This window comes from Ictidomys tridecemlineatus, chromosome 7 (genome assembly GCF_052094955.1).
Source record: "Ictidomys tridecemlineatus isolate mIctTri1 chromosome 7, mIctTri1.hap1, whole genome shotgun sequence".
NCBI classification, from domain to species: Eukaryota; Metazoa; Chordata; class Mammalia; order Rodentia; family Sciuridae; genus Ictidomys; species Ictidomys tridecemlineatus.
This window is the reverse complement of record NC_135483.1, coordinates 160,388,146-160,907,406: the sequence shown is the minus strand read 5'-3', so window position 1 is coordinate 160,907,406 and position 519,261 is coordinate 160,388,146. Positions and strand designations below refer to the sequence as shown.

The 519,261-nt window shown below is 35.2% G+C and overlaps 5 protein-coding genes and 1 non-coding gene across 15 annotated transcripts; 4 read left to right on the top strand and 2 right to left on the bottom strand.

Moving 5' to 3' along the window:
* The first annotated feature begins 11,918 nt into the window (after positions 1-11,918).
* On the top strand, positions 11,919-44,448 carry Stk17b (serine/threonine kinase 17b). The gene is made up of 8 exons (XM_005324353.5): positions 11,919-12,221; positions 21,956-22,121; positions 28,051-28,263; positions 31,715-31,859; positions 33,665-33,791; positions 35,080-35,128; positions 36,241-36,420; positions 40,826-44,448. Exons 2-8 carry the CDS (start codon positions 22,000-22,002, stop codon positions 41,106-41,108), a joined length of 1,119 nt encoding a protein of 372 aa, XP_005324410.1. The 5' UTR covers positions 11,919-12,221; positions 21,956-21,999; the 3' UTR covers positions 41,109-44,448.
* A 33,380-nt stretch (positions 44,449-77,828) lies between these two features.
* Dnah7 (dynein axonemal heavy chain 7) lies at positions 77,829-371,038 on the top strand. Its single transcript, XM_040294623.2, has 65 exons — positions 77,829-78,961; positions 84,980-85,042; positions 91,649-91,717; positions 99,717-99,825; positions 101,064-101,211; positions 110,547-110,634; positions 111,880-112,060; positions 114,119-114,194; positions 116,694-116,819; positions 131,789-131,908; positions 140,518-140,701; positions 141,561-141,740; positions 145,510-145,782; positions 146,503-146,630; positions 148,758-148,836; positions 150,364-150,588; positions 153,107-153,253; positions 162,315-163,000; positions 166,824-167,010; positions 183,294-183,487; positions 184,854-185,052; positions 187,683-187,823; positions 196,491-196,703; positions 197,735-197,844; positions 205,273-205,441; positions 207,863-207,965; positions 208,086-208,213; positions 213,282-213,494; positions 216,979-217,077; positions 220,120-220,368; positions 222,571-222,720; positions 224,719-224,901; positions 225,908-226,084; positions 228,954-229,085; positions 229,452-229,676; positions 232,369-232,566; positions 238,075-238,230; positions 239,223-239,391; positions 241,768-241,894; positions 243,652-243,871; positions 249,384-250,256; positions 252,563-252,792; positions 255,296-255,626; positions 258,338-258,684; positions 260,159-260,339; positions 263,856-264,041; positions 270,991-271,154; positions 292,867-293,021; positions 299,152-299,342; positions 312,957-313,090; positions 313,769-314,104; positions 319,725-319,851; positions 320,791-320,985; positions 322,496-322,588; positions 329,444-329,620; positions 331,657-331,818; positions 333,352-333,552; positions 337,533-337,694; positions 343,945-344,130; positions 345,605-345,742; positions 349,271-349,501; positions 352,533-352,685; positions 354,421-354,598; positions 359,705-359,808; positions 368,737-371,038. Exons 1-65 carry the CDS (start codon positions 78,947-78,949, stop codon positions 368,941-368,943), a joined length of 12,081 nt encoding a protein of 4,026 aa, XP_040150557.2. The 5' UTR covers positions 77,829-78,946; the 3' UTR covers positions 368,944-371,038.
* Positions 104,353-105,840, bottom strand: LOC101974834 (vacuolar protein-sorting-associated protein 36). The gene is given in 2 exon segments (XM_040294629.2): positions 104,353-105,381; positions 105,384-105,840. Coding segments are annotated over 2 exon segments (1,161 nt in total). The 5' UTR covers positions 105,799-105,840; the 3' UTR covers positions 104,353-104,635.
* On the top strand, positions 324,483-324,610 carry LOC144365731 (small nucleolar RNA SNORA63). Its single transcript, XR_013424515.1, has one exon. It is a non-coding gene; the product is annotated as a small nucleolar RNA SNORA63 (small nucleolar RNA).
* Positions 369,161-497,897, bottom strand: Slc39a10 (solute carrier family 39 member 10). Of its 4 annotated transcripts, XM_021725751.3 has the most exons (12): positions 497,747-497,897; positions 489,796-489,874; positions 469,112-469,212; positions 409,552-410,567; positions 407,158-407,365; positions 396,293-396,462; positions 395,059-395,247; positions 386,801-386,921; positions 385,340-385,708; positions 383,896-383,976; positions 375,074-375,264; positions 369,161-371,901 (listed from the first exon to the last, which is right to left on the bottom strand). In XM_021725751.3, the coding sequence occupies exons 4-12, from the start codon at positions 410,554-410,556 to the stop codon at positions 371,743-371,745; spliced, it is 2,493 nt and encodes an 830-aa protein (XP_021581426.2). In that variant the 5' UTR covers positions 410,557-410,567; positions 469,112-469,212; positions 489,796-489,874; positions 497,747-497,897; the 3' UTR covers positions 369,161-371,742. The 4 variants fall into 4 exon arrangements, with proteins under 4 accessions (XP_021581426.2, XP_040150561.2, XP_005324412.2 ...); XM_040294627.2 differs by lacking the exon at positions 469,112-469,212; XM_005324355.5 differs by lacking the exons at positions 469,112-469,212; positions 489,796-489,874; positions 497,747-497,897 and adding an exon at positions 428,937-429,072.
* On the top strand, positions 427,868-438,903 carry LOC120893080 (uncharacterized). Of its 7 annotated transcripts, XM_078017774.1 has the most exons (6): positions 427,868-429,222; positions 429,371-429,448; positions 430,400-430,445; positions 432,035-432,155; positions 438,104-438,162; positions 438,268-438,903. In XM_078017774.1, the coding sequence occupies exon 1, from the start codon at positions 428,718-428,720 to the stop codon at positions 429,069-429,071; it is 354 nt and encodes a 117-aa protein (XP_077873900.1). In that variant the 5' UTR covers positions 427,868-428,717; the 3' UTR covers positions 429,072-429,222; positions 429,371-429,448; positions 430,400-430,445; positions 432,035-432,155; positions 438,104-438,162; positions 438,268-438,903. The 7 variants fall into 7 exon arrangements, with proteins under 7 accessions (XP_077873900.1, XP_077873897.1, XP_077873899.1 ...); XM_078017771.1 differs by lacking the exon at positions 430,400-430,445; XM_078017773.1 differs by having other exon boundaries at positions 427,868-429,448; positions 432,035-432,101.
* Positions 497,898-519,261: the final 21,364 nt, after the last annotated feature.

The window sequence follows — 519,261 nt, the reverse complement described above, 5'->3', positions numbered from 1 at the left end:
CCTCAAGATTGTTCAGGCTCCGATAAAACACTGCATGTGGAAATTCTATATTAACTCTAAAATGCTATACAGACTTCAGGTGTTGTTAATACTAATATATCCTGCAACACATTCAGCATGCATGGCTGGCCTAGAAGCTTTTAGACCTGCTCAGGACTGAGCTACTTGAAGGGGATTTTTCTAGGTCAATGAGTAATGGAAAGTGTCTCAAAGGTATTGCCTATTTTTACTTTGAAAGAGCAACCTTCTCAGAGACAGGCTTAATAGTAACAAGAACTCAAGAGCTGGAAGATTCAGAGCTATATTTAAATACTAAGCAAAACTAGCCTATTCTCATAATTTGTATAATTTTTTGACAACTACAAATGTGCTGCTGTTGGTCTAGATTAAACTGAACAAGGCTCACTGAAGTCATGGGAACTGATCAAATCTTTATTTTTGCAATTTCCTGTTCTTAGCAGGAAGAGAAGAAAGACAAACACCCTGGGTGAGAGACAGGAAGAAATGAAATCAAATGATTTTATGTCTCTGCAGCATCACTCAAGTACACCAAGAGGATTATCTGTAGAGTGCTCAAAAACCTCCTATTTAGAAAGATGTACTCCTAATTTAGGTTGCAAGGCACAGGCTCTCATTGATCATTACGTGTGCCTGTTTTTCAGTTTCTCAACCTGTTCTCAAAGTGAGGTATGCTGATTTATGTTTTTCTGTTGACTTCTACTGTACACAAGCCTTTCTTCTGAGAAGTTAATGGTGAAAAATGGCAGACCAGATCCAGGGGCCCCTAACCTCAACAGTTGAACAGCATGAGAGGAAAACAGCAAGGGGTTTCTTCCCTTGTCTGTTTTCTCTAAATTATTTCAAGACACCTACTTCAAAGAATCTTTAATCTGCAGAAGTATTTCAATTGTAAAAAGAAGATGCTTTTTCTGGTCAAGATTAATTTAAATCCCTAATAATTTCAGTTAGCATGAAATGGAAAGATCTGAAGGACCTAACTAGCCTGCACACTTTTAACCTTTGATGTCTAGCAGGAAGGTAACTAGATTAAAAATTTAAAACTTGCCTGCAAAACTGTAGACAGCAGAACCATTCCAGGCCATAACAGCTCAAATAGAAAAGCTTTAAATAATAATGCAAAGAAACGTAATAGGAACCAGTTCCCAAATCCTTTCTGGATAATTTGGTACATGAAATCTAGTATGCTTTTCATCCTTCTCTTAAGCACTCTATAAAATGAGATACTCTTAACTGTGTTAGAACATTTCTGTTTTGATTGGCTCAGAATGGCTGGAGGTACTTGAAATTATTTTTAATGAACCAAGCACATGGTATGGCGTCACCAGTCATTCTCTTCAGAGCCTCTTGGTCATTTTATAGAAATTGCATAATTGGGAAATAACACAATGAAAATCTTACATTCGGCTGGTTGAAAATTGGATCATAATTCCAAAGTCTAGGTAAAAGTTTATAGCTGGAGCAGAATGCCAACATTTTTTTTCTTTCAAAATGCTCAACATTTTAATTTATTTAAGTAGTTGTTTGTTTTCTTCTGTGGTGTATAACGCAAAGGGTACATGTCTTTTGCCTTTTCTTTCCTTTAATTAAATTAATTAATAATGGTTTACTAATGGATTTCAGACAGATCGACTGATAAAAAATAAGTCAAGATTCATAACCTCACAAATGAATTAAGAAACCATTTTTTTTTTCACAGAATCAGAGTTCTTCATTGCAAGCAATGAAGCATCTCTGGATGATTAAAACTGAAAAGGAATGCATTTTTTTGGATATTGTAAGGCTATTTGAAAGTAGATCCAGACTGGAGAGCCAAGGTCAGGACATAATAACTAAGAATATCCAAAGTTGTGTTTATGGATGGTTCTGGGGAAGATACCATTACTCACAAACGTGGGGTTCCACACTGCAGCATGCACCACGGACACTGCTGACAGTGGACACAGGAGGAACCACCAAAACTGCTTTTTTTGGGGCCTGATCTCCCAGCAACTCTTCCTCCAGTCGCAGAGTTATTCATGGCCCAGCCTTGAGAGCTCCAAGTTCAAAGTGAACCTGACTAAAAGAGGCTAAGGTAAAACTGTTGCCAAGCTGTGTATGTGTGTGTGTGTGGGGGGGGGGGCTGGAGCTCCATTAGCACTTTCACTAGCATAAACTCAAAGAGTGAGGAATTCACTAAACACTGGAGGGGTTAAGATACAGGCGATTATAGGGTGACAAACGTCCCAGTCCTATGATTATTTTTGGTTCTATGATTTTCTATACCTCAAAATTACTAAGAAACTCCAAGAATTTTGGTTTACGTAGGTTTTATCTATCAATATTTATTAGAAATTAAAATAGAAATTTAAAAATATTTATTAATTCTTTTAAATGACAATTACACATTAACATAAATAACATATTTTATGACAAACAGCTATATTTTCCAGAGCAAACAAAACAGTGATAAAGGTGACATTATTTATATTTTTGCAGTTTCTAATTTCTGGCTTAATAGAAAGCAGTGGACTTTCCTATATGCTTTCCTGTTATATATCACATATCCTGTTGTCACTAAAAACTCCATCATATGCCCAGAGAATAAGAGTGAAAAGATAAAAACCATCTTAGTATGATTATGAAAATAATTTTGACCTTGGGAACTCCCTGAAAGGGTCTTCTTGGGTTTTCCTTCTCTTCTATCTAGTTTGAGAATTGCTTGATGGAAGATTCACTTTGTGATTGAAATTAGCTGAGATATATCAAAGTACACAATTCATTGTATCTTTTTTCGAATTCCTATCTCATATTGTTTTGCTCAGAGTTCAACAGGATTGAGCCTGCATCAAATTACTAAAACAACTGTGTTTTGAATAGATAACAAAAACAAGAGCAGGACTGTATTTTGATTATTTTATTGAGCTTTGTTTTCTCCTTGGATCTCAAATGTTACTTCCAGATCTAATTTCTGATTCCATACTTCTTTATACTTGGATGAAGCAGCAGTAGACCCATTTAGTTTTTTAAAACAAACCTTTTAGATTTACAGAGTTGTAGCAAAGATAGTATAGAGTTTCTGTATAGCCTATGACTTATTTCCCCTCTTATTATATTAGTGGAGTACATTTATCGAATCTAATGAACTGATATTAACACATTATTATTAACCAAGCCTATGCTTTAATCAGACTTCCTTAGTTTTCACCTAATGTCATTTTCTGTTCTAGAATACCATCCAGAATAGCACATTGCATTCAGTCATCATAACTCCTTACACTTCTTTTGGCTGTGATCATTTCTCAGATTTCCCTTGGTTTTGATGACCTTGATAGTTTTGAGGAGTATAGGTCAGGTAGTTTATAGAATTATCTTCAACTGGGACTTGTCTGGTATTTTTCTCATGACTACACTGAGGCTATGAGTTCTGGGGAGGAACACCACAGAGGCAAAGTGGCATTCTTGTCACATTTTACAAAGGTGCATGCTACCAACATGATTTATGGCTGTGGAAGTTAACCTTGATCACCCAGCTTGAGGTTCTGATCCTCAGATTTCTCCACCATGAACCTCCTCTTTTTCTTCTTTCCCTTCTTTTTCATACTACACTTTTTGGAAGAAAGTCATTACAGGCAACCCATACTTAAAGAGTGACAAGTTATGCTCCAACAACTTGAGGGGGGAATATCAACATAAATTATTCATAATTCTTCTTGTATGGAAGATATGTACATCCCTTCCCATTTCGTAATTCAATTATTCATTTACAACATAAATTTATGGATATTGATCTTACACTTGGGTTGTAATCCAACACTGTTTAGTTCTTGTGTTGTTCCAGTAGTCCCAGGCTTGGCTTTGGGGAGCTCTTTCAATTGGTTCTTGGGTGTCTTTCATACCCCTCATTATTATGTGGTGATGTCTGTTGGCACTTCCTTCTAAGGCTACAAGAAGGTTGTGGCCCATCTGGATAGTTCTATTCTCAGTTCTACAATCAGCCATTTCCCAAAGAACTTTGGTTCCTTTTATAGCAGAATGCTATTAGAAACCAAGACCTGGGGGCTAAGTTCACTTGTTGGTTCTTGGGCATCATTGCTTTTAGGTATTCTCAGCTGACAGAGTAAGAAGAGGTGGGGCTGGGGTTGTAGCTCAGTGGTAGAGCACTTGCCTGGAAAGAGTGAGGCCCTGGGTTGGGTCCTCAGCACCACATAAAAATAAAAACAAATAAAAATAAACATACTGTGTCCACCTACAACTATTTTTTTTTAAAAAAAGAAGAGGTATGTGTGTACACTAAGCCATGTATGTATTTACATCCACAAAAATGTCTAAATGTAAACATTGTATTTATATTGAGCTAAACATGAGTTTATATTGATGTTTCTAACTCGAATCCATTGCCGCATGGAACATTCTAACCCCTACCCCTTGCATTTAATATGTTTGTAAATTTATTTTAATAATGAAGCAATTTGGGAGTGGTAGGTATGAGAGGAAACCAAAAAATGGAAAAAGCAAAGGTGAAGGCAAATTTTTCTTTATTTCTTTGTTTGCAGTGCTGGGGACTGAACCCCGAGCCTTAGCATATGCTACGCAAGGGCTCTACCACTGAGCCACTCAGCTACATCCCAGCACTATGGTCAGTTAACACTCAAGAACTTGTCTTCCTTTATTAGTAGCTACAGTATCACATACCCAGTACATCATGGAGGATGGACTTGAGTCCTGGCTCCAGGAGTTACTGCTTCGGTTACTCTGGGCAAATATAGAACCCTGTGTCCCCTATCTTTAAAGGAGGAAAACATAGCACATTAGTTTCTAAGAATATGTGAAGATTAGATGAGTTAACACAAGCATCACAGTTAGAGCAGTGCCAGGCTGGTTACCTGTGAGCTGTTGTCACTGTGTACTCTATGGGGAAAGTATATTATTATCTTCATTTCATAGATGAAAAAACAGAGGCACAGAGCCTTTTTTTTTTTAAACCTGTTCTAGGTCTTGCAGCTTGTAAATTACAGAACTACTCCCTCATAAACTGTGAAAAAGGTTAAATCCTTAAAGGGTTTTCAAACATCTCTGAATTTACTTCTCTTTCTGTAAAAATCAAGCTATAAAATGCAGTTCTTAAGGTAAAGCTAAATACTAAAAAAGACTCAAGGATTCTTTGAGTACTCTCAATGTCAGAGGTACTGTGATAATCAGTAATATCACCATTTCCCATACTACCAAATTTTTATGCCATGAAAGGACTCAATTAGTAGAATAGATTAGCCTTAATGTATGGAGGCAAAGATCACTCTTAAGCAATTGGTAGGGGTCAAAGTCAGCTCTACCTTATCTGTACTGTGACCTGCTGTAAGAAGACTTAACTCAGTGAAGGGTTCCTGGAAGCTTAACTATTTCTTACCTGCCGTGTGCTCTAGGGTATGTGACACTAAGTCGTGATTCATGGTGTATGCAGTTGGAAGAGGAAATTTCTTAGGAAAGTGAAAGGAGAGGAGACTTGTGGGGAGAGCTAGTAGGTATTATCTACTCAAATTATATCAGTGACAATTTTACTACCTGTATTTATTGCTCCATTCATTATCTGTTTTCCTTTAAGTCCTAGTGACTAATTTCTTTATCTCACAGAGGTCCTAGGCTTTACCATTTGTTGACCTTAGAGATTCATTTTGTTCCTGGTGCCTGTATCAGGCAGATTCTGAAAGAGAAAGCAGTCATTTTCCTCTCCCCTTTCCTGACTAGTGACTTTATGTTTTTTTCCCAATGACCTGTATGAGTACCTTATAACATTATTAGACAAATATTTACATAGGATCTACTATGTTTCTAATAGTTTGCTAGAAGAAGGTACAGTAGTGAGCTAGGCATTTGCAGCCCTTCTCCCTAGGACCACTGTAAACAACAGCAGTTTAAGTAAACCAAGTGTTTAATCTTGCCAGTCACTGTGCTTTGCTTTATGCAGTTGGAAGAGGAAATTTCTTAGGAAAGTGAAAGGAGAGGAGACTTGTGGGGAGAGCTAGTATCACATCTAACTCTCACAGAGGTAGCTATTACTATTATTTCCATTTACAGATAAGCAAAATGAAGAGTTGCCCAAAGTCTCATAACTAGGAGTGGGCAGAACTTGGACTGAAATGTAGGTCTGTCTGATGGCACCCACTTAACCACACATACATCCTCTCTTTCTCTCTCTCCCTTCTCATGAGGTAGAACTCAGGGCTTGGCATGTTGGTGGCTAAAGGATAGCAGCTCTCCTATAACTTTGCTTCAGTTTCTACTGAATACTTTGGCTTGCAAATGTGAAGGATTCTCTGAACCAAAAACTTAAACAAATTGTGTAGACAGCTGAGAAGGAACAGCTGCAGGTAGAAAAATGTGGCCGGATGCTCTGTGGGTGGGTGGGATCCATGTGCAGTCAGGTGGTGCTCAGAAGAGGAAGCAGTGACAGGCTTAGTAAGAGACACTGACAGATTCAACCACCCAGACCCCAAACCACAGTGGAAGGAGGCATCTTAAATGTTGTAGGATGCACTTTCATCAGGTTATGCAAATGTAGCTAGGATGTAGGTCTGCTTTACTTTGACCATCATTTGAGTAATTATTCAAATAAATTTTTAAAAAATTTTCCCCGTGAAGTTTGTCTGCTGTAAGGAGGTAAAAAATATTTGGGGGTTAAGAATCAGGATTATTGTTCAGATATGCACCAACAACTAGGTCAGGTGTATGATGTTTTGCAAGTTCCTAACTTCTTCCATTCTATGATTCTTCCTTTCTAGAACAAAGAAATTAGCCTACTTGACCTTAAAGATTTTGAAATTCTAAATGTCTCTGATGCCAAGATTTATAGAAAACCTATATTTATAGAAAACCTAATTGTACTATATCACAATTTGAATCCATTAAGACTATGTTATCCAATGCAGTAGTCATCAACCTCATGTGGCTATGGAACATTTGAAATGTGGCTAGTGTGACTTTTAATTGTATTTTTAAAATTAACTAAGAAATTGACATTATATTCAGTTATTGAAAACTTTTAGTATGTTTGAAACAATTTAAGGATGTGGGCCTCCATTTTCCAATGGTAAATTTTATGAACTCTATGTATAGATCAGGTGTTTTCTATAAAAATTTAGCATCTGAATTGAGAAATGCTGCATGTCTAAAATGTACACTAGGTTTAAAATGGTATAAAAAGGAAGTAAAATATCTCCATAATTATTGCTATATGTTGAAATGATAATATTTTGTATATATTGAGTTCAATAAGATCTATTTTTACTTTTTAAAATATGACTACTACAACATTTAAAATTACAAACTTTCATGGCATTTATTTTTTAAAATATTTTTTATTTGTTAATTATACTTGACAAATGTATTTTGACATATCATACATACATGGAGTATAACTCCCCATATTTGTGAGTATACATGATGTAGAATTACACTGGTCATGTATTCATAAACATAGGAAAGTTATGACTGATTCATTCTGTTTTTCTCATTCACTTCTCCCCTCCCTTCCCGCCACTCTGCCCTGTTCAATTAGGTAGATTGCCCACCCTCCCTCCCCACCTATTATGAATCAGCATTTCATTCTTCTTTATGGCTGAGTAACATTCCATTGTGTGTATATATTTCATTTCTTTTTTACCCATTCATCTGTTGAAGGTACTAGGTTGGTTCCATAGTTTAGCTATTGTGAACTGAGCTGCTATAAACATTGATGTGGTCACATCACTATTGCATGCTGATTTTAAGTCCTTTGGTTTGCTAAGGAGTGAGATAACTGGGTCAAATGGTGGTTCCATTCCAAGTTTTCTTAAGTAATTTCCCATACTGCTTTCCAGAGTGGTTGCATCAATTTGCAGTCCTACCAGCAATGTATGAGTGTACCTTTTCCCCACATCCTCGCCAACATTTATTGTTACTTGTGTTCTTGAAAACTGCCATTCTGACTGGAGTGAGACAGAAAATTAGTGTAGTTTTAATTTGCATTTCTCAAATTGCTAGAGATGTTGAACATTTTTTCATATATTTGTTAACTGACCATATTTCTTCTTCTGTGAAAAGTCTGTTCAGTTCCTTAGCCCATTTATTGATTGATTGGTTTGTTTGTTTGTTTTTTGAGTTCTTTATATATCCTGGAGATTAATGCCCTATCTGAGGTGCAGGTGGCAAAGACTTTCTCCCATTTTGTAGGTTCTCTCTTCACATTTTTTTATTGTTTCCTTTGCTGTGGAGAAGCTTTTTAGTTTAATACCATCTCATTTATTGATCATTGATTCTACTTCTTGTACTTTAGGAGTCTTACTGAGGAATTCAGTTACTAAGCTGATATGATGGAGAGTTGGGCCTTCTTTTTCTTTTAGTAGGCACAGGGCCTCTGGTCTAATGTGTTCATGGCATTTCTTTTGAAAAGATTTGGAGGTTATAGACTCTAGAGGGTGTCTGAATTGGTATATAGTGGCCCTAGTCAATCATGGGTGTTTCAGAGAAAAGAATTGTGTCACCCTTTGAGAAAGAGTCCTGTACCAGTCTGAGTCACTGCTCTCTTCAGGGAATACTTGCCCCAATTACTTTTGCTAGCAGTGTTTAAGAGAACTAGGGGATGTGAGGTCTTCTAAAGTCTATTTAGTTCTCAGTGCTTCCAAAATTGGGGTGTGCTGTAGGCACTATGGATAATTGCACTGTGATGTCTCCATCGGAGTACACCCTGCACTCCTATCTCTGCACTCCTATATCTGTTTGGAGGAGCTGTCTCCATCCACTATGCATCTGTTGGGTGAAGATTTGAATCATGTCTCTTTAGAAGCTGTTGGCTATCTTTGCATCTGGCTACCTTCAGCTTTGCCACAAATTTTTGGGTTATCCAGTTGTAGTAGTAGTGCTTGTTTTAGTCTTTCTACATGGATTGAAATATAAGATCTTGGCATAATAAAAAAATTACTGGTAGACTTTCTAAGAAGGATGTATCAATGGCAGGAGTTTTGAGGTTTTCTTCTCTGTGCAAAATTCAACCCTCCTTTGCATTTGTAAGTGGTAAACATAGCATCAGGGAGAATTACCTTCCCTGTTCACTATGTGGTGACTGGCCTGATGCTGGAGTAAGGTCACCTTTCCTGAATAGAACATAGTGGATATAGTGGTATGAACAGAGAGGATCACTGTCCCTGGACACAGGTGATGACTAATATGAGTGACCAAGAAGGACCACCATCCCTAGTTGGCTTATGATGACTAACCTGCAGCGTTTGAGGAGGATCACCATATTAGCTTGCTAGCAACAAATACAGAGTGAGTGGCTTAACCAGCAAAAATTTATTTTCCTCACAGTCTGGAGAGTAAAGTCCTAGGTCAAGTTGTCAGATTTAGTTTTTTCTGAAACTGCTTTCTTTGGCTTGAGAATAGCTGCCTTCTTGCTGTGTTCTTACATGGTTGTCTCTCTGTGCTGTGTCCTAATCTCTTCTTATAATGACAGCAGTCATTTGGGTTAGGATCTTCCCATATGACCTCATCTTATTTAATTACCTCTTTATATGCTATATCTCCAAATACAGTCATATGCTGAAGTATAAGGTATTAGGACTGCAACAAATGAAGTTGAATGGGAGAATTCAACCACTGTCCTGGGTCAGTATATTGCATTCCAGGATGACTATCTTAATGAACTGTGTGGTCAGAAGCAGTGACCATAGAATGGTCATCAGGCCACATGGGGATTTCCTATTGAAGGGAATGAGAACAAGAACATTCATCTCTGACACACTTATGAATACATTTAAGTAAATGAGGCGGAATGGAGGAATGTGTTGAGTCCTGGATTTTTTTTTTTTTTTTTTTGCAAGGTGACAGATGGTACATTCTCCTCCTTAGAACCAGGAATTTTTTGTGACTTGAATCACAGTGCCAAACATCAAGCAAATGTGCTAATGTCTTTTGAGGGAGCATGATATGTCTGTCATCAGGCACAAGGGTTAAGAATCTATTTAGGTACATGAACAGATAGAATGAATATAAGCCCTGTACCAAAGAACATAGGGTAAGGAGGTAATCAGGCTGAGTAGAAAGCAATGCGGATGAGGATATAGGTGAAAAGCTGGAGTCAAGGCAAAAGCAGGAAAGTGTAAGACATAAAGAGATCCCTAAAAGCTGAGTTGGTTAGAGCAGATGAATTAGGACCCAGGACATTGGTTTAAAATGGTGATGGGCTAAAGGTCTGTGTCTAGATGTGATATGGGACTGGGTTGGTGATAGCAGGAATAAAGGCAGATGGAGAATAAGAAGATTGTTTAAAACTGGCAGTTGATTAAATGTTAAAATTAAGAAGATTCAGAGTTATATAAACACACACACACACCCTACAAGGATGCAATTCTGAAATCTCAAGAAATTACTGGTTCTAGTACTGGTGTTGAGGATGTAGTATCTGTGTTCATGAAAGAAAAGATGGGAACAGTTTCATTGGTTGGTAGATTATAAAGGCACCTAGAAAGTCAATTTCAGTTTGTAGTTTTATTTCCATCCTAGTTTTAGGTTTCTCTAGTCAGCCCAATTGTAATCAACAAGAAATTAGCTGGAAATGATATTCTCCATCTGACAAAATTCACAGGATACACACATTAAACTGAGAAGAGGACTCAGTGTAAAAACAAATAGGCTTCATTAAATGGTTATGATGCTCTCAATGCACTTATCTTGGGGAAAAATACAGTATAGAATAACAGATTGCTTGATGGACATTTGCTTGGGTTAGTGTGAAAGAACAAGAAAACCTCTCCTTTAAAATTTTGGCAGAGTGTTAAAATCTTTTAAAAGCAAAAGGATGATTCTCCCAATAGTTTTCTACAACTATTGAAAATGTAACCAGGAACAGCTCAGGAGGCTGATGAAGGAGGATGGCAAGTTCAAAGCCAGCCTCAACAATTTAGGGAGACCCTGTCTCACCAAAAAAATAAATAAATAAATAAAGTTGGGGGGAACCAGGATAAGATGTGGCTCAGTGATTAAGCACCCCTGTGTTCAGTCTCTGGTTCCCAAAACAAACAAAACAGAACAAATTATATATACGTGTATATAGATGAAACGATATTCTCCATCTGACAAAATTAACAGGATACACACACATATATATTTTGCATCCAATTGCAGATCATATTTATGTTTATGTATAGTATGTATAACTTAGGATCTTTTACATATGTAAAACCAACTATGTCTTGCACAGAACTTGAACTTTTTCACTGTCTTGAAGAGGTAACAGAACCTGAGTGGGTTGCTATGGGCTTCCTTTTTTTTTTTTTTAATTAGCATCATACATGAAAATCAGCAATACATCCTATTATATGGACCCTCTCTACACTGCCTTCAGCCAGTGTGTCAGGACACCATTTGGTGGAGCGAACTTAAGCAGGGGGGCCCAGTTTCCACAAATCCCCAAGCGATGTTGATCTTCCAAGAACTTCTGCCAAGATGCAGCAAACTGCACTCTCCACTTGAAGGGTAGGTTCAGGTCATAAGGAAGATAATCCGAAAGAGTCAGAAACAGGTCTTTGGTAGGCACAGAAGTTTGATAACGACTTGCACGCACCTGGGACAAAATTTGCTTCTACCACTGTCCGGTTATTCACACCTCGTGGAATGACCAGACTGAATGTGGGAAGAGGTGCATTCAGAGTTACAGGACTGCGCGTGGCCTCTGCGAACCGCCTCACCCTTCCGGGGCTGCAGACACCCAAGCTCAACACCTGCTTGTAGGGCCGCCCAGCCACAGGGCTGTCGGGTGCGGGCCACGCCCTCTCACCGCTGGGTCCCGCCCCTCAGCACGCGCCGCTGGCTGGCTGGCGCCCCGCCCGTCACATGGCAGCCCCACCCTCCGCACACGCTCCGGTTGGCTCTCCCGACCCAGGGGGTGGGATCTAGCAAACTGCTCTGCCCCAGACGCTGCTGCAGTTTTCAAACCTCAACTGTAAACTTCGGTCCTCTTCTTCACCACGGTCGCCGCGAGTCACTTCGAAGGGGACCAGTTCACAAGTGTGGACCTCTGTCTGGAATAGTAAGCGTGGACTCTGCCAAGTTCCGAGTTACCCGGCGCCTCACCTGGCTAGAGCTGGAGAACGCGTCCAGTTGCGGCCACCCGCGTGGAGCGGGAAGGGAGCCCAGGGACCGGAGCCCCCTCCAAGGGGGCAGCCTGGAGAGAGCCTGCTGCGTCCGGAGCGGTCAGTGTACTGCGCCTCGCGGGTCCGCGGTCCAGCCGGGATTGGGGGGTGAACTAAGATTGCGACTCCGAACCCCTGAATCGGTTCAGAGACCCCGGAGCGGGTCGGGACTCTGGAGGGGTCCCAGCATTATGGCCGGGGGTCTTGGGTCTTCCCGGAATCCGGCCTTGCGGAGATGGGCTCTGAACTGTCGCCCCCCGTCCCACGCCGGCCCCGCCGCTACGGGCCCCTCTCCGCAGTCGGGCTGGTGTCCTGGGGCAGTCTGCAGCGAGTGCTCCCCGGGGGGCGGCCGGGTCCTCTGACCCGCTTTCCCATCCCGGGGGCCACTTGTGCGTGCGGTCAGCCTGCCCCCACCCCACCCCGCACCGCGGCCCCTCGGGGGTCGCCACGCGGCGGGCCCACCCGCGCCCTTCCACATCCCGTTGACGTGGTCCTCCGAATTCCCTTAAAGTTCCCTTCGTGGTGTCAGCACGGGACGTGTTCCTGTCTGCGCTGGGGGACACGTCATGTCCACAGCTGTCTGTCGTGAGGAGAAAGTTTGTGCTCATCTGTGGGGCATTTTCAGTCATCGCTTGTGAACAATTTTTTAAAATCAGTGAATAGAGGACAAGAAGAACTGCAGCTGTTTCAGTTACTTTTCAGTAATCAGCTCTTAATGGAATGCCCTGGAAACCACTTTGTGTACAAGACCAATCCTTAAAGTGTACATCTACAGGATGGCCACGATTTTGACTTTTACCCAGGCCCTTTGTTTTATTGTAGGTAAAAGCGCTTCATTTGCATTCCCTCAGAGGACTAGATAAATGGAGACAAAGTTGAAAGAAACTTTATTGCCAGCTGGTAGCTGGTATTAGATTTTCCTGTCTATCTGTGTTGGGACTAGAGACACTCAGACATGACTTTGCATTTTGAAATTAAGAAGAAAAATGCTTTTAAAGAGTCCAACCATGATACAGATCAGATTTCAATAATATTTGAATACATCAGGTCTTTGTATCACAGTCACCAATTGTTTAGCAGAGGTGATGTTTACATCCATGGTAATAATGAATGATTAGGTGAACCTTGCAGGGATGTATGATATGGTGTGGTCTGTCAAGTCTATGCGAATGTGTGTGCTGAAACGCAGAGTCTGTAGAACTGACTGAGCAAGTAGTGTATGTAACCTGGCATTTTTGAACCCAGGAGCACAGTTTTAATACAGGAAAAGATAATTTCTCATAGGTCCAGCATTCTGCAGTTTTATGGTAAACTGTCTAGAAGTAGTTTTCAGCAACTTCTCAATGTGTGTTTTATAAATATTAAATATGTGTTCTATAAATATAAAGTTGTATATTTTTAAAAAGGCATCTGAGCAGATGCTGAATTTTTAAGGAAATTTCTAATACTTAATAGTTGGAGTTAATAATAGCTGCTTTATTTTTAAGATGCACATTGTGCATGTTAGGTCATTTTTCTAAAATATTACAGTAAAATAAGTTTACTTGTATGGCGATATGTTTGAGTTATAATAAAAGCAAAGTTTTTGTAATTATTTGGAAATCTTTTTAGTGTGTGGATAGAATAATTTCTGTTTCTCTTGAGATTACTGTATAGTGAATTACAAGTTGGTTAAGATAGAATCAGTTTTTAGGAAACTGGAGCCTTGACTGATCACTGTCCGCATATTAATAACAAATTTGAAGAGACAAATTTGACAGACATTTGTAGCAGATATTTCTAATCAAACAATGTTATTTTTAAGCTTACACTGACAGTATTTTACTAGTAAACACTTAAACATAATTTTGGAAACTTTGTTTTGAAGCTGTTTACAATTAGAAGGGAGAATTTCCTTATCAAAATTTCTATTTTAATCCTGAAGACTCAATTTAAAACCCAGAATCAATTAAATCAAATACTGATTCATTCACTTAGTCTTGAAATTATTTCAAAAATGCACTTGTGGTATATTGTAGTGCACATTTCCTGTATGTAAAATTGGCAGATGAGAACATTGCTCTTGACCTAACTACTATTTTTGTGGTGCCCAGAATCAAACCCAGGACCTTGTTCATGTTCAACAATTAACTCTGCCACTGAGCTGCATCCCTATCCCTTGACCTTGACCTACTACTTTTAAAGGTTTTTTGATTGATTCTTGGTTGTTTTTGTTTGCTTTTGTTATTAGAATTCTTTTGAATTTATTGTATCACAAACATCAATAGTCATTTAAGTATTACCTTTCTATTTGGAAGAACTTAAAATGTATTCTGTTGCTTTCATTTTTCATAATATTGAGGACAAAATTCAGTGGTTTATTTTTAAGTAGTTTATTTTTATCTACATATGTTGTAATGTTGAAATTTTCAGGCATACTTTGTTAAATTTTTTCTTTATTTATCTTTTTCCCAAAAATATTTAACTTAAACTTCACTGCTTTTTAAAGCATGAAGTCAATTTCTTTTAATATTTATGTGCAACATGTCTTGGTTCATCCCTTACCCTTTTTCAACTACTCCAAAAGGGGGCGTTAGTTATGCATTAAGCATTGAAGAATTTAAGCAGTGAGATAGTAGTTGCCTCTTTAATCCTTAAAGGATCAGATTACATTTTGCATTCTGATGGTTACTGAATAAACAGTACTTCAGTGATGCTGTTGAGTAAACAGTAATTTATTTTACAACAGAAACCTAATTTTCCATTTGATGAATGACAAGCACTATGTTTGTTGGCCCACTCTATTTCCGTTTTTTTTTTTTTTAATGTCTTATCCTAGTTTACAATTATAGGATTTAATTCTTTTTCTGAAGGTGGGAAGAGACAGCATCAGGCCTTACTGTCTTGGCATGGTGTCAGGCCTGCCTGGGGTTGTTCCCTGGGATTTCAGCCCTTGGATAGTATATACTAGGTTGGTTGGACTAGAGTCAGTCTAGTTGGTTTTCCATTGTGATTTTCAGGAGATTAAATTCTTGAATTCTACTTTGTGTTCAATAGTTAAAAGCAAACAACAACCTGTTACTAGAATACATATAAGGAATATACCTTCCTTGAAATTGAAAACCATTATCATTTCATCCTTCAAACCAATGTCTTTACTGCCAATCTAAGGCTAATTAAAAATGGATCCTCTGCCATACAGCAGAAAGTTCTTCCTTTACTTTTGATGGATGCTATGTAATTAAATTGCCAGGTTCCTCTTTTTCCTAGGAACAACTGGGTTTCAGTAAATGTCCATGTAGACAGGAGGAATTGGTTCCCTGCAATCTTGTGGTTTGCGTTGCTTTCCATTGCCTTTCAGATTTACTTCACGAAAATTGAGATTTATCACTCTTTGATAGCACAAGTGTCTGAATTTACTGATTGAAGTATTTTCTTAAACTATTGATGTTCTTAGCTGACGTAGGTATTTACATAAAAACAGGGAGTCACATAGTCTGGAAAGACTGATAGATAGGAAATAAATGCTCTGTTGGCATCATATTGCAGTATATGATATAAATAATTTTGTGGATATCCTGTTTTGGCCTGAAATTCTCTAATAGCAATTTTAATGTTTCTTATTTTATTTAGTTAAACACTGAATTAAGCAAAGATGAGCTGTGTTTGCATCTCCAGTACTAATTTCAAGATAGATCGCAACCCCTGAAAATATGAGATGTACTTAAAATTTCATTCTGCTATATTTTATAATTCATATAATTCTATTGATCAAACATTTTTTAAAATTCCCACCAGGTACCAGACACCGCCTGATAATGTCTATTTGCTTAGGCACAGAAATAAAAGGCTGTTGGCCCTTTAGACACTAAACATAATTGCAGTCTAAGGTGTTAAGAGGTTAAGGAGTATGCCAAGGTTGTCTTATTTGAGGCATAAAGGAAAGACATTTAAATCAACCTGTGGATTTTTAGGCAAAGTGTCCTGGGAGGAGTATGGATAAAAAGAATTAGTCATTTAAGGAAATGTAGAAAGGGAGTTTCAGGCAGAGAAGTATAATCCAGATGGAGAGGGGAAAAAAAATGAGATTGGAGTGCAGCAGGAAACAATGGCAGTGTATACTTGGCTTCAAGAGCCTTGAGTGTTATTGAATAAGGGTTTTAGCTTATAGATTACTGAGCAGCTAATGAAGGAATCAAAGCAGACAATTTAATTCTCTAGATGTTTTTATTGTATATTGCAAATTTTATTTTCATAAAACTTTGTTATTTGATAACTTTGAAGTGATTTTCATGATGAGTATTTTTTAAATAGAGCTGTTTAGAGGTTTATGATGGATTGTTTGTCTTGCCTTTGATCACATCATATTTGCTTTCTCCATTCAAATAAGATAAGACTTAGATCAAACCTAACATGTCTTCATGTTTCTTTCTTTACCAATCCATATCTTCATTTTTATTGTAACTATTGTAGTGGGAATTAATGAAAAAAACTTTTGAAAATAAGTGTGAAGCACCATTATTAATAGTAGTGCTGTGTAATTAAAATCTTAATTGTATCTTACCTTCTTTTACCCTTTTATGGTAAAAAAGCACTCATTATGTCTATAATTGTGTACAGACACAAAATTTATTAAATGTCCCTTCAGATTTAAATTGGTAGAGCCTGATAAAATGTTATGAAATAGATTTCAAATGGAGTAAAACATATTGCTAATTAAAATCAGTTATAGAATCTATGAACTGTGGTAAAAGACAAGAAAATGTGAATTATTTGTTGAAATTGAGAGAATTTGATGGGGGAATTTAGAAGATGTAAAAGCTGATAGTTTTGGGGTGTCTTATATGAAGGACAGCCAGATATGTGTGAAAGGTTTGGAAGATAGAGGTGACATTCATGCTTCATTATATGCAAAACTGGCCAAAGGAGGAGAAATGAAAAAATATCTAGGCTGTGACAACTGGTTCAAGACAAGTGAATAGAAGGAAGATGAACTTAAGAAATGGAAATCAGATACTTAAAGCAATTTGTGTATATTAGCAATAAGTAGATGAGTTGAGCATTCAGTTTTCAGAAATGTACTTTCTTTTTCTGAGACATAGCTTGTGTTCTAACATATTCAGAGCCAGAGTGAAGTGTATCACAATACCCAAAATGCTTTTTGTATTGACATTTATTTAAAAAATTGCTCTTGCCCAACACTGTTTTCAGCTACATCTGTAGTCATACAAATGCCTGTAACATATTCATCTATCATAATAACCATTAGTACATATAAGTGCTAAGAATCTGTTAGGGTAAAAAATTAAACACACACACATCTAGTTTTAAGAAATGTAGTTAAGTAGATTGATTAATTACTATTTAAATTATCATTATTAATTTTAACCTTAAAAATTAATCTAAGCTCCTTTTTCTCCTAATATAACTAAAAATAATAGGATTTGTCAAACTTAATTTCATCAGTATATTTGGATATCACATTTTGAGTTTGTTTTTTGGGGTCCAGGATAAGCCTAAACTTTCATAAGTAATATTCTTAATAAATTCAAGGGTCTCAAGATTACCAGTTGTGATTCATATTCATTTTATAGAATAATAGCTATCAGTTCATTCAAAATTTACTCAGTGTTTTTTTCTGGGCAATATTAAAGGTATTCTCTTGCTTAGAGCATAGACACTAAATATATACCCTAAATTCTCATATGGACTCTGCATGAGAACTGACCTAAGATTTAGATAACGAATACCATTAGCTATTTGTCAATGCAGAGAAAAAGTAGAGGTCTTTAAGAACCCAATATATGATGGCTCTTGAACTGCAGGCTATGTAACCTTTACTATGGAAGTAGACACCTTTTGGTGTTACAAATGGGTAAGATGCTGCATTTGTCTGTTGATATATTCACAGCAATCTTTTTTTTTCATAAGGAAGAATTTATCACTTAAATTATTGAGTTAAGTATTAATGTTTTAGTTTTAAAACATATTCACTCTTATATAATGTGAAGAGAGTCATAGCCATCTTTTTTTACCCAAAAGTATCTTTTTATTGATTATTAAGGTAGTATCAGTGTAGATAATTTAAACATAGGAAATTATAAATACTGCTCATAATCTCACCAAAGATAACCACTATAATATTGTGCCATAGTTTTCCAATGTTCTTCTGTTTGCATTTATATTTTACGTATAGATTTATATTATATATAAAATTTTCTATCTTTATTTTTTCACTTAATAGGTTAATAGTCTTTGAAAGCACACTTTTTGTTGAACATATAATATTCTATTTTGGTTTACTTAACTATTTTCTTATTAACTGGACTTTGGTGTTCATGAGTTTAAACTTCTGAAGCATTTTTTTGCTATTATAAGTCATGCTTAATTGAACACAAATATTTGACTACATCTAAAACCATATTGGCATACATTCTTGAAAACTAAAAACAGAAAGTGGCTTATCATAAAATATATCTTAGTTCTACTAGAGTTCTTATGAATGGATCACTTAGGAACCAATGTATTACAACATAAGATAAACCTCCTAGAAGCTAGAATCTAGATGAGACAAAAATCTAGAATCAAGAACCAGTGCTACTCTTGTTTCTGTGATTGAATTTGTCATGTTCTTCATTGATGAATAGTATTGGGAATGTAGCCAAAATATATCCCATAACACAGTCATTTCCTTTTTTTTTCCTATATATGTGTGTGTGATGTAAGTGTGACCATAAGGATAGTAGGACTTTTCATTTAGGTGTAAAATTCTAAGAGCCCAAAGACAATCTGGAGAAAGAAAAGAAAAACCTAAACTGATTGAGCACAGAAATTGATACTCATTTTAACTTTTCAGAGAATGATATGTGACTAATAAAACTGAGTGTCACAGCTATGACGATACAAAATAGTTAGTCAAAGCAACAGATAAGCTGGGCACAGTGGCACACGCCTGTAATCCCAGCAGCTGAGAGGCTGAGAAGGAGGATCTTGAGTTCAAAGCCAGCCTCAGCAACATAGTGAGACCTTAAGTAACTCAGCGAGACCCTGTGTCTAAATAAAATACAAAAAAAAAAAAAAAAAAAGGATGTGGGATGTAGCTCAGTGATTAAACAACCCTGGGTTCAATCCTCAGTACAAAAACCAAAATCAAATAAAGAAACAGAAAATAAAAGGAGTTTTAAGAGTTGAGTTTAGACTAACTTGAGGTGAGAGTTTTATATATGGAATCAGTACAGCTGCTCAACAATGGCAAGGAACTATGTAGAGAATATCTTTATGTAGAATGTTATTTTTTTCTAATGGAACAGTCATAATATGCTATCATTACTAGCACACAGCAATGTCATTCCATAGGATTTCATCATATTTTGATTTTCATTTTTAGAGCTCTGCAAGATATTATCATCCATTGTTTTGGAGGGATATAGGAATTGAACTTAGGGGTGTTTTAATACTAGCTTACGTCTCCAGCTCCCCGCTCTTTTTAAAATTTTCATACACTAAGTTGCCCAGGCCAAACTTGAACTTGTGACCCTCCTGTCTCAGCCTCCTACGTCACTGGGTATCATCCATATATTAGAGGCAGCAGAATTGAAGCTTTCCTTACTAGTAATCAAGGAAATGCAAAACAGATCACAGTAAAATTCCATTTCACCTTCATCATACTAGAATAGCCCAAAGTCTGATGGGATAAGTATTGTCAAGGTAATGATAAATCCTCCCATCCAGTGCCAGTGGAAGAATGAACTTGGGATGAAAAAAAAAGAGATTTTGTCTTATGATATTTTATTTAATTTAAATGAAATATGGCTACATAATTAGATTGAAAAGAACAGCATTTATTGTGGTATTTGTTTCCCTGCCTCCATATTTGAAGTATTTCTTTCTATCTTTTTTAATAGCTACATTGCTATATGTTGGGTGACTTAAACAAGTGGAAATTTATTTTCTCTTAATTCTGGGGGCTAGAATTTTGAGATCAAGGTGTTGCTTTCCTTGGCTCATAAGTGGCTGTCTTCTCCCTTGTATTCACATAGTCTTCACATGGGTTTATATTTTAATCTCTTTTTCTCATAAGGACACTGATCATATTGGAGTAGGTCCCATCTTAATGACATAATTAATACCTGAAAAGGCTCTATCTCCAAAGTGATAGTGTGATGTACTGGAGCTGAGTATTTCAGCCTATGAATTTGAGAAGGACATAGTTCATCCTGTAGTAGTAGCTGCTCTGACGATAACATGGTTTGTCCTCCTGAAATCATATTGAAATTTAATTCCCATTGTGGACTATTAAGAAGGTGAGAACTTTCTCAGCTATGGGGTTTAGAGGTAGAGTTGTTGGGAAGTGATTAAGTTTACATAAACTCATTAGGGTGAGCCCCCCCAGGATTAAATCCTGTGGCTTTTTAAGAATAGATCAGGCACACATGCACACTCATTATTCCCTGTCTCTCAACATGTGATATTCTGTGCATTTCAGGACTCTGCTAGCAAGAAAACTATCACCAAATGAAGCCTTGCAACTCCAGAACCATGAACCAAAATAACCTCCTTTCGTTATAAAGGAGACAGCCACAGGAATTTCATTATATTAATGAAAAATGAATTAAAGGAGCAAAGTTAAAAAAATTAATTAAGGTCTTATAGTTGTTATGATGGAAAATTCAGACCCTGATGTTTTTAAACCCAAATGTTATTTTCAGAAAGTTGCATTAGTGTCCTTAGATTCCTAGAGATATACCCCCAAACTAGTTACTTTTTCCCCCTCAAAGACTCAGGAATTTATAGAGAATAATTTACCGACTTGAAAATAAAATCAAGAAGAGAAAATACAGAACTGAAACATTGAACTCTAAGTACACTGCCTGTTTTCTAAGTATAATGTAGTTTGTATTTGAATATAGGAAAATAAAGGACAGTAGACGTAAAGCAGGAAATAAGGGGTGGTGGGATATGACAGAGAATGAACAAAAAAGCCTCAGGGTTTGTTATAGGAAAGAGCGAGAAGAATAATACTTTTTCTTTTATTAAGCATGCCTAGCAGAAAGTCAGAAGTATCTTGAAATATATAGTCTGCTCTTTTTATATGAATTCCATCATTACAAAATGGTAGTTTTGATGTTAAAACTGGATCCATGTAAATGTCAAAAAAGTTCCAAATAATCATGAACTTCAGATATGATTAAGACTCCAGAATAAGGCTTTATTTGTGATCATTCACTCATTGCTCTTACACATGGCAATCTCTGTGCCAGGTTCTGACAAAGGAGAGACTCTAAAATGGAGAGTTTCTGGATTTGGTTTTGGAATGTGGTCAATCCTCAAAACATGTTTCATTTCTTGTAGTCATTCATAGATCAGTAATATAAGTCAAATATCTGTACATTAGATCAAACTTATTTGGCCAGGTGAAATTAAAATGAATAATCGTTACCTTGTGTTAAATTACCTAGTTGTATGAAAGGTATAACTTCAAAGAATTAGAGTTTAAAATGAAACAAAATGATTGCTTTCATTACAGTTTTATGATAACTTAAAAAAAAAGAAGTTGGAAAGATTTTCATAGTAGTTTTGTTCTGGAATGAAGTCAGTAACTTTATTCAGATGCCATTGAAGTGACACCAACTTATGTGTGTGCTTCTGGTGTTTCCTTCTGTGGGTAGAATGTGCTCTTTAAATTTTTTTTTTTTACTTCGACCTATTGCTATATTTGGAGCTGTATAATATAACACACATCCTGCCTAAGATAACATCTTTTTTTTTCTTAATTGCACTTATATCCTCTCTCTTCTCTTTTTTTTTTAAAATAGATAATATTAAGTGATTAGAGAAGCATCTCTGGGAGTCAGCTAAGATGTCTCGGAGAAGATTTGATTGTAGAAGTATTTCAGGCTTGTTAACTACAACTCCTCAAACTCCAATGAAAATGGAAAACTTTAATAATTTCTATACACTTACATCTAAAGAGCTTGGAAGGTAAGAATACTATGATGTATATGCTGTTTAAAGTCAAATTTTGGATTTCTGTTTCTATAGTTCTGTGAAGTCATCATCTCTATTGCTGTTATACAGGGTCTCAACTGACTGGAAAATCAAATCTGTAGATGGTTTAGTGACCTTCTATCAAGTGTTACACCTAACTTCAGAGTTCCTATGGGAGTTTTCCCTTTCTTATCTAAGGTCATGAATAGAAAGAGGGCTGCATAGCGCAGTGGATTGCTGAGTCCAGATCTGGGCTCTCATTTCCTAGCTGTGTGAGCTCAATTAAATTACTGGACCTCTTGGTGCCATAGTTTCCTCATCTGAAGAAGGGAGAAAGATACTTGTGTCTATTTTATATTATTGTTGTAAGGGTTAAATAACTTAATATTTGTAAAGTGCCTTATATATGGTGGTATAAGTTTTTATTTAATAATTTTTAAAAATTCCTAGGATATTTTAGTTTGTACTTGCCTAAAAAAGAAATAGGGAGATTCTCCTCCATCACTTTTTTCCTAATTAAATAAAAATAGTTAACATATACCTGAAATATAGTTCTGTATCACAAAGAATGATTCTTCTATAAGTAAGAGCCTGTATAAATTTTGCCTTGGCTTAACCATGGTGTAAGTTTCTAAACGCCAAGGAGTGACTTGATATTATGAGATCATTTAGTACTACTATTTTAATATACATGAAATTATAAAAGCTATGCCAAGTTATCTATTAAGTATCTTCTGAGCTTTAAATTAAAGGTAATTAATGAAGGGTTGCAAAATGGTGATTAATTTATATGTTCAGTGTGATTTAGTTATGGAGGTAAATGTTTTGGTTTTATTAAAGTGGCCTGGTTAGTCAATGTTTGCATAGATAGATGTATACTAAAATAGTAGGGTTAATTTTTTTCTTTGAAAATCTCAATGTGAAAACAAAAATTGAACGATTAGAGGTAATTCTTTCCATAGTAGTCTTTTTGTAAATTTTTTTTTTAGTTATAACTGGACACAATACCTTTATTGTATTTATTTTTATATGGTATTGAGGATCAAATCCAGTGCCTCACACATGCCAAGTGAGCACTCTACCACTGAGCAACAACCTCAGCCCCCATAGTAGTCTTTTAAGATGGAGACAAATCGTTGCTTTTTCACTTTTATAGATATTGAATGAAACCTTTTTCAAAATGAAGATGATGAGAATATATTTTTCAAAATAAAGATAAGATCTACCTTATTAAAGAAAAGAACACAGTGCAAAAGCACAGATTATAATTGTATCATACTAATTAATTTTGTATGCAAACTATTTGCATTTTTTTTCTTTTTTCTTTTTTAACTGGGGATTGAATCCAGGGATACTCAACCACCAAGCTACATCCCCAGCACTTTTTTTTTTTTTTTTTAATGACAGGTCTTGGTAAGTTGCTTAGCGTCTAACTACGTTGCTAAGACTGGCTTTTAACTTTCGATTCTTCTTCCTCAGCCTCCCAAGCCACTGGGATTATCAGCATGCACCACCACTGGCTTGGATGTTTTAATGGTATATTAAAAGAGAATTTTAAAGACATTTTAAAATGACTTTGGTAAATCATTTTGTTCTGTCTTTATTTGTCATTGTATCATAGCAAGGAGTGTTTTGTTTTGTCTTCTTCTTTTTTTCTTTTATGTCATAGAATCTTTTCATTGAAAAATTTCAGTGGTCTTCTGATAAAATTTTCTTTTAAATGCAGTAAGCAGTCTTTCCTCTAATTTCCCCCAACAAGCCATTAACCAGCCTCAATTTGAATGCTTCAATTGTCTGTTTCATTTTTGGATACCTTATAGGCATAAAATGTTCTGTTTTCTTCTCTGCTAATGTCTACCTAATAGACACTGTTTTCTTTTATAACTATACCTAATGTCCAGCCATGTAAAAGTCCTTCAGATATTTGAATATTTCTAACCTTGACAGTTTCCTTAAATGCTTGTCATATGATCTGACTTCCAGACAGCTTTCCTTGATGCAGATACCCTCTTCTGAATCACTTTGTAGTGTTCATTTGTCTCTCTTAAAATGGGAGGCTTATGATTGGAAATGTCATCGTAATATCTCACCCTTTAAAGTTTAAGGAGATTGTGTTGAGGAAGCCTAGAAGTTCCCTTAGGAACCTGCTTTCTTCCCTCCATACCTCCTTCCTTTCTTCCTTTCTACTCTGTCCCTCTATTCTGTCTTCCAGCCACCCTTCTTCCAAAAGCTGCATCAAATCTGCCACATGACATTATATAAAACATTAGTAGAAACAGATGAGCTACAAGTCAGTTGGCCTGCCTTTGTTCTGTATCTAAAGTTGTATGATCTACTTAGTTGTATGATTTCCTTTTTCTTATGTGAGAAGATGGACTGTATATCTTATAGTTTCCTTTTATTATGTTTGGAAACTGCTCTGAACAGGCAATTAGATATTAAGTCCTTTAACAGTATGTACAATAAAAGGCATTTTAAAAAATTTTTCTAAGTTACTGTTTTGATGGGTAAATTTATTTGCCTTTATTAAATTAACTTTGCAAAACAAGCTCTTATGGGAACTAGAAAAGTACCTTTTTTTCTGGAAAGGTTTTGGAGAACTTCAACTTTGATGAGGGCAATATCAATAATTCTAAATTGTTTTATAAAAATGAGGTGCCATCATGAGTAAGAATTGTAAACTTGTGTCAGTATGCTTTCTGACCTTTTAGAGCAAAAACTCTTGGTAGATTCTGATTAAAGCAAATTCAGATTGCTAATATCTTCTGAAAGAGGCATAATATCATCTTTGTTTAAATTGTTTTAGACTAATGAGTCACATTGATGTATTTAATAAGCAGACCTTGATAAACTAGAAATCATGACTGCTGAGAACTTGCTTAAATTTTTTTTTTTAATATTGTAACCAATCTTAATGTATTATACTTTTGTGAAGTGGAAATAAGGATCATAGTCTTGTTTCTACTGAAACTTGCATATTTTGTAGTATATAGACATAATTCTAGCATGTGGTGAACTATAATGTTATCTTTCTAAATCCACTGGTTTTTTAAAAATTAATTTTAAGATGTCAGTGAGCAGTCTAAAGGAACATACATAAAAGTTAGTCAAGTTCATTTGTTACTACTCTCAAAAACCTTGCATTGTTCCTGTTTTTTAAACATGTTGGGTCAGTTTTTTCCACCCTTCCCCCAACCGAGGCAAAGTTTCATAGGGCTTGTGGTTAGAAGGGTGAGGCAGATTCAGAAATAAACGTCAGCTTCCTTTGTGGCTTACCCTCCCCATCCCTTCACATTTTATTGTGTATTCTAGAATGTAGAAGGGTAACTACTAGACCTTTTCGTTGCTGGGAAATCTGGTCAGCCTTGCCTTCTAGGGTATGAATTAAGTATTATTGTTAAGGGTTTTTAAAGTTTTCTTGAGTGTTTCTATTAAATTTGGTACAGTAACATTATATATTGAAAATTATTTTGGAGATTTCTAATAACTAGCATTTTAGAATAAAACACTTGTTTCTCCCCTAAGGATTCGGTTAATTGTAAAAATATTTACCTTGTTTCACAGGGTACACACATACACATACTCTTACATATATTCATGCACATATATAAAAAATTTTGGAATCTCCAACTTTAAAAGTGCCTGAGTACAGCATACAGAATAGCACAATTTGTGGCATTCTAGTAGGTATTCATTCAACAATTAAATAAAAGTACTTTGTTCTTTGTTTCTGAGGGAATTTTTCCTCGTGGATATAATCATAAAATTACAGCAAAACTTAATTGCCACTGTTAGTGCTGTAAACTCTTTTTTTTCTGATGTATAATTTTCTTGACTAACTTTCTGTTGTCTAAATTTTACAAGATGAATTTCTTTATAAAAAATTTCCTTTCTGTTTTAGACAAGTTTTTGCTTCCAAATCCAAGAATTGGCAGAAGTAAGTTAAACTTCCTAGAAAAAAAAAAAAAAAACACAAACACACAGCAAAAAACAGAACTATTTTAAAAGGAAGGAATTGTAGTGGTTAGAACAGAAAGTTAGAAATTCACATTCCAGTTTACTTCTTGGCACTCCATTTCCATATGTGACCTTTTGTGAGTCATGTAGTCTTATTCTGACTTTTATTTTATTCACTGTAAAATTTATAAAACATCAGTGTTTCAAATATAAAATTGAAGAATTGATTTATATTTTTGTGGACTTATTGAAATGCTTCATTCAATTTGTGTACCTTTTTCATAAAGTGAGAAAATATTTTGTAGTGAAAATTAAACATCCTCAAATCTTAAAACTGCTTTAAAAAATCAGTTTTGTTACATGGAAACTTGAGGCATATTTTAATAAATGTAAGAGTCAAATAAATTACAGCTTTTTTTTTCTTTAATAGCTAGTTTGTTTTCCAGTGCTTTTCATTGGCACCCATTTAGGGGAAATTTTGAGAAGAGTAAAATACAATCAGGCAATTAATTCTACCACCCCATACACACTCTAAAGACCAAGTGTATTAAAAATTGTTTACCTTGCTAAGGTCTTGGAAAGTTTGTTTTGGGGAATTGGCCAAGGGAACTGTAGAACAAAAATTGTCTCCTAAAAATTTTATTTATACCTGATTTTTTTAAAAACTTTTTTTAGTTGTAGCTGGACACAATATTTTTATTATTTATTTATTTTTACGTGGTGCCGAGGATAGAACCCAGGGCCTCACACATGTAAGGCAAGCGCTCTACAACTGAGCTACAACCCCAGCCCCACACCTGATTTCTTAGTACCAGAAACTGGAGAGAAATTTGAAGCTCGGAATAAGGTTATTAATTTTGGATCCTCTAGACTCACAAGACTTATGGAGGGGCTGCAAAGTCTGAAAATTCTCTGGAACTGAGTGTAAACTACCTGTTTAAGAGCATATGTACATTTTTTTCTGTGTAGGCAAATGAATCGCTTTTATTTCTCAAAATTGTCTTTCATTCAGGCCTTTGTGAAACTAAATATTGGATGACTGTATACTTGTAGTACATACATATACCAGTAGACATGTTCAAATTTTGGTGTGTTTTAAAATTTTGACTAAGATGCTGAGTACTGATATGAGAGAAAGCCAAAAACACACTCATTTCTAAAATAAGAAATATGTGTTTGTACCTACCTGTTGATATGTGTGTGTTTGTACCTACCTGTTGATTACTATAAATTTTCATAGTTGAACATGAAATGTCTTTAAATATTCTCCATAGGGTATGTATCTCTGCTATCTGTTAAAGGCATCACAGACCACTGAGCATTAGTAAGAAATATACTGGTAAAACAGCTGACGAATTGCAATTGAAAGTTTCCAACCTTGTTAAAAATCATTTTAAAATGCTAAATTATTACAGTAACAAAATTAAACGGGCCAAATACCCACTTTTGCATTCATTTTAATTTTTTAGATTTTAAGAAAGGCTATTTTGATTAAGGAGGTAATGTGATGCACTATGAAGGGTACAGTTTTTGGAAAAAGACTTAAGTTTAATCTTTATCTTGACCAAGTTAAGTATCTTCTCTGGGGTCTGCAAAACAGAATAACATTGTTATGATTCTTAAACACCATAATTTATGTCAAGTATATGGCATGGAGATGGTATACAAATGAGATTGTCTTTTTGCAGTGATAAAATATCATATTAATAATGAAGAGTAAATACAATTCTTCCATATCCTGTTATTAAAATTAAAATTTGTCATTTATGTTTTTAGGTGATAACACTGTAAATTTCATAAAAATAAATGTGATACTTGATATAGTTTAGAGAATAAAGACACATTCCTAATGACATGAATATTTGAAACATTTGACTTTAATTTAGAGGTGTAAGAGTGTCTGTAATATATTAACATAGTTCTCTGTGGTAAAATTAAAATTAATTTTCCTTTTTTTTTCCTCCAGAGGAAAATTTGCTGTGGTTAGACAATGTATATCAAAATCTACTGGCCAAGAATATGCTGCAAAATTTCTGAAAAAGAGAAGACGAGGACAGGACTGTCGAGCAGAGATTTTGCATGAGATTGCTGTTCTTGAATTGGCAAAGTCCTGTCCCCGTGTGATTAATCTTCATGAGGTCTATGAAAATTCAAGTGAGATCATATTGATATTAGAATAGTAAGTATGTACTTCAATAAATTTAAGTTACCTATTCTAGGATAGGTGACTTGAAATATAAAAAAATAAGAATAATAAAAATATGACAGGAATTTGTAAGGATTCCTTTGATAAAATGTTAGAGACATAGTTCATATTCAGATATTTTTCATAAGGGTAAATATATAGCCTTACACAAAAGCACAAAACAGACAGCAAGAAATAAACAAATGTCAATACAATATTTGGGGGATGTGGTAAAATTATACTTTTATTTTTGCTAATGACGTGGAAATTGAGATTTTTTTTGTTTTGGTAAACAATGTAATGGGCAAATAGAATTTAAATCATTTATATACTTCGTGCATCTACTTGAAAAACACTTCCAAGGAAATCCAAGAAGAACAGAATGGTAAACTGCAGAAGGTAATGACTAGAACATTGTTTGTTAAGAAACCCATTTAGTATGTGTGAAATGCATAACATTATGGTAAGAATTGTAGCCATAAGAAATTATGTTCTTTGTCAGTGAATGCTGAAACAACCAAATATTCAATAATTGAAGAGGTAGTGGGAGTGGAAGATGGTTAAAATAGCAGGTTTTACTAATATATCCACATGTGACTCTTAGTGTCTTTATTACATGAAGATCTGACACATTTATTATAAGGATGTAACAAGTATGAGTATCTATAACAATTATTATAAAAGATAACTTTAATGTGTGTTTATTATGCTTTAGATTCTAATAGTTTTAATAAAGTAAATCTACTTTTAGAAGAAAATGTATTGATGATTGTATTAATTCTTTTTAGTAGCTAACTTGCCTCATTGCCTTTTTGAATTTAAAAGCATATTAGCCTTATTTTAGCTTCTAGTTATCTTAAGGATAAAGAGGTTTATTTGCATATTAATAAAAAATGTGTTTGTGCCAGGAAATAGATTTGCCTGGAATCAACTTGTAAATGAAATTGCTAATTTTGCAAAATGTTAAGTAGACAAGTATTTCATTTCATAATGAATATCATGTAGACTTTTAAAAAAATATTTATTTTTTGGTTTTAGGTGGACACAATATCTTTATTTTTATGTGGTACTAAGGATTGAACCCAGTGCCTCACACATGCTGGGCAATCACTCTACCTCTGGGCAATAACCCCAGCCCCAAATATCATGTACATTTCCCAGAACACTAAGATATCATATTGAGGCATGTTATAACACCTTCAAAATAAATTTGAATTTTAGTAAATGCTAGAATAGGGGCTGGGGAAATAGCTCAGTTGGTAGAGTGCTTGCCTAGCATGCACAAAGCCCTGGGTTCAATCCCCAGCATTACCAAAAAAAAAAAAAAAAAAAAGAATGTAAATGCCAGGATACTCTCAATAAGATTTCATATTTCATGCATTTTGTAATTATTTTTGTCAGCTGTTTTTTAAATAATTATCACATGCATGACATCTGTATGCTTGAAGTATGTAAAAAGTAGCTAACACTTTTCAAAAATTGTGATGGAATACTAGGTTTGAAGGGTGAATATACATGATAATATTGATTGTCTTCATAAAGTTTGTCTTCTGGGTGTTCATTTAAACAGCAACAACAAAATACATTAGAAAGTTTTAATACATTTTATGGATAGACGTTGTTTATAATCTGAAAATCATTCAAGTACTCTGTCTAGTAAACTAGCAGAACTGTTACTGATCTCTGTACCTCTGGCTGAAATGTAGCAAGCACTCAGCAAATGTTTGGTAAAAAAATTTAATATTTTACCAAAGTTTAAAAAAAAGTCACTTAAGTTATTACTAGGGTTTTGGCTTAATTATTTCGCCCACCACTTTTGGAGTGGCATTGTCACATCATGTAATTTGAGTTGATGGTAAAATATGGTCAGACAGTTTTAGTTGTTTTAAAAGGTGGCATTATTTTTTATATGGTAAAAATAAAATTGTGGAATCTTTTACTCTAATTATTATTACCAATTCAATTCTGTACTCAAACCATCCTACATACTCATTTTTTTTTATTTTACAAAAGTTCAAATCTATAGAAAGATGGAAAACTAGCACAGTTGACATTCTTACATGCTTTACTTTGATTCACCACTTTTTGACATCTTGCCATGGCAACATTTTGAAAATTGTACATAGCATGATATTTATCCTTTGCATGCTAAAGTACTTATTATGAAGAATAAGGGTAATTGTCTATATGACCAGCATCATTATCAAACACAATAAAGCTAACATTTATTCAGTAGTATCATCTAATAGGCCATACTGAAATTTCTTTGTATCTAAAATATCTTATAGACTAACTTTTGTCAGTATAAGATTCATTGAGATTCACCACATATTTCATTGTTGAACCTCTTTAATAATTTTGTTTATTTTTCATGATATTGACTATTCTGAGGGAAATTTATATCATTTGTCACCTGAAATGTCATACATTCTGGATTTGTCTATGGCCCCATGATTAGATTATAACATTTTCCTTGGCAAGAAAACCATATAGGTAATGATCTTATTTTTTATTGCTTCACATCAAGTGATATTAATGTCAGGTTGTTTTATTATTGGTTTTATTAAATTTGAACTTGGTTATGGTGGAGTCTACTAGCTCTCCATTCATTAACTGTTCATGAAGATGAACTTATTTGGTTTTTAGATTTAAAAAATGTGAATTGCCAATATTATTTTTTATTTTTATTTTTTATTTGTTTTACTTAGCTACACATGACAGTACAATGATCTTGCCTGTTCCTTAACTCGGAGTTCTCTATTATAAACAATAGCATCAATATTCAGATTTTCTTTACCATGTTATCATGAGACATATTAGAGTTAAGGTTCTGGTGAATTTTCAGGGAGTTTTGGTGGGTGGAATGGGATTAAAGTCAAGAATGTGTGATTGGAATTTTTGTATATGTCTACAGAGCTTTTTTTACAGTGCCGTTAAGAGTAATGTGGCAAATCTTTGTTGCTTTTCATGTCTCAGACATTGTGGTTAATACTTACAGAGGTGATCTCTTTTAATCCTGTTAATTCATCTGTAAAATGGGAATAATAACATCTTTGTCACATGGTTATCATGAGGATCAAAATAGATGCTATTCATATATACCAGATCTGTCTTTCTATATGTATGGAGCAGAGCTTATTGTATTAACTACTGTTTTTATTATTTTTATCACACTTAAGACAGACTGTAACATTATTCACTTATAGAGCAATTCAGTTTTATTCATTCAACATTCAAGTATTAGTACCCAGAATTATTTTTATCATTTATTTTCTTCTTAAAAATTCTCCCTTCCCTGCACTATTCTTAAGAGTGTACACATTTATACACACATACTCGCACTAAACTTTAGATGGCTGTGTCTTTTATTTAACATGTGTACAGTATTTAAAAGTTATTTTTAGGCAAATGATTTTAAAGGTTGTATTATTTGAATTTTTTTCAGTGCTGCAGGTGGAGAAATTTTTAACCTGTGTTTACCTGAGCTGGCTGAAATGATCTCTGAAAATGATGTTATCAGACTCATTAAACAAATACTTGAAGGAGTTTATTATCTACATCAGAATAATATCGTACACCTTGATTTAAAGGTAAGGTAAAATGATTTAAAGGAATGCAAAGTCTGTGTTCCTTTGTTGCTTTTGATGTGTAGAATTTTAAGTTAGTTTTGATCAGAAACAAGTCACATTTAGCCTGTGCTGTGTGCATTCTTTGCCTACCTACATGCTACATGGACCTGATTTTGTATTGGCAGGCAGGAGAAGACTCTTCATGTGAGCAGCTAATCACTGAGCTCTTAAAATGCATCATTCTTATGTTATAATCCTACAGTCATTCTACTCTCTCCCTCTCTTAGAGCCACACCCTGGACCTTTTCTTAATTTATGAAACTGTCCACCTCTGAAATACTCAATTCTGTTCTCTGTCTCGGAAAATATATTCTTAATAATCCTCATTCCTTTGTTCCCATTATGCTCATTCATTTTTCTCTTGAGGTTTTCAATCTTTTGACTCTTTCCAGATCATTTAGGTTCCTCTTGTAAGCCCTGAAACTTAAGTCTTTCATGTTGTCCTTTTTCTTCCTTTCCTCCATAGTCATCCAAGGACCTGAAAGTCTATCAATCTCTACTTTCCAAACATTGACTCTTCTCTACAATCTCCCTGCATGATTCTTTGACTTCCACTACCACTTTATAATAACAATCCCCAGATCTTGGCCTATACTGCAGGCCTGTCTCCTAATTTCCAAATCCCCCCTTTTAAACTGCATTTGGATACACATGTGAATGTCCCATAGAAACTTTAAAATGTCCATATCTCACACTGGACTTGTCATCTTCCCTTTCTCTTACCCCTTTTAAAAAATAAATATAAAAATGAAAAAGCTCTTCTCTATTGGATACGCCTGTGGAGGGGGAGTAGTTTTGACCATCTAATACCCCTACCATTTCCACTACTGATGAGATATAGGAAAAGAGGAAACATAATAAATACCAGGATACTCAGGCTCCCATGATCTTCCTATTATTAGATTTATTTTTTTCCCCTGCTAAAGACAAACCAAATATATTACATAGCATCACACAGCACTTGAAGTCATGGATGCCATATAAGCTTGACTTTATATACCATAAAGCCCAAGATTGACAACAACAGAACTAATTACCCTTACTTTTTCTCCTATGTTGGTATCTTTGATTTAATAATAAACATGAGGTTTCCCAGAGTTAAAACACTATGATGATTGTACAGACTTTAGGAAAAGTACCTCTACATATATATAGATTTTGCTGGTAGCAGAAAATTTTGTCATAAGTCATAATTCTACAATAGTACAGTTGAGTCATGTGGTCCCAGAAGGCAATAGATGAAGTAAGTGTACCATGAATCTTATTGTCTAAGCATCAAACCTGGGAACAATCAGACCCAGCTCATCCAGAACCATCAGACTACCTTGAACTACCTTCTCCTAGAAATGTGTTCATGTTCATTCTTTCATGCCTCCTTTTGTGCTATTCTCCAAGCACCTTCTTGCCTGGCACACTCATGCTTATACTTTTAAAACTCAATTGAAGCATCATCTCTCTTGCATAGCCTTCTTGGACTTTTTATGAGTAGTATTAGGTATCTTGCCTTATTATTGAGTACTCTGTCTCATAATCAATGTATCAATCTAACTTTCCTTCATACTGAAAAACCTTTTTGAGTACAGTTTTTTACTTTATTCATCATTGAATATATAGTTCTTCTTAAATAGTAATTCAGTATGTTTTGATGAATGACTCAATGAAATACCTAATAGCTAAGCAATACATTTCACTTGATATATCTTCAATCTGAGATTAATATTCTTTTATTATACATTATTTATCATTTTTTGTTGTGCTTTACTTAGCCACAGAATATATTATTGAGCAGCATATACCCTCTTGGGGACATCAAAATTGTAGATTTTGGAATGTCTAGAAAAATTGGGAATGCATGTGAACTTCGGGAGATCATGGGAACACCAGAATACTTAGGTAAGAATTTTCTTTTTCCTACACCTTTCAAATTTATTACATAAATGATACCTCTCTAAAGTTGTATTTTAGAGCATCTAATCCCAGGATTCATTAGGTTCAAGTCTTTTTTTTTTTCTATTATTTATATATGACAGCGGAATGCATTGCAATTCTTATTACACATATAGAACACAATTTTTCATACCTCTGGTTGTATACAAAATATATTCACACCAATTTATGTCTTCATACATGTACTTTGGATAATAATGATCATCACATTCCACCATCATTAATAAATACACTGAAACTTGGTTGTGACACATTTAAATGAACTGTACTAAATGTAGGGTTATTAAAACATTCACAGGATATTGACTAAGTGTAAAAATTTAATGTTTATGTATAAAGACTTTATTTGCAAGGAAAAAAGAAATGAGTAAGAGGGGAGTTAGGGAAAAGGAGTGGTGCTTTATCAGCAAGAATGTTAGGCTTTAGAAAACAGTTTTGTTTTGGAGAAGTATAGAGAATTTATTTTGCTCCTTTTTTCTTTTCTTTGAGGGGAAGAGAGCTGGAAATTAAGTGCAAATTAGGTTTTTGATAGGTTAAAAGGGATATTTAATCTACTTAAAAATCTGTCATATCCAAGAAGCATAATTTGCTCATAATGTCATTATAAATGCATATGATCATATTTATCCTGAAAAGATAAATTTAAATCAGTCTAATAAAATGATAAAATTAATTTCTAACAGTAATAAAACTAAAACTTTATTAAAGATTCTAGTTTCTCACATTTTATTTCTTCATAATTGCTTTTTCTGACATTAATCTTAATGAAACTTTCGTTTTTTTTTAACTACATAGCTTCCAGTTATTCCCAAGAATATTGTTAACACTTTGAACCTTCTGGTCTTGGGCTGGGAATATAGCTCAGCTGACAGAGTGCTTGCCTTGAATGCACAAGGCCCTGGGTTCAATCCCCAGCACCAAAAAAAACTCCCCCAAATGAACCATCTGGTCTTATACTTTGTTCAACATTAGCTATGTTTAAATGTGTAATCACAGAATAGCTAAATTCCTGATGATCTTATGTCACTCAGATTTTCAAAATTAAATATAGTTCTAATTTAGTATAGTATAAAGTAATTTTTGTACCTCTTAATTTTTTAAAAATTTCATTAGTTCTTTTTATTTATACATGACAATAGAATCCATCTTGATAAAATTATACAAGCATGGAATATATTTTATTTTTATGTTGTAAAATTTGTTGATATTAAATTTGACTTTTCTTTTCTCTTAGCACCAGAAATCCTGAACTACGATCCCATTACCACAGCAACAGATATGTGGTAAGATTCTGCTCATTACCTAAATGCCCTCATTGAAAGTTGGGTAATGTGTATTCCTGGGTTCTCTGATCCCAAGGATAAATAATAAGGATTTTTGTCCAGAAGATTTTATTCAAGTATCATTATTATGCCACAGGAGAATATTTACTTGTCTGTCCTTTTGAGATAACACTTAAACTCTGAGCCAAAGGTACAGAAATAAATAGGAAAATTCCTTTAGGGGATGAAGACTCTGGATAATCCACAGTGTAGAGCTACATGTTCTGTAATAGAGGTAAAATGCTCAGAAAGCCTGGATGAAGCAGCACACAAAGTAGTCTTAGGTTCCACCTAACAATGGGAAACATCTCATCTTGGTCTAAAAGAATTAGGTAGAGGTGTTTACCAAGAAAAAGATGAGGTCAGATGCACATGCAAGTTTGGTTTTATGAGTGTACATTGATAGGGAATTGGGAGTTTTTGTGGCAAGCACAGAGAGAACATGATGGGGATTAGAACCAGGGGACATCAACAGGAGACTGATCTCATAGGCCAAGTGGAAGAGTTTAGACTTATTCCCTGTGTTCTCTGAACTGCTTATGAGTTTGCCAAGGAAAAAAGATTCTGTTGTTAAATAAGTTTGTAAAACCCGTACCATATTGTCGATTTCTGGCTCTTGAGCACCAGCCTTTTCATTAATATATTTATAACTTTGAAAAGTTTTGTGGTGAAGATATTTACCTGTCCAACTCTGTGCTTTGACAAACTTACAGACCGTATGTACACAGAACCCCTGCAAAGATCATTACTGTGTCATTGCACACCATTTAGAACTGCTGCAGCAGCTTTGTGTCTCTGAAACAGATGTCTGTGTTGAAGGGGATATTGTGGACATCATGATATATTTTAAGTAAATTGTTTATGTTATTGTAACACATGTGCATGAAGTTTCTTTGTGTGAGGCAAACTTTGAGGTAACTAGTTATTTTAGTTTTAATAATATAGGAATTTCTAAAAGCAATTTGAGTCTCTAGTTTATATTTAAGGACAGGAATTTATAGAACATTGATAGTACTTTATGTAAATATTTAAAAATTAACATACATTTTTAATTTCCTCCTCTCATTTTTTAGGAATATTGGTATAATAGCATACATGTTGTTAACTCATACATCACCATTTGTGGGAGAAGATAATCAGGAAACATATCTTAATATTTCTCAAGTTAATGTAGATTATTCAGAAGAAATATTTTCATCAGTTTCACAGCTGGCCACAGACTTTATCCAAGGCCTTCTAGTAAAAAATCCAGAGTAAGTAATAATACTAATTTGTTTAATTACTATTACAAAGTAAATAATATGTGTTCATTAAGAAAGATACATTTTAAAGTTATATAAAATTAGAAGTATGCTGAAGTTTCAGGTAAAATGGGGAGAGAGATGATATGAAAGATCATTAAATAATAAATATATAACTTTAGATAAGAAAGTACAATAGGAAATTTAGAATGAAAAGATTTGGGTTATTTCTCAGCCAGCTATTAATCCTTGAAAATAATAGAAAGTTTACAGTACATATGGCTGATTATTATAAGACTTTATTGTGAATGATTTGTAGTTAAATAATTACAGTTATGTAACAAGAACAAATTACTGATTGTCAAATCTTGAAGGATTAGATGTTTGATGTTTGAACAGCCTTGTAACTGTGGATCAGGACTCCTATTCATTGGCAACTTCAAGGCACAAAAAGGAAAAGCAGACCTTTTCTTTATCCAGAATCAAACTATTTACTTAAAATGGCCTGACTGCATGGTATAAAAATTGTGACATAATGCTTTATGCTGGCATCCTGATTTCTTTCTGTTAGTCTTTTATCTCTGTCAGTTATGCATTTTCTGGAGGACTCCGTTTGCTTATCTGTTAAAAGAGAGAAAAACAAAAACTCATTGATTTCTTAATTATTTTATTAGGTTAATTCAAATCCAAATAATTCTTACTGGCTATATTATAGACTTGAATGATTATTTAATAGGAATTGTAATAATACTGTGCAGTTATTAACAATTTTTGTTTCTCAAACTTTTTAATATTCTAAAGTTTCTATGATGAACACATTAACTTTACTATAATCAGACAAAAATTACACAGAAAAACAAAAGACTATATAGCATATACCAACTGGTATTTGTGTTAAGCTTAGAGTTATATTTATATAAAGATAGGTTTTTTTCCCTTCTTTTACAACTGTAGTATTTGACCATATTACTTTCATATAGAAACAAAATTTGAAAATTTAAAGTGTTAGATAAATATGATTGAAGACTAGACCTTGTTTTCAAGTTTTAGTGTTATTTTTTAAGAATGCAAAATAATGGAGAGTATGTTACTTATTTATGTTTTCCAACAAAGGGCTTGTAAACCTAGAAATTATATAAATTTTACTAAATTTTATTTGTTAGGCTTACATATTATTTCAAGCCTTTTTACTAGATTTTTATCTATAAGTTCCATGATAAGTCGAATTGTCAGTACATGTCAAGTTTAAAAAATGCAGTTTTCCTTCTTTCAGCAATCACAACTAGGGGAACACTTTTATATATAAACTGAATCTGCACATGAGCAGATATCAGGCTTGGAGGTGATGAGGAAATACAAAGGCTAAATAGTTCCTTGATTATTTTTGTTTTTGTTGCTCACTTCTCATTCTCATTCTTTGTCTTTTATCATTTACCAAGATAATGAGACAAGTATTTTCTTCAGTAAAGGAAATTTCAAATTAAGTGTAATTTCCATTATGTTTTTGTCAATGCAGACCAGAATCAAGATTTTCAATTAGAGAAAGTAATGGGTTAGCCATTAATTTTTTTTTCATGTGAATTGTGGTTCCAAGAAGAGATTTACTAGAAAAAAAGTAGTTCATGGGCTCAGGATATCTTTCTGGTAGAATACTTAAGCAGATATAAATCCCCAGCACAGGAAAAAAAAAAGATATATAAAAGATATATATGTGTGTATGATCTATATATGTATATGATTAATATATATATATATATACACATTTATGATCAAATAAAGAATAATTCTAAAAGTATTATTTCATATTATTATTATTACATATTATTTCAAGCCTTTTTACTAGATTTTTATCTATAAGTGATATTTTTAAAAAACTTGGATTTTTTTGCATAATCTTGGAGAAGATATAGGTAGGATTGCATATTAAGGTCATTTAGAGGGCAGTTAAATCCATCTTTTAAAATATAAAGACCCAATAACTTGGGGCTGGGGTTGTAGCTCTGTGGTAGAGTGCTTACCTAGCATGTACGAAGCCCTGGGTTTGATTCTCAGTACCGTATATAAATAAATAAAATAAAAGTTTATTGACAACTAAAAAATAAATAAATAAATAAATAAAAAGACTCAATGACTTTATCAGTAATTTATTCACAGGAAGTAATCAGAGAAATTCCACCAATTTTTTTTCAGTGTTCATTGCTGCATTAATTATAGTTAAGTCTGGAAGTATTGATGGAGGTCTGATTAAATAAATTATGGCATATCTATATGAAAGAGTGATAAATAATATGGCTGTTAATATGTTAACTCTGTACTGATATAGAAAAATGGGCTTGAAACACATTACTGAGTGGGTGAACAAGGAAATTGCAAAAATATATAGTGTAGGAACATGTGTTTATGTGTATGTGTATGGGTGTATGTTATGAACTCCAAAGGGCTTGGACATCCCTGTCTTGATAACTGCGGCCCTCATGGCCTTTCACAGCTCACTGCCTGTGGCTTCCTTCAGCAGGTGCTCTGCATTTCTGGCATCTCTAATTTCTTGAGTTCTCCATTGTGGCTCTGGCTTCACTCTCAGAGCTTTACTATGAAATCATCCTGTCAGGAACTGCTTGCATGTATTGTGACCCTGCCACAAACAACCTGGCCTCTCAGGCTTTCCTTTGAAATTTTGATAGATGTGTCCACAATTCCACAACTCTGGAATTCTGCATGCCTGCAAAGCCACATTATATGGATGACGCCAGGGTTTGCCTCCAGCAAGAAATGTACTGGGACCTGCTTAGACCATGCCTGTAGTGGTCTCCAGTGTCTAGATATCTGAACATGGGGAAAGCAATCCCAGATAAACAATTCCTGAGGAGTCCCCATGCAATTTGAATACCTTAAGGAGCTCTTATCAAGGAAAGTCTTTGAAACATGTTTACACTTATCCATCTTTGAGCCTGTAAGGGAGGAGGGGTCTTAAGTGATTCCCGAGATGCTCTCAAGGCATATTTCCTGTTGTCCCAGTTCAAGGTACTTGGCTTATTTTTAAGGGTTCTAATCTCTTTAACAACTACACCCTCCTTGTCTGGAACTTTTCTTATACTTCCTTTTTGGCTAAACTGCAAATTTTCCAAATTTTTATAAATGCTCTTCTTGCCCTTTTTTTTTCTCACTGTAAATCTGACTAAAAGCAGTCTATACTACCTGTGCCACTCCCTGAGTGCTGTGCAACCATGAAAATTTCTATATCAGATTAATTAGTCTTTTAACACTAAACTCAGCCTGATGCAGTTTCAGGCCATAGACAAAATGTAGACAAGTTCTTTGCCAGAATATGATATGAGTTGCCTCTAGTTCACTTTGCAGTAGAGTCTTCATGTCCATCTGAAACCTTATCAGCACAGTCTTTACTATTTACATTCATGTTAGTAATTTTGATTTTGATCCCTTCATCAGAATTTGTCCTTTAGGCTCTTCTTAGAGCATCCTAGACTTTCTCCAGCCTATTTCTCCAAACTTCTAAATTCCTCCAATTTTACAAGCCAGTATCAAAGGTTCTAGACCACATCATCATGGATACTCACAAGCAATAGCCCAACTTCTCAGTACCAATTTTTTGTTTAGTTCTCATTCTGCTGGTTTTTTTTTTTTTTTTTTTTGGTGGGGGAGGAGGGCGTGCTGGGGATTGAACTCTACCAACTGAGTTGTACCCCTAGCCCCTCATTCTGCTGTTTTGACAAAATATTCAAGATAATCAACTATTGAGAGGAAAGGTATATTTTGGCTCATCATTTCAGAGGTTTCAGCCCATGGACAGTTGGTTTTGATCCACTGTTTTTAGTCTGTGACAAAACAGTCATGGCAGAAGAACATGTGGTTGGAGCAAACTGTTCACCTCATGGTGGCCAGGAAACCAAGAGAGAGGGAGGAAGGGCCAGGGTCCCTTTATGTTACTCAAGGCACACTCCCAATGACCTAACTTCCTTTCACTCACCTCCCAAAGCTTTCACTACCTTCTGATAGCACTGCAGGCTGATGGCCAAGTTTTTAACACATAGGCCTCTTGGGCAGACATTTAAGATCTAAACTACAGCATGTATCATTTTTAAGTTAGGAGAATTTAGGCAAAATCCAAGTCTCTTGGTATACTTATTCCCTAATCTATTAAGTAGTGTAAATAACACCTATTTCTTAGTTTCTTGTGATTATTAGATAATATATTGAAAACATTAATATAACACCTGGCATATAACTAGGCATTCAATAAATGTTAGCTACTATTATCATGATTATTCTCTACTATTTGGATTTTATAGTATTATATGTTATCTTCATAATCATTTATAATTGTCTATAATCTGTCAAACTAAAGACCTTTTCAACTTGATTTTAGTGCTCAATTTCCCCTTGATGCTTTCTTTCAAAGGAAAAGACCAACAGCAGAATCCTGCCTTTCTCATTCTTGGCTACAGCAGTGGGACTTTAGAAGCTTGTTTCACCCTGAAGAAACTTCTAGCTCCTCTCAAATTCAGGATCTTCCAGTAAGGTCCTCTGAAGATAAGACTTCTAAATCCTCTTGTAATGGAACCTGTGGTAATCGGGAAGACAAAGAGAATATTCCAGAGGATAGCAGCATGGTTTCCAAAAGATTTCGCTTTGATGACTCTTTGCCCAATCCCCATGAACTTGTTCCAGATTTACTCTGTTAGCACTTTTCTCTTTGACTCATTTGGATTGACTTTGAAATTTGAAATCAACTCCATTGTGAGATGTGCTTTGAGGCTTCATATGTGACTGTTTATATTGTAAATTATCTTTGGCATAGTAGAATTTAGGGAAGTGTTTTAAAGGTCTAGTTGCTTGCATAATATCATTTGTTCCACTGAGATAACTCCACAGAGAAGGAAATATTTAAATACATGACAAAAATAAAATTTTATATGTGGGTTCACATGTTAATGAAAAGTTCAAGTGAACTTAAAAATATTTTACATATCAGGAAAAAAGTCTGTGCTATATTATGATTGCTATAAACTGAACAAAAAAATGAATGCTTTGGAATTTAATAGGTTCTCTCTTAAGATGAGTTCTATACCATGATTCTATTGACATAATTTCTTTAGGAAAACAGTGTAAAGTTTAAGCCAAAGTATATTCTTTATAGATGCTTCAGAGATGTTTTACAAGAAAATGTTTTTTCAATTATGAATATTTTGAAACTACATACAATTTCCATTATATATGATCTGCTGTGTGAAAGAGGTTCTTTAACCAGAGCAAAAAGGAAGTTAAAAGAATGATATCCTCTGCAAGTCAGAGCAAAGAGTAATAACATGGCTTTATTTTTTAACTCAAATGTCTTTTGCCCACTCTCAGCATATTTCAGATCTAATAAGGTCTGGAAGATGAGGATGCGTAGTATGTAAGTATAGTGGTTCTTCATCCTCTAGAATTTCTAGAATACAAGAGACTTAGGAAAAATTGAACATGCTCTATTTTTAGTCAAATGTATTCATCAACTAAGTGTAGAAGAAAATGTTGGCAGATCCAGGCAGCTTACTGAAATTTTGATGTCTCCTAAATACAAGTCCATCATTCAGTGCTTTAGAAGTATATGTAAAAAATACCATGGCATCAGCAGAACTATTAGCACAATGCCAAGGTCAGCATGAGAACATCAAACTCTCCTAAAGTTCTTGTGTGAAATTCCTAGTAATTAAGGAGACTCTTGGGGGAGGCCTAAGGCCACCAAGAGAGTGGCCTATAACTGTGGTATTTTGCTGGGAGCAATGTGGGCAAATCTAAGGAAAGCAGAACATTTGGTCAATAGCCAGAAACTGTTTAGTCCTAATAGTGGGAGGTGATTTATTCATTTTAGGGTAATCTTTGATGAGTTTTTCTATCTGATGACCATTAAAATATCTGTTATAGCATCATGTTAAAATAACTGGTCTCATGGCCATATTACTTTATCGAACTGTATATTGACAAAACAAACAACCTCATATTTCCCCATGCAGTCAGATATTACTATAATGATTTAAATTCCTGAAATTTTGATAGATTCCAAATTCCTTAGATGACTTTAAACTATTTTTTAATAACCATCAACTTATTTTATTTGACTAACTGGTGAATTACTTTAACATCCACAGCATTTTTTTTTTCAATATTGAGGATTGAACTCGGGTGCTCAACCACTGAGCCACATCCCCAGACCTCTTTTTAATTTTATATTTTATTTAGAGATAGGGTATCTCTGAGTTGCTAAGTGCCTAAGCCTCTTAAGCCACTGGGATTACGGGTGTGAGTCACTGCACCTGGCTCATCCATTTTAAAAGGAAAATTTCTCTCTACCTTTTTGTGTGTATGTATGTATATGCATATGTGTATATGTATAGGTGTGTGTATATATGTATAGATAGATAAAATATAGTCTCTAAGCAACTTCTCTTAACCATTCTTTGCTGTGGTATATTGTGCTGAACTCAGGTGCTACAAGAGCTCCCTTTTATGAATAATCAATATACATATAAATTCTTTAAGAAGTAGTTTGTTGGTTCAATAAACTAGACGCCGCAGATGCTTAAATTGAGCTTTCATATATTTGAAACTTATGAGGTGTTTTTAAATGTTGAGTGCCACCTTCCCCCCCCCCTTTTTTTGCCTTCAGTATTAAGGCAATGTGAGTAAAGCTTAGTAAAGTCATTGAGAATGAGGGAATGGTTACTTTTCCAAAACACCAAATTATATTTTTGAAATTTTAGAGTAATTATGCAATACCAAAAAAATAAAAACAAAGAAATGTTGAGTTTTGAATTATAAGCTACTTCTTTAAAAATCATTTTATACAGGCTTTCTTTTTCTCTGAGGAATATTAAAATAGTTTACGTTTCCTTTTAGTTAATAAAATATTAAGAGTTGTAAATTTCCATAATGTTTTTGTAACATTGTTTTATTGTAAAAAAGCAACTGCTTGTTGCACAAAGAATATAAAAAGAATCTTTTGATGAAGATAATTTAAATATTTTCACTGATTAAATGGTGAAAATCAATCTTTCAAGAGAATTTATTAGCAAATGACTCGGTTGTTATTCTTTTTCTCCCAAGATAAAAAAAAAAAAAAGACTGTAAAAAGCAAATGATTTATTTTCCTAAAGTAGGAATCTAGAGAGCACCTGTGAGTAATTAGGTGTCAGTAACACTTAAAACACATCTGGAAAAAACTGTTAAATTGTGATGGTCTTATAAAATTATTTGCTTTTTGAGGAAGATCCCTGGATAGGTGGGATTTTGAAATAAATGGTGTAAAGATGACAATTACAATTGTCCTTTTACTGTAAGTTGACCTAACTGAGCAGTGAAATTATAATGACACTTTATTAAAGGAAGGTAGTACCTGTTCTCCAGTCTTTAATGAGATAAGGTGATTGTGCCAGAATATAAATCAACTTTTGTTTCTATTATTATGAAAAAAAAACAACTCAACCAGTGTGACTAGTGATGCAGTTGATTTTCATTCTGGCACAAGCTCTTTTTTTCATTTTGGATGGGTGACAAACAGTTCAAGGCCATACTTCAAATAGCCCTTGCTCTTAATAGCATTTATAAGTTGATATTTTATAACTGTTTACATTTTTTCTGTTTATTTTTGTTTTTGTGGTACTGGGGATTGAGCCCAGAGCCTTACATATGCTAGGTAAGCGCTTTACCACTTATTTTTAAATTTTCAGTTTGATAACTGATTTGGAATTGTGTTTTTAATTGTTGTGTAAACAATTATACTTTAATTTCGAGTTACATTAAAATTATCTGACTTCTAATTGGGAGAATTATTATTAGCTTATAATTTTATAAAAGTATCTTAAAGAACAGTAATTGTAAATTTCATACAAATTGTTATGCCCTGCCATCTTCACTTTCATTAAATAATCATATTGCTTAAAGCATATAAACAGACATCATGAATATTGTAAGAAAAGTCACAGAACTGTTTATTGTCAACTTAATGATTCTTCTGGTTAAAAATTAAAAAGCACTTTTTTTAAACATTTGTGGTTGTCCTTTGTTTAAAAGCATTTTTAAATTTTCTATTCCTAAAGTCTTGCCTGAATGTTCCAGCCTTTGACCCAGGCTGTTTATTATTAAGTTCTGTCCTTTGGAAAGACCTCATAAATTTGAAAATAAGCAGATATCTATTCTCTGGTAATAATGGATACTTATTTAAAAATGTCAAGGAATGGCAATGTGGTATATGTTGCACAAGATTTTTTATCTGGTTGTGGACTAAGAGTTAATTCCCATTATTCATGGTAGTTATGTTCTATAAAGTTTCACTTGGTGAATGCTGAAGCATCACTCTGGGAAATGTAGAGTTTCCTGCAAATCTCTGTTCATAACATTTTTAAGAGCTGATCAACACATAACCTTATTTTCTGTTTCAATCTAAAGACAGTGTAATATATAATGTCAGTTCATTAACACTGAACTCAGGGCCAATGGCACTACAGCTCATGAAGCTTACCTAACATTTTTTTCTCTATAAGGCACATCACAGCCTTCTTGTATGTAGAAACATTACACAGCACTTCATCACTATCCTTTGGGGCCACTTTGGTAAACAGTGAAATTACAAAAAAAGGGCATAAAAATGGGGGGAAAGGCACTAAAAAGACTGAAAGGACATTTATTGTATGCCAGCTAAAGCAAGGCAGAATGTCACCTTGCTCAACCTCTGCTGAGAATGTTTTGTTGGATGAACTTTACCACTATAGTATGTCTGCAAGTGATGGTGACTACACCATGAGTGTTTCTTTTGGAGTAATAAATTTCAGTGAGTGGGTGAATAATGAGGATCAACTGTATGTAATAAATTCACCATGTAAGGGGTATGAAGTGTGATGAGATTAATGGTATACAGACTTTTACAATGGAATCTTCAGGAGGAAGAAATTTATATATGTTGGAACTTAAATGCACTTTGTTTTTTCAAGTTCTGTAGTATATTTTCTTATTCTGGTACACAAGTATTCCAAAGTTTTCTTCCTGGGCACTGAACATATCTGAATTATAATTATCCTGAAATGTGAAACACCTCTTAGGTAAATTGATCATGTTCTCTCTTATATCACCACCACACTTCTTGGCTCTGTTTCCTCCCTTAGTTAATACAGTGATACCACATTTCACAAGTGGGAATCTCTAGTTGTCATTCTAAAATTTTTATTTCCTTACTGTACCCCTTCCATTGATGTTTAGCACTCATACTCACTATAATTTGTAGTCATGTCTTGATTCCTACTGGTACATAATCTTTGATCTAGAGCTAGATTTTCTGAATCATCTACAAAGAGACCAGAAAATGTCTTTTGTAGAGGGCCAGTTAATAAATGTTTTAGGCTTTGCAAGCTAGACAGTTTGTTTACAACTACTCAGTTCTGCTTTGGGAGCACAAAAGCAACCATCCACAACATGGAAACGAATGGGTATGGGTATGCCAATAGAAATTAAATTACAAAAAAACAGTGAGATGTTGAATTTGTGAACCCAATCTAGATTATTGTGTTATTTTAACTGGTTCTTCTTGCTTTAATATGCTTAAGATGGAGAGAACAGACAGAGACAGGGTAGTGCAACATCATGAGCTAAGGAAAAAATGAGTCTTGTCTGAGTCAACTGTCTAACACAGACTTCTAATATACTAAGACTGGTGATTGTACATAAAGTTTCACTATGGAGAGTTTGCAAGTTGTTGAGAAAAAAGTGAGAAAGTAGAAGCCACAGATACACATGATTCTTTTGAGAAATCTTGGAGAGGAGAGGGGAAAAAATTGTTTGAAGAGTAAGCAATGTCAATAGGATGGGAGGACTTGGACGTTTGTGGGCAAGGAGGGAGAAGGAGTCTATCTGGAAACAGCAATTAAGCACGTAAAAGTGCAAGGTAATTGATGAAAGAAAATGCCCCAGAATGTGGTGAGATCCCAAGCACAAATGGAGGGGTCAGCCTTGGAGAGGCTCATTTTCTCTGAGACAGAAGTGAAGAAAAAGAATGTGGGGATAGTAGAAATGTGAAGTAAGGGGCTGATCTGTTTCTCCTTTTCTAAGAAGATTGAAGATAAATCTTCTGCTGAGAATGAAGGAAGTGGAGATAGTTGTTGGTTTGAAGAGAGAAAAATTGTTGAAAGTGAAGAACACAAGAGTCCTTAGCATTTATCAAATTGCTAGAAGTTAAGACCTACCAGAAGAGACAAACATTCAATAGGGAACATCTTAATTTGTGATGAGTTCATTGTGTAAAGTGTCAAGCGGTCTTTTGTAATACTAATTTGTGATCTCTGCCTCTATTTTTCCCTTTTTTAATTGAAAGAATATTTCTTTCCTTCAGGGGAGTACATGGTAACATTCAGAACAGGGAACCCCAAAATCCTTCCATTGGTGCTTTTATAGAGTTAAGTCTATTGGGAGAAAATTTGGAAAGAGTGGAAAAGGCTTAGAAGGAAATGAGGAAAAAGATCTCTGGATCTAGAGCAGCTGGATCTTGTCTAGTTCTATAATTGAAAATAACACAGGACCTTATAGACAATGGTCTAACACCAGGCATGTAGCTTATAGGGCCAAGGTAGAACCAAAGAGTTATATATGGGTAAACTTTCCCTCTGGAATGAGTATGGAAGGAAGAGGAAGAAAGCACTGAACCTGAAATTGCTCATATGGGTCTTATTAATGGCATATTTTTTACTCTGTACATCTCGTGTACAGAATATAGAAACAACAGATTTTATGTGACTTGTTCTAACAGTATCTCTTGGTAGAAGCTGAAAGCATAAAGCCACAATGCAGTCCCTACACATAATTCTACTGTTGCAAACCCTGTTGGTTGGCTAACTCACTGGTCATGGCCAAACCCTTTTTCCTTCACCTGTCTCCACCTCAGCTCATGTGGAGTTAGGGATGGTCTGGAAGTCTTGGATGGATTTTGGTTTCTTAATGAAAACCAGAAATGTTTCTGACTGCTCCCAACATCTTGGATGGAGGCTGCTTCCATCATCTTGTAACTATGAGGGAAGGTACAAGGGAATTCTGGAGATGCTGGCCCAGATCATTGGTCAAGCTAGTCATGTTGACTTCTCAGTGTGTGATAATAACAAAGTCCCATTGAGTTAAGCTACTTTTCTTTGGGTTTTCTGTTATTCAAAACAGAAAGCATCTTTTTTTTTTTTTTTAATGGTGGTGCTTGGAATTGAACCTAGAAGCTCATATATCCTATGCAAGCACTCTACCACTAAGATATATCCTCTGCCCTAAAAGCATCTTAATTGTCACAATTGTTCATGTTTTCCAAACTCACATTCCTCTAAATGTGGAAAAGTGTGTGGCAAATAAAGCATTCTGTGCCCAATTATGTTTTGGAAACACTATGTTCTAAAGAGTTAAGCATGCGTTTTTACTGTAGTATCTCTTGTCGGCTTTAATATGCACTGGAAATCCCCAGTTGAGGGACACAGCATTTACTGTGTATCATACTTACTTTCATTGTACTAACTTCTCCTGGAATATTTTCCATGGACACTTACTTGAAAAATAGTAGTAGATGCCAGAGCAATGTAGTACAATGATCTCCTAAGATCTTCTTCGTCTGGCATAGAATTCAGTTTATTATGGGAGAACCAATTAGTTCCTACATTGGAGAAGGAACTGGGAAGAAAAGGCTCAGTTTTTTTTTTTTTTGATCCAACTAAAACTACTTTTAGTAGCCCTCTTTGCAGCACTGTAAACTTTATACCTTAATTAGAAACACCAGTAGGTTTTGACAACACTCTCCCTGGTTCTCATTGCCCCCCAATGTCTTATAGATGTTTCCTTGATAGAAAGTCATCGTCATGGGCTTCTAAGGGTGCTCAGCCATGCCCTGTCTTCTAGAACCTTCACTTCATCTCTAGCTATCTACCTCTTTTTTTTTTTACATCTTCCATGACTGAAAGTAAAACTCTTTCCTTGACTTCTGCTTTACTCTTCAAAGCTTTCTTGCGAGAATAAAGGAAGTTCCAAGGTTTTCCTTAATTGTTTTCTCTCTCCTCTATCTTCCCCACCTCTCTTTCTTTTACACACACACACACACACACACACACACACACACACACTTTTCTATCTCCTTACATGGGAAACTTTTTTTTTATATAGAAAACAAAATGTTCTTTCAGTTTATTGAAAATCATTAAGTACTTCTCCTTAAAATATATTACTAAAGAAACTTTAAGAATGTCTCCAGTGGAGAGAGTGGGTGCAAGTGTGGTCAGAATCAAATGAATAATCTCTCACGTTTAGGTTCTATGCCAACCCTATGCTGTGGTCAAATCTCAGAATAAGCAAAAAAGGGATTATTTTATAATTAGTCGGGAGGATTCCACCCTCTGTGGTTCACCACTGGAATTTAAATTTAGTCATTATAATACCCCTTTGAAAGGCCAAAGGAAAAATATATGCTAATTATCCCGATATTTCTAGCCAGTTTATAAAATGCAACTGGGTCACCAATGACAGACACACAAGTGTATGATCACTCTACCAATATTGAATAGCAAACAAATGAGTGCAAATGCATGTGTGGAAAATTGCATAAATGAAACATAATAGATTCTCCAAATCCCAGATTGTACATCCCAGCCCTTTCTTACCTTTATAAATCAATAATCATGATCAATCAATGAAGCTTCATGGTCTTCCCTAGTTCCAGCCTGGGTCATGTTATAAACAATTTCTATAATTTTTACTTTTGGATTAGCTGCCCATATAGCCTTCAGTTAATTTTATAGATGAAATATTGTAGTTTGTTTCTTACTTTGAAAGCAGTTGTTAGACCAATTTATTAAGAACGTGATTGGATTTTAAACTGAGATTTGCACAAAAAGGTCTCTGAAATAAATGAATATTTAAATAATCACAGACTAAAGACCATTGAGAACAAGTTTAAAGGGAGAAAAAGAACTTGGCCATTTATTGAGGGGCCTTTCTGGCTGCTTTCACTTGTGTGAACATCAAGTACTTCTTTTCTTTTACAAAGCAGCAGTCATCAGCTGTTTGCTTCTTTGATTAGTTCTGGTCCTGATTCATTTAATACTAATGATTAAGCATGGGATACTACAAATAAACCTGTCTCTTTTCTTCCCAGAAATAGAATAATTATGCTGGCCAATGACTGGGTCCTTTTATATTACTAAATTTGTTAGGGATTTAATTACTTTGGCTCTGCTCCAATACCCCTGAGCAAATATGACAAACAATACCACCAATCTCACAATATTGTATCTGAAATAGTCAGTTTAATTTGCAATCTCTTTATAGTATGTGTCTTGATTAAATGGGGCTTGTGTGTCTCTACTGTATTCTGATATATAGAATATATAAGTTGATTTGCAAGACTGTTGTACAGATTAAATGAAATAACATGAATGAAAAGGCCAAATGTAACTCCTGATTCATGGTGGGCCCTCGGCAAACTGTATTCTTTCTCCTTTAGTCTATGTAATATGCTGGGAAAAAAGGAAGCTCAGAGAGTTATGCAACTTTTCAAAGTTATCTAATTATCATAAAGTTATCTAATTATCATAAACTGGGATTTCAGCCCAAGTTCATCTGACTTCAAATGCCCTTGCTCTTTCTAGCATACCAAATTAGAACTAGATTTTACAGGATTAATGAAAAAACTAGAGAGAGTGATTGGAATCTGTATCATTTTTAAAAAATGGTGATTAAAATTTTAATTTACTTATGTTTAATTAAGCACTGAAAATGTATCATAAAGCCAGTGAAGTTTAGAATAGATATTCTATAAAGTGTAATAATTTTTGTGTTACAGGATACAGTTTACTAAAGAGAGAAAAGTGAGCAGTTCAACACAGAATGTCTTGGTGAGCCCTTTAACGCTATGCAAATAGGTACCATACAGATTACTCTACTCCTATTCACACACAATTGACTGCATGAAACAGGAATTGGTATTAGTCTTTCATAACTCTTTTATTATAATGTCTGTTTTAGTCAGCTTTCTCGATGCTGTGACTAAAGGAGCTGACCAGCACAATTATAGAGAAGGAAGAGTTTATTTGAGGGCTCAGGGTTTCAAAAGTCTTAGTTCATAGAATGCTGGCTCCATTCCACCGGGCTTGAGGTGAGGCTAAACATCATGGCAGAAAAGTGTGGCAGAGGGAAGCAGCTCACAACATGGTGACTGAGAAGCAGACAGAGAAACTCCATTCTCCAGATACAAATATATACCCAAAGCCATGTCCTAATTCCCACCACTTCCAGCCACATCCTACCACTTCAATTGCCACACGGTTAATCCCTAACAGAGGATTAATTCACTGATTGGGTTAACACTCCTATAACACCTTGTCTCACACGTGAGCTTTAGGGGGACAACTTATATCCAAACCATAACAATGTCTGAAAAAAAATGTCTTGTAACTATAGACCTCCTTAGAAGACCTTCTCCAAGCAGAAAGAATAGCATTAACTCTTTGGCAGCAAAGGCATATATGTTTTGAGAACACAAAGGTATAGCTAGCTATGAAAATAAAAATTGGGATGCCATCATTCCACAGCAAATTGAATGAGGTGACTGTGTAAGTCACAGCAAGGAAGATGGCTACCACAATTCAGATTTATATATTAGATAGTCTTATTGACTTGCTTGGAAGACAGTCTTCATTAGGATATTGTTTGGGATGAGGAGAAAAGTAAGACAGGGTGGAGATAAGAGATTGGATGAACAGTGGAAGGAATTTAGAATCTTTCTTTTATAGAACACTCACCATTTCCATCCACAGAGATGAGTTCCTTCACTGGTTGTGGTGGGTGGGCGCTGCAGGAGTAGTGGGAAGTAATTATCTCTTGAAGCTACAAGATCATCTCAAACAATTATAAAAGTATGAAATAGTGCTTTTCAGCCAGGAAAACTACATTGCCAGAAAATGGGATGTCCATTATTCGTGCCTTTGAAACTATAAAAAAATGAGCCAATGTCTGACCATTTTCCATAATGTGCTAAGAGATTTCTTAACTTTTCAAACAACAATTTTGAGATATAATTAATATAATGTACAATTCACCCATGTAAAGATTTAAAGTGCATAAGTCAATATTTTTTAGCATATTCACAGACTTGTACAACTGTCACCACTGTCTAATTCCAGAACAATTCCATCTCCCCAAAAGGAAACCCTGTACCAGTTTGTAGTTACTTCCATTTCCTTTCAAACTTCTCAACTCTAGGAAACTACTAAACTACTTTCTGATTGTATGAAATTGCCTATTCCATAAAATCAGAATCATAAAATAGGTAATCATTTGTTATTGACCTCTTTCACCTAGTATGGCATTTTCAAGGTGCATGTATATTGTAGCCATCACTTTTTATTTTCCTGAACAAATAATATTCCACTGTATGGATATAATATATTTTGCTTATCCATTCATTAATTAATGGACATTTGGGTTGTTTGTACTTTTTGGTTAAGAATAATACTGCTGTGCTGGGGTTGTAGCTCAGTAGTAGAGGGCTTGCCTAGCACATGCGAGACATTGCGTTTGAACCTCAGCACCACATATAAATAAATAAAATACAGGTATTGTGTCCATTTACAACTAAAAATATTTTTAAAAGAATAATACTGCTATGAGTATCCATGTACAAGTTTTGTTTGGGTGCTTTTTTCATTTTTCTTGGAGATATATATATATATATATATATATATATATATATATATATAATTACTGGGTTATCTGATAACTCAATATTTTTAAGTTTTTGAGGATTATCACATTGATTTCTAAAGTGGCTGCATCATTTTACAGTGTGTGAGTGTTCCAATTTCTTCTTTACCCTTGTTATTGACTTTTTATTATTGCCATCTTGATAAGTATCCCTTTGTGGTTTTTATTTGCATTGCTCTGATGACTAGTGATGTTGAACTTTTTTTTCATTTGAGTATTGGCATTTGTAACTATTTTTTTAGAGAAATATCTATGCAAATATTTTGCCAACTTTAAAATTAGGTTATTTTTTATCGAGTTTAAAGGGGTTCCTTATACATTCTAGATACAGATGAGTGTTTTTTAATTTTTTAGGAACTATATCAAAGAAAATAAATGTTAGATAAATCAGTCTATCTTATTTTGGCATCCCAAATTGAGATGTACACATGCACACACTAATAAATATTAGGTATAATTCTTCTATATTTTAAGAACACTCATTAATTACAATAATAAAACATTCAAAGACAAGAAACAGTTAAACAAATTATGGCATATTGTTGTGATTAAACATTATTGTGCCTTCAAAATGATAACCATGAAGTGTTATTCATGACCTGGGAAAACTTATTATAATACATTAAGGGAAAAAACAAACAAACAAACAAACAAACATATACACAGTATAGTTTGAATGGAGTCTAAAAAACATGTGTAGGAAAATGTCAAGAACGTGACAGTGCTATGGTTTAGAAGTGTCCTCTAAAGGCCCATGTCTTAAAGACCTGGTCCCAGCCTATGCTGCTATCAGGAGGTGGTGGAACCTTTAAGAGGTGGAGCCTAATAGAAGGAAGTTAGGTCATTGGGGGCCTTCCCTTGAAGGGACCATAGAAACTCTGGCCCCTTCCTGTGCCTCCTTTGCTCTTCAGTTTCCATGAGGAGAATAGGCCTCTGCTGCCACTTGCCACCTCAGAACCAAAGCAACAGGGCCAAGTAACCATAGATTGAAACTTTTGAAACTGTGAGCCACAATAAATCTGTTTAACTTTTTAGTTGATATCTCAGGAATGTTGTAACAGAAAATTGACTAACAGCCAGGATGTTAATCATGTCAGAACCTGGGCAGTGGAATGATAGGTGAAATTTTTTTCATGGTATTCAGTGTCTGTGATGAACACATAATCTTTTATGGGAGAGGGGAAGAGTTGTCTTTGCAGTAGCACAGATACTGTAAAACTAAAATAATAAATTGCCTAAGGAATTGTGATGATTTGGGAAGTTTGTGATGGTGTTTTATGCATTGTATTATATCCTTTTGAGCAATGCCAGAAGTAGTTGTTTTGCCTCCAATATCCCACAACCATTTATCTTGGACTTTATTCCTCCAAGTGTTTAGGTTGCTTCTTAGAGGATAGTTTGGCATAATGAGATACATTTCCTTGGTCAGAAATAATACTTTAAAGTACTAAGGCACTCCTCTACTTGGCAATATTTATGAAATACTGATCAAAAACTATTTTCTTTGTCTACTTTTTGTTTGATTGCTCACTTCATATATTATTGAAAGAGAGGCTTATAAAGCTTTGAGAAACATATTTTGTACCATAAAACTCTATGCAGTTTGTTTTTCTCAGCTGCCAAGGGCAGTCCCATGATGTAGGCAAGCAATGGATCTCTGGCCACAGTTCTTGCAACTGCTATCATTTCAAGACAAACCACTAATTGCTGAGGAATTCACTGGGAGCTAAAAAAGAACTTCTCTTTATAACATAGTCCTTGAGACCTCTTGCAGATTTCTCTAGTTCTCAAGCCGAGTTCTCATTATCCACTACCATTCTCATTCCCTTCTCTCCATGTGAATGTATTTTAAGGCAAAGCTACTTTTGAATAACAAAATATTCTGGTGGGTTTGGATCCACAGTGATACAGTGATGTTGGCATAGAACTGTGAACACACATCCAGAACTGCTGTTTGTAAATGTTATGGCAATTTTACTAAAATAAGAACTTTCTTGGCAATTTATAGAGGTATGGATAGAGGAGAAACTATAGTTGTCCCTCCCTTTTCCAATGCCCTTTCATTTCCTGCTATGTGCTGATGTTTCAAAGCCTCCACATGAATTAAAGTTCCAATGAGATTTGCCATAGTGGTTTCTTGGGAATGTCCATAAATATTTTTTTGCTTTGGTTTCTGTTCTCAGCAGAAAGTATTGTTTGTAGTTTTCTCTTTTCTAAATTATATCTCTTTTTTAAGATCTGAAAAACAAATTTGTATTTTACAGAAAGCAAACACATCTCTTTTCTTCTGGCCTACACAGGGCCAAGGTATTTTCCTTAAAGAACATGGAGTAAATTTTCAATTACTGATTCTAATTGAAAACTTACTAATGTTTTCCCTTTAAGGTAGATTTTTTTTGTACATTTTTCCCGTGAGTGATTATTGTTTTTGCAGATTAAGTATACTATCACACAAAGGAATCATTGTTCCCTGTGCTTAGTATATGGAATAATTCAGACCCTTCCTTTTATTGAGACAATTCTTTACTAGGCTTCAGCATTTACCAGTTTTCCCAGAGATTTTCATTCATTCATTCATTTAAAAGTTTGCTAACATTTAAATAATTTTGCAGAAGGAAAAGTAATCAAATAATTCAAAGTGGGTCCCTTGATACCTGCCTCTGTTGAAAAGCAGTGAATTTATTACTCTCCAAAGCTCTGCAATATTTGCTATGGTGGTAAAGGCCTTTCTTCTACTCCATTTATTTATTTATTTTTTCAACAAAAAGATTCCTCTGAGGCAAACACACAGACACATACTCATAAGAACATTTCCAAGTTCATTTCCTTTTCATGGCTTATACATTATATTCCTTGGGAAACATCAAGAAACACAAGAGGCTGTTGACTTGTCTTGCTATTTGACGTCCCCTCCACAGGTTGGTCCAGAGGACTGATCAGTTTTAAATGTACTAATAGTATGGTGAACCTATTGATCACAATAATAACTGAAGTTTATTAAGAACTGATTTGCCAATTATAGTGTAAATTCTCCTCTTATCCTTCTCTTTTCTCATTTAAATCTCATAACAACTGGCAGGGGTAAATATTATCATTATCCTAGGCTTATTGAGGTTAAGTAACAGCCATTGTTTCCTAGTTCTTTTAGTTATCTCAGATTGCTGTTTTATAAAATATCATAAACTGGTGGCCAACCACCAGAAATTCTCACAGTTCTGGAGGCTGAATGTCTAAGATCAAAGCCAATTTAGTTCCTGATTTTCAGACAGATGCTTTCTTACAGGTCATCTATATCTTATCTTCTAATACCCATCCATATGGTTCCACCTTCATGATCTCATTACCTGCAAAGTCCCCACCTCCAAATGCCATTACTTCGGAGGCTTCAAAACATGAATTTTGGGAGAGATACAAATAAATGAATTTGTAGTAACAATTAATGAAAGGGCAGAGGCAGGAATTAAATATAAGTCACTCTGGATCCCTGAATGTTGGCTTTCTACCATTTGCTTCTAACATTTTGAACACAACTACAAAAGTACCTACTTTTGGGGCTAGAGCTAAGGGATTGCACTCAGAGCACTTGACCACGGAGCCACTCCCCAGCCCTATTTCATATTTTATTTAGAGACAGGGTCTCACTGAGTTACTTAGCGCCTTGCTTTTGCAGAAGCTGGCTTTGAACTCTGGATCTTCCTGCCTCAGCCTCCTGAGCCACTGGGATTATAGGCATGCGCCACTGCACCTGGTGACTCTTTTATTTTATATATCACAGATATATTCTTGCTATAAAATGTTCTAACATAACATTATTTTTAATGACTACATACTGTATAATTTTATGGGTATAGCATCTTGTATTTAAACAAGCTCGTATTATTGTACATTTAAGTTTTGAACTACTCATTGTTTAAAATGATGCAGCAATGTTTTCTCTCATATGTAGATGCTAATTCACAATATTGGGGGGGGGGCGAGAATAGAGGTAATTTGGATTAGACAGAAGGGAGTGAAGGGAGGGGAGGGGGCATAGGGGTAGGAATGATAGTAGAATGAATCGAACATTATTACCCTATATTCATATATGATTACATGACCTGTGTAACTCTACATCATGTACAACCAGATGAATGAGAAGTTTATGGAGAAGTTTATTCCATTTATGTATGATATATCAAAATACATCTATTGTCAAATAATTAGAACAAAAAAAATAAATGATGCAGCAAGTATCCTTGAAGGCAAATCTTTGTGTACCTTCACAATTATTTCTTTAGTCCCTTAAAAGTAGAATTTCAAGTTCAAATAATATGAAATACAGAATATTTTTCCTTCTGGAAAAATTATACAATTTTAAGGTCCATTGACTGAGTGTTACCATTTTTTCCACCTTTGCTAATATTGAATATTATCAATTTTCAAATCATTACCAAATTAATAGGAGAAAAATAGCATTTTCCTTTATTTTTTCATTTACTTTATTACTGTAAGGCCAGGTATCCTTTTATGGTTTATCAGTTCTTTGTCTTTCTCTTTTTATTGCATTTTTAGAAGCAAGATTAAAAAACAAAATCAGGGCTCAGTCTGAGCAATATCAAATATCCTGATGCTGATGATAAGTTTAAAAAAAAAGTTTTAGTTTTTTCTCCTGAAGTCTTCTTCCTTTACTTAAGTGCTAAAGCCTTTGGGTCTGTGCCTTAATGCTTGACACCATTTGGGCATGTCCTTGGTTAGTGTTATAGGCTTTTCTTCTATGAATGGATATGCACATAGTAGGCACTAAATGAACATGTGGAGAAATGGGCAAATTAATGACTAGTATGACCCAACTAGACCTCTTTCTGACCTGACTCAAAACTTAAATGCTGAGTTACCAAATTATTTGTGGCCATAAAAATATTATTGGCAGGTAGTCTGGGGCTATCAAATTCAGCTTCATTTGTAATTGAATTAGAGATCCACATACTTTTATCCAAGGACATTGGTGTATCAAATCCTACTTTTGACACTGAATTATATTAAACAGGATTTCAGCCCATGAACAAAGATTCTATTTATGGAAAATGTCAAGTATGATAAGCATGAAAGAGTATTCATATCGTTATTTTCTATCTAACTTAATAATTGAACATGAACAGTGAGAAAATTTCTGCCAAGTAATATTCAGTACAAATGTTGTATCTTGAGAAACTGGATTAAGGGTTTGTGGAATCTTAAATGATCTAAATCAAATGCAAAACAAACTTTTTAGATGTGGGCTGTTTAGGTAGAAATCCAATGGAAATATGCATATGTTTCAGTTCAAAAAGGAAGGGATCTGTTCCCTAAAGGCCAAGATAAATGCCAGCTATTATTCCCCTGTCTGTGGTTGATGTACTTTAACACAATTTGAAAATTCCACAATAGCAGTTGGAATATCCACTTTCTTGTCTGTGCTCCATCTCTGTGCTCTGTATGCATGTACCTGAGTGCATACAAGCGCTTATGCACATACATGCACACACACGGGTGCACACCCCCTACCACTCCACATTACCCACCAGTCCAGGATTACATGTTTAAACCCCATAAATTATTCAGAGTAACAGACTTCACCTCCAACTGAATCTAGCACAAAACAAAAGTAACAGACTTCCCCTCCAATTAAATCTAACACATAACAGATACCCACTAAATAAATATAAATGTGAATCAAGGAAGGATAGAACAAACCTGAAAAAGCATGCCAGAATAAAACATTCAGGTAGATAATCCTGGCATTGTCATCTCTGCCTGTCAGATGAGAAGACTGACGCTGATAGATTTGACTCCTATGCAAAATTATATAGTTATCGACAGACCGAAGTCCAGTCGAACCTTCTATTCCTGGAATTATGTTCTTTCCACTACAAAAGAATACCAGCTGGTACATTTCTGAGTCTGTAGTGCACATTATAAAACTGAGTTTAATATATTATAAAGGTTATTTTTTCATTCTATATTTGTTTATACCTCATTTCATTTCCCAAGTAATTCAGAGTAACCTAGACTATGCAATGAGGTGGGGGTGGGGTGGGAAGAGGGAGTGTGGGGGACAGGGAAAGAGAATCACAACCAAGAATTGTGAAAATATACACAAGAGTTATGATAGCTAACATTTAGTGGCTGCCATGTGCCAGGCACTGTTCTAAGTGCTTTTCCATAATGAGCTAAACACACGTAATATTTCTGTAAGGTAGTTACCACTATTATCTTAATTTCACAACCATCTAAACCAAAACAGAGAACTCCAGTCACTTTTCCAGGTCACAAGGCTAACAGGTGTTGAAGCCAGAATATAAACCTAAGGTTTATATGGTCAGGTAATGTGGGTAATATGTATGTGGGGGGGGGGGAGAGAGAGAGAGAGAGAGAGAGAGAGAGAGAGAGAGAGACAGAGAGAGAGAGACAGAGAGACAGAGAGAGAGAGACAGAGAGAGAGAGAGAGAATGAATTAGTTTATGTGTATGAGAACCCATATTCAACACTGTTATGTTCTGCCTTCTGAATATTCTTGGGATCAGTAACTCTCCAACTTCTGTCCCCAGATCCTTGACCTGGGAAGCCATGCCCACGAATCTACTCTCACACATAGTTCTAAGACCCAAAGTAAGGCTCCTCTCTTAGACTTATGGTACTTTCACTCTGGCGAATAAGTATTTATTGAGATAAATATGGATTTTGTTCTCAGAAGGAGTTTTGATTTAATATTAAGTCTAAGCTTAAATTTTCAGCTCTCTTATTTACTGGTTATGTAATCTTGGGCAAAGAATCTACCTTCTGTGTGTCTCAGTTTCCTCATCTGTCAAAGTTTGATAATATTAGTGACTTTCTGATGTTTACAGTGAGCATTAATCTAACCATGGATTTTTCGAAAAGCACTTAACAGAATTCCTGGTACATAATAATTAATTATTGAATCAATGTTATTACATTTATTCTAAGACATTAAAGCACTTTGAGATTGTTACCCTCAAGGGTCCAGTTTGGTCTGATTCTCAGAGAAAAGACCTGAATCTCCTAAGAAGGGCTAAGAATATAAAATCAGGTTGAGATAATATAACCACTGATTGTTTGAAGTGTCATGTTAATTAAACTCTGACTTTTGGTTTATTTGCCTGACCTAAATTTGTCAAGTCTAGCTTATCCAGACCCAGTTATACATATTGATTGAATACTTTCAATCTGGGTTGGGGTTGTATCTCAGTGGCAGTGCTCTTGCCTCGCACGTGAGAGGCACTGGGTTTGATCCTCAGCACCACACAAAAATAAATAAACAAAATGAAAATATTGTGTCCATGTATAACTAAAAAGAAAATACCCATTGCCCTAACAAAGAAGTGGAACATTGCTACTAACTGTCCTCTACCTATTGTTTTCCCCTATTTCCTTCTTACCCTGTGCCCTCCTGCTAGAGGCAACTGTTATCTCAAATTCTGTGTTTCTCAATCTTTCTTTTCTTAGTTTCATTATGCATATACACACATGCACACATAAACACATGTTCACATGTATATGCATGTGTGTCTAAATAATATAATATTTAATTTAGTTTGTTTTTGAACTTTCCAAAGGTAGTTTTATATTATTGATATGGAGATATATTACTAATATTTAGAATAATTCATGTTGTCTTAAAGGCTAAAATTCATTAGTTTTAAAAACTAGATAGTATTTTATCATGAGGCTATCTTTTATCTTGTTAACGAGTATTTGAAGATACATTTCTCTGAGTCTTAAAAATTGTACTCTTTATTAGGATCAAATGCCAAAAGCAACTTTGCATTTTATTATAAATTTGGGGGACAATAACATCTCATTCAGTGGATATATAACACTTAACTTACCCATCTTTTTATTATTAGACATTGGGGTTATTTCTCATGTTGTATAGTATAATTACCATATAAATTATTGAACATAAATATATTTTCTGAATTTTGTGTTAATTTCTAAAATGATTTGCAGAAGTAGAGCCCCTGGGTCAGATATCTAAGCATGGTAAGCAGATATCTAAACATGGTAAACAGATATCTAAACATGGTAAGACTGTTGTGTATTCTGCTAAAATGGCTAAAATGCTTTCCATATGCATTGGACTAATTAAATCTCTACCAGCAATGATTCAGAAGTATCATAGAAGTGTGTAATATATCATAGAAGTGTCAATTAAGTCTAGCTATTCAAAGGAAATCATATATTTTTAAGTTCTTGACAAGAGTAAATCAGTCTGAAGAAACTAAATGTGAGAGGAAGTACCTTTACAGACATTAATTATCTTATTTAGTTGCCTTCTTTCTGAAATAGTTGAAACCATCACAGTTTTAGATACCAACTTCTGAGAAGAAGAAAAATCCAGATCATTACTCTTTTTCCCTCTACCATATCAAATATCTGTTTGAAATCACCCAGATAAATGTCAAATATTTTTAAAATTTTTCTTTGTAGACATTTGCCATGTTTAAACAGAGCCAGAGTTAAAACAACAAATTGCCATGATGAAAGTTGTTTTGTTTTAGGAGTTTTCTTTGTTGTTGTTGTTATTGTTCCCTGCTTTGTATTTTATCACAAATTAGCCCCCTACTTCCCTTTGTTACAGTCTCAGGATTTTGTGTTCTCATAGGTATTCTTTGTTTTGCCTTACACACATAATCTACAGTGTCCCATCTTCAAATAACTATCTTCGTTGAAACTCTCGTCAGCTGTAATAGAATCAGATGAGTTTAAAAATTAATCTTTATTCACTTGGCATAGAAATTCCTACTGTTCAGTAAATTACTTAAAAAGCATCTCAATCTCCCTTGCTGTGCCAACCAGTACAAACATGATGGTGCCTGCATTTTCAGGCATCATTATCTCTCTTGGAAGGAATCCCAATGAATTTAACATGTAGCTTATTACTATCTCTATCTGTATGTAAGAATTGATAAAAATCATTGAGTTGTATTATATCTAAACCTAATAGCTGTAAAATGGATAAATAGTGATAAGAAAAACCAAATAGCCAAAGCATAATTTAGGCCTTTATATCTGGAATAGTTATTGCACAATACTTCATACATTTTTTTTTTTGAAAAAAGATTCATTGAAAGAAAGGTCAGAATAGTTCTACAAACATACAGAAACCATTAAAAATGTTAGTCTGTTTCTAGGGAAAGCCAAATTATGTTGATTACATATCAACTCCTTGATGTTTCACATTTTCCCTCTAGTTTATAAGTTCAAGTTCAATATATAAGGTTTATCTTTTCTTTCTTGCAGACATCCCTTTCATTTTTGTTCTTTTTGCCCACCTCTCAGATTAGGTTTGAATGTTGTGTGTGTTGCTTAATTTTACAACAGAAAGAATTTTCTTAAAGTATAATGTAAAATCCTCCTGCAGTTTATATCCTGTATGAGGCACATATTTTCTAAATTGTTTTTACTTCCTTTTAAAATACAATTGGAGATCCACCCCCTTGACATTGCTTAACCTTTTTTTAAAAATTTTATAGATGACAGTGGAATGCATTACAATTCTTATATAGATATAGAGCACAATTTTTCATGTCTCTGGCTGTATACATAGTATATTCACACCAATTTGTGTCTTCATACCTGTATTTTGGATAATAATGATAATCACATTTTACACAGATGAATTTATGGATTAGCAATGGTTTTTCTCTCTGTGCCTGAAATTTTTACCTATAAAATAGACATTAAAAATACCATTTCAGGGTAGCACATGTCTATAATCCTAGCCACTTGGGAGACTGAGGCAGGAGGACTGCAAGTTCAAGGCCAGCCTCAGCAACTTAGCAAGACCATGTCTCAAAATGAAAAGTACAAAGGGCTAGCTCAATGGTAGAGAGATCCTGGGTGCAATTTTATTTGTTTGTCGGCATCAAACAAATAAAAGCCCAGTACCAATTTTATGAAGTCCTTAGTAAAATGACAGACATAGAGAAGATGCTATGTATTTATGTTTTTGTTCAATATGATACAAATATCTATGTCCATGAAATCAGACAGATTCTGAATACTTGCTCAAACTGTTGAGAAATAATAAGAAAACAATACCATTGGAGTCATAAAATAATAGGACTCTTGATCAATAAACATTTATTTAAGGCTTACTCTTAATAAAGAAAATTTATTAACTAAATGAATATGCATTTTGGGTCAAAAATTTTGGAACAACAAGAGTAAAGATTTATAGGCACATGCACTCTTCATCTTTTATCTTGGAAGGTTCTTCTCTCTGATGAAATTGCTCAAAAGGATCCTTGAGAGAGGAGTGCAGACACTTCACTTGTGTCCGCTGCACACCACCCTCTATCTCTTTTCTTTTTTACTAACACAATCCAGGAATTGGGCCAACAAGCCCTTCCATTGTTCTGGAGGTGAATCTTGACTTCATTCCTTTTTTAGTGACTGGTTTAAAGTGATTGGCCAAGTGATTCAATTCTTGCAAATCCCATAAGAGGTAAAGTCTACTGGGGGACTTCCAAGGACATTCCTGGTGCTTACAAAGGGAGTCAAGACAAAGGTAGTTTTCTTTTCCAACTTTTGCACATTAAAGTGCTTGGAACTGCAGCAATCCATTTCAACTATGCATAGACCCACCTGAAGGCCTTCAAGCTGAAAATAGTAGAGTAGAAATCTGGAAAAAAAAAATCTGGATCTCTTATGATGTAATTGAGCTGTTGAATTAAACCTTGAATCGCCCTTATTCTGATGCTATACTTTCGAAATGTGAAATAATAGATTCCTTAATTGTTTAAGCCATTTTGAGTTGTGGCTTCTATTACTTGCAATATATAAATTAACACAGAGGGCTAGTTTCACCTGGCCATCCAAAACTATTATTTTGCAGTTGCTAGTGGCTTTTAAAAAAGAAGTCTAGTCAATCTGTTGGCAGGGCTGCATTCCTTTTGGAGGTTGAGGGAAGAATCTGTTTCCTTGCTTTGTCAGATTCTGGAAATTGCCTATTCCTTGGCTTGTGGCCTGGCTTAGTCTATTTGAGCAACTATAAACAAAATACCTTAAATGGAATGATTTATACTCAGAAATGCATTGCTTACAGTTCTGGAGGGTAGGAAGTCCAAGATCAAGGCATCACAGGATCAGTGAGAATGAGGGGTGATTTTCCCCCAAAATGGACTCCTTCTTGCTGTGTCAGAAGAGGCAATTTAACTCTCTTAAGGTTCTTTTATAAGGACTTCATAATTTGATGTAAAATAATTCTTTTTGCCTCTTCATTTCTATAATAACACTTGACATTTACATTGAGTCTTTGCTCTGCTCCAGGAACTATTTTAGGAGCTTTACCTATACTTAGTCATCAGGATGTGCCTCTGAAATTATTACTACTGCTATACCCATTTTATCAATGAGAAAATTCAACTGCAGTTTTCTCAATTCATGCAGTTTACAATGAATGCTTATTTTCTCTGCTATTAGAGGAGTTGGTAGCCTATGGCTTATAACACTCTTCTGGAAATAGAAACTAAATTCAGGCTTCCTAGCACTGGGGATCATTTAGGATGTCTCTATCTGCATTTGCTATATCCAGTGGAGTTTCAACAATGGAGTTTATTGTCTTTCCAGACAAGAAGTCTAGAGGTTGGGATGGGGGTGGTGTACTCAGCAGCTCAGTCATGCCAAGGTTCCTTTTACTAGGGAAGAAGTGATTTCCTTCCCCCTCAAACCCTTAAGCCATGTTTCCTTTTTGGCTTGATTCCTGTACCATTCATTGGAAGATAGGAATGGCCAGTCATGACTCTCTGTGGGCATGAGTCTAACTATCATCTGCATATTGTTGAATGATCCCTAAACAAAGCCAGGGGTCTGTTAGGAAAGAGAAAAGATGAAGAACCGGGAGCCAGCCCTCTCCAGGACATGCATACCAACAGAATGCAGAATGTTAAATGTCTAGCATACCTTATGAAACAAATAGTTCTATAACTGGCCCCAATGTATGCCCTGCCACCTGTAATTAACAGGCCACTGACTACTTATGGCTACGATCCAGAACAGCCTTCTGAGTGCTCCTCAGCCAGGGCTGGGGTGGCAGCACATGAGGCTGTAAGGGAGCAGACTATCACTGTAAATATACTCCCTCCTTATCAGTGCCACTCATGGGGTCCATGTAGTAAACAGATAACTTTGGAGATAATATTTTTTTTCAAAAGGAAAGGAAAAAGTTCTCATTACAGGCCAAATGTGTATCTTGTCAGATAGGGACATTTTGTGTTCACTGGAATTTTTTTTTTTAAAGTTGCTTTCTACATGTTTCCAAAATAACCTATTTCACCCAGGGTAAAGCATGTGACACCTAATTTATCTTCCTCCAGCAGAGCAAAACTGAGTCATTGGCATGGAGACTCAAACCTTTACAGCCAAGCGGTCTTGGGAGGCTTCACCAGAGCCAGTTCTCAGATAGCTAGCTCAGTGCTGCCTCCCTCTCCCACAATAGAGGATCATGTAAAAATCAGACTTGGAACATTTGACTCATATATCATAGTCATTGAACAAACCGTCACCGAGTTCATGTCTTGTTGCAATTTGACCATTTTGGTGCTTATTTCTCAAGAAAAGTAGGATTATTTGGCCCAGAGGTTTAATCAGACAGATGTGCATATTGGAACCAAGTGTTCTCTTACTATCTGAACATCCTAACAAAGCTGAGAGCAGCCTTCTTACCATTAGTCAATATTAACAGACACAGAGCTGTCTGTAGAAGAGGACTGTCCCTTACAGTGGCCCAGCTCACCTCTCTGGCACACTGAGGGATGGATGGATAGGCTGGAAGTAGTTGAAATATTTCTGATAATAATGGAGGCAAGTGGCAGAGAACACCTCTTACTTTGACTTCTGCTTCTTCACTGCCATTGCTACTTTCCTATGTAGATCAAAGTCTCTGAAGTAATCACCCTTCAGTAAGTGCAGTAGTGGCCTTTGCACATGTGGCGTCCTCCTTGTAGTTTGAGCCAGATGGTGTCCTATGTGTAAATGCAACATTGTATATAGGCCAAGAGGTTCTGATAACTCCTCCTACATACTCTATGAGATTGCTGAGACAAAGACCAAGCTACTTGGAAAAGTCTTGGTTTGAAAACCATTTGGTCCCAAGTGTGTCTTGAAATATGAAGCAGTGAATGTGCTGTGTGCCACACACCAACATCGCAGTCACCTCTGGATGTTCTTCCCTTCTCCCCCGGGGACATTACTGAAGCACTCAGGTGCTCTGGGATCTGAGGATGTCCTTCTGTGTGTTGGTCTTCATGTGGAAAGCTAAGCAGGTGCTGGAAACATTCTCTTCCTCTCTGGCCTCTTCAAGAACTGCTTTGCAGTTGTCCACACTGCCCTGTAAATCACCCAGTGCCCTCACTGGCAAGTGTAAGATAATTTCTCTAATTGAAAGTGAAATGTGATCGGATTTGTCTGGTCTAGTATGAATCACTTTTGTGCCTGAGAAATGAAGTCCTATCCCCTGTTATTGTTGCTGGAAGCTGTATGAAAGGAATGAGTCCCTGGAGTTTAGGACTCACATCATGAATCTCACACCAGCGGTGCTGTGGCTGTTTAGAGGGATGGAGTAAGAGTCAAGTCCCTAAGGTGGAACTATCATTAAAGTCTCAGATTTTAATAGAGAGGTGTTTTGAGTACTTAACACACTGAAATTTAATATTAGGCACTTGAAGGAAAAATATTTCCTTTGTAGCAGGCAGCCTCTATTATGTTTTGGAGGAATTTTCCAGTAAATCATCTAACAGCTGCTTTACTGTACAGGCCTTGAAATTTTATCCTTTCATTGGTTACATACGTTTTCTGCTTTTGGAAACTTCACATGCTTTTCTTTACCAGTAATATTTTGTTCCCAAAATATCAGCTCCTGGGGAGGATTTAATAAAGATTGACCCAACAAGAATGTTTTTGAGCAAAACTTCTGGGTATCTTTGGCTAGGGTTTCATGTCCTGTGAAAGCACTTTCTATATAAGATTATCATTAAATCCCAAAGACAATTCATAGAGCTTTTGTGACAAAAAGAAAATGTTAATTATCTCTTATCATCAAGATATGTTTATTGGAGAGTGTAGAAATAGTTATTACAGTGGGTGTTAGCAGAGTTTGTTTATGTGTGTGTGTGTGCGTGTGGTGTTGGGACAAACCTTAGCAGAAATATAGCCAGTGGAAATTCTTGTTTTCATATTGCAGTTTGACGACTCCCTTTTCAGAGGATAAGGTTCTCAATAGCATGTTATTGAACTGAACTTGCAATTCTCAAAGTATGTTGGATGTGAGGGTTACCTGAAAAGTCCCTGTTCCAGAATGGTGTCATACTGTGTTATTTTAAAAAAGGGTTCCTGGTCAATGGGGATTGAAAAATAACAAAAAAATGAAGGTGGGAAACATACAAGACATGAGTTCAGTTCATGTGGGCAGAGTTATTATTTAAATCCTTTAAGAAATGAGGATTCCTCATGGACAGTGCAAGAAGGAAGTGGAGGGTCAGCGAATGCACAGAACCCTTTGCTCTCAGAGGCTCATCTGACACTGGTTATGGTGTCAATAATGCCAAATGTAGAAGGTCAGGTGGCTTAAATTGAACCTGGTCAATGAAAAAGCTTTCAAGAAGAATTTCAGTGACAACTTAGAATAAAAGAAGAAGAGGGGACCATTTAGGAAAACTTATGGAGGTAAAAAGTTTGCAAATCACTGGGAAACCTGGTGTTATAATTTGAATGTGTCCCTCAAAAATTGTTGGGTTAAAAACAATCCTCCAATTTATATACTGATGGGGCCTTTGTGATGTAATTAGGATTAGCTGAGGTCTTGAGGGTGGGGTTCCAATGATGGCATTATTGGAATATAAGAGGAAGATAGACCTGAGCTAGTATCCTTGCTCTGTCTCATTCTGTGATACTCTCCACTAGGTTATGATGGAGGAAGAAGGCTCTAACCAGATACTGCCCTGATGCCAATATTATGCTTTTTTTCTCTGTCTCCAAAATTTTTAAGACATGAATTTATTTTCTTTATAAATTACCCAGTCTCAGGTATTCAGTGTTAGCAACAGGAAACAGACTAACATCTCTGGGTTTCATTTTGTCTCATCTATCAATTTTGAATCAGAATAAGTTCTCACTTTAGAAATTTTATACGATGGCATGGTAAGAAGTCAGTAAGTAGAATAGCACTTTCCTTCATAGGTTCTGAACCAGTCGGTTCAATGGAGATAAAAAGTATAAGTTTAATTACTGAAAACAATTATATTAGAAGGTATGTCTCATGCAAGTTGTCAAATAGGCTTTCTTTATCCTCTGCTCCCCCTATCTTGGCTGTGATTCAGCCCAAATTGAGGAATTTTGGGACACTCTTACCCAAGATTCTTATGTTAGTTCAGGGCAAGAAGGGAAGAAAAGAGCAAATGCCCAATAACTACAGATATAAATTTTTTTAAATAGACAAAATAAACTTAAATGAAACCAATGGATTTCATCCACCAATTTTAAGCATGGAAGACCAAGACAAAAAAGTGAATTCCTTGAATGAAACCCATTTTAAAAAATTACAAAAACATTGTAGGGCTGGGTATAAAGCTTAGTTGGTAGAGTGCTTACCTCATATGCACAAGGCCCTGGGTTCAATACCCAGGACCACCAAAAAAAATTGTAATTTTTTGCATGACAGCACATAGAAAATTATAATGCAGAAAAATGGATGATAGCAGCTAGCTTAGGGATATTCACAAACCTTTCTCAAGGTTGGTTTACCTGTCACCCATAGGGTATACCACATGCACTGGTATGGAATCTAGGCAAACTTGTTGGAAAGCTTTGTTTTAAAAGATATGTTACCTATTTTCTTACTGTGCTTTTTGAGACAATCATGTGTTTTTTTCTCTCTTAATCTATTAATCAGTATGATGTCATTCCCCAAACTCTCTGATTCTATGATACCAATTGTATGTCCTACAATTCAATTTAATTCTGACACTAACTACCAGAGTTAATGTAAACCCCACAGGTCGATGGGTCTGTCCCACAGATGCCCTTACTTGACATAGTAGTTGCAAGACCTGGAGTCCATGCATCCTTCTGACTGATCAGCTATACATTTTGGGTTTCCCATGATCTTCCTTCAAGTTCAATAATTCAGTAGAATGATTCACAGAACTCAGAAAACTTCTGTAGTTATGATCACAATTAAAGGGTACAACTAAGGAACAGATAAAGGGAAGAAATGTATAGGATAGGCATTGAGGTAGAGCTTGGGGGCTGGCCACAAAACTTCCACACCCTCTGTGTGTATCAACATCTCAGCACACAGATGTGCTCACCCACCTGGAAGCTTCCAGGACCTTGCTGTTTTATCAAAGTTTCATTATAGGTGTGATTGACTAAAGAGTCACTTGGAAGAGAGGAGAGGAGAAAGATAGGTTGGTTAATCAGTATAAAAATATATTTAGGTAAAAGGATTAAATTCTAGTATTCTATAGCACAGTAGGGTGACTGTAGTTAGCAATAATTTACCGTATTTCAAAATAATTAGCAGAAAGGATTTTGAATGTTCCCAACATATGCCAGCACATGGATGTGTTCATCTATCTGGAAGCTTCCCAAAACTTGATATTCAAGGATATTTTATCAAGATTTTATTACTAAATCACGGGCCATTGGTGACTGAAAAATCTCCAGCCTTCTTCCCTTCCCTAAAAGTTAGAGAATGAGGCTCAAAATTCCAACACTCTAATCTCATGCTTGGTCTATTTGGTAATTAGCTCTCATCCTAAAGCTATCTAGGGGCCATGATAAATGTTTGAGATGATGGATGTGCTAATATCCTGATTTGATTATTAGACATTATAAACATGTAACAAAGTATGAGATTCTACCCTAAAAATATGTACAAGTAATATGCATCACTTAAAAATAGAAACAATACAAGTAACTTACCAAAATAGACTCAAGAAAAAGTAGAAAATATGAATGATTTATTATGGCAATGGAATCAGTAATTAAAAGATTTCTCAAAAATAAACACCAGCTCAGAAATTTCTATATGTGAATTCAATCAAATATTCAAGGGACATATAAAAGTCCATATAAAAGTTCTAATCTTAAGTCCTTCATCAGACTAAAGAACAGAAATATTCTAAAGTAGTTTAATAAGGCCAGTTGAACCTTAATTTAAAAAATTAGTGATAGTAGTATGAACATGAAAAATTATAGACAATTCTCACAATGTGAAAACCCATAATAACGTGTTAGTAGATCAAATCAAGTATTTTGTAACATACAAGTACTTTAAGAAGGAAAGAATTGTTTGATGTTTAAAAAACATATTACTATGATTTACCTTATTGTAATATAAGCACAGAGAGTTCCCATATGACTCCTCAATCTCCCTCTACCCCAGTTTGAAGTAGTAATAATACCAGTATTAGTATGGTACATTTTTTACAATAATGAGTAACTACTGATATGTTATTTAGTAAGGCTCATAATTGACATTGTTTCCTCTTTTGTATTCTACATCCTATGATTCTAACAAATGTGTATTGACCTATATCCACTATGACATTACAACTCATTATTTTATAATTTGAGAAAAGTTTATAAAAATAAAAATAATGATTATTATATAGGCTATGGTGATAAGTATTTCTTAGACTATAGTGATAATCAATTGCTTAAATCTAAAAACAGACTAGCTTTGAGAATTCATTTCTATTTTTTGCTTCTACTAATTGTGCTAATGGCTCAACCCAGAAAAATATCATCTTTCCATGTTAATTTATGCATACATCCTTTGGGTCTGAGAAGGCAATTAATTTCATTGAGGTCATTCTTCTTCAAAATATAGAACAACTGGAAGATTTTTTGCATCTGTTCAGTGTCTAAAACTATTCTTGGCACATTTGGAGGACACAAGGACCTGGAATTATCTGGGAAGACTTTGTAGAGGAGGTGATCTTTGCTCTGGGACTTAAGAGAATAAGTTAAAAATTGGAAAAATGTGTAATAGGAAAAAAGGGGAGAGTAGTATCCATGAGAACTATAATGGTGAATAAATTGGAAGACTATTCATGAATTCTCATTCAAAATATAATAGACTGGTATTGGATGTTTGGACAAAAGTTTAATTGATGGAACCATAGAATTTTTTTGGTATGAAGTTAGACAAAGAAAGATGCTGCTATGGGTTGGATGTGAAGTGTCCCCCAAAAGCTTATTTGTGAGACAAACAAGAATGTTTAGAGGTGAAATGATTGGGTTATGAGAGTCTTAACCTAGTTAGTTAGTCCCTTGATAGGGATTAGCTGGGTGGTAACTAGATGTAGATAGTGTGGCTGGAGTAGGTGGGTCCCTGGGGGCATGCCTTCGGGGCATAAATTTTGCCTATGGTGATGGGAGTCTCTCTCTGGTTCTTGGTATCATGTCCTAAGCTGCTTTCCTCTACCACACTCTTCTGCCGTGGAGTTCTGCATTTCATTGAGGTCATTCTTCTTCAAAATATAGAACAACTGCAAGATTGGGGGCTGGCCACAAAACTGGAGCCCTGAGGAATGGAGTGGCCATCTATGGACTGAGATCTCTTAAACTGTGATCTCCTCAAAAAACTTTTCCTCCTCTAAAATTATACTCGTCATGTCTTTTGATCATAGCAACACAAAATCTGACTAAGACAGAAACGGAGGAGAAATAAACTCTGTCAAATTGTGAAGGATTACAATCTGAACAGATGATGGCCAATGTAGAGTTTCTGCATAAAGAAGAGGATTATAGATGATTTGGCTGATTGGTAGAGAGGAAGGAATTTATGGAGAATCTTCTAAGGTAGAGTTTGATGACACCAAATCTAAGATGGGGTCACTGGATTATTTTAATATCCCCTGCCTTTAAATATGGTTTGGATATATTGAGGACAAAAAAAGGCAATTAATTAAGATTCATTCAGTTATCTAGGTGTTCGGAACCTAGGTTTAAAAAGTAGCAATAAGATTGAAAGGAAGGGATGGTCTGTAAGACACTTCTATTAAAAAAGGACTAACAGAAACTAATGACTCGATTTGGATTTGGAGGATGGAGAGAAAACAAAGGTGAACTCAGGATATTGAACTAAGAAGACTGGTGAGGCTGAAGGTAAAATGAAAAAAAAATTGCAAAGAGAAGATCAGACTTGAAGCTATAGTTTTGAATAGCAGGGTAGATTAGAAGGAAAAGGCAAGAAGGCAATTGGATGCAGGAGATAGTTATTCAAATGAGAGAGAACATAGCATGGAATAGAAACAGGAGCCGAAAGCATCAGGGTGACAAAGAAAGCTCAGTGAGGAGGTGAGACCTTGGTGTAAAAAAATGAGGAGGGTACCAGCAGATATTTGGGGACTATCAATGGATGGAGAGGGTTAGAAGATCTGGAAAAGGAAGTATGAGCTAATGAGGGGAATGAGGGAAGGCAGCCACTGAAAGCAGAAGGGAAATGAGTACACTCCCATATTTTCTTTTCCTGCATCTACTTTTTTTTTTTTTTTAACCTGTGGACATTACCTGAATATTCTTTAAAAAAAATGTATTGCACTTATTTTGAAAATAATATAGATTCAGTTATCATTATTAGTATCTGAAAGTATGTTGGAGAACATGCTCTTTATGAGAAAGGTGGGGCCATCCTAAATCAGTCACATTTCAGGAAGGAAACAGAGCTGCTCACAAGCAGTAAGGATTTAGAATTATTACTTCTCTGTGTTATAGTTTGTCTGACACGTGGGGAACAGGTGAACCAGTTCATGTGCGATTCTTTCTTCTTCATTCCTTTGAAGAACATTCTAATTCCATCTTCACCATCTTTTTCTTAAGCAGTATGAATGATAATGAAACTTCAATTTCTTTTTCAGTTCTATGTATTGTAAAAATGCAGTTGTGTTTACAGGCATCAAATAATCATTTGTACATCTTATGATCAATGATAAGATTTGACTAATGGATTTTAAAGAAGAAGTGGCTAACCAGTGATAAAGTGTTTATCAGGTGCTATATTGTATTATAGGTGATGGCCAAGACATCATGGTAACTGTAATCTGTTCCAAGTCAAAGCAAACATGCCAGAAAAACCATGGGCATGGGTGCCAGAATAAATTGCATGAATAAAAGCCTGATGTGTTGTGTTTTCGGCTTTTTCTTTTCAAGAATCTACAATTTAAAGGAAAAATGTAATTTTTAGATGGTAGCAGAAAAATGATTACTCATTGTGTTTTATTATCAAACTGCATATAACAGAAAAATGATTACCTGTTGTATTTTATGATCAAACTGTATATGACAAAGAAGGAAAATTGACATGGAAATACATTCAAGTTTGTATTCTATGTCTACTTCATATAGAGCACCATGAAATATGCTAAAGTAAAAAACTCAAAATTGGTCAGATTTCTGCCTTACAAGAACCTCCCTGGCTAGGGAGACATGTAAACCATGTGGCAAAGAAGGAATGAAAAGCAAGCATTGCCAGATGATTAAATTGGATAAATGTTTCAGGTGTTTAGAGAAGTGAATTTACTTAGGCTGGAAACATCTTCTGGGGAAAGTAGGATTTGAACTGGACTTTTCTGGAGGTGAGGAGGAGTAATTTGCATTTGTGAAAGGAAAGAGGAAGTTATTCCTTTCTTTTAGGGACAACAGCCCTTGCCTAACTTCTAGTTACCTCCTTTTTTCTCTGCTCCCAAGACCATATTTTGGAGTGGTTGATCATGAACCATATGGGACCTTGGGGAGGTCAGGTACCCGGCCTTATCATACAGAGCATAGAGCAATACAACTCTGACCCTACTCTACTCTGACAGGATTGCCTTGCAAATGCGGCTGAAGTCACATTCTGTGCTTATCATCAGCACTTGACAAATAACTTCAGGGCACATAATCTATGCACATGTGATTTACAGGGTCATTGTATAAAGCATTTCAGATGGAAAGAAAAAAGAAGGTTCCGGGGAACTTGAAATGACTGCCTTGTACTTGGAACTAAACTGGGTGCTTTTCATACTTTAGGTGAGTCAATCCCTCCAACAAGTCTAAAGGGCTGTGATCCTGATTACAGAGATAAAAAAGGCAGTTTAGAGATGTCAAGCAATGTATTCACCTTCACCAACAGGTAGAGACAAACAGGATTCACACCAGCTTGATTCCAGAAAATAGCCGCTTTTCCTACACCAAAGTCATACACTAGAGAAAGGTCACTTTTTCTTCAATTACCAGAATCATTTCAGTCTTGAAATCACAGAAAAGAAGACTCATTAAATTAGTTACAAGGTCAAACAAAGTATTTGGTAGGCTAAGAATTGTTGGATGGGACTCCCATTCAACCTTTGTTCAGGAAAAGAGGACGTCTTACAGTATGTTCTTTGGAATGATTACTGAAGTAAATAAAGAGAAAGTTTTTCCAGTTGCCCCAAGCAATCATGAAAACACTACATATCTATGTGATTACCAAGCAAAGTTCAAAAGCATTTTACTGGGCAAATAAAAAGTCCAGAATGAACTCTGTACCAGTGGCCTTTAAGCTACCTGAGAAACAAGGAACGTGACGAAGTACAACACTTCGCCAAGCCCATAAACGAAAGGTCTCTCAAAGCTTTGACACTTTGGCTTACATGGAGCCAAATCCCCAGGGAAGAAGAAATGATGTTTCTCCAAATAAAAATTAGCTAGATTATATACTGTAACTTCACATTGCACTAGAGAAAAATGACAAAGGGATCACCTGAAAATATAGTATATCATTATCATATATAAAACAGCCTATCAGTAAGACTTGATGTAACAAAGAGGTCGGGTTACTTTACAAATATATAGAATTTTCTTCATTTCTAATGTATGACTTTATTTCTTGATAATTGCAAAAAATATCAACATTTAAAAGAATCTATGAGTTGGTGTTAAAAAGAGTTAGTTTTATAGAAAACTGGAGGTTTCCCTCTTCCTGATTTGCAGGTGAATATATCTCCCTCTAGTGTTCAAAGATATTAATGCAATCATATGTGTTTTTGGATCTGGTTGTGATTAGCAGAAGGTCAATGTGTGGCAATAAAGCAACATTGTTATTTGTTTTTATAGGAAGTGGTCCATATATAGCTCGATGTTTTCACAAACAAATACCACATGCATGAACTTCCAACCGCATTTTGTAGTGCTCTTTCATATCTAAGTTATCTACTGTAACTTTAACTTTGTACTTGTATAACTTTGTTAAAGGGCTGAAAAATTTTGCAATTTCTAAAAATTTTGAGTTTCCAGAAAGAGAAAACAAGAGTCCAGGGCTTGGTTCTTGAACTACCTTTTCTCTTTCTCTTTTTTATATGTACTCCCTCTTGCTTGATCATCTCATCTGTCTCATAGGTTCAGTTATCATCTATCTGTGGATGAACTTCTATACCCTGACCAGAGCTACTGCAGAGTTGTATAGCTTCTTGACACCTCAATATCTTGCTTGAATATCTAATAGGCATCTCAAACTTGACATAAGTAAAATCAAATTTGTTATTTCCTTTGCTTTCCATCATTCTGCCCCCCCCCCATTTTAAAGGCCCTACGACCTACCAAATAGTTTGAACAAAAAAAGGGAAGAGGCATTTTACCATATTCTCATCCCTTACATCTGGTTCATCCATATGTCCTATCAGGATCACCTCCAAAACTATCATCTGTCCCCTTCTCTCCATCTCCTCTATCCCTGCTCCCATTTTAAGTCACAATTGTTACTTCCCAGGACTTTTACCATAGGCTCCTATTGACCTTCTTGTTCATTGCCTCATTTCTGTGTATGGTATCGCCAGGCAATTAAAATACAGTCCTTCCTCATTGGGTTCCTGACCTTTGCCAGGCTCTGGTTGTAGTAACCTCTTTCCCATATTGGGGTCTACACACTAGCTTCTCCCACTTCCTGGGAAACTCATTCCCTACTGTTTTTGACTGGCTTATCTGAAAAGGAGGATGTGTAACAAACACCAAGCCTACTTGCTTTCTTCCACAGTTGCTAAGTTTCAAAAGCAGGAAGTAATAACTAAGTGGTAACAAATAACAACATAAAAAACGAGAATTCAGAAGCTGTTTAAGTTTACACAATATATTTTAAAGGAAAAATTTGATTTCATTCAAATCAGCATAAATTTGGGTATAAAATCCTAGCATTTGGTTCATGTGTAATAAAACCATTATAACAAATGAACAATAGCAAACAAGCATGCAAATGATGAAAGAAAACAGGAGATCATAAATGCAACTGAACTTGATGCTTAGGGAACCAAGATTATCAGCAAGTCATTTTCTGTTCTCCATTAGGTCTTTCATATTTGGTCAACTGGGAAACCAGTTTCTGTTTTGAGATATCATCCCTTAAAATGTATTTCTGTATTTATAAGCAAATCAAAAGCATGCAGATAGTTCTACCCAAATTGAGTAACCAGTCTTTCAAGGAGACAATAGGAGTGAAAAAATACCTATCATTTGAGGAATCTAGCGGTCCAACACATCTGTTCATATTTTGTGAAATATGTCAATGGTTGTCAGAATTTTGATCTGGTCTTAACCTGAACAGCGAGGATAAGGATTTACTTTGCTCACTTCTTTCAATTCAGCACTCTCTTAGTGACATTACTGATCTATGAGAATTACGGTGGGAACTCAATCCCAGGAGCCACATTCCTGTTACTTGACAGAGATCATAATAACTGACAAATACAAAAGAATTGGCTTTGCCAATTTTTATCAAATTGTTTTCCTTCCTAATTCTGGCAAGGTGCCCTGTGGAAGGCAAATTTAGAAACAGGATTCTGCAAATGAAATGTTGGCCCCAGAGGAGCTATAAATGGAGGTCTCGAAGAGGCAATGTAGAAAGTCAGAATAGCCTGATGTTTATTTCAATTATGGCTTTTGAGATTAGGGTGAATGGACAGCGAGACAGCAAAGAACTAAAGAAGAAGTTTGTAAATGGTAAAGAGTGGAAAGACTGTTTTCTCAGGCTCACTTCTGTCTAGTATTGTTGCTGTGAATATATCTCTTGCTGGGCCATTCATGTGGCTCTTGACCCTCCATGAAGCATTCTAGTTGACCTTGAACTTCTGGCAAAAAACTTTCAATTCCTTCTGAACACCTGGGAACTAATAGGAGTAGTTCTTTTGGCAGCTTGCTGGCAGCCATTAAACTTACTATACTTTCAAATCTCTTGCTCATTGCCTGTGGCACAAGCTCTCTAGGTATTTATCTTTTCCCTCTTATACTTTTACCTTCTAAACGCCTTTTTTGTTTGTTTGTTTCTGCTTGGATGAATCAAACTTCTCGTGCTTTACTGACTTTCTGATATTTTCACTGTGCCATGAACTACGAAACAGCAGCAACAATAACTACTCTTCAAGTCAGTCTCATAACTCTATCTGAACCCCTGCCCTCTATTGAAATCTGTTTCTTATTGAAGCCTCTATTTCTACTTTCCAGGTTTGGAAGATGGGGTCTGCAATATTTATCCTCTCTTTAAATTTATCCTCTGTACGAATTCTTACCAGTTGTAGATTCATAGCATCTTCTCTTCTTGTCTCCTGCTTCATTTGTTGAAGGCTTTAACTCAGTTTTCCTCTCTCCTCTGCTACTTCAGCATCCATGAAAATAATCATATTAGCAATTCAGTTCCTTGACCTTTCATGGCCAAAGTCCTCTGTATACCCCATATGAGTGAAATCATACAATATCTGTCCTTCTGTGACTGCTTAATTTCAGTTAGCATAATTTCTTCAAGTTTCATCCATGTTGCAGTCTGTGTCAGAATCTCCTTCCTTTTTAATGTTGAACAATATTCTCATTACACAAATACACTACATTTTGTATATCAATTCATCTAACAATAGATGTTTGGGTTGCTTCCACTTTTTGGCTATTATAAACATAGCTACTATAAATATAAATGTACACATATCTGGTTGTGTCCTAGCTTTCAATTCTTTCAATTCCACCCAGAAGTGTATTTTGGGATCATATGGTAGTTCTACTGTGTTTTTTTAAGGTACTTTCATACTGTTTTCCATAGCAAGTATACCATTTTATATACCCACCAGTAGTGCATAGGACTGCAATTCTTGCTAATACTTGTTAATATTTTAGATATTAATCCTTTATCAGATATGTGATTTACAAATATTTGCTCCTATTCTGTGGGTTGCTGTTTTTTTCTGTTGATGTTTTAATGCACAAGTTTCTTAATTTGGATAAAATCAAACTTACCTGTTTTTTCTTTTGTTGTTTTAGGTGTCATATCTAAGAAATCATCACCAAATCCAGCATCATGGTGTTTTCCCCATTTTCTTCTAAGAGTTTTATAGTTTTAGCTCTTAGATCTAGGTGTTTCATCTATTTTGAGTTTATTTTTGTATATGCTGTTACATATGGTGTTCACTTCTGATTTTTTATTTTTATTTTTTTTCCATATGAAAATCTAGTTTTCCCAACATCGTTTGTTGAAAAGACTGTTTTGATTATTATAGCTCTTTGGTATATTTTGAAATAATCAAGTGTGAGTCCTCCAACCATGGTCTTCCTTTTCAATATTGTTTTGTTTATTAGGGATCCCTTAAGGTTCCATAAGAATTTTAGGATGGGAATCTTCTATTTCTTAACATAAACCTTTTCAATGCAGATCAACTGCCCTTGAAATCTAAACTCCTTACCATGTTTCATAAGATTATCACTTGTTTCATCTCTAAATTCTAAACCCCTTTACCCAAATCTACTCTTTAGTCTTTCAATCCATTTTCAATTTTTCCAATGCGCATGTTCTTCGTCCCAGGCTTTTATATATGATCTGCCCTGAACATTCTTTGCATCGCCATGCCTTCTTCCTTCAGACCTGTTTCCACATCCCTTACACACCTTCCATGAGAAAATTGGCTGGTGCTTTGTGTTCTCCAGAGGACTCTTTTCCAGCTCTGTCTTCACTGCATAATAAATGCTTGCTGGAACCTTCCCCTAACCTGTGCTGAAGGGACTGTCTTGGTCACTCTTGTGGGTTGGGGCTTAGCACAGCACCTTTCATATAACAAGTTATCCGTGAATGTGAATTTAAATGAAATTTTGTAGGTTCTTTTTCTGGCATTCTTCCAAGGAATAGTTTTTTTAGCATGTGGGAAGAGTCAACCGGAGAATGGGAGTTGGCCAGCACACAGTTAATAAAGGTGTTTCCTGGCTCCAGTCTTGCATGCCTTCCACTTGCCCACACTGGCATTGTAATTTGCGATCATTTCACGTCACCAATCCTCAGACAACTTCCAGGCAGAAAAGGCTAAATGAAGGTTTAAGACGGAGGTCCTATGCACCCCGCTTACTTGGAGGGTGCAAGATGTGAGGATGGACGTCAGTAATCAAAGGGTCTTCACGCTTCACGGCCGCCACCCACCGCCTCGGGTGTGCCGAACGCACCCCTTGCGGCCCCACCGTGGCGCAACAGAAGTGCGGGTGAGAGCACAGAAAGACCTTCCTCGGGAACGCTCCGAGGTTCCGGGCTCAGTCACTAGGGCAACAGATAACCGGAAGTGGAACTGCGCGGCCTGTTGCTAGGCAACGAACGCTGCCGGGACGCTCGACTGCCCAGGCGCCCAAGCAGAGGCTGAGGGAGCGGAGGCTGCGCACCGCACCCAGACGCCCCATCTCAGGTCGGAGGGCATCTGAGGGTTCCCGGTAGAAGCGACCCGAGAGCCTGCCTGTCGGTCAGCGTGTCCTCGCCGCCATGAGTGGCGAGCAGGTGAGGGCCGCACCAGCCCCGCCGCCGGGGCTCCGCGCTTGCCCCGCAGTTCAGAAGGGTAGAAGCCGCGGCACCCCGCGGTGTACCCCTAGGGTATTGAGCACGTGGGCGAATTCCTTTACTCGTTCCCTTCACAGCCTTTCGCCCTGGACGTCGTAACAACCCAGCAGTGAGAGCTGGCCCTGAGAGTGGCGGGCGCTGTCGTGGCTGGCGTGTGTGCAGGAGGGAGGCTGAGGAGTCGCAGGAGGCTGGGCTCTTCCTAGCCGGGTGGCTGTCTCCAAGCCTTAGTTCTTCCTCAGAGCAACTTTGCTAAGCTTGTTAAGAAGTTCCAATAAGAGAAAATACTACACCGTACCGTAGCTCTGGTATGCCATATTCTACAAGAGAGGGTTTGATACGTCCAAAATAGCACTGCTTAAGAGTGTAATAAAAGATGCAAGTTGCAATGGCTACTTTCAAAAAAGAACTGTCCTTATTGAACGAAATGCAGAACAGTGATCTATCTTTTTTAATGCCAGCAAGGAATGGGGAGGCAGTACCAGGGAATTTTTGTTTAAGTCTGCAAATTTTAATTAGCTTCTTTGTTTCGATACTAAACTATCATTCTTTTGCATGGCTTCATAGTGCTCTGTGTGTGTCTATTTTAGAATTTATTGTGGAAAACATCTTAAAAGGTGATTTAGTCAAGTATTCTATAGGGTTGTAGATTAAAGCAGAAAATGTCAAGATCCTAATTCATTAATCAAATAAGTAATTAATACCTGAATGCTCAAAAAATGATTTTAGCGTTTTATTGACACGAGAATTAAGAATATGTAATTAGTAATAAGTAGTAAAATAACAAAGGAGCTAGCAAAACAAAAACAAAAACAAAACTTGGATACCAGTAACTAAAATACTGAGCAATTGATTACTAGACCTTACTAGTAATTTTATGTGATGTTATTGTAATCAGTCTTTTAATATATATATTAATATACATTGAGCAGCTTCTTTGATTGATGCCCAAATCAGAATTTGACTTGATCTTGAACCATATCAAGATTGTCACAATTTGAAATAAACCTTTGTTAAATTTACAGTTGTATTTCTGAATGACTTATTTCTCAGTTTCCTTAACTTCCTCGTCACAACTAAAAAGCATTCACTAAAACTCCACTGGCAGTTAGTTTTTAAGTTTTGCTTCATTTTTATAAAAGTGATGCAGGGAAATGATGGCCCTGGTCTCTCCCCACCCCTCCAAAAAAGGTGTTGTTTTACTGAACAGGCAGTGGGATCTTAAAGAATGGGCATTAACCCAGCTAAGGTCCCCCCAGCCCACTTTCTACATACTATTTTTAAACAGCAGAGGGCCTCTCTCATTGCTTTGTTTGATTTGTAATTTTAAAATTAGTCTCAATACTTTAACTTATATGACAATTTAGAGTGTAGTTTTCCTTTTGAAAAGATGAAAGTTTTCATATTTTAATCTAAAGCAAATAGAATGGATTAAACTTTTGGAAATTCAATTTTAATGTGACATTTACTTATGTATTCATTCAGCTTGAAAAAGTGAGCAGGTGGTAAAATCATATTTACTGAGGAGGTTTTACCATATTCATCTGATTAGTGGAAGGTCGAGAATGACATGACATTTTTCAGAAACAACAGTCTGGGTTTTTCTCCTAAGTTAGTTATTTAAAAAGCTATTGCTCAATTTATTTTTTAAAATAGTTAAAACATAAGGCATTTTGAGTTTCAGTTGAAGAACTTGCCAAAGTTTAAAGGTACCAATAACCAAAGACCAGAAAGCTGTCCACAAATTCACTGCCACTTGGGAGAAGAGGGGAAAAAATTGTTGTCAGCCTTTTGCTACCCAGGTACTTTTTCTAGTTATAGAATCAAGGAATTTTTGCATGGCTATGATGTTCATCCCTTCTTTTCCTTCATCATATTTTCTTAGTGTCATTACTTTAAAAAGAAGGGAAAGTTCACTGTGAGACTAACATCATGGTAACAACTTTAAAAATCAGAACTTAAATATATGACAGTTATATATAAATAGTGTCACTTATATTTAATAAGGTTTGATAGGTTAATTTAACCAGACATATTTGATCAGAATGGTTAACACTTAGATAATACCATGTTAATATCTCTACTAACATGCAAGTGAATGAAAATCTGCGAAGTTAAACCCAAATGTGAAAATGATATCATTTTCTCTGTTATTCTAGAAATTCAGTATGTTTCTCCTAAAGTTACAAAAAGTTTCATGTAACATGGATCCCAAAGTTCACATGGAAGAAAGGTCAAGATTGTGTCTGATCATTTTTAAAAACATTTTTTTTTAGTTGTAGATGGACATGATACCTTTATTTCATTTATTTATTTTTATGTGGTACTGAGGATTGAACCCAGTGCCTCACATGTGCCAGGCAAGCACTCTATCACTGAGCCCCAGCCCCTGATAATTTTTAGAATAATAAAGTGATAATAAATAGATAGAAAAATAAAGAATAATAAAGTAAAGGGAATTTCCCTGCAGATTTCAGGAAGTATTGTGAATTGTGATAATTTAGACAATGTGATACATTTTTTAAAACAGACAAATAATCAAAGAAACTAAATAAACAAAAAGATATGCACATAGTATGTGTGTAACATATTTATATTACATATACACTCATAAGTGCATATGCAATTCATACTCAAGAATTGTGTGTGTACTAAAACACATCTGAGGATTTTTTTGTGTGTGTATGGTGCTGGGGATTAAACCCAGGTCCTTGTGCATACGAGGCAAGCACTGTACCAACTGAGCTATATCCCTAGTCCCACCTGAAGATATTCACTGAGGCATTAGAAAAACACTGGAAATAAGCTAAATGTTCATTCATAAGAAAAATGAATGTGTAAATTGTATTATATTCATATAAGTAATATATAGCAATGAAAATCAGTGAGGTAAGTATAATTTATCAATCAATGTGGATAAATTTCAAACCTAATACTATAAACAGCAGATTGCAGAAGGGTATAAATAGTGAAATATGATTTATATAAAATTCAAAAGCCTGCAATAACAATATCTCAAGCTATTTAATGATCAAATGTATGTAATAAGAATAGTATATATTGCAGGGGAATAATAAACACAAAATTCCAGGGTGCAAAGACTTAGAGTGGATAGAGTTGGGTTGAGGACATATGACTTTTCATTATATTTTTTTCTTTTTGAAATATTTAATAATTTTTAAGAGAATGGAATGTGAATAAACATGGCTAGAGTGCACAGACAATTTTGGTGCAGGAAACAGATAATTATGTTTGTGATTACTAGAGTGGAAAGCACAGTTAAGGAAGATATTATTTTCTTTTTAAAAAATAAGCGTTCTTTATTTGAATGTTGATGGGAGTGTTTCACTATAAAAGGAGGCATTGCTAATTACAGAGATAAAGGGAGATTGCTTGGAAAACATAGTGCTTGTTAAAGTGAAAGGAGATTGTGGTAGTTGAAGAATTGGCTTCTGCTAGGAGGTGGGATATTGTCTCCACTGCTTGTAGATGGAGGACAGAAGAACAATATGGGCACCATTGCTAGTAGGTTTATAGATTTGGTTATAAGAAATGAAATGATGATGGATGAAAAAAGATACATTATTCATCACCAAAAGTAGGAGAAAAAATAGTATTAGAAAAAAAATAGAATTTTTGAGTCTATGTGAGATCATCCATAATTGACACCGATTGGTGATAGGATTTTCCTCCAGCAATGTATACCTACTTGGGTACTTATATGGAGAAGGTGAATCGTTGAATTTCAGTGGGATTATAGTTCTGTCAAATGTGTAAGAAAGAAGGAGTTGAGGGTATTTGATAGTATAGAATCTAAGATGAACAAGAAGAAAAAGAACATAAGAAGGAGTAGATAGATTGTGATGAGAAGGGTATGGATTTTGTTATCAGAGGTCTCAATAAAAGCAAAGAAACAGAGCCTTGAGGAAAATATCAGATAATAATAGAGAATCAAAGCATGTGGTAATCAGAGAAGAGAATGTTTAAAATCAAGATTTCACAACTGGTACCATATTCTTAGAAAAGGGTTGCCATGGGAGCGAATGACAGAGATGAATTGAAAAAACAAAAAGGTTGCAAATAAGATTAAGATTAAATAACTAAGGAATTAGAATACTGGACAGATGATTCACAGGTGTGTGTGTGTGTGTGTTTCTGGTACCGGGGATTGAATTCAAAGGCTCTTTGACCACTGAGCCACATCCCCAACACTATCTTTTATTTTATTTAGAGATAGGGTCTCACTGAGTTGCTTAGTGCCTCGCTTTTGCTGAGACTGACTTTGAACTTGCGATCCTCCTGCCTCAGACTCCTGAACTGCTGGACTTATTTTTCAGTCATTGAGATTGATGAGCAAGAATGTATGCTTTTTCTGTTCAGAATAAATACAATTAAACTCAAACTCTAAAAAGTTAGTTAATGAGAGAATGACATCAGAATGTATTCAAGTATGTAAAAAGCGTAAAATATTCAGGACTCTTTCTCCCTCTTTCATTCCCTCTTTGTATTCCTGAATATCTCCAACCTGTCTCCCTTTATGCTCTTCTCGTTCTCTTTCAGTTTCTTGGACCAGTTACTGATATAGTGAGAAAATGTTAGAATCAGAAAATATTTTGTAGGTAGAACCCAAAGGGTTGACTAATACATTACATATATAATGTGAAAAAAAGCAAGCAGTCAAGGGTGGGATTCTAGCTTGAAATTGAAATGTGAATGGTGGTGATGTCATTTTTTAGTTCAAGAAAACAGGAAAGTTCTACTAGGGTATGTAAGTGTTCATGAAGCAAGCAATATTTTGGACATGTTAAGGTAGAAATAAATCTTTTTTAGGCCTCCAAGTAGAGTTATCAAACTAACTATAGAAGAGTCAGAAACCTTGGGAAAAGATTAGTACTGCACAGGTAAACTTGAAAGATTTCAGTGTACAGATGATATTTACAATATTTAGACTAGATAGATCAATTAAAAAGGAAATTTACATTAGAAATTGCCATGTCTATAGCATGAAGATAATAAAAAAAACACGAGAAGTAACAAGAGGAATAAACTCAAAGATTCTACATTAAATTGTCTTGACACCGTTTTGAAAAATTTATAGATCATAAATGTGTGGGGATTTTTTGAACTATTAATTCTATTGCTTTGATCTATATGTTTATCCTTATGCAAATACCACATAGTCTTCATTACTGTAGTTTTGTAGTAAGTTATGAAATATGGAAAGGTGAGTCTATCACTTTGTACTTATTTTTAAATATAGTTCAATTGTTCTGGGTTTCATATATTTCCTTGTGAAATTTATGATCAACTTATACATTTCTACTAAAAAAGCAATCTTAGTTTCCCAGTCCATGAACATGGTATTTTTTCTAATTAAGGTCTTTTAAAATTTCTTTTAATAATACCTTGTAATTTTCAATTTTCACTGTACAAGTGTTACACTTCTTTTGTTAATTTCATTCCTAAGTATTTTATTCCTTTTGATGTAAATAAATTTTTTTCTTGATTTCAATTTTGGATTTTTATTGCTAGTATCTAAATATAGTTAATTATATATATATATATATATGTATATATATATATATATTTCAAATATTTTTAGTTGTAGGTGGACACAAGACCTTTATTTTGTTTATTTACTTTTATGTGGTGCCAAGGATTGAACCTAGTGCCTCACATGTGCGAGGCAAGTGCTCTAACACTGAGCTACAACCCCATTCCTGATTTTTGTATATTGATCTAGTATTCCACAACCTTGTCAAGTTCATTCATTAGCTCTATTAATTTTTTTGGTGGGTTATAGGATTTTCTAAATACAAGATCATACATTTATATATTATGTTTTAGACTATTTGGGATGATATGCACTTTACTTTATAGTAAACACTATAATATTTGGTTGAGTGAATCAGTTTTAGGACTAGCAGATAAACTGTTTTGCTTTTTCATATTTTCATGCAGGATAAGTCAACTGGCAAAGAAAAATCCAAGGAACCAGTAAGATTTCTACCACAGTTGCCTATGGTAATTTACTAATATATTATCATTGTTTATTGCTTCTATACAATGTCTAATTTGAAATTTAGTAACTTGAAAATGAGTTACTGAATTTCTGATTTTTTATTGGTTGTTCAAAACATTACAAAGCTCTTGAAATATTATATTTCATACATTAGATTCAAGTGGGTTATGAACTCCCATTTTTACCCCAAATACAGATTGCAGAATCACATCGGTTACACATTTTTACATAATGCCATATTAGTGACTGTTGTATTCTGCTGCCCTTCCTATCCTCTACTATCCCCTCTCCTCTCCCCTCCCATCTTCTCTCTCTACCCCATCTACTGTAATTCATTTCTCTCCTTGTTTTTTTTTTCCCATTCCCCTCACAACCTCTTATGTGTAATTTTGTATAACAATGAGGGTGAATTTCTGATTTTAAATTCTTTGTTTCACATGATTTTTTCTGGTGAAGAAATTCAGTGAGGTACATATCTTAGGAAAATATCTTAACAAAGTCATTGTAACTACAATGTCTTAGTTACATACAAAAATTTGAGTTTTATGATTAGAGGAATAGCCAACATTACTAGCAGAAGGAATGTTAGTGTTGGAGTCAGGAAATGAGACTGTGGGTCAGAGCTTTGCCCTTTGTGACTTTGTGACGTTTTGGGAGTCACCTCTCTGAGCTTTCATTTCTGATTTAAAAATAAGAGGCCTTGATGATCTCTGAGGAAACAGCTCTTCATGCTAAAAAAGGCTATATTATAAAAGATGTCTTAGATTTTGGCATCCTTTTTCGATATTTTGACTGTAAATAATTTAGACAGTTAATAGGCATTTTTAGTTGATAAAATGCTGAACAAGTTATGTTTTACCATATAAAATTTTTTGCCTAGTAATTATGTTAAAATTTTAATGCCATTGAGTTAAACTCTTATAACTCCTAGAAACTGAGTTAAAGTGGAGTTTAAATGCAAACATTTATTTTGAAACATTTTTAAAAGCTCATAATGAGTTCTATACTAGAATTTGCATTGCTTCATATGAAGATGATCCCTAATAATTTGAAATGATAAATTCTTTCAGCTTAAAACAAACTTGAATGAAAATTTTAAGTGAATAATCTTGAATATTTGAAAGTACATATTTTGTGAGCCTATTTGTATTGATAATAATATCAAGATTACCACAAGTTCTACAAAACAAAATCAGAAATTTAGTTTTATGAATATCTACTTTGAGTTTTCTCATTTATAAGTTAAGGAAATTGAAATGAAATACATTTCTCTTTAAAAATTAAAAATTTTAAAGCTGAACATATTGATATTAGTGTTTTTTGGTATGTTAAATTTAAATTTACTTACTTAATAAATATTCAAAGTTGAGATGAATCATCCTTTCAAGCCGGAGCTGCATTTAGTTATCTTAACTGCTTTTGTTGACCTACTCTGCTGTTATTTGACTATATCTTGCAATATTTTTTCTGTATCTTTTGAGCTTTATTTATTTTAAGAGAAATCATACTTTAAAACATAATCTGTTAATTTAAACCATTTTCATTTATATATTAAAGTTTGTATTGGATAAAAGTTTAGTAGTCATTAAGACCAAGACTGATTTTCGTTATAGACCTTTTTGCTTCTGAAAGTTATCATTGATAGGGTGACCCAGCATGGATAACTCCCAGCATCTGTTAGCTGGTAACCTGATTCTCCCTTTCTACACACCTCACTCATTGCATTGCCATGAATCTTAAATCCTTTATAGAGAAAGATGGGAGTAGAAGAATGGAAAGTCAGATGGAAAGATAAAAGAGCACTGATTTTTAATTACTCTTGTCTTAATTTCTTATCCCATGAAAAAAGAGCCTGAAAAAAAGAACTTGTATACAGCTAGTTTCTCTGGGAGGTGATCTCGGGATACAAGAGTAAGAAGAGTAGAGGCAGCAAAATTAGGAAGAAGGAAATTTAATAGATACACGGGCTATCACGTTGGTTGCTCAGTAGGCAACTGTTCCTGTCATGATATTCTGAGCTTAGAGAATGCTTCCTGGAATTTTTCACCTAAGGAGAATCAAGGAATGACATTTATCCATCTTCTCTCATCCTGCGTTGATGTTACCTGGGGATGTTACCTCTTACCTCTTCTGGATGCTTCTATGTGTGGGGACAGTGGAATCTTCCTATGTTATGGCATTGGAGGAATCCCCATCAGAAAGCACAAGTACATATTTCTTGAGGCAAAACACTGTTATGAGTTGAAACCAACACAAAACTGTTTACTGTAATGCAGCCATGTGTAGAATCAGAGGTGAGACCATGAAGATGTTAAATGATGTGAGGCATATCATTATATAGATGATATTCTTGCTTATGTGTGGATACTTTTCTTGGTTAGCCAGAGAACTACTATTTATAAAATTTACACACACACACACACACACATATATATATATATACACATATTATATATATATATATAATTCTATACTTTAGTATAAGAAGGAAATATTAAGGCCCTACCAACTTTCTCCACCCAGAGTACTGATGAGCTCAGCAAAGAGATGGTTGATATAGAGATTCTAAGTAAGATGTATTTATAGATTTGTTGTAGGCTGTTTTATTGATTTATTTGTTTATTTATTTATTTTTGTGGTGCTGGGGATTGAACCCAGGGCCTTGTGCATGTGAGACAAGCACTCTACCAACTGAGCTATATCTCCAGCCCAAGCAGGTGATTTTGACACTTGTAGACAATTTTGGACATTATAAAAGTCCTCATTTGAATTGCCTCTGTACCCTATTATCAAAATTCCAGGACTTGTAAACCTTACAGTCCAAAGCCTTTCTTTTCTGTTATTGATAACTGAATTCTCATCAGGCCTTTGCCATGCTCTCATTGGGGAGAATCTACTGTACCTTTTAACATGAAAATGTTGTGTTCACATTTCCCTTGACATTGTGTGGTCCACTGGGAATTATAGAAAATAGAGCAATTGGGGTACAGCATTGGAGGTGCATGAAATACTCACTTAACTTGAGGTTTGTGCTTTGGTAAGTACTTTTTGAAGCTCATTGCAATTCTTTAATTCTTTTTCTTGTTACACTATTTTTAGGATTGTTTAACCAGTTTTCTAAGATAACATTAAAATCAGTTTATCCAGCTCTGCAAGATTCATTTAGTAGACAAGGGTAGAATGAGGAGGAAGGAGAATAGGATAAGGTAGGAGCACACATACCTTAGAAACAATTTGAACTATAATAAATGCTGTGCATATTCAAAGAAGATCACTGCAATTAAACTTAAGAAAGAGTACCTTAAACATTTTTGATCCTTGTCTTGAAGAAAGGGCCATATTTTAACAGGGAGATATTGAGGGGTATATTGTTGGCTCTGTCTTGAAGAAAGGGCCATATTTTAACAGGGAGATATTGAGGGGTATATTGTTGGCTCTGTTAGGCAGGGTAACTAATATTAGCTGACATAACAGACAGATTTCCAAATCTCAGAGACTTTACCCATCAAAGATTTCCCTCTGCTCACATGAAATCTGATGTAGGGTCAGGTAGCTCTCTATCTTATCACTATGCCAGGGAGAGCACATGGCCTCCATGGCTGCAGTGGCAGGGTGAGACTGCAATGCAAGAGGCATTCCAGCTCTTAGCTACCTGCCTTGTCCATGCAGCACAAATCACGTGGCAACAGAATAACTGTGAGAGAGGCTAGGAAATGAAATTATTCAGAGTAAATTGAAGAGGGCTTTGAAAAACAGTACTAAGACATGTACCTACTTCACTGGGAATTTGTTAGTGCCTCTGAGCAGTATGGTCAGAGCTGTGCCTCAGGAAGGTTGAAGTGACCTTTTGTTATTAGCATTGTCTATAAATCAAGGCCTGTATCTACTTTTGCCTGGATTATCTTAAAAAGCTGCTAGACTTGACACGAGTCTCTTCTTGTATATCTTTTTACTGCTGCTAGAATCATTCGTGAAACAACCCTTTTTGTGTCCCTGCCTGATAAATCGGGTAACATAATTTATCAACCAAACTGACATAACATTAAGAGTGAAAGTGCTACTAATTATAATGAGGCAAGAGATGTCAACTGGAACTATGTCCAGCAAATTGGGATTTAAGATTACCACAGGAGGGACTACAATAGCTCTCTATTGCAAGCCAGGCCAGTCATTCCTTAAAATCCAAGTCCTTCATGACATACAGCACCCACCTATGCATTCCTGTTTCTTCCCTCACCCTTTGTTCAAATTCCTACCCCAACATAACTCTCCAAAGAGGCTCTTCCTACCCCATCTCTCATAGCATTTCTCTATCCCTTTACACTCTTTTTATTTTTCTCTATTGCACATATTATTTCCCTAGATTATATGATATATATACTGAAATAGCTTTCTGTACTCCACTAGAATGTACATGCCATGAGGGGAAGGACTTAGTTCTGTCCATGACTATAGACCCAGTGCCTAAATAGAGCCCAAGACATGGGGGGGGGGAGCTCAGTAAGTCTTTGTTGACTAGGAAATTGATTACCTTTGACTTATTCCAAGTCCTCTTACCATCTATCCCAACATCCCCTCCCAATTGCCAGTCTCATTTAATCATTTTAATCATATATATATATATATATATATATATATTTGATAGACCTTTATTTTACTTATTTATATGCAGTGCTGAGAATGGAACCTAGTGCCTCACACATACCGGAAAGGCACTCTACCACTGAGCCACAGCCTCTTAATCCTCAGTTCTTGATGCTCCTTCTGTCTTCAGTGCACTCCTTGGTGTCCTTCTCTGTGGAGATCCAGCTGTGCTTCAAGGCTTATAGCTACTATCATTTTTCTTTTGCAAGTTTCTTAGAATACTTTCCTTCACATTCTGTCCTGAATGGAAGCACATATTTTTTTGTTAAGTTTGCACTTTATGGAGGCATTCCTTATCTACATAACAGGCACAAAAGTGGTACAACAGCACTTACCTTATAATTTTTAAGAAAATTCAATGAACTACTTCATGTAAATTTCTTAGAACAATATACTACATATAATGTAATAAATACAAGATATAAACAAATCCATATACAGAATTATTAATGAGATAATTTATATCCTTTGTGTTTCACACTATCTTCAAATTCTAGTTTATATTTTATACTTAAACATTTCAACTCAGCCACATTTTAAATGGTCAATAACTACAGCAAGCTGGTGGATACTGTTTTGGACAGTACAGCTCTAAAGAATGTAGAAATAGGAGATATAAGGAGAAGCTGCTCGGTCTAAAGGAGAGGATCAAGGAAGGAGAGGATCAAGGAACAAATTTGGAATTTGAAGCTTTTTATTTTAATCTGGGGATTAAACCCTAGGGCACTTTACCACTACATCCCCATCTCTTTTCTAATTTTAAAATTTTGAGACAGAATCTTGCTAAGTTGCTGAGGGTCACCTTCATCTTCTGATTCTCCTGCTTCAGCCTCCCAAGTTGCTAGGATTACAGGTGTACACTGCCACGCCTGACTCAAGGAACAAATTTGGAAGAGCCATCCATTCTCCAAAACTTACATTCAGACCTCATCCGAGAGGGTGTTACTGTGGCTCACTGGATGGTAGAGACATTTGCTGAGGAATTGCAGGTCTGGGCTGGAAGGTGAATACCACCTGCTGGGATGCTGAAGGTTTGGAAGGAAATCTTTCTCTGTGGTATAAGTGAAACTTGTGGAAAATCACCCATAGGAAAGCCAGTGAAACCTGCTGGAGGGGATCTGCCACTGGGTGAGTCACATACCACAGATGGAATAGGTGCCAACAGGGAAGGATGCTGACTGTTGGCATCATAGGAGCAATGAGAAGAAGTGCTGGAAGCAGGAAGGAAGCCTCCTCCTCTTCCACTGTCTCTTTAGCACCCTTTATAATTATATGCCAGTTGACAAAGGAGAAATGTTTTTGAAGGTCCCATGCAATATCCCAAAGGAAGGCTGAAAGGGTAGATCTGGAACTGAGAGGCAGTACATTGATAATTGCCCCAAAGCACAGCTTGTATTGTCTGCTTTATATATCAAAATGTTCTGTTATCACCTCAACATGCTCTTAGCTAGATGACACTTAGCCCTGGAATCACTGTTTTCTGCAAAGGAAATAGCAGCAGTTTTTTCTTAAAAAGAGAAAAGTATAAATGCCCCAAAATATAAATGTTGTTCATGATAATTGAGGCTGCATTAACCTGAATACATTGTTACCTTCAGAAATACACCATTTGGGGCTATCAGTCAGGATAAAAATGACATTTTCACAATAGAGAGATAAAGCTGTGTAAATCCTGGACACGAGGTTCAGATAAATTCTCAGATAAGGATGTGATGGATAAAAGGCTTTGCACACTTTTTCAAGCTTTTGATAACTATTTGCAATGTACCATTTTACTTTATTTCCTTTCACTGAAGAAAATAATTCTAACAAATATTGAGAATTTAAAAAGTCATAAAGTATGTCTTTGAATATGTTGAATAATATACATTTTACTTTATAACAGACACTGTAAAATTTGGTTGAGTGAATCAATTTTGCATTAATAGAGTAAACAAGTTTTGTTCCCTATATTTTTCATGCAGGAAAAATCGACTAACAAAGAAAAAGCAAAATCAAAGGCATCAGCAAGAGTTTTGCCACAGTTGTCTCTGGTAATTAACCTACACCCTCTCAATGTACCTCTACCTATACTCTATATTCTCAAATATTTTGCCATTTAAAAAAATGTTTGTTAGTTTTTAAACTTGAAAAATAACTAACTGAATTTCTGATTTTGAAATTTGTGCTCCAGGTTGAGTCATTTCTGATCATATATCTTAGGCAAAATAGACTATCTTAATAAAATCACTGTAACTATAATTTCTTAATATGTACAAATATTCTAGTACTATGAGTAGAAGAACTGCCAACATAGATTAGCAGAAGGATTATCAGTGTGGGAATCAGGAACGAGGGCTTGGATTAAAGCTTTGTCCCTTATGGCTCTGTGACCTTTGGGAAGTCATTACTTCTCTGAGCCTCATTTCTAGGTTTGAAAATGAGACTACTTAATAATCTCTGAGGAGAAGGCTCTCAGTACTAAAAGGCTGTACTACAAAAAAATTTCTCAGATCTTGGCATTTTTTTTATTATTTTGACTACAAATGATTGTTTTCCTGTGGAAAAGACAGTTAATAGACATTTTTAGTTGATAAAGGGCTGGACAAGTTAGATTTTGTCATAATAAAATTTATAGTCTAATAAATTATGTTGAATTAATGCCATCAAATTACAGTCTTGTAACTCCTTGAAGCTGAGTTTAATGGAGTTTCAGTGCAAACACTATTGTTTTACACTGTGATAAAAATATATAACATAAAATTTACTACTTTAGCCTTTTTAAATACATAGTTCAGTGGCATCTAGTAGTGCACCCTGTTGCGCATCCATAATTATCACTCATTTCCAGAGTTCTTTTTTATCTTCCCACACAGAACCTCTTGTAACCTTTAAATGACCACTTCCCAATATTTCCTCCAACAGTCCCTGGAAAATCACCATCTTACTTTGCTCTTATATATTTGATTAGGCACGTCATATAAGTGGAATCATACAGTATTTATCCTTTTGCATTTGACTTATTTCACTTAGCATAATCTTTAGATTCATCCAAAGCATTATTTGTATGGACAGGCATTTTAAAAGTTTAGTGCAAACGGCAATATTGAATTTACGTCGTTGCTCTGTACAAATTTGAAACAAGGATGATTTTCACTTAGAAAACTTGAACATATTGTTAGATGAATTATCTTGAAAATTTCAAAGTACACATTTTAATTGAAAATATGTGTTTATTGATAATGTGTCATTATACCAGGTCTGTACAATTGTGTATATTATATTTTCCTTAGTCCTGCAAAATCTATTAAAGACCTGAAATGGACTAGACAATGTATTTTCTTTTTAAGTATTTAACAAATTGTAAAACTGAAAAATTGCTCTGTTTGTTGTGTCTTGTCAGTATACAGATTGAAAAATATAAACTTAATTGAAATTACTTACTGAAAATCTATAACTGAGATTAATAATACCCCTTTCCTGTAGAAAAGCACACAATCAGCTACAGTGGATTGTTCAATATGTGCTTTGAATTTTATGTCTTAGGGGAAATAGTATTTTATTTTTAAAAAATAATTCATTAAAAATGATTTTCATTTGCATATTAAGGTTTGAACTTGGATAAAAGTGCTCCAGCAACAAAGCTACAATTAAGACCTAGAGTGATTTTCATTATAGACCTTGATTCTTCTAGAAGATGATCACTGAGTTGAAATTAAGTTGATCCAGCACTGGTGGCTCCTAGCCTGTATGAACCGGTGATCTGATTCCTACCCTTGTTTTACACCTCATTCATAGCACTTCTGTGAATCTTAAATCTTTAAAGGGCAGAGGGAAGGATGGAAAAAGCACTAACTTATAAACTGTCCTAACCTATTTTCCTGAGAAAGAAGAAACTGAAAAAGAAAGACTTGTGTGAAATCACTTCATTTGGGATGCAGGAGTAAGAAACTGGGCTGAATAAAACTACGAAGAAAGAGGAGCTAATCTAAGCATGGGTTGTCAAGTTGGTCTGGATCTAAAAATAAGAGACAGACTACATTTTCAGCATTAAGAAAACATGTAGATTTTCTCTAGGAACTATATCATACATCTTTAATCCCTGATACTCAGGAGGCTAAGTCAGGAGAGCCCCAAGTTTCACTTTGGCAATTTAGTGAAACCCTATCTCAAAATAAAATGAAAAGGGCTGGGGATGTAGCTAAGTGGAAAGCACTAACCCAGCAAGTATAAGGTCCTGGGTTCAATCCCCAGTACCACACACACACACATACACAAATGTAGATTTTACTTTAAAATGATCTTTTCTGGGTTTGTTGATGAATTGCTGTCTCTAGCAGTAGGGGTTTGTGTTCTGGTATTACAATAATTTTCAAGAGCCAATTAGTCATGGCCTTTCTAGAAGATGTAGCTGCCCTCCTGTCTGCTGCAGCTCCCTCCACACACTGTTGTTTTCCAATGTGAATCTGAGAGCCAGTTGCCTATCACCACTCACCTTCTCTCTCTCTAAGAGACTGTTCAGATAATGTAAGTATAAGAATGTATGACCCCAACTTTAAATGATGGCAAAAATTCCCAGGCAGTTTAAAGCCATGAGAACAGGAAGCTGGGATGTGAGGGAACTCATTAGCACTAGAGATCAGCTGAGGGCACCTTCTCATCAAAATAGAAAGTGTTGAGAGGAAGATCCTTATGGCAGATAAGACCCTCCAGTGAGTGTCTACCAACAGACAGACCAACTTGATCAGCTGCTCAAGCACCATGCTACCTTCATGACAGCTAAAGAAATCAGGTAAGAGACCACAGTGCCTGATTTCAGTAAAACAAAACAAAAAGATACTTTGAAGAAGGCACGAAGAAAAAAGTTCTCTGCATCTTCCTTCCCTTATCTCCAATGAGCCCAGCCCAAAGAGAGATGCCATTTCCTTAGAGGAGGGAAGGAAAATTAAGCCAAATCCTTAATCTTGAAACCCAGGACCAGGTTCACCGTGGTGAAGCCCAGTGCTGAGCAAACTCCCACAACCCCTATCATCAGGTCCATAGCCACAGACAGAGCTTTAGGAACCACATTAGCCTCTGGAACTGACTGCCTTTGAGGCAGGAGAAAAGAAATAAAAATAGTAGTAAGGACACAAAAAGGAAGGACAATGAAATAACATTTTAATTCAGAAGTTTTGCATACTTTTCCAGGCCTGTCACTCTTTAAGCTAGTCTCTCTTGCAGGCCTGAGACTCCCAGATTCTTGGAAAATCTGTAAAGCTATCTGTGCACTGCTAACTAACACCCTCCCCCCGCCCCAATAGATCAAGCAAAAAGAGAGATGATATCTTGAGAAACCTATAATTTGGGGACATTTAAGCACTATCAACTGATCAGATAATAAAGACTACATATCAACTTGAGGATTGGGAGAGTGACCAGACCATCATAAACTATCTTGAGTTCGCTGGACTGATGTTATTCCTACATACCTTTCTATATATACCCCTCACCAAGTTTCCTTTAAAAGAAAAGCCAGAAAAAGCTGCATCTCTCACTCTGAAGATGATTTGACTTCTTGAATGTGTATTCCTTATTTTACCCACAAAGTGTCTCTCTCTTGAGATTTCCCCCATTCTCCCTTGAATATGTGTCTACTTTCTTAAATAAACCTCTATGCCTCTGATTGGCAAGTGTGAAATTCTTTTACATTACATATGCTAGGAAGTCTGCTGTTCCTGATTGCTTCTTCTTTCTGGGAACTCCTTAAATCCTTCTTCAGAGATACCTCTTCTGTGATACCTCCACCAGCTCCCCTACCATCTCAGGCAGCAGAGCAGGGAACAGGACTCTACTTTCTGGGGAGCAGGGCATGAAATCTAGTGCAGATCAGTGTCTCAGAACCCAGTCTCAGTCCTGCTATGGTGAGACCCAGCACCTGGTAGAAACTGAAGGACCCATACACATGCCAGAATTCTAAGACAGAACCTATAGATCTTCCCTGGCATCAGGTATAGACCTGTACACTGTTAGAAGAGACCTGAGTTTCAATCTTCATAATTTCCATCCTTGGAATGGGTTCAGGAAGTGCCTATCCTTTTGAGACTCTATTTGTTGTGACTATCACACTCAGGTGTGACCCAGCTTAGTGGCCAAGGGACTCTCTCTACCCACTGTCCCTCAACCTGAGCTAGCACAGCTGTCACCAGGCCAGGGCTAGCAAATGGAGCTCCAGAACTTCCTTAGCACTCACTGGAGACCTGTATCCAAGAGAGATGGACTCATGTTTCAGCCTGCATCACTGCCAGCTGTAGCATAGGCCTCCATGTACCCTGAAACTGCAGGGCCATGCAGCTGTGAGGCTCAGGCACAATCCAGCTTAATAGGAGTCTAGGTGGCCAAGGGACTGTCTTCACCAACACTATCAGAGCCTCAACAGCATAGTGTGGTGTTAGACCCCATCCACTGGGGATAGGGCAGCAGAGTAAGCACAAGATTTTGCCTTGGAACCTAGCACATGGCTGGTAAAACCTAATACTGGGCAGATCCTAATGTCTCTTCCTGCAGACAAAGCCTCTAAAACAGTTCCAGTGCCAGGGGAAGATACACAGTCCCATTAGATTGGACTTTATCCCAGTTAGCATCCCCTGTGGCTGGCTGCAGTGATCTGGGGGTACAAGTCTACCTTAGTAATAGGAAGTCCATAGTGGTGCTGGTCTTGCAGTCTATGGATTCAGAGTGTGACAGCTTTGTGACATTGGTGGCAAGAAGTATTATATAGAAGCCTGGGACTGGTCTATCTATGGTGATTCTTCCCAGGTTTTGGCAGAATCTTATAGTGCTTGACCATGGGCCAGTAACTGAATGAGGCATTTGGGCCTACTTGGGCCTCAGGAAGAGGCTTGTGAGCATGGACTACATTTTCTAGGTACTTTCCTGATTCTTTATGAATTGCACAGAAATAGTGTATTTGGGACAAACTTGTTCTTGGATTTCTCTGTAGTACTGAAGTAATGACAATACGCTGTTAGCAGACTCCTGGAAAGTCTGGACCTGAGCACCATCCAGTGCTGAATAGAAAAGTTACTACAATCTCAGAGAAAATAACCAGGCTGCTTAAAATTTCTGGAAAGACTTGCGCATGTGTGCAGACATACACACACACACACACACACACACACACACACACACAAACATACACACACGCATACACGCACACACACAAACATACACACACGCATACACGCACACACAGCCTGATTAGGAAGAATGGAATAAATACCTAATCCATATGCAGAAAACATCACATACCAGCAAAGATCAAGAGCTTTTAAGAAACCATGACCTTACCTGCAAAATCAGGTGCCAGAAATTAATCAGTTGAAAAATAGAGACAAGATTTTGAAAGATGTAAGAAGAAAGAAGCAACAAATAAGTGTGTTCCATTGCATGATACTGGACTTCTCAGAAGAAACCTTATATAGGTCAGGAGAGGGTGGCATGAGATTTTTTTATAGAACTGAAGGAGAAAACTGTCAACCAAGTGTACTGTGCCCAGAAAAGCTGTCCTTTAAAATGAAGAAGAGATAAAGGTATTCCCAGACAAACAAAAGCTAAGAGAGTATATCTCTACCAGACCTGTTCTACCAGAGTTGATAAAGGAAGTTCTTCAAACTGAAAGAAATATTAATGGATAAAGAAGAAAACATGGAAGGTATAAAATTAATCAGTAAGAATAATTATACAAACAAATTTAAATGTTCTAATATTATAAGCATTGTGTATAACCATTTATATCTTTAGTGTGAAGACTAAAACAAATAATTAAAAAAATAATAATTATATTAATATGTTAAGAGCTAAGTAATACAGAAATATATAAATTGGGATATAAAAATTTCATTGTGTAGGGAGGAATGCAGTACAAGTATACAGTTTTCTTATTAGTAATATTTCTCTTGTTTATTTCTGTTCTTTATAATCATATTAAGTTGCTATCATTTCTAAGTAGCTTGTTAAGTCAAAAGTTTATTTTTGTAATTCTCATGGTAACCACAAAACAAAGATCTATAACTAAAAATCATAAACAATAAATCAAAATAACCACTAGAGTAAACTACTTAACCGTAAAGGAAGACTGTAAGGGAGAGAAAGAAAGAAACTATAACAAAACTAGGAAACAAGTTATGTAGTGACTACAGTAAGAATTTACCTAAGAAAAATCATCCTGAATATAAATGGATTAAATTCTCCAATTAAAAGACATAGAGTGACTTAATGGGTTAAAAAAAGTGAGAGAAACCTAAATATATGTTGCTTATAAGAAACTCATTTACGTATAATGACACAAAGATTGAAAATTAAGGGACAGAATAAGATATTGCAGGCAAACAGAATCCAAAAGAAAGCAGAAGTAGCTATGCTTATATCAGATAAAATAGACTTTAAGTCAAAAGCAATACTAAAGAGACAAGGAAGGTCATCATATAATGTCAAGGGGGTACAGTCAGCAAGAAGAAATAACATTTTATATATATGTATATATATATACATATATATAATCTCCAACATTGGAACACCCATGTACATACAGAAAATATTAATATATATAAAGGGATTAAAGAAAAATTTCAATATAATAAAAGTTTGAGGCTTTAATACACACTTTCAATAATAGAAAGATGATCCAAATGGAAAAATCAACAAAGAAAATGAAGAAGTGAATTGTACCCTAGACCAAATGCACCTACATCTATAAAACATCCCATCCAACAGCTTTTGAGTGCACATTTTTTTTACATCAGCACATGAAACATTTTCTAGGATATGATAGGTCACAAAACAAGTGTTGGCAAATTTAAAACAATTGAAATCATATGGGGTGTCTTTTCTGACCACAATGTAATAACACTAGAAACCAAAGACAAGAAAATTTTGGAGACTATACAAATACATGGAAATTAAACAGCTTACTTTTGAACAACCAATGAATCAAGGAAGCAATCAAGACTGAAATTTAAAATTTCTTGAAACAAATGATATTGGAAATACAATATATGCAATCTATGGAATATAGCAAAAGTAGTGGTAAGAGGGAACTTTATAGCAATGAATTCCGACATCAAAAAGATAGAAAGATCACAAATAAAAAGCTTATTACTACACCAGAACTAGAAAATCAAGAAAAAAAACAAACCATAAGTTATTGGAAGGAAAAATATAATAAAGAGTAAAATGGAAATAAATGAAATGGAGACTAAAAACAAAATACAAAATATCAATTATACAAAGAGTTCCTTCTTCAAAAAGATAAACAATATAGACAAATTCTTAGCTGAACTAAGAAAAAGAGAGGACTTAATCAGAGACAAAAAAGGAGACATCACAACAGCATGGAAATCCAAAAGACCATTAGAGCAATATGAGTAACTATGTGCCTACAAATTTGATAACCTAGAATAAATGGACAAATTCCTAGACCTATATACCTTACCAAGGAGGGTGGGGATAGGGAAAGGTTGATCAATGGGTCCTAAGTATAGATAGATAAAAATGAGAAGTTCTAGTGTGCTGTTGCACAGTAGGGTAACTATAAACAACAATAATGTACTGAATACTTTAAAAAACTAGAAGAAAGGATCTTGAAAGTTTTCACCATAAAGAAATGAATGTGTGAGGAGGTAGGTATGTTGAATCTGATTTCAACATTACACAATGTATGTATGTATTGAAACGTTATAGGGTACTCCATTGATATGTACAATTTTAGTCATTTTTTGTATTAGTTAAAATTTTAAAAAGATAGAGATACTTGTCAAAATCTGGGTATTAACAGAATGAACACCTCAGTTTTAGGTAACAGATATCCATATCGAACTGGCAGCACGGATTTTGGTAATGTCTCTCAAGTAGCACATACTATGTGTTCTTGGGTAAAATCTGCTGTTGAGTGTTTGAACCTCCTTCCCACATTCCTGATTTGTTTGGGAAAATGTCAGCATTTTATGAAACACATATTTCATGAAAAAAAATCTACACATTGCTTATTAATGCTATTTAAATCTCATATTTTAGGTGAGTACAAAGCCCCAGTGGCAGCAGGCGGCCCCTTCATTTAATCTGAATATAAAGCAAGACAATGAGATTCCAGAAACTTTTAGTATTAAAAATGAACAGTCATATGGTAAGAACTTCAATATTCTATATTAGATTTAAGAAAGTTTCTAGAGGAAAAAACACAACATTTAGCTAATAGAGTCACAAATTATAAAGCCTAAATGAGATTTATGTCAAGTAGAAAAATTACTCCCAAATATTTTCCATCAGAAAGTAATTGATTCAGTTCTTAGTTATTTCAGGCCATTGTAAATGCTGTTAGAGATGATATTTTAGGAATTGGGATGTTTATCATAAAACTTTTGTTTATTGTAGTTAAAAATTGCCCTTCTATTAAATTTTTTTCTGAGATGGATTTAATGAGATATAAATATTACTTCCAAATTAGTCATTTAATTCATTATTACGATTACCAGTAGTAGTAATAGTAATAGTAATAGTAGTGTTAGTAGCAGTTGCAGTAGTCGTAGTAGTGGTAATAGTAATAGAACTGGGGGTTAAATCCAGATGTGCTTTACCATGGAGTTATAACTCTAGCCCCCCTGCCCTCTTTTTTTTAAAAAAAAAAAAACATTTTAAGATAGGTTATTGCTAAATTGCTGAAGGTTTCACTAAGATGTTGAGGTTGGCCTCAAAGTTGTGATTCTCTGCTTTGACCTCCTGAGTTGCTAATTTTTTATTTTATTATCCTGATTCCTTGAAATATAGTGCTTATCAGCTGGACTTGATGGCACACACCTGTAATCCCAGCGGCTCAGGAGGCTGAGAGGCAGGAGGACCAGGAGTTCAAAGCCAGCCTCGGCAATTTAGCGAGGCCTAAGGAACTGAGTGAGACCCTGTCTCAAAAATAAAAAGTAAAAAGGACTGAGGATTTGACTCAGTAGTTAAGTACCCCTAGGGTTTAATCCCCAGTACCAAAGAAACAAAACAAAATAAAAACATTGTTTATCAGATTTATTACATTTAATATTAGCATTTTTATTATGGTTCTGATTCTTTAAATTTTCTTAAATAGTTTATATTCAGTTTTATCATAAGTTTAATTTTGTTCATTTAAAAAGATCCTATGCAAGTATAATTGAAAATTGTTTATTATATTAATAAAATAGGATAAATCAGTTGAATATTCTTGAAATAGACAAAGTTTTCTATCATGATGATATTAAACCAGAGTAGTTTAGCTTAGGGTTCCTTAAGAATTTAAAGCACTTTTTTTTTCTTGGATGGTGCTTTAGCATTTTTTCTAATCACTTAAATATTGTAGCTAGCTTTCTAAAGGGATATTTTTTTTTTATTTAATTCCAGGTGAATACATGGAACACTTTGGGAAAAAAAGCAAAATCCTGAATCAAATTGATGATGGCCACGCTAAACCATCTACTTCCAAATCAAAGGGCAAATCTTCATATAAAGAAAGAGAAAACTTTAGAAGTACTCTTGTTAATGTCATAATGTAAGTTCTGTAACACTTCTATTATGCATTACCCTCATTAGAGTTCCTGGGAAATTTTATCTAAAAATATAAAAAATATAATATTTCTGTGCCTTAAAGTCTTGTTGCAGTGAGGTCAGTGTATAAATAAAGAAAGACTTTGAGTTTAGCTCTATTAAGCATGTCCTACTTTTAAACCTCATGAGTTTTAAATTTATGTATGTTAATGGTTGACGTTGGCTGAGAAAAATTTCTGTGAGTTCTGGTTATGGCTATGGAAGCTGGTGGAAAATTTGGCTAGTTTGTTTTCCCCCATGTTGTCTGCTCAGGTGATATGGTGACTTCTCTGATGTTTGGATTTCCTTGTGTAGAAAAGGAATGGGGTGGAATGGTCTGTAATGGGAGTATGGCCTGAGTGACCTGGTCTGGGGTTTAGAACATTTGATGGAGAGCATTGTAGACTCAAGTTACTAGTTCCTCTTTGCCTTGTTCCCACACAGCCTCACATAAGCTGTTTGGTACCCTCTTTTGTTTCACTACGAGTCAGGGTACAACCACTTGTGGAACAAATATGGTCTCATGACCTACTGTGGTAACTCACCCACCTGTGGAACCCTGTTTTACTTTCCCCTTGTGGCACTGTACTGGCTGGGTGACCATCTTGAAGGGATGAGAGTGGGTACTGAGTGCTTAGAAAGTGCATGAGGGGTATTTATGGGAGTTCTATGCAGCTGAATTGAGGCTGTGTGCCTTGTCTAAAGTAGTTTTGGGTTTGCTTTTGCCAGGCACTCTAGAATATTACCAGTTAGGTCCACTCGTATACTGCTTTCTTGGTTTAAGTGTGCTTGCATAACACAACCAGTGTGAAATCAACACCCAAATCAATGGAAGGCCTTTGGCTAAAAATTCTTTTTTTTTTTTTTTTAAGAAAATCATTTTAATATTTTGCAATCATTTTACTATATATATATTAATATCAGTCATTTAACCCTGAAAACAACCTTCACTTATACAATGTAAAAAAATTTTTCTTGACAGGAAGTGATATTTATTGAATGCTAGAAATACTCCATTACCATAAAGCTACAAAGAGATTCATGCTCCTATGAGCAAAGTTAGGAGAACAAAAATAATTATACCAGTGATAAGCACCAAGGCAGAACTTTTTTGCACTTAGGGCCTGATTGGTTGTATCTAAACATAACCTCTAACAATAAAAGACAAAAATAATACCTCATTTGGCAAAAAATAAAAATACAAATGGAGGTCTGGAAAAAGTGAAAAATGCCCATTTTTAAAATAAAATAATAAAATCAATTGTACTTATTCTTTAGTTAATGTGACATCTGAAAAGTATATTTATCTCATTTTTCTTTAGATTACTCTCAACAACTCATATTGTTTCATTTTTTTCATCTGTTGTCACATTAAAGTAAATAGTATGTTGAATTATGTCAGCTTGCTGTAATGAATCCCAACTATTAGAACTAGATCCAGAAGCTCCAACAACCTTATCTGCAACTACTCCAACATGTGAAACAGATTATTATTTATCTCTGTTAATTTTTAAGATCCCTAGCCAGACAAGATACTGTGATTTGTGTGTGTGTGTGCTTATGTATGTACACACAAGTCTGCCAGAGCCATATGACAGAGTGAGTGCAACCCAGAGGGGAGATGTACAAACAAGTTTACATTATGGTCCAACTGACCCCCTAAAAGACTTGGGTGGCCAGACACTATTACTTCCAAAATAAACCTGAGGCTGAGCAATGAGGTAATTAGGGGATCTGTCACCACAATGAAGAGTCAGTGACAGGTTTGGAAAACAAAGACTAAAGCAGGATACCTTGGCCACAGCATTCCCATGACACTGGAAAACACCAAGCAGCAACAGATACTTTTCAGGAAGGGATTAGAGGTAGGGAATCCCCTTATCTGTGGCTGAGGACCTCGGTACCTCCCAAGAGGGCATTTGCAGTAGCCTCTACCTCACCTAGTAGGAAGGTCCTGGAGTGTGCACCTGGGCATCCCTCCTCTTGATGCCAAGGGTTTTCCCCACTCGTACACTATCCCCCCCTGGAGAATTGGCTAAAAACAACACTACTCTTCTGTGTCCAACTCAGTCTCAGAAAGGGGTCTCCTGTCCGGTAGGGATCCCTGAGTTGGAGGTAATGCTGATACACTGTACACTGTAGAGCAGTAACATATGAAGTCAGCCAGTCTACTTAAAAAGTCAAGCACTCTACAGGCAACATTGGCCAGTTATTGTTGTCTCAGTATTAACACCTTTTACCAAGATAGTTTCTTCACACAACTTATAATGTGTAGGGCAAAGAAGAAATACATATTTCTGAAATATGATAGAAAGATTTTTTTTTTTAAGTTCAGTGTTAAGATTCCTTAAGGGAGGGAGAAGGAGGCATATTACTTTTCCACTTTTCCACTTTTTCTTCCCATCCTTGGCTTCCAGGTAATAGAGCACTAAGGTTCCTGTGAAATTAGCTAAAGGTTCCCATTGCCCTTCCACCCGCAGAACAATTCTAGGGAATTCCTAAGCCATCTACCTCCCAAATTTGTAATCGTAACTCTGGGCATGTCTATACAGCTCTTTAATTCAGTTTCAAAATCCACAGCATTTTTTAAGCAAAATGACACAGTTTTGCATTCTTTAAATGCCAGCTATGAAATCATCACTTAAAAAACAAACAACAAAACCTATTTAGAATATAAATGTAAGTCAAATAAGATTTTCTTCTTAATTTTTTTTTTTTCTGTGCTAGAGCTATGAGCCAGGGCCTCATACATGCTAGGCAAGAGCTCTTCCAGAGCCTCACTCCCAGCCCTCTTCTTTTTTAAAGGTGTTTCGTTTGGTCTGTCGAAGACATGCCTATGACTGCTTTAAAAAGCCCTTAGGAAGAGCCTCATGGGGCATAGTAAAGTTTGATATTTTGTTCCAATGTTGTCAGGTTCTTAAACTGCACTGTAGGTATGACTTCCTTCAAGAAAACCCCCCAAAATGGGTGCATCAGACACAGAGGAAAACATTCATAATTCAGTGAATTTTAGTCATACCAAATTAATAATCTAACCTATCCAAACATGCAACTTATCTTTTTCCTCCTTCAAGGACTTAAATTCCCTTCTTCACTAAATGGTTACTTTTGGGAATCAAAATCTACTGTATTTCAAGTTAAACTCGGAGGATTTTGCACAACTATAGCATGATTTTAAATTCATATTGGCATTCATTTTTCTGTATTTTCCTTTATGTATCCTAAATAAGTTTTCAGAACCATAATATATAGGGAGAGATTAAAAGAGTTTTATATCATTCTGTGAAATTCTAATAAATCTTCAGTTTATCGGGGTTTATCTCTTAGCTCAGTGTCACACAATCTACCAGATAAAAGTATGGACAAAAAGTATTTCAAATACAAAACCCTTAGCTCTGTGTCATAAATAAATTTGGGTAAAACGGCAAGCCTTCCACTGAGTCATCTCGGCAAAGATGACCCATCTTCTCTGCAAGCAGTAACCTTTCTTTGGCCAGGAGGACAGACATTCCCAAGAGCTTGGCAAACTCTTCTGATGTTAGGGATCCTTTTTCTGAAACTGTCTCCAGGGCCGAGGCTACCATTTCCTCTTCCTTGTGGGACTGAAGCTCAATTACCATGACGCTACTGTCAAAAACCCGGAGCCTGAGAGGTAATTTCAGTGCTTCTAGCATCTTGCATGCATTCACTAAATCTTCTGGTGAGAGCAATTTCATTCCTCGAGCCCGGTTTACTAAACAGTACACCTCTGTGAGTGTGAGTGACATTATTCCGCCTCGTTCCTCTAAAGGCACCTGCAATATTCCAGCCAGCTGTTTGGCCAGCTGCATGTGGTACTGTGTTCCTGAGCCATAGGTTTCTCTGGTAACTGGGTTAGCTATTCCCATGCTCAGCAAGTAGGACTTAAATCTGATGGTCTCATCTTCTGTGATGTCACCCTGCGTCTCTTTAATTTTATTAGCAATTGATTTTGATAACTCCACCATTTCCTTAGCCTTGATCATTAGCTTGCTGAGGTCTTCAAAGGCCTCAGAAATATTTTTGTCAGTTTCTTTTCTTTTTTCTTCCAGTTTCCTTTCGATACCTACAATTCCTACAGCTCTTACTCTTCCTGGCTGGGGTCCTCTATTTGTATTGACTGAGACACTGGCATGTTCTCCCATCTTCTTTGTGTCATTTCCTCTGATAAACGCCTGTAAAACTCAATCTGGCCATGCTCTTTGAAGGAGAGTTTGATATAGGAGTTTTTACTACTCTGGAATGGGCCAGGTTCTTTGGTAGGAGGAGCTGGGTACAGATGAACCACTATTTTGGCACTCTTCCCAATTCCAGCTGCCTATTCCTCAATGAATACAATGTGGGACAGAGGAATGGCCATGCAGCACTCATGATTTTTCTGATCTCTCCAAATCAGTCCGTGTGTACTAAGGAGGAGGGTCCCAGCATCAAATTTTATCTTCTCCTCACCGTCGTAGATGCGCACCCCGTGCTGCTGGATCACCAGGGTCTCGTTGATCTCCAGGAGGCCGCTGGTCCACACCAAGTGGTCCATGGCCGCCGCCAGGCCGGCCTCCACCACTCGCCAACGCCGGCGCTCCCGGGCCGCGAGCTAAAAATTCTTAAGAAACTTTTTTTTTTTCTACTTGGAACCCCTGGCCAAGAAAGATGAACTTTTAAAATTCTTTCTCAGTGGTTTGAATGATGAGCGCAGACACGCTGGAACACATGGTACTGGATGGAAGATGGCTATCTCTTTAGAAAGTGAACAGGTTTAGGAGGCTCAGAGTTTTCTGCCATGCCAATTGGCCAGTCAGAAGGGCACATTCCAAGGGGACATGAGGGCATGCAGTGACTGAGATGAGCTTTCTTAATACAAATTCCTGTGCTTATAATTTCTAGCCCATTATATGCATATATAATGTTTTTGTCAGCTTTTTCACTACTGTGACCAAAAGATCTGAAAAGAATAATTAGAGTGGGAAAAGTTTATTTTGTGGCTCATGGTTTCAGAGATCTCAGTTCATAAAAGGCTGGCACCATTCCGTGGAGCTCTGAGGTGAGGTGGAAAGTTATGGTGGAAGAGGGTGGTGGAGGGAAGAACAACTCATAACATCTCAGCATGAAAGCAGGGAGACTAAGCTCAACTTAACAAATATATACCCCAAAGGCATGACCTCTTCCATCCACACCTTACCAGCCTATAGTCACCACTCAGTTAATTCCTATCAGGGTATTATCACATTGAAACGTTAAGACTTTTCATAACCCAATCATTTCACCTCTAAACCTTCTTGCATTTTCTCATACATGAGCTTTCGAGGGACACCTCATTTCTAAACCATAATATATATGATCATGCTGTCTGCTCCAAAAATGATTTTACTTCTTCATTTTCCATCTGGTTGCTTTTCTTTTCTCTTTCTTTCCTTTTTATACTTGTTAGGTTCTTTGGCTCATTATTGAAAATAACTCCTGAGAATGGAATTCCTTGTCTTGAGGGTTAAAGCATTCAGTCTTTCACAATTATGTGAGATGTTAATTGCAAATATTTAAGATTCCCTTAGTGGAGAAAAGGGGATCCTTGAATGCCATTAGTGGAAGTGTAAATGAGTATAGTCATTATGGAAAACTATATAGAAAATTCTCAAAAAACTGAAAATAGAATTACCATTTATCTAGCAATTCCACTTCTGGGTATTTATCCAAAAGATTTGAAATTGGTATGTTGAAGAAATGCTTGCACTCTCTTGTTCATTGAGAACAAGCACTATTCACAAGAACTAAGTTATGGACACTAAAGTTATAGACACTAACGTGTCCCTCAACAGATGATTGGATAAAAAGATGTGACACACACACACACATACACACACACACGTGTGTGTGCCCAATGGGATACTATTCAGCCTTTTAAAAATGAAGGAAATTGTAATTTACAATTACATAGATGGCTTTCAAGAACTGGCTAAGCGAAAGTCAGTCATAGAAAGACAGATACCACATGTTCTCACTTGCATGTGGAATGTAAAATGGTTGAACTCATGAAGCAGAGAATAGAATCATGGATACCAAGTGGGAAATGGGGAGATGGTGGTCAAAGGATACAACGTTTCAATTAGGCAGGAGGAGAGATTTTTTTTTTCCTTTGAGAATCTTTACATAGTGTGGCAAATATGGTAGATAATAATATAATGTCCATTTCAAAATCACTGAAAGAAGAGTAAACTTCAAGTGTGCTCACTACAAAAAGTAAGTACTTGAGATGATGAATATGTTACTTGGCTTGATTTATATATTACACACTTTTACCCCCAAATAGATAGAACTATAACTTTTTAATTTATAATAAAAATTAAAAACTAAATTTAAAAGAACACATAAAATGGGAACATGGACAAAATAAATGTGTAAATGAAAATAGAAGATAACTTTTATCAGGTTGAGGAAGTTTCCTTTCTTGTTTTTTGAGAGTTTTTTCATGAATGGTAATAGACTTTTGTCCAATGCTTTTTCTGTGTCTATTGATAGAAGGTCATTTGGCTTTTGGCTTTTGTTCTATCAATATATGGTATGTTATATTATTTGCTTTTCCTATCTTAAAGAAACCTTGCATTCTTTTTTTTTAAAAGAGAGAGTGAGAGAGGAGAGAGAGAGAGAGAGAGAGAGAGAGAGAGAGAATTTTTAATATTTATTTTTTAGTTCTCGGCGGACACAACATCTTTGTTGGTATGTGGTGCTGAGGATCGAACCCGGGCCGCACGCATGCCAGGCGAGCGCGCTACCGCTTGAGCCACATCCCCAGCCCCCCCTTGCGTTCTTTTTAGTCATTGTGAATAATCTTTAATATGTTGTTGAATTTTATTTGCTAATTTTTTTCATTTATATTTGTGAATAATATGGGCCTGTAATTTTATTGTCATGTCTTTGAGATCAGGTTTCTATTGGTCCCACAAAATGAATTGGTAAAGTGTTCTGACCTTTTCTATTTTCTGAGTTTGTGTGGAATTGGTATTTCTTCCTTGTTTGATAGAGTTCATTAATGAAGACATTTGGACCTGAATGTTTCTTTATGGGAAATTTATTAATTACTAATCAGTTTACTTGATAGAGATCTGTTCCTACTTTCCCTGTCTTTTGTAGTCATGTTTGTTGCCTTTGGGAATGTGTTCCTTTGCATTACATTGCCTAATTTACTGGCATTAGCTAGCTATTCAGATAACCTCCTGGTTTTCATTCTTCCTACTCATTTCTTGCCTGGATTCCTGCTGACTCCAAGACCAGGGCCTTTTGAGGGTCTGCAGGCAGACAGCTTTCCTTCCTGCATGACTGTGGTATCTTAAATGATTTCTTCTATCCTCTGTCTTCTTTTCATGTTCCAGAAATATTCCTTCAACTGATGACTTCTAAATCTCTTCTCAATTATGGGTTAAAATCATTTTACTACCATTTTCAGGGTGGAACTGAAAAAACATACATTCATGCTATCTTCTTGAACCAAAAGTCTTGATTAATTTTTATAAAGAAGAAGAAAATCAATATTTTTATTTTCATCTTTGAGATATAAAGTATATCCTACTTTATCTTTAACCAACTTGAGTATCTCCTGTATTGCTTGTTTTATTTCTAATTGGAATGTTGTTCTATTGGAAAGAGCATGGCTATTTGGAGGTATATATTGTTGAGCAAATCCTTATTTTCGTACTTAATTAGCTGTATGACCAAGAGGTAGTCATTTAATCTCCATGACATTCAGTTTCTTGTGAAGTGAGGATAATTATGTCATTGTTATTTTAACAATGGATGTGAGAGATAATATATGAGAAAATGTTGAAAGCCTGAAATATGTGATCAAGAAAAAGCTTTTCTTTTCATTGTTTCCCATGAGCAGAATCTTGACAATAACCTTAGAATGAAAGAGTCATAGAGTTGTAGAGTTGAAAGAATCTTTACCCTGACTACAAGAATTTCTGCAGCAGATCATACAAATCTAGTGTTTTTCCTCTTCCCTGGTCTTTCTGCATCTCTCTAGGTAGGCATTATTTGCATAGTTGATGAAGTATGTTTGATTCTCAGGAATCATCAAGGTAAGTAATATGAACATTTCTACCATTTAAAAACCCAGCAGGTATTAAAATTCATAAAAAAACCCCAAAAAACTTTATAATAGTAGAGTGTGAATCCAGATTTCCTGATGCCTGGAATCTTACTGTTGTATTAGTTCCTCTTTTCTGTGCAATCAGCAATTCTTCTCTTCTAACTACTGAATACCTTGAAGATCTCAAGGTACTTTTAATGTTCACATTCCCTCACTTGATAAACATTTTTTGAGCACCTGTGATGTATTGAATTAAACCGAACAATCACCCAAAGACTTGACTTTTTTTTGCTCATATAATTTAAAAGAATAAGGGTAAAATTACACACACACACACACACACACACACACACACACACACACACACACACAGGATTCCTGGATTTGCAACAGATAAATTAAAAGGTTCATTCTATTCTTTAGTTTGATAGCTTGGGTATTCTGTAACCTCCAGTCTCCATTCACCAGATTGTTAGTGGGAAGATTTTTTTTTTTTTTTAATACAGCATCACTGCCTTGGATCCATCTCAGACAAACTTGAGATCCAGAGAATGATATACCTGATGCTAAGCAGGTTAATGCTATTCCAGAAATACTTATTTTTCTTGAGGATGTGAACTATGCCTTTCTGGAGCCCCAGAAAAAAATCACAAAATGTGGCTCATATCTTGGCATAGATTTTCTATTATATTATAGTTGTAAACATAATGATATTATATGAGCACATATCCAATAAAAATACATCTGAACATATGAGCTTCCATGTCACTTCTTGCTAACTTGTAGTTCTCTAGAAATCTGAGAAAACTCCTTTTGAAGTACATATCTGTTTCTTTTGCAAAAGAGCATTTTAAGTTCTTTCTATCAGTGCTTCCATTAAAACCCATATTTATAAATTACCTTGCTTTGCAAATACAGAGAGAGCTTGATTTTGGAGTAATGAAGGAGAATGAGAAATAGCCATAAAAAAGGGAATGGCTTTTGAACTAGCTATTGAAAATCACTTCCAATACAATTGTCTCTTCATGAATATGAGGAAAGTATTTTTGGGGGAATATGATACCAAATAAATATATATACCATTTATAAAATGTTTAGCAATGCTTTTTTTCACTAAAAGAAAATAGTCCTGGTATTTTTAATATTGTTTCATGTTATAACTGCCCTTTATATTTTTTTCAATATTGTGTTTATCATTTTTTCAGGCAGCAAGATGATGTTTTAGACTTGGCTACCCCTGATGAAACCACAGTTCCCAAAGCGACCACTTCTGCAATAGAAAAAGACATCTTGGTAACAAGCTAGTTCTTTTATCAGTAGAATTTAAAAAAGGAAACACTTGAATACACTTTTATTATATTTTTGAGATTATTCTGTGAGCCTCCTTTGTGGAGCTCTGTGGATTTAGGAGTAAATATAGAATTCCATAAAATGCCTCTATTGGATTAATGGAGGAAATCATTCTCTATTTTGTCACTTACAACTACAATTAAAGAATCTCGGTGGCAGACCCGTGTAATCTCAGTGGCACACCCCTGTAATCTCAGTGGCTCTAGAGGCTGAAGCAGAAGTCTCATGAATTCAAAGCCAGCCTGAGCAACTTAGCAAGGCCCTACATAACTTAGCAAAACCCTATCTCAAAATAAACAATAAAAAATGGACTGGGGATATAGCTCAGTGGTCAAGTGCCCCTTTGGTACTGGGGGGGTACCAAAAACAAAAAACTCAAATCTACTTGCTTTCCCATCTTAAAGTTAGCCTCAGTTATGTATAGGTTTTACATGCTTTTTATTATTTTATGAGAAATTATCTATTATATAGTGTACATTTATGAAGTATATCAACTATCTTTAGAAATAGTAATTCTTCAAGTATACCAATACATAATAATTTTTAAAATGTGGATATTAAATAATGTAATAGTGCTAATTTTAAGTTGAGGTTTAATTTTTTTCTAATACGTGCCACTTAAATACTTGTGAAAATATATTAAAGTTTAATTCCATTTTTAGAGAAATAACCCCAGGTTTTTAAATAAATATTTTATGAACACATATAATAGAAGTTCTGAAATTATAATATAGATTATTAATAGGTCAATTAGAAATTTTCTAAATCCTATTGTATAATATTTTTGAATTACTATGTAGGGCTACTGATTTGCTTGCAGCTTTTAATATCTACTTTTTATTATCAATAATAACAGGACAAAATTTAACATTTTAAAACATTTATGAAGCATTAAACTCTAATTTAGCATAGACTTTAAGTGCATCATATATTTGGTAATATAATGTGATGATTAATAGTATATTTGTGAATTGAAATAAGAGCTTTAATTTTCAAGAAATAGCACATGTATTTTGAATTTAAGAGATCTCAAATAATGCTTCCATGAATTACACACAATACTTCTTTATAATTTATAAAAACTTAGTTCTTCTAAAACTTGAATTTTTCTCAATGGTTTTGCATTTTGACAAAAATTGTTCTTTTTTTTATAATACCACCTGTGTTTTCCCTCTCTCCTCTTTGTAGAGATATTACTATTATATTCACCATGGAATTGATACGGACCACGTAGCACCAATGGAAGATTCTTGGTTAGAACATGTATTGAATTTAGTCCCACAACATCTGAAAGTTCTCACTGACAGTATAACGGCATTATCCGATGAAATGAGAGAGGATTATCTTCTTAGTGTAAAGAAATCCATAGGTATATTGGGATTACTCTTTGCTTTCTAATTTGAATACGTATTACGTTAAAGATAATTTTTACTTGAAGTTTAACCCTTATAATTGAAATTATTTACTATATTAATTATGTTGTTTCCTATATTGTTGTTACATAAAATCTTAGGCAACTTTTATAATGCATTCCAACAAGCAATTTTAAAAATTAGCCTTTCTGTTTGTAATAATGCATACTCTCAATAAAGGATATCACTGAAGAAAATTATAAAACCTTAATTTCAATCCCTCAATATATTTATTGAGTATCTAATTTTATGCAAGGTATTGGACACGTAAGGAGATAGTCTCTCTCTTCAAATGGTTCCTTCCTTCAAGGATCTCTTGGTATATGTGTAAGAGATAGACATACATATATGAATAATAACCTAAAAATTTAAACATTAAACATTAAAATAATGAACATTAATATTAATGATGTCATAAATTTACATGATTACATTATTGCTATGGACCAAAAATTGGAAAGCCAGGGCCCAGAGGCCATGTCTGGCCATTGCCTGTATTTATAAATCAAGTTTTATTAAAACACAGCCACATTCATTTGTTTTCACATTGTGTTTGCTTTTGAGCTATGAGAGCAGAGTTGAGTAGTTGTAACAGAGACCTTGAGGCCCACAGAGTTGGAAATATTTATAGTCTGGTCCATTACATAAAAAAGAATCATTGACTCATGGTATACACCAATAGATTAACCCTAAGTCTGAACATCTTAAGAATCATTTTTGAAGTACAGATTTCTGGTCTAACCTGAATTAAAATGCTTGGAGATGGGACCTTGGAATCCATACTTCTAAAAAAGGTTCCCAAGTTGGTTGCAGTAATAAAACTGGTATAACTGATGCTCTGTTCAAAGTTGGAGACATCACAACACTTTGGGGTGACCTGGGAACACTTCCCTGAACACTTCCCAAAAGTGTTCCCAGATCATTCATTGCATTTGATTTTTATTGAGTATCTTGGTAATATAAAGAGCCAAATAGTATAATGAGGGATCGAATATCTTGGTAATATATAAAGAGCCAAATAGTATAATGAGGGAGATGAACAAATCACTGAACTATAAAGCACAGTAGTAAGTGCAATAAGAAGACAGACACAGGACGTAAGGGAGAAGATATTAGCCCAACTTGTTAGGAAGGACTCTGGAGGCCCCTGAACTGAATCTTGAAGGATAAGGAATGTGTTCTCGAGAACATGTTTGTCTTAGGAAATGGTACAAGCTATGGCAGTTTTGGTAACCAAAGTATAGCATGTGTTTTGGGGAAGGGGACACTATCTGAAGGTCTTATATTTCTTTTTAAAGCAACTGAAGGTAATGAACAGGCTCTGAAGAATTTTAAGCAAGGTGGTAATGGCATATTTGCATTTTATAAAGAGATTCTTGAAAGACAGGCAAGAGAATTGGTATTTGTGATTTAAAGACCACTGAAAACAAAAGCAGAAGTAGCTTATTTGACTGATTTTAAGCTTATTTGACTGATTTTATGATAAGATAGTTTTACCCACTTATGCTATTTAAAAGACAACAAGTTTGAACTGACCAAGAGAACAAGTTGTGGCTCAGTGGTAGAGTGCTTGCCTAGCATGTGTGAGGCACTGGGTTTGATTCTCAGTACCATGTATAAATAAAATTAACTAAAAAGACAAATTTTAAAAAGTTGATATGTTTCTTTCTACAGTGAAAGAAAACTACTCTGTTTTGATGAGTTTCAATTCAATAAGAATACTTTTGGTGAAAAAGCTATAAAGGACAATGTAATATTAAAAACAATTATCATTTTCAAATGAAAGAACAGGGACACATTGTTAAGAAAGAGAACAGATATTCTCAAAGATGCAAATCTGATTGTAATCATAAGTTATAAAAATTTTCTTCATAAGTACAAAGATTGTTTATTATTAAAAACTTAATTTAATTGATTAATTTTAATATAATTAGTTTTATAATTGCTTGTAATTAGTTTTGTAAATGCATAATTAATATAAGGTTATTTATAAAAACTTTACAATTTTCTTTTAGTTGATTTTGTTTTAAAAGACCCTAGAGAAAAAGAAGATGATAAAAAGACAATTGAACTTCCACCCCATCGTGCTGAGTAAGTGGTCAAGTTTCTCTAAGAACATTGATTTTATGTGACTGTTTATGTTTATATAATATATTTACATGCCATGTTTTCTCATACACATGTTTATAATTTATATCTAAACATATGTATTAGATAATTACATATGTGTATGTAGATATTTCGTATATTCAACTAATTTTTATTATAATCTTTATTGATGTATTTAAACTATAGTATGTTACATTTACAAATTGATGAATAGATGGACAGATGATTAATCACATGGACAGATGTACACTTAGATGGTGGAGAGAACCTGAAATGTCTTTGTGTCTCCACAGCAAGTAGTGAAAGGCTTCAGATGTGGTGGGGTATCAAAGCTTGATGATAACTTTCACAAAAACACATTTGGAAACCTGTAGAAAATATGCATAAATATGGAAAGCAGTATGGAGAGTCCTTGGAAATCTGGGAATGGAACCACCATTTGACCCAGCTATCCCTCTCCTCAGACTATACCCAAAGGGCTTAAAAACAGCATACTACCGGGGCACAGCCACATCAATGTTTATAGCAGCACAATTCACAATAGCTAAACTGTGGAGCCAATCTAGATGCTCTTCAGTGGATGAATGGATAAAAAAATGTGGCATATATATACAATGGAATTTTACTCAGTATTAAAAGAGAATAAAATCATGGCATTTGCAGGTAAATGATGGCATTGGAGAAGATAATGCTAAATGAAGTTAGCCAATCCCCCCAAAACAAATGCCAAATGTTTTCTCTGATATAAGGAGGCTGACTCATAGTGGGGTAGGGAGAAGGGAGCATGGGATAGATGAAGTTAGATAGGGCAGGGGGTGGGAAGGGAAGGGAAGGGGCAAGGATTAGGAAGGATGGTGGAATGTGATGGACATCATTATCCAAAATACATGTATGAAAACACGAATTGGTGTCAACATACTTTGTATACAACCAGAGATATAAAAAATTGTGCTGTATATGTGTAACAATAATTGTAATGCATTCCACTGTCATTTATTTTTATAAAAAATCAAGTATAAACTAAAAAAAATTTTAAAAAAGAAAATATACATATATAGAATGTCTTAATTTAGTACATGGATTAAATTATAGACCATATAATGGGAAAATACACTTGCTGTATATTTTCCCTTAAAACTAATTGACATTTAGGAATAAATCTCTTAAATAGTTTGAAGAATGGGACTTATATAATTAAGAAGCAATTCAGTTTTACTTTCTTTTTTTTTTTAATTAAAAATGTTCCCCTCAAAAAAAGAAAGAAAAGAAAAAGGGAAAAAAAAAAAGAAGAAAACAACAAGTAGCCACTTATTTTCTATGGAGAATATCTGTTCTCCTGGGGAAAGACAAGAATTATCCTTCATAATTATATAGGAGGTATTGCAATCACACCTTAAAGTTAAATTAATCTTACTATGGAGCAAAACAGGACAAACTGTTTAAAATCCGTTAGAATAAAACATTATAGTAAAAAATGGATATTGAAATATACAGAGGCTTGAAAATACTGTAAGATGAAAACACATTTAATATGCCTACCTATTGAACATCATAGCTTACCAACATAGTCTGCTGTGTTCCACAGTTTACCTTCCTCATTGCATGGCTAGCTATAAGATACAGTGCCCTGCTACTGCCCAACATCATGAGAAACTATTATCGCTGTGGCATATTGCCAATCCTGGAAAAATTCAAAATTCAAAGTCCATTTTCTACTGAATATGTATTGCTTTTGCACCATCATAAAGCTGAAAAATCCTAAGTCCAACTATTGTAAGTTGGGAACCATCTGTATTCTGAAAGATAAAGATGGCATATATTTAATATTTAAAGGATGATTATTTAAATCATTGGAGTTACAGAACAAATGAGTCTTCAGTTAAGAATGTTAAAGGATATCTGTGATTTGAAAATGTTCTTTACACATTAACAGATGATAATGTTCAAGGGAATTTCCACAGGCAAGTTGGACTGTGTCCTTAAAACATTTTAAAAATAAAGGCAAAATCCAAATGTTGTATACCCTAAAATTAACAAGAGTTTTTTCACATATGAAAGATATCTGGCTACAAAGATATCATTGTAAGTTATTTGTAGACTCAATCAGATCAAGTATTTACAGACAAAAATTAATTTATGTGCTAAAGATTAAAATTTAGTTGGATAATCATTATTATAATGAAATTATACTAAGCCATATAGAGTATACCCTGTATATATTTTTAAAAATAATTGAATATTGTATTATTTATTAGGTGATATATTTTTATTAAAAGCAAATAATTATTGCTAAAAATTTGCATTTATTGTAAACATACTTCTTTTCTTTCTTTCTTTCTTTTTTTTTTTTGCTGTATTGGAGATTGAACTCAGGGTCTTATGAATATTAGGCAATCGCTCTATCACTGAGCTATACTCTAGCCCAATACTTTCTCTTGATTATTAAAAATAAGTAATTAAATATTTTCTCTTTGTTTTCAGGATGGAAATTCTGCCAAAACCTTGGAGAACATCTTTTTTAGCTGCAAGTAGTTATATTAGGGATCACTTGAATGCGATGAATCCCACGATGCTGGCTGTGCTAGATTTGTGGCATAGTACATTTAAGTGAGTATTTATTTCTGGATTTTTTGAGGTTTTTAAAAGAGAGATAAAAGTTATTTGTATCACATCTTTTTTTAAATATTTATTTTTTAGTTGTAGTTAGACACAATACCTTTATTTTATTTATTTTTATGTGGTGCTAATGATCGAACCCAGGGCCTCCCATGTTCTAGGCTAGTGCTCTATCACTGAGCCACAACCCCAGCCCTGTATCACATCTTAATTATTTCTTTTATTAGTTAAACTGCAAATTAAAACATGAATTACAAATACAAGGTAAATATGCAAAGTATTCAAACCTGGTTTTAAGTACACAATATAGACATACATAGAGTGAGTATTGCCTTTTATTTCTAACCCAGTTCTGCCCTTCTTCCTCAGTTGAATACCGCAAGTACTTTAAGGATAATTTCAGATAAGAGGCCGAATTGTCATACTTTGTTTAAATTACACAGAACTTTAATCGTTACAATCCTTTAACGCATGTGGAAACCTGGTGACTATTGCCCAAGTGAGTGACGTGAGGTGAAGTCCAGGATGACTGCTGGGAAACATGGCCTGTCTCCTAGCTCTTGTTTTGGCTTTGTGACGCAGAGTGTTTGGCAGCTGAATGTGAAGCCTGGTTGGTGGTAGTTGGTGGAGAAAAAGAACTTGGCCCCTTAGGGTAAAGAGAAGGGTTCAACATGCTATGCTGGACCTTCAACTTCACCATCCGCTGCATTTCAGTCCCCTTCTAAGGACCTGGGAAGCATTCTGATAATATACTCACATGCATGTATATTTTTAAAATTTGCAAAACCAAATGTAGATTTATATTATTTTTCTTAAAAAGGACATCTTTTCAGGTTTTCCAAAACCTGTATCTGCCCCTACCCTTATGATAGATGAGATGGCACCCTAGTGTCCAAAGCTGGAGTACAAGGGTGGTCTGGCAAGCCTATCCTCACCACCCCAACCACAGGCCCTGCTTGCTTACATGTAACCTGCTCTCCAGAGTTTTCAGGGTTTTATTGCATAGGGGCACAATAAATGAGTATGTTATTCTGCCTCCTATAGAACAGCCAAGGGAAATACACTTCCTTTAGAACTACACTAAGTATATGTGTATTACAGAAGCACAGGCAGGGTCCCTGGCCTTGGAAACCCTCTGTACATACCCTCTGGGGCCTGGCCAACTAACTTCTCTGAACTTCTAATATCAGATTCTAGGGGCACATGAAGCACCTAACCCCCATTCCAGCTTGCCCAGCTATGTCTCTATCAGATCACAGACTGGTTCTCCCTCGGCCTCAATTTTTCCACATATAAAATGATTGCTTGTTGAGTTCATGGTGTCTAAGGCCCCTTTTCTTACTCCATCTCTCTTTTCCTTTCTTCCTTTAACAAATTTTAAATTTAATTTCTTTTTTTCATATTTTAAAGTGGTTTATTATAGTTGTATATAATAGTGGGATTCATTGTTAAATATTCATACATGCACACAATATAGCAATATGATTTGGCCAATATTATTCTCCAGTATTACTCCTCTCCCTTTTCCTCCTCCCTCCCCCGGGTTCCTTTTCTACTCTATTGATATCCTTTCAATTTTCATGTTTCCCTCCCCACCTTTCTTTTCCTTTTTTTTTTCTTTAGCTCCTATATCTAAAGGAAAACACACATACAACCTTGACTTTGAATTTGGATTATTTCACTTATATAATGTTCTCAAGTTCCATCTATATTCCTGCAAATTATGTAACTTCATTCTTCTTTATGGCTGAATAAAACTCCATTGTGTATATATGCCACATTTTCTTTATCCATTTATTTATTGGTGGGCACCCATACTAGTTCCATTCTATTGTGAATTGTGCAGTTAAACATGGATACGTATGTATCACTATAGTATGCTGATTTTAATTCTTTAGGATAAATACCAAGGAATGGTATAGCTGGGTCATATGGTAGTTTCATTCCTTGTCTTTTGAGGAAGCTCCATATGGATTTCCATAGTGGTTGTACTAATTTACAGTCTCTCCAATAGTGTAAAAGTGTTAATTTTTCTCCATATCTTCTCTAGTATTTATTGTTTGTACTTTTGATGATGCCATTTTAACTGGAGTGAGATGAAATCTCAGTATAGTTTTGATTTGCATTTCTCTAATTGCTACTGATGAACATTTTTTTCATATATTTGTTGGCCAATTTTATTTTTTCTTTTGAGAAGTATCTGTTTAGTTCATTTGCCCATTTATTAATTGTATTATGTTTGTGTTAAGTGTTTTGTGTTCTTTATATATTTGGATTTTAATTTTCTTTCAGAAGAGCAGTTAGCAAAGATTTCCTCCCATTCTGTAGGTTGTCTCATCACAACCTTAATTGTTTCCTTTGTGTGCAAAAACTTTTTAATTTGATGCCATCCCATTTATTAACTCTTGGCATTATTTCTTGAGCTTTAGGGGTCCTATAAAGAAAGTCATTGCCTGCACATATGCATTTTTTTCTAGGAGTTTTATAGTTTCTGACCTAATTCTTAAGTCTTTATCCATTTTGAGTTGACTTTCAGCATTGCTATTATGGCTTAGGATTGTTTGGGCTATTATGGGTCTTTTGTTTTTCCACATGCGTTTTAGGACTTTTTCTGGTTCTGGGAAGAATGTAATTGGTATTTTGATGGAGATTGCTTTAAACCTGTATATTGCTTTTGGTAGTATAGCCATTTTAACAATATTATTCTCCCTATGCATAAATATGGAAAGTCTTAAAATCTTCTTGTGTTTTCTTCAATTCTTCTTTTTTATTTGTAGAGGTCTTTTATCTCTACGGATAGATTTATTCCTAGGGTTTTTGTTTTTTAGGCTATTGTGAATGGAATTGTTTTCATGATTTCTTTCTCACTAGATTCATTATTGGTTTATAAGAAAGGTATTGATTTTTGTATGCTGATTTTGTAACCTGTATCTTTGCTGGATTTGTTTATTAGCTCTAGTAGCCTTCTGGTAGAGATTTTTGCATCTTCTAAGTATAGGATCATGTTATCTGCAAACAGTGATAATGTGACTTCATCCATTTTTTTGGTTTTATTCCTGTTATTGCCTTCTCTTCCCTCATTTCTCTGACTAGAATTTCTAGTACTATATTGAATAGGAGTGGTGAGAGTAGACATCTGTATCTCGTTTCAGATTCTATAATTGTGGCGAATTACATTTATTAATTTGTATATGTTAAACTATTCTTACATCCCCGAGATAAAAACAAACTTGGTCATTGTTATGGTGTAGATGTTAGGTGTCCCCCCAAAAGCTCATGTGTGAGACAAGGCAAGAAAGTTTAGAAGTGAAATGAATGGGTTAAGAGAGTCTTAAGTTAATAAGTATAAAAATCTCCTGATAGGGATTAACTGGGTGGTAACTGTAGGCAGATAGGGTGTTGCTAAAGGAGGTGGGTTCCTGGGAGCACGCCTTTGGAGTAAAATTTTGTCCTTGATGAGTGGAGTGAAACTTTCTGTCTGCTTCCTGGTGTGATGTCCTGAGCCACTTTCCTCCACCGCACTCTTCCTGTATGATGCCAGGAGCAATGGAGTCAGCCATCTATAGACTAAGACCTCTGAAACCATAATCCCCCAAATAAACTTTTTTCTTCCTCTCATTGTTCTTGTCAGGTCTTTGGGTGTGAGCAGTAAAAAAAGCTGACTAAAACTGTCATGATATACAATCTTCTTAATACCTTGTTGAATATGATTTGTTAATATTTTATTAAGGGGTTTTGCATCTAGTTTCATCAGTGATATTTGTCTATAGTTATCTTTCCTTGATGTTTTCTTATCTGGTTTTTGGTATGAGGGTAATACTGGCTTCATAGAATGAATTTACAAGTGTTCCATCCCTTTCTATTTTATGAAAGAATTTGAGGAATATCTTCTTTAAAGGCCTGGTAAAATTCAGCTGAGAATCCAACTGGGCCTAGGATTTTTGTTGTTGTTGAAGGCTTTTTTTATTGTTTTATCTCATTGCTAGTTATTTATTTGTTTTTTATGTCCTCTTTTTTAGCAGATCATATTTTTTCTAGGTTTTCCAATTTATCAGAATATAAGTTTTCAAAATAGTTCCTAATGATTCTCTGGATTTCTATAGTATCTATGGTGATTTCTCCTTTTTTTATGATTAATTTTTGCCGCAGTCCGGCTGCAGCAAAATTGACGAATAACTTGTGTACATTGATACAGCAGGAGTAGGAGCCATTTATTGTAGGACAACAGAGCTATTTATACATTTTGCACAGCTTATCTTAATTAGCATAAACTAGATACATCAGTCAACCAATAAGAAATCTCCACACTTAATGGCTCACTTTTGTTACTTCTCAAACCACTCCCTCTGGCATTTTGCCAGCCACCATCCAGACTTGTTTATGAACTCTAACATTCCCCTGGCAAAATACCAGGTGTTATTTTGACTTGTTTACAGACCTTAACAAATTTTAATCTTCTTTTTCTTTTGGTTAGTTTAGCTAAGGTCTTATCAATCTTGTTTTTCTTTTCAAAGAAACAACTCTTTGTTTCATTGATCCATTGTATTGTTGTTTTTTTGTTGTTGTTGTTCTCAGTTTCATTGATTTTGGCTTTTATCTCAATTATTTTATTCCTTTTACTGATTTTAGAATTGGTTTATTCTTGTTTATCAAGAATAAATTGGTTTATTTTTGTTTATCAACCAATAAGGTTGCCTTTTGATGTAGCATTATATATTTTTATTTGGGATCTTTCTGATTTTCCCATGTAGGCACTCATAGCTAAAAAAGCTAAAAAAGGTCTTTTAGAAAGACCTTTATAGTGTCCCCTGATTTCTTTGATCACTCATTCTTCATTCAAAAGTGTATTCAATCTATAATCTACAGGTTTATGTAGTTATGTAGTTTTTGTAGGGTTTTTAGGTGTTGATTTCTACTTTAATTCCATTATGAGCAGATGAGATGAAGGAATTATATCAGGTTTTGTTTTTGCTAAAAGTTTCATTGTGACCTAAAATATGGTCTAGTTTGGAGAAAGTTTTCATGAGCAACTAAGAAGAAAGTGTTATTGTTGGATGAAATATTCCATAGATGTCATTTAAGTTCCTTTGATTTATAAATTTTTTTAGGTCTAAAGAGTTTTACTAGGTTTATATCTGCCTAACCTCTTTATTGGTGAGAGATGTGTGATGAAATCAGCCAGCATTATTGTACTGGGGTTTATCTGAATGTTTAATTTGAGTAGTGTCTGTTTCATATAATGAGGTGCACCAATGTTTGGGGCATAAATGTTTACTATTGTTATATTGTCTTGTTGAATTATTCCCTCTACCAGTATGAAGTGACCTTCTTTGTCTCTTCTGAATAATTTTGACTTGAAATCAGGTTTGTCAGATATGACAGTAGCTACTCCTGCTTATTTTATTTACAGCCTGCCTATTTATATCAATTTACATCTTTAATTTTAAGCCTGTGGCCATCTTGCCTGTAAGGTGAGTCTCTTGAAAACCACATATAGTTGGGTCTTGTATTTTTAATTCATTCTGCCATCCTATGTCTTATAATTAGAGACTTGAGAATATTTATGTTAAATGTTCTTATTAATTCCTGCCATTTTGATTTTTTTCTAATATTTAATTTGGTCTTGTTTCCCATTTGCTTAGCTACTCATAAAATCATATTTATTCATTTGTGAACATGTTTTTATTCCGTTTTGAAGTATTTCTTGATTTTTTTCCATAGTGCTAGCTTAGTAGTTGTAAATTCTTTTTTTAAAAACATTTTTTGTAGTTATATATGAACAGAATGCCTTTATTTATTTTTATGTGGTGCTAAGGATTGAACCTAGTACCTTGCACATGCTAGGCAAGTGCTCTGCCACTAAAATACAACCCCAGCCCAGTAGTTGTAAATTCTTTTAATTTCTGTTTACATTGGAAGGTTTTTACTTATTCTTGGATTCTGAAGGATAGATTATCTGGATTTAGTAATCTTGGTTAACAGTTAATTTCTTTTAGGGCTTTTAACACATTATTCCAAGCCCTCCTGAATTTTAGAGTTTGTGCAGAGAAAACAGAAGTAATTCCAGTTGGCTTGCCTCTAAATGTGACCTTCATTTTTTCTCTTGAGGCTTTTAAAATTCGATATTATTCTTCTGTATATTAGGTATTTCAATTATAATGTGTTTTGGAGAGGTTATTTTTTGATCATGTCTGTTTGGTGTTCTGAATGCATCTTCTATCTGGATGTCCATCTCTTGTTTTCTAAGTTTGGAAAATTTTCTGTTATTATTTCCCTGAAGAGTATATATATCTATGCTATTAGCCTTTATCTTACAACTCTCTCCAATTATAGTGATTCTTAAATTTGGAATCATAATGTTGTCACAGAATTCTTGGATATTCTGATCATGGTTACTTATTTTCTGTTCAAGGCTGGCCACTGCCTTCCAGCTCTGAGATTCAGTCTTTGGCATTGTCTACTCTATTAGAGAGACTTTCAATTGAACATTTTATTTGATTTATAATGTCTTTTTTCACAATATTTGTCTGGTTCTTTTTCAACATCTCTACCTCCTCATTGTGTTTCAAATTCATATCCTGTACTGTGTTCCTTAATTCACTCAGTTGTTTTTCTGTGTTCTGTTAGAATTCATTGATTATTTTTATAACCATTATTTTGAATTCTTTACATGATATTTCATCTACTTCAATATCTCTAAAGTCAGTTGCTGGTGAATTATGAATTTTAGGAGACATTTTGTTACCTTGTGTTTTCATATTTTTTGTTTCCTATATTGAATTTTATTCATCTGCTAGGATGGTTTTCTTTCCCACTCTTATGTGTGGGCCCTTTTAGGGCACAGGCTTTTTGTTTTTATTTTTTACCAAAGTGTTCTAGAGTCATGTAGGTTGAGACCCATTGTAGTTGTAGTCTCTACAGCCTTTGTGTTGATTTTGTCTGTTTTTGCTGTAGTAGTGGATATCCATGGGTGGGACTTGACAGCACCTCCTAGCTATTCTTCCTTGGGGTCTGGTTGTCAGTTTGGGATTTTTATTTCTTTCTTCTATTCTTTGTATTAAAGTATTGCTGAAGTTTGACTATTTTGTGTGTGGATCAAGATGAGTTGTCTTTTGACTGCATTTAGTTCAGCAGCAGTGTGTCTATCTTGTTAACTTGTAGTGTCCCTGTGGATTCCCAGTACCTCACAGAAAAGGGAGAAATTAAGAATAACAACAACCAAAGCAAACAGTATACAGCATTAAATAAGGATCCAGTGCCTACTGTGTCATCTACAACAACAGTACTAATTACCACAAAAACAGGAACAGTGGAGTCAGCAATTGCCAACAGCAAGAATAATAAATAGCTGTGAACTAGGTCTGATGTTAATTAGTAGTTGTCTACTGTGTCATCCACAATACTAATAACCGCATTCATGTGAATGGTGGGATATGGAGTTATATAAACCAAATAGTTAGAAAAGATGGTAAAAATTCAGTTCATTAAGTGAAAAGATAATGTGATAGGAAGGTAAAAGAAAGTTTAGAATGTTCAAAACATGAATAGAGAATGCAGAAGAGATGTGGAAAGTAATAGCTATAAAGAAGGAGAAAAAAATAGAAAAAACAAAGTAAAGGGAGAGAGGAGAGAACAAGAGAAGTTGGCTGTACAGAAGAAATAAGCAAGCAAAAACCAAACCAAATCAAAATAAACAGACCAAAAATACTCAAACCCTCAAAAGACAAGGAAAATAACTATTACCAAAAAAATTCTAAAAATAAGAAGATATTTACATGTATGTAAATGTTTGTTTATTTGTATATATATATATATTTATATATATATTTATATATATATATATATAAAAAGAGAGAGAGAGAATACATATATATTCTCCACTAACAAATCAGTGCAGCAAGAACACATACATGCCAAAATAAAAATGGAAAAGAAAAGAAATAGGAACAATGATTTTTTTTAATATTTATTTTTTAGTTTTCAGTGGACACAATATCTTTATTTTATTTTTTATGTGGTGCTGAGGATCAAACCCAGCGCCCTGTGCATGCCAGGCGAGCGTGCTACCACTTGAGCCATACCCCAGCCACAGGAACAATGATTCTTAATGAAAAAATTGTCTCTACTGAAGTGGTCAAAATTGTTGATAAATGGATGGTCACTTCTACTGCCAAGTTTCTTTCTTTCCTTTTCTTGGGAGAGAGTGAGTGAGTGTTGGGGAAAAGATTAGGGATTGTTAACGCCTACCTCTTTTTGTTTTGCTCACCAAGCTACCCACTGAATGACCTAAAGGTGAAGTTGGTGACATAACTCTCAGTTTTCCTACCCACCAGTATAAGATAGAATGAGAAGTACTGTAATTGGGATTTTTGTCTTGACAGACCAAATAGGTGCTCTTCCAGGAAGGGGCTGCTGCAAAGTTCTAAGAGGGAAGTTCTAATGGTTGGAACTTAGGTTTGATCAGTCCTTATGGACTTTGTTGGGTAGAATCCTTGTTGGAGAGATTAGAATATCATACCTCCAGGGTAAGACATATGCTATACCTGCTGGGATTCCTGTATTTCAGGAGCCTTCCTAGAATTCTATTCCTGGGGCAGGACAGTCAATTCTCCACAGATCTCATACACTCTGTTGCCCAAGAATACTGCCTTCCCAGGTTTAGTCCCTATTCACTCTGCCTGATCAGTTAGTTTCCTCATCCTCTTCAGCTGGTCTTGTGAGCCACCAGAATCAAAGGAGAGTGAGTTGCACTCCTCTTTGCATTTCTGACTTGAATACCCTTGGGCACAATCTTCTCTGTGTCCATTTACTTATCTGCTGGGTACACTGTAGGTCAAGACAGGTGCTTTCTAGGACAGTATGGCAATGTTTGCTACAATTTGAGCTTCTACAGCAAGTTGTGGCATAGCCTCCTTAAGATGGCTCCTGGCTCTCCACTTGCTTATTGAGAAACATAACTTTTCAAACACCAGTTCTCTGTGGAGTCTCTGGATCAGCTAAGTTCAGGCTGCTTTTCTAATCTAACAGGATTTTTTGATTAATCACAAATTTATCTGCTGTGTGTCTCTGTTTGTATTACTTTTCCCTCTGCAGTGAACCAGCACTTCTGTTGCCGCTACTTGGCTCCAATCTACGCTTTCATGTTTTTGCTCAGTTCACCCAAATTTCTGAGTCTCTGAGATTCTTCCTGTTTGATATTGAGTTTCAGTGAATTCCTTCTTTCATCCACCTTATCGAGAAATAGTGCTCTTGCTGCTTGAATCCTTAGGCATGGAGCAACTGAAAGCATAGCCTTCCTCTAATTCATCATCTTCATCTCCCTAATTTTCTTGTACAGATGCATATGTAATTTTATATAAATATATAAATGTAATCATACAATCTTCTTAAGTACAGTCTTTCTTTATTTTGCTTGATTCTTATCTACCTTTCTTTTCCTTAGCTTGCCTTTCTTTCTATGAACCCAACCAAAAGATTTATGATATCAGTTAAGTGGGTATTTTCAATGTTTTATGCTCATATAACCACATGCATTTGAATTACCACATACATATACATAGATACCTTGCAGAAATATATAAATGTGTACCACTGTATTTTGCAGAAATCCCTATGACTAAACTGGTATAGATGCAGTTTATTCAAAAACATACAATTTTTCATAGTATAGATGAATCATCATTTTTCTCATCTTTACCTCCTTCAAAGATAATTCATTTTGCTTTTAAGTTTCTCCTATTATGACCAATGCATTAGGAAACAGCCTTGTGTGCATGTTCTTATTTATTGGTACTTTTTCTTTCCATGGGATAGATTCCTGAAGGTGGGATTGATTGCTGGATCAATGCATTTTGTGTTTTCATTTTAGTAGATGTTGCTAGTTCTTTCCAGGAATATTTGATACTTTACATTTGTGTCAGTTGCAAAGGAAAATTTCTTTCTCCAAAACACTAGCTATGTGTACCATAGAATTTGTTTAATCAATCAATTTGTTTTTCATTGTTATTTCTGTTTGCATTTGTTGGGCTACTAGGGAATTTGAGCATTTTTTGTATTGGGGGGGGGTTATTTGTATATTTTTGATTGTGAATTTCCTGTTTATATCTTTTTTCTATTTTCCTCTTGAGTTCTTTGTCTTTTCTCATCAATTTATGACCTCTTAGTATACTAGAGGCTTTAATTTCGTGCCTGTTACCTGAAACAAATAAAATGACTACTAAAACTCAGATGTAAAATATATACATTGACTGTTATGTAGAATTTTTAAAATTTAACTTTGTTGGTACATTGTAATTATACATAATTGTCATATTCATTATGCCATTTTCATACATGCACAGAACATAGTTTGATCAATCTTATTCCTCTGTACCTTCCTTTTCACTGCCCTCCTCACCCCCATGTCCGTGATCCCCTTGCTTTAATCTACTGGTCTCCCTTCTGTCATCATTATTATTTTAATTAGTGCCTTATAACTATATATAAATACAGTATTTATTATGGCATACTCATATATGGATATACCAAAAGTTGGCAGATTTCATCCCCAGTATTTCTTCATGTTCTCCCTTTATTCCTTCCTTTCTACCCCTTGTTTGACTCTATTGGTCTCTTCTATTTTTGTGGGATTCTTTTTGTAAAATTCCTATTACGATGAACATTTTTTCCCATATTTGTTGACCATTTGTATTTCTTTTTTTTTAATTGATTTTATTTTTTAAAATACATGACAGTGGAATGCATTACAATTCTTAATACACATATAGGGCACAGTTTTTCATATCTTTGTATATATAAAGTATGTTCACGACAATTCATGTCTTCATACATGTACTTTTTTGTTATTTTTATTTTTTGCATTACAATTCTTATTACACATTTATACCACAATTTTTCATATCTATATTTGTATGTAAAGTATGTTCACACCCAATTCGAGTCTTCATACATGTACTTTGGATAATGATGTCCATCACATTCCACCATCCTTGCTCATACTCTGCCCACTTCCTTTCCCTCCCACCCTTCTTCTCTATCTAGAATTCATCTAATCCTCCCATGCTCCCCCTCCCTACCCCTCTCTGAGTCAGCCTCCTTATATCAGAGAAAACATTTGGCATTTATTTTATTGGGACTGGCTAACTTCACTTAGCATTATCTTCTCCAGTGCCATCCATTTACCTGCAAATGCCATGATTTTATTCTCTTTTAATGCTGAGTAAAATTCCATTGTGTATATATGCGACATTTTTTATCCATTCATCTACTAAAGGGCATCTAGGTTAGCTCCACAGTTTAGCTATTGTGAATTGATCTGCTATAAACATTGATGTGGCTATGTCCCTGTTTTTAAAGTCTTTTGGGTATAGTCTGAGGAGAGGAATAGCTGGGTCAAATGGTGGTTCCATTCCCAGGTTTCCAAGGAATTTCCATACTGCTTCACATATTGGCTACACCAATTTGCAGTTGTATTTCTTCTTTTGAGAAATTTGTGTTAAGATCATATTCCCATTATTTGTTGGATTATTTATATTTGGTGTTAAGTTTTTTGAATTCTTTATATATGCTGAATATTAATTCTCTGTTAGAAGAGTAACTGACAAAATTTTTCTCCCATTCTGTAGGTTTTAGTTGGTAGAAGGCTCATTATCATAAAATTTTTAAAAAGACATAAACATTTTTTATGCCAACTAAGCTCAAGCTAATGCATAGTGAATAATATTCTTTTATCTGATCCTTTCTGTTGTTTTAAACCAATGGTTTAAACTATTATTACAGTGCTGTATTTTTTTCCCTGAGAAAATAGAAACAATGTCTGGTAGTATTTTTTTTTTTTTGCATCTTCTTAATAATAGAGCTACCTGAAAAAAATAGGAAATATTATCCCCAGAGATTTCATGGGAAATTGTACTGTAAAACCTTTCAATCTCAAAACATTACAGATGGAGCTTATGCCTAGAATTCTTTCTCAAATCAAATACTAAGGAACTAAGGAAATTTCTTCTCATGGCTATGAGGCAAAGTAAATTCCAGAGCTCCTTCTGAGCAGCTACTTCTTATTTGGTACTGTTCTACTACACACATCAGTAGCCTGATTTACAGCTACAGTTTTAAAATATAATAATGTTCAAATAGTTGACCAAGAAGATTGTGCTGTTGCATTTTTTGTTAAGTTTATTGCATATAATGGAGAGTACAAATTAATAGTAACTTAAATACTGTATCATTTATTTTATCAGGTAGAAGAAGCTTAAAGATATACAGTCAATCCTTGATGGATATAATATCTATTAGGGTCCTAGGCCCTGAGATTTTCTTTCTCTTTCATGACATCCATTTTCAAGGGTTCAAGTACTTGGTGCTAGTGCTCCTCATTTTACAAAGCAGCAAGGAAGCAAAATATATACAGCTTGCTCTAATGGCATCAGAAACCTTGAAGGGAGTCTTCATAGAAGTTCCACATAGCACATTGCTTAAATTTCACTGGCCAGAGTTCAGCCAAGTTCTGGAAGGTTGGGAATATTGTATTAAATTTTCAAAATATTTTATTTAAAATACACAGAATGAGAGAAAATCTTTGTCATCTACTCTTCCAATAGAGAATTAATATGCAGACTTTATACAACAACCCCCCAAAACAAATAACCCATTAAATAAATGGGCAAATGAACTAAACAGACACTCTCAAAAAAAGTAGAAGTGGCCAACATCTATAAATATAAAAAATGTTCTATATTTGCATTTATATAGAAATATAAAAATGTTCAACATTGTTGGCCATTAAGGAAATGCAAATCAAAACTACATTGTGATTCCATCTCATCAGTCAATGACAATAATCAAGAACACAAAAAGCAATGAATGCTTTTGAGAATGTAAGGGAAAAAGGAACTACACAGCTGGTAGGAATGTAAATTAGTACAGTCACTATAGAACTCAGTATAGATGTCCCTCAATAAACTACAAATTGAACTACCATCTGACCCATTTGTACCACTTCTTGATATTTATCCAAAAGAATTAAAGTTAGCATATTTTAGAGATGTATATATAACCATTGTTTATCCCAGCACAATTCACAATAGCCAAATGTAGAATCATCCCACATATCTGTCAATAGGAAAATGGATGAATAAAATATCTATCTACTTACCTACCTACCTATCTATCATGGGTTTTATTCAGCCATAAAAAAGAACAAGATTATGTTGTTTGTTAGGAAAATGGATGAATCTGAAGACCATCATATTAAGTGAAATAAATCAGATTCAGAAAAACAAGTTTCATATGTTTTCTCTCAAATAGAGAAAGATAAAGAAAATAAAAGATGTCATGAAAGTAGAAGAGAGAGTGTTGAGGTACAGAAAGGACAGAAGTTGGAGGCAGAAGGAGAAGATAAGGGGTGGTAATGGGGAGTAAAACTAATCAAATTATGTTATGCACATGTACAAATATGCCACAATGAAACTCACCATTCTGTATAATTAATATGCATCAATAAAAAATCAATGAAAACATTAAAAAGTGCAATTGTCTAGAATAACACACTAGAAAGTTTCTCTAGCATTGGTTCCCTGTTTATGCCTAATGTATTGTCAATGTCATGTACTAACTGCATCTTAATTTGAGATGAACTTGTAGCTGGTGAGAGAAAGTTTGCAATATGTTTTGTTTACTAATCAGTATTTTAGTCTTTACATAAAATTTAAGTGTGATTTTTTTTTGAGTTAGTGTTTTAATAATGTGCCCAGGCTGGCCTCATTCAAATTCATTATCCTGCTTTCTTAGCCTCCTTAGTAGCTAGGATTATAGGTACATACCAGCATGCCCAACTGAAATGTGGTGATTTTTTTTTTCCAGTTTTTGTTTCTGTTTTTGGTACTGGAGAAAACCCAGGACCTCATTCATGCTTGACAAACACTCTGCCACTGAGCAACATCTCCAGACATTTTCTAATTTTTATTTTGAGTCTGGGTCTCCCTAAATTTCCCAGATTGGCCTTGAACTTGCAATTCTCTTGCCTTTGTCTTCTGAGTAGCTGGAATTATGTGCCACTATGCTTGGCAAAGGTGATGTTTTTAATAGTGTGTTTACTATCTTCCAGAGAACATAAAAATTACTCACTCATATGGAAATGAAACAGCAATCAAGGGAAGAGCTCTGTAGTTAAATTGAGATGAATAACACAATGATACTAATAGCTAATATTAGTCTTTCATTTTGTTTAATCGGCCAGAGAAAAATTTTAAATGAGTAAACTATGTACATAATGAAATATATATCATTGCAGTGAGAAAAAAGGATTGCATTGAAAACTGTAGCAAGTTGTGTGTCAGAGAAAAAAATCAGACAGGTTGAAAAGATTTTGATATGATAGATCTTTTTATTTTAATTTTTTAAGTTGTAGATAAACACAATATCTTTATTTTATTTATTTTTATGTGGTGCTAAGGATCAAACCCAGTGCCTCACACATTCTAAGTGAGTACTCTACCACTGAGCCACAACCTCAGCCCCAATACAATAGATCTTAGTGAGGTGTGAGAACTTCTGTACTCCCTGGCTCTCTACTATTCAGGACTGCTTCCTTTTCAGAGAAGGTGCAAGTTTTGTTTTAGAAGTAAATCCTATAGCAGTGAACCGCTCTTTTTCTGTTATAATTGTTCCAGCTTAAAAGCAAAAGCCAGTTTAAACTATCTATTAAATCAAAGTTATTATGCTCTTCTACTTCACAGAGAAATTTCACAATATTATATTATGTCCCTATTGAATTTTACTATATACATTACTTTTAAATTAAGAAAATCTCATGTTATTGAATATTTAATTTTGTGGAACATACTTTATAATGATAAAATGTAGATATATGCTGTCTTTGAGAAAGGCTCAATTAGCAAAAATGTTATGTATCAAACAAGCTTGATCTTATATTATCATGTTCTTTTTTTTATCTCTTGCAGAAAATTACGTTTGGTTGATATAGAAGAATTTCACAATCGCCAGGATGCCTTAGAACTGTCAACTTTTCAGAATATTATCATGAAACACTTGGAATCTGCCAAAGAGACTCTGTTTAAAATGTAAAGTTTTGAAATATCATATAGGAAAACATAAGTTTATAAATGTGATTGATGGGGAATTACTTTTTAACTGCTTTTAGAAAATCCCATTTCAACAAGTTTTACATCATTTCCATTAGAGAATTAATAGGTCTTTAATTTGCCTTAGTCTGTCCAGATATTCTACACTGCATAGATTGCACAGAAACTAAAATGATCATAAGTGATAGTTGCTTTTTTCTAAATATCTGATTTCTGCCTCTGCTCTGAGAGTGTGTTGGAAACCATGCAGGAATGATAATGAACTAATCATTTACCAGATAGTTATCTGCATCTACATGCAAAGTGCTGTGTCTCTTCCATTTTGATTTTGGATGAAGGATGCAGAAGAGTTTAAAGAATGACTCAGATGGAAAAATATGTTGCTTAAATGAGTTTACAATCTCAATGGAGGTTAGATTTAGATTTATCAAATGATAATCAAACAATTTCTTGGATAGTCCCTTCAATTTGGAATAGCCACATATGATAATTATGCTTTACTCAGTAAAACATGGGAAATAGCCTCTCTCATGGATCATATTTATAAGAAATAGACTATTAAGATTAGGTCAATTTTCAAATATCACATGAAACTTATATCATAGTGTCATTATTTCCAAAAGTTACTTAGAAAGGTGAGTTGATCATTTTAAAATTAACTTTTTAAAATATTACTTTGGAAGAACTTTAACCTATTATTTTATATTTATTTAAAACAGAGGAGAGGTGAAAAATAAAACTGCATAATTAGTTGCAGAGAAGAAAATGCCCTCTTAAGAATGTGATGCAAATAAGTTATCTTAATCTATGACTGCAGGGTTATACCCTAGAAATACATTATCACTGTAAATTTTAGTAAAATGCATGTCAAAGTACAGAGGAGAGTGCAAACCCTTACTGAATAATTGTTTCTGTGAAATGTAGATTGATTAGCTTTATCTCTTGATGCTTCCTGATTGATTCTAGGGGAAGAACTCTCTGACCACACTTTAGTGAGCCAGAATGGGTTTATCATGGCTAAAAGGCAGAACATCAGCTCACAGTGAAGACACAGTGAGCAAATAATGAATTATGACATCTACACCAAACCCAAAGGAATTTTCTTAGCCCTTATCTTTCACTTCTACTCAGCAGTTGCCATAGGTGGTTACACAGTTTTCTGGAACTATGTGTTTTCCTGTGCGCTTATCTGTTCTTCTCCACTGTCTCATTTTTCTATCAATTTAATCTCACTATCTCCTAAAAGTTCCCAGGTCCTTTTTCTTTTCTTTTTTTTTGTTCTCTCTCTTATTTATATTCTTTTGACAATTTCATCCTTCTCAGCTGTCTAAAGATCTTGTTTTCTGAGCTCTTGGTCCTTCTTAATAATTTTATACTGAATATCTCAGTCGAATATCATATCAGTACCTGAATCTCAGCATGTTCATAACAATGCTTATCCTCTTTCTTCCAAACCTATTCTTCCTCCTCTGGATCATTCCTAGGGCAACTTGAAAATCTTGTGACTTTCTTTTTTTTTGGTCTCTTTTGCTGATTATCTTTACCCTTACCACCTTCTCCCTACCCCAGCAACATCCTATTTGTAATTTTTTTCTATTTTTAAATTTTTCTATTTTTAAATTTTTTAATTGTTTTTTTCTTTATTTGTTCTTTTTAGTTACACATGACAATTGTATGTATTTTGACATATCATACATACATTGAATATAACTTCCCATTATTGTTGGTTGTACATGATGTGGAGTTACGATAGTCATGTATTTATATATGAACATAGGAAAGTTATATCTGATTCATTCTACAGTCTTTCCTATTTCCATCTCCCCTTTCTTCCCTCTACTCCACCCTGTCCAATCTAGTGAACCTCCCCTCATCCCTTCCCCCTCCCCCCAACCTATTGAGAGTCAATATCTGCATATCAGAGAGAACATTAATCTTTGTGTTTTTTTTGGAACTGGTTTATTTCACTTAGCATATGGTCCCTATTTCCATCCATTTTCTAATAAATGCTATAATTTTGTTTTTCTTTATGGCTGAGTAACATTCCATTGTGTATATATAATTCATTTTCTTTATCCATTCATCTGTTGAAGGTCACCTAGGTTAGTTCTATAGCTTAGCTATTATGAATTGAGCTACTATGAACATTGACGTGGATGTGTCACTATAGTATACTGATTTTAAGTCCTTTGAGTATATGCCAAGAAGTGGGATAACTGGTTCTATTCCAAGTTTTTCGAGAAATCTCCATACTGCTTTTCAGAATGGTTATGTAAATTTGTAGTCCCACAAGCAACATATGAGTGAACCTTTTCCCCCACATTCTCGCCAACATTTATTGTTACTTGTATTCTTGATAATTGCCATTCTCCCTGCAGTAAGATGATATCTCAGTGTAGTTTTAATTTGCATTTTCTAATTGCTATATCCTACCCATGTCCTGTCTGGGTGGTGGGAATGGGGTTCCCCTTGGCAGAATGGGTTGGCTGAGAAATAAAAAGCTAAGAGAAGTAAAATGACGAAAACAAACAAAACAGAACAAAAACACAGAACACAGAAAATGGTTTCAAAAGCAGGTGCATGATGGAAAAGCTGATCCGATGGATCGAGCTCTGGCCAAATGGAGCCTGTGCCTGCTCTATTTAGATCAGGAAACATCAAAGACATTCTATAGAATGCTCTTTTCCAAAAAAGGTTAAAGTTGGGCTGTTTAGTTCCTAACAAGTGATGCCCATCTTTAGAGCTACTATGAGGAATCTTCCTAGCAGAGTGGAGAGAAAGGTCATGTGCATTGGGCCATCTATCGAGGTGGGACAGCCACAGAAAGTTCCCAATGCCAGACCTATGTCTTCCTGGCTTCCATGCCGAAAGAAGATCCACGTGTATTTCAGAGATGGCTCCTTGCAGCTAGAGATATTGAACATTTTTTCATATATTGTTTGATGGCTCATATTTCCTCTTCTGTGAAGTGTCTGGTCAGTTCCTTTGCCCATTTATTGACTAGGTTGGTTTTTTTGGTGTTAAGTTTTTTGAGTTCTTTTCATATTCTGGGAATTAATGCTCTACCTGAGGTGCAGTTGACAAAGATTTTCCCCCATTCTGTAGGCTCTCATTTCAGGTTCTTTATTGTTTCCTTTGCCATGAAGAAGCATTTTAGTTTGATGATATCATTTATTGATTCTTGACTTCTTACACTTTAGAAGTCTTATTGAGAAAGTCTGTCCCTAAGCCAACATGATGGAGATATTTGGGCTTACTTTTTCTTCTAGTGCGTACAGGGTCTATGGTCTAATGCCTAGGTCCTTGATCCACTTTGATTTGAGTTTTTTGCAGGGTGAGAGATAGGGGTCTAATTTCATTTTATTATGTATTGATTTCCAGCTTTCCCAGCACCATTTGTTGAAGAGGCTATCTTTTCTCCAGTGTAGGTTTTATATGCAATTTGCCAGTATTTAATTAAGAATTTTTTGCATCTATGTTCATCAGGGATGTTGATCTGAAGTTTTCTTTCCTTGATATGTCTTTGTCTAGTTTTGTTATCAGGATGATACTAGCTTCATAGAATGAGTTTAGAAGGGTTCTGTCTTTCTATTTCATGGAATAATTTGAGGAGGATTGATGTAAGTTTTTCTTTGAAGTAGAACTTGACTGAGAATCCGTCTGGTCCTGGGCTTTTCTTTCTTTGTAGGTTTTTGATGGTGTCTTCAATTTCATTGCTTGAAATTGATCTGTTTTAAATTTTCTGTGTCTTCCTGATTCAATTTGTGTAGGTCATATGTCTCCAGAAATTTGTTGATGTCTTCAAGATTTTCTATTTTATTATAGTATAAATTTTCAAAATAGTTTCTGATTATCATCTGTATTTCAGTAATGTCTGTGATATTTCATTTTTCATACAGAATTTTCATAATTTCATAGAGAAATTTCATAATTTCATAAATTGCTCTCTCTTCATTAGCTTGGCTAACGGTTTATCAATTTTATTTATTTTTTCAAAGAACAAATTTTATGTTTTGTCAATTTTTTGAATTTTTAAAATTTCATTGATTTCAACTCTGATTTTAATTATTTCCTGTCTCTATTGCTTTTGGTGTTGATTTGTTTCTTCTTTTTCTAGGGCTTCAAGATATATGTAATGTTAGGTGTTTTGTTTGCTGACTTTCTATTCTTTTTTTATTTTTTCTGCTGACTTTCTATTCTTTTGATGAATAAGCTCAATGCATTGAATTTTCCTCTTAGCACTGCCTTCACAGTGTCCCAGAGATTTTGATAAGTTGTGTAATAATTCTCATTTACCTCTAATTGTTTTCTTTTTTTCAGTTTCATCTAATTTATTTTTTATTGGTTGTTCACAACATTACAAAGCTCTTGACATATCATATTTCATACATTAGATAGAAGTGGGTTATGAACTCCCAACTTTTGTTTTCATTTCATCTCTGATTTCTTCTGCTATCCATTGGTCTTTCAATAGTGTACTATTTAGTTTCCAAGTGTTAGAGTAGCTTCTGTTTTTTATTTTATCATTGATTTATAATTTTATTCCATTATGATCTGATAGAATGTGAGGTATTATCTCTTTTTTTTTTTTTTTGTATTTCCTAAGAGTTGCTTTGTGATCTAAGAAATAGTCTATTTTAGAGAAGGATCTACGTACTGCTGAGAAGAAAGTGTATTTAGTCATTGATGAATGAAATATTCTATATGTGTCTGTTGAGTCTAAATTACTGTCATGCAGCATGGGTTTGCCAGGCCTGTATTTTGGGTCAAACTCGGGTTTGCCAGGAATTGGCTCCTTCAGTTGTTGGCTCTGCTGCTGCAGCTGTAGAACTGTTTCTTCCTTTGTGCTCTGCACACTGCTGGGAAAGATGAGGTTTCTTTCCACTACAAGGCTATTGAGCAGCATGCCTTTCAGTTTAGTCGAGCAGTGTCCCCGATCTCCAAACTCCATACCCAGACACACTTCAGTCCTCCTAAAAAATGCAGCTTCCTTTAATTCCCTTATCCCTCCACAGAGGGACTGCTCTGGTTGGAGCATGGCTGTGATACTGGAGATTTCTGCCTTATTCTATTATATCCAACTTCCTGAGTCCCCAATATGCTTTGAATGTCCAGTATTAAATTCCAGTAAAGTTACCCCCCATTTTTTGTTCATTCACCCACCTTGTTGAAAAGCTGCCTGTCTGATTTCTTGGTTTTATGCCACAGAGCAGCCAAGAAAGCAACCTGCTGTATTCTGCCATCTTGAAACCTCCTTTCCTACTTTTTTTTTTTTTAACAAGTAAGATATATTTCACTTACCATAAAATGTGTACTGTCTGTGGTTTATGTATATTCACACAGTGTGCATAACCACTAAATCCAGAATGCTTTCCTCACCCCAAAAGAAGCTCTGTATCTTTTGCAATTCTTCCCTCTGTAAGTGCCTGGTAATCACAATATACTAATTGTCCACATGGATTTCCCCTGTTCTGGGGATTTCATCTAAGTGAAATGATACAATATATGGCCATTTATTTCTGGTTTCTTATATGTAATACATTTTCAAGTTTCATCCATGACATAAAGCATGTCTCAATACTTCATTTCTTCTCATGGCCAAATAATACTACATTGTACAGATAAACCGTATTTTGTTTATCTATTCATCAATTGATAGACATTGGGTAGTTTTCACTTTTTGATTATTTTGAATAATGCTTCTATGAACAATCATTTTGTATAAACATGTTTTTTCTGTTCTCTTGTGTATGTACGTAGGAGTGGAATTGCTGGTTATTTATGGTAATTCTATATATAATGTGTCTGTTGAGTCTAAATTATTTTAACTTTTTCAGGAACTGCCACAATGTTTTCCAAAAGGACTGTAAGATTTTACATTCTTACCAGCAATGTATTAGAGTTCTGATTTCTTCACATTTTTGCCAATACATATTGTTTATCTTTCCGATTATAACCATTGTGGAGGGTGTGTCAGTAGTATCTCACTATAGTTTTGATTTGCATTTCCTTAATGACTAATTAAGTTGAGAACCTTTTATATGATTATTATTAATTTATTGATCTTCTATGGATAAATGTATATTCATATCCTTTACTCATTAAATATTGGGTTGTCTGAGTTTTTATTGTTGATTTTTAAGGGTTGTTTATATATTCTGAATACTAAACCCTCATTAGTTCTATGATTTGCAAATATTTTTTCCATTAACTTTCTTGCTAGTGAATTTAAGGTACAAATATTTTTACTTCTGAGGAAGTATAAGTTATTATTTTCTTTGGTTGTTTATGTTCTTGCTATCATATCTAAGAAATTGTTGCCTAATCCAATATTACAAAGATTTACTGGTTTGCATTTTTTTTTTCCTCTAAAAGTTCCAGTTTTAGCTTTTACGTTTTAGTCTCTTTGGACCATTTTGACTTAATTTTTCTGTGTGGTATGAGGAAGCGGTCCAAGTCAATTACTATTACTATTATTTTTTGGTACTGGGGATTGAACTCAGAGGCAGTCAACCACTGAGCCACATCTCCAGCCTTATTTTGTATTTTATTTTGAGGCAGGGTCTCACTGAGTTGCTTAGTGCCTCACTTTCACTGAGGCTGGCTTTGAACTTGAAATCCTCCTGCCTTGGCCTCCTAAACCACTGGGATTAACCACTGGGATTACAGGTGTATGCCACCGTGCCTGGCCCAAGTCAATACACAGTTGTTCTAGCACTATTTGTGCAAGTCTTTTGTTCATTGAGTGGTCTTGACACTCTTGTACATAATAATCTGGCCTGCCATCTTGGATCCCTAGAACTCTTTCTTCTGTCCTTTAGATCCTCACTTCAGTGACCCTTCCTCCATGAAATCTTCACTGTTGCCTCTTTGGAAGTGATCTCTTTTTTTCTGGATGCTTCCAGAACTTTATTCTCATTACTTCTTCCTTTTGTATTTCTTTATGTATGTCCCTATTTTCCTTCACTTGCCTATAAGCACTTTGAGAACTGAAAAATACTTTGTACTCCAAATATTATTGCACATAATAGGGAATCATAAGTATTTTGAAGATAATGAGTAAATGAATATTTTAAATGCATTTAGTCATCCTTTCTCAAGTCCTACAGATCCAAACCTTATTTTGTCTTTGCCCAAACCTGCTGGAAGCATTTCAGTTTCCTTTCTTGGTACGGTCCTCTTCTCCTTATATTTGCTGCTTTACCAGTATTTATGTGTTGTTTTACCAGTGAGATGCCTCACCAAAGAAGCATCTACTCAGGCTTCATCTGAGTACCTGTCTTTAAGTTCTTGGTTTTAATTCTGCAAATGGCTTTCCTTTATTTATTTATTTATTTTCATTTTTTAGTGTATTATCTCTATCACCTGTTATCTCTATTTCAGACAGTGAAATAAGAGATATTAGCACTACCTACCCACTCTTTTACTTTTTATCCTGCTTCTACTTTCTTTTTCTCAGGCCTTTCTTAATTGACATCTTCACTATAAAACCCTTCTTCAGTACTTAAATGGAAAAATGATCTCTCTGTCCTTTGACTTCATACCTGTATTTATTGAAAGCACATTGCCTTCATTATTGTGAGAGAAAGGATGATGTCATATCTTTTTATATCTCCTGGAACACTGTTCCTAGCATATAAGTAGACATTAAATATGGATTTGTTAAAAGGATGAATACGAATATTTAAAGCTTAAATTATCTCTCTAGGAACATTCAGATGACTCTTGAAATTATATTAACTACTTTAAAAAGATCCATTATCTCCCATGAAAGAATGTACCCGTATTTTCTAATCCTGTAGCATTGAACAGAAGTTTTATAAGCTGAAAACTCAACTTGTTATCATCATGATGTAACTACATATGAAATTGTCTGATTATTCTTTTTTTGATATATTTTTTAGTTGTAGTTGGACACAATACACTTATTTTATTTGTTTTTATGTGGTGCTGAGGATTGAACCCAGGACCTCACACATGTGAGGTGAGAGCTCTACCGTTGAGCCATAACCCCAGCCCCTGATTATTCTTTTATTACACATTTTAAACTTTGTTTTGGATCAGTCATTCTTTTAGGATGTCACATTAAGAGAAATGTAAAAATAAAATATGATTTTGTTGATTTGTACTTCATCAATTATGAAACTGAATACCATTAAATACTAATTGGGTTTAATTTGTTATAAGCTCACCCTTGATTTAATCAGTTGTTCACATTATAGCTTGAAACTATATTGATATATTCCAAGGAGAACATTTAAGAGACTGGAGAGAAGTATCTCATGATAGCCAATAAAGTTAGTTCTCATATTTCTTTAAAAAGTGCTGGAATCATAGTTCCAGGAGTTAAATTTATGTCTTACAGCATCACATCAATGAGTCATTTTCTATTAGTTATGATTTAAAATTTCTTTTCCTAGGAGAAGTGAAATATTCTAGCACTTACATTTCTGAGAGTGGATAATGTCACTTAGCAATATACCTCTTTATGAAGACCTTTGGATGTCTAGAAATTACAGTTAATGCTTATTGTAAAAGGAGTAATTCATTGAGAGTATTGACTTTTAAAAGTCTTTTGTTCTTTCAAGGTGGTTTCCAGAAGTACAGAATATTTATTACCAAGGTAATAAAAAAAAGCAATTGCCAACCAGTGACAACAGTGCCAAATTGGAATCTTTTTTCAACTGTGCTGCTACACTTATGACTTTACAGCTGCAGGACCTCACTTTAGCCTCCATGCAAGATTTCACAGACTTAATTGCACAACCCCCAGTAAGTATGGTTCAGTACACTAATATGCATTTAGTAACTTACTTATTTTTTTTTCAGAGAGGAAAATGACAAAATATCTTTACCAGTGAAAAAAACAGAATACATATTTAGATCTATTTGTTCAATTAAAAAGCTGGTGTCAAAAAAAAGTTTGTGTCCAATTGTGAGTTCAAAGCTAGCCTCAGCAAAAGCAAGGCACTAACCAACTCAGTGAGACCTTGTCTCTAAATAAAATACAAAATCGAGCTGGGGGTGTGACTCAGTGATACAATGCCCTTGAGTTCAATTCCCAGTACCCCTCCCCCCAAAAATTGGTGTTAACTTGCATATTTAGAATGTATGATTATTATCAGTGAAGATTAAGGGAAATAAGTAAAAAAATTTCCATAATTAGGATACCTGGATCATAGAGGCTGGGGAGTTTTCATGAGGAATGTTTTCTCTTTCTAGAAGAAGGTTTTGTTAGGTATAGTATGAACAGGGTATTGGAATTGGAATGTTTTGCCTGGGACTTATTCTTGAATGATCCTAAAGTGTGCTACTAAGCATCTTCTAGGTTTGTTTTTGGTTTTTTTCCTGGTACTTTGACCCTATAGTTAGCCTATAGGCCAAGTCGATAGTAGATACCAACAAATATAGTTTGCAATCACTCTTACTTTCTCCTGTAGAGCTCCTCCTTGGATTAACTGTCTAAGGTGAAAGAAGAAGTATGGGTGGCTTCCCATGTATTGTAATTGGAACTGGTGTGTTCTTTATCACTATATATATATATGTGTGTGTATGGTTGTTTAGTTATGAATATTAATGTGAATATTATGTTATATATACATATACAAAAATAAATTTTTATTTTTTGTAGGATTCTGTTAGAGCTTTTGAACATCCAGGTTTCATCATGAGGCTGATTCTTGAGAATGATGCCATTACGTTTGAACCTGACTTTAATGACTACATAGATATCTTTGTAAATGTTTATGCTATCATGATTAAGGCTGTCAGTTTTGTGCCAAGAGTTGAGACAAAATTGTATTCTAAGTGGGTAAGTAACAAGAAACTTCTGATTGCTTTAACTTGCATAAGGTATTCACTTGAAATAACTTCTGAAAGTGTAGACAGGTACCTTTGTTTCATAGACTATGAATGGCTCAGTAACATTGGTTTATAAGGAAGCTTTGTTTAAAAACAGTTATCATTTTCCATCAACTTATCATATATATATATATTTTTTTTTCTAGTCTACTATTCCACTAAGGGGAAGGAGTTAAAGTTGTGATGGGGTTTGAAGCAGTTGATGAGTGTTTACTGTGGGTCTCATACTGTTTGCTATAGCACTTATTCAATTCTATAGACCTCCATTATGCTTTTCTAGCTCTGTAAACTATCCTGTGGCTGATACCTTTTTTATGTTTTTTTTTTCCACAAATAGTGAGCTCCTCTTTGTATATTTTAAATTCATAGATCCCATCTATGATATTTCAACAGTAGTCACTGCACTTTAGTACATTAAACAACCAAGCCTGAAGATTTCCTAAGCTTACAAAGTTTTCCAAGGTGGCAATTCTAATCTGTAGTTTTCTTCTGCTTTTTTATTTTTAAAGTAGTTTATAAATATTTCACCCATACAAAAGAGTACAGGATATTAGTATGTAAAGGTTTACATGGTAATAAAGTTAACATCTGTTTTAGCTATAGCCCATCTTAAGGGAAAGGATGATACTGAAAATTGAAAGCTCTCCCTCATTGCTCCTTCCTATTTAGATCCCTATTCTACTTTTTAGCAGAATAATCACTATCCTGACTTTTGGATTTATTATTCATAATTTTAAAAAATAAACTCTCTGTATGTCTATAAATATCTAAACAATTTTTGTTTTGATTTTTCATATCTTTGTATAAGCATGAAAAATCATCTTTTATATCATTTGTGACTTGATTTATTTCACTTAACATTATGATTGTGAAATTATGCATATTAAGGGTTTTATCTTCACTTCTGAGTTTCTAATTTTTTTTCAGGAATTCCATTTATTTTTCAAGAAGGCCTCATCATTTTTGATAATCTTTTGTATATCATCATGTGTTCATTAAGCTTTTACTTTTCTTTATACACATTAAATATCTGTTATATTCTATACTTCATAGTTGCAGTATATATATGGTCTTTGCTATTCTAATTCTGCTGTTTGCTGACTCCTGTTACTAGTGTTCTTTTTCCTCTGGATATTTTTCCTTTATTATTATGGGGATGGATATATATATGAACTTTGTGCAGGAAAGTCTTTGAGGTTGTGGTTTAAGTTGATTCTTTGGAAGTTGCACATAGACCATGGAATTATTTTAACTAACTATTATTTTCCTTGATTAACAATTTTGTGAACAACACTGGCAATTACCAACTCTGTTTGAGAACAAGCTCAGGGTTCTAACTTCTTAAGGCAGCCATTTTTTTTTCCTTCACTGAGAAATCAGGCAAAAGCAGGACATTTCTCTTCTTTTTTTTCCCCTCATGCAAGGATTCTGTCACCTTTTAGTATTCTGAAGGTTTGTCTCCTCAGAACCATCATTTTATTGTGTCACCTTTCATTGTTCATCATTTTGTGTGTGGGTACTTCCTACCTTGGTCAGTCCTGAGAGTTTGTCACCCCACAGCTACTTCCCACCTCCTATTTCCACCTTGCTGGAGACTTAAAAGTGAAGCTTAGAGAAGGAGATCAGTGCCATTCCCAGGGCAGCTGCCCACTTCTGCAGACTGTGATCTATCTCAATCAAGTCTTGCTGTCTCCTATTGGCCCCTTAAATTTTTGTTTCCTTAGGTATATATTATAAATGATAATTTTAGCCATTTTATGGGTATCTGTTTCTCATATTGTCATAGAAGTCACTCAAGAAACATAACTGTTCACTTTGTCCTTTGTGAAATTCAATTCCTTTATTACATTTTTTTTCATGTAAGACTTGAGGTAGCATATGACACACACATATACAATAAGTTACCAAGGGTGAATTAGTAAGTTCTAAATAGATAAAAGTAATAATTGTAATTATCCAAATGAGTACAATTACTATAATTTTATGGTTATAAAATATGACTATAATCTTCCTGATTTCTAAAAACATGATAATGTGACAAGTTTAAGTTAGGATTAATATAATCAATTTAAACTTCTCAGGGGAGAATGATATTTTTTTCCTGGTATCAGATTTTGAGAAAAAGGTTTTTCATGGGGCATGATACCTAGGGTAATGTATGAATATTACCTGGTGATATTTTAAAAATACAAATTCAAAGGCTCACCATGACCACTACCCCTAGCCTTAGGTGATTCGTGAAATCAATCAGATTTGGAAACAAATGATAATAAAGTGTCTTGAATAAGATAATTGCACATAGTCTCAATGATCTTTGACAGCAATTGCAAAAGTGGAATTTATGTTTCTTTTTTATCACAACTTTTGATAGGAACTGAAAATGTACTAAAAATACACTTTTTTTATGGAAGGCAAACCTGCAAGAAGCCAGTGCACTGAGTCCAAGCATGTAACTTTATCAAGTCTAATTTGATATGCTTTAGAGCACACGAGGTGTTTCATACAAAATATCATTTCTTCTAACTCTTGACAGGAGCTGATTAGATTTAAAAAACACTTTCTAATGTAGTTCTGAAGTCCTAGTATCCAATTATATTAAGAAAGATAAATCTATAGACTTAGACTGTCAGTAAATTTAAGAAAAATTCTATAGTGAATATTAATGAGTTTCATACAAGAATAAATGATTTCACATTGCATACAGTATATCATGTGATATAGATTGCATTATCCTAAAATTTATTTTTCAGAAAAGATGAGAACCAAGCATCTACTAAGCCCAGGGGTAAAGATAGCTGGATTCATTAATATTCTTGTGAAGCTTCACCAGTTCTAAGCAAGGTGATTTTCTGAAACGCACACTAGAGGGCATTGCAGGCAAATGCCCCAGGCTGACAGAAAATTATACAGTTCTCTTAAGGAATCCTTTGATGTGACCATTTTGAATGTTTTAGACTATTCACACTAATTTTCATTTGTTACAGTTAAAAGTTTCTTCTTCTTGACAACAGAGCATAAATATTTTTAAGAGTTACTAAGTTCAGATAATAAACTATATCAACATAATTACTTGTCCTCATATTTGAGAAGGGAATAGAGTCAAAGTGTTGAGATTTATCTACTTATTTAAACTTCTCATCTGGTCTATTCATACCCATTGATATTCTGATTATGATAGCAGAATAAAAGTTTGCAGCTAAGGATTTTAGTATGGTCTGGTTGCTGTTCTCAGGCTCAAAGATTGAAGGTCAATGAATGAGTCAACAGTCATTCTTTGTTCTAGATAAATTTCTCCTGAAGGTCAAGAAGTTCTAGGATTAAAATGTATGATGATATGACTTAGAACTAGTGAATTTTCTTTTAATAATATACAATGCAGACATAACCTTATAAAGCTAGCATGTACAATTGCACAAATAAAATGTGGATTTTTCTGTCTTTATGTTCTAAATCTTATTTTGTATAGATTTTCAAGTGACTACTCTTTGATCCATACAGAAAAACAAAATACAACCAGCTAGCCTTAAGGAAAACAAAACATTCTATGAAACCTATATTTTAAAACCCTGCTGTAATTAGAATGAATATCTTCCTATAGAGATTAGAAAATAAAAATTAAAAAAGAAAGGCAATATTATCATAAGGTTAATATTTTTACAAAGACAAATGGTATGGTTACTTTATTTGAAATAACTTACGTTGTCCCCACCTTTGTTTAGGAAAGTAAGTCTAAACCAACAACTTTGAAGCCCATAATTCTGGATGAAATTGTCGAAGCTCACAAAGCAAAAATTAAGGAGGTGATTATGAAAGAGAGTGTAGCACCTACTGAACACCTCAGGCTCTATGACAAATATGACTTTTTAATTACCAAACAAGCTGAGAAAGATGCTGATGATTTCCTTGCAGAGAATCATAATTATGAAAGAATAATAGAAGAAATTCGCAGATACCAAAAACTAATTGATGAAATACAGTACACATCTAGAAAGGTAAATGATTCGTTTTGTGCAACAGTTATCTGTACCCAACAATCTTTCTCCTTTTTTTATTAGCATGTAGTTTAGAACATACAGAGAAAGAATTAGAGCATTACTATCACTAGGAACAAATTTATCGAGTTTAGGATATGTGCCAATCATTGTGATAAGCCCTGGGTATTAGGTGGCAGACAGGACAGATAACAGTTCTTATGCTCGTGTAGTGGAGACATTATCTTGTAAGACCTTCATATAATTTAACCCTTCTTTCTCTCAATCCCATGAACTTTATCCCAATCCCATGCTTACTTCTGTCTAATAGGATAATGGTAACTTAAAATTTTCTTCTTTTGTTCTTTTTTTTTAATCAACATTCTTCTAGTTTTCTACCATGCCCCTGTAATATATTTTGTATACAGAGCAAATGGAACATTTGAAATCCTCTTTACCTACTTAGTAAAGAGGATTTCAAATGTCTCCAAATTGTTTTTATCTATTATTATTCTAAAAGAATTGGCTTCCAGGATAACAATTTCAAGAATGTTTATCCAGAAGATAGTTGTAAAATATAAATGAGTATTCTGAAAACCCTCTAGGTATCATATTTGAAGAAAAAACAACAACCTTATTAGATCCTACTTACAAAAATCAATCATATGAGAATGGCAAAATATGGGAATCTCATTAATTTTTATTCCATTTCATGTTTATTAAACTTTTAATATATTTCAGAGTATTCGCTTGGGAATGTTTGAAATACACTGTGAAGAATTAATCAGAGCATTGGTAAAGCGAGCAGATAATATTTGTGGGAAACTTATAGCAAAAATGTTCACAGATCATCAGGAAGTAAATACAAGGTATTTGTGTGATATTGAATATATTTTTATCTTGGAGGGAATGTTAACAGAATAAACTATCACACAACTAAAGTAGTGGACTAGGGCATTGTCATAATTGATTCAGAAGAAAAGATTGTGCCAAATGTACTTTTACTTGGCTTTAAGTATCATTTCTGGATGTGATTATTAATATTATTTCTTTTTCACTACTAATGTATTCTAATTGTATAAATGAAGGTTGCATTAAATTTGTTTGCATTTCTTTTGCACATGTCATATGGATATTATCTAACATTAGATGTTCTAAGTTGTATAATCAATATACAAAGTGGGTTTTCAAAGTGGATTTACACAATAGCTGTTATGGGTTCTCAGGGAATTCTCAAATTTAAAATTTCACCTTACTAATTACTCTTAAAGGGCATGACAAGTTTGTTAACTAGAAATTCATTTCTTGCCAACCCAGGATATTTTTAAGAAAGTTGACCCATTTTTTATGATTATGGTATTAGAGAAAAATAGATAATTAAAAATATTTATCTTAAGATGTACAAAAGCCTGAAGGAATTTTTTTTCTTTCTGTTTTGTCTTTTTTGTTTGTTTGTTTTTAACTTTTCCTGTGTTAGGCATAAGATCAGACTCTATGAAGTGTGAATGCAACTGCTGAAGGAAGTTACAATGTAGAAAGGGAATAAAATACAAATTGGTAAATTACAGTAAGGTGCAGTAAGTTCTGTACAGAAGCACAGAAGTAGAACAGAGAAAGACGTGATTAATATTTTTTCAGGGTAGTGTTTGGGGGTTAGGGGGGTTAGGAAAGTCTGCAAAGAGGAAGCAGTGTGTGAATTTCATTCTGAAGGATGAATGTGCCAGGAGAACAATGTAGGTGAAAGAATTTCAGGTAGACAAGAGAATATATAGAAGGCAGTGAGGTATGAAATGGCATGGCATATTCCAAGAACCAGGAGTGGTTTGTGATGCTTTCATAGACATTGTGAGTGCAGAGGGGTGAGGGAGGGAGGGCTAGTGAGAAAAGACCAGGACTTGATAGCTTAGCTAGCAACAAGATCATATTTTTAGCTTAAAGCACATTTTCCTCTAGAAGTACTAGGAGAGAAGATGCCTTTTACTTACAGTGTTTCCTAGTGGGTGAAATATATATTTTAATTTCATAGCTGCTTTCCCTGCCTCTTAATGCTCACTGAGCTCATGCCAGTTCTACTTGTTTGGTCTCATTTTCTCTTAATTATGCCAGACTCACTAGATGTACAGAGGACATATCAGGAACCATGAGATAGAATAATCTAAACTTCTTGCTCCTGCATGCTTTACTCACCTCTATGTGAAGCCCTTCATAGCTGTCTGTCACATTCTTAGAGGGCAGAATCTGCCTTTGAGTAGGTGCCACTCATTGCCTCTTATCACTCTGGACCTGGAATCCCTTCTGTATCCTATAGGTCGGACCTCCTCTTTTCTGTGGATTCTTTCTCTGAAGTTTGCAAATGTGTTCACATCCTTCTTCCATCTTCTAAGCCCGACTTCAACCCAACATCTTTACTATTACTATTCTTGTCTCCTTCACCTTACAGCCAATCTTTGTGGAGAATTCTTCTGGACTTCCTTAGCTCCTGCTACTCTTTTCTTTCTTTTTACCCCCTACCCTGAAGTAAGTTCACCATTTATATTGGCCACAATCCTAATCAGTAAGAAAGATTTTCATTTTACCAGAAGTTTGTAAGCACGCAGGTCCATTATAACTGTTTTCTCAACGTGGAGTTAATCACTCCCTTTCTTTGGGCCATCTCAACTAAATTTCTGTTAGAGCCCTCAAAACTCTAGGTTTAAAATAATCATTTATAGTCCTATCTTCATAGTGGATTTTGAGCTTCTCGAGGGCCATTACTACAGCTTAGTCATTTCTGTGTCACTGTCACTTAATATTAAAGTTGAAAATGTAATAGATGATCCCTAAATTTGTATTGAACAAATAACTGATGAACAAAAATTTGCACTTAATTTATTACATGTCACATAAATAAGTTATAATCTTTGTTATGCAGCAAAACACTATGTAAACAGGAGTGTGTTTTGAAATGAAATTTGATCATGAATTTGTAAGATTGATATTTTTGTCTGGTGTTTCAGATTATGCGAAGAATTTGAAAAAATAGCTGAAAAAGCTCTAAGCACTCCTCCAAATACAGCAGAACTAATGGAAATGAAGGTATTGTCTATATAAACACATTCTAGTTGTGCATCAGTTCATTATTGACACGATAATTCAGAGAAACAAATCATTCTAAAAGTTGAGACAGAAACTAAAAATAATATGGACTTTAAAAATGCTTAGTTCATGCATCTGCAATTTGGTGATTTAGGCTGGACTCTCTGGGGTGGTTCTTCTGGTTTTGATGGGGTCACTCATCACTCAGTTGGAAGTACTCACTACATTGGCTCAGTCAGCTCTCACTTGGTTTGACTAGTATAACTGTGGTTCAGAAATTTGGCTTGCTCCACTTGTCTCAAACTTTGGCAGGCTTACCTGGGCTTGTTCTCATAGCATGATAGACAAGCAAGCCTAATTGTCTGAGTGCTCTTCAAGTTCTCTGCTTGTATCACATAGCTAACATTCTATTGACCAAAGCAAGTCAGAATGAGAGGACATTACAGGGCCTGCTGGAGAGGTGAAATATTAGAGCAAGTAATGCAATTGTCTACCAGAATATTTTTGAGAGCACTATTAATAATTATTACCATGTTTACAGATACAAACAAGAACTGTTCAAGGCAACCTCAAATGAATGGTTATCCCTCCATTTTTATCAACAAATGTTTAATTCCTCAGCAAATATTTTATTTTTTTGGTAAAATCTACATTTTATTAAATATTAAAATCTCTGTGGTAATTTTCTGAAAAATATTGTGTTTAAGCATAGAATTTATGGCACTGAAATTATTAGATAAGTTTTAGTTTGATTGTTTTTCATGTTACTTCTGTGTTTTAAGTCTACTCACCATTTCACGTTACTTCCTTTTCATTTTGGTAGCACCAAGCTTTTACGTAGCATTGCCAACTGCTTCATTTTACAGGTCATATATTGTAACTTTATTATAATATAAATTTTAGTAGAAGATAATATACATATTGGATGATTAAGGAGTGATTTTATAGTATATTGACGGTGTAGGGTCATTTTTTAATTTTGTGGAAAGTTACTTTCGACCTCCAGCTGCCTCCACTGTTTATTATATACTCTAAGCACTGTGTCTTTTTTTTTTTTTGCAGCAGTTTTGTCTGTTGAAGTGCAGTCTCACTGATGGCTATTTGACTATTAACTATCTTTCCAAGTAGATTGCAAACTTCATGAGGATGTTCTGTTCTTTATCCCTCTACATTGCCAGCACCTAGCACAGGTCTTGACATACAGTCGATCGTGCAAAATGTAATTCTGAAAGAATAAGTGAAATCACTCAGAGAGCATCTGCTCTTGTCTTCCAGCAACCCACAGCATTCCTCTGTACTTCCCCATTGCTTTTTGTATGTCGTTAAGTATTTTCTAAGTTTTCTTTTTTTTTCTGCCATTTTGGTGAGGTGCTTGGAAGGGAGGGAGGAGAATTGATCTGAGCTGCAGTCCCTTAGTTTGAACCAGAAGCCTTCACTTCTAATAAGTCTGCACATACTTATGTAGTGTATTTCCATGTCTACTTTTTGACGTAAGCAGTTCATTTTGTTATTTTTGTTTTCCTTCAGGCTTATATCCAGAAAGTGGAGGCGGTTGAAATGGTTGAATTGGGAAATAGATTAGTGGATTCTAAAAACTGCCTTGCCTTCCTCATTGAGTGTGCCAACTTTTCTCCATCAGACATTAGGTTAAATAATAATGTTTTCCAGTGGTATGGAAGAATGGGAGAAATTTTTGATGAACACAGAAAAATTATTAAAGAGAAAACTGAACAATATCAAGATGGCCTTAAGGTTGGTATTTTAATATTTTAAATTATTTTTATTTGAATTTTAAACTTTTCATAACATTGCCAAATCTTTTATTTCACAGGTCATATATTGAGCTTTCTTACTTTATAAATCTTAGTTGAAGATAGTACACATATTGGATTTCTGCTTATTGGATATTTAACAATTGAGTACCCTATTATTAGTGTGGGGTTATTTCTTGATTTTTCAAGGGAATAGGAAGAAAACATTGGAAGATTTTACCCACAAGTGACTGTGACCATATAAGATTTTTAATGAAAAAAGAAACACTGTTAATCTTATATAGTTTATAGTACTATTTTTAGTCTTTTAAATTTTTAATTTTTTTTATTGCTTGAACATCAATGCTCCATTTGGCAAAATGTCCCTTCATACCTCATAACCACTAAAACTCTCCTAAACATTGTGACCAGAGCATTTTCTTTTTGTTTTTGTTTTAATCTTTCACATGAAGATGATTTGTGACTTACCTTTGTGTACCTATTCAGCCTTATCTCCTACCTCTCTGTACTCTTTGCTTGTGACTTTTCTGTAACCCCAAGCAACATCTACGCTCTGCTCCTGTACATCTCTCATCTCTTGCACATTGTCTGTGTTCACTCTGGAACACACTCTGCTGCCACCATGTGCCTCTCTAACACAATTTATTTTCTGAGAAATCTCTCAGATCTCAATGCAGCTTTTCCTTTGCTCTCCTTGCATGTCCACCAAATGAATGATCTGATCATTATGTTACTATTTTCAGGTCTGTCTTCCATTAGATGGCCAGCATCTTGAAAGCAAGGCTGTTTCATTTTTACCTTTCCTCCTTATATCCTGTGGGCTAGCACAGTGACTGACACATGTATTTTTGTCCATTTTTTTGCTGCTGTAATAGAACACCTGAAAAGAACAGGTGTTCTGGAGGCTGAGAAGTCCAAGTTTGAGAGACCCACGTCTGGCAAAGGACTTCTTACTGTATCATCCCATGGCAGAAGGCAAAAAGGCACTTGCATGAGAAGGAACAAAGGGATTGCTCTGGGGGCATAGGGAACCAAACTCATTTGTTTTTCAGGAAACCACTTCTGTGATAACTAACCTGTTCCCATGATAATGGTATTACCCCATTCATAGGCCAGCCCTCAGGATCTAATCACAGCTTAAAGGTTTCACCTCTCAACAGTGTTTTACTAGGGATCAAGTTTTCAACACATGAATTTAGGGGGCACATTAAATCATAACACATGCATACGGAGCACCATGAGCACTCCATAGCTACTGTCTGAATGAATGTTTAAATTTTTGTCTCATTTTATAGATGAGTAGATTAATTTGCAAAGATTGAGAGACTCTTTCCAGGTCAGACAGTGAAGATATCCTTTGATTATCAGCACAGCTGTCTTTCTGTGATGCTACTGAGAATACAGTTAATTCACAGAATATGTTATATGGAAAATTAATCCATAGACTTTAAAACCTAAAATTATTTTAAACTGTTAAACTGTGTTTTATATTTCTGTTTCACATTTAGACTATTTCAAAAGCATTTTTAAAAATGTAAAAAATGGAACTAAGGCAGAGAGCTTGCCTAGCATCTGTGAGACACTGGATTCAATCCCCAGCACCACACAAAAATAAACAAAAATGAAATAAAGGCATACTGTCCATCTACAACTAAAAACAAAAAAAAATAGAAAATATGAAGAGTAAATATTAGATATTTGAATTACAATATAATGGGGTCTTAGAAAATTGCTAGGTGACACAGAATTATCTATACTTTATTGTAACCTATACTATTACAAAAAACTACATCTAATGTTCATGAATTTTTCCTCTTATTTTCCTTTCTGGCTGGTCCAGACCCATAAATTTGCTAGGAGGGTAGAGAAAATAGGACAACCACCTAGAAATCTATATAATAGAAAAACTATTTTTAATAACCCATATTTGACTTTTGAATATTTCATTGTTAGCTATTTTTTAGAGCCATTTCATTTAGAATGACTTACCAATGACAATTTTATAATAAGCTTTTCTCATTAAAAACACACACACAGGGCTGGGGCTGGGGCTGAGCAATAGAGCACTCATCTCTCATGTGTGGTCTCTCATGTGTGAGGCCCTGGTTCGATCCTCAGCACCACATAAATATGAATAAAATAAAGATATTGTGTCCATCTACAAAAAAATATTAAACACACACACAGATTTTATATCAGAATGTTAAAATTTTTAAGTTTTTAAATCTGAACTTATTCTGTGTGTTAGAACTCCTTACAAAAATAATACAGAGTAAACTTAAATCTGGGAATTAGAGAAATCTTGGCAAATTAAGTTCAAGTTTTAAAAATCCTGCATATTTTAGATCTTAGTCATCTTCTGAATGATCTCTTTATATTTTATCAGTAACAAAAATATAATAATAATTCTGATAACCCTTAAAAATATTTAAAATTTCTCTTGATGCCTAGGGTTTTTAACTTTTAAAAATAGTAACTGCAATTTTTTTTTTTATTAGTTGCGGTGTGAACGGTTTGTGGAGGAATTGGAGAGTTATGCCAAACAGGCAGAAGAATTTTATACATTTGGAGATCTTCAGGATGTACAAAGATACCTGAAGAAGGCTCAGACTCTGAATGCCAAATTGGATTTAGCAGCAGACAAGGTATAATTTAAAATTTAATTTGTTCAAATGAAAAAGAATGGCATTTGTATTGGGTATTCACCTTTAAGAAATAGTTTCAGCTGGGTGCAGTGGTGCATGCCTGTAATCCCAGTGGCTCAGGAGGCTGGGGTAGGAGGATCATGAGTTCAAAACTAGCTTCAGCAATTTTTAGAGGCCTTAAGCAACTCAGCCAGACCCTGTCTCAAAATATAAAAAATAAAGGTTGGAGATGTGGCTCAGTGGTTCAGTGCCCTTGGGTTCAATCCCTAATACCAAGAAATAGATTCAAATAAAACATTTTAACTATATAACTAGAGAATAATAGAAATGGTACAAATAGGTTTTACAGATGTTCTTCAAGGAAGAGCAAGATTGCTGTTTTCTATTGGTATTGATTTTTTCGTGGCCTTAATCTTTTATTTTAAGGATAGAGTCATGTCTAAGTCTGCTTCTCAGTTTTTGCTTTGCATAATTAAATATCAACATCATAATTCTATCATAAATATAGGTATTGAACCTATATTATTTTAGCAGAAGTAGGCAAATAATAATATCTGGTTACTGTTTAGGTTTTCCATCTTCATAGAAGCCTGGTTAGATTTTGCAGCTCTATTTGTATTTTTTTTTAAATTCTCTAAATTGATGCATTATATTTTATACATAATAGTGGGATTCATTGTGATATATGCATACATGCACATAACATAATTTGGTCAATTTCATTGCCCAAAGTACCTCCTCTTTTCCTCCCCTCTCCTTCCCCTTGTCCCTTTCCTGTTTTGTTTATGTCCCTTCTATTTTTGTGAGAGTCCCTTATTGTTCTTTTCTTTTATCAAGCTTCCACATATGAAAGCAAAAATAACCCCTGAATTTGGGGGTTTAGCATATTTCACTTAGCATAATGTTCTCCAGTTCAATTCATCTACCTGAAATTATATCATTTCATCCTCATTTATGTCTGAGTAAAATTCCATCGTGTGAATGTACCATATTTCCTTTATCCATTCATCTGTTGAAGGACACCTAGACTGTTCCCATAACTTGGCTATTGTGAATCGGAATACATGTCTCACAATACTATTCTGATTTCTGTTCTTTTGGACAAATACTATAAGTGGTATAGCTGGGTTTTAGGGTAGTTCCATTCCTAATCATTTGAGGAAACTCTATACTGATTTCCACAGTGATTATACTAAATTTGCACTCCCACCAACAAAATATAAGAGTAAATTTCCCCCCACCTATTCACCAACATTTATTGTTATTTGTATTTTTGTTAATTGCAATTTTAAATTGAGTAAAATAAAATCTTGTGATTTCGATTTATATTTCCATGATTGCTAAAGCTGTTGAACATTTTTTCATGTATTTGTTGGTCATTGTATTTCTTATTTTGAGACATGTCTCTTTAGTTCATTTACCCATTTATTTATTGAGTTATTTGTTTTTGTTGTTAAGCTTTTTGAGTTCTTTATATATTCCTGATTATTAATTCTGTGTTGGAGAAATCGCTGCCAAAAGATTTTCTCTTCTTCCATAGATTTTCTTTGCTGTGAAGAAGCTTTTTAACTCAATGCTATTTTATTTATTGATATTTGGTTTTATTTCCTGAATTTTAGAAGTATTACTGAGGAAATCAATACTTAATCCTAAATGTTGGAGTGTAATTTCTCTAGCAGTTGCAAAGTTTCTGGTCAAATTCTCAGGTATTTGATCCACTTTGAGTTGAGTTTTGTTCAGGGAGAAAAAAATCTTGTTTCATTCTTCTACCTACGGAAATTCGGTTTTCCCAGCACTTTTTATGAAAATGGCTGTCTTTTTTTTTTCCATTTTTTTTATTGATTGTTCAAAACATTACAGAGCTCATGATATATCATCTTTCATACATTTGACTCAATTGGGTTTTGAACTCCCCAAATACATAATGCAGACTCACTTCTGTTACATACTCACATTTTTACATAATGGCATATTAGTGACTGTTGTATTCTGCTACCTTTCCTATCCCCTACTATCCCCCCTCCCCTCCCCTCCCATCTTCCCTCTCTACCTCCTCTGCTGTTGTTCAATTCTCTCCCCTTTTTTCCCCCTCCTCCTTGCCCCTCATAACCTCTTATAATTTTGTGTATCACTGAAGGTCTCCTACCATTTCCATATGCTTTCCCTTCTCTCTCCCTTTTTCTACCCCCATTCGTCTTAGTTTACTGTTAGTCTTTTCCTCATGCTCTTCCTTCCTGTTCTATTCTTAGTGGCTCTTATATCAAAGAAGACATTTGACATTTGTTTTTTAGGGCTTGGCTAGCTTCACTTAGCATAATCTTTAAAGTATAAGATCATATTATTTGCAATCAGTGATAATTTTACTTCTTTTCCTATTTGTATCTCTTTTATTTCTTTCCCTTGCCTAATTGCTCTGGATAGAGTTTCTACTATTACATTGAATAAGAATGATGAGAGTGAGCATCCTTGTCTTGTTCCAATTTTTCAAGGAAGTGCTTTCAGTTCTTCCCCATTCACTAGTGAGTTTGGGTTTTTCCTGTATATCTTTTATGATGTTGAAATAAGTTCATTCTACCCTTAGCTTCTCAGTGTTTCTTTTGCCCCCCACCTGGTCCATTCTTTCTTTTTATTTTCATTATTTATTTATTTATTTTAATTAGGTGTATATGACAGCAAAATGCCTTTTGATTCATTGTACACAGTTGCAGCACACCTTTTCATATCTCTGTTTTTTGTAGACGAATGTAGTGTCACACCCTATGTGCAGTCTTACATGTACCTAGGGTAATGATGTCCATCTCATTCCACTATCTTTCCTACTATCATGCACCCTCTCCACCCTTCCTCTCCTTTGCCCAATAAAAGTTCCTCCATTTTTCCCATGCCTTCCCTCTCCCAACAACATCCACTTATCAACATCCACTTATCAGAACATTTGGGCTTTGGTTTTTGAGATTGGCTTATTTCACTTAGCATGATAATCTCCATCTATTTACCTGCAAATGCCATGATTTTATTCTCTTTTAATGCTGACTAATATTCCATTGTGTATATATATAAATATATCACACTTTTTTATCCATTCATCTATTGAAGAGCTTCTAGGTTGGTTCCACAGTTTAGCTATTGTGAATTGAGCTGCTATGAATGTTGATGTGGCTGTGTGCATTACTATAGTATGCTGATTTTAAGTCCTTTGGGACTTAAAGGAGTGGGATAGCTGGGTCAAATGGTGGTTCTATTCCAAGTTTTCTAAGGAATCTCCATACTGTTTTCCAGAGTGGTTGTACCAATTTGCAGTCCCACCAGCAATGTATGAGTAAACCTTTTCCCCCATATCCTTGCCAACATTTATTGTCTGTATTCTTGATAACTGGCGTGAGGAAAAATTAATATTGTCAACATGGCCATATTACCCAAAGCACTATACAGATTCAATGCAATTCCAATTAAAATCCCAACATCATTCTTTATAGAAATAGAAAAAGCATTCTCCAATTCTCCTTTGTCTACTCTATTAGACTTCTTTCACTTATCTATTAATTTATATGGGATAACTTCTTTATGTTATTCTGTCCTTTTCTTCCCCTTTCCTTTTTTTTTAAACTGTAGCTTCCACATATGAAAGAAAATATTAAAACTTTGAGTTTCTGTCTCTCTTTCTTTTGGTTAATTTTGCTAAGGGCTTATCAATCTTGTTTATCTTTTCAATGAACCAACTCTTTGTTTCATTGATCATTTGTATTATTTTTTTATTCTCTGTTTTACTAATTTTGGCTTTTAATTGTTTCCTTCTCTCTACTTCTTTTGGAATTGGTTTGTTTTTGTTTTCCCAAGATCTTGGATAACATGATAATGGCATGTATTTGGGGTCTTTTTGATTTTTAGCATTCAGAGCTATAAAGTTTCCTCTTAGAACCACTTCATGGTATACTAGAGATTCTTTTATGTGGGGTCCCTATTCTCATTTGATTCCAGGAATTTTTCATTTCTCCTCTTATTTTCTCTCTGATTCATTTAAAGTGCATTTTTAATCTTCATTTGTTTATGTAATTTCTATGTTTTTTCATGCTGTTCTTTTCTAATTTCATTCTATTATGATCTGATAAGATACAAAGGAATATCCAGTTTTTTAAAAAATATTTTCTAAGACTTGCTTTGTGTCCTAAAATATGGTCTGGAGAAGATTTGGAGAAGGTTCCTTGAGAAGTTGAGAAGAAAGTGTATTAAGCTGCTGTTGAATAAACTATTCTATACATGTCTCTTAGCTTCTTTTGACTCATAAAATTGTTTAGCTCTGAAGAATCTTTACTGATATTGTGTCTGAATGGCCTATCAAATGGTATAGAAGTATGTTAAAATCACCCCAATATTATCATATTGGAGTCTTTTGAGCCTTAATGTCAATTACTGTTTTATATAATTATATGCACCAACACTTGGGATATAAATATTTATGGTTATATTTTTTGTTGTGTTGTTCCCTTTACCAGTATGAAGTGACCTTCTTGTCTATTCTGATTAATTTTAACTTGGAGTGTGCTTTATCAGATATAAGAGTACTTATTCCTGCTTGCTTTCAGTCTCCATTTGCATGGGATATCTTTTTCCATCCTTTTACTTCAGCCTGTGGTTGTCTTTGTCTATAAAATGATTCTCTTGCAAACCACTTGTAGTTGAGTCTTATGTTTTAATTCACTCTGCCAAAATTGAGACACATTTATTATAGAGGGATGTTAATAATAAAAAAGTGTTAATTTGGTCTTAATTTACACTTGCTAAGTTACTCTTATAATAAGATTTATCCTTGCCAGAGTTCTGAAATTTGTTTTTAACTTCTGTGTTATTTCTTTAAATATTTTCTGTAGCGCTTTTGTAGAAACCAAGAAGTTTTTAGTTTATGCTTATCTTTGCAGATTTTTATTTCTCCTTTGATTCTGAAGGTGATAGCTTTGCTGGATATAGCATTCTTGGCTGGTACTTGTTATCTTCCAGGGCTTTGAATGAGACATTCCAAGGTATTACTGGATTTTAGTTCCTTATGAGAAATAGGAAGTTATAGGTTTACTTCCAAATGCGACCTGGCATTTTTATTTTGAGGCTTTTAAAATTCCATCCTTGTCCTGTATCTTAATTAGAATATGTTGTGGAGAGGTTCTTTTTTGGGTCTTGTCTGTTTGGGGTTCTATATGCCTCTGGTATCTGGATGTCCATTTCATTCCCAAGCTTTTGACATTTTTCTGGTATTATTTCACTGAAAATATTGTTAATGCCATTAGCCTGTACTTCAGTCCCATCTTTTTTTTTCTTAATTGCTGACTGAGTGTTCAAGTTCATGTATATTATCTTTAAGTCCTGAAATTCTGTCTCCTATGTAGGTCTAATTTGTTGGTAAAATTTTCAACTGAATTTTTTATTTGCTTTCTGTTTTTCAGTTTCAAGATTTCTATTTGCTGATTTTTCAGCACCTCTTTGTATTTAAATTCTCTTTATATTTTTATTTCATCTGAGTTATTCCTTAGATTTTTAAATTCATTGATCATTTTAATTATCAACTTTTGTATTCTTCATCTGGGATTTTATCCACATCAACATTTGTAGATTCACTTATTGAGGGTTTGAAATCTTTAAAATCATCTTTTTGCCTATTTCCCCATGGTTTCTAAGGTCCTATTTTTGCATCTGTTGAGATGGATTCTTCTTCCTCTTTTATGTGGGGGGGTCCTTTGGTGAGTAGTTATCTACAATAAATCCTGAGCTGGGAGTATGTCTTATTATCCATGTATCTGAACTCAGCATAACCAAGTGTTAATTTCAACCTCCAATGCCTCTTTGAAACCACAAATAATAATAATGGTATTATAAGAGCACACTTTATATTAACTTATATTAGCATATGCTGTAACTATTAGTATTATTGTTCCCTACAACTCTATTAACAAAGGAGAATCATGGGTGAGAAATAATAAATCATAGGATAAAAAGATTAAGTATTAATTTTATTGTGCTAATTTGAACTGAAAGATGGAATAAAATAAAGAAAATAGAAGAAAAAGGAAAAAAGAAAGTAAAATGGTGGGCGAGAGAAGGGAGACAAGTTAAAATAGGGAGAGTAAAATGGATGAAGGACAAAGGATGGTGATGGAGATGGAAGAGAAGAAAAGAGGTATCAAGACAGGCTCCAGTTAATTGACAAAATACATAGTATTAGAACTCTGACAAAACACAAATTGTAGGGTGACACTAAGAATCTGTTATCAAGCAGTTAATGCAATAGTTACCATGCAGAAGTTCTGTTTCATTCTTGCTGAGATATTATTAAAAAGGGCCATTCTTTTTAGGATTTTGATTATAGAATCTTCCAACTATGAGGCAGTTTCTGTTATGCAAATATCACGCTATTCATTGTTCTCTGACCCAAGCCAGATAAACTTGTTTTAGGGGAGTCTGTATGCTGTTTCACTCACTCCTTTCCTTGCTATCTCTACTCAAGGGGAGGAGGCTTTGTCTGCTACAGAGCAGTCTGTACTCTCAAAATGGCTTCGTTATTATGTCAGGGAATAGGAGTGCAATTCTGACAGGGCTGCTGACCTATCCTTCATCTGCTCCATCTGTAGATTGATCTGGGTTGCCTTGCACCTTTCATTCCAAGAGCCCTAGGCCAAGTTCAGGGGGAATGCTAGGGGGAATGGCGGGGAAGTGGGGGTGGGGGATGGGTAGGAATGGACATTAGTCTATTCCCCCTCCCTCTTCTAAGTTTTGGGAGATCTCTGCTTTCTGCCAAACTCTAATGTGTCCCAATTTCCCCTCCCCCATCAGCCATATTACTTATCCTAGAGATCAAACAGCCAATTTCAAATGAAATTACTCCCCATTCTCCTCTACTCTTTAGGCTGATTGGCCACTCTGAGTTTGTCTCTAGTTGGAGTCCCAGCCTCCTAGGCTCAAATTAATTCATGGTCTGAGTCTACCATTCCAGTGAAGAGTAGAGCCTAAATGGTGTTTGATCTTGAGTATTCTAAATTAAGCAAGTATACCAACAACAAGGGAATAAAAGAAAAAGAAAAGAAAAGAAAAACAGAGAGCAAAAATCTCAAGGGTAAATTGCAGGGATTCCTAGTTGGCTGGTTTAGGATTAAGAGGCCCTCCAGGCTGTCACTGCTTCCCTGCTTCAGCCACCTCTGCCAGGGTTTGCTGGGTCTCTCTCCTGGAGAGCGCCAAGACTTTCTCCCACTTAAGTTCAGCTCTGTGCTACAGCACATTCATTGCTGCTGGTATCTATTGCCTCTTTTCTAGAAACCAATATTTTTGGTTATCAACTAGTTGCTAGTTCACTGGGTTGTTTACTTGTGTTTTCCTGCTTTCTACCCCAGTTAGCTGCTATGAAACTGATGTTTTAATTCACTCTTGAAGTACTGTTGTAACATTGTTAGTTCCTCTGATCCACCATTTTTTCCTCTCTACAGCAGCATTTTTAAATTGAACCTATTATTTTCTTTCACTGAGCCACTTTATTCCTAAAACAACTATTTCAAAAACTAGCTTCCTCACTAGAAGAAACTGGGAGAAGGAAAGCCAAAGCCTATATATATATAACATTTAAAAATTTTGATTGTGCTTTTTACAAAAAGAGGATATATGCAAACATACTATATTATGATACCCTACCATTTTTTTACATTGAAAGTTTTTAATATCTATTCAGGTAATTAAATACTTTATAAGAATCACAAATATGTAACCACCCATTGAGAAAGTAGAAATAAACTCAATTTTCAAAAACTGAGGTCATTGAAATTTTAAGTAACCTGCATAATTTATATTTGTGTCTTGCACTTTCCAATTCTACAGATTGAACAACCCACATCTTTACCTACTTCACAACTAAACTAAGAAAATTATTTCTTTCTTTACCAAGTCTTCCTCTTCTTGTCCTTCTCACTTTTAAGACCAAGGTCTGATCACATCTTTTCTACAGAAGCACTTATGAATACACTATTTCAGCATTCTCACCTCTGAGTGAAAATATTTTATATACACATACACAGACACAAACTATCCATTTTACACTGAAGTTACTGCTTTAAAACATCTCTTCTTTTGTTTTAAATTATTATTGAACAATTTCTATTTAAATTTCTGCCTATGCATGTCTTGTTCCCTGAGCTGGATTCCTAACCCTCTGACATTGGTAATTTGCAATATAATACTCTTCTATTTTTCGCAGTACCTAAGACAATCCTGTATATATTTAAAGTATTTGAATTCCTAATAGTGAAGGAAGCTAGATCCACAATATGTCTGGGTAGGCAAAAATTTCTTTATATATGTAAATTTATTTGACTGTTTTAACTAGTGTAACCAGAATTGTCCTCTGGAAAAACTAGTAAAAGTGTATAGGAGAAAAATATTTAGTCTCAATAAAAGGATATTACAGCATGGTGGCACACACCCGTAATCCCAGCTGCTTGGCTGTAAGGCAGGAGGATCACAAGTTTATAGCCAGCCTCAGCAACAGTGAGGTGCTAAGCAACTCAGTGAGACCCTTTTATTCTCTAAATAAAATACAAAAAAGGGCTGGTGATGTAGCGCAGTGTTGAGTGCCCCTGAGTTTAATCCCTGTACCTCCCCTCCCAAAAAAGGATATTATGTCATTTACAAGAATGTAAACAGGAAGCAGAAAATAGATTACTACTCACTTTTCTAGATTATTTAAGTTTAATTTTATGGCCTAGTGAGGCTTTTTTAGTTCACATTTGAAATATTTAAAAAAATTAATATTTAATATTATTTTACTTTTTTTGTTTATTTTTGGTTTTGGTACTGGGAATTTAACCCAGAAGTGCTTAACCACTGAGCTACATCCCAAATCCTTTCTATTTTTTATTTGGAGACAGGGTCTTGCTAAACTGCTTACACCCTCTCTGAGTTTCTGAGGCTGGTTTGAATTTGTAATCCTCCTGTTTCAGCTGCCCGAGTTGCTGGGATTATAGATGTGTGCCACAATGCTCTGCAATATTATTCATTTTCAGAATAGTGTATTTAATACCTGTCTTTTCAGATTGATCAATTTAATGCTGAAGAGGAGGCATTTGGCTGGTTACCATCAATATATCCTCAACGTAAAAAAATCCAAGATGGTTTAAATCCTTATCTTCGTCTGTATGAAACTGCTGTTGAATTTACCACCAAACATAGAGCATGGACAGAAGGACCATATCACAAGGTGAATCCAGATCAAGTAGAAACAGACGTTGGAAATTACTGGAGAGGACTATATAAACTGGAGAAAATCTTCCATGATTCTCCAAATGCATTGGCAATGACAAAAAAAGTAAGAGCAAGGGTGGAAGAGTTCAAACAGTACCTTCCTCTCATTCAAGTGATCTGTAATCCTGGTTTGCGCCCCAGGCACTGGGAGGCCATGTCCGCAATTGTTGGCTTCCCCCTGCAGCCAGCAGATGACTCCACTGTCTTCTCCTTTTTAGACATGAATCTGGAACCATATTTAGATAGATTTGAAGGTATTAGTGAATCAGCTAGCAAAGAATATTCTCTTGAAAAGGGCATGGAGAAGATGATGAATGAATGGGATTCAATGGAATTTGTCATTCATCCTTATAGAGAAAGTGGAACATTTATTTTATCTGCAGTCGATGAAATTCAGATGTTGTTGGATGACCACATAATTAAAACACAAACTATGCGAGGCTCTCCTTTCATTAAACCTTATGAAAAACAAATGAGGTAAAGTGATATGATATTTATACTATGTTAACAAAAGTGCTGGTAGTTAATGTGAAGTTCCTTTAAGAATTGATACTGCATTTTATACTTCCATATTTTAAATGGTTCATTGTAAGAAACGGTGACCTTTATTACTATTATTTTTTTGAGGCATTAGGAATTGAACTCAAGGGGTGTGCTACTGCTAAGCTATATCTCCAGAGTCCCCCTTTAAAATTTTTGAGACAACATCTTGCTAAGATCGGAGGCTGGCCTCAAAGATCTTCCTGCCTTAGTCTCTTGAGTAGCTAGGATTACAGGTGTGCACCACTGAGCTCAGCTCCTTCATTATTTTAAAAGAGTACAGATCCTTTTGCTATCTTAATAGATTGTTAACTTCTATATTCATACCAAAGGCAGTGAACAATAACATCCATATATTTATTTTTATTTGCCTATAATTGATATTATTTTTGGATTTCCAAAAAATAATTTTTTCTCTGAACATAGTTTATAAAGTACATGGACTATAAACTGAAGATAATAATATCATTTTCCAAATATATGAATTATTTTGTCAGAAATGATCTGAGCATCTATTTTAATTTCTACATGAGTGAAGGATGGCTATTAAGTGCAAAAGAATGAAACTATAATTTTAATTTGAAGTTTTAAGCAGTAGACACAACCAATTACATTAAATTCTTACCATGCCAGTGTTTTCAGTTTTGGAATTTGTATTAAGCAGGTTATGTTAACAATTTAAACAATAGATATCCAAATCAAACTACCATCTTCAATGTGAATTTTCATGGCAAGAGGAAGGTTAATTGTCTGAGAGTCTCTCTGATTATAACATGATTGTACCATGTTATGATACCATAAATTTGAGCATGCTCTGATTGGGACTGGCTCATTCTCTGTGTTTGATTGTTCTGTCTCTTACAAAAGTAGCACAATGTGCACATCAAAAGAAGAACAAACTGCTTTGAAAATTATATATATATATATATATATATATATATATATATATATATACTTTTTTTTCAGGAATTGTGAATGATATTATTAGTGAGAAATTTTCTCCATCATATAGGGTTTAGGAAAAAAGAAAAATCCCAGAAGAAAGCATAAGGCATTCATGTCTCTTGTGAAAGAAAGTTAAATTCATTGGTAAACACTGGAAGAAAAGAATTTTAAAGGCATTTAAAAATGACTGGTTATTCAGGGAACTATGCATATTTTTTTGGTTTTAGAGATCTAAAATCACAGATTACCACTTATATATGGAAAGTAATGTGTTATTATATAAAATAAAGCTATCCGACGTCTAAGTTGTTGTTATTAATAAAGTATTCCTTATTGTGGCTATGTTATCTCTGACAGCAGAGATATCTGGTTACAGCTGTCTGGGTTCAAATCTTGGTTTTATCATTTATTAGTAAGGTGAACTTCTGTCATTTATTGGGAAGGTGAACTTGAGCCTGGAACCTACCCCAATGTGCCTCAGTCTCCCCAATCATAAATATATACTATGACGGATCCTACCTTATTGGGTTGTTGTAAGGATAGAGGAAGTACAAATAGAAATTAAAAGTATGTTTATAAAACTGTTAAGTTTATGGGGTTTTATGGTTCAGATACACTGGAGGTATGCCTTTGGAGTTTTTATTTTATCCCTGGTGAGTGGAACTCTCTGTTTCCTTGTTCCCATTCCTTGAGCTGCCTTCCTCTGCCATGATATTCTGTCTTACCTCATGCCCAGATCCATGGAGTTGGCCATCTCTGAAACCATGGGCCCCAAATAAATTTTCTCTCCTCTAAATTGTTCTTGTTAGATCTCTTGGTCATAGCAATGAAAAAGTTGACTAACACAGATATTGATACTGAGTGGGATTGGTGCAGTGACTAACCTGATCATGTGCAGCTGGTTTGTGGTGGGAGCAATTTGGAAAAATTTGAGATGCAAGCTGTAAAAACTTAGTGGATCGTAATGAATGATTATTGTGAGAGACAAAAGACCAGAATGTCCTAAGACTATATACAGTAAGGACTGCTCATGAGGTTTTAGAAAAGGAGGACACTAATTAGACTTGGGGTCATTCATGTTATATTGTGGTAAAGAAGTTGTCTACATTTTGCTCATATTGTGAAGCTTTTTGTAAAGCTGAATTTAAACATGATGTGCTAATTAATTAATCCCGTGGAGGAAATGTCAAGACAGTACAGCATTCAGGTGGTGGCACAGTATTTGCAGGCAGCTTTTAGCCAAGTTTACTGTGATAACTAGGAGTAGAAAGCAAAGTGGAAAGATTTGAAAAATGTGCAGTGTGGCCAGAAAACTAAGAATAAAACAGACCTAAGGAAGGTGTGGTTGTTAAAGGTATTGCAGCTACTAGAGAAATGCAAAGTACTCTACCCAGAAACAATAGGAAAGATAGTTTAAGGGCATCTCAGGAATTGGCACAATTATACCCATCTTTGGCTAAAGGGTATAAAAGTAAAAATTCCTTTGAGAAGAGGGCACGGGTCAACCTGCTGGCAGAGGGCGTCTAGAAGTTTTTTCCACAATGCTTAGCCACCCAAGCACTCAGAAGCTACTACATCCAGGGTCCCAGGAGGACTGGCTACTGCTGGAGATGATGACAGACCTTGGCAAAAACCTTATGATACTGGTTCTTCAGGAATGAAAGATGCTGGAGTTCGAGGGTCACAGAAATTTCCACCAAGATTTCCAAGGAAGGCCTGGAAGACCAGGCAAAATGTAGCAGAATCAGAGTCCCTGTGGTCCACCCTGGAGAAGGTGATACATGAAGATGTAAGAAAGAAGTCAAAGCTGCATTGGAGACTCTTGAGACTAAGAGTTGCCAATAATGTGGTATTTCTGCCCAGGAAAGCTGCAGGAATCAAGCAGAAACAAGTCAATAGAGAGACCATTTGGGATTTCAATCAGCAACAACAGGGTGGAGCTGCAGAAGCCCTTTGGAGAGAATATCATAAGGTCATGTGCCCCAGATCTGGACATGGAACTACAGGACTTGTTTGCTCAGCTGGATTTCATTCTTGCTTTGGTCTCATCCTGTTTTACTATGCTCCTGTTTCTCCTTTTGGGATGGAAATGGTTATTCTGTACCATTATAGAGCAGATAAATATAACTTGCTTTGATCTTTACAGGGCAAAATATCCATGAGTCGGCTTTGAGTCTCAGATGATATTTTGGACTTGGACTTTTGGGCATTGCTATAACTGTTAATACTATGGGGACTCTTGAAAATGGACTATATTTATTTTTCATTTTGAGATGGACATGAGGTTCTGGGGGCCATGGGCAGAATATTAATATTTATGTACCAGGCGTCCTCCCCAAACTCATGTATGAGACAGTATAAGAATTTTTAGAGGTGAAATGAGTGAGTTATGAGAGATTTAATCTAATCAGTGGATTAATCACTGGGGAAAGAAAGAATGTTAGAGTAAATAATGAGTCTTATATGTAACTGCATATCCTCAGTCATTCAGAATACTTATCATTGAGTATTCTCATTGCAGAATTTGTAACTTATAGGTATGGAATGGTATCACTGAAGTTTCTTGTAATGACATACATAAACCAACCCATTTGTAAGATAGGTATATCTTACGATATATCTTTGTAAAAGCATAAATGTTGACATTATTATTTTAAAAACATTTTGTTGGACAAATCTAGTGACTTATCTTTGAATGAAACTAGAGGAGTGGAAATTGGAATAAGAACATTGCATTCAAGATTATAATCTAGTTTTGTCACCTGATACATTGCTTGCTTTGCTCTTGATAAGAGCCACTGTGTTTTCTCCTCAGAGAATGGGAGGGCAAGCTCCTGCTGCTTCAGGAGATTCTGGATGAGTGGCTTAAGGTCCAAGCCACTTGGCTATATCTGGAGCCCATTTTCAGCTCTCCAGATATTATGTCTCAAATGCCTGAAGAAGGCAGACGATTTACAACTGTGGATAAAACATGGAGAGATATAATGAAAAGTGTCATTCAGGTGGGTAAAAATATCCTTGAAAATGGAATTATTTAGTTGAAGTGACATTATTTTTATGTTTGAATATCCATACAAGCCAGTATTGTTTCCAATAGGCTATTATCTTTGTCTCACATACATTTTCTTTTCAACTATTTTAGAATTCTGGGAGCAAGAACTATGAAAAGCAAAAATAGGTATTTGTTCTGATTATTCCTTGAAGTTCAAACTGAAGTTACATTACTTAATGACCTTTGGTTTTGTCTTTGGTTCTACTAAATGCTCTGTTAGAAAAACCATGCACTCTGCAAGCTGCTTGTCTATTCGAAAGGCTCCTGGTTATGGCCTGCAACCTACTGAAACACATTGCAACAGAATCATTTCATCATTGCTACCTACTCCATTAGCAAGCGCCTCTGATAGAGACCTAGAAAAGAATGATGAACTGCAAAGATAATAGATCTAAAGAGTCCAATAAATGCCAACAAAGTGCAAGGAAGAAATAAAAATAATGCTGTGGAGGGGAACTTAACCATTTAAGTTAAAGAGGAATTTAAAAATAATCTGTAACATTGAAAAAGAAAGTCTGATTTTCGTTTACTTCAGAAGACATTTCTTTCTGTATATGAAGCATGGTTTTGTGTTACTGAAGTTAAAATAAAAATAGAAAAATAATAGTTATATTATTAAATGAATGCAGGCCTCTGCATTGATATTTTAATTGAATATAATACTGTATGACAGAAGTGCCATCATTAAATTTCCTAACCTGAAATAGAAATATGCACATATTTATTAAACTTTGAAAGTTATGTCTATAATTCTAACTACTGATTATATTTTATTGATATCAACTACATGATTTGACAAGAAAATATTCAGAAATAGTCTTACATTACTTTAATAGTTTACCTCATTTTAAGTAATGCTACTTGAACCAAACTTTTATACAGTTAATTACAATAACAGCTGATATGGATTTTTTTTGGTGCTATATGTGGTAGTCTGTTTTTTTTCTTTTTAAAGTTAATTAAATTGATTTTAACTGGTACATAAAAGCATAAAACCAGTACATCTATACATATCCATCTGGTACCATGTACTATTTCTGTACTTGTATACATTGTATAATATTTAAATCAAGTTAAACTATCTGTCATTTTTTATAATTAAAAACTTTAAAAATATTTTCTTCTAGAATTTTAAATATACAGTACATCATTATTATTATTCATAATGATCCTAATGTATAATAGTATTTCAGAACTTACTGTTCCTATCTAACTGTAACTGAGTACACATTTATCAACCTTTCCCCATCCCTCCCTTCCCCACTATTCTCCTCAGCCTCTGGGAACCACCATTCCACTCTCAATTTCTATGAAATCAACTTTTTTAGATTTTACATATAAGTGAGATCGTGTGCCTGCTTATTTCATTTAATATAATAATCTCCATTTCCATCCATGTTGTTACAAATAACAGGATTTCATCCTTTTTATGGCTGAATGGTATTCCACAGTGTATATATATGCCATACTTTCTTTATACATTCATAAATTGATGGGCACCAAGGCTATTCTATTTGATTGACACTGGTTACCCTGAACCTCAAACTGCTGATCCTTTCTTGTTAGAAGCTTTGATAGAGCTCTGCAGAAATATGGGCAGCACTTATAGTGGTTCTTACCTAAGGAGGAAAGAATCTAAGTTAGATGTGGTCAAATGTGTAGATGTGAGTGTACTATCAGAAATCCTGGTTTCAGTGAACTAGTAAAGGAGTGTAAGTGGTACTCTTTACTTGTTTTGCTCACCAAACCTGGCCTCTGTGATGGCCTATCTCAATGATATTGAAATGATAGAAGATCCTTGATATAATTTAAAGAAATTAGAGACTAGTTTACAAATATCTATGAAGAATATATGTACACCTTCCAAAAGGGGAAATTATATCCTTTTTGGGGGGTGACCTTAAAGAAATGGAATTTTTTTCAGTGGGTTATAAATTCAATGAGACCATTATTATTATTATTATTATTATTATTATTACTTTTTAAACTTTGCTTAGAAAGAGAGATGACTAAGAGTATGGATCTACATTGATTATGATCATTAGCAAACTTGGTTGTACAAATCAAGGACTTAAAAGAAACAAAATTAGAGAATTAGTAACAGGGCTGGGGATGTGGCTCAAGCGGTAGCGAGCTCGCCTGGCATGCGTGTGGCCCGGGTTCGATCCTCAGCACCACATACAAAGATGTTGTGTCCACTGATAACTAAAAAATAAATATTAAAATTCTCTCTCTCTCTATCTAAAAAAAAAAAAGAGAATTAGTAACAGCAAAGAGGTATATAAGGGATCACAGAATAGACTAAATGCCAGTGCTTAATAAGGTACCATTGCAAAAGGGGACAGTTGGTTACCTGGTTGACTAGTTGACTTATTTTGTGAATGTCCACCAGCTTATGCCAGTGTGTGTGCAGTGAGTTATAAAATAGGATAATCATGTCACAAACATATTATACAAACTAGAGAAATCTTGAGGCTTAAAGCAATTAATAATTAATTTAGAACAGCACGCATAACTAGAACTCCTTGTATCAAACTGGGATGTGTGGTCACTCTAGGTAAAAACAAAGAAGACATGCCAGCAGGAATGGGAATTATGGAAAGGTTTTACAATCACAGATGCCCCCTCCCATCCCCAACATTGCTATATGCTGGAGCTGCCAACAGCAGAAATTAACAATGCTTCTGTACCACACCTGGAGGGCCCAGTCAGCCATTTAGAGGGAATTGAATACATTGGCTCTCTTTCAATAGGGAAGGAAGCAATAGTTTGCAATAGATAGATTTTTCTTTTTCCATCCCCAAGCTTCTGCCAATACTTTCATTCATTTACCAACTGAATGACTTATTTCTTGTCACAGTTTCCACACAACATTGCTTCTACTTAGGAACTCATATAGGAAATGATGCAATTGACAGACCTGTGATTTACACGTCCTACTATGAGCACTGACCTTCTAAAAACTGAAATGACTCACATTGAAGCCTCATTTGCTGTGCCTGAGGGTAGAGAACAACTTATGAATCTGTGTATACTTCTAGAGAATATGTTTCTCAGTAGCTCCAAATATATGGTTTATCCCATAGGCAAAGTACATGGGTCTAGGAATTAAGGAATGAAAATGGAAGTGGCAGTTCTCAACAATTCATCCAGTAAAACACAATTTCATTTCTTAATTTCTGCTTTGCTAGTAGAATTCCAGTATTGATTATCTCATTAGATTAAGTCATTTTAGCATCCGGGGAGAAAGACTTCTTTGCCAAGTTTACATTAAATGAGAAATTCTTTATCTGTGCAATCCACTTTCAATCTCTCTGTTCTTTTAAATTTCCACTTCATGCTCTATTCCAGCCACGCTGGTTCCTTCTTCTTTTTTTAGTAACACATATCAAGAACATTCTTCCCTAGGGCCTTTGCTCTTGCCAGCTCCTCTTCCTGGGATGTTCTGTCTCTAAATATCTACAGAACAATACCTTGCTTCCTTGAAATCTTTCTTGAGTATTACCTTTCTGAAGAGGCTCACATTGAACACTCTATTTAAAACTGACCCATTGTTATTGACACTCTTTATCCCCATGTTCTTTCTGAAGTATCTGCCATCTTCTAACTCAGAGATATTTTAATCTCCATTCAGATGACTGCAAAAAAGTAAATGTTGCAATAAATTGAGTCATAAATTTTTTTGATTTCCTAGTACATATGAAAGTTATATTCACACTCTACTGTAACTCACTAAGTGAGTGGTAGCATGTTTTTAAAAAGAAATGTACATAACATAGGTAAAAACCACCTGTTGCTAAAAAGTGCTATTCATCATCTGAATCTTCAGTAAGTTATAATCTTTTTGCTGATGGAGGGATTTGTGTCTATATTGATGGTTGCTGGATGATTAGGATGATAGTTGCTAAAGTTTGGGGTGGCTGTGGCAGTTTCTCAATATAAGAATGAAATGTTCCATTTCAATTAACCTTTCCTTTCACAAAATATTTCTCTATGGCATAAAATGTTGTTTGATAACGTATGACCCACAGTGAAATTGGAGTCAGATATCTCAAACCTTACTGCTGCTTTATCAGCTAAGTTATATAATATTCTAAACCCTATGCTATTATTTCAACAGTGTTTATGGCATCTTCACCAGGAGTTGAGTCCATCGCACAATGCCACTTTCTCTGTGCACCCATTAGAAGCAATTTCTCATCTGTTAGTTTTGCATAAGATTGTAGCAGTTCCTGTACACATGCAGGCTCCACTTCTAATTCAAGTTGCTTTTCCCATTATATCTGAAGTTATTTCCTTACTGAAGTCTTGATCTCCTCAAAGTCATCCAGGAGTGTTGGGGTCAATTTCTTCTAAGCTCCTATTTGTGTTAATATTTTTATCTGTCTTTATAAGTCATAAGTGTTCTTAATGACATCTGGAATGGTAAATCCTTTCTAATAATTTTCAATTTATTTTGCCGACATCCATCAATAGAATCCCTCTCTATGGCAGATATAGATTTACAAAATGTATTTTTAAATACTAACACTTGAAAGCCAAAATTACTCCTTAATCCTGGGGCTGCATAAGTGCATGCTGTGTTAGCAAAAAGGAAAACAACATTAATCTTATTGTATATCTCCATTAGAGCTCTTGCGTGACTAGGTGCATTGTCAAAGAACAGTAATATTTGTCTTTTTTTTACTATTATAATATATTTTATTATTACAATTCAAATAATACTTCAATTAAATAATAAGAGTAATAATATTTTATGAGTTTGGAAAATAAATTGCACTTTAATTCAATCACAGGCAAAGTTTTTTTGTGCTTTATTCATTTATTTATTTTCCATCTTCTTACCCTAATTTTATTTTTTAAACATTTTTTAAGTATGACAGCAGAATGTGTTACAATTTTTATTATACATATAGAGCATAATTTTTCATATCTTTGGTTGTATACAAAGTATATTCACACCAATTCGGGTCTTCATACATGTACTCTGGATAATAATGATCATCGTGTTCCACCATCACTTCTAACCCCATGCCCGCTCCCTTCACTTCCAACCCCTCTGCACTATCTAGAGTTCATCTATTCCCCCCATGCTCCCTTGCCCTCTCCCACTATGAATCAGCCTCCTTATATCAAAGAAAACATTCGGCATTTGGTTATTTGGGATTGGCTGACTTCACTTAGCATTATCTTCTCTAACTCTATCCATTTACCTGTAAATGCCATGATTTTATTCTCTTTTATTGCTGAGTAATATTCCATTGTGTCTATATGCCACATTTTTTTTAATCCATTTATCTACTGAAGGGCATCTAAGTTGATTCCCCAGTTTAGCTATTGTGAATTGTGATGCTGTAAACACTGATGTGGCTGTGTTCCTATAGTATGCTGTTTTTAAGTCCTTTGGGTATAGACTAAGGAGAGGGATAGCTGGGTCAAATGGTGGTTCCATTCCCAATTTTCCAAGAAATCTCCATACTGCTTTCCATATTGGCTGCACCAATTCGCAGTCTCACCACCAGTGTATGAGTATACCTTTTTCCCCACATCCTCGCCAATACTTATTGTTGTTTGTATGCATAATAGCTGCCATTCTGACTGGAGTGAGATGAAATGTTAGAGTGGTTTTTATTTGCATTTCTCTAATTGCTAGCAATGATGAACATTTTTTCATGTATTTGTTGATTCATTGAATATCATCATCTGAGAAGTATCTGTTCAGGTTCTTGACCCATTTATTGATTATTTGTTTTTTTTTTTTTTGGTGTTTAGCTTTTTGAGTTCTTTATATACCCTAGAGATTAGTGCTCTATCTGATCTGTGAGGGTTAAAAATTTGCTCCCAAGATGTAGGCTCTCTATTCACCTCACAGATTGTTTCTTTTGCTGAGAACAAACTTTTTAGTTTGAGTCCATCCCATTTATTTATTCTGGATTTTAATTCTTGCACCACGGGAGTCTTATTAAGGAGATTGTGGCCTAATCCCACATGATAGAGATTAGGGCCTACTTTTTCTTCTAATAGGCACAGTGTCTCTGATTTTATTCCTAAGTCCTTGAAGCACTTTCAATTGAGTTTTGTGCATGGTGAGAGATAGGGGTTTAATTTCATTTTGTTGCATATGGATTTCCAGTTCTCCCAGCACCATTTGTTGAAGAGGCTATCTTTTCTCCAATACACCTTTGTGTAATGTAAGATAATTGTAATTTTTCGGGTTAGTCTCTGTGTCCTCTATTGTGTAATTGGTCTACCAATCTGTTTTGGTGCCAATACCATGTTATTTTTGTTACTATTGTTCTGTAGTATAGTTTAAGGTCTGGTATAGTGATGCCACCTGCTTCATTCTTCCTGCTAAGGATTGCTTTAGCTATTCTGGGTCTCTTATTTTTCCAGATGAATTTCATGACTGCTTTTTCTATTTATATGGGGAATGTCATTGAGATTTTGATCAGAATTGCATTAAATCTGTATAGTGCTTTTGGAAGTATGGTCATTTTGAAAAGGGAAATTGCATGGTAATGGAGGGAGACCTTCATTGTTATACAAAATTACACATAAAAGGTTGTGAGGGGAACGGGAAAATAAACAAGGAGAGAAATGAATTACAGTAGATGGGGTAGAGAGAGAAGATGGGAGGGGAGGGGAGGGGGGACAGTAGAGGATAGGAAAGGTAGCAGAATACAACAGTTACTAATAGGGCATTATGTAAAAATGTGGATGTGTAACCGATGTGATTCTGCAGTCTGTATTTGGGGTAAAATTGGGAGTTCATAACCAACTTGAATCTAATGTATGAAATATGATACGTCAAGAGCTTTGTAATGTTTTGAACAACCAATAAAAAAAGAAAAAAAATATTAATTCTGCCTATGCAAGAGCAAGGTAAATCTTTCCATCTTTTAAGATTTTCTTTGTCTTCTTTCTTTAGGGTTCTGTAATTTTCATTATATAGAACTTTCACCTCTTTTGTTACATTGATTCTCAAGTATTTTATTTCATATTTTTTCGAGGCTGTTGTAAATGGGATAGTTTTCCTCGTTTCCATTTCTGAGGATTTATCACTGATATACAGGAATGCCTTTGATTTATGGGTGTTGATTTTATATCCTGCTACTTTGCTGAATTTATTTACTAGTTCTAGAAGTTTTCTGGTGGAACTTTTAGGGTCTCTAGGTATAGAATCATATCATCAGCAAATAGTGCCAATTTGAGTTCTTCTTTTCTTATGTGTATCCCTTTAATTTCTATTGTCTGTCTAATTGCTCTGGCCAGTGTTTCAAGAATTATATTAAATAGAAGTGGTGAAAGAGGGCATCCCTGTCTTGTTCCAGTTTTTAGAGGGAATGCATTCAATTTTTCTCCATGTAGAATAATGTTGGGCTGGGGTAGCATAGATAGCCTTTATGATGTTGAGATATGTTCCTGTTATCCCTAATGTTTCTAGTGTTTTGAACATAAAGGGGTGCTGTATTTTGTCAAAAGTTTTTTCTGTATCTATTGAGATGATTACATGATTCTTCTCTTTAAGTCTATTGATGTGATGAATTGCATTTATTAATTTCCATATGTTAAACCAATCTTGCATCCCTGGGATGAATCCCACTTGATTGTAGTGCATGATCTTTTTGTATTCGATTTGCCAGAATTTTATTGTGAATTTTTGCATCTATGTTCATTAGAGATATTGATCTGAAGTTTTCTTTTTTTGATGTGTCTTTGCCTGGTTTTGGAATCAGGGTGATATTGGCCTCATAGATGAGTTTGGAAGTGCTCCCTCTGTTACTATTTCCTGAAATAAATGGAAGGGTATTGGTATTAGTTCTTCTTTAAAGGTCTTGTAGAACTCAGGTGTGTATCCATCAGGTCCTAGGTTTTTCTTGGTTGGTAGAATTTTGATGGTGTCTTCTATTTCATCACTTGAAATTGTTCAGTTTAAATTGTATGTATCATCCTGATTCAATTTGGACAAATTATATGACTCTAGAAATTTGTCAATGCCTTTGATATTTTCTATTTTATTAGAGTACAAGATTTCAAAATAATTTCTATTTATCTTCTGTATTTCTGTAGTGTCTGTTGTGCTATTTCCTTTTCTCATTATGTACATTAATGATGTGAGTTTTCTCTCTCCTTCTCTTCATTAGCATATCTAAGGGTCTGTCAATTTATTTTTTCAAAGAACCAACTTTTTGTTCTATCAATTTTTTCAGTTGTTTCTTTTGTTTCAACTTCATTGATTTCAGCTCCAATTTTCATTATTTTCTGTTTTCTACTTCTTTTGCTGTCGATTGTTCTTCCTTTTCTAGGGCTTTGAGATGTAATGTTAAGTCATTTATTTGTTGATTTTTTATTCTTTGAAGGAATGAATTCCATGCAATGAACTTTCCTCTTAGAACTGCTTTCATAGTGTCCCAGAGATTTTGATATGTTGTATCTATTTTCTCATTCACCTCTAAAAACTTTTTAATCTCCTCCTTGATGTCTTCTGCAACCCATTGTTCATTCAGTAGCATATTATTTAGTCTGCAGGTATTGGAGTGGCTTTCATTTCTTATTTTATCATTGATTTCTAATTTTATTCCATTATGATCTGATAGAATGCAGGGTAGTATCTCTACTTTTTTGTATTTGCTAATAGTTGCTTTGTGGAATAATATATGATCTACTTAGAGAAGGATCCAAGTTCTGCTGAGAAGAAAGTGTATTCTTTCATTGAAAGATGAAATATTCTAGATATGTCAGTTAAATCCAAGTTATTGATTGTATTATTGAGTTCTATAGTTTCTTTGTTCAGCTTTTGTTTGTAAGATATCTAGTGATGAAAGAGGTGTGTTAAAGTCACCCAAAATTATTGTGTTATGGTCTATTTGACCCTTGATCTTGAGAAGAGTTTGTTTGATGAATATAGATGCTCCATTGTTTGGGGCATATATATTTATAATTATTAAGTTTTATTGGTGTGTGGTTCCCTTGAGCAGTACGTAGTATCCTTCTTTATCCTTTTTCATTGACTTTAGTTTGAAGTCTACTTTATTTGATATGAGGATGGAAACCCCTCCTTGCTTCCACAGCCCTTGTGAGTGGTATTATTTTCCCCAGCTCTTCACCTTCAGTTTCTGGATGTCTTTTCCTATAAGATGAGTTTCTTGGAGGCAGCATATTTTTGGGTATTTTTTTGATCCAATCTGCTAGTCTGTGTCTTTTGATTGGTGAATTTAGGCCATTAACATTCAGGGTTATTATTAAGACATGATTTGTATTCCCAGCCATTTTTGTTTATTTTTGGTATTTAACATGACTTGGTTTCTCCCTGATTAGATTTTCCTTTAGTGTAATGCCTCTCTCTGCTGATTTTCATCATTGTTTTTCATTTCTTCTTCTTGGAATATTTTGCTGAGTATGTTATGTAATGCAGACTTCTAGTTGTAAATTCTTTTAACTTTTGTTCATCATGGAAGGTTTTTATTTCATCATCAAATCTAAAGTTTAGTTTGCTGGATATAAGATTCTTGGTTGGCATAATTTTCTTTTAGAGTTTGGTATATGCTGTTCCATGATCTCCTGGCTTTGAGGGCCTGGGTTGAAAAATCTGCTGAGATATGAGTTGGTCTTCCCCTATATGTGATCCGATTCCTCTCTCTTTCGACTTTTAAGATCCTATCCTTATTCTGTATGCTAGGCATTTTCATTATAATGTGCCTCAGTGTAGATCTATTATAATTTTGTATATTTGGTGTCCTGTAAGCCTCTTGTATTTGGTTTCCCAATTCGTTTTTCATGCTTGGAAATTTTCTGATATTCTCTCATTGAAGAAATTGTGCATTCCTTTGGTTTGAAACTCTGTGCCTTTCTCTATCCCAATTATTCTTAGATTTGGTCTTTTGATGCTGTCCCATAATTCTTGGATGTTCTGTTCATGGTTTCTTACTATTTTCACTGTTTGATCAACTTTATTTCACAGATTGTATACTTTGTCTTCATTATCTGACATTCTTTCTTCTAAGTGATCTAGTCTGTTGGTTATTCTTTCTAGTGAGTTTTTTATTTGATTTATTGTATTCTTCATTTCAAGGATTTCTGACTGTTTTTTTCCAGAGTCTCTATCTCTCTTGAAGTAATCTTTTGCTACCTGTATTTGCTCTCTTATCTCATTGTTGGAGTGATCAATTTTTGCCTGTATTTACTCATTTATGTCTGCAATAGCAGAGGTAACTCAAGATTATAGTTAAGGTGCCCCAAGATGGAAGCAATGTCTTACAGAGAAGGGACTGCAAGAGTGGGCCTCACACTCCCTTTGGGATGCCTGCTCTGAGATGCAGCTGCTTGTAGGCCCTGTTTGTTGTCCAAAAGGTAGGGGCTACTATGTGAGGAAGGCCATGGCGATGAGTACAGCGTCCCAAGATGGAAGTGGGTTAGGCTTAGGCTCCCAGGTTGGGGTGGGGTGAACTTGAACTTACCCTGGATCTGCACAAGTCAGCATGGACAGATCTGGGCCTGGCCTTACTCCCGCGATAGTCTGCTGGACCAAAGGGGTGGTCCTGTGCCAGAGGCTTGGCTCTGGCCAGTGTTTGTCCTGTAGGTAGAGTGGTGGACCAGGGCCTACTGTGAGCCTGGGTCCTGTGTGGGCTGGTGTGGGTGGTCTCAAAGAACTGTAATATTTGAAAGGCATTTTTTTTAGCAGTAGTTCTCAACAGTGTGTTTAAAATATTGGTTAACTCATGTTGTATGCAGATGTGTGTTATCCTGATGTTGTTATTTTATTTATATTTATAGAGCACATGTAGAGATTTAATATAATTATCAATGGCCCAAGAACTTTTGGAATGATGAATGTGTCTTGGCTTTATTTCATAGTCACCTGTTGCATTGTCCTCTAACAGAATCAGTCCTTTGAAACTTTGAAGTCAGGAATTGACTTTTCCTCTCTAGCTATGAAAGTCCTAGATGGCATCTTATTTCAGAGAAGACTATTTTATCTAAATTGAGAATCTGGTGTTTAGTGTAACCACCTTTGTCATTTATCTTAGCCAGATCTTCTGGGTAACTTGCTGCAGTTTCTATATCAGCACTTGCTGCTTCACTTTGCATTTTTATGTTATGAAGACAGATTCTCTCCTTAAACCTCATGTTCCAACCTCTGCTAACTTCAAACTGTTCTTCAGAAGCTTCCTCAGCTCTCTGTATTTGTAGAATTGAAGAGAGTAAGAGCCTTGCTCTGCATTTAGCTTTGGCTTAAGGGAATCTTGCAGCTGTTTTGATCTTCTTTTTTTATTAAATTATTTATTTATTCTAATTTGTTAATGTGATGGCAGAATGCAGTTCATTTCATATTACACATATAGAGCACAATTTTTCAAGTCACTGTTTATACACAAAATATTTTCACACCACTCATGTCTTCATACATGTACTTAGGGTATTGCTATCTAACTTATTCCACCATCATTCCTACCCTCTTGCCCCCTTCCTTCCCCTCCCTCCCCTTTGCCCTATCTAGAGTTCTTCCATTCCTCCCATGCTCCCCTGGCCCCATCGCCATTATGAGTCAGCATCCTCATATCAAAGAAAACATTCAGCTTTTGGTCTTTTGGGATTGGCTTACTTAGCATTATATTCTCCAGCTCCATCCATTTACCTGCAAATGCCATGATTTTATTCTCTTTTAATGCTGAATAATGTTTCATTGTGTACATATATCAAAGCTTCTATCCTGACTACTCAAACTTTCTCCACACCAGTTTAGAGCTGCTTCACTTTTTTATATTCATATAACTTCCTGCAGGAACTGTTCCTTTCCATTTACTTCTTGGCCAATGGTTTGGCAAGAGAAGCCTACCTTTTACCTTATCTTGACTTTCAGTGAGCCTTCTCTAAGCTAATGACTTATAGATTTTAAAGTGAAAGATATGTCACTCTTTCACTTGAACAGTTAGAGACCACTGTAGTGTTATTGAGTGTCTTAATTACAATGCTGTTGTCTCAGGGAATAGAGAGGCCTGAGGAAAAGGAGAGAGATAGAGGGCTGGTCAATTGATGGAGCAGCCAGAACGCATACTACACTTATTAAGTTTGCCATTTTACATGGGTGAGGTTGTGCTACCCCCAGACAATTATAATAGTAAGTATAAAAGATCATTGATCTCAGACTATCATAACAGATATAATAATAATGAAAAGGTTTGAAATATTTTGAGAATTACCACAATGTGACATAGAGATGAGAAATGAGCACAAGATGTTGGGGAAGAAATGATAACAATAAACTTGCTCTACACAAGCTTTCCATGGACCTTCGATTTGTAAGAAACTTAGTACCTGTGCAGCATAATGAAATGACATACAATAAAATGAGCTAAACCTGTATATAATTTAGGTACCCTCCTCTGCTAACTTCAAACTGTTCTTCTGCAGCTTCCTCAGCTCTCTGTCTTCATAGAATTGAAGAGAGTGAGGGCCTTGCTCTGGATTTAGCTTTGGCTTAAGGGAATCTTGCAGCTGTTTTGATCTTCTATCCCGACTACTCAAATCAGTATGTTTGTTATTTGTTGTCCAACTCCCCTGTGGAGGCTGGGGTCTTTGTTTTGTTCACTGTTGTCACCTAAGCACTGAAAATTGTAACTGAACACAGCCAGACCCCCAGCAAGTATTTGTTGAATGAGCAAATGAACAACTGAGGTTAATTCTTGAATCAATTCTGAATTTATTCTGAAAGCCCTTCTGTGAAAATTCATATTTAGGTAAGTGGACCCTGAGATCCGGATTAACCCTGAAATATATCCTGAGTCTGAAATGAAAGAATTTCTTCTCCTGATTAAGTCAAAGAATCAAAGTTGCAGGGGATCTTAAGGCTCTGTTTGACCCACATTTTTATTCTTAAGTGAATGAGGTTCTTACCAGTTGTCTGTTGTCCAGGAATTTCTGATGAGGAAGGTTATGATTCCAAAAGTTGACCAAGAAAGCTTGAGCTTAATTCCGTGTAGTATATACAACTGTGTTTTCTGTGGAAGCTTTCTGGTAGCAATATTTAGAAAACTCTTTCTGTATACCCAAATAAAAGTTTCAGGCCTATGTTAGCATAGTCCTTTGGCTAGGAAATATCAAATCAACCTATAGATCATTATTTAAGCTGATGAAATTGGTGATGCTTATGAAGCAAAAGAAGACACGTGAAAGTTATAAAATTGTTTCTTTAATCAGAATATATGATGGATAATAATTAATTTCTTTCCCTTCAAGAGACATCAAGTGTCAAGGAAGTCACACCAAGTTCCAAGTTTCTAGTAGTTTCCTGTTTTCACACCTTATTATTATATATTGAGAACATAGCCAATCAGTACCAGCCTGGTACCACGTAGTGGGTGGAAGTTCCTTGAGCTCCTCTGTATGGCTACAGGCTTCACCTGCCTACATTCCTCAGGCATTCAACATATATTCACAGAATGCTTATTCTGTACCAGGATTTTATGGTGATACTTCAAAGGGATTCAAAGTCAGTTTTACTTTACTATGATAAATATCTTTCTTGAAGGATTGCAGATTATCAAATGTTAATTTTAACTACATTGAAGTGGATGAAGCAATTTAAGTGTCTCATTTGCCCCTTTTCCCTGGAGTCAGTGCCTGCCCCCTCTTTTTCTCGCCCCTCTCATCCAGGTATGGAAGGGGAGTGGGGAGTGAAGAGGAAGTTTTAAGTGTATGTGCACAGTATTAGTCACTTCAAGTATGTTGCTAATTGGGTTCTCATGCTACCTTTGAGAGCTCTTCTCCCCCTTTTATAGCTAGGAAAAGAGATCAAGCCATGATCTGAGGTCACACAGGTACTAAGAAGCAGAATGTGGGATAGAAACAAGTTCTGTCTCACTTTAGGGCCTTTCCTTTATCTGCAGCAGTCCTTGGTATATTCCTGTTCTCCCTGGGAGAGGGTGAAAGTGTTTATATTTCAGTCATGAGGTGATTACTTCTTCGTGTTTTTTCTGAAGTCCATATACAGAAGTACACAGATTATTGCCTATGTTCATTTAGAAGTGGCATTTTTGTTTCAGTCATTGAGCTAATCTGATTGGTTTGACCTTGGGTTTAGTACAGACTGAGCCCTAATACAAAACCTGAAATGTTCCAAAATGCAAAACTTTTATTTTGGATTTTGAATTTTCAGATTAAGGATGCTGGACTGGTAAAATTTATCCAAATTAAAAGAAAAAAAACCCACCTCTGAAATCTGAAAAACTTCTGGTTCCAAGTATTTCAGATAAGGAATATTCAACCTGTAGTAAAAAAAAAATTTAATTGAATGCTTAGTTTTTCTAGGATTTTTTGGCTTGCTTGTTTGTTGTTTGGTAATTATATTATTTTGAGAAAGGAATGTGACTTGTTATTTAAAAACTAAATTTCAAGCTTTCAAATATTACAGCAACATTACAAGAAATTATTTAGACAATTATTTGGACAAGAGAAAAACAAATATTATTTATCTCTCTGAAAGGAGTTTTTCCCCTTTGATCAGCAATTCTGCTTTTAAAACACACACACACACACACACACAAAAAAAAAAAAAAAAAAAAAAAAAGAATACTTTTCCAGAAGGTGGCGCTTGAAGAACACCATTTTGATTTTTGGATTTAGGAATATAGGACTACTACTCTATTATGTATTGGATGAATTGTACATTTTAAACTATGGCCTGAGTCTTTGTCCTGGTGTGTGTGTGTGTGTGTGTGTGTGTGTGTGTGTGTGTGTGTGTATGTGTGTGTGTGTGTACCTAATATTCATTTGAAACACAAAACTGCTAGGAAATAAAATAAAATGCTTTCAAGATAAGTTGATTTGATTGTAGTATGTTGTTCTTGTTTTATTAAGAAAATAAATAACAACGGTAATTGTTTTGTCCTTCCTTTGCTTAAATTCTTTTCAAGTTACATTGTTAAAGTTCAAAATAAAGCAGAAAAGTATATTTTTTCAGTCACAAAGTACCTTAACAAAAATGTATTTTAGAAACTCTTGAAATAGAATAAATTTTTATAGGAAAAAGTTTATAGCTGACATTTTTGGTTGATCTTTCTGTTGTGACTGAACACCCAAAATAAGTTTAAATAGTTAATCTTGAAATTCAGTGTTTCTTTTTAAATGATGTTCTTTTATTTTTCAATTTTATATAAATTTTCTTAAATACCCTGTGATGGTAATAAATGTCTAGGGTATTCTGATGGAATTTTTATTTGGCCTGATAATTGAAATCTCTTGTGTTTAAAGCTTTGTTAGTAAAGAATTTTTCCATGAACACTGAGCTAGGAATTATAAAACCAATTATAGACCTGGATGACATCAATCATGTGCTAAGGAAAAAAGAGTTTTATTTCAACTATATCTAGATTGTATTTTAATATATATTTCTGAAGATTTTCACAAACCCAGTGGTTAATGTATAGATATTCTGAGAAGTCAATAAATTCTTTTTTAAAAAATAAGAGTTCTTAAGACAAGCTTTTGGTTATAATTCTTATTTTGAATCATGAAGTACAAAAAAAAAAAACACCTCTTTTTAAAATACTTGATTCTGTTTGAATCACTTTGAAGGAGATAGCTCAGAGTGACACTTTCATGTCCATGCTTTCAAGGTGGGCCAGTTTTAGTCTCTTGGGAGCTCAGGAAGAACACACCTTGAACTTAAGTCCTCGAGCAAGCACAGTTGCTTCCAAGGGTGGTGGTTTATAAAAGTTTGTAGAAAACTTCTCCACTACCCACAATACTTATTTATTACCTATAGTTTTTAAAAACAGGAATGTAGATTATTTTACTGATAGCAGTAATATTCAAAACTTTCATTATAATGATGACTTACTATTTAGGGTATATTTTCTCAAAGAATAAAAGACAAAAGAACATATTTCATCCTATTCTTTACCACCCACCATCCTTCTTGCAAGTTCAGATAGTATATTGTCTTTTTTTCTCTCCATCTCTCTCTGTGTCTTCTTCTCTCTTACTCTTATAGTTTCCAACTCAGAATAAGAAATAGTGAACATTATGTCTGAAGATCAAGTCAACATGACTTTTTACATGACTAAAGAGGCTTGTTAGACCTAGAATATGCAAGATTGATTTAAAAAGTAAATATTCACATTAAAATTTACATAATCTTCATTTGAATAAAAATATGGAATCTAAATATAGTATGAAAGTAAATAAAGTTAGTTATCTAATATTTTCAAGTTGAGGGTTTTCTCTTATTTTTAGGATAAACGTGTTCTGTCAGTGGTAACTATTGAGAGAATGCTGGAAAGACTGAAAAAATCTAATGAACTTTTGGAACTCATTCTTAAAGGACTTAATGAATATTTGGAAAAGAAACGTCTCTTCTTCCCCAGATTCTTTTTCTTGTCGAATGATGAACTTCTTGAGATACTATCTGAGACTAAAGACCCCACTAGGTAAGCAACTTACATGTATTATCATACATGGCTAAGTTTATATTTGTATATAAACAATTATATACAATCATGCTTATATGATAATTTTTCTTCAAGAATATTCTAGATATTACCAACAAACAACTTTGAATAACTATTAAAAACTAGTAATATCATTCAATGATATTTTCCCCAGTGCTGAACCTTAGAATGGATTTCACATTTGATCAGATATTTTCTAACAGATTATTTTCAGGGCACATTCCTCCTCTTCCTCACAATTAAAGTAAAAGTTAGTAGCTTTGCCATGACTGGCAGTGTCCTCATTCAGCATACATGTTCCCTTTGCCTACGATGCTCCTTACACAAATGTGCACGAACTTCTTCCTTACATCCTAGAGGTGGTGTGGAAACCTACTCAAACTCAGGCAAAACTATGCTACTTAAAATGTCATGCCTCCAGCACTTCCCAGACTTCCGTTGGTTTCCTTATTTTTCCTTCTGCCTATTTGTTGTCACCGGGTGTACTCTCTAATTTACTTATTTGCATACTAATTGTCTTCCTCTAGCATAATATAAACTCTATGATTATAGAAAGTTTTGGCTATTTTTTCCCCACTGTTGATTCCTCAATCCTTAGAAGAGCATCTGATATAAAGAAGGAGTGAATATATATATTTGTTACGCAAATTTGTTTATTTTATATATTGGGCCTTCAAAGAAGGTGTCACATAGTCCAGATTAAAAAAAAAAGACAAATTTAGGTTCCATTTGAGTTTTATACTCTGCTTCTTTTTGCCCATTTGAAAGATGACTGCAACTGGTTATTAGCAATGTGCTCAAAATGAGGGGTGTTGTCAGTCCCATCTATAGTATACTGAATAGACTAACAGTTGAGTATGCCAAAGCAGTTGATTTAATAAGCTGTAAAGTACTAAACTTAGTCCATAATTTTAAAGCAGTCTCTAAAGACTCCACTTGAAATGGCTACTTTTGTGCACTTGAAGATTCTTCAGCTTAGTGTACTTAGCTGTGAGTTAAAACTCGTTTGGTTGTTTGTTACTTTTGGCATCTTTCAATTCATTATATTACAAGCAAAGACTTAAGGGTATCTCCTTTATAGCTCTTATTATAATTGTAACTTTCACAGATTTTTTTGTGGTTATTCAATTAGTACTAACCCCTTAACTGGATTGTATAACCCATTTAAGCAGATATTTTGTCTTTTTTTTTTTTGCATTATTTTGTTTTTCTTTATTTTGTTTTTGTTTTCTTTTCTGCTCAGTATTTCATTTCCATAGGCCTAACACTGAGTACACATTCATTAATTTTAAAATGTTAGGGATTGCTTTAATTTGATTAATTCTTTAATGTTTTTCTTTGAAAGGGTGCAACCTCACTTGAAGAAATGTTTTGAAGGAATTGCAAGGGTAGAATTTACAGAAACTTTAGATATTACTCATATGAAGAGTAGTGAAGGAGAAGTTGTGGAACTCACAGATGTCATTTCAACAGCCAAAGCCAGAGGTCAGGTGGAGAAATGGTTGGTTGAGTTAGAGAGAATTATGATTAAATCCATCCACAAGGTAATAACTGGTTATACTTATTATTGCTTTTAGAAAAAAAGTGATAAAGTATTAATATTATTTCAAATTTATCATTGACATATGTGTTGTTATTTAAATAGAATTACCATTTTAAGTGTAATAGATGCTTAAAGTCTAAGGTAGTTATTTTGTAGTGACTCACTTGAAATAGAACAAAATACCATTCATACTACCCAAGAATTTAATAATGTGTTATTTCTTACAGCCACATGATAATGTTTTCATCATCAATTAGACACACTTTTGTTTACATGAGCTATTTTAGTCTTGCCTTGGAAGCACATCTCTATATGTTCACATCAATCTCCTTGACAGATATGAATCTTATTGTTCTCTGTGTAAAATACATACTACAACATCAGAAAATCATAATATATCATTCAAGTAATGCCGACTTCATGCTTTCCACATTTCATAAATCACACTGTTAGTTCAATTATTTTTTATGTTAGTAGAGAATTTCAAGGCATTCTCACAAATAGATTGAGCACTTAAATTTTTTTTCTATAATATGGGCTTAGTAATCAAGTTAAGTTTTTCATAAAGAATAAAAATCAGGCTGGGGATGTAGCTCAAGTGGTAGCGCCCTCGCCTGGCATGGGTGTGGCCCGGGTTCGATCCTCAGCACCACATACAAACAAAGATGTTGTGTCCGCCAAGAACTAAAAAAAAAAAAAAAAAAAAAAAAAAAAAAGAAATATTAAAAATTCTCTCTCTAAAAAAAAAAAAGAATACAAAAAAGAATACAAATCATGATTAAGACAGAGAGGGAAGGGAGCATAATTAATTAATTTTTAATTTTTTTTATATTCTTTCATATTATTGGAGACATTTATTAGAATCTAGGCATTTAATGTCATCCAAGTATCTTAAGGTTTCTTTCTTATCCTAAATATAGCTTTAATATCTCCCCTAATAATATTTTTCAGTAAATGTAAAATCTTTTGCAATTTTCTTTTTCTCCCTGTTATGAATAACATTAAAATGAATGTATTTATAAATATAACTGGTTTGTTTGATTGAAATAGCTATTTTTTCATGATAACTTCTCATGTGTAGGACCACTAGGCCAAAGAAGAATAAATTTCCATAGACCTTGATAAGTATTGAGAAATAGCATGACTATTTATGTACCCATTAGCAATGCAGATGAATTTGGCAGCATTAAATTGAGTTATATGGTTTCTTAATTGATGTCATATACAGTTATAACTCATTTTTGTACACATGCCTGTTACTATTTGAACTATTCTTTTAAGTTTGTTTGTCAAAGTGCTTAGAGAAAATATTTTGGCTGCCACCTTAGAGCATTAAGATGTGGTAGCAAGAAATTTTATAGGAAATACATATCTGCACCAAACACTCATGTGCAAGTTTTTGTTGGTAAAATAATCAAGTAAATGCAACATAAAATACTATAAATAGGAGATATGTGTGTTATTCTGTTGTACTATATGTATTTGCATGCTTGCAATATGATTGCATATATAAGTACATACTATGAACATAGTATTCATAGAGATAATAATAATCTACTTTGGAATTTTATATAATAATTTTTCTCATCATCTAACTACAAATAATCCTTTTTGTGATTCAGATTTTAATGTCTTCTTCTTGTTCTCCCCATAGTGTCCTTTACATATTTACTCCATCCTGGCATTTCTCGGCTCTGCCTTTCTATTCTTTTATTTCTTCCATCCTTCAGTTAGCTGTCCATTTTTACCTGCCCTTTCTGGCTTCTGGGTTTTAGAAATTTTTTGTTGTTGTTGTTATCAATCACCATCACTCTGTCCTTTATCTTTGTTTGGTTTTATAAATCTTCCAGATAGACTAGAAATCCAAAAAGTTTGAACCATTTGTATATGTTTCTCTAAAACATCTAATTTTGACAGTTTTCTTGAAATTCATACACCTGTCAAAGAACGTTACTACTTTTGGTTGGTACATTTGATAGACTGGACTGTTTCCCCACTAATGGCTGGTACAAAAAGTAGACATACCAGTCCAGGGAACATATGCAGCAAAGAACATAAATTAGACTTCTTAGCTTTACAGCTCTCAACTTTCCATGACAGAATTCATACATCTGTTCCTGTCATCATTACCTTGGGAGTCAAAATATACAGGATTGAGAGGGAGGGAGGTCTGGAACATAGGACACTTTAGAACACTGCGGTTCTTCACATATGCATGTGGCTGAGTGAAAATCTGATGAAACCAAAAGAAAATCATTAGCCTTAAATTTTATGGATCTCATTTTGGAATTTTTTTTGAATTTGTATTTTGCAATAAAGTTACTCATGCTTCTCCAAACTGATAGAATGTCTTTGGCTAAAACTTGTCACGTGATTACCTGATTTACTGTGGTTCCTACAAATTGACAATGAATCAGCAAAAGTAAATGTTATATATTTGCTTTGCTAACAAGTATGTGAATCAAATTGAGTTTAGATAGCTGAGTTTTGATACTTTATGTGAATCTTCCATAATTAGTTAAGAATGTTGTAAAAAGTTGAGCAGTTTTAGTTAGTCTATTTTAGGAGTTTAACTCTTCATTTTATAACTTCTTCAGAATGGTTCATTTTTAGCATTTTGTTTTTAATTAGGTAATTCTAGATGCGATTTTGGCCTATACAAAAAATGAACGAATTAACTGGGTAAGAGAATGGCCTGGACAGACTGTTCTCTGTGTATCCCAAACCTTTTGGACAAAAGAAGTACAAACAGCTATTCCACTGGGGCTAGAGGTAAGCTTTTATCACCCCCAATTTTTTCAATAATTGCCTTTTCCAGAATATACTTATTTTACAAAATAGAACAAAGACAGACCACATAAAATCTTTTATGCTACAAGTCAAATTATAGATTCCTTAAATAAAAATATTATATCACAAATAGATAAAAAAAACTTAAAAAAATAATTATGTAAAACTTATGTCTAAACCACTTGGCTATTCACATTATGCAAAATTTAAGGGTATTTGATCCTCCATCTTGTAATTATATACATTTGTGTGCCTTTAAAAATAGAGGACTAAAGGATGGGGATATAGTTCAGTTGGTAGAGTGTTTACCTAGCATGCACAAAGCCCTGGGTTCAATCCCCAGCACCACCAAAAACAAAACAACTAAGAAACTTCCCCCTAAACTCATAAAGATTTACAGATATAGAATAATAAAATTCTCTTTTATGCCTTGAATAAAACTATCCTATATAGACAAGGGATCAGATGATTTATTTTGACTATTTTTTGATGTTTGATTTTTTTTGATGTATTGATTTTGAATAAGTGATATTTTGAATGATGCTTATTATTAAATATTTAAATATTCTAATATATTCATATATCTGAAATAAAAATTAATTAGATGGCTGCTATTAACTAAAAAGCAAAATTAGACTTAATGCAAACATTAAATCCTTGAGATAGGATTTCAAGTGAGCCAGTTTTACAGTTGGCCCATCAGTCTAGCAATTGTAGATTTTAGTTTAAAATCACTGACTTTAAATGCATTTTGACATGGAATTTTGTATGTCTTTAGTGCTAAGGCAGTGTTGAACATTAGAAAGTGTCAGAGTTTGGGAGGGATACATGATCTCTGTGGGCAGGTAGATACCAAAGAGAAAAAAGCTGAGCAGTACATGCTTAAATTACTGTAGTTTACCAACATGTTACTTACTTCTTTCCAGGAAAGAATTAAGGGTGTAGGTCAGGTTGTAGACATTTTTCAGAAAAACGGCTTTCTTCTTGAAAACCAGAGCAATGGGGACTCAGGGTTTCCCTAAAAGCAGTAAGCACTTGGGGTTATTTCTTGGGTCCTGGCTGTGTTTGCCACGTGCATTTTTCTCTATCCTCAGTGGGGTCAGAGAATTTGTTGTCTTTTCATTCTTAAGCTACCATTTCACCCACCTTCCTATACAGTGGGATTACTCTCTCACCAAGTCTAGCTAGTGGGGAGAGCATAGTTTCCTGGGATCTCCTTTCCTACTCCCTGGCCCTATGACCCATTCAACCAACTTTGTCACTCACCAAGACAAGTGTTTATGTATTTTCTAAATTTCTTCAGATTTAATGTGGTGTTTATTACATCTCTAGTCTTATACCAAGCAGGCAGTAACATGGAGATGCAGTGTAGGTTATTCCCATTTCAGTGGGTCTTGTGCTTAAATTACCTGTCTGTAATTCTTCCCACATTGCGTATAGATGAAAATAGTATTTTGGGTTTTTTTTTTAATTTCTTATTTTTAGATTACATGACAGTATTTTGACATGTTCTAAATACATGAGTGCAACCCATTAAAATTTTGATCCCATTTTTGTGGTTAAATATAATGTAGAGTTATACAGGTTGTGCATTCATCTATGTGCATAGGAAAGTTATGTACAATTCATTCTACTGTCTTTCCTATTCTCATGCCCCCTCCCTTCAGTTCATTCCCCTTTGTCTAATCCAATGAACTTGTATACTTTTCCTTCCTACCCTTCCTTGTTATTGGTTAGCATCCACATATCAGTGGGAACATTTAGCCTTTGGTTTTTTGGGACTAGTTTATTTAGCACAATATTCTCCAGTTCCATCCATTTGCCAGCAAATGCCATAATTTTTTTCTTTATGGTTGAGTAATATTCCATTTTGTATATATACCACATTTTCTTTATCCATTTATCCACTGAAGGACACCTAAGTTGTTTCCATAGCTTGGCTATTGTGAGTTGGGCTGTTATAAACATTGATGTGGCTGTGTCACTGTAGAATGCTGATTTTAAGTCCTTTGAATGTAGACCAGGAGGAGATAACTGGATCAAATGGTGTATCCTTTTCAAGTTTCCCAAGGAATCTCCACACTGCTTTCCTTAGTGGCTGCATCAATTTTCAGTCCCACCAGCAATGTATGAGAGCACCTTTTTCCCCATATCCTTGCCAACATTTATTGTTACTTGTATTCTGGAAAATTGCCATTCTGACTGGAATAAGATGGAATCTCAGTGTAGTTTTAATTTGCATTTCTCTAATGCAAATTAAAAGAGAAGTTGAACACTTTCTCATATGTTTTTTGAGCATTCATATTTCTTCATCTGTGGGAAGTGCTTGTTCAGTCTCTTTGCCCATTTATTGATTTGGTTATTTGTATTTTGGGTGTTAAGTGTTTTGATTTTTTTGTATATCCTGGAGATTAATGCTCCATACGATTGTGCAGAGGTGGTAAAGATTTTCTGTAGGCTCTCGCTTCAGATTACTTTGTTCCTTTTGCTGTGAAGAAGTATTTTAGTTTGATGACATCTCATTTATTGATTCTTAATTTTACTTCTTGCACTGTAGGTAGGAGTCTTATTGAGGAAGGTCTGTTCCTGAGCCAACATGTTAGAGAGTTGGGCCTACTTTTTCTTTTAGTAGGCACAGGGTCTGAAATGAGTGTTGTGCAGGGTGAGAGATAGGGGTCTAATTTTATTTTATTACATATGAATTTATAGTTTTCCCAGCATTATTTGTTGAAGAGAGGCTATCTTTTCTCCAATGTGTATTTATGGTAACTTTGTCTGGTATGAGACCTAGGTAATGTCTGGTATATTTATGTAGGTATGTCTTTGCATCTTCCATTTTGTACTATTGGTCTTTGATTCTACTTTTGTGCCAATACCATGCCATTTTTGTCACTAAAACATTGTAGTATAATTTAAGGTCTTGTATTGTGAAGCCTCTCACATTACTTTTATCACTGGAGATTGTTTTGGCTTTTCTGCACCTCTTATTTTTCCAAATGAATTTCATGACTACTTTTTCTATTTCTATGAAATAGAAATTGTAAGTTTAATGGGAATTGCATTAAATCTGTACATGACTTTTGGTAGTATTCCATTTTGACAATATAAGAACATGGGAGGTCTTTCCATTTTCAAAGGTTGATCATGGTGCACTATTTTAAAAATATGTTTATGTGTGTGATTTGCCAGTATGTTATTAGGCATTTTTTCATCTATGTTCTTCAGGGATATCGGTCTGAAGTTTTCTTTCCTTGATGTGTCTTTGTCTGGTTTTGATATCAGGGTGATATTAGCGTCATAGAATGAGTTTGGAAGGGTTTCCTCCTTTTCTATTTTATGGAATAAATTGAGGAGGATTGGTGTAAATTCTTCTTTGAAGGTCTGGTAGAATTCGTCTGAGAATCCATCTGGTCCTGGACTTTTCTTTCTTTGTAGGCTTTTGGTGGCATCTTTAATTTCATTGCTTGAAATTGATTTGTCTAATTTTCTGTCTTCCTGTTTCAATTGGGGTAGGTCATATGTCTCTAGAAATTTGTCAACATAGTCATGATTCTCTATTTTATCAGAGCATATATTTTCAAAGTAGTTTCTGATTGTATTTCAGTAGTCTCTCTGATGATATTTCCTTTTTCATGGTGAATTTTAGTGATTTGATTTTCTTTTTCTTCATTAGGTTGGCTAAGGGTTTATTGATTTTATTTGTTTTTTCGAAGAACTGATTTTTTGTTTTGTCTATTTTTTAAATTTCTTTTTGCTGCAATTTTATTGCTTTCAGCTCTGATTTTGATTATTTACTATATTCTAATGCTTGGAGGCAGGGCATCCCAATGATAGCAACAATGTATGCAAACAATATAGAGCAGTAGACTAGGTCCTTAGTTCTTATTTTAATATTTAGTATTAATTTGCATGATATGTAGGGATAGTGGGATCAGCAATTTCCATCAATAAAAATAGTATATAATCATGTATATATACTGGCTTAAAATCAAGCAATATAGGTGTTATCTATGACTTGTGTTTTATTAATTATTGCTGTGACATTGGTGGTAGGTGTAGATGTTATATACCTCAATTGGTATTAAGAAGTGTGAAGGATAAAGTTGAGTATGTGTAAAGAAGAGGAGATAGGAAGGTAGAAACATGTTTGCAGTTTCAAAGGGTGAATAGGGCAGATGCAGGGTTACCTAGGATATGTTGTGAATTTGAAAGGGGAAGGAAAAATAGAAGCATATAGAGGAGGGGAGAGAGAATGGAATTTGGGGGTCAAGAATAGAGAAAAGAGAGAGGGCAACAAGAGGAGATAAGAGAAGTGATAAAGATGATACAAAACAAAATCAGAAACCCTAACCCTCAAAATACAGAGCATGGAAAAATAGCACCTTCAAAAAGAAAACCAAAAAAAAAAACAAAACAAACAAACAAAACTACAATGACAAAAAAAAAAAGGAAAAAAGAAAAGAAAAAAAAAGAAAGAAAAGGAAAGAAAAAAGGCTAGAAATGAGGATAGAGAAACAAATATGAATATGTGCAGGATTCCTTGAATCAGTTAGTACATATTCAAATAAAACAAACATCCAATATGGAATCCCCAAAACAAAAAGCAAAACAGAACTATTACCACAACAAATAAGCAACAATACTACAACAACAATCTTGGTGAAATGTTAAGAAATTAAGGAGTCATATCCCCTATGGTGGACAAAATAGTCAGTGAATTCTGAGTTCACGGTCTGTGCCCACTTGGTTTTCTTTTTGTGGTATGTTCTAGGCATGGGAGTATGGGCCATAAATCGTGCATCCTTCCTTTTTATTGTGTTGCTCATCATATCAAAGGTTGGAGTTTAAGACTTCTGAATTTCCCTTCTTGGGAGATTCGTGTGGGTAGACTAGGCTTCAGGCTGATCCACCATGGAGGATGGGGCAGGTGGATCAGGGGCTGGTGCTGGATCCTATGGGCCAGCAGTGAGGCTATGTGCTGGACCTGGCAGGTGTGGTGGCAAAGCATCCACATGGCATGTAGGCCTATGGGCTGGCAGCTATGCTCCGGGTCTACTTGGCAGAAAGGTGGGCTGATGTGGGGGCTGGGGGTTGGGAGAATGAGGACTGGGGAGGATCCTAGTAAGTCCCTGGGACTAATGAATGCTGGACTGCAGAGGGAGCAGGGGACCAGGCTGGTTCTGGGATTGGGCAAGTGCTGGCCTGGTTAGGCTCTGGGAACCTGGAGGGTACCAAACTGGCTGAATGAGCAAGCTGAGAAGCAAAATCCCTCACATCCTCTCTTCTAGCCTTCCCACCTGCTATAGCCAGCCCTGTCAGTCTCCATGAGCCACAGGACTCACGGAGCTGGGGAGAGCCTGGTTCTCCTGAGCTTCTCTAACCTGTGTTCCCCTGGGCAACATGCTCCCAGTGTCTGACTTTCCACAGGTTTGCTAGGCTCAGAAAGGCCTATATAGACTTAGCTGAAAACTCACAAATCTGGCCTTCCAGTTTCCATAGGCTCCGCCATGCTGCGGAACCAAGATGACTCCTGGATCCGTCCTCCATAGATGACTGATAAACTCAGGGCAAGAGGTTTTTTTTTTTTTTTTTTTTTTCCAGATCTGATTAATGAGTCAAACAGTCTCTGGTTCAGCTAGGGCAGACTGCTGCTCCAGTCTCAGCATTTTTCACTCTAATTCTCAGGGAGATGGGAAGACTAGTGTTCCTGCAGCTTGAGTTCTTGGTAGCCAAGTTAGAAGAAATGCTGCCCCACTCTAATCAGCCATCTTGCCCCCTCCAGGGTTTTGCTGTTGTTGATTAAAAAGTTTTCACGGATACTGGGCTAGGGTTAATTATACATTATTATCCTGTTCATTTTTATTACATGATATTATATGGTGCAGGTCTGGAACCAGTCACTAAGAATGCCAGAATAGAAACTATGTTTTTCTCTTGAGTGGCTGCTACTATATTACTTACATACTTTCACAGCTAAGTTTTGTGGCATGAAATCAAACTTTTCATGCATCCTCAAAAATTCTTTTCTTTTTCATCTGCTTGTGATTTTCCTGTTTTAATCTGCCCTTCTCCAGCTATGTCCCTGTCATATTTCATCCAAGTTCTGGTCATTCAAGTTCTGTAGCAGCATCATGAGGAGTCAGTACATGCTTTAGTGTTCTCTAGAGTTAAGAAAAAAATTAATATGAGATTCTGTCACTGTAGGCTAGCATATGTTTTAATATTCCATATGTTAAGAGGTTTTTTTTCCCTTATGAATGAGCGGCTCATATGTGAAATTGATGACTTCAGATGAGCAGCAGAAGACTCTTGGTTATCTCATGGAAGACAGAGTGCTTCCATCTCTGCAAACACCCGAAAGCTGAGTGTCTTATAGCAAGCACCATGTTACACTGTCATGCTCCCAGAAGACCTGTTCACCCCAGGATCTGTGTTTACAATTATTTATTCAATGACTGTTGATTATAAAATTAGTCTGTGTGAAGCATTACAGGGAGTATAGAATAAATGGGAGAATTACTACTTCCCCAGAGCCCAGGATATTGTAAATACTACTATAATTTTGAGGCAGTGTATAGTGGTACAGATAGAAGAATCTAAGTATGATAGAATTGTGAGATATTAGGTAAGGTTTATTTTAGTTGAATATTATACTAATTATTTTCAGATTCATTGGCTCATAATAAAATTGTTTTATAGGGAATGAAATGTAACAAAAATGTTATCAGTGTAAATGATTTTTTTTCAATTTAATAAATCAAAAAAAATCATTGATTCATTTAACACAGTCCTAAAAAAACTTGGTTTATTATAATCTGAAGCTAAATTTTAGTTTTAAATCTGTTTTTCTAGGGTAGAGGAGTTCATTCTTCTGGGCATATAATTTGTACATATAATAAATTCAAATGTTACATTTTTATTTTGCATCACAATAGAATGTGAGAACTGTTAAGACTCTTAGAGATTCTAAATTTTACTGATGCTGAGGAAGCTAAGATACAAAAACTATCCTTACTTATGTATATGCTTGATATAGTTAAATTCATTAATTAGGTTAAAGAAATTAAATATTTATATGGTTAAACATTGGTGGAACAAAAGTTCATTTTTCATTTCTTAAGAAAATTACTAGCAAATTAATCATGTAAATAATAGAAATAGAATAATGTTTAAGCACCAAACCTTTAAATACAGAGCTGTCTTAAAAATAACAATTAAACAAAGATAACATAATTCAAGGAATAAGACAAGTGTCCTATATAGAAAAAACCTTCAGTCTCCAGATCTTATCTTTTAAACTTTTTTCATTCTTGGAAAGCCTTACTTTCAGTTTAATCTTACACTTATCAATGGACTTAAAAGAGAGTGAAATAAATTCTTCAGTGTACACTGTTTGTTAAAAGATTTTTGGAGTGGATAAAATGACCTGGTGAAACCTATTGACAATTTCCTTAAACACAGTGGTGTTCATTGATGCTAATTTGATTTTCATCCTAAACCCTCTTCTGTTTTGAACTTATTTATTAGATTGAGCTACCAGAAGAGAGACTCCAAAGCAGTCTCAGTCTTCAGAAAACTAAACCATGTGATGTTCTGCTTATTAGTATCTTAGTCCATAGCAAAATATGAGGCTGTGTACTTCATACAGAAAAGAGATCACAGTTTTAGAAGTTGCAAATCCAAGATTGGGCAGTTCTATCTGATTGGACTCCCATGAGGGCCTTCTGGTCATATCAAACATAATGCATGTATCATGGTAGGAGTGTGTGCAAGAGGGAGTGATCACACAATGCAATAAATAACAAGAGAGACTAAGGAGAGGCCAGGTTCCCTTCTAAAATACCAACCCATTCTCATGGGACCTAGTCCAGTCTCAGGAGGCCTGCATTAATCCCTTCTGAGGGTGATGTCCATGATCTAGTTGCTTTCCATTAGGCCCCATCTTTTAAATGTTCAACCACCTCAACACTGTTGCCCTGGAGACCAAACCTCCAGCACACGGACCTTCTGGGGACACACTCAAATCATTTCCAAAATATAGTAGTATCTTTTCATCTCAAGTGATATAAACCCCTTTCAGAAAATGTGTGTAAGAAACTTAGAAGGACTCATAGGATCAAAGGAGGAGAAAGAGTCAGAGTCTCAGGGCTTCATCATTGCAGTAGTCCCTCGTTCACCATCTACATCTATCTGCTAGTCACTAGCAGTTTTTTTCTGAAAGAGAAAGAAGACGTTCAGTATCTTCCTGAGGGCATATTGACAGTCTGCTTAGCCTAGTGAAAAGCAGCTTTTCTCTTGGTTGGATAGCAGTCCCTGGGAAGAACTGTGATTGGCTCTCATTAGGTCCCACATGCCTGCTTCATGTTGCCACAGAGATGGGGAATATTATAGACAGCTCCAAACAGAATCACAGAGAACAGAGAAAGGATGATGTATTGATATAAAGCACATATATCCACTATATCTTGCCAGATTGGACTTGTTTGCCTAATACCTTTGTAGTAGTAGAGGGATGTTATTTTAAAACTATCATATAGAAAATTATGATAAAATGCCAAGAATACCTTATACACATGCTAGTTAAAATGGTTTTGTTCAAAATTATTCTGATCACATTGGGAAATTGTATCTTACTTTACTTTCTTTAAGGCCCTTGAGCAATATTTGGAGAAATGTAACAGACAAATTGATGATATTGTCACTTTGGTCCGTGGCAAATTGTCCAAGCAGAATCGTGTTACTCTGGGAGCCCTTGTGGTACTGGACGTCCATGCTAGAGATGTCCTTGCAGCACTTGTGAAAAAAAATGTTAGTGATGACAATAACTTTGAATGGTTAAGTCAGCTGAGGTACTACTGGCAAGTAAGTGCTCCCATTGAATGTTATTACACAGCAATTTCAGCTCATGGCTTTTTAATTTGTGTTTGCTTGCTCACAAGGGAAATAGTAATGTAGAATTTCTTGCTGATGACTGACTATATTTATATAAGTGATTCTCCATATTGCAGAATAAGACAGCCAATATCTACATCTATATTTTCATATCTATGCTTATATCTCTATCCAAGAGTGTGTGTATATATACCTAAATGTATATATATGAAAATAAACAAATTTTTTTTAAATTATTCATTTAAAATTTTTAAAATGTTGGGATTAGTCAGTTTTTAGATTCCTAGTACATTCAAAGAATGTACAGATCAAACTTTCCTATCATTGATCAATGGCAGAATCTAGAGGAATGATCTGTAAGGAAGGATTTTATCAGGGTATATGGGTGGCTGGTGATGGTAATCATGACTGGGAAGGCAGGGAGAGCAGAAACAGTTTGTACAGTGGCCTGCTAAGCATGGGCAGAGAGAGGAGGTGACTGGAGAAATGCACTTGGAAGTTCTCAGCATACAGGCTTTTGTGGAAGTCTTGAGACGTATGAGAGGAAGACAAGAGGGGCAAGAACCAGCATCCTGGGAAACCATTTAAGTGTCTGCATATGGTGGTTAGAAGCTCAGGTAGTAGAGTCGTTGTTTTAAATGCCAGCTCCTCCTCTTACCAGATGTATAACCTTGAGTGAGTTCCTTACTCTAAGTATCAGTTTCCTCATCTAGAAAATGTTGATAATTATAATATTCATTCTATATTGGGGGGGGAACATTGAAAATATGGGAGAAATAAGGGACAAATTCTAAAGCATTCGATGGGAAAAATTAAAACCAATGACTTTAATTACTTCTCTTATGGAAACTAGCTTTTGAATTCTTCTGAAGCAAATGATAATTTTACAAATACATTTTACAGAAGTCTACTTTATGTTATTATTTATTTAAAATCTTGAGATCATATTGTTTAAAATGTTGTTATATTGACCTAATTTAATTTTGTCTGCTTTATCCTAGGAAAATAATTTAGAAACAAAAATGATCAATGCTGGTTTGCGATATGGGTATGAATATCTGGGTAATTCCCCTAGGCTGGTTATTACTCCACTCACGGATCGATGTTACAGGTAACCCCTTTAATATAAGGATCTATTGGTAATGACTTTCACTTCCCTTACCTACTAATTTAGTTAAGAATACAAATATTATCTTCCATATGGAAAATTTATCCTGTGTTTTTTTTTTTCTTAGACCTTTAATTCTCCTCTTAACTTTACCTTCTGTTTCTCTTTCTCTGCTGGTTTCTTCTTCTCAGCTTGGGCTCTCAATATTCTTGTTGTTGGAGTTGGTTTTGAAACTCTTCATCCCTTCTTTCTTCCTGAAACTCCCTGACTTCTTTTTGGTTTACTAGAGCCATCTTTTTCCTCCCTGAAATGTTGGTTTTCTAGAGTTCTATTCTCATGTGGTGTTTTATGTCATGCTTCATGGTTCCCTGAGTGTTCTTATCACATGCTCTCAGGCTTTAGTGGCCTACATCTTGAAGACTCCATATCTGTGCCACTCTACCATATGCTTTTGATTTATGTATCACATATATATATATATATATATATATGTAAAACATATACATTATATATATTATATATATAAAATATATACATTATATATATTATGTATACACACATATATATAATATACATATTATATATATATATATATGTATATATATATATATATATATATATACATATATATATATCACTGGATACCTCACTGCGTATCTCATAGGGACTTGCATTTATATTTTTTCCAAAATGTAACTGTCCATTTCCTTTTTTTAAAAAAATAGTACCTAAAGATGAGCTATGGAGGATTCAATGAAAAGGACAGGAACAAAAATCACAAAAGACTAACCACATCTACCTTTTTAAATGCAGGCTCTGAGCCATTTAGGCTTAAGTTGGGAGAGAAGGAAAGCTTTAAATTGGATGAAAGATATTAACTATTATATAAGACCTAAGTAGACTTTACTAGTTGGGGGTGGGGTGACACAATTCATTAATATCTTAGAATGACAAGAAAAACTAACATATCTACCCTAGATTTCATCCAGCAATGGGGAAAATATTTGATAAAATTTAAAATAACAATGATTAAAATTGTTTTCTGCTTACATCCTAAACCAGTTACTCAATAAACTAGTTAAAATTATAAATTTTTTCAAAGAAATTTAAAGACAAAGTTTAATTTAGTATTTGACAATAATTTGGAATAGGAACTTGAAGATAAAGTACTTAGAGCCCTTTATTATTCAGAAAGAGGATAAAGGGATTTATTAATTTTAGGCTTCATTGAATGAAATAGGCACTTTTAAGTCAAAGTTAGCTTAAAAGAATAGAAATAGAATCCCATATCATATCTCATATCATATCCATATCAGATGAGAAAATTGAATTTTAAAAATTTAATAAAAGATAATACATGAAAGGGGAAAATCAAAAGAGAATAAAAATTAAAACTTGGGGAATATAAAACCCCAAACATTATTTTCTTTACTTACCATTGTTTCTTGCTTTGCTTTACTTCTTTTAATTTTCCCCTTACTGTGTAACAACTTTTAGTCATTGGTTCAGTGAATATCTGCAAGCTGTTTTCTCTTAGTCTTTATATAAATAATGCCTCTCCCTCTCCTTTTCTTTCATTCTCTGTCTTTGTTCAATTATTAAAATATGTGCTAAGTATAGAATTGTAGGTGAACAATAATTTTCCATCAGACTTCCAAAGATAATATTCTCCTGGCATCCATCCATTGTGATTGCTGAGAAACCTGTTATTTTAATTATTATCTAAGTAAATTTTCTTTCTCTATTGTAATTTTCAAAATTTTCTCTTTATTGCTGATATCCACTGTAATGTTATTAGATGTGAATTATTTTTTCCTTATGTAGTCTTTCATGTCCTTAGTTGAGGTATCCTGATGGACCAGTTTCAGATTTATCTCTGAGGAAGGGTATATGGTTTTCTTTTGTCCAAATGTGCATTATTTGCATTACTTATCTATCTTACTTGGGAATTTTTTCAATTCATCTCTGTCTTCATTTATAGAAAATTCTCAGCCATTGCCACACAAATTTTGCCTCTTCACTATTTTCTTATACACTTCTTTTTTTCTCTGCCTCTTAAATATTTTTTACATTTGATATCTATATCTCTCTGGGTGATTTCCTCTAGTGCATAGTTCTGTTTCCTTATGTTTATTTTAATATTTAACCAATTCACTGAGTTTTCTACATTTTTGTTCCTAGAATTTCAACTTCTCTCTTTTATGAAATTGGCTTATCTCTTTGTGTTTTCTTCTCTCTCTCTCTCTCTCTCTCTCTCTCTCCAACACACACACACACACATATACACACACATACACACACACACACACACACACACACACACACACACACATTTTCTGGTGTCCATTACTTTCTATTTAAAATATCATTTAGCAGTCCACCAGAATACCAAGAGGGCAGCATGCCATATATTTAGTGACACTCATAGACCTTTGTCTACCTGCTTTTGTCATTGCAAGTCTGACTGAACTTTGGCACCCACCCCCCTCCCATTTTACCTTTGAGGTCGTTTTAGTACGTGTTGTTTCTTCATGTAGTCTTTCATGTCCTTAGTTAGGTGTCCTGATGGAGCAGTTTCAGATATATCTCTGAGGAAGGGTATATGGCTTTCTCTGGTCCAGAAAAAAGTTTAAGGTTAGTTTTTTATATGGGTTCACATGTGCAAGTAATTGGAATTTGAATCCCCTCCCATCAGTGAATGATATAGACTTCATGGTGCCCTGCATAGAAGATAAGCTGCTTCTTGGTTGTTTTTTGTCTTTCTCCAATAGGTTACTAGAATAAATTTACTTCTCACTTACAGAAAGGAAGCATTTCAAGACTTCTAGATTTATATAAGTGGATACATTTCAATTCTCCACCTTGTCTCAATTCTGAGAATTTATTTTCTGTGTCTATGTAGGCATAAATACATTTGTGTTTATATGCAGATCCTAAAACAACATAAACCTCTGCAGCATTAGCATTCTCCAACTTTGCGTTCCCTCTTTGTTGGTGATTTCTCTTTTATACTTTAAAGAAAGGCTATGTACAGAAGACTTTTAAAGCTAATAAACAAATTTAGAAAAGTTGCAGGACACAGAATCAACATTCAGAAATCAATAGCTTTCATATGCTGTAGTAGTGAATCTGCTGAGAAAGAAGCTATCCCATTCATGATAACCTAAAAACAAAACAAACAAACAAACAAACAAAAAACATTGGTCATAAGTCTAACCAAGGAGGTGAAAGACCTCTACAATGACAACTATAGAACGAACACTCAAGAAAGATATTGAAGACCTCAGAAGATGAAAAGATCTTCAATGTTCTTGGGTAGAGAGTTAATATCATCAAAATGTTCATATTACCAAAAGCAATATACAGATTCAATGCAATTCCCATCAAAATATCAATGGCATGCTTTATAGAACTAGGAAAAATACAGCCCTAAAATTCATTTGGAAGAATAAAAGATTCAGAATAGCCAAAACAGTTCTGAGCAAGAAAAGTGATACAGGTGGCATCACAATACCCAATCTCAAATTTTACTAAAGAGCTAACAAAAACACTATGGTATTGGCATCAAAATAACATGAAGAACAATGGAATAGAATAGAAAACGGAGACAAATTCACATACTTACTACAGCCATCAATACTTGGCAAAAGGGCCAAAAATATATGTTGGAGAAAAAAACAACCTTTTAAACATATGGTTCTAGGAAAACTGAGATCATTTAGATCCATATGTAGAAGAATGAAACTAAATCCCTATACCTCACCCTGCACAAAAGTCAAATCAAAGTGGATCAAAGATCTAGGAATCAGACTGGAAGTTTATAGCAACTGCTAGAAGAAAATATAGAGTTAATACTCTGTCATATTGGTGTAGGTACTGACTTCCTTAACAAGACCCCTAAAGCTCAGTCAAGAATCAATAAGTGGGATGCCATCAAATTAAAAAGCTTATACAGCAGAGGAAATGATTAAGAATGTGAAGAGAGAGACCATAGAATGGCATAAAATCTTTGCCAGCTGCTCCTCTGACAGGGATTAATATCCAGAATAAATACAGAACTCAAAAAACTTGACACCAACCCCCCCCAAAACCCCTAAACAAACCAAAACAGCCAAACAACAACAAAAACACAACAAACAAATAATCTAACCAATAAATGGGCAAAAGAACTAAACAGATGTTTCTTAAAAGAAGAAACAAAATACCAACAAACACATAAAAAGTGTTCAACATCTCTAGCAATCAGAGAAATGCAAGTCAAAACTACGCTGAGATTTAATCTCACTTTAGTCAGAGGGCAGTTATCAAGAACACAAAAAAGAATAAATTCTGGTGAGCAGTAGGAAAAGGTGCACTTATACATTGTTGGTGGAATCACAAATTAGTACAACCACTCTGGAAATCCTTATGGAATTCCTCAAAATGAATGACCCAGTTATCCAACTCCTTGCTTTTTGTCCAAAAGAACTAATAGAAGCATACCATAGTGATACAGTCACTTCAGTATATATAGAGGCACAGCTCATAATAGCCAGATTACAGCACCAGCCCAGATACCCATAAATAGGTAAATGGATAAAGAAAATGTGGTATATATACACAATGGAGCTTTACTCAACCATAATTAAGAATGAAATTGTAGCCTTCTCCAGTAATGGAGGGAAATGGAGAATTTCATGCTAATTGAAATAAGCTAGACTCAGAAAATCAAGGTCAAATGTTTTCTCTCCTGTGTGGAAACTAGAGAAATATGAGGGAAAGAAAGTGTGGTGGTCAGGCCTGGGAGATAGGATATCAAAAGATATAGGGAAGATAAGTAGAGTAGAAGAAGGAGATTAAGAAGGGAAGGAAGGAGAATGAGAAGGAGAAGAAATGTAGAATTCATTTTAAAAATCACATTATATGCATATGTTAATGTATCACAGAATTTCACCTTTAGGTATATGTACAAAGCACCAATCAAAAATGAATGAGTCTCGGGAGTCTCAGGCAAGAGGATTGAAATCAGCAAATTAGTGAGGCCCTAAGCAACTCAGTGAGACTCTGTCTCTAAATAAAATATAAAAAAGGTCTGGGGATGTGGCTTAGTACTTAAGTGCCCCTAGGTTCAAACCCTGGTACCAATGAATAGATAGATAGATAGATAGATAGATAGATAGATAGATAGATAGATAGATAGATAGATAGATAGATAGATCTAAGTAAAAGGGAGGTCAGTAGAGTTAAGGATGGAGAATAGAAAGAGGGAATGGGGATGGGAAAGGATGGGAAACAAGGACTGAAATGGAGTAAATCAATTTCCATGCATATATGACTTTGTCAAAATGAGCCCAACTTCTATGTATAAATGACACTGTAATTTAAAAACAATAATAAATGTTGGTGAGAATGTAGAAAAAGGATATATTCATACATTGTTGATTGGACTGTAAATTATCACGACAGCTCTGGAAAGCAGTATGGATATTACCCAAAAGAATAGGAATAGAACTGCCATATCAATCACTTATTCCACTCTTTGGTGTTTATCCAAAAGAAATAAAATCACTATAGTGTAGTGATACAGGCATATCACTGTTTATAGCAACTCAGTTCAAATAACCAGGTTATGGAACCAGCCAGGTGCCCGTCAACAGATAAATGGATTAAGAAAATATGGTGCATATACATAATGGAGTTTTACTCAGCTTTTTTTTTTTTTTTTTTTTGAACACAACAGAAATTTATTGAATTAATTCAGAAAAGCCACACGAAGGAATGGTGTAGGGAATGTGGTAAATATGAGTTTAATTATAGAAGTTTCCTGGGGTGATATCCATTTATGTGGTGGCTAGAAATGAACAATTAAGCTCAAGGAATATGTTCCTTCTACAGTCTCTAGGATTCCCAGAAAAGGAGGGAAAGAATGTTTCCCCTCCAAGTCTTGCTTTCATCATTTAAAAAAAAAATTATGATAGTTTTTATGCATGAAGAGAAACAGTATTGTTAGTGCATTCAATTACATATTGAATCTCCCCTCAGATCCTGACTTAGATGAAGAAGCAATCATTCAAAATTTAAGATTACCTCAGAGATTTCCTGAAGGACCCTTACTGTTGATTTGGCAATGCTGGAACTAACTCTGCCTCGTTGCCTTGTAATGTACATATTCCCTTGAACCTTGGACTATGAAATGTCTATGCTGTTTTGCCACTGTATATTTGATGAACTAACTCTAAGAGGACCTGGTCTTTACCCCAAACTTAACTAAAAACAGCTTGGAGTTGGTTTGTAGGTTTGTTTGATTTTTACACTTTTAGTTTTCTGCTCATTGTCTTCAACTCACAAGAGGCGACTGAATCAAAATCTTTGTCTTAATTATTCTGAGTCTTTTGTTTATTTCTTTATAATGCACCAGTGGCTTATAATTTTATTTCTTTTCTTTCAATATATTTGTAAGTTTGTTGCCATCAGTGCTTCTTAGATTATAAAGAAATGTTGTTACAGTTTCTCAGAGCAAAACTTTTCTAAAGCCAGAATGTGCGTTTCTTCTATTAATCTCTCTGGCTGAACCATTTTTTCCCTTAATTTCTCTCAGCTTTTTAAAAAATAGAAATTATGACATTTGTTAGTAAATGGACTGAACTGGAGAACATTATCCTAAGTGACGTAAGTGAGACTCAAAAAGTCAAGGGTTGAATGTTTTCTCTCATATGCAAAAGATAGAGCAAAGTAAGGGAGCAGCGGGGTAGATCTCACAAAAATAGAGGGAAAATCAGTGGAGTAGAGGAAGGAGTTTGGAGAAGAAGAGAGGTGAAAAGGAAGAAAATGTGAAATTCATTTGACAAAATTATGCTATGTACCTATATGAATATACCACCAAAAATTCCACCTTCATGTATGTCTATAAAGCATCAATTTTTTAAAAAAAATGATAAATAAATAGAAGGTTGACGATTAGAGTAGAGGAAGGGGAATAAGAAGAAGGAGAAGGCGAGGTAAAGAGGAATCACCAGAACTGAAATGAGCAAATTAAATTTTTCACATGTATGAGTATGTCAGAATAAAAATGTATCATGTATAACTATGTTATCATGTATAACTATGATGCATTAATAAAATCATGAAATGGCCATGTTATTTAAAAGTTACTGATTCACGAAACTTTTGTATATTCTTATAGTAAGGGAGCTGGATTGTTCAGGGTCACCTGAATTCTCCATTTTGACCAGAAGTCAGCCCTGAATTTTAAAAATGAATTTGTTCTAAATTTGTTGTATATTACAGCTATTTAGAAGTAGAATAGAATAACAAAGGAATGTAGTATCAGAGATTTGGGAAAGCTAGTAGGGAGGAAAAATGTGAATTTGGTTCTCAGTTTTTTTTTTTTTGGCATGTGCATTTTCAAAAATCATTTTATTTCTTAAGGGATGTCTATTTCTTCTATTTCAGAACCTTATTTGGAGCCCTTCACTTGCATCTTGGAGGAGCACCTGAGGGTCCAGCTGGCACTGGAAAGACAGAAACTACCAAGGATTTAGCAAAAGCGATAGCCAAACAATGTGTGGTTTTCAACTGCTCTGATGGGTTGGATTATTTGGCCCTGGGAAAATTCTTTAAGGTTTGAATTGATTCTCCATTTGTTTATAATAGGAAAATTTACAGGAAAGTTGTTTACAACATAATTAAAATGCAAATAAAAGCTTTCCTGTATCTTAAGAAAAGGTAAAAATTTAAGCACTGCCTCAATACTTCTCAGGGGAAGTAGGGTTCTACTTTCTGTAATTTTCAAAATTCATTTTAAAGTTTTGTTGAGGATGAGTTCTGCCTCCCTCTCCAGCCAGTCCCTGCTATAGTGGGTCATTGTTACTGATAGGAATGAGTGAGTGAGTCCTTAAATAACGTTAGGGCAGGTAACAGTTTGAGAACTTCTACACTGTGTAAAGGTTGTAGGATTTAAAGACTTTTCACCTGTAGATCTTGTTATCAGCAGATTCTATGATTCAGTAAATTACCGAATTATAGGCACATTCTAATTAATCTTTTTCAGTGAGCTTAAATTCTGTTTTTGCTTTCTTGTTTTGTTATTTTTTCTTATTCTGTGTCAGATTTCTACTCATAGGTGTGTAAGACTCCAAAAGATCAAATTAAAGATTAAAAGAATTAAAGTCCCTGTTTATAAACACATGAATGTCTAGTCCATTCAGTAGTTCATTGATAGATCTTGCTATTCTTTAAAATATTAGATGGTACAATTGAAGACAAAATAATCCATTTGGGGTTATGGGTTCTTTATATTTATATATTTTTATTTTCTGTAATTTTCAAAATTCATTTAAAATATTCTGTAGTATTTACTTTTATATATTTTTCTTTAGAAAACTTAACATGAGGGCTGGGGTTGTGGCTCAGCAGTAGAGCGCTTGCCTAGCATGTGTGAGGCCCTGGGTTCGATCCTCAGCACCACATGAAAATAAATAAATAAAAATAAAGGTATTGTGTCCAACTACAACTAAAAAAGAAGTTTAAAAAAAAAGAGAAAACTTAACATGAATAAACTAGTGGAACTGGGATGTTGCTCAGTGTTGGAGTGCTTGCCTAACAGGCTTGAAGCCCTGGCTTCCATCCTTAGATCCCCCTTGCCCAAATTAATAAATTAACAGAAAAGAACATAGAAGTTCTGCTCAATACCATAAACTGTTTTCTGACTAATATATCCTGATTATTTTATAACAGATTTAAAGTTTTATAGTACTCTATGTTTGTGATACTAAAACAATTAGAATAAGAATTAAAAATAAAAGTGAATCAAAATTATAATAAATAAGAAAACATTTAAATAACATTTTAGTTCATCCTCTAACAGTATACAAAAATGCTATAATAATTATTTAAGAAATGAACACCAATTTTAAAAGATTCTATATGTAGATCGAGTAGCCACTGTATTCCTATGTGTTGAAAAAAATTCTGGTATATTAACAGTTTTTAATATATATTGTGATAGTCATAGTTTGATTCAGATTTACACACTTAATTAAATTTGCTTATGATAATTTAATTAATTATATGGATACTTTGTTAGGTTCAGACTAAATAATGGAGGTAAAAATAAAAAAGACATTCTCATTATTAAGAACCTCGAAATCTATATAACTGAATATGTGACTGAAAGTATTCTGTTCTGCATTATTTCTAATCCTTTTACTATATATCATGCATTAGGGTTCACAAATAGAGTCTTCTCTAAATAATGAAAATTGATTATTCTTTGACATGCATGGAGTTTATGTTCAATTCAGTTTGGTTCAATAGATGATCTATGTACAAATTCAAGATCAGACACTATTAGCTGTGTGGGCTTTGCCAATTATCAGCATCTCATATGGTATATCCTTCGTTTCCTTGCATTAAAGGCATCTGTAAAGTGCCATGCAGCATGCCTCTACCCTGACCACTCATGTGCACACCTGATATATCAAATGTGTGTTCTTAACAAATATTTATTGAATTGATATTTTTAAAAAGTAAATTTGAATATTTGATTTTCCAGTTTTTCCTTAAGATCAATTGGCATATATTTTTGAGGTACCTGTGAGTTAGGATTATACATTCAGGCCCTAAATTATGTTTGTTGGTTATTAAGGTGCTCAGACTACAAAGCAGTTTCATTGGCTACAGAAGTCATCTCAGGTAGAGGATTATTACAGTCTATTCTATTGAGTCCATATGGTAAAAGCAAATAAAATGAAATTATAAATGAAAATAAAAACGGCTTTGGAATTATAGGAGTACATCTAAATACCAAAGGATACACAGGAAATAAAAAATAAATTGGAAAAATTTCCAGTTGATCAAACTTTTTATTCATGCAGAATAATGAATTAGTAATGAAAAAATAAGCTGTCTTTAAAGATAAAAGTGAATAAGCAATTTCCTTGATAGGATATTAAATCCTTGAAAAGATCAGGTGAAAATGCAACATTTCAATGTAATATTCAATCAGATAAAGTTGAAAAATTTCATTACTCTTTTCTCCCAGGGACTGTTATCTTGTGGAGCCTGGGCTTGCTTTGATGAGTTTAACAGAATTGATTTGGAAGTGCTTTCTGTGGTTGCTCAACAAATCCTGACTATCCAAAGAGGTAATGAACTAATCTGTCATTTTATTATGTGAAAATAGAAGAAATATAGGAGGTAATGAATGGCATAAGCCACATTTATATGGGGTTTTGCTAAGTCATTTCATTCTTGATTATCCACAGGTATTAATGCAGGTGCTGAAATACTAGTGTTTGAAGGAACTGAACTAAAACTTGACCCCACATGTGCTGTCTTCATAACAATGAACCCTGGATATGCTGGGCGATCAGAACTACCAGATAATCTGAAGGTATGAAGAATATAATGATATCATCTGTTTTCTTTTCACAATTTGCAAAGTTAATACAAAAAGAAAGAATATGCTACCCTAGAATTTTATGTAAAATATTTGCTTTCAGGCATGACAATATTTTATTTAGAAAATTGTTCTAGAAGATAATCAAGCTTTGAGTAAAATAAATACATATACCTTTAGAAAATAAATATGTATACAAGGTTCAATTTCCAAAAATTTATATTTTTAAATAGTGTTAGACATTTAAGTTACTTGTCGTTTTCCTGCATTAAAAATAATGTCACAGTGGGTAGTTTTCCTTAAGGCTTTTCTCTATTTAAAACATTTCCAGCTAGAGATGAGCAGTATACTGCTAAATTGCCTTTGAACAGAGGTTGGGACAATTTATTTTCCACATCAATCCTCAATTTTCATTAATATACTGCACTATTTTTTTAATTAAAAAACAGAACACTGCCTTAAGAAAATAGACCAGAAGCTTCACTTGAGAGTGTGTACACACACACACACACACACACACACACACACACACACAAACAACAATACCTTCTTTGATTATTAGTGAAATATGACATTTTCTTCATATATTTTTAGCCATTTTATATTATTTTCTGATGAATTGCATATTATGTCTTTTGCATAGTGTACAATGTTGGGGAATAGTGCAATGTTGATTTCAGTTCCCAAACCAAGCCTTCTAACCACATTCCATGTTTTCCACCATTCACTTGTTTAGACTGACAGCTTCTTAAAGTAAATGAGCAATTTTTCTTTTTCATCAAAAACTTTTGATATGACAAATTGCTGCCAAGTATTTTTGTATCCCTATGTTACATCCTTTTATGTTAGCTTAGATGTTTTAGTACTTTGACATAGTGAAGGAAGGCATGATTTTAAAATGAAAACCCAGTACATCCTTTACCTGAAAAGTGTTTTGTGACTTTTCATTGCAGTTTTCTTTTGGAAAGCTCATTTCGTAGCAGTGTTGCTATTCATTCCCTTATGTTACTCTTTTATTCAGTAGGATCAACCTGAATGCATAAATATTTATAAAAGCAGGGAAGGCAAAAATCTGTGAGAAGCTAGTGGTGGAATGCTGAGACCCATTATTGGTTGAATCTGTCAATGTCCCATGCAGACATTTTCAGAGTGTGCAAGTTGACACATGTCAAAATATTCTTGCGTGGTTCTTAGGATATTTTCCTTCTATATTAAGCCAAAAGTTGTTCTCAAATTTGATAGATATTGTTGTTGTTCTTGCTGTTCCTCCTATGGCGTTCTCTTTGATTAGAGCTGCTACAGAAAATCTGTTTCAAGTATATACGGAAATACCTAACAAGTCTGAAATGAAAGAGTTATAGATTCCTTAAAACAAAAACAAAACCACAAAAACTAAAAGACAAAAAGCCAGCTGGTCCTTACTGTTACCAGTCTTCAGAATCATCCTTGAAATCTTATCTTCATTTGATGATTCAGTTAACCACCAAAATCCAGGGATTCCATCTCATGAAAGTCTTATAATTCCTGCTGATCCTGGCTAGGCCTGCTGCCACACCTTGTTTTCACCCCTCTCAGTCTTCTTTTGAGTATCTTCCTGGCACAGCTCTCTTTTCACCAATTTCTTTCCCAGTGGAACTCATCATTACTATGTTGCCACTGTTATCTATCAAACAAAATATAATCATATTATTTCCAGACTTAAAACCTGCTGAGCTCCTTCCTGCCTAAAAAATAAAATAAGGTTCAAATTTCTTAGTGCAATCCATGAGAGCCTTGGCCTTAGGGCCCAATGCACGTGTACTACCTTTTGCCTACATTAGACTGTTCCATAGGGCCTCACTAGTCTCTGAATGCCCAATGCCTTTCTGCATGCTCTTTTCTCTCCTTTGAGTGTTCTTTTCCTGTTAGATTAATTTATACTCATGTTTTGGGGGGGATTGGCTAACTTCACTTAGCATTACCTTCTCCAATGCCATCCATTTACCAGCAAATGCCATGATTTTATTCTCTTTTATTGCTGAGTAAAATTCCAATGTGTATATTGCCACATTCATTTTGACACTTGTTACATCTAGATAAAACCTTCCTAATAGAACAATTTCTTAAGCACAACTCCACTTTAGAGAAGCTATATTTTAGATTGAAGCTATTCTGAGGAATGAATATTTAATGATCCTTTCAGAAGAGTTAAATGGTAGAAGCCATGGTAAAATGGGCATGTTCTAGATCTCATGTCCCAGAAGCCAATAAACTGATACCTAGCTTTCCAGAGAGCATGTGGAATGAGACATTCTAGTAGTACTGTAAATCCTGAATTTCCCATTTTACTCAACTAAAATCAAACTGATTCCTGAACAGGTCAAGGTAATTTTGAAATTTATTTCCAGGCCTTAGAAAGAAATAGTTAGAAGTTACTGCATAGTGGCACCCTGTCCTCCACCAATGCATCTTAATTAAGCTTCTCTAGAGACCCTCACCACAGTTGTACTTGTTAACAAAATATCAGTCAAGATCTTTACAGAGGGCTCAATGTGGTTGGACACCCTATTTCCTATTGCTCTGCTCTATCTTGCAAAAACTAAATTTAACTGCAGATTTGATGGATATACTTTGCTTTTGTGGTATATCTTGTAAAATCTCCCCTGATTATTCTAAGAAATGAGACAATAGGCACCTTCTAAGAATTCCAGGGAAAAAAAATTGCTTCTATACTTCTATGTAAACTTCTGAAAAAGTTATAAACCTGTAAGCTCTTCCCATCACAGGGTGTAAAGTTTAAAGAATTGCTAGACTTGGCGTTCAGAGAGAGAATTTGTTTTAGGCAGAAATCCCCTTTAGACTAGCTGCAGCCAACAAACCTGCTTCCTGCTAATTCCTCTAGTGTCCAGCCTCTTCTGTCCTGCATCAATTGCTTGAAGTTTTTTTTTTTAATTCCACCAATTCACAGGCCTTTGACAGCATACTCCAGGAAGTAGTATTTTATGTAACAGCCTTCTTCCATAAATATCACTAATTTCTACTGTGATAAACATGAAGGGCTATGCTCACATTGGTTACATGTGTTCGGATTTATGCACGTCCTGGAATGGTACCGGTATCTATGTCTTTCTCTTCCTTTTTTTCCTTTCTTTTTTTCACTCAAGAAGTTATGCGATTAGCTAAGCTAGAATCCAATTTAGTTTTTTTTCCCCTCCAAAGTGCTAAATTTTCCTCAAATTTAGCGCTACCACTAACAAATTATTTCTGACACATCCAAAACCAAACTATTTTAGGTCAGTATGTCATATACCTTGTTTTGGAGTCCTTCTGCAGACATCTTGTCTGATATTTTGTTAATAAGAACACTTGTGATGAGAGTCTCTAGAGAAGTTTAATTAAGATGCATTGGTGAAGGAGAGGGTGCCACTACACAATAACTTCTAACTATTTATTTCTAAGGACTTGCTCAAACTGAATTAGGCCTCAAACTGTTTTGATCGGCATGCTTTTCTCTGTGATAAGTAAGTACCAATGTTAAATATTTGGTGGAGGTCTCCTAATAAGTGGAACATCATGATAAGCTCTTGAAGTATCTTTACTCACTGATTTTTTGTTTGCTTGTTTTTGCTTTTTCTGGTTCTTTTGTACCAATGTGTATGTTTCATAGTGTTTTACAACCATATTGCTACTGTGCTAGGAGAACATGAATAGGAATATGAGAAGTATCTTGGGTGGTCAGAGGAAAACTTACAACACAGTACTAGGTGTTGATGCCAAACTCAAATAGCCATTTGTACCATTGTAGAAGGACTGTGTCACCCTAACATAGCCAGAGACTGACTGACTGATTTGCAAATTCAGTCATTCTCTTTTATTCAAAAGTAGTTGTTGAGAACTTACACTTTTAAAGAGGTACCATCTGGATTATTCTCCTTCATTCTTTTTTATTTTCTCTCATATATATAGAACACTTAAGATTCTCTAAAGTTACTTGCTCAAACTATATTTTTGACAATTTCTTTTTTCCATTCTCTAATGCTAATCTTATTGATAAGTCAGTACTAAGGCCTCTGACTAGTAGTTTACATAATCTATTGAAAGGGGCTTGCTTGATACAAATCTTTTACTTGTTCTCAGATGTGTAAGTGTCATAATAGAGCACTTATGCAAGATGTTCATATTTATTTTTATCTACCTTGTGTGTTGGTAATTCAATTAATTTCTGAAGATATTTACAAAATATATGAATACAATTACCATTCACTATTGCCATTCATTATAGGGGCTTTTTATCCCCTCAAGAATATTATTTTTCTTTTCTGTTTAGTACAAGAAAGTTATGTTTTAATACATGAATTACTGAAACTTAAATTTTCATATTTATTCTTTAAATATCTATTGAGCTTTCTGTTTACTTACCATACATGACATTTATTTGCCCACAATATTTAAAACACTGTGGGAATAAATTACCTTTATAATTTGAAAAATTGATTTATCTCTAATAATAGTCATCTAATGACTTAATTCTAATTTTCTTCCATTCTTATGTTTGCAGAAAGCACAACATTACTACAAACTCAAAAAGGTTCAGAATTTCCCAATATATGTCATTTATCTAACAAAGTCTTGTTATGAGTGGTTATTTGATTAGCCCCAGATTCTAAAATTAATTAGATTCCTAGATAACCTTGCTTGAAGCCCCATCTCCCAACAGTAGGCACTTTCTCAAACCAGACCAGATGAGAAGTCCAGCTTTTGGACATCCTGGCCAAATCTGATCTTCTTTTCCCTATGATATGTTGTTTCCCACAAATAATATAACATAATTGATACTTAACATTTAAGAGAGAAAAAATTTATATAGTTAATGATATGTTTATTATTATATCCAAAACTAGAAAGCCAATTTTTAAAAATGTATGATTTGAGCATTGTCATTTAATACTTGTTTAATAAGTATTATTTATTGTTGAATAAATGTTAAATTGTTGCATAAAAACTATAAAGTTGTATATGGTATAAAATAAAGAGTATCTTAATGATCTTTTTGTTCCAAAGCACCTTTTGTATGCATCCACAGGCTCTCTTCCGGACAGTAGCAATGATGGTCCCTGACTATGCCATGATTGCTGAAATAGTCCTGTATTCCTGTGGCTTTGTCACTGCTCGGCCACTGTCAATAAAAATTGTGGCTACATATCGCTTATGTTCAGAGCAGTTGTCATCTCAACATCACTATGACTATGGAATGCGGGCTGTGAAGTCAGTGCTGACAGCTGCTGGGAATCTAAAGGTAGAAACTTGAGTGTTTCTGACTCATATATTTCCCATTTGTAAATCTGAGGTTTGTGTGTCTTTATAGAATAGAGTTCCAATGACAAATTGGTTTCATGAGTTAACTAAAAAATTAACTATTGTACTAAAATAATTTGTTATTCTGTAAACATGAAAAATAAATTTTTATAGCCATTTTATAATAATTTCTAAAACCTAAGATCGTATACTCTTAGTGACTTGAGTTCTATTTCATAATTTTAGATATAAGAAACTGGGTACTACAAGGAATAATATTGCTTGATGCTGAGAAATATTTTTAAAGACTTTCAGTCTATAAAACATATACCCCTTTAAAGGAAATAATGTATAATTAATAAATATATATAAAAGGTCCTAAACACCTTCACTTAATATAATTACCAATTGTAGCCAACTGTGGACTAGTGGTGATCAATTTGTAATAAAATGTTTGTACTTAAAAATGGCCTAAGTAACACACACAAATATATATACACAGATACACATGTATATATAGATGAAAAACCCAAATACTTTAAGACTTGATTAGAAGTATTTTGTGGGATCGTGAAATATAAATGTACATTAGTTAGTTCTTTAGGAAGGCAAGATAGAGGTATATTTAGGAGCAAAATATGCAATGTGACCTTGGAGCTTACATAATTTTCCTGTTCATGATTTGAAAAAGATATAGATTTTAAAATCTATCCTATGTGATTAAGAGCAATGGCATGCATTTTATCTTCTATAATAATGTTATTGAGAATGCTGATATATAGTGGTGATACCATTTCACATTAGCCTAACATAACTTCAAGTCTTTGTTTTTTGCAATAAACAAAAGTGCCTAGGAGCAACAATTTGTATTAACCTGGCATGTCAATATTACTATGCGGTCAGATAATAGGAGAGATAATGCATTGTTGGTGTGTATCATCACTGAAATCTTGACTGTGGAATTGAGCTATTAGAGTTAGGCTGCAAATGAATCCTGAAAATGAATCCTATCATTCTTTGTAGAAGCTAATTTAGAATTGTTGAATGTTTTGGCTTGAATATTTTGAAGTTTGTTTCTATTATATAAAGAGACAATTTAAATAAACATTTGCTTCCAAATAATAGTCTCCCAAATAACAAAACAGACATCTGATACTTCGTAATTTATTTGTGGTTAGATTGAGCAAAGACAAAACCCTGATGGCCAGGATTTGTTTTGGCAATAGGAGCTCTAGAGATTCAGAGATGGCTGAACCTGACAGCCAGACAGCCTTGACTTTGTAAGACTGAAGCCACTATAGTAAGAACAAGACATTTATTTGGTATAAAGATTTTAGAGAAAAAGGAGAGGGTTCTAGAAAGAAAAGCATGATGGCCAGAGAAATTTTGGAGTGAGATGGTATCAGAGTTGGGAATAAATAATTCTGGAGTTAGATTTCTGTTAATTATGTGAGTGCTATCATAGGCACGAGTAACAAGTTCAGAGTTTAGTCAGATGCTTAGTTAACTTTGGGTAGATGGTTTGGAGTAAATGTAAATTTTCTTAAACACCCTCAACTGAGTACCTTACCCAGCCATCTCCACGTTCTCTATGGGCTGACACATGTGGCACAGTGAGCTACAGCTAGCAGCATTGCACTTCTCTGCCCTCCCACTTCCACTTCTTTCAGAAAAGCTTACCTCATTCCTTACCCAGAGTCGGTTTGCTGGCTTTGTATCTTTGAAGCCAGTTGGAACATATTACTATTATTATGTCATTTAATTGCATGGTGGAGAAACCAATGATATATATAAACATGAAAAGAAGAAAAGTTTCCTTTCTATGAAAGCTGAGATTATTGTTTAAGAAAGATTCAGTAGAGGTGAAATGCTAAAAAAATTGACTTTAAATTGGATGTGGATGAGAAAAATTTGTAAAACTGAAGGGCTTGGAAATTTATAAGGATGACACACTTAAATTATTATACAAGTAAGTATCTTTGAAGACCATTATCCCCTTCAAAAAAAATGAATGACACAACTGGATGGAATAGATGATGCTTTACTGATACAATTTTTTTTGCAATAAATAAAAAAGGGTGCAGACCTCAGATAGAACATTAATCTCTATAATATATAAAGAACTCAAAAAATACAAAGGGAAAAAAAAGAATAACCCAATCATTAAATGGGCAAAGGAACTGAAAAGACACTTCACAGAAGAAGAAATGCAAATGGTCACAAATATATGAAAAACTGTCCAACATCACTAGCAATTAGAGAAATTCAAATTAAAACAAAACTGAGATTTTATGTCACTCCAGTCAGAATGGCAGTTATCAAGAATACAAGTAAAAATAAATGTTGGTGAGAATGTGGGAGAAAAGGTGTACTTATACATTGCTGGTAGGACTGCAAAATTGGTGCAACCACTCTGCAAAGCAGTATGAAGATTCCTCAGAAAACTTGGAATGGAACCACCATTTGACCCAGTTATCCTACTCCTCAGCATATACTCAAAGGACTTAAAAATCAACATACAATAGTGATGTGGCCACATCAATATTCATAGCAGAACAATTCACAATAGCTAAGCTATGGAACCAACCTAGTGCCACTCAATAGATGAATGGATAAAGAAAATGTGATACATATCCACAATGGAATATTACTCAGCCCTAAAGAAAAATGAAAATATAAGATTTGCTGGTAAATGGATGGAACTGAAGGCTATCATGCTAAGTTAAATAAGCCAGTTCCAAAAAAACCAAAGGCCAAATGTTCTCTTATATGCAGATGCTGACTCACAATAGGTGGGAGGGAGGGAGGAGTGGAGGTTCACCAGATTGGATGAGAGGAATGAGGGGAAGGAAGAGGACATGGGAATAGAAAAGACAGTAGAATGAATTGGAAATAACTTTCTTATGTTCATATATTAATATATAATTTATAACTCCACATCATGTATAAACATAAGAATGGAAAGTTATACTTCATGTTATGTATGATGTCAAAATATATTGTATTGTCATGTGTAACTAAAAAGAACAAATTTTTTTAAAAAGGATGCAGAACTCTAAATTTAGAAAAAAACATCCTGGCATCAAAATATGAGAAATGATTGGGTGTTTAAAATTTAAATACATTGCTTTTTTCCAAAATGCCCACTTGTAGTGATTTTCACCTACTGCCTGTCTTAAATGTGAGCTCTACCTAATATATAGGTAATGGCGACTCCAGAATTATATTGAATTCATGGTCAATGGCTTCTTACCTAGTATGTCTGAAAATCTAGTTAAACCTAGGTTTTTAAAATACACTAGTAAAACATTTAACAAACAGAAATGTTGGCATACATAATTAATCCAACAATATCAAAACAAATGAAAGTAACCTTTTTGCATTTGTTTAAATTGTACATAGGGCCTGTGTATTTGTATGTGTATGAACACCAAAAGAGTGTATTTAGCAGATGCAGATATCTTCATAAATATCTTTTCTTTTAGCTGAAATATCCAAATGAAAATGAAGAAATTTTGCTGCTTAGATCTATTATTGATGTAAATCTGCCAAAATTTTTGTCCCATGATTTACCACTCTTTGAGGTAAGAACAATTATTATTCCTATGTGTCAAAACTCTTATAATAATGTACTATTTATCAAACGTCTAAATTTGTAAAGTCCTTGTAAGAAAATTCCACTATAAAATACAATGACGTGTTATAGAGAAATGTAGATCATTCCTTATTTTACTTGAGATATTTTCTCTAGCTTTGTTGCTTTGGATAACTTTCAGAAACTTGATATTTTTTAAAATAGTGCTTTTTTCCCACTACAGAATATAATGAGCAAGCAAAATTTTAAAAATGTTTCCTTATAAATTCCACACGAATGTAGGCTCAGACTCTGTGAAGAAGTGTAATTTGCCTAATACATCACTGAATTCTAAGCACAGAATAGATACTCAGTAAATATTCATTCAGTTAGTGACTGAAGAAATAAAACAGATAAGCTTAATTTTTTAAAACAATGAGATGACTTTTATAAATTTTTTCCAGATTATTTTAAATAAGAACCAAGTTTGATAATCATCTTATATTTTAAGATCAACTGATGAGCAGCTGAGAGGAGGAAGTATTAGATGATTAAAGATAATGGTTACATTTCCCTAATATCATTTGGTGTCATTCTTTTTCTCTTCCCCATTTCAGGTAGAATAGTCAAGGGAGCAGTGGCTGCTTATAAATGTCAGACGTCCTGTCTTGCACTACTTGCAGGACAGACATTTAGCTTTCAGCATGTAAAGACTGAAGATACTATGGCTTTCATGGAGAAGGGGAGATGCTGCCACTAGTGGGGCCCAGTGTCATTAGCAGTGCATGGCAACTAGGTTTCAAAATTTTCTGAGAGGAGCTTTCCTTAGTATTTAGAGTTGGTGGTACAAATATTTTATGAAACAAATCAATAAGAAAATATTTCAAATTTTCTTCCTGAAGTTCTTCCTCAGTTTCCTTGGTACTAGTGCATTGTACAGATTTTCCAAGAACAAAGATATATTTATTTTCAGAATGTGGAAACAACACCTCACTAAATGTATTCTTATGCTATTGTTTATTCATTCAGTAAACATGTATTAAGCATGTTTCTCAAATGGAACACACTTGACATTTCCAACTGGGACAATTTCTTGTTGTGCACTACTGTCCCCAAGCACTGCAAGACATTACCCCTCAGATCTCTATAGACTTATCTCATAGTGACAAGCAGAAGGACACCTCCATACATTCCCAACTCTCTAACTGGCAGGAACATGGGAGTTTGGGTTGGAAGGTACTGAATACCAAAAAAGATTCTGCTTCTTTCAGGTGTATGCATAACCAGCTGAACAATGTGAAAAGATTTCTATCTTTTTATTTAGCAAACACTATGGCCCTAATATAGAGCAGGTACCATTTGTGAATACATGTGTGTGTGATGCTGAGAATAAACCCTAGGCCTCCCACATGCTCGTATGTACTCTACCACTGAGTAGAGCCCCATGCTGAACCAGGTACTATTTTAATTGCTTTACAAAGTGTAATTATTTTAATACTAGAGTGACTCAAGAGGACAAGTGCTATCATGAGCCCTGTTGTATAGGTGATGTAACTGAGGCACAGTGATGATAAGTAACTTGTATTTATGGCAAGTACTCGTGGAACAGGGATTCTAACCACAGTCAGGATGCAGTGCACTCTTAACACTTTGCTGTGTTGTCATTTTTCCCCCCAAGGAAATTTATTGCTCTGATGAATTGGGATGAAATTTTTTTCATAATAGTATCTAAATAAATGTAGGGGCAATTTAACTGGTATCATAAATAGCATAGTGTATATGCTTTTATATTAAACACCACTGAAATTTCAATTTTACCTTCAAAGTAAAAAGAATAGTCATACTTCTCACATGAGTTGTGATAAAATAACCTTACCAGTTTATAAAAAATAAGTTTCTTTGACCTTGTAATTAAAACTATCTATGAAAATATACAAAATAAAACTGTAATTCTTTATAATCATACATTATGTGATTGTATTCATTTCCCAGGGTTTCCATGACAAACACAAACTTGAAGCAGAAGGCATCACTTACTCTCTTGAAGTTTCAAAGACTAGATCTGAAATCAAGGTGTTGGGAGGCCATGTTCCTGTTGAAGGCTCCGAGAAGAGTTCTTCCTTGCCTCTTCCTAGCCTCTGGCAGCTCCCTGTAACCCTTCCTGCTTCCTGGCTTGTGACTGCTTCCCTCTAGGCTCTACCTCTATATTTACGTGACTTTCTTCCCCCCATCTGAACCTCTCTCTCTTTTCTCTCATGTAGATGCCACTCACTGGATTTAGGGGATTCCCTAAGCCAGTATGACATAATCATAACTAATTTTGTCTGCAAGACCCTATTTTCACATAAGGTCACATTTTGAGGTTCTCAGTGGACCTGAAATTTGTGGAGGACACTTCTCAATCTACAACTTCAAGAGAATAAGTGATGCCTACACAATGCATTCTGTAAAATACTTCTAATATTTATATATGTATGAGATATGGATCAAAGTTAATTGTTTTGCCATAACTAGTTGTTCTCATACCCTTTGTTGAAAAGATTCTTCTCTAATGAATTGCCTTTGTATCTTTGTTGGGAATCAGTTGTTTATGTAAGTGTAAATCTATTTCTGGACTTCTTTTTCCTGTTCTATGGATATATTTATTACTTTTTACCAACATGGCAGTCTTCATAATAAACCTCAAAATCACATAGTATGAGTACTTCAACTTTCTACTTTAAAACGTTGTAAAACTAAATACAAAACCTCGGGCTGGGGTTGTGGCTCAGTAATAGGGTGCTTGTTTCACATGTGTTAGGCACTGGGTTCAATTTTCAGCACCACATATAAATAAATGAATAAAATAAAGGTCCATCAACAACTAAAAATATATATATGTAACCTCAAGCTATAAAATTTTTAGAAGAAAACACGCAATTTTGAACTATTTTTACTTAAAAGATCTTTTTTCCACTAAACTAAATATGTATTATATTCATATTTTAACTAATATTATGTATATTTAATATAAATGTCTAAAATATAAATTTTCCAAATCATCTGTCATCAGGGAATTACTTCAGATTTGTTTCCTGGGGTGAAATTACCAAAACCAGATTATAATGATTTGCTGGCAGCTATTCAAGATAATTGTGCCTCCATGAATTTACAAATGACTGACTTCTTTTCTGAGAAGATTCTGCAAATATATGAAATGATGATTGTACGACATGGTTTTATGATTGTTGGAGAACCATTTGGAGGAAAAACTAGTGCATACCGTGTCTTAGCTGGGGCACTGAATGACATATGTGAGAAGGTATGTGTTATTAATGCATTTATTTACTTATAATAAGCTTAAATCATTTTAAAAAACACTCTTCACATACAGCTTAAAATCATGAGGAAAATGAGTCAAAGAGAAAATAAAATTAGAAAAGTAAGGTGAAGCAAGTAGGAAGTTCATCCTATAAAGAGTATGCCACAAATTTGCCTTTTATTTTATTTTATTTTTTATTTTTTTAGTTGTTGACAGACCTTTATTTTATTTATTAATATGTGGTGCTGAGAATCGAACCCAATGCCTCACCCATGCCAAGCAAGTGCACTACCTCTGAGCCCCAGCCCCAGCCCCACAAAATTGCCTTTTAAACTTTTGTTTATTTTTTAATTGTAAGATAATACATGTTAATTGTAGAAAAGAATCTAAAAAACAGAAAAATATTTAGGTTTTCCTTTAATTATTTTAAGAGAATTTTTATTTTCTAGAAAGTTAGATTTGTAATGAAAACTTCTGATAGGGCTGCTGGTGAAATTAATTTAACAAAGGGAGTATATATGTGTGTGTATATATGACATATACACTTGTGCATACAAAATTCCTATTTTTCAGATTTTTATTATTGTAATGAATAATGTAAATTAATGTACAACTTAATGGATTTCATTGTGACATTTTCATACATGCATGTACAATGGCTTTGATCATGTCTACCTTTTCTTCTAACCTTTTTAGCCCCGTCTTTCCCCTCTCCTCCAGTTCCCTTCCCTAATAATATCTCTCTTTTACATTCAGGTCTTTTGTTTGTTTGTTTCCACATATGAAAGAAAACATGGCACACTTGTCTTTCTGTGTCTGGCTTATTTTGCTTAACATGATATCCTCTATTTCCATCCATTTTCCTGCAAATGACATAATTTACTTCTTCATAGCTAATACCACATTAAATATATATATATATAATATTTTCTTTAACCATTGATCTATTGATGAGCACATAGGCTGACTCCATATTTTGGCTACTGTAGATAATGCTATTAGAAAAGGTATAAAGAAGGGTGGACATGATCAAAGCACAATATACTTGTGTGTGGAAATATCATAGTGAAACCCATTGATTTGTATAGTTAATACATGTTAATTTAAAATAAGAAGATTATAGAGCTTTCAAATAGTTCTGAATTTAGGAAGTTCCATTGTTAAACAATTCCTGGGTACAGAGGAAAAAGCAAAGAACTTGAGCCTGTTCTCTCATTTAAGATTAGTAGGTCTGCATCCTCTTGGTAGTTTCCACAAAATTTGGTAGTTTGTGTCCCAACTTCTGGCTGTATTGGATAAAACTGAACTTGCCATGTTGTTTCATATATAAAAAATTATTGTAAATAAGTGGAGCACAGGGAATTTTAGGATAGTGAAATTATTCTATATAATACTATAATGGTGGCTATAAGACATTATGGTTATATTAAAACCCATAGAATTATACAACACAAAGAATAAATCTTAAAATTAAAGACATTAGTTAATAACGCGTAGAATACTACTGTTGTGTATAAGTAATTAAAACAAAAAATTTTAAAAATGGGATTAATAAAAATAATAATGTGTAAATATAAATTCATGAATTTTAACACTGTACCACACCAATGTAAGATGTTAATAATAAGAGAAAGTTTTACACACCACAAGAAATACATATTTCTGTATCTATACATCTTTTTATTTTTTTCTCAGAGAACAAGAGAGTTTCTCTTTGTAGTAAGAGTCAGCAAGTTACAATCCTGGAGCTAAATTCTGCCCTAAGCTTGTTTTTGTAATGTCAATAAACTTGGAGTGGTGTTAATGTTTTTTTTTAATCTATTAAGACACACACAAAAAAATAAAAAGAAAATATGAAACCTGGAAAGCCTGTAATATTTATTATGTAATTCTTTACCAAAAAAATTACCAACTAACTCCTGTTTTGTAGTTTTAGATCTTGTACAACATTTACTAATTTCCTTCTATGTATTTTTGAACTTTTAAATACTATTACAAATGAGACTTAAAATTTTTATATTTCAATAGTTCATTGCCATTATAAAGATAATATAATTGATTTTTATACCTTGACCTTGTTTACTAAAGCCTTGTTAAATTTACTCCTCACCTCTGGTAAGTTTATTTGTAGATTTCTTAGAATTTTTCTATGATTAAGACAGTATTCTTCAAAATAAATAAATATTGATTTTTTGTATTAAGGGGCTAATGGAAGAAAACAAGGTTCAAATAACTGTTTTAAATCCTAAATCTGTCACCATGGGTCAGCTGTATGGACAGTTTGATTTAGTGTCCCATGAGTGGTCTGATGGAATCCTCGCTGTCAGTTTCAGAGCATTTGCTGCTTCACCTGTAAGTACTAACACTTTTGTATGCATATTTTTTAAAGGCCATAATATCTTCTTCTGACTAATTTCTGATTTTTTTCCAGTTATTTCAGACAGTTTTATTTCTAGCTTAAGATACTTAGATATTTATTTAAGATACATTACTATATGGTCTCAGTGTTCCTGTGAAGAACAGTGTCAGCATCTGCAAAAAATGCCTTTGTCCTGAGGTGTTAGAGAAGGCAGGAGAAAAACACAGAGTCAAGGTATTTGTAATTCTCTTTCACAAGCTAGATGACCCATCTAGAAAAGTCCACAGACCAGTAAGTGTTAACTTGGTTGCCAGATTTTAGCAGGTTATCTATAGAGTGTAATTATATGAGCACAGCTTGATAAGGCTGGTGGTAAAGAAAAAGGAATCTAGACTAGGGACATCTATTTATTTACCAAGTCATTGTTTTCTTTACTCTATCATATGTGCTAAATTTGGTGCTTTTTACCATACAAGGATCTGGTGAATTATGCATGCCTCACAAATCGGTCTAATAACAGAAATCTCAGCTCTGCCCTTTTGGCAGAAAGACCTTGGACCTTGAGTAGCATAAGGATTGAATGTCCTGAGGCAGAGATCCTGCTCAGTATTAAGCTTTCCTAGTAATTTCAAAGATAAAAGTAATCATGAAGCACAGGTGTAGCAGGCAGTGATCTAAGATCATTGATGTCACTCTGTAGGTCCTTTCTTGCCATGGGAACACCCTCTGGCCCAGAATAGCATGTGGAGTCTCTCTAAGTAATGTATGCAATTACATTCTTTACACAGAAATAGTCATGAGCTATCTCAATTCAGTTACATTGCATTTTTCAGGAAGCTATGTCCCATATATATTGAGTTTCAGCAAGCTTAAGTAGTTTACCCAAAGTTACACAGCTTCTAAGAAGAAGAATCAAATAAAAAGCAAAGTCTTTCAGATAGTGTGAAGCTCAAGGGGAAGTTTCCCAGACTGAGAGTTAACAGGCATGGGAAACCCACAGCTCAAGAGAAATTTTATTTCAAGCTTGTTACTGAGGTATGACTTTTGCTTCCATCCTGGGACACGTCCAGAACTAGCCTTTGAGTATGGGTATTTGAGTTTGAGCCTGAGAAACATCCATTGTCCATTAATCCATTAGATTAATGAGTTAGCCACAGGGTCTGAGAATGTGTCAGGATAGACTCAAATCCTTCATCACTTCAACTTGAACTCAGCATTTGCTGAAGGCAAACCAAGGCATCATGTGCATACACCAAGAGGCAGCATTATAGAATCTGGGAAGGAGAATCTGTCTTTGCACTCTCTAGCTAATGCCTGGATACTCTTTCATATTTGTTGAGCATTTATTATATTCTGGACAATGTATCAATGTTTTTATATTTATTAAATGACTGTTGAACTTTGAATGTTATATTGATTTTAATACCTTATCCTATATGAGAAAGTTTACCTCAAGAGGCTTTTGGATATATGTGTATATGTCTGAATTCATTCAAGAGAGAGAGAAAAAAGTTTGGCTTAGCAACAAAAGTAATTAGTCTATATGAAGTTATGTTAGTAGAATTCATGCTAAAAGCAAAAGCAATCTGTAAGTTTCTTAGAACTGACATATCTGAATGAAAATTCTGTTTTCCCTGGCAAGTACATTTTTTCTTCTAATATTTTCCAAGGCATATATACATATATGTGTTTATATATTTTTATATGTGTATATATGTGTTTGAGTTCAGAAACATTGAAGAGATTGAATCTTATGAAAAAAATGTTATATTCCTGTGTTGTTCATGACATATATAGGCTTCTTCATTTATGTATGTATAGAATACACACACACACACACACATACACACGTTGTGCACTTTTCAAAGGGCACCTTTATATTTTCATGGTAAAATTAATTCTTTGAGTTTTATTTTTGAAATTTGAAGTAGCATTATTGAATTATTCCTTTATTAAATTTTTGCCTTTTATTCCCTATGTATATACAATAGACTCCAGATAGAAAATGGTTAATTTTTGATGGACCAGTAGATGCAGTATGGATTGAGAATATGAACACTGTGCTGGATGACAACAAAAAGTTATGTCTGATGAGTGGGGAGATTATTCAAATGTCACCACAAATGAATCTTATTTTTGAACCCATGGATCTAGAAGTTGCTTCTCCTGCTACTGTAAGTTCTCAATTTTCAAATCTGCTTATAAGTTGCAAAATGTTAGGTTTTGTTTATGTAGTAGCTTTGACTTTAAATGAAAGATATTAGAATTTATTCTAAGAGTGATCTGTAATTCATTTGCCCTCAGTCCTGGTGTTGTCCCAAGGCCTCATATATGCTAGGCAAGTATTCTACCACGGAGAGCTACATCCCAGCCCTTTTTAAAATTTTATTTTGAGACAGAGTCTTTCTAAGTTGCCCAGTCTGACTTTGAACTTGGAATCCTCATACATCAGTCCCCCGAATAGCTGTGATTGTAGGCTTGTGCTATCTTACCTGGCTTTGATCTCTGATACTCAAAAAAATAGTCATATTTGTTGACATACCTTGACAAATGTAATGGTTAAGATGTTTTCCTCTTTTGTTGGAAATCATTTGGTAAATTATACATGAAAATTAAGATCATGAAATTATAAAAATTAAAAATAAGCCCCTATTCCCCACAAGACTTTCTGAATGTTAAAGAAACAGATGAACAACTTATAGAAGCCATGCCTGGAGACCAGATTTCATGCTGGGATCCCTGGTTAAACTCACCTGACCTTTGTCTTACACAGTAATCAGGTGAAGTATGTTTTCTTTGATTGCCATGAGTTTGGTGATCAGCAAGAGCAGCTACCCCTTTAGCTGGTCCATTGCATAATGTGTCAGGAATTGCTTGGGGCAAAATAATGAGTGATAAGAACAACCTGAGGAAACAATGAGCCAAGAAAACCTGCACGTGTGAGAAAGTGCTTACCTGTTTGTGATTACCCGTCTCCTATGTCAGCTGCACCTAAATCAGCCTCCCCTGACGATTTTGTGTGTGTCATCTCCTAATCTGCTAGCTTATCTTAAAGTTCTTTGTCTTTAACCACTTTGCCTCTCAACTAATTGGCTCCTGTCATACCACAGCATACCTGTACATGGTAATGATATTTCTTTAGTAAGCACTGCCTTGATGGTAAACAATTTATTTTTCCAGGTTTCCAGATGTGGTATGATTTACATGGAGCCTCACATACTAGGTTGGAGACCACTGATGTTGTCTTGGCTGAATCTTTTACCTGAGACAGTCAGTCCTATTGAGAAGGAATTTATAACAGGCTTATTTGACAGAATGGTCCCTATTTCTGTTGAATTTATTAGAAAGCATACAAAGGTAAGAGAAATGGGAGTTTAAAAATTAAAAAGTAAATAGAAAATTCGTGTTAGTTAAATATTTCAATTTTCTAAAAAAATCTTGGTAATACAATTATATTTACTGAGAAAATAATCAAGTGACAAATACTGTTACATACAACGATTAAGAAGACAAAATGCCCTTATGGAGCTTATGACCTAGCAAGAGGAGGACATGTTAAACAAACATTTATTTCAAGTATGATCATTATTTTACATAATCATTTTCAGGAGTTAATGAATTATTATTTTCTACATATGTCATAATTATGTAGTTGATGTACAAAGGAGCCAAAAACATGACTAAATTTACACTCGATTTTTTAATGTAAAAACCACTCTAATATTTCAATTTTAATGGGTTATTAACCAGTTGATAAAAAAATATATCTTAACTAGTTTGACTAAACCATTTTTTCTGATCAAAATTAAAAAAACTTTAACTTATAACTATTCTTCAAAACCATTTTAAATGAAACCATCTTAGATTCAAGACAGTATAATTGATGCTTGTCTTTTCTCTTTAAAAAAAAAAAAAAAAAAAAAAAACCTCAAAGGTTCACATAAACCTGTCTGGATAAAAAGAGTCCAAAATGTTCTCTCTTATTTCTGATGGGATGTTGTACAATTTCCACTTTTATAAACTTTATTTTCAAAACTTCCCAAAATAAGCCAATTCCTGGTGGAAGGATTGTAAAGAGGTCTTAAAGTGGGTGAATCCATTTTTCTTTCCTTCAGTACACCCTAACGGGCAGGGTGGGAAGGGAGAAAGAGCAGATGGGAGTAAAAGGACAAAGAGGAAGGGAATCTGCTACCCAAGGGTTGTAGCACCATCTAGGCTCCCAAACTCTCTCCAGTTGGAAATTATAAATTATGCTTATTTTCTGCTTTGAGAGTTATTGATCATGGGAGTTATTAATCAAAAGTCTTTTAGAACAACTTTGGCTCTGTAACAAATATAGGAAAATAGGGCTTTTTAGACCAGGACAAAAGAAAAGACCACTGACTCCAATTAAAATCAAATTAAAGCAAGCTTATTATTTCAACCGGCCGGGTTGCCTCTCCCACCAAAAACTGAGGGAACAAGACAGCACTGCATCTTTCTTGCAGCCCAACTTTATAGCCCAGAAAGTTACACAGGTGGGTTACAGATAACAAAACTCTGATGAGCATAACACAAAGGCTAGTTTACATTTTGCTGGCCCCGACATCAGAATTTATGAAGGTCATTAGAGCCTCAGAGAGGGTCATTATCTGGCCAGGGAAGGCCAAGATTTATGAGGTGTCACTAAAGTTTTAGAGAGGGCTGCTATCTGTCAGGGAAAGCCAGGCATGGGTGAGTTCAAGGCACGGGCAGGCATTCCAAGCTAGTTCAGAATTTGCAGTCATTTGTAGTAAAGCCAAAATTATATTTTCATGGCTTTGTGGCGAGATGGCTCCCAATTTTAAGAGAAAATCAGGCTGATGTTTCTTCTGCCATTGGGATAGATAACAAAAAACCTCAGCAGGCAGAAGTTGGGCTCAATGTACAGATTTGTAGCCGGGAGTTTAAAGCCATTTTACCTAAAGGGAAAATCTAGGAGGGAAATAGAAGAAAGCAAAAGATAGAATCTGAGGTGCACAAGTGACTTAGACAAAGAGAGGGAAGAGAGAAGAACAATTTAGGAAGGAGGTAGTCAGTACTGTGAGGTACTACTAGGAAGCCAGTGAAGGTAGGATAGGGACTCGTGTCTTTTGGTTTGGAGATTGAGAACATGGAGTACACTTGGCAAGAGTCCATGAGGGTAGGGAGAGACAGGGCAGTTTAGGGTAGAACCTAGAAGATAAATGTGGCTACAAAATGGGTGTAGTCTGCTTTGGGCCATAAGTTTGGCTATATACAAAATATTGGAGATATGATGTAATTATGTTACAAAAACATCTAACCATGTTTGCATTGAGGGTCACAATAAAACAAGTAACAGGACTTTTTTTCCCTAGTGCTGCCAGAGTATTCAGATATTACAAATAAGTGAAACTGGAATTATGAATGCCCATTATTTACTTGGTAGTAATATGTAGTAATATATAACTATAATTTTATTGTTGCATTAGTTAAAAGTCCCATCTTTAGCCAGAGACTCAGCCACCATCTCTGCCGAATAGGAAGCCAACAGCTTCTAATCTTCAAAGAGCCGATTTCAGAGAATTTTTTATGTTAACCATGAAGTAATGCAACTCTAAAGGCTGGAAGAGAATTGGGAGGGAAGCCAACAAATATTTATTGAGAACTTGCTGTACACCAAATGGTTCTAGGAGCTGTGCGTGTTATTGCAATTACTATAAATTGTCCTGGTGAGGTACCAAAAAGTAATATGCATGGCATTTATGGCACTCCAGCAGAGTTTTTGTAGACTCTGAGATTTGAAAATGAATTTCATACGGTTGAGTTTACTTATCTACTGTTGTGGCTTATAAATATATTCCAAAGTGGGTTTTATTTATTTAACATTGTAGATATAGAAATTAATTGCCTTCTCTGCAAGATACTTTTTAGCATCTGACTTAAAAAATTAATAAAGCATAAAATTTGTCTTTGATTTAAATTAATTAAACAGGTACCAGTACATTTCTTTAAATATGAGAACTGATGTAAGAGAGGTTAAAAAGCACTAACTACCTAAAGGTGAGATTTTCCGCTGCCACACTCTCCTGTAGGCATGAATTAGTGTGTGCCTCAATTTCCAACCATAAGACAAAAGTTATAATAGTACTATGGCTGTTAGAATTAAATGAATTCAATAAAAATTAGCCAATGCTATTTTATCTGGTTTTAATTGTTTGAAAGACTCCTTTTTCTGACTTTTCAGGAATTATCTCCTACTTCAGATGCAAACTTGGTCAGATCCTTAATGAATCTAATAGACTGTTTCATGGGTGATTTTGCTGATGAAGCCAAAGTAAAAAGTAGAAATGATAGAGAAACTTACTCTTTGCTTGAGGTAAGATCTGGCAATAGAAAAATATCTTCAGCTTTCTCCAAACTTCCTAAATAACAAGACTCATGATAGCTTATATGTTTGAAACAAATTTTAATTGAAGGATAGTTTTCCAAGAGAAACAATCTGTGCATACACCCAGGGGCAGGTGAGCAGGTTTCATTATGGCTAAAATTTGTACTTTGCATTGTATTATGTATAAGAATTATAAGACATGCAGTAAGAAAAAGCCCACTGACTACAACATCCTTAGATGACCTGCTATTTTTAATCACCTCATGGATCTCCTCTCAGAGATATTAACCTGACTACAAGGACACATTGAAGTTACTCTTTATTTGCACTTTGTCTTCTTTCTTTCCAATGCAGGGAATTTTTCTGTTTTCATTGATCTGGTCTGTTGGTGCTTCTTGTTCGGATAATGATCGGTTGAAATTTGATAATATTCTTCGAGAACTAATGCAAGGTCCAATTTCAGAGCTAACTCAAACTAAGTTTAAGTTACTGAGTGGTATTGAACAAACTTCCTCCAAGGCACTAACTGTCCCATTTCCTGATAAAGAAACAATTTATGATTACCGATTTATCACTGAGGTAAGAGTTTTGAAGCAAGATTTTGCAAAATTGCCAATCTGGCCATGTCTCTTTTAAGACACAGCATATAATGACTCTAGGCCATTTCTTCCTCTCTGTTTACTTTAACAGTGTGGAGAAGAGGAAGCTATGCTGGCTCTGAAGTCAAGCATATCTGGATTTGAGTCCTAATAAAGTCACTTTCTGTATAGCCTTGGGATAGTTAATTTTCTTGAATGTAGTTATTCCCAATGATTAAAGGTGATAATAATAACACCTGATGGGTCAGTGGTACTCGTTAAATAGAAATATGCATTATGATTATCTAACCCTGCACCAGACACTTACTATTCAAGGACACCTCTTAGAGATTCATGTGTGTTAGAATATTACAGGCACTAAGCCCTGTAAGAATGCAGCTGGTTAAATGTAAATTTAACACTACCCAAATGAACTACGCAATAAAACTTGGGTAGTAAAACTCCCACAAATACTGTGCTGAGGACAAAGTTTAGTATTTAAAATATATATATGAAATATATACACATTTAAGTAAAATTGAAATCACACAGTTTTCTTTTCTATTTAATAAGGAAAACACCTTGCCCTCTCAGTAACATTTCTCCAGTGAACTTGCTTTCTAAAACCACCCTGCAGTCCACCAATGAACGGACCTCCATCTATTCCAATTCTTTGGCCATTGGGCTGTTTTTCTTGTTTTTAGTGTCTTTTATAAGTACTGCTTTGTTGAACATTTTTTGATAAAGTCATGATTTACATCTGATTATTTCCTTAAGATGAATTTCTAGAAAAGGCATTTGAATTTTATGGCTTTTGAAATGTATTGCCCTGCTCACCTCAGAAGTAATTCTTCACTCTGTTCAGCACAGATACTATCTTTTTTACTGAATTTATTTCAAGTTACTAATAATGTCCATTTTCAGGGTACTTGACAGTTTTTTATGCTTTCCTCATTTTTTTTCTATATTGCTTTCCAGCACCATGGTAAAATATGAAGAATGAGATTATTTTGAAAGTTCTACCAATGAGGGAACTGAGGTTCAGAGATCTTAAGTCATTATTCCAGGAACACATAATTGCTGATTGACTATGTAGTCTGAGTTTTCTAATTCTTAAGTCTTCCTTTACCATTTGGTGTCAAAACACATGTTTGAAAGGTTATCTAAAATATGGGAAAGGCATTATTTATCAATTCTAGAAGCAATTGCAATACAGTTTTCAGACTGATATGAATTTGGTGCCTTGATACACAGCTTTGTGTCAGAAAATAATGCACAATTCTGCCCTCAGTAGTTCATAACTCTTTGGAAGAGAGACGTGTCACATTCTAGGCTAGAGGAATGACCTATGTGAAAGCCCAGTGGTGGGGACACGTGTGGGACTAGCAGGCCCATTAAGGAAGTCTTGTTGTAGGATATTTGATGATGTAGAGAAAGGATGGTCTGAATTCTTATGTGCTTTTAATGACTAGAAATTGAGATTTTTTTTTTCATATTAAGAATGGAGAAAGGGCCCAGCACAGTAGCACATGCCTGTGATCCCAGCAACTTGGGATGCTTAGGCAGGAGGATCTCAAATTCAAAGCCAGTCTTAGCAACTCAGTGAGGCCCTAAGCAACTTAGTAAGACTGCATCGTAAAATAAAAAGAGCTGGGCATGTGGCTCAGTGATTAAGTTCTTATGGGTTCAAACCTAAATATCCTCCAAAAAAAGAAAAAAAAAAAGAATGTAGAAAGGGATGTAGCTCAATGGTAGGGTGCTTACCTAGCATGTACAAGGTCCTGGGTTCCATCCCCAGTACCACCAAAAAGAAAAAAGAATGGAGGGGGCAGTAGTATGGAAAAATAACATATTTTTGAGTACCAGGGACTGAACTCAGGAGCACTTGACTACTGAGCCACATCCCCAACCCTATTTGTATTTTATTTATTTAGGGTCTCACTGAGTTGCTTGCACCTTGCCATTTCTGAGGCTAGCTTTGAACTCACAGTCCTCTTGCCTCAGCCTCCTGAACTGCTGGGATTACAGGCAAGCACCCAGCTCAAAACTTTTTATTATAAATACTGTCATAGAAAGTTAAAACTTTAGTTCACAATCTAATTGGATACAAAGATACAGCATGTTAATTCATAATAATCACAAATCTAACATTCTATAGATCTGGTACACTAGAATATGAATATAGTTAATAATACTGAACTGCACACTTACAAACAACCAAGTATATTATGTTGAGTATATTATTTTATAATTGTAATTCTTATAACAATAAATCTTGCCTGAATTGTGAAGCTGATGTTTTATCATTATTAAAAAAAACAAGCATTATATAGTTTATCTTCTAGGGAGCAAAAAAATATTTAATTATTAACATTGAATAAAATTCTTTACTTTTTAATGCATTGATTAGTTGAATTTTCTCAATGCCCTTAAAGAATCTGATGTTTGTCTATAATAATTGATCATTGGGTTAGCGTAAGCAGTGATTTTAAGGCATTAAAAATATCACAGAATTGCCACTTCTTTTTTTTCCCCTTAATTTATATATACAACTTAACTGTAAACTGAATGTTAAGTGTTTTAAAGGATAAAATGAGTATTTGAATAATAGGATTTGTTTGTCATGGAAGTACAGAGTTTTAAAAAGTATTTTGTAATATAATTTTTACTATTCAGTTGTTTATTATGAACAGGGAATAGGGAGATGGGAGTCATGGGTAAAGAAATTAGAAGATGCTCCTCCAATTCCTAAAGATGTGATGTTTAATGAAATCATTGTACCAACTGTGGATACTATTCGATACTCTGCATTAATGGATTTGTTGACCACTCATCAAAAGCCTTCAATATTTGTAGGACCAACAGGAACAGGAAAGAGTGTCTATATAACTGTAAGTATTATTAAAATCTACATATTTAAAGGTATATAAATAATAGTCTTAAGAATGCTACTCTTAGAGTAGTAGGCTTAAACAATTTAAAAAATTAAAAAAAAATTTTAAAACTCCTCAAATACTTTATTTGAACCACAGAGAATTTTTGAGTAATTGGCTTTTTAGAAAATTCATTCAACATATAATATTCTGTGGGTTTTCTTTTTCTTTTTTTTGCTTCGGTGGTTGGGCTGCTGGTATCAGATACTAAGATGCTGATGCCATTTTATATCACTAAAAATTGTCCCATGTCCCATTTTGATAACTAGAGCTTTTTCAGGATGAAAACTGCATTCCTTGAAAAATATATTTTAATTACACTTGCTATTTAATTTTCTAAATTACTTTATGTCTGAAAGATTACTATGTAGTAATGATTGATTTTTTTTTCCTGAATGATTTCTGTTTTGTGTTAAGATGATTCCAGTTGCTAAAACAGATAATGCCCCAAATTTGAGTGGTTTAACACAATCTGAGGAGGAGTAGGAGAAAGGTGCTACCCCTAGTCCCTCTCCCATCTCAGGTTCATGTTTATATGCATACGGGAATATCTAAGAGGGAGGCAGGGAGAAGTTCTCACTGAGAGTTAAACCACGGGGTTGATTTGGCCCCATATTTTTAAAAAGTAACTAAAAATGTACAGAAAGCTGAGAGATTTATTAAAAATATCAAGAGGCATGGAACAGAAACTTGATGTGATTAAAGGAAATAGTTAGAAGAAAATACAGCTTTTTGTCATTTGTACTCTCATCAAATTCAGCTCAGACAGTAAACTGTCCATATATAAAAACATTACTTTTCATAAAATTGGGAGCATATTTTGTAATCTGTATTTTTCTTTTTACTTGCAAATATCTTCCTACTTTCTTATTTACATACTATAGACATTTTCCTATTTTGTTCTGCTACAAGGTGATTTTAAGGCTATCATAGTATTTGATTCTATAATTTTATGATAATTGTCCAAGTCCCTAATTTAGGATATTACACTTAAAAAAATGCAGTGAACATTTTTGTAGCTAAATCTTTATTTTTATCTCTGCTTATTTGCTTAGAAACAATTTTTTTTTTAATCCTTGGAAGTGAAATTGTTGATTTTTCAACAAATGTTAAAGTTGTTCAGAAAGGTTATTCAAATTCAAATTGTCTCTCATGCCCTCTAAAGAATATTCCATTGCTCCAATTAATTAAGAGTTGATTATATTATAAATAATACACATATAAGGTTGGGGGCTCAAAAACTTATTCTTCAGTGAAAGAAAATATTATTTCAAGACAATGCTAGATACCTTTCTATAAAGTAATTTCATTGAATTTTGTGTGTGTGTGTGTGTGTGTGTGTGTGTGTGTGTGTGTGTGGTACTGGGGATTGAACCTAAGACCTTGTGTATGCAAGGCAAGCACTCTACCAACTGAGCTATATCCCCGGCCCTCATTGAAAATTTATACAAATAAGATGCTTAATGAAATTTTGTATGTATTTACAGTTTTTCTTATTGAAGTGATTAAGCAGAAAATTTAAAGTTTCCAGTGATTTTCATTAAAATTATTGTATATCTAGATATTTAGATTTTAAAAAATGAAATATAATTAGTATTTCAGTTGTAGATTACATTAAAATGTAATAAATTATGACATTCTACAACAAAGAAAGACATTTACTAAAGACACTGATTATGAGCAAATATGTTGAAGAAGTCTAAAATCCTATGACAGGAAGGAGTCTATAATTTCACATAATCCACATTGTTAATGGTTAACTTAAAAGAATTGCTAACAAATACAATATTTAGTATTCATTATGATTATTTCTAATTTGCAGGTCAGCTCTGTTGTAATGAGTAATAATTTTAATTTTTCTTTTCACATAGCTACACAGATTTTATAGAATAATTTTAATTAACATAATTTGATAATCAAATTGAAAAAAATAGTTTTATAGGTATATAATTAGTTTCAACAGTTTAATATATGAACATAAAATAGTCATTTTTTCAGTGGGCCAAATGGAATTTTATATGTGTAATAATTGTAAGAGATATATTTAAACTGAAAAGCAGGACTTGTCTAATGATAGCTTATAAAAACATAAATTTTGTCCATATAATTTTTATGGCACAATGGTAAAAATGTAGTTATTTAGAAATGTTTTAGTCAATGACTCTCAACTTTTGGGAATTACAAAAAACTTTTGATTATGGTCTGATTTTTTACATGATCAATACACAGGACCATACTATATTAATTGTCCTCTTTGGTTAGATTCTTTTTACTTTCTGCTACAACCAACATGGCCATTAATTCAGAAACCATTGAGGGGATATCGGGGATTAGAAAAGACAAACAGACACCCATAGAGAGAAAGCTGAGACCAAGTGGGACATTACCCTCTGATGGAGGTATAATGACACAGAGCTAACTCAGCACATTTATTATATAGATTTTATCATCAAAAGGGTTTTCTATGAGAAAGTTTCTTCAAAACAGGCAGGCTGAAGGACAAAGTACTGGGCAGCCAATTATAATTATCATTTTTATGCTCTTAATTCTCTACCTCTAGCAACTGGTGTCTATAAACTTAAGGTCAAGACTGATAGAGCCATGCCTACCACAGGACATCCTTTAAGCAGGGTGTCACCATAACAATTGGACAGTCTTGATCTGTACCTTTGCACAGGAAGTTCCCATCCTAGGCACATAGCTCCTGCCACAGGAGAATCAGATACTATGGTTCAAATCACTGCTCCAACAGTTTTCTTTTACATGGTGTATTTTTGCTTTTTTTTTTCTTTTTATACTTTAAGCTTGTCTGATTCACTTAGATTCAACATATTGCTGCATTTCTTATTTGTATGCTTACTTTGAGTCTTTTTTTTCTATTAGAAGGCAAATTGATCTCAGATACGTAAATTCTTGATAATGAGTGATTTTTTCTGTACTCTTTCCATTTTTTATACTCTTTTGAAAATGTAAATCCATTGGCATGGTGGCATATTTATTTTTTTCATATTGATTTAGGATGTTACATAAACTTTACAATTCTATCAGCATTGTTTAAACCTATTGTAAATAATTGAAGTCTTTTTCTCAAATATAACTTTTTCCCTAAATCCCGTATTAAAATTATCAATACTATGAATGACAGGGCTCTCCTCCTGACTTCCTTCCCTACCCAGTTAGCTATATAAGGCTGAAATACTCCTACCTAATCCCTGTTTCCTTTATTGTCTTCTAGTAGATTGAGATTTTTAAAAATCTGTTTTGCTCTTCTTTATTTCATTCTTCAACTTTTAGTCACTTTAAAATAATAATTACATTTGGATTGTTTGTATTACTATTCATATTTATGATAGTTAGACTTACCTCTGCTTTTAAGTGGTCTCATTGCCAAACTTACTATGCCCTGACTTATGCATGTGTTGAACATCATGTTCAGTCTTGTTCCATTTGTCTATCCTTTCTTCCATCTGAAAAGACATATTGGTTATGACTATGACTGCCATTATTAGCTAAAAATTTTGTTGTAATAAAAATATTTGCACTGTATGCCATGTGAGCAAACAAAGTAAAATAATTGTTTAGAGTTTTAGGCCAAAAATATGGAAAATGTGAACTGGCTTTACTCAGACATGTAAAATATCAGTTTATTATAGTAGCTGCTCAGAATAGTCATTTTAAAGTACAAAAAAAATTATTGTTTTCAAGCCTTTTTTCTCTTGAAATAATCTCTCATTTACATTTTAATTATATAATCATAAGAAAGTCATTTTAATCATAAAATCATGAAAATATACCTACTCCTATTTTTATTCTAAACTTCACACTTGCTACTTTTTGCTAATCTAATGGTCAATCACAGATAGGAAAACAAGCTATTCAAAGGTCTTTAAAAACCTTCATTTTAGACTGTGTTCATTTTATGTAAAATAAAATAATTTTAAATAAAAATAAAAAGTAGCTCCTGCTGGATGGTTGAAATGAGTGAAAGTTTGCGTGGGCTCATTCTCTGGTCCAAGAAGGAGGTCCACAGAATAGAGTGGACCTATTCAAACCTCCGGATGTGGTGTCTCTATTCAAACCTCTGGAGACCAGGCAGGAAGAAGGTCTGATTTTATTGCGCAGTTACCATGTATATATGGTCAGGCAGTAGCTAAGCAGATTACAGGCAGCCACCAAGGCAATTTCTGGCCAACTGTCCTTGCAGCAACCAATCAAGGAGCAGGCCATGGAGCAAGCGCAGGGACTGCACCACGTGGCCTCATGCCCAGGGCTGTACCTACAGGGTAAGCGGTTTGCCGCTCACACACCTAGCACGGGGAAGTGGATTGCACTCAGACACCTTAACGTATGCCATGTATGCAGTACTCCATGTACTTGTCCCCACAAAAGTTAGCCCTAATTTTACAATTTCTGATCAGCGCTTGACCCTCCTGTATTGCTCATTTTCTTTTATCTGCTCTACCTCATGACAGGGACAGGCATGTATGTGCTGAATGTAGTTATTAATGGGAACATACCAGTTCCTTTTTAAAATATAAGTGTTGCTATGATAAATAAGTGAAGATTTTGATTGTGCTTTCAAAATTTTTCATTTGCTTAATTAAAGGCATGTTTAACATGTAATTGTGTTTATGAAAGGGGGACAATGCTTAAAATGTTTTGCCATGTGAGATTTGGGGTTAATAATGTAGTAACATATACAATAAAGCTGAATGCTAGAAGCACTTAAAGTAAATTTTGGAACAGGTTAAAAAAAAAAAAACAACAACCTCACCTTTTCCCCTCCCTTATTCATAAATGTAAGTAGTAGATAGTAGTACTCATTAAGAAGGTGTGATTTAATGAAGATTTTCTAATAAGTTGGCCCTGGGGAGAGTAGCCCTATAGAGAACTCTTGAGAGGAGATTTTAGGAATGGTAAGGACAGGTAAATACACTTTGAAGAGTTGGTCAGGAAATTCTGGTATTCCTTGTCCCTGTCATACATCTTGATTAAGAACCATTGCAATTCCACCTGCTTTTTAGCAAATTCCATTTTGAAAATACATTGATATTATGTAAGCTTCCTAACTTACAGAAAGATAACTTAATACATAAGTAGAAAGACAATATGCTAGTTCTAAGAAGAAAACTGGTCCGGAGAGAGAAAAACAGCAGGATGGATTCTTGTCCATGTCTGAGATCAGAGGCAAGTTTCCTAACCTCTGAGTCCCTATGACTTTATGTTAAGGAGGAGCATGTACTCTTCATGGTGGTTGTGGAAATCAGAAAACACATGCAAGGAACCTGGACAGATAGAGACACTCCTTTTGCATGGTAACTTATTCCTTTTGACTTTATCTCTTTTTACATTGTTGTGACAGGTAGGGTTCAAATTCAAGTTGTCAACAATGATGCTTTGTATTTATTCTGAAATGCCAAAATATAATTTCAACTCTGGCTCACTTTATTATTTCCTGTTATGTAGAATTTTCTTTTAAATCATCTTAACAAGGAAATCTACAAACCTCTGATAATTAACTTCTCAGCACAAACTACAGCAGCTCAAACTCAGAACATTATCATGTCAAAATTGGACAAAAGAAGAAAGGGAGTTTTTGGTCCTCCTTTGGGCAAGAGAATGGTAATGGCTTTCTGTTTTTATACTCATAGTACAATGTAAGTCCTACTTATGTACATGTCTGCAATCAGAACAAGGAAACCAAATATACTAAGGACTAACATCTTTCCTAATTTTTCACTACAAATTTTTAATTAAAATTTTCTTAAAACTGGTTGTATTTGTATGTACACTAAACATCTAGATTTTAAAAATAAACAATATCCCTTTGAGGTTTGGGGGAGCATGGGAGGATTAGATGAATTCTAGATAGAGCAAAGGGGAGGGAGGGGAAGGCAGGGGGCATGGGGATAGGAAAAATAGTGGAATGAGATGGGCATCATTACTGTAAGTACATGTATGAAGACACCAATGGTGTGCTCTACTTTGTGTACAACTAGAGATAGGAAAAATTGTGCTGTCTCTATGTAATATGAATTATAATGCATTCTGTTGTCATATATAACAAATTAGAATTAAAAATAAATAAATAAACAATATTACTTTGAATTGAAAATAGAACATACGCTTGAGAATTTATTTACACTATTAATTCATTAACTAACAATTTTACTCAGCAGGTCTTTGCTGCTTGCTTTTCTAGATCTTTAACAACTCAGTTACCAGTTGACTTATCTGCAAAGAAATACCCTTGTGATACTAACACTCACCACTAAAGATCATATCTAAAAGTCACACCTTTTTCACCTATTTTAATGAATTTTTCTACTAGGAAAAAAGACAAGGTATATGGTAAATCAAAAAATATGAGAAGATTAGTAAATCCTAAACTACTAACCTATAAAGATTAATAATGAGAAGGTCTCCCTCGTCTTAGAGGAACAAGGAATAAGGAAAAATAATCTCTGTGTTCTATTAAAGTTAAAAATATTATTCTTGTTTCGGAAAGAAAGCTTCACATCTCACCTATGAAAATAATTCACCTCAACTTGTTTACATAATAGGATGCTATGTTAATTCATTTTTTCTAATACCTCTTCTCTTTTCATTCCTAGATTGTATTTGTAGATGATGTCAATATGCCTGCTCGGGAGGTATATGGAGCTCAACCTCCCATTGAGTTACTTAGGCAATGGTTAGACCACTGGAATTGGTATGACTTAAAAGATTGTTCTATGATTAAACTAGTGGACATTCAGATGATGTGTGCTATGGGACCTCCAGGTATATATTCTAATAAGTGATTATTAAGATAGAAAATCATTCTGGCTATATATAAAGACATAACTGGAGAAAGAAAGAGAAATTGAGTTGGACAATGTGAGTTACAGTATTTTATGTGTATGTTTCCATGTGTGTCCTCTGTGACCTCATGGTACGTACCATAATTACTGTTTCTATAAAGTGAGAGGACTTGATTGGGCCATTTGCCCACCGACTCTTTTAAATCCCTTCCTCTCCTAATTTCTGGGACTTGGCTTCCCATTTCCTATCCTTACATTCTGAGAACCCAGATGAATCCCCCTTGGGCAGCTCTTGCTTCCCTCTATTTCATCCCTTAAGTCTTCAACTGGGTAGAATGTCCCTGCTTCAGACATCATCTTTTCCCACCCCCATGTAAGTTCCATTCTCATCAGTCTCTGGATTTAGAGTTACACTCCAGATAGAATTTTCTGGATTTAGGCCTCTAAGAAAATTAAAGTAGGAAATGGTCAAAAGAATTAACCCTTAAAGATTCTTTACATTATCCTAGAGAAATTTATAAACTCAAAGGAATCTCTATGTAGGGAGAAAAAAATATGCTAAAATGTTTAAAATGGCTTGATTCAACTAACTAGAGATCTTTAACTGTTTTCCTGACTTCAAGCTGGTATTCTATTTTTAAAAAATTTCTTCTCTCAATATACCATTTCAGGGAATCTCTCTGGTATTTTTCCTCCTAACCCTAACCTCTATCTAATGTTTAACATGGACTGTTAGCTCTGAGTCAGCAACTGCTCTCCGAAAACTCCCTGGGCCACTTTGAACACTTTAAAAATAACTAACTAAAAATCTATGCGACTCCTGGGTCTCAGACTTCTGTTCTATTTTGTCCCAAGCTAGTCATTTGTACTCATATGGCTATATTTTCCTACCTACTCAGGCACTGGACAGAACAGTAGGTGAAATCCATGAGGTATCTTCCCCTGGGACCCCATTCTCTAAAAAATACACCATTTCTGAATATTCTCTGGGAGAAAGGTTTGAAAACAAAGCTAGGGTAAAAAATGATCTCTCAATTTTCTTCTCCAATCCTTTATCCACCTCCTTAAACTTTCCCAGGTAAGTTTAATATGTCTATAAATTCATAGACATATATAACTGTTTTGATTTATAGGTCCATTATTCCCAGTTACAGGTATATGGTCTCACACATTAGGCATGTTTTCAGAAACAACATGGTGATAAGACACAAAGTAGATTTATCTTGCCTTAAACAAATATAAAATATGTATCTGTACACTTAAAACAAAAACATTATATGCTTTGAAAATCACTTCTTAGCCAGGTGTGGTGGCGCACGCCTGCCATCCAAGTGCTCAAGAGGTTGAGACAGGAGGATCACAAGTTCAAGACCAGCCTTAGCAACTTAGTGAAGCCCTGAGCAACTTAGTAAGATGTGTCTCAAAATTTAAAACAGTTTTAAAAATATAAAGTAATCAGGCTGGGTGTATAGTTCAGTAGTAAAGCATCCAGATTAAATCCCCAATACCAAAAACACATACATACATACATAATACACTAAAAAAAATCACTTCTTTACCAAATGTTTAGAAAGAAAATGTAATATGTCTATTTTATCAATTTTATTTGTGGTGCTAGGGATCAAACCCTTAGCCTGCAGGATAAGTATATGCTCTATCACAGAGTTACACCCCAGTCATATATATTTTTAAAAGGATAGAATTTTTTTAAATGGTTTGTTAAAATTTAAGTCACTTATTAAATGTAAGTCACTTATTAAAGCATCATATTTGAAAATGTAATCACTATTTTATGAATGTGAGATAATCTCCAGTTTTTAAAAATACAATCAGGCAGCGAAGTAGCTGCATGTACTATATAATGTAGTCTTAGGGAAATTGATTTCTAGATGGAGGGGAAAAATTAGGCCCTATGCCATGGTTGTATGGAATTTCAGCTACATGGTAAATACCCTTTTAAAGTTTAATCAGTCAGATTTCTCAAGGTTATATTAATGTATAATGTACCAATATTGAATTGTAATGAGACTGTTTACAGTTTACTCCTTTGGACTGTGAACCATGAAGAACATGCCCAATGGCTCTTTCTGTTGGTGTGAATTCCTTTGTAAACATAGATCTGACCCAAGATTATATATAATTAGTTGAGCTCATTCAAATAATTCAACTAGAAAAACAATATCTTGAGTTTAATAGGAAACTAGTTTTGATGTCATGGTTTCATGAACATTACTTTTAACTTTTTATGTGCTGTGAATTTGTGATCTTTCAAGTTATTTCAAACTGTAAAGTACTGGATAAAATACTCTGGTTTATTCTAGTAACATTGTTAAAAGTTATCCTTTTTAATATTTAGGTGGTGGCCGAAATCCAGTAACTCCTCGATTCATGAGACATTTCAATATAGTAACAATCAATGAATTTAGTGATAAATCCATGTTTACAATCTTTTCTAAAATCTTAACCTGGCATTTGAAAATATGGTAAGTGATTTGAGGTTTCAGTGTTTTTTCCACTAAGAGATATAAAGTTTTTATTTATATCAATGTAAGAAATACTTCTTAAACTTTCCATGAAAGCATCCCTAGGCACAGAAATGGTAACAGATAAAATTGCTCCCCTTCATTCCTCCTGCCCTCCCAGTATGAAATATACTGCAAAGGGTGTATTAGTCAGGGTTCTCTCAAGGAACAGAGTCAACAGGAAATATAATTTAAAAAGGGGATTTATGGGGCTGGAGTTGTGGCTCAGTGGTAGAGCACTAGCCTAGCATATGTGAGGCCTTAGGTTCAATTCTAAGCATCACATCTAATAAACGAATAAAATAAAAGTCCATCAACATCTAAAAAAAAATTTAAAAGAAGGCGGAGGCAGGTGGATGGGTTCTTCAGATTGCTTTACACAACCAGAGCTGGATAGTCCACAATGGCCATCTGCTAGCTGGAAAGCTAGAAGAACCAATAGTTGCACAGTCCAAGAGTCTGAAGCCCCAGAACAAGAGGGATCAATGGTGCTATTGAGACTAAAGGCTTCTAGGGAATCATTGGCAGAGTCTGCTTTGGAAGAGTGAAGAAGCATGAGTCTGATAGCCTCAGAAAATCCCAACAGCAATCAATAACCTGTTCTTTAAGAAGAATTGAGCCTGCATCTGCTGTTGCTTCCTTGTTCTTTCAACTTTTATTCCATTCAAGCCATTATCCTATTGGTCAGTGCTACCCACACTTAGGGAGGGTCTCCATTTCAAATGGCTATTACACATGCCAGTCATTCCTAGACACACCCTCATTGACACACACCCATAAACTCCTTAATCCTTGTCATCTCTTAATCCAATCAAATTGACAATTCACATTAAACATTACAAATGGTTTAGAACATTCTGCTCTGTATGTCTACATTTGATTCTGTATTTTGAATTTTATGATGGAATACCATTAGTGCTGGAAAGAGGTACCAGGTTTATGTTGTGTCTTTGATATCCTTTGGTAGAACTCTTGAGTTTGCAGGGCTATCTGTGTCCAAGCTTCAGAATTATAGCCTTGAAGACTGTCTCTTGGGGAAATGTTCTTTCCTAGATGTGGAGATGCCTAGATGGCTGGGATTCATGCTTCACCTGGGCAATAGAAGTTGTAGCTCCCTGCCCATGCCCATTCTGGGGAAATTGTCATTCCTTGCTTTATCCAGTGGTGATAGAAGAGACAGCTGGCTTTTTGTCAAGCCAAAAACTAAATATAGCTAATCTTTCAAATGGTTGTTCTTTCACTGTGTTTTTTTTTCCAATCGTTTCATGTGCTTTGTCCTTTTTATTTTCTCTACTAATTTTTCATACAAATTTTTTTTATTTTTTATTTTCTCTGAAAATATCTATTTTATAAATGTTCATTATGAATTCTATTTACGTGGAATTAAGAATGCCAAGGAGTAAGAGAAAGCATTTATTTAGTACACACTGGATTTGGGATTGCATATAGCCTTTGCTGGCTCTTCTGTTCACTTACTTAAATAGGTAAAAGTCCAGTAAACCGATCCTGCTTAGTTCACAAGGTTCCTTCAGACCTAAAATAGGGAGTGAAAAATAATCCTAAAAGAAGTAAAAATCTTATTTATAACAAAAAATGGGGGTGTAATGAACCAAATTGATTCAATTAATTGAAATTTTATGTTGGTCATGCTAAATATCATTTATGTAACATAATTCTATATTTGCTAATATATTTTCTTTTTACTTAAAAACTTTAAGTTACAAATTTCCAGATGAATTTCTGGATTTGACTACACAAATCGTAAATGGCACAATGACTCTGTATAAGGAAGCAATGAAGAATCTCTTGCCTACTCCAGCTAAATCTCACTACTTGTTCAACCTTCGTGATTTCTCCCGTGTCATTCAAGGTGTTTGTTTATCAAGACCAGAAACAGCAGAAACCCAAGGAGTGATTAAACGTCTTTGGGTTCATGAGGTAAAAACTCCATGTTATTAAAATGTGACTGTACAAGAGACAAAAATTTAGTGTGCCAACTACTAGGTTAAAAAAAATAGCAAGTAATATTGTTGAAAATGTATTTAGCTATTTGGCATTACAAAGGCCAATGATCAAGATAATTTTTAAAAAATACTAAGATATTTATAATTTTTAAAATGCTTAATCTCCCATTTTTAGGAATTTCTGTTGATTTATAGGATATTTCAAAATAGGTATTGAGTCAATATCGTTTAAATGATTCAATCCTTGTTAATTTGATTTCAAGAAATTTTGAAGTTGTTTTTTAAAGAAGTGTATGTATTTAATTGCATTTTTATTTGTAGAATTACTAGGTGAGGAGAAAAAATAACCATAAGGCAATCTATTTTGAGAGCTCATAGTTTGAGAGTATCTCTATAAAAATGTATCTAAGTTTTCAGGAATAGGTATATCTATGCATTTTTTAAAATAAAAATAGTAGAGGAAGGGAGGAAAGAGAATACAAAAAAAAATATACATCAAAACAATAGCTTGATTTTTTTAAAGCAAAACTATGGGAAATGGGAGAAAAAAATGTCTAACCCTAACCCATTTTAATATATAAATACTATAATTTTAATTTTAATAATGTAACTAAGAAACCAGGAAAATGGGGGTATGTCACTATAGTGAAACCATATGCTACAGACTCATATGTTTTAAAAGTTCTTAAAAATTTAGTTTCTTAGACATTTCAGCTATACAAATTGAATTCCTAAATCCTTACACATTGAAATATGTATCCAAGTGATGACCCACTCTACTTGGAACTTTGGCCACACTAAGTCCCTAAATGTGTACTTTGGAAAAGGATGATGTGGAGATTCTGACAGGTTTTTGCCGTAACTTACTGTAACTTACATCATGGGACATGAGTGCAGGCTCTCAGTTTGGAGGGCTTTATGGGTGGTAAGAATATGCGGAAAACTGGAAAGAAGGAGCAGCTAGAGAGGAAGGTGACACTAAATTCATTGAAGGAGTGATCCTTAAGTTTGTTTGGGCTACTATAGCAAAGAACCTTAAACTGGGTGGCTTATCAATAACAGGTATTTGTTTCCCACATTTCTGGAGGATGGGAAGTCCAGTATCAGTGGGCTGGCAAATGTGGTATCAGAGGAAGGCCCGTGGGACTCCTCGTTCATAGACAGTGCTTTCCCTCTGTGTCTTCACATGGTGGAAGGGCAGGGTAGGAAGCTCATCCTTCATAGAACATTAATCATTACAAAAGCTCTGCCCCCATGACCTGATTAGCTCCCAAGGGACCTATATCACACCCATATATCCCCCATAGCTTCATTATTCCTTAATTTGCTTTATTCTTCTTCATGACCCTAAACATCACGTGACATGTACTAATTTTTTGCTTGCTAGTTGTCTCTGTTACAATAGAAACTTATGAGAAGAGCAACTTTCATTTATTCACTACTTTTCCTAGTGTCTGGCACAAAACAGACACTCAATAAACACCAGTGAATGAGCATATAAAGGAAGGAAGGTAGGCTTTCTGTACATAACATATTTTGTTACTTGGGATTTTACATGTCATTGCTTTCTTCCAATGGTGGGAGTAGTTCATATGTGCTATTATATATTTGTGGTAGATATAATTACCTTTTGGCCTTCTTCAGATTCTGTACTGCTTTTTATGTCATATTATTGAGTTTTGACACTGGCTGTTGAATTCTTTGGGCATTTAATGAAGTTTATAACAATGTAATTTTTAATGACTACTTCATATTTTGGTATATAGATCTCAGAATATGAGTTTAGTTTCTTAAAACATTACAATAGCACTCTACTTCATTCAGAGGAATTCAGGATTAAAGTCCAGTGGCTATGTGTGCCTCTTCTTCTCAGATTTGTCCCCTGTTCCCACTTCCATTCACCCTTCACAGACACTCTGGCTATTCACTCTTCTTAGAATGCTTTTTACCCTGAGAGTGGTCCTCTGGGGTAGTTCCCTCTCTGCCATTGATCGGATCTCTTCTCCTTAATGGGCTCTACACTGATCATTGTATCCAATACTAACAGCCTAACACTTCACTCCCACCCTTTCCTATCCTATTTTATTTTCCTTGTTTCCCAACATTTATCAACTTCTATCATGCTATATAATTTACTTATTATGTTTAGTGTCTGTCTCCTTCTGAGAGGATAAAAGCGCTATGGGAAAGAGATTTCTTTTTTTCACTGAGTTATCTGTAATGCTGACAACAGTGTTTGGTACCTTGTCAGCATTTCAAAACATAAGAAGTGACTAAACTCAACACTCTAATTTGTGCTTTATTTCGGTTGACTCAAGAAAGATTCCTTCAGGGCCAAATATATATCAGAGACTCTGGTAAGTGTCTTACTTTCCAGACATTGTCAGTACACTGGAGGACTGAATATAATTACATGAAATGATTTTGAAGATATAAAACTGGCTTACTCTCATTTCCTTTGACTTCTCCATGGCTCTCAAACTTGTTACATACAGATATTCTGCAAAAATATGAGACAAAAGAGATAAAGGGATTTCATCAAAATTTAAAATTTTCATGCTCCAAAGAACACTATCAATGAAGTGAAAAGACAATACATAAAATAAGAAAAAATACTTGAAAATCATATATCTGATAAGTGTTCAGTATCCAGAATGCATAAGAAACTATTACAACTGAACAAAAGGACAAATAATCCAACATAAAAGTGGTCAGAGGGTTTGGATTTGAATAGATATTTCTCCAAAGATGAGACACAAATGGTCAGTAAACACATGAAAGGATACTCAGTATGATTGTCATTAGGAAATCTGAACTTCAATGAAGTACCTCTCATACCCACTAGGATGACTATAATCAAAATGAAGAACCTGTATTGATAAGAATGTGAAATAATTGTAATGCTCATACATTGCTGGTGGGAATGTCATATGGAAAACTGGTAATTTGTGAAAGGTTAAACATAGTTACCATGTGACTCAGTGATTACACTCTTGGCTATATAACCCCCCACCCTCAAAATTGATATACGTCCACACAAAAACTTCTACAAGAATCTTATTAGTATAATTATTCATAATAGCCCCAAAGTGGAAACAATGCAAATATCCATTAGTTGATGAGCAGACAAATACAATATTGTGTATACATACAACAGGACTTTGTTCCATCCGAGACAGAAGACTGCTATATCCTATACCAAAGATAAACCTAAAAAACCTTATGCTAAGTGAAATAAGTCAGGCACAAAAGATCACGTATCACATGTTTCCATTTATATGAAATGACCAGGCTAAGTGGATTAATAGAGACAGTAAGTATATTAGTGTTTTGCCAGGGACTGTAAAAGAAAATAATGAGAAAGTATCTGCTAATGGGTACCAAATTTCTTTGGGGAGTGATGAATAGTTTGGAATTAGATAATGATGATAGCTGTATAACTTTGAATTTTCTAAAGACCATTGAAATGTAAACTTTAAAAGAGTGAATTTTATGATATATAAATTATAGCTTTATTCTTTAACTCTACAATTAATACTTTGACACAAATTACTTTAAAGCACAAATTACAATATAACTATATCACAAATTACATCCTTCACAACTAGATTTATAATAGAAAGTTTTACATATCAATTTTTAAAAATATGAGCAGTGATGATAGACCAATTATTCCTTTGGGAAAGGGAGGCAGAAGACAGAATGAACATGAGGTATTCTGATAAACACTGGATTTGTTCCGTGTCTTGATTTTGGTTGTGGCTATATGGGTATGTGAATTTGAAAAAATTATTTTTGAGTTGAATACTTAGGATTTTGCACCATCTATAAGGAAAAGAATAAAAGATATTTCTGGACACTATTTTCAAAGTTTTAAATTCTGCAGATGCAATGTAGGGCCTGGAATCTGCAATTTAGCAAGAACCTCAGATGATTCCAAAGCAGACTTTTTGACCATTTTGAGAAACCCTGCCTGAGGATCTTGCTAAATTGCCATCTTGATGATAATATTCTCAAGTCATACTCAGACTTTGATCCGATATGCAGGGTTGGTTTAATTTAGTTTCTTCCTCCCACGGGAATATTGTCTGAAGTCTTCAGTACCTCAGTCCAAGAAAGTGGCTGTTGGCATATGTTGGGAAATTAGATTGCTCCACAAAGAAAGTTTTTGAGCCAGCTGGAGTTAAGAAGAGGTTTAAATCATACCATTAACTCATATTATTTGTCTGTGCAGATACCCTTACTAAAAAGAATGACGCTATTAAATTATTGATTTGACAATAGTAAAAACTGAAATCATGGTTCTCCATGATTTGATGCCAAAGCAGTTTTTGTAATAATCACATATTTCAGTTCTGTATTGTGACATGTTGTCATTTTATTTTTGGCACGAATCTATGAAATATCTGAATCAGGTGTTACCATTTCCATTTTGTAGGTAAGGAAGTGATACAGATGATTTAAGTGATTTATCTAAAGCAGCAGATCAGTCAGGACCCAAAGTTCTGATGGCAAACAATATTCATTGCTTATATCATATATGTACTAGTTTGCTAGGGATGATGTGAAAAAATACCACAGGCCCACCAACTTCGTTAATTTTCTCACAATTCTACAGTCCAGAAGTCCAAGATAAAAATGCCATTAGTATTAATGAGAAAGACGGGGCAGGGAAGGCAAGTGAGAGAGCACGCTGGTGTCTCTTTCACTTCTTATAGCTCTACCATATTGGGGCCATACCCTCGTGATTTCCTTTAACCTTAATTACTCCACTTAAAAATTCTATTTCCAAATGCAGTCACATTGAAGGCTAGGACTTGGATATGTGTATTTAGGGGCATACAATTCAGTTAAAAACAGATTGTAACCCTGGGACACTCATATCACTTTGATGAAATAGTTATTATATGTAGCAAACCTGATTATTTCTTGTAGTCCCTGATTTCAACAAAAATAATTAAAGGCGTCCAAAATAACTACCTCTCCACCCAAGACTTTTCTTCTTTTTCTAGAAAATGTACTTAAAAACAAAGCAAATGATATTTATTGATTTACCAATAGCTTTTAAAATGTCACCTGTATTGGGAAAAGGAAATGTTGATTGAAAGGAGGTAGCAAACTTGGATGCCAGCACCCAGTTCTGAAATCCATATGTGGTGGTCAGCAGAGGCAGTAACTATTTTTGCAAGGACTTCATTCTCTTAGCATCTATACAATCCACATCAGCTCCCCCAAATCTTTCGTTTATGGATAACTAAATGTGACTATTTATTAGTCCAAATTGTTATGTCAAAATTATTATTTAAAAATAAGCATGAATCAGTCTAGCTTATTTGGATATGCTTTTAGCAAAACCTGTAGAAATTTTGTCAGTATTTTTATTTTTACAATAAATGATGCTGCAGAAATAAGAAAACTAAAAAAAAAAAAAAAAAAAGCCCACAAAAAAAAAAAAGTATTTAAAGCTACATTTTAATATTACACAGGTCCTTAGAGTATACTATGATCGCCTTCTGGATAATGCAGATAGAAGCTGGCTAATCAACTACATTCAAGAAATTTTGAAAAGCTACATGTATGAAGATTTTCATGAACTTTTTCAAAGTTTGGATTTTGATCAAGATGGAGTGGTGCAAGAAGATGACTTAAGAAGTTTAATGTTTTGTGATTTTCATGATCTCAAGAGGGAAGATACCAACTACCGAGAAATTTCAAATGTGGATCACCTTCGAGTGATAGTGGAATCTCATCTAGAAGAATACAACAATATGAGTAAAAAAACCATGAATCTTGTCTTATTCCGATTTGCCATAGAACACATCAGCAGAATTTCCAGGATCTTGAAGCAACCTCGAAGCCATGCTCTTCTGGTTGGAGTTGGAGGGAGTGGAAGGCAGTCTGTCACCAGATTAGCTGCCCACATGGCTGATTATTCACTTTTCCAGGTTGAAATCTCCAAGAGCTATGGTAACAATGAGTGGCGTGAAGATTTAAAAGTGATTTTAAGGAAGTGTGCTGAAGGTGACATGCAGGGTGTCTTCCTATTTACGGATACTCAGATTAAAAAAGAGTCATTTCTAGAGGATGTTAATAATCTGCTGAATGCTGGAGAGGTTCCAAATCTCTTTGCATTAGATGAGAAGCAAGAGATATGTGAAAAGATGCGACAGTTGGATCGCCAACGGGATAAAACCAAGCAAACTGATGGAAGCCCCATAGCTCTTTTCAATATGTTTATTGATCGCTGCCGCAACCAACTGCATGTGGTTCTTGCCATGAGCCCTATCGGAGATGCATTTCGAAATCGTCTTAGAAAGTTCCCTGCTCTTGTTAACTGCTGTACCATTGACTGGTTTCAGGTATTACCATGTAAATTTTAGATAGAGTTTTAGAAATGTTCACTCTCTATTACCATCATGACTTATTTCATAGACTCCTCCCAAAAATATAGTTTAGCAGAATTTTATGATCAATTATAATGGATTTTACGGAACTAAAATTATAATCATAGAAATCAGCATAATAGAAAAATATTTAAGAATATGCATAGTCACTAATCTCAATATGTTATGGGAAATTTTAGGATAAATTTTTGTATCAGAGTCCTGACAGGAAACAGAGGGCATATTTGAGGAAAGCTAATAAAGGGACTGCACACAGAGATGTGGGCAGGGTTAAGGGTGCCAAGAGGGGATGCTGGAGCACATAGGAAGTGGTGGCACAACAGCAGGAAGTTGTTACTATAACTGGGTATAAAAAGGGAGAGGCTTGCCCAGTAACTCGGGAGGCTGAGGCAGGGGGATCCCAAGTTCAAGGCCAGCCTGGGCAATTTAGTGAGACTCTGTCTCAAAATAAGAAGAGCAGGAGATATAGTTCAGTGGTAGAGCCCTTGAGTTCAATATTCACTACCAAAAGTCAATAAAGGCAGAGCAGGGAAGAGTATTACTGGATCTCAGACAGAGCAAGTACATGGAAGGAGGACTGCCCAACTGAAACCAGAAATTTAGAATTCAGCTACTGTATTACCTCACACCATCTCAGAAAAGTCAAGCTCAGCCAAAGTCAAAAGGAATAAGGCCACAGAGACACTTTTGGTAATACATGTCTGTATCAGAAAGCACAAAGCTGAGCAGACGGAAGCAGAGAACAGATAATGGGGCTGGGGAATGGCAAAAGGAGGCTAACTGGTTCAATATGAAAAATAATTTAATTCTTTCTGGTTTGAACATTGCATCACAATGGATTCCCTGAATGTCTAGTAGGAAATTTGTGGAATATAAAAGGGTTTTAATACATGAGCATTTATTACCTTGGAAAATTTACTGGTCTCTATACTTCCATTTCCTGGTAAAAGTATATCATACAAAACATATTTATTAAACCTTTGTTTTGAAGTGGGTCTTATTCTAAAGGCTAGAGATGAGGAGGCTAATAATTAACACCTCTGCTTTCCTTTAGTTTATTTGCTATAGATCAATTAGAAAAAAATCCATCACGCAGGACAGCATATAGGGAGTGAAGGTTTTCTGAATAGGTGACCTCTAAGAGGAAACTTGAAAGACAAAAATACCAAGAAGATCTGGGCAGAGAGAGTAAGCTAGCAAAGGCCAGGGGCTAGGTGAAAGGCACAAGAAGGGCAAGAGGCAGTTAGGACGACAGGAGCAGAGTAACAGAGGGAAGTGGCATAATTGAGGTCAGGAAGGTGTAAAAGGCCAAATTAGGCAAAGATTTGAAAGTTTGTTTGGCTTTTGTTTTTCTTTCCTTCCTTCTTTCTTTCAGTGGTACATTATAGATATACACAATAGTGAGATTTATTATGCCATATTCATATATGTACATAACGATTTTGAGATTGATCTAATGACAGATTTAATCCTAAATATGCTGAGTGGAATTCAAAGGGTTGTAAGGCAGTGTAGTATGAGCTGATTTATATTTCAAATACATATTTCTGGCCACTATGAAGGGAATGGAAGCAGCTATAGCAGTATTGGAGTATTCCAGGCAGGTGATGATGGAGAGTTGAGAAGGTGGTGATAGATACAGGAAGAAGGAAAAGGATTTAGAAGCTACTTTAAGATTGATAACTGGAGAACTTGCATAGGGAGCAGATATTGATTTGAGGAAGAGGAAATAAATCCAAGACAACTTCTCATTTTTGGCTCAGGGAACTTGGTAAATGGCGATTAATTGGGGAAGACCGCAACTATGATAGGGGAGAAAGGAATCGTGTTTTTGGATTGTTGACTTTGAAATATCTACACGCTATCCAAGACTAATTGAAGAGGTAGTTATTCATATGATTCTGTTGTCTCCTGAGAAAAGGATAATAACATTTACCTCAGAGAATTGTTGGGAGTATAAAATAAGATACTGGTAAAATGTGCACAGAAATAGACATTCTGTAAGTTTAGACACTCTCCCTTTCCTTGCTACTACAGTGCTCATGCACATTTTCTTTAATCCCAGAGCAAACTGTAAAGTGTTAATGCTCCATGCACTATCTACTGCTGTTCAGCAGCGAGTTCCTTGTACAAGTATCTTTCCCACCCCATGCCTCATGCTATTCCTCTCTATCTCCAACATCTATAAATTATAAGGATAGTAGTAACAGACTTGTGTTAGTAACCTTGATAAAGTGCTAAAGCATTTACCTTAAATTTAGTCATGGCCTGAAGATGCATTACAGGCAGTTGCCTCACGGTTCTTGGAAGACATTGAAATGTCGGAGGAAATACGAGATGGCTGTATCGACATGTGTAAAAGCTTCCACACCTCTACTGTAAACTTATCAACATCCTTCTATGATGAACTTCAGAGATACAATTATGTGACTCCCACCTCTTACCTCGAATTAATCTCCACCTTCAAGCTGCTGTTAGAAAAGAAAAGAAGGTAAAATGAAATTTCATATTTCTGAGAAAGCTATGGCGGTTTAAATAATTTGTGTGTACAAATATGACATGGCAATGACATAATAGAGATCTGTTTCTTAGAAGTATACTGTTTTGTTGAATATTCAAATGATTTAATCCTTAAACAATTTGAGAGTAGGAAGCAGATCTTATTCATTTAGTCAGAGGAATTGCCTCACACACTGCAAAACATAACAGCATGTTTGTTGAAAGAATGAAGGTACCCTTCAGGGATAGGGTGAGACTCCAGGATTCTTTGACAATGATATTGAGTAGACTTCATTAGAGAATGATTTTTCTTTAATCAGTAATTAGATAATACAAAAACTGTCTTTGGGTTGTGAACAGCTGAGACCCTAGAAACTGCCACTTAGTATACATGACCAGCTTTCCTTCTAATAAACTGTCATTTGAAAACAACAACATAAACATTAAAAAAAAAAACACTTTTGCTATGGGAAGTAGCAAAGTAGGTTTTCAGAAAAGTTTTTCAAAAATTTCTTTGGTTCTAAAAATTAATACATAGTGCAGCATGTTATAAAATTTAAAAATATTAAGCAAGAAAGAGGTTTAGAAAATCTTAGTTGTCTCTTTTCAGGCCAATTAATGTTCCATGACATTCAAAAACTTATTTGAATGATTTTTTATATCAGATTTGTACTTTTGATATATTTTCATTTCTCTTAAGTTCTAATTGACAAATCAAACTTTTTTAGGTACTTAAATAATTTATAAACCTAGTAAGCTAAATTCATACATATTGCGAGCCTTAAGTTCGCAATATGTATGAATTATCTATAAAATTTATGAGACTTTTACCTAAGTATATGAATCTTAATCTATATCTCAGCAGTACAATATTTATTTATGTGGTCAAGGCTTTGATTGTGTACTCATAATATTTAAGGTCATGTTAATTGAAAGCAAGGTTGTAATAATAAATTCAAACTGATGGGAAGATGGGATCATAGTTTCCTAGACATTTTTCAAATATTCCTATTTGACTTTCACATTATCCTCTTTCAGTTTTTTCCCTTTCAAGTGTTCTTACAAATAAAAAAAAAAAAAAAAAACATTTAAATTCTCCTTTATCCCAACTAGAATTTCTGCCCTATGGAATTTCTCTTCCTTTAGTAGCAAAAGCTTTCCGGATCTCTAAATGCCAGATAAAACCTAGAAACAATAGTTATCAGGTCACCTGCTGAGAAATCAGTGGGTTAGCGTCACATGAGATGAAGTACAATAGTGAAGCCGCTTCATGTTGGCAGGAAAAAGAACTTTGCTGTGCTTGCTGCACAGAGCTTCGACTGACAAATAATATAGTATTTAATCTCTAGCCCCCCAGTTCCTGTTAATGTCATAGTTTGTTCTCTCGGGGAAATCAATGTGTGACAAAAATGTGGCATGCCTTCACTTCTAGTTTTTGTTGTGTTTTGTTTTTCCCTATGACAGTTTGCTCAGTCTGGTTTGTTCAGTCCAGCCCAGGCTGGTTTCCTGCCCCAGTATACTTTAGGAAAGGATTTCTCAAATGTGTCACTTTCTACTTTGAAACCTTATGACATGTATTTTTAAAGGATACAAATTACAAAGGAGAGTTTTCTTTCTAAAGAGAACATATATGAATGCATATAAAAATTTCAAAGAACATTAAAATGTTAAAATTTAAAGCAAAACTAGATAATATTTCTAATTAGTTATTGTTACTTTATAATTGTTTTGTACCAAAAGTGTTGAACTTTATTATTTTATTTGTCCCTTTTGTCTTAATAAAGCATTTTTTTTTTGGTACCAGGGATTGAATTTAGGGGCAACTGACCACAGAGCCACATCCTCACCCTATTTTGTGTGTGTGTGTGTGTGTGTGTGTTTTATTTAAAGACAGGGTCTCACTAAATTGTTTAGTGCCTCACTTTTGCTGAGGCTGGCTTTGAACTCACAGTCCTCCTGCCTCAGCTTCCCAAGCCGCTGGGATTACAGGTGTGAGCCACTGCTCCTGGCTTAATAAAGCATTCTTATTTCAAGATGTGTAATATATCTTGAAAAACATTTTTACCTCTGGCAACATTCAAAATATGTTTTGAGCACTGATGTCTATTTAAAATAAGTGATTATAGAAAGATTTTTTTAAGAAACAAGAGTGTTATCAACTTACCAAGGTGATTAATTTTATAGGTATATTATTGGTTTTGACATAGAGACTCCTTGCCTTGTATCCAGTGTGTTTCTTCTTTTCAGTTTGTTATGCATCTAAACACTGTGTAGGTACTAAAACCACAGAAGGGACTAAGACTTACTATCTGCTCTTAATTGTGCACAATTTAGTGTTCTACAGTTCATACTTTTTTTAACAACTTAATATATATGAAAATCTTTTCGACTACTCCTTTAGTTTGTCATGGAAAAAAAAAAAAAACCTGAAAAGCTTTCTTCATTGTCAGATACAGATCCTCACAAGCAACCTTGTTTTATTTATTTGTTTTCAGTGAAGTAATGAAAATGAAGAAGAGGTATGAAGTGGGTTTGGAAAAACTGGACTCTGCTGCTGCTCAAGTAGCCACCATGCAATATGAGTTGGAGGCGTTGCAACCGCAATTGAAAGTTGCTAGCAAAGAAGTTGATGAGATGATGGCCATTATTGAAAGAGAGTCTGTAGAAGTTGCCAAAACTGAAAAAATAGTGAAAGCTGATGAAATAGTAGCAAATGAGCAAGCCATGGCAGCCAAAGCCATCAAAGACGAGTGTGATGCCGATCTAGCAGGGGCCTTGCCAATATTGGAGTCGGCACTGTCTGCCTTGGACACTCTTACTGCACAGGTGAGTATTTAGCCTTGTGCTTTCTAGGAACCACATGAACACAGCTGAAGAGGGGACCCAGCATGTACCATAACCTATCTTGTCTCTCCGAATTAGTCTTCAAATTCCATGAAATCGAAAACATTTTTCATTTGGAAAAAGTATTCCCTAGTTCACTGAAAAAAAGATACGCATGGAAATGACACTTGGAAAAAGAATGCCAGATGGCGTGCCCAACCAACACAAAGAGCTCTGCACTACAGCAGCCGTAAGATCCACATATATATTTTAAGTCCAATACACACATTTTTCATTTTAGACACAAACGTAACTGGGATATGCTTCATAGTAGACAGGATGAAGTATGGTACCAATGTTTGTCCACAGTTTTTTGGTGACACATAAAATAACAATGTCTTTAGTAATGATTTATTTTTAATAGCATGTCTTAGATTTGATTAATTATATTAAAATTAAGTGGTGAAAAGGAAGTATTTCATTTTAGAGAATTAAAGGTAGACTTATTTGGAAATCTTGGTTAAAAGTTGGGAATAGAAAAGTATATTATGCTTTCTTCACATCTTACTCCAAAACAGATTTCATACAGATATTTAAACGTTAACAGTTTTATTATTATAAACACTAGAATAGAAGAAAGCATAGTTCAGATGTTTATAATCTAGGGTTGCCTAGGACCTGGGATTTCCCTAGTATGATAAAAATCAGGGAAAAAAATTCCACTAAGTAGACTGTAATATATATTCTCTGAATGCTCCTTTTATATTTTTATAAATAATAAAGTAATAAATTTCAGTGCCTAAAAATCAAGACATTTTGTTTGGTATATATACCATAGACAGAATTTTGGAAACATTGGGGTAAGTATTTGAAACATAGCAAACAAAGGATTAATATGCTTCTATATTTAAAAAAAAAACTTAAAAACCAATAAGAAGAAAAAGTAGCTCTAATAATGAATATTATAACGAAGTAATTTACAAAAAATAAAGTACAATAGTCTATTAGCATATGAAAACATAGCCTATTTCATTTATATTTAAGGAAACACAGATTAAATTAAGATTTATTTTGCCTACCAGAATGCCTGCCTAGTACTGGCAAGGGTATGTCCAACAAAACTGGCACCCTTATATACTTTCTGGAGAGCTCTGTGCTGTTATGTTTCAAAAACTCTAAACATAAAAGGTATAAAATCATTAACATGTCAATTGAAGTCATAAAAATAGAGAAAAAAATAGCATCTTAATATGTTGCATGCCCTTGCTTTGGAATGCTATGCAGCCATTCAAAATGATGATATAAATGTTTGCTAGCATTAAAGAATGTCATTACAGCCAGTTTTAAAACAGTATTTATGTTATATATGCATTAATTCCATTGAGTAAAATGTAGTATTACATACTAGTTTGTAGCATATACTCATAGGAAAAAAATGTGTGTGTGTATGTGTATAATATGAACAAAAATGTTTATAGTTCTTCATTTTTATAGCAGCATTACAGAAGACCTTCAGAAGTATGATGAGACACCTTAATGTGTGTAATTCCTCTGTTTTGCTAATAATCACAATAGCTATATCTTATTTTTATAGTTGTTAAGAAGCTATAAAACTCTGTGACATTCAATTCTCTCTTTGTGTGTTTTTTGTTTTGTTGCATTTGTTTCTGGTTTTGTTTGGGGCTCTGGTGATTGAACTCTTGGGTGCTCTACCATCAAACTACATTGTCAGGCCTTTTTTTATTATTATTATTATGAGTCAGGGTCTTACTAAATTGCTGAGACTGACTTTAAACTTGCCATTCTTCTGTCTCAATCTCCTGAGTAGCTAGGATTACAAGTTTGGGTCATCTCTCCTGACGCTCCTCAGTGTATTTGAAGTAGATTTCATCTGATAAATCTGCCAGATAGGGTACCCTCCTATCCTTTTCTTCTGGGACAAACTTGTCAACCCTTTTGACATAGTTCTATTATTGCTACTGCTTTTTTTTTTTTTTAAGACAGAGAGAGAGAGAGAGAGAGAGAGAGAGAGAGAAAATTTTTTTAATATTTATTTTTAGTTTTCGGCGGACTCAACATCTTTGTTTGTATGTGGTGCTGAGGATAGAACCCGGGCTGCACGCTTGCCAGGGGAGCATGCTACCTCTTGAGCCACATCCCCAGCCCAATTGCTGCTGCTTTTGTTATAGTTTAGTTGTGATGTCCCCCAAAAGTTCGCACGTGAGACAATGCATGAAGGTTCAGAGGAGAAATGACTGGGTTATAGCTTTAACCTAATCAGTGAATTAATCCCTGATGGGATTAGCTGAGTGATATCTGGAGGCAGGTGGAGTGTGGCTGGAGGAAATGGTTAATTGGGGGCATGGCTATGGCGTATATATTTTGTATCTGAAGAGTGGAGTCTCTCTCTCTCTCTGCTTCCCTCTGCCACACTCTTCTGCCATGATGTTCTGTCTCACTTTGAGCCTTGAGGAATGGAGCTTGCCTTCTATGGATGGAGACCTCTGAAACTGTGAGCCCTCAAATAAACTTTTCTTTGCTGAAATTGTTCTGATCAGGTCTTTTCTTCATAGCAGTGAAAAAGCTGACTAAAACAGCTTCAATCTAACTAATGAGTTTCTGTATTTTAAGGCTTAGTTTGAAGACATGAATTAATTACAATTAATGTGCAAGGGAACATTATTTTTTAATAATTGCAATGTTGTTACTTCAAGGATATTACAGTGGTAAAATCCATGAAGAGTCCTCCTGCTGGTGTCAAGCTTGTTATGGAAGCTATCTGCATCCTGAAAGGCATCAAAGCTGACAAAATTCCTGACCCAACAGGATCAGGAAAAAAAATTGAGGATTTCTGGGGACCAGCTAAGAGACTTCTTGGAGACATTAGGTTTCTACAGTCACTTCATGAATATGACAAGGACAATATTCCTCCAGCTTATATGAATATCATAAGAAAAAGTTATATTCCAAATCCAGACTTTGTTCCAGAGAAAATTAGAAATGCTTCCACAGCTGCAGAAGGTCTCTGCAAATGGGTCATAGCAATGGATTCATATGATAAGTGAGTACTGATAAAAAGAAACCTGTTTCATTTTCATGTATGGCCATTTTTTTTTAAAGAGAGAGAGAGAATTTTTAATATTTATTTTTTAGTTCTCGGCGGACACAACATCTTTGTTGGTATGTGGTGCTGAGGATCGAACCCGGGCCGCACGCATGCCAGACGAGCGCGCTACCGCTTGAGCCACATCCCCAGCCCATGTATGGCCATTTTGACAACAGAAAGCTTACAAATGTTTATTTGCCATGTTAGAAGTTAAAATGGAGAATCCAAAATTTATCTATTTATTCAATTAAAAATAATAATAAAACATATGGTAATATAACTTATTTTGTTTGTTAGAAATCCATATTTTTATCAACAATGGAAAAAACACAGTTGTGAGGAGAGTAGTATTTTATTATTTTTTTGCAAATTTCTTTCATATTTGGTTTAAGGCTGGGGTGATGAAGTTCAGTGGTAGAACACTTGCTTAGCATGTGTGAGCCTCTGGGTTCAAAATCCAGTACTGAAAGGGGAAAAAGATGGTTTAATATAAGACAGCTGGACTCCCAAATCTTTTGCTTCTTCCAATATGTTGCAATGTGTTGCTTTGATTGAAATATGTAAAGAAAATCCAGCTTCACACAGATGTTTAGTTAGATAAGGAAGAGCCTCATGAATTCTCTGAAGGGACACATGTCTTTAGGATCCCCACAGGTCATGGACCATGTTTTGAAACCCACTGGCATAACATATATTGTTGTGAGATGGGGAAGGTTTTTGATGATTATATGAGAACTATTTATATGATGCACAAAATAAGTAAAAATTGTTTTTCCAATCAACTATTATAGGATGCCTTTCAAATTCATACCCAATTTGAATCTCATATATAGTTATATATATATATTATATATAATATATATAAAATCTATGTTTCACACCATGATATATTATTAATGATAAATTTTGATTTAATTTTTATCACTTATTTATAAAGATAACATGATTGGCTTCAAAGACACTGAGAAGAGAATTTAGAGCCAAACTTTTTCCTTTCATTACTATACATGTATTTAAAATACAACTGTTTAGGTTGAGTGTATATTCTATGATTATTTTAAAAAAAGGAAAATGACAAAGATGAATTAATTCTCCTCATCAGAATTAAGCTCTAAACAATTTGGCTAGTTAAATATTGCAGTATTCTATATAAATATGCTATTCTCTTGCAAAAACATCAAAATGCACCCTAACAAGGTTTTATTTTGAATTAAAAATTATTCAAAGACACTATAATATTTACTATTTTAATAGTCATATCTTATATCTGGGATTAAGTCTGATTCTTAGATGAAATATGAAATCAATAAAGATTTTGCATAAAGAAGTGTTTTGAGTCAAAGTAAGGATCTTACAAAAGTAAATTCAGAAGTAGAAAGTACCCTGTCATATTAAATGGATACTTAATTTTCTAATTTTACTTTTGCAGAGTGGCAAAAATAGTAGCTCCCAAAAAGATAAAACTGGCTTCAGCTGAAGGGGAGCTTAAAATTGCCATGGATGGTCTTAGAAAGAAGCAGGCAGCACTTCAGGAAGTCCAGGACAAACTGGCCAAGCTTCAAGACACACTTGAGTTAAACAAGCAAAAGAAGGCTGACTTGGAACACCAGGTGTGTGCTGATGTTAAGTACATATGTAGGGCAATGCATATACAGTGTTGTGAATAAGAGTGCTCATGCTAGTATGTGATGAGCTCATCCTACTTTCTTCTTGGTTAGAAGGTGGCACACTGTGATTCCCAGGTCACGTCTGCCCATGACCTGTTTTTGTATGGCCCATAAGCTTGTGGTGGTTTTGACATTTAAAAATGATTACATATTAAATGGTTATATAGGTATCTACATAATACATTAGTCTTCAGTTTTGCCTCTTGGCCCTTGTGCAGTCAGCTTTTTGTCACTGTGATATAAATACTTGCCAAGAACAACTTAGAGGAGGAAAAGTTTATTTGGGGCTCATGGTTTCATAGGTCTCAGTCCAGGTTGGTCTACTCCATTGTTCTAGCCTGAGGTAAAGCAAGAGTATCATGGTATAAGGATTTGTCAGAGGAGAGTTGCTCAGTTTATGTCAACTAGAAAGGAGAGAGAGAGAGAGAGAGAGAGAGAGAGAGAGAGAGAGAGAGAGAGAGAGCCAGGAGCCCCAAACAAACAAATCCCAAAGGCAAGCCCCCAGTGACTTACCTCCTTCAACCACGCCCCGCCTGCCTACAGTTATCATGCAGTATTCCATTCAGATTATTAATCCATCAAATGAATTAATCCATTGATGAGATTAACATGTCTTGTCACTGCCTAAAAGCCCCATCTCTGAACCTCACTATACTGGGGACCATGCTTTCAAAACATGAGCTTTTTAGAGGACATTCCATACCTAAACCATAACAGTTCTGAAAGGCTGAAATATTCACTTTTTGGCCCCTTGCAAACAAACAAACAAAAAATGTCAGTCTCTGCCTTAGATTACTAGAATATTGAGCTAGATTATTTAAATCACTTTTGATCTTATAAATAAGGAAATGAAGAAATAAAGTATTAACTGACCTATATTATTGTATAAAAAGTTAATGGCAGAACTGAAATTAGAACTCAATTCCTAAATCCACATGATGTCTACTGAAAAATTTTTAAGACTAAAACCAGAGCTATGATTTATATAGTGACATGATTTTCACAAATTGATTGCTGAAGTCTGATCATATTCCAGAAAAAAAAAAGTGGTTTGTATAAGAGGTGTCTCCCCCAACGCTCCAGTGTTCATATAGGAATTTTGAGAGGTGAATCAATTAGATTATGAGATCTGTAACCTAATCAGTAGATTAATCCATGTGATGAATTAGTAATTTGAAGATCTAACTGCAGACAGATGGAGTGTTGGCTGGGGGAGGTAAGTCACTGGGGGCATGCCTTGGAAGTGTTTATCTTCCCTGTGGCTCCTCCCCCCTCTTTCTTTGCTTCCCAGATGCCATGAGCTGAGTAGCTTTCCTCTGCCTCACCTTGGGCCCAGAACAATAGAGTTTACTGACTGTAGACTGAACCTCTGAAACCCTGAGCCCAAAATAAGTTTATTTATTTTATTCCTCCTGTACTTTGTTCTTATTAGGTATTTTAATTACAGTGACAGAAAGTGACTAACACAATAGATGTTAAAAATATTTTGTAACAGCATTTATCAAGTGTTTATTATGCACCAGGCATGCTGGTTCTTTTTTAATCATTACATTAGTTTATTTCAAAAATTACAATAACAATAAAATTTTAAACCCTTCAAAGAGTGTAAGTGTGAAAGTCCTACCTCCTGCTACTAATTCCCAGTGCTTCTTTCCTGGTGCAAATATTACACCTGGTGTCTTGCAAGGCCCTATTGTTCTAAGAGCATTATGTATTTTTTCATTTATTCTCACAATACTTTCTGAGGAGATAACCTTTTTTAAAAGCCATTATTTAAACCAGCTAAAGTACAGAAAGGTTAAATAATTTGCTCATGTTCAGCCCAGCAAATTATAAGCATTAAGTCTACGACCTAAACCCAGGAAATCTGATTGTAATGGTTCCACTCTTTCTGGAGTGCCAGATTCCTTCTTTCTGTGAAATCGATCTGCTGTACTTCCAAAGTATATTTGCACAAATATAGGACATTATGCTAATCTGTAAGATATGATGTACTATTGGGCATAATTGTTGGATAATCAGTTGTAGTTTAAATGATATTAGAAATAGGTGTACTTGCCCCCTGTAAACATTTTCAACTCTGCTATATATCTGAAATTTTTTTATACTAAAATGTTAGAAAATTATGGTAATGTAAAATGAATGTACATATATATTTATAGTAAATATCTACTTTTGGAAGAAAAGTTTTAGCTGACTTTATTTGGTTTCTAATGACAACTTTATTATAGTCCAAGTCTGATTCAGTTTATTATTGGTATTGTTTTGAAAGAAGAATGAATGAGGAAGGCAAAAGATACTTAAAGAGGAAAAAATCAAATAGAAAAAATTTAAATTTGGAAGTATCAGAAATATTACCTATTATATACCTTTTGCTTTTTTCAAACCTATCTTTGGATGAGTTGATATTTGGTATTTTGTATCTTTTAATTTGAAAACATTTACTTAACATAAACAGTAGTATTAGGAAAAGTAAAAGATAAATTCTTATTTTAAAATAATCCAAGTGTCTCTGCTTTTATTGATTTTGAATTCCTCTTTCATGTAAATTATTTCAGTTTGAATCTCAAGATAAACTTTACTTAATTTGTCTTCATCCAAGAATAATGATACTATCCCACTCAAAATTAAATTAAAAAAAATTCAGGTATTTTGCTGGAATATTGCTACTGTGTGATTTGAAATAACCTTTCCTCATTTGCCACCTTCATAGGTACCCTCTCTCCTGTCTTTGTTCTTCAAATTACATTCCGTAATTACATATAATCAAATTTGGTTGATAGTCTTATGCACAAAGGAGGCTGTTAACTATTAATTAATGTCCTAATGTAAGTTTAATTATATTGGTTAGCACCATATAACTTGAAGATTGTGCTTTGTACATGAGCATAAATTGTTAGTTTTTAAACATTTAACTTTTAAAATCATTATCAAACCAACCAGAAGTTAAGTGAGGAAAAATGTTTATAGAATATTTGAAATACAATGCATCCAGATTTTTTTGTTTGTTTGTTTGTTTTACAGTGCTGGGAATTCAACCCAGGTACATAAATGCTAGGCAAGTGCTCTACCACTGGCTATACCCCTATTCACTCACCCCCGTTTTTTCTGATTTTTTTAAATGGAGGGAAAAAATGTATATTTGCAAAATGTTCTTTATTAGTTAACTAACTTTCAGTGTCTTATAAGTCATTTCCTTGGTTATAATTTGCATTATATGCTAGATATCCATTATGAATTTCATAAATTGTATTAATTTATTTTTAAAAAATTCTAAAATATGATGGACTTTATAATAGTGAAATGATCACATATTATCTTTTTTGATTTTTTTTTTTACAAATTTCTAGGTGAAAGTTTGAAATTCTTTAAAAAAAAAATCTCTAATGGTAAAATGTGGCCAAATTTTAAACTTATTCTACTTATGGATGTTAATAAAAACTTACTTTTATTTTTGAGGTTGACTTATGCAGCAAAAAACTAGAAAGAGCTGAACAGTTGATTGGAGGCCTTGGAGGTGAGAAAACTAGATGGAGCCATACAGCTCTGGAGCTGGGTCAGTCGTACATCAACCTGACAGGTGATATCCTCGTTTCCTCAGGAGTTGTTGCTTACCTGGGGGCCTTTACATCTAACTACAGACAGGTAAGGAATGTTTTGGATCTCTTCTTGACCTCTTCTCATCATAGTCAACATTAACCTCAGGGAGATTATTTTTTTTGTGATATTTTTTAGGGGATTGGGGTATAAGTACAAGGAGCCACAAAATATTTTCAAATGATTTCTAATTGTGTGTTTTAGTTATCCTATAAATTAGGTTGGTAGCCAAAAGATGTTATATGAAATACTCTTCTAAATACTATTTTTTAAGAACAAAAAAATGTACTGAGAAATGTGTTTTAGTCAGTTATTACATTGCTGTGACTGTAAAACCTGACAAAAAACAATTTTAAAGGAGGAAGTTTATTTTGGCTCATGGTTTTCAGATGGCTCATGGTGTAGCACATGGTCCACCAACTCCATACCTCTGAAGCAGAATATTATGGTGAAAGGGCATGAAGAAAGAAAGCAGCCCAGGATATGGCATCCAGAAAGCAGAGAGAGAGAGGGGGGACGGGGAGAGAGGGTGAGGTCCCCACTCCTCAGGGACAAAATATAAATCCCCAAAATACACACACACCCAGTGACCTACATCCTTCAGCTACTCTCTACCTGCCTGCAGTTAACACCCACTTAATATGTATCAATGGATTAATTAACTGATGAAGTTGAAGATCTCATTGATTATTTCAACTCTGAAAATTCTTGCAGTTCACACGTGAGCTTTGGGTGGACACCTCATATCTAAACCTTAACTAAATATAAGGTGAAATGATAGACTCTTGTACAAAATTTTAGTTTCTAAACAAGTATAAAGGAATCAGGGGTGTGTGTTTGTGTGTGTGTGTGTGTGTGTGTGTGTGTGTGTGTGTGTGTTATGGTTTAGATGTGAGATGTCTCCCAAAAGCTGACATGAGAGATAATAAAAAAAGCTTTAGAGGTGAAATGCTTGGGTTATGAGAACTTCAACCTAACCGGTGTGTTAATCCTCTAATAGGGATTCACTAATAGTTAATTGAAGGCAAATAAGGTGTGGCTAGAGGAGGTGGGTCATTGCGAATGTGCCTTTGGTGTATATATTTTGTGAGTTGAGCTTAGTCTCTCTCTGCTTCTGTGGTGCCATGTCCTGATCTGCTTTCCTCTACCACACTCTTCCACTATGATGTTCTCTTTCAGCTAGGGACCTGAGGAATGGAGTCAGCCATCTATGGACTGAGACCTCTGAAACTTGTTAGCCCAAACATAAACTTTTCCTCCTAAAATTGTCCTTGTCAGCTGTTTTGGTCACAGCAGTGAAAAAGCTGAATAAAAGAGTGTATTTTCATGTGCTTAATCACTACTCTCCATGAGTCACAATAAGTCATTTCAAAATCATATCAAAGTCTGAAGTTTTGGGGGAGGAAAAGATGAGCCTTCCTGAAACTCTATTAATTAGAGATTCAAGGTGATGGGCTGGAGGAGGCTGCCTTCCTTGTCCCTCTATGACCAGGTAGCAGGGATACTGCTTCTTGGCAAGGTGGGTGAAAGAAGGATTTCTCTAAAACCCAATGTTTGACAGTCAGAATGTCTTAGAGACTCAGAAATTTGGGTCCATTAAACACAGAAGGGACTACATTGTAGCCAAGCTAATTGCTGCTGCTATACAGTTTTACCAGTAAGGACAAGTCCCATTTCCCCAGATGTGATATTGACCACCTGAGAAACTCCAAGGCGGGCATAGAAAACAAGTTTTATTTAAAGGATAGAAATGGACTTCTCTCCAGAGGAAGGAAAGGACCTAGAGTCAGTACCCAAAGAAGTGGGAGTGTCCTGCCCCTTTTATACATTTTAGATTTTCTTTGCTTTCCTGCCCTTTCCTCCCTTTAACTCTCTCCATCCTGCCCACAAGGATGGGCCAAAAGGTAAAATGCAAACTGGCAGGGGAAGGACCAAAGGGTGCAGTGATCCAGGCAGGAAGGATCAGCCCATGAGGCATTATTTCTTTTTTATTTTTTTAAATTTTATATATGACAGTAGAATGCATTATAATTCATATTATACATATAAAGCACAGTTTTTCATGTCTCTGGTTGTATATAAAGTATATTCACACCATTTGTGTCTTCATAAATGTACTTAGGGTAATGGTATCCATCTTATTCCACCATCTTTTTTTACCCCCATGTACCCTCCCTTTCCCTCCCTCCCCTTTTGCCCTATTTAGAATTCATCTAATCCTCTCATGCTCCCCCTCCCAACCCTACTATGAATCAGCCTCCTCATATAAGAGAAAATAAAAAAAAAAAAGAGAAAACATCTGGCATTTGTTTTTTGGGGATTGACTAACTTCACTTAGCATGTGTTTTCCAACTCCATCCATTTACCTTCAAATGCCATGATTTTATTCTCTTTTATTGCTGAGTAATATTCCATTGTGTATACACACCACATTTTCTTTATCCATTCATCTACTGAAGGACATCTACGTTGGTTCCACAGTTGAGCTATTGTGAATTGTGCTGCTGTAAATATTGATGTGGCTGTGTCCTTGTAGTTTGCTATTTTTAAGTCCTTTGTGTACAGACCAGGGAGAGGAATAGCTGGGTCAAATGGTGGTTCCATTCCCAGTTTTCCAAGGTGTCTTCATACTGCTTCCAGGAGGCATTAATTTACAACTCCTACAACTCCCTGCAGGAAGAAACAATCCCTGGGGAAGGTTACCTTAGCAACAGGTTGGAGTAGGAGGTATAAAGGACTTTGGAGATGTCAGCATTTGATTTTTTTCCCTTTACAACCAGCCCCCATCTTTCTAATGGGACCCACTTATTTATTATCTATATTGACTATTTTTTGCCCTCTGGCTTCAGCAGCAGTAGCAACAGCAGCAATGGTTTTGGTGCTGATTCAGCACGGAGGGAAGGGAGAATACGGAGAAGCACAACAGGCAGATGTAGTTTGTAAAATCCTGAATTCAAAAAATTAGCCTGCCCTTGACTTATTCAGAGGCTGCACTCTGCACTGGTGTATGAAAAGCACCCATTTTTCCCACCTGGTGGGAGCCATTTTGAGGTAGCCATGCTGAGCTGCAGGAGCTGAGAGATCTGAGCAAAGACAGCTGTACAGTCCTGGCAAGCACCCGCCACATGACTGAGGCTGTACCTAGCAGGAAAAGGGTGCCACAGGAACAAAGAACTTTTTCCCAGGAGAATTCAAGTTAGAAAAGTGAAAGGGAGCCCAACTTGATTCCTCCTTTGAGTCTGGCTGCTCAATAAAGTGCCTCACATCAGCTGAAGCAGATTAGGAATTTGAACAGGCAAGTGTGACCAAGTGTGAATTTACTCAGGGACTAAGACAAAGAAGTCTGGAAAGGCTATGTTCAGAGGGTATGAAGGATTGGTTCTGTAAGATATGGAGAATGACAAAGCACAAAATCATGTAGCCTGGGAAGAAGGAATGAGGAAGAAGCAACAAATTGATAAAATTGACCCTTTCCCAATAAATTCTTTTCCTGTTCATGACAATCTCTAGAAAGGAAGCAAACATCATCCAGTGGTAAGAGTCCTATTCTGTGACCTACACCCACATATCAGTCCCTCAAGTCAAGACAGTTGGCCATCTGCACTCCATCAGAGGTCTCTCATTCAACTTTAAGCTTAAGTAAGAGTTGTAGTAGCAAAGTCAGTGCAATGCCAAGGTCCTCACCTGGCCTCTACGTGCTTTCACGTCCAATGGCTGGTAACCATGACTTTTTTTTTCTGGGGTGGGAGCAGGGGAAGTCAGTCTTCCCTTGGGTTCTTAGACCCCTACTTCCGGCTCAGGCAGAGGCAGGAGTATGAGAATCTGTTTCTCGGTTTTGTGGTTGGGACAACTCCAAGGAATAATTTATACCGCCATGGTTCCTTGTGGGATCAAACCAAAATCACCTCCTGCAGAAATGAGGCTGATCCTTCATCCTTGATTGGTTTCTACTCCTTTCTCTGGCATCCGCTCTTCAATAAAGTGCCTCGCATCAGTCCTCATCTCAGATTCTACTTGTGGGAAAAAAGCTGGATCTTCCCTTAAAGCCAGAATCTAAGTAGTTGTCAATTATTCGTCAACCCCTTCCTAGAATTTACACTGCTCTTCATAAATATAGAAAGTCTAATTGGTTAACGAGGCCCTTAGTTCTTCAACTCCATTGACTATGCCTATCCCCTTAATATCTTACACTTCTGATAGGAATATACAAACCCTGGATTAGACTTAATTCACACATGTGTAAGCAACAGCTCCCCTGCCAATAATCAGAATAAAAACTGTTTTAGGGGTGATATTGTCACCAAGATGGCACTCATGGTTACTTTTCTACTTGTATCATATGTCTTACCACTAGGTTAGTAACCAGGGTCTTGGCTTATATTTTAAGATGCTTATTCAGAGTCCTCCGTGTTTCTTTCATTTAACTCTCTGGTGCTACATACCCTATGGACATATAATTGGGCCACTTGAAATTGCTACCCAAGAGTTCATCTGTGGCAACATACTATACCTGTGAACTCTAAACAGAGCATTCCAAAGGAAATATTGCTTCCATTTTCTCTTTTCCCCCATTTCATCGACTGTCATGCCTACTCCATCATCAAGCTAACTTTGAACAAACTTGCAGATTCATACAGAAGAAACCATGCCAATAGGAACTGTGTACTGGGAGACAAAATCCACATAGGAAATGCCAACTACTCTTCCAACTCACATAGTCACTCCACCTGTTCTGGGTACAACAACCACATAAAACAAAACAGCCAGATGATATTTATTAAGTACCTATGATAGGTAGGATTTTTGCCCCCAGGATCTTTATCTCCAAGTATGACTACATTTATATGTGTTTATACATGTGAATGTGTTATATGATTCAGGGATTTTGCAGGTGGAATTAAGGCTGCTAATCAACTGACCTTAAAAAAGGAAGATCAGCTGGGTGCAGTGGCTCATGCCTGTAATCCCAGTGGCTCAGGAGGCTGAGGCAGGAGAATCGCAAGTTCAAAGCCAGCCTCAGCAACAGCAAGGCACTAAGCAACTCAGTGAGACCCAGTCTCTGACTAAAATACAAAACAGGGCTGGGGATGTGGCTCAGTAGTCAAGTGCCCCTGAGTTCAATCCCTAGCACCCCCCCACACCCAAAATGTAAGATAAGCCTGAAATATCTTTTGGGAACAGGAGTAAGGAAGTGCCCAGAGAAAAAGGATATAGAATTTAGCTTAGAGTACTTCTACTGTCAAAGTTTAGATAATTGCAGCATCACAATAGATAACAATAGTAACATAACCCATTGAATAAAATTTAAAAAGATGAATCTATGCTGACATAAATTAATAAATGAAAAAAAAATGAGTGCTTGGCAAAAGCCAGGACATTTTCCTAGTCACAAAGTATCTGAACAAAGGCTTCAATGTTAGTTGCAACGAGAGGGGAAAGAACAACTTAGCAGTAGAAAAGCTGTGACATCATTCACAAGTGCTGTCTTCACTATTTTGAATCATGGATAAAAGCTCTGGATTCTCATTTTTGAGCAGTTTTCTCACAAATGAGAGAAGCCCTCACCCCAGCGATTTTTCTTTTCAAGCTCTAACACTCCTGGGTTATTTTAGGCTCCCTGCAGAGGCTCCAAGATCCTGGATACCCAGAAGCAGTTCCTTTCCTTATGCCCTCAGAATTATTCAAAATACCCAATCCTCTGAAATACTTGAAACCTTGCAAATCCCATCCTGCTTACCAAACTCAAGCTGCCTTTTGTAGCTCCAGCTTTGTTACTCTGTCTCTGGTGTGACACATTTTGTGGCACTGTGTGACAGCCTTCTTACAGTTGAGAGCCATAAATAACAAAGACTTCTTTCATCTGAGTGTCTTTGTGTTGTATTCTACCATCCAAAGAACCTGTAATATCACACATATTATATAATTTGAAATAGAAGCCTGGAAGTCAACACTTTAATCAAGTAATAAAAAGTAATGTTGTCAGTAAATGAACAATTTAAAATCATGTACCATTGATGGGATGAAATGAGAACAGCAACATTTCTGTGATATTCCTGGCAAGGTGCATGACAAGGTGAATCACGAGGGAACTCCATACAGACCCATATAAGGAGCATTCTACATAATATTAACTGGCCTATCCCAAGTCGTGAAACTCATCAACTCTCTCAGACTGTCATTGCCTTTCATGTGCAAATCAGAATGTTGGTTCAGCCTACTCAGCAAGACCCAAGGGGAGATGGTAGTGCCCACCATATGCTCTGAGCCAGTGCCACCTGCGCACACACAGTGGCCTCATCAAACCAAAGGCTGGTACCATGACCGTGCATATTCATCTTCCCATGTGATTTGTTGATGCCTTCCTTTTGTTCTAGCTCATTTCCCTCTACTCAAGTCTTTCACTGTTTTTGAAGGTTTTGATCTGTAACTTGAACTTGAACATTGACTTCTAACTTCTGAGTACGAACCTTGGCTTTAGTACTCTCCTGATTCCTGTGAATCCTAATAGACTTGCCCCAGCTAGAGTATGGAAAATTCCAAAATGTGTCTTATTCTTGATGAAACTTACTAGCCCTACCATGGACCCTCTCAAGGGCATATGAAAACTAGAAATGTTTTCTGTTTCCTCTACTTATTCAAAATGGATTTACTTTAAATGTTAAGTTTTACTAAATATCTGTAATCTAAGGGAAAATGTGGTTTCCAACCACTCTGTAAAAAATGAAGTTTTAGGACAACAATAGGTAATTATTTTTTCCAGATACAAAATTCTGACTTCATTATATAATCAATCTAGGTTTTATCCGAACATTGAATATATTTCATTTTTATTTAAATGCATAACTGACCCTCTTAATTAGAATGTTATTTGAACAAAAATCTGCTACAGAAGTTTTGATAATGGTGGGTTTTCTCAAAGTTCAAAGTATAATTGAGGAGTTTACAAAATATTATGATTGTAACATCCTCTCTATATCTTTCTGCAAATGCTTTAAAGAACCAAACCAAGGAGTGGACAGAGTTGTGCAAACTAAAAAGTATTCCCTGCTCAGATGAGTATTCTCTTATGGGTACCCTGGGAGAAGCTGTGACAATTCGAGCTTGGAATATTGCTGGACTACCTTCTGACTCATTTTCCATTGACAATGGCATCATCATAATGTAAGTAACCTTGGCTTTAGTACTCTCACAAATTGACTTCTAACTTTCTGAATATGAACCTAGGCTTTAGTACTCTCCTAGTTCCTGGGAATCCTAACAGATTTGCCCCAGGTAAGGTATGGAAAACTTCAAAATGTGTCCTATTCTTGATGAAACTTAATAGCCCTACCATAACCTTAAACTTAATAGCCCTACCATTGACAATTAATAGTTGAGACAATTAATTAGCTAAATTAAATGTGAATATTGGAGACTAGTAAACAAACAAACAAGGTGACTTTTCTTAATCAATTTTAAGAAAGTAGAGAAAATTCTGCCATAATTAAGTGAAGTCCAAAATTTTCATTCTTATAAAACATAGAATTTTGTGATTATAGGCTATTAAATGTGCAGCCGTGTGTTGTTAATTGTGATTGGGTAGGTTGTTCCAAATTCTGTCCTTGTCCCTGATGTGGGACAAGTTCAGGGTTCTGCACTCTTCCTGGAACCTCCTGGTTAGGAGATAAACCCCACAGAGTCTTGGTAGGAAGGATGCCAAGGGCATTTCTAGTCACACCTTCTCCTTCACATCTTACCTCCAAGAAACCAAGGACTTCAATCTACCCAGTGTGAGAACAAACATCAATTGTGTTATTTCCAAGTTCACATTACCATAGCCTTTTATGACTGGGCCAGTCTTCTTGTGATTTTAGTGTGTTAACAGAGATAGCACAGGAGTGCGAAGTATTCAGTTCTGCCTTGCAAGACAATTTGATTAGTTGATAGTTTTCTATTGAAAAAGTAGTATGATAGTATTTAATTTAAAGTAAAAATGCAGAAGCTATAGATGTGATTTCTGATAATAGAAATGACCACCCAGTATGACTGGTTGCTCTTAATTTTTTTATGTAGTTTTTATGAAAATCATTCCATAATGTAAAACTCTGGTGAATACATTTCTGTGTTATGTTATTATGCTCAACAAATTATCCTGACCGAAGGATTCCTTTAGCATTTATTTACTGAATTGTTCTATAAGGACTTGAAGTCTGTGAAGTATGTACCATTCGATTATAACATGAAGCAAGATAAAATATGATGAGACTGCCAAGGGAGTGTTAAAGGAGTAGTTACTATGAGGTCCTGAGTCAAGCTAATCCTAGTTGGACCCTGAAATAAATTTAAAACTTTCTGATAACTAAGGCAAAAAAGGAAAGTCTTTTGTCACATAGTTCTCTTTTAACCAAGTAAATTTTACTTAGACAAACTTCTTTAGAAACTCAAATGTAATTATTTTGTTGGTTTAGAGGAAGACCTTTATCTGGGGGACTAAAATTAAGTATTGGGTTCTCTGATTCTGTAATCTAAAAATTCATCCAGAAAGAAATCAGAGAATGTAAAAAATGGCAGATTCTTTAGCTTGCTAATAAATTAGCAGAATATTAAGTACTTTTAACATGTATAGAATCATATCTAGTTTATTATTGAATTCTTTAACATTATTTAACTTTCATGCAATGTGTATGTTGATAGTTCATGTTAGAATATACAAGAGATTGGCACATGTGAAAAATTTCTGAAATTTTAAAGTCCAACTCTTATTTTCGCTTTTGTCCAGCTGGACCAATTAGCTTGATATGAAGAATAATCAAATTTTTACTGTTTTTGTTTTTGTTATCGTTATTGTTTTCCTCTCAGAAAAGATCTTTGGCTCTTCTCTAGTACTTGTGAATGTAGCTGGCCACATTCTAGAGTGATTGTAATGTCTTCGTTGTTTTGATTTGCTATTTTATATATCTTTGTTCCACCTAGAACGGTACCTGTAATCATTATATCCACTGGAGGCCACATTACATCTTATTTTCTAGCCAAAAAAAAGTACCAGTTCCATCAATTTAACTGCAAATGATAGGATTTTATTCTCAATTATGAATAATACTTTCTTGTGTATATATATCATATTTTCTTTATGCATTCATCTGTCAATGGGCATCTAGGCTGATTCCATATCTTAGCTGTTCTTTTACTCAGCTTTTATTTTGTCATGGGGACCAAAATACCTGACAAGAACAATTTTAGGAAATAGAATAGGAAAAAGGTTATTTAGGATTCACAGTTTCAAAGATCCCGGTCCATTGACAGTGAGTGACTCTGTGGCGTTAGGCCTGAAGTGAGGCAGAACATCATGGCAGAAGTGTATGGAGGAAGAATGCAGCTCAGGACATGGCAATCAGAAAGCAGAAGTTCACCAGGGACAAAGCATAAACTCCAAAGGCATGTCTCCCAGTGACCTACCTCCTCCAGCCCCACCCTACCTGATTACAGTTATCATTCACTTAATATATTCAGGTGGATAATGCACTGATTATGTTAAGGCTCTCATAACCCAGTCATTTTACCTCTGAACATTCTTTCATTGTCTTACACATGAGCTTTGGCGGGACACCTCACATCTAAACCATCACAGCTATTGTGAATAGTACTACAATAAACTTGAATCTGGAGGTATCTCTTTTGTATTCTGACTTTATGTTTATGCCCAGAAGTGAGACAACTAAACCACATGGTAATTCTAGTTTTTTGTTTTTTGTTTTTCTGGGGGGTAACAGGGATTGAACTCAGGGACAATTGACCACTGGGCCACATCCCCAGCCCTATTTTGTATTTTATTTAGAGACAGGGGCTCACTGAGTTGCTTAGCGCCTTGCTTTTGCTATTTATTTTGCTATTTATTTTTGCATTTATTTCCTATGTTTTCATAATTTCTTTTTCAGCCAGTTCATTATTGGTGTAGAGGAAATTTATTGGCTTTGAACTCACAATCCTCCTGCATGTGCAACTATGCCTGGCTAGTTCCAGTTTTTTGAAAAACCTCAATAATGTTCTCCATAGTGGCTGTACTAAGTTTTATTTATGCACATAGTTATAATAATTTCTTTTTTTCCTGCATCCTAATCAGCATTTTTTTAAAATTTATAATAGTCATGCTAACTGGATTGAGATGGTATCTTGTACTTTTGATTTGGATTTCTCTGCTAGGTTATTACCGTTTTTTCATATATCAGCCATTTTTATTTTATTTTTAGAAGTATCTATTTAGACATTTGACCATTTTTTAATTGGATTGCTTAGTTTTTGTTAAGTTTTTTAAGTTCTCTATATATTCTGGGTATTAACTTTCTGTCAGATGACTAGCTGGCAAATATTTCTCCCAGTCTGTGGCTCTCTCTTCACTCTGTTGATTATTTCCTTTACTGTAAAGGAACTTTCTATTTGATATAAACCCATTTGCAAATTTTTGCATTTATTTCCTATGCTTTTGGTGCCCTATTAAAAAATCATCAACTGTACCAATATCTTGAAGTGTTTCCTCTGTTTTCCTGTAGTAGTTTCAGATCATACATTTTTGATCCATTTTTTTTAACAGGGTGAGAGATAGGATTCAGTTTTGGTCTTTTGCATGTGTACATCCAGTTTTCATAGTACCATTTATTAAAAAGCCTGTCCTTTCTCCAGTGTATGCTTTTGGTGTCTTTGTTGAGAATCAGTTGGCTGTATACGTATGGATTTATTTCTGGGTCATCTATTGTGTGTGTGTGTGTGTGTGTGTATGTGTGTGTGTGTGTGTGTGTGTGTGTGTGTGTGTGTGTTTCTGTTAATAGCATGCTGTTTTTGGTACTATGGTTATGTATTATGTCTTAAGAGTTGGGAATGGTAATGCCTTCAGCTTTACTCTTTTTTGCTTAAATTGCTTTGGCTATTGAATGTCTATTGTGCTTCCATATGGATTTTCATATTTTTTTCTAGTTCTGTAAAAAAATGTCATTGGTATTTTAAAGAAATTTGTATTGAAAGATCACTTTGAGTAGAATAGACATTTTAATAGTATTAATTCTCCTAATCTATGAACATAAGATACCTTTTCACCTTTTAGTATCTTTTTCAATTTCTTTCTTTGGACTTTTCATTTTCACTTTCTTAATTGATATATTCCTAGGTAATTTTTATTGTATGTGTGCATATTGTGAATAGGATTGTTTTCATAATTTCTTTTTCAGCCAATTCATTATTGGTGTAGAGGAAATTTACTGATTTTTGTATGTTGACTTTTGTGTCTTGCTACTTTACTGAATTCACTTACCAGTTCTAATAGTACTTTGGTGGAGTCTTTAGGTTTTTCTATGTATAAAATCATATCATCTGTAAATAGGGATAATTTGACTTCCTCCATTTCTATTTGTTTGCTTCTAATTTCTTTGTTTTGCCTAATTGCTCTGGCTGAAATTTCTAGTGCCATATTAAATGAGTGGTGAGGGTAGACACCCTTATCTTATTCCTGATATTCTATTTTTCCCATTAAATATGATGTTGGCTGATCCTTCTATATCTATTTTTCAGTGCTGTTATCAGGAAAGGATGTTAAATTTTAACAAAGGATTGTTCTGCTTCTCTTGAGATGATCATGTGATATGTATCCTTCATTCTATTTGAGTGATATATTACATTAATTTATTTATGTGTATGTTAAACTATCCTTGTATCCATAGAGCTAAATGAACTTAGGGTGTGTTATCACTTTAATGTACTGTTGTATTCAATTTTCAACTATTTTGTTGAGGATTGTTGCATCTATGTTTATTGGGGGTATTTGTCTACAGTTTCCTTTCTTTGTTGAGATTCCTTGTCAGGTTTTGGTAACAGGGTAATGTTGGTTTCACAGACCCCTTTTCAATTCTATGGATTAATTTTGAGAAGCATTAGTGTCAGGTCTTCTTTAAATGTTTGGTAAAATTCAGCAGTGCGGTCATCTGGTCTTGAACTTTTCTTTAATGAAAGACTTTTTATTGCTATTTCAATGTCATTTCTTGTTATTGGTTCACTGGGTGTTTTGTATCTTCTTTGTTCAATTTTGGTCAGACATGCCCAAATTTGTACATTTATTCTAGATTTTTCATTTATTAGTATATTAGTTTTTCAAAATAATCCCAATAATTCTTGAAACTTCTGTAGTATCAGTTGTAATGTGTTATTTCATCTCTAATTTTATTTTTTTGTATTTTGGTGTTCTCCCTTTTTTATTTTTATTTTTGGTTAGTCTCACTTGAAAGTTTGTCAATTTTGTTTATATTTTCAAAGAACCAACTCTTTGTTTCATGGATCCTTTGTTATTTTAGTCTGAGTTTTATTTATTTATGCTCTGATCTTTATTATTACCTTCCTTCTTACTAATATTGAGTATGGTTTGTTCTTACTTTTCTAGATTATTGGAATAAACCATTAGGCTTTTTATTTTAAATAAATAAAACTTTCTTTTTTTTGAATAGGCACTCATCACTATAAACATTCCTTGTAGTAGTACTGCTTTTGTTATATCCGCAGGTTGGTGTATGTTTTGTTCCCATTTTTGTTTGTTTCAAAGTATTTTTAAGTTTTCCTTCTGACATTCTCAAAGACCCAGTGTTTGTTCAAAAGTATGTTATTTGGCCTCCTTGTATTTTTGTCATTTCTAAAGTTTCTCTGCCATTGATCTGGTTTCTTTTCCTCGTGATCAGAAAAGATATAGAATATGAGTTCAATTATCAAAAATATGGTAAGACTTATTAATGGTGGATTCTAGAGGAAGTTCCATGCAGTGATGAAAAGAATGCATATTCTGAAGATGTTGAATGGGATATTCTGTAAGTGTATATTAAGTCCATTTGATCTATTGTGTAGTTTAACTCTGATGTTTCTTTATTGATTTTTGTTTGGATGCCTTACCCATTGGAGATAGTTGGGTATTGAAATTCCCATTTATGTTTATATTGGAATTCCCATTTATGTTTATATTGGAGCTCTCTCTCTCTCTCTTAAGACTAATATCATTTCATTTATAAAATTGTGTGTTCCCTTATAATATGCAGTTAGACAAATAATTGTTATATCCTTTTGATAAATAGATTCCTTGTTCATAATATAGTGGACTTCTTTTTTACTATTTTTTTTCATTACCATCTGTTATATCACATATAAATATAGCTACTTCTTATTGTTTTTGGATTCTGTTTGCTTGGGATATCACCATTCTAACCTTTCACTCAATCTTTTTGTGTCCCCATGGATAACTGAGTTTCTTGTACACAGCATATTGTTAAGCTTTATTTTTAAATATTTTTGGCCTGTCTGTATCTTTTAACTAGAAAAGTAAAACCATTTACTCTCAGTGTTATTAATGAAAACTATGGACTTGTGCCTATCATTTTGTTGATTTTTCTCCTAGTTGTTTTGAATATTCTTTGGTTAATTCTTTCTCTCTTAATTATCTTTATGATTCACTGGTTTATTATACTTTTAGCATTTGATCCTTTTCTGGTTTATTGTATTTGCAGTGTTTGAATGTTTTCTACTTTTCATTTGTTTATTTGCTCTTTAAGTGGGATTTATAATTTCACATTCTACTCTGATGGTGGCTATCTTTCTTTCACTTCTTGGTATAGAATTCCCTTTAGTATTTTTTATAAGACTGGTCTGGTGGTCATAAATTTCTTTAATTTTGTCTTATCATTTCTCCTTCATTTGTGGATGACTTTGCTGTGTATTCATCTTGGTTGGCAATTATTTTCTTTCAGAACTTGAAATACATTATTTCATGCCCTGTAGGATTTCTTCTGAGAAATCTACTCTTCATCTAGTGGAGTTGTTCTTAAATGTGACTTGGTGATTTTTCTCTTTGAGATTTCAAAACACTGTCTTTGTCTTGCATTTTTGATAATTTCTCTATAACAGGTTATGAGGGTCTTTTCTGCTCATGTCTATTTGGGTTTCTATAGGCCTCATATACCTGGATGACCATGTTATTCCCCAGATTAGGGAAATTTTCTGATATTATTTCATTGAATAGGTTTTCTATGCCTTTAAACTGTATTTTCCCCCTTTGGGTATACTGATGTGCAGATTTTTGATCTTTAAATAATTTCTGTTTTAGCCAATTTTTTTGCTGCTGTGACTAAAAGACCTGATAAGAACAATTTTAAAGGAGAATAGGTTTATTTGGGGCTCACAATTTCAGAGGATTCAGTCCATAATATGGCTAGCTTCATTGCTCTGGGCCTTAGAAGAGGCCAGACATTGTGGCAAAAAAAGTGTAGTAGAGGAAAGCAACTCAGGATATGGTCACTAAGAAACAGAGGGAGACTTTGCTTTCACAAAGGACAAAATATGTACCCCAAAGGCATGCCTTCTCCTCCTCCAACCACAGCCTACCTGCCTATAGTTGCCACCCAGTTAATCCCTATCAGGGGAATAATGCACTGATTAGGTTTAAGCTTTAGTCTTTTCACCTCTAACCTCTTTTGAATCAACTCACACATGAGCTTTTGGGAGGACATCTCATATCTAAACCACAACAATGTCCTAGTGCTTTGTTCATTCTTCCTTATTTTTTTTCTTCATTTCTGTCTGTATGTGATATTTTAGAAGACTTGTCCTCAAGCTTATGTATTTGTTCCTCCACTCTATCTAGTCTGCATTTAAGGATCTCAACTAAACTTCTTTTAAAATTGTTACAGGGCTCTCACACTGTTTTGCCCAGGTCATCCTCAACCTTGATCTTCCCACCTCAGTCTTTCAGGTATCTGGAATTGCAGGCATATATGTGCTACTATGCCTGGCTTCAATTGAATTTTCCTTTTGAATATTCATCTAATGGGTGAATACTCATCTTGGTGGTACTGGGAAATTGAACACTAACACCAAGCTACATCCCCCATCCTTTTTATTTTATTTGTTTTTATTTTGAGGCAGAGTTTTGCTAAATTGGTGAGGTTGGCCTTGAACTTATAATCCTTCTGCTTTAGTCTCTCAAGGAGCTGGGATTATAGGCATGTGCCACTTCATCTGGCTGAATTTTTTGTCTGATGCATTAAACTCTTCATTTTTAAGCTTTCTGATTGGTTCTCTACAAAATCTCTTTCTTTGCTGAATTTGTCATTCATATTCTATTGTCTTCTAAACTTCCTTCACCTATTTATCTATATTCTCTTAGATCTCATTGAATTTTTTTTAAAAAAAAAACAGCCTTTGAAATTCTTTATCAGGCATTTAATCCAATATCTTTTGAATCTACTACTAGAGAGTTAGGATCTTTTTTTAATGTTTCTTGTGTTCATAGGTTGAAGTTTATTATCTAGTGAAATGGATTATAAGTACCAATTTTTTCTTATGGCCTTCTTAGTAAGTGGATTACCACTGAAGATGTGTCTTAGGGTATCATCTTGTTATGTAAATGGATATAAACTATTGAGTTTATTTCCAGCTGGCTACTATAGTCTAATCTCTCAGAAATTACTTTGACTTTAGTGATTTTGGCACAGTGCATATTGTGTCAGAGTCAGAGAGACCCAGTGTCTGTGGGTTGTACAAGAGTGGGGACATTCTGGCAGTTCAGGTGTGTGTGGTATAGAGAGGAGAGTTATTCCTATGATATGAATGGCAGGTTGTATCTGGTAATGGGTATTTCTTCAGGTACTATTGCTATTAGCTCTCAGTTACTTGAATGGGTCACTGAATGGCTGCTTGAGTATTGGTGAAGGCTTGTTCTCTGATTAGGCTCCTCTTTTACAAGAGGGGCAGGAATTACAGTATCCTCTCTGTGATACTCACACCTAATATTGTTAGCAATATGTGATCAGATAAGGTATAGGATCAAACAAGGCCATGACCCTTATATAGGTATAAAGGTAGGAAAACTTGTGTAATTCTTCTTTGCTACCAGTATGGGCTGCCCTCCTAGGAGCGTAACCTGAGTCCTCCCTTAATTATGCATGATTGGGGATCGAGCAATGGCTAGAGGGTTTTCTCCTCAGATTTTTCTCACTTGTAATGCCCACCAGAGCTTGGGCAAGAGTGTGTCATAACTGGAGTCAGACACTCCCTCTCAGCTGAGGTGCTTGAAGGAGAGAGTGAAAGGGGGGAATGTGTCCAGTGCTGGACAGTTTCTCTTCAGACTTTCTTAGCCTTGCACCCCAAAAACATGGAAGCAGGGCATCAAAAGGGGACTTTTCTCCCCACCCTTCCCCATTTTTTTTCATTTATAGTGTCCTCTAGGGCCACCCTTCCCCCTTTTTTTTTCATTTATAGTGTCCTCTAGGGATTAAGTGGGTGTGGGTCACAGGTGGAGGCTGCTCTAAGTGGAATACAACCATAAACACTTGCTGGACAAAATTTCTGTGAACTTTCCTTGGCTGTGCATCTTGGTAGTGGACCACAACTGGAGGTGTGATGGTGTCAGCAGAGATTGCCTCCGCATGTTTGTGCGGGCAGGGGAGCCGTGGAAACTCAGATTTCTTTTTTACTTTTTTAGTGACAGGCACTTGTGTGGTCCTTGGAGAAGGTTAGCAGGAACTGTGTGGGCAACTGCTTTTATTCCCAGCACCCATGAAAGACTACATGCTCCCAGCCATGCTGCTGGTCTCAGAAGGCAGGTTCTTGTGGATGGTACTGTCAGCTCCCTCCACATCTCAACATCTATTTCCCACTGGATAGCACTCATTCAACCAACCAAGAGTGCCTCATGAGGCAGCCACACGCTAAACCAGTCTGTGGTGACCAATACATGGGAATATGCAGAGGTTTGTGACCCTGCATTCAGAAAATACATCCCTTCTCCAGATGGCTCCCAGGCTATAGCATCCTCCTCAGAGAGATAAAGTGAATTCCTTTTCCTATTGTGCAGTTTTCGGACCTGAAGCCTGTAAGAGCTGCAAAACTTCCCAATTGCAAGGATTGCCAGTGTGTCTACACTAGTAGTATGCTGGAACTCTCCATCTTTCACCTTTATCCCTGTCAAGAGGAGACTCCTCCTCCCCAGCTGTGGAGCAGGGGATTCAGTGCTGGGATATTTTGTTTATTTTGCTATACTTCTATCCTAGGTTTCTGGATTTAACAAGCATTCCATTTCTCTACTGTCATTTCCTAATGTTCTCCAACAGTCATTCACCTCAATGTGTAGCTGTACATCCATTGATGTAGGAGTGCAGGGGACCTCTATTCAGCCATCTTGCCCACCTCCTTTCCATCTGTTTTTATCTTTTTGTATGTTTGTAAAGAGGACAATAGCAAAATTTTCTATAATGCATCACTGCTATGTATTCAAATTCTATGTCCTCCTGTGAAGACTGCTGTGAACATGTATTATCACTGTTAGAAGCCTGTATTTTCAAAAACTCCAAAGAGCATCAAATAATACTCCTCTCTAGACAATAACAAAAGAACAAACACTGCCAAAACTTGGAACATTGAGTGCTGTAATGATTCATTTTTCATCTGGGGATTACTGGTTTTAAAGCATTTATGGATTCAAGAACATTTAATGGAGGAAATAAGAGAGGGGAAGATTGTGTGGAGAAAAACATTTTCTTGCCAATAAAATAGTACAAAATAATGATGGAAAAGAAGTCATCAAGTAATAGAGTGCTTGTTCATTTTGAATTCGGAATGTTCATCCAAAGAGTGAAGCTATTAAGGCCCAAATTTGTTTTACATAATAATTGTTGACATATTTTATTCTAAAAACTAGCATTATCTTTTCTATGTATGCTAAAGAATGTCACCTTTGAAATGTTATTAATTTAATATGTCGTTCTATGGAACCCCAAAAACTTAAAAACAAACTTATATTATAAACTGAAGTCACAGATATTGTCCTATCTTTTAATCAAACGATGTTACAATGAGAGTATTTGGTGAAAATAAGTGTATTATACTCATTAACTGGTTACAGAACATTTGTTTGTAACACACACACACACACACACACACACACACACACACACACGGGGGGGGGGGTGGATGACTATCTTTTCAGTACAATGTTGAAAACGTTATTCTTTTTTTTTCATCAAATTTGCCTTTATATCTTTGGTAAAAATCAGTTCTCCATATACATGTGGGTCTATTGCTAGATTCTTTATTCTGGTTGCCTGTCTTGTACCATTGATCTATTTGTCTTGATGCAAATACAATATTGCTTTGATTATTGTGGTTTTATATAAGGTCTTAAGGACAAGTAATGCCTTCCAACTTTATTCTTTGTCAAAATGGTTCTGTCTAGTTTCTTACTTTTTAATATAAATTCTAGAATTTTTAAAAAAATATCTACAAAGGATTCATGTGGGACTAAGTGTCTGTCTTGGTGGTAGAGCATCCCAGGTTTAATATCTCCAATACAGAAAAAAATATCTCTTATAATTCTTTTATGCAATGTATTGATTTATTTGTTTTTTTATTTATTTCATTAATGTTTTGCTATTATACTATACACAGTATATTTTTAAAAAATCTTCATTTGCTATTTAGTAAATGTTACTTAATTATTATTTTTTGTTTGTTTGAATGTTCATTGCTAGTACTAGAAAAACAATTTTCCTTTTCTGGAAGAGATTTTAGCACATTGAATTTGTACCTAGTACCCTTTTAAAACTCATTTGACCTTTTCTGTAAATTCATTAGGATAGTCTATATAGACAATCATACTGTCTGTGAATAGCGACACTTCAATTTCTTTCTTTTTAAACTTTATGCCCTTTAGTATTTTTTTCTTGGTTTATTGCACTGACAGTGACTTCCAGTATAATGTTGAACAGGGATGACTAAACAAGACATTGTTGCCTAACCAATCTAAGGGAAAAATAGTCCTTTTTACCATAACATGTGGTATTAACTCTAGGAGTTTTGCTAACTATACATTGTTTTTTTTATTGGGTGAAAAAATTTTTCTTCCAGTTTGCTGAAGGCTTTTTGTCAAATGCTTCTTCTGCATCTATTAAAATTATTTTTGTAGTTCTACATATTTAGTCTGCTAGTATGGTGGATTATACCAATTGATTTTTGAATGTTGAAATAGCATTGTATTCTCAGTATAAACTCCACTCTGGTTATTATTTACTCTACTCTGAATTCAGTTGTTAATCTTTTACTGAAGATTTCTGCATTTATGCTCATGAGGATTCCTGGTCTGTTTTCTTTTGTTTTTAGGGTATTGCTGGCCTTACATAGGAATTAGGAAGACTTCTCTCCTATTTTCTGGATGAGATTATGTAGAATTATAATGGATTTTTTCCCATAAATATCTGGTCAAGATGACCAAAGAAATTATTTGTGCTTTAAATTTGCTCTGTTGAAAGGTTTTATCTATGAATTTAATTTTTAAAATAGTAATAGTTCTATTAAGGTTATCTATTTATTAATTCTGAGTTTGAATAGTTTTTAATTTTTCAAAAAAAGATTGGTTTCATCTAAATTATCAAATTTGGGCTGGGGATATGGCTCAAGCGTTAGCGCGCTCGCCTGGCATGCGTGCGGCCCGGGTTGGATCCTCAGCACCACATACCAACAAAGATGTTGTGTCCGCTGAAGACTAACTAAGTAACTAACTAACTAACTAAATAAATAAATATTTTAAAAAATTATCAAATTTATCAGTATAGAGTTGTTTGTGTTATTCCTTTACCCTCCTTTTAATGTATACAGAATCTGTAATGATAATCTCTTCTGTCAGTTTACTCTTTACTTCTGATTATTTTAGGCATAAATCATTTTTTCCCCAGGTTTCCTAAAATAGAAGTTTATGTTATTTTGTATTTCTTTTCTAATCTATAAATTCAACACTGTACATTCCCCATTAAGTATTGCTTTAGATATATAGCACAAATTTTGATAGCATTATTTTATTTTGTGGTATTGAACCCAGGGTTTTACACATGCTAGGCAAGCACTCTGCCACTGAGTCTTGATATGTTCTAATTTTCATTATATTTAAAATATTTTATAAATTTTCCTGAGACTTCCTCCTGTTGAGTTTATAAATTATTTTAAAATTTATTGTTTAATTTACAAATATTTGGAAAATTTTAAGGTATCTTTCTGTTATTATAATTTAATTTTTAATTTATTTCTGTTATGTTCAGGCAACAAATTTTGTGTAATTCCAATTGTTTAAAAATTTTTAAATTTGTTTTATGGCATTGTATATTTGTAACTTTTCCATGTGCACATGAAAAAAATATGTATTTTGCTGTTATCAGAGTGAAGAGCTCATCAAATCTCATTTAGATTGAGTTATGTAACTGCTCTCAGAATAGAAGAAAAGCTAGAAGAAGGAAGAACTCATCCTTTTTGTTTTGCTTTATGTCTTTTATATCTTTGCTGGCTTTCTATCTATTTACTTTCTCTTTAGTTTTATGAAATTTAGCTCATTTATGAAATTTAGCTCATTTACTTTTGAGCTGTCTTTTTAAACACATACTTATTTAGAAAACTATGTCTTCTTGTCTCTTTATCCCAATAATTTTTCTATAATTCTGATAGTATTATAGCCAGACGAGCTTTTTGATGTGTGTTTGCATAGTATTTTATAATATATATATATATATATAATAATTATATAATCATGTTTAAAGTCTCATGGAGAGTATATAATTATATCTTAAATGTTTATATAATCTGATAATCTCCTTTAGTGTGATTAAAAAATTTACTCTTTTTTTTTTTTTTTAAAGAGAGAGTGAGAGAGGAGAGAGACAGAGAGAGAATTTTTTTTTATATTTATTTTTTAGTTCTCGGCGGACACAACATCTTTGTTGGTATGTGGTGCTGAGGATCGAACCCGGGCCGCACGCATGCCAGGCGAGCGTGCTACCGCTTGAGCCACATCCCCAGCCCCCAAAAAATTTACTCTTGATTTAGTTATTAATACAGCTTACTTTCCCTCTACCATTTTATTATTCTATTTTGTTTTTACATCTGATTTGTTGTTACTTTCTCATGTTTTATTCTTTTAGAATATTTTAATAATTCCCATTTTTAGTATTCTATTTTTATTTATATACTTTTTGTTCCACCATAATCTTTGCATTTTTTAAGTGAAAACTTTCCCAATCTAGTTAGAATTATACTAGTCATTTGGGTTATATCTGCGTATGTGATGGTAAATTTTATATGTCATCCTGTTGTCCTTGGTGTGCCCAGATTAAGCATTATTTCAGATTGTGCCTGTGAGGATGTTTCTAGATGAGATTAGCATTGAATTGGTATAATTAGTGAAGTAAATTGCCCTCCTGAATTCAGCATCATCCAATCCATTGAGAGCCAGAATAGAAGAAAAGCTAAAAGAAGGAGGAACTCATCCTTTCTGCTTCCTGATTGCCTGCTTGAGCTAGGATATATAACTTCACTTACAGCTCTCAGCCTGGGATTTATACCATCAGCTCTAGGCCTTCGGACTTGGACTGAATTACATGAGCAATTTTCCTTATTCTCAACTTGAAGATCATGATTTCTTAGCCTTAATATTAGTGTGAGCCAATTCTTTATAATAAATAAACAAATCAATTAATAAATCCTAATCATTCTTTCTCTAATACAGCATATATTGAACTCCACCCCAGACGAGGTTAATATTTTTGTCTCAACAATTATACATAATTTAAAAGGAGAGAATTGCTATATTTATAATAATACTTTCCTTTCATTGTTCTTTCTTTGTTTCTAAAAGTTTCCTTATGATATTGCTTCCCTTTAGGCAGAAGAACTCTAGTGTTTGTTTGAAGTAGGTCTGCTGGGAAAAACTTTCTCAGTTTTCTTCATCTGAGAATGTCTTTATTTTACCTTTATTCCTGAAGGTAACCTATTTTTGCTAGGTTTAGAATTTGGGTTGGAAGTTCTTTCATTACTTTAAGGATGTTCTACTATATTCTGGCTCCATGATTTCAAATCAGAAAATTTCAGCCTTTTGAATAATTGTTGCATATAGGTAACAATTGTCTCTAGCTGTTTTCAAACTATTTTTTTAAAAAAACCTTTGGTTTTCAACTTTTTGTGTGTCTGGGTGTGAGTTTATAAGAGTCTTCATTTTGAGGTCTGCTGAGCTTCATGAAACTGAGTTTTTGTATATCACTGCATTTGGGAAAGTTTCAGTCATTATTATTTTCAAATGTTTTCTGTACTATCTCTTCCTCTTCTCCTTCTGGGGGCCCCAGTGATATGAAAGCTAAACCTTTTAATATTGTTCTACAAGTCTCTGTGGTACTGTTCATTTTTTTTCCAATCTTATTTTTTCTTTTGGTTGTTCAAATTTGGGCCACTTTAGATTCCTATATCTTCAAGTTCACTTATTTTCTCTGTCATCTCCTTTTCACTATTAAGCACATACAGTGGAATTTTTTTCACATATTACATTTTTCAGCTCTAAAATTTCCATTTGATTTTCTATTTCTATACTTAGACCATCCATCTCTCTCAATAATATTTTCCTTTTCTCATGGAGAATCAGTATAATATCTGTTTTAAATTCATAATTTTCTGGTAAATTCAATATTTTTCTTTTTCTTTGATACTTAATGACTCTTTTAGGTTTTTGTATGTCAAGTAACTTTGGATTATAACCTGGAACTTTTGAATGCAAAACTCTGAGTTCTGTTAAAATACTCTGGATAAGATTGATTTTTGTCTTAGCAGTCAAAGGACTAAAGTTTAGAACACAATTTCTGTTTTTCCTTCAGCAGATGGTGTTTTCAGTGTCAATTTAGAATTGAAAACCTTTGAAATGCTCTTTGGATCTTCTCCTCAGCACACATTAGTCAGAGGTTAGTCTGCAACTTGAACTTATGTGGCAGTTCAGAGCCTTTGGTTTGCCTCTTTAGGTGGGTTGCATGCACAACTTGGGTAATGAGCCCAGGACTAACTCTGTGAATGAGTTCTGTCTTCAGGTCTTCTTCAGATATGTAGCCTACATTTTATTCTGGCCCAAATGATGGAATTATCTCATTTTTATTTTCTTATACTATTGTATAATTTCATGCCAACACTTTAGCCAAAGTGGCAAGAGAAAAAGGGAGAAATACTTGAATCCCCTTCACTTTCTATGAACAACAGAATCTTCTTTTTCTAATTCTTCTATCCAGAGAGATGGGATTTTGCTCAGTGTTTTTAGTAAGTGCACCACTACTTGCTTCTACCATAGCAATTCAGCTCTCTGAGGTTAACCTTAAGGCAAAGAGAGAAGAGAAAGAGGAGAAATCAGCAACAATGAAAGCACATAGATTTTCCCACCCACACACTTTGATTTACATATGACCATTTTCTTATTTCTCTAGTTGGAGTTTTTGCTTCCCATGTCTGCTGTATACTGCCCTATGAAGCCAGAAAATTTTTAAAAGGAAAAGAAAAAAAGATCCAGGAACCTCACCAATTTCTTATTGGCCATTCTTCAGATTTTTTACTTTCCTCATTCATTTATTTTTATTTATTTCCTAGAACATGAAAGTAGGTGCTTTTTGTATTTTGTACAAAATTTTGTTTGTTAATCAGTAGGAAAGAAAGGCTATAACAAGCTTAGCTTATCTTGGTCAGCTTCAGAAGTTCTTTCCTCTGATTTTGAAATGCTGGTCATTGAACCAAGTATTTTCTGTACAGGGATAATCTCTTAGAGAATTTAAATTTTATGAATGAGTTAATTTATATGTTGTTTGCAAAAAAAAATTCCTGTTTCTGAATCAGTGGATTACTTAAAACAAACTTGATTTAATGTAGGAAAAAAAAGAATAAATAAAAAAAAACCTGGCCATCCCTTTGAAGGAACATAAAATTTGGTTAGTTGATATAGCTAAGGAATTGTAGAATTATGATAATAGCATATTACCATTCAGTGAAAATACTATAAATGTAATATGACTAAATTTCTAAAGATTTTCAGAGAGAAAAGAGATCAAGAAAGGCTTTGTGGGCTACATAGCTTTTGAGTTGACCTTGAAAGATGAGTAGGACTTGAACATGAAAAGATGGGGAAGAAGTGCATTTTGGACAAAGAAACAGCATGAACATGGGTTTTATAGCTAAAAAAAATGGAAGCAACAGGAAGGAAGAGTGTTATACAATTTCTCTAGGGAAGTATCAATGCCATTTAACATTCACAAACCTTCACACCTAAAAATATTTCTAAAATGTGACAGAGTGAAAACTTTTACATATATGTAATTTATTTCTTTCAGATTTTCTTTTACATCCTTTTATTCTCATAAGCATATGATTATGTTTTCATTTAGTGTGTCAGCTTTTTGTCACTGTGACAAATAACCTGGAAAAAACAATTTATAGGCAAAAAAATTTATTTTGGGGTCCTGGTTACAGAGGTGTTAGTCCATGGTTGACTGGCTTCATTTCTTTGGGCCTGGAGTGATGCAGAACATCATGGCAGAAAAGTGTGGTAGAGAAAAGCTGCTCAGCTGGTGGCAGCCAAGAAGAGAAAGTGTTGTGAAGAAGGTACACCCTTCCAGGTATACCCCCAGTGACCTACTGCCTCCAACCAGGTCCCATCTCTCAGAAGTCCATCTGCTGTCATGAAGTCAGAGCCCTGCCTAAAACTTCCACCTCTGAACTTTGCTGCACTGGAGACCATACTTTCAACACACAAGCCATAGCAATTAGTTAATTGCATCTAAAATATTATGCTAATCTTTTAGTCTCCTTTTTTTTAGTATAATTAATGTGTTTGGGCTGAATTATGCCCCTATTCTACGAATTCAGATGTTGAAGCCATAACCTACAATGCAACTATATTTGGAGAGGGACTTTAAACTTAAATGAGGTCCTAAGGGAAGAGCCCTAATCTGATAGGACTGGTAACCTTACAGAACAAGAGACACCAGAGAGGGGCTGGGGATGTGGCTCAAGCGGTAGCGCGCTCGCCTGGCATGCGTGTGGCCCGGGTTCGATCCTCAGCACCACATACCAACAAAGATGTTGTGTCCGCCGAGAACTAAAAAATAAATATTAAAAAAAAAAAAAGACACCAGAGAAAAGGCCATGTGAAAACCCATGGAGAAGTCTACCATTTGCAAGCCAAGGAGAAAGGCCACTGAAAAAATCTATTCTTGTTGATATCTTAATTCTAGATTTTCAGGCTTCAGAACTATGAGAAAATATCTTTTTTTTTTTTTTTGTACTCAGGTTGAAAGATTGAACACAAGACTGCTTAACCACTGAGCCATATCTCCAGCTCTTTTTAGATTTTATTTAGAGACAAGGTCTCACTAAGTTGCTGAAGGCTGGCTTTCAACTCGTGATCCTCCTGCCTCAGCTGACCCAGCTGCTGGGGAGAAAATATCTATTCTTTAAGCCACCCAACCTCTGCCTAAGTAGACTAATATATGATGCTGATATTGAAGAGCAGGGGTATCTTTTTTGCCATTTAATCTACATGTTTGTATCAGACTCTAACTTTTGTGCTCAAAAATGTCTTCCATTTTAGGAGAAAAATTATCCAATGACATTCTAAATTCATGTTACAGTAAGTGAGCTGAATATATCATATAGTTCTATCACCATCTCTTATTTCTTTTTTTTGTTCCTTGTCTTTTTTTTATTGGTTGTTCAAAACATTACAAAGCTCTTGACGTATCATATTTCATACATTAGATTCAAGTGGGTTACGAACTCCCATTTTCCCCCCAAATACAGACTGCAGAATCACATCGGTTACACATCCACATTTTTACATAATGCCATATTAGTAACTGTTGTATTCTGCTACCTTTCCTATCCTCTACTATCCCCCCTCCCATCTTCTCTCTCTACCCCATCTACTGTAATTCATTTCTCTCCTTGTTTTTTTTTCCCCATTCCCCTCACAACCTCTTATATGTGATTTTGTATAACAATGAGGGTCTCCTTCCATTTCCATGCAATTTCCCTTTTCTCTCCCTTTCCCTCCTACCTCATGTCTCTGTTTAATGTTAATCTTTTCCTCCTGCTCTTCCTCCCTGCTCTGTTCTTAGTTGCTCTCATTATATCAAAGAAGACATTTGGCATTTGTTTTTTAGGGATTGGCTAGCTTCACTTAGCATAATCTGCTCTAATGCCATCCATTTCCCTGCAAATTCCATGAATTTGTCATTTTTTAGTGCTGCGTAATATTTCATGGTGTATAAATGCCACATTTTTTTTTATCCATTCATCTATTGAAGGGTATCTGGGTTGGTTCCACAGTCTAGCTATTGTGAATTGTGCTGCTATGAACACCGATGTGGCAGTATCCCTGTAATATGCTCTTTTAAGGTCTTCAGGGAATAGTCCGAGAAGGGCAATAGCTGGGTCAAATGGTGGTTCCATTCCCAGCTTTCCCGGGAATCTCCATGCTGCTTTCCAAATTGGCTGCACCAATTTGCAGTCCCACCAGCAATGTACAAGAGTACCCTTTTCTCCACATCCTCGCCAGCACTTGTTGTTGTTTGACTTCATAGTGGCTGCCAATCTTACTGGAGTGAGATGGTATCTTAGGGTGGTTTTGATTTGCATTTCTCTGACTGCTAGAGATGGTGAGCATTTTTTCATGTACTTGTTGATTGATTGTATGTCCTCCTCTGAGAAATGTCTGTTCAGGTCCTTGGCCCATTTGTTGATTGGGTTATTTGTTATCTTATTGTCTAATTTTTTGAGTTCTTTGTATACTCTGGATATTAGGGCTCTATCTGAAGTGTGAGGAGTAAAGATTTGTTCCCATGATGTAGGCTCCCTATTTACCTCTCTTATTGTTTCTCTTGCTGAGAAAAAAACTTTTTAGTTTGAGTAAGTCCCATTTTTTGATTCTTGTTATTAACTCTTGTGCTATGGGTGTCCTATTAAGGAATTTGGAGCCCGACCCCACAATATGTAGATCGGAGCCAACTTTTTTTTCTATCAGACACAGAGTCTCTGATTTGATATCAAGCTCCTTGATCCATTTTGAGTTAACTTTTGTGCATGGTTGTGCATGGCGAGAGAAAGGGATTCAGTTTCATTTTATTGCATATGGATTTCCAGTTTTCCCAGCACCATTTGTTGAAGATGCTATCCTTCCTCCATTGCATGCTTTTAGCCCCTTTATCAAATATAAGATAGCTGTAACTTTGTGGATTAGTCTCTGTGTCCTCTATTCTGTACCATTGGTCCACCCACCTGTTTTGGTACCAGTAGCATACTGTTTTTGTTATTGTTGCTCTGTAGTATAGTTTGAAATCTGGTATCGCTATGCCGCCTGATTCACACTTCCTGCTTAGAGTTGCTTTTGCTATTCTGGGTCTTTTATTTTTCCATATGAATTTCATGATTGCTTTATCTATTTCTATAAGAAATGCCATTGGGATTTTGATTGGCATTGCTTTAAACATATAGAGAACTTTTGGTAATATTGCCATTTTGATGATGTTAGTTCTGCCTATCCATGAACAGGGTATATTTTTCCATCTTCTAAGATCTTCTATTTCTGTCTTTAGGGTTCTGTAGTTTTCATTGTATAAATCTTTCACCTCTTTTGTTAGGTTGATTCCCAAGTATTTTATTTTTTTGAGGATATTGTGAATGGGGTGGTTTTCCTCATTTCCATTTCAGAAGTTTTGTCGCTGATATACAGGAATGCCTTTGATTTATGTGTGTTGATTTTATATCCTGCTACTTTGCTGAATTCATTTATTAGCTCTAGTAGTTTCTTTGTAGACCCTTTTGTGTCTTCTAGGTATAGGATCATATCATCCGCAAATAGTGATAATTTAAGTTCTTCTTTTCCTATTTTTATGCCTTTAATTTCTTTCGTCTGTCTAATTGCTCTGGCCAGTATTTCAAGAACTAAATTGAATAGAAGTGGTGATAGAGGGCATCCCTGTCTTGTTCCAGATTTTAGAGGGAATGCCTTCAGGTTTTCTCCATTTAGGATGGTGCTAGCCTGAGGCTTAGCATAGATTGCTTTTACCATGTTGAGGTGAGTTCCTGTTATCCCTAGTTTTTTTAGTGTTTTGAACATGAAGGTATGCTGTACTTTGTCGAATGCTTTTTCTGCGTCTATTGAGATGATTTCTTAATCATCTTTTATTTTCTTCTCCTGCTCTTCTGGTGTTCTGTATAGTTTTTCTCTGCTTATTTTTAAAGACCATGATAGTTTTGTTAGAAAATTGGTCAGGATTATGGCTTGTGTTTATCAAAACTTCCAAGAGAAAGAAAAAGCACAGTAATCATGATACTGACTACATTTCTCACAAGAAAGAAACCCTGGCTGCGTCTCACTGGTGATGGCAGACACTACTTAACCCTCTGTGACTACCCAAATCATGGGAAATAAATGGGTCCTCATGGGGTATTGCTCTCATTTTTGTCTCATAGGGAGATGTGAGTGACAATAAAGCAATAAGTATAAACTTTCCCATGGTACAAACTCTCTGACTGTCAAAGAATATACTTCTGTCCACCAAACACAATCACTAGGCAAATATTCAATGAGCTATATAATGACATTAAACATACAAGTGTTTGAAACAAAGAGCGAGTCAAAAGGAATATTAACACTGCAGTGTCCATGACAATTAGGAAGGTTAGATGATATAAAATTATTCTTTTAATTCTTTCTTTAGGTTATTAAACTTCCAATGTACTAGATTTTGCAGGGGAAGGGCCATATATGTCTTAGTTATTTTCAAACATGTAATTTAATATTTAGAGATTGTAGTTTTCCAAAATGAGTAAAAGAGCTTTTGTTAACTTTACAGGATGGTTTTTGTAATCTCTGTAGTAGCCCATTCAATCTAATTGTGTCTATTTTAAGATCAGTTCTCATAATAAAAGGTAAAATATTGTTACAAAGGATAAACTTTAAGAAAGTGATGTGTTCATGATGAAATAGCATGAAAACAAGTTGTGGTTTGACTAATATCATCTTCTTCCTTCCTTTCAGGAATGCAAGAAGGTGGCCTCTCATGATAGATCCTCAAGGTCAAGCTAATAAATGGATCAAGAACATGGAGAAAGCCAATAGTCTTCATCTAATTAAATTAAATGACGCTGACTATGTCAGGACTCTGGAAAATTGCATCCAGTTTGGAACTCCTGGTACGTAGATGAATGACAGACATACATTGCGGAATGCCTAGAGAGGGCACAATTAACCCAAAACCATGTAGTTGAATTTCTTGTTTTTAAATATATGTGTTTCAGACTCACCATAACTGACAACTTTGATAATCTCTTTGATTATTAATAATCAAATGAGAACTTTAGAGATTATAAAACTTCCAGAAGGTTAGGAAGTTTTCTTTGTCAAAAGAAGTTCATGGTTTGGGGCTGGGGATGTGGCTCAAGCGTGCTCGCCTGGCATGCGTGCAGCCTGGGTTCGATCCTCAGCACCACATACAAACAAAGATGTTGTGCCCACCGATAACTAAAAAATAAATATTAAAATTCTCTCTCTCTCTACCTCTCTCTTCTTTAAAAAGAAAAAAAAGTTCATGGTGATGCTTCTCTAACTTAGCTATTTTAAGTCTTGTAATTTGTTTGCTATTTATTCGTTTTCATTATAACTCAGCTTCAGCAATTAAAAGGCTCACTTAATATTGCCAATAGTATTTTTACATAACATTAGTATAAAATTCTATTTTTTTTTCTTTTGGACTTTTCCTACAGAGAAGATAATACAGATTTTACATCTCTGGCTCTATCTGCCATTTAGATTAGACACATGACAAGGATTTCTCAGTCAAGCTCTTATGCAGATGTCACAGCTGTCAAAACAAAAAACAGAATACTTATTATTTAAGTTAATTTGGGTTATTAGTCATGTTTTGAAATTCATGCACTCCATCAAATTTTGACCAAATAAATGTAAACACTTATGAACCTACAGCACATTTAACTCGAGGACTATTTCAGCAAATCCCACTTGCTTTAAAGCTAGTACAATATAGAAGAATTATAATAAACACACCAGTAATCACAGGCATGTCATTTTTCCATATTAATGAGTCAGTTTTCAAATATGATTTTAGGTTCTGTTAAAGTAAGCATGAATGAAAAAAGTCTAAATCTACCTATAACATTTTGTGTTTATGTAATGGACACACACAAGCACATGCACATATTATTTCATTCATTCAGCTGGTATTTTTAAATTTTTAACTATTTTAAATTGACATGTAAAAAATGTACATATTTGTGGGGTAACATGATGTTTTGATACATGTTAATGTTCAAATCAGGCATTTACCATTGCTTTATTCTGAAAACATTCAGAATCCTTTTCTGTAGCTTTTAAAATATATATATAATACATTACCATTATCTATAGTTAATCTACTATGCAACAGTGCTTACAGTATGATGATATAGGAATTACCCAATAAGGGAGGATAATCTCTACTATCAAATATTTATCCTTATTTGACATCAGGAATATCTATCTATATCTATATTTCTTTCTTTCTATCTATCACTATGATAAAAATAGAATGTGGCCATTTTTCACTTACTCTTATTGTGACCAGCATACTGTCATGTACAGAGACACAGGCTTCTGGATTCAGAGTACCTTCCTCTGCCACTCAGTGTTTGGTTCAGTGACTCAGTTTCCTCATCTGTATTTTAACCATATAATATAAGGAAAAACTTAGTTACTGTATATTGGAAACTAAGAACAGCGTCTGATAAGTGCTCAATTTATGTTGTATGTGTGTGTATATTTCCTTCAGTGCTTTTAAAGCTTGACCTAGTATCAAACTCAGGGCCTTGTGTATGCTAGCACATATTCTACAATTGAGCTGTATCCCCAGCCCTGTGTTTTGTTTCTGATGTTGCTGAGCATTTTCTAAGTGGTGTCTTGTCTTAAACTATAACAAGTTTATCCACTATAAATTCACAGGTGACAGGACATGAAGATTCAGAAGAATCAGATTTCTTGAAGGAATTGGCACCTTCAATACTTTATGTAATTAAAATTGCTTAATATAAATATTCAAATACTTTTCTCAGCATAATAAAAGATAACTAAATGGTAATTGAGCATTTATCATCTGCTAGGCACTCTGAAGATATTTCTGATCTCAATCACATATCTTGCTGGTAAAATTTTATAATTATAGAGGAGAAAGAGCCATAAAGATGATCCATCTAGTGTTTTTTCAAAGTATGGGTTACAGCCATGGGAAAGACTAATTTTGTGGATCATGACCAATAGAGCAGAGTAGGTAGCATTGTACAGAGGAAGGATAAGCATTAGTTCAGGGAATTTTTTGTTTAAGTATTTATATGAGTAAGTATACTAGGTCAAGATTTAAAATGCTTTTGAGTTGTCACCATACAAACTTGAAATTCAATAAAAATTCCAACCACTTGATTTTACTGAGGTACGTAGGGTGTTAGAGAATGTTACATAGCTGAACCAAGATAGTACAGGCAGTTGAGAGGGTAGGGGTACTGAAACTAGCTCCCAAGTCTCCTGCCTCTGTCCAGTCTTCACTGTGTCACACAAGTAAGACTGCTTTGGGTTGAATTAACCTACATTTTGAAATGAGTCACTTTATAAATGGTTAATGATTTATTTATCATGTCTTCTAACATTAATCATCAGAAGTAAAAAGTTTTAATCCCTTCTAGAAAAATAAATAGATGGTAGGTTTTACAGCTATTTTTTATGTTTAACCATCAAGTAAAAGAATTAGCTACTGATATAGTTCTAAAACACAAGTGGTTAAAGACTCTTCCATTTAAGAAGTTATTTTTAGATGGTGCTTCTTCAGGGACAGTGGCTTTTGATCTATTGTCCCTTACAGGCAAGGAGGCAGAGGTTTTTGCCTACTTCATCTACCTGCCTCTACTTCAACCAAAGCCAGGTCTTCCTTTTCTTTTTTTATATTGAGTTTTAAGATAAGATCCTCTTTGAGAAAAAGTACTGTGCTTTTTAAAAAAAGTTTGAAAGCCAGTGTTCTAGAAAATAAAATTTCATCTGTATTAGCTGTATCAGTGGATAAGGTATGCATAGAATATTAATCAAATATCACTGATAAATCAATTTATATAGAAGATCTTTGAGTGATTTTCCATTGAATCTATGGGAAAATTTTTTACTTTTAACAAAAGCTATCATATACCTTCCTTATTTTCTTATCTCTTAGCACTTTACTTTTTCTCTCATCTATAACAAATCAAGGATGCAAAATTCCTTGTTTTAATATTTCTTTCATTTGCTTGTTTGTTCATTCAACTAATAAACATTTATTTTGCAGCTACCATGTACCAAGAGCTGTGGTAGACACTAAAAAGACAGCAGATCAAGACAAATTTGGTCTCTGCTTTCATGAATTTTATTGGTTTAAAGGGAAAGGCAGGCATTGAAGATGAAATGTGAATTAAAAGATGGAAGTACTTGGAAGCAGGCAATACTTAATAGCGCTGTTTCACATTTCAGTTTCTGTCTGTGCTCTTCCATGTATCTGGTGAATTCTTTTTTTTATCTTTTAAGATACAACTCAAATGCATACATTTCCTAACCTCTGTTGTATATGTGGCCATCTGACTATGGTTGGATTTGGTCAAATGACTATGTTCTGGCCAACAGATATAAGTGTAAAATACAATTTGTGACTCTCAGTAAGTATCTTGAAAAGGATGTTTCTTTCTTTTCTGCTTCTTTTTCTTTCTGATGGGTAGAATATGTATGTTATGTGAAAGGCCATACTGGCCAAAAAGAATAGTGAAATAGCCAGGCATGGTGGCCTATACCTATAATCCCAGCAATTTGGGAGGCTGAGGTAGGAGGATCATGAGTTCAAAGCCAGCCTCAGCAACTTAGTGAGGCCCTAAACAACTCAGTGAGACCTTTGTCTCTAAATAAAGTACAAAAAGGGGCTGCAGATGTGGCTCAGTGGTTAAGCACTCCTGAGTTCAATCCCCAGTACCAAAAAAAAAAAAAAAAAAAGAAAGAAAGAGAAAAAAAAAAGAAACAACAGGTTATGGGAAGTTGGGTCCTTCACAGTTTAGATACACTGACCTTCCAACCCTTCATTTCCTGCACTATGTGAGGTTCCCCTTTATATGAGGTATATATTCCCTTTTGTTGGAAAAACTATTATTTTGGGAATTCTGACACTTGAAAATGGATCCAACTGTAAATATCATACCCTAAAGTGGAAAAGTGGGCAAATAATATTAACAAATAGTTTACAGAAAAAAAAATATATACTTAGTCAAAGAGCTCCTAGAATACCCTGCCCACGTAACAAATTTTAATGTTTTACCTATCAAATCAGTTTACCTATTAAATTGTAAAATCACTTGTAATACACACACACACACACACACACACACACACACACGTATTATAGAAGTCAGTATTTCATGCTGACAGTATCACATAGTAGTTAAGAAAGTGATAGAAGGGCCAAGATTGCTAAGTCAAGTCTCTGGTCATTTGCTACTTTTCTTACCAAGAAATTTATTTCAGTTGCCTGTGCTTTTTTCATCTGCAAAACTGGGGTAACAGTAGTCCATGTTTTTTAATGTTATGAGGATGATGAAAAAATATAATGTCCACAAGATGTTCAGTATTTGTAATTATAGTGACTATGTAAAAATAGGTTTAAAAACAAATAACAAAATGAGTACTCATTGCAACTCCGAAGTCTCTACAGCTTTTCAAGAAAAGAGTCAGGCAATATCAGGAATTTAAAAATATTCCTAACAGCAGACCATCACTTCTACTTTTTATACCATAGCCTGATAAATAATCAGAAATGAACACAAGGGTTTATTCATTAATAATAGTGAAGGGGCTGGGGTTGTGGCTCAGCAGTAGAGAACTCGCCTAGCACGTGCACGGCCCTGGTTTTCATCCTCAGCACCACATAAAAATAAATAAATTTTTAAAAAAGATATTGTATTCAACTAAGACTAAAAATAAATAAATATTTTTTAAAATAGTGGAAAATGGAAGCAACCTTGATAATAGAAGATTGGTGAATTTAATGTATTATTAGGCACTCATATTATTTAACCATGAAAAATAAACATTTTATGAAAAAAGAAGTAGGAATAACACATGGGATGAGCAGAATACTTCTGTACTTTCACTGCAATAAAGATCCAATTGTCTGTTGTGTATAACAAATTAGAACAAAATTAATTAATTAAATATCTAATTATCTGTCATCTCAATGCCCTCACCCCCTCTTTCCTATCCAGATTGAATATTCACTCTTTCAAGGGACTTCTACAAAGTACCCTCATCCAAGTGTGGCTATGATAAAACCCCAACAGCAAAATGTTAAACTTTAACTTGGCAAATGTGTCAAGTCGAACAGTGTCACCAAATTTCATCCAGGGATTCCACTTCTACAATTCTCTCAGAAGAAAATATTCTGAAACACAAAGTTTTGTATATAGTACTATTTATTACATGGAACTGAAAAAAACAATCCAAATCTAAAATAACAGAATGACAGTTAAAAAGGGAGGGAACACTTATATGTGTTTTAGAGTTTTTAATAACACAGGGAAATATTTACGCTATAACATAAAGCAAAATAATTAGGATACAAGATTCAAAATATTGTTTAGTCTTAACTACATGTGAGAAAAGATGAATAAAAATACTGAAGATAAAAAAGTATTTTCTTCAATAATTATGCCATATATAGTTTTGTGTCATTTTTCCATCACCTATAGATGGTATGAATCAATTATATTAAATAAGGGGGAATAGAGAGAAAGATGAAGAAAATCCAATCAGAGATAGCTTTTTAAATTCCTTCATTAATATCTTTCCTGTATTTTCCAGCTATTCTACAATAAGCACAAGATTTGTTAAATTAAAAATACAATCACTATTTAAATAATCACAACCAGAGGTGCTTTTTCTCTGGTGTCACAGATGGATAGATACACCAGCATCATGCTTGGTTTCACAGTAAATCACAGGCAGCGGGGACAGTATCCAACAGGACTGGTTGGCCTGGTTGACTCTGGGTATGGAAACAGGCAGGATGACCAGGTAGACCCCCAATTCAGACCTTCCCACAGGCATACAATATTGGTTTGGGCATCATTTTCATATACATGGAAGAAAAACATCATTTTTTAGAGAGTAGGAACAGAAGTAATCTAGGAAGCAGGAAGCTGAAAGAACTCAGAGAGTCGACAGCTTATAGCCAGTATTTAAAATAACATGGAAAATCTTCTTCTGGTTTTACTCCAGTGATGCTAGAAAATGTTGGAGAAGAACTAGATCCTGTCTTGGAACCTCTTCTACTAAAACAGACATTTAAGCAGGGCGGGAGTGTATGTATCCGGCTTGGGGATGCTACAATTGAATACGCACCTGACTTCCGCTTCTATATAACTACCAAGTTAAGAAATCCTCATTATCTTCCTGAAACATCTGTAAAGGTTTGTATCTAAAATAAATGTTTCTTTATCAGTTTTTACAATTAGTGACTATTACAAATATTTTCCTCCTGAGCCAGAAGAGGAGCAGGTCTTCCTAGGAAAATGGGATTTTTTCTTTTTCTTTTTTTTTTTTCGCATTTCCTGAGATCCCTATAATAATTTCTAAATGTTGCTTTTGTGCATGCATGTGCGTAATGAAAGAATCTTTACTATGCTATGAAAAAAAACTCATCAGAATCTAATTTCTACAATTGATATCATTCTTAGATTTTCATTGTCAAAAGTAGATGACATATATTCACATTCTTTCTTTATAAAAATTATAATATGCTAATTATTGGAATTGGAATTTAAGAAGAGAACTCTATTCTTTCTCAGGCTAAGGTTGCTGCTCTATGATTTTATATAATTACTTAAAAGAACTGTTTTCAATCGCTGTTCTTTTAAAATACTAAAAATTCCTTTAAGGAGTAAAGTTAGTTTAAAGTTTTATTCAATGACTAAAATGAAGTGAGATGTTGCTCTATAGCTGAGCTCTTGAAGGATTAGATAGTACACCTTATTCTGGCTTTTATTCCGTAGTGGAGTTGGTATTCAACAAATGTTTGTGGGGTGAGTGAATGAGTGGCTTTCATTTACAGAAGAATACAGGAGATGGCATTAAGAAATATTGATTCAGAGGATGGGACATGATGGTAGATTAGAGTGAGACAGCATGTCTCCTATCTCTGCTACCCAGAACTGAAGCAGTGGGAATACTACTCCCTGAGAATTAGAGTAAAAAATCCTGAGACTAGAGGGGCAGTCTCTTCTAGCAGAACTAGAAACTGACTTATTAATCGAATCTGAAAAAAAAATAAAAATAAAAAAGAACCTCTCACCTTGAGTTTATCAATCCTCCATGGAGAACCAATTCAGGAGCCATCTGGGAACTGGAAACCCAGATCTGTAAATTTGCAGCTAGGTCTGTGTGGGCCTGTCTGAGCCTAGCAAATTCGTGGAAAGTCAGAAACTAGGAGCATTTTACCCCAGGGGAATGAACTGCAGGTTAGAGAGGCTTAAGAGAGAGCCTGGCTCTCCCTAGCCACATGGGTCCTGCAGCTCTCAGAGACTCACTGAGATTGGAAGGTCAGGAGATTGGAAGAATGGGTGTGAGGGCATTTGGCTCTCAGCTCACCTAGCCAGCTGGTCCAGGACTCACTGGTTCCCAGGGCCCACCTGGGCCTGCATTTGCCAAGCCCTGGCACCACCTGGCCCCTGGCTCCCTCCCCAGTCTGGCATCCACAGGTCCCCAGGATCTACAAGGTCTGGCACCAGTATGGCACCCACCAGGCCCTCTGGCTGCCAAGTTCCCAGTCTCCCAACTCCCTAGTACCCAGCCTGACCCACTACTCTGCCGGTTAGGCCCACAATCTTGCTGCTGGCCCATAGCCCTACATGCCAGTCTGTGCTACACTGCCATATCTGCCCCGCCCAGCACACAGCTTCACTGCCAGCCTGCAGGACCCAGCATCCAGCCCTGACCCACCAGCCCAAGACAAGTGGGCTCCTCAATGTGGCTGGGCTGCTGCATGCACCACATGCTGCTTTGCCACCAGACCTGCCTGGTCCAGCACACAGCCTCCCTGGCAGGCCACTTCACCTCTAGGCCTGCAGCCTATCCTGCCTAATCTCCCAAGGATGGAAATTGGGAAGTTTTAAACCCCAATCTTCAACCTAGTGAGCAACACAATAAAAAGGAAGGATGTGATAACCCACAGCTCATACTTCCAAGTAGTTTATACCTCAAAAGAATTAAAAAGAAAATCAGATAGGCACATAGAGTAAACACATACACTCACTGAATATTGTGTCTACCATAGTGGATATGACTCCTTAATTTCCTAACATTTAACTAAGCTTTTGGTTTTCTCCATTCATTATGGTTTTAGTTCTGTTTTGAATTTCTATATTAGGTTTATGTTTTATTTGAATGTGTATTGACTGATTCAAGAACTCCTATACATATTCATATTTCTTTCTCTCTCCTTATTTCTAGCCTCTTTTTTGTGTTATTTTCCCATGTTCTATATTGATTAGTTTATTTTAATTTTATTTTATATCATCTTTGACACTACTCTATCTCCCTTGTCTCCCTCTCTCATTTTTTCTGTTTCTCACACCCAATTATATTCTCTCTCTCTCTTCCTTTATATTCTTCTCCTTTTTATTCCCCTTGCACATTAACAACATATTTTAAGTAACAATTGCATCTCCCCTATTCACTCTTTAAAATTGCAAACACTCTTCTACCTTCATATCTCTTCTTCTTTCCTCATACTCAATTCTGTTCTTAACACTACTTAATGCTAATTGAGGTATATAATGTCTACACCTATCATCAATGTCACAGCAGAAGTCATAGACAACACCTATTGTTTGATTTTAATCCAGACATAATGCATTATTATATATTGTTTTTAATGATGGAAATTGTTGATCCTATCTCTACATATCATACCCATTAACACAACATATCAAAATAGGAACTAGGGATCTAGTCTACTGCTATATATTGTTTGCATACATTGTTGTTACTCTTGGGCTCCCCTGCCCTAATCTTTGAGGTACCAGTAACATACAGGGACACTATAAATTGGTAATATAGAAACTCTATAATATCAGGTCCATCCAGATAGATGAGTAGACACACAAATAATATGAAAAAGCAGTGTAACAAATCATCCCAAATAACATAAAATACCTCAACAGTAGACTCCATTGATACCACAGTGGAGGAAATGTTAGAAATGGAATTCAGAAAGTTCATGATCCAGTTGATCTATGAGATAAAAGACGATGTAAAAAATGAAATCATAGAGAAAATACAAGAAGTGAAAGATCATTTTCATAAGGAGATAGAGAACCTGAAGAAGAAATAGTTGGAAATCCTCAAAATAAAGAAATCAATAAACCAAATTAAAAATTCAATGGAAAACATCTCCAACAGACTAAACCACTTGAAAGAAAGAGTTACAGGCAATGAAGAAAAAAAAGTTGACCATGGAGAAATGATGTTAAGAGACCATGAACAGAACTTCCAAGAAATATGGGGTAAAATGAAAAAACAAACTTTAAGATTTATTGGGATCCATGAAGGCTCAGAGATACAAACCAAATGAATGTACAATCTTTTCAATGAAATAATAAAAATTTCCCAAACCTTAAGAATGAAATAGATAACCAAATACAGAAGGTCCTGTAACCTCAGATGTACAAAATCACAATAGACCCACACCAAGTCATATTATTATGAAAATGCCTAACATATGGAATAAGAGTAGAATTTTAAAGGCCACCACAGAAAAGCAACATTTAGAGGGAAACCAATCCAGATCTCAGCTGATTTTTCAACCAGATTCTCAAAGCTAGGAGGTCTTGGAATAACATATACCAAGCTCTGAAAGAAAATGGATTCCAGCCAAGAATACTATGCCTAGCAAAATTAAAATTAAGATTTGAATATAAAAACCTTCCATGATAAACAAAAGTTAAAAGAATTCACAATTAGAAATCCTGCACTACAAAACATACTCAATAAAATATTTCATGAAGAAGAAATGAAAAATAAAGGTAAAAACTATAAAAGGAAGGGGCTACTATAGAAGAATATTCTAGCAAAAATAAAACTAATTCAAATTAAAAACCAAAAATAAATCAAAATGATAAAAATTATATCTCAATAATAATATTAACTCTAAATGGCCTAAACTAATCAATCAAAAGAGATGGACTGGCAGATTGAATTAAAAAACAAAATCCGACAATATTCTGTCTCCAAGAAACTCACCTCATAAGCAAAGATATCCACAGACTGAAGGTAAAAGGATGAGAACAGACATCATTCAGATGTATGGCTACACAAGCAAAGTTTTCTCTTGTCATAATAGGTAAAGTGGACTTCAAGCCAAAGTTAATCAGAAGGAACAAAGAAATTCACTTCACACTGCTTAAGGGAATTATACATAAATGAAGACATAACAATCATAAATATTCCCAACAGTGGAGCACCTGCATACATCAAACAAACCCTTCTCAATTTCAATAAGCAAATATACCTCAACACAATAATATTGGGTGACTTTAATATGCCCTTCCCATCACTTGATAGATCTTCCAAACAAAAACTAAATAAAGAAGCTATCGAACTAACAAATGCAATTAATTTATAATTAATGAATAATTTAGACCTAACAGACATTTATAGAATGTTTTATCCATCAAGGACTAAATACCCTTTCTCTCAGCAGCTCAAAGATCCTTCTCTAAAATAGACCATATCTTAGGCCACAAAGCAACTCTTATCATATCTATTCTTTTGTATTTGCTATCTTGCATTCTATCAGATCATGATGGAATAAAATTAGAAATACATAGTAAAATAAAAAATAGAAGTTATGCTATTACTTGGAGACTAAATAATATACTATTGAATGATCACTGGATAGTAGAAGAAATCAGAGATGAAATTTTAAAAATACTTAGAGGTAAATGAGAATCATGACATGACTTATCCAAACCTATGAGATACTATGAAGGCAGTTCTAAGAGGAAAGTTCACTGCACTGAGTGCACTTTTTCAAAGAATAGACAGTCACCAAATAAATAATCTAACATTACATCTCCAAGACCTATAAAAAGAGCCAAAAATCAATGAAATTGAAACAAAAATACAAAACAAAAAGATGGTTGTTTGGAAAACTTAAAAAATTAATAAATCCTTAGCTGAACTAATGAAGAAAACCAGAGAGAAAACTCAAATTGCTAAAAATCATTATGAGAAAGAAAATATCATCACAATACACTATTGAAATGCAGATAATAATCAGAAACTACTTTGAAAATCTATACTCCAATATAGTAGAAAATCATAAAGACATCAGGAGGACACAGAAAATTTAAATAGATCAATTTCAAGCAATGAAATTGAAAAAGCCATCAAAAGCCTACCAAAAAAGAAAGCCCAAGACTAGACAGATTCTCAGCCAAGTTCTACCAGACCTTCAAAAAATTTACACCAGTACTCCTTAAATTATTCCATAAGATAGAAAAGAAGAGAACCCTGACAAACTCATTCTATGAAGCTAATATCACTCTGATACCAAAACCAGACAAAGACACATCAAGGAAAGAAAACTTCAGATCAATATCCCTCATGAACATAGATGCAAAAATCTTTAATAAAATTCGGGCAAATCACATACAAAAACATATTAAAAATATAGTGCATCATGATCAAGTGTGGTTCATTCCAGCGATGCAAGTTTGGTTCAACACATGGAAATCAATAAATATGATTCATCACATCAATAGACTTAAAGACAAGAACCACACAATTATCTCAATAGATGCAGAAAAAGTGTTTTACAAAACACAGCACCCATTCATGCTCAAAACACTAGAAAAACTAAGGATAGTAGGAACATACTTCAACTTGGGTTTAGCTATATACGTAAACCCAAGGCCAAAATCATTCTAAATAGAGAAAAATTGAAAGCATTCCCTTTTAAAACGGGGAAAAGACAGGGATGCCCTCTGTTACCATGCCTATTCAACATAGTCCTTGAAACCCTAGCCAGAGCAATTAGACAAAATGTAGAAATTAAAGAAGTACAAATAGGAAATGAAGATCTCAAACTGTTCCTATTTGCCAATGACATGATTCTATATTTAGGACCCCCCCCTCAAAAAAAAACTCTACCAGAAAGCTTCTTGAAATCATAAATAAATTCAAATAAGTAGCAGGATATAAAATTAACACCCATAAATCAATTGTGTTCCTATACACCAAGGACAAATCAGCTGAAAGAGATATCAGGAAAACTATCCCATTTATAATAGCCTAAAAAAATGGGAATCAATCTAACAAAAGAGGTGAAAGACCTCTTCAATGAAATCTACAGAATAAGAAAGAAATTGAAGAACACCTTAGAAAATGGAAAGACCTCCCATGTTCTTGAGAAGGCAGAATTAATATCGTCAAAATAGCCATACTACCAGAAGCGCTATACAGATTTAATGCAATTCCCTTAAAATTCCAATTCTATTTCTCTTCAGAAAAATAGAAAAAGTAGTCATGAAATTTATTTGGAAAAATAAGAGGCCCAGAATAGCCACAGCAATCCTTAGCAAGAAAAGTGAAGGAGTAATCACAATGCCAAACTTAGGTAACAAAAACAGCATGGAATTGGCACAAAAATAGACTTGAATACCAGTGGAGAATAGAAGACACAGAGACATACTCACAGAAATAGTTATTTTATACTAGACAAAGGCACCATAAACACACATTGGAGAAAAGATAGCCTCTTCAACAAATGGTGCTGTGAAAACTGGAAATCCGTGTGTAGTAAATTGAAATCGAACCCCTGTACCTCACCTGGGGCACAAAAGTTAACTCAAAATATATCAATGACTTAGGCGGGTAGACCATGTGCCTACTAGAAAATAAAGTAGACCCAAATCTCCATTATGTCTGCTCAGGAATGGACTTCCTCAATGAGACTCCCAAAACACAAGAAGTAAAATCAAGAATCAATAAATGGGATAACATCAAATTAAAAAGCTTCTTTCCAGCAAAGGAAACAATCAAGAACATGAGCAGAAAGCCTACAGAATGAGAGAAAATCTTTACTACCAGCACCTCAGATAGAGCATTAATCTCCAGGATATACAAAGAACTCAAAAAACTTAATACTACTACTACTACTACTAATAATAATAATAATACAGTCAATAAATGGACAAAGGAACTGATTAGGTACTTCACCGAAGAAGAAATACAAATGGTCAAAAATATATGAAAAAAGGTCAACATCACTAGCAATTAGAGAAATGCAAATCAAAACTACACTGAGATTCCATTTCAGTTCAGTCAGAATGACAATTATCAATAAGTAACAATAAATGTTGATGAGGATGTGGGGAAAAATACACTCATACATTGCTGGTGGGGCTACAAATTGGTACAACAACTATGGAAAGCAGTATATAGATTACTCAGAAAACTTGAAATGGAACCACCATTTGACCCACTTATCTAATTCCTAAGTTTATACCTAAGGGACTTAAAATCAGCATACTACAGTGATGCAGCCACATAATGTTTATAGAAGCTCAATTCACAATAGCCAAGCTATGGAACCAAAATAGTTGCCCTTCAACAGATGAATGGATTAAGAAAATGTTTTATATATATATATGTATATATATCCATATTACTCACCCATAAAGAATGAAATTATGGCATTTGCTAGTAAATGGATGGAACTGGAGGCCAACATGCTAAGTGAAATAAGCCAATCCCCCAAACCCAAAGGCCGAATGTTCTCTCTTGAGATGTGGATGCTAATTCCTAACAAGGGAGAGTAGGGAGGGGAATTATAAAAGCTCATTGGATTAGAAAAAGGGGGCTGAAGGGAAGGGAGGTGGGATGGGAATAGGAAAGAGTAGAATGAATCAGACATATCTTTCGTATGCTTATATATGAATATACAACCAGTGTAACTTCATATCATGTACACCCAAAAGAATGAGATACTCCTTGTGTATATATAATATGTCAAAATACACCCTACTATCATATATATATATATATATATATATATATATATATATATATATACAACAAAAGGAAAAAAGTAAAATTGATTCAGATTTTGAAAGTCACATGTAGAGGCAAATTTATCTAGAGTTCAGATGTTCCTCTTTATTGGGAATATTTAAATGAATGCAGGCAGTGCAGAGTAGTGGAAGAAGGACTAAGATGGCATCATTTATTCCCTCCAAGACAATAAACACAATGTCTGCTCACAAGAGATTTACACCGTAAACAGCACTGTGTATGCAAAGTGTCTGTGGTGTGTGAACAAGAAGAAATAGGGGAGCTCCTGAGAGCTCAGAATGAAGGACACACTGGACATTCAGAAGGCCAGGCAGACTGGGGGAAGATCTGGTGACCTCTGAGCTTGACTTGAAAAACAGAAAGTTAAAATATGGAAATTCTTGATTATTCTTTTTAACTAATTAAAATATAGTATGTTATCTAGACACCTAAAAAATATCTAATATCTATTTACCTATTAGGAGATGTTATATCCAATATAGTTTTAAGAAACATGGATTTGAAATCCTGCTTTATCTCTCACCAGTTGTGATTTGGGACATGTCACTTAAATTCTCTGTGCCTGTATTCCTTCATCTGTAAAATGGGAATAATAAAAGTTTGTATCCCATAGAGATTCATGTGAAGGCCCATCTATGTAAAATGCTTATAGAATATGCTCAGTGGGCAATGTTAGATGAAAGTTAACTATCAGCATTACTGTTTAACTTCTAAATAGAAGTGAAAAAGAATGAAGTAGAAGAGAAAAAAATAAAAGCCCAAAGCTGTGTTTGAAAAACATATTAAATAAATAACAGGTAAAGCCTTTTTTATTTTCTAGTAAGTACATGAAAATATCATACAAAATAACATAAGTTCACTAATAACTGGTTATGGCAGAAGTCATAAAACGCTGTAGGGAAGAAACTGATCTGTGATTCACTGTAGAAATCTTTACGATCCCCAGAGTGTCTTATTGCTTCATTATTTTTAATTGCTGGGATTGATTAAACAGGGATTAGAAAACATAGTGAGGCCGTTACTTGCTTTCATTTACAAACTAGAATACTTCCTCTTGATTCTAATTTTTAGGATCCTTTTGCTTTCAAAAACACCCAAGGGATGATGTCATGCTGTCATAGTATTTTGAGTCTAAATGAAAGTAAACCTATGACACCATGTTTGTATGGTTTAAAGTGTTTATTTGTGAACAAATGATTAGATTTGAAAAATCTTGATTTCAAAAGATGCAACATTAATGGACTAGGAATGAATACTTTCTTTTTGAATGCAGAGAAGTAGAAGTTATAAAACATGCATTTGCTAATGCTGTGCCTATAGCTTTTGCATTAAAGCAAATGTAACCTGTGCAGCATGGTTTCTCATGCCAATAGGAAAAAGAATCTCTTAAAAGCCTTAATTATAATGTTTCCTTGAATAAATGCTAAAGCAGTAGAGGTTTATGCAACAGTTAATAAATCTTCCAAATTGCTCAGTTTCAAGAATTTCTAATTATCTCATCTAAATTTGTGATTATGTTCATGTAATCTATACCTAGTGGCATCCAAGACCTGCCAGACCACAAATGAGAGAAAAATTTAACCCAAACAGCACCCACCACAGAGCAGGTGCCTGGGTTTGGATAGAAGGGAATCGCCTTTCAAGGGTGCTACCAGAAGCTATTTTACTCTTACTGACCCAAGGCAGGAAATTTCCTTACAATAGCCAAATTACTCTCTTTCTTCAGAAGGAGCATTCTCTTACAAGGAAAGACAGGAAAACACAATGTCTGCCACCCAGTAGACAGAGCTGAGATACAAAAATGAAAAGACAAAGACCAAAAATAGAATATCAGTAACAGCATTACCAGTTTGGAAGAAAGGAAGACCTTGATGCTTTGGCAATGCCAACAATTTGCAAAACAGGCAAAACCACCAAAGATGCTAAAGAGTTCAGAGATAATATTATTTTTGACCGTTGGGTTTTTTCTCCCCCTTTTCTTTCTTTCTTTTCTTTCTTTCTTTTTTTTTTTTTTAACACTTCTGCTGCTAGGAAATTGTTCATCCTTAGGGGAAAGAGTACTGGATGCTTCTATAGTTATGCATTTGTATGTAACACAAAGATAAAGCTGAATACAGCTGAATCCTAACCCTGAGCACTTGAGTTAGATTTGGCCTAGTTTGGGGCTGTCAGCAGGTAGAAAGATTCTTGTCCTAATCCACACAAGGTGCTTCCTAGATTAGTAGAGCCTTGAGTGGAATAAAACAAAATCAAGAATACTTAGGCTAAGCAAATCATCTTCTAATAGCTGCATGTATTTTGTTTGGTTGATCGTAACCTGCAACAAGTAGGTAGTTTGCCTGATGGGGTTTTTTGTTATTGTTCCTTCTCTTCTAATTCTCCTATTTTAAATTTATAATTTAAAAAATTCAGCTGGGAGCAGTGGCACATGCCTGTAATCCCAGTGGCTTGAATGGCCAAGGCAAGAGGATCATGAATTCAAAGCCAGCTGCAGTAAAAGAAAGGTGCTAAGCAACTCAGTGAGACTTTTTCTCTAAATTAAGTAGGGTGGGGATGTGGTTTAGTGGTTGAGTGTGCCTGAGTTCAATTCCCAGTACCAAAAAAAAAAAATTAGATTTAGATATGCCAAAATGGCAATATTTAACACCTACAATCTAGGTAAGTTGTGATATAAAATATATTAAAAACTTTTGAAGCAAGGTATGGTGGCGTATGCCTGTAATCCCAGTGAATAGGGAGGCTAAGGCAGGATGATCTAGCCTCAGCAACTTAACAGGATTTGTAAGGGGCCGGCGAAACGTCGGAGGAAGAGACCACAAGAGACTGGCTTCATGCAATAGGCAGACGGGGATTTTTATTGAGGATCCAAGTCAGTGCACTGAGGCTCTAGGCTCACTCAGGAAGGGAAAACAGCCCAGAGCCCAGAGCAGGGGTTGAACAATGCTTAAGTACACTTTTTGGGGAGGGCGGGGGCTTTGCATACATCATAGTCTCCTTTAACAAATCACCATACACCGCGGGAAAATCAAACAATTCTTATACTTGATTAGTACATTCATTGGCGGGATCAGGGCTGGCTGGAGTGATAGGTCATTCCTAAGGAGGGGGTTACGTTTAAACTGATTGGTTTGGACCCTGAATGTCTATGTGACAAGCTGCACAGGGTCTTGAATGCTTACGGTGAGGAGTTGCGCAGTATCCCAGGCCATAAATCAACTAAATTCCCAGTAGGGCCTTGTCTTAACTGCCTCAGGAATTTAACCCATGCTTTGCAGTTTTAGAAGCAGGTTTACAATGCCTGGTCCTTTACATTTTAACTCAGGCTTTGCAGCTTATTCTGTTTCAAAAAAAAAAAAAAAAGAATAAAATGAGCTGAAGATGTAGCACAATGGCAGAATGTCCCTGGGTTCAATACCGGGGACAAATACCCAGTACCAAAATAAAACGACAACAACAAATTTTTGGACAAAACAGACACTATAGGATTCAGTGCTCTGATCTGAGTTTAGGAGGGTACTTCCTATTAAAATTTTTTTTTTCATTAGTGAAATAATGAAAACTTGAACAAACACTGTGGTTGCCTCTGATGATTCGTAATAATTACTAGGATGTTTGTAGTATTTTTAAGGGTAAGAAAACCTTCCTAGTATTGATGCTTATGAACGTTGAATTCTCAGGTACACATGACAGAAAATGTTTATCTTCACTAATCCTAAGACTGTGAAGAGTCCTTCTGGGGTTCTGCCTGCATTCCATCCAGTGATGCATGGTGACTTGCCTAGGCTCCCCGCAGCGTGCTCTGCCTCTTTGTCTGTGCTGTGTCCTCCACCAGGAGTGGTCATTCTCAACCCTGCTGCCTGTTCAAATCACCTCCCAAACACCCTGGCCCCACTCCAGACCAATTAAATCCCACTTTCTGGAGATGGAATGCAGACACTACTGATTCTTCATTTCTGAAGGAGAGTCTGTTAAATAACCAAGGGAAATTCTGGCTTATAATCTGGCCCTCTTCTTTCTTTTAACTAACTGCGAATCATCTTGTAAGGTTTAGCTCAGGTGCCCTTCCTCTGGAGGAAGCCCTCCCTGCCTCCCGACCTGGGTTAGACACCTTCCTCTGTAGCACACGTGCTTTCCACTGTTGGCGTCCTCACCCTACTGGATGTTATTTACACTCCTATTTACCCAACGAAACCAAAACTCCTTAAGGAGGGCAGGAGCCAGACTGTGTCTTATTGTTTTTGTGGCATAGGGAGAATAATTGTCAGATTCAAATTTTAGGAAACCAAAGTAGCAGAAAACAACTCCTTGAACAAGGAACACTGACACTGTGATTGTTCATTCAGTAAGTTTATAGGGAGCATGGCTTTTTGCCTGTCAACAGAGCCAGGAGGTCCAGTAAGAGATGATCCCCATGCTAAAACTATTTTTACTCTAGTCTGGGAGAGAGATGAGTAACCCCATGATTGCATCCAGTATAATGTGTGCTACCTATGAGGAGTTTGGACCACAATGAAGAAAAGCCAGAAGTAGCCTGCGTGGGGCTGGAACACATGGTGTGGAAAAGTTTCCAAGAGGAGCTAATACTCCATCTGCACCTTAGCAGATGAAAAGGAGTTGATCTGGTGGATTATAAGAGGAAAGGTGTAAAGTAGAGCAAACATTGAAGCACAGGGAGGCATTTCATAGTTGGTATGGGATTCCACAATCAGTTCGTTGTAGCTCAAGTAATAGACACATGAAAGGGAGTAGAGGGAGGCTTAAGACACAGGTGCAGACTTTAACACAAGTGGGCAGGCAGACAGCCAGGTTCATGAAAAACAATAAAGGGAGGATTTCACAGGAAGCCAAGCTCAAGCAAGTGTTCATTGATTTATGGCTTCATTGTGACTACAGCCAGAAAGTTGCTATGGTTTATTGCTGTGTGTATTTTTGGGTACACAGAGACAGAGAAGGAAGCAGATTTTAGAGGGCTGAATAATGAAATAAGGCAGAGACAGACAACATATATAAATAGCATTTTCAATAAGTGTAGTTGTGAAGCAAAGTAAAGAGAAGAGATCATTCCTGAGCTGGATGGGATTATAGGAACAATAGAATGACTTATTTGCTGTTTTTTAAAAAAGAGAGACCTGAGCATGTTTACATGTTTATGGGAAAGAGCCAGGAGAGGAAGAATGTTAAGATGTGCAACAAGAGAGATCTGCCTATAAAAGCAATTAGTTACCTGCATTAGGCAGGTGTGTTAGCAGACAGATTAAAAAAAAAAAACAACAACAACATTTTTATACTGGCATTACTGGCCCTTTTTATTTTTTAGTTTGAGACAGCAGCTCTGGAGGCCCTAAGCCTTGCTAAATTGCTGAGGCTGGCTTTGAACTTGAATGCTCTGTCTTAGCCTCCAGAGCTGCTGAGATTACAGGTGTGGGCCTCCACACCCAGCTGATTGACAGACTCTTGATGGATACTATTAACTTGTTAATTTCTGAGTGCACAATAGAGGCTGATTATCATGTTGCAAAAATACGTTATTCATGACAAGTAATAAGTATTTCTTTTATCCCCCGTTTCACTTTGTAAATTTTCCTTTACTTTTGACACCACTAGAATCCTTAAAAAGTAAAACAGCTAGTCCTGCCAAAATAAAGGATCACTTCCAAACTGATTCTAATTTATTTTAGTATTATAGATGTCAGAAATCAGAATAGTTTGAAATGAGAATAAATTGACCACCAAACAAATTCTTTGAAGTATTATACTTCTGACTATAACAAACTTTTGTGGGATTTTTAACCCAACAATTATACTTGTCTATTTCTTTGGTTGTATTCTCTACTAATTCCACTTTCACATATATTAGAATCTATTTTATGGTCAAAACGTGAGGCATATAAGCAGAGGCTTTCTCGATAGAAATACTGATGCATTTTTCACTTATACTGTTTTACTCATAGGTAACATTATTAAACTTCATGATAACTCCGGAAGGAATGCAGGATCAGCTTCTGGGCATTGTGGTGGCACGAGAAAGGCCAGATCTTGAAGAAGAAAAGCAAGCCTTGATATTGCAAGGAGCCGAAAACAAAAGGTTCTAACTGTCATAAAACAGAACTATTCTTTTCTTGAGATCATTTAGAATTAACTAAAATACATGTTAAAGATTTATTTTGTTAAACTATCAGCTATAGCAAATGGGAAAATTTTAGATATAAGGCCAAATATATATTTACATACAAGTTCTTAGATGCTAGAAGAGTTAGAAGGCTTGCCACACATCAAGGCAATGTATTTTCACCTCTTCCCCAAAGTTTTAGCACAAAAGTGTTAGTGTCCATTGTGTAATGAGCATGTTACACTGGAGCACTGTATGAATGCGTACGTTGTATCCCACTTTCTGCTCATATGTATATCATAGGTAGAAAGGGTAAAGCTCTGTAAGTCATGAAAAATTTCAGAAAATAAATGAAGTGATACTTTCTGTTCACTCTGAGCTGAGATTCTTAATGGTGGAGTAGATTGGCTAGCCGTATGTCTCTCTAGGTACCATATAAATGACCATTAGAGAGGGTACTGGAGCAGAAAGGCTCATCATTGTGACATTTTGCAAGATAAAACGTTAATTATATAACATCTCCATTACAGATATTTGTCACAAAGTGATACCTTTCTTTAGGTTACAAGCTCTTTGTGTCTTTTAAAAGAACATATATGTGAAGTGTTTCTGGATGATTTCTTTTTCTTTTGAGAAAATTGTGCTTTATTCCAGGCAGTTAAAAGAAATAGAAGACAAGATTTTAGAAGTTCTTTCATCTTCAGAAGGCAATATATTAGAAGATGAAACTGCTATTAAGATATTATCTTCCTCCAAGGCTTTGGCTAATGAGATTTCTCAAAAGCAGGAAGTAGCTGAAGAGACAGAGAAGAAGATTGATGCCACCCGCATGGGCTACCGTCCCATCGCCATCCATTCCTCCATCCTATTTTTTTCTATTGCTGATCTAGCCAACATTGAGCCCATGTACCAATATTCACTGACCTGGTTTATTAACCTCTTCATCCTGTCTATTGAAAATTCAGAGAAATCAGAAATCTTGGCAAAAAGGTATGTAAAAGAAATAATAATTAATAACAAGGTATGAAGGTTAGTAATTTATGATTTTCATTGTTGTTTCAGAATGGTGCAGGACTCGTGCCTAAAATGAACTCAGTTAACCACTGAGATATTAATTTGAGAATTAGAAATTGAACACATGTGTCCAAATTTATTTTGTCAAGAAATTTTTTTACAGAGATATGGGTTTATAATACAGCTATAGAAATAGAAATATTTACCTCTATTTATCATTTGCAAAATATCTCAATGACTAAAGGCATGAGAAGAGTGGTTAATATCCCCCAAAATGTGTGATTCCTACTCCCTTCGAGCTTACCTTCCAAAAGTCGCATTTCACATTTTAATTCATACATATGTAATTTGCCAGGGATCAAGGTAAAAATTCTAAATTTTAGTATGATTATTTGTGATAATTAGAGCTTCTCTTTTTTCAGAGCTTCTTTTACGTATTAATATACTTTATTTTACATAATAATAAAAATATTATAATACTGTTAGTTACAGTGACTATCAAAGTAGAGCAATTAAGACCTTACTTAGTAATAAATGTATGATAGAGCAAAATTCATTTGATTTGTTATCAATGAGATAATTTTTAGTTTGGCATTAAGACATGTTTTAAATAGGGCTCAACATGAAATTATTTTTTGAGTAAAAATAATAATAATTACAACTTTTGCTCTTGATCATTATGAACCTTGGTAGTTGGTTTCTTTGTGGTTCACACACACAGGGAAACTCAATTGAATAGTTGAATAAATATCATTTTTTTTAAATCATAAGTGCTAATCTGATTTAAATCTGAATAGAATTCCTTTTATTTATCATGGTAGAGGTCTGAAATTTTGAGTGCTCAGACTGAGCAACTGTTTTGCCGGTATCATTCATTACTTTTCAAGTTTGAATATTAAACTAATAAAGGTATTTAGCTGACACATTGGACTTGTCAAAAAAATTCATGACAAAAAAAAGAGAAAAAGGGAGTTATTTCTCAGGAATAAATGCATGATAGTAGTTTCAAGTTCATTTTAACATAATGATACCTGAAAATGTTTAGGTTAATTCTCTATTTCTTCCAGTTCTTGAAATATTCAAGTTTAGCAAGGATTACTGTAATAAAGAAAAAAACTTTTAGGTGATCTTTCTTTTAAAAGTTTCAGGCTGTTTGCATTATAAGTTATTTAATTAAACATGCATGTTTGGTTTGCATAGTAGATTCCACTGGATTTAAAAACTTCCCAGTCCTTACTACAGTATAGTATACATGGTAGCCATTTGGTAAATGATGTTCTGCCTTTCATTGGGATTCTTAATTTCAACCTGGCTTAAAATAATAACCATCAGAATGTTATACTCTAACTAGTATAAACCCTTACTATTTATAGGAGAATAGAGAAGAAAATTTTGTTGGTTTATCATTTAAAGAAATGTTTTTATATAAGATTTAAAATTAGAACAAGTTTGTGCTTTAATTTTTTTATTTTTTATTTTTTTGAGGAGTGGGGGTGGTTTACTGGGATTGAATCCAGGAATGTTTAACCACTGAGCTGCATCCCCAGCCCTTTTTAGTTTTTGAGACAAGATTTTGTTAAGTTGCTTAGGGCTTTGCTAAGTTACTGAGGCTGGCCTCAAACTTGCCATCCTCCTGCCTCAGCCTCCTCAGTTATTGGAATTATAGGCATATGCCACCACTCCTGATCAAGTCTGTACTTTTAAAATAGCTCTTGTTCCTTTATTTATTTCTTGCTTTATCAAAGTAAAGCTCATCCAAGATATGGCATCTTTTTCTTTATAACTGTGGTAGAGTCCTTTAAGAGTTAAAGAAAGCCAACTCCTTTTACCCAAATAGGAGATTTCGATAAAATCTAGAAAACATAGATGGCATTTTCTTTTGCAGTCAAACTCCTTGAATTATGTAATTTAGATCCTTTAATTCAGAAATAATAAAAATCACATGCACGACTCTAGAAAATGTAAAGGATAATTCTGGAACCAAGTACTAATAAAGAAATTATATTTTAAAACCTTTACTGAAGTATTAATGTATCTGTGGAAATGTTCGGAAATCAAAAGTATTTACCCAATGAATTTTCAAAAGTGAGCACACCTGTAAAACCAGCACCCAGCTCCAGACACTGAACGTTATCAACAGCCCAAGAATTCCTCTCTGATCCACTTCTAGACACAGACTTCCCTCCCCCAAGATTACCACTGTCCCAACTTCAGCTCTGTGAATTAGGTTTGCCTGCTTTAGAAGTTCATATAAAATGGGCTTGCTGTGTGTGCTCTTCTGTGTCTGTCATTTTGCACTCAATATTATGTTTGTGAAATTTATGCATATTGTTGTATGTAGTGCAGTGTTTTGTCCTCTTTCATTGTTAACTAGTTCTCCGTTGTGTGACTTGTTGGGGGAAATGTAATTAAAATCTAAATCTTCTCTTGACCCAGGCAGAAATTCTCTCCACAAAGGTAGTAAACAAAGAAAACAGTTTTATTGCTGAATAAGCGTTAAACCAGAATGTGATGCATGTTACAGGCAAACTGCAGAGAGATTATGAAGACAGAAAGAAATTTTACCCCCTTTATTGCTAGCCAAGCAGATACAACTCATAATGTCACACTTAGTTCATCCTAACTCTTCTTGCTAATTGAGGTGACCATCTGTGATAGCAAATTAGCTTTATCTAGAGGCAAAACAAACTTTTTGTATCTATAGGATTGGAGGTAATTTTGCAATTTGGAGCAAGATGCCCACTAATGTTGGGCTCCTGCCCTTCCCCCGCATGCATATTTACATTTCAAAGAAATAAGGCAGACAAAGGCTTTCTAAAAACATTATATACATTTTTCAAAGATAGGAGAAAATAATTACAATTGAAGGTGCTCTATGGCAAAGGAGGGAAGAGGAATCTCATTTTCAACAAGAGAATTAGGCCTGTTATTTTAAATTTTTGTTTGTCCTAAAATTCTATCCCAGAGTATTTATCCATTCTTCTTTTGAGGACATGTACTTCTAGTTTAAGGCTGTTTTGAGCTTTGTTGCCCTGAGCCTTCTCCTCTGTGGGTTTGGTGCAGGTGTGTTCGCATTTCTGGTAGGTACATATCCTGGCATGGAACCTATGATCAAAGAACTTGGGTGTATTTCCTTTGAGTCAATAGTGCAGAACAGTATTCTAAAGCAGCCACACCAAGAGAGACTCTTTAGACAGTCCTGTTAATCCCCATCCTTTCTCTGTTCTGTAAAATAAAAGTTTCCAATTAAGACTCCAGCTGCCAGATCAAAGATAAAAGAGAATGAGTTTTTATAGGAATGATATGTTTGTCTGCCAATCATTGATAAACATTGGATAATAGCTGGACTGTAGCCATTTATTGGATCGTAGCTATACCAAAAGCCCAGAGAGAATGTGTCCATTAATACTAGCCTATAAGTTTGTTTTAGAATCTTAATATTAGCCCAAAGATATATAAATTTATTTCATTTTATTTGTTTTCTAGTGGTAATTATTCGTATTGGTTATTTAAGTATGACATCAATAATATGTTATGACTATTATGGAAGATAATGTGAAATTTCCATAAGTAATTTGAATTATCTGGCTTTTTTTAAAATTTAGTATATTAGAATTTATGTATCAGAATAAATAATTAGCAAGGAAAAAAACCACAGAAACAACAACAAAGTTTTGTTATTAGGGGCCAAACTGAGATCTCTCTCTCTATGTATACACACACACACACACACACACACACACACACACACACACAGAGTACACAGTTTTTTTCTTTTCCTTCCACTTCTCAAGATAATTTTTCCATGTTATTAAATAGTTTTTTGAAGCATTTTTAGTAGCTGTACAATATACCATTTTAGGAATGTTCCACAATTTCTTTAAGACTTATAGATAGTCCCTAGCTTTTGTATTATATATAATGCTGCAGTAAATATTAACATCTACATTATTATTTTCTTTAGGCTAAAATCCTAAAATTAGGACAAAGAAATTTAATTTTTTCCAGAAAATATGAATTTCTTTACTGGAAAGTTATTCAAATATACAACATGAATGATATCACTGTGTCACTCCCAGCACTGAATGAATATTTTTAATATTTTCCCAAAGGAATAGGTTATTAAAATATCATATTTTAATCTGCACTTTGTCACTAGGAGGATTAAGCTTGAAATTCTAATATGATTGACCTTTATAATTTTCCTTTGATCTTCCGGTTTACAAGAGGAAATTCGTCTTAGAGTGCAGAGATTTTTCTTTTATTCTAGAAAGACCAAACCTGAGTCACCTGTACTAATTATACTGTTCCAGGTGAGACAAATTAAATGCCATTTATGAAAAGGCCTATTAGCATAACAATGGGAACAGGAATAGAATTCAACTGTATTACCACAACTATTTTCAAGGCCTTCTCCACCAAACCCTTTTTCAGAATTCTCAGCTAGAAATAATATAGGTGCATAATTTGTTTTATTAATTTGTTGTCATTGTTTTATGGGAATGCTGGCAGGTGATAAAATAAATAAGGAAATAGGTAAGAAAAAATAAAAAAGAAAATACAACGAGAGTGAGTAACAGAATAGGGTATCAGTCTGAAAATAGCTAAATTCTGGTCTTAGCAGTAATAATTTTGTAAACACTTTAAGAAATACCAGTATAATTTTGCTTAATCATAATCAAACTATGTTGATTTTTCCTTCAAATAATTGATCTGCTTAGAAAATTTAGGTTCTTATTTATATTAGTCATCAGCTCCTTATAAATATTTTAGCTATTTTAAATATTTAGCTAAATATTTTAGCTAACAAATATTTTAGCTAACTATTCTTTCCTATTATAATTTTATACTTATGTAATAAAAATATTTTTAAAATTTGACTGATTTCAATAATTTATTTCCTTTGACAATTAAATTAAAATTCATAAAATGTCATATTGATTTTTAAGAATTATTACAGGTACAGATCACACAGTAGCCATCAGTTTGGAAATATTGTAATTATTCATATCCATGTTTTGTCTCTATGGCTAATAAAAAAGCATAATCAAATTGTGATTTCTCTAGATTTTATGGATTTATTAACAGAGTATCATAAATAACAGAATAATAATTTTATGGACTTATGAACAGAATACATAAATAATAGCAAACCTGCTGTTAATTATTTAACAAAGAAATTATTAATTTAATTGTGCTCATTTAACATTTATTATAAAATATTTCAAAGTATCTGCATTATCAAGGTCATATTTTACCCCCAGAAATGGTTTGTAGTTAAAAATAGCCTACAAACCTTTTAATATAATAGATTAATATACCATGCACTGGCTTTTTCCCAAAAGGAAGATGAAATTAAAAAAAAAAAAAAAACAGTTGGCAGTAAAATGCAATTCTACTGAGGTGTTTCTACACTGTGTGATTCTCAAATTGGTGCACTTGCTGAAGACACTTGATTGCTTGGGAGTAATTGACCAGAAAGTTTATTAAAAGAACATACATCTAAATGGTTTATAATGGGTTTTTTTAAGAGAGTTTTTTTTTTTTTTAAAGTGTAACGTATTTTTATTTATTCACTTTTCCATGGACTCCTCAGGCTACAGATTCTCAGGGATCACTTCACTTACTCACTGTATGTTAATGTCTGCCGGTCCCTCTTTGAAAAGGATAAGCTGCTCTTCTCCTTTTGTCTCACTGTGAATCTACAGATCCATGATCGTATGGTCAGTACTGCTTTAGTCCTAAGAACAACAACACCATAATATTAACACGGATTTATTAATTTACTAATTTGTATGGGAATATGTATGAAAAGATTATAGGTAGGTTTAAATGATGCTAATTTTTATTTAAAGCAAGGCATTACAACAAGGCAGTTTATTCACACAGGTAAAATACAAATTAAACACAGTTCATTATGTTACTATCACTTAAATTTTCGTTTTAGTTTAAAATAAGTCTGTTTCTATTAGAATCCTAGATAACAATGCATATAAATTTACTACATATGTTTATGTATTTTTACCAAGTTATAGAGTACATGGTAATATTTTTAAAATCATGTGCAAGTTATTCAAATCTAACCATTTGAGCTTAAATAGTATCTTACATAAATTTTTGTTATCCTTTAAATCTATTCATTTAAAATATAGGAAGCACCTTTTAAAATGGAAAAGAAGTATAAAGTCACTACTTTATACAAATATATGTTCAAGATTTATTGATTTTCTATGGTAATATATTGATTAAATTCTCAAAGAGTAATGATTTTGTTCTTTGCATTTCTTGCCAAAGTTTTGTATATTTTGTGTAAAATAATTGAAAATATGGCAGATGGATAGTTTTCTACCTTTCTACAATGTATAGACCAATAGAACTCTTAAGCAATCATTTGAAAGTACATATATTAAAATAGAATATATTCAAATTTCCATATTTAAATTATTTCTGGAAAAAGCAATTGAAAAGTAGCTATTTAAAATGAAACTATTTTGAAAACTGTTTATAATTGATATTTTGTTTTCTTTTGGCTAAATAATGAGCTGTGTTAAGCTTCAGAATTTCATTGGGACTATATATGAAACTTACAAATAAATATTCAGCTCTTTTAAAATGTAAACTGATTAATGATTAATTCATTCATGGTGCTTTGTTTTCTAAAGATCAATAAAACTGAGTGGAGATTTCTGCTAACTGGTGGCATTGGACTGGATAACCCTCATGCCAACCCTTGTACATGGCTCCCTCAAAAGTCCTGGGATGAGATATGTCGATTAGATGACTTGCCTTCTTTCAAAGCAATTCGGAAAGAGTTTATGCGCTTAAAGGATGGCTGGAAAAGAGTATATGATAGTTTGGTATGTTTTAACCCTCTTGTTTATTTCACAGTTTTTAAATGGAGAAAATAATGTTAAATAGTGTATCTTATCTTTGCATAAAAGCAAGATTTAAATCAGCTTTAAACAACTGGTTAGATATTAAAATACAAGCTTTGATTTATATCATCCTCACCTTTCTAAGTCAATGGTTTTATTAAACTTCCATTTAGTCTCAGAAATGTATGGAAATGTAGCCGCTGCATGGTCTTAAAATATTTTGGTTGAACTTCCATTCCAAGTTCTTATTCATTATCAAATTAGATTTTGACGATCATAAGGGCAGATAAACTGAAATTTTATCAAACATGCTAGCTGTGGTGGCACACACCTGTAGTCTCAGTTACTCAGGACGCTGGGTGGGGGATCATTTGAGCCCATGAGTTTGAGATTAGTCAGGGCAGCATAGCAAGACAACCATTTCAAAAAAAAAAAAAAAAAAAGCCACTTCCCACCCCACACACAAATAGCTCTTTGATTATATATTCTGAAGGCAGAACACAAGCTAATAAATACTTTTTGTCATTTGAGGAAAAGGGAGAGCTACTAGTTTAAAAATATTTCCTAAGACCTTATCTTGCTAATTAGAGCCTATTATTACACTTGTCACATGCCCATAAAACAGTTTCCTTTCTGAGATATATAGAAATTGTTGCTTTTCCTCAAGTACATGGACTAGTATTTTCTAATTCCCAGTTAATTTTTTCTATTCCTTGGTTTCTATTCTTTTGACTATTTGTTTTCCTTTTTATATACTATGGCAAGAGCTCTGGGGAAAGTTGGTGGAGAAGAGAAAGATAGGTGGAAATTTTTTTTAATTGTATTTATTTTATCTGTTGCCTATTATGAATGATAGTGAGAGTGTATCTACACATGACTTTACATATTTGTAATGGATCTAGTTTGGATTTCTCCTTGGTAATAGTAAGTGTTTCCTAGAAACAAGTGTTTTTGCTAATACTCTTTTCTAAGTTAAAATTTTATTAACTGTCTGAAGCATAGAGATTGATGATTTGAGAAACCACATAGCCTATCCTGAAGTTTCAGAAACACACATTGCCAGGTGTAGTGGCGCCCGCCTCTAATTCCAGTGGCTGGAGAGGCAGGAGGATTGTGAGTTCAAAGCCAGCCTCAGCAGCTCAGTGAAAATAGGGCTGCTTCTAAATAAAAATACAAAATAGAGCTGAGGATGTGGCTCAGGGGTCAAGTGCCCCTGAGTTCTGTACTCCCTCAAAAAAAAAAAGCACCACACACACACATGTTGACATTAATCTATTTAGTTTGTGTCCTTGTTTCGAGTCCTTCAGGATGTTTTTAATTTTCTTATTATTTATTTCATAACTTTGCCCCAACTTTAATAAAATAATGAAATTCACACAAGCATGTTTTCACTTATTCATTATATATATTCTCTAAAAATTGATTTATGTCAAAATACCTGCTTTTTATACAAAATCTTGAACATTAAATTATATATGCATTGAACTTACAGGAACCACAACATGAGGTTTTCCCTGAAGAGTGGGAAGAAAAAGCAAATGAGTTTCAAAGGATGCTGATCATCCGATGCTTGAGGCCAGATAAGGTAAACCTGGTCTTAGAAAGAAGCTCTGTGATTCCTGCCTCTCCTCTCTGCACAGTCCAGCCAAATGTGTATTTCCTTTAGTAATCATGGAGGAGGGGGAGTCTGAAAAATATTCCACTTCCTTTTGATGTAGCCATTTTTCAAAAAGTTTTTACTAAAATCATGCTAAGTGACTAATTAGCTTATATTTTTTAGTTTTATTTATTTCATGACTCTTTTTTATATCTCATGTTTCCCATACCTCATAATCTTCTCTGTTTACATGTTATAGTCTCATTTTTACTCATTTTATTTTATTACTTTGGGGAAATTAGTCAATGGCATTAACATCAAGTTACTATACTAGTTTTTTTTTAGATGCCTTGAATTACTCTGTCTCTCTCTCTACATACACACACACACACACACACACACACACACACACACATACATATATATACTATATATGTATATACGTATATATACGTATATACATATATGTAATGACTATATATATAGTCAGCCTTTAGAAAGCAAGTCAAATATTATTTTTAAGATATTCATCATTGTTGATGACAAAGGAAAATATCAATAATGTTACTTTTAATTTCTTTAAATCATAAACTATATAACCAAAAAATCAGGAAATGGATTTGTATAGGATACTCATCTATAGCCTTCTTTGTATTATAGTCTATATAAAATATATTCACCTTAATATATTGACCATATCACAGAGTAAGATACTAGTATACTCTGAAAAATATAAACTACAGATACATTGGGAAATTTTTTAGAACATATCCTAATTGTCCATTGATACTCTACAAAAGCTTTACATAATTATTTCAAAACTTACTGTATTTATAACTTGAATTAGGAAATATCAGGTATTTCCTCCATTCTAACTACAATAACAAAACAGAACATAAATGATAAAAATACTATAGTTTAAAAATTGTTTTTATATACCTCAGTGATAGCATGGCATAGAGATGTTTTTTCCTCTTGGAGCCACAGTCTGCTCAGTGAACACACCTTGTTCTTACATGGGTTGGCAATCTGTTCTTAGCCAGGGCCCAAGTATCCATTCAGTTCAGTGGGCCCATGATACTTTTAGGTGATCCATGAATAAAATTTATTTTAAAACAGAATATTTTCTCCAATGTGTATTAAATTTGTCTTTATACAAAAAATCTGTAAAATATAATTTTCAATTTTTTTTTTAATGGAGGATGGAGCCTACAAAGTGTCTAGGGCCCATGAAAGTCAAAATGCTGTCCTGCTCTTAGGAGGTGGAAGGAAACAATCCCAGAATTTGATGTTCATTTTGAACCCAGTGAAATATCTTATCCCTTGATAGCCTTACCTTTTTTAAAAAATAATTTGCACTAAAACTTTAGTGGTAAGCTTCACTTTAATACCTCACTTTAAGTATTAAATATGGGAGAAAAATTGAATGCTTCAAACCTGCTTAACATGATTTTCCCCTATAATTTACCTTTTATTAACATTTTCAGCTTTTTACTTTGTTTTCCAACCTAAAGACTATTACACCAAAATGGCTTAATATGTACCATTGACCTTTCCTCCTCAATATTTGAAAAACAGGCTTCATTTCATGATTTATGTTGTTTGATTAAAAGTGATTAATGAAGCCAGGCGCTATAGCGCACATCTATAATCCCAGCAGTTTAGGAGGCTGAGACAAGAGGATTGCTAGTTCAGAGCCAGCCTCAGCAATGGCGAAGTGCTAAGCAACCCCTGTCTCTAAATAAAATACAGAATAGGGCTGGGGATGTGATTCAGTGGCCAGGTGCCCCTGAGTTCAGTCCCTAGTGCCCCACCCCCCAAAAAGTGATTAATGAGCCACTTCCTGTTGTCAGTTTCATCTACAAATATCTCTTCCCCAGTTTTACATTTTTAAAAACTTGACAGTTTAAGTGCTGTGTTGTCGTTCCCCCTGCTCAAAATAAAGTTGTTTCTTACCTATACCTGTCTGCTATACCCCTATAGTAGCCAGGGACGCTTGGTCTCATACATGTTCATAAAATAAAAAACAAAACAAAAAAAAAAAAAAAACTTGACAGTTTAATCTGAAAATATATTGAGCTAGCAAGGAGAACAAGTATTACCTTCCATATTCAGTCTCTTCTCAAAGTATATCAGAGGGAATTTGAGTTGAGGTTTTGTTGTTGTTTGGGGTATTTTTTTTTTTTTTGGTCTGTATGCTGTTTGTTTGTTTGCTTTTAAATCAGTGGAGATCAAACTTGTTTTTATAACTTCTGTCAGCTGTTCCACCCAATACTTCAGCATCCTGTCTTATAACATTTTTTGTATGTATTAAAAAATCTCCCATAGACCTTTCCCCTTATCCTTGGATAGGTGGCTGAGCATGTAGACTTATGCTACTTACCAGTGTTTCTAGCTCAGTTCTCTTCTCCCTCAGTGCCCACTTGAGTTCAGGGATTGTGGCCATAGACTTCAATATTGGCCAATGAAATATGAACACAAGTGTTAGGGCAGAAGCATGTGACTTCCGTGTGAGAATCTTCAGTGCACTCTCTCTGCCATCAAAATTGTAGAATGATGTGTTGATGTGTAAAAGCAGGCTTGATGGCTGAGCCAACTGACAAAGAGGTAGTTCCTACAAACCCAGATGTCTGCAGGGCCGAGAAACAAGCTTCTGTTGTGTTAAACCACTTCAACTAGGAAACAACTACAACTAAACAACTACAGCTACACTCAGTCTATCTTAAGTGACATAATTAATTGTATACCATTGCACTCATGTCCTTAATATAAACATAATTGTTAGAATGCCATTATATTATCCAGCAACTTCAAACCCTTTATGCTTAGTGTTAACATGTGCTCCAATTTCTAGTGGTGAAGTGATGATTTTGGAATCTATATAATATAAAATGATATTTGGCTATAAGCCTTTTAAAGGGATAGTTTCCCACACAAAATGGTATTATATCAGGGAAAGGAGTAATGGTGTAGAGGCTAATATTTAAGCTGGTAGTCTATAGATTATGTTGCTTTGCTGTCTCTTAAGTCAAAAGATAATAGATATGCCCACCAGGCAAATTGGCAATTGATTGATCTCTGGCTTACAGTAGACTTTGTCAGTATACTCTTTTGGAGTGGGTCTCCTTTCCATCTCTCTCTCCTCAACTCAACCCAACTCAGTAGTGAGAAGCCACAAATGCCAAGCTCTCTAATTCTCAAGTTTGCGAAAACATGAATGATTCTCACTAAATCACCAGTAGGAAAAATGAAGTGGTCTTGCACTTTCCTTTAAAATTAAACAGTTTATAGTGTTTAATGACAAAAGAAACATATCAAGTGGATAAATACTGACATGTGAAATGTTTTGAGCTCATTTACAAAATGACAAGCTTCTAGCCATAGTTCTGTCTTCCTGGACTGTAAACAAAAAGCAAATTAATCAGCTTTCAATAAGAAACTTGTCAAATATAAGTTAATATGTTTCTCTGACCCCAGATAAATCCTGTAGGAATTTGCAACACACAGAAAAAGCACACATAGAAGATCAAAAACCTCATTTCTGCCTTTGGGAAGATGGTTGCCTAAATTAGTCTGTAATTTTTGTTACTGACAGATTTCATTATACCAATCTAATGATGGCATAATCAGATTGCATGAGACCCAGTTCTATTACCTTGCAAACTGAATAGCTAGCAGTGCTTTATTGGCCTTGGGAACTAACAGTTAAGTCTTGGTAGAAAGTAAATTTTGTTCATTTTTAACATTATAAGTGCAACAGTGCAATTTGTCTCTACTGGCTTTCAGGTGAGTATCCCTTACTTGATTCTCGAGAGCTGACAGACAGAAGAAGCACTTCATCATGTCACCTATGCTTGCCTATGCACAGTGACTAATGCCAGCTTGAATTTCCCAATAGCAGGACTCTTTGTATCCCAGACCTGTGACAAGTACAATCACACACTTAAAACTTGCATGCTTTTCACTGTGTTTGTAAAACTTAAGGAAGTTAGCTGTGGGAAGAAGAGGTTATAAGATCAGTGTTTTGCTTCCTTTTGTTAGTATTTATCCTATTTTTTAATCTATGAGAAAAGACCAGATATAGGAGAAAAAAAAATAATAAAGAGAAAGACAAGGACAAAGCCTGGCCAGGCAATTAGGATAATTTTAATATTCCTGCAATAGTTTGGCATCTGTGATAATTCAAAATATCTGAAACATGAACAAACTTTATCTAGAAATAAAACATTATGTATAAATGAATTTATTATTGTTTTTTTGTTTAGAAATTCTGTAACTAGAACCCTTACCCTTATAAAAGTAAGCATCTTGATTTTTTTATTCATTTGTTCATTCAAAAGATACCGATTTTGCATGAACAATACATCTTGTTAAGTAAGTCCTTGCTTTCTCAGCATTTATAAATATGTTTTCACTCTCCATACCTTTTCCATACTTGAGGGAATCTAGGAAAATATTGGGACAAATTGAAAAGTCTAATTTAAATTTGGGATATTTCTCTCATAGTTCTCAGCTTCCGACATCAATCACATACGTAGCACAAACACATGCAAACACAGGGACTGACTTTTTAAAGGCAATGTGAAAATCACTAATTTTTACTTAGAAACCTAAAATAAAATAGATGTTTCAAAAGACATGCAACCTGAGTTTGAAGATACTTATAAATTTTTCCAGAGGAGGCTATCTTTTTAAGTTACTTGGCCACTTGCTCCTGCAGTTTTCTCCAAGTTGAAAAAAAAAAAATTGCAGTTAGTTTAATTGCTAACCCAACTTGGGAGTGTTGTGTGTTCACAGAATTCCATCCTTGGATATGAGCCAGTATTCATTTGGAGTGATTCTGGCCCTTCAAAAAATATCTTCCATTACTCCTTTTCCTGAGATAATCCTTGTTCTTCTGAGGTTTGTTTACTTTAATAGTCTCTTATCTACTAGGATTTTTATTTTAAACTTTTAAGTAGTGCTGACAACATTCTTTGAAAAGGAATCAATCAATTTGTAATACCAGAAAATGGATGTAGCAGTTTTAAAGAAGTCTACAGTATTTCAATATTTTAACATGGAATTGTTAATTCAGCTGAGTTGTATTTTATGCAAAGGAAAAAAATTCAGTATTTAACAGAGTAAGGAAGGCCTGAAAACTCTTTCAGTGGATCAAGGGCTGTGTTAACAAATGCAAGACTCTTTCTCAACTATGCTCTTCAAGGACATGCCTATAGCTCTTATAAAGTCAAGCAGGAGACATTGTCCATTGTCTCTCATGTCTATGTCTTCCTACAATTAAACAAATGTTTTGATTCCTTTACTAAGTGTGGTAGAAATTTAAAGAATGTTATTAATTTACCCAGCTTAAAACTTAAATATTTTATTTTCTTGGAGAAAGATCCATTGATATTTGTTTTTACCTATTTTTAAAAATGAAAATCACAAATACATCTACAAATAAAATGTAGGTGAGAATAATGTCAGGAAAAATATGGTGTGTCACTAAATTTTCTCTTCTCACTTCTGGCAATCTGTGCTTCCTTTTTATTATGCTTTTCTTTCCCCATATTCAACTACTTTTGCTTTTTGCTGACAAAGCAAATTGATGTTGAACACAGTTCAAGGGAGTTTTATTGTGCTTCTTAATGGGGGAACCAGCAATATGAAGAAAGAGCGAGTGTGAACAAAGGATGTTTGAAGGAAGAGTTTATATAGTTGGAGGGAGAAGTTTTATATAATTTGTTAAAGTAGATACAGGGATACTGTTTTTGTAAACCTACCTGTATCACTTGTTCCAGTCACACCTGGGTCTTGATTAGCTAGTACCATCAATGAAGATGCCAGGTGCAGACTCCTTATCAGAATAAAGAAATGAACTGCACTGTTAACACAATTCCACTCCTGCACCAGTACCTGGAAAGGACCACACAGGTTCCCAGAAAATTATCAGGCATGCTATTAGAAACGCTACACAGTAGAGTTTTGTCTGTTTTGGGGGGGCCAGGGCGGGGGGGGGGGTGGTATATGGCTTGTTTCCATTTCATGGAACTCCCATAAAAAGTCCCTTCTTCTTCCCCTCCCCTCCCCCTTCTTCTTTTTCCCTCCTTCTTCCTCTTCCTTATTTTCCTTCCCCAACTATATTAATCTTTTTTTTTTTTTTTTGGTGGGAGGGTTTGATACGGGAGTTGGAACCCAGGGCCTTGTGCATGCTAGGCAAGCCATCTAGCACTGAGCTACATCCCCAGCCCCTATCAATCCATCCTTGATGGTGTGGGAAACTGTATAACTTACATGAAACTTTCCACTGTTGAGTTTGGGCTTTGGAACATAATCATTGTTTTAAAACTTTAGAATTTAGGTTCCTTTTCTTCTTTACCTATCAACTCTTGAATATTCATTAAAAGGAAAAAAATGCCTTTGAATTTGGTGTCATTCACCACTCACTATCTGTTATTTAATTCATTGATTGATAACTTTTTTCTATCTAAAACACATTTATGTACACAGTGGCAGCTTTAACTCTCCACCATTAAAGAATGCCTACATAGCCATGCCACGAGGCACATGGCTTTAATACCAGCTACTTGGGAGGCTGAGGCAGGACCATCCCAAGGCCAGCCTGAGCAATTTTGCAAGACCATCTCTCAAAAATAGATTTTAAAAGGCCTAGGAATGTAAATCAGTGGTATGTTGCTTTCCTAGCATGTGCAAGGCCCTGCGTTCAATCCACAGTACTGGGCCGGAAGCAGAGTGAGAAATACCTAATTAAAACATCTAGATTCTCCTTCAAATCTGAACTTTTTAATATTTTAGTACAATTTTGACTATTCTTTAAAATATATTCTTGTATCTTTGTAGGTTATTCCAATGGTGCAAGAATTTATAACCAACAGATTGGGACGTGCATTCATTGAGCCACCCCCCTTTGATTTATCCAAGGCATTTGGAGATAGTAACTGTTGTGCCCCACTGATTTTCGTGCTCTCTCCTGGAGCAGATCCAATGGCTGCCCTTCTAAAATTTGCTGATGACCAGGTATCTCACAATAGATGAGGCTATCTGATGTTAATATTTTTAAAGCAATATTTCCTTACCATTGAAATCCTCTGGCAGGAGGAAAAGGCAAGAATTGTCACTCAGCCCTTGAAAGACTTGGGGGTTCTGGAGGTTGACAGGATCCCAAGACAATGATACTTAAATGACAACACTGGCACTAAAAATAGCTCCTTACCAAAATTGTAAAGCCAATATTCAGATTTGAGAGGCATTTGCCTTTCTTTTGGATAGGCTGGGAACTCTGTGACATCAGTTGCACAGTTCATGAGCTTGAGTTGACTTAATAAGCTCAAATCTGGACAGTGTCCCCAGCGTGAACCTTCATTGAGCCTGCCTTTCTCCAGTCTCTAAAGAAGACCTTTGCTGACTTTTCAGAACAATTGTTCACTATAGTCACTTTGCCAAATTAGTCCTATTACCTACTTTTTTAGACTTTAAAAATAATTCAAATGAGTTCACTAAAAGTGTTCTTTTGTCATACAGGCTAGAACCAGAAAATAACAATGAACAGGAAGTTGGGCATTTCTGAGTTGTTGTTGTTTTTTTTTCCTATTTTGGTATAATCAGAATAACTTTTTTTGGTAATACTGCTGAGATATATAAAATAATGCTGCTACTTTAAGTGTGTAATATCTACTGTTGACTCATTAAACATGTGTCTTTTTTTCCTTTTAATTTTTAAAGAATCCTATGTGGTAAGTGGTGGTACTCGATTTCACAGAGAAGGATAATGAAGTATAGAGAGGTTGAGTAGCTTTTCAAAGACCACTTATAGATGGCTTATAGATTAAATGCTTTCTACTAGGTCAATTTATTCTTTCATAATTCATTTTATTTTGCATAATGTAATACTTATATCTTAGACTATTCACTGTCTAACTGAACTTTGTTAAAGAAATGTTAGGACATGGCTGTCATGATTGGAGGAGATGAGTTATGACATCTGTGAAGGAACAGAACATTCACAGTCTTTTTATGCTACAGTAAGAATTTTGAATAATATGGGAAGATGTGGTAGGGTTTTAAGTTACAAAGTGACATGATCTAATCTCTAATTTATTATATGATTTAATCTGTAACATATAAAGCCATTCTTATTTGAGTGTACAGAATTGATTTGAGTGTACCAAATAGTTGAAAATCCAAGAAGAGCAAAAACTGTGGTTTCACTCTAGTGGAAACAGTGGAGGGTGGTATAAAGTATCAGTCTCATGAGGGACTCACATCTCCAGATCAACATGATGCAGGTGACCCTTGAGCTCTTTTAGTTCCTGTTTGTATCACTTTCACATTAGACCACACGATTATCTTCTGGCCCTGGTATAGGTCCTGCTCCATGCTTGTCTTCACTTCTATCTCCACTTCTTCCAGGAGCAGTATTATGGAGTGACAGTTAGTCTTGAGCACTTAGAAAGGGCCCAAGATCCTGCTATCATCATCCAAGGCCTCTTCCTGAGAGACAGTGTGCTGGTAACTATAGTGGAATGTTAGAAATCCAGAAGCCACAGATGAATCAGAATAGAGGAGAACTTAATTCCAGAAAACACTTCCATGGAATTTTTTAAAGAAAATTTCGTGTGGAAATTAGTGGTTAATTTTTTTACTTTCTTCGTATTTTTTTTTCAGCAGACACAAAAAAGATCTGAAGGAAATAAGACACATTCATCCATTCATCGGTCTATTCATAGTTTTCTTCTCAGCTTTGAACTTTAGGAGTTGTTACAAGAGAGATGATTCCTTTCATCTCCTCCTTATATTAAAAGTCTTAATTTTTTCTATCTTTTATATTAACAACCAAAGACCCAAAAGAATTTTCTGCTTATTACCATGCTTGTTTCCTATGTGAATTGACTTCTATTTTATGTAAGTGCTTACTTGAGTGTTTTAGGGCTGTATACATTTGAACCTGTGAGAGATGCTACATAATTAAACTGAAGTAGAGTTAATGTTAATAACAATATTGATTCTTCTAAAACTGTGATGTTAAATAACATCTCTACTACTCTTTTATATAGGGGTATGGAGGTTCAAAACTTAGCTCTTTATCTCTTGGTCAAGGCCAAGGGCCCATTGCTATGAAGATGTTAGAAAAAGCTGTCAAGGAAGGAACGTGGGTTGTTCTTCAGAATTGTCACCTTGCCACCTCTTGGATGCCAACCCTTGAGAAAGTCTGTGAGGTAAAAATGCAGGTTTATATTTATTGGGTTATATTCCTTCAATCTAACTAGTGATACACATACCATTCAAGTAACTCCTTCCTGTCCTTCAGTGTGGAGGGTGGCAGGTAGGTGGCATGGCTAGATTCCAGGAGTGATGGGCTCACAGTGAGGATTCTCTCTGAAGGAACAGAGGACGGCACACAGTCAGGCCTGGTCCATAGGAGACAATAAATAAATTTGTATTGGATTAGTGATTGAATATTGCTTCCCTGCTTGAAACCTTTAAGTGGCTTCCCATTGCATGGAGGATAAAGGTCAAACCTCAGAATGACTTAGAAGACCATTCATGATCTGACTTTTGTAAGTTTGGTGTCCGCCTACTTCTCATCTTGACTTATCTGCTTCTGTCATATGAACCTCTTTCACTTTTGTTGAACGGCATTCTTTCTCAAAAACATAGACCATTGTGATAGATATTATATCTACATGAAAAACTCTTCTTTATATTATGTGTTTACCTTGCCAATATGTCCTCATACTTGAGGCCTTATAGTGGGGGTTTTATATTTGTGCCTTTTCTCCTGTGATTTCTCATGTGCCAATCTCATGACCTGTCGAATTATAATATAAATACCCATCACATAGTCATGTAAAATGGAAAAAGTGCCCAAGGGATGGTGAACTTGGCTTAATGTCCCATTAATCATATTGCTTAAGTCATTATACCTAGGGTAGCCAGTAGGGAAAAACCAAAACAAAATGGTGCTTTTGCCCACAATTCTTGTTATTAAAGAACATAGACACTTTATATCCTTCCTAAACCACCCCTCTCCTTCACTGTGAGTGCTCAAAAACTTTGTTACTGATAAAGATTTGAATTTTCAAGAGATGCAGACACCACTGACATGGACAATTGGAGTGAGATTGGACAGAAAGAATGAAAAGGGTCCTTGATAATTTTTTTCCCAGGCCCTATAGAACAGTTCTGAGACTTCTATTACCCTCTAGTGTTCAGTCCTTGGCCCCTTAACCAAATAGAACTAATAGTGGTAAGTTTTGATACTTTAGTTCATCTTACTCTTTAAAATACTTTTTTAAAAAAATCTTTGCTTAGCTAAATATTGGCTTATCTCAGTGTATTACTTACTCTTCCAATCTGGCTACAGCAAGAAGGGATGAGTCTTAATCTAGCTCTGGACAGAGAATTGTTTCTGTAAATGTTTCAGCAATATCAGTTCAGATATGAGAACTTGGGAATGTCCTAGTCTCTATTTTTACCAACTCTGAAGTATATATCAATGTTATAAGCTGTTTAGTTCTCTTGAGTTAACTTTCTCAAGGAGACTCACAACACTCTGGGCTTTCTCAATGAAGTATATTGGTTTAGAGGCAGCAATAGATTTTAAGGCTTTTGCTAAAAACTGTGATTGTTACATTTCTTATTTTATAGAAGTGCTTCCTCCTCCTCCCAGCCCATCCCTTGCACAGATAATCTTGAGATTCTTCTTTGGATTTTATTTACTCATTTATATCGGATTTATTTTCTTACAGGAGTTAAGCCCAGAATCAACACATCCTGATTTCCGAATTTGGTTGACAAGTTACCCATCTCCGACTTTCCCTGTGTCAGTACTGCAGAATGGAGTGAAAATGACCAATGAAGCACCGAAAGGTTTACGGGCTAATATCATTCGATCATACCTCATGGACCCGATCTCTGACCCTGAGTTCTTTGGCAGCTGCAAAAAGCCTGTTAGTAATGGCTAAGTCTTGTTACCTCGGCCTGTAAAGCAATTTGAGTGGCCCCTGGTGATCAGGGATGTGTGCACTGAGTAAAACTACAAATTAAATAGGCCTCCTGCACTGCAGTGCAGTTGGTTTTGATTACTGATTATTGACTGTGCTGAAGTCAATTTTATTAATATTTTATTTTAATTTTACCACCAGCCTCATTCCTGCTCAGTTGAGATCTTATGGGGTGTCATTAATAATGTAGCTTTCTATTTAGAAAGTCAGCTGTAAGCCATTCCCAGTACAAATCTGCAAGGTTGGAGAATCTTGTTTCAGGATATTAACTGAGCCCTTTGCTATTTGGAGCCGTATCTCTAAATTAAAACATAAAAATATTTCCTCCATATAACTATAATGAGAGCCAAAATGATTTTCCTCCTTGATTGATGGGACTCATAAGGGTCTTTCTCAGCATCACCAGGCGAGCATGGAAAACACCCACTGCTTTCATGATTAGAATTCTGCATGAATGTCTGTGACCTAAAATTGTTTCACAGTGTTTTTACCATAATTAAAAATGGAAGAGTTTCTTTTTAAGAGGGGTTATGAACCTTAGTAAGTTTTGCCATTAAAAAGCTCACACTCTTGATGTCTGAATATAGTTTAAGTGTACATCAAAAGAAAACATTAGAAATAAAGAAGTGCTTTCATTAAACAAAAGCCCAGGCACTAAAAATAAGTACCTATGTTTAAAAACTAAGTCAAAGCTTATCCTGAGCTTCTAAGACCTGTGCTGACTAGTTTTTGCATTGATTAGGCCCAAAGAAAGCAGGTTACCTCCAGACAGGTGGTGAGGGCATTTCTGCATCTGATAGGCCGGATGGAGAGTCTTTGCAAAATGTAATTCAGCCCTCCCTTTCTTCTAGATCAAAAGGCCTTGCCAGCAGTAGTCACAGATTTTAGAGGTCCAGACACTTACAAAATGCAGTCCCAATCCAAACCTCATTAAATGTCAAAGCAACACTTCAGTTTTTCTGTTTTAACTTTTTATTTGGAAATAATTTAAACTTATGGAAAAGTTGAAAGCATAAAAATAGTATAAGGAACATCTCAATATCCTTTATCCTTGCTTACCTTTTATTAGTATATTCTCCTGTTTGCTTTATAACTCCATTTGTGTCTTCTTTATCTATATGTCAGTTGTCCCTCATTATCCATGGGGAATTGGTTCCATGACCCTCCTTGAATATCAAAATCTTCAGATGATTAAATCCCTTATATGAAATGCCACAGTATTTACAAACTACATACATCCTCCTGTATACTTTAAATCATCTCTAATTACTCACAATGTGTAATATAATGTAAATGCTATGTCAATAGTTGTTGAACTGTCTTGTTTAGAGAATAATGACAAGGAAAAAATCTGTATTCAATATATTTTTTTTAATTTTCAATGTGAGATTGAGTAAATCTATGAACACAGAGCCAGCAGAAGATATGGAAGGCCAACTGTGCGTACATGTATATGTCTATGTATGCATATATGTACACACATGTATATACATATGAGTGACACCCATTTGTTCCTTATTGGAGATACTAATTTTGATCACCTGGACAAGGTATTGGCTGATTTCTCCACTGTATAATACCTGCTTTCCCCCTTGTAATTAATAATAAGTCTGTGAGGAGAATCTTTAGGATCATGTAAATATTCTGTTCATCAAAATCCATCCTCGCACTCAGATTTAGTATCCATTGATTTCTTCCCTGATTGAGTTTTCCTGTGATGGTTACAAAATAATTATTTTCCAACTGCAACACTCTGCACATTTGACACTTGACACACAGTCATAAGCAACATCTCTCCTCTCTCTCCCATTTATTTATTATTGGTACAGATTTGGAAATTTCTGAGGAATTCATTCCCAATGATTTATAACTCATTACTGAAGTCTTTTGGTGTTCAATTTTGTTCCATATTTGGGCAGTGGATATTCTGGTTTCTTTTTACTTGTTATAGGTCCCATATTTTAAAAATATATATATATATTATTGCATCATCATCACCTTTTACTTCTCTGGTATAGAATGTTCCAGAATCATCTGTACCCATCCTACCCTAGTCATAGAACCTGCCAATTTTCTGAAAAGTTCTGTTTTCTTTTAAGGACAAATGCTATTAGAGACCACAATCTGGTATTAGATAAGCTCATTACTACTTCATTGTCTTTGTTTCTTGACCTTATCATTGGAAAGAACTTGGAAATAAATACATGTACAAACACACACAAATATATACACATATATACCTACAAAAAGGACATGTACATATATATATGTGTGTATGTGTGTGTGTATATATATATATATATATATATATATATATATATATATATATATATACATATTGTAGAAATTATGACTCCATACCAATACTTCCAATTTGAGTGCATTTTTCCATGGTTCTTTCTTGCTTCTCTTCATTCTATATTTCTATGTACCTTCTTCTATCTGGGTTCCAACAACAATGACACATTTGCAGATTTGATAGTTCTGTTATATATCTAAAATAGTTTTAGAATTGGCCCAATATGTTTAACTTCAATTTCTTTGGTTAAATATATGCTATTTTTTCTTTTGTTTTGAAATTTATTTTGTGAAAAAACTTTTCCTTTGCTCTTGGATAAAACTCCAGGCATCCCTGTGAATTTTCTTGTTCTTGTTAATTAATAAAATATTCTATAATCATTTTAAATTGCAAAGCCAGTCTTGATTCAGAAACCAAAAAGTATAATGCAATATATTAGTTATTACTTCACATTTCATTCCTAGCATCTTACCTGGAGCCTATAGTCAGTGAGTGTCATGCCGTCACAGGAAGAGGATAGAGCTGGCATCTTTTTATAACCCCTCTTATATTTGATAGCTATTGATACTGACCACACAGTTTGGAGTGTGTTTGGGGGATGAGATAGGAACAAGTAGAAATTCCTGTTCTGGGTAGCAGTATTTGGAGCTCTCTGAACCAGACAGGGGTTTAAAGATAACTCTTTGACTCTCTTATGGTTCTCCTGTGAGTTTTCAGTAGTCTCCACTACTGGCTACCCCTAACTATGACCCACCCACCTTGGCAGTGCCTTGCTTTCAGATGGCAGCTCCTAGACCCTTCAGCTTCTGGTTCTACAACATTCTTCTCAGACAAACTCTTACTATTGGAATATAGGCTTCTACCCCCTTGTAGAAGTCCTTTTGACCACAGAACCTTCAAAATGACCACAGACTTCCATGCCTAGCCCAAGCTACTGATCTGATCCTTGAGATTCCCACCAGCTTAGCCCACCATCAGAGGGGTGTGGTGATTTCTCTTTCTTAGTCCTCTACTCTGCAGCCACAGCTTGCTCTCCTTTTTCAATCATTAGTTTTGCACTTATCCACCTGTCCAAGCTGCAGGGAATAAGTATTAACTCTCCTTCCTTCTCAGCATTTCAATGTAGAAGGCAGATCTCACACACCCTCTCCCTTGGTGGGAGAAGTGAATTTCCAAAACAGCAGTTAGCATATCTGAGGAAATCTCAAGCTGTATTTTGACCATTTGGTATTTTATTTGTGGGTATTGAAGCTATTTCATTGGTTCAAATTTCAAATCTTCTTTGAAATTTTCCATGGTAGCCTGGGATCATACATTTCTTGCCTTGTGATACTTGAGTTGGCACCTCCAAAATCCTTTAAGGTAACATTAAATTAGATGAGTTTACTATGCTTCCTGAAAATCGAGTGCATTTAGCTATATATGCTAAATACAATAAAAATAAGCATTTTTTTTTGCCTGAGGAGTCAGTAGAAACACAATTCTGTTTTAGTTATGCTTTGGGATGCATATATTTCTATGCTATTTGTAAGCAAAGGAATTTAATTACTTTCATTTTAAAATATGGTAAGTAAAATGCAATGTTGGGAGAAAAATAATGATGTGGCACAATTTCTTCTCATTACAGGAAGAATTCAAGAAAATGCTTTATGGCCTCTGTTTCTTTCATGCTTTGGTACAAGAGAGAAGGAAATTTGGACCCCTAGGGTGGAATATTCCTTATGAGTTCAATGAGACTGATCTCAGAATCAGTGTACAGCAGCTCCACATGTTCCTGAATCAGTATGAGGTATCATAAAAACCACACATTATTTATCACATTGTATCTATACAGTAAGCAGGGACCTTTGATTAATTCTACTCCTATAAAATAAATAGCAGGGTAGTTCCCAATAGCTTAATAAATAGTACTTTATTATAATGGGATATTATGACTATTCTAGTAGGTAGTTAGGATGTTACTTTGTCTCTAGGAACCTATTTTTTTTATTATTTATTTTGACACATAAACATCTATGGAGATCTAGAAACCAATTGTATTTATTTTGAAAAGGACTTGAGAAGACCATAAATCTACCAGCCTCCAAAATGGGGAGGTGGGTGGAGAGAGAGAGAGAGGGGGGGGGGAGAGAGAGAAAAACCCCAATTTTCTTCTTTTCTAGAGCATGGCTTTATTTTTAGAGACATGTCAATATATCTTTATTCCAGTCTGAACCATTTGTCAAAAAAAGAAACTATTTTAGCCATTGGTATTAACCTGAAGTATAGATTCTGGAAAAAAAGCCTAATATCACATCAACATCTTGGGTGGTGCGGTACCAGAGATTGAATTCAGGGGACACTCAACCACTGAGTCACATGCCCAGCCCTATTTTGTATTTTATTTAGAGACAGGGTCTAACTGAGTTGCTTAGCACCTTGCCATTGCCAAGGCTGGCTTTGAACTTGGGATCTGCCTCAGCCTCCCAAGCCGCTGGGATTACAGGTGTGTGCCACCACACCTGGCACATTCTCTACAATTCTAGTACATTGTCTCTCTCTCTTCCTCTCCTTTTCCCTCCTTCCTCTTCTCCCACAACATGGAGGTAAACCTGTTTACATTTGGATTTCTAGGTTTATGTCTTTGAAGAACTATTTGATAAGTCAACTAGAAGTGCCTATAAGGATATGAAGCTTTTTTTTTTTTAAGTTGGTCTTCTATACCTTAGAGTGTTGTTCAAATCTAATTGAAACTCTTTCATTCATTTAATCAATGGAGTATCAAGAAATTTAAGTTTTTGGAATTTTTCATGAATTTTATTTTTAAAAAGGTTTGCAAACCTTTTAAATCGATTTTTTTATTAAAATTATTTATTCTAATTTGTTATACATGACAGCAGAATGCATTTCAATTCATAGTACACATATAGAGCACAGTTTTTCATGTCTGTAGTTGTTGTACACAAATTAGAGTCACACCATTTGTGTCTTCATACATGTACTTAGGGTGATGATGTCCATCTCATTCCACCATTTTTTCTACTCCCCTGCCCACTCCCTTCTCCTTCCTCCCCTTTGCCCTATCTAAAGTTCCTATATTTCTCCCATGCTTCCCCACCCAACGTCCATTAAGGATCAGCATCCACATATCAGAGAAAACATTTGGCCTTTGTTTTTTGGGGATTGGCATACTTCACTTAGCATGATATTTTCTCTATTTCTACAAAATCAAAGAAGGAACTCAGAAAATAAATATTAAGAGCTCAAATGGCATAACTAAATGTGAAAAATCTTTTATCTGAGTTTTTGTGTTTTATTGGACAAATTCTTATTCTGTGTTAAATGCAATAAATTGAGAAAGCCTTCAACTTTACAGCATCTAAATTGGGAAAAATGTTCAAATGAATCATTAATTTGATAAATTTCTTTCTTGTAGTAATATTGACCAAAAAAAGATGATAATAGAGGAAAAATTGCAGTTATATAGTATCTGAGGAAATATTTGAACTGAAATGATTATAATACAAAAACAAAAAAATGAAGAGTTCTTCTAATTAGCAATTTGTTCTGAATATCTGGAGAATATATTCTAATTTAAAATATAGTCAGCAGTGAAGACTCATTTGTATGCAGATATGCAAGTCTGGTTCAACATTAAAAAATAATTAATGTAACCATCATATCAATAGATTCGAGAGGAAAAATCACATGACCATGTCATTAGATGCTGAAAAAGCATTTAACAAAACCCAATAGTTATTCATAATAAAATATACTCTCAGTAATCTAGAAATAGAGGGGAATTTCCCTAAGAGAACATCTACAAAAAACTTATAGCTAACATCATACATAAACGGTATTCAGTATGATTGGTGTTATCATAAGAAGAGGAAAAGTTGGACACACACACACACACACACACAGAGGGAGGACAGCATTGTGAAGATGAAAGCAGTTTATAGTTTGACTACCACAAAGTAAAAAGAACCTGGAGCTATCAAAAGCCAGATGGCACTGTAGAGAGTATGATCCTTGATCTTGAACTTCTGTCCTCCAGACCTATTAGACAGTAAAATTCTCTTGTTTTAAGTCCTCTGATGAGAGCATGGGGAAATAATACAGGAGACCATCATGATAACCCGGACAGGAGATGTTATGAGTTTAAACTACAAAGCATTTAGGCTAGGATAGGGAACATGGTAGAGATGCAGTTGGATACATAAGGGAAAGGACTAAAATGATTTAGATATTAAATGGTGAAGGTAGAGGGAGAAATCTTGATTCATATTAGTTTTCTGATGTGCGTAGTAGCGATACCTTATTCATTAATCCAGACAAGGGATAGTGTCAGAAATTCACAGATGTGTAGCAGGTAGATACGTGAAAAATCCAGGTAAAAGAAGCAGAACAAGGAATGGTTATCATATGGGAACCTATTTCCATGAGCAGTTACTAAGTGTTGCCTTTCTCTATGCTCCAATCTCCACCTTGATCAACCCTCAGTTATTTCTTATCCTGTCCAAACCACATCTTGCTTCTCACAGTCCCTGCCACCCCTCCTCTAATCCATGCACTACATTACTTTGCTTTCTCTTCTCCCTGTGTAATATGTTCTTTCACATCTCTGCGCTTTGGCATACATATTTCTCCTATTTTGATTTGCCCTTTCCTATGCTCAATCCTGGTCTACTTCTGCCACTCTTTCTTGAATAATCAATTCAGAAAAGAAGCAAAGTTTACCTCCAGTTGGCAGATTTTTGCATGTCACTAAGACTGACAACCACTTTGATCATCCTTTGTTGAGACTCTTGATTATCAAGAGTGTGAGTACCTGTAAAAGTATGAGGTGATTCCAGATCTTTTTATCTTCCGTGGTCTACTTACTGATCATCTCTGTGATTCTGTGTCTAAGATACATAGAATAGTGCCCAGAAATACATGTGTCCAGGCTCTGGCAGCCTGAACAGAGTTCATGATACATCTGAGTTATTGGGAATTGCAAACTTTTGCTAGGAAGCAGAGTATATTCTGCCAAATCATGAGCCACTAAGTTATGTGCTTTGATTTGTTTATTCATGAATTCTCAGTGCCTAAAACAACGTGTGTAGTACTTGCCTCCATGAGTGTCTATTTAATAAGTGAATCTTAGTGAAAATATCTTCATGCTCTCACAGAAAAATGGCAAAACTACTATATGTACAAATTTGGAATAATAATACCATTTACATTGAATAGGAAATGAAAAAAGTATTTAATAAATGTTAGAATAATTGGTTATTTGCTAAGTTAGAATTTTCATTCTATGTAATTCCTAATTGATTAAGAAACTAAATAGGAAAAAATAAAATATAAAAGAAGAAAATACAAGTGGATATATATTTTCTTCTTGGCAGGTAGGCGATTGCTTTGTTTTTCTTGTTTGGGTAAGGGCATGTGTATTTGCAAGTATGTGTGCATGAAAAGTTCATCCTTTACCCCTCAGCTCTCATCCTAATTTCATCTCCAAGGCAATCAGCTTCACATCTTAGGACATATGTATTCAGACATTATCCTATGCATGTATAAATATGCAAATATACATATATATTAACACAACATATATATAATCTTCCTCAAAAATGATATTTTAATTTTCTTTTGAGTTGTTTGTTGCTTATAAACAATGTTTAAGTGAACTACCTCATACATAACCTTGAACTCTAGTTGTTGACTCAGAGCTCTGTTTGCATCTACACTCTCTCCTGCCCATGGGCTCAACTCTTTTAGGACAGAACAAGAAAGCAATTGAAGCAGCAAGCTACTGCTTGGGGACTCCATCTATTTACTTTGCCTCTGGGAGAAAAACACTCCCCAGTTTGATTGGTACTTTTTATAACCAAGCTGCTGAAACAACAGGTATCATTTTCCTTATAAACTCTCAAGAGTGTGTTGGCCAAGTTTCACCTTTTTATACTTAAATCCAATCCTCCCCCTCCTGATCTCAGCTGCATCTGCATCACAAAGTCCTCTTGGGAGCTAGCTACTCCATGTGTTACTCTACCTCAATTATTAATTATTTAATTTGCATATGAGGCTTCCTATTTTTATGAGATGGAGCAAGGCAAGTCCACACAGGGTATGCATCTGGTCAGACTCCTCTCACACTTGCAATTATAGAATCAAATACTCTGGAGTTGTGCTCGATTCTGTTTGTCCACAAGTTGTTGCTCACTGACACATTCTCCTATATTCACTGCCTGAGGTTCCAGTCTATGAGATAACAACTCCCACAATTTCCAACCCTAATTCAGTAAGTTTCTCCTCTCAAATCACTACTATCTGCTCTTCTCTAGTGCTGTTCTTCCTATTGAAGAGTCAGTCCTCAGAGTGGGATCCCTGGAATGTAGGATCTATAAACTTTAAATTTTAACAGATAACTAACTATAAGAAGGGTATGTAAAGCATAAAGGTGATGAAAAAATCTCAAGAAAAAAGTAGTATATATATTAGTTAAAATATTTTAAATATCACTCTAGTTAAATATCATAAACAACTAAACACCAAATAAAAGGTAAATACAAATAAAAATAAATAAAAGACAAATAAAAATAGGAGAAAACATTTAAATGTATCCGGCAGACTGACTCAGAATTTATAAGGAGCTTTTAATAACAGGAAAAAATAACATTCAGATGAGAAAGATATGTAAAAGAATGCAGTAGATAGTTTCTAAAATAAAAAACATAGGTGGTGAATAAACATTGTTAAATAACATTTTTGTCAAAACTAAAATTAGTAATTAAAAATAATTTTATGCTTTAATTATCAATGTTTCCCCTAATAATAAAACTCTATTGGGAGCAGTGAGAAATAAAATTCTCTATACTGCTGATGGGTATGTAGGTATTCATGCTCAGGATAAAAGAAATTACAATGTGAAAAATCAATACCATTGTAATTGAAAAACATTTTAGAATTTGTATCCTAGAGGATAAAAGAAAGAGGAAAAAAGAAAAATATAAAATCATTTACCACAAATTTGATATCAGTTTGTAATTGTTTATACAAACAAAAACTGTTAAAACTTTAGTTGAAACAACAGAAGAGGCAGTGCACAGAAAAACAAACACTATTAAACACATGAAACAATTAATAGCCTCACTGGTATTTTTAAAAATACAACTTAAAATACTTAATTAGCAGAAACTTTTAAACTGGCTGCTACAATTGCTAGACCTTTCAGAAAAGCAGTTTAGTAATATTGCAAATTGTTTTTTATAAGCAACTTTCCTTGGAATAGAAATGGTCATTTCAAAGTATTTTTAAAGAATTTTTTCTGAAATACTACAGGAAATCTCATGAGATTTGATTGGAAAAATGTAAAATTGAACATAGAGTGTGTTTCCAACTGTCAAATATATATATGGATGTAAAAAGGTGTTGAAGAAAATCAATACTGATTATCTATGAATGATATTGGCTTTGTTTTGCATGTCACTCAGCAAGGCAAGGTTTTTAAGGATGGCGTGTGGTCTAACTCATTTGTGACTGGTGCTGCAGTCCGGCTGCAGCAAAATAACCGAGGGTTGATGAGCAACTTGTGTACATTGATACAGCAGGAGTGGGAGCCGTTTATTGTAGGACAGGAGCGGTATATATACATTCCACACAGTTTATTAATTAACATAAACTAGATACAGCAGTCAACCAATAAGGAATCTCCACACTTAATGGCTCACTGGTGTTACTTCACAAACTACTCCCTCTGGCAAAATGCCAGGCACCATCTTGACTTGTTTACAGACTCTAACAACTGGCACATAGTAGGTACTCAAAAAATGTTGGTTGAACAGTAAATGAGTTCATAAGGGATTAGGCAATTACTAGTCTCGGCATTGATTGCATGGAAATGAAATAATACAAAAGAAGAGAAAGATCTGGGGGAAACTGCAACAATTAGTAGGGAAGTATACAAAGGGAAATTTGCAAGAACTTAATAATAGGACTCAACAAGGAACAATTTCATACAATACTATACTGATACCTCTTACCTGGTTCACGACTTAAGCTCTCAATTTTAGGAACTACCTTATGACGCCCTTCGGTACATGACTGGCGAATGCAACTACGGAGGCAGAGTGACTGATGACTGGGACCGCCGCACACTGCGCACCATTCTGAATAAATTTTTCTGTACAGAATTAGTTGAAAATACAGAATATAAGTTTGACTCAAGTGGCATCTATTTTGTCCCCCCTTCTGGCGATGTAAGTATAGATCAAAAAATCTAAAAGCAATAGAACTTGAAATTCCTATGGTAGCAGTGAATTTTTTTTTTTTAGGTGATGATTTTCCCCTTGTTTTTTAGTCACGTGGGGACAGAGCACACCATGTGCACAGATGGAGTTAGTAGTGTGCTATAATGTGAAGAGTCTTAGAAACATTCCTTACCCAAGGAGAGCTTACTCTCATGAATTCAATTCTTCCGGTAAAAAAATTCATCTTTAGGATGAATGCCAATGCAGATATCACTGTCCCCAGTTAAAATAAATATACACAAGAGGGGTTACAGAATATTATTAGTAATAACTAACATTTATATCACAAATACTTATAAATATAATGATCTCACTAAAGCATCAAATTAACATTGGTACTATAAATACCCTTTTATAAATGAGAAAGCAGATTCATTAAGGTTGAATGACTTGTCCAAGGTCACCCAGGTGGAGGCATCAGAGAGTGACAGAACCACCTATAGCACTAGGCTAAGGTTTCCTTCTGCTCTTCTTCTGGTCCTATCCATTGCCTTCAGATTATTACACCATAGATTTCAAGGGACTTCCAGGATAATAAGTTTGCTTCTCATTTGATCCCCAGTAGTTAAAGAGTATATTTTGAAAGTTAAACACATGGGCACATGCAACAGAGATACATACTGTAACTCTTGGGCCATAACCCTATCATCCACTGGGATTAATGCTAGCTAAGTGCAGATATCAATATGGATGAAGGGGAAAATCAGTCCCAGAGCTTACATCACTGATTGGATGGACTAAGTCAACATGAGGAGTTGGGGGGATAAGATAACCAATGATGAATTGTCAAGTGTGAAAAAAGAACAATGAAGTAAGGTTTATGTAAAAAAGTCCATGTCATAAAATCATCAATGACCAAACCTCCCTTGCTCTGTCTATGTTTGCATATGATTATATTTATATCAAGGAAGGGATGAAATTTTGGTACAAGTCCATGTGAATAAAATGTGTGTGCATATATGTAAAAAGATGTATAATGTTAATGGCAGTAATTGGGATAATAAACTTTCAGATAATTTTTACTTTTCTCACTTTGGTGGATTTATCACAATAAGATTAAACAAAATAATCAGAGTAAACTAGAAAAGACTATTTTTATTCTGATAAGTTAAGAATAGTCACAACAGAATGTGACACAAAAAATCCTCTGGAAGAAATTTCTAAATGAAGTTAACAGATTTCTCCTTCCCTTGTTTAAAACCCATTCCAATTGAGTGGGAGATTTCCTTTTCCTCTAAAAACATGTCCATATTGTTTTTTAAACTTGGGCCCAGACTAAAAGAAAATTAAAGCATTCAGTGTCCAGTCTTACAGGTTCATCCAACTCAATAACTTGAGTGTCGAAAATTATCTCTCTCATATATGAAGTTCTGCAGTGCAATTTATTTCTAATCGCCCAACTTCTTGTTACTTATTTTTTCAGCACAAAAGTTACATCGAATACACAAAGACTCTGCCACTGACCCCAGCACCAGAAATCTTTGGGATGAATGCCAATGCAGATATCACTAAAGATCAGTCAGAAACTCAACTGCTTTTTGATAACATTCTTCTTACACAGGTGTGTGTTGTGTGCACGAGTTGACGTCTGAGCCTTTGAGGGATGCTCTCTGAGCCTCATGTATAGTAGTCAAAGATATTTAAAGGATAAGGAAAAAACATACATACCTTAAATACAGATTTAAACATAGAGTACATCACATGCAATTTTTTCATCTTCTCTTTTAGAATCAAGACCTATTCTGTGAATATCATTCTGCTTCTAGGAATTTCAGTTCTTTCTTACATAAGTCTTATCCAACTACAATGTATGTTTTTTTTTTTTTTAAATCTTCTTTAAGGTGGAAAAAAGAATATCAAAGTTACTTGGGCAGCAGTTTGAAGACACAAGCTACCTAGAATTTTGCCTGCTTTATTTTCTAGTCTCTTACTAATTCAAAACAACTGGTTTTAGTGACTTACCTTTATGAAATATTGCAGAAGGGCTGTGGATGTGGCTCAATGTTAGAACACCTGCCTAGCAGGTGTAAGGTTCTGTGATAGATCTCCAGCACTACAAACATACATACATATATTCATAAACATTTTACCTATAGAAACAGATCCTCTCATGGTAATATTTTATCAGGTTGCATAACATTTAAAGCATATAATTGATTGGTAAGTACAAAATAAAAGGGTTAGAAGAAATATGCAGATGATCCTTGGCAGATATTCAGCCCTACTGGTGAGAGCATAAATGCATCACAGCTGGGAGAATAGTCTTCAAAGGCACCAGCATTTAGCATGTCGTGAGCATCAGTCAGTATGTTTGAATGAAATCATTTGCTAATCTTGCTCATCCATTAAGAGATCTTCTCTTGTATTATTCTCCCTTTAAATGTGCTCACTGTTTTTTAATTTTTGGAAGCAAATTAAATTAATCCAAATAACAAGAATTCTCATACTGATTAAATGAAATTTTAATAATTAAGGATAAATATTCAGTTAAGCAAATTATCCTACTAACTGAATTCTAACTTATTTTTTTTTAATTTTTATGGAATCTCAAAGTAAACATGATAACAGTTAATATTTATGTAGTACTTACTGTGTGCTAGCACTGTTGTAAGGGCTTTCTGTAGAGTAATGTAATACTTACGACAATCCTATGAAGCAGGAGCTATTATTCTTCCCATTTTACAACTAGAAAACTGAGGCACACAAAAATTAAGTAATTTTTCCAATGTCAGTTGGTACAGTTTTGAGGCAGGACACAAACCCAATGGCCTGGTTCACACTAGTTCAACTCTAGAACCTGTGCTCTGAACTGCTAGCCTATCAGGTCCCTTCTAGATTCTAGAAATGGTGTGTGACTCAAAGGCAGATAGCCAAAGATACTGAAAAATCTTAGAATTAGGAGGGTACTTATTGACAGAAAAGCCCAAAGAACTCCTATTTCTAATCTAATCTATAGTGACATTTTTCTAACCAGGCAAAAAGAACAAAGATTTTTTTTTATGTCCATTTTACTCATTGATGGCACTAAAGTCATTGTGGCCTGGGTGGCCATAAAAGTATGTGAACAAACAGGAATAAGTAAATCTTTAGGAACATTAGATGGCATGTAGTGCATAATAGTCTGACAACAGGACATTTACTTACAGTGTCTTTTGGCTTTATTTAAACTTGATGGGGTGTGTCACATTATAGAACACATAAAACAGTAGGCTCATTCCAACAGAAAATGACTCAGAACCAAACAAATAAGTTTAAATTCACCAGGGTATCTTCTCAGTATGTGATTCAACAACCTCTTTTAATATACTCAAACTTGGATTGGAAGTACAATTATACTAATGGGTAAGCAGTAGTTCAGTGAATCACAATTCAGAGGCAGAGAGACTGGAACATCATCACTTGGAGAGCAAGTTAATGTTGATAAGACTTTTTGTATTGTTGTATTTACATAAAACAGAAAAAATGAAAGAGGGAAGTATCAGAGTTGAGAATGTGACTTTTTGCAGAGATCCTTTTCTTATGCTTGACTGCCGTCTTCCATTTTGAATAGGAAAATTATTTGACCTTAGAATATTAGAAAACTAATATGGTGCAGAATCTCTAAAAAGGCTACACTCTGTGATGTGTCCTTAAAAATAAATTTCACTTATTTTATTTAATAAAGGAAAAGTAATCCTTATAATATTCCAATGGTAATTGTAAAAATTCTAAGGACAGGTAGTAAAAAAGAAAAAGCTAAGATAAACAATTATAGATAAATAGCACACAATTGCTCTTTATTCTTATTATCAATTGGATATTACCTTCAAAAACCTACCACCCACCCCAATTACGTGGTTTTGGTATGTGATAAATATATATGGGGACTATCTGTTACTGAAATATTTTTATTACATTTTTTTGATAGGTGATAGGCCTGGGCGTTATGTGATTTTTTTTTTATGGAGGCACAGCTATTATTAGAAAATAGAAATTTTTAATTGCTTTTATAGGACCTAAGTGTAAGTCAAAATGCAAATAGAAATCAGCATCTGATTCTTTCAATGAAGTGGAAATAGACATTGCACTAGTTTTGGTCAAACGTTCATCATCTTTTTTGTTCTTTATGGGGTTTTTTTTACATATTTAGTTGTAAAACAAGTATCTTGTGATTATAATAAAGTATTAATACACATAAATATCTCTTTTTACTAGCATAATTAAACTTATTAATAATTGCTTATTGTATAACTTAATAGGATCTTATAGTGGCAAGTGATGAGTAGGTAGAAACCAAGTAAACATAATATTCAGAGTATAGAAACAAGGAAATGTAAAATCTGAAGAAAAAAAAGAAGACTAAACACAATTTCCTTGGACTGGAAAAATAGGAATTTTCTAATATGCTATTCTCCTTCAGTGCACACACAGGCACACACACATATACATACATTCATTTATTCTGAGAATTTAAAGAGGTTTTCCAGAAAATATAGATTCATTTACCCAGTGTCACTGTAAACATAAAAAACAAAAATTGAGTTGAAATTTTCTTTCCTTGCTTCCAACGTGAATCACTAAAGTCTGTCTTTTCTCTATAACTCTTCCAACTGCTTAGAGAAGATGAGCTTATTTTCTTTGCCCTGCAGGTTCAAGGAGAAAACTATATTTCTACTTTTGGTGACCAGTAGGCCCCAGAGTTATTAGCAAATATATTTTGCAGCAAGCTTTTTCAAAGCAGATCAGATTCCCTCCTTCTCACCATCACTTGGCTACTGCACCAGCTGAAATGCTTTTCTCCCTCCATCTGCAGCATCGGATCCTTCTCCTTCACCCAGGCAGCTAAACCTATAACTTATTTGCTTTCTCCAGATTTTGTTTTTCCTCTGAACACATCACATGCCTCTCTTTTTCCTCTCTTACAATCATTTTCTCTAAGAAATCCCTCACCATGTGTGTTATCATCACTTTAATAAATCTTGTGTGAAGCCTCATGGATAAAATTGCAGAACAGTGTTCATGCTTATGAAGATTTACCTTAGATTTTTCCTTTGCAGGTATTCTTAGAATTGTATGAGGATTTTTGAGTTATAGTTTGGATTCTTCATAGTCTCGTTCAGCAGGTGCTGGTGCAAAATCATCAGATGAAGTAGTAAACGAGGTGGCTGGTGACATACTAGGTAAACTTCCAAACAACTTTGATGTTGAATCTGCCATGAGGAGGTACCCAACAACTTACACTCAAAGCATGAACACTGTACTTGTCCAAGAGATGGGGCGGTTCAATAAGTTGCTGAAGACCATAAGAGAATCATGCATTAATATTCAAAAAGCAATTAAGGTAAGATGAAACACATAAAATCATTGAGTTAGACATAGTTTTAATCTAACAGCAACTATTTACGAGACCTAAGTACTGAGCACGTACTGTTGTTCTTGGTTCTGAGGATTAAAAAAAAAAAATCGTGATTTTTTAGGAACTTAACAGAATTCTGGTAGCAACAGTTATACAGGTAGATAAGTATAGAGTGTACTTCATAGCAGTAGCACACTGGATAAGATACACGCTAAAGAGACACAAAATGTTAAAGAATTAAAAAAGCCTCTGACCTTGCAAACTTCCATTCTAAAGAGAGAAACAAACCAAAAATAAGTAAACACATTTATAATATTGGTAAATGATACATTCCATGGAAAAAATAAATAAAACAAGGTAAGGAAATAGAGAATAATGGCTGAGAAGCTCTGTCAGACTGAATCAGACCCTTCTGAGGAGCTGATCCTTGGACAGAGGCCAAAATGACCTTAAAGGGAAAGCCAGAGGATTATTAAGGGAAAAGCATTTTAGAGAGAGTGTAAAAGTCAAGAGAAGAACAACTGTGTCATGGTCCAGGAGCATCAGAAAGAAGACTGGTGTGGCTAGAGCAAGTGAGCACGAGGGAGATGGCAGGACCAGATCATGATGGCATTGTCGGCCGTGCTTAGGATCTTGAATTTTATTTTAAAATACGAAGATAAAAGGAAGGCTTCAAAGTTTTTTAAGCAGTGAAGTTAATTGACCTATTTTACATTTTCAAAAGTTAATCTGGCCCCTGGAGAAAGTCATGTAGGGGACCAGGATTTGCACAGACAAATGCTCCTTACACAGTTGAAGTAGTCCATCTGAGCTGGCCTCTTGTAGTAGCATTAGGGGGAGAGAGATGTGGTCGCTTATGTTATTATCGACTTAGGAGTCTACTAGGGTGACTGAAAACTGCTGTGGGAGGAGAGAGCAGAGAGGAGTCAAGGGTCACTCCTCCTTTGGCCTAGGAAGTAGAGGCTTGGAGAAGGAACAGGTTTGAGGGAGAAAGTCAAGAATGTTTTTCACTCCGATTAATTTTGAAATGCCTCATAGACTGAATGGAGAGGTGGGATTACTATTAGATACATGCTTTAGAGTTGAAGAGGGAAGTAAAGCCTGGAGATATATTTCAGAGTCTATGATACATTGATTTTTATTTAGAAACAAATTTATAAGTTACCTCAAATATTTTGATAGTGCAAATAAGTCTAGGTTACTTTGAGGCATCAATTTCTCTCAGCCATCCACCCAAACTATATGAACTACTTATAATTTTCTTTATATTTCCCTACTTTGGGAAATAAAATGTTTAAATTTGAAAAACCAAACTTGAGATGATCTCTGCAACCAATGTATATGAAGCATGAATGTATTTTGTGTTTAGATTTGGGTCCTATTCCCTAAATATCTTATACAATATAGTTTCTCTTGTACTTGATAATATTTTATATATGATATATTTTCAAATAATCCAAGATCTAAAAGCATCCAAAATACTTCTGGTCCCAAGAATTTTAGATAAGGAACACTTAATAGAAGAAAGCTCATTATAATGGACACTATAGTCTAAGAGGTCTGAAGATAGTACCATGAAAACTTGATGTCTGAAAATTAAAGAGTGCAAATGAATGTATAAATTCTTAAGAAAGCATATGTTACCCAAATTATACAAGAAACAGAAAATCTGTAGTTGTCTCTGTATATAAAAAGGGAATGCTTAATCGAAAAACTCCTCCTTCATGTTGGAAACCTTCTTCCAATGTCTAATAAATTTGGGTTGTCCACTTTTAAATAAGAATGGGGCATTATCATGTTGAGGGGACACTGTAAGTACACTGATGATTGCTGACTGTGATCTGCACTGTAGAGCAATCTGGGTGAGTTCTTCAGCAAAGAAACATTCAGCATCATTATGTGTTTCTCCTCGACCTCCTTTTTCTTTCCTGGAAGATAAAGATTGGCTCATAGAATTTTGGGAGCTAAAAAGAATAAAGGCCATAGGAATCTCAGCGTTGTCTACCCTTGCCTTCTCTTAACACCCTTGATTTCTGTATGATAACTCTGACCTCAACTAGACCTGGCATCCCCCACTCCAGGAATTTCTGCATTTTCCTTTCCAGGTTACATTTAAGGTCAGTGATGTGCAGTTAGGGGGGAAGAAGACCTAGGAATTTGATTTATAAACCAGGTTTCAAAATCCTTCACATTTAACAGCATCCTCCTTTCCTCGTTTTCAGAATTATGTAGGATTATTAATTCCCAAGGCTTGGGAGCATTCCTCAATGTATATCTAGCTGATTCTTAGCTTTCCTTTCAGGATAAGGTTTCTTGTAACTCCTGAATCAACTATCAGCAGCCCACGTGCTTTCTCACTCCCAAAATTGTGTTCCCATTATCAATTCCCTGTTCCTTTCTGCACTTGTAGGCTCATGCCTTTAAAAAAAAAAGTATTTAATGTTGTTTCAATGGAATTTTGAGAAGGCAGCAAATGAAATATGTGTGTTTAGTCTATCACAGTTACTGTAAAATCTTCTCCATATGTTAGTTGAAATAATATTTTTATATAGGAAAAACAGAAATGATAATCATAACTGGACCAATTATAAGATCAAAATAGGCAGAAATTTTCAAGAAACTCAAAGTTTCAATATGTGGGCATCAGTGATTCAAAATAGAACAAGGTCAGCTAGACTTCACAATGGTATTCTAAATATTTTAACTTTTCAAACCATTTCATATAATTTTCCTAATTTAATATTTATCACTGTCCCTCTAAGAAGACAGAATGAAAATATATTACTTGTTCATTTATTAAAGAAATAAGTCAAAGTTAGACTGTGATTTTCCAGTAAAATTTTGTTAGAATAAAACAATATTTTTTAAGGACTAGTTCAAAGACTCTAGGATGTCCTTGTATAAGCAAAAACAAATATCTTCACTTTCTGTTAGCATAATTGTAAAAAAGGTATTTAAAGAGGACTGGCTAGTCATAATCTATACTCTCATGTTAGCAAGGTTAAATGTATTTCAGGGGCTCGTAGTGATGTCTACAGATCTTGAAGAAGTGGTTAGAAGCATTTTGAATGTCAAAATTCCAGGAATGTGGATGGGTAAATCCTACCCAAGCCTTAAACCACTTGGCAGCTATGTGAATGACTTCCTTGCAAGACTAAAATTCTTGCAGGTAAGTTTATCCAAATTAACATACATTGTTATTTTTCTTCTGGCTTAATTTTCTTCATCACAATGCCCAACACGTGAGTGTTATTCTCTAGTTTGCTGTGAGTGCCAGACACAAATGGCCACTATTTAGTAATGTTCTATATGATGTATATACTTGTCACACTGAACAGTCACAATACTAGTACTAGAAGTGGAAGTTCTGACTTTAGAGTATGTATTCATGTTCAATGAAGTTAATGGCATTTGAAAAGAGAAAAAAATCTGGCATGTTGACTTTCCCTTTAAATATTTAGCATTAAAATAGATGCTTATAAAGGGGCTGGGGTTGTAGCTCAATGGTAAAGCACTTGCCTAGCATTCGTGAGACACTGGGTTCCATCCTCAGCACCACATAAAATTAAAAGTACACACACACACGCACACACACACACACATACATATATGTATATGTGTGTATGTGTGTGTATATACACACACACACATATTTATAGCAGAGCATCTTATAAAACTAGACAAGTTATTAGTGAGGAGTTTGATTTCTTCCTTTCCTGGCAACCTTTTTGGTCATGAAATCACTACTTAGCTGGTTTAGCACAGGATAGCAATGACCTCTATGGCTGATTGTCTTGGAAATGTTGAAAGGAAGAAGCCTATCTCCAAATTACTGGCAATATCTGTGTGTACCGGTGCTCTCGTTAATAGTTTGTTGTTGTTGTTGTTGTTGTTGTTTAGTTGTAGATGGACACAATACCTTAATTTTGTTTATTTATTTTTTAATGTGGTTCTGAGGATTGAACCCTGTGTCCCACACATACTAGACGAGCACTCTACCACTAAGCTACAACCCCAGCCCTTATTAATAGTTATATCCTTGAAATATCAGTTAATTTCCTAGGTATTGTATATGAGGCATCAAAAACTGTGAGGAAATTACTTTAGGGATAAGTGGATTTAATTCCCTTTTTCATAACACAGGCCCTCTTTTCTATGAGTTGGATGCTAAGGAATTAAGATTGTTCTGGAAAGATGAGGCTCTGCTTTGGGCTCTTATAGGGAAAGCTTTTCGAGTTGATTTGTTTCAGCTTGGCCTCTATAATTTATTATTTAAAGTCATTATTCAGCCAGGTCAGAATTAGAATCTGTGATATTAATAATTAAGGAGTCTGGATATTTCTAAAGACCCTGAAGACCATAAGCTCTTACTACCCTGCTTTTTTCAGGAGTTCTTTGTGCAATATCATGTGTTTCTATATGTCAGATTTCATTATATTTTGGTGAAATAAGAGAGAAAACTTCTCCAGAATAGTCTACTAGGTACTAATGACTGATTTTACTCTCATTTATTAGAGTAAAATTTTTTAAAGAATAAACCTCATGACCAGACTATGGGAATCTCTCCTGTTCAACTAAGTCACATATTTTGGGCAACAGTGCATATCAGATGTTCAGTGTGGTATGGGGATTTTCTGAAGGAACCTTTGGGCGTGTGTAAAACAGACATTTATGTCTGCATTCTCACACATTGTAATTCCCAAGCTGTTGTGAGAGAGATGAAGTTGAAAGTCAGCATCAACACTGAATGCTACTTATTTTTGGCTTGTCATCCCTGAGTTCATTTACTAGTTTAGATAAAGAAAACAAAAATATTTGGGGACACATTTTAGTAAGCAAAGGTATTTTTTAAAAAAAAAAAATTGAAGACTATCATTAGGACTCTGTGTTTTGATCCACCACAGCAATGGTATGAGGTTGGCCCTCCTGCAGTCTTCTGGCTTTCTGGCTTCTTCTTCACCCAAGCCTTCCTGACTGGTGCCCAGCAGAACTACGCCAGGAAATACACTATTCCCATTGATCTCCTGGGGTTTGACTATGAGGTGATGGAAGACAAAGACTATAAACATGGTCCTGAAGATGGTAAGTGGGGTAAGAGAATGAGTTTGCTTTTATCTTGGCACTGAACAGAGGTGTAACTTCTTACTTATCTTCCTCAGCTATTAAAAAAGTAAACAACATGTAGGTAACTTCACCTCAAAATGGTTGAGAAAAAATTTATGGAGAGAGAGGATATATGATAAAGTAAATGGGGCACAAATGCTAGCAATAGATGAATCTGAAAAAAAAAAGTGGATAGAGTTTTAAACTATTTTAAACAAGTGTTTCTAAGAATGCTATGGATTTCTAAATTTTACCCAATTGGTGCTGTCTTTAAATGAAGGACATCTATTTCTAAATGACTGTTATATACTGCCTCAACTAATGTTTCACAGTCAACTCTTCCTTATTCGTCATTGAGTTATGAATTCACTGGCTCACTTCCTTAGGCACAGGACATATCAACAGGGAAATATTAGGACCTAGTCCCTCAACCAGTTTAAACTTTAGTGGGACTTCTGTTCAACATAGTTCTTGAAACACTGGCCAGAGCAATTAGACAGACGAAAAAAATTAAAGGCATAAAAATAGGAAAAGAAGAACTTAAATTATCACTATTTGCAGATGACATGATTCTATACCTAGCAGACCCAAAAGGGTCTACAAAGAAACTATTAGAGCTAATAAATGAATTCAGCAAAGTGGCAGGATATAAAATCAACACACACAAATCAAAGGCATTCCTGTATATCAGCAACAAATCCTCTGAAATGGAAATGAGGACAATCACTCCATTCACAATATCCTCAAAAAAAAAAAAATACTTGGGAATCAACCTAACAAAAGAGGTGAAAGACTTATACAATGAAAACTACAGAACCCTAAAGAGAGAAATAGAAGAAGATCTTAGAAGATGGAAAAATAAACCCTGTTCATGGATAGGCAGAACTAACATCATCAAAATGGCAATATTACCAAAAGTTCTCTAAGGGTTTAATGCTATGCCAATCAAAATCCCAATGGCATTTCTTGTAGAAATAGAGAAAGCAATCATGAAATTCATATGGAAAAATAAAAGACCCAGAATAGCAAAAACAATGCTAAGCAGGAAGTGTGAATCAGGTGGTATAGCGATACCAGACTTCAAGCAATAGTAACAAAAACAGCATGGTACTGGTACCAAAACAGGTGGGTGAACCAATGGTACAGAATAGAGGACACAGAAACCAATCCACAAAACTACAACTATCTTTTATTTGATAAAGGGGCTAAAAGCATGCAATGGAGGAAGGATAGCATCTTCAACAAATGGTGCTGGGAAAACTGGAAATCCACATGCAACAAAATGAAACTGAATCCCTTTCTCTCGCCATGCATAAAAGTTAACTCAAAATGGATCAAGGAGCTTGATATCAAATCAGAGACATGGCATCTGATAGAAGAAAAAGTTGGCTATGATCTACATACTGTGGGATCGGGCTCCAAATTCCTCAATAGGATACCCATAGCACAAGAGTTAATAACTAGAATCAACATATGGGACTTACTCAAACTAAAAAGTTTTTTCTTAGCAAAAGAAACAATAAGAGAGGTAAATAGGGAGCCTACATCATGGGAACAAATCTTTACTCCTCACACTTCAGATAGAGCCCTAATATCCAGAGTATACAAAGAACTCAAAAAATTAAACAATAAGATAACAAATAACCCAATCAACAAATGGGCCAAGGACCTGAACAGACATTTCTCAGAGGAGGACATACAATCAATCAACAAGTACATGAAAAATGCTCACCATCTCTAGTAGTCAGAGAAATGCAAATCAAAACCACCCTAAGATACCATCTCACTCCAGTAAGATTGGCAGCCATTATGAAGTCAAACAACAAGTGCTGGCGAGGATGTGGGGAAGAGGGTACACTTGTTCATTGTTGGTGGGACTGCAAATTGGTGCAGCCAATTTGGAAAGCAGTATGGAGATTTCTTGGAAAGCTGGGAATGGAACCACCATTTGACCCAGCTATTCCCCTTCTCGGTCTATTCCCTAAAGACCTAAAAAGAGCATGCTACAGGGACACTGCTACATCGATGTTCATAGCAGCACAATTCACAATAGCAAGACTGTGGAACCAACCTAGATGCCCTTCAACAGACGAATGGATAAAAAAAAAATGTGGCATTTATACACAATGGAGTATTACTCTGCATTAAAAAATGACAAAATCATAGAATTTGGAGGGAAATGGATGGCATTAGAGCAGATTGTGCTAAGTGAAGCCAGCCAATCCCTAAAAAACAAATGCCAAATGTCTTCTTTGATATAAGGAGAGTAACTAAGAACAGAGTAGGGACGAAGAGCATGAGAAGAAGATTAACATTAAACAGGGATGAGAGGTGGGAGGGAAAGGGAGAGAGAAGGGAAATTGCATGGAAATGGAAGAAGACCCTCAGAGTTATACAAAATTACATACAAGAGGAAGTGAGGGGAAAGGGAAAAATAATACAAGGGGGAGAAATGAATTACAGTAGAAGGGGTAGAGAGAGAAGAGGGGAGGGGAAGGGAGGGGGGATAGTAGAGGATAGGAAAGGCAGTAGAATACAACAGACACTAGTATGGCAATATGTAAATCAATGGAAGTGTAACTGATGTGATTCTGCAATCTGTATACGGGGTAAAAATGGGAGTTCATAACCCACTTGAATCAAAGTGTGAAATATGATATATCAAGAACTATGTAATGTTTTGAACAACCAACAATAAAAAAAAAAAACTTTAGTGGGAGATACTGGCAAGTTTATATGCAGTCACAACAGAGTTTGATAATTATGTTACTGTGCCAAATGTTTTTACTTTATGTTGATTGTCACACCAAAGGGTTTGCAACACAAAGCCATCCTACTACTATTCCTCTGGGAAATTTGCCTTCTCACTCTCATATTCTCCTTTTTCCTTACCTCTACCCCATCTCACCTCATCCTTCATTGCAAAAATCAAAAGCTTTCAGGAGAGAGCATTCAGCACCACCAAATTCTTACTCTGTCAAAATCTGCACCCTCTGAGAATCCAGACCCCATTTCCTTGTACTTCTCCAGGTCTTTGCTTCTTTAATTGTGCCTTTTCTTTCCAGAATCAATATCATCCCACTCAGGGCTGGAAAATCTGAAACAACACACAGCATGCTCTAAAATCTTGCTCATCTTAAATCAAAAAACAATTCCAATTGTCATTACATCCACACACCCCCACGGACTATTCTATAACTCTTCTCCCTTTTATTGCAGAATCTCTCAAAGTAATTATATTGGCAAGTTGTCTCCAGGTTCTCACCTCCTAATTCCTGTGTGCTTCTCATCCTCTCTGATCAACCAGTGCTGTACTTTTCACAGCTACTGATGACTTCCATGTTGACGAACAGCAAATTCCCTTTTGTCTTCATCTTAGCCTCAGCAGTTTTCACCAGTTGCCAACTTTGTCTTTATAGAGATATTCTTCTTCCTTTGCTTCTAGTATATCACCTTATACTGATTTTTCTTATTGGCCACATTCATACTTCTTTGGTGGCTTGTGCTCCTCTAAATACTGGAGTTTCTGAGCATTCAGTCCTGGGATTATTTCTTTTTTTCTAGTTGCATCCTCTCCCCTCGAGTGACTTTATTCTGTTCTGAATCTTTAGCCTTCTCCTTGTTAATGTCCCCAGTCTGCAATCTACATCTTTTCTCTGTGATCCAGACAGCTATATCCAACTGCTACACTAACATGTCCACTTTAGTGTCTCCTGGATATGTAAAAACTTACAATTAATTTTAATAAATGCCATTGCCTTAGAGTCAAAACTTTATTCTTCTGCTCCCTTATAGCTCTCACATCAGATGCAGTTGCTCACCTACAGTCTTACTGCCACCACCATTTTTTATCTAGACCCCTACGTAAGCCTATTATCTCCCTGCTACTGTCATTACCTCTTTATAATCCTTAACGTACACAGAAGCCCTGGAAGTTTTTGAAAGATGTAAACATGCAGATCATGTCAGCTTTAGCTTACATTGAAAAATCAGACAACTAAATAAGTCCATAATGATATTTTCCCAGATTTCTTACCACAGCTGTAAGACCAGGCACATTCTGGCTGCTCTCCACCTACATGACTTCACAGGTACAAGCTCATCATGTGCCATTACTTAATTCACACTGACCTTCACAGTCAACAGACTACCTCAAAATTTGTTCTCTTTGGGATCTTTGAATGCCCTATTCCTAAGCCCAGAATCATCATGGTGACCACTTCGCAACTTTGGGTTCTCTCCTTTAAAAATTACAGGTCATCAGAAAATAACCTTTGTGAAAATTCAATCTATTAAGGCTTCCACTCCCCTTGTTATCCTTTTTAACTACTCTGCTTATTAACTTCACAGCATTAGTCACACTCTGCAATCATATTACCTGTTTCCTTCATTCTGGTCTCTATTCCTATGACAGCACCAATACTGAGAACCATAACCTTATTTGCCTTCAACCTTCTTTATTCAGTGCCTATCAGTGTCTGGCACATTATAAGCCCTCAAGTGCTATTGTAGAAATTCCAAATTCATGCTGCTTAATTTCTACAAATGCATGAAATCTAACCCAACCTTTAAACCACCTTTTATTTCATCTTTAATACTTAATCATCTAAACAGTTTTATTATAGGTACACATTTAAGAAAAATAGACATGGGGGAAAGAGGTCCTTAAGATACACATTATCTTGTAACTAATCATTTTCTTCCCAGGCACAGATCTAGCCTACCATTTGTACAGAATCCCTTTATTTTTAATATATTCAGAATGGGCATATTGCTAAATAATTAAAGAAAGTTTAAAAACCTTCTTCTTCTGCCAGGTTTTTTTAAAAAACTTATTGCTTCCTTAATTATATAAGCTTTTTAAAATTCATTTTCTATACAGCTTATTATATAACACACTGTAAAAGATACTGATGGATGGAGGATTAGATGAACACTAGATAGGGCAGAGGGGTGGGAGGGGAAGGGAGGACTGTTAACCTAGCTTCACCTGCATAATATTCACTTGTAGGAATTTTAGATTGAGAGCTCAATCAATATTTAAAAAATCGATAAAGTGTTATATAACATTTCTTTTATGTTTAGGTGTTTTCATTCATGGATTATTTCTGGATGGAGCTTCCTGGAATAGAAAGATCAAGAAACTTGCTGAATCACATCCAAAAATTCTTTATGATACAATGCCTGTGGTTAGTATTTCCTAATGATATATATATATATATACATGTACAGCCAATTCTTTTTATTTGGGATAATAATGCTCTATAAGTTTCTGCCAACATTGGATTCGAAAATTCATAAACCCAGGGGAAATATGGGTTGAGATTTTGCAGTTTCAATTTAGTTAATTGATTGACAAATAATTGTGTTTTGTTTCTGTTCAAAGCCATCTTATTTTACACATATTTCTGGATCAGTAACATAAGCTCATGGGCAACAGCACATAACTCATTCCTGAAGAAAGCTCGCGGTATCCTTGCTGCATCACACAGCCTACATGCACTTAACTAACATCAGACTGCACTGCAGCGTGCACTGGGGAGTCACTTTAAACAATGAAATAAAAAAAAACCCACAGGAAAAGGTAAACAAGATGTACTAAATAAACTGTGAAAAGGACACTTACTTATAGTTATTAAAGCTGAAACTGAAAGCACAGCTTCCCCTGGCTCAGCCTTAGCTGAGAAAACGCCCATCAGATATGGATGACTCAGATCTCTAATGCTCTACCCAGGTCTTCCAATGACCAAAAGTGCTTTGTCTAGTCCAGTGAACTTCTGTTCCTCCTGCCCGTTATTGTGTGTTGGCATCCACATATGAGAGAGAACATTTGAATTTGAGGGATTGGCTTATTTTACTTAGCATGATACTATCCAGATCCATCCATTTACCAGCAAATGCCATAATTGCATTCTTTTTTAAAAAATATTTCATTGTGTATATATACCACATTTCTTAATCCATTCATCTGTTGAAGAGCATCTAGGTTCCATACCTTAGCTATTGTTTATTTAGCTGCTATAAACATTGACGTGGTTGCTTCACTATAGTATGATGATTTTTAAATCCTTTGTGTATATACTGAGTAGTGGGATAATTGGGTCAAATGTTGGTTCCATTCCAAGTTTTCTGAAGAATCTCCATACTGCTTTACAGAGTGGTTGCACCAGTTTGCATTCCCACTAGCAATGTACTTTTCTCCCACATCCTTGCCAGCATTTATTGTTATTTGTATTCTTGTTAGTTGCCATTCTGATATGGAATCTCAGTATAGTCTTAATTTGCATTTCTCTAATTGCTAGAGATGTTGAACATTTTTTTCACATATTTGTTGACTATTTGTATTTCTTCTTCTGTGAAGTGCCTGTTCAGTTCTTTTGCCCATTTATTGACTGCTTTATTTATTTGTTTGTTTGTTTGGTCTTAAGCTTTTATATATATATATATGATGGGGAATGCATTACAATTCTTATTACCCATATAGAGCACAATTTTTCATCTCTGGTTGTATACAAAGTATATTCACACCAATTCATGTTTTCATACATGTACTTTGGATAATAATGTCCTTCACATTCCACCATAATTTCTAATCCCATGCTTCCTCCCTTCCCCTCTAAACCCTCTGACCTATCTAGAGTTCGTCTATTCTTCCCATGCTCCCTCTCCCTACCCCACTATGAATCAGCCTCCTTATATCAGAGAAAATATTCAGCATTTGGTTATTTGGGATTGGCTAACTTCACTTAGCATTGTCTTCTCTAACTCCATCCATTTACCTGCAAATGCCATGATTTTATTCTCTTTTATTGTTGAGTAATATTCCATTGTGTATACATACTACATTTTCTTTATCCATCCATCTATTGATGGGTATCTAGGTTAGTTCCACAGTTTAGCTATTGTGCATTGTGCTTCTATAAACATTGATGTGGCTGTGTCCCTGTAGTATGCTATTTTTAAGTCCTTTGGGTATAGACTGAGGAGAGAGATAGCTGGATCAAATGGGGGTCCCATTACCAATTTTCCAAGAAATCTCCATACTGCTTTCCATATTGGCTGCACCAATTTGCAGTTCCACCAGCAGTATATGAGTGTACCTTTTTCCCCATATCCTCGCCAACACTTATTGTTGTTTATCTTCATAATAGCTAACATTCTGACTAGAGTGAAATGAAATCTTAGAGTGATTTTGATTTGCATGTCTCTAATTGCTAGTGATGAACATGTTTTCATATATTTGTGGATTGATTATATATCATCATCTGAGAAGTGTCTGTTCAGGTCCTTGACCCATTTATTCATTGGGTTATTTATTTATTTATTTGGTGTTTAGCTTTTTGAGTTCTTTATATACCCTAAAGATTAGTGCTCTATGTGATGTGTGAGGGGTAAAGATTTGGCCCAAAATGTAGGCTCTATTTTCACCTCACAGATTGTTTCTTTTGCTGAGAAGAAACTTTTTAGTTTGAGCCAACCCATTTATTGATTCTTGATTTTAATTCTTGTGCCAAAGGAGTCTTATTAAGAAACTTGGGGACTAATCCCACATGATGGAGATTAGGGCCTATTTTTTCTTCTATTAGACCCAGGGTCTCTGGTTTTATTCCTAAGTCCTTGATCCATTTTGAATTGGGTTTTGTGCATGATGAGAGATAGGGATTTAATTTCATTTGTTGCAGATGGATTTCCAGTTTTCCCAGCACCATTTGTTGAAGAGGCTATCTTTTCTCCAATGCATGTTTTTGGCACCTTTGTCTAATATAGATAATTGTAATTTTGTGGGTTTGTCTGTATGTCCTCTATTCTGTACAATTGGTCTACCAGTCTGTTTTGGTGTCAATACCATGCTATTTTTGTTACTATTGCTCTGTAATATAGTTTAAGGTCCAGTATAGTGATACCACCTGCTTCACTCTTCCTGCTAAGAATTGCTTTAGCTATTCTGGGTCTCTTATTTTTCTAGATGAATTTCATGACTGTCTTTTCTATTTCTATGAGGAATGTCATTGGGATTTTGATCAGAATTGCATTAAATCTGTATAGTGCTTTTGGAAGTATGGTCATTTTGATAATATTAATTCTGCCTATCCAAGAGCAAGGTAGCTCTTTCCAGCTTCTAAGGTCTTCTTTGACTTCTTTCTTTAGGGTTCTGTAATTTTCATTATATAGATTTTTCACCTCTTTCATTAAGTTGATTCCCAAGTATTGTATTTTATTTATTTATTTATTTATTTATTTATTTATTTACTGTTGTAAATGAGATAGTTTTCTTTGTTTCTATTTCTGAGGATTCGTCACTGATATACAGAAATGCCTTTGATTTATTGGTGTTTATTTTATATCCTGCTACTTTGCTGAATTTATTTACTAGTTCTAGAAGTTTTCTGGTAGAACTTTTAGGGTCTTCTAGGTATAGAATCATATCATCAGCAAATAGTGCCAATTTGAGTTCTTTTTTTTTTTTTTCCTATGTGTATCCATTTACTTTCTTTTGTCTGTTTAATTGCTCTGGCCAGTGTTTCAATAACTATGTTAAATAGAAGTGGTGAAAAGGCAACCCTGTCTTGTTCCAGTTTTTAGAGGGAATGCCTTCATGTAGAATGATATTGGCCTGGGGCTTAGCATAGATATCCATTATGATGTTGAGATATGCTCCTGTTATCCCTAATTTTTCTAGTGTTTTGAACATAAAAGGGTGCTGTATTTTGTCAAATGCTTTTTCTGTGTCTATTAAGATGATCATGTGATTCTTAAGTCTACTACATATTCTTCTAGTAATCTCAGGGTCTCTGCCTAGGTCCTTGATCCACTTTGAGTTTTGTGCAGGGTGAGAAATAAGGGTTCAATTTCATCCTGCTACATATGGATTTCCAGTTTTCCCAGTACCATTTATTGAAATGGCTATTTTTTATCCAATGTATGTTTATGGTGCCTTTGTCTAGATAACTGTATTTATGTGGGTTTATCTCTGTCTCTTCTATTCTGTTCCATTGGTCTTCATGTCTGTTTTGGTGTCAATACCATGCCATTTTTGTTACTGTATCTCTGTAGTTATAATTTAAGGTCTTAAGTATTGTGATGCCTCTTGCTTCATTTTTCTAAGGATTGCTTTGATTATTCTGGGTCTCTTATTTTTCCAAATGAATTTCATGACTGCTTTTTCTCTTTCTCTGAAGAATGTCATTGGAATTTTTAATAAGAATTTCATTAAATATGCATTGCACTTTTGATAGCATGGCCATTTTGACAATTTTAATTCTGCCTATCCAAGATAATGGGGGATCTTTCCATCTTCTTAGGTCTTCTTCAAGTTCTTTCTTAAGTGTTCTATAGTTTCCATTGTAGAGGTCTTTCATCTCTTTTGTTAGCTTGATTCCCAAGAATCTTTTTTTTTTTTTTTGAGGCTATTGTAAATGGGATGGATTTCCTAATTTCGCTTTTAGGTGATTCATCATTGGTGTAGAAGAATGCATTTGATTTTTGGGTGTTAATTTTATATCCTGATACTTTGCTGAATTCATTTATGAGCTCAAAAAACTTTTTGGAGGAGTTTTTTGGGTCCTCTAAATATAGAATCATGTTGTCGGCAAACAGTGATAGTTTGAGCTCTTCCTGTTCATATCTCTTTAATTTCTTTCTTTTGCCTCATTGTTCTGGCTAGTGTTTAAGGACTATGTTGAATTGAAGTATTGAAAGAGGGTATCCTTGTCTTATTCCAGTTTTTAGATGGGATGCTTTCAGTTTTTCTCCATATAGAATGATGTTGGCCTTGGGTTTGTTGTATATAGCTTTTACAATGTCGAGGTATGTTCCTTCTATCCCTAGTTTTTCTGATGTTTTAAACATGAATGGAAATGCATTTTGTCAAATGCTGTTTCTGCATCTATTGAGATAATCATGTGGTTCTTGTCTTTGAGTCTATTGATGTGGTGAATCATGTTTATTGATTTTTGTATGTTGAACCAAACTGGCATCCCTGGGATGTTATTTCTCATTTGTGTATCTACTCTTCTGATGAGCTATATAATTTCACATACTACTCTGATGTAATTATCTTTCTTCCACTTCTGGGTATAGGACTACCTTAAGCATCTTTTGTAAGGTTTGTGTGAAGGTCCTTAGTTTTTCCTTATCTTTAAGTCTTTATTTCTTCTTCAATTCTGAAGGATAGTCTTGCTAGGTATAGTCATCTGGGATGGCAGTTATTTTCTTTCAGAACATGAACTATGTCATTCCATGCCCTGCTGGCCAGTGTGATATCTGCTGAGAAATCGTTTCATGTTTAATGAGGTTGTCCTTAAATGTGACTTGGTGCTTTTCTCTTGGAGACTTCAAAATTCTTTTTCCTGTACTTTTGACAATTTGACTATAATATGCTGTGTTGAGGATCTTTTGTGGTCATATCTATTTAGAGTTTTATAGGCTTCCTGTAGCTAAATATCCATGTCTTTCCCAAGATTGAAGAAGTTTTCTGCTATTATTTTATCAAATACATTTTCTTTGCCTTTATTCTTTATTTCTTGGGCATGCTAATGATGCAGATATTTGATTTTTTAAATGATATTCCAAACATCTATACTCTCTTCATTCTTTTAATTTTTTTCATTCTCTCTGTGTAAATGTGGATATTCCAAAAGACATGTCTTCAAGTTTTGATATTGTTTCCTCCACTTTTTTTCCCTCTGCTATTGAGGCTTTTAACTGGATTTTTTTATTCGACTAATTGACCTCTTCATTTCTGATTAGTTCTTTTTAATGGCCTCTATCTGTTTATTGAACTTCTTATTCATATCCTGCATTGTACTCCTAATTCCACTTACCTGTTGTTATGTTTCGGATATGAAGTGTCCCCCCAAAACTCATGTGTTGAAAGTGCAATGCCAAGGGAGCAATGATTAGGGCTCTGATCTCACTAGTGGATTAATCTATTTGCTGGGTTAATCCATTGATAGCTGAATGGACTACAGGTTGGTAATTATAAATAGGTGGGGGGTGGGTACCTAGAGGAAGTAGGTCACTGAGAAGATGCCTTTGGACTATATCTCTGTCCCCAACCCTGTCTTCTCTCTCTCTCTCTCTCTCTCTCTCTCTCTCTCTCTCTCTCTCTCTCTCTCTCTTCCTTCTCTTTCTCTCTCTCTCTCTCTCTCCTTCCTGGCTGACATGAGCTGAGCAGCTTTACTCTGCTGTATGTACCCTTCTGTCTGGTGTTTTGCCTCACCCCAAGTCCAGAGCAATTGAATTAGCCAACCATGGCTGATTCCTCTGAAACCATGAACCAAAATAAGTTTCCATTCCTCTAAATTGTGCTCGTCAGGTACTTTGGTCACAGCAATGAAAAGCTAAGTAACATACCTGTTTATCTGTATTCTCTTGGATCTCACTGAGCTTTCTTAAAATCTTTGGAATCTGTTATTACATACAGAGTTATGTTTTTTATGTTTCTTGCGATCCTGTGATGGGAATTGTACCTCTGATAGAATGGTAATCTCTATCACTTTAGGGGATAACCTTTTTAGTGGCTTTCTGGGGAAAATGTGTGCTGGGGTACCAACTTGTTAGGCAGTGCTGACTTTATTTCCAGCTTGGTACCATAGTAAAATCTTTCTGTTGTTTCTTCACCTGTGATTAGTGAGTTTGGACACAGTGTAGACTGTATTGTATTTGGCATCATAGAGATGATTCTCTTGGCAGGTTTGCAGGAGTGGGGATACTCTACCAATTCAGGTAGGTGTAGTGTAGACAACAGAGTATGTAGGATGCATCCTGTGTGGTTATTCCTATTGGCTATTACTTGAAAGGGTATCTGGTACTGATTGCTGTAGTAGTGGTGAAAAGGTCTAAAACACTTGTCCTCTGATGAGATATTGGTGTAGGTTCCTGTAATTCACAGAGAAAGGTGGATTCACAGCCTCTTCTCTTTGACACATCCAGTCTCGTCAGCAGTACACGATCAGACAAGGTGCAGAGGTGACCCAGGCCAAAGACCCAAGTACATAACAGAAGTTGTAACAAATGTGGTAACAAAAGTTGTTGATTCTCTTTGCTGTACCATGAGAGTGGCTGCTCAGGAGTGGAACCTCAGATCCTCTGTAGCTGTCCATGCCCGAGGATGTGGCAATGCTGATGACTTTTCTCATTCTTTCAGTTGTGGTACCTGCCAGGGATTGAGTGGGAAAGGTACAACTGGAGCTGGGCAAAGCTCCTCTTAAGGGAGGCGCTTACAGTAGAGAGGGAAAGCAGAGTATATCTGACACTGGGCAATGTTTCTCTCTTAATTTGTCTCCAGACTTTCTTAGACTTTCCCCCAAAGGGCAAGGTGACAACTGGGGGCCTTTCTCCCTTCAGTTTTTCAATTGTAGCCTGTGAAGGATCAAAGTGAGAGTTGGTGACTGGAGCCCGGCAAGGTTTCTTCCAGGAGAAAGTGAGAAGAGAAGGCCATCAGGCACTGGACTGATTCTCTCCAGATGTTAGGCTGTGTACCCCAAGGGCAGGGCAGCCTCTGAGAACTTTTTTCCTCCTCCGCTTCTTGATTTCCAGTTCTTTCCAGGAATTATCAAGTGGGAGTTGATCACAATTGGAAAAAATTGTGAAATAGAAAATATTTTGGCGAAAATAGATCTTGGCTGAGGTGCTTGCAAGAGGGAGGGAGTGTGACCTTCCCAGGCTGTACACATTGGGGATGGGGCCACAGTGCTGCAGGAGACTGCCTCTGCTGGGAGCCATGGAAACTGTCTTTCTCCACCTGGTTAGATACCCATGCAGTGCTGGGAGAGACGTGGTAGAAACCTTCACAAATGCCCTTAGTTCTGGCACCCACACGACTGGACATGCCTTGGTCTTGGGAGCAAGTGCCCCAATCCATTTCTTGTGAATGGCATCTGCTCCCCTCCACATCACATCTGTACCCCACTATGTACCAGTCTCAAGAATTTGTGAGACATCTACCCATCAAGCTAGTGCAGTGTTGTAGTGAATGTCTAGATCCCAGAGATGGGAATATGCAGGAATTTCTAACCCCTAAAATGCTCTGGGTTACAGCACCCTGACTCCTTGCTGGGAGATGGAGTGAATTCCTTTTCCTAAGCCAAACTGCTATGAATTTCAGGCCTCTAATTTAAGATGCAGGCCTACAAGCTGGGAAACTTTCTAGTGGCTTGGATTACCAGTATCAGCACTGGTAGAGTTTACTGAGACTTCCACATTTACCCCAATGAAGAGACTGGGATGTTTTCTCTTGCTTTGCTGCTGTCCCTGTCTCTGGGTTTTGCAAGGTTTGTTTTTCTCTACTGTTGTATTCCAGTGTTATCCAATTGCCACTCACCTCAGTATGCAGCTATACATCCATTGCTTTTGCTCTTCGTGGAGTTCAATTTAGTGCTGGGTACCTCTATTCAGTCATCCTGCTTGCCTCACGACAACGTTCTAATCAGATAGCATGATACACGTATTAACCACTTAATAATAGTCTCTTAAAATAAATAGGTGATTTAATTATATAGCTGTTAATAAGAGCTCCTAAATTTTTTGGAACTGGCTTCAAATTAACTCACATGGTCCCGGGAGTGGTGGCACAAGCCTGTAATCCCAGCAGCTCCAGAGGCTAAGGCAGAAGGATTGCGAGTTCAAAGCCAGCCTCAGCAAAAGTGAGGTGCTTAACAACTCAGCGAGACCCTGACTCTAAATAAAATACAAAATAAGGTTGGGAATGTGGCTCAGTGGTTGGGTGTCCCTGAGTTCAATCCCTGGTAGCCCCTCCACCAGCCACCAAAGAAGACACAGGGTTTTTAGTAATAATTTTCTTCTTTCAAAATAAATGTGACTTTTGTTTTGTTATTGCAAGTCCCAAAATCATCCCCAGGTAAGTATGGTAGAGAGATGATAAACAGTTTTCAAAAATAAGTAAAAACTACTTTTTCTGTCTTTAAACTGGTTCTGAAGTTGAGATCTTAAAAAAAAATTTGTCAGCAGTGTTATGATTGCTCAAAACCCAAAATCTGTTTGTGCCACAGAAATTTGAAGATATGACTAACCTTATTCTGAGAATACCACAGTAGGCTCAAATACACGTAGGTATAATAGCCTTGACCTAAAGAGTGTTATGCAATTTCTTCCAGATGTGGCTAAAGCCCTGTAAACGGGCAGATATACCCAAACGACCAAGTTACGTTGCTCCATTGTATAAGACAAGTGAGCGGAGAGGAACACTATCCACCACTGGCCATTCTACGAACTTTGTAATTGCCATGATTCTTCCCTCTGAGCAACCCAAGGAGCACTGGATTGGACGTGGTGTAGCACTGTTGTGTCAACTTAACTCATAACACAAACATGTCATTTTCTTGTTCCTATTTGTTATTTAAATGGAAAGTATATTTTATTCTGTTGAAATAATTTTTTTAGTTTAAGTATATTTGACTAACATTATTCAAAAGTATGAATTTACTTATGTGCAAATGCAGTCTAAATTTAAAAGTATTCATACTTTAAGGAAATACTGTGATGTAGATACTGAAAAAAAACCACACTGGTATATGTATGTGCTCTTTCTGAATAACTTTATTTTGGGAGAGTTCCATAAGCATTAGGAACATACATAAAATGACACACCACTGTTGACAATGAAAAAAACAGCATTTGATCATTTCCAGCTTTATAAATTTTTTTAAAAAAATGATTCAGTTACAACAACAAAAAAAAGTTTAGATATTTTAGCAAGTATCACCTTGCAGGACCATAATCACATATAAGCCACTGACTGTTAATGGAAAAAATTCACACTGCATCTAGTTACTATAGTATTTCTAAGCATAATCACAGCTGATTGACTGCAATGTGATATACACTAAAATTCATATGGATGTCACACAGTGACAGCATTGTACAAGTAACATTAATGACCTCCAACAAACACATGTTAAAATTAGACTGGTCAAGCTAAATGGAATGTTGGAGCCAAACAGAAATGTAGTGGAATTAAGATTGTCTAGTAAGACTTGAAACTATACGTTAGAATGATGTGAAAACTAAATACTGGTGGAACCCTATCAAAATACTAGCAGCAACTGTTACAGCACTTTTAACAGGTTAAGAAAATCTAGCAAATAAAGGTAATACCATTTTTGAGAGAATATAAAATTTTAGCATAACCAATTTGCTTTAAATGAGGCATTTAAGACTGGTGTATATTCCAGCTGTTGCTTTTAAATGAAGCAGATTTAATGCTGGAATGCAGAATGTTCGCTGGGTATCAAAACCCAAAAATGAACTACAAATATCTTGGTTCAGAAAGCAAGATATTTCGATCACTAAGTTGGCAGTACTAAATAAAATATCAGCACCTTTTAGCTAGGTTGCTTGAAGGGCCAAGCAATGAGATGAGGACTGTCCTAATTCAGTGCCCACTGCTGAAAACAAACTATGTATAAAACTCCTACTTATTACAAGGAGGGAGGCCACAGAGAAAGCCAGAAATGATTTTTCAAATTCAGAAATAAATTAAAGATGTAACAAAACCTAATCTCCCTTGCTTATAGCATAAAGAAGAAACACTGGCAATAATCTAGTAATACCTGGACACATGTGCTGCTCTCAAAGTTTTGTTTTTGTTAAAAAAATTCATAGAGTAAGAGGAAAGGAGAAGGATTAAATAGAGACACTTAAAATGGAATGGAAAGAGAGTTTGGCTCTTATATATTTGAACAGCAAGATTTTTTTTTTAAAAAAAAAGTCACACTCGTTGCCAAGCTGATTAAAACAAAGCTAGCTGCACACAGTTCAAATATAGTTTACCTGGCATAAATGAAGACCATGTGGCACAAGATGTAAACATAAAGCTACATGCGTATGACTAGTACTATAAATTATTGGATCAAAATTTAGGATAAACATGGCTTGCACTTCTCACAAATCATTTACAATTATGGTAGAAGAACAGGGCACCTAAAAAAGAGACTAATCCCTATCAGGCACCAACAGCATATCTTGGCACAAAATGATCAAGTGATTTCAGCTTAGTCATTTACTTGGTACCCTGATAGCCATGGCATCAGTGTAGTTTATCCTCAAAACTGTTTAACTGACACTTCACATACAGATCACAGGCATGGTAAACTTGGATTTTCTGCCTTCCAACTTTATTGCCAGCCACAGCATGTGCTCCATTTGGCGTTGGTTCCAATGCTAAACTGTTTACAGAACATTCAGAACTTAAATTTCCCGTTTAACCTAGTCAGTACTGTAAAGTTGAAAAATTGAATAGTTTAGACCATGTTTGGGTTCATATTTTCTAGAGAGTTATAATTTTAAGAAAAATACATTTGACCACATGCTTTGATCCCCACCTCCCCCGAAAAACCGCAGAACAAAAACAAAATTGAAGTTAAAAAAAAAAAATACCCCCAAACACCAAGTATTATAATAATACAAAAACCATTATGAATCTTTCATTAAACTGAAGCTCACACAAACATACAATCACAAATTTCAGTAGTTTAGGCTGCAAGTTTAAACACTATGCAAATATATACAAAAATAGTAACTCTAGATTCAAGAATAAGGGCTTTTCCCGATGCTAAATTCATATTCTAATGCAGCCTGAGCTTTCTTCTAGTTCCTATAGTCTACTTTAGGCGGTTTCAAAGTTGTGTCAAGTTGATCCCTATTACCATATGTATATATGTAGCTGAATTAAAGGGCACTACAATTCATTCTTAGCATACACAAAAATGTCTGCTCAAAGTCCATTTAAAATATTTTTAAAGTTTAAATGATTTTTTTGGTTTAATTTCTAGTTCTGCATAGCCACAGAAGTTTCTACTAATAAAGAGACTACTTTAGTGTTTTATATGATTATTTTTTAAAAAGTTTTAATCAAACCTGTATCAACATTGGTTCATAGAGTCCCATTTTCTCCTCTTTATCACCAAGTTTGTTTTTAAAAGACCCTTCATATAGGGAACACAGTACTGAGCACCAGTCTTTTGTGGTTAAGCTCAAATCTATGGAACTTGTAAGTAGTGCAAGCCACTGACTTTTCTTTGAGCAATGTGCATACAGTACAAGGAACAGATGCAAAGCTGAATGGTAACATTCTCGTAATCAACAGTGATTACTGGGAATGGTCAGAACTGGATGTCAAACACAATTTTGTCTTCATAGAGGGCGATCACCAGCATGATGGCAAATCCAAACAGCAACCCTAAATTCTGAAGAATGAATTGCCCTACTGGACAAAAGCCATGCTCTTCGTTGTCACCATCACCATGCAACATTTCTGGAAGCTGGAAACAAACAAACAAAACACCAAATCTTTATAAGCAATTTAAAGTTTGTGAACTTTACAAACTGGCAATTTCCAATATCCAGCTCCAGTAAGACTATCTAACTACATCTTTTCTACCTTCCCCTAAGTTTTTATTGTCACAAAAACTTTTCCTTTTGACTTTTCCTTAATATTTAATCATAAACAACACAGAGGACATTTCACAGAAACACCCCCTCTAGATATGCATGCATGCTAACCAGAACAGGCACTGTGCCTTCACCACATTCAATTATACACTGACTGCCAACACCCATAATATCTGTCACAACCACAGCTAAGAGCTAACCAATACCTACTGGTAAGGCCATACTTGATAAAATACAAAAAACACTTTCTTACTGATTGATAAATGGTACTGCCCAAAGTCCCCTAAGGCCAGATATTATTTCTAGTGGGACATTTAATAGAAATGCCAAACTAAAGCTGACTTATTAAATGGCTTTAAAGACATAAAACCTTCTTGTAGGCAAAAGTGGCCTTCCTAAGCTAAAAATGTGATCATGTCACTCCACTGCTTAAACCCTACAATGACTCCCCAAGCTTTACAGGATAACTCTTTTTATTATGGCAAGTTGTATGAATGTCATGTTCTTGCAAACACACCTTCCTGATGACAACATGGATATAATTTTCAATCCATTTTTTTTTACTTAATATTAGAAAATACATGATTTTAGAGTTGTTAAGATCTGAGAAAATATATGTGGATAGTTTCTCTTGAATATTTAGTGTTTCCAATACAATTGTGGCACTGTAAAGAATACTGCAGTAAGGCTCTACTTTGGTTTGCTTGTTTGTGTTATTAGTAATAGTCATTTTAGGCTATTTCCTCAGAATACAATTCCTGGAGTAGAATTACTGGTCAAAGAAATGTTTCCATCTATCACTCACCCTACTCATACACCCTTCTCTCTGGCTTCTAAATAAATGTTTCTATATTCTTTAAGACTTAGCTTAGATTTCCTATTACATAAAAACTTCCTTAGTTCTCTTTGATAGCCTGCCTCTGTTTAAAGAATTGTAATTGATGGCTATTTTCTTCTTTATCAGACCCTAAGTAAAAACTTGTTTATATGTTCCTAGTTCAAGAATCAGTTCACTCATTTTTTTATTTGGTACTTAGTGTGAATTCCATTTCCAGCAGTGTGTGAAATAAGACAAAAATCCCTATCCTTGAGGAGCTGATTCCTTGTGAACTCATGAGTAAAATGTCTGGTGTGTTAACAGATCAAGATATGGGTGCAAAAGGGAAAAAGGTAAAATAGGATTAAAGTATGTGAAATGTTAGAAAAGGAGAATGAAATTTTAGGTAGGACACTCACCTGAAGGAAGTGAGGGACCTAGCCCTGAGGTCTACAGGAAAAGCAAGAGCTACAACTTGGAGGGACACTGTGCTTTGGGGGCAAGGTTAGGGAAATTAAGGATTCACAGTGCAAATGTTGAAGAATGATGAAAAACCATGCAGGTCAAAGAACTTGGGGACTTTTACCCTGAGTGAGATGGTACTGAAGGTCTGGAGTACACAAGAGTCATGAATGATCTCCTCTTTGACTTGACAGGATCCTCAAGCTAAGGTGCCAACATAGGGTTTTGGTGGGCAGGGCAAGGCAGAATCAGGGAGAGCAGTTAAAAAAGGAAGATGGTTAAAAAAAAAAAAGGAAGATGGTGGTGGCTGGAAGAGGGTAGTAGGATCAGGTGGTAAGGACACAGAGGCCTCAGGACTCACAAAGCTCATGTGGGCAGGGCACACAGTATAGGCAAAGCATGATGCATAGGCTTTTGGTCTGAATAAGAATGAAGTTTTCATTTATGAGCTGATGCATTATATAAGAAATGTTCATGCAAAGAGTGGGACTGGCAAATATCAAGAGCTGAATTCTGAACATATTAAGTTTCCAATGCCTTTAGACACTCAAGTAAACACATAAGTCTAGAGCTGAAGGAAAGGCCAAAGATATAAATTTAAGAATCATCAGCCAATAAATATTAAACCCATGAGATGAGATGACTCAGGGGGTGTTTGCCAACATTTGAAGTAGGGGAGCTGATGGGTATCTAATAAAAAAGACCAACGAAAAGATCAGAAAGGTGAGAAGGAGGTTAGGAAATTATGGTCCTATAAAAGCCTACTTACAAGAAAGTAATTTCAAACAGGAAAGGAGGATCAACTGTCAGATGCTGCTGTTAAGGCATCAAAAATGAAGACTAGAAAATGACCAGTGGCCTTAATAATGCTGTGATCAATGGTACACTCAACAAAAGCAGTTCTGGCAGAGCAGTCAGAAAACTGATGTAGTCAGACTTGAGAAAACATAGATGATGATTTTCTAAAAGAGGAAAGAGAGCAACAAGGTGACAGCAAAAACAGAAATCAGAGCTGAGCGAGCTTCCTCTCCATTACCTTTTCAAGAAGGGAAAAAGTAATGTGGTATATATGTTAACAGGAATGGTCAGACAGTGAGGGCAGAGTGAGCTGGGAAAGAGAGAAGAACTGAAGGCACGTGGCATGACAGATGGTTCTGGGGAACAGTTTGAAGAAAATGGCCTTAGCTAGAACATGGATATTTCTTCACAATAAAAGGAAGGTAGGTAAATGGTCATAAATAAAAGATAAGTGGAACAGGAACTTGGGAAGATGTCGTGATGGTTTCACTGTGTCCATGATAAGAAGCAAGACTATTAGCCAAGAAGTATAGACAAGAGCATGGAGGGATCTGAGAAAAGGAAAACAGCTACCTCTGGGTTACACAATATCAACGTTTAATTCTTTTCATTTACAGCTTTTAAACTTTACACAATAAACAGGCATTAATATTTTTATTAAAAATTTAGGTATATAACTATGAAATGAGGCCATGTGATAGAAGAAAAGTGGATGTAATATCAAGTTACAAAATTTAAAAAATGAACCAAATTACTAGTTCTATAGAAACATTTCTGTCATATTTGGGATATAAAGCAAAATTATTAACTTTAAGCTAAAGTTTTGATATCACCTATCTTTAAGATGTTTTATATTTTTAAAAAGTTTGACTTCAAAGATTTCTTCCATTTTTGTAAGCTACATTCTATTTTCAGGTTTTACCACAATAACAACAAAATATATATGTATATAAAAAATATCTTACCATATCCACCAAGGCTACATAGAGGAACATGCCTGCAGTGACTGCGAAGATCCAAAGTGTGATGTTATTGGCATATTGACCAACGGCTGTGCCTATGAGCATGCCAATGTAGGCCATCATGGCAGAGAGGAGGTTGTACACAATTGCTTGCTTTACAGTCATGCCTGCTTTAAGAAGAACTGCAAAATCACCTGCAATTAAAACATGGGAGTTTTAAAACCACAGGATTTAAAATTTTTTTTGAAGAAAAAATTAAGAATAACATTTAAAAGATATATCTTTAATAACATTGTGTGGGGTAAGAGTTTTGGGATGATAGAACTGTTCTGATATTTTGATGGTGGTGGTTATACATATCTGTATACATGTTAAAATTCAAAGAACTGTATACACAAAGACACTTTTACTGTATGATAACAAAATAAAAGATTTTTTTAACAAAAGAAGAAAAAAAAGAACCATCTCTTTTTGTAACAAGAGCTTTCTGTTTTGACTTCTGCTCTTTCTTCAAAGGGAAATGGCCTAAGTAAGAATATAGATCACAGGTTCTTTAAGTACATTTTATGCTGTTTCCATTTCTGCCCCCTCCCCCCATTAAACCTTAATTCTGAAAATCTTAGAAGTGGAAGAATAATAAACTTTCCCCACCATCTTCCTTGCTGCCACAATGGTGCACATGAATGTCCTGGCTGATGCTTTTTAAAGCATCAACAATGCCTAAAAGAGAATAAACACCAGGTTCTTAAAAGGTTGTGCCCCAAGTCACTGTCGGGTTCCTGTGATGATGAAGGATGGGTACACTGTTGATTGTGTAATCATCCATGATCACAGAGCTGAAGCAAGACAAAATCTTAGAATTCTTTTTCTAAAGATATAAACCCATACAAGTGCCTCAATGGATCAACAAACAAACCAAGCTGATTTTTTTTCCCCTTCAATGTAAAGACCCCAAACTGGAAACAACCTAAATGTCTTTCAGTGGGTGAATGGATAAACAAAGTGACTCACCTTTGGGATGAATATTACTGAGCAATAAAAATTCATTTCCTGATATATATAGTAACAGATGAATCTTTTAAAATTTTATTTTGCTAAATTCCACTAAAATAATGGAATTTATTCTGCCATATCCATATATGAACATAATTCGATCATTCTCATTACATGGATGAATCTTATATGCATTATGCCAAGTAAAAAAATCCAGATTCAAAAATCTGTACGATCTCACTCACATGGTATTCTAGAAAAGGCAAAACTTCAGGGACACAAAGCATATCTTTGTCCAGAAGCTAAGGTCTAAGAGAATTTGGGATGGTAATGGAGTTCTCAACTCTGTCTTAAGTTGCAATATTAGGAGGAAAATGACTAATTACTATTCAGGGAGATTATCAGTAGAACCATAAAAGTTCTGCTAGAGATAATACTCTTCAAACAGAAGGGTCAAAAGCACTGCTTTTAATTTTAGCAGGTTTTTGTTTTAAATTACTAAATGTACAAACATCCAAACAATTTTTGAACACTTAAGTATATGCTAAAAATGCATGATCTATTTCTTCTATACCTTGAGTTATGACTACAAAGTCCAAGTCTGTTGACAGCAAAGACACTGGTGACAAGGCATTATTTTTCCCTATTCCAACAAATTGCTACCAACCACAAAAGGCACTATTGCTTTGGAAAGTCAAGATGACACTCCAGAGGATTACAACTTCCAATGACTTTTAAATTGCCATTCTCTAGTTTCCACCTAATACTGTTCTTATACCTTGTCCCTTCAGATCCTAAATACTGCATCTTTTTTAAAAAGTTCATTTTTAGTTGTTTTAATTAGTTATACATAAGAGTAGAATGCACTTTGATACATATAATGGAATATAATTTCTCTAAATACTGCACCTTAATTTTCCTGATGAGACTTGGGATTTAGTATCGACTTTTACCTCTTCTCTCCCCTGGCATTTGGTTAATTTCTCCTGTCTTTTTTCCCCTCAGCTTCCTCCAAACTACCTAACTCTTTCCTCCACAAATTTTTATTCCATGTTTTCAGTAATTTGACAGTGCTCAAGGGTTAATTTCATTTAGCAGGGGATTATGTAATACAAAATGAGACTACAGGAGTGTCTTTTATTTATGAAATACATTGTTTCCTTTTAGAGTTTCATAATAGGGTTTTAAAAGGAGCATATTTTAATACTCAATGAACCACCTGTCAAGACAAACCATATCAACTTTGCGGCTTCACTGTTATTGGATAATACAATGATTTTGTTCATTCTTAAGTAGAAACCAAACAGCATGAATTAACTACTCAAGATGCAGCTCTACTTAGTTTTAACTTTTAAAAATTAAGGCACAACTTAACTTACATAACTTTCATTGTGTGTTTTTCTTAATGTAGAGTTCTATGAATTTTTGACCAACACACATATCATTATACCCATAACTACCATCAAACTCTGGAACTGTTTCATTACCACCATAAATTCCTTTAGACTGCTCACCCCTAGACAACCAAGGATCTGCTTTGTGTTATTCTTAAAAGTTCTGCCTTTTTCAGAACATCATGAATAGTACCATACATGATGCATTTTTTGAGTCTGTATTTTTTCACTTAGCATAATACCTGTAAAATTCATCCACATCTATATACAGAGATTATATATATTTTTCCTGATACATATCTATCAGGAAAATACATTCTATTAATAATATTCATTCAATAGGTGCATCATATTTTATGGATTCACCATCTGAAAGACATTTAGGTTGTTTGCAGTATTGGGTCCTTATGAAGAAAGTCTCTATACTTACTCATAAATTAACTTTTGTGTTTTCATTTCTCTTGGGTAGATACTTAATAAATGGGATTGCTGGGATATATGGTAAGTGTGTGCATTTTCATCAGCAATGTATGAGAGTTTTAGCTGTTCCATATCCTTGCCAGACAATAATCACTAATCCAGCACTAAAACCTCAGGTTTATTTGCCATCTGTTCACCTTATTTAGTAAAATACCTATTCAAATCTTTTGCCCATTTTGCAGGAAGGAGGCTGGGTTGTCTTCCCATAACTAAATTGAGAGTTCTTCAAATATTATGGCCCTAAAGACCTTTTGTCAGATATGTATTTTGCAAGTAATATTTTCCTGATGTGACTTGTCTTTTTATTCTCTTAACAGTGTCTTTTGTAAAGCTGTTAATTTGTATGAAGTCCATTTGTATTAAACTTTTTTCCTTAGTTGATCTTGCCTTCAGTGCTGTGGAACAGTTTGCCTAACCCAAGAACATACATTCTCCTAGGTTTTCTTTTAGAAATGTTACATTTTTAAATTCTCCATTCAGATAGATTATCTATTTTGAGTTTGTTTTTGTCTATGGCGCAAAGTGCAGGTCAAAGGGTTTCTTTGAAAAATGGATATCCAAGTGTTACAGCCTCTTTGGTTGACAAGACTTTCTATATTGAATTTCCTTTATACTTCTGTTGAAAATAAACTGCATATATATGAAGGCTCTAAACTATTTCACTGATATATGTCTCTATTCTTTTACAATCCCAACTGTTTCAAAATCAACTTAGTTGTCCTTTTACAAAATTTTCTGTCTATTCAAGTTCCTTTCCCTTTCCATATAAAAATTCTTTAAAGCTCACATACTTTGCAAAAGAGCCTGCAGGGTTTTTGACAAAGCTATTGAATTAACATGAACATACTACATCTATGAGAATTAACATCTCAACAATATTGAGTCTTTTGGTCCATGAACCTGGTATCTCCTTCAACAGCATTTTGGTTGATTATGGTTTTCAGTATACAGATTCTATGCCATATATGGTTTAGACTAGAGCTAGACAACTCATGTTTTTAGAGCTATTACAAACAGTACTTACTCTAGATAGGGCAGAGGGGTGGGAGGGAAAGGGAGGCGGCATGGGGTTAGAAATGATGGTGGAAATGTGATGGACATTATCATCCAAAGTACATGTATGAAGACATGAATTGGTGTGAATATACTTTGTATACAACCAGAGATATGAAAAAATGTGCTCTATACGTGTAATATAAATTGTAATGCATTCCGCTGTCATATATAAATTTTAAAAAAATTCTATTTCCAATTACAGACTGCATAAACAGTACCATTTTATATAATAATCTTTATGTCAAGATTATTACAGATTTCACTTAAAATTCTATCTTTGTCCTAGTCTTATTTCAGATTATAAATTCTCAAAGGTTTTTGCATATTTTCTTCATCTCCCTTCTCAGTAAAAATCTGTTTAAACATTTCAAAAGTAAGTCAAAGGATCCCAGAACTGTAATTTATATGGAACATGTAAGTTTATTCATCATCTGATGAATTAAACTTCTTTCTTTCTGCTGACAATGAATGAGGTGTGTTTGCCAAAGCTATTGAATTAACATGATCCAATATTATAACTACATTAATTATTGATACTTTTGAAACAAGAATATATTTTAAGATTTTTATCCTTAAGTAATGCTTATTTATTTATATACATGAGAATTCCATATAAATCTATACAATGACCATTTAATTGTTCCCAGACAACTTAGCAAATTATGGAAAATTTATTTTGGATTTCAGTTTAACCCTTAATGTACTTGAAAGGAAAAGGAAAACATTATAAGCAATCTAACTTTCTGAGCTATCTAAAAATATGACAATTATTTATCAAAATGTTATTTGAAGCTGAAATATATTATGCAACATCAAGAAGAGAATTTAGATCACATATTCTTCTGGATTAACCCCAATTTCATTCCCCTTTCTAAACTTTTTTTACAGGCCTTCTTATAAATTACTTTTCATATGCTTATAACAGTTGCTTATCGAAGGAGTGTGTGAAAAAAGGGAGAGAATGCAACAAAGTAATATTGTAACTTACTTAAATACAGCTACAGTTTGGCAAATATAGAAGAGTACAGACCTAATAAGCCAGGCAATTTCACCCATTACCACACTTGAGGGTAACATTTTCATGGGCATGATACTTCCTCAATGGTTTTAATTTCTTCATGCCTCTTAAGAGTGAAGCTCCCTGAGCTTTCTATCATTCTAAGGTTCTAAGGGTTGTTCATATCATATTCCTAACCAAATAAAAACAATGTATTGTCTCCAGTGTACTGCAATGTAATTTAAATACTCAGTTTTCTTTGGGGTGTGACATTAGTAAGAAAATCTTGTAATAGTTTTAAGAATTCACAATCAAAAACATAATTAGGGCAAACAGGTTTAATTAAATAAATTTTCCTGAAATGTGATCTATTATTGCTTTGTCAACATCTTAACCTATTAAGTGGGTAAACAATTTCTTCCTTATTAACCCGCCATGCTATTTCAGTCTATAGAGGAATGATTTTCCCCGAGCTTAGAAGTTCTGAGGAAGATGCTCCTCTGCCCATATCCACATCCTGTTCCTGCCCAAGTAAATAAAGATAGATGATCTAAGTAGGGACTTTCACCTGGTCCTATTTTACAAAACTGCCCCATTGCTGTGCCTTCAAGGGAAAACATAGGATTTATGATCATATTTTTACTTCCATTATTTACAGTTGGTGCTTCACTTCATGAAGTCACACTTACTTCCTTTTTGACAAAGTTCAGTAAACTTTGTGCTAATTTTCTTCTCAAAGCAGCGACACCATCTCAATGTCTGGTTTGGGGGACAAAACAGGTAGACATTTGAGGTCTAAATGGTTGAGTGACCCAAGAAGTTTCTCTAATCCAGGATTTTTTCCCAGAGTTCTGCATTGGATTTCAAGGGCTGACTTACACATTAATTGATATAGTGCATTTGTTCTCCACATTGCTAGAATATCTCCTGTTATTCCTTCAATGACAAAGGAGTAAGCAGCAAGAAAGCAACTATCATTCATCTCTAAAATTCGTTGTTTTCAATTCTGTGCCATACTAGATTCCTCCAGAGCTAGGACAATTCAATAAAACCACATTTAAACACAAAGTGGCCTGACATGTTTCATTTAGGGGCACTGGATAGATGACCAGGAAGGTTAATTAGAGGTTTTCCTAGTATGCAATGGATGGATATGTGTGTGACAATACAAATCTATTACTAATAGTTTTTTGTTTTTTTAACAGTGAAAGATTGAAATATGAGGACAAATGTTATTCATATTTAAAAGCTGATAGAAAATCCTGATTTGTTTTGCTATGGAGTTGGGCTAACGTCAGTATCTGCACATTAAAAATCCTATAGCTTAAGAAATGGAACATCTAAAAAAAGAAATACGCTAAGTACCAAAAGGAAGATCACCCAGAGAAAGTGATAAATTTTAGAGGGAAGAGTAATATAAGGTATAGGGTAGTAAGTGACAGTAATGAAGATGGAGAAAGTAAGAGTCATACTTAACATGATAAATTAGGGATAGAGGTACTGACAAATCAAGAAGAATGGTATCATCAAAGTAAAAGATTCAGGTACTCATACAGCCTGTCTGGAAAACTGTGTTTAGGTGAAGTAGAAAATATGCAATAGGATGTATTATGAGGAAGACTGGAAAGGTAAGCAGAGGGCAGAAATGAAGGCCACTGTAATGAAACCAATGAATCTAGCTTTACTTTATACATAAGGGAGGCAACTGAAGACTTTGATTACATAAGCACATCTCATTTAAGAAGCTATACTTGGTAATAAGGCATGTGAGACAGAACAAAATGAAGCCAGAAATGTACAACTGTGGAAATTGACCAAGTAAAACACAACAAAGGCAGCAATGACCTCGTATGGGGAAAGGATTATGGAATAAAACCAAGACTTACCATAATGTGCCCAAAATTGGCAAGGTAAACAAAACCATAAGAATTCAGGCCTATAGAACAGATGCTAAGTGTGTACTAATACATTGCCCTGCTTTTTGTAGGGTGATACTGATTTTTAAGCAAATTCTATTAATAAACTTTCTTAACAACAAGCAAATAAGGTTACTACCAATCAAGGCAATTATATAATCAAATTAATAATGACATTTCATAGCCAGATCTGAGTTTTCAAAAATAAATTAAATTAGAAAGAGCACATGAAGAAACTCCTCGGATTCTTAAAATGTGGAGTTCTTTTATTTTGAATTAATGCCATCTCCACTTCCCTCTAATGTTTTCTATATGAATGCATGTTCACATCTTTAACTATAATTAAAGTTAAAGAGAAATTAGATACTGGATGATTAATAAATACCAAATAAAACAACAAAGCAATATTTGACATTTATTAAGTCAACAAAACCAAGCAATTCAGTTAATGATAAATTTTGGCAGAGATATGGTAACATTAGGTATTGCTGGCTGGAAATTACACCAGTGAAGCCAATGAATCTAGCATTACTTGGATAATGATATGGTATTTCTTAGGTATGCATGTTTAGGACCCATCAATTCTGTCCCTTGAATATGCATAAAATATGTTTTCACAAGATCAGTAAGTATTACATTTACAGATGTTCAATGTATCATTATTTGTAACACAAGGTGCTAAATATGCAAAAAGTGGTGAATGCATACCTTCAAGTACTGGTAGAAATAATAATTTAAATCAATTCATGGTAACTGAGTTTAAAAACACAATGGTAGTAACTCAAGGTAATAAACAGAATGGGATATAAACATCATACTATTTATATAAAAATGCGTGCATATAAATACCCATACATATTCCTTGGATCATATAACAATGATTACACAATAAACATAAGAAAATGATAAGTCTATAACAGGGAAAGAGAAGTGAATAGGAAGATAAAGGAGAAAGCCCAACCTAAATAGAAAATTGTGCATTTTTAGTATTAGAGGAAAAAAATCTATTAATCAATGAGAGAACATTAAAAAATATTTTTAAGTGGTTTTAAAAATTAATTTTGGGGCATTAAGGTCCACTTTTTTAAAACACATGAAAAATTAATGTTAAGATTTTGGGGTATTAAGATTATACACTATTAAAATAAACATACACACACATACATATAATATGTGTGTGTGTCTATATGTACATACATATAAAATAAAGAATCATCAAACCTCATGCTTAAGAGGATTAGAAGTTAATAACACTACTCCAAACCCTTGGTGCTAGTGCTAGTTAAGACTAGTCCAATTTCTTTCACAATTATCCAGTACACTTTTGGGGACAGTATCTTTCTATATATAAGAAGAAAAGACTGCCTTACACACATCTAGGCCAACTTCCAATTATGCAGTCTGTGAACTTTGCCTTGATTCTTTTAAAAATATAAATAGTTTGCATGGTATATGAAACAAAATCAAAAGTGGGTTACCAGTAAAATCAGGTACTTAAGAAACAATACTTTTTTTTAAACATTATGTTCAGTAAACTGGTCATAATTTATGATTCTTTTTTTTAAAAGATAGATATATAGATAGAGAGAGAAAGAGAGAGAGAGAGAATTTTTTTATTATTTATTTTTTAGTTTTAGGCGGACACAACATCTTTTGTTTGTATGTGGTGCTGAGGATCGAACCCGGGCCGCACGCATGCCAGGCGGGCGCACTACTGCTTGAGCCACATTCCCAGCCCTGATTCTTTCACATAATAACATAATGATGTTCCTGAATACAAAGAAAAGCACACAGAAATGAACATTTCATTAATCTTAAGAAACACATTTTTTTTTCATATTTTACGTCAGGATATACAATTACAATTAACGACACCTCCTAGTTGTTATTGGCCATTTTTTGTTTTAACATCTCTGAAGTGTGGAGTGTCTACAATTGGAAAGTCTTGGATTTGAAGAAATCTGGTAAAAATTCTTAAGGTTATATTACCTAATTCATGTGGCAGTTCATGACAGAAGACAGCTATAGAAGTACTGATTCCTCCTGTCAATCCAGCACTGAAAGCCGCTCCTGAGGAAGATTTAAAACAAAAACAAGTGATATTGCAGCTCTTCTGTTTTTCCATTTTTATTAATGATGACTGGTTGTCTCTTCTGCATATCTAAGTTAATTTCACTTATATGCATAACTCACTCATTTTACATACTATAGTTTTTGAAAATATAGTGAGTATATATTCTGAGTCTACCAGAAGAATCCTTTATTCTTTAGTATTAATAGCTACTGTAGATGTAAAAATATAGTCAGCTTTCTAAAAGAAAGCAAAGCCTGCTTTTGGGCAATTAATAGTTTCTCTCAAAGATAGTCACATATTGATCACATTTAATGTTCTCCTAAAATGGTAAGATAAGTTTACATTAGCAAGATTCTAATGTATTTGCTAAGCACAATGGTGCATGCCTGTAATTCTAGTGTCTCAGGGGGCTGAGACAGGAGGATCACAAATTCAAGACCAAAATCAACAACTCAGCAAGGCCCTAAGCAACTTAGTAATATCCTGTTTTAAAAAAAAAAAAAAAAAAAGGAAGGCTGGGATGTGGCTCAGTCATTAAGCACCCCTGAGTTCATTCACTGGTACCAAAAATATTATAATGTATTTGAATGTAATATAATGTATTATTATGATGATTTTTCGTGTCGTAAATATTTTCTTCACCTTTTCAAAATGAAAAAACTCCAAGATTGAAATTAAACTGTTTTCTTTTAGGGAATATACAAATGTATTTGAAAATGTAATATTAAAATAGCTTTTTCAATAAAGTGACTATCCTTTGAGAAATCAAGTTATTTAAGAAGTATATTAAAAGGGCTGTGGTACAGCTCAGTGGTAGAGCTCTTGCCTAGCAGTATGGAAGGTCCTGGGTTCAATCCTCAATACTGCAAAAAAAACAACACATTTGTTTAATTTCCAAAAAATAAAATAAATAAACACTGAAACTTTACCTTTAATTTCCAAATACATCTGTAAAACATGAAAATACATCCTTTGGAAAAACTAAATGACATAGTAATACATACTAGTACATTTGTTAATAAGCTCTACATAAATTTTAGTCTTATGAATTATAGTTCATAGGATTATATGGACATATTGAAAGAAGAAAAGCATCTTTAAAGAACAACAAATTAGCCAGGTGTGATGTCCCATGTATGTTATCCCACCTACTTTGGAGGATGAGACAGAATGATTGGAAATTTTAGGCCAGCCTGTACAACTTAGTGAGACTCTATCTCAAAATTTTAAAAGGGCTGTGGTACAGCTCAGTGGTAGAGCTCTTGCCTAGCAGTATGGAAGGTCCTGGGTTCAATCCTCAATACTGCAAAAAAAACAAAACAAAAATTATAACCCAGCTTTCAAGTATAGTCCACTTACCAATTGCCAGCCCATCACTGAAGTTGTGGATGCCATCCCCCATGATTACCATCCAGGCTATATTGGCTATTCCTGTTTCTTTCAGATCTGATCCAGAATGACAGGGACCATGTGAATGATGAGAATGTTTGTGGTGCCACTGATGATTATGTTTTCTCAGCACAGTTTTATTCTCATCATGATGGTTATGTGCAGTAGCATGGAGATCATGCTCATGAATGGTATGTAATCCATCACTGTGAGAATGGTCCATGATTTTCTCCTCTTCTATACAAAGGTAGTTTTTAGGAGGGGATTCTTGTTGGCCTTCTAAATCTGTCAGTTCAGTTTCATTAAGTCGATCTTCAGAAACAACTGAGTCATCGGTTCCTAAATTATAGGAGAGATGTTTTATAAGTAAATGCATGAATATTTGCTCATTTTTAAACCCAGACAGAACAGCAATGCAATGAACATTTCTTAAGTGAATATAAGTCTGATAAATATAGTTCCCTAAAATTATTTAGAAACAATTCCCATAAAACAATGTTTCTGGAAACTCATCAACTAAATAACTAGATAAAATAAACCCAAAATGTTCAGAGAAAGGAATCTTAGTGGTAACTCACTCTAGCCACTTCTTATTTAAAAAACAAAGACAAATAAAATTTACAGAACTTTCCCAAGTCATACAGTTAGTTGATGGTAAAGTTCTTTATATCCCTCAATGCTCCACCTATATGACAATGCTACTGAGAAAGATCATTGGTAGAATGAAGTTCAGAATCCCATGCAGGGGAGAAACATGTGATAAGGAACTTTTTTCTTAACTGGGGATGACCTTTCAACTAGTTTTTCAAAGCTCTTTTTTTATGACCCTGATACTTCCCAACTGTATTCTGGGGCAGAGTTATACCATTAGATTCTAAGACTGCTAATTTTTTTGCAGAAAATCATTGATACCATCAGGGAAATAAGTTGAAACAGAAAATGAGAAAAATTAGGTTAAAAAACATTTTTATGTTCCCCTGAAAACTAAGCTACCTCACTCATCACCTACAACAGTCAGAATACAAACAGAGCAGATTTTAATAAAGACTAAGGCCATGCTCCTTTAAGCACAAAGGCAATTTTCCTTTTTCCACATTAAACCAATCACATTTAAAAGATAGAGATTTCACATTGTCAAGAAGTAAAACACTAACTTACTACCTAGAAAGACTTTGATTTCCTCAAATGTTTTTTCCTTAAGCTAGAAGTGCAAAATGTTTCTTGCCCCATAATGTTCTTGGCCCACTTTCAGCATAAGGGTGAAATTAACTAAACAAATCATAAGACACACGAAATATTTACATTTAAGAAAAACAGCTTAGAAACTAGTATTAGGGAAGCCACAGGACAAAAAATTTTAAACAACACAGGTGCAGTTTAGACGCAATTTTTATATTTTAAGAGTTTCTCTTTAGTTAGAACTGTTGATACCAGCAAGAGGCTTGAGTTGAAGCCAGTCAGCATCTGGTGTGTTGTTTAATTTATGATCTGAAAGCTTTCTTCCAATAGTTGATTCTTCTGTGCTCTGCTTGATAAACCATTTCTGTTTTCCCTGGGGGAAAAATTCTGATATTAGTAAAATGTGTATCCACAATTAGCAACAATATCACCTTGTTAACACCTATTGGGGACAACTGGTATTAACTTTATACATAAATCACTTAGAAAAGAAGAAAAAAAATTTGAGAGTTAATCAAGGGATCTAAATAGATGAAAAATCCAGGGCTGGGGATGTGGCTCAAGCGGTAGCGCGCTCGCCTGGCATGCATGCGGCCCGGGTTCGATTCTCAGCACCACATGCAAACGAGGATGTTGTGTCCGCCAAAGACTAAAAAAATAAATATTGAAATTCTCTCTCTCTCACTCTAAAAAATAAATGAATAAAATATTTTTTAAAAATCCAACCAAATGTGTGTACTGATTGACTGATTGATTTTTGTGGTATTGGGGATTGAACCCAGAGTTGCTCTACCACTGGGCTACATCTCGAGCCTTTTTATTTTGAGAAAGAGTCTTGCTAGGTTGCTGAGGCTGGCCTCAAATTTGTAATCCTCCTGTCCCAGCCTCCTGAGTGGCTATTACAAACATGTACCAAAATGCTTGACTTAAAACTTTCATATTTTAACAAATTCTAAGCTAATCTACATTAAAGAATACAATGCACAGTAATAAATACAACAGAAAAGTTTTAAAAAAATTAAAGTTTATTCATTTGAATTTTACTCTGTGCTTGATGCAATTTCTTATTGCCCTGATTATGCCATAATGAAAAGAGTCATACTTCAGGTAGATCCTAAATTTGTAGTTCACTTCTTTCAGAGGTTCTAACTATATGGTGCGGCATTTTCTTGTTGGTTTTATTTATAGGCTTTATAATGATGTGTCAGGCGCTTAAGCCTTCTAACTACTGCTTAAGTGAGCTTATATGGCTAGCTACGCATGAAGCAGTCTCCAAAGACAGCTACCACCCACTTCCTCCTTCCTGTATGGCTATTCCGCTGTACTCAGTAAGGAGGTGGAGTTCATCCTCTGCCCTAGACTTTGGCTGTCCTTCTGACTTATTCTGATTGATAGAATGAAGTAGTCAGTGCCTGTTCCAGGACTAGTCTTAAAAGGGCCAGGAAGCCTTTGCTTTTGCTCAGTGAGGCCAGCCATAAACCTGTGAAGTAGTTTAATCTTGACTCTGAGGAGACATCAGGTGGAGGAGCAGTAAGAGAGAAGTGAAGCACCTCTCAGCTCTACCCTGACCAGCCCAGCAGCCAGTCTGAAAGCTCCCTTCCAATACACAAACTGATCCTTCTGAGAAGCCTGCCAAGTATCTGTTCTATTTAAATACAATTAATTCTCTTTCTTCAAAAAAAAGTTGTGCCCTTTTCCAGTAGTGTACTCACTGTCCTGTTCATCTAAAGAACAGGCAGTGATTTATCTATCAAATCCTTTCCTTTGATACATTTGAAGAGTTCCTTCCTAGATATGAAGACCTCTCCCAGCCCCAACCCAACCAAAGGTTTTCCTTTCAGTTTTTTATTTTCCACAATTTCAAATTTACAAAAAATGCTGTCATGTTTTGGAACTTCCATTCTCTTACATCAACTTTCTTCCCTTTTAAAATGTATTTAATTTCACCAGTAAATTGGGGCCCAAAATAAGATGGAGAAAAAAAAAAACTTATTTAGGGCCAGGGTTGTTGCTCAGTGGTGGAGCACTCATACCTAGTATGAGTGAGGACCTGGGTTCAATCCTCAGCACCACATAAAAATAAATAAATAAAGATATTGTGTTCAACCAAAAAAATAAATATTAAAAAATAACAACAACTTATTTATCCCTTAAAGTCAGAACTATATTCTATATTCTATACTTGCCGGTAACTACACCGTCCCTAATACTACATGCTGCTTCAATGTTAGAGGTATACACATTTGGAGAAAATAACTAGGACTTTAACTTCTTTACATATATTGCAATATATACTTTATTACAGTGATGAGCTTTTTTCTACTAACATGTATTAATTGTACATATTAATGGGGTTCAGTTTCAAAACATGCACACAGTGCTCGCTGATCAAATTGGAGAAATTAACATTTTCCTCTCCTTGTTTTTGTGTGAATCCTGTGAACTTCTCTCTTCTAGATCTTCATAAAGCATACACTAGGTTCATGTGAACTGCAGTCACCCTGTGTTGTTGAACACAGATTCACTCCTCCATCCAACTGTGCTGTGGTACCTGCTGTCCTACACTCTGCTCCGCAAAACGTCTGGCAATTATTATTTCACGATCAAGCAGGTGTTTTTAATTTCCACAACAGAATATGTGATACTTATCTTTCTGTGTCTGGCTTATTTCATTTAACATAATGTCTTCCAATTCTACCCATTTTGCTGCAAATAGCAATTTAATTCTTTTCTATGGCTTAACAACATTCTATTGTGTATACACATTTTCTTTTTCGTTCATCTATTGATGGGCACCTAGGGTGATTCCACATGTGAGCTATTGTAAATAGTGCTGCAATAAACATGGGCATGCAGGTATCTCTTTAGTAGGCTGATTTCATTTCCTTTGCATAAATGCTGAAAGAGGGATAGCTGAAGTCATACAGTACATCTATTTTTAGTTTTCTGAGGAGCCGCCATACGCCATACTGTTCTCCATAATGGCTGTCCTAATTTATCCATCAACACTGTAGAAGAGTTCCTTTCTCTCTACATCCTCATCAGAAATTGTCATTTTTGTTGTCTGGATGATAGCCATTCTAACAGGGATAACTCATTATAACATATATATTTTTTTTCCTTCTTGGTGATGCTGGAGCTTGAACCCAGGGCTTCATGCATGCTGAGCATGCATTCTACCAATGAGTTACATGCCCATCCTTCAAAGTAATTGAGATTCATATTTCCCTGGTGACTTAAGCATTTTTTCATGTATTTCTTGAGAAGTTGATTCATGTCATATGTCCATTTTTTACAATTAAAAATATTTATTAAAACATAAAAAGTGTACATATAGTATATGGTGTTATGTTTCAATACATGGATACATTATATAATGTTTAAATAAGGATAAATATATTTATTTCCTCAAGCTCTTATTATTTCTTTATGAAAAGATCTTACAGAATTCATGTGCAGTACATTATTTATGGTCACCCTCCTGTGCAACAGCACACCAGAACTTCTCATTCCTATCTAACTGTAACTTAGTATTCACTGGCCAACATTTCATCATTCCACCCCCATCCCACCTCCACATGTGTGAACTCTGAAATTCTACTTGTCTTACTATGCCTGAGTTATTGGTTTATTTCACTTAACATAATAATCCCTAGCTCCATCCATGTTATCACAAATGACAAAACTTCACTATTTTTAAGGTCAAATAATATTCCATTGTGTATATATGCTACACATGTATACATACAATTTCTATATGTGTATATATACAATTTCTTTTTTCACCTAAGTGAGAGACACATAGGTTGTTTTTCTTTCTTGGTGATTATGAATAGTGCTACAATGAACACGAGAGTGCAGAGATCTCCAGAGTGTCACATATGCTAGGCAAGTGCTTTATCATTGAGCTATATACCCAGCCCTATCACTGTGGTTTTGATATGCATTTCCTTGTGATGCTGAGCTTTTTTCTTTTTCATGTACCTATATCCTGGTCCTTTTTAAAAACTAGACCACTTCTGTGTTATTTTGAGTTCCTATGTATCCTGGATATTAATCCTTTGCCAGATGAATAGTTGGCAAATATTTTCTTTCATTCTATAGTTATCTCTTTCCTCTGTTGTTTCCTTCACTGTGCAAAAGCTTTTCAGTTTGCTGTAATACCATTTTTCAATTTTTACTTCTTTGTGCTTTTGATTTTTGTGCTTTTTGGGGTCATAACTAAAAAAACAATTGTCCATAACAATGTCTTTAAGTATCTCCATGTTTTCTTCTGACAGGCTCATACTTTTGGGTCTTATGTTTAGGTCTCTGCTCCATTTTGAGTTGATTTTTGCATAGGATGAGAGATAGGGGTCAAGTTTCAATCTTCCGCATATGAATGTCATTTTCCCAGTACCATTTATTGTGGAAACTATCCTTTTTCCAATATATGTTTTGTGTTGCCTTTATCGGGAATCAGTTGACTGATGTGTAGGTTTATTTCTAGATCTCCATTCGGTTCCAATGGTCTAGGTGTTTTCATGCAAGTACCATGTTTTGGTTACTATTGTTTTGTAGTATGTCTTGAAATAGGTTTTATTTTTTTCCCTTTATTTATTTATTTAGCAGGTACAAAAGCTTTATTGAGAGAACACCAATAAAGGGTAAAGGGAATGAAGCAGGATGGGGTGAAGAGGAGAAAGCCAGATCACAGCACAGATCTTTCTCTTGGATATGCTATGGGGGAATAGCAGAAACTTGATTAAGAAGAGCTTTTGATTGTGGTTCAGTTGTTAAAAAAAAAACAGATGGTTGAGATTTGAGTGGGTTGCTTGCATGGGTGCCATGATGGGTAGCAAAGGAGATGAGTTTCTTTTTTTCCTTTTAGAAATATATGACAGTAGAGTGTATTTTGACATATTATATATTCATGGAGTATAACTTTTTCAAATTAGGATCCCATTCTTGTGGTTGTACACGATGTGGAACTTTGCTGGCAGTGTATTCATATATGAACATAGGAAAATTATGTCTGGTTCATTCTATTGTCTTTCCTGTGCCCATCCCCCCTGCCTTTGCTTCATTCTCCTTTGTCTAAACCTCTGAATTTCTATTCTCTTCCTCCCTCACTTGTTGTGCATTAGAGAGAACATATCAGAAATAACGTTAGGCCTTAGAGTTTTTTGGATTGGTTTATTTCACTTAGCATGATATCTCCAGTTCCATTTCATTTATCAGCGAATGCCATAATTTCATTCTTCTTTAGACTGAGTAATATTCCATTGTGTTATACCTCATTTTCTTTATCTAGTCATTTGTTAAAGGGCACCTGGGCTGATTTCATAGCTGAGCTATTGTGAATTGAGATGCAATAAACATTGATGTGGCTGTATCACTGTAGTATGCTGATTTAAGTCCTTGGTGTATGCACTGAGGAGTGGGAGGAGTAGGATAAATGGACAAAATGGTGGTTCTATTCCAAGTTTCCTAAGGAATCTCCATACTGCTTTCCAGAGTGGTTCCACCAATTTGCAGTCCCACCAGCAACGTATGAGTAGACTTTTTTCCCCACATCTTTGCCAACATATATTGTTATTTGTATTCTTGGTAATTGGCATTCTGATTGGGGTGAGATAGAATCTCAATGTAATTTGAATTTGCGTTTCTCTAATTGCTAGAAATATTGAACATTTTTTCACATTTTTAAAAAAATATTCTTATTAGTTGTTGATGGATATTTATTTATTTTTTTACGTGGTGCTAAGGATCAAACTCAGTGCCTCACACATGCTAGGCAAGTGCCTGTTTATTGATTGGATTATTTCATGGGTTTTTTTTGTGTGTGTGTTAAGTTTTTACATATCCTAGAGATTAACGCTCTATCTGAGGTACAGGTGACAAAGATTTTCTCCCATTCTGTAGGCTCTCTCTTCACGTTCTTGATTGTGAAATTAGGTATTATGATGCTTCCAGCTTTCTTCTTTTTGTTCAATGTTGCGTTGGCTATTTGAGGTCTTTTATGCCTCTGTAGTTTTGTGAAGAATATCATTGATATCTTGATGGGAACTGCACTGAATCTGTATATCGTTTTGGGTAGTATGGGCATTTTATAAATATCAAGTCTTCCAACCCATAACCTTGGGAAGTCTTTCCATTTGTTTGTGTGTGTGTCTTCCTCAATTTCTTTCATTAAATGTTTTCTAATTTTCACTGTAGAGATCTTTCATGTCCTTGGTTAAATTTATTTTTTTCAGCTATTATGAATAGGACATGGGTTTCTCAGCAAGTTCAACACTGATGATTTTGTATCCTGAAACTTTGCTGAATTCATTTATTAGTTCTAGCATCTTTCGGTGGGGTCTTTTAGGTATTTCTACATATAGAAATAATATTACCTGCCAACAGGGATAATTTACTTCTTCCCTTCCTATCTGTATATCTTTTATTTCTTTCTCTGTCCTAACGCTCTAAAATATCCAAATGTTCCAAATCTTACAGGAAATACTTTCAGCTTTCCCCTCTTCGGTATGACATTGGCTGTGGGTCTGTCATATGTAGCCCTTATTATGTTGTTGGAGGATCCTCTAATACCTAATTTGTTTAGGGTTTTTATCATGAACGGATGTTGAATTTTATTCAATGATTTTTCTTCATTTATTGAGATGATATGATTTTAAAGTAATTCTTAAATATTTGTATTTTTTGTATCTAACCAATTATCAAGTCCTCTTACTGATTCTCATCTAAATAATCCTCTTAATTGCCTTCTCTTCCCCTACTCCTTATTGCCCATGATCTAGTTCAAATGCTTATCACCTCTCTTCCAAATTATTATACTATGGTCTCCTTAGAGAAACCTTGTGTCACCCCAGCCACTCCTGCCTCAGTATCCTTCTCACCATGTCTTATTCCCTACCAGGCTTTAGGGATTATTTCACCTTTCAGATGACCCTTCAAGAACAAAATGCTGTTAGATCTCTTTCATTTTTTCCTAAATTGATCCTTCCCGGTTCCCTTTTGCCATTCTTGGCTCATCATCTTAATTATCCCTCCTTTAGAGGCAATCAAATATTATGATGTCCTCACTAAAATATGGTAACTAAAATTAAGTACACAATCTGAAATGTGAAAGGAAATTATAGATATGAAATAAGATTTATTTCCCATGATTTAAATAGCTACTAGAAATGGTAGGGAATGAGTTGCAGTTACACAGCTGTGTATGAACTAGAATTACTTCCCCAAATCCTAGTGGACCGCTCTGTTCAAAACCTAGTTTTGTCTCAAGGGGGTAACAAAATACATATTTATATAAATAAATCATATACATAAAAAAAGTATAAAATTCAGAGTATTCAGTATTCAAAAACTATACAGTTTTTGACATGGAAAAATATATTTGGAGTTAATAATATGTAAGATTTTTTTTTTTTGATGGAAAGTTTTTCTTAAATAGAATATACTAAAAGATTAGTGTTAGGGGCTGGGGTTGTGGCTCAGTGGTAGAGTGCTCGCCTAGCATGCTCCAGGCACTGGGTTCAATCCTCAGCACCACATAAGTATAAAATAAAGATATTGTGTCCACCTAAAACTTATGAGTAAATATTAAAAAAAAAAAAGATTAGTGTTAATGTTTCAAACATGCTAGTGAGCTGTATTCAGGATAAAACTTTTGAGGTAGATATGAACTAATGTGAATAAGAAGAAGGCTAAACCTTAGTAAATGGCAGTAGCCCTGAACTTCTTTTTTGGTGGAAAATTTCTTTTTAGTTATTTAGATTTCTCTCATAAATGTGACATCATAACTGCATGACAATCAGGATATTTAATAAATAGTCCCAGCATTTCCTCTCTAATAGTATATAACCTTTGAAAACAATGACCATTTCCATCATTTCTTCCTATTTCTCTCCAAAAGCCCTCTTATTCTGACCTTTTCTTACTTCTACTACTTCTTCTATTGTTGAGGCATTTTTGATTAAATGTACTATGTGAAAATATTTTCACTAGAAGATATTACAGTAAAATTCATCATTGAAAATATTATCTAAAATTTATAAAATTTTCTTCTATTTAGACATTTTTGTAGTAAGCATAAAATGGTGACTAGCTTTTACCATCCTACTTAAATCAATTAGATATGATAAAAGAGAAATTAACAGACTGTTATATCTTGATTATAAATCCCAAAATAAATGTAACTAAAAAAAAATGGCATCAACATCAGCCTTTCCTTTGAAGATTAGTGACTAAAAATAGCTAATCTCCATTGCTGAAATACCATTTCAGTTATTTTTTATAAGTTTTCTTCACTCCTATTCATAGTGGAACTGGGAGAAGCTCAACGCTACAACCTATGTATAGCATGTGCAAGGTCTTAGGTTTTACCCTCAGTACCTCAAAAAAAAGAAAAGGGAGAAAGATGTAACACAGAATATCATTATAATTAAGAAAAGCACATATCCAGAAAAAGATGATTTTTGTTTTTAAGTATTTTTCTCAGAAAATAAATAATAAAAAGTACTTACTCTCTGTTGTTTATAATGCTTAAACATTCTAATGCAGTGTTCAATGATAAAGAGCAGGTAAATGCCTCCTAGAGCGACAAGTCCTTTCAATACAGCATCATATTCTTCCAAAAATTTCTTAGATTCATGTCCATGAGAATGTCCATGTCCATGTGCATGCTGATGACTGTGATCATGTCCACCCTGAGACTATGAATAAGAATGAAGAAAACTTATAAACAAATAACTGAAATGGTATTCAAACAATGGAGATTAGAATCTTATAGAGAACACAGAAAAAAATGTTTTTAATTTTACTTTTTAATTGACAATAAAAATTGTACATATTAACAGGGTGCCAAGTAATGTTTCAATTACATGTATAAATTATGTAATGTTCAAATTAGGGCAAACATTATCTAGCTCCTCAAACATTTATCATTTCTTCAAGGTGAAAATATCTAAAACACTTTCTTCCAGCTTTTTAAAAAATAAATACATTACTTTATCTATAGTCCCCTACTGTGTAATGGCACACCAGAACTTAGTTCTCCTATCTAACTGCAACTTAGTACCCGTTGATCAACCCCTCCATCTCTTCCCTCATTTCTATTCTCCCAGCCTCTGGAAGCACTATTTCACTCTCAACTTCTATTAGATAAACTCTTTCAGATTTCACATACCAGTGTGATCATAGGTATTGAATACCTTTTAGTTTTCAAAGTGCTCCCCTAGAGATTACCTCACTTTCATTTAACTCACTTTACACGATCACTTGTCCAGAAAGTAATACTTTTCATGGTGAAGCAAACACCATGGACTCAAATGTCTGTAAGAGTTAGATACTATAGTCAAAGAAGCCAGAAATAAAAAAAGGAGGTGATGAGTCCTTTACAAATGGGAATAATGACTGCTTAAATGCCTCAAATTTAGTAGTAACAAAACACCCCATCAGGTCACCACTTTGACCTCCTGGCTATATGTATAATCATTACAGCTCTTATACATTTCTTCTAAAGGCTTTCATAGTATACTGATAGACAGATATATCATTCCTAGCTTCTACTTAAAAACATAATGATTCATTTTTTTTTCAAAAATATTGCTAGTTAAACTGAAAATGAAACAAAACAAACTTCATTCAATAAATAATAGCATAACATAAATACTAGATTAGTATTTGAACAGCTTGCTATTAAAGAATTCTTTTAATTTCAATATTTTAAAATTTTTTAAAGTTAAAAAGAATTCTTACATGGGGCAGTAGATGAAGAAGGGCATCTCCACTCATTGTTCCCACGGCGAGTGCAACAAGAAATGTGAGAAGGAATTTAAAGCATCCCTGGTTAATGATGGGAACCAAAATCACGCCTAGCAAGGAAAGCAGGCTAATGACAGTGATAGAAATGATACCACAAATCCATGCTGTAGGGAAAAATTGTCAAGATTAGTATGATGGCATGGAAAAAAAAGTCCTAAAGAAGAATAAACATAAGATAAACGAGTCATGGAAGACAGGTTATCTTTCCCAGACTATGTTTTTTAAGAAACTTTATGGATTGCTGTTCTTAAAAACAAATAAAACCATAACATTTAGCCACCCTGAACTCCTAATAAAAGAAAAAAATGTAAATCAACTTATAAATAGTACCTCAATGGCCCACAATATTAGAAACAGTGACTTAAAATGACACAAGGCTATGATTTGCTCATAATATCTAGACTATAAATAAACTTTCCACTGTCTGAAGGCACAGTCATACACAATAAAACTCTTTATTTAAAGAATATAATTATAATAGTTTCCTTGAGCACTAAAGTGAAAAGTATCTATCTAATGTACATTTTTATGAATCTTTCTAATAAAAAGTTTAAGAAACAACATATCAGCCCAAAGTGGAAGGATATTCACATGAAGAGTTAAGAAAGCATTACTGGTCGCTTTATGGTTCCAAAGGATAATTCTGTGCTCTTCCCCTTGATTTCTTCTCTCCTCTACACTATTTTGGAATTCCCTTTTCTTCAATTTGGCTTGCTATACAATTTACCACTTTTTAAATATCTTACTATATATAACTGACTGAGAATGAGAAACATTTTTACAAAATAACTTTTGAAATAAATAGGTGTTGTGGTGAAGAGGAATTTGTTCACAATTCTTTACCAAGATAAGCAGAATAAGATACCAGAAATAAATGCAAATGTTTGGGGAGCTATAAATTTTGATTACAACTTGTATTAGCAGCCTAAACCAAAACAGAAATATATTTCCTTTAAAAATTCTTTACCAAATTCATCTGTAGGAAATTTCACTGATTTCAAAGTGCTCCCCTAGAGATTACAATTCCATGAAACTTTTAATGTAAAATACTATTTTTCTAATCAAATCTTAATAGGACTATCAGTCTGCTGAAAGAATTTTTTATGAATTCTTATTATAAGTGAACAAAGGAAAAATGCATCTCTTCCTCAGATAACTTAAAAATTTCAAACACAAATAGATCAGTGAGGAGATGAGACTTGGCCCACTAAGTAGTGAATTTTATCAATAAAATTGTTTATCCACTGGACACTAGTAACAATATTCAGTGACGTTCACACAATAGCCAACACTCATTAGCTAAATTAGATCATGGAATTAAAACGATAGGTCATCTATTGCTGATGGAAGCTTTGCAGCTCATCCAGATATGAAGTTCTAACCACTGGACTTAAATTCTTTAGCTTTGATCCTTGCAAATATTCCAAGGCAAGGAAGGAGGTAGAAATCAATTTTTAAGGAACCAGGGTCAGAGAAATATCATTATAAAACCCTTCCTGGTTGGTGAAACTGAAGGATAAGAGCAAGATTCCCCCAACAACACTTACTCTATAAGGCACAAGAGGTAAAACCCTATCCACAAAGAAAAATATATATTCAAATAAAGTCTAAAGGCTCACTTAAATAAGGAGCAACCAAGTTACTCTGCCCCCTGTTCACAGGTAGGAACAATAAAAATTGATGAAACCTGATAATATTAATAGGTCAGAGAGGCAGCCAGAGGTACAGATTTTAGACATGAGAATTGGAAGTCAACAAACTTACTGGCCAACTAAACCAACCAAGGTTTGTCAAAACTATCACAGCTCTCTACCTCCAGTCATATTAGGGGAAAAAAGGAAATAAAAGTGGTTACTTTTTCTAAATAGTACAAATTGAGGCTGGAAACAAAAACATTAATCTGAAGATAAAATGTCTCAAACTATAAATACATAACTCTCTCTTTCCAAATACATATCTATCTTCCTTAGTTTGGCAATAATCCAATCTAGAAGCAATTTATCTCAAAGTAACAACCTAAAAAGCAACTTAAATTACAAATTTAAAGAAAAATACACTTGGGCTGGGGATGTGGCTCAAGCAGTAGCGCGCTCGCCTGGCATGCGTGCGACCCGGGTTCGATCCTCAGGACCACATACCAACAAAGATGTTGTGTCTGTCGAAAACTAAAAAGTAAACATTAAAAAATTCTCTCTCTCTCTCTCTCTCTCCTCTCTCACTCTCTCTTTAAAAAAAAAAAGAAAAGTACACTAAATTTCTTGGGAAAACCAGAAATGTATATATACTCCAAAATATTCTATAAGAGAATAAATAAATAACTATATATACTTATTAATGTAAACACATGTGGATGAACACCACCAAAACCACAGAGAAGACCCCAAGTATACAATATATACAGAGCAAACAAACTTGGTAACTCCTCATAATTATCAGAAATTCTTATTAATTAGAATTATTTAACCCAAAAATATACTTGAACTAGTTACCAAAATTATCCAATAAAGGTACTTATTTTAACTCTGTCTATACATCAACGTCCAAAAAATTCATATAAATTAAAATCTACATTTGCAAATTTCTAGCTGGTGATCTTTGTTACTGATTTATTCATTTATTTTTTAATGTTGTATTTTTTTATACTTTTATTCTATTTATTTATATGTGGTACTGAGGATTGAGCCCAGTGCCTCACACATGCCAGTGGCAGAGTGCTTGCCTCAGCACCACATAAAAATAACAAACAAACAAACAAATAAATAAAAGGTGTTGTGTCCATCTACAACTAAAAAATTTTTTTTAAAAAAGGAAAGATAGTGAGATTTAATATTCAAGATGCTAGGCATGGTGGCACACCCATAGGAAACTGAGGTAGGTGGATCACAAGTTTGATGCCAGTGATGGGCAGTACAATGAGACCTTGTCTCAAGATAAAATAAAAATGAGCTGGGGATGTAGCTCAGCAGTAGAGTGCTTGTTAGCATACACAAAGCCCTGGGTTCAACTCCCAGCATGGCCAAAACCTAACAAAATGGGAGAGGGGGAGAGAAAGTTTTACACAAAACCAGGAAAGTATGGCACAAAAGGGGGAAAAAAAAAAACCCAAAAGATATGGAAAAACTGATGGAAGGTCAACTAGACAATGCCTTTTTAACCACAGAGTCAATCAAGAAAACAATATATAAACAAAACAGTAATCAATGAAAAGAGATGGAAAAGCTTACATAAAATTAAACCAACCAATGAACCTCTGGAGTGGAAAAAAACAATAACTAAAATTAAAACTCCAGAGGGGTTTGAAGGCAGGTTTGAGCAGACAGAACAGAGAACCAGCAAACTTGAAAAGAGAACATTGGAAATTACTGACTCTGAGGAAGAGAGAAAAAAGACTGAATAAAAGTGAATAGAGCTGAGATAACCTGTGGAGCACCATCAAGTGCACCATCCTAAGTCCCAGAAGAGAAAGGGAAAGTGACAGTAAAAATATAAATGTTCCAAATTTGTTAAAGACAGAAATATAAACATCAAAGGAGTTATGTGAACTCCATGTAAAATGAACTCAAAAGGAGCCACATCAGGACGTATTATAGTCAAAGTGTTAAAGGACAGAGGAATCTCAAAAGCAACAAGAGAAATAACTCGTCATATACAAGGGATTCTCAACAAAATTATCACAAGATGCCCCATCAAAACCAAGAGGTCAGAGGCAGTGGGCTAATGTGTTCAAAGTCCTAAAACAAAATAAAATTAAAACGCTGACAACCAAGAATTGGTTAAAAGACCTGGCAAAACTGGAAGAAATTATGAAGAAGGGGACCTCATGAAAACAGAAGGGAGACCAGAGGATGGAAATCAGGGGAAGGAGGACAAATTATTTTATGTGCACGTACATTGACTTCACAATGAATCCCACTATTATGTATAATGTACTATAAAAAATTGTTCACCAAAAAAATAAATGAATGAATAAATAAAAATGAGTAAGAAAAAGCCATTCCCAGATAAACAGAAATGGAGGCAATTTATTACCACTAGATCTGCATCATAAGAAATACCCAAGGATTTTCTCTGTGAAGTCTAATCCAAAATAAGAGGGGGTAGGATTAAAAAAAAGAACAGAAGAAAGATTAGTGGAGTAGACAAAGGGGAATGAAAGGAAGAAAGGTGGGAGAGGACAGGGAAAGTCAATGGAATGAATCTGACCTAACTTTCCTATGTTCATGTATGAATATACCACATATGAAATTGCATAGGACAATATTATGGTTTGGATGTGAGGTATTCCCCCTCAAATCTCCTGTATTAAGACAGGAATGATGAGAGGTGAAAATGATTGCATTGTGAGAACTATAACCTGATCAAACCATCCTACTTTGGATGGACTGTCTGGGGTGAGTAAACTATATGTTGGTGGGGTGTGGCTGGAGGAGGAGGTAGATCACTGGGGGCATGCCCTGGAAAGGTGCCTGTGGCTCCTGCTCCCCTCTCACTGCTTCCTGGTTGCCATGAGGGAAACAGCTTCCCCAATGGTGCCCTTCCCCCATGATGTGCTGCTTCACTTTGGGCCCAAAACAATGAAGTTGGCTGTCTATATAATGAGACCTCTGAATATATGAGCTCCAAATAAAATTTTTCCTCCTTTAAGTTCTTTTTGTGAGATACTTTGGTCACAGAAACATAAAAGCTAACTAAAACGTACCCCAAGTTAAAATAATCTTGACAAAGAACAAAGCTAGAAGTTTCACTTCCTGATTTCAAAACTTACCATAAAGCTATAGTAATCAAAACAGTATGGTACTGGCATGTGGACATGCAATCAAATAGAGAGCCCAAGAGCCCAGAAATAAATTACCCTCACATATATGGTAAAATGACCTTTTTTTCTTTTTCTTTTTTTTTTTTTTTTGTGCTGGAGGTCTAAACCAGGGGCGCTTTACCATTGAGCCTCATCCCAGCCATTTTAATTTTTTTAGGGTCTTACTAAGTTGCTGAGGGTCTCACTAAATGGCTAAGGCTGGCCTCAAGCTTGCAATCCTCTTGTCTCAGCCTCCTGAGTTGCTAAGATTACAGGTGTGTGCCACCTCACCTGGCTGGTCAAAGGATTTTTGACAAGAGCATCCAGATGATATAACGCGAACAGAATAGTTTTTCAACAAACTGTGCTGAACAAAGTAGAAATCTACAAGCAAAATAATGGAGCTGGACATTTAAATCTAGTACAAAATACAAAAATAAAGTCAAATAGATCAAAGAACTAAGTTATATAAAGGTCTAAAATTATAAAACTCTGAAAAGAGAAAAGCTTCAGAACTGTGGATTTGGCAATGATTTCTTAGAAAATACCTATAGTACAAGCAACAAAAGAAAAACATAGATAAATTGAATTTCATGAAAATTTTAAAAATTTATGCACAAATGACAATATTAACAGTTAAAAGGCAACCTACACAATGAGTGAAAATATTTGCAAACCCTCTATCTGATAAGTGATTAATAGAATATAGAGAGGATTCCTAAAATTCAAGATCAAAACAATCTGATTAAAAAATGGGCAAAGGATTTCAAAAGACATTTTTCAAAAAAGATATACACATGGCCAACAAGCACATGAATTGATGTGTACCATCATCAATTACAAGGAAATGCAAATTGAAACTATGAGAACCATCTCATACCTGATAGTATAGCTTTATAAATATATGAATAACAAGTGATGGCAAAGATGTGAAGAAAGTGGAACCCTGGTAGGACTGTAAAATGGTATGGGCTATCTTAGTTTCTCAAAAAATTGAAAACAGAATTACCATATGAATTAGCCATTCTAATTGTGGGTATATATACTCCCCAAACTGAAAACAGACAAGACAGTAGAAAGGTGATTTATGCCAGGAGCTGGGGATTGGGGAAATGGGGAGTTACTACTTAATGGGTGCAAAGTTTCAGTTTTATAAAATGAAGAGTTATGGAGATAGTGGCAATAGTTATGTAACATTATAAATTCATTTACTATCACTGAACTATATACTTAATAATGACTAAGATCATAAAAATCCATGTTACGTATTATAACAGTAAAAAAAAACTGGAAAAAAATTTGTTAAAAGAGCTAACTTTACATTACACATGGAATACGTGTGTGTGTGTGCACAACTTTCAAAAATTAAATATTAGACAAAATGGCAAAGTGAAAATTAAACCCACTGTTTTCCCCTATGAAATCATAGTATTTTCAGAGATTTCTTGGCCAAGTTTTTTATTTATAACTCATGTATTTACCCATAGAGGTGGCTTTACAGAAAAGATCTAAAAGAAAATTAAGTACAATGAACATAAAAGAAGCATTTTTTAATCTAGATATTCCAATCTAAATATGCCTTCAAAAATTTTCAAGATTTGAGTTAATAGGGGTTGGGGATACAGCTCAGTTGTAGAAGATAAGGCTCTAAATTTGATACCAATACCACAAAACAAAAACTGAAATCAAGTTTATTATTAAGATAGAGGTCAAAAAAGTACTACAAACCAAACTGGTAACTACATAAAATTATCAGAAAATACTTATACTTATTTTAATGCCCCTGAAAGCATAAGCAGTAAGGTCAATTATATATTTCCCATATAACATGAATTAATATTTATTCCTGCCATTCTTAAGGAATAAGGAAATAAATCAAAATTCCAGGTATTTCTACAGATTACAACCATTCCATGACAACTGTTTCATTAGCAAAACAGCTCTACCATTCCCCTACATGTACACTAAACATGTTTTTTTATTCTCAATTATTTATTCTTAAGATTAATTTCAGCCCTCTGGCACTACAAATATGAAGTTCATTCTTCTAAACAATCTTTAAGAGAAACAACTATCCTTTTAACCTTCAAGAAGAAAAGAAGTGTGAAGCTGTTTGTAACATACTGTACTTGAAATACTTTTCCATGCTATTTACTTACTTTTAGAATTATTAACATTTAAATTTATACTTATATAAACTGTGAATTCTCTAGGTGTAGGAAAAAACAATACAGGTAATAAAACTGTTTGATTTCTAATTAATTTGCTGGGGGTTTTCCCCCCAGTCACAATTTGGTATAAAAGGAAAAAACAAAACTAAACTAAAACCAATAAAAGGTGTCTTTCAAGAAGCCAAACCAAACTTACAATATGCAAACTATTAAATACAACTAGCAAATGTTTCTTGATTTGTACCCAAGATACCATATGTGATAAAAAGCACTAAAATGTCTGAAACAAGCTTCACTTATTCTGCAAATTAGGTCGCTTAAAACATTAAAGGTCTTCAAGCTTAGTTATTCACTAACTCCCTTTCTCATTATCAAGAGAGAAAATGCATTCTTTTAAAAAGAAGCGCTCGTCTGTGGAAACTTTCTAATTAACTCGGTGCAAAGCATGTGCAAGATGGCAGTTTTCTACACTGTTTCAGCATTTTAATTGGCAGAAAATGCTTAGCAGCCTATTTGCTACCCCCCTTGGTAATTAAGCTAGGGTCAACTCTATGACTAAATGGGCCAATCTTGTGAAACAAACGATTTCTACCATCACAGTATACAGCATATTTGGTTTACAGCAGTCTTTGAACAAAGTTAATGAGGTAGTAGTTGTGTCACTATGGCAGATTTATATAGAACAAGTTAACCTTTTCTTAATGGTGCAGCAGTCATTAAAAATAATTACTAGCAGGGCATTCTCTCTAACAATTATTAACATCTATCTAGACATAATTAATTCAAGCTGCATTTCTGACAATGCTAATAACCACCTGCAAACAACTAATCAATATTCACTATTAGTAACATATTTGTTTTTAAAATAAGCACAATTTCCTCTAGGCTTTTCAGATTGAATAAGCTGTAAATTTCAATATTACTACAGTTAAGCATCTGTCAACAGCTTCATTACAATATATGGATTATGGCAATATTACAACACAGACAACTCTAATTAAAAGTCATAATCCACAAACATGAAAACAACTAGAATTAGAAGTCTTCAAATAAAAAAGCTACTGGCTTTAACTTTAGATGAGATAATCCTGTCAGGTAATTTCATCATGGTTTTGCACATGGTAAAACTGTTCACGAAAATTCCATCTGTCTTGAGAACATTTTATTATCAAAGTATACTTTAGGCTGACTGATATATCTGATGGTCTTCAAAGATGCATTTTCAACAGCTGTCTTTTCTGGATTATAACTAAAAGCTTGAAGACTAATATTAAACCATTTACTAACTCAATCAACATTAAATGCTTATTTTTTAATCCCAAATTCTCTTTACCTGAGGCACTAAGGATAGATTAAATTTCCAGTGACAGCCTTTAAGCAACCAAAGTTCAACAAAACAAATTAATGCAATTATTAAGATTCCTCAAGATTTGTACTATAATGGCAATATCTGAAGATGTGTCAAGGAAGGAAATCTGACTAAGCTTAGGATGCTAAGTTGGCCCAAACAGGCTAATGCTAAGCTGAATATTTGCAGACGTATATAGTAGTCAGGTAGAGAAGAATGAGTGAAAAACAGTATGATTATTAGCAGTTTGTTAAAGTTATAGCTGAGAAAAGAGGAAAGAAATGAACAATGAAGGATGAAAAGGTAGAGAGGCATGTATCATATTATGGAAAGCTGGTGGGCTAAGCAGAGGAATCTGAACTTTGAGACAATACAGCAAACTACAGTTTTGCATGAAAAAGAGCATATCATATCAAATCCATGCTCTCAAGGAAGTATAAAATATATGCATATATATGTATTATATGAGACATTGGAAAGTATTAAACAGCAAAAAAGTACATAAAAAAAATTAAATAAAAATTTAAAAAAATCATAAAGGTTGTTATGGTTTAGATCTGGAATGTCCCCCAAACCGCATGTGTTGAAGACTTGGTCCCCAGTGCAGCAACCTCTAGAAGTGAGGCTTTTGAGAAGTGACTGGATCATGAGGGCTTTAGCCTCATTGGTACATTAAACCATTTAGTGGGTTAAAATTTAAATGGACTACTGGGAGGAGATAGAAACTGTAAGCAGTTTGGGCATACCTGAAGGAAGGAGGTCACTGGGGTGTGCTTACAAGGGTTTAATCTTGTCTCTGGTCCCTTCCTCCCTCTCTAGTTCATAGTTGCCATGAACTGAGCAGCTGTCCTCTACCATGTCTCTCCACCACGATGTTTGGCCTCACACCAGGCCCAAAGAAATGGAGTCAACCAACCATGGACTGAAACCTCTGAAATTATGAGCCAAAAAATAAATTTCTCCTCTCTAAGTTGTTTGTCATGTACTTTGATCACACCAATGAAAGCTTACTTACAAAGATATAAATAAATGTGAAGAAAATGGCATAGGGATTAGATGCCCAGAAGTTCTGTCAGACAAACTTTAGGGTCTGTGGGCTTGAGACTTGTGGGCAAGTTACCTCTCTATACCTCAGTTTCCTTATCTACGAAAAAAAGAAAGAGAGGAGGAAGAAGAAATAATCACAAAATACTTTACAAAAGAAAGAAAGAGAAGAAGAAATAATCACAAAATACTTTACTCAAGATTGTTGCTGAAATTCATCAGAGGAAAAAAAAACAATTCACATACCATATTCAGCACATGGATGGCAAAATGGCTAAACTATACAGGCTTGAATCCCAGTACTATCACCTACTATTTCTGAGATTTTGGAAATATTGGAAGAATAATATTATCCACCTTATAAAACTTTTATGAGGAGTAAATGAATTTAGAATAGTGCCTGATGTGTGTGTGTGTGTGTGTGTGTGTGTGTGTGTGTGTTAGATAAGTAAAAGTGACGTATTAACTACATGTCAGCAGTAACTATAAAAAGAAAAACTACTGTCAGAGAGTATCATTTGCATTTTACAAAGACAAATCTACTTTAAGTGCTGTGGATGCCTTGCAAGGAAGATAAAACTCAGGCTGGAAAGGTAATGAAGTTATGAACTAAGGTTATGATGAAATAAATGGAGTAAAAAGATATATAAGAGACAGACTCAATAGGACTTCATAACTGGTTATAGAAGGACAAAAGGAAAAAAAAACGAAGAGTTCCAGATTCTTTTGAAAGAATTAATTGTAATAGTATTTAAGATCCAATAAGACATACCAACTTTTATGTAGAAGTTTTCAAACATTAAGAGATAAGTACCTGTGACCATCACAGATGAGCTCTCTAGCCAAATGGATATGATGAGGAAAAAAATCTAAAAGAAGTTTAAAAATGCTATTGGTTTTACCCTGGTTGAAGCTCTCTAAAAGTAATATTTATTTCTGAGAGCCTCCTGGATTTTAACTATACAAGCTTCCCTTATTACTTCTTTAGGGGTCCCATTATTTATATTTGCTTATCAAGAGGAATCTATTTGGGGCTGGGGTTGTGGCTCAGTGATATAGCACTCACCTAGCACATGCAAGGTCCTGGGTTAGATCCTCAGCACCACATAAAAATAAATAAAATAAAGGTATTGTGACTAACTACAACTAAAAAATAAATACTAAAGAAAAAGAAGAATCCATTTACTAAAAACCTATATTTCCCCTTTTAATCTAGTTCTTCATCCATAGCAACCATCCTCCATAATGCTAAGAAATATAATGTCCTATCCTCCTATCTTTTCCCAATTTTTTTAAAAATGCATGTATCTAAACCTGATTAAAACATATTAAAGTCTGACACAGAAAGGAAGCCAACTATTTGGAATTGCTTTCCAATTCTACTATAGCTTAAAACATAAGCACAAGTATTAAGGAGAAAAAACTTGAATCTCTTTCTTACCTGATGCCCCTACATTTGCCTTATCTTCGGGAACCAGATTTTTATCCTTATTTAAATCTTCAACTAAAAGTTTGTCAAAATGCTCAATACAAAGTCTGCTGTCGATCTGATATAACAATGCAGGGCAAAGATATGTAAATAGATCACGTGAGATGGGAGAGTTGGCACCATGACCGTAGTATTTTAATAACTGAGTGACGTTCAAACACTGCAAGGAAATTGATAAAAGAAATTAAGTAAAAGAATGTCTTTAAGAAGAGTATGCAGAAAAACAAATAAATGTATAATGAAAATACTCTAAGTATTTTATATTATTTAATACTCTAAGTATTAAATAATGTGCAATACACAGACATCTCGTACAAATAAAACTTTTAAAACAGAAATTTATGTTAAGGATACAATTAATTGTAATAGCATTTTAAGAACCTTAAAGTATAAACACTTTAAGAATTTTAATCATTTTTCCACCCCAATGCATAAAAGATAAAACTATATTCCCAATATTCTTACAGGATGAGCTTAAAAATTATTTCCCATAAAATTGTAATCATCAGTGACTCAAAATTCATAATACAGATATTTTCTTGACCAAAGAAATCCAAAAAAATACTGTGTTGGGGCTGGGGCTGTAGCTCAGGAGTGAAGTGCCTGCTTAGCATACATAAGGCCCTGGGTTCCATTCTGAGCACAGCAAAGAAAAAAGAAAGCCATAAAAAAAAGTGAATATTATAGTGTGAAATTCAAACACAATGTGTTGAGAAGACAAAACTAGAATATGGAAGAAAAAGAAAGATGCAACTTCATCCACTGGTACTTTGAAAAAAAAAAAAGCAGAAAACAAATGCAACAAAATTTGGAGCCATCATATAGTCAAAATGAGTATCTATCTACAATTAAGGCAACAGAGATGGCCCTGGCCCCTTTTCACAGAGATCCACTCTGGTTTGCATGCTTCTTTTTACTAAGCTACCCCTGCACTGGCTGCTTTTTTATCTTCAGTTACCATAAGGAACCATCCTATTCAATACATGAACATTTTCAGAAATCCTAAGAGAATTTCCAGTATGCATTAGAATTGTAAGGACACAAATAACAAGTTTGATGATGCAGATTTCATAGGTCTGATAGAGTATTCATGAATAATACGTAGTTATTATCAACAAAATATTCAAGGATATATAATCCATAGTAATAAATTCATACTATGTAAGTTTTTTTCAAATCAGTGTTCATAACTGTTAAAAATCAAATATCTGATAATTTTGTCAGGGAAGAAATTAAAAGTTATTTTGATGCAAAACATTATCTTAATGACAGTGATAGCAAAGAGCAAGTTCATTTTTCACATGTGATACTGCTACTTTCTATTCATATGAACAAAACACAAATTTAACAAGTTTTCTAAACTCTAATAAGAATGCTGAAAATAATAAAATGAATGAAACAGAAATAAATGTGCTTAAGACAAATAGATTTTTTTAAATTAAGAAGGACCAATCAAACATGAAAGTATCCAAGATCCTGAAAATTTAGAAGGAAAACAGGACTGTCCCACATCACTGGAGTTTCCTATTACTGTATCGATGCATTCACCCCAAGTCTGTTAGGCCTGAGAAAAGTCCAATATCATGAATAAGTAGGCCTTCTCATAAAGCAACAGAGAAAATAAGGCTACTGCATAAATGAAACACCTGACTTTGGAGCTACAACAATGACTGGGAACCATTCCATAAATTAATATTTACAAAAAAGAAACTGTTCTAGCTACTCCCCAGAACAGTTTGAACAACAACAAAAAGTTATAATTTTCAAATATCCAAAACCTAGCTAATAATGGTAACAACAATGAAACTAACCTGTGGAATCAAATAATCCACAAGCAATCTAGTGTGTGTGTGTGCATGTGTATGTGTTCCTTTCTCCTTTCCTTCCAGTGCTGGGTGCTGACTCAGGATGTCCACACTGAGTTACATCCCCAGCCATTTTTTAATTTTACTCTGAGCCAGGTCTTGTTAAAACTGCCTAGGCTGGCCTCAAATAAGAGATCCTCCTGTCCTGGTCTTCTGAATAGCTGGGATTCAGGTGTACCACCACACCTGGTTCAAAAAATTATTTTTTAACATTGAAAAATTTAGATTTGATAATCCCAAATTTAAAAAACAAATAAGACAAATAACAAAAGCAGCAAATAATACAAATGAAAATCCAGATTAAAAAATCTTCATACTGACTGATTCCTTTTTTTTTTTTTTTTGGCCAGGAATGTTACCCAATATTCCATGTGGAAATGAGTTTAAATATAAATAACTATTCTATTTTGTCTCTTATCTAAAATGTTCCACAACTCTATGAGAGCTACACATCAACCATCAGACATCTTTTTATACTTACTTCATGTTGACGGTCATCTTCATTATGATCTTTGTGATTAGCAGCTGAATAAATTGCACTTTTTTTAACATGTGGTGCTTCTCGCTTTCTAGTGTGTCGAAGTTCACCATCATTATCAGGATCAAGATCTTGGTGTCCATGACCAGAATCGTGACCACTATGTTCTGGAAGATGTACATGAGAATGAGCTGGGTTATGTACACGATCAGTTTTGTGGACCCGATTGTGTTCATACTGTTCACCCTGATCACGGGTAAGGGGGAAACCTGGTGTGATGACCTCAGAATTTTCATCACTTTTCTTTCCTTTCTTCTTCCTCTTTCCTTTTGGTGGCTTAACTCCAGACTGTTCTTGTGTCTTATTGGTCTCTGTTGAAGGTTCATGGCGAGGCTCCCCGTGAGTAATGGAATCGTTATGAACGTGGCGAGTCGTGTTATGCTCAAGGTGGTGATGCAAGCGATGGTGATGATGTAAGCGATGATTACGATCATGCACGTGTTTGTCATCAGATTTCACGGATACTTCAATTGTCTCTTTCTCTGGATCACATTTGTGGTTTCTTTTTGTTGATAAACTGGTCACAGTTTGATTTTCTGAATTTAAATGATTGTGGGAATGCTGGTGGTTATGTGAGTGAAAATGCTTTCCCTCTTGAACTGCCAAAATATCTAAGTGAGAAACATGATCGTGGCCAAGATCCTCATGATTAATCTCAACTACTTTTATCTCTCCAAGGCCCAAGTTTGTTAAAAGTTTCTCCAGACCAAAAAAGGATAATCTTCCATTTTCACCATAGCGGTCAAAAAGTTTTTCAATATAGTATTTTTTTTCATTTTCAGCATCCTGCTCTGAAAATTTGCTTGGCTCCAATTCTGTTATTCCACGATGGTGTCTGTGGAGCTCTTCAGGGCCATGGTCATGTTCTTCATGGCAATGGTTGCAATGATGGAAAATAAATGTCAGCAAACAAATGAGGCAAAATTTTGTGTGCATATGTACCTTCATTTCTACTTTTCCTAAAAGGATTTAAAAAGACGAAAGCATTATTTGATACCTAGCCACATTGAAAATAGTAACAAACTCTCTACAAACTGCCAGTGTTTTATCCCATTTTTTCAAGGCTATGAATCATTTTCCCCCTTCAATTCCCTATAAAAAATGGCCCCTTTTAATCATAATCGTGTACATTCCTTCAAATTATTACAAATTGTTCAAGACTCAAAGATTACTGACTCTTTTTAAGTACAAAGAATCCACATACATTTATACAGGCTTCCTTCCTATCTTATACCTTATTTAAAATAAAAAAAAAAAGTAAAGAAAAACTAAAACTCTACAAATGGCAGAATTGCATTTGTAGAAAATCCAGAAGAATTAACAATAATAAGTTAATTTTGTACAGCTGCTGGCTATAAGAGCAAAAATGTAAAATCAGTTGTATTTCTATGTACCAGGAATAAAGAATGAAATTAAGAAACAGATCATTTGTAAGAGCAAATTCATAGAAATAAAACTAACAAAAAATGTACAAGACCTTTACATAAAATTATCAATTATTAGAGAAATGAATGGCCTAAACAAGCAGATGGCTATTACCATGTTTATGACTACAAGAGCTATAGATTCATCATCCCCAATCAAAATTCTAGAAGTTATTTTGTGAAATGAGCTATTTTTTAATATTTATGTGAAACACAAAAGGTTGACAATGGCCAAGACACTCCCATATGTAGATAATGGCTACCATTTAGGACAGTGCAGATATAGAACATGCACATCTTTACATTATAGAAAGTTCCACTGAATAGCAGACTCATAGAATCTAAAAATAGATTGTTGAGTCAAAGTTTTCTAAAATAAACAAGTGAATCTAATTTCATATCATACTCTAGTTAATCCATTATATCTGAAATTTATTGAGATATTTAATTTTTTATGCCATGTCTTTGAAATTAGAAATTATTTCACATTTATAGCATATCTAAATTTGGACCAAGTGCTCACCATTTACATGGCACTACAGTTTGTTGCTGGAAAGGTTAAATCTAGATTTATTTATTTATTTAGTCTCTCAATCTATTTATTATCTTCATTAACTGTATTTCTATCTTTCCTTCCTCCTTTTTTAATTGATTTTATTTTTTTAAAATACATGACAACTGTGGAATGCATTACAATTCTTATTACACATATAGAGCACAATTTTTCGTATCTCTGTATACAAAGTATGTTCACACCAATTCATGCTATTATATGTGTACTTTTTTTGCGTTACAATTCTTAATAAACATATATGCCACAATTTTTCATCGTTGTTTGTATATAAGGTATGTTGACACCCAATTCAAGTCTTCATACATGTACTTTGTATAATGATGAACATCACATTCCACCATCCTTGCTAATTGCTTTCTCCCTCCCTTTCCCTCCTCTCTTCCCTATCTAGAATTAATCTAATCCTCCCATGCTTTCCCTCCCTACCCCTAGATTTATTTAGACAAACTAATTTTAAGACCTGTAAGACAGTATGCAAAAGATATTATAAAGAAAAAATGATATATTTCATTAAAATAATTTTTTTTTTTTTTTGCAAAGACAACACCAAAAACACAAAAAAGCACCTGGTTGTGGTGTCACATGCCTGTAATCCTAGGTACTTGGGAGCCTGAGGTAGGATCACAAGTTTGAGGCCAGCCTCAATAATTTAGCATGACTCATCTCCAAATAAAAATCAATCTGACCTAACTTTCCTATGTCCACACATGAATATACCACAGTGAATTTCACTTTCATGTATATACACAAGGCGCTAATTTAAAAAAATCTATAAATAAATAACAGAAAGATCAGTGGAGAGAAGGAAACAGGGGTGGTAGATGGGGAGAAAAATAGGAAGTACTGGGGGTCTGAATTAGAGCAAATTATATTCCATACTCATAATAATTATGTCAAAATGAACCCTAATATTATGTGTATTACTAAAAGGAATTTAAAAAGAGAGGCTGCTCAGTGGTAAAGTACCCCTGGGTTAAGTCTCCAATACTACAAAAACAAAACAAAATGCCAAGCCATGGATTTAGAGAAGAGGATCACCATGTGCAATCAAAAGTATATAAGGAACTCCTACAAATCAATACAAAAATTATCAAACAATCCAACAGAAAAATAGGTAGCACTTCATAAGAGTATACAAATTACTAAGAAGTATATGAAAACATGTTCAATCTCAATAATCATCAGGAAATTTTAAAAACACAATAAACTACTATATACCCACAAAAAATGACTAAAAAATTATAAAAGACTGCCAAACAACAGCAGGAAAGAATACAGAGCTAACTGGAACATGCATACACTCCTAGCAAAAATGTAAACTGATACCTATTAGGAAACCTGTTTGGCAAGATTTGCCAAAAGTTGAGTATGCATATCTACTTGCTCAGAAATTCTATTCCTGGGCATATGCTCAAAAGAAATGCATGTACATGGATACCCAAAGATATCAACAGGAATGTTCATGCAATATTATCACAGTTCAAAACTGAAAAACAAAAAACTAAGTGTTTATCAACAGTAGAGTGAAAAGACAGAATAACCTTACAATGGGTTACTACATAGGAATGAAATTGAAACTGTAGATTTACAGATAAACAAAGATGAATTTTACAAATAACAGACTGAGCAAAAGATGGTGAATATCAAAGACTGTATAATTATATTTATATAAAGTTAAAAACAAGTAAACTGAAACCAAGATAATCACTACTTTTTGAAAGGAAGTTAGGAGATAATAATTGGAAAAAGACTAGAGTGAGGGGGATTCCAAAGTGCGAAAATGTTCTCTTTCCTGAGTGGCATTTACACAAATGTTTATTTTGTGATAAGTCACAACACTTGTGCTCTGTGTACTTTGTGAACACGTTCCATTTCAACTGAAAGTTTTTATTCTTATTTTTTAATCTTTGTGTGGGTTTATTTCAGTACCGGGAATTGAACAGGGCCTTGTATATGTTAAGCACATGGTCCACCACTAAATTACACCTTCCAGCCCTACAAGTTTATTGAAAAATCAGATTTTCTCCAGTGAAAACTAATGAGAAAATATAATTATATACAAAATTATATGGCTTCTGGAACCAACGATATAAATTCAATAGCAAAAATCGGTAGCAAAAATCATAAGACATTACTAAAAGACGGTAAAGCAAAACTTCAAAAACTGGAGAGAGATACCATCAATCTGAGTGGATAGAATACATTATAAGACATATAGCCTTCCAGATACATATTCAAACTTACTTAAATGCCAATCAATGTCCTGGTAGCTGTTTAATTTCAGTGGGACTCCACAAGCAAATTTAAAATTTCATATGGAAGAGGAAAAATCCAAAGACAATCAAGACAATTCAGAAGATTAGTAAGGTAATTAACTAAAATAATATAAGTGGTACAGGGGCAGACATACAGGGAAGTGGAATGGAAAATATTCTAAAAAGAGAATCAATAATACTGATGTAAAAACAGTCCTTCATACCATACACAAGTCATTCCAAGTGTCTTAAACATCCCTATGTGAAAAGCAAAGAATAAGTTTTATAAGAAAAGTAGGAAAATATCATTATGATTTGAGATAGTGAAAGATTTTCAAGACCAGAAATAGAAAGCAGATGCCATTAAAAAAAAGATTGACTTAATTAAATGCAATTCTTTAAAAATTACTCTATGATAAAGAACATGATAAACTAAGCTTAGGACAAGCCACACATTAGAAGATATCTGCGATATATGTGTGTGTGTGTGTGTGTGTGTGTATAAATAAGATTTGTATAAATAAGATTAATATCCAAAATATATAAACATTCATCAATCAGGAAAAAAAACCTCCTACATTACATAGACAACTATAAAAGGATATAAACAGAAAAGCTGGTTACTACTAATCTTGAAAATACAAATCTATATAATTCTCCAAGACACTAACACTTGACAACACTAGGTATTAAATAAATATCTAATGTAGAGAAATATAAAACCTCTGGTAATACTAGTGTTTGGAGAATTAAATTGACATCTACTAACATTGAATATAAACTTTTAGCCCCCAAATTCCACTTCTGTCTACCCTGGCATTTAGGCATAAAAAGACAAATTCATGAATCTTCATCACAAAATTATCTTAAGAGAATTTCCTACAAACATAATGTTTTGGTTGTTAATAACAAATAATCAAAGTAGCTAAAACAAACATTCACATAAGAAGCTGGGAGACATGAGTGATTCCAGGATAATTACAGTATCAAAAGTCCAAGCACTTTTTACCCTCAGACTTATCTTCATAGTCTCAAGATAATTGCTAATCTCATAATCAATCTCATACCCTTACACAACCACATCCCACACTAGATCGTGCTTTTTTTTTTAACAGAGAAAAAACTCTTACCCTCAAGTCCCTTCTAGATTTTCCCTTACATATCTTTGGTCACATCTATACCACAAGATGTATCATTTATCAAAAATTTTAAACATGCAAAATACCTCCCTTTGGGGTATCTTGTTAAAGCAAGATAATGAGATTCACGTGTTCATTATTGTTCTATGTGCTTTTCTTTTAAGTTTGGAAAGGTATTACATAACCTGTATCAGTGGTTAATCAAACTGCAGTTGTAAGAGTAGCAGCAGGATCATCTGGGACTTAGAAATGCAAATTATTATAAATCATAAACTCTGGGGGTAGAGCCCAGCAGTGTTTCATTCAGCTTTACTAGTAAGAACTGACATAAGCTTGCTAAAGTTTAAGATTTACTATTTATACAGATAAATAACCAAACACTTCTATTAAAATAATAGTCACCCGAACCTTATGATTATCTGAATAAATGCAGTTAAATTATGTGTGGTTTGTATAGGTTAACAAATAGTTTGTAAAAAATATTTAACCGGTGAGCCACATCCCCAGCCCTTTTCATTTCTTGAGACAGGGTCTCACTAGGTTACCTTGCTAAGTTACTGAGGCTGGCTTTGAATGTGAGATCCCTTGTATCAGCCTCCCAAGTCAATGGAATTACAGGTGTCTGTCACCACATCCAGCCAGCTGTTTTTTGGGTTTTTTTTTTTTTTTTTTTTTTTGATATTGGGGATTGAACTCAGGGGCACTTAACCCCTGGGCCATACCCCCAACTCTATTTTGTACTTTATTTAGAGACACAGTCTCACTGAGTTATGTAGGTGCCTCACCCTTGCTGAGGCTGGCTTTGAACTAGTGATCCTCCTGTTTCAGCCTCCTTAGCCTCTGGAATTATAGGCATGCACTACCATGTCCAGCCCAACTATTTGTTTTTAATCCAAACATTTCAATTTCTTATATAGTATCATGGAAAAACTCACCATTTTAAATACATGAATTTTTATGTCATTTCCAGGAAAATGGATGGGATGTGACAGTATTACATAAAATAAGCCAGACTTAGAAGTCAAGAGTCGTATGTTTTCTCTTATATGTGGAAACTAGAAAGAAAAAAAGGATAAAATGTGTGGGACAGCTTATGAAAATAGAAGGGAGACCAGTAGAGTAGGGGAAGGGGGTCAGGGCAGAGAGAAAAGAAAAAGTACTGGGGAATGAATCTGATCAAAATTGTTATTAGTATGTACAAATATGCTCCAATTAATGTATGCAATTATAATGTGCCAATAAAAAATTAAATTCATATATATCAGTTGTATACTAACGATAATGAAGGTGTAGGGGTGTGGATGATTCAAATTACTACAAATCAAGAAGATACACTTTCCTTTAGCTTCTAAATGTTATATTTCCTCAGTTATCCTGGTTTTCCATTAGAAGATGCTACTGAAAATTGATGTTCTGAGTGTAATTCCACTCATTTGAAACACAAATGTCATGAGGTTCCTTCAGTTCCTTCATACTATCTCACTATCAAATGAATAAGTACCAGTGGTGGTAATAAGACCATATGCATATGTTGATGAGATAACATAAAGTGAATGACTCCACAAAACACAAATACTATGGATAGTGTATGTCTTTCTTTTTTAAATGCATAGCATTCAACTGTGCAAAATACTCAATTTATTGCAAAGATTCTAAATATCTCAAATCCACTAATCCTTTATAGTAACAAGAACACAGGACTGCAAGGGCACAAGTGACATCATAAGAGTAGTCTTAAAACTTGGCTAAGTATTTTAATAAATAATTAATTTTAAACTTTGCAACTTAATTTAGAACTACTACAGCAGATATGTTCTTAAGAATTACTTGGAATCAGGGATGGTGGCACACACCTATTATCCCAGCTTCTCAGGAGGCTGATCTGGGAAGACTTCGATTTCAAAATAAAAAGAGCTGGGGATGTAGCTCAGTGGTAAAGCATTTCAGTAGCATGGGCAAGGCAGTGGGTTTAATCCTCACTACTGGAGGAAGAAAAAAAAAAAAACTTGAGTGAAGTATGCACCTGTTTGCACCGGCTAAACAGCTATTGCGAACACCTCTCCCAAAGGTGGCTAATCAAGATTCAAGTTTGCTCTTAAAAACAATCCCCCCCAAAACAAGCAAACCTAAAAAAAAGCAGTCCAAGATGACTGCAGTCTCACCAGCAACTTAGAGCATTCCACAAAATCCTTTTCTATTTGCAGCACAGAGCATCTTTAGGGTGGAGACAAGAATGGGGGAAATGCTGCATAACTCCATATACCATTCAAATCTAAACATTGGCTTTTACAGAACTCAGCTTTGCCTTAGCCAAAATATTGTTTCTTGGAGTTTTCCAGCTTTTTTAAATTAAGAATGTTGTTTTTATTTTTTGGTACTGGAGATTTAAACCCAGGAGCGCTTTATCAATGAGCTACATCTGCAGGCTAATTTTTTTTTTTTTTTTTTTTGAGACAGGGTCTGGCTAAGTTGCTTAGGGCCTCATTAAGTTGCTGAGGCTGGCTTTAAACTTGTGACCCTCCTATCTCAGCCTCCTTAGCCACAGGGATTGCAGGTGTGTACCACCATGCCCAGCAAGAATGTAACTTTTATAATTGAGAGTACTTTTTCAATTTGGCAAATATATATTGAGCTATCCACCCAAGACTTATATTAGGTGCTATAGACACCAATGTATAAACCTAGTGCACAACAAATCAAAGAATTAATTCTCTTAAATAACTAGTAGTTGCTGCCACAAGTTTATTTTTATGTTTTGCTGTTGATTTCCAGTATAACATTGTAGTTAAAAATTTAAGTACTCTATCATTGCATAATTTCTACACTAAGAGCAGGATTAATTTACAATAAGGCTATTTAACCATCATGCTTATTATTACTATTTTTGATGAAAATATTTTGCTTTGGATGCAAAGAAAAAATGAAGTTAACTAATATTCTCCTGTATTCAACATTAATAACAGAACTAAATATTCAGTAAGAATTATGGTTATACTTGATGTGGAGAATGCTAGAAGATAGCATGTGTGGAATTCTGGGTTGTAAGTAAAGTTCTATTTCTTTACCTGAGAGCTGGTGAAAATGGTTGAGGAAATGGTTGAATTTTGGCAAGATATGGTGGCATGACTGTAACCCTAGCTACTTAGGAGGCTATGGCAGGAGGATCCTAAGTTCCAGGCCAGTCTGTGCCCAGTGAGACCCTGTCTCAAAAATCAAAAGGGTTGGGGATGTAGTTCAGTGTTAAATACTTGCCTAGCATGCATAAGTCCTTTCACCATTACTTTTCCATTTGGCTTTGGGAGCAAGTGACCAGATCTCATTTCCTGGGACTTCCAGAAGTGAGGTCTCCCTCTGGCTTAGGAATGCAGCAAATCACTGAACCCCCAAACAAGATCATATAAATACATCATGCTTTAAGTAAACAATGTGAAAGTCTATTAAATACTATATATAGTTTCCTACTTTTATAAAGGACTTCATTGTTTTAAAGGTTTCATTATAGGATTTCTTTAAATATGGTTAAAAAACAGCTTTATTTATACCTTCAATCACATAAACACAGCTAGCATTTCTACCAGTGAATGGGTTCAATCAATCTTCACAAGAATGCAGGCAGTCATACATCAGTTTAGTTTCCTTCTGTGATCTAATAAAAGTACAGGGTAAGTGAGGAGAAGCAATGAGACTTCTTCACATAATGAAGAACTATCAGTCAAGGAGTCAAAGTTCTGTTAGAAACTGAACTGCTACTTATTAGCTATGAGTCCTTGGGTAAGTCACAGTGTCTTTAAATCTTATTACCACTTACAAAGTGAGACTAGTAATGTTTCATTTTTCAGTCACTAAAATAACCAGATAAAATAAGGTATAAACGTTTAAGTGGTAAAAGTCTTACCACTTAATATTTGTTATTTTCCCATTTTTATAATATTTAAAAGCATTTAAGTGCAAGTTATTAATAGTAACATAAATTGAATTTCATCCCCATTTCTGATGCATCCACCAAATGTATTATTTTCTATTCAGTATCATAGATCAGGAATCAGAAACCTATTTATCGAGTTCATTGTATATGAAACTACTTCGGAAAGTAGTTATCTCAACCTAAGGTATTACCATTATTGGATGTAGGATTATGCATCTTTCACTGAAATTATAAAAAGTATAGAAGAAGCAGGGGGCAAAGTCCCTTTGTAGTGATTCCTTTGAAAGAATGCTATCACAATATTCCAAGAGCACATGCAGCATTAATTAGCACATCCAAGATCAGCTCTAGATTACAGGAGGCTTCCACTTCACTAGTATTTGAGTACAATTTGGAAAGACTCACCACAACTTACCAGTTTCACTGACACTGTAAAATTCTTCCAGGGATAAAAGTATTGTAGTAATGAGTTCTCAGTAGGAAACACATAATCCTCTTATAGCTTCATGGTGTGCTTTTTTGTACCCCACTTCACAGCTACCTAATCTACTAAAGTTATATTCACACTTTAGAATGCCAGTAAAACTCCTCCAGGAGGGGACAAAAGGCACAGTTCAGGCAATCTCCTACCCTTCCACTGAAATTCATTCATATGAAAACAGGATGCACACTCCTTGAATTTGTCAATAATTCAGTGTTTGTCCTGTTTCACTAATTTAAAAAAGTCAGAGTCTAGAAACATTTATATCTTGATTTATGGTACCAAATCAACAAATTAAATCCATCGTTACTGTATTCTAAACATTTACATGCAAACCTACACTTTCACATAATTTTGCTACATCTGTTCTACTACCTGAAAATACAGAGAACATCTAAGATTAATAAATGCACTAACTGGGGTGCCTTTATTAGTTATTAAATACTGAAATGCTTTTTGAAATTAACCAAATATTTATGATTTTATTCCTTCAGTAAACAGACTTCAAAAATTTTTCCATCCTGGATGTATATAAGTCTCCATTAACATGGATGGTGAAGATGAGTTGCCCTCATACTTAGAATACCTGTTGCCACTGCTTCAAATCTTTATCGTACCATCATCTTCACTTCTCTCTGTTTTCCTCTTTCAATATTCTATCATTATTAACATATCCCTAACACTGACCAGCTTGCCATTCAAAATAACTGCCAGTTAAAATGATATTTATGAGGTCAGGGGGCAGGCAATGATCACAGAATCTCCAGGACAGTCTTTTCATAACATAGACATTTTCTGATGTTGCTGACAACATAGAGGCTATTTCTTCCCTACCATGGAAACGTTCTCCCCAATTAGTTTTAGCTGTCCTTATAATTATTTTGAATCATTAAGGTCATCTTAATTGTTGAACAAAATAAGAGTGCAGTCATTTAGCAGGCTCTTACAAAAATGTAACCCAAATATCAAAGCTACTTAATTTTTACTAACAAATTATCAATTACCAGTCCAATAACATCTTTACCAAGTTTAACAATTACTAATATAAACATAAATCACTGAACATAGAATCTTCCTTTACAGAGCTATATTCCAAAGCACAGAGCTGGTGTAGATTTTGATATATAGATATACAGAAGAGTTACAATTAATTTTTTTAATTATTAATGCCAGGAAAAAGGTATTGCAGGAAAGGAAAAATAGTTTACTACAAAAGAGCAGTTGTAACATTTATAGCATAATACAACACTAAATAATATTCTAAATTTTGAGGAATTGGAGTATAGGAAATGGGAAGGTATTCAGAGAAATGAGAACACTGTCGTTCATTAAATAGATAATGACTAAAACTGAAAGTCAACAAGAAGTAATGAACTTGTTATTTGGAGATGTAATAGTGATTAGCTAAAGAATTAACTAAGGGAACTAAAAGGTTTGCTGATTTAAGCAGATACAAAAGAATTCAGAGGACTGGTTTCCACCATCCTCAAAGTGCTCACATAACTATTTGATTCTTTAAACCATATTCACATTTAAATTTGGCTGAAAAACAAAGGGCTAAAAACAACTAAATATCTTAAAAAATTTTAGGTGATAAACTAATAAAAATCACATCACAAGTGGAAGAAAATCACATACAGTTCAAGATTTTCAAATACATTTATTGGTAGAGTTTAATCACAATATGCAAAAACACTGCAATTCCAACTTGGGTAATTTTTAGTAATTTCCTTACAATTAATTACAAAATATGAGAAAGTTTATAAAAATTTTAACACTTTTTATTTAGGTCTTGCCATGTACCTGGAAAATATTCCAAATTGTTTTCTACAGAAATTAAACTTGGTTATACTGCCACCAGCTGTATGATCATAGTACTCTCATTAACACTCAGTATTGTTAATTTTGGAATTAGTAAAAAATCTTGCCTTATTTTGTGTTTATAAAATTATTCCTGATGCTGCACTATTTTTAGCAATATATGAATTTTTATATAACATAACTTGGTAATATTTTGTGCATTTTTCAGTTCTGTTGGAGTGCCTTTTTAGTTTGATTACAATGTTTTCCCTGACATTACAGGTGCTTTCATGTCAATAAAATGAAACTATTTCTAAATTTAAAAAGCTCTTCCCCCCACAGATTTAATATATAGTCTTTTTAAAAAAATGCAATTAAAAATAACATGACCCCTTAAAGAATTAAGACCTCTGACTTTTCCTTTTCAGGAAAAAAGAAAACTTCCATTGTTAACACCTGACACTTATACATACTTATGGTTAACCAAAAAACTATATCTTAGCCTCAAAAATACTGTCAAGTACTTGTTTTTAGACAAAAATCTTCATAAGAGGGGCTGGGGTTGTGGCTCAGCAGTAGAGTGCTCACCTAGCATGTGCGAGGCGCTGGGTTCAATCCTCAGCACCAAATAAAAACAAATAAATAAAATAAAGGTATTGTGTCCAACTACAACTAAAAACAATTTTTTTTTTAATCTTCATAGGAAAAGTCCTAGCAGTTGTTTTATAAATGCTACATAAAATTATATTTACAGTGAATTAACAAAACTTTTTTTCTTAAAAGCCTTTTTCAGTGATTCATTTTTAGCCTAAATTTCTGATTTCCTTCTTCAATTTTTGTACATTGGTATGATCAGTTTCTTAAAAATAAAGTTTATATTTACATTAGTTATATATTCACTTTATGAATTACTTTACTTGAGAATAGTAGAATAACTTAATTTAAAATCAAATTCTTAAGAGAATGAAAAGGCCTATCCCAAACATTAAAAAGTTATGAAGTCAAGTGATATTCTCCACCAAAAAGGGGCCCATGAGAACAGAAAACCTGACCTCACTGCTTTATAACATATATACTTATCATGTTAAAGTCATTGTTGTTACATGTAGTTTTATATATAATGCTACAATAATATCTTATAATTAGATATATTTTCCTAAATTATGTTGTTTTACTTATCTCATTTCATAGTATAACAAATCATATATTATTCCATTTATATAGACAAGGTATACCAACCAAATTTTCAAGGTATACAAACCAATCAAGAGGTTTATGTTTCTCTGTAATATAATGCAAAGTATACTGATTATACATAAACAAAATAACATAATGATTCATCTTCAATACAGTGTACAAAAAAGTAGTATACCAAACTGTTTGTTCACAGGCCTGTTAGTACACAATTATAAATTGCTTTTTGAAGTAAAAGGAGAAAAAGGAGGAAGGGAAAGGAAAAAGAAGACAGGCAGAGAGAAGGCATAAAAATAAATATGATACATTCTTTGTTGTGAATAAGTTACAAGACATGACCAACTTTTCAATTAGAGAAGATAAACATGTTTCATAAGTAGTAGGAGGAAACAGTATGACAGAGGTTGAAGACTCAGGGTTTTATGGTCCTTTCCCAACTCCATACATAAAAAAGGTCCATTTTTCCAGTAGAGGAAAAATGGAAAGGGGGAAGAGATGAAAAGTTTTCGTGTTATTTAGATTTAAGAACACCTGAGAGCTTACATTATCACCTATCATTTGACTAAACACTGTTACCCAAGTATTAATAAAAGCAACATGTGTAATAAGGCAGAAAATTAAGATTTAGTTCCAAGGAGCCAGGCTAGACAAATTTAGTGTGATCCTGTTTCAAAATAAAATCAAAAAAGGTTGAGAACGCAGTTCAGAGACAGAACACTCTTAGGTAGCATGATCCCCAATACCCACCCACACAGGATACAAGAGTTGGATGACTTGAAAGGGTCAGGTATTAAAACTAAAAGGTTTGTAGTCCTAAAGTCTCTATCACAACTTACTCAAGTCTGACAATTATAGCACAAAAGTAGTCATGGATAATACACAAATGAATGAGGAAACTATGAGATAAAGGGGCATAGTTTGCTGACCATTGGTCTATCTATACACTTAAAAAACAAACAAAAAACTAGTTCAGCAAACAACTAACTGTAGGAGAAGCTAATACTTTAAAACTAAAAAAATTTCTCATCCCTAAAAGCCTTTTCTGAATGAGATGGGTGTCACTCCAAAGTAGGTACAGTTTAAGGATAAAATTATGCTTGTTAGAAAAGTTAATACAGAGACTCATATTATTTAATACTTGCATCTTTTTCAGCAGCAAAAATATCTTTAAAAAATGAATAATTACAAAATTGTAAAAATAGGTAATTATAAAATCATCTACCCTTAACTTTTAGATTGTGAGTCATTTAAACACTATTTAAACAAGATTTTATCCTTTTACTTGCACAACCCTGAACTATCACTAATATCCTAGTCTAACATCTTTGAACATTAAAAATCTATTAAATATCCGATCTAAAATCCTTATGTTCTGATAATAAGAAAATAACATTTCACACTGTTAATGTGATATTACAATTTTAATAGGTTATTGATTTTATATTTCGGAATACTGATATGACCACCTAAGTAGTTGACCTGAAATAATTTCAGAAATGCTGTTATCTAAAACTTTTCATTTCAGTTGTAAATTGTTTCATATCTGATGAACCATAATTTTGAATTTTCCAATATTTTTATTGTTTGAAAATATATTTAGTTTAGAAAAATCTACAAGTCATTGTGTGGCCAACCTGCAGAACTTAGAGGATGAAAAGGAAAAAAAAATAGTTTGGAAAACAGATAACTGGTATAATCTGAAACCTATAATCTGAGTTTACATAAATGACTATAGGAAATCCTATTTTTTTTTCAAAAATCATTCTACATAAATCATAGTTCAAAATAAATTTTTAGAAAGCTCACGATGTGAATTTGACATTTTCAAACTTTATTATCAGTACAGTCAAAACAATTCAAGGTTATATATGAGACTAAAGTAAGCCAGAAAGTAGATTTTTATAATACTCTTTCCAAGACAAGCAGCAGCCCAGATTAAATGAATAAAATTGCTATCAATCATATACAAAGCTAACTTCAAAGATAAACATTACTTTCTTCCTGTTTGGGATAAAAAACACATATACTATTACAAGGTAATTTGGTGATGTTATATAGTTCCACCTCCACACCCAATTTGTTCCCTAGTCGGAAAACAGAAGGCTAAAAGTAATCAAAATTAACCAATTTTAAAAGGTTATGTCCATTTTACTAGCAATACTAATCAGCTAAAGAAAACCCAAAGGTAATTAGATATGAGATACTAAAGGAAATTGGTATCTTAAAGGGTATCTAATTTTGGGAACATGTGTAAGTGAAATTGTAAATTGTGTTCAAGAAAATTTTAAGGGGAAACAAACACTAGGGGGCAGCATCAAACTGCATGAGGTTTACTCTGGCAGTCTGGACATGTAAACTTTTTTTTCTTTCCCTTTCTTTATTGTTGTGATGAGATGTTAAGAGTTCCACCACTAAATTACATCTTCTCTGCCTAAAGTGTATTTTTTAAAATATTAAACTATAATGAATATGGCCTAAGATTATTAAACTTGTTATAATGCAAGAAACTTGTTTTGACTGCCTACTTTTCTCTTTCATTTTCTGTTTAGTTTCTTTTACATCCAACTTGTGAATAACAGTTTAAAATGCACCAGTGATAATGTCCCTCTGATATAAAACAAAACTCATGGCATTTCCATTCTTGAGGGAAGCGCTATATACATAAGGCTGACATTTTAATCCAAAGTTTCTCCCTTAGGTTAATGCTAAATTTAAATTGTTTCAATTAACATTTTGAACTTGATTAAAGGGTTTGACAATATGCACATACAATGAATGTGTAATGAATACTATGTGACTATAAGCTTTAGAGTATGCCTCCCCCAGCTTAAGGAATTTAGTCTGGCAGGGGATATGAAATGTACACATGAAATTATAGAATAGAAACAAGGGAGGAAAAATCCTATGGTTCTTACATATGAGTTAACAGGACAAAAAATAGGAGGGATAACTATCCTCGTAAAGGCCCACTAAGAAACTATCAAATCTCATTTTGAGGGGTGGTTATCACATATGAAGGTAAAAGAAAAAGAGAAAGTAGTCCTTCAACAACTACAGATCATCATAGTGAAACACTTGTGTAGAAAAGGTAAAATGAATTAAGTGCTTATAGCATTTTGGATCATCTTATCATTTAACAGTCACAAAAAAACTCAGTAAATTTTACAGTAGTTAGAAGTTTACAAATAAGATTAAGGGAACTGACTCAGGGTAAACCAAACAAGTTAACAGCAGACCCAAGTTTTGAACTTTTAATCTCACTCCAAAGCCCTAAATTTGTTCCAATTACTTGGGAGAATAAAGTAAAATTTTTTTTAATTAAAAGCAAATGTGAGCCAGGCGGTATTACACCTGTGTATACCAGTGACTTAGGAGGCTGAGGCAGGAGAATCTCAAGTTCAAACCCAGCATCAAAATTTAGCAAGGTCCTAAGCAATTCTGTCTTAAAATAAAAAAGGGCTTTGGATGCGGCTTAGTGGTGAAACATACCTGGGTTCAATCCCTGGTGCCAAAAAAAAAAAAAAAACACAAATGATCTACCAGTATGGTGTTGCACATCTGTAACCCCAGCTACTAGGGAGGCTGAAGACTGAAAAGCAAGGAAGCATGGGCAACTTAGTAAGACCCTATATCAAAATTTTAAAAAAAGGATGTAACTCAATGACAAGAGCACCCCTGGGTTCTAAGCACACTACTATTTAAAAAACAACAACAAAAAAGCAAATGATCATACCAGCTGCTGAATAATTTCCATTGCTATAATATTCACATCCTATCTTCTCCATAAAGCATCTAAGAAAAAAAAAAAAGAAAGAAAAGAAACCCCTAGAGCAGTACCCATAGAGAAAACTCAAAGCCTCCTCAAAGTACTTCAAATCAGGTGCTCAAAAATGAAGAAAATTTGGGGCTGGGCTATGGCTCAGCAGTAGAGCACCTGCCTGGTATGTCTGAGGCACTGGTGTTGAATTCTCAGCACCACATGTAAATAAGTTAAAAATAAAGATTTAACAACTAAAAAAAAAAAAAAAATTAGATGAGGAAAATTTATGTCAGCTTTGAAGCTGTTAGTGGAATATAAACTGGTAACAGGAAAACCCAGAATAGGTTGACCATCCTCAAAATGAAAATCCGGAATATTTTTGGCATTAATATAGCACAGTGTATTCACAAATCACCTCATGTTTGACAGGTCCCAGTCAAAATGCAAATACAAGAAAAACATTATATAAAATTATTTGGGCTGTGTGTAAGGCCCATATGAAATATAAATTATTTTATGTTTGAGTCCCACCCCAAGATACTATGTATGTGCAAACATTTTTTTTAAATAAATTTTTTGGTCCCAAGCATTTTGGATAAGGGAAACTAGACCTGCACAGCTTATTGTGCAATATATTTCTGACGTCATATCAGAAGAGCTCTTCCCTAACCATTTTTGAAAAACGTACTACCAAAGTCATCCTTGCACAGGGATTCTAAACAAAGAGTCCACTGGCAGAATTCAGGTTTATGAATTGGGGTAGGGTAAATATAATCACTGAAATGTAGTCATTCCTTTAGTACTCATGTAGAAGGCAAAATTACAGCAAAAGGAAATACCCAGAAAAAAATCATTCTTTAAAAAATCATTTACAGTTCTCCATTAGTTTCAAATTAGTCATTAGATCAGCCACTTCTGTTGGTATTTATTTACTAAAACATGAATTACTTCATCATAAATATTTAACAACTCAATAACTGTTTCTATGCAATTGTTTTTTGTTGTAACCCTTCGTATTTTATTACATTTAAAAACCATTTGTCTTGAGCTGGGGATGTTGCTCAGTGGCAGAGCGCTGGCCTAGCACGAACCAAGTCCTGGGGTCAAAAATATTTAGTATCACAAAAATAAAACAAAACAAAAAACACATTAGTCTGAGTGTCACTATACAAGAATGTTAAAAATGCCTGTCAACACACGGTTTTATTTTCTTTACAGGATTTATCTCCCAGAATTTATATCGTTCGTTTCTCTCCCTAGTGGAATGTTCAGTGCACGTAGGATGTGCGTCGTCAGGCATGGATTCCCAAGGACCAGAAAAAAATGACTGACTCACAGTGGGGACTTCAATTTGTACACAGGGAGTCCTAATATAAAACAGTACACAGAAGTCAAGTCTTTCAATTTCATGACTACCATTAACTTAAGGCTCCAGCTTTTCCCATGTATTATTTGCTATTTTTTTTTAACCATATACAATTTAGATACACATCCAAAATGAAAACAGAACATAAACCTGCCACATGCTACTTTTGCTCCAAGGATGACTCAGTTGCAAGGTGAACTGGAATGCAACAGTGAAAAAGACAAATGAAATAAATAATAGGTTTACTTTTTTTTCTTTTAAACTTGTTTTGTGTCACTCTTCATCACTTATAACAGGTACTTGAGTGAAGGACCCCTTGCAACTGAGGGCAGCGGGTCCTCCTGGGCTCTTTCTTCCACGTGCCGGCTCCTTAAAGGCAGCCCACGAGGACAGGCTCCCACGTGAACGTTTCTTTACAGAAGACACAGGAAGACCTTCAACGTCACGTCGCCTGAGCCCTCAGAAAGCCCCTTCTTAGCTGGGGCATTCTGAAGATCCCATGGGAGAGGCTAGGAGTTCGGCAGGTTCCTAGCTGGAAGAGCTGAGCCCCCCAGGGTTCCCCCAACCGCGCCCCACCTCGCCCTCCACTTAAGGGTTTTCAGGAACAAAGCCCCAGCCGCCGCGCCACCTCCGCCCCCGCCACGGCCTAGCCCCACCCGAGCCCTCAGCTCCCAGGACCCCAACAGGCTGAAATCTTCACTCCCCCGCGCCCCGCCTAGGCTTTTCAGTTGGTCGGGGAGAAAACAAGCCCCCACGAGGCCCCCGCAGTAGAAGCTCAGACTCCGCCGTCCGTTAGTCTCCCGATGCCGGAAGAGTGGCGCGGACGCTCCATCCCGGGGTCCCCTTGCCCAGCCCTTTTCGGACCAGAAGGAGGGATTGCAGAGAAAGAATCGGGGGCATTCGTCGCCCAGTCCCCCGAAGACAACCTGCAGATACTCCCACCCTCGGGCCACAGGGTCCCCTTCTCCGCTGGCGACGCCACCGCGGCCCTAGGAAGCCCGCGCGCAGCCCCCTAACCGCCGCCGCCCGCCCAGCGGTCACTCCTCCGCCGCGGCGCGGGCCGCGCGGCTACCCCAGCCTCCGCAGGAGGCCGAGAGGGACTCCGGTCCAGCACGCGGGGCGGACGCTTCCCGGCTGCCGACCCCGCGGCCCGCAGCAGCCCAGAGCGCACACGAGGAGCCGCGACGCCCCATGCGCTGCCCACCGCGCGCTCTGCTCCAGCTCGCCTTCGCCGCCGACTGCAGCCGCTGCGGGAGCCCCAGCGCCCAGATCCCCGAGGGACCCAGCCCCGACACCCCGGTTCTGTTCTCCCTTTCTTTCCCCCACGCCGTCCCGGGACTCGCAGCCTCCGCCGCGCATGGGGCCGGTTCTGGGGGAGGGAATGTAAACAAATCGGGGTTTTATAGTTACCTCACACTCGAGTGCCGTGTGCATCTCCTCTCCGCTCGGTACCAAACCCCGGCTGCACCAAATCGTGTATTCATCAAAGCCGGCTGCGCTAAATGCGTCGCGGAAGCCAGAGCGTCAGACGCCGCGCTACGCTAGCGGCGTACTAGGCCCACTCAGGTCCCTGCGCAGCCGCACCCCGTCCGCCTATGGGTGCTACGCTACGGGCGTACACGCACCACCCAGTCATTCACTTCGGAAACGCCGCCTGCGTAAGGGAATTGCACCACTCGCGGATTCCACACGGATGGTCAGAGCAATAGAAATTCGAGTCTACGCAAATTGCGGAGCCCCGTAGCTCCGCGCTAGTTTTGTTCCAAGAAAGGACACTGTGGGGGAGTTGGGGCGGCTTCTAACGCATGCGTGGAGTGCCCTTCACCACTCGCTTTTTCTCCCAGTGTTACAGATCGGTTCCTGAGGCCTTGGGCAGGCGAATGAGAAACGGAAGATCCTGGAGCAATCACTTTGGCCAAAAGGTGTCAGACTGATAAATTAGGATACTTATCTAAGTAAAATCTCTCCGTTAGACTAATTCCTCCTACTCTGTGAAAGTAACTGTTTCAGTCTCTTAGGGCAAAAAATGTGAACTTAGTGCTAAGTGCAATGAGTTTTTCATAGCTGACCCTACCCCTGCTTCGCCCGTTTAAAACGCACTTACTGTGGGCCTTTGAAGACTAAAAGGGAAAGTTGAGTCCTGAGAACATGTCACTCATTTAGAGTCATTTTGAGACTTTTGGCAACCTTTAAAATAGTCTTTCCTACTCCTTATTCGATGTACTGTTTCTTAATACGCAAGAGCAAAAAACTTCTGATCAGCCAAGAAGTTGCAAGGGCTGCTGCCTGCATTGCACCTATTCTTGGTATTTCTTATGTCATAACTCCCATTTGAATGGTCTCTCCACCGCTTCCCATCCCCATCTTAAGCAACTAATAACCCACATTTTTCTCAAAAGTTGGATCTGGATATTTTATCTCTGCTTCATTACTGTTTCCTGTCCCAGCACATGTTGAGGTCTACCTGTATTCAACCATGATTTACTTGATTGTGAATTCTGGAATTGTCTTATTGGTATGTAGCTGGATGCATATAACCATGACTAATAATAATTGCAAGCATTAGTATGTGTTGGGTACTTCCAAAGTGCTTTTAATGTGTATTAATCCCCATAAAACAATCAAGTAGGAATTATTCAGGAAACTGAGGAACAAGAAAGTTAAGTAACTTGCCCAAGATCACAGAACAGGGAGAAAGGAAAATTGGGGTTCAAACCTACTCAATATGGCTACTTGGTGAAGAAGGTTATTTCTTTTTTGTGTGTGTATTTGTTTTCTGTATATATTAGGCACCTAATTAATGCCGACCTACTGCCACAACATTAAAAATCTCATATTTTCTTTCATATCTTTTTTTTTCGTGTTTTGTGAAGCCACTCCATGGGCCTTACTCCTGCTGGCAAATGGAGAAGTCCTGAGGTATGCAGGAAGGACTTAGTCTGATATTAGTCTGATAGTTTCACTATTGCCTCTTACTGTGGGAGACAATGGCCATGATCCTCAGATCTGTGGATAAGTTGAGAGGATTGTTTTTAAAGTATTCTAAGAGTCATTTAAGGACCCTTAAAATATACATGTCTTTTTTATTTTCCAAACAAGATAGAGCACTTGCTTTTCTTATATTTTAGGGCAGCTACTCTGCTTTTTTATTTTAATACTTACAAAGCTAATGTTCAGCTGGTATGGTACAGATATAGCTGAGTCCTTGACCAAATACTGACAACTGCAACAAATACTACAACAAATACTGAAAACTAAAGCAGCTACAGCTCAGAATAAGATTTCCCTATGTTCTACACCCCTATCCCAACCCTTCCTCTCAAGGCTCCACAGATCACATTTTAGGAACCAAAAAGCTAATAATACCTGCTAAGATGGAGGCCTTGGGATCCAGATCTTCTTAGTGACTCCTATTCTAATTTGTTGTTGGCTATTCTTTACTAATTGTTTTAACTTTTAAATATTACATCTGCATAAAACTATATAAACTACTTGAAAATAGAGACCATGTCTCCTACTGCTTTTATAAATTTACCCAAGCATTCATATTCATTTAAATATATGCCTATTGATTTGGGGAGGGTTTACAGCAAAATTATTAGACAACATAAATGATTAAGCTACAAACTATTGCACTGCTCTTTCCTATTAGGAAAAGGAATCTCACAAAACAACTTTCAGGTTTATGCAAAATTACCTGCTGCTGGGAATTTATAATATATTAGAATCACAGAACTTTCTTGAAAGGGTAAGACTTTTTTTTCCCCAGCCACCTCATATGATTTATAAAGAAGCTCATTTGAACTACAAGAACAGTATAAATGATTTCCAGGATCTGAGAGAAAGAGATAATACTGAATTATGTGTAAATGGCTTACCTTTCATTGTTTGCTTATTCACACTGTTTCAGTCACAATATTATTTCACATATCTAAAATCTTAAATGTGATCAACCTTTTGGGGAGTCTTAATAAAATAAATCCAGCATCCTTTTTGTCTTTCCAAGGATTAGAAAAGAACCAGCTACAGTAGAGATTAAGAATCATATCTTATACTTAGATCTTTAGCTGGGACTGAAGGAAGTCCATGTCATAAACGTGGCTTTCCCTCTAACAAGAGAAAACAGTCTTCATCCACAGTGAAGATAAGAATCTTTAATGGATTCTATAAAGAACATGACTGATTCTAAGAAATCAGACCTTTCAAATTCAATTATTCTTTTTAAGAATCAAGATTAGTAACAACCAAAAATAAAGAAACTCTGTAAATTCTTCTTTAATTTAAATCAAATTTTCACATGACAAAAATGTTTGGCTCAGACAGAGTCATGCCTAAGAAGTCATTAGACAAGAATACAAGCAAGACTAAATAATACTGATACAGTGTGGGTACGAAGTGGGGGATTAAGTACCAGAATGGGTATTAAAGAGCTGGAAAAGGAAGACTCCAGGAATCTGTTAAGTTCTATACATTGACCTTAAAATTAGTAACTACCTATTTATTTTCAGATACCATATACTTCAGCCTGGAGTTTGAAACTCTAGTTCTGGATCTGATGCCAGAGAAATGTAAAAGGTACATCCCATTCCTGTTCCTTGGGGCCTGTGGCACTGTCTAACATCTAATGAGGTAAGGACATTGTCAAGAGGAGGAGGTGGGACCCCTAGGGCAGTCTTTTTCAGATTCTTTGAGAAACTAGGACTCCCCAATCTTACTGTTTTTTGTAAGACTTCCTAAACTTAAGATATATGGAGCTAGGGATCTAGCTCAGTGGTAGAGCTCTTGCCTAGCATGTAGGAGGCTCTGATTCAATTCCCAGCAAAGGCAGGGGAGTGTGAAGGTGGAGGTGGTAATAAACAAACCTTGAGAGGTCTGTGGCAGTTACACTAAAATAACACAGTTGCCCTTCTGCCCTATTCTAAATAGCAAGGCTTATATATCTGAGGCCATCCTCTTCCACAGAGCCCACCATTTCTGAGATGCTAGAAGAGATAAGCCAATCCACCCTGGTAAGAGACAGATTTGACTAATGTGCCTGTCAAGTGAAGTCATTCTGAATTGGTAGGCTAGTGCAGACGCTATCTGCAAAGACAAAAATAGATTGGAGAAATGAAATGATAACACAAAACTTTAAGCAACTTCCCACCCAGAGAAGAAAAATTAACTTTTATGATCTTCATGGATGACGATAGCATTAAAGTAGCCAGACCTCTTAGTCTCCTGAGCCAGCAATGCAAACAAAAAGTCTGTAACATGAGGCATCTCTACTGGGAGAGAGACAATAACAGAGAAGCTCAAAAACCTCCAAATAATTCACTGTGGTGAGTCTTTTCATAAATAAAAGTGTGAACTAGCTCCAGAGAAAGAGGAAGATACATTCACAAAACAACTCAGAAAGCCAGACCAAGAGGCAGAAGGCACATTTGTCCACATGTGTCAGGAAGACTTATATGCCCAAACCTAACTATTCACCAAGGCCTGAAATTCCATGTTTAGCCCTTCGTTTGTGGGTCTTGAAATCAGAAACTTTGAGAAAAGTTACTGCCACTTTGTTATTTTTATTTTTAAGAGAGTAACACCCCACCCCACCCCTACCTGCCCCAAGTCTTTTCTGAAGAGGACTTTCTAAAAGAAGAAAATATGGTTATCTAGATTCCTAAGGGCAGTGTGGTGCAAAGTGAAAGAAGGAAAACTGTAGACAAATTGCCAGCCTCTCAATCCTGCTTCTTCTGGTCAACCTTGTTCACTCACAGAATGTGAAGATGAAGAAAAACCGAAGGCTTGACAGACAGCCACTAGTACTAACCATGAGGACCTAGATGCTATCAGGCAGCAGTTTTAGTTCCTTTGGAATTCTAGCAGTACAGCAGAAATCGATCTTCCAAAACTCAACTCTTAGTCATAACAATTAGAAAATAGTGGCATGAAAATAGCTACATTAATATTACAAATTTGAAAAGTATTTAAGATGGTTACACTTCAATTTAAGGAAAATTGTCAACATGGAAATGAATTAGTAATGAGTGACCATGTAAATTAATTTTTTAAAATGGTTTGTTAAACTTGTTGAAATTAATAAATCTATTTTTAAACTTCATTTTAAAACTGTCCTTACATGATAATCTTGCCTGGGGCTTCTAAGATAATTAATAAGGAGACCCATTTCACAATTGACATTTATAAAAACAATCAAGAATATCTTTTAAAATCAAGACATACTTGTTTTTTCTTAGCAAATATTGCTTACCTTTGTTTATTAAAAAAATTTCACAGCAAGAATCCAGTGGAACTCTAAATATTAGGAAAGGCAATAAATAAATTGTCAAAACAAGGGTGATTTGTAGAGATTTCTGAATTTTTCTTCTACTATTTCTAAGTAAAACTCTTATATTTTATTCTTAATAAGCCACTTTTTCCAATCTTCACAGAATCTCATCAACCACTTCTTAATAGCATGTGTTTTTATAGAAGTTTTAGGAACATCCTTATGTTTATGGGGAACAAGGCTTCTGGCAGTGCCTAACAGTCCAAGACCCACCAGGCTTGGCTGGCTTTCTTTCTCATAAATGATCTCACCTGCAGCCTCCAATGATTTCACTATATCCAAGTTTTATCCTAATTATGACAGTTGCCTTCTCTAAGCAGTTTTGTTTCATAGTCAGTCTTCCCACCCTACACACATGAAATTGTATCGTTTAAAATGTCAGGCCCTATTAAATGCTTTAATATAATAATTCACTTTATTCTTATAACAATGCTATGCAATGAATATCATAAGGCCTATTTATAAAAATACTGAGGTAACCACATAGCATATGGTAGAGCCAGGACCCCAGCCCAGGCAGCCTGGCTCCTGAAGCTGTTCTTTTAGGCCCCATCTGTTGAGGCTGTATGCAGCACCCTTTTTTTTTTTTTTTTTTTTTAGGATAACTGTGAAGCCAGAATTAGGCAGATAGGCAAGGGTCCATCCAGAGAAAGGAGGAATTGAAATGTTAATTCCTTCAGAACCCTTCCTCCACCCTTAGACAACCTGCCCCAGCTCCAACTTATTATTAAGGTAACCCCTCCCAGGAATTTTCCCTCCCTACAGGGAGTTGTTAATTACACCCCCTTCCAGCAGGGGTTACTCTACCTTGGCCCCTCTGGACTACCTGATTCCCAACTTTTGACCATCCCATATCCCTTTTTAAATAAACCCTGCTTTATATGCTTGCTTCCGTGTATACTTCAGTATCTGAGGACCAACTATATTACTTTGTCTGACAAAGTTGGTAATTTTAAAAAAAGAAGAGAAAATTAAAGGAACACTAAACTGGTATTCCCAATCAGTAAATGCCCACAGGTCAATGGAAATTTTAAATGTAATATTAAATGAAAGAAAAAAAATCAAGATACTTATACTGTGAACATTTGTTTTTTTGTTTTTTTTTTTTTTTTTTTGCTTTCCCTTTCAGCCTGTTGAACTTAAATCGATTCTAAGGGTGTTATTTATTCTAATATTTTAGTTAGCCAATCTGGTTATTCATCCAGTTGAAAGGTTCCCCCTTTTACAGTGTTTTGATCCAGTTCAAGTATTTATTTATATTAGTAAAGTTATATTAAAAATTAAGCAGAATCAGGTGCATGTTCATGACTTCAATTCTAGTAATGTAAATATAAAGGGCAAATATGCAAATCAATGAAGAATAGATTGGGTGCAGGAAAATATATTCTAGCAGATTTAAAGTGAAATTCATTTAGAAAATGAAAGAACATTTCTATCCTCAGATTCATATGAGTCTATATTCTCTGCCAGTCTACCTTGGAAAAACAGACAAGTATTAAGGGAGGACATATCTTCAAGCAAAAGTTTGTGCTTCTGCAATATGCAAGCCAAAATGTAAAGTATTTAAGATGCCTGTGAACAAAATGAGATTATTGCTCTTAAATAATCCAGGGGGGAAGGTTATTAAGGAGGTAATTATAGAGTGCCAAGTGCTATGTTAGAGATAGGTATGGGTGTCTATAGCAGTAGGCTTCCTAAAGGAAGTAACATCTGGCTTCTGTTTTAAGGATGAGTAGGAGAGAGACAGGTAAAGGGGTGTGGGGTGGGGTTTCCCCACACAGATAAATGACATCGGTGAAAGCTTGGTTTTTAGTTTAGGAAACTGAAACAACACCAGTCTTGTGTGGTTTTGGTGTCAAAGATTGAGAGAGATGAGACAAGACTGGTAAGCAGGGCCTTTGTGTACCATCTTAAGAAGTCTGAATGCTACCCTGAGGGCAGTAAGAGCCTCTGAAGAATTTTAAGCAGGCAGGTGGCATGATCACAGGCAAGAAGGGAACTGAAGAATAGGATTAGTGTGGTAGACAGACTAATGACCTCTTCCCCTCCCAGAGATGCCCACGTCCTAATCCCTGGAAACTGGCAAAGGGTAATAAAGGTTGGAGTGAAATTAAATTTTCAATTTAAACACGCAGGCCCCTAAAAGCAGGAGATGGAGGGAGAAGAGGTGACTGAGAAATTCAAAGTTTCAGAATTTTTCTTCTTTCTTATTGCTTTCATTAAACTCCAACCTACCGTAGTTTGGCCCAGCTTGGCATTTCTTTCAAATCATCAGTAATCAGATACTGTTATTCTGCACAATAGTTTATCCATTCCAGTAATTAGTAGAACATGTGATAGTATAACTAAACGTCATTTGACTGGTTCCAAAGGATAGAGTAACATTATTTAATAACTATATTCTATGAGAGTATGGTTTTACACTATTGAATCAACCCACACAATAGAAATGAAATCGAGTGGGCAGACTCAGAAGGCATTCATCCCTAAGCATTTCCTAAGTCAACATCCCTATAAGGTTCAACCTTCTCTTTCCTCCTTGTCATAATCATAGATCCTTCAAAAGAATTGTCTACACACTTACTTGATCCCCTTTGCAACTCACCCGTTGAAGTTGGGCTTCCATCCCTACTCGGTCACCCAAATTGCTACCATAAGCCTAAGTTACTAAAGCCAACTGTGGCTTTCAACTGGTATTGTATTTGATTTCTCTGCTACATTTGAGGCAGTTAACTACTTCTTCCCTCAGCTCCTCAGGGAATTTGATGAGGTTGGTGGTGGGCTGAGAAAACATGCCCAGGATAGACACCTTGGGCAGTAGTCAAAGGGTGATGTCTCCTTCTGCCATGCTGATTGTCCCACCAAGTAAGACACCTACTTATTTCTCCCACCTCCATCCTTGCTGTCTTTTATATAAAAATCTTATAAAAATCTTGTAAAGCGCGCGCGCGCGCACACACACACACACACACACACACACACACACACACACTTTAATAGCAGATAGCATTCTTCTGGTTTTTCAAACCTCTGTAGTAGCTCACTGACTAATTTCTTAGAGAGCTTTTGTTCTACAATCTTCCATACACATGGACAACCTCTTCTGGTTCCTCTTATTTATCATGCTATACAAGCGTTTATAAAGGAGTGCTTCAAAGACCACTTGCACCAAATTCTCTAGGGGCTCTTATTAAAAGTACAATTTCCCACTGTCCTCCAAGACTTGCTGAACCAGCATAATGAGGAGTAAGGAACAAAAATCTGCATTTTAAATCAGTTTCCAGGTAATTCTTTTTAAAATTTAGATTAAAAGAGCTGAATGCTTGCCTAGCATGCTTGAGACCCTGTGTTTGATCTCTAGGACCATTAAAAAAATAAAGAAAATAAAGAAAAGTTGGACAACAACTGCTAACATACTCAATACACTTATCCTGGGAAATTTTATACACTCCTATATTAGTCCATTTTCTATTGCCTAACAAAATATTTGAGGTTGGATAACTTTTAAAGAAAGGAGGTTTATTTAGCTCACAGTTTGAAGCTGAAAGTTCAAGGTCAGGCATCCCCACTGACTTGTTCTCTGGTGAGGGCTGCATTTGCTGGTTTACTCTGTGACAAATGGCATCAAGACAAGAGCACATGCACACACAAGAGATCACATGGTTTACTGGAGAGGTAGAGAGAACAAGGAGGGGCCCAGAGCCAGTCTTGCTCTTTCATAACAACACTCCCACAAGAACTAATCAGAGTCTCATGAAAACTACCTTAATGCTTTAAAGACCTAAAGACCCACTAGTAGACCAACCTCTTAAAGGTCCTATCGCATTTTAAAAACATTTTATTTTTGGCAGTACTGGGGATCAAATCCAGGGCCTGGTGCATGTGAGGCAAATAATTTTGCTTCTAAGCTACATCCTCAGCCCTTTATTTTGATACGAGGTCTGACTTAGTTGCATCAACTTGGATGGATCATCCTGCCTCAGTCTCCCAAGTAGCTGGGATTATTGGCATGTGCCTCAGGCCTGGCTTCCACCTCTTAACATCATCATACAAACTACTAACACCTTTGGTTTGGGCATAAACCACATTGAAACTATAGCAAATCTCATGTTTTCAGTTTCTATCTCTATGCAGGTAACATCTGTGATATGAACATTACACTTGAATGTCTCCTAAGCAACTCACAATTTAAGATGCACCAAACTAATCACATTGTCTCTCCATCTTCCCACCCTTCTCTTGTTTTCCCCAGTTCTCAAAATTGTCTTATTATATTTCCTGGAAGCATCAAGGAAGAGGAGCAGAAGAAAGGTAGTCACTCTTATCTCCTCTCTCAGGACACTATCAATGCCTGTAAGGTTATTTCTCCTTATGATGTATTAATTATTTCTCTCTCTCTCTCTTTTTTAATTTTAGAGACAGAGTCTTGCTGTTTTGCCTAGGCTGGCCTGGAACTCCTGGGCTCAGGGAATCCTCCTGTCTCAGCCGGGACTACACATGTGTAAACTGGTGACTCTTAAATCTCATCACACCCTTGTCACTCCCCTAAAGTTATGATCATTTATTGGCAGAACTAGTTGGATCCTGATAAAGCTCACATCCAATCCACTCTCCACAATGAAAGTCAGAGTCATCAGTAATTTGTTGAATTATTGTCAAGTATAAAACTTCCAAAGCTTCCCACAGCCCATGGGTTAAATAATTTACCTGACAAACAGTGTTTGATCTAATCTGATCCCATATTATCTCTGTGAATTTACATCTCATTACTCTAGAATTTTGCTTTCCAAAATATGGCAGCCACAAGTCACAAGTGGTTGTTTAACACTTGAAGAGTGGAGAGTCTAAACTGAGATGGTGATTTAAATGTAAAACACACAACGGATTCCTAGAATCTAGTGCAAAATTATAAAAACATCAGTAATAATTTTTCATACTGATTATATGCTGAGATTATATGATTTTAAATATATTGGACTAAATAAAAATATTAAAATTTCACTGAATTCTTAATACTTTCTTGATATAACTACTAAAGATGTTTAAACTGCATTCATGGTTTGCATTGTTTTTCTGTTGCAACTCTATAACCCAACTATATTGAGTGACTTGTTATGTTTCCTCAAATGTCATGCATTTCTTTACTTAATGAAGGTGCCTCCTTTCTTCTGCACCCTTTCCCCTTCCTTCCTCTCCTACCTGTCCTTCAAGATTTCATTTAGCTATCACTCTGAGCTTCCCTGCCCTTTCTCTTTGCAGACCAGCCCTAGGATAGGAGTCTTGCTCTGCACTGGCACCTAGACTTCCCCCGCAGCACATCATTTGCAGTGTACTTGTGTTTGCTAGTTTACCCCACTCCCTGTACCAAGAATTCTTATAATCACTGAGTCCTTGACAGCAGGGTTGTGCCAGTAGTATCCCTTCAGTCTCCAGTCCACTGCTTGGTATAAAGTAGGTACAGTAAATACTACTGCCATGGCTGCTGAGAATGGCTTCCCTGGACCTAAAGCATGAAACATGGCTGATAATAGTATTTTCAGGAGAAGTTATGAATTAATATTTTCCTGTCAACATCCTATCCAACACGACACCCAACTCACTCTCATTTCTTTTGCCCCCAGCAGAATAACTTCACCATTTATTAACCGAGGAAATGATCAGAGAACAAAATGAACAGAAATTTTGTCTTCTAAATATTTTAAGTGACTTTACCACTGGAAGATATTCACTGTGAGAAAAATTACCTATTTATTGGACAACATTTTTATATCATTTCTAAAGATCAAGTCTTTGCAGGAATTTAAATGAGACCTAAAATCAAATCATATAATCCTGCACTGTTGGCATTCACAGAAAAGTTTTGAGTACATCAAAAAGTTTTCTGGCATTCTCACATTGTAATTAACATTTACCACGTTACTCCCTTTTTTTTTTTTAAATTAGTGTACGCCAAATAAAAAGCAGTAAGAACAGACAGTGCTGATTTTCTTTCCTAAGTCTCATGAGATAGAAATTTTAAGAGGCATGCTAGGAGTTCATTTACTTTGACTACTCTGGGATTTGTTTGTTTGTTTGTTTTGACTGGTTTTCTTCCTTTTCCTTTCCTTTCTATGCTTTGGGGTTTTTCATAGTATAGCCAGGGCTGTCACCTACTTGTGTTTTTGTGAGATTAAAATGTATTGAAAACAAACCTTAAGCTTCCCCTTATAGTGAGGTGCTTCTGAATCAGCTTTCTGCTCCCTCTGTTCATACTTGGTTGCTCCTTGATTCACTGTCATGCCTTTGTTTACCCCCTGAGGAGAAATGGCTCACTAAAAAGTCATCATTGAATGAAGGTATGTAAGAGACACAGGAGTGGAGAGACAGAGATCCCAAGCCTGGAACAATGTGAGCAAGAAAATAAAATATCACTTTGGATTATAACCTGAGTTTAAAATAAATATTGATTCATCCATACTGATAGAAACAAATGATTAAAATAAACTAATAGATGAGGAAGAACAGACCATGGAAAATATTCCATGTGGAAGCATTTCAAATAATTTATGTAGATTTTTTTTCATCCTTGAAGAGCAAGAGCATAGCTTCCCAGTCACTTAAGTATGGGCTATGCATGCAGACTTCCTTTTAAAAAATATGGTCTGATAGCATGTGATGAAAACGGCACCTCAGGCTGTGGGTGAGGCCCAGTGGTAGAGCACACACTTCACACACAAGAGGTCCTGGTTTGATCCCCAGCAACACATACACACACACACACACACACACACACACACACAGGAAAATGACACTGTTCCTCTGTGGTCTTCCTCACCAAAACCCATAACCCAAGACTAATTATGAAAAGAATATCAGGGCCTTTCTACAAAATATCTGACCAGTACTTCTCAAACTGTCAATATAAAAAAATGAGAATTTGAGAAGCTGTTAAAACCAAGAGGTTGAGGCATGATGACTAAAGGAAATAGGGTAATTTAGATGGGATTCTGGAACACAAAAAAGAAATTAGATTAAAAACTATGGCTGGATGTGGTGGCGCACATCTGTAATCCAAGTGGCTCAGGAGGCTCTTGAGTTCAAAGCCAGCTTCAACAAGATTGAGGAGCTAAGCAACTCACTGAGATTCTGTTTCTAAATTAAATACAAAATAGGGCTGGGGATGTGGCTCACTGGCCAAGTGTGTGCTCCTGAGTTGAATCCCCAGTACCCTCCCCCATAAAAAAATTAAAAAAAAAACAACACTATGGACTTTAGTTAATAAAAGCATATAAAGAAGAGCCAGACATAATGGCATATGTCTGCAATCCCAGCTTCTAGGAAGACTGAGGTGGAGGATCACTTGATCCCAGGAGTTCCAGGCCAATCTGAGCAATACAGCAAGACCCTGTCTCAAAACAAAAACAAACTGAAAAAACTCCATGGTTTATAGTCATGGCAAATAAACTAATGTAAAAAGTTAATAATAGTAAACCATGTGTGAGGAAAGTAGAAACTCTCTATGCTATCTTAGCAATTTTTCTATAAATCTAAAACTGTTCTAAAACAGTTTTACAAAGTAGTTTACTTTTTAAAAGTCGTCATTGACTTTTTACTTGTCAAATCTTACTTTCACAATTTTCTTCCTGCATTGTAGGATAATATTCTCCTTGTGGATTCTCTCTTTTTAACATCTTCAATAAAATGTTTTGGTTCTGCTTAATTCATTTTTCCAATCTCCTTTTCCTAAATACCTGAGACTGCCTTATCACTTCAGATTATCGTTCAGGTGGAAACAAATCTACAGCTTCAACCATGTCCTTTATATTGAACATTACAAAAATCTGCATTCTAAACCCAATCTCTCTTTTAAAGGTCAGACCATATTTCCAACTACCTAGTGGATGCCATAGACCTCTAGGGATATTAAATTCAACATGTTTAAAGGAGAAGTCCTTGTTTTAGACCCTAATCCTGTAGCTCCTATTGTGTCCCCAATTATAACTGATAAGAGTGAGCAATGTAATTTCCCTAGTCATCTGACAGGGTCCTTACATATCTCTGTTTTCTTTGCCACTATTATTCTCTCTGATCTCATACAGATATTGTTTAAGTCTACTTCTGTCTGTTCCCTTTATAGTCATTATAATAATTTTCTTGAATAATTGCCAATTCATCATACAAAATAACCTTGGCTGACTTGTGGTGCCTGGAGGTGAATTCAGGTATAGTTGGGACCTACAGCTGGTACGGGACAGAGGCAAGGATATGGAATCTCAGTGTGTTGTGCTCCCTGGGAAAGAAAGCTTGAATTTTATCATTTATCAAAACTCCTACAGCCTACGAGAAAAATCATCATTGCTTTTGAGAGCCTGACCAAAGACAGGTTAATTCCCAACAGGCATCAAAGACAACTAACTACCCCGTCCACTTTCTAAGTGCATCTTTTAAAGGAAGTCTTCCCCTAGGATCTGGTAATACAGGAGAGCTTGGCATGTGAAGTCTTCTTTGTTCCTGAGATCTGAGACTTCTTTGCCAACATTTCCCAAAAGATCCCACAAGCTTATTGATTGCCAAATGGTGCTGGAAAAATTCTCCTTCACTTCAGCTGTGGCAGATGATTGTTGTTACACCAAGCCATTCGCCACCCCTCCTGCTTTTTCTTTGCCAAAGAGTCCTGATTTTATTGAGACAACAGAAAATTATGTACATGGGGAGGCCAAAGCCAAGCTCCAAATGGCATATCTTTAATTAGTCTAAACTAGATAGTTCTCAAACATTCTGGTTTCAGGACACATTCTTCAAGACTGCTGAGGACTATAAAGTGGATTTGGTTATGTGAGTCATATCCATCAATATTTACCATTTTAGAAACTAAAAATCAGATCATTTAAAAATAAAAATAACCAACTCATTATGTATTTTATGAATAAATTTTAAGAAAAATAACTATGGTTTTCAAAAATAAGAAAAATTATTTGTCTTTTTAATTAAAGACATGGATTCTCATTATCTGATTCTGTATCCAATATGTTGTTTTGGTCTCAATCTGTTGTTTTGATCTCTTTCTCAGCGAGAAACAGAGAAATAGGGAGAAAAATCCAGTCTCATACAAATACATAGTTGAAATGAAGAAGTATTTTAATTTTTTTCCAGATAATTTTGGATATTCTTCTTTGATACTACACTAAAACTCAAAAAAAAAAAAGTTTCTTGATGGTTATTTGCAATGTAGAACATGGAATAGATCAGTGAAATTTTGTACTGTTATTCTTAATTTTTTGGTCTATTTATTTTGCTCTTTAAAATGGATCATTTTACCTATGCATGAATTTGTAATATCCATTAGTCATTGGGAAAATATTGGTTCAGTTAGATACACAGAACTTTCCAATGATGGCATACTTTACCATCTCATCAGAAAACTCTTTTAAGTCCTATAAAGCTGTCAAGCTCACAGTGGTGGATACAAGTTCTCCAACATCTTAATTTTCATCTGAAAGCTTGAATTTTATCATTTGCAACAAATACTGTCAGTTGTTTTCCTTGAAATGACAGGCTAACTTTGTTCACTTTTAAGAAAAAGTCTGCAAAATATCCAAGTCTCAATAACCATATCATTTGTCAGTCTTTTGGGTAAAAAATAAATAAATAAAAATAAAAGTTTCATGAAAAAAGTGGACATTTCAGCTCAAAATCCAAACAATGACACCAGGTATACTGAAACAGAGATAACTAAAGCACTTCAGCATTTACCAGGTAAAAAACCAGTCAAAAGGTAAAACTTCATATGAGTCCCTTCATATGAATGAAGAATACCACTGGTGTACCTTTTGGTGCCTCTCCTTCAATTGGAGTTAAACTACTGGCAGAGCTAGCCACCATCGCTACTTCTGTGTTTTCAGTACATAGGAAAAGACATGCACTATCTTAGCATTATTAGGAAAAATAATGATTTTAGATTCCTAAAAGGAGGTCACAACCCCCAGATTTTATGGACCAGTGCTGGATTAAGCTTATGTAATATTCTATCTCAGTTACCAGTTAATTCTAAAAAAGATATATGGTACCATTCTGGCCAATAAGTCAATAGGGCCTCTGGGAAAGGTTATTCCTTGTAACAAGAAATGTGGAAACAGGAATGTCCCATTTCTGTCTAGGGACTATGTCATCTAAGTGAAACACTGAAATAACTCATCCAAGAGGATGACACATTGAATTGCATAAAATTCAAGATGGAAAACATTTGTGATATCAGTGCTGAATCATTGAATTGTTCAACTCTGGAAGTGCCCTATATTTGCCTAATATTTTACTGACTTATAGATGGGTTTTCTATCCCTTGAAGTTGAAAGCATCTTTAGAATTCTTCCTACTTCCTGAGCCCATGAGACTGATCATCAGTGTCATGAGCTGTCCATGGGCTGTGTGTGTGAACTATGCACATGGTAGCCATGTGAAGGGACTGGTCTGGCATTGCATGCTGATTGGGCTACGCAATGCAAGTGCACCTTTCCTTTAGCTCTGCCTGTGATCCCACACAGCACCTGAGATGTCAATCAATCTGCTGACCAGAAGACATCACCAAGCAAGATTCCATCCTTGAAACCTTATCCCCTGCCTTATTTGGTAAAGAACATTTCAACAAAACTCCTTTGTGTGTCCCTCTATAAAAATAAAGAGATTCCGGGTGCATGTTCTCTTTCCAGCGCTCCTTTTCCAGCATGGAAGCTGGCCCTTAAGGTCAAAGAGTGGTCCCGCCCTCAATATGAAAATTACTTCTAAATCCTGTGCTTTTTCACCATTTTCTTAGCTTAATGTTGCAGCCAGCTGTTTTAAACCCAGTTCATCTCATCTGTACAGGTCGCTGGCAAGAATCAGTGTTTGGTACCTTTCAAACTCTCCAAAAGGAACGCGAAAAATCAAATGATGACAAACAGGTCAACAAGGCACGGTAGCTAGAAGGAAGAGGCACACCAAGTTGAACAAACAACTAGAACATATGGCTAATAAGGAGACAAGTCTAATAAATGAGATAAAATTAAATTTAATGAAAACAATAAGAATACTTAAGGGGATGAGGATGTAAAATCAATGTAACATCAAGAATTTGGAGACTGAAAATATTCCTCCATTATGGAAGAATCCGGATCAGAGAGTAACTAGGTGTTCACAGGCAAAAACCTGTGTCAAGAAATCAAATCAGACTCTATAGAACATCAATAGAAAAGTATTTGTTATTCTGTGTTAATACAATTAATGTCCTGCCACCAAGGCAGGACCACCAAGACATGGTCATGAGTAAAAGAATGAAAAAAAAAAAGTATATTTGTGAGTTAAGTTAAATTAAGAAGTTCTTTACAAAATAAATCAGGCCAGTCTTTTGATGCAGGTTTGAAGGTTTCTAATCCATTTTATATTTTTACCTTTAAACTATCAGACTATGAGATTCAAGAAATAAAATGCTTAAATCAGAGAAATACAAAGGGAAAAAATTGGTCTTATGGATAGAAAAATTATTTTTTAGCCTCCTATCCATTTCCCCTTTTTGTGTCAGTGGAAAAGGAGAAATGGCTCACACCTATTTGGGCTTTTCAAGATCTGAGTTCCTGGAGAAAGAAGGGAGGGGAATGGGGGTAGGAAAGACAGTGGAATGAGATGGACATCATCACCCTAAGTACATGTACGAAGACAGAAATGGTATGACTCTACTTTGTGCACAACCAGAGACATGAAAAATTGTGCCCTATATGTGTACTATAAATTGAATTGCATTCTGTTGTCATGTATAACAAATTAGAATAAAAAAAATTAAAAATAAAAAGATCTGAGTTCCTGTTTCTACAAGGAGAATCAAGTTCACATTATGAGGGATGGCTTTAGGAAAATAGCAACCTCTATCTATAAAAAAACAACTTTCAACTCCTCTAATGAAGAATAATTCTAAAATTGAAGGACAATAATATGTTTTAAGCTCATATGTTAAGTATCATTGAAGTATCATTGAAGATTTTAACTTGTTCTCTGGAATGTATTGATGTTGTTACATCAATATTAATTATTCAAGAGATTTCAAAATAAAGTAATGCTCTCTCTTTATCAGCAGAAGAAGAGACCAAATTCTCAGGTGAACTTGGGTCTAGACTCTAGAAGAAATAGATGGAACCAATAATTTTAATTCACATTAGCAGATTCCAGTATTGGAATTGTTTAAGATGAAGTAGGAGAGCTCAGGAACATGCTTCATATTTGACATTATCACTCAAATCAAATCTCTCAAGTGCAACTTCATGGAAAAAGTTGTGGGGATTTTGAGGGGGTGGAGGGGGGGGGGTCTCACTATGTTGCTCAAACCAGTCTTGAACTCTTGGGCTCAAGTGATTCTCCTGCTTCAGCTTCTCAAGTAGCTGGGACTACATGTGTGCGCCTCTACCCTGGCTGCATGGAAAGAGCAAAACCATAAACTTCTTTAGAAGTAGCTTATATCAAATCAAAAGAATGGTGAAATTTCTTTAATATCAAAACAAATATGGAAATGCAAATTTCTAATATCCTTCAACAAAGAGCCTCTACAATGAAAATTATCCAAATTAAGAGTTACAGTCATCCCATGATGGAGTAGTTTCAGTATACTCTCTAAAGACAGTAAGTGGTCATATATATAGTAGTAATTGGGCATTGAGTGAAGTTTTCCATCCTGTATCATAAATACATTCTAGTTTCTTTAGCTTTGATTAATAATAACTATATCCATAAAAATTTGCATTGCTTTCTCCCTTAGAATGGAATAAAACTGAACTTGTAGAAAAGTCAATATTGTCCCCACATCTCTGTTGCAAATGGACATAAATATTCTTAATTACAAATTGAGATTGCATTCAAGGATATTTTTCAGAAATAACTTTAAATATCCATCAAGGATTAATATATTTCCATTTAATAGCATGTTTTTTTGGAGCATCTTGAAGCAGTAACAGAATACAAGGCAGATTATCAGCAGCTTTTAAATTAATTATGGTTAAATGATTCAAGGTACAATTGCACCTACAATTTGGTGTCATCAAAAAATAAGTTATTGGGCTGGGTATGGTGGCACATGCCCATAACCCTAGTGACTCAGGAGGCTGAGGCAGGAGGATGACAAGTTTAAAGCTAGCCTCAGTAACTTATCAAGGCATTACTACTTCTACTCCTCCTCCCAATAATAACAATGATAATTGGGCTGGGGATGTAGCTTAATGGCAGAGTGCTTGCCTAGCATGTGCAAAGTTCTGGGTTCAATCCCCAGCACTGCAAAACTCTTAAGTAATGTTGTATTTTGAGGGTATTGTAAATAGTAGGGTTTTTTTGTTTTGTTTTGTTTTCAACAGCTATACAGCTTAAGGTAAGTTATGTTGGGTGCTTTGCAATCAGATTCAATTTAACATTTTAAATATAAATGTCAAGTGAAATAACTGATTCAATCCAGCAGTAGTGTGGAAATATTTCTTCTCTAAATTGTCCCTTTCATTTAGGTGTCACAAGGAAAAAATTAATTTTGAGCTGTTGATAGCTTCATTAGCCAACAGAAAAGGAATTTTGCTGAGTCATTCGTATACGTGCAGAGCTCTTACCATGACACATGCTGGAAAATATTAGGTGATATGCTCAGTTGGTGGGTCCCTAACTGTGGTTGTATTCAAATAGTGAGGTTGGGTGTATTTACTGATGCCATTATGGTAATCCAAGGGGAAAATTCTGGTGTAGACGCAGTGGCAAGATAAGTAGACAAACTTGAGATATATCTTGGAGGTAGAATTGGTAAGAGTTGGCTACAGATTAAATGAGTGTGGCTGTACACTATGACTAGAATTATCTTTTACTAAATGAGAGACGACTGGGGCTGGAGGTGTAGCTCAGTAGTATACAGTGCTTGCCTGGTTTCAATCTCCAGAACCACAAATAAAATACAGTTTTATAGGATTTCAAGGTGACTAGACAGGCCTAACTATGCCAGCACTAAATTCATTAAAAGAAGGAGGAAGAGGAGGAAGAGGAGGAGGAAGAGGAGGAGGAGGAGGAGGAGGAGGAGGAGGAGGAAGAGGAGGAAGAGGAGGAGGAGGAGGAGGAGGAGGACAACACAGGGAGGTGAAGGTGGGAAATGAAGATTTAATAGTTTGAGATGTTTTCCAGTTTGAGGTACATAAGGGGCATCTCTATGGAGATATGAGTGGGTAACAGAATATTCAGGTCAAGCTCCACCAAAGAGAAATCTGAGTCAGATTAAAAAAAAAAAAAGAAAGAAAGAAAATTGTCTTTGTCAGCATTTAGGTGATACTTGAAGCCACAGGACTGGATAAAATTGCTTAGGAATCATTGAATAACATGGAAAGTAGACTTAGGAGCTCTGCCTAGAAAACTCGAGGAATTAACTCTATTTTCAGTAGGCTAACTTCTTCTATTTTTAGGTCTTGGCTTTTTGTTGTTGTTGTTGAAAGAAATTCCCTGACCCCTTAGTCTAAATTAGGTCATACTCACTAGCATAAGCCCTTAGTCTTTTTCTTCAAATTTCTACTTATCACAAGTTGTAATTAATTATTTGTGGCTATTTTGTTTTTGTCTGTCTACCAGGAATGTGCATTTTCATGAGGGCAGAAGCTTTTTGTTTCAATCTGTATCCCTACTGACTAGTGCAGTGCTGGATACATAATTAATATCAAGTAAGTATTGAGTATACATAATTAATATTACGTAAGTACTGAGTAATGAACTAGAGTAGATGTGGACCCTGGTTGATATGAGCCCACTAATGTGGTACTAGCAATTTAACAATTATTAACAAATGTAACAGTTTAAAATGTTAACCAATTATTTATCTTGACCTTTTCTACAGGAACAAAAAATTACATTAGTAAGAAATAAGTCTGGAAGTACAGCTCAGTGGTAGAATGCATGCCTGGCATTCACCAGACCCTGGGTTCAAGCCCCAGCATAAGAAAAAAGAAGGTAAATAACAAAGAATTCGAGCATTTTAATTTACTACTTTCCTCCATGGAGGGTCTGTGATGTATGAATGTTTACAGAGACTTTCTTGTGTGTTCCAAATCCAGACAATTCATCAGCCCTACAAGTGTTTACTTACACACTCTTACATTAGAGGGAACATTTTCTCTCCTGGTTCTCTTATGTATTATGAATGTCTATAAAGATTTAGTGTTTCCGTGTGTATTTTAATTACAACATTATAATATCTATGTATACCTTAATTATGGCTTTGGCAAACAAGTTAGAATGACACCAATTTTACTGGCATTTTGTTGATCCTACTCAAAATGCCCATTTTTGTAAATATGTCTTACCAGAGGTCTGTTTCTAAAATATATTTTAATGTCTTCATAGAGAGAGCTCTTCCACAGAGGACTTAGTCAGTATGAGGTTAGCAAAGTTGAATTTCAAGAGCAATCCCCTCATCTTTGCAATTCTTTTTCTTCTCCAGTGGATTTTTGCTGCCCTTCAGTATTTATAGATTCTCAGCCCCACACCTGGTCATTCATCAGTACACTATACATATATCTTCCTTCCCTCAGGTTTACCTGCTTTGTTTCCAATTCCTTCCTTGCCTCATTTCCTATATTACAAGAAAATTTCTGGTTGTGGGTTAATAAAACACACATAACATGTTAGAACTGGAAGGTCCTTAGAAGTCTCTCTTTATTTTTGAGCTACTCTTTGGTGTATGTTAATTCGAGTAATATAATTGTTTTTATGGTGTGCTGCTAATGGTGGGAAGCTGTTGCTGCTCAAATCACATCACCAACCCTCTGGTAACATGGAATAGCATACATTTGGCATTTATTTAAATAAGTATTTCATGTTTACTCCATTTTAAAATGGAAGAATGGATGATAACTGAAGCTGTGTCTATTTTATCTAAATTGTTGATGTGGGTGTGAGTCACTGGGTGAGTGGGTTGTTTTGTTCTAATACAGATTTCTAGACCTACTCTCCAAAGTCATTAGAGCAAATTGGAACTTAGGCATATGACTGGTTAAAACCTCCTAATGTAGATCACCTCTTAGGTAATAAGTAAACCTTTCATTTAATACAGAAAGTAATGTTTTAAAATACAATTTTAAGGTAAATCTTTCAGCTGTTGAGAATTTACTGATGCATTATCATGAATATATTTTCCCCAAGAAACACAGATTAATGCTTTGAGATTAAAAATAGCCAAAGGACATAGGAAGACAGTTATATGCAAGGAGAGAAACTCTATCTCCAGGCTACAGCTATTTATCAATTTTCCTGCCAATAAAACTTGCCAGCCAGTTTGTGGGTCTGGGATACAGTTGAATAAATCTACATAGAAAAATCAGATCTTTAGGGAAAATTTGCTCAGGCAAATTATTACCCATTGATGATATTTTACCTGACATTCTCTTCACTCTTATCTGTACCTTGCACAGATTCTGTCCAGCTGACTATAACCATAGTCCATACTCTTCAAGAGGAATCCCTAAAGTCTTCCCTAAAATCTAAAGATGTGCTTGGTTTTTTAAAGAAAACTATTCTATTCTCATTTCCACAGAATTATAAAAGTCACGTTAGTAATACAAATCTTGCAACTAAGAAAAAAGTATTTGCATTATTTTTCATTTACATGTATGATGAAAATTGTGTTTATCACTTTTATCACAAAGCTTTGGGAACAAAGCTATTGAGAAAGAAGAGGTATACTGGAAAGTGGCATATATATATATATAAAATATTATATTATATATTGTCAGACCATCCAGACAGAATTCTATTCATTGCTATCATGTCCCACTATATCAAGTTGAGTGAAGCCTTCTTATTCTAAGAAGAACCTAAAGTTTTTAGGGTTTCTGATCATAAGACTTCTATCTCTAAGCAGGGGACTGGCCAGTGGGGAGAGAGTATAGAACAGAAGAAAATCTCAGAGGCTTTTAATCTCCCCAAGATTAAAAAAACAAGGAAGGACTGTATTTAGAAGGGATGTGAAGTTCTGAAAAAAATTGTGATTCCTCATCTATTGTTCAAATAAAATCAAAGCACTAACTTTTGAATTGCAAAATGTAAAACTTACATGCAGATTAAAGAGCTTTTCCAAATGTTTTTGTTTGTTTGTTTGGTTGGTTGGTTTTTGTATAAAGGATTGAACCCAGGAGTGCTTAACCACTGAATCACATTCCCAGCCCTTTTTATTTTGTATTTTGAGGTAGGGTTTTTCTAAATTTCTTAGGGTCTTGCTAAGTTGCTGAGGCTGGCTTTGAATTTGCAACCCTTCTGCCTCAGCTTCCTGAGTTGTTAGGATTACAAGAATGTGCCACTGTGCCCTGCTCCACAGATTTTTGTTTGTTTCTGGGGCACCGGGTATCAAACCCAGGGCTTCTAGCATGCTTGGCAAGCACTCTACCATTGAGTTACATCTTCAGCCCACTACAGATTATTTTGCTAATAAAATCTGGTCAAGTTCCTCATCACTGAGTCTTCTTCAATTTTTAATATCACTGCCTTGATGGTGTCCACTAAGCAATCTAGGATGGGGAAAATCTTTCCTTGAGTATGTATTCTTCTGGCTCATCTCCTATCCCAATGCCTTCATCCACATGGATTGTGGATGCAGATGGAGCATGGTGAAGATGTATTCCTTTAACTAATTAGAATAAAATTTCAACAAAGAAGATTACCACTAAATAGGGAAGAGAGGTAGGAGGGAATGGGAGGGAGAAGGGGTATTGCACAGAAGATGGAAGGAGATCCTCATCGTTATACAAGATACATGTATGATGATGTGAGGGGGAAGGGAAAAAAAGAGAGAGAGAGAAATGTGTCACAGTAGATTGGGTAGAGAAGTGATGGGAGGGGAAGGAAGGGAAGGGGGAATAGGAAGGGCAGCAAAATAAAATAGATACTAATATTGCTGTATGTATATACGTGGCCATATAACCAATGTGATCCTGCAACCTGTACATGTGGAAAAATGAGAATTCACACCCCATTTGAATCAAATATATGATATGTTAAGATCATTGTATTGTCATTAGCAACTAATAAAAAAAAAGCTTTAAACCTTTAATGCTTTACTGGACAAAGACTATGGCTATTCTCAAATATAGGTTATCAACCTCTTAAAATTAGCTTTTTGCAATTCTATAATTTATGAGTGAAATGTTCACCTTGGCCTCCTCCTGCATAGAAAGTCAGCACATCTTATATATTTCATATATGGAAACAGCAGACCTTCCTTTATATGTGGATTCAACTGAATGGGCCAAGATTTTGACTTGTGAATGATCTCTCTCCTTTATTTTTTTCCAGAGCACAGATTTTTAGGAAATAATAATGCCTTTACTTTAACTATGGAATCCTTGAACCAATCTTGCCCAAATCATATGCCAAAGAAGTGTGTGTGTGTGACCAAAACATCTTTACTGATACATTATTTCTGCAGTGTGATATGTATATTCATAATATATTTAGGCTCTTTCATTTTCAAAGGATTAAAAAAGCAAGTTACTGCCAGGTGCAGTGGCGCACATCCATAATCCCAGAGGCTCCAGAGGCTGAGACAGGAGGAGCGTGGGTTCAAAGCCAGCCTCAGCAATGGCAAGGTACTTAGCAACTCAGTGAGAGCCTGTTTCTAAATAAAATACAAAATAGGGCTGGGGATGTGGTTGAGTGGTTGAGTGCCCTGAGTTCAATTCCCAGTACCAAAAAAAAAAAAAAAAAGAAAGAAAGAAAGAAAAAAAGCAGCAAGTTACTGAGGAAAAAAAAAGAATAATAAAAATAAAAGTATATAAGATAATGTAGACATTTTGTCTCACTTAAATATGAGAAGCTGAGGGTGTAGCTTAGTTGCAGACTGAGGGCTGACCATATGAAGCATGGGTTCAATCCTCCACATTACAAAAAAACGAAAACTGAAAATAAGAAATTTTATGAGGTCAAAAGTGTTTTCTGGAACAAATGTCTGTAAGAGCTAAGTGGGTTGCCTCAAACTTTTAGTTTTAGAGCCAAAGTAAAAATTATCCTCTTAAAACTTTAAGTGGAAACTAGATATTTGTTTCGTAGTATGTATTTGGTTTAACATGATAGTCTTCATTTTTAGAAACATATACCAAGGCCCAAAAGGATTAACTTACTTCAGTTGCAAGAATATACATTAATGATGTATTTATAATAAATTATTTAACACTGAGTAAAACAGGAGTGGTAAAACATTCTTATAAAAACCAAATCATAAAGCCATTCTAAATGAAACTTAAAATAGAAGTATTAATATTTAAATATTATACATGGGGGAAAATTCTGTTGTTAATAGAATCATATAATCAAGGGTTGGAAATGTAGCTTAGTACAAGGCCCTGGATTCAATCCCCAGCACTGCTCTTCTCCCCTTCAAAAGGAATAACACACTCAAAACCAATAATATCATGAAATGTAATAAAAAAATACATACCCTTAGATATTTTTTTTGTGGGGGGGGGTTACTGGGAATTGAACCCAGAGGTACATAACCACTGAGCCACATCCTCAGCCCATTTTATTTTTTATTTTGAGACAGAGTCTCTCTGAGTTTCTTAGGGCCTTGCTACATTGCCAAGGCTGGCTTTGAACTCACAATCCTCCTGCCTTAGCCTCCCAGCATTGAGATTACAGCTATGTGCCACTGCTCCTAGCTGCCCTTGGATAATTTATAGAACATTCTTAAATACAGTAGAACTTTTGATTAAATGGATCTCAAATTCTACTTTAAAGGGATCATTCATTTAACTACAAACTTTTACCCTTCCGTTTCTGGTACCTCTTTCAAACATTCGTTCCAAGCTTAGCTGACTTCGCCTGGTTAATCACTGTTTTGGTGATCCTATCTGTGTGGGATCGCCACTGCTGCTCTTTTTGCTCTTCTTCAAGCCCAGATATCAATGATGTCCAAACTTTCATGTGTCATTTATTCAAAAATCACTCCATCACTTTAACTATACTTTTCCTTTCAAATACTTAAGTTCTGTCTAAACACCCTGCCCTCAAGAGATTATTACCTTTACTTCTGCCTACAAGTCACAGTTGACTAGTAACAGTTTGGGTATTGACATCTAGTTATTATGTTCCTTTGGCCTTGCTCTGAAAACATTCACTTCAGTAGGTACACTTAACCCAAAACACTTCTGAGAGTGTTGGAATGCTTGAAGGAAAAAGGGGTCCCTAAACTGCTCATTTTCTAAAGCAGTACACCACAGTAAGAGGCAATGTGCTATAATAAAAAGGATTCCAACTTGGAACCAGATTAGCATTTGAATCCTAGCACCATCACTTCCTAAGTAGAGAAAATTATTTAAATATTTGGGCCTGAGCATTTTTAACTGTGAAATATGCCTTACCTTATAGGATGTTTATGAAAAGTTCACAGGAAAACATTCATAAGGCACCGAGGCTAGTTCCTTTGCCCATTAAGTTGATCATTTGGGTTTATGATTATAGGTAATTGATCTATTAAAAAAATAATAATTTCAGAATCCCTTGGTTTTCTCCTCCCTCTCTTGATGTCTTCTGTCCTCAAAGAATCATTAATTCTCAGCTTACTCAAATTTAGTTCCAAAAATCATTCTTTAATATCTATTTTCCAAGCCAAACTTTGCTAAAATGTGCAGTCACTTCATACTTTACCACAAGTTTATTCTGGCTGGTTTGCACATCTCTGAACTGGTGATAATTTTACCAGTAAAATTGTTTTTTCCAAGAGTGCTGGTTCTGTACCTTTGGTTCTTAATCCTACCGTCTGCTGCTGTCAGCTCTTCTTTCTGGTGACTTGGATCAAATGATATCAGCATGCTTCAAAGTTTTGTTTTGTTTTGTCTAATTATTTGGTGTTGCTGGGGATCTAACCCCAGTCTTCATGCTTGCTGGGCAAGAACTCTACCACTGAGCTATTCCCCTAGCCCCGTCGAAGTATTTTGAGATAGTAATTACAGGAAGAAAATGACTCCCTATCCTAGAGGTAGCTTCTAAATTGGCATACACTTCTACAAAGATGTCCAGTCTTTGTTCCTGTGCTGAATTCAGTACTAAGAAAGCATATCCCATCAAACACTACTTTCAAAGAAATCAAAGAATTCACTACTCATATAGTAATGAATTTCCAAATCTAAATATGTTTTTAAAAGCATTCAGCTAAACTGGGTGCAGCACATGCCTATAATCCCAGCAGCTTGGGAGCCTGAGGCAGGAGGGTTATGAGTTCAAAGCTAGCCTCAGTAATGGTGAGGTACTAAGCAACTCAGTGAGACCCTGTCTTTAAATAAATTACAAAATAGGGCTGGGGAAGTTGCTCAGAGGTTGATTGCCCCTGAGTTCAATCCCGAATACCCCCCCAAAAAAAAAATCAGCTAGTTTCTCAACATGTATCCTTGCAGCAGTCTTCTTTCCAAATATTTTATATTATTAAGCATGTATATCTACATATATTAAATAAACAGACTATGTAAATGATGTATATTTTAATATTTCCTTCCCACTCAATTAAAATCAGTCACTATGTCTCTAATAAGACCCATTATTGATCATCATGCTGTCTTGTTCACTAGTGGCCATCAAACAGCAGATAGTCAAAAGGAAATGATTAAATACAATGAATAAAATTACATCTTGAATGAATTTGATAAAAATTAAGACTACAAGTAATCCATGTTCAGTTTTAAAAATATTTATGTCAGCCAGGCACAGTGGAGCATGCCTGTAATCCCAGAGGTTGGGGAGGCTGAGGCAGGAGGACTGCAAATTTAAAGCCAGCCTCAGCAACTTAGTAAGGTCCTAAGCAACTCAGCAAGACCTTGTCTCTAAAAAGAGCTAGGGATGTGACTCAGTGGTTAAGTGCCCCTGGGTACTTGGGGGGAGAAATTGTATATATATTATTATATATTATATATATATAATCAACATAAGACTTATAATATATCTTTGGAGCAAGGGGTTCTTTAGTCTTCTGTACTGATCTCTGCAATACTAGAATCTGTCAGGCATATGGCAGGAAACAGATGAGGGATCCAGGAAGAGGGGAGAGTTTGGGCAATAGGTTTTAGGTACTTGATCCAAATAAACTTTGTGTATGTTTCAATTTTTTCTGTCTTGTTTAGGTCATGTCCTTGGCATTTAAAATTAAGTCTCATACACATTGTCTAAACATAGTTATTGAGGCTGGACACAGTGACCCTCACCTATAATCTCAGAGACTCAGAAGGTTGAGGCAAGTTTGAGGCCAGCAAGACCCTGTCTCAAAAAAAATAAATAAAATAAAATAAAAAAGTTGGATGTGTAACTCAATGGTAAAGCACCTCTGGGTTCCATCCCTAGTACAGAAAACGAAAAAAAAAGTTATTGAGGGGCTGGGAATATAGCTTAATGATTGAACCCATCTCAGCCTGTACAAGGCCCTGGGTCCTCTCTCTCCAGCACTGCTTAAAAAAAAAAAAAAAAAAAAAAAAGTTATTCAATAAATGGCTTCTGAAGGGACTCTCACAGTGGAGATGACTTCTAGAAGGTAACATCTTAGGGTAACAGCCCATCCAGGATTTGTGGTATGTTTTTGCTGGCAGAGAGGCAGGGATCAGAAATTTCAATCTGTAAGTAGAGAGTGCTTGCTAAATACAGAATTTTCTATGTAGGTTCACAGATAGAAGACTTCACAACTTCTACACAACTTGTACTACCAAATATAGCTCCAATATGTATGTAACCTTCATCTCAGGAAGTTTTGTCCTGTATCACATGTAGATCAATTTAGAATTCAATCCCTTTTCTTGCTCTGAACTCTGGAAAACTATTTCTAGGGGGCCTTCATCTGTCTATTGTGGATAGAGTCACCATTTGGTCTTTTTTCCAGGTTAACTCAAGTATACTTTCATACCTCAGCTATTTTTTTCCAACCCTTTTATTATCTCCGTTGTTCTTTGAATGTTCTCCAGGATTTTAATGTCTAAAGCCCTGGAGCCCAAGCTTGGATATAATATGCTGGTACTGGCAGGTAGAAGCTAATGTTAAATTATTATTGCAAGATCACCTTATACTTCCTATTTCAGTTTATATAAACATATGTAGATTATTTTCAGTTTTAGTGTTCTTTTTCTTTCCTTTTTTATTATATGCTCCATTTTCAAATTCATCCCTTCCACCATTGCTGAAACAGTCATCTTTTATACTGGAAATGTGTAGATCTAATTTGTCACTCTCTAGCTTCTGTATATGCAATTTCTTTTCTCCAGTACATTCCTTGTGTGCATCAAACTAAATCTTCTCTTTATTTCTAAATACATTGCAATCTCAATCTAGTGCTAGGAAAATATAAGTAGTCCAAGTACATTACTGATATATGAAATGTAAAACTAAACTCTTTTTTTCCATATTATTTCATTTCCATCCCTAAATATGTTCCTCTTACTACATTCTCTGCATGGTTTCTTAGCACCACCACTTGCCCAAGCTAGAGGGGGTTGATCATTTTTTATTCTCTTTTCGGTATTACTACCTATAGCCAATTGGTTACCAAACCCTGATGATTTTATTTCTGATATATTCTGTTGCCTTTCCTCTTGAGTATGGCCTTTTCTCTTCATTTTACTTCATTCCTTTAGTTCAGGTCTTCAGTATCTTTATATTGAACTACTACAATCATCTTTAGTTTCTCTTATTTGAACCATCAACCCTCCTTTCTCTATACACGTACCTTACCATGTTCTTTCTGCCTTAAAAGAATCACATTGTCCCCTTTGTTCAATATGCATTCAAGATCCTAATATCACCTGCCTTTTCGGTCACATCTCTTGGCACTTCTCCTGCTACCATTCCTTCCCAATCAAATCCTTCACCATGAGTAGCACACGTGGCAATTTTGATTAATTGGAAGTGGCTGCCTGAAATAATAAGTTGTAAGGAATGGCACCCTGACAGATTGGCCATGTCTTACCCAAAAGTGGAGGTATGGCAACATCTATGTAATGTATTTTCTGGCCATCTTGCTGCACAGATTGCGTAGTTAAATTTCCTAAACCTTTCATTTGCTTTGGTAGTTCATGACTTTTCATTTTCCAAGAACGGGTCTTCTAGAATCAACTCTTGTTTTTCCTTCTCAATGTTCTTCATTAATTTTTTAAAAAAACAATTCAAAATATGATATTTGGACAGCAGTTGGACATGCCAAAAAAAAAAAAACTGGACCTGTACCTTATATCATATGCCTAATGTACATGAAAGATTAAAGACTTAAAAGCAAAAAGGTGGAGTTTTCAATGTCCTAATATATAATATGGAAGAATTTATTTATAGTCTGGAAGTGAGGAAGGACTCTGTAACTATGATCCAAACTCTTAACATCATAATAGAAAAGATTGATAAGTTTATCAAAACCAAAATAATGGGGGCTAGGGATGTGGTTTAGTGCTAGAGTGCTTGCCTGGCCTGTGTGAGGCCCTCAGTTCAATCCTCAGCACCACACAAAGACAAACAAATAAACAAAAAACCCTTGAATAATGCTATAAGAAAATGCAAAAACAAACGAACAAACAAAAAACCCAATTAACCAAATTGGGAGAATTATTAGCAACTCATCAAAAAAGTATAATACCTCTAAAGTATAAAAAGTTAAAGATTTTAGAAATCAACAAGAAATTATCAACAATCCAACTTTCAAAATGGGCAAAGCATTGTTGTCAGCCTTTCTCATTGGTTCTGTTTTTCCTATTTCAGTGCTTTAAAATTTAATTCTTATTCAATAAATCATATCAATACATTAGGTCCTAATTTTAAAAAAATCATCAAAAAATATGAAAAGTTTACCAAAGAGGAGAAAATACAAATGACTATTAGACATAACAAAAGCTATTAAACTTCACTTATAATAAAAGAAATGTAAAATATTGATACCTTTTTTTTAACCTACTAGAGTTGAAAAACATTCAAAATGTTGGTAATACACTACTGAGGAGGCCATAGGAAAAAAGGGACTCATATTTTGGTATATTGTAAAATTATGCAATAATAACTACAGAAGCAAATTAGCAATATCACTAAAATTATAAATGCATATATTCATTGGTCAGTAATCACTTTTTTGGAAAATTATCTGACAGATATATTTCTGTGAAAATGTCTAAAGTGCACGGCTGATAATTTTGATATTATATGAAATAGCAATATATTGGAAGCACCCTAACCATAGGAGATGTTTATTAATACAGCCATATAACAAAATGATATGCAGCAGATTTAAAACACACTTTTCCTATGGGGGAAAAAAAACAAACAGAAGTTTTTAATGAAGTTAAAGGAAATACAGGAATAAATGATTCTGGTAGAGACATCACTCTCAGACCACAAATTTCTTCAAAAAACAAAAAAATGAAAATACATGAATAATTCAAAGTTAAAATACTTTCAGTTTGAAGTTCCAGGGATTTATAATATTCTCAAGAGAATAGTATGTGATTTTTTAGAGTCATTATCACCTTCAAATTATAATAAATCAATGCAATCATATCAGCCAGCTTTCCTGTTTTTTTCCAAATGCTATGACCAAATGCTATGACTTATAGCCTCATTCTTATAGGTTGAAGCTTCCTGCTTCAATCATTATATGATAATTGAATTTACCATACCACTATTTGCCTTCTCTGGAAATGGGAATTCATTGTTCTGTCATTAACATTTACTAAGTTTCCTTTAGTTTCCCAGCTACTCTGCATCTTTTTTTTTTTTTTTTGAGAGAGAGTGAGAGGGGGGGGGGGAGAGAGAGAGAGAGAGAGAGAGAGAGAGAAAGAGAGAGAGAGAGAGAGAGAGAGAGAAAGAAAAAGAGAATTTTTTTTTAATATTTATTTTTTAGTTCTCGGCGGACACAACATCTTTGTTGGTACGTGGTGCTGAGGATCGAACCCGGGCCGCATGCATGCCAGGCAAGCGCGCTACCGCTTGAGCCACATCCCCAGCCCTCTGCATCTTCTTGATTAAGTAAACTCAATCACAAAGGATGCCCTTCTTCCACTTCAGTGTTGTGTTCCTTCCCAAGGAAAGGATTTGTGTACAGATATTTCTATCTGGAGTGTCTTCATTCTCCTGCACCTCCACCTTGGCTCCTATTTTTCAGATCCCAATCATTTCCTTTAAAAGATCCCTTTTCCAGTCTAGAAGAGTTCAGATGTCCTCATGTCTCACTGAAATCTTGCACATGTTTTTATGCATTATTTGTGGATTATATCAATCTCCCTCGTTGGAGGTGGAACTCCTACAGGTCTATAAGGAAGGCATCTGTTTTTGCACACCACCAGAGCCTGACCTGCTTGGCTCAGGGAAATCCACGTGAATGTTGAATGAACAAATGTATGCTCAGGGCATTGTGTGGGGGCACTGAGTGGGAAACCACAGGGGAAGATAAAAGGAGTGAGACAATCTCTGCCTTTAGGTGATTTATCAACTAGGGTGGTTAGGATAAATACACATAATGATAAGACATAAAATGATTGTTGCCTTAAGAGTTACAAATAAAATTATATGGAGTTTAGAACAAGGTGGCTGCTGGAAGAATTTTTTAAATGTATTATATATCTGAAAAATGCAGTTTTATTTGAAAAGTGGTTTTGAAGACTAATGTGATTTCTTGAAGAAAGGGCAGGTCATGTAATTTAGAAAATCATGGGCTTATGGGGGCCAGGCAATTGGTATATATAAGTGAATGGATTGATGGGAGGAACTTGAGGTAAAAAAGATCTAGAAGTCCTTAAATCTGGCTGCACACAGAGGAGATTTTATCCTCCCTGGGACAGAACATCCATTATCCAGTATCAGCAATCCAGGGTTTCCAGGGGGCAATGCAGAAAAAGTCTACTTTTTCCATTAATACTGCCGGTAACAATGCAAATGGTTGAAATCAGGTGCAAGATACCAAAATATGGCTGAGGCCTCCCAGTTTGTTAGCAAGGGAATGGTGAATTAGTGGAATTTGTCTAAGCTTAGGTTGTTTTAAGGAGGAAGTTAATATGGATTTTTCTAGTACTTATTTTAAAATTTCTTTAAGCAACTTAAGCATTCCTACCAAACAATATTTTATGTCAGAGTTCAGTAAGTGACACTACTCTCATTTAAGTGGGTAGAGGGTTTAGGGAGTCACCAGCTCAGCAACTGTTGCTCACAACTCCCTTCAGCAAAATTTAAAGGGTATATTGTGCTATGTAAGTTTTCAGGGCTTGAAATGCTAAATATGCTTATATGCTTAATTTGGGCAATGTAAAGTCACTCAGTATTTTTAAAGCCGGGATTATAACTGCAATACAAACAATAAAGAAAACTTGCTCCATCATGATCCAGTTGGAGATATATTTGACATAAAGGAAACAGTTGGAGACTTTTATGCAACAGATACTTATCAAGCTCCTACTATGCATCAGATGAAGTCCTTTAACTTCATCCCTTTAATGGTCATGGATTTTATCCCTAGCCAGCCAGCCTCCTGGAAAATTGATGTCATTACTCAGGGAATGAATGATCTCACAAGATAAAAGGGGGGATGACTCAAAGCAGTTCATCTCTCCAGCTAGAGACAGCCAGCAGGTTAAGCGGCAGTGTCTTTGAATATTAAGGATCACTGAGATTGGGGACAGAAAAAAGGGAGGGACACAGCAGGTGAAAATGTACTTCTTCTCTATATTGCTAAAGAGTTTGGCAACAGTTACAAAATTAAAATGACAACATTAGAATGTGGCTTTCAAGGAACAATAAACATCAACAGCCATTGTCTCTTGCTCCCACAATGCCTATATACTTCCTCTCTCTCCTCCTCCTCCTCCCTCCCCCACTTCCTGGTCTTCCACCTTTTTTTTTTCAGATGCTAGAGATTGAACCCAGAGCCTTACACATGCTAGGCAAGTGCTGAACCATTGCAATATACCCCCAACCCCGTTAGCCTTTTTTAAAAATTAAATTGTTACGCTAGACAATATTTTATCTACTGAAATATCATATAAAATCGCTTCTATGTATACACAGAACTGATTAATTGCAAAGAAAAGTAAAAACTTAAAAATCAGTCTAAGGTTTTAATCTGCTGAATTTCCACTTCACTAAAATAGGCATAGCTAATTCTGAAACACATTAGGTATTTTTGTGAACAACCCATAAGAACAAAACCCAGAAACTTCACAAAATGAGTTTCCTGTAAGAAGTTCGTCGGTAAGCTTTTTTAAAAAAGAAAACTTCAAGCACTTTCAAAATCTTAAATACTATAACCACTGAGAACAGCTGTGTTATTCCTTTATAATATTATAAAGCATGCATTTACTTTGTTTTGATACAAAGCTCACATTTGGTTTTCAGATGTGCACAAGCATGGTAACAAAAGAAAAGAAACAATGGAATGTGTTAGATAGGCAAGCACACAGTTGCTAACCAAAAGGAAAGAAATCATTTTCCTTTGGAGCCCAAAAGAAAGAAAAACAGTATTATCATCAAGGAGGAAGGAAAGCATCACTGAAAAAGAAACATTTTCCCAGCTATGAGCTCGGGAGATATGAGGATGGGTTAGGGGAACAAAGGGTACCAGGTGAGATAACAATGTTTTTGGCTCAGACCGATAGAACTTTGATTCATATAACAAATCAATCCACTTACAGGAGGAGCTTAACTTCACCTGTGGGAGGATAGTTCAGTCTCTTTCCCCTTCTTTGAATGAATGAAGAGGGCTCTGGCTCACCCTCTGCCTCCCACCACAGGAATGTGTGCTATCTAGAGTTGTTTGGAAACCCGGGGTACTTAAAGGAGCTGTATCAACAGGTTTTTCCTTCTCCCTAACACTGAGCCAATTGTAAATGTTGAATGAGAACCTTGAACAAGTTAAACACCATCGCAGGAATTCAAAACCAGCTCTAGCTATGGTTTCTTTTTCTTTCTTTCTTTTGCAATAGAATCACAATTTAAACTTTTATTACTTGCTTTTTGAGCCCAGACCATCAAGTTGACAAAGAGTTATTTCCGACAGTATAATACAAAGCATGTTTCAAAGAAAGCCAGAAAGTTGACTCTGAAATTGAGTTAGGATAGAGAACAGTGACTTTTTGCAGATGGGGGCTGCTAATGTGAATCAAACAAACCCAGGAGACTAAAACATGTCCTTCCAAGTAATTCACTAATTCCCAAATATTTTCTGTAAGTATTATCTATGTGTTTCCATAGCCCTTCAGCACAATCATTTATCTTCTCTCTCTCAACTTTGGCCTATTGAATTTCCATTTTGTCTTGACATAAAGCTGCTTCCTGTGCATAAATGGCAGGTAAAATTCATCATGGAAGCTTTGCCCATCTGGCACTAAATGCTGAGCGGGAAGTCATAGGCAAACTTGAACCATATTTTAAACATCTACCTATGGTTATTAACAATTGGAAATTGAGAAGTCATTCATATGACTTATAATATTATAAAGCATGCATTTACTTTGTTTTGATACAAAGCAAATAGATAAATAGATAGATAGATAGATAGATAGATAGATAGATAGATAGATAGATAGATAGACAAACTCTTTTTGGTTTATTCTATAGTACCAAATGACTATTTAAAAGGCTCAATGGCTTCATATAATTTATCATGAAGGCTCTCAGACTTTATTTGGCATGTATACAATCTAAAATGACTATACTCTGATTTCAACATTGACAAAGATGTTACAAAAAATATGTATTCTCCCCCATAGCTAAACAAAAAAGATTACAATTAAAAATAAGCAACATTCCCAAAATGAACATACAATTATCCTTAATCTCAGGCAGAAATTTAAACGTCTGTAATTAAAAAATAAGCTGCTGTGCAAATAATTTGCTGATTGCCACCACTGATCATTTTAATTAACTGATTTCCTAGATGATCTATATATAATTTTTTTAAAAAGAGGATAGTATCTAAATAATTAATTTATTAATGTGGTAGATTCTAGGGCTCAAGGAAACAAACTTGAATGTCTAAGACTCTATATATTTGAGGAAGCAAAATAAAGTAACAACAAAAGCAAAAAAAAAAAAAAATAGGGGAAGTGAAATAAGGATGAAAGATAAGAATTAGCATGGGGAAGGGCCCAATAGCACACAGACCACAGGGAACGCTTGAAGAGGCAGTTTACTCATATCCCTGGAAAGTGGTTCAAGAGTTTTGGACTCTTCATTAAGTCAAAAAGAGCACCACAACAAAACCATTTTAAGAAAAATACTGGGGGGGCGGGGGGAGCTGGGGTTGTGACTCAGTGGTAGAGTGCTTGCTTAGCATGTGTGAAGCTTTGGGTTTGATTTTCAGCACTGCATATATATAAATGAAATAAAGGTCCATTGACAACTAAAAAACTTAAAAAAACAAAACAAAACTCAAAGTCAACCAAACTGCCTAGGGAGCTTGGTCCTAGAACTTGCACTTGACCCTGTGATTTTACCACTTCTTAAAGGGATATGATATATCTCTTTAAATTTCCAGGGGGTATGGAGTGTTTCCAAAAGTGAAGTAGAGAAGTCTGTAATCATGTAAGCATTACTTATTTAGCCATTGCAAATTAAGATGATCAGATATCGCTATAAAATGGGAATTATGAGTTTTAAGATTTTATACTAACATGCCCATACATTTTCTTTTCCTCCCTTGTTCTCTTTCTCCCTCTTTCTTCCTCTCCCTCTTTCTTCCTCTCCCTCTTTCTCTCTCTCATTTTATTTCAATTTTGGCAAAGAGTGGAATTCTACTTTCTTTTGAATTCTGATGTCACCAAAATAAAAAATGTGGAGCAAGACCAGTGGCGTGCCACAAGGCCCTGTGGTTCATGCCTGTTTCCCTGCTACATGAACATGTGATCCTGCTTCTTGGGCTGAGGCAGGAGGATCCAAATTCAAGGTCAGCATCTGAAATTCAGTGAGACCCTGTCTCAAAATAAAAATTAAAAGGGCTAGGGATGTAGCTCAGAGGCAGAACACTTTGGTTTCAATCATCAGTCACACACACATAGACACACACACTAGCAGGGTACCTGAAAATGCTCTCCAGAATACTACTTAAAAAAAAAAAAAATCCACAGTGGAGATTTATATATGATATCAAAATGTTGAAACCAACACAAATACTCAACAATAAGGAAGGATAAATTGCAGTATATTCATGCAACAGAATACTATATGACAGATGAACAAATTACAGACATGAGGAACAATGTGGATGTATCTCATTGGCTTCATCTTGACCAAAATCCACTGGACACAAGAAAGTACATATGTAGTTTATGGTTCCATTTATATGAAGTTCAAAGTCAGGCAAAGTGTTTACCAGGGAGGGATTATTGATTGGGAAGGGGCATCAGAGAGACTTCTGAGTACTAAAAATAGCCTAGATTTTTATTTGAGTGAAGTACCTCACTATGTAAAAAATTTGTGAGGGTTGGGAATATAGGCTTCAAGGTAGTTCACCCAAGCAAGAGACACTGGGTTTGATCCCTAGCACCACTACCATTTCAAAAATGCATGGGTCTATTTTATTTTTAGTAATAAAATTAAAAGAAAATTCACAGTGGGGAGGGAAGGGAGACAAAGAAGACAGTGCACAGTGGCATACACCTATCATCTCAAATACTCCTAGCCACTGGGAAGGCAGAGGCAAGATGATTGCAAATTGGAGGTCACCCTGGGAAAGGCAAGGCCCCATCTCAAAATAAAAGTGAAAAGGGTGGGATGTAGTGAAGTAGTAGAGCACCCTTAGGTTCAAACACCAGTAATGAAAAAGAAATTAGAAAGCCACCACCAAAACACTAATAGATTCGACAGAAGTGATGGTGTCATTTTAAAAATTCTCTCTCACCCAGGAGTTGAAAGACCAATCTATTTTCTTTTATTGTTTATTTATTTTTATTTATTTATTTATTTATTTTGTGGTGTTGGGGATTGAACCCAGGGCCTTGTACATGCAAGTCAGGCACTCTACCAAATGAGCTATATCCCCAGCCCTTATTTATTCTTTTTCAATAGACATGGGAAATGGCAAGAGGAGGGATTAAATGACTATAAAGAGTCCAAAAAATCTAGCAGGTTTTGAGGACTATCGTTACAGCTGGAGTTTTCTGATTATGGATATCTTTATCTGCTCTAAGGTTGCAGCCATCTGCAATTACTCTGATTTTATTTTGAAGGATATTCTTGCAGAATGACCAGGAGGATGAAGAGGAAAATTGTTTGGGTTTCAGGTAGAGAACTGAAAATGTGGCTTTTCAATACTGTTCAGCAGAAAGAAAAAGACAGAAAGATTGTCTGAGTGGTATGTGATGTGTGTGTCTGTGTGTCTGTGTGTCTGTGTGTTTGTGCACGCGCGTGTGTGCCCGTGTATAGTGGTAGTGGTGGTGTTAGGCTTTCCTTTGTGTTCTCTGGGCAAAACTAAAGGTCTTGGAAGTTAGGAGCAGAAAAGTAAGAAACCTCAGTATTTATTTATAGTGAAATACTTTTGAAATAATTTATTTATATTTTGCAGTGCTAGGGATCTGATCAAGGGCCTTGCACATGCTAGGCAAGTGCTCTACCACTGAGCTACACCCACAGCCCCATCTGTGCCTTTTAAAAAAATTTTCCCCACGCATTTTGACAAAAATAAATTCTTATCTTCTTACCTAGTTTTCTTTTTTTAATCTATTTTTCCAGGCTTTTTCAGCATGTTCTCCCTCTGTAAGTCCCCAGCCCTTAGGAGGTCATTTTGAATAGCAGATGATCACTGGTGAAGAACTGTGTGGAAGGATGTCAACTGGGCCCTGGAGATCATGCCCTGGCATTGCTTCCTCATGCCTGAATTTCTAACAGCTAGGTTGCTGCCTTGTTTAACCACCCAAAGTATCGCCAATTAGAACCTGAATATCTTCATGAAATTGATTAGAAATCTTGGATTAAAATTAACGCAGACAACTATGGCCAATGCTAATCCCCAGCATTAATTTAGATAAATGTATATGCAAGGAGGAGAATGAAAAATTGAGGACTTACATATGTGTTTGTTGTTTTATAAACATAACTGCACTTAACTCTCATGACATCTCTGTAAGGTAAAAACTAGCATCTCCATTTTTTCCATTTTACATGTTGAAATCTCTCTCACTATTTTTTTTTTTTTAACTGGAAATTGAACTCAGAGGCACTCTAACATAGTACCATCCTTTTTATTCTTTGAGACAGCTCTCACTAAGTTGCCACATCCTGCCTCAGCCTCCCAAATAGCTAGGATTATAGGTGTGCACCACCACACCTAACCACAATTTGATATTTCTGATTATAAGGAACAAAGGTACTAATATGCACGACAGGGTTCAAGCTCAGATCCATCTAACTCCAAAATCACTTTTTTTCTAACTGTTACTCAGGCAAGATGCTTACTTTTAATTCTCAGAGCTAAGATGCTCTTATATACAGTAAATTAAATCAACTGAAATAATAATCTCCTTGAGGCCGAGGCTGATTACTTCTTTTTGTGTGGCATAAAACATGCCTGGATGTGTAAGGGGCACATTTCCAAATAGATGCATATGATGCATATGTTGATTTTCTACATAAATCAAACACATACACCACCACCACCACCACCACCACCATCTCAAAGCATGTGTAAGCATCTACATCATTGTCATTATAGATTCAAATACTTGAAGAAAAGATAAAATTTACTCAAGATAATATTGTACAAAGCAAAGTCAGTACAAAGGATAGTTAAAATACCAAATGATAACATAACTCAAAAAATTAAAATGTTGGATACCGAATTACATTTGCTTGTCTTTAGCTTAAAGGCAAATTGGCTAATATTTCTGTTATTCCACAAATACCAAAAAGCAAGCATAAAGCCTTTCATGGCATAACTGACCCCAAACATGGAACCACTTCAAAGAACCTGCACATACAGGATGTTCTGCTTATACAAGATGAAACCTAAATGAGTGGACTAAAGTTCAACTATTAGAAAAATTACACTCTGATGGCCAGCTCTTTGCACCATAAAATCAAAAAGCTCACTGGAAACATTTCTTCCAGGATTTCTCTCTCATTTTATTTTAGTTTCTCATGTGAAAGAAAAACTCTGAACAAGATTCAAATTCTTAATGTCTTACTTTTAGATGAAAATTAGGCTGAAATTATTTTATTTATTTTTAAATTAAGTTATACCCTGTTACTGACATAACTATATCTGGACCTTTCTTGTTTATGATCCTTTGCAGTCAAAGCCATGAAGAATTCCAAGGTCCTACGCTTTGTTATTTTCTTCTTAGCATTAAGACTAATGCTGAGGCTTTCAGATTTTAAAGTTATATCATAGAATAAAAGTATTCCAATAAAAAAATAATAATTTCAGGTTTGTGGTGGTTTCATTTCTCCTTTAGAATTACCTCGGATGAGTTTGTTTGTGATCCTAAACCTACTTGCAGGCAATCAGTTAATCTCCATTAATTGCAAACACGTCTGATTAGGTTCAGGTTTGAGATTTTAAGGAAAAAAAAAAAAAAACCCAAAGGTTTTGTTTGCCTTACTTTGTTCATGGCAATTATTGCAGTAAATAGACATTCTTGTAATTTTAATAATGTGGACCTGTGCCCATTTTTTCCCCTTCCATTATTCCAAATTGTTCACTCTAACTGCTTGCTTCTTACTTTCGTAGTTATCCTTTCAATGTCTTTAAAAGTGGTCATTTCCTGTCAAAAGGAGTGACTATTCTGGCTCATTTTTTTGAGGGCAAACATCTTTTTCCCATTATTTTGGCTTATTTTTCAGAACAATCTCCAACTGATCCCTGCATACAATCCTTGGTCCACATTTTGGTTCACAAACCAATCTGGCTGTGCATGTAAAATGTCCTTCCTGTTCCTGCTTCTCCATTTTTAATGTTTTCCATTGTCTCAGCATTCTCTCAATTTTAGTTCACTTTTTTAAAAAAAAATTCCTTCATATGAACCTTTTTCTTTCTTTTCATTGGTAGCTAGTACCTTCTATTTTAAGGTCTTTAACTTCTTTCTTTTTTTCCCCCTGAATCTTCTACTAATATTAATTCATTAATACATTGAAGGTTACACTCCTGCATATGAAATTTCTGGGGTACATGGGGAGAGGTCTGTCTCTAGTTGCTCTGATCCCTGTATGACTGAAGAAATTGTTAACCAAAGATAAAATGGTAAAAAGAAATGTCCAAATGTTTACCTAATAGCATACACTTTGCTAAGTAACTATACCCTAGAAGGAATAGTAAATAAACAAAACTTACCCTGTAAGGAAGATTTCAGTAGGTGGCTTAGGATCTCTACCTCTTTATTTCAGCTCACTCCAACTCGGTTAACAATTATTGAAGCTTCCTGGGTCCAGGGGCTGTGGAGACCACAAATAGAAGATAAAGCAGGTCCCTCCCTCCTATGTTTTCATTCATTTGGATCAGTGAGGTGCTAGGGCTTTCAAACACCAAGCTTTATATAAGGTGCTTTTCTTGAAGGATGTTTAGTAACTGTTTTCCCCAGCCAGTGAGGATCTTGGGTTTCCCCCCTTTTTAAAGCTTCAGGTTGTTCTTCAACTCTTCTTTTTATGTTGGATAACCCTCAGGGGTTTATATCTGACTTCCATATTTAATGTATTTTAATTCAGCCTTATAATGACCTGTATTTATGCATGCATGAGCTCACCTTTCCCTGAGGACTCACACAGGTAGCAGAGATTAAGTTGGCATTCTTTACTACTTCCTGGCATTTACAAGTCTGACTTCATAAATACCTTTATTTATGCACTTGCGTTCAAACATTTTAGAGAGAGAGTGATTAAATAAATAAAACAAGGTCTTTTGGACTGATCTTTTTACAACACCATAACTAAAGTAGGTGGGTAACACACACATTCTGGCTTTTCCTCTTCTTCACATGACTCCTTGCCAACTTTTCTTTTTTTTTTTTTTGAGTGATCCCTTTAAAATCTTGCAAATTTTATATCACTTTCTGGTAACATGTACCATGCTCCTACCTTGACTATAGTGTTTTGTATATAGTCTGTCTACTCTATTGGCTCTAGACCAAAAAATAATTTTGCACTTGGGAAAAAGAGTATTTTCCTGTGTATTATTTTCTTCTTTTAGCAAGGAAAGCAGGAAGAATGTGGAAGAGAAGTAATACCCCCAAACAGAAATGAATGGAGCCTGATCCAACTGTAAGTGGCTCCTTCAAGGAGGTTATGGTCTGGAAGAATTCTTAACTGTAATGATATCAAATCCACCTCCTAACTTAAATAACTCAATAGCAAGAAAAGAAACTACCTAATCAAAAAGTAGATGAAGGACCTAGATAGAAATTTCTTAAAAGAAGACCTATAAACGAACAACAGATACAATGAAAAAGTATCCATCACCACTAATCCTCAGGAAAATGCAAATTAAAACCACAAATATACTACCTGACACCTGTTAGAACGGGTATTATCAAAAAGATGAAAGATAACACACGTTGGCAAGGATATGAAGAAAGGAAAACCCTTGTACACTGATGGTGGGAATGTAAATTAGCACAGCCGTTATGGAAAACAGTATGGAGGTTCCTCAACTGAAAATGAAATTATCTTATGATTTAGAAATGCCACTTCTGGGTATATGACCAAAATAATTAAAATCAGTAAGCAAGGGAATGTCTGCACTCCCATGTTCATTATCCACAAGAGCTAATATGGAACCAAATTCAGTGTTCATTTTCAAATAAATGTATAAAGAAAATGTGGTACACATGAGCAGTGAAATACTATTCAGCCTTAAAAAAGAAGGAAATCCTGTCATTTGTTACAGCATGGATGAACCTGGAGGACATCATACTAAGTGAAACAAGCCAGGCACACACAAGACAAATGCTGCATGATGTCACTTACATGTGGATGTATGTGGACATGTGGATGTCACTTTACATGTCAAACTCATAGAGGTAGAGAATGGTGGTCACCAAAGACAGGGGAGAGGACAGATGGGGAAGGGAACATTGTTGATCAAAGTGCAAAGTTTCAGTTAGAAGAAAGCTCTGGAGATCTATTGCATTGAATAGTGAATAAGTACCTGTATGTTTCAAAATTGCTAAAAGGTTATATTTAATATGTTTTCAGCACAGAAAAAAATGATTAATATGTGAGGTGATGAATTTAATTGACTTGACCATCTCACAATGTATATATATATATCACAATGACACATTATACCCTACAAACACATGCAACTATTATTTGCCAATTAAAAATAAAATCTCAAAAAAATTTAAATACCACCTTCTATTAACAACTTCTCAAATATCCTCCTCCAGCTGCAATCTCTTTCCTCATATAAATAACAGTCATCCTCTAATTTATTGTCATTTCTGTATTGTTTTATCTCCCCACCAAGATTCTGCTTCTCTTTATTCTTACCTATAGCACCTATCCTAGTCCTTTTTTTTCAGACTTTTGATAAATGTTTTCTAAATTGAAATAAACTTGATCTTACTCAGGATTCTTTTTCTAGTAGGCAGGAGAAAAGCTCATTTCAGTTGACATATTCAAATTTACACCACACCATTAAGGTATATAATGACAAACAAACAAACAAACAAAACAAAACAGAGAAAAGTCACATGGTTAGTTTTTAAATTCCAGCATTATTTTCTTCTTGAAAAAACTCAAAATGAACAGCTCTTAGTGCTTAACGGTGTAAGCTCTCACAGATGTGACAAACATGTTTTTGTGATCTTTAAATATTTTCTGGCTAACATGGATAATAATCAAGAGTAATTACAATACATTAAGTGCAACTTTGAACAAGTTTACAAAATAAAATATAGTTCACAAACTGGGCACAGTGGTGCATGCCTGTAATTCCAGATGATCGGGAGGCTGAGGCAGGAGGATTAAGAGTTCAAAGCCAGCCTCAGGAATGGTGAGGCACTAAGCAACTCAGTGAGACCCTGTCTCTAAATTAAATAGAAAATAAGGCTGAGGATGTGGCTCAGTGGTTGAGTGCCCCTGAGTTCAATCCATGGTACTTGCCAAAAAAGTGCCAAGAGCCCACATCCCCAGCCTGTAATTCCACCTACTTGGGAGGCTGAGGCAGCGGAATTGCAAATTGAAGGCCAACTTGTAGAACTCTTATCTGAAAATAAAAAATAAAAACGGCTGGGGATGTAACTCAGGGGTAGAACACCCCTGGGTTCAATTCTGTTTACCACAAAAAATAATAAATAGGAAAGTTCATCAATTAATTCATTAAAAGGGCTAGGGACGTAGCTCAGTGGTAGAGTGCTTGCCTAGCATGTGTGAGGCTCTGGGTTCTATCCCCAATGCAGGAGGGGGAAAAAAAAGCACAGAGGATCTGTGAATCATTGGATTGTACATCTCCACGTTATCCTACATTCATACCTGAAAGAAATCAAGACTATGCTGCCTTAATTGCTTTCATCTGTACAACAAAGAAGAACTAGTAATGGTACAGTGTTTCTCTGAACCTTACTTGTGAGTATGTTCTTGCCTATGCAAGGTGAGCTACCAAACCATCACCAGTGCAGCAAAGGAATGAAAGCACACGCCTGTCCTATTGGTAGGAGGCTGAGGAATCATACTGGTTTATGAAGAGAAGCAGGGTATTGTTAGTATGATTCCACTAAAACCCAAAATATCCTGGTATATCTGGGTCTTGTTATGAAGAATTACAACAAGATTCTTAACCTCTTGGAGTCAACTTAAATATTTTGATTTCTTCCTGTCACCGAGGTCTTCAATGTGTTTGTTTAAATGAATAATATGGAAAGCTGTATGCAATTTGCATATATTGAAATGCTATATATATATATATATATCTTCAGATAATTAACATAATGTTCTACCTGGTAAGTAAATATATAGCACAGATACATATGTAATTGGTTGTGAAAAAAATTTCTGATCATTTGGGATGACAAAATTTTGTAAACATTTCTGTTATTTAGATTCAAGGAGCAGAGGCCTATGTTTTCATTTTTTTTTTTTTTTCTCTTTGGAGGTGGCTGCTGACAATCCCAAACTGTTTACTGGGTCACCTTACAGCACTTCTCAAACTGAAAGGCAAAACTATTGCCATTTTAAATGGTCATTAAAATTGAGGGTGCAAATAATGAAGGAGGAAAATCACACCTGAGCCATCCTTCAGTTAGATTCTAAAGTACAAATAAAATGCTCCTTCAGCTGCAAGACAAAATGCCATTCCCTGATGAACTGTATGACTACCGCACCCTGTGCCTGGCTGAGGGCAGGCATAGTCTTCCTCTGGCCCAGGGCTGTGATAACTATGCAACAGATGGCTCTCCACTTCTAAAAAAGGGGGGAGAGCACCATCAAGGAAGCAAAATAAGGTACTGGACATGCAGGCCAGGACTTACTATATTTGGACACAGGTGGAGATGGAAATCCTCCACTGTCCATGAGTCTTAGCCACAGAGACTCTGGCTAAGCAAGTTTGTATAATAGGCACTTGTGTTTTGAATCTCCTGCTCCTGATCACTGTGTTCAAGGTAAAGGCAATCTAAAGCATAAGACTGCATTATTTAAGCCCAGACAGGCCTGGGATTGAGTCCTGATGTTGCTACTTATTGTGTTTCTTATATAACCACACACATATCCATAACCACACACACATCCATAACGTCTAACTCTCAGTTCCCCAATGTGTAAAATTGGATAGTCATTATGCCTGTTTCCTAGGGCACTTGCAGTGCAGGTTGGATGACATGGTATACGTAAATTAAGGACCAAGCAGAATGCCTGCCATGCTCAGTGGATGTTAGCTAAACACAGTGAAACATCAACTGCTCTGTCTCTCCTATCTGGAAGGTGACAGGCTTGAGAAACACCTCTGTGGCCCGGGTCACCAGATAGACTGTATCCCTCTGAGCGAGGGCTGCTGAGCATCCCCTGTCATCTTGTTGTTGAGATCACCTTCATGCTTTCCATCCTTGCCATAGCCAGAGATTGCTAAAGACATTCCTTCATTCAACTCAGGTGTAATAAGTGCCACCTCCACATTAAGTGGGCAATGCTGTGTTGGGAGTACATGGGTGAACACTTTACACAGAAAATTGAAGACAGTTAATAAATAAGATAAAAATACAAATGCAATAACTGTCACTTGTCACTTTTTTAAAAAGGGACTAAAAAACAAAACAAACAAACAAAAAAAAACAGTCCCGGGATTGATTTCACTTTAGGTAAGTTGTCAAGGGAAGACCTCTGTGAAGGAAAATTTAAGTCAAGATTACAAAAAGCAGAACTTCTTCCCACACCTTGTGGTCTTTTTCTGCAGATCTTTTGATAATCGCCAGCCTGATATCCTATAACTGCCGAATAGCTACTGGCTGTCACCCTCACCCTCCAGGTAATATCAAGAGGCAAACTGACAAACTGTTTCCTGCCTCCAGGGAAGGCAGGGCCAGGGTCAGAGCTGTAGCCACTGGGAAGTCCACAACAATTACACAGTTTGTCACTACAGAAGGCCACCAGGAAAGCCAAGTGCTCTGGCAGGAAGGAGGCCGTCATCACCCTCCTATGAGGAAGGAGTACTTTTTTTTTCTACTTCACAAAGGTAGAACTAATCAGTAGCCCTAGGTACACGCAGAAATCAGGGAAAGGTTTTCCAAAGTAGTCTTGCACAAGGAACTTCTGGTGCCCTTCTGGAAGAACTTAACTCCTGAGTATAGGAGATGTATGGAACCCACATAACCTGCACCGAGATGCAGAGTCCACTCATTAGAGGTCAGGCATGCTTCCTCCTCTTGACATCTGAGGGATGAGGATCTGTGCTGTCTTTCTCACTGAGTGGAGCAGGGGGGCTCTGACCTGCCAGAGCAGGGGTAGCTGAGTTCCCACTGCCCATGTCTTCACACAAACCCTCAGTTCTTCCAGCAAGTCCTGCTGCAAGGGGTCTGTCTAATAGTGCCGGTCCCCATAGCTATGACTAATGATCCTTCTCAGGTTCTCAAAATGAATAGTTCTTGTTGGATTTGGAATGATTCTCCCTCATACAAGAGCAGAATCATTCTTCCTGATTACCAAAAGCCAGGCACAAAGGATCCTTTTTGGGTTGAAGTAATCTGTGGGAGTGATGAAAGAACAAATAGGGAAGAAATGTAAAAGAATATGAGCTCAAAGCAAGAGAATGTAAGCTCATGTTTGCATACTCAGAGTAGTATCTAATTAAGAGATTTCAAGGAGTAGAGGAAAAGTTTTTATAGAGAATTGCATTAAATGAGTTTCAATCAGTTCAACCAAAAAAAAAAAAAAATCCACATGTAACATTCTCTTGGCTAGCTTTCTTACATATTAAAACCTAGAATTATGCAGATAAATTCTCAGGCTAAGACATGTTTTGGCCTAATTAAAAAACACCTCAGACTAGCAAGCAAGCCTGTGTGATTTTAAAGATAGCACTTATCCTTAAGGCAAGAACTAGTAGAACTGGCTAGACTTGATTTCTGTCAAGGTTTTCTTGGAGGGAAACAAAAAAGGTAAAGAAGAAAAAGGTATGAGTCTTTTAGAGAACTGAAATGACAGAAAGCTGAGCTATACATCAACCGTACACAAATTTAATGTGAATTAATTTAAATGCATTAGTTAAGCACAATACAGTTCTTCTACCACCTTAGGAGGCTGCACAAATTATAACTCTAGTTAGTAAGTTTCACAATTTCAAATTGTTCACAGGCCCAATCCAGAAATCCTGGTTTCCTGACATGCCAGTTTATGTATAGTAATTTCAGGGGGTGTTGTAAAAGTTTCAAAATAAAATTAATATTGCCAGGCATGGTAGTGCATGCTTGTAATCCCAACAATTTGGGAGGCTGAGAAAGGAGGATGGAAAGTTCAAGGGCAGCCTCAAGAACTTAGTGAGACCTTGTCTAAAAATAAATAAATAAAAAGGGCTGGGGATGTACTTCAGTGCTAAAGAGCCCCTGGATTAGATTCCTAGTACCCATAAATAAATAAATAATCAAATAAATAAATAAACTAATATTGATTTTTATGAATCTTAAAAATAAATAAATATTAAACAGATCTTATGGGGAACAGTGAGGTTACTCTAAAAAGTTTGATCAATTCTACTATAAATACCATATTTTTTTCCCCTTGGCCATCACTGAAATCTCTTTTAAAGAGTCCTATGAAGAAACAAAGGCTTTGTAAAGAGAGAATAAAATTTAAAAATTTGCAATCATTAAAAATATTCATTGGGCTGGGGTTGTGGCTCAGTGGTAGAATGCTCACCTAGCATATTGGAGGACCTGGATTCGATCCTCAGCACCACATAAAAATAAATAAATAAAATAAAGATATTGCATCAAACTAAAAAAATAAATAAATATTTTTTTAAAATATTCTTTGTTATAAATATTTCAGGGCCACAATCTCCCTTCTGATCCCCTTTACTTTCCATCCTTAACTGTCCATCATGAAATCAAATTTATGCTGATTTGCCAAATAAATATTTCTCTGGATATTTTCTTTCAGAACATTTCGAAAGACAGCAGTCACTTGAACTCTAAATAACCGGGAATATGCAGTAAACCCTGCAGTGATAGATTTAGAAATGCATCTCACACGGCCTTTCTACCTTAATGCTCCCATACGATTGAGTGCTAGTGACAGATACATTGGTTAGGTTTGACATCATTCTTTGAAAGTATCTCATTCCTGAACTTATTAGAACTCTGGGTTGTAGCTCAGTAGAAGAAAACTTTCCTAGCATGAACTAAGTTATGGGTTCAATCCTCAACATGACCAAAAAAGAAAAAAATAAAAATAAAAAATAAAGTCTGGGTAAAGGTGAAAATGATGACCACATGTATGATTCATGCATTCATTCATTCATATGAGACATATTTACAATTAACCGATAGTTCTTGGTACTTGGAATAAAACAACAAACAAAAACAATCAATATTATTAATCAACTCAACATAATTGACATACATAGAGAGCTGTATCCAGAAACAGCAAAATTTACATGTTCTTCAGTGTAAAAGACTCAAGAAGATAGACCAGGAATTAAAAATAAAATCTATCCCTGGCTACAATGGAAGAAAATGATGGGGCTCAGGACATATTACTCTAAGATATGGCATCTGTGCATTACAGAAAATCTCATAAGAAGGAAGGTCTGGCTTATCTTCTCTTGACCCTCCTTCTCTGAAGCAGGTCAGATGCAGGTCAGACACAGGTCCTCAGAACTCCATTCCATCCATGCTCCCTCCTTTGCTAAGTTTTCCCATTTTGTTAACATTAGATCATACCCTTTTATCTAATCTTACCTCCCATGACTATCTATTTCTTATCAAACCTAAGCATAAAATACATTGCTCTCCCTGTTTCTTTGGGTCTTCATTTCCTTATGAAGAAAATTATATTAAATAAATTTATTTTTTTTCTCTTATTAAACTGTCTTTCATTAAAGGGGACTCATTTCATGACAGGCAAGGAAAAAGAAATCTTTGCTCCCCTACGGAAATAAGAAACCACTAATTTCCTAGATGTATGGAGAATCCTCAAATATTTGGATTAAGCAACATACTTCTAAATAGCATGACAAAAAGAAAAAAATTTGAAGTGAATAAAAAATTAAAACAAGCCACAGCAAAATTTAGGGAATGCAGCTAAAACAGTGTTTCGTGACAGATTTATACATAACACTGAATGCTTATATTAGAAGAGAAGAAAGGGAGCCAGGTGCAGTGATACATGTCTATAACCCCAGAGGCTCTGGAGGCTGAAGAAGGAGGATCGAGAGTTCAAAGCAGGCCTCAGGAACTTAGTGAGGCCCTAACCAACTCAGCAAGACCTTGTCTCTAAATAAAATATTAAAAGTGCTGGGGATGTGGTTCAGTAGTTTAACACCCCTGGGTTTAACCCTTGGTACCAAAAAAAAAAAAAAAAAAAGGGTTTAATATGAATGATCTAAACTTTCATGATAAGCAACCAAAAGAACAAATTAAGCCCATGGTAATCAAAAAGAAGAGAATGGATAATAAGTAGAAGCCAATAGATTAGAAAATGGACAGTAGAGAGATATTGCTATATTGTGTGTGCGTACATATATGGAACAATAAATGCCATCATTATGTACAACTATAATACATCAATTTAAAAATATGAAAAAAAAGAAAGAATGAAAATGCATAATAGCCAGGCATGGTGGCCCACATTACTCAGGAGGATAACAAGTTCAAGGTCAGCTAGGAAATGAAGCAAGACCCTGTCTTAAAACAAACAAACAAACAAAAATAAATAAATATATATATATATATATAATTTAATATGTAAATATATAAATAAATTTTAGGTCAGTGGTAGAATGCCCCTGGGTTCAATCTCCAGTTACACACACACAAAGGGCAACACAAACAACAACAAAATCTGAAAAAATATAAGCTACATGAATGACAAAAATCCAGACTAATCAAGGGTGCAATTTTTTTCAACATATTGCTAAATCAATTTCAGACTTGCTAAGAAAATCTATCACTTCTTTTGAAAGGAAGTTTCAAAAGCATCAGCGTATTCATATTTAAACTAGAAGTAATAGTTACTAAGGAAAACACAATGGGACAAACAGAGAAGAATTTTAAAAGTTGAAAGGTTTTATTTATGGATATAAAGCATTTAAGAAGAAAAGTTATTGTTCGGAAGTCAGAAAAGGAAGACTTGTGTAATCAAGGGGGACAAAAAACTTTATCTCCTGATCAGCAGGCAGAAAAGTCTAACCAGATGGACAGGCCTCTGTGGAAAGCCTTAGTGTTGAATCTGTGGCTGCCAAGTAGTATCAGCCATTTCCAAAAATTAGGTTCTATAGTATATGAATTTATTATCTAGAGAGCTGACATTAATTAAGTCTTGGTGTCTGCAACAAGCCTTATTTTCCAAGCAGACTCCCCAGCTGCTGTGGAACACACTGCCAGCCACCAAGTTCACATTCAAGAGGCCTTTTTTCCACTTAAGGCTGAGGGCTGCATCCCTCTTTTTGGCAGTTAGACCTTCAACTCTCTGGGGAATGAAGATTCCCTGCAGATTTGCCACAATGATCTTAATTTGCCTTGCACTACATTATTTCTGCCTGGAACTCCCCTGCTGATCCAGTGGTTAGTTCTGCTCTCTCCTGTCTGATGAAGTTATTGTAAAATAAGATATAAAAAAATCTAAAAGCCCAGTAGGTTAACTTAGGAAATTTCATTTTCTACTTAAATGCAGGTATCCTTTTAATGTAGATCCAAAACTGTTCCTTCTATTTCTTTAACTTGTTAAAAGAAAGCACTATGTACCAGATGATTTTTCATACCAAATGATTTTGATGGATGTTCATTCCTGAAGTAATGGCTGCCTTAAATATTTAAGGGCAAAAAGACTCTGAGATGATCTGACCTTGAGAGAATGCTGTTCAAGCCTAATGAAAATTAGCACATTCTTGAGAATGCGGTGGGGCATACAAAGAAAGGAGAGATCCCAATGAAATGAAATGTTTTCCCCAGCAGTTTGTGAAGAGAGTGAAGATTCTGAGAAACCCACTGTTAAAACTCAGTTTCCAGGGATGGGCTCAGGGGTAGAGTGCTGGCTGCTGAGAAACCTACTGAGGTAAAGCAAGCATTTACCCCATGCGAATATCACCCACTGTGTGCATCAGTGAAAAAAATTGATCTACATCTATTTAGAATATAAGGTTCACTTCCCCCTAATAGAAGCAAGGCTTCTTCACCCTTGGCACAGTTTCCAGTTTGCTGCCTCCTCCCAGTTCCTCCATGTGGTTGGATTCAGATATCTACCTTACAAAACCGACTCCTCGTGACCATGTCTCTATGGCATAGCTGAGTAACCTACTTGACTCACTCTCCTGACCCCTGTAGACCAAATGAACTGTGTAGATATGCCACAGTGACTACCTCTCAGCCACAGTGTGATTCCACGGAACTTGTATCTACTTGTTCTAAACACACCAGTTATAGCCCCTGAAGGAAATTTTTGCTTGGGTAATATCCTGGATCCCCCAAAAGGCTTTGGCTCACAGATGCCTTTCTTTCTCTTCTCTTGCTTTCCACTTACTGGTTGAGTGCACAAGCCTGGGGCCACTAAGTCCTACCAACTGGCCCTGCTAAGTGTGATGCATCCTCTGTCCGGGGTCTGTAATACACCCCTTTTGTGATTTTATGCATTTTGTTGAGTTGCCTCCTTCAGGTCTCACCTCACTGACACACCTGAATCTAACTTCTCTCCAGGTTGGGACTCTCCTGGGATAGTGGTTATCTTGGTGGGAGTAAATAGGACAGAGGTCAGATGAGAGCCAAAGGATGCCCGCATAAATAAGCTCCCTTGGTCAGGATCACCTGTCACAGGTAAGATACTCAGTCATTAGCTCATCCACCACATTAAAGAAGCATCCCTTGGAAAGTACACTGTAAATATCCATGACCACCTACTGCCCAGGACCCCATTAGGGCATGCTGACAGGCACCTCAAGACCAAATTAGAAATGTATCAATTCATTTATTACAATCCAGAATTGATATAAAAGTACTGAAATTTACTTAAAACACGAGAATGGACTAATTGATTTTCTTATATTTACTTATATTCTACAATATTCTGAGTGTGAAATGAGAAGCTACATTATAGCCAGGGGACCCTAGAATTGTTTACAATCTTGGGGCACAACCCAGCAAGCATTAACACCATGCAAACATTGCCCCTGTATGCAACAGCAAAAAGAAATGAGAAGTCCCCTGATAAGGAAATGGTACAATTGCAAAATTTAAAAAGGTTTTTATTTTTATTTTTGCAGTATTGGGGATTGAACCCTGGGCTTCATGCAGTCTAGGCAAGCAGTCTACCACTAAGCTATATCCCAAACCACTTAAGTTTTATTTTGAGACAAGGTATCACTACATTGCACAGGTTGGCCTTGAACTTGAGATCCTCCTGCTTCAGTCTCCTAAATAGTGGGATTATAGTCATGTTTCAAGGCTCCTGGCTTCAACTGTTCTGTTTCACAAAAGATTTCCCAGGACCCAAGAAAAAGTATGACACTTTCCAAGATTTAATAGGGAGACAAGACACTTGGTTAAATTAGAATCATGACTTGAATTTTAATTCAAAAGAATGATTTTCCTAGGTTTAAAGGAAGCAGGTTATCATTTGTCCAGAAAGATATTCTCATGGATTCAATTAATCAAAGATGAATGAAGTCTCAGGACTCATATCTCCATGCTTCCTTTTGTCCTGTTCCCAGCACATTCAACCTCAGGCAGCTTGACAAATAAGGTCAGAACTTGAACTTGCACACACTGATCATTAATTCCTCTGAAAGAAAATCACTAATTAAGTGGAAATGTCTCCACAGTTTCCACTTGGTTGAAAACAGGGAGTTTGGGTTTCTGACATAAAAAAGAAACCTAACAGCAAATACCATTGAAAACTTTCCTACTTTCTTTGGAAGAAATTGCTTAGACATATCTTATGCACTTTTTTACTTACATATATTTCTTATTTTCTTTTTGTGCTTTTCCCCTTCTTTACTGTCAACTACCAGGCTTGGTCTTTGTGCTTTTAGGTTTCTGTACCAGGACAGTGAACTCCTATCTGAACAGGTCTCATTCGTGGAATATTAATATAATTTGATTAATGTTTGATAGTTAGAGAACTTATGCTGCACCTTGGCAGAGGTAGAGATTCTGTTTTAGATCAGAGATTGTCTAGCTTTTTTTGCAAAGGGCCAGATGGTAAATATTTGGGTTTTGCTGACCATATGGTCTCTGTGGCACCTATTCAACTCTGCCCTAACAGTTCAGAAGCAGTCCTAGATGATGCATAAATGAAAGTGTAGCTATGTTCCAAGAAAACTTTAGGTATACCACAAATTCTAGTTTCATATCATTTCGCATGTCATGTTTTTTTTTTGTTGTTGTTGTTGTTGTTTTGCAGTTTTGTAACCATTAAATAGCGGAAAATAGTCTTAGTTTGCAAACTTTAAAAAAAAAAAAGAACCAAATTTAGCATCCTTGGCCTCTGACTTCGAATCAGATTAATCCACACTCCACCCCTATAATTGCTGTAAAATGACAAGTGAAAAATTCCCTAAACTAAGTGTAAAAAATTAAGCAGTAATTTGGACCTACTCATATATTGTACTGTTTGGATCCCCCCTCAGGAAATTCCAGGAGATTGCTTGAATCTGGCTTTTCAAAGTTTCCCGTAAAGTACTAAATGGGAGAACCAGAGGGTTGTATGGGAGGGCAGAGCTGGCAAGAATCTGTCCTGCCCCATGTATATAATTTCCTTCAAGTTCTCTGTTTCATCTTAAAATAGTTTGTGAGTTTATCATTTTACTTCATAATATTTTCCCCCAAAATTTTCTAATAAAGGTAAAGCTCTAAAAGGCATGACAATTTGTACAGAACCCTGTTCCTACAAGATCATGGTACTCTATTTAATCTGAAATGCCAAAGAGGCAAGGTTAGAGACTACCATAAAACGTTAGATAAGAATTTAACTGCAGAATCCTATGTAGTTAAGCAACTTCTTCCAGGAATAATCGTTCTAAAAGAGCACTTTGTTCATTTATGCTTTTCTGTAAAAAATTAATAAAGCTCTTAATGTATAGAAGCAATGACTTCAGAACAAAAATATAGCTGGATCAAATGTCCTGTCATGGAATCTTCCACACGTAATCCCAAGGGGACAGCAGAGAGCTAAGAGCAAAGAACAATTTCTTTTATAGTTCCAATTCTTACCAAATATGTGCATATTTAAATTACAAAATAGCTCCAATTGTTTTTGACTTTACAATTCTTTCTTTCAGCTTTGCTATCTGATGTGTCTTCTACAGGCTTAGCAAGATTTACTAGTTGATACATTTCTATTGTTTTTTTTCTCCCAAGACACTTAATGCTTTCAAAAGTTCAAATCAGTAACTTAAACCAGTTTTGGTTTACTTCCAAAAGATTCTTTTCTCATTCTTTTAATGCAAACACTTGATATGTTCTTTTAAGAATGTAACCCAAAATTGTACCCTAAAGCTCACAATAGTCTCATAGGCTGGTGCGTTACTATGGCAACCCCTGGGCTAGCTTCTGAAAAACAGTAACAAGGGTTTCTTTCCATCCTGTTTCTGTCATTGTGTTAACACAGCCCCATCCTGCCCTTTGGATCCCAAGATGAGGAAGGTCATTGCTAATTCTGCTTCAACTTGCTTTTTTTCTTTTTTAAGAAGTGAGACTAGGAAAAGAGGTTATCCTCTCTCTTGGAAATGATTGCAATCAAGGAAAGAAATATCACCCAAATCCTGGAGACAGAATTTTGCTTTAGGAGGCAGTTTTGATTTGGCTTTTGAACTTTTCTACTACATATTTTTTTAATATGTTGGATGGACGAAGATACCCCACCTTCTTTTATCAAAAGAAGCCAACAGGGCTGGGGATATAGCTCAGTTGGTAGAATGCCTGCCTCACATGCACAAGGTCCTGTGTTTAATCCCCAGGACTGGGGTAGGGGCGAGGGGGGGGGCATTGCAGTTGTAACCTTACAAGAATTTGGAATCTAACTAAATACAGTATTTTCCCACTTGCCTTTTGTGGCTAGGGCAAGGCAAGCACTAGTTCTAGCAGAGGTACAAAGACTGCTTTGGCTGGTCACCATAACACAGAGCTTGTGCCTTTCAGAGGGTGAATTCTGGTTCCTTCAGATTTAATCTTTCTATTCCCTTCAACCCAAAGCAACTGCTTTTCCTTTTAGCAACTGCTCATAAGACACCATCCCACTTGAGTGTCTAAAGTCGGAGAAGGGATTTGGATGTAGCTCAATCATAGAGTATTTGTCTAGAATGTGCAAGGTCCTGTGTTCAATCCCCTGCACTGTAAATAAATAAACAAATGAATCTAGGAAGAACAGAGAGAAATAATGCTGGCCTGGCAGGTACCCAAACCTCGCTTCACCCTGAACTTTTGCTCTGAAGGCACGACCTTTGATATTAGGTTTCCTGTTCTAGGGCCTTCTTTGACATCTGAGAACTCTTGATCTTCTACACAATTCCAGAGTACCTTATGTGTAAACACCACTGTTTCCATTGGTTTTATTTGTATATATATATAAGCCAGAGTTTCAGAGAAAAGCAAAACAATGCTCTCTCTCTCTTTCCCTGTGTTCCAACTCTTCAGTTTGTACATCTAGAAAAATCAGAAGCTGAGCGTGGTGGCACATTCCTGTAATCCCAGTTGACTGGGGAGGCTGAGGCAGGAGGATTTGCAAACTGAGGTCAGCCTCAGCAATTTAGCAAGACCCTTGGCAACTTAGCAAGACCCTATCTCAAAATAAAAAATAAAAAGGACTGGGGATGTGGCTGAGTGGTAAAGTGCCACTGGGTTTAAATCCTCAGTACCAACCACCCCCAACAAAACAAAACAAACAACAACAAATAGAAACATCAGGTACTCAAACAAGGCATTTGGCCAAAAAAGATGGTAAGCCAGAAATAACTCATCTCTGGGTCAGGTTTTAGCCTTAAATTTATTATTATCATAAGAAAAAAAAGGAAAGGAATGCTAACATTGTCTCCTTTGGAAGACTTTTAGAATCAACTACCCAATACTAGAAGGCCCGAGAAGGCTGCAAGTATCTCATTTTGAAGGCATCTATGGTAGATTTTAAAATTTAGGCAAACCGGGCAAAATACCTGTTGGTCTGCTAGTCTTGCTGCTGCTGCAGGCAGGGAGCTTCTGACAAGGGCCTGAACACTGCAGCCCATTGTTGTCTTTCAGACCCTGCATATAATGTGTGCTGTGTCTGTGCCTCACCTCTCACACACCTAGCCCTTCAGTTGGGGGAACCGGCAATCTTTTGAGTTTCACAGCAAACAATAGGCTATTTACTTACAGCAAGTCATACTTCTCCTATTACACACAGCTCTATTTCTGTATGCTATTTCCTAAACTATGAACATTTCAGTGTTGACTTATGGGAACTGAGAAGTTCTCAGTTTGTGGGAATTAAAAAAAAGAGGAATATAGGAGGCTGGAAATACAAAACTTGAGTTGAAGAAGAGACAGCGTTAGCAAAAGGAAAGGAAGCTGAGAGGTAGTAATTCCTGGCCTCAGAGGTGCCTTTGGCTGGTTTCCTGAGAAAAGAGGCAACAGAGACTTGAGTGAAATAATCCAATGGCCTAAACTCTGTTTGAGGTTATCAAAAAGAGTACACAGCCAAAGGAAAGGAAATCAGCACTATACACAATAGCCAAGACAGACAAACAACCAAGCTATTGACAGATGAATGGATGAAGCAAAGGTGGTGTGCATACCTAATAATGGAATATTATCCAGTCTTAAAATCCTGTCATTACAGCATCATGGATGGTAATGGAGGATATTATGTTAAATGAAATAAGCCAGGCACAGAAAGACAAACACTGCATGTTCTCATTCATATTTGAAAGCTAAAAAATTGATCTCATAAAAGTGGAAAGTAAAATAGGTCAGCAAGGCTGGGAAAGGTGGCAGGGGAAGAAGGTAGAAAAAGAGCTTCTAAAATGCAGAAATGTAGTTACAGGGGAGGGTTAAGTTCTAGTCTTCTATGGCATAGTGGGGTAACTGTTATTAACAATAGTTTACCTCATATTTGAAAATAACTAGAAGGAAGGATTTTAGGCCTGGTAGCTAAGGAGATTGAGGCAGGAAGATTGCTCTTTGGAGGTCAGTCTTAGCAACTTAGGGAGACTCTATCTCAAAATAAAATAGCTGGTGGTGTTCAATCCTAGTGGTTCAGGAGGTGGCAGCAGAGGGATCATGATTTTAAAGCCAGCCTCAGCAACTTAGTGAGGCCCTAAGCAACTCAATGAGACCCCATCTCTAAATAAAATACAAGGGCTGGGGATATGACTCTAGTTAAGTGCCCCTGAGTTCAATCCCTGGTACCTAAATAAATAAATAAATAAATAAATAAATAAATAAATAAATAAGGCTGGGCATATAGCTCAGAAGTAGAGTGCCCCTAAATTCAATCTCTAGTACCTCAAAATAAAAATAAGGATTTTTGACTATTACTAGCACAAAGAAATGATAAATATTTGAGGTGGTAAATATGTTGATTAACTTGATTTGATCTTTAGTTTGATCTTTATCCATCATAAATTTGTATCAATACATCGACATTGTACCCCATGAATATGTACCATTATTATGTGGTTATTATTTATATTATTTTAAATTATTTTGAAAGAGAAAGAAAGAACAAATGAAAGAAAGAGAAAGACTACACCACCATGTGTATTAGAGAGGAATGACAAAACTCAGCTATACAGAGTAAGCAAAAAAAGATAACTCACAAACTTAATCTTTTAAATTGTTAAGGTTATTGTATTGTGAAACAGCTTGAGGATTGGGATCCATGCAGAAACGCCCACATCAACAAAAGAAAAACAAATCTCTTCAAGATTCACATCTTGTGTAATAAAATAATCTCATCGAAGCTCTGTAGAAATGAGACCCTGAATAGTTCTGAACAGAGAGTAAGGTAAATTGGAAAATTACCAGCATCCTTAATTACTGATGTTTCCCAGAAATTAGTTTTATTTAGCATGTTTATTTGGCTGCTTTCTTTCAGAAAATAGCACAATTATCATGCAGATTTCCATAAGGCTACTCCTGGTCTCCAGTTCCTGAATATTTTTCCTAAAGGTTTTAACCCTCTAAATTGTATATGTTCTGAGAGAGAAGTATTTGGAAATGTAAATGTGGGATGGACTACCTACACAGGGAAGCTGACCGGTGTTTCAAGTTGAAAGAGGATTTGCACCCACAGAGTTAATTCACACTTCAGCTCTTCCAGTAGCCAGGAGCCCAGCTTCTATCCCTGGGAGTGGACACCCCCCAGTACACTTCGAAGTTGGCATTGACCCCAAATGCTTACAGATGTGTCTGGGCCTGTAAGTAATTTTCTTTTATCTTTAAAATTGTACTCTTGCTATAGTTAATCTTAAGGTGTAACATCTTAAAAAAAAAAGAAAGAAAAAGAAACAAAACAACAACAAAGAGCACAGAGCAATTCTAGCATATAATATAAAATACTAATCAGAATTAGAGGTTTTTTTTACCTATTTTCCATGCTCATAATAATTCCCCAGTACCATTTAATAACCAGAACTTTGACTTTGTATCATATAATTTGTCTTTGAATTATCTTTTTTTTTTTTTTTTTGGTACTAGGGATTGAACTCAGGGGGACTTGACCACTGAGTCACATCCTCAGCCCTATTTTGTATTCTATTTAGAGACAGGGTCTCACTGAGTTGCTTAGCACCTCACCTTTGCTAAGGCAGGCTTTGAACTCCAGATCTTCCTGTCTCAGCTGGGTTTACAGATGTGTGCCACCATGCCTGGCATATTTGAATTATCTTTACCTCTTCAACCTGTAAAGCCAGCATCATGAAAACTGTACAGACTTTTAAAATGTTTTAACATGCGTGTTTTACCCCACATGGAAAGGTACTTGTATTTATTTTCATTATTCCTTGCCCCTACTAATTTCCCTTTATATTATTCACTTACTATTCATTCTACTTCATCATTTCATAAAAGTGTTTTTGCAATAGGAATCTATCCTTTCCTTTCTTTTTATTTTGTTTTTTTCTTTTTCTTGTGATACTAAGGATTGAAGCAAAGGCCTCATGCACGCTAGGCAAATGCTCTACCACTGAGCTACATCCCAGCCTTTTTTATTTTGTTTGGAGACAGGATCTCCCTAAAATGGGGGAGTCTGGTCTTGAATTTGTGATCTCTAGTACCTCAAAATAAAAATAAGGATGATTAATACCTGGGATGATTACAGATGTGCAACTACCACACCCAGCTTTGTATTGTTCCTTCTCAATGCTACATGTAGAGTAAGAAAATATCTAGTGGTCAGTTTGTGCCTTGATTCTTCTGAATATATTTCTATTTCTATTCTATTAATATTTTGGTATTAAGGATCAATTCTAAGACATAAGGTCATGCTAGCTGTATATCTTCCTCATTACATTTTTAACTGATACTACAATTCACTAATTCAATTTTTCTGATTAGTATGAAAATTTTGCTGAAAATTGCTTATGTTAGACTATTTAACAAGTAGTTAAGATCTTCTTTTTTAATGTTTTTATTTTTTATTTCTAGTTTATTTTATTTATTTATTTTATGTGGTGCTGAGGATCAAACCCAGGGCCTCACGTGGGCTAGGCAAGCATTCTACTGCTGAGCCCCACCCAGCCCTGTTAAGATCTTCTTGTGCCTCCTTGGTATTAGTGATTGAACCCAGGGACACTCTATCCGAGCTTCATTACATTCCCAGCCCTTTTAATTTTTCCTTTTGAGACAGGGTCATGTTAAAAGGTAGCCCCAAATTTACAATCCTTTTGCCTTAGGCTCTCCAGTGGCTGGGATTACAGGTGTATACTATGCCTGACTGAATTGCTTTTTTTTTTTTTTTTTTTTTTTTTTTTTTTAGAGAGAGAGAGAGAGAGAGAGAGAATTTTTTTTAATATTTATTTTTTAGTTGGCAGACACAACATCTTTGTTGGTATGTGGTGCTGAGGATCGAACCCGGGCGGCATGCATGCCAGGCGAGCGCGCTACCACTTGAGCCACATCCCCAGCCCTGAATTGCTTTTAAAAATACAGATCTACCAATTCAAAACTCCAAATTAATGATTCATTGTATATATAACAACACCAACAATTCATCTTTCTGAGTACTGAATACTTATATTCTTTACTAGACTTAGTTCCTAGTTTTGTTATTCTGCTGAGAATATGAGAAAAGGGGTTGGGTTTTTTTCTTGGGGTGGTACTGGGGATTGAACTCAGGGGCATGTGATAACTGAGCCACATCCCCAGCCCTATTTTGTATTTTATTAGAGACAGGGTCTCACTGAGTTGCTTAGCAAGAAGTTGGAAGAGAGAAAGAAGGGGACAAGGTACATGACTCAATTTCAGAGGCGGTACAGTTTCTCATTGGGTACTGAGTTTCTATTTGTAGAAATTCAAGTTTATGTCTTTAACAAAATATTCCATGAATTCCCTAGAAGCACTTGGCCATTCTTGAATCTTGGTTGACTGACATCAAGTTAAAATAGTAAAGAGATCCCATGCAATGATGCATGCCTGTAAACCTAGTGACTCAGAAGACTGAGGCAGGAGGATAGCAAGTTCAAAGCCAGCCTCCACAATTTAGCAAGACCCTCTGATAAGGACATAGGATAAAGAAAGAGAAATAGTGAATCTTAAAGGAAACACCCACCCACGTGCCATTGAGATGTACAAAGCATAGCTGTAAATCTTGAGCAACATGCCCTTGGCCCATGCCCTTGTAAGGTGAGGGAAATACACAAATGCCGAGAAAAAATGGCGCGAAATTGTGCGGCTCCAGCCTGGATCCACCTCCAGTCTGGCCCCTGATACAGCCCAAGTATTGGACCCCCAGCCCAAGTCAGGGCTGCTTCTCATCCTTGAGACAGCCTCATTCTCCCTTGAATGCGAATCTACCTTCCTAAATAAACCTCTGCCTGTGCCTTTGTCTGGCTAGTGCTGGAATTCTTTTCCATCACATATGGCAAGAACCCTGCTAGTCCTGAGTTGAGATCCTCCTTTCCTTCCCTCGGAACTCCTCGGACCCTTCCCAGAGACATCTCTTCTCCCATGATATCTTTGTCTCAAAAAAAAAAAAAAAAAAAAAAAAATATATATATATATATATATATAAAGGGGGAGGGGGATGTGGCCCGCCCCTGGGTTCAACCCCTGGTACTAAGTAAATAAAATAAAATGGCAAGTAGGGAAATAAAAAGCCATGTCATAGGGGCCCTTAACATCCTTTCCATGATCTCAAACAAAATATGCCTTAACGCTAGGGAAGGTTGAATGGAAGAAGACTTACCCTGGCCACAGCTCTTCAAGGTGCTCCAAGTCCAAAGCAAAGGATGCAACTCTGCTTTCCCTTAAATAAATGTCTCTTTCTAGGTAAAGAGAGAATGGATTAGAGGTTAAAATGATGTCAGTTTGCCTCAGTCTAAGGTATCTTATGCTGGTATTTTAAGGAGGGGTTTGGTTCCTAATCAGCATCCCAATGGACCCCTATCAAATTCTAACCTACAGCACATTTTTAGCTTTTGTGATTTTTATAACCTCTTAATTCTCTTTTTCTTAACATAGATCCTTTGTTCCTGAACTTCCAAACTCCACCTTATAATTTTATAAAATTCGACAGACTCTTTTATTCTTTTTGAAAGAATTCCTCCACGAAAGACAATTTGCCGGGGAGAGTTGCACTTTATTACAAAAGGCTGTGGGCTTATATCTAAGGAGAGATGGCAGGGCTTAGGTAAATGACGGGTCACTCGTTTATTGGTAAGTTCCTCCAGATGTCAGTTGCGGAGCCCACGAAATTAGTTCTTATTGGGGCTAAGGTTTCCTGCCAGCAAGATTTGAAATTAGCGCCATCGGGAGAGTTCATACTGGCGGGAACTTTTCGCAGCAGTGAAAAAAGGGGAAAATAGGAAGAGAAGGTCCTTAGGCGCCATGTTGGGGTTTTTTTCCTGGGGTGCGGCTGCCGTTATACTTTTTCCCAACACTTTTCTTATCTATCTATCTATCTATCCATCCATCCCGATATCTATCTATTTTGTGGTACTGGGGATTGTTCCTGGAGTGTTCTACCACTGAGCTACATCTCCTAGTCCTTTTTCCCTTTTTTTTTTTTTTTTTGGGGTGGTGCTGGGGATTAAACCCAGGGCCTTGTGCATTTGAGGCAAGCACTCTACCAACAGAGCTATATCCCCAGCCCCCACCCAGCCCTTTAAAAATAAATTATTTTAAGGGCTGGGGCTTTAGCTTAGTGGTAGAGTGCTTACCTAGCACATGTGTGGCATTGGTTTCCATCCTCAGCACCATAGAAAAATAAACGAATAAAATAAATGTATTCTATCCATCTACAACTAAATAAAATATTTTTAAAAAATGATTTTAAGGGCTGGGGATGTGGCTCAAGCGGTAGCGCGCTCGCGACTGGCATGCGTGGGGCCCGGGTTGGATCCTCAGCACCACATACCAACAAAGATGTTGTGTCCGCCAAGAACTAAAAAATAAAAAATAAATATTAAAAATTCTCTCTCTCCTCTCTCACTCTTTCTTAAAAAAAAAATAAATAAATAAAAAATGATTTTAAGACAGGGTGTTGCTAAATTAAATGCACTGGCATTGAACTTGAGATCCTCCTGCCTCAGCCTCCTGAGTTGCTGTGATTACAGGTATGTGTTTCTGGCTGGTATTCTTATTTCATTTTTTTTTTTTTTTGTGGAGCCAAATATTGAACCCAGGGCCTTGTGCATGCTTAGGGAAGAGAAACACTCTCAGCCCCAGGATTCTTAGTGTATACTTGAGATATGAGATATCTTAAAATTTGCATCCTTGAAGTAATAATTCTCAGCCCTCTGTTAGGTAGTTTTCAGTGCCAACTGAACAAGTGTCAGATAAAACATACTGACTTTCTGGATTCTCCCCCTTCAAAAGTGGTTCCCAAATATTCAGGCATCCCTTTTCCTTCTTCAGGTCTACACACCTCCCTACATAAACAACAAGTGAGGTATGAAGATGTCGGCAACAGGAAAGTGAAATTCAAAGATTTCACTTCTACATAAATATTGTGTTCTCAAGAAGAACAGGAGAGGTTCGTTCCGGGGCTTGCCTCTTAGTCCCACATGAAACTAGAAACCTCAGGAGGAGGTTTAGAACTCCTGTAGAACAGGCATCATTATAGTCATTATCAACAACATTATTGTTGGTGTTATTTGTTGTTGGGGGAGAACTGGGGATTTAGTCCAGGGGCAATTTACCACTGAGCCACATCCCCACCCCCTGCTTTTTTTAAAAAAAAATTTTAAATTATTATCATTATTTTTTTTTAAATTATTATTATCTTTTAAAATTTTAGCCTTGCTAAGCTGCTAGGGCTGGCTTTGAATTGGCCATCTTCCAGTCTCAGCCTCCTAAGCTGCTAAGATCACAGGCGTGAGCCATTGCGCCTAGCATTGCCAGAATTATTGCATTATATTGACGTATTGCAACTAGTAATTTTACAGCATGCCTACTATGTCCCAGACTTTGCAGTAGGTATTTTACATATATTATCTCATTTAATCCTCTAAGCAAGTGTATGAAGTTCAGGGTATTATTATTGTCATTTAATAAAGGGAAAAATTAATGCCTACTAGAGTAAATTTGTCTTACTGAAGATACTAATGAGTGGTACTACTATCCTATAACTAAAATTCAGAACATGTGACTCCCCAGTTACTACTCTTAAGTTCTAAACATCTAAAACTGGACCTGTTAAGCACTGATTTTTAGAGAAAAAAGTGACCGTAGATATACAGTAGCTTGAATTTAATGGATTATTGTGGTTGCATAATATGTTTTATTTATAAAGGGTTTTAAAAATTTATTTAGTGTTGGGTCTAGTGACCCACACTTGTAGTTCCAGTGACTTGGGAAGCTGAGCCAGGAGGATCATAAATTTGAGACTAGCCTCAGGAACTTAGTGAGGCTCTGTCTCAAAATAAAAAATAAAAAGGGCTGGGGATGTAGCTCAATGATGAAGCACCTCTGGGATTTACCTGTACCAATTCAAACAATTCCCAGTACCTAAACAAACAAATAAGCAAAATAAACAACCAAAAAATTAATTTACCTTTGTTCTAATTCTCTGACCAGTCCAGTATTGATAATGAATCAAGAAAATTGATTTATCATTTGTTTATTGGTAGGAAAGAAATAAAAATAAAAATTCAAGATTAAAGAAAACATGTATTGGTGATCATTTTTAGAGACAATTTTAGTGTGGTTTTGGAAGAAGTATGGTTTTGGAAGAAGTAGAAAATATTAGCTTTTGACAATTATTCATTGTTATTTTAGTTTATAAATTTATAGAAATGGTCAAAAAATGTAGTTATTTTAATTATTGTGCCAGACAATCTTCTGCATCTAAAACATTTCTGCTCCAGAATGCATTCTGCTAAGAACTGACTTTTCTAATTATCTGTGGTTATCTCAGATCTCCCACTAATATCTTTTGTGCATCTGCTCATCAAGTTGCACAGATTTCCAAATGGGATTAGCAATTTTAGCAACATCAATAGTATCCTTTGAGGATGTTTTGCTCATCTTCTGTTCTAGCAAATGTTTTATTGTTTAGTATCATTTGATTTGGGCAACAATCTGACTCTGCATCTAAAACATATGAAGTTCAAAAAAATTTTTAACTAGGTCTTACATAAATCATCAGTGAAAGTAGTAAATGCCTGAAGGAATTTATTTTTATAGTATATTCAAATTACTGAAATATTGTAAAGGAAGCAGCTACTTAGGTTTGCCTGATATTTATATTTATGCGTATTTAATTTAATTTGTACATTAATACTATATATTTATATAAGAAAATATATTATAAAATTTACAAAAGATAATCAATAAATTGCTTTTCTATGGCATAGGGATACATAATTTCCCTCAAGAATTGAAGGATAAATTCCAAGATTAAGTTTCTTTTTTGTTGTTTTTTTGGCTGGGGTGGTGGTGGGGTTGGGGGTGGGGGTGGGGTGGGGGTATAGGGGTGGGGTGGAGGGATGGGGATTTTTTTTTTGTGGTGCCTGGATTGAACTCAAGGGTGCCCAGGCAGTTTTTGTTGGTCTCAAATTCCTGGGCTCAAGTGATCCTTAAGTCTCAGTTTCCTGAAAAAAGTATCACCTAGTAAGTTTTTCTTGTCTTTTTTTTTCAGTACTGGGCATCAAACCCAGGGCCTTGGGCATGTTGGGCAAGTGCTCTATTACTGAGCTAAAACCCCAGACCTCCTCTCATTGTTTTAAAGAAGATGGCTTAGAAAGAGATCACTGAGTACTAATCTGTTAGAGGTTGTTAATATTTTTTAGTAAAACATAGGGGCTGTTTAGAGACAACATGTAGCTTCATGCACATTTGAACAGAGGAATATTGCACAGTCTGCTGACTTCAATACCAGGCTCACCACTAGGTAACTATAAATTATTGACATTCCAACCTTGTTGGGTTACCACAGATCAATTAATAAGGCCCCAGGAGAACTGAGTAGTGGCAATGTTCACTTTGAACTCTATACACATAGTGAGAGAATAGGTCTTTATTGGGCAAAAAGGAGAAGTCCATAATATACTTTCTTTGATAGCGTCAGTATAGTGAAAGGTCAAAACAGGAAGTACCATTGTTAATAGGAAGAAACATTAAAGTTCTGTTCTCAAAAACACCTTGAACCCTTTCCCCATGAGGACATTTTACATGTAGGAATTTTGGGTGGGACCATATGGCTTCCTGCATTTTCTTCAAAGTGGTAAAGTTTGTTTTTCTTTTTCAAAACAGTTGAAAGGAAAGACACTTAGTCATTTCAGAAGAGAATAACATTACATTCCTTTTAGATTTTTTTTATGAGCATCTGTGATCTTTTGTCATATGTGGTTAAAAAATGACCAGCACTGATGAAATGACATTTTATATTTAGAGAAAAGCCTCAGTACATTTTCCAAAAATATCTTTTTTTAAATCTCTAGTTCTTTCTGGACAAGTTTTGTCCATGGTGAAATTGAATATATATGTTTTCATGAGGGAGGCAGTCACTTCATTCAAATATACTGATGATGAAAAGCTCAAGTGCTGTGGTCTTTGAGACTGGGGAAGTAGAATTCACTGGTTCTTTGTGCACGAATACTAATAAGTCATTCTTATAATATTTGTTGCCTTGAATAATATTTTGAAAAAAGAGAAGAATGTCATAAACCCGAATAGTGAAGGGAAAGTCAGGAAATAATAGGTATCTTGGTCTTGAAACTTTCATTTCCATCTTCTAAGTTTCCTCATAGCTCATGTCTGATGGTAGACAAAGATAATCATTCAAAATAAGTACAGGGAAATCATTTTTTTTTTTACAGGTAGAATGAATCCAAGCTCCTTTTCCCCTTTTCTTAATGAAATGAGACTATTTCAAATGAAGATCTGACAATAAATTAAGGGAAGTTTCAGCCCAAATGCTTAATTAGTAGTTAATCTTTACAGGTAAGCTGTCATCCTACTACAAATACAGCCTAATGCAGTAATGAAGTAAAAGACAAAATCCCCACATAATGGATCAGAAAATTTAAGATAAAGCACCTCTCTCTGCACCTAGATCCAGTCAAAGATCTCTCCAGGGACACACCTTTGCATGGATCTTTATTTGTGGTCTTAAATACATTTGAGTTTGTTGTTCTTGATATAACGATTTCTGTACACAATCTGTGGAAAAAGAAAAATTTTCTGATTTACCTATAGTAGATTAAGATATGATTTGCCTTAGTGAAAAATAAGCATTTTGCGGAACTATTAAATGAATATGAGAATAGATATTATCTAGGATATAGTCTGACTCTCCTAATCCAGTTATCAACTAGAATTTTTTTTTTTCTTGCCATACAAGTATTGATGAGGTAAAGTCCTGGGATCAGAAGGAAACTCAAAAGAGATCATCCCACATATGTTATTGTGATAAAATTTTCTCGAAATTCTATTTTTCACTACAAAAACCTAAAGCAGCAGCAGGAAATCAGCTTTAGTTCAATTCGATCATAGGACATGGAGTTAGGCCTTCTGCTTGTCTCTCCAAGATCATGGTGCTTGGCTGCCCACTTTTGTTTTACAAGATGAGTTGGAAATTTAATGGATTTTATTTATGCTGCTGACTTTTGAAATAGAAGGGAAAATTTAAAGGGAAGAAGCATTGATTGCAGGATCAAAGTTCTATTTAAAAAATGTGAGATTCTTATAGGAAGGAATTAAAAAGACTTTAAAAGTTAAATTTTAAAAGTGTTTTACAGTTTATAAGCCACTTCCATATAAAATTATTTCATTTGAAGGTATATTGAGGGAGGTCCTGGATGATAGCATGAATTAGTAGCAGAACTATGATCATAATCCACACATCTAATATCCTCACCGAAGATTATTTGCATTACATTTCTTTCTTTACCCTCCCTTTTTCCTTCTCCCATAAAGGATTCTGATATTTACTTCATGTTTGTGGAAAGACATAAAAGACTAAAAGATTTTTGAGGGCAAACTTAGTGTCCTATTTATCTCTTTGAATCTAAAGAAAGTGTTCAGTTAATGTTTGTTGAATGAATGAATGAATGAAATAAAAAATTAAAAAGCAAATTAAAGCAGAGAAACATTTTTTCATATATTAAGTAAATGAAAATAGAAGATCAATATATTGGTGTTGGGAATAGAACCCAGGGTCTTGCCAGTACTCTACCCTGAGCTACAAACGTAGTCCAAATATTACAGATTATAGAGAACTATTTAGAATATCAAGTAGTGTATTAGATGCTATCATTCATCTATTCATCATTTATCTATTTATCTGCCATCTTATCATTCCACTTTTTTTGTGTGTGTGTGACACTAGGAATTGAACTCAAGGCCTCACACAGGCTAGGCAAGCACTCTACCACTGAGCTACATCCCCAGCCCATTTAATTTTTATTTCGAGACAGGTTCTTGCTAAGTTACCCAGGCTGGCCTTGAACTTGGAATTCTCCTGCCTTAGCCTCCCAAGTAGTTAGGATTACAGATGTGTGCCACCACACCAGGCCCCAAATAATACATCTTGTCATCCATGATTCATTACAAGTTCTCAGGTCTTAAGTTGTAATTATAATTTAGAAAAAATTATAATTTAGAAAAATTTTTCTACTTGACAACATAGATATTAGAATTTATTCTTCAGTATTATAAGATTCATTGAGAAACAACAAATAAAAGTGGTCGTAATTCCCTGTCATACCTGGAAGAATACAAGACTGTGACCATAAACTCATTATATTTACATCAGTTTTCCTATTCATAGCTGTTATATAACCTTTATAAATTCCACAGCTTTATCAAAGCATGAACTGATCATTTTTATGTTATTCCATATGCATAGCTTAACCATGATTAGATTTCAATTGGTCATGCTTAGTCAAAGCAAGTGTTCATGTGTGTGTGTGTGTGTGTGTGTGTGTGTGTGTTTTCTCCTACTGAATGCTTAGGTAGAGATACTAGGTGTATTGACCTTTGCTTTATTTCTGGGGGTGTGGATATCAGTGGTACAGCATAAACCTAACATGAGCAAAGCCCTGATTTCGTTCACCAATGACCCCCCACACTTATTTCTGCAAAGCCTCTATAAGTATATATTTGTATACAAGACTTGAAAGAAAATGTAAAGGAAGAATAAATTTATTATTGATTTAAGACTAATATATGTTGGGTTCATGTATTAGGAGATACATTGAGGAAAAACAATATTAAATAAGATAGAAATTTTACAATATCAACTCCACAAAACATACAGAGGTGAAATATCCAGGATCAGATTTATTTACTTATTCAATCTGGTAGTGCTGGAGCTTGAACGTAGCACTGTGCTCTACCACCCAGCTACACTCCCAAACCTTAGGATCAGAGTTAGACTCTCAAGATCCATACTGAAGAAGAATATATTGAAAAATGACCCAAGCAGTAACTTTGCTAAATTACTGCTGTCAAGGAACACTGCACAATGCCATCTAGTGACGAGTGACCATCTTAACCATTAATCACATAGAAATGACTAGGTGAGAAGAGGAAAATTTCCCAGAATTGTATATGCAACCAAGGGGGGAAATCCTTTTGAGAGAATTAAGATTTAATAAATTAGTTGCAGTTCTCCAGGTACACTTAGCTATGAAAATTTCTCACTGATCTACTGCTTGGCTATTTTTATGTTGCGACATCGTGTTGCCACCTACCTTCAAACCTGTGCCTGCCTCTGCTCCCGTGGCTGCTGCCCTTCACCATTCAGTCCACAGCTGCTCTCAGGAGGATGAGCGTTCTCCCAGCCGCAGCCCCCATCTGATGACAGGTGGTGGAGGTGGAGCACTTTAGAAATCGTCTCAACAATTAAAAAAAAAAAAAAAAACACACTTCAAAAAAGGGAACCAAGATGATTTTTGAAACAGTCTGTGCCAAATTAAAAATAATAATAACAACAACAATAAATAAACTCTTGGAAGTTCAAAGAATAAAACTAAAATAGGGCACCGGGGGGAAGTCATTTTTGTTTTTCCTGGCCAATGACTCTGCAGTCCTGATGCTGTCTCCATCCTTGTACCAAATCCTTATTAAAAATGCCAGAGACCTCTCTCTGAATGGCCGGAGCATTATGCCTTAAGGGAAATAATTTTCTTCAACATTTCTCATCTTTTGTAAACAGATGGCATAGAGAGTTTTTTTTTTTTTAAGAGGAAAGACTAACAATCTGTTAACTGTGGGATTTTTATAGTCCAATAGTTTGTTTTTTGTTAATATTTTACAACTAGATTAATCATTGTCGCTGCTATAGATACATTTAAGAAAATGAGACCACCTTGCTGCACTCATATCTACCTGCTTAAGATTAGTAGGAACATTTCAGTTGCCTTAGAAAAATACCACTTTAAAAAAAACTTCATGAAGTAAAAAGAAAACCTTATCAAACTCTCCAGCTTCAAGTAAGGTTAGTTGTTTTCTTTTCATTGTACCCTACATGCTGTGATTGGAGCACAATGTGTGGAAATTACATAACCATTATTTCCACAAATCAAAGCTATTGAGAAATGGGAAGGCCATGCAGAGCTGCTGCATGAAATGTTGATTAAAACAATTCCACTGTGCCTGTATGTCTAAAATCCTCTTTCTTTTAAGTGTCAATTGTTTCTTCAGTCTTAACCATCACTGGAACTAGTTTTGTTTCCTATTTTTTATGTTTTGCAGTGCTGGGGATCAAACCCAGAGCCTCATGCATGCTTGCCAAGTACTCTCCACTGAGTTATATCCCCAGCACTCTATATTTCTTATAATTTTTCTTTTTCAACTTTATTTAAAAATATTTTGAGCTAGTCAAGGCAAAGGGCTTTTAATTGAAGTATTGGAACCATTGGGAAGACAGTCAATGCAATTTCCATAATTTGGGGAATTTTTGGTGCCCTCTGCCCAGTCCATTCCCAGATTTATGGGGACTAGTGAGTGTCCTTCCATTGTTTATTTCACACTTAAAACAGAGACCAGCCAGATAGCTATTTAGGCCAGAGACCCTGAATATATTATAAGAGAATGAAGAAAAACACAAAAAGGTCATCATTCCTAGCTTTTCCCATTCTTCTCTTGGTCTGGCAGAGGCTTGGTTGTGCGAGTAACCACACAACACTTCTTCCCTTAGTGCCACAGCCCATGCTGAGAACTCAAATCCTCCCCTTCCAGTGAACACATCTGTGGTCTGGCTGGGGATGGCATGGGGATTTCTAATGCTCTCTTGGAATTCAGGAGCTGAAAATGGGTCATACTAGAGTATGGAGTGAAATTTTGTCTTGAGAAATTCTACTGGGGTATTCTGTTAGCTTTGTTCACTATTGAAATTCATTTTGAGGAAGTAATCGTCTTCAAAACATAGGCATAAAATTTAGCTATGCTTTGACACTTTTCGGCACCTGGGATATAATGAGCATAATAAATATCTTTTGAGGTTTCTAGATTTATGATCAAAGATTGTTTCCTTCTGTAATGTTTTCCCTCAAAGAAGTGTTTCGGTATTCTGTAAAGTAAAATTTTTGGAGATTATGAGGCTAAAATAGCGATTAAAGCAAAAGTCTATGATCAGTCACACAGTCTAATTTTAAACCATGGTGACAGCTTTTCTTTTATCTTTAAATTCGGTGCCATTTTCTTCCTGTCATTTTCACCACTAGGATTTTTTTTCTAAAGATGTATGCCTTTCTGCCCACATCCCCTTCTAAAAGAATCTGTTTTCCTGCTGAACAGATGGGCCTACTGGTCCATGTTTGCATCAGATGACCCACTCCTCTGGCTCTTGTGACTGGTCCAGGGTGTGGAGACCTACTCTGAGAGCCTATTCGTAGGTTAGTCCAACCTAGTTAGATGATTTTTTTGATGATTTTCCCCTAAGGTATAAAGTCATTAATGGAACTGAAGTTGTGAGGTCAGAGGTATTTGGTGTGAGAATTGTCCGTGACAAGTCTCAGCTATGTGTAAATCAGATTACGAAGGCACCTAAAGTAAAAATCTTGCCTATGGAGTCAGCCTAAGAAAGCCACATAGAACAGGCACACAGGGAGAAGCAGTAGCAAAGGCTGGAGCCAACATTTGGGAAATTTCTCCTCACCATCTAGATTTTTTTCTGCTCTTTCAATGGACATTATATTTTGGTATGGTTTAGTTTGGATTGTCTACCTCCAGAAATAATCCCTGATTATCTTAAATTAATCAGCAATGTCACATTACCTTGTCCATCTGACTGGCTCAGAGTAGGCATATGACCCAATTATGGATGATGAGACAGTTGGAGTTTTTTTGGGGGGGTGGTGGTGGTGGTGGTGGTAGTGGTGGTGGTGTTCCTCTTTAAACCTTAGGAGCTGCTTCAAAGCTACTCACTACTTTTTGTAGGTATGAACTAGGAATCATGTTGCTCTGACTACTTCTGGCTACCTTTAGTGTGGAAACCTGAGATGGAAACAGCATGAAAGAATGCGGATGTGGAAAGAAAGACAGTCTTTGCTGGCATTATGGAGACATAGTTGTTTTTTTTTTTTTTTTCCAAAGCCTGCCCAGTTTTTGGATTTTTAGATACATAGACCAATGAATTCCTTGAATTGTTGTTGCAAACTTTCTGGTTGGATTTTTCTTTTACTTGTAACTGAAACTTTAAGTTTGGATGAGCTAATAATTTTCTTTCTTTTTTAAATACCTTTATTTGTTGTTTTTTAATTATTATTATTATTTTTAAATGTGGTGCTGGGGATGGAACCTAGTGTCTCATGCATGCTAGGCAAGCACTCTACCACTGAACCACAACCCTGGCCCTGAGCTAATAATTTTCTATGTCTCAGGAGACCAAGCAGCCCCCCAAATGTCACCAATTCAAGCAGTCCTCTGTTCCATTTTCTCCATTGTGCCCTGCCTGGTTCTGTACCACTTAACAGAGTGGCTGGTTACATTATCAGTATTTATGAAACTATAAATTCTCTCCTCTTTTACTCTCTCAATAATACTATTTGCCTAAAATCTTTGAAAGTAGGAAGACATCAGATTTTCAAGTTTCAAAAGTGATCTTGGGGAAGATGAAAGACAATTATTAAGGAAGTTAAAGTGATTAAGGGAGAAGCCAATTAACTTAAGCAAGGTTGAGAAAAACAAAGTGATTGTGCAAACAGACAGTATAATACATAGTTCTTTTTTTAAAAAAAATTTTTTTGTATTATAGATGGACAGGATGTCTTTGTTTGTTTATTTATTTATTTTTTAAAATGTAGTGCTAAGGATTGAACCCAGTGCCTCACACACACTAGGCAAGCACTCTGCCACCGAGCCATAGCCTCAGCCCATGCTTCTTTTCATATATATGCTATGAACACCTTCAGTCTGACCTTGGTAAGAATTTGTACCCTGCATTTGAAATGGGAGTTGAAAGAAAAAGCATCTGCCTTCCCATAGTCAAGGGGTGTATCTGGAGCTTTGGGATGTTACCTCACTTAATCCTGATAATCATGCCTGATGGGTACCCTTAGTTCCATCACATGGATGGAGAAATTGAGGAAGAGAGATTAATTAACTTGCCCAATTTAGTAACACACTTGAGGTTGGAAATGAAAAAAATTCATTTTTAGTTTATGATAATTACAAAATGTGATTAATTTATGACCTCTCTGGCCTTGCCAGGACTGAGCTCTAGCTGCAAGGATATTAAGACTTGCATAGACTATTTCTAGAAAAATCATAAGAATCTAGTGGTTCCCTCCAGGGATGCTAACTGGATGATAGGAAGTGGGAAATATTTATTTTTCACTATCCAGTGTTTCATGTCTTTTCAAGTTTGGACCATATGCTTATATTATTTTATCCAAAAAGTGACATATTTAGGGGAAAAAATCCTATGGAAATTTTTATCTGATAATATGATAGGCCTACAGTGATGATCTGGAAACCCTTTTTACCTCTACAATATTTTATTGTTTCATCCCATGAAAATGCCTCCCCATTTCAGAGAATAAAAAGATTTTTGCACTGAGTCCTCCCAAACCACTGAAAAGATCTTGAAAAAGGTCACCTATCTTTTCAACAATATCAAATTTTTTTTAATTGAATAAATTAAATTAAATTTTGGAAGTTAACCTTCAGATTTAGATTAGGCCAAATGTCTCTAGGGTCCAATAAGAGCTAAAGAGACCTGCCAGCATTTTCACTTGAAAGGATATCTTTGTTGTGATTAACACCAAGATGCCTACAGAGTAGAGAGAGCAGCAGTTAAGAGCCCAACACTTAATCACTCAAGATATCTCCCATGGGTGTGGACTAGCTGAGGGGAAGTGTGCTTTGCACATTTTATTTTCTCAGGAACACAGCAGGCATCTTGTAAAATCACTAGGATAAGCCCCATAACCAAAACAAAAGAGGATAAAGAAAATTCATGTACACAGGCGCTGGCAATCTGCCTTGGTTTTCTGATGACAAACTCTACGGGAGACAGGAACCCCTCAGAGTCTGACCTTGTCTCTTCTTACTGAAGACGGTTTAGTGTGTGTGTGTGTGTGTGTGTGTGTGTGTGTGTGTGTGTGTGCGTGCACGCGCGCGCTTCAAGTAACTGCTTCACATTTATGAAATCTTTCAAATATCAGAGATATGTACAGTGTATGTTACCATAAGAAACTTTTTGTTCAAACATGGCATAGTTTTTTAGGACATCTACTTGAGTGTTCATGTTCATGGTTTTGAGTAGCTCAGAACAGCAAAAACAATGAAAAATCTTTTAACACACTGGAATTAACATCAATATGAGCTATGCAGCTAAGCTTCACTGCTTTTAGCATTGAAGACAGTCACATCTAATTTTGCTGCTATAGAAAGCAAATCAGTTCTGCTAACTAAAGCCCACAGTATTTTGCACATTATTTTTCTGAGTTCTTTCTATTTTAGTGTTTGAAATGGTAAAAAAAAAAAAAAAAAAAAAAAAATTCTGCCCCAGCATTCTTTCTGGAAAATTCTGTGAGCTGTCTTTTGATCTGTGCTACTGGTTCACAAGTCACTCTTGGCTGAAGTTACAAAGCAAGAGAAGATTTTATTTATGGAATTTTGTATTTTTTTTTTCTATTCACCATACTGCACTTCCTCCTCTGAGGCCACAGAATTCTGCTGTGAATTAGAACAGGAGGAGGCAATGATAGGCTTTGCTAAGACCTCAGAACGGCAGGCAGAGGATTCCTGAGTGGGATCCTTGTGTGAAAGGCATTTCTGCCCTTTTGTGTATTGCCAGAATCTTCACTTTTATGAGAGAAAAATAGGAATGCAACAGTGGAAAAATCCACTGTCTGTAGTGGACATTACCATAGCTTGAAGGAATGGTCACAGTCATTCCTGTGTCTGTCTTTGCCTACCCGGGGCTTCTGTAAATAACCTTCCCTAAGTCAGGCCAGGAATTTCACGTAACCAGCTCTAGATTTCACCATGGTGGTGTTGAATGGACTGTTCCACTTGTTGTTATTATTTGACATGTTTCTATCACTGTTTATTGGGCCTCACATGCAATGTAAACTGGTCATTCTAACACATTTTTTATTTTTCCAAATTCTTATTATTGTCTCTTAGCTCCAGCATAACTTTTAGTTCATTACTCTTCATTTCAATGTGGTCAAAGCTTAAAGTTGCTTCATCAAGTTTCATACATTTTCTCGTTTAAATCAACACCATGAAAATCCCCAGATTCTTAAGATTAATGTAAACTTTAATCTACCATGTAGTTTCTTCTCTATCTGTGGCCTGACTTCTATTCTCTTTGCAATTGTTTAATGGAAGAAAGTAAAGTCCTTTGAGAAAAGTAGTTCACAACCTTCCCTGTCTCATCTGGAGACCTCTGCCCCATTGTGCTTGTTATAGTTTTATAAAAGCATTGAGACTTTCCTTAACGAAGAGAACTCAGAGAGGCTCTGTCATGAACTTTGCTGAACTCAGATCGGAAGGCCAGAGAACACAAAACCATTAATTCATGATAACCCTTAAGGGAGATCCTTAACAGCCTACAGTTTCAGCTCTATGTTATTTTGAAATACAGATGAAAATGCCTCCCTTAAAGGGATGTTTTATGATAAATGAGATAATGCGTATAATGTGTTCTGAGATCCTGGAGCAAAAGTTCCATATAAGTGAGCTACTATTATTTAACATTACATCCAGATGCAAGGACTGTATATGTTCCAAGGACATGGGACAAGATGCAAGGATTCTAGATTATTAGCAAGTTCTAGGGAAACTGGCACATGGTGAGTATCTTTTAATAAATATGTTAAATACATATTTATATGATAAACTAACCAGTGAAATTAGAGTAATGTTTTTATTTTTTTGTGGTGTTGGGGATTGAACTCAGGGCCTTATACATGCGAGGCAAGCATTCTACCCAACTGAGCCATATCCCCAGCCCCTAGAGTGATGCTTTTGAGAGTAATCACCAGGATTCAGTGAGTGCCCTGATACACCAGTACATGGAGAATTTTACATGGGGTTGGTTCTTTCCAATATTTGGAATAGGCCCCTTCTTGTACAGTTGCTGAAAGTAATAATTAAGAGAAGTAATGAATTAATGAAGCTTTTTTTTTTTCTTGCTGTTAGTGAAAGTGAAACTTGAGGGGCTGGGGATGTGGCTCAAGTGGTAGCGCACTTGCCTGGCATGCGTGCGGCCCGGGTTCAATTCTCAGCACCACATACCAACAAAGATGTTGTGTCTGCCGAGAACTAAAAAATAAATATTAAAAATTCTCTCTCTCTCTCTCTCCTCTCTCACTCTCTCTTTTAAAAAAAATACACTACAGCTTAAAAAAAAAAAAAAGAAAGTGAAACTTGACAACTCTTTAAGAGAAAATTTGGCAATATTTGTCAAGATTGCAAATTTGACAAACCTTCAACCTAGCAATTCTGCAACTGGTAGTTTATGCCATGGATATACTTGCCTTGCTGCATTGTTTCTAAAGCAAAAATTAGAAACCACCTATTTGTTAATAAGAGAATGATTACCTAACTTGCACATTCAACTGTATATTATGCAATTAAAAAGAAGCATGAGAAAGATTTGTAACTGCAGATATAAAAATAACTCTAAGGTTTGTGTTTTAAACAAGAGGTAAAAAAATGTGTGGTATGACTGCACTGTGTAGATAAGACGATGGAAATGTATATAAACCAGGATATGTGTGTGTGTGTGTGTGTGTGTGTGTGTGTGTGTGTATATATATATATATATATATATATATATATATATATATTTCCCCCACCACTCACTTCATGTCTGGGAAGTAAAAGAAAGGGAACTGGAAGAGACCAGGCTCATATATTTTTGCATATGTATACACCAAAAAACTATTAGCTGTGGTTAATTTGTGGGGAGGAGAAAGAGTTATATTAAGGGTGAGCAGTAATTTTTCTTTTCATTTCATAATTTTAAAAAGCATGTATGCAAAATAGTTTAAATTTTTCTTTTTTTAAAGAATTCTCCCTTCTACTCCAGCTTAGAAGAAGGCATCTTGTAAAGTTAAGCTATTGGACAGCTCACACTGTGCCATTGTTTCCTGGACAGAAGCACCTTCCGACACTGATGGGGCTTAAAAGAAAGAAAAGAAGAAAGGAAGGAAGGAAGGAAGGAAAGAAGGAAGGAAGGAAGGAAGGAAGGAAGGAAGGAAGGAAGGAAGGAATAAATCTTATTGTCATCCAGTAATTTTATCAGAGCCACATGGTTTGCATCTAAAATGCCTGTGAGGTTGAGCCTCTCTTACTTTTTAATCTAGGATGACTGTGGTGGGATAAAATGTTTTTTTTATTGGGCTGGCGATGGAGCTCAATGATAGAGCACTTGCTTATTGTGTGTGAGACCTTGAGTTCAGTTTACAGCATTGCAAAAAAAAAAAAAGAAGAAAAGAAAAGAAAAAAATTATGCTCCAATTTCATCACCTGCAATTTTAAAAAGACTTCAACTAAGTTTATCAATTAATTAAATTTTGGGCCTGGGGAACTAACCCCAGGCCTTGTGCATGCTAAGCATGTGTTCTACCACTGAACTACACCTCCAGCTTTCAACTGTAATTTTGTTAAAACAAACTGTTTTTTTTTTTTTAAGTCAACTTAAAATACAATTGTAACTATGCAATAGATGGTACCAAATCTTCATTTTAATATACATGTATATAAAAGGCTGTAAATGTTGCTTCTCTTATAAAATATATATTCTTTTCATAATTAAAAATTTAGCTTTTTTTGGTTCTGGGGATTGAAATGAGGGTCTTATGTGTTCTAGGTAAGTGTCTTACTACTGAGCTACACTCCTAGACTTTTTTAAAAAAATATTTTATTTTTTGACAGGTCTCATGTTGCACAGGTGAGTCTCAACATCGAGATCTTTCTTCTTCAGGACTACCTACTAGCTGTAATACAGGGGTGCACCACCACGTCCAACTGAGCATGATCATTTCAAGTAATACTTCACCTACAACAGTTTGAAAAACTACCATATGTTATTTGTGGTATAATACCCTTTCTTATTTGGAAATCAACATATATGTGTGCCTGCATATCTATCTATCTATCTATTTATCTATCTATCTATCTTCATGAAAAAGTACTTAATGTAAAAAAAAGATGAGGAGCTGAAAATGTAGCCTAGTGGTAGGATCTTCTCTATCATGTGGGAGTTGCTGAGTTCAATTCCCAGTACTGCAAAAAAAATTTAAAAAGACAAAATATGCTGGAATATTACACTTCAATTTGTTACAGTGAATGATGCATTACACAAAAACTATTTCAGGTTTCTCATTTTAAAGGAATTTAAAGCTAGTTGCTAAAGGGAATCACAGTACAGTCATGTTGAACACACACTATGCAAGTATGTAATTATGAATCATAGTTACGAAACAAGTCATTTACAAGCATTGTGAGTTGGACATTATCATTAACTTAATCTTCATGTGGATTCTTGCACAACATCCCTGAGTTATGGAGGAAAAATAAACCACAAACTATTTCTTACTTCAAATATGTTTAAATTAAAACAACATTCTTTGATAAGAACTGAACCCAGTATTCTTGCTGTGCTATTTAAAAGCTCCCTGGGAAGTTTTGGAATGGCTGGGCAAAAACACTGTGATACACTTGAAGGAACAAAATGTTTTTTGTCTGTACTTTGACCCATCTGGGCTGACTGTGAGACCACATGGTGTAATGGATATGGGAAATCATCCTTCTACTTTAGCATGTAAGGCTGTGTGATACTTGGCACTGTGGCTCAGAACTGGGTTCATTCTTTACAATTTTCTATTTTGTGGTACCAGGGATTGAATGTAGGGTCACAAGCCTGCTAGGGATGTAGCGTAATGGTGAAGCACTTGTTCTACCACTGAGCTACATCCCTAGCCATTTATGCCTTTGTTGTTTCTTAGGGATGGGAATTGAACCTAGTATCAGGGCTTGGCACAATCTAGGTGAGAGATCTCTACCACTGAGCAACACTCTAGTCCCACTTAATGCTTGAAGAAAGAGAAAGAATAAAAAAAGTGTGTATGTGTATGTGTGTGTGTGTGTGTGTGTGTATAGTTTGATTTTCTTCATATTCCTGAAATAAGAGAACAAAATGTTACCATTTTCTGAAGTTGAAGATTAGTATTTCTGTTAGCTTTCTGATGCTATAACAAAATACCTAAGATAATAAAGTTTTAAAGAGAAAAAAATTATTTTAACTTATAGTTAAATACAACTTAAATTATTTTAAAGTTTTTTTTTTAAAGAGAGAGTGAGAGAGGAGAGAGAGAGAGAGAGAGAGAATTTTTAATATTTATTTTCTAGTTCTCGGCGGACACAACATCTTTGTTGGTATGTGGTGCTGAGGATCGAACCTGGGCCGCACGCATGCCAGACGGGCGCGCTACCGCCTGAGCCACATCCCCAGCCCCTATTTTAAAGTTTACATAGTTAAATTATTTCATAGTTTAAGTATCGTTTAATTTAACTTATAGTTAAATTATTTTAACCAGTCAATGATTGGTTAGCCCTGTCTCTTTGGGCCTCTGGGAGGGCATGGCAGAGTCCCACCACTCACTTCATGTCCGGGAAGCAAAAGAAAGGGAACTGGAAGAGACCAGGCTCACAATCCACTTCAAGGGTATACCTCTGATGAACTAAGGACCTTCCACAAGGCCTCACTTCTCAGATATTTTACCACCTGTAATAGCACTGCCTTGAGGACCAAGGATTTAATACTGGGATTTGGGGGAACACTCTGGATCTGAACTATATAGCATGGCTCCTGGATCAGCAGAAATAGTATGACCTGGGAGTTGGTTATAACTAATTCTTGGGCCTTACTGCAGACCTACTAAGCCAAAAACTGGGTGTGGGCCCAGACATCTGCATTTTAAAAGTCCTTAGAGCTTGAGAATCAATTTTTCATAGAAATGCTTCCAGTGTGGGGCCTAGTACCACAAAATATCTTGCTCTGCTTTTGTCATGTATTTGACCTTGTACTCAAGAAATAGCAACTCTCAATTTCTACACAATCCTGAATGATTCTTTTGAAAAGTCAGACACTCAGACTGTTGATATAAGCATCACACAGAGGGTGTGTTAAAATTGTGGATTTATGATACTCTGTAAAAGCAGGTTCATAACCAACACACCAGTGTTCTCACTGCTGTTACGTTTCTTGAGATAGAGTCTTATTTTTATTTATTTATGTACTGTATTTTGAGGTGCTGGAAATTGAAGCCAAGACCTCATGCTTACTAGATGGGTATTCTACTTGTGAGGTACATTCCCAGCATTTTTTTTTTTTTTTTGGATACAGGGTCTTGCCAAGTTGCCCAGGCTGACCTTGATCACGTGATCCTCTTCCCTTTGACTCCCACTGAGCTGGTATGTACCACCACATCCTACTCTTCTTTAGTTCTCAATTTACCTTTTTACTTCTCTTTTTCCTTTGTTGTTGTTATTATTATTAGTTTAGTACTAGTGATTGAACCGAGGGACACTCTACCATGGAGCTATTCCTAGATCTTTTTATTTTTTATTTTGAGACAGTGTCTCACTAAATTGCCCAGGTTGGCTTTGAACTTGCAATCCTCCTGAGTCATTGGGATTATAGGTGGACATCACCTGTAATGGTTGGTCATCTTCACTCTTTCCAGCCTTGGGACAGGGCAGATGAGGACAGTGACTGAGAGTGCTGCAAGTGGGAAAAGTGACAAAAGCACTACACTTTTTGTTTATTTGCATTATCAACCTGAAAAGTTCCCCTCCCCATGCCCAGGGCAATTTGTAAAACAACAACAACAACAACAACAAAGACTTGACTAAATTGGACTGAAATGCTTAGTTTTCATGTTGCACCTTCATGTCAAGCAAAATTCTTTCTTTTATGAATATAAAAAAGCAGGTGAAAACAGTAGCAGACTGGCGAGGAGGGTATTAGTAGCCTGCTTGTTGCTTCTCTGCACTGAGAGCTGAGTGAACTCCTCATACCCTTGCTCATCTTCTGACCTCGCGGAAGATTCAGCTATTGAATAAACAGTTCATCTGGAGGTCCTCACCCTCCTTGCTGTTTCTGACATCCTTTCTTCGAGCACCTTCCCAGCGTTTCTTGCTGGCTCCTCTTGGTCCACTTCACATACTGCTTTTTATTAGGCTTCTTTCCTTGGCTTGCTCTCTCTCATCACCCCTGCTCTGTCTCCGTCTCTCCTTTCCCCTTCCTCTCTTTCTCTAACCTTGAGGGTTATTGAGTATTTACTCTGAGTCAGGCACTCTCCTAAGTACATAAAATAACTCACTTCTCACCACATTTCACATTTAAGGGAACTGAAACAGAGAAGTTATGTAATTTACCCAAGTGACATAGCTGGTTAGTGACAGAAATATGCTTCCACCCTAGCATTCTGACTCCAGAATCCAGGCTTCTCGCCTCTCATTGCACACCTTCTTTTCTTATCCTCCCAGTCTGTTTCACTGAGCGTATCTATTTCTCTATCTTCAACTGCCAACTGAAAGCTCATCTTCCCTATCTTCCATGGCAATCATGTCTGTCATCTGAGTTCCAGTTCTGTGGACGCTATTGCTCACTGGACAATTTCACCACTATTTTCGCACAAAGCATTTAACTGTTAGTATTCCCACAACTGAATTCATTTTCTTGCCTTAATTCTCCATCTTAGAGTGTCTCTGTTCTCCTTGTCACCGGTGCAAGAAACCTGAGGGCTGGCCTCCAGTTCTCTTTTCTCCACATCTATGTTCTGTGCATTACCTAGTTTATTTTACCACCTTACCATTTTTTATTTTATTTCTCTTCTCTCCTGCTTTTTCCTGTTGTCACCACAACTTTACTTCTGGATTATTGTAAATATGTTTCTCATGCTCATGAACAAAGAATTAGTCTTATGATATTGTTGTAGGGACAGAGGAGGCAAGGCACCAAAGATAGCAGAAATCAGTTTTATTTGGCTGCAGCTTTTGCTGTAATCAATTAATCCCCTGAACCCCGAGTTCAGGGAGTTTCAGAATTTTATACCCAGCATGTAAGGGGAGGGGCTCAGAAGTTCACAGTCTGCAGAAGTTCACATAAAAGCAACTTTTTCTTTCACTGTTCTGAGCAAGTTAACCCTTCAAGGACAACACCTGAGAAGGGGAGAGCTGCTTCTTCCCTTTCTTTCCTCCCCCCTGCCCGCGGTTACCATGGAGCCCAATTGGTAACTTCTCTTATCTTAGAAATGTAGACATCAATGTGAAGCCCCAGCTCAAGGCCAGAGGCCTTGTTAAAGGATTTGTCTTTTTTTTTTCACATTTTGCATTTGCAAACACACTTCTACAAACTACTATAGTGAATACATATTTGTGAAAAACAAGTAAAACGACCTTTAGAACCTGGAGTGCTGATTTCTTTCCTGCCAGTGGCCAAGTAAAACAGAGCAACAGGAAAATAGGAAGTTTAAATACATTGAACTTTTTTGTACAGACTATTTTGCTTATAGTCTTAAAATCAATTATGGTGAAGATTTCTGGAGAAGCTTAGTTAAGATTATTATTTTTAGGGCTGGGGATGTGGCTCAAGCGGTAGCTCGCTTACCTGGCATGCGTGCGGCCCGGGTTCGATCCTCAGCACCACATACCAACAAAGATGTTGTGTCTGCTGAGAACTAAAAAATAAAATATTAAAAATTCTCTCTCTCTCTCTCTCTCTCTCTCTCTCTCTCTCTCTCTCTTTCTCTCTCTCCCCTCTCTCACTCTCTCTTTAAAAAAAAAAAGATTATTATTTTTATTTATTTTTTTTTTGTGGAGGAGGGGGTGGTGCCACTACAGTATTGTGAGTCTCTTAACTGATAATGTTCTCTTTAAATTACCAACTCTGATGCATGGAGCCATTCTGTAAAGGCTACCTATAAAAAAATCTGTAGGAATGTATGAAATGACTTTCTGAACTACCTTTTCTCTTGCCATTGACATATTCCCTTAGGCTCATTTTCTTACTTTTTTTCAATTTTGTTCTGGGTTACTCTACCCACAGCAGACAGCTCCCAGCCCCATAAGTTCACCAACATATGCACATCTGTACATGCTTATGGACATATCCGGACCTGGGCACACAGTGGAATTCCTTTCTCACCTTCCCACTGGACAGATACCTATAGCATTCAAGTCTCGATTCAGGGTCATTTTATTGTGGAATTTGTCAGTGACAACTAATTTATGCCACTGCTACTCCAATATGACATCAATAGTTTTTTTTAAAAAACACCTGTTGTTCTTATTTACTTGTTTATGTCCCTTCTGAAGAGTACTCGCTGTAAGATCAGAGACTGTGTCTTCCTATCTTTCTATTCTCAGCCTCCTTAGACAGACTCCACATTTAGAAATGGCTCATGAAGTGATTCTATAAATAATAGTCTTCCTTACTGAGCAAGTACCATGTGACACTTCATGGTCACACTTCCATAATGTCTTTGTAAAGTCACATCTATACTTCTGTACTTTGGAGATTTCTGTCATTTTGTGTCACTTTTTAATCACTTCAAGACCCTGTGTCTCTATAATAGCAGTAGAAATACCCTGCAAAACAATCATGTGTTACATGCTGGTTTCAAGAAGCAGGGAAGTTGGGGCCAACCACATCCTGCCCTCAAAGGAATCGGTAGAAACCCTGAGCAAAGCATGAAAGAGGGAGTTGGAGCTGAGGTCCCGGCCTATGACAATTCCCCAGCAGTGTGCTGTTCATGGGAATGACAAATTTGTTGCACTTTTACAGTCAAATGAGGCATTTCTAGGCTCCCTTGTGGGAAAGAGACACAATAGAGCAGAAATTTGCTTTGATGCTTCCAGATCTAGTTTCCTAAGGCTATACTAACAAGGTCCCACAGACTGGGAGCTAACACAACAAAGCTGTGTTGAAGTCCTGGAAGCTGGAAGACAGAAGGCAAGGCTTTGATGGGCTTGGTTCCTTTGGAAGCCTTAGGGAGAGGCTGACCTGGGCCTTACTCCTAGTTTTTGGCGTTGTGGCATCTTTAGTATCTCTTGGCTTGTAGCTGTGTCCTTCTAGCCCCGGCTTCCACAGCAAATGTCACATTTGTCTTTCCGTGTGTCTAAATTTCTCTCATCCCAACTTGATTATATGACAAAAACCCGATTTCTAAATTACTTCTCATTTACACATTCTAGAGGCGAGGACTTGAGCATTTCTCATTTCTTTCTTCTTCTTTTTTTATTTTTTTATGGTGCTGGGGGTTGAACCCAGGTCTTTGTGCATGCAAGGCAAGCCCAATATCAACTGAGCTATATATATATCCTCAGCCCTTGAATATTTCTTTCTGTGGGATACAATTCGAACCATGACACTCCCTCAAATTCCCTTGGACCATAAACCCATCAAGTAGGCTTTTCCCACTGCTTTGTGGATACTGGTGGTGAAAAAGGTGAAGAGGTAAGCAAGTCCTGGTTATCTTGGCTTCTCTATCACATTATGCCTCAGCTTTCCACTTTTGGATGAATGAGGCTAAGAAGCATTATTTACTGAGTGTCCCCCCCCCCCCGCCCCGTCCCCCTGCCCCCCTGTGTCTGTTGTTTTTTTGTGCTGGGGATTGAACTCAAACTCAAACGTGCTCTACCACTGAGCTACATCCCCAGCCCTTTTTATTTTTTATTTTGAGACAAGGTCTCCCTAAGTTGCCAAGGCTGGCCTCAAACTTGCAATCATCCTGCCTTCTGAGTAACTGGGATTACAGGTGTGCACCATAATTTTTAGAATTCTAAGGCACACTAATGATCTCTGAAATCATTTAATCATTAGAAAATGAATTCAATGTGCCCCAAACCATCTCTCACCAATTAACAGAAATGAGAAGAAAATGAAAAAGATAAACTGAAGAATTATGAAATAGCAGAACTGGAAGGGCCTTTGCAGTTTCAGTCTATTTATGTCAATCAATCCTGCCTTCTGCAGTGAGACCAATTGAAATATACATGTGTGTGTGTGTGTGTGTGTGTGTGTGTGTGTGTGTGTGTGTATTTTTTCCCCCCAGAGTTACCCAGCTAGTTAATGGGCACAATTTAGATTACATTTCAAGTTTGTTCACTTCTAGTTTATTATTCTTTCCACTGCACCTTGGTCTTTATTATTAAACATTCTGATGGATTATTTCAGGATTTAGTTTCAATTTTACTTAGGAATGAGGGAATTTACTTACAAAAGGAATCAAGGTTCTGAATTTCCTGATGGATAGATAAGTCAGTAGGCTGGAAAAAGAATATATTTTGCAGTCTCAATCAGGATTTCTTGAAAATGAAAAGTGACTATTATTATTAATTTTTCTTTGAGATAGACTCTCTTTAAATTTCCCAGTCTGGTCTTGAAATTGCAATTCTCTTACCTCAGTGTCCGGAATAACTAGGACTATAGGTGCTTGTTACCATGTCTGGGTCAAAGAGAATGTTTTAAATAATTATGTTAGGTCAACAGGCATAAATAGGGAAGGTCTTGGGCAAATAGTTATACGTGGCATCATATTGTTAGGTGTTACAATGACTAAAGATGCTTCTGAGTTTTCTTTACATTGTTCATTTCTAATTATTCTCAGATGTATGTCAAATGTCTGTACTACATAACCTAATAATCCAAAAGAGAGCCTTTCCCCAACCCATAACTGTCTTCTGGGAAATCTTCTAGTTATTTTGAGAATGAAAGGAAGGAAGGCTCCAAGTCCTGATTGAGAGTAATTAATCAATCCACTAAACATGCTTATTTCTTATTGTATACCAGGCATTGTTCTAGGAGCTGGCTATATATATATATATATATATATATATATATAATCTGTTTGAGATCATATATATATATATCTCAAACAGATAAAAATCCTACAGGTTCCTGAGGTTTATATTCTTGTAATGGGATCAAGGTGAACTTACTACCGTATACAATTAACAAGATTTAGGTTTTGCATTGCTTTTTTTGGTAATGGTGATAACAGGTCTTAGACATCCTTGGTATTAGGTCACATTCCTCAGTGACCTTATGCCATGTGCTATAAAGCAGTAGATTGAGATGTGGTCAGGGATGTAATTGAGGTCTAGCTCAGACAATTTTTTTTTGTGTGTGTGTGTGTATGTGAAAGTATCTGAGAAATACAGAAACTCTTACTATGACCTTGAATTTTCTACTCCTATAGTCTGATCTAGTAAGTTGATGAGTTTACAACAAAGTAAACTCATTTATCTAGCCCAAGGGAAACATTTGCCAATTTTATAGTCGGATAGTTCCTTTTTAAAAAACTGCATTAGTAGTTATTTCAGTATTAACATTTCCTATAAATTAAATCTGTGTAGGTTTCCAGCTGTTAGAATTTTACCAAAATAATGGAGTCCTACTAATTACTATGTTAAGTAAATCCCTCATCCTCTCTGTAAATAACATAGGTGGTAATTTACCCTTTTGTAGATGTATAAATTAAGTCAACAGGAGGTTAAGTAATTTGCTCAGGGTCACAGTGTGTGGTAGGGTAGAAATCAAAACTAAAAGCCTCGATTCCTAATTTGTTACATCAAATCATCTCTTTATCCACATTTATCTCTATATAATAACAAGTATCTATAAATAAAATCCTCTATCTAGAAATAATAGCTATCATTTATAAATAATTTATCTACCTATCTATTTAGTCTATGTCGTAGCACAATATCAATGTCAAAGTAAGGGTGCCGTGGTTATCCCAGCAAGATCTATTGGATAATTATGTTATTCCAATGATGGTAAAGAACAGAAGACCTCAGGGAGATGGATGTATTTTAGGTCAAGAAACATTTAGATTTCCAAATTTATTCAGACATTTGTGCAGTAGAGTGTAAGAAAAAATTTAATTGAATTGAATTTTTTCTTAAGATTTATTCTCCTCCACGGCCTACTTTAGGCAGGAGTGGGCTGTAACTAGCTTTTTGTGGCTATACAGAATGCCTGGTAGTTACTCTCTGACACTTGATGAGATCCTAGGATTTGGGAGTTAGGTATATAGGACAAATTTTTATTTTTTTATGTTTTATAGAATAATATAATTTCCAATCCAACCTGTGAGGGAGAAAGTCCAGTTGTATATTTACTATCACCATAATAGCCATCATCACCATTATCTAAATAGAATTAAGCAGCCACCTGCATTTAAATGTTTCTGCCATTTTCAGCGATGGATAAAATGGAAACAAAACAAGATCCTGAAATGTGCTTCCGACTCTTGCAGGAGAAAGATGAGAATCTTTCTTGAATTTTTGACCCTATAATAATGAATTAAACTAATTTTATTTCAACTACTTATCCTAATGCTTTTTGTCTAAAAGACAAACAAGTTTAAGGATGTCAGTAGTACAAACCATATGTAAATCATAACTTCCAGTCATTCTTCAGTGAATTTTCTCAAGCTTATAGGCCTAGATTACCAGTGTGTGAATACAATATCTCAGACCAAATAAAAACGTCCCAAATACCAAACTAAGCTCACACAGACTCTGTTTATTCCATACACACAATAAGAGAAAAATACACATTGACAATTCACAGTGCTCGTTAATTTTTCTAAACAAATGAATTCTTTCCAGGTGTCCCTTGTGACAACTTTATTATTTATTTGTTATTATTATTTATTAGTCCTTTCTAATGTTCTGGTCCTGTAGTTGATCCATATTCACAAATTTCACTGAATTCTTTGCAAAATCTGCACCAGAAAAGATTAGAATCAGAATCTTAAAATGATGCCTGTCTGAAGTAAATTTCATTTTGGAGAGTGTTAATTTGAAAAGATCAAGAAGATTAAGGGAAATAAATTGCTGCACACAGGAGGAAACAATCTTCTGTATGAACAATTTTCTTGCATGATCAATTTTTCTTTTTAAAAGTCTGGCCAAAATGAATTACAAATATCAAACTTTAAATAATATGCACGTAGCTTTCTTCTTTTCCTCTCCCTCTGTGTTTGTGTGTGTGTGTGTGTGACACACACCTACCTCACATCTTTAATTTTCAAGTCTTTTATTGATGACTCAAGAGCAGGCAACATGTAAAAGGGCTGACAAAAGACCAGTAGATTCTATGTTGCTTGCTTTATGAACTACTCTAAGGTAGTTCATTAGCAAAATCTATAAGCAAACAGAATACTAAGAGACAGATGAGTCACATTGATACATGAGGAGAATTCTAAGAAGACAGAATCATATTCATCTCAATCTACATTATTACTGAAGAGTTATAATCCACCAATGAAAAGCACAAAGAGTTATAATTTCTTTTACTTTAAAAACGCAATGAGCCAGGTGCAGAGGCACATGCCTGTAATCCCAGCACCTCAGGAGGGTGAGGCAGGAGGATTGCAAATTCGAGACTAGTCTGTGCAATTTAACAACACCCTATCTCAAAATAAAAAAATACAGAGAACCAGGGATGCAACTCAGGGGTAGAACATACTTGGGTTCAATCCCTGGTACCCCAACCTTCGAATCAATGACAACAATAAACAGCACCCCCAAACCTCTCTTGACCCTGGTTGCTCCTCCTTTTTTATTTTTTAAATATATATTTTTAGTTGTAGATGGAAACACAGTACATTTATTTTATGTATTTGTTTTGATGTGGTGCTGAGGATCAAACCCAGTACCTCCCACGTGGAACAAGCGCTCTACCACTGAGCTACAACCCCAGCCAATGGTTGCTCCTTCTTAATCTTCTTTACTGGTTCTTCCCAGTCCTTATGACCTCTGAATATTGGCACGTCCTGTGAGGCTCCTCTTCTCCAGTACACTTCTTAAGTGATCTCATCCAATATCACGATTTTAGGTGCCATCTATATGCTGACAGCTCCCAAATTTATATCCCCAGCTCAGATCTTTTCCCTGAGCTCTAGACCCAAATATCCAGGTGCTTACTGCCAGTTCTCCTTTGATGTCTAGAAAGATGTCCTCCTGTTCCTCTGACGCTTCCACTGTTTCCCCAACGCAAATCTGTTGTTATAGTTCTGATCTAAGCAAAAAGAATTTTTATTCTTCCAACTGCTTGAGTCATAAACTAGGGCATTATTCTTTTAAAATATTTTTTCATAGTATCATTCTTGATTTTTCCCTCACTGCCCACGTGCCATTCATCAGTAAATTCTATGGGCTCTACCATCACAATTTCCTGAAAGCCCATCTCTTTTTGAACCTCCTTCACCTCTACCACCAGGATGCAAACTACCATCTCTCTCCTGAATGAATGTAGTAGCTTTGCACTGGGACTCTGTGCCTTAGTGCTAGTAGAGGGATTCTTTGAAATGGAACTTTGATTGATTATAACAGGCCTCTGTTTAAAAGTTTTCAATGATTTCTATGTCACTCAGGGAAAAAAATCAAGACCCTTACAAAACTCACGTGGTATTCCAGCCCTATCTCTGTCCTTACATCCTTATGTCTTACAACTTTCTTCATGCCTTCTTTCTGATTTGCTTTTGTTTTATTTTGAATGGACTAGAAGGGCTATTTTTCTCATGTCTTTAGCATTTAGATATTCTTCCTGGAATATCTGCATGGGCTGTTTCTTTCCTTCCTTGACGTTTAACTCATATAACACTGTATGTGTGAGCCTCCAAACTCTCTGTTCCCTTACCCTGCTCTATTATTTTTTTTCTTAATACACAACATCATTTGATCTTGTATTTATTTACTTTTTGAATTAGTCTATTACTGGAATATAAATTCTTTGGGCAGAGTCTTTTGTTCTCTGCCAGAGCCCCAGCTCTTAGAACAATGCTTGGATATAAATGGCCTTCATAAAAATTTATTAGAAAAATGAATGGATTGAAAAAACGAATGACGAAATGAAAAAATAAGATCAATTCTGAAAAAGAAATCAATTGTATTCATTATTAAAAAACTGGTGGCAAATGATACTACTAATTACTTACAGAAAAGATCCAATTATGGTAAATTGAAATTGTTTTACTTAACCAATTTTCTTGATACTCTTTGAACATTTAGAATTTCTCTCTGCAGAATTAAAGAAAACATGGCTGTGATTTGAATCACAGTGATTCATTCAGTGAATTAAGGAGCATAGCTTCTCTTTGTTAATGAATTTATAGACTGTTCACTGTAAGAAGGAAAACCAGCAGCCTGGGATAACAAAAATACACCTAAATAATTTATACACTAAAAATTCACATCAGTTTTAATGAACTGGCTGGTGCCATCATTGATACAGACTGGAAATTCAATTAGCTAATCTGCTTGCAACTTGGGCAGTTGCCAAGGATTGTGTAGTTTGAGGTTTTGGTTTGATTATGTTGACTCAGTAGTTTGACTTTTCCACATGTAGAGATAAAAGGTAGGGAAAATGAAGTTTACAAGCTTTTTTTTTTTTTTTTTGTAGTACATGGAATTGAACCCAGAGATGCTCTACCCATGTATAGCTAGTAGGATCACAGGTGTTTGCCACCATGCCTGGCCTGATACTTACTTTTGCTTACATTTTAATTGCATGTGTTCTCATTCTGTTGTTCTTACAGCAATATATACTTTGTTGCTAGTTTTCTTTTTTGTTTTCTTATGGGCTGGGATTGGAATCCAGGGCTTTGCACGTGCTAAGCAAGAGTCTATCACTGAACTACAGTCCCATTTTTTTTTCCCCAGATTAAAAACTTTCAAGATGTGAATCACTTCTTTTTCTGTATACCATACACACACACACACACAT

What these genes read in the sequence shown, in the direction of transcription:
- Stk17b (XM_005324353.5), top strand. Translation starts at nt 22,000, where the DNA reads ATGTCTCGGAGAAGATTTGATTGTAGAAGTATTTCAGGCTTGTTAACT. An exon ending in ACATCTAAAGAGCTTGGAAG is followed by an intron (nt 22,122 to 28,050) that starts GTAAGAATACTA and finishes TTTTTCCTCCAG; the next exon opens with AGGAAAATTTGCTGTGGTTA. An exon ending in TCGTACACCTTGATTTAAAG is followed by an intron (nt 31,860 to 33,664) that starts GTAAGGTAAAAT and finishes TGCTTTACTTAG; the next exon opens with CCACAGAATATATTATTGAG.
- Dnah7 (XM_040294623.2), top strand. An exon ending in AACTACCAGATAATCTGAAG is followed by an intron (nt 208,214 to 213,281) that starts GTATGAAGAATA and finishes ATGCATCCACAG; the next exon opens with GCTCTCTTCCGGACAGTAGC. An exon ending in GATGCTTGAGGCCAGATAAG is followed by an intron (nt 322,589 to 329,443) that starts GTAAACCTGGTC and finishes GTATCTTTGTAG; the next exon opens with GTTATTCCAATGGTGCAAGA.
- Slc39a10 (XM_021725751.3), bottom strand. Translation starts at nt 410,556, where the DNA reads ATGAAGGTACATATGCACACAAAATTTTGCCTCATTTGTTTGCTGACA. An exon ending in CAGTGATGGGCTGGCAATTG is followed by an intron (nt 383,977 to 385,339) that starts GTAAGTGGACTA and finishes AATCTTCCTCAG; the next exon opens with GAGCGGCTTTCAGTGCTGGA. An exon ending in TGAACTGCCACATGAATTAG is followed by an intron (nt 375,265 to 383,895) that starts GTAATATAACCT and finishes TTTTAATTGCAG; the next exon opens with GTGATTTTGCAGTTCTTCTT.
- LOC120893080 (XM_078017771.1), top strand. Translation starts at nt 428,718, where the DNA reads ATGCGCTGCCCACCGCGCGCTCTGCTCCAGCTCGCCTTCGCCGCCGAC.